Below are 527,863 nucleotides of genomic sequence, written 5' to 3' on the forward strand. Positions count from 1 at the left end.
TAGGGTGGAAGCCCAGTGGATGTTGCAATCGATGTGATGCGCTGGATGTCCTCTGTGAGGTGTTCTTTAAGTGCGGGGATTTTTCTTTGGCATTTTTCTTTGTTGTTCCAAGTATGATTGATTCTGAGAGCCAAGCTGTAGGACGCTCGTATTTAAGGTCCCAATTACAGTCTCTGAGGTAATCCCCTGCACAGGCTGAGATCTTGAGAGATGGGCTGCTCAGAAATCCCAGGGTGCCTTCGGTGTGCGGCAATCAGTGAAAACAGACAAGACTCACAACAATTCAGCTGCTTGAAACAAAACACCCCAGGTGCGCTCAGGTGAGGAGTGCATGGAAACAGGGGTGCAATTAGAGGGGACACCTGCTGAAACAGGTGCACACATGACAAACTGCCCTCCCCCCACTCCAAATGTGCTTCCACATCAAGGGGTGAATGTTAATGGATACAGCGGGTTATTTTTACTTCATGGACTTCCCGTCGTCAGAGGAAATGCAGACTAAATGTAAACCAAGTGTGGGTCGCCCCACCGTGAATGTTGTAAGGTTTGAAAAGGTTTAGAAAATGGCACCCAAAATGATCAAGGGGGGTGGAGCAATTCTCTTACATGGTTTCAGCATTTGGAACGTCATCATGTAGAGAAAAGGCAAGTAAATGATGAGATAATAGAAGTTTTATGACATTATGCGTGGCAGGGAAAGGTTTTTCTCATAATGCTAGAACGCGTGGGCATCCAGTGAAGCTGGATGCTGGAAGATTCAGGACAGGTATGTGCTTCTTCACACCGTGCATAGTTAACCTATGGAACTCACCCCCACAGGAAGTGGCGACGGCCACCAATTCGGATTGCTTTAAAAGAGGATTGGGCAAATTCATGGCTACTAGGCATGTTCCGCCTCTGCAGTGGGAGGCAGCAATGCTTCCGAATAACCAGCTTCTGGAACCCGCAGGACGGGAGAGGGCTCTTGGGCTTGAATCCTGCTACCCAGCCTATGCCAAAGTTTTGTATTATTTCACCCCACAAATGTCTCTTGCCCCCTTCCAAGGCAAAGAGTGAAAGCATTAATTCTGGTGTTTGCGCAATAGTTTTAATCTCCTGTGTCAGGTTTTTTTAAAAAACAACTTTTGAAAGTTGGGAACCCTGTGACATCATTCAGTTTGGCATCTCTGTGCTAAACACGTTTTTGTTTTTTTTTAAATGTCCTTAAACCAGATTAACCTTTACTCCTATTGATGCAGTTCCAAGGCCAGACATTGAAAAGAAGGAAAGAATTTCACCGTCACCTATGCCTACCTGCTTACAACAGTGAAGGATTACCAGAGCCCAGGAGATCCAATTTTAAAACGCCCCCCCCCCCTACACAAACATCCCAACAAATTTCTTCTTAGCCAGGAGGCACCAATCATTTGGAGGACAAAAGAAAAACACCCAGAAGCCACCCCAAACCCTCCCTGGTGTGCAATTTGCCTTTAGTCTGCCCCTCACCTAGTTTCTCAGGCTGGGAGCAAACTTACACTGCAATTCTCTATTCACTGGTACTTGTAGGAGGTGGACCAGTTAACACTTTGGGTTCTTTCCTACTCTACAATCCTGTTGTTTTTTTAAACCTTTATTGAGATTTCAAATAGACCATACAATTAAAAACAGACAAACAAAATAAAATAAAATACTAAACATCACTAAACAATATTAACAAAAATCAAAATCTTCTATTGAATATCAAGCTTGTATACCTATTTCAATTAAATCATGTCTTAATACTTGTCAATGAATATCATCTTTTAACATCTTGCAGAATCTTCTAGTCGACTTCCGCTTGTCTTCGTCCTGGGCTGCTTTCCTTAACTTTTCGTCTTGGAATAACTACAGAATATTTGAATTAAACCCAAGTCTTTTCAGATACTCCCCCAATTTTTCCCAATTATGGTTAAATTTCTTATTACTACCCCCCCCCCGGATTGAATTTGTCAACTTGGCCAGATCTACATAGCTAATCACCTTTTCTTGCCAATCTCTAATGCTAGGGATTTCTTCTTTTTTTCCATAATTTGGCAATTAAAATTCTCGCCGCTGCCCCCGCATACAGAAATACCTTTTCATCCTGTTTGGATATCTCTTCATCTATCATTCCTAATAGGAAAGACTCGGGAGTTTTTTTGATATTATATTTAAATATTTTTTTCTTTAAAATGTATAAAACTAAAGACAATCGGTGCTGGAGATGCCAAAAGGAGGTGGGGACCTTTCTACATGTATGGTGGCATTGCCAAAAAATAAAACCCTTTTGGAACGAGATATTAGAGGAATTGAAAGCAATCCTATGATTTTAAGTGTGCACAAGATGGCAGCCTTAGAATGGTTTTTTTTTAAAGGCTGTAGGTCAGGCACCCCCAAACGTCGGCCCTCCAGATGTTTTGGACTGCAATTCCCATCTTCCCCAACCACTGGTCCTGTTCGCTAGGGATCATGGGAGTTGTAGGCCAAAACATCTGGAGGGCCGCAGTTTGGGGATGCCTGCTGTAGGTGGTTTGAGGGGTTTGTGTGGCTGCTCTTGTGAAGTGTACCATTGCTATTACCGCATTGGCCTGAATATAAGCCTCACTCCCCGCCCCCCAAATTCCGACCATGAAAAGTTAAACTGCAACTTATATTCGTGACCTTACGGTGTGCAGCCAGGAGCGTGGGGCAACCAGTGCCAGGAGCGCGGCAGAGTGGCAAGTGTGGCTCTTATATTCGGGTATTTTTTCTTTTTTTCTCCACCCCCCTCCATTTTTAAAGCTGCAGATTATATTCAGGCCAATATGGTATTAACCCAGCACTGCACAGAGTACTGCCCAGCATTAATTTCAGAAAAAGTATATACTGTCGTGTAGACAGAACCTCAGGGTAGTTTGCAAAAAATAAAACATGTAAAAATTGTCAATGAAAGGCAGATTTTAAAAGGGGGTGGGGAACAAACCCAATAATTAAAATGTGCAATCAAGTAAAACTACATGTTGACTCCTAGATGTAATGTTTTAAGCAGATATCAAAATGAGTTCAGTGAAGACACCTGTCTGATGTCCATAGGCAGGGAGTAGTAGACGCTGCCACACTAAAATATTGTTTTCTTGAAAGTGTTGAATGAATGTTATGTGGTCAAGTGGGCACATAATAACAACAACAACAACAACAATTAATTTATACCCCGCCCATCTGGCTGGGTTTCCCCAGTCACTCTGGGCGGCTTCCAACAGAAAAATAAAACACAGTGATCTATTAAACATTAAAAGCTTCCCTAAACAGGGCTGCCTTCAATTGTCTTCTAAAAGTCTGGTAGTTGTTTTCCTTTTTGACATCTGTTGGGAGGGCGTTCCACAGGGCAGGCGCCACCACCGAGAAGGCCCTCTGCCTAGTTCCCTGCAACTTGGCTTCTCGCAATGAGGGAACCGCCAGAAGGCCCTCGGTGCTGGACCTCAGTGTCTGGGCAGAATGATGGAGGTGGAGACGCTCCTTCGGGTATACTGGACCGAGGCCATTTAGGGCTCTAAAGGTCAGCACCAACACTTTGAAGGAAGGTCATCCCACAAGTAAACTGATCCCAAGCTGTTCGGGGCTTTGTATACTAATGGTAACATTTTGAACTTTGCCCAGTAACAGATCAGCAACCGGGGCAGCCATGCTGACACTAAAAACCACCTAGTTCAAGCCCCCAACAATGTGGGGAAACCACCACTGTCAGCCCAGCTGTGTAAATCTCTCTTGGAGGAGGGCCCACTCCATGGTTCAAACTGCTCAGACCACCAGGAAGCGCTTACTGTATGTTTCACCCCAATCCCATAATTTGGACCCCTTGGTAGCATCTGGAGCAGCAGGAAATAAATTTGCTCCATGATCTCTCTGTAACAGCTGTGCAAATCTTTTCCGGATCAGAACATGTGGGAGAGAATCCCACAGTTTAGCTATAAGCTGTGTGAACAAGGACTTGTTTTGTTTCAAATCTTCCAAGATTCGATCAATGTCTCTTTGACTGAGGGAGAAAACAGCCCCCTTCCCACTTTCTCCGTACCAGGCAGAACCACCTCTCGCCTTTACTCTAAGCTACGAAGCAAAGAACTGAAGGAGAGCCCTGCTGGATCGGTCCAAGGCCTGCCTCCTGTTCTTGCAGTGGCCACCCAGAAGCTGATGAGAAGCCCACAAGCAGAACCTGAGAGTGCTCTCTCCCCAATTAAAAATCCCAGCAAAAGGCGTTCAAAAGTACCCTTCCTCCAACACTGCAGACAGAACACTGAAGAGCTGCCAGCCCATAATACAATAGTGAGCCAGGTGGACTCTTAGTATAAGGCAGCTTCCTGCATCAAGAAGAAGAAGAAGAAGAAGAAGAAGAGTTTGGATTTGATATCCCGTTTTATCACTACCCAAAGGAGTCTCAAAGCGGCTGACATTCTCCTTTCCCTTCCTCCCCCACAACAAACACTCTGTGAGGTGAGGCTGAGAGACTTCTGAGAAGTGTGACTAGCCCAAGGTCACCCAGCAGCTGCATGTGGAGGAGCGGAGACGCGAACCCGGCTCCCCAGATTACGAGTCTACCACTCTTAACCACTACACCACACTGGCTCTCAACACTCAGCTTCACTGGGCAGCTTGCCTGGATGTGCTTCTTGCAGCTCTGACGACGCCGTGGACCCCAAACTACTTGCTGGGCATGTCTTGCTTTGGATGGAAGAGGCAAAACGCTTTGGGATTTAGAGGCTCCAATGAAACATACTGTGAGGTGTTGTGCCTGCGTTGCCAGAAGCGCTTCTTCCCCATCAGATGGCGCTAGAGGACTGCAGCTGGAACGGTTTATGGGCTAAACCCCAGCCTTGCAGGGGCTGCTGGGAGTTGTAGTCTAACAACCTCTGGAGGGGAACCAGGTTGGCGAAGCCTGCTCTAAGGTCTCTGCCTTTCCCCACATCTGCCGCCAGGAGGTGCTTTCAGGTGCTTTCAGGTGTTCTGCTGCTTAGCACTGGCCCCTCCTCCCCAGCGGTGTTAGAAGCTGCCTTGGTTCAGGCCAGTCTCATTGTTCTCCCTAAGCTCAGTACTGTCTACTCTGACTGGCAGCAGCAACTCTCCAGGGTCTCAGGCCGACTCCTTATTCATCACCTGCTCCATATTCTAAAGTAGAGATGCTGCCTGGGAGTGAACTGTGGCATGTTGAATTTTTCAACTTTCAAATTCAAAAAGCTGTAACATGACTTGGGAATTCAAAACATATTTTGATGAAATTGATATACAGTGGTACCTCTAGTTACGAACTCAATTTGTTCCAGAGGTCCGTTCTGCAATTCAGTTTTGCTTGGTAGGTAAGATGTTTGTAAAAACTGCATGGAAATAATTAAATAAGATTGCCAAGTACTTGCACTTATGTTATAGATTATGTATTATTTTTCATTTTTTTTATTTAGCATTGACCAACATTGTCAGAAGTTAAAATTAAAATTCTTTGGTTTTCCGAAAGCAGTTCCATGTGCTTATTCATCAAACGGAGACTTAGCAAGCTAAACATTGTCCAGTCACAAAAATAATGACAGATTTGAATTCCTCACACCCAAAAGCATATTTTTATAACTCCTCACTGAAGAAATATTCAAAAGTTAATTTCACCCCCTAAACTGACATGCAAATGAGTGCTTGACTCCTCAGCCACCACAAACCTGTGTCCTCATTCCCACTTTAATCCCACTTCTGGGCTCTGGCAAATAAGAAGACCAACCTCTTTATCCTGGGTATTGACACCTGAGGTGTATATATTTTTTAGGACTCATCTTATTTCTGTGACTGTAAGTTGCTTCAAACTGTTTTTTTATATTGTGTTTTAATATTGATGTTGTGCTTTAACTATAAAGACCTTGGGCTGAAGGGTGGATAATAAATTGTAATCATCATCACTATCTTGGGAGGGACTTCTGAGCCAGCCCCCCTCCCCCTGAGGCTCCCAAGGCTTCCACATGAGGGGGGGGGGCAATTCTACGCTTTTACAAAGAAACAAGACCTGCCTGTGAAATATTATTTCATTTCCGTTTTACCCAGCCCTTCATTTCAAGGTGGATTCGAAAGGCTTCAGGCAGTGGTGCGGTGAGGGAATCTGAGTTATAGAGTTGGAAGGGGTCCGAGGGTCATCTAGTCCAACCCCCTGAAGTTCTAGCTCTAGACCAGGGGTAGGCAACCTCAGGCCCGTGGGCCGGATGCAGCCCAATCGCCTTCTCAATACGGCCCGCGGACGGTCTGGGAATCAAGAGTGTTTTTACATGAGTAGAACGTGTCCTTTTATTTAAAATGCATCTCTGGGTTATTTGTGGGGCATAGGAATTCGTTCTATTTTTTCCCTTCAAAATATAGTCTGGCCCACCCACGGCTGAAAAAGGTTGCTGACCCCTGCTCTAGACTTAATGGTCTTACTCTCTAGGTGCAGGGTGGGTGGAGCTCTTTAGAGCAGACATCCCCAAACTGCGGCCCTCCAGATGTTTTGGCCTACAACTCCCATGATCCCTAGCTAACAGGACCAGTGGTCAGGGAAGATGGGGATTGTAGTCCAAAACATCTGGAGGGCCGAAGTTTGGGGATGCCTGCTTTAGAGAGTGACCTTAAAACGTGGTGAACCCAGCCCTGTGCTGCCCTTGCTGTGTTTGGGGGCAGTGGCATAGTAATGGTGGGGCGGGGGGAGGCGCACGCCCCGGGCAGCAGGCTGGATGGGGCTGACCACCTCCGACGGCCGCTGCCACCGCTGCCATGCGACACGGCTCCCGCCATGGAGGAGAAGTCCTGATGCAAGCGAGACTGCCTCACTCCGCAGCTTGCTCATGGGGTTTGCCGCGTTGCATGCCTCCTGTGCACGCATGTGCCGACGGACACCCCGCCCCCTGGCGGGGTGCCTTCGGGTTTGCCGCCCCGGGCAGCCAGGCGGCTAGCTACGCTGCTGTTTTGGGGGGGCTCCTGCTCATTCTTCTGATTAGGACCCCCAACCTTTGCCTGAAAGTCTTGCCTTGATGGTACCTCGGGCTTCAGAGGCTCCCCTCTTCCAAGTCCAGAATTTGTTGTATTTGGCAGATAAGGCAATAATCTTAGACTTTTTGTCCACTTCAAGGCTTCTCCCCGCAGCTGCTTCTGACATGCCCTCCAACATTTCTCTGATGAAAATAGGGACATCCTATGAGTGCTCACTGGAAGGCCAGATGCTGAAGCTGAGGCTCCAATACTTTGGCCACCTCATGAGAAGAGAAGAATCCTTGGAAAAGACCCTGATGCTGGGAAAGATGGAGGGCACAAGGAGAAGGGGACGACAGAGGACGAGATGGTTGGACAGTGTTATCGAAGCTTCGAACATGAGTTTGACCAAACTGCGGGAGGCAGTGCAAGACAGGAGTGCCTGGCGTGCTATGGTCCATGGGATCACGAAGAGTCGGATACAACTAAACGACTAAACAACAACAATTCAACAACAAAAACACAAACACAAACATTACTATTTATACCCCACCAATCTGACTAGGGTGCCCCAGCCACTCTGGGCAGCTTCCAACATATATAATACATATAACAATATGTATACAACAATAAAACATATACAAGGCTGCCTTCAGATGGCTCGGTGGTCGGATAACTCCACACCCTCCAGCATTTTTCTGATAAAAATAGGGACATCCTAAGGATCATTCTGGGATCAAATGAGAAACCAGGACGGCTTTTGTAAATCCAGGACTGTCCGTGAAAAATGGGGGTGCTTGGAGGGTCTGTTCTGAGAGGCTAAGCTGCTGCCTGGCAGTCCTTCAACCCACAAGGCAAGATTATGCAGCGGGTTCGGAGTGCCCTTGATGGAGAGCCCAGGAAGTTCTTCTGAGCTGAAATCTCCCCTATTCAAGGCTGTGGGGCTTTGCAAGATGAGTGCCATCTTGGGAGACCAGGAGAGAAAGATGCGATCAAAGTCTCAGTGGCTCCAGGGTCCGAGTCAGGGCCTTAACTACTTTCACTTCCGTTCTGACTGACGGTAAATATGCACCCAAGCCCCGTCAAGAGAGAAAGTGGGTCAAATGCTGGAGTGCTGCAGTGAGAGAGAAGCCGTTCAGTTCAGATGAATTCCCCACAACTCTCTCCTGGCTGCGCAAGAAGGAAAACCCAAGAGGCAGCCCCCTCCCCTTCCGATGGAACCATAGAATTGGGGAGTTGCAAGGGACCCCGATATGTGCTTTGATGCTGCTTTAATTCGATCGATGGTTTGATTGCTTTTCAACTATAACATTTTAATGTGTTTTTTAGCCGTTTTATCTTCTATTGGTACAGTATTTTAATTTTTCTGAGCCAACTCAAGCCCCGGTTCTGCGGGTGGGAATAAATAAACAAACAATACATAAATAAAAATGCCTCATCTGGCTGCAGTCGGGCTCTCCTGGCGGGCTTCTTGTCTAGTCCAGCCCAAGGCATTTTGCGGAGCAGCAAATGCCCCCAGTCTAGAAGGTCCCAGGCTCAATCTCCGGCAGCATCTCTAGGCATGCCTGGGAAAGCCTGAAATCCCAGAGAGCTGCTGCCAGTCAGTGTAGACAATACTGAGCCAGGAGGAGCAATGGCTTGACTCGGTATAAGGCAGCCCCATGTATCCTTAAACGAGAGAGAGTGAGCCCAGGGCGGGTCCAGTTGTTTAGCACGTGCGGCAGAAAATCCCTCAGCTTGCCCTCACTAACAACCTGTTGTCCATTAAAGATGCTCAGGAACCAGCTGCCTAAGGCGGCTTCCCCACTTGGTCCAATGGTAGGGCTGGCTCTGATTGATTGGCAGTGCCCTCTGCAGCAGAGAGAAAGGTCATTTCCTGTCACCTGCAACTATCCTTTTAAAGTGGTGATGCCTTCCAGGATGGTGCTTGATGGTCCTGCCTCAGAGCTGGCCCCTCTCCCTTTGAGACACAGGCCGTTCGGCAGCGACCCAACGCAGAACTCCCACAAACTGTTGCCACACTGAAAAATCAGCCACTACTTCAGCTGCTCACCTGAATAGATCTTAGAATCATAGAATCATAGACCACAAGGGCCATCCAGTCCAACCCCCTGCCAAGTAGGAAACACCATAAAAGCATTCTTGACATATGCCTGTCAAGCCTCTGCTTAAAGAAGGAGACTCCACCACACTCCTTGGTAGCAAATTCCACTGCCGAACAGCTCTTACTGTCAGGAAGTTCTTCCTAATGTTCAGGTGGAATCTTCTTTCTTGTAGTTTGAATCCATTGCTCCGTGTCTGCTTCTCTGGAGCAGCAGAAAACAATCCTTCTCCCTCCTCCATATGACATCCTTTCATATATTTGAACATGGCTATCATATCACCCCTTGAAGTAGCGAAGCAGGTGTGTATACTCTTTGCCCAACTGCCACGACAGGCACAGGCTGGCAGCTCCAGAGAAAGGCCTTGGATGGGCATGGCCGTGGCATTTCCATGGCAGGTGGATTATGAACAGCCCCTCTGCCATGCTTGCCTTCCTCCCCCCCCCCCAATGACGGAGGCTGCCGAGTGCCTGTCAGCCATTTAATTATAAACCTCCCCTTGGATCCGTTGCAATGAGGGTGTTGTTTAAACACTGTTGACAGCTTGGCAGATCTTTTACTTCTGAAGCTCAAGAGGGGGAAGGGAGGGAGGGGGGAAGCAGGCATCAAAGGGGAATCTCGAAAATGCCTTGAGACACGTTCTCGCTCCCCCAGCCAAGAGGATCCCTTTGCAATGGAAAGAAAAGAAGATCAAATGATTCCCTTCTTTCAGATTCAAGGCCTGTTCCTGCTGAAGGGGAAACTGAGGCACAAGGAAGAAGAAGGTGGCGTTTGAGGTGGGGGACGGGGACGCACATCCGACACAGCATGTCACCAGTTAATTTTCTACCAGGTCTGTGAACTCTCCTTTGCATACAAGCCCCTCCCCACCTCCCACATATGCCTCTCACCATAGCTGCCAAGTCATCCCTTTTTTAAAGGGATTTTCCCTTATGCTGAATAGGCTTCCTCGCGAGAAAAGGGAAAACTTGGCAGCTATGGCCTCTCACCCCCCCCCCCCCGAAGAATCACATTCAATCACTACATGGCAAGAGAAGCAAACAGGCATCGCTGCCTGGAGAATTGTTATTTGCAAAGGGGGGTGGGATGGGGTGCACTGAGACAGCTCTGACAGCTCACAAAAGCTGAGCCTCCAGAAGACACTGCCTGCTTGAAAAGCTTCCTGCTCAGTCCTGAGGTCTAGAAACTTACTTGGCTTGGTGCTCAGTGAAAGCTGAGGGCCTTTGGAGTCTGCAAAAGGAGAGGGTGAAAAAAGCCACCCTGGAGACAGCCTACCTCCTCAACCCTCATCCAGCTGTTTTGGACCGTAGCTCCCAACGGCCCTGGCCAGCTGTAGTCCAAAACATCTGGGGAACACTGGGTTGGGGGAAGAGGGGGGACCATGGGGTTGGACTAGATGACACCTCAGGGTCCCTTCCAACTCTACAGTTCTATGATTCCAGACCCTCCAAGTGTCCCTATTTTCCAGGGACGTCCCTGATTTAGAGAAGCTACATCCCGATTTCTGATTTGATCCCAAAATGTCCCACTTTTCCTTAGGATGTCCCTATTTTCATTGGATATGATCTGACCCTCAGGCTGTCTGAAGGCACTTCATAGGGAAGTTTAAAAAATGTTGAATGGTTTATTACGTTTTTTTAGATATGTTGGAAGCTGCCTAGAGTGACGGGGCAACCCAGTAAGATGTGTGGGGTATAAATATGTAAAATAATCATTATAGAATGGGGTGTCCCTATTTTAATCAGAGAAATGTTGGAGGGTATGCGATTCCATGATTCTGTCCTGGGACAGATGGGCTTTTGGGTCTGACTCATCCAGGGGCTCCCATCTGTAGCACCAAAACGTCATTTCCCTCAGTCCAGAATTATTCCTGCTCCTCCTCAACAGGCCACTTTCCACCTGGATTGATTACAGGTCCTGCCATCCACAAGGGTGATCTCGCGTGATTTCATGCCAAGATCTTGCCCTGAAAAAACTGCTTCTCAAGGGACACTGTCTTGCTCTGTACCCCAAAACACACATCTTTGGGCGCTGTGCAAACACGGCCCTGAAAAAGCGCATCATTTGGGCCCCGTGAACTTGTGCAGGTTATGTGACTCGCGCAGGAGTGCAGAGGGAAGTTGCTTATCCCGGTTTGGGGACACAAGATGTTGGAGGGCATGAGATGGTGGCCTATTCTGTTCATAGTCCAATCCAGCTCTCCAAACATGATGCCACGTTGGCACTCTGCTGGGCACCGAGTCTTTCCGTGGGCACCCATTCTTGCGAGCTGCACGCTAACCGGCCCTACCTTCCTTTGTCTCTCGCCGCCACCACGCCTCAGATCCCGCTCAGCATTGATCCTCAGCCAGGCGCCTCACGAGTCCTGGCGCCTGGCCTTGGCCCCTGCTGCTCAATTGCAGAATGGCACCTCCTCGCGCTCCAAGCGCCTTCATCCCAGAGCCGTCCCCTCTGCCAAGGAGCCGCTGCCAAGACCAGGGAGCTGCATTTCACACTTTTTATTAGGCCAAGCGCTCGTTCATCCGCATCATTCCACAGGCCTGGCGCAGACGATGGCATGGACGCCATTTGCCACTCACTCCAGCGCACCAGGGGCCTTGCGGAGCCTTGGCCGTGGGGCTGAGCACCGTCCTTTGCCCAGCTCAGGGTCATGTCAGCCGGTGGGGGAGTAAGCGGGGGTTTGGGGGCTCCAGCCCAAGGGTTAGTGCGTTGGACTATGACAGACACCCCCAAACTTCGGCCCTCCAGATGTTTTGGACTACAATTCCCATCTTCCCCGGACCACTGGTCCTGCTAGCTAGGAATCATGGGAGTTGTAGGCCAAAACATCTGGAGGGCCGCAGTTTGGGGATGCCTGGACTATGACCTGGGAGAGCAGGGCTTGAATCGCCACTCAGCCATGATGCTGGGCCAGTCACTGCCTCTCAGCCTAGCCTACCTCACAGGGTTCTTGTTGTGGCAATTAAATGAGGAGGGGGAGAACCGTGTATGCCATCTGGAGGGTCCTTGGAGAAAAAGGCGGGCTTTAAATGTAATTATTATCTGGCTGAAGGCTCTGGGGTGGGTGGGTTACAGATGGCAGACCCCAGCTCTGGCTATGTCCCAGCCCTGCCCTCTCAGGTAGAGACAATGACAGCTCTAACTCTGGTCTCTTCCTCCAGGGCTGAGGCTGGCACCCAACCCTCGTGGGCCGCTGCCAGGGCCCCACTGCCCCAGCAGGCCGCCTCTGGGCCCTCCTGTGAAGGGATTTTTTTTCCTGGCCCATGGCGCTTGGCCACTGCTTTCATTTCCCACAATGCCTCAGGGTGATGCTGCATCACAAAGTTTTAAATGGCGAGGAAACCTGTGCTCAAGTCACAAAATTATCCCTGCAGTGAATGAGGGAAACCACGAAGGGGCACTTTGCCCTGGCAACCCTTCCCGCCCCAGGAAAAAAAATATGTTTCATTTAATAAAATTTATATACCACTTGATTGTAGACCTCGAAGAGGTTTGCAAAAAGAAAATGAAATTGGCAACTCCTTCACTTGCCCCCCCCACCATGTAGAGCCCTGCACCTTCTCGATGTTTTAATCTTCACAACAACCCTGTGAGGCAGGTCACCATGAGTTTCATGCCCTAGCAGGGATTAGAACTCAGGTCTTCCCTAGGCCAGCACAGACACCTATCCCAGTGTGGTGTAGTGGTTAACAGCGGTGGACTTGTAATCTGGTGAACTGGGTCCGTGTCTCTGCTCCTCGACATGCAGCTGCTGGGTGACCTTGGGCTAGTCACACTTCTCTGAAGTCTCTCAGCCTCACTCACCTCACAGAGTGTTTGTTGTGGGGGAGGAAGGGAAAGGCGAATGTTAGCCACTTTGAGACTCCTTAGGGTAGTGATAAAGCGGGATATCAAATCCAAACTCTTCTTCTTCCCCACAGAAGTGTGTCTGGCACATTCACTATACAGCGAATGCTGAAGCTGTCCTTCTTTACCCCGGCCTTTGACCCCCGTGATGTATATTTTCAGGACCCACTTCATTCCTGGGGCTGCAGTTGGTTTAAACTGTGTTTAATTTTGAATACAGTGGTACCTCGGTTTATGAACACAATTGGTTCCGGAAGTCTGTTCATAAACTGAAGCGTTCATAAACTGAAGCAAACTTTCCCATTGAAAGTAATGGAAAGTGTATTAATCCGTTCCAGACGGGTCCGCGGAGTACTCAACCTGAAGTGTACTTAACCCGAAGCATGGGTGTAATTGGTTCCGGAAGTCTGTTTATAAACTGAAGCGTTCATAAACTGAAGCGAACTTTCCCATTGAAAGTAATGGAAAGTGAATTAATCAGTTCCAGATGGGTCCACGGCGTTTGTGAACTGAAAATTCATAAACCGAGGTTCCACTGTAGTTGTAAGCTGCCTTGGGACCTCCTGGTGAAGGGCAGGCAATAAATTTAACAATAATAAATAATGCTCCAACCGCTTCACAGTACTGCCTCACATTGGTTGGTGGTGCCACGGTCTAGCATCAATTCAGCTTCATGCTGGAGAGAGATCTGACCCCCCCCCCACTATGAGTTGATTTGCATGCTAATGGCTTCCTGGTTGTCTGCTTTTAATTCCCCCCTCACTTCGGAATATTTTTGGGTGGGCTGATGACTGCATTTTCAAGGATCCACCCCCCAGCCAGTCCGAAAGATTTCTCTAAATGCTGCTGTTTGGTCTCAATTACCCTCCCCAGCGCTGCCCCCCCCTGCTGCAGTTTCCCCCCGTCTCCATGAATACATAATGCTGGTGGAATTCTATGCAAAGCACCAGAATAAATAGAAAATTAATTTACATAATAAATCCTGCTCCCTTTTTTAATTTTATTTTATTCTCTTCTTTTGGCCTACTCCTGACTGCAAGCCCACCGGAAGACGGACGGATGCATGTTTATTTTATTTGGGGAGGAGGCAAATGGGGATGCTTTTTATTTTTGTTTTGCCGAGACATGCAGAAGATTCCCCCCCCCTCAAAAAATTGCACTGCAGAAAGGAAGCGCACATACCATGGCAATGTGCAGAAGGGAAGCAGCTCAGACAACTGGGTTAAAATTGGCATCCTGAGGATCCTGAGATCACAGCTGGGGCTGCACAGACATCTCTTACCTGAGGGCAGAAGGGGGGGCAGGAGAAGAGAGAGGGAAGAGGCCAAGCCTGGCTCTGAGGACTCCCCCTGCCCCCCTCCATCCCAGAAGGATGATCACCTGACTCTTTTAGGTCTCACGGGAGCCTGCCCTTTTTATCTGGATATTTTCCTCCGCGTGTCTGTAAAAGCAGCTCTGTGTGTGCGTGTGATTTTCAGCAGAAAAAAAGTACTACAGAATCATAGAAGTGTAGAGTTGGAATGGATCCCCCAAGGGTCATCTAGCCCAACCCCCCTGCACTGCAAGAATCACAACTAAAGAATCCTTGACAGATGGCCGTCCAACCTCTGTTTAAGGAGAGTCCTCCACCTTCCCTAAGGGAAAGAATTAAAAAGCCAGTCTTCCTCTTCAAACTGCAGCTCCCGTGGCTACATTTTCTAACCTAAGCACCTAGGAAGCTGCCTTATGCCAAGTGAGACTCTTGGTCTCAGCATAAAGGCAGTGAAGACAGCTCAGTGTTGTCTACACTGACTGGCAGCAGCTCTCTGGGACGGTTCAAGTCAGGGTTTGGGGACTGAATCCGGGACTTTCTGGACAATGCAGCCCTCCTGTTCTAAACAAGAATGGCGCTCTCTGAAAAAGGATCCTGGAACACGTTAAATCTCACCCCGGCCACAGAATTTGCATTTAGCGTGCTTCTGAGTCGCAAGTGTGCTTCTGAGCATGTGAAGAGTGTCCCCCCCTCCTGCCTTTAAGTAATCTAATATCCCCACTCAGAAAGCAAGGTTTCAATACAGGCTTGAGTGGCACTGCCATTTCCGCATAGAAGGCACCCAAGAGATTTGCCAAACCTGCCCCCACCCACCCACCCACCCAGTGCCAGGGGAGAGTGTGAGGAAGGAGGAACCCAGGAGTCCGGGCTCCCTCTCCTCCCCCTCTGCCTCCTCCGAGGTCTCAGCCAAGCTGGAGGCAGAATCCCTGGAAACCAGGCAGGATTTACAACTGGCCCCATCCGATGTCAGGAAGATGATGGCATGTTGACAGCCTCCGTCACCATCTTGCCTGATTGACAGCAGATGGCAGCTTCTCAGTCAGCTGTATTTACACATGGAGGTCGCTTTGTGCAACCCGAACATCTGGGCTCCCGACTGCCCCACCCCCCACTGCTTTGCGGGTCATTAAGGCGCAGAGATGTTTTAGGCCTATGTTGCCCCCTCCCTGATGCAACGGTGACAGCTGCCGGTCCCCAATGGCTGATCTGGGGGTCCTGAACGAACCGCCACCTTGCGGGGTATGTGTGTGTGCCTTCCCTTCATTTGAGGTTTCCAAGGAAAGGCAGGATGTCCTCCACACATGTCTGTGTGAGGTAGATTTATTATTAAGTATTATTATTAACCCCCCATTTGCCCTTCCACATCTGAAATCCTATGATTTTACTCCTGTGCAGCAGCTCCAAAGGGTCAGGGGGAATTGCACCCCCCAATAACAGCTACTTCCCTCCCCCCCCTGCCCAACTGCTGGGTGCTTTGCCACCTTCCCTTATTCTGTGCACATCTAAATTAATTAATATTTGCAAATGAGCAGAGGCTGTTTTGTCTCTTTTCAAGGGGGGGGGGAGCACACCAAGGCCCTGTTAACCCAGCCGGGCAAATGGACCCCAGCTTTTAAGGAAAGAGTTGAGAGGCAGAAGGGAGGGCTGCTATCATACAGGGCCAACCCCCGTTTCTCCCCCATTTCAGAGGAGTGACGTTTTATTAATCAGAAGGTGCCTTGCTGCAGATGGAAGCGCAGCATTTAGCACCTCCTGCTGGCAGTGCAAGGAAATAATAATAATAATAACAATAACAATAATAATAATAATAATAATAATAATAATAATAATATCACCACCAGATTCATTGTATTTCTATCCCACCTTTTCCTCCAAGGAGCTCCAGGTGGCATGCATGGTTCTCTTTCTCCCCATTTAATCCCCACAACAACCCTGTGAGGTAGGTTAGGCTAAGAGACAGTGACAGGCCATTCAGTGAGTTTCATGGCCAAGTGAGGGATTTGAACTTGAGCAGCCTTGCTCCTGGTGATGTGTAATTGCCCTCCCCCCCCCCAGCCAGGGGGATGATTTTTATTTTTTAAATAAAAGTGAACTTCATCTAGTGTCTCATCCATTGCATGGAACAGACCATGAGGGTTGCTTGCAATGGAAATAGATGGAGGGCAATCACACCTTTCTGCTCCAATTTTAAAGGCCCCCTCATTGGCCTAGCGGGTGGCGCTGTAGGTTAAACCACAGAGCCTAGGGCTTGCCGATCAGAAGGTCAACGGTTTGAATCCCCGCGATGGGGGGGGGGGAGGTAAACGCCGTTTCCGTGTGCTGCTCTGGTTCGCCAGAAGCGGCTCTGTCATGCTGGCCACATGACCTGGAAGCTGTACGCCGGCTCCCTCGGCCAATAACACGAGATGAGCGCCGCAACTCCAGAGTTGGTCATGACTGGATCTAAAGGTCAGGGGTCCCTTTACCTTTACATTGGCCTAGCAAAATCCTACCCCCTTATGGTCTCTTTGTAATAAAAAGGCTTTCGAGCTCAGCCCAGCCTTCTCTTGTGACACAGAGACAGAGGGACCCTGAGACCACCAATTTGTTCAGCTCAGGTGTCACACTCTTAGGTTTCAGACAACATCTTCCTTAGAGATGCTGAACCTGTGAATGCAAAGCAGTTGCTCCACCTAGGAGCTACAGTCCCTTCTCTTATTCGCAAGAGGTGCTCTTTGCACATGGTCAGGGGCCCTCCATTGTCATGCTACATCTCCTATGGCTGAAAAAGGCAATGAAGGTTCTGAGCTGCGGTGAGCCCTGGGGTTGGGTAACGGACTTCCCCCTGCACACTCCTTTCCTCTTCTGATATTTCTTCCCATCACCACCAACTTGCCCATCTCTCTCTCTCTGTCTCTCTCTAAGCACAAGCCGCCAGGCCCAGAAACCTCTCCTGGGGAAATTAGAATTCCAGGCTGCCGGAGCCCTTGTTAATTCTGGTGTCGCACTTGGATCCAGACAGCTGGTTCCAGGAGAGCTTATTCTTCAGCCGCCCCTGAATTGCCTGCATGCCTTTATCTGAAGCGCCTTCTAGGGCTTCTGCATCATTGCTCTTTTCCCGCGGGAGCCCCCAGGAGCTGCAGAAAACCCACCAAAACTTGGGGGAGAAACCTGGAGCGGATGGAGCCCAATGCCCCACCCAAAAGAACTTACCTGGGGTGGACTCCTGGTGCAGCCAGGCAGGGGACATGCCCCACTGCTGTGGGTCAGCTCCGTCTTAAATCTGCCCAGGTGAGGAGAAAGAGGCCATTTTGCATGGAAAGGCTGCAGCAGTGCAGCGGGAGAGCACAGGATTTGCACTCAGAAGGTGTAAGGATCTGTCTCTGGTCCGGGAAAGATCCTACAACTGTTCTCTATTGAGAACTGTCAAGACTGGGATAACATTTAGGGGGAGGGCTCAGCTCAGCAGTAGAGTCCAGGCCAACAGTCCTGGGTTCAATCCCCAACAGCATCTCCACACAGGGCTGAAAGAGGCTCTGGCGCTGTTTCCAACTTTGTTGGCTCTCCCATACCCTCCAACATTTCTCCGATGAAAATAGGAACGTCCCACTCCATAATGATAATTTTACTAGTTATACTCCACACATATTACTGGGTTGCTCCAGCCACTCTGGGCAGCTCCCAAAATATATGAAAACATAATAAAACATTTAAAAACCTTCCCTATACAGGATTGCCTTCTGATGGCTTGGGGGTTGAATAACTCCATATCCTCCAACATTTCTCCAATGAAAATAGGAGGAAAAGTGGGACATTCCAGGATCAAATCAGAAACTGGGATGGCTTCTCTAAATCAGGGGTGTGCCTGGAAAATAGGGACACTTGGAGGGTCTGCTCTCACCATTACAGCACCCCCATTTAGGGCTAGGAAAGAGCCCTGACCGAGAGGCTGCTGGTCAGCAAAGCCAATATTGATCCAGATGGATCGACAGGTCTGATCTGATAGCCAATGCTGGATTACCAAACAGGCAGAGTAGGCACCGTCCTATGGGCCCCATGCCTTTGAGGGACCCCATGATGACCATGGACCAATCAACCAATAATATTGATTTGATCTTGAAAGAAGATTACATAAACGTATTAGGAGATAATTTGCGAGGACCTCCTTCCAAGATATCGACTGCCTAGGGGCCTCCACAGGGTTTAATCCGGCACTGCTGATAGCTTCCAGGACCCCACCTCATCCTGAGCTTGAGAAGCCCCCTGCTAGAAGAGCAGGTGCAGCAGCAGGAGTCCAGCTGCATGAGAGTGTTTCTGTCCCCTGCCCATACCAGGTGGATGCCCCAGGTGAGCAGGGCCAGGAAGACCCCCCCCCAGTCCTGCCAGAGGCTGGCACCCAGGGGTCACTGGCTTCTGGGCTCCCCTTGGTCTAGCGAGGCCTCCACCTCCTGGCTGGGAAAGGGCCTCCAGAGAGAGGAGGAAGAAGAGGCCTTTGCGTTCCTTCGCTGGAGCTGACTTGGGGGTGCCGGGGGGGGGGGCTGCAGAGGCCTGAGCAGGTGCATAATCACTTCATTACATTGTCAGATGTTTGCAGCTACTCAAGTCTTTCTTCTTCGGGAAAAAATTAATGCATTTCAAAAACAATCAAATTACTCCCATTAGGAATTTAAAAAGCAGGGAGTGCGGGAGAGGAAGGTTTTAAAGGTAAAGGAAGAGAACGTAATCAAACGAGGCTCAGCAAAGACGGAGCTTAGAGAAGTTTTCCCTCCACAAGCGAGCGGCTTCCAAGCTGCCTTTATCCTCTGCGTCTCTTTGATGTGGGAATTAATGACCATTGTTTCTGCTTTGTGCAGATGCAGGCTTGCTCTCTCTCTCTCTTTCTGTGTGTGCACACTGCTGTGTGAGCATTGCATCCTGTTAACTGGAAATGTTTTAACCCTTTCTGGTGGAAAAAAATATTCACGGTGGGAGACCCAGTCTTTTTGGAGTGTTCCATCCTGCAAAGGTGCCAAAACCAAGAAGCACTTCAGAGCTAAGCCCTGGGATTGTTTCCACCGTCAGATGTCGGCTCCGGGATTTATGGTGCAATTGCAGTACCTCTGAGCATCATCATCATGGCCAAGGCCACCCAGTGGGTCCCACGGCTGGGTGGGGAATTGAGCCATTTCAGCCTCACAACTCCTGGCACTTAGTCTGTTTCTATGGCACTCCAAGAACCAAGGTTGAAGAGTGGTTCATAAATATTTATTGAATAAATAAAACGAACCATTAAGTCGAATCCGCCCTGAGGTTTGGGCTCCCCTCCCCAAGGAACCATTTCTTAAGGCAACACATTTTTTCATTGACAAGCTCTTTTCCTGGAGGGTCTCCTTGTGGCCTCGTTCCAATGGTGGGTCCTTCGTTGACACCTGAAACTTAACTGCGGTGTAAGCTGCCTTGCTGGTGCCTCTTCTTCTTACCCATCCAGTAATAATAATTTATAATAATAATTTATTATTATTATTTATACCCCGCCCATCTGGCCGGGTTCCCCCAGCCACTCTGGGCGGCTTCCAACAAAATATGAAAATACAGAAATCCATCAAACATTAAAAGCTTCCCTAAACAGGGCTGCCTTAAGATGCCTTCTAAAGGTCTAGTAATTGTTATTCTCTTTGACCTCTGGTGGGAGGGCATTCCACAGGGCAGGTGCCACTACCGAGAAGGCCCTCTGCCTGGTTCCCTGTAACTTGGCTTCTCGTAGCAAGGGAATCGCCAGAAGGCCCTTGGCGCTGGACCTCAGTGTCCGGGCAGAGCAATGGGGGTGGAGACGCTCCTTCAGGTATACTGGACCGAGGCCGTTTAGGGCTTTAAAGGTCAGCACCAACACTTTGAATTGTGTTTGGAAACGTACTGGGAGCCAATGTAGGCATCGCCCCAGTAAGCATCGCCAGTAAGCATCGCCCCAGCAATGCAGCCTTGAGCCTTGCTTTTTTGCTTGGAGAAGAGTCCTGTGTTACTCAAAAGCTTGCTTCCCTTCTTTCAAGTGATCAGATGCCAAAGAAAAACAAGGCTGAATGCCAGCAAGTGCTGTTTCCCCCAACTCTGGCCGGACAAGTTGCAGCGCCCGCTTTTGCCTACACTTGTGCAACATCTGGGCGGATAGAGGCTGCTTGTGTCTTGTTCTGTGGGGTCAGCACAGCTCCTGCAAGGGCCTGGCAGTCTTGGGCACAACCCGTTGCTGTGTAGAAATAACAGCCATTAGCTCTCTGCACTGTTGGGAATATCGAGCCTTTTCTGAGGCTTCCTCCTGGCAGATGCACTACACAACATCAGCTGTGTTGTAGCTGCTGGCGAGGGGAAGCATTTGAAGTGCGCACAGCCGCACACAGCCCCCCTTGCTCTGGTGGTGTGTGGATCCAGAGGGAAACAACAGGAACATTTTCTGTGGGGACGGGGCCAGAGGCAGAGAGCACCCTCGCATGCTCTCCTCTGGCATAATACTGGAGCTTCTTCCAGAGGGGAGGCTCTGAGCACTAAGACATCCTGGTTCTCCCACTGGAAGCTCCAAGTGGAATTGTGGATGTCTTTCTTTTTCTTTTTTTTGAAAATAATTTTTTTTATTAAATTTTCCAAATAAACAACAAATAAAAAATAATTTATTTATTTTTTACATTCCACCTTATATACCCCTCTCATTTCCATCTCGTTCTGCCAAGCTATGACTTCCCTCCCTCCTTTCATTCGGCTTTCTTGTTTCGTCTTATCTCGCAGTTACTTTATACTGACATAAATAAATTAAATTCGTAGGATTTATTTCAGTCCTGCAACTTCTACAGTTCTTCTCTATGCAGTCAATAAATTTACTCCAATCCCCCTGGAACTTTGCATCTCCTTCGTTTCGGATCCCACAGGTCAACTTTGCTAGTTCTGCATAGTCAAACATTTTCGTCCGCCACTCCTCAATTGTTGGTAACTCATGTAATTTCCATTTTTGGGGCTAGTAATGTCCTCGCTGCAGTTGTGGCATACATGAATAATCTCTTATCACCCGTTGCTATCTCCTCCCCCATTAGTCCCAATAAGAAAGAAAGCTTCGGGTTTTTTTGGGGGAAAGTGTACTTAAACATCTTTTTCAACTCATTATATATCATTTCCCAAAATCCTTTTACTTTCTCGCATGTCCACCACATATGATAAAAATCACCACCTTCCTCCTTACATTTCCAGCATGTTTCGCTACCCATTCTATACATTTTTGCTAACTTTACTGGTGTTAGGTACCACCTACACATCATTTTCATTACATTTCCTTTCAAAGTGGTACATGCAGTAAATTTCAATGTTGAATTGTGGATGTCTTTCCAGGTTGCAAGGGGTGGGGGCTTTCCCCGCATGTTCATCCTGCTCTCTTCCATCCACACCAGTGCAAGATGAAAGGAAGTGTTTTAACTAGTGGGAGAAATCACGTTGCTGAAATGGGGATGTTGGAAAGGTTTTCCCACCAACTCAAATTTTCAAAATGGCATTATAGCATTGTAGTACTGCAACACTCTTTCGTTTAAGCAGCAGTAATTTTTTTAAAAAGCATAGCCTGAAAAGAGTTTTATCATTAATTAAAAGATTATTTTTAAAATAATAATAATAATAATAATAATAATAATAATAATAATAATAATAAAGGTGTCCAAAAATGTTGCCTACTATAAAGTTAAAGTGATTCTGCGCTGAGGCTGCATTTCAGTTGGCATTTAAAACTGAATTGATCAAATCTGCACTTTCCGAAACTATATGAGAACTGGAGAGAGAGTCAACCTTTGAAATTCACACTTAACCAAATTCTGCGATGAAGTTTCTCCAAGTAATCATTACAAAAATGCCTGTGTCAGGTAAAAAGTGTGCATACAAATGAATATATTGGTGAAAATAGCATACAAAAAAAACATTGGTGGACTCTCTTTCATTGGAGGTTTCTAAACAGAGGTTGGGTGGCCGCCTGTCAAGGATTCTGCAGCTGTGATTATTGCATTGCAGGGTGCTGGACTAGATGACCCTTGGGGGTCCCTTCCAACTCTACACTCGTATGATTCTATGATTGTAGTAGGAGAAAGTGCTTGCAAACACGTGTCTATGACTCACTGTATTAATTAGGATAAATTTGCTCTAAAATGCTAAAGAATTTAAAAAAGAAATTCCTCAAATGGCTACAGAAATGTGGAGAACTGAATTTAAGACTGGAAAACTGAAACAATGAGGGAAGCAAAATTGCCGGGTCTTCCCACCCTGACTCGCTAGTTCACTGCTCAGCTCAAAGGACACAGAACAGTCATGCAAAGGCCTTCAGCTCCTGTGGAAAATCCATATTTCTGAAAGAAAAAAGCAGGTAGACTTTCTGCAGTAAGAATAAAAGATGTTCTAGACACCCTGGGGAAACGCTGGCAGGTTACAGGTGGATGACAAAGCTGCATGGGCTTTAAAATATGAGTGACTGAGGCCTGGTGGTTCCACCCTGGATGTCTTTTGTGAAGGCAAGGCAGAGGAAACGAAGTTAAACATGGAGCAAAATGAAAGGAAATTAAGCACAGTGCCAAAGTGCAAGGCTGCTTGGGGATGTGCCTTTAGGCTGGATCAGGCCCACCTCCTCCCTTACTGCGGACTGCGGTCCAATCGGCCTCAAGGCCAAAGTTTGGATTCGACCGTCTCCCATGAAAACCAGCCTGCTAATTTGACTGTCCCTTGTGCTATGTGTTTTAATGGGTGCAGGAAAAGATTCCAAAGACCAGTTGCGGAAGACCACAGGAGGGGAGAGGGCTGCTCTTGTGCTCAAATCCTGCTACCCTGCTTGAATATTGCTTCAACAGGATGCCGGCTAGATGGGCCATTGCCTTCATCCAGGAGGCTCTTCTGATCATCCTTTGAATCACCTCCCCCTCCCCGATTTCAGAGAGCGGCAGGGATTATTAGGTCTGCTGCCATCTAAAGATGGCCTTCAGCATCAGTGGTCACAGGTGGGCCTGAGAATGGCAGTCCAACCATTGTATGATTTGCGTTTGTCATGTGAGTGTCTGAGTGAGCGTGAGAAAGGAAGTTTGTCTTATCTCTTCCTTCTGTACTTTTGGATGTCATTTTCTCTTTTGAGTTACTACACAGTTGTGTACTGGTGCTGAGAGAGCACAGACCTAGATTCTCTGTATATAGAACTGATAATAAAGTAGTTTTTAGAACTACAAATACCTCTTTCTTCTGCCAGGATATGCCAGAAGATTGGTGTGCTCTCTTCTCCAGAGGAGGGGAGAGGGAGTTGCCTATTGCCGGCTACCCTGGACTGAAGGGAGATTTACAGTCAGGGTGTGAGCCACCGAAAAACGTGCCAGAGATATGGGGAGTCCGCCAGCTCCCCAGGGTGTTTTCCAACACCTTTCCTACACCCCCTTGCCCCGAGAGAACCTTGCAGAGAAGTCCATAGATTTAATAAATGGGCCCAGTGTAATCGAGGAAGTCCATAATGTCAAGTTAATGAAAGAATTGATATGTTTTTTTCTTTTTTTATTATGTCCTATTTTTGCTTTTTTGTTTTTGTGTTGAAATGTTTGAAAATTAATAAATATTATTTGGGGAAAAAGAGGTAAGACCATGGAGGGGGGGCAACATGTAGGGTAAACCTAGCTCAGGCATCCCCAAACTGCGGCCCTCCAGATGTTTTGGCCTACAACTCCCACGATCCCTAGCTAACAGGACCAGTGGTTGGGGAAGATGGGAATTGTAGTCCAAAACATCTGGAGGGCCGAAGGTTGGGGATACCTGACCTAGATGTTCTGGCAAATGAGGATGGGGTGATTGGCAGCTGGAGGGAGGGGAAGCGTCTCTTTGACTCGCTCTTGTTCAACACAACAACCCACAAAATGCCCCCCGGTCTTCCTTTGCAGAGGCCCATCCTCCTATTTTAAGACACCCTTTCTTTGAAGACGCGAGAGTGAGCAGCACCTGACAGCCAGCTGACTGAGCAGATGCGCAGAACCCACCGTTAGAGTGAGAAGTCTTGGATTGCTATTTATAGCCCCACAGTTATTTATACATTTGCATCTATCCATATAAATGAGCAGATATACATTTTTCAACTGCAGCTCTGTACTCCCTTTTTTTTTGAGGGGGGCGGGAGCCTTCCTTAACAAGCCCCCGGCCCCACAGCCCAGCTCTGACACTGGGAGGGAGCTGGCTGGTGGGGAGGGTGGGGCGACAGAGGGGGGAGTTTCCCTCCCATTCTCCATTTTCTGATAAAAATGGGCCTCAACGCTGCTCGGCTTTCTAGCCTAACTCACAGCGGGGACCATGGTGATAGCTGAAGAATACACTTCCATCAGCAAATCACAAAGAATCATACCTCTATGAACTCACAAGATGGCCTTTAGGCAAGGCACTAGCCTCTCGGCCTCAGTCACCCCATCTGCAATTGGGGGATAATATTCCTGACTTTCCCCTCAGAGCTGCTTATTATTACTATTTATTACATTTGCACTCCACCTTTCTTCCTCCAAGGAGCTCATGGCAGTATACATAGTTCTGCTCCTCTCCGTATTATCTTCACAACAACCCTGAGAGGTAGGTGAGGCTGAGAGTGAGTGACTGGCTCATGGTCACCCAGCCAGAGCTTCTCTGCCAACAGGGTCCTGATCCAAATTGCTACACTTTCCCGAAAACCCACCCACACAGTTGCTAATAGTTCATTTGATCTCCAGGCCACCTTTGGCCAGTAAGGACCCTGTCTCAAACATCCCTCTCCCTCTTCTTCTGGAGCTGCCCTTTAAAACGAAGGATCGGGCCGTCCATCAGTTGCCCTGCAGGGACTTCTCCTTGTGGACGCTGCCCGTCTGAACGATGGCGAGCGGGCTGGGCTGGGGTCTGCTCTAGCTTCCAGCATCATCTGGGATTTCAACTTTGCCCAGAGAAGAGCAGTGTGTGTGTGTGTGTGGGGGGGCTCCTTGGATGCAGGAGGTGCTCATCTGGTTGCCCCCCCCCTCCAGTTGCCATCTGGATGGAAGCCGTTCTGATCAGAAACCTGGAAAGGACTGAGGCTGACATCAGATATTTGCAGTTCAAAATAATTCAGGGTGAAATGCTCAGGAGGAGCTGCTCCAGTTTGATTTAATCAGAAGGACAGCAGGAAGGAGCACAGCCGCAGCAGAGGCCTCTGGCTCAAAGCATCTCCCTCAATTTCTCTGCTTCCATTTTGATCCCACCCTTCCTCTCTCAGAGATGCATGCAGGGTTCTCCCCATACCTATTTTATCCTCGCAATAACCCCGCAAAGACACCAGTGCCCTGTGTGTGCGTGTGTATGACGAACAGGACTAATGACAATAACAATAATAATTTATTATTTATACCCCGCCCATCTGGCTGGGTTTCCCCAGCCACTCTGGGCGGCTTCCAACAGAAATATTAGAATACACTAATTTCTTAAAGATTAAAAGCTTCCCTAAACAGGGCTGCCTTCAGATGTCTCCTAAAAGTCTGGTAGTTGTTTTTCTCTTTGACCTCTGATGGGAGGGCGTTCCACAGGGTGGGTGCCACTACCGAGAAGGCCCTCTGCCTGGTTCCCTGCAACTTGGCTTCTCGCATCGAGGGAACCGCCAGAAGGCCCTCGGCGCTGGATCTCAGTGTCCGGGCAGAACAATGGGGGTGGAGATGCTCCTTCAGGTATACTGGACCGAGGCTGTTTAGGGCTTTAAAGGTCAGCACCAACACTTTGAATTGGCTAGAAAAACCCAATGCACCTCTTTGTACAATTAAGGGCCAATGCCAGATTTGAGGTGGCCAAGTGCCCTGGGGGCAGTGCCCCCTGGTGCCCTCTCCTCCCTCAGGGGGTTTCCTTCCTCCTCTGTCACAACTGAGGGCCTGGGGCATGTATGCTAATTGCTGCCACCTGGGGCAATTGCCAGTTTGCCACATGGAAGTGCCAGCCCCAAATGCAACTCCATAGCCATTTACCCCCCTGCACGCTAAAGGGCAGGGATCAGCAAACTTTTTCAGCAGGGGGCCGGTCCACTGTCCCTCAGACCTTGTGGGTGGCCGGACTATATTTTGAAAAAAGAAGAAGAACGAATTCCTATGCCCCACATAAACCCAGAGATGCATTTTAAATAAAAGCACACATTCTACTCATGTAAAAACACCAGGCAGGCCCCACAAATAACCCAGAGATGTGTTTTAAATAAAAGGGCACATTCTACTCATGTAAAAATCCGCGGGTTGGATTTAGAAGGCGATTTGGCCTGATCTGGCCCCCGGTTTGCGATTAAAAAAAAAAGTAATCGTGAACATTCACCAGAATTTTAGTGTGAATTTATCCCAATATTCATTTTTTTGCCTGCAATTCTGCCAAATAATACACTTTGTTGTTGTTGTTGTTGTTGTTGGATAAATTGTGGAGGGAGGCGATGAGATTCACAGCATGTGAAGGGATAAAAGAGAATATGCTTAAATTAGTTTATAGGTGGCACCTGACTCCAGAAAAAATTGCCAAAATATATAAAAATAATTCACACAAGTGCTGGAAATGTCAGGAAAAAAATGGAAGTTGTTATCATTACTGGTGGCAATGTGTCAAAATTTATGAATTCTGGAATAAAATATATGAAAAATTTAAAAAGATGGTAAAAATAACGTTCGCAAAGAAACCAGAATTATTCTTATTGAGTATGGTACCAGATAATTTTCCAGAAGATAGGAAAAATATACTCTTGTACGCCTGCACAGCAGCTAGGCTTCTCATTGCCCAGAACTGGAAGGGTGAAAAAATCCCAACAATCCTCGAATGCCAAGAAAAACTGGTAGTTTATGAACCTCGCCAAAATGACTGCTGCAATTAGGAATATCCCCAAACACAGGGGTCAGCAAACTTTTTCAGCAGGGGGCCGGTCCACTGTCCCTCAGACCTTGTGGGGGGGCTGGACTATATTTTGAAAAAAATATATGAATGAATTCCTATGCCCCACAAATAACCCAGAGATGCATTTTAAATATAAGGAAACATTCTACTCATGTAAAAACACCAGGCAGGCCCCACAAATAACCCAGAGATGCATTTTAAATAAAAGGACACATTCTACTCATTTAAAAATATGATGATTCTCGGACTGTCCGCAGGCCGGATTGAGAAGACGATTGGGCCACATCCGGCCCCCGGGCCTTAGTTTGGGGACCCCTGCACAGAAATGTAAAGCTGAATGGAAGTATGTTGAGGACTATTTGATCAAAGAGGATATGAATACTGAATTGGTGATTTGCTTGAATTGAAAGATAAGTAGGGAAATATAGAGAATCTCTGTAAATAATAACTCAGATAAAGCAAGACAAGGGAAAGTTAAACAAAGGGAAGCGGTGTACAAACTTTAGGGAGTCAATTTTAGTTTTTGTTATGTTTTGTCTTATTTGCTTTGGTTTTTTTTTCCTTTGCTCCTATGCATTATTTGTTAAGGGTATTGGATTGGGATTTTATGTTATTACTTTATTTTTTCTGTATGTTCTTTCCTCCCATTTATTTGATTGTATTTTGTAACATTTTAAAAAAATATATAAAGAGATTTTAAAATTTAAAAAATATTATTATTATTATTATTATTATTATTATTATTTGCAAAGCCTATGTTCCCTAATATATTTTCCTTGATATAATGCATTTTCGTATGGGATTTTCACTAATATAAGCATTTCTTTGCAGGCTTTACACACCCTTTTGCACAAGACTTGGCTGAAGAACTGCATGGCAATTCAGAGAAGAGCACATTTTGAGGGAGGGCTGCTGTGCTTCCCTTTGCATGTGGCTTCAGAAAGTGCAGATTGGGGTAGATTCAACTTTCAGTGCCGACTGAATCGAATTCTTTTGCCTTCCTTACAAGGTACTTCTGAGTACACACCTGCATCAGGTTGCCATGTGAGGCAGTATTTTCGAGGAAGCCCTCCATGAAGGAGGGGTAGGAAAGCAGAGCCTGGCAGGGCATCGATGGGCGTTGCCACCCAGTTGGCCTCCTCTTTCCACCCACCACCCTCTCCCTGTCTTTTCCCGACAGGAAATAGATAATGGCTAGAACAGCACAATCTCAACGGGTGCCAATGGCGCCTTCCAGCTTTGCTTCCATTTTCTTAAATTGGCATAGTGATGACTGGTAGATTGAGCCTTAATACCAACGCATCTCCTTCAGCAGACTCTCGGTGGTGCCATTTCACCAGCAAGATTATTTTTAAATATCAGGCCCATATTCTCATCAATGTTTCATGTCTTTTAATATTTTTTTTAAACCAATGCTTTTAACAACCTCTTTCTGCAACAGAGCTAAAAAAGAAAAGGAAGTAATTAAGGGCAAATGTAAACATTGAAAAAACAAACCCAACTGTGGTCCTTCCTGGTGTCTGCCAGTTTAGCAACTGCCTTTGTTTCCCCTGATCTTTCATTAAAACACTTTTAATATCGCAGGGAGGGACGCGGGTGGCGCTGTGGTCTAAACCACTGAGCCTCGGGCTTGCTGATCAAAAGGTCGGCGGTTCGAATCCCCACAACGGGGTGAGCTCCCGTTGCTCGGTCCCTGCTCCTGCCAACCTAGCAGTTTGAAAGCACGCTAAAAAAAAGTGCAAGTATATTAATAGGTACCGCTCCGACGGGAAGGTAAATGGCGTTTCTTCGCGCTGCTCTGGTGTCGGTGTTCCGTTGTGCCGGAAGCGGCTTAGTCATCCTGGCCACATGACCAGGAAAAACTGTCCGCGGAGCGGACAAACGCCGGCTCCCCCGGCCTGTAAAGAAAGATGAGAGCTGCAATCCCAGAGTCGTTCGCGACTGGACTTTACGATCAGGGGTCCCTTTACCTTTAAATTGTGCAAGAGCGCTTAGATTGGATGTGCACTTTAGTGCAAAGTTAAAAGTATTTAGGCTTCAGTCCTAAGGTGCGGGAGTCCCAACGGCAGCTGAACTGCCTCATCCAAAGCCTTATTGGGCTCCATCTTTTTTTGACGGCGTAGATCAGGCATCCCCAAACTGCGGCCCTCCAGATGTTTTGGCCTACAACTCCCATGATTCCTAACTAACAGGACCAGTGGTTGGGGGAAATGGGAATTGTAGTCCAAAACATCTGGATGGCCGAAGTTTGGGGATGCCTGGCATAGATCATGGAGCATTGTGGGAGCCACGCAGACACACCAAGCGCCCCATTCCAAGTGTGGGAAGCCCATTGGAATTCTGCACATGGCTTTTAACAGGAGAGCAATGACATCTGGATAATTCTATGCATTTAGAAACACTCATTAGACCCATGCATCTCGAGAGAGATGGGTGGGGTGTCCCAAAGATGCTCGTCCAGCATAAAGAGCTTGCATGGAAACCCCCTGGCATTTATTCTGCCCCTTCAGTAGTCAAATACAACCAAGTTCTGGAACAGATGGGGACACTGCATGCAAACAACACCTTCAAAATGTTTTTCTCCAGTTAAATATTTACCATTGTAAAGGGATAGTTACACAGCACAAACAGGAGTCTGTGTGACGTCTATCTGGTGGTGGAACCATTTTGGAAAGTCAGTGCTTGACGCAGAGTTAGGAAATAGGCATAAACCCAATTATTTTAATGGTTCATCTCCCGGGAAACTCTGATAAACTTCAATTTGAGGGGAAGTCCAGACCTCTCTCATGCAACACAGTCCCCAGCCGTACAAAAGAAAGACTAGAACAAAGTATACGAAGTATAGAATCAACTGTATTCCCCTTTGTGCTAAATGTACATGGGTTGGACGTTTTCGTTTGTTTGTTCATAATCATCTTTTATCAGTAACACTTTACAATAACATTGAAGAATACAGGAATTTTACAGGGTAAATATGCAGAATCACAGTTTATTCCCCCCCCCAACCCCACCCCAGAAAAACCAAACAAACAGGAAAGGTAATTTCCCCCCCTTTTGTCGTTTTAAAAAAAGTTATCAATTACAAAATAAATCAAGTCAAATTAAAACTGATTTCCACCCCAAATGGAATGCCATTAAAAAAAATGGAGGGAAAAATGCCAGGAATTTCATTGTCAAAAGGAACTGATCTCCCCCACCCCACCCTAAATTCTTTTTTATTATCACCATTATTAGTATTTTTTTATTTATTTAAAAAAGAGGGTTTTTGGATCTGAGGGTGTTTTTTGCCTATGGAGTTTCTGACCTTCTGCATGTTCCCCTCCCCAGATAAAAATAAAATATTAATAATGTACAAATAAATTTACATTTGGTAATAATGCTCATTACACTCTCGTAGAAGTGGGCAGGTGGGCCCCGCCTGAGAAACAGCTGAGGATTGTGGGGAGGGAAAAAATTAAAAACAAATTAAAAACAAATGGCTGATTCCCCCCCCCACAGAACCCCCCCCGGCAATCCCCAGAGGGGATCAGTTGGCTTTGGACTGGGGGTGGGGTCCAGAGATGGCCACCTCGAATAACCACAAAAGGAACACGACTCCCCTCCCGATCATTCGGAAGCAATTCAAATGGACAAATGGAGGCCAGTGTCTCCCCCACAACCTGCAAGAGCCCAAAGGCATCTCAAGAACTGTGAGTGGGCACATGTCCATGTGTGGCTGGGGCGCCCCCAGTTTCTGACTGAGCAGGCAAGTGCTGAACCAAGAGAGCAGCTGGGGAAGTGGTCATTTTGCTTTGCTTTGCTTTGCTGGCCCTACAAAGCAACTAAATAGTTGCCCTATTACCTGGACCCACTAAAAGACCAGATGCAAGCTCCCCCCCCCTCTTCCTTACACAGAATTCTTCCTCCGATTTTGTACATACAGGTGGCAGCTTCACCGACTCCGGAAATGAAGACAAGAGGGTTGCATGGAATGCACCCATACACAGTGGCAGGTTTATGGTCCACAGGACCCTTTGGGAGGGCCCTAAATCAATGTGACTGTGTCTGAAAATATGACAGAGCTACATGCATGCATAGGAACGAGCTTGCAAACAATGAAATAAGCATTAAAGAATCAGCAAGGCTGGTCACAGGAAGCTGGGTGCGGAGCTTTGCTACTGTAGTGTAGCCTTTAAGGAAACGGTTCTGAGCATGCTCTGAGCAGAAAGAGTTCTGAGCTCTGGGACAACCAGGCTGGACTGCTATCACGACAAGAGGGATGAACGGGAAACTACACAAGCAGGACTTAAGAGCCAGTAGCGCCATAGACACACATTTAATATCAATTTGTTTTCCTGCCTGGTGACAGAGGGGTGGGACCTCCTTGCCACAGTGATACTTTTGGACTGTGTTGGTACAGAGAACTGTTTGGCCAGAGGACAAATGATATTTGGGTGAAATCTTTTTCTGAAAAATGCTTGATATTTCATGTGGTCAGGCTAAGACCTGGTTGTCCTAATGGACCAGCCAACACTGACATTAATAGGGAGTAGAAACGGCACAACAAACTAAAATACGAGGGTCACAAACGTCACATTTCAAAGGTTTCCCCTCAGTTAACAACATCTACTGATAACTTGGGGAGTCCCCTCAGCCTCACGGGGCCCTAATTCTGCGCATACCTTTAAATCTGCCACTGGTTATACATTTGTCATATTCAAGAGCAGACCCATTGAAATTAATGGACATGCCTAACAGAGGTCCATGAATTTAAGCTGGTTGACTTTTGGACCTTAGTTGGATACGGCCCATAAACTATAAGGAGGGGATTCCAGATTTTGTCCCAGGAAGCTGTGTTCCCCACCCTCTTCTCACCACGAGGAAGAGTTCTGTATAGTTCAAAAGTTTCCATCCTGGGTTATTGGACAAAATTAGAAGTTGCTTTGCATGTGGCACACTCTCTGTATTCGTGGAAACATCCAGTCGAGAAGTCCTGACCAACCCCTGGAGGTTTTGCAAAGTCCTCCATTACTTTTAAGGGAACCACCCAGTGCTACCGTCTCCGTCTCCAAGCCTCTCCCACCGTTCGTTCTCTCTTCCTCACCCTCTTAGCTTCACTGCTGGAAAGGCGCCTCTAGAACCTGCATCTTTCAAGCCTGACACATGTATGGCGTTAGTGGGCCCTGGCCTAACACTTGTGGGTTGTGACTCACCAGCTGAATAATGGATGGCCATCTGTCGGGGATCCTTTAGCTGCAATTCCTGCATTGCCAGGGGGGTTGGAGTAGACAACCCTTGAGACCCCTTCCAACTCTACAATTCTACGACCAGTAGCCTCTCCCCAAATTATCCCTCACTTTCCTTAAACACTCTTCATACCGTCTGCAAAGGGGAGACCTCAGGGCTCTGCCCTAACACACTTGCCTGCCTGAGGGTGGCCCCTGCCACCCCATGTTCAGATCTGACTCCCAGTGTTGGCAATGGGGTAGAATCTTCCATGGCACCAGAGGGCACCAGGCTACCTTAGCGGGTGCAGGCCAGGCCTCGTGGTTCACAGGCACCTCCACCCTCTGGCACAGAACAAGGTTTCTGCTGCCCCCTTGATGTAGCCCAGCAGAAAACTCTGTATAGGGAAGTGGGAAACAGTGGTCCTCAACCTTGGGCCTCCAGATGTTTTGAGACTACAATTCCCATCATCCTTGACCACTGGTCCTGCTAGCTAGGGATCATGGGAGTTGTAGGCCAAAAACATCTGGAGGCCCAAGGTTGAGGACCACTGCACTATAGGACTGGGTTCAATTTGGCTAATAAGCTACATTCAAGGACAGGATCGCTGAACAATTTTTATAGCACCAAGAGACTGCCAGGCACTGGACACCCACTCTCTCATGAACACCCACCCACCCCCATCAAGGAGAGAATCTGCTACCTCAGGAAGTCCACCCCCCCCCCCCTGCCCCAGCAAGGGCAGGAGCTGAGAGGCGAAGGGCTGTTGCTCCAGCCTGTGGAAGCTCACTAGCCCAGGGCCAGCCCAAGTTGCCCCCTCCCCACATCAGCTATAGTGGTCAACTGGACCGGCAGCTGAATTTTCCTTCAACACCGGCAATGGGGCAATGCCCTCCATGGCACCAGAGTAGTTTTAGGGATGCCAAACGAGTTGTGTGAGGCGCACAGAGTTCTGACCTCTGACGGGGTGGGGTTTTGCCCCCTGCCAACATCAGCTGCCTGGGGCAGTTGCTCCACTCTGTCTCCAAGTGTCCAGAGCTCCAGTGCCCTGACCTGGGTGGCGCTGGGTGCCTGGCATTGCTGATTGTCCCAAAGGGAAAGGCCTTCACTTGGTAGCAGTTGTAAGAGGCTGAGGTATCCCTTCCTGCATTAACTAGCCCAGCCAACACTCATAAAGGAGCAGCTCTTGTGGTGCCTTTCCTTTGCAGGTTAGGGCCCCCACATTTAATGATGCCTGCAAACTCATTGAAAGCAAGTTATGTCATAACTAGGCCTCAAATGAATGTGGAAGGGGCGGGGCGGGGAAATCCTCAGAGTTGAATTTGCTTGCAACGTTTTTAATCAACAGCCTCTGCCATTTATTTCCTCAGCTCCAACCACAGGTGACATGGCATTTAGGGTTTTTAAAGCATCACTGGGAAAGAGCGAACTTTTTTAACCCACTTGCATTAAAATCCATCGGCAAGTTGGAAAAGTTTGAAAAGCATCCTACTGAGCTGGACTTGGAAAAGTGAAATTTCAAAATATTCTAAAACGTTAAGATTAATCCGGATCTAAAATGCTGCCAAATTGTTTAAGATTAATGCAGGTTCTCCTTTCGAATCTGAGCATCTCTTTTTATACACATCAGAGGTTAAAGCACAACTATTCCCAGTTACTTACAGTACAAGCCTGCACATGCCTACTCAGAATTAAGTTCCATTGAGTTCAATGGACTCACTTCCAGGTAAGTGAGTACAGTATTGCAGCTGTAACAAAGCCTCCTGGATACCATACAGGGCAGGATTCCTTGTCCTTCAATGGGTCATGCAGCAGGCAGAGCTGCTTCCAAGCCCCCCCCCCCGACCTCCTGCTGTTGCAGTGGTGCAAAACTGCTTTGCAAAATGGCAAAGATCTGCATTGGTGGAAAATCCTCCCTTCCATCCAAGTCCATCCCAGGCCCCAATTAAGTTCTGCAAAGTCATGCTTAACTGAGCTGGGCTGCCACCTGAGCCCGGATGGTGACAAAACAATTGTACGAAGGGAGGGGGCAAACCAATCCATTCGGGTGCTTCTCACTTCTCATTTTTCCGTTATTAAATCCAGTTCTCCACATTTCAACACCAGTTTGCGATTTCCCCCCAAAGTCTTCACAAAAGCCCACCATTTCAGTGTGGATTTCCCCTACCTTTTCATCTGCAATTTTTCCTAATGAACATTTTGCGAAGAAATTTCCCCAATATGTGTTTCTGTGTGCTATTTCCGTCAATACAGTGGTACCTCTACTTACAAATAACTCTACTTACGAATTTTTCTACTTACAAATGGAGCTCCGTCCGCCATCTTGGATGCAGTTTAGATAGGATTTTTTCTACTTACGAATTTTTAGATAGGGTTGCTTCGACTTACGGATTTTTTCTCCCAATGCATTCCTATGGGATTCGACTTACAATTTTTTTTGACTTACGAATGTGTGTTCGGAACGCATTAAATTTGTAAGTAGAGGTACCACTGTTTAGCCATTTTTGCACAGAGAAAACTGCAAAGTTCGGAGAAGTGAGAATTTTGAAGGAGGGCTGCCGTCTATTGGTTCAGATTGTTCAGAAAAGTGCAAACTGGGGAAGGGCTTGCCTTTAAATGCAAACTGTATAATTTCCCCCCCTATCCCAAATTTCAGGGGGCCAGCTATGGCGGCAGGAGTGGCAGGCCAGGAAGAGGGGCGAGGAGCAAGGTGATGGTTCTGCTCTGATCAGGCTGCATTGGGGGCCCTGGGTCCAGTTCTGGGTCCATTTTAAGGAGGGTACTGACCAACTGGAGGGTGTCTGAAGGAAGGTGGCCAGGAAACCTGAGCCCTGTGAGATAACAGGTGGACATAACTGATGGACATTTAGCCTAGATAACAGACAATTGAGGGGGTGACATGGCAGCCGTCTTCAAATGGCTGAAGGGCTGCCATCTGCCAGGGATTTTTTTAGCTGTGATTCCAGTATTGCAGGGAGCTGTGGCCTGGATGACCCTTGGGGTCCCATCCAACTCTACAATTCTAGGCAGAGGGCAGGAACCATCTTCTCAAGGGTGCATGGCAGACCCTTCCAAAGACCCTTCTCTAACTTGCATTATTCTAGGATTCAATTCCAGGAGCAGTTTGAGCTTGGAGCTCCTTTATCAGGGACAAAGAGTCTCAGTTGCTATGGAAGGCAGCAGGGAGGCAAATGTCACATAAGTCCTGGCTCTTCCTGCAAAGGTAAATCACTGAGGATTCATGCAAAACTCGTTACAAACTTTTAATGCTTTGGGCTGGGGGAGGGACTGCCCTTTTTGGTGTTGAAAGAAAGGCTTGGGAGCACAGGATGTATTTGAAAGAGGCAATGCTTCCTGCACCTGGGGCGGCAGCAAGGCCACCTATCTGTTTCCATGCCCTGGGCCCCAGCAGAGAGCCCAGACTATGAGTTGGGCCACAGACAAGGAGACAGCGAGTCAACTCAACTCAAGTCTAGTCTTGCCCTCCTCTCCCTCTTCCCTGCTAAGTCCCTACAAGGGCAACACTGAAACTTAAGAGGATGAAGAAGCTGACAGCCAGGACCATCCCACACAAACTGGTTGCTGTAATGAAGAAGGCAGGTGTGTGTGTGGGGGGGCTGCTCCTCACCCTAATGGACCTTGCCCTGGACCATCCTCCTGGGAAAGCAGATGGGTGGTGAGGACACTGTTGAGGTGTCCCCTCCACCCCCCTGGAGCTGACCTGGCTTGCCTCTCTGCCCCTCAAATGCCCTCAATGGTCACCCCAAACTCTCTCTCTCAAAGGGCCACTCGGCACCTGACACACCCAGAGGAAAGACCAAGGGGCTATTCTTGCCGTCTTGGAATAAGCCGTCACCCCTCATCTATACCCTCAAAACTCTCCTGGGGAGGCCCCTAGGATCTGAACAGTGGAACTCCCCAGCCCTGACCTTGGGCAAATGTAGGAACTGGCCATTTGCTGCCATCGCAGACCCTTCCATCTGACTCCTGGAGCCAAGAGCCTTTCCCTGACCCTTCCTTCAAACGGCCGCCTTTAAACTCTCCATATACTATGTATACTTTTTATATCTTATATATCTCTATATATATCTTTATATATATATATCTTTGTGTATTTATAGATAGACAGATAGATCGAACTCTGCACAGAGTTATCTATGGCTTCCTCTTGACTTTTTGTCTCCCTTTCTCTCTCTCTTTTTTTGGAAGAACTGGGAAGGCAGCCGGAGGGCAGGGAGGGAAGAGACACTGACGCCTCAGCTGCGCCCACGCGCTCTGCACGCGCTCACCACTTGCACCACACACGGACAAGTCCTCGCCCTCCTCCCACTGGCCATTTCGCCCTTTGGAGAAACCGCCAAGGTCTGCTTGCGGCTTTGATGCAAAGGGATGTCCTTGCTGCTACTGCTGCGTCTGGGTCCACACACACATATTTTTTCCTCGACACCCGGCCCCGACAAACGACATAAAACTAAAAGTCAGCCCAAGTTTCACATGCTTGTAACACAGTTTAAAGAAAGACCACAATATAGTAGCACCTTGATCCAAGGGAGAGTGAAAAGGGGCGGGGAAGGGATGGAAGGTATTGAAGGTTGGTTCATTTGGACCCCTGCAAAATAAAACCCCCAGGAGATACTTGATCCACCACCCCCCTCCACACACACACCACACACACACAATGCAGCTGCACCTCAAAGCTGCGCTCCACTGCATTGATTTATGGGTGTCAAACACCACCTCAATTTTACTCCCTCTTTTTATTACAAGACAGGCTAGGTGTTGGCTGTTGGGAAGGAGGGAGTCCTCAGCCCAACGGCGCAAGCAAAATCCACGCCACCTGCTTCTTTTATTATAATTAGTAGTTTTTCTTTTTAAAAATCTTTTTGTTTTATTCCACACATTTCCAAGACTCTGACACATTAACGAAGAGAGAGAAAGGATAGAAAGGACAGACCCCTTTGCTTGAGATAATTCCAAGAGAGAGGAGGAGGAGGAGGAGTAGGGGTTGTTTTTGGCCGCTGTGGGTCCTCTCTGCCCCCCAGTTCAGTTATAGGGTTCTGTAGAGTTGTGAGCTCCAGCTAGGCATCTCTGTTTCAGAGCGTGGTGCTGGGGTGGGGTGGGGTGAGGAAAGATGGGTGGACCCCAGTTTTTTGTTTTCCACACCAAAAGCCCCTCAACAAAGAGAGGGGCAAAGACTCTCCTGCAGACAGATCACAAAGCAGCATCCTGGCTCCAACCTCACATGGGAAGCTTGAAATCCTTCCTCCCTACCCTTTAATCCTCCTCCTTCCCAGCGTCCCTCTCTTCAGGCCAACGCTGCCTCCCTTCACCTCGGCCAGAGGCTTCCCTTCCCCCTCTGTTTGCCTAAGGGGAAAAAACAGTAACCCTGCAGGGTTGGATGGCCAGGGTGGAAAAGGAGTTGGGGAGGGAGGGAGACCCTGCAACCTTCTTGCTGTGGTTCCTTTGTGTGTTTTGTGTTTTTGCTTTTGGCGAGGAGGGAAGGGCTTAAAGTAAACGAGGGATGAGGAAACCCAAGAGGGACAGGTGGAGGTGGCCACTGGAGGGCGCCATCAGCTGGCCTCTCGGATGTGGAAGAAGGGGAAGGACGCGCTTGGGTGGTCTCCTCTCCAGAAAGTTTGGGTGCGTGTAGGTCTGGGTGGCTCCCCTGCATGTGCCGGCTGGGTTTCGGTCTCTCTGGCGCACGCAGGGGCTGGGGGGGCTGGGAGGGGGGGCTCAGACATAATATTCCTTGTCTTTGTTCTTCTTGCTCTTGCTGGGCGTTTTGGCAGCAGCGGCTGGCTTCTCCTTGACCACTGTGCCGTTGCTCTGGGCCGAGTTACTGATGTAGTTCCGGCTTTGGTCCACCTGGTAGGAGCCTTCGTCCCGGTTGCGGTATTTGTACATGGCGTAGAGGAGGATGAGGATGCAGAGGGCCGCGGCCGCCACGATCCCGACCACCATGCCGGTGGTGCTGCTGGACTCCCGGATGACCTCCACGGCACCGGGGGGGCCCCTCTCCCCAGGGCCGGTGGGGTTAGCTGTGGGCAGATTGTGGAAATTGGGGGAAGAGGTTATACCTGGGTACTTAAGCCTGTTTAGCTTGTCGGGCTCAAAGGAGGTGGAGAGTGGGGGGTACTGTTTTGGCTGGGGGTTGAGGGGCTCCCGGTTGTTCATTTTGCCGGCGGGAATGTTACGGACCAGATTGGGAGAGGTTGTGGAGGTCAGGAGGTCGGGGACGGAGGGCGAAGCCGGCAGTCCTGTCCTAAGGTTGGGGCGGTATCCTTGGGCCTTTTTGGAAGCTCCTTCCGGCCGGCCTATTAGGGTCCTATCCGTGACCAGGGGGAAGGTGGTATAAAAATCTTCGTCGTCAGTAGGGGGCAGGCTGGAGTCGAAAACCTCGCCCGAGGCATAGCCGGAGGCCTCGATCCCTTCTTCGCAGTCGCTGTCGTCTTGGTCGGCCAGACAGGGGGGCCTTGGATGGGATGGCGGGGAAAGGGTGTCTTTGGTGGTCTCGACTACGGTTAGGAAGGGGCCAAAGGTGGGAGGCGGGGGGATGAATGGAGACCGGGTGGCAATTGGAGGGGTGTCTAGGGAGTCTTCTGTTATTATGGGCAATACTAATTCACCTCCTAGAACAGAGAGAAAAGGGGGAGAGACAGAAGAGGGGAGAGCGGGTTAGTGACCTCGTAGGCGCCCTGCCCCCTTGACACAAGACAACTCAAGCCACGAGTTATAGCTAGCCAAACCCCTCCGTCTCCATCCCTGGCCACTAAACTGTCCTCTTTCTTTCCTCCTCTCTCTCTCCTTTGCAACACATTAGTCTAGAGAAATCATAATCAAAGGAAGAAGGAAAAAAAAGAATTAAAAAAGTCATTTAATGCGCAAAAATTAAACAGATAAAACAGCAGAATTAAGAGCAATAAAACCCTTGGCTGTCTGGCTGGCTTCCCATCCTCTCCTGCTAAAACACTAATATTGCCTTTTCTTGCCTCTTCCTCTTTTCCCTTTCTGTTTGTTTTTAAAAATAAGAGAGCAAACCACGGAATTCAGTCAACTTACATCAACAAATAGGCCGTGTGATATTAGCATGAAGAAAAAAAATTACAAAAAAGAAAACTAGGTAAGAATGTTTTTTGGAGAAAAAACAACTTTTTTTCTTTTCTTTTCTTTAAACATCTTTCTCTGCACCTTGCTTTTTTTTTAAATGTCTCTTTCTCGCTAGATTCATTTCTGTTCTTTTCTTTCCATGACTGCATCATTTCAAATCTTCCCTTCCCCACCCACAACCCCATCCCGAAACAGTTGCCCCTTCGCCCCTTTTCTTGGGGTGTCCCAACTGCCCCCTCCCCCACCCCAGCAGTACTCCGAACCAATGGTCCATTGTGAATTCACCAGGGAGCCTGAAACTCTAGCTCCTTGGCCCTTTCCAAATTGGGAGTGCAGAGGGTACATATTTAGTCGTAAATCGAAATGGTTTGTGGTATCAAGCAGAAGGAAGTTTTCTGCCATTGGGATTGGGTAAGAGGGGAGACAAATTGACAAATCTCTGAATAGGCATCCTTCAAAGACCCAGGAATCCTGTCGGCTTGCCCCCTTCCCAATCACTGTTTTTACCCTGCTACCCTCTCAGAGCTGATCCCCAGCCCCGCTCTCCCAGCCCTGACTTGAATGAGGGCACCACCTGTCTGGAATGCTTGGAAGAAAAAACAAAACACCTCTGATCATGGGCAAAATATGTCAGCTGGGGAGGAGGGAGAAAGGGTGACAAAAAGAAGTGTCAAGTTCCACCCTATCTGAACACCCAGGACCCTGATGCATGGGGAGACGGTTTCTCAGGTGAGTTGGGGGAAAGAGAAGAGCCCAGGGTGGGGGAGCGTTGCCCCTGCACAGCTACCGAGTGCCCTAGGCAGGGAAAGGTTGGCAGAATGGATGGAGGGTGCGCAGGAGCTTCTTCAAAGATGCAGGTAAAACACACAGAAAACACCCCCACACCCCTGAACGGAATTGTGGGAGATACATGCAGTGTCAACTGTGTGTGTGTGTGTGTGTGTGTGTGTGTGTGTGTGTGTGTGATAGAGAGAGAGAGAGAGAGAGAGAAGAGAGGCAGACATGACCAAGTGTATAGCAGGTAGAGATTTGGTTCCCCCACCCCTTTCCATCTCACACAGGAACACTGCCTTATACTGGCATTGGGGTGGTTATATGCAATTCTGCTTTCAATATTGCTCATGTCTGAGAAAGTTTTGGAGTGGGCTCACTGCTTCGTTTCCAGGGCCCCTCCAGGATGAGCTGTGTTGTTCTGCAACATCGAAACAATAATAGTGCATTAGCAGTGGATACATACAGGACCATCCACATATTGTTCTGCTTTATTAGTTGTTCTGTGATGTTTCCCCAGTGTTTTCACATTATTGCTGTCTGGAGGGGAACCCTGGTGCTACAGCTAAACAGCAGCAGCAAAACCCAGAGCATTTTGTGGTATGACTAGTTGCTGTTCAAGATGTGCATCCATTGGGAACAAAGCAGGATGACCCAAAACATTTGCATTTTGGGTAGGTACAAAGTGCCGAAACGGTTGTGAGAATATGCTGTGAGACAGTTGTGAGAATATGCTGTGAGACAGTTGTGAGAATATCCCAGGGGATTTTATGTGTTTTTGGGAGAGGGAGCTTGTGGACTCTGAATCCCAGGTTTGGTCATGTCTAACTTTTAATTCCTCATCTGCAAAATGGGTCTATTAAGAAGTTCCTTCACATGGTTTCTGGAAGAAGACCAAGGTACAGTGGTGCCTCGCTAGACGATTTAATTCGTTCCACAGGTCTTTTCTTATAACGAAAAATTCGTCTAGCGAATCCCATAGGAATGCATTTAATTTTTTTTAATTATTTTTTTTGCCCATAGGAACGCATTAATTGAATTTCAATGCATTCCTATGGGAAACCGCGATTCGCTAGACGAATCTTTCGTAAAACGAATTTGTCTAGCGAGGCAACCTCCGCTAGAAAAAACCTTTTGTTAAGCGGAAATTTCGTTAAGCAGGGCATTCGTTAAGCGAGGCACCACTGTATGGCAGGCCAGAGGTCAACATGAAAGCGTTGAACAGCAAAATTGGTTTCAGGAAACCCCCCCCCTTTTTTTCTTGTGGGTGTGCTATCATGATTTCTCAATGCAGTATTTTTCTCTCCACCCCTCCCAACCTCAAATTACTCATATGGAATTCCAATTATGTGGCCATCCTTTGCATACTTAGCTGTGATTTGAGCCCCACCAAACTCAGTGGGGCTTACATGTGAGTAAATGTACATGAGATTGCACTAACTTAAGGCAGCTTTTCAATACAAAAATGAAATACCCCTCCCTGCTTTGGTAAGGAGGGACCTGCTTGGGCTTGGAAGGGGAGAGCAGGGAAACTGGCACCCCTTGCAAGCTCTTTTGGCAAGCAAGTGAGCTATAAATTCTATCCTCTTCCTCCTCCTGGCGTACGGTGGTCCTGGCCCCCCGCGCAGGAGAAATAAGAAACTGAGGAGGTGAGCTGGTGATGGCAGACAGGTGGGGGGGCACACAGTGGCAATCTGTAGGAAGGGGAGGGTTGCTACGGACCCCAGAGAAAGAGAGGGGGCAGAGGCTGAGTGAGGAAGAAAGGCAGGCTAAGCCGGGTGGCTGCGTTAATAGCTGCCGGCAATGGAGAAGCATGTCGGGAAGGGCAGGGATGTGCTCCTGGGAGATAAACCCGGCTATCTAAATGCTAATTCCACCAGGAGACAGCAGAGCTGCTCTGGCTGAGGATGGAGGGATGTTCCCAGCCTACCAAAAGGATGCTGTTGCACTACAGGCTGATCAGGCCAGCAAAGGCTGGGGAGAAAGAGAGGAAAAGGGGCTCCACGCAGTTCTCTGTGCTCACTCACTGGGGGTTTCTCCATGCAGGAGGCACCCAAGACCCCAAAGAGCACCTGGTTCAAACCAGGGAGGGCTCATCCCATCGTGCCGCCTATTGTAGGATCTATGCTGCCAATGCAAGCACCCCCACCTTTCTGCAACAGGCTGGCACAGGCCGCAGGTGAAGGGGAGCAGAACTGGAATGAACAAATGAATGGCAGGTATGCAAAATAAAGCAAAGGGAAACACACGGGAGCCCCATTGGGAGGGAGGGGCCAGCTGAAAGGCATCTCTGGCCCCACAGCTCCTTCCCTTTGCCCTGCTCCAGTGTGCGCCAGAGGGAGCTGAGCTGCTCCCTGTCAACAGTATAGCCCAATTTCTTGGAGTGATTCTAGATGGAGGTGAATAATAAAATCATACAAGTGTAGAATTGGAAGGGAGGACACTGAGGATCATCTAGTCCAGGAATATACAACTGCCCCATGCAGGGATCAAACCTGCAACCTTGGTGTTATCAGCAACACGCTCTAACCAACTGAGCTATCCAAGCTCACTTTCAATAGAGAAAATGAAGGCCAATGGCTGGCTATGATGGTTTCTCTTCAGATCGTATAAATCTTTCGCCCTTTCAGAGGCCTTTTCAGTTGCTTCTTCTTTTAAGAGCACTTCTAATCTTGAAATAAAATTGGTTTTATGCTGCTTTTATGAACTCTGCATTTTGTACCCAACTGGGGTAAGCTGTCCTGTAAAATCTTTTGTTTATTTGAAGGGTGGGCATAGACACTGTAGTGTAGCCTCGTCTCTGAGTAGGAGTGGTTCTGTTTAGTGTGCCTGCCTGCCCATTCCATTCCTTTCTCTTCTCCCCATTTTTAGATTTCCAACCAAGTGCCATAAATTCTGTGGCTACTAAGCATGATCAGTCCTTACTCAGTTGCTTGTTGAGTTTATGTCCAGGTTTTTATTTATTTTATTTGCATTCTCCCCCGAGAATGCTGGTATGCCTCTTTTTTCCGGGTGGCCCCAGTTTTGCTCCAATCCTATTGGCACTCACCCACCTGAGTTTGTTACTGCAAGAAGGGATAAATATGCAGAGATGAAGGGATGCCAGGCTGTACAGACACCTATTTCTGAGCTCATGCCACCTTTTTTTCTGGTTACTGGCCTTCCAGAAGGCTAAAGAAACATCTCTAATTCCAATATCTCTAATTCCACTGACGCAGAAGAGGAGTGTTAGGTACAAAGTAGACATGATGTTAATTGTGTCTCTACTATTAATGTGCACATTAAAAATAACAATTAAATAGCCACCATGGTGAAGGAGGATGGGGGGGGGTAGTGGTCTAACCTGCCCTTTTAAAATAAGCCCACAAAAGTTACTAGCCTGCACTCCCCCCAGTAATCAGCATTTCCATGCTGGCCACAGAGGACAGAAAGCCCCATTACAGAAATAGAGATGACTAGATTATTCTATGCACTCGCTGCAAAAGCCACTTGCAGAGATGCCTCCTCCTTTGGCGTACTTGGGAGAGTCAAGCCATGCACTGTTGCTTTTTTGGGATGCTTGGGTGGAAGGATGGCTGTAAAGGGCAGAGAAGAAGTTGCTTGACTTCACGCCCTGCTCTTGAGCTTCCAAAAATGGGCTGCTGCACAGATGAGCTCTTGCAAGCTTCCAGACCTCCATGGTTGGGCACAGAGACAAGATGCTGGTTTCAAGAGGCCTTTACTCTAACCTAGAACACTTTGCGGGCTCTGTAGTGATTTTCTGGAAAGTTCAGCAGCCCAAGCTGAGGGAGAGGAGTAAATGGGCAAGTTTCAACATGTACCAATACAAAGGGGGAAAGGTGCTGTGGCACTCACAAAATGGGGGCTTCCGACATGACCCTTTCCCACCTGTGATACTTGGTAGAAGCCAGGGATTGAACCTGGGGCTGTTTGCATTTAAAGCAGACACTCAGCCCCTGAGCTGTGATCATTCCACCCAAAACAAAGTACAAATTCAGTCTGTGGTTTTGAATAAAGGGCTGATTCAAACAGGACTGTAGGAGTTAAGGCCTGAGGTGGTCAGAACCCATTGGGACACGAAGGCGACCTTTGGGTTCCCTCTCAGCTCAGCATCCAACAGCTATGATTTTTAGAAGTGTTGGAGGCACTGGGTGGCAGAGCTAGTGGTGGCATCCTGCTGATGGAGGTGCTCCCGACCCAGGGAGGCCCACCTGGCGCTGATAACAATGCCCCTTTTGACCTTCCTGTTTCAAAATATATGCGGAAGAGAGGAAGCTGCCTACGATTACTTCCTCCCAGGAAGCAGTTCTCTAGGCAGGGCACAAGTCCTGCCTGAAGAAGCTGCCAGGACTGAAGCTGGGACCTTCTGCATGCCAAGCAGGGGCTCTTCCCCTGAGGTGTAGCCAAGTCATCTCATTTTATTGTGTTTTGAAATGTTACAAGCCATCCAAGGAGTTTTATGGAACAGGATACAGAGACAGAGCCTTGCTGGCTGAGGCACATAAGATTTGGAGCATTCTCCCAAGGCACTTCTGCCTGCTCCCATTGTGGTTTAGGTTTAGAAAGGCAGCGAGGACCTTGGTGAGTTTTTGTGGAGCCTTAAACCTTCATCTGCTTGTAGGTTTTTGTTGACTTTTAGACACTCACGTTGCCAAGCGGTTCTCTCTGATATTGCTGGTATCATTTGGCTGCGGTTGCTGCCGCTTATGAATAATATTTTATCTTGCTTGAAAGCTGCATTAGATATTTTAAAGAAAGATGGGACATAAATCTCAATAAACCAACAAGCATTTACAGAGCAGCAGAGAGAATCCCTCTTCTTGATACCAAATGATTAAAATGGGTCACCAGGGACAAAAGGACTCATGGGCCCAACTGCCCATTTCAGGAAGGCTTTTCTGCCCTGGCACTTGGAGCTCTGAGAGGGCTGCCTGCTTAGCATAAGAACGAAGAAGAGCCCTGCAGTAGCAGCATGATCAGGATCAGGCCAAAGGGACCTGTCTAGTCCAGTATCCTGTTCTCACAATGGCCACCCAGTTGCTTGCAGGGAATCTGCAAGCAGGACCTGAGTGCGGCCTGTGGTCCTGTCTCTATGATGGCACCACCATAGCCAACTGTGGCAGTATTTGGACTTGGCCACCAAAAGTGCTAAAAAGCTGTGGTGTGTGTGTGAGTGGCTGTTGGATTTCGGACATAGAGTACTCAACTAGGCAGTCCCAAAGCAGTGGCCTTGTCACTTCAGAAGGCTGCAGGGCTTCACCCAGGCCCTGAGTGTCACTGGCACGAAGGGATGGCCTAGCTGGGAAGAAGAAATGTGCCTCTCTGTGTAAAAGTGGGACATGTGGAATAGCACCAGCCTCCCCAACCCCACCGAAGAGGAGGAAGTGGAAGGCTTGAGGGTGGGGGGAGTGGTCTCTGTCCTCCCTTTCCCCTCCGTTCTACCACTGCATCCTCTGCCTCCATTAATTAAAACCCCATCCAAATATGCTTTTTAATGAGTGGATTCTATCTTGCTTTGCCGGCTCCTTGGGTGGGGACCCCCCCTTTCCCCAAGCCTTTAGAAACAGTTGGCACCAGCTCACAAAGGAGCCTGTCTCTGCTTTTGATCACCCAGAAGGGAGGGGAGGAGGCATCAGCAAGGCTCCCATCAAAGAGGAGCCGTTTTTTGGGGTGGGGAGACAGGAGGCTGCAGCGGCTGCTCAGCAATTCCCCAGGGAAGGAGGCTGTGGGTGGGTGGAGGGGGAAGCAGCCTAAAAGTGATTATGCTACTTTGGCTCAGGGGAGAGGAAACTGCAGCAGGATGGGTGCCTTCTTGTTGGCAGAAGCCATGCTTGTGCCAGAGATGGGCTGGTCTAGCCCTCTCTGTGGCTCAGACATGCCTGGGAGTTCCACCCTGTCCCCCACCCATGCTACTCCTGTAAGCTGAGTGAAGGCACTCTGCATGTGTGCAGAGGCACTCTTGACTTCAACATGGCTTTGGGGGCTTAGAGGCTTGAGGTTAAGGGTCATGGCCTGGGTGACTCCCCAGAGGTGAGTGGAGGTCACCCTTCCCAGGTAAGGAGAGCAGGTGCAGGACAGCTGAGGCAACCTTTTTCACTTGAGTCTATTTTCCTGACTGATTAATTAGGTAAAGGTAAAGGGACTCCTGGCAATTAAGTCCAGTCGCAAACGACTCTGGGGTTACGGCGCTCATCTCGCTTTAAAAGCCGAGGGAGCCGGTGTTTGTCTGCTTCCGCAGACAGGCCCCCCCCCCCCCGGTCACGTGGCCAGCATGACTAAGCCGCTTCTGGCGAAACCAGAGCAGTGCACAGAAGCATCATTTACCTTCCCGCTGGAGCGGTACCTATTTATCTACTTGCACTTTTTGGCGTGCTTTCAAACTGCTAGGTTGGCAGGACCTGGGACCAAACAACTTACCCTTTAACCAGACAGAATTTATTTATCTTTCTAGAATCTCAATATACCTGATAAGGGTGCTAAACAAAGTGTAAGATAATTTATAGTTCAGTAAAGGAAGGCTGCTGCTGCTGCTGCTTGTTGTTCAAAACAAAAACAAACCTGCCTTGAAAATGGTCTTCGTATCTCATTGCAGTGATACATGACATGGACAAAATGGCCTCAGAAAACTGTCCAGGACTCCAGTCTCAGCCCTGCTATTGAAACGTCTGCCTCCATGGGCCCAAATCTGCCCCTCCACCAGCCCCAGCTGACAAGATGGCTTAGAGGCTGCCATGTGCAGGATACTGGCATGAAGTTCATCACCCACAGATGGTCTGGGGTGGACAGGCAGCCACCCCAGGAGATTAGCAAGCCCCATTCTGCACCCAGGAGTGCAAGCTCCTTGAGGGCTGCCCTTCATTGGGGGGCGGGGGCGGGGCGTGCGCAGCGCTAAGCCCAGAGGGAGAACATGAAGGCAGGTGGGGGGGCCCATGAGGATGCAGGGCTGGGCTGAGCTGGGGCCTGCTCCTCTCCCAGGGCTACTCGGAGGGGCTGTAGGTCTGTGGAAGAGGTTCAACTTTGCACGGGAGGGTCCTAGGCTCAATCTCTGCCTTCTCCAGGCACTGCAGAAAAAGACTCTGGTTTCATAACCCTGCCCTCTATAGGAGGCAGTGAGTGGCCTGTGTCTTGCTAGTTGTTTTGTTCCCCCAAACTGTGCAAATATGACTTATCTGAGGAAGCTAATTTCTGGTATAGAGAGCCGAGTTGTTTGCTAAATGGACTGCCTCCAATGAAACTGTCAGTTTAGTGTGCCGGGGGGGGGGGGGGGAGGAAGGCCCTGCTAATCAATGGCCATGCCGAGTTATTTTGAATTAAGCTTTCGCTGGTTAATCAACTGACTTTAAGATGTGTGACCCAATTATGGGTGGCGAACGGATTCCTGGGTGGGCAGGGACATCTCTCCGTTCATCTTCAGAATATTTTGGGTCTGGTGGTGGCGGGGGAACCACCCACAAAACTGGCAAGCTTAGGGGTGTGTTTTATTCTCAGAAGCATTTAATGCCGTATTCCTGTTGCTGAGGCGCCTCTGAAGCCAACTGTCCTCTCCTCAAGCCTTCAGTGCCATCCTGGGTAGAGGAGTTCCCAATGGGAAGACGGGGGAGCCCTAGTGCCCAGTGTCCCTTAAGCAAAGGCAGGCCTGTATTCTGCATCACGAGATGCCCTTGGGGCGAGTGACTCTGGCTACCTCCCTTTTGTGCTACAAAGCCTGTTCCCCACTCCACTTCCCTTTTAGGTGGCCCAGTCTGTGCTGGGCAGATCCTCTGTCCGGCACATCTATGGTCAGAAGCAGGGAGAAATCTGGACAAAACTGGCCGAGGAAAGCATGGCTAGATCAGCGCTGAGCTCAAGACTACCAGAGAACCAAAGGGAGCAGCCACGACAGAAGGAAAGCGATTAATTTTGAGTGGGTCTTTGGCTGTAGAAGGCAACCAGGCAGTCGCATACGGGAAGGGGCTACCTCCCATTGCATGTGACCCATGGGCTGCCCACATGAACTCTAGAGCTTGTAAGCAAGTTGGGTCAACAGGGGTGCTACATTGGGGCCAGGGGTAGCCAGATAAGGGGCCCACAAGTGGGGACAGGGTTGCCCTGTGGGTTGCAGGTGCTCATGCTCATTTGTGCAACAGGCGCATGCCACCACTGGTGAAACAAGGCAGCAAAAAAGCTCTGAGTGACAGAGGCAGCTGCCCTCCCCCCGAGCCACTGTCTACATAGTGTTCCTCAAAGCTAACCAGGACAGGGCTGGCTCTGGGATTTATTTGTGTGTGTGTGTGTGTGTGGAAAGATCTCACAATGCTGCTCGCCAGAGGAACCAGCCCCAAACAGAGCTTTTAAGATTGCAAAATGGGCCAGGGAAAGAACTGAGGGGTCAAGAAGACTTGGAGCCCATAACCTCTGAAGCTAAGGCAGAGTTCGGTCCCTAGCAGAGAGTCCAAGAGTGGAAAAATCTCAGCTTTCATTTTTAATTGTGGGGGAATGACACTGCAAGTGGCCAACCCTTATGTCTTCAGAGCTATTCTAGAAATCAATGTGGGCAAATGCAGTGGGGGGGTCACAGGGACCAAAGAACAGCTTCAGTGCTCCCCCCCCAAATTCCTCTCCCTGAAAGCCACTACAATTCCCTCCTCTCCTTTCCTCTCTCTCTCGTCCTCCATCTAATCACTAGAATGCTTAAATTATTTGAAAACCTTGAAAGGGAGCTAATTTGATGAAATGGTGCAGAAGTCCCTTTTGTCCATCACAGCCACAGAGCAGCTTGGCCATTTCAACATCCTTTGGTGATGAATTCTGCAGGTTGTCTGGGGTTAGGCCACTCCAGTGATGCTCTCAACAACAGGTCAAGGCTCTGTTGCTCAACGGCATAAGGCAGCTCCTTCTGCCCCAATTTAAATCAGCCCTATGTTCAGAACCAGAAATGAGGCCTGGAAACCTGTTTTGGTTTTACAGGAAGGGCCAGAGTTCAGTGGGAGGGCAGCGGCTTGCCTAGCTCAATGTCTGGCATTTCCAGGTAGGGCAGAGAGAATTCCGTCGGAAACCCTGATGAGCCACTGCCGATCAGTGCAGGTAATACTAGCAAGACGGACCAGCAGTCTGACTCATAGAATCGCAGAAGAGTTGGAAGAGACCACAGGGGCCATCCAGTCCAACCCCCTGCCAAGCAGGAAACACCATCAAAGCATTCCTGACAGATGGCCCAGTAATTATTTGTGGTGCCCCAGGGAAGGTTCCAGATCATCTCATCACGGGTACATCTTTCACATGGTTTTAAACACAGCGCTCTTCCATGGCGACGACTCTGTATAAGGCAGCTTCTTATGCCCCTATTTAAAGGCTTCCAGGATCCATATCTGGGATTTCCAGGTACGGCTGAGAAAGAGCTGTATGAGGCCCTGGAAAGAGGCTGTCAGCTGGCTTGGCAATGCTGAGATGGATGGATTTCGGTGTCAGCCAGCCTCCTCCCAGCCTGAGGTCCTTCAGATGAGCATGTGGTCTTCAGCATACAAGGCATGTGGCTCTCCTTAATTGCTCAGGGCTGTTTCGACGGAATAATTCCAGGTTTGAATGCCTGGAAATAAATCTCTCTCTCTTTCTCTGGTTTCATAAGCCTCTCTTGCAGGCAAGCATAGCCCAAAGTTCTCCAGGCAGGCTCAAGGAAAAAGGCCCTGCAGAGGCGGAGGCGGCTGAGCTGCTGCAGAGGCCGGTGTGGAGCAGCAGCGCCGAGCTGTGGATGTGATGCAGGCAGGCTGCAGGCAGAGGGGGCTCTCGCAACAGAAAGCGAGACAGACCAACGCACACACATTGCACACAGCCCAGATGAGCCCCTGGTGGGATGGGCAAGCAACGCTGTGCCCCAGAGGCGGGAGAGAGGGCTATTGAAGGCTACTAGCCAGGATAGCTCTGCTCTGCTGCCATAGTTGGAGGCAGCGATGCTTCTGAATACTAGCTGCTGGAAGCCACAGGAGAGAGGACTCTTGTGCTCAAACCCTGCCTCTGATTTGCCCTGTGAGAACAGAATGCTGGACTAGATGGGCCAGGGGCATGATCCAGCAGGCTCTTCTGATGTTCTTATGTTATATGAGAGAGATTATCAGGGGTTTTGGCTTCTGCACATGGCCTGGATCACAGATTTGGGCTTCTTCACCTGCTGTGTCTCCATCCTCTCCTTTTTTTGGTGTGTGTGTGTGTGGCAAGCAAATGAAAGGAAGCCCCACTGGGGATGGCCAAGGGACTCCCCTCTGCAGGAAGGCCAGCACCACCAGCTCCCTCCCTCCAGAGTCATTCCAAGAGAGGGAGAAATGGGCAGCAGGTCCTTTCCATCAGTTCAGCCAATAAACCACCAACTTCTGGGTCCTTGGATGCTGCCTCTTCCAGAACACTGTAAATAAGAACTGGTGCCTAAGTTTGCTTTCTCCTCTCCCGCTCCTCTTCCATCCCCATTCCTTTTCCTTTTTTGTTGTGTCTTATTAGCCTGAGGGCATGGACTGCCTTTCAGTTGTGACTATGCTGAGAGCCTTTCCTTTTCTGGTTGAAGAGAAGGACAGAAATGCTTCAAATAAACCAAAGGAAGCATCTCCTTGCTTTGTGGATGATGTGAGGGGAGCCCCAGATATGCCCTGGGGCCAGAGAAAGCTCTCCTCCTCCTCACTGTTTCTGCAAGTGGTCTCCCCGCTTAAAGAAAGTTTACAGCTCATGATGGGTGCTTGGAAGGTCTGCTCCATTTGGGGTAGGAAGTGGGGCGGAAAGCAATGCCCCCCTCCAATATATTCTGAGGGGCTGGGATGCCTGGGATCCTTGCAAGCTGGGAGGCATCCTGGTAAGGTCAAGGAAGGGGAGGCAGATGCCTGCCAGGGCAGAGGACTTGCCCCTTTGAGGGCAGCCCCTGTGGGTGAAATGAGAGTTGGCATGCAATAGATGTGCATTAAAAAAATAATATGTAAATAACAATTGCCAGCAAGGGGGGCAGTAAGAGACGGACAATAGTTTAACCCTTTGCTTCCTGCCATGGTCCTGATGGAAACTGACCCCCAGAAGCTTCTCTTTGCCTCTTCCATTGGGGTCACCAAATAGCACCTTCAGTGGGGTAGTTTTTGTCAGGACCACGGCTCGTTACCCAATTAACACCACTTCTATAGTTTGGTCCTGCATAGTGTTGCAAGACGTTGGGATGTGTGCCAATTCTGATCAGGGATGCTTCTGTCCCTCTAGTTTCGTTCAGTGGATGTGAGGCATTCTTCACATGCTTAATTTCTCATAATGTCAAGTTAGGAAGGTTCCATAGAAGAAATATAGTTAGAGCAACAATGCAATCTGTTGCACAGGATCCAGCCATTCTGCAACCTGGTGGCCCCCAGCTCCCATCCTCCTTGGCCAGGGTGATGCCAGCTGGGCTGATGGGAGTTGTAGTCCAAAAGGTCTAGAAGCAGGGGTGGCCAACTCCCAAGAGACTGCGATCTACTCACAGAGTTAAAAACTGGCAGTGATCTACCCCCTTTTTGGGGTTCAGGTCAAAGTTTTTGAGGTTTTTTTTTAGGGAGGAGGAAAGCATTGTTTTGATGGGCTTCAGGGCAAAAATGTTGAGCTTTTTTTAGGGGAGCCATAGTTGTTGAGCTTCTTTGGGGGGAGCCAGTGATCTACTACAGATGTCCAGTGATCTACCGGTAGATCACGATCTACCTGCTGGACGTGCCTCGTCTAGAGGGCATCAGGCTGCAGAAGGCCAATCTACTCTAACTGGCAGCCACTCTCTGGGGTTTCAGGGAGAGAATAACCTTTCCAATTGGTGCCAAGGATTGGAACTGTGAGAGGCAAAGCTCGTACTCCATTAGGCAAATCCATGGAGGAGGATGCTAGCCACAATGGCTATGCTCTGGCTCTACTGTTGGAGGCAGCAATGCTCCCGAATACCAGTTTAGAAGCCTCAGGAGAAGAGTGGACTCTTGTGCTTGAATCCTGCTTGTGGATTTCCCATTGCGGCATCTGGTTGGCCACTGCAAGAACAGGATGCGGGAATAGATAGCCCATTGGCGTGATCCTGCAGGCTGTTCTTATGTTCTCCGCCACTGAGCTCTTCTCTTCCTCTGAAAAGCCAAGTGTGCTCCCAGCTCTCCTGCTTCTGTACTAAGGGATGATTTAAACACAGGCAAGCATCGAGAAGGGCCTTACATAGAAGCAAGCTCAGCATCACCTATGCTAACCGACAGTGGCTCCCTGGTGTTCCAGAAGCCCAGAGATGCCACTGGGGATCAAACCTGCGGCCTTCTTGCATGCAGAGCAGGTCCTCTTCCCCCAGGTGCGAGCCAGCAACAGACACCAAGGGAGTGATATTCTGGCCTGAGATGCATTGAAATGCTTCTGGATGTTTCTGTTTAAAGAGGCAGATCTGGATAGCAGCCCCCCCCCCCCGACCAAACATTTCAGCACTAAACTGGAAATATTGGAGACCAGAGCTGCAGAACTAAAAGAGGAGCTGAGCCGTGCGCACATGCTGCATTCATTTCTCTGGGCTGCACAAACTGGCTCTTTTGAGGCGCATGGATCCGCAGGGGGTCCAGCGCATTTGCTGTGTGGCTGGCACAGCCTGTGGAATGCAAGTCTGCACCGTGACGCGTCACCAACAGCCACAGCTCTCAACCATGGCAGTACTGCAAGATGTGGAGGTAAAGGGGCTGGTGCTGACCTCCCTGCCTCTCTCTCCTACCGGTTTCTCCATGACAGGCCAGCCATTGCCCACAAACTGCAGGCCTCGGCACAAAGCCCCAGCGCCTATCAGGCGACACTCTCTCTTTCTCTCTCCTTGCCGTTGCCACCTTCTTCCTCCCTTCCTGCCTTCCGCAAGCTGCCTCCTGTCTCATCCATGACAGGGCAGCCCCTGCTTAGCTGGTGGGAATGGCAGCTTCTGATTCGAGGCGTTTTTTCCTCCTCTCGCTAATCCCAGAAGCCACCAAGTGCTAAGATCTAAGGAGATCACAGCCAGAGCTGATATTGCTGCAGGCACAAAGCAGATAGCAAGGAGAGAAGCGGGAGGGAGGGAGGCTGTGTCAGGGCTCCTCTGAAGAAAAGGACCTTCTCAGCCGCCGTGATCTTTGGGGCATGGAGGTGCGAGGAAGAGCACTTTGGCCTCCTAAGGGGGGAAACTGGGCAGTGGAACCTGCCTTTGAAGTGAGCCGGGCCTGGCACTTTCTGAGGCACCCCCAGCCCACAAGTGGCTCCACTTCACGAAGCAAGCTGGGACAGGCCCAGTGGGGTGTGTGTGTGTGTGTGTGTGTGTGTGTGTCCCTGCCTGTGAGTAATTCCTTGGGGGACTGGCTCTTGGTTGTGTCTCCCACTGCTTGGGGAATGCCTGAAGGTGCTGGTCAGGAACCAGAGGGACGAGGAGGCTCACTTCCAAGCACAGAGCTGGGGGTGGGGATGCCCAACCCAGCGGTTGAGAAGCACCTGGAAGAGACTGCCTCCAACCTCAGGTAGAACAGAAAGAGAGAGTGGATGAGAAAGTGGAGTCTCACTCCAGGCTCGTCTGCTGATGCTGCTAGATGGATGCACCCATTTCCCACTCATTCTGCTCAGATTTGAGAGTAACCCCCCCTCCCATCTATAATGACTGAGTGAAAGGGCTCACTCTTTGTGTTGCTGAAGGGACCAGATGGCAGAGCGGATCCCCTGGTGGAATGCCAAGAGCTTCTCCCTTGGTATCTGGGGAAAGTCCCCTGGCACAGGGGTGGGTGGGTCCAGGTGGGCCTGTCAGTTAGTAGGTCATCTCCTCATATTCCTACATGGCGTGCCCTGCACTGCTCATTCCCCTTCCCTATAAACATCAGAAGTGCATTAGTAGTTGTTTGACATTGGAACCGAGTCCCGTGGAAGGTGGTGGACTCTCCTGCATTGGGTTTTTTAAAGCAGAGGTTGGATGGCCATCTGTCACAGGTGCTTTAGTTGAGATTCCTGCATTGCAGGGGGTTGGATAAGATGACCAACGGGATCCCTTCTAACTCTGCAGTTCTATGATCCTAGGACTGCTGGATCCTTCCTGCTCCACGAAGACAAGGAGAAATTCAGTGACCAGGCACAGAGGATGCCTCGCCTTGCATGCCTCCCCTGCCAAGAACAGCCCTGGGGGGCCCATCTAGTCTAGCATCCTGATCTCAAAGTGGCCCACCAGATACTCATTAGGGGAAGCTCACAAGCAGGACCTGAGCACAAACGCAGCGACTTTCCTCTCCTGCAGTTTCCAGTAACTGGTATTCAGAGGCACTTAATGCTTCTGAGTGTGAAGGTAGATGAGTCATCATCCTGGCCAGTAGTCCCCAAACCATCGGCAGCCTATAATAACATTAACAATAATTTTATTATTTATACCAGGCATCCCCAAACTTCGACCCTCCAGATGTTTTGGACTACAATTCCCATCTTCCCCGACCACTGGTCCTGTTAGCTAGGGATCATGGGAGCTGTAGGCCAAAACATCTGGAGGGCCACAGTTTGGGGGATGCCTGATTTATACCCTACCCAACTGGCTGGGTTTTCCCAGCCACTCTGGGTGGCTATGGAGCCTCCCCCGACCTGTGGGTCAGTAGTGCTTTACAGAAAAGGGGGTTATGTCCCTGCTAGTTAGTCTCATTGGATGGCTGTTCTCAGCCCTACCTAGAGGTGCTGGGGACTTTGCTGGGGCTTTCTCCATGCCAAGCAGCTGCTCTGCCACTGAGTCACGGCTCCTCCCTGATTCACACCCATGGTATTGCAATATTTACCAGACGTGTGCTGTGTGAAGAAGGCAAACTGAAGACGCCCTGGGCTCATGGAGAAAGGTGATCCCTTGGAGGGGAAAAGCACTTTCTCTTGTAAAGCCATGACCCCCATGGTCGGGCTTTCCACTGTGCTGCCTTAGCTCCAGACTATCCTGTTCCCTCTCAACACCACCACTGCCTAATTCAAACCCAGTCCTGTTGTTTGGGAATGAGATGTTTGTCCTTTTGCCAGGAAACAAACTGGTCTAGAAGCCTCACACCCTCTGCCTTGGACCTCTGGGCATCTGGCTTTCCTCTGCCTTGTTCCCAGGTGTCTGGAGCTCCTTCACAATCTTATCCTCACTACAACCAAGGCAGGCCAGGCTGAGAAAGGGTGACTAATCCAAGGCCACCCAGAGAGCTTCATAGCCAAGTGGGGATTTAAACTTGGGGCCCTCCCAGCCTAACCTTGCCAAGCTCATCTGGGTGCAAGTGTGGAAGATGTGTGGCAGGACGTTTGTGTTTCTGTGCTGGCCTTTGCGGGGGCGGGGAGGTTGAGGCCCATGTCAGAACCACTTCACTTGAAGAGAGAGAAAGAGAGAACCTGTCACGGGGAGAGGCTGGCATTTGTCCAGGGTGATCTGAGCTGACAGCTGGGGCTAGCAGGACCCCCAATGCTGGGGGAACAGGGAGCAAGATCAGCCCAAGTGAATCACAGATGTCCACCGAGATCAAGACAGCAGCTGAAGGACTCGGAGAGCAGAGGCCACAACTACATCTTCAAGTCGCTAAGACTATGTGGACAAGCATATTCAGAACTACAACATGCCTTCCTCACGGTGGTAGGAAGGTGGCTCTGGCAGCATCAAGGGTTGGATCTGAAAGGGGAGAGGATATCGCATGGGGGCTTGTCCCCTGGTCTTCTGCCAGACTGCTAATGGCCACATCAGGGAAGGGCTGCAGTGCAGGGGCAGGGTGGCTGCCAGGTTCAACCTTGCTGGCATCTCCAAAAGGGGCTGGGGAAGTCTCTTGCTGGAGGCTCAAGAGCCACAGAAAAAAATGGTCCAGATTAACAGGTGGTGGGATTCAGAGGAAGCCAGCTTCCAGCAATACCTTTCTGTAGACCTTTTTTTGGGGGGGGAGGGGTAGAGGGGTGAGGACATGCTGATCAAAGCTGTGGGTTCTCAGGCTGATCAATGGGTCCACACCACAGCAGCTGCCAGGTGGCTTTCTCTTCCCCTTCAGTTAACACCTGATCTTGTGAAGGCTCCCCATTGACCTTGACCTGCTTCTCCTCCTCTGCCACCAAGCATATTCACCTCCCAAACCCCAAACTGGACCCCACCTGGGAGCAGCAGCTCTGTTTTTTTTTTTTTTTTTAAATTTTAAAAGTCATCTTTATTTCAATCCTTTAAAATACAATACATCAAAAAAACAACAACACAACAAAAAATAATAATAATAATAATCCTAAATAATAGTAATAATATCAAACTTCACAATTTACATCTACTAATAAAGCATAAGAAAAAGAAAAGAAAGAACAAAAAAGAGAACTGAATAAAAATTACTTCCAGATCACAACACATCGCTTAACTTTCCCTTTCCCTTCACTTGCGATTCCTTACTTCAAAGTAATATATGCCTCTATATTAGAAACTTTATTTTAATTACTCTTCTTATTCTCTATGTTATTTCCCAAGGCTATCTAATTTAAACAGACCATCAGTTCCGTTTTTATATCTCTTTTTTTAAAATATTCTTCCACCCTCTCCCATTCCCCTTTAGATTTTTGTTTTGGAATATTTCTGATCGCTGCTGTCATCTTCTCCATATTCATAAATTCTATTAATTTTAACTGCCACTCCTGAATTGTGGGTACTTCTTTTTTTCTCCATTTCTGAGCTACCAATAATCTAGCTGCCGCACACGCATATAAGAAAATATTTTTCCTGTCATTTGGCATATTATCTGGTAATATGCTTAATAAAAAATATTCTGGCTTCTTCCCAAAAGTGATTTTCAACATTTTTTTTAATTCATCATATATATTTCCCCAGAATTTAAATATTTCTTTGCATCCCCACCAGCAATGAAAATAGTTCCCTCCTTTGGCATCACATTTCCAACAATTATCATTTTCATTCTTATATATTATTGCTAATTTTTGTGGGGTCAGATGCCATCTATATACCAATTTGAGCATATTCTCTTTTATGCCCATACAGGCTGTGAATCTCATTGAATTTTTCCACAAATTATCCCATTGTATTTTGTAAATTGGTCTCCCCAAATCCTGGGCCCACTTTGTCATTGTCTCTTTTATTTCTTCGTCTTTTAATTCCCATTCGAGGAGAAATTTATAAATTTTTGATAATGGTTTCGTATTATTCTCCAATAACAATTCTTGTAATTTTGACTTCCCTTTCCCGAATCCTATTTGCTGATGTTTTTTAAAAAGGCTTTGTATTTGGTGGTACTGCAGCCAGCTATTGCAATACGGTTTAATCTCTTCATAAGGTCGTAACTTCCATTGCTCATCTTCTCTAATTAATAAATTCTGATACGTCAGCCATCTCTTGTTTGTACCTTTCCCTGAAGGGGGGACCCTGAACTCTTTCGCCTCCCCACTGCGGGCAATGAGCTTGGGGTAATATCACACAAATAGACATCCCTTTTGTAACAAGCTGTAGGAGTCTGTTTTCTGGGGCATTGCAGAAAGATCGCTCAAACTTCAGAAGCTTTTAGGGTTTGTGTTTGATGTTGTTCTTATCACTGCTGAGGGTTGCTCTGTTCCTCCCGCCCTACCCTGCAGGAGTGGGGAGATTATCTCTTTCTCTTTTACACTGAGAGGTGTGATTTAGCTGTGATTCCTACACTCTGCAAACAGAAAAAATATGCAAACTTGGCTGACCTGCAGAACTCCCTGTTATTTTGCATATATGACTGGGGTTATATTTATTCATGCCATAAAATTTATACACCACTTGATGGTAAAAAATACCTCAAAGCAGTTTACATAAAGTCTTGTTCTTTGGCATATTTTGTTCTGGTTTCTCAATGGTCATGGGGAGGGGCCAGGAGCTGCTTAAGACAGGGAAGCCCCCTCTCACACACTTCTAAGCATATCTTTACAGCCACAAGGCTAGGAACTTGCTTTGCAAAACAGCAGCTGGCAGCAAAGATTCTCACAAAGCTAAGGAAGACACCAAGAACCATCCTTCTTCGCTTCACCAGAATCGTGGCATACCCACAACCCTGCTGCTCAGTTCCATCAAGCTCTATGAGCAAGAAAACATTCACCCCCCCCCCACCTCTCCCAATGGCTTGATGCTGTAGACAAAGCAGATGCCACAAGGGGAGCTTAAAGGTGCAGAAGCCCAGAAGCCGCAGCCCCAGTGGGGGGATGCTGGAAGAAAGGTCTATTCAGCCACCCCCAACCTGGGGCCCTCCAGGTATTTTGGGCTACACCTTTCCACCAGCCAACTCCCACCAACTCTGCTGGGCTCGGGGTAGTGGACGTTTTGGTAGAAAACTTCCAGAGGGCTCCAGGTTGTGGAAGCACGGGCCAGTTCAAATTGCATTAAGTTCTATGCATGTTATATTGTTTTATCATTGTGATGTAAACCACTTTGGGAGATTGCAAACCCGAAAGCAGTTTTGGAATGCTTACAACAAATACATATATACAAATATGTCCCCGGCCACATTTTGGGGGGGTGGGGGGTGGTCCAAACAGAGTGCTGGATATGCCTGTCACCTAACTGCTGCTCTGCCCTGCACCCCAATCACAGCTCGCCATGGTTTGCACCACCACCACCACCAGCAGCAGCAGCAGCAGCAGCAGCAGCAGCAGCTGGGGCATCATTTGGATGGTATGTGTGTCGAGGATGGCTTTGTCTATCTGTCCACACATGGTGTGTTTTTTTGGGAGGGACACACAGGTGCAGTGATGTCATGTGTGTGTGTGTGTGTGTGTGTGTGGGGTCTGCTTCCATTGTGGATTAGTCCAGACAAGGCAAGGTGTGGGAGCCTCCAACTGAGCACCAAGAACAATCTCTGACCCAAATCCGATGTGCAAAGTAAAGGCGCCTTACCCCAAACCCGCCCACCTGTCCATCTGGTTTGGCCAGGAGCTCTCCAGGGCTTCAGGCAGGAATCTTTCCCCAGCTCTACCTGGGGATGCTGAAGACTCAACCTGGAAACCCTTGTGTGCAAAAGATGAGCTACAGCCCCTGCTTCTGGTAGCAGGCAGGCAGGCAGGTCCTTTTCAAGGTTTTGCTTTTGGAAGTTTTGGCACAGCAGTCCAAAAGAGGCATGCCAGGGGACAAGCCCAATTGCCATTGGTGGGTGGGTGTAAAGCCCGTATTTTTAGCACCTGAGCAGGACTTGGCGACCATGGCTGGGTTTTTACACTGTTCCTGACTGAATGTTTTAAACAGTGTTGCAAGGGTAGAGTTCAGTGGTCCATTTTGAATCTCACCTCTGACGTGAAACTAAGTAGGTGGCCACAGACAAGCTGCTCCCTCTCAACCCCAGTGCTTCCCCCCTGTAACAATATTGTGCTTTCTTGTAAATGTCATATACGTGAAGCTCCATTCCTTGGCCCTTCTGTCTGCAACCGGAGAATAAGACTGCCCTTCTTTCCAAGGCAGTGGTAAGTACAAGGTGTGTAAGGTGCAGTCACTCTGAGCAAACTCAGTTGGTGCTGAGTGCCAACAGGAAGGGGAGCTAAAGCAAGGCCACTGAGGAAGCAGGAAGCAGGCACTGTTATGCCTTGGGGACCCTTCCCCTCCCCCCCCCGCCACAGATTTGCACAAGTACAGAAGGTATTTTTTTAAAAAAAACACTCAGGGGGCAAATTCCCTCCTCTCAACAAGTTGAATGAGGACTGAGCACTCCTACTTTAATTTGCAGGTACTTGGGGGAGGGGCTCCACAAGTGCAAAATTCTCTTCCTGGGGAAAGTCTGTCAATCACTCTCCATTTTTAGGTGGCGGTTGAAAAGGCCTTTTACGACTGATAGTTTCTCTTCTTCTCCTTATTTCGGGGAGAGTTTTTAAACGCTGCTGTGTATTCTCAGTGCTTGGCTTGACTTTTAATTTTGTATTCTACCGTTTTTAAGTGGGTATGGAAAATTACCTTGGAAATCAGGGTATAAAGACACAAACACTGGTATTTTGAGGATGCTGAGTGCCTCTCTTGCGCAATGCCGCCGTGGAAGCACAGAAGCACCCAGCTCTAAGGAGGCTCCCATGTGCAGAGCAGAGTATGGAGTAGGCAGTGTGTGTGTGTGTGTGTGAGAGAGAGAGAGAGAGAGAGAGAGAGAGAGAGAGAGAGAAAGAAAGAGAGAGAAAGAGAAAGAGAAAGAGAGACAAGAGATTGGATGATGTCTTGCTACCGTGTTGTGTTGGTTTTGGCAAGCCAGTTGCACAAGGACCCCTGGACCGATCCCCGTGTCGTGAGGGCACTACCTGTGCATGGTGCACGAGAACCTGTGCGCTCCCCTCCCCCTCCTGGCTGTGGGTGTGCCCCGGGGCTGAGAGGATGGAAAAGGACCCACCAGTACTAGGCTCGCACTCCTCCAGGTCTTCGTCGTCGCTGGGGCACTCGGCCGAAGCCACCAAGAGGTCGTCTGTGTTCTGCAGAGAGAGGAAGGCGAGAGGTAGGGGGGGGTCAGTGGAGGAAAGGCCTTCCCGTCGCAACCACTCCCAGTGGAGCACCCCCTTCCCCTCATTGCCACCTCTGGTTCCTGCTTCAGGAATATCTGGGTGCAATTGCCAGGCGCGCCTGCTGCCACTCATCTCATCCTTACAGGTTTGGAAATGCCTCCATGTGGTCTGCACTCCAGGGACAGCCACAGATCAGGGACTGAGCTCCTGTTTTGCAGACAGGTTTAACACCGTGATTGCAAGATGAACTGACACAGCAGAAGGCAGCTTCTGTATGTGGTTTTCTGGGATGAGAGAAGGGGGTGTTTGTGGGGTCCACGCCAGCCTGGAGTGGCAGAGGGTGTCTAACTGAAAATCCCAGTTGTGCCACTGGTTGCACTCACCCCCAACTTCCCTACCTCCCAGGGCTATGTGGAGGGCCACACAGGAGAGCTCCTTTGAGGAAGGGGAGGACATAAATTTCAGGAGAGGGGCCTCCTTGCTCCCCCCCCCAACCTCCACCATCAATATTCCAGAGCCAGCGCCACCATCCGTATCAACCTCCTAGTGTCAGAATTAGCATAACAAAGGCTTGGACAGGAACCTGGGGCACAGAATCAATCAGCAGGACCCTGTTCTTACAGGGGAATATAAATGAGGCGCTTTTGGAGACAAACGATGGCAGGAGAGACGCCCCTGCCTCTTCGCCTCCCCCTGCCCTAGCACTCGCCTGCTGCCAAGAGGTGCGGGGAAGCAGCAGAAATCTATTCCCGCTTCTGCACTCCTTCGCTGCCACACGGGGCCTTGCCTTACAGGCAGCTGGAGGAGGGAGGGCTTGGTCTTGCGGGAGGCTTCCTTTGCTATAACCCCCACCACAACTCCATTCTGCTGCATCCAGGTCTTAAGCTCAATTGTGGCTCACCTGAACCAAGCCCGGTCTCCACCCTGGATCACACAGAATAACAGGAATAAAGACGTGGCTATAAGCATGCGCAGAGTGCTTTCCTTTCACTACCGTGTCACCAACCCCCACATACCAAGGTTTCCAACCAGAGGATGCTGATGGTATCCAGGCAGCCCTGAGTACCTTGCCCTGGGCTTTTTTTCAGAAGGTGGGAGTCTTGGAAGGGTATGCCAGAATCCCAGGGGTGTGGAGCCCAACTGTGGTCAGTGGGGGTGAAAAATGCACTCTGAACGTGCTCCATTTTCCCAGGGAAAGTTCTTTTTTATCATTTCTCTTTTCAAAGTCCTTGAGATCTGATGCTATCTTTATTTATTTATTATTATTTATTTATACCCCGCCCATCTGGCTGGGTATCCCCCGCCACTCTGGGCGGCTTCCAACAAATACCAAAATACATTAAAATATCACAGATTAAAAGTTTCCCTAAACAGGGCTGCCTTCAGATGTCCTCTAAAAGTCTGGTAGTTGTTTTTCTCTTTGACGTCTGGTGGGAGGGCGTTCCACAGGGCGGGTGCCACTACCGAGAAGGCCCTCTGCCTGGTTCCCTGTAACTTTGCTTCTCGTAGTGAGGGAACCACCAGAAGGCCCTCGGCGCTGGATCTCAGTGTCCGGGCTGAACAATGGGGGTGGAGATGCTCCTTCAGGTATATAGGACCGAGGCCGTTTAGGGCTTTAAAGGTCAGCACCAACACTTTGAATTGTGCTCGGAAACGTACTGGGAGCCAATGTAGGTCTCTTAGGACCAGTGTTATGTGGTCTCCACGCTCAGGCTTACCCCCCCTCAACTCCACATGAGGTGCCCATCTCCAAGCTGAATTCCTCACTGCCTGAAACTGAGCAGTCATTGGGGGGTATGGGAGGCCAGGACTGCCCCCTTGGCATGCTACGTTCCCTCTCTTGCGAATATGTCTGGAAATTGGTGCCTTAAAAAAAAAAAGGGGGCAAATCCTGCTGTTGGGAACCCAGATTCTGTTCCTGGAATAAGTGAAATGCAGCAGGCCAGAAATGGATGTTTTCTCACGAGGGGATAAACCCCTTTATCAGGCAAACTCGTGATGAAGATGCTTACTGGAAGCCAGGCAGTTGCACAGCATGGGGAAAGGGGGAAGAGACAAATGACCAGGCCCACCAGGGTCCTTGGCCTGCTCCCTCCCTCCACCCACTCATCTGGCTGGCTGTTGTGCCAAGTGGCCAACGGGGATGACAGAGGGTGGCTGGAGTATCGTGGAGGGCCCTTGGGAAGCGAAGAAGTGCTCTCACTGGAGAGGCCCTTGAGGAGGATGGCTAGGAGAGAGAGAGAGAGAGAGAGAGAGAGAGAGAGAGAGAGAGAGAGAGAGAGAGAGAGAGAGAGAGAGAGAGAGCAGATCACCAGAGCATTTGGGGCTGCCCTGTTCTTCCCAGGAGATGCTCTGGAAGAAGAGCAGAGAGACTTGTAAGCAGCAGAGGAAGCTGGTTTGGGAGAAGTGAGCCTTTTTTGCGGTAGGGGGATGGTAGACCTCTGGGGGGCCCCTCCTAGCCTCCTCATGCTACCCAGCCATTGCTATGAGTGGACCTTGTTTCTATGCTCTTAAGAGATATTGTGCTTTTTCTGCTGACATCCTGCCATGTTCCATCTACTCAGGTGAGCGCAACATCGCTGCATCAGAGCAGAGGGGACGATTCGCCCGAACAGCCATTTGTAAACAATTTCAAATTGGTCCTTAAAAATAAAAAAAAATCAATTACGCTAAAGAGCTTATTTATTTAAGTGATTACTTTCAGGATTGTGATAGCACCTATTCATTTACATTTTGCAGTGCAAATGTTTAAATTTTAAAAAATCCGCCCAAAAAGTGTTTTAGTGCTCATCAGAAGCTGGATTAAAAATAAAACAAAAGGATAAAATGCTGCTGACCAGGAAGGTAGTAGTCAAGGTGTGCTGAGTGGAGGAAGGTTCAAAAGCAACGCTTTTTGGAAAAGGGAGAAAAGGAGTGCAAAGGAGATCTACATTTACAAAAATAGAAACTGCTCCTCCATTCCCCAACATCATTGCCAAAAAAGATCTGCTTTCTTTGTGGTCTGAAAGAAGATGGAAGGAGATGGAAAAAGACAGGAGGAGGATTCTGTGACAGAGTAATGTAGCCCCTCTGGGGTCCCTGAGACATTCTCCCCCTGGAAAAATGGAGGATGATATTCTGCCACATTTCTGAGGGATATAAATTCCTCCAAAATTTTCAGGAGAGGATTGCCACTCCTTGTCCTCTGGTAGTGTGACTAGCTAGTGCGAAGCTTCGGAAAGAGCCTCTCGAGGCTTCTTGCTGGCCATGCTCTGGGATGTCATGTGGGGACATTGCTCTCAAGGCATTCTGGGAAGTGCGGCTGGCCGTAAACAAAGGTATGAGCCTTGTGCAGTTGTGAGTGGTACAGGACTCCCCTTTTTTAGTCTAATAACCAACCCCCACCTACAAAAGCACAGGCTACCTTATAAGGGTAAGCAAGGTGAGCTGCAAACTCCTTTGATGAAAATACTGGGGGGGGGGAATTCCCTCCCCCCTGATCTTTCAAGAGGGCTTTATTTCATTCTCCACCTGCAACACCTGGTTGGAAAAGGAATTTTTGGCACAGCTCTACTAAAAGGTGTGGTGGCTCCACCTTGCATGCCTGTTGTGGAAGGACCCTGGAAATTCTGGGTTTGCTGCCCCACTCGGTCCCCACTAAGGAGGCCACGCTCACCTGTCTCCAAACATCCAAATGCCTTCTAGGTGCTTCTCCCATGGGGGTGTGTGAGTTTTCAGGATCAGGTAACATCCCCACCAACACCTATCTCCCGATCTCCCCTCTGCTCCCCACCCCATTGAGCTTCTGGATATAGTAGGGGAAGGGGGTGATGGTGGCTCTGAGCTGAATTGTTCCTTGCAAGGACTGCATCGGGGCAGAGGTGGAGATTCCATATGAATTAATGCACAATTGCAAGGGGATGATTTCAGCACCAAAACCGCACCCCCCCTGCTGTCGCCAGTGCAAATTCCTCTGTATCTTCACACCACCTGCCTCTTTCCTGTGTCCCCCCCATCCCACACTTTCAAGGCAAGAGAAACCAGGCCAACCTAATTACTGCCACAGTTGCCATAGCAACCGGAAGACTTTGTCAGCGGTTTTTTTTTTAAAGGAACATCATCTGTGCCATCAGAGGCAGAAAGGCCCAAGCTCGGCTGAGGGAGATAGGTGGAGGGGGGAGACATTCATGAGGGCTCCTTTTTTGCATGTATTGCAAAGTGTGGTGGGAGAGGGGAGGAGTATGGATAACCAGCCCTTTCCCACAGCTCTGTGGCTCCCAAAATAAGAGGGAGGCCTGGAGGAGGAGGAGGAGGAGAATGACCCACCCCAGAATCAGTGGCCCTTCTGAAAGAGGCACCCATATGCCTTCCACACAGGAGGTCTTGGGTTCAATTGTCGACTCCCTCAGGGAATGAAAAAGTGCCTTTCTGAAACCCTCAGGCAATACTGATGCCTCAAATGGTCTGACTTGGTCTATGGCAGTTGGCGATGCTCCTCTTTAAAGCGGTGCTTTGCTCAACCAGGATTGGCATCACCAGCAGGACGGGGTGCTAAGTTCCATCTCTGGCATCTCCAGCCAGGAAAGGCCCCAGAGGCTCAAATTCCAGAAAGCTGCTGCCGCTCAGTGCAGGCAACACTGGGCTGGGTGGATCAACTCTCTGAATCAGAGTAAGAAGGTAGCTCCTGATGCTCCTATCAAAGTCACCCTTTAATGGCAACCATGATGATTAAGAAAAGGGTTATAAGGCGGGGGTGGAGCCTGGGGTCAATCTCTGGGAACAACCCCTCTAGGAAGCCCTGGAGAGTTGCTGCCGGTCAGTGCAAATGATACAGAGCTAGACTGACCAAGAGACTGACTTGGCAAAAGGCAGCTTCCTGTATTTGCAAGATGCTCCTGTGAGACTTCCAAACCAAAATGTGCTCTTTGAAAGTGGGCGCCACAAATCTCTACGTGTAGTTTATTATCACTTGGCACCAGAGTAGGAAAGCTGTGGTTCCTGCATTGCAGGAGGGGTTGGACGACATGACCCATTGGGTCCTTTCCAACTCTACAATTTTAGGATTCTATTAAAGATGGGATCCCAGGAGCTAAGCACACCTGTTCTTAGAGGAGGGAGAGTGCCAGCATCAGGGACAAAGGAAAGGCATCCATTGGCCAGGGGCTGAAGAGCTGGCCTTATGAGAGCATGGGACTGAAGCCGTGGGCAAGCTCCTCTCAGATTAGATAGGACTAAAATCTGCCTACCTCGCAGGGACATTATGTGGACAAGCATGCTGCAAGTTTTAAAATGGCTTGATACAGTTGCTCTCAACAGCAGCTGAGAAAACAGGTGCTGTGGCTTTGAAGTTGCTTCCACCTACAAAGGCCTGAATGGCCAAGGTCCAGAGTAACTTACGAAGTCCGTCTCTGTGTGAGTCTGGCTGCCTTGCCCTAACGTTCTCCTTTGATGGCAAGTGGAGATAAGAAAAGAGGGGAAACAATCAGAAGTAAAGGGATCAAGGCATGGAGGTGCGTGTGCGTGTAAAATTAGGAATGGGAGATACTTCAACACTGGCATGGAGGTCCTCTTCCTTCCTGGACCAGCCTGCCTTGCTGAAGGGGAGGGCAAGTGTTTGAGTCTCACACAATTCTTCATCTGGAGATGGCAGACTCCTGATGAAGAAGCCTGTGGGTGTCAGACATGGTTGTCAATAACTGGAAACCAGCAATCTCCTTTATCCACCAGAGGCTTCTGGGTGATCCACTCCCCGCCTGCCCTTTGCATGTGTGTGGTTTTCTCGTTTGGGCTTTTTATTTCCAACCTTTTAAGGCGTTCTAATATTTTAATGTGATTTCATTACCTTTTATGATATTGCGTTTGTGGCCTGACTGCTAATGGCATTTTTATGTTGCTTTATGGTGCTTTGCCCCAATCAGTGCAAGGTGTGTGTGAGGAGAGGGGGTGCTTACATCAATACACCTGGGGGTCTGACCCCAAGCTAAGTCCAAAGAGCTGAGCCCTCCTTATCTCTTCCTCCTCTCCCCCCACCGCTGCCCACCAGGTCTCCTCTAGCAAGAAAAGCAAGGAGCTGAAGCAGGGGTGGAGGGAGTTCAGCATAATTCGGCAGGAACAGAAACAAGCCTCACCCAGGGGCTGGCTTCAGGCTTTCCTGCCAAGCCAGCAGCATGTGGTAGGATACAGGATTTTGTTTTGTTAAATGCAACCAGGGTTTGGGCTTCAGCCCCAAACCCTCAGCTGGGTTCTGAGCATAGACTCATAGAATTGCAGAGTTGGAAGAGACCACACGGGTCATCTAGTCCAACCCTTGCAATGGAGGAATCTTTTGGTGACGTGGGGCTCGAACCCTGAGATGAAGAGTCTCATGCCAGTTGCAGGAAGTTTTGAGGGGAGCCTAAACAGAAGCAGATCTTCCAGCAGGAGCAGACAGACAAGGCAGGTTGAAGGGAGGAAGGGAAGGGACAACATGATAGTTGTGATTCCTGCATTGCAGTGGGTTGGACTAGATGACCCTTGGAGTCCCTTCCAACTCTACAGTTCTATGATTCAATGACGTTGGGCCTTACCAGAGGCTTGCTCATTTCCAGGTGCAGCCTGGTGTGTGTGGGTGTGCATCCAACAGCTAGGCTATTAGTAAGTGGGGACTTGAGATGCAAAATGTGGGAAATGTAAGAGTGGCCTGATTATTTTTACAGGCATTTAAAAATAAATTGCTGCTTCTAAGACTGAGGTTTCCATAGGGGGAGAGGGACTTCTCAGCATAAAATTACTCCATCAAGCTCCTTTGATGATTGTGAGAGGCACAATTTTTAGCTGGAAAATGGCATTATGGGAAGGGGTTAAGAAATCTCCTTCCTCCTGCCCCCCCCATTACTTTCTTCCTTCAAATTGCAGCCTCAGTGGCTGCATTTTTAAAAATCAAAATCTATCCCTAAAAGGAACCGCAGGACACCATGAACATGGTGTTCCACCTTGAGAACGACAGGGCTGGAAGGAAGTACAGGCAACACCAAACAGACTATGATGGGAAGTTTCCAGGCTTGCTTTCTTGAAAAGCAAAGGCAGCACAGGGAGAGAGGAAAGGAAGCGGCTTTGTTCTGACTTGCTGACCCTTCTTCCCTTGTCCATCTGCTTCTGCAGACATGCAGAAATGGGTTTTGGCGCTGCAATGCTGGAGCCAGTCTCCTCGAGTGCTTGCTTCTATGCTCTCGAATCAGCTGTCCAACATGCCTAGCTCTGATTTCTCAAAGACAGATGTGTTATAACCAGGGAAGCGCATTTGCTCATTACGCGCCAATATAGACTATTTTTGAAGATGCTCTGATTTTTAAGAGCAGAGAAGTCTAGTGCCAAAACCAACCCATCTACTCCCCGCTTCTCCTATTTTGCTTCACCATTCAGGGATGGTGAAATAGGAGGCGGCAAGCTGGCTAACATTTTTTTTGTGGGGGGATTCAAGGTTTGGCAAAACTTACTGCTGGTAACCAGAACTCCTTGTAACAGCTGCCATTCAATATCTATCCACCCCCCCTCGCTTGAAGGCTCTGAGAATGATGATATATTGTTTTTCTTGACGAGGGCTTCTGAAGAAAAGAATGATGGCGACAGTGGGGGCACCGCCCCTCTCAAGCCCTTGTCAAAAAGACGCCGGGATCATCAGGCTCTATTGTTTTGGGGCGGGTGGGTGGGTGGGAGATGTCGACCACCAGCTGACAACCGATGATTCAGGAAGTAGTGGAGAATCTCAGGGGCTGCAAACGTCTCTCCTTGGTTAGGTGGTCCCATCCCCCAGGCAAAATGTGAGCTAAAACTTCTCTCTGGGGGGTGCTTTGGCTAGGCACCCTAAAGAGGACACCCAGCCCCAACCGCCCCCGAGGCCCACTCCCAGGTTGCCCTCCTGTAGCCAGGCTCCTCCTCTGCCCATTGCCTCCGCCCAGTTAGATCCTCCTTGGCCAGACCTCTCCCTCCCTGCCCCAGAGGCCTTCTCCCTCCACTGACCTGGGTGATGCTGTCCCGCATGGTGGGAGAGCGGCCACGCCGCGTTGTGGTGGTAGCCATGGTGGTGGTGGTTTCCATGATGGTGGTGGACATGTCTGCCAGCAAGGTGGTGGCTGTGGTCTCCGTGGTCATGACGGAGGGCACCTCGCCCACCAGCCGCAGGTTCCCCTCCACCTTCACATTGGGGTCACTCTCGGCTGCCAAGGAGAGGACCTTGAGCCCATTGTAGTACAGCCCCGAAATCTGGCCCTGGAAGGGGCGGCCTTGGTCCCGGCCTCCAATCTTGATGGCGGCCTGGCTGTTAAATATCGTCAGCTGGCGACCTGGCGGGGGAGAGGGAGGGGGGCAGGGAGCCACGGGGGGAGGAGGGGGCAGGCGGAAAGAGAAGGTGGACAATATATGAACTGGGGGTTCGGCGGTTGGGTGGTGGGGCTCAGCAGCACACAGTACAAAAGAGCTGTCAAACCAGGCTGGCTGGAACTTCAGGAAGGCCAGCCCAAGCACTTCTCCCTTCACCCTCTGAGGAGGCCTGTGTTTTCCTCTTCTGGTCTTTCAATGGTTCTCTGCACCACCTTGAGACCTTCTGCTCCCACCACCGACCCTGCGGAGCAGCTCTGTCCTCATGCGTCCCTCATCTGCTCATTTATCCATCGGTCTGTTCATCTATCCATCTATCTCTACCCACCCACCTTGCTCTTCCAAGCCTTCTTGAGTTTGATTCATCTATCTATACCCCTGGGAACCATCCGTCTTCGCCTCCTATGTTGATGAGAGGGTGCCTTTGTGGCTTGTGCTGCCCTGCCTTCCTCCCTGCCCAAGACAGATACTTCTTGGTTGGGCAGGCGGGGAAAGAGGGGGGGGGGTCAGGCAGGTGCAGGAGACCAAAGGCTGGAATTTGCCCACCCACTCACTGCCACTGGGGCTCCCCTGACTGACCCACAAAGTCTGACTCAATCAAATGCAATCGAGCCACTCTACATTCCTCTCTAATCTATTTTCTTCGTCTTTATGGTAGTCGGATAGCAGCGTGTGTGGAGTAAGAGACAGATAGGAGAGAGACCTTTCTTATCTCATCTGTCTTTCTTGACTCTTATTCCCTATTTACCCATCTGCCTCTCCATCCATCCATCATGGAAACGGGTTCGTTTTCTAGCTTCTTGACCTGGCCATCCTTCAGCTCTGTGCTTTGTGTTGCCTCTTCCTGAACCTTCTGTGTCATGTACTCCGATCCCTCCCCTGCCCACCCCTCATAAGCTTTCCAACCAGCTTCCCTGCACCCTGGCTTGCACTTCAGGCCCCCTAAGCAGGACAAAGAGTGAGCGAGAACAGAGGGGGCCCAGTTAGCCGCTGGAACCCCGGTGGAGATTGGGGAAGTGAGGCTGACAAACAGAAGGGCTTGTGGGGGCGCAGGAGGGCAAATGTGGGCACCTTGGCTTCATCCTCCTTCCTTACCCTTCCTGGATGGGGCGAGTTCTTCAACCTCACTGGGCCTGGGTCATGAGAAACACCTATTCTATGCTCCAGTCCTTATTTGAGGGGTGGGCATGGCTGCCTCCTATAAATCAACCCACCGGCATCACAGGCAGTCTTGCCCCAGCCCATCTCCTCTCAGGCCCCTGGGGGTCTTCTACTTGCTTTGGTGGAGCAGCCTTGGGAGAAGGCAGCAGGTTTGAAGCACAGGCTTCCAACTTTACCCACTTTAGAGGAAGTGGGCCCAGAGGAGAAGGACCCTTCATGGCACCTAACAGACAGAGGTGGGTGGGGTGGGGGGGTAAGCGGAGAGCCTGTGATGGGTGGCATCAGTGTCGGGAACAGGGGAAGTAGGAAAAAATGCCCTCTGGAGCAATTTGCACTTGGGGGGGGGGCACACATTGTCAAGTGGGGCAGGATGTGCATGAATGGAAACTGAAGGTGGGGGCCAGCTTGAAGGGGGTCAGAAGGTGAGTGAGATCCAGGCAGGGGTTAGGGAAAGCTGTGGCAGAAGAGGGACCACGTTAGGTGGAATTGATGAAAGGGTCCTGTCAGGTCCCAATGGCTCAATGTGTGTGGGAAATACAAGGGAAAAATGGATGCTTGTTCAGTTAAGCCAGCAGAATTGCAGAGTGAGCCATTTTGTTTAAGGGCCAAAATAGATGCATGTGTATACAGCACGATCACATTTGTGTGTGTGTGTGTGTTGGTGGGGGAAGTGTTTTTTGGGATGGTGCATATATGGAAAAAATGTGTGTACTCGAACCACCCCCTTGGAACTGCCCCCCATGTGAGCAATCTTACCTTCTGGAACTGGTGCACCAAGCTGGCCCTCCAAGCAAGGTGGTGAACTTGAAAGCTCTTTCTGCACTAGGAAAACCAGGTGCAAAAAAAGAGCTTTTGAGCTCTCCGCCTTGCGTGCAGTTAATTTGTGCAATTTCAACCAGCCATCTTTCAACCGTGCAAGGTGAGTTGATTGTGAGCAAGATGTGATCCTGCTGTATAGGCATCTATTATGTAAATGAATAGCAGCCATGTGGGGGTGTGGGGGTTTGGCCCTTCCCTCCCATTTCCCCCACTAAAAATGGCTCCCTTCAAAGCAGCAGGGGGTGGGGGTGGGGGAAGAAACAAGGTGTCTAGGGGCTGATACAGAGGTTTCCACCCAGTCTGTGGCGTCAGTGGCATTCTGCTCCTGGGTACCAGTAATGGGGAGCTCTCAAACTCCTTTCTAGTTGGGCACTGGAGGAAAGAGGAGCCACCCAGCAAGGGTCTTCTCATGTATTGAGAAGGACTCAACAGCAGGGTGGGCAGGACCTCAGGAATGTGGTCCATGGGACTCAGGTGATGTCCTTGGCTTGCTTGGATGGAGAGATCTGTGCTGATCTCCTTATAGCTGGAATATAGCCTAATGCCTAAAGGTAGGTCACACCCACCCACTTTTTGCTTTTGGCTGCACCCACCACTGTCAGCCCAGCCCCCAAGGTTGCCCATGGAAGGCCCCTTCCCTCTGCTCTAGGGAATCTCACTACTTTTCACTACTGCCCAGCTGAGATGGTGGTGGTCTCTTCGGGCGAATCAGGGGGGAAAGGGGCAGTCAGCTTTGGACGTGTGGGAGGCCCCCTGACAAGAACAGCATTTGAAGAGGGAAACGCATGCACCTGAATGAGCTAGTGCAGAGGGACTTCGGAAAAGCAGCCTGCCAAGGGCTGAGAATACAGAGCAGCTCCCCCTCCCCATGCCCCCCCCGCCACCCGCTCATTAGCTGATGCCCCTGCCAGCTGCAGAGCTTCAAACTCCAGCCTGGCTGGGAGAGTCCCTCCCCCCTCGCTCACTCTTCGTTCAAACGGTTTTCGTGGGGGTTTTTTTTTGTGTGCAGGGGGAAAAAAAGATGGGGAAATGTTAAAGGGACCGTCTGTTGCAACCTAAAAAAGCATCTCCAGATGGAGCCGACTGAACTTTCCTAATCTGTTATGGAAAAAAATATAATTATAAAAAAACCAAAAACCCCAAACAAAACCCTGGCTTTAAAATAAACAGCTCTTGCTTTTTGTCCCCCCTGGAGAAGTTTGCAAGTGGATATTTTTAACCCTCTGAGTCTCGTTTTGCCCCCTTCATTTTAGAAACAAGATTATTGTCAGTATTATTGTTATTTTTTAATGTTTGGTTTTTGTTCAGGGTTAGAATCAAAATAAGTGAATTCCTGACAATGTTTTCCACCCTATGTACCCCCCACCCACCTGCTTATTGGTTTAGTGCCTTAATTAGTTTTGGTTCTCAGGAACCACTCCCCCCATTTAATGCCATTTCCTGTTTATTCCCCACCTGGCTTTTCTTTTTTCTTGCATGAAAATGCGCCTGCATGTCTGCCCAGAGGCACCTGCGGGCCCTGGTGTGCCTCTTGCGCTGGGACTGCCCAAACTCCCTGGCCCAGAGGCAATGATGCTATAAGGACATAAATGCTTGTGAGCAAAAGCCAGGAGAGCACCAAGCTTGTTTTGCTGAAATCCTGCAGCTCAACAGCAAACAAAAGAGGTAGGGTGTGTTTGTGTGTGTGTGTGTGTGTGTGTGTGTGTGTGTGAGAGAGAGAGAGAGAGAGAGAGAGAGAGAGAGAGAGAGAGATTTTTGGGGGGGAGAAAACAGGACTAGCGCCAAATGAAACATCTGTGGAAGCCAAGATGGCTTAGCAACCTCCAGGGAGGCATAATTCAGAAATAAATCCGCCTGAGTAGCCGATATTCCCTGTGTGTACTTCCCTCCCTCCACCATCATTGCTGAAGCCTCCTAGAGCAGGCAGAGACACCCATATCCAGACCCTGGATTCTTCCTGCTCCACAGCCAGTCCTGCAAGGTTGGGCAGTGAGCCACGAGGAAGCAGAATCTGGAGGCAGTGGAGTGCAGGCAAGGTTTCCAGCCCTCCATAGTTCAAGAGGAGGTGATGAGGGCTAGGGAGGAACTGCCTGAGAAAGGAAGGAAGGAAAAGAAAGAGGCGGGGAAAGAGATGAGGGCTGAGAGTGTGTTTTCAAAGTCCAGGGTGCAGCCCGGAGTGTGTGCCTCTGGCTATGTACAGAGTGCCCAGCTCTGGGTCCCTACTTCTGGCATCTGCACCAGGGAGAAAGGGTGCCTCCGCAGGCTTTTCCTTTTCCTTGACTCTGCTCTCATTTTCCAGAAGTGTAAAAGCTGCCAGGAAGCTCTTCGAAGCAGAGGAGGCTGGCATGGCTCAGCTGCAGACCTTGCATTCCCCTAGCCCTGAAAAGCAGAAGGGAGGGAGGGAGGGAGTGGGAGCTCGCTTGGGCCTCTTGGCCCCTGCCCAGGACCGGCTTCTCTCAGCACCAGCAAGCTGGCTGGGCAGGTGCCAACAGGCCAGGCTTGCAATCTGGCTTGGGTGCCCATGAAAAACAGCCCCTGCCCATCAAGAGACACAGTGGGCTGTAAACGGAAATAATTAAGGGAGTAAATAATAACGCAAGTTCAAATGAGGCTCTGGGCTGTTATCTTAAGCCAAGCCGGGTGGCAGGTTTTCCTGTTTATTTATTTTGGAGAGGCAAATTTACAACCCAGTAGTTTTGTGTTGTTTTTTCTGGATAGGTGGAAATTGAAAACATTTTTTTTCCTGGTGGATTTTGTTTGTTAGTCTAGTATCAAAAGTGAGCTTATATTTTATTTTAAGCAGAAATGTGTCAGGCACATCTCAGGATGCCCCCCCCTTCCAGTCACTGCCGGGCTAAAGGGAAATTTGCAAGTCTAATGATGCCACTCCTGGTGGCATTCAGAGGCTGCCCTCCCCTCTCCCCCCCCAAAAAAAAATCTGGCCAAGAAGGAACTGCTGGAATCAAAATTTTGGGGCAACTAAAGAGCATCCCCCTCCTCTGACATTTCATGCTAAAAACCCGATGCCAACCAACCTTAGCAGACAATCCCCCCAATAGAGATTTTATTCTGAAGTCAGGCAGTGCAGACGAGTGTGTGTGTGTGAAATGGACGTACCTGTCCAAATGTTCCCTTTCCTTGAGGGCTGCCAAGGAAAGAAATAAGCTCCCCCCCCCACTGCCCCGGGTCTTTTCCACGTCCTGCTTTAAGAGCTGCTTCCCAAAATGAGGCAGGATTGAGGCCAGGGGCTGGCCCTATGGGGCTACTCAACAACTACTTTCCAAATTCTGAACCCCAACAAGACACCCAAAGCCATCCTGAACTCTCGCTCAAAATGGGAGGGTATGGCTTTGGGTTTTTGGGGTTCTCCAGTCATAGGAACTATACATATCAGCTCAAAGTAAAACAAACAAACAGCAGAACTCAACTTTTTGAATTATTTTTTATCCCCTCTAGTTAGAATGCCTTTAAGATTTGGGGGTGGGGAATAATCAACTAATGAAAAATCAGCTCATCAGGACCGAAACTGATTTTGGGGATTAGTGGGGCCTCTTTCGCTCCTCATTCCAGAGGGTGTGTGCATCAATGCCACAATGCAAAGGGGTGTGTGTGGGGGTGTGTTTCTGGAGATGGTCTACTGCAAATTCAGCTCAGCCAGACAGAATCCAGCCACTGCAGTTACACAAAAGCAGCTTGGTACCTCACCCAATCTCTCCCTCCAAGGAAGAAAATGCTCCCTTCCCTACCCACTGAGGTTGGAAGGGGTGTCCAGAGAAATGCCTTTGGAGTCCTTTTGACCCACCCCCCAACCCAATTCAAAACCCTATCATCCCCAAAGTTCTCTTGGAAGTGGTGTGTGAAAAATGAAAAGTGGCTGAAATGTGGAGGGCAACTGCACTCTGGAGCTCGCTCGCGGCTGTGCCATCATAGATCTTCTGAATGGGGGTTGACAAGTAAGGTAAAGCCCAAACGGAGGGAAGGAAGGGGCTTTAGGGCTGGAAAGTAAAGCCTGCGGAGTCCCTTCTTGGGGCTGCAACGTGGACTCTCCTGCTCCCATCAGAAGAGCTGGGTATACAGCCTAAGAACTCGGTACCCACAAAGGAGGGTCTAAAGCTCTGTACGTCACTCTAGTTCCTATAGCTAAAAGATGCAGGGCACATCTCAGCCTGGCTTGTGAGAGTATGTGTTCAGGTATGTGTGCGGAAGATGAAAGAGAAGGAAGAGAGAAATAGTGCATGCATGAAAGTATTGTGTATTAAAAGACACTCCACTGTTACTCACATGCATTTATGCCAATGTCGCATTCCCAGTGCTCTTCATCAAGCCAGTCCTTCAAACTCGCCCTGTACTCAAAGGCTTAAAGTGGGATGGTCTCTTGCCCACCACCTTTACAGCTCCCACCCCCCTGCTAACCCTCTGAGTTTCTTCTGCTTTTTTTCTTCTTTTAAAAAACCCTCATTAAACATCCCTTTAACTTCCTTTGTTTGTTTGTTTTTGGTGATTTTGTGGCTGTTTGTTTAAACCATCACGTTATAGACATTAAAAGATACATTTAGATGCTTAATCCCCCTTTAGAAATGCAACGCCAGCGAAGACGGTTATTAAGACATTTGGAATTTATCGGTTAAAAAAAACTGTTTAGCACTTGGTTTGAGTTAAAAGCATGTTAGTGTTATTAGCTGGTTAATAAATTAAGATTTAAAGCGACCTCGTCCTTTCCTTTCTTTTTTTGTCTTGTTGCTGCTACGCTTCTTCCTTCCCCATGGAGTTTAAAGTGTTAAAGGTGCAGCTCTCGGTTTGGCACAGAGCAGGGGTCACTCCCTGCCCAACACACTTCCCGGGACCTTCACAAGCAGAGGCCATGGCAAAGCTGGTGAGAAGAAGCAGCCCTGAAACTGGCGTGGGTGGGTGTGGGGGTCCTGATCCCAGCTGGGGAGCAGATCAAGTACACTGACCCCAAAAAGTGGGGATAGGCAGACAGATGTGGCATCCACCAGGGGCTTTCAAGCAGGGCTGGCAACAGCTGTGCCAGGGCTAGCGAGCAACATGCCAAGAGGCCGCAGATGCTGCGGCCCTCCAGATGCTGCCAGACTACAAATCCCCCCCACCCCTTTAAGGGAAGAGCCACAGTTCAGCAGCAGAACACCCACCCTGCATGCAGAAGGCGCCAGGTTCAGTCCCCGTTGGCAGCATCCCCAGGCAGGGATCCTGCAGCTGCCAGTCAGTGTAGGCAATACTGATGGACCAATGATCTGACTCAGTATAAGGCAGCTGCCTATGTACCTGGACCTAATTAACCCTTCCTTGTAGGGTGTCTGCTCCTCCTCCTCTGCACATGCTTATTGGCTTTGTACATTTTAAGGCCACCGGACTTCTCATGCTCCCTTTCAAGGCAGAAAAGGCAGCCCTAGAAACTGCTAGGCACCGGAGCGGCTGCTGCAGAGCACCTAAAAGAATCCTGGGAACCCTCTCCCAGTCCCTTGCAAGCACAACCATGTGAATATGGGAAAACTTGGCAGGAAGCCCAGATGAGTTTTTGGTCTTAACTCGGGGAGAATGCTTTGTATCTCAAGCCCAGGAGAGGACTCTCCATTTCCTGTTCTCCCAAGTCAGATCCTCAGTCCATCAAATGGTGCCCCCTGATGTTGGACTACAATTCCCATCATGGTCAGTGGTCAGGTATGATGGGGGTTAAGAGTACATTGACACTGGTCACTGCTGGTCTACCCTAACTGGTAACAGATTCCAGACAGGAGTCATCTCTTTACACGATCTAGGGATTGAACCTGAGGCCTTCTGCAGCATAGCAGGTGCTCTACTGCTGAGTTATGGTCCTGAAGATGGGGAAGGAGGAGACGCAGGGACACCAAAACCTTGGGGCTTAAAGGCAGAACAAGGCATGACAAGAGGTGGGGCTGCTTGCTGTTGCCCCACAGAAGCACCACTCCTGGCACATTGGGGATTCAAGGGAAAGCGTCCCAAAGCAGGCTACGCTTTCTCAGAGGCTTTATAAGGACAGTTATGCCCCACCCCTCATCTTACTCCCTTCCAGCTTTAGAAGATCCATCCTCACCACTCACCACAGCTCTCTGACCTTGACACATCAGAAGAGCATGGCTGAAACTGGGTCAGGCCAAAGGGGCCCGCTCCTTCTAGCACTTTGTTCTTCTCAGATGGCCCAAAGGGAAGTCTTTAAGCAAGCAGGGCACCAGCAGCACTCCTCTGCCTGACTGGCACAGACATGCCCTGCCTCCAACAGGGGAGGTAGAATATCATCACATCATGCCCCCCCCCTTCTCACTATCCTTCATGTCTTCATTCATTTTGAACAACTCCCCACCCTCCCTAGTGCTGGAGTATCACCAAGACGATGCATAAGAGCAGTGGCACTTCCCTTGGTGCGAGGCACCACCCAGAAATGTATGCAAGAGCTACGTGCAGCTAGAGACTATCTATCTACTGCCCATGGAGTCTCTTTCCAGATGTGGCAACGCGCAGGAGGAAGCCTGTGCCTTGAAAGGAGGTGCATGTTTGGGGAGAAGGACGGAGCGGTCCCACCCTGTGCCATGAGTCCCAATTCCTTCTGAGAAATCCTATCCCGCCCCCATCTTCAGTCACCAGCCTTGAGCCATGGCCCTGCATGAAATATTCTGCTGGGGTGGGGGGCAGGAAGAGGAAGGGAGGGAGGAGAGTGAAGGACGTGTCAAGGGGTTGAGAGGGGAGAGGACTGCACCTTTAAACCTTTATTTTTTGTGTTTTGCTTGCTTGCTTGTTAATTAACCGGAATTAATTATTGTTAATTACCTTTGTCGAGTAGCCACTCATCTACTACTCGACCGAGCCGATACGGAATTCTCTGTCTAGCAATCGCCAGCCGCTCATTATCACTGTTCCCTTCAAAGAGTTTAGAGAGAGATTTGCAGATGGTTAAAAGAAAAAGAAGGAAAAAAAGAGTAGAGAGAGAGACATAACACGCCATCTGGAAGGTCAAAGGTCAGAGGTTAGCACGTTTAGAGAGGTCAGACTAAGCTCAGGCAAACAGCAGGTTAAGCGCTGGCTCGAAATTAGCTGTTAGTTTTCCATTAGTTAGTTTGCTTTTTTGTTTTTGTTTTGAGGGGAAGCGGGGGTCAGTGGGGGTTTGGTTGGAGGTTTAGCGGTTTTAGCCAGCAACGGAGAAAGCTCTAGTTACACGGTTTAGTCAGGTTTAAGTGTTAGGATGAGTAGATGGAAGTTAGAAGGATTTATGCTGCACCAGGGAGGGAGAAAGGCCTCCCTGAGTGCATTATTTTTGTTTATTAAATTCACTTTATTAGCAGACTTTAATCCCTAGTCACAAAATGGAAAGGGAGGGGAGGAAAGCATCACACAGTCAAACTCTCTTTAAAAAGTCCCTTTCCAAAACTCTCAGCCATTGTTCCCCCACCCCCAGCTTATTTCTTCAGCCGCCACCCCCCACCCTGCCATTCCCTTCAAACCACTCCCTCCTCCCCCCCACGGACCCAGTAGCCCACAAATATGCCCTGCATTTGTATCTGGACAAAGGCAAAGAAGTTCAGCCATCTGCATAGCGGAAGAAATTGAGTCAGGAACAGCCCTCTTTTTTTCCTTTTCTTTCACAGGAAACTGATCAATAAACAATGAAGTCATATTGGATCCCATGATGTCACCTAGAAGTTGTGACACACCGGTGGGACTCTGCTGAGGAGGCACTTGGGCCGGGTCATCAGAGCCTTCCCTCTGCTCCCGAACGCCCATCGCTGTATTTTTAGCAACACAAGGTTGGAATCACACACAATGCGCCGTTGAAATGCAAGTGGGGAAGCTCCCTCGGCAGGGCAATATGGACACCCCCTTTTCAAATGCCCGCCCCCCCCATTTGCTGTCTTCCCATCATGAAATGACATTGGTAAATTTTTCACTTTGGGCCAAAAGGTGCCTGGCAGGTTTAAGCTAATCAAAGATTTAGGGCTGGAGACAAGGATGCCCCTAATACCTGTTGCTGGGAATCGCAGGTGGGGAGAGCTCTGCTGCTCTGTCACTCAGGTCCTTTTGCTTAAAGGGGCTTCCCTTTGGGGCACCTGGTTGGCTATTCTGAGAACATGATTCTGAGCTAGATGGGCCCCCTTTGGCCTGATCCAGCAGGCTCTTCTGAAGTTCTTGTGCAACCTCCAGCCCCAGACGCAGTCTAGCTTCCTAGCTACTTAGGGTTGTTTGGCCACTGCGAAAACAGGGATGAGCTAAATAGGCCCCCTTTGGCCCAGTCCAGCTGCAGGGCTCTTTCATGTCACCCCTGCTAAACCAAAGGGGATTTGGGAACTAGAGTGTCCAACAGAATACTTGAGAACATCACAAAACTATAATTGCCTGGGGATCTTTGCAGCAATCTTGCCGTGGGGTTTGGCAAATGCCCCACAACAGGAACTCCTTGACGCTTTGCAGGAAGCCAAGGAAGTTAAATGAGCTTCAGAAGTGTCCCGAGTTGCCTCCCAAGTGGTCCTTCAGTCCCAAAGAAAACACATTTGAGAAGGACACAAACAGTTCTGTGAAAGAGGACATGAAGCCCCAATCTGAATGGCAGAGGCAAGGCTCTCAGCCTGACCTACCTGCTGGGATGGGAGCCTTTCCACTACCCTGAGTATGAGGAAAGACATGCTAAAGGAGATGACAGCTTCTGGAAGAACTGGGTGCTCGGCATGTGCTCTGGGGCCTGGCAACCGTTAAGTCTGTGGACCAGGGGCACCCCAGAAGCTGGAAGCAAACTGCGGCAATTGTGATGGGTGCCACCTGCAACATCATCAGCCAATAGGATTCATTTCCCAAAGAAGAAAACTGGAGACAATCTGGCTGAGAAAGTCCAAGAAACAAGGGTGGATCCAGGGCCGAGTCCTCACTCAAGCCAGGGGGCAGAGAACTCTTCTCCAGCATCTGGAACCCTGGATGCAATCATAATGCAGGGAATGCCTGAGCATGCACAGAGCGCCTTTGGCTCAGCAGCACTGTGATAAACACAGCTGGTCTCCACGTGTTGGGGCCACAGATGCCCGGGGAGTGAGGCTGGCTCCTCTCCTTAAACCGAGTGTCATCAACCCAGCCTTTTGTCACTGTGCACAGATGCAGAGGAAAGTGGCTGTTGCAAGGAGGCAGGTGGCATCTTTCAGCGCCAGGTGGGAAATTGATCAACCATCAAATAGCATGGCAAAGGTTGCAGGGTCAAGGCAGCCATGTGGAGGCAGGTGACAGTCAGTGGGAACCGGGAGCAGGGCGACTCTCGCAGAGGATCATCTGGTGGGTGCTGGCTCTGCAACTTCTCAGCCTTCATAAAAGGAACCAGCAAGACTCAGTTTTCCAGATGGCAGAAAGTGCTCCCCACTGAGGCTACAACAGACTGCGTCCTTTGGGTGGGCCCAGGAGGATGCCCAGAGGAAAGGACGAGATGTACAAGCTCCGGGACCGGGAAGGATCCTTTTGTTTCACTTCAGGGATTCGGCCAATATGTTGAAGCGGATCAGTAGGAGAATGGAGGAACTGTTCAAGCAGGCAGCTTTAAGAAGTGTGGTGTTGTTGTTTAAGGTAAACAGCGTTTTGAAAAGAAAAAAAAGGGGGGGAAATATCCACCCCCCAAAACTGTTCCCTCCATTTGGGGAGCTTGACTCAACCCCCCCCCCCAACAAAAACTGGCACGCTCAGTTCACCACCTGCAAACAGGGTGTCCCACCCCCAAGTTCTTTAGGGGGTCTCCAGCTGTCGTGAAATGTGCCAAGGTGGGAACTTCCCCCACCATTTAGTACCAGTGGCTGAGAATTTGACCCTGTTCCTCATCTTTATTTTGTAATCCAAAGTGTATATGAACACACTTTGCAGGGGGTTGGAGTAGATGGCCCTTGGGGTCCCTTCCAACTCTACAAGTCTATGACGTAAAACCACTGAAGAATCTAAATTATAACTGAAGGGTGTTAGTAAACAAACAAAACTCATTTGAACCATTTCAGAATGGGGGATTTTTAAGCCTCTGTGAATGCAAGGCTGGTTTTCCAAGGAGTGGGTGGATTTGCAATTGCTGGGTGTGTGTGGGGGGGTGCTGCTCCACTGGGGTAGCGGCCCCTCCCCCCTCCCCATTTTTGCTCCTCACTCTGTTCTGCAATTCAGCCCCTAATTAGAGGCGGTCAGGGACTTTTCATGCTCTCATTAGCTTCTGTATTAACGAGGCGATTAACATCTTTTAATTAAAAATACGCCATCCTCAGAAAGTGACCCGAGTCTCTAATCAGGATCCGGCTTGGGAGGGATTCCTGCTGCAAAACCCTCACTCCGTGAGCCGGACTGTGCGCTAAACACACGCCAAAGCCCCCCTGCCACCTCCTATTGCATACCCATGGGAAGAACAGAAGGGGTGAAAAGCAACAAGAAAAAAATCTGCACACATCACATTTGTTTCAGCAATAGGCTCTACTCTGAGGAAGGGTGGTGGTGATGAAAACAAAGCTGCAGACCAGGCAAACAAAGACCCTTCAGTGCATTGTGGGTTATTTAAATGCTTGGCATGGCGTAATTCTGCACGTTTGCTAGATAGAAGGTAAATGACCAGGCGCCAGCTTGCAACGCAAGGGGCCAGAAGCTAGCCAGTCTTGTCCCCCCCCCCCCGTATCCCAGCAAAAGCTTTGAACAGGGGCAGTTCGCTTCAGCAGCTGGATCTTAGGATGTCAGGAGCAGAAGCCCCACCTCTGTCAAGGTGCTGGGTCTTGAGGAGGGGTCTGCGGAAATGGTGAGTTGCAGCACTGGGCATGAAGCAGGGGAGGGGAATGGAGGAACTGGACAATAACGCCCACCCACCCTGGACACTTGGATGTTTTAAGGAAAGAAGGCACATCGAGACTAAGCAGTGCAGCTGGTTTGAAATGGATTCAATTGGCAGGGCCAGACCCTGTGTGTTGGCAGTGCTCTAACCTGGGGGTGGGGGGTGGGGAGGCAGCTCTAAAAGCCAGTGGTGGTGCAGGGGATAGAGTGTCAGACAAGGACCTGGGAGGGAGCAGGGTTCAAATCCCAACTTGGCCACAAAGCTCAGTGGGTGACCTTGAGCTCACCACTCATTTTCAGCTTAACCTATTTCACGGGGTTGTTGTGGTGAATAAAGGAAGGTGAGGACAATGTATGCCACACCTTGAGCTCCTTGGGAGAAAAAGGTGGGACAGAAATGAAATGAAATAAACAAATAAATCTCTGGCTGATGTGCAGTAGAGACACAACGGCTTCTGACTGTTCTTACAGAAAAAGCTTCTGCTCTCCTGCCACCCACCCCAATTACGCTGCTGAAATGAAAATTTGGAGTGGGGAATGACGGCATCCACGAGCAGATTTTTGTGAAAAGGGACTGTTAGCTCTGTTCTGATGCTGAAAATAATTCTTAGGATGAAGACCTGCCCAGTTTCTGAATTTAAAGTCATTGGCTCCCACTACTACATTGCACCAGGCTCCTGCTGGTAGATCTCTTGGTTCTATTTAAAAAGCAAATCAGATCCCAGAAGACTGATGTCTGCTTTCCTCTGCTCTAATGCCAGATGTGTGAAGACTGGTTGTAGTTACTCAAAAGGTAAATGCACTCTGCAGGTACTCAGAGGCTGACATAAAAATCAGCGTTCAGGATCGAGCCCCGTGGGTCACTCTTCTACAGCTGTCGAGTGGGGCTGAATTTCACAGAAATGTTAAATCGCACATCAGAAATTCAGATTTCTAACTAGCGTGCAGCATCTTCTGCATGAAAAGGGAGCTCAGAGTCAACAGGATTATTTGGTGCCATCGCTTGATTTTGGAGCACCTGAGTGCCACAGGATTTTCCTCCCAACGCTTTTAAGCGAATTGCCTCGGTGGTATTTTGTCAAGAGGGATTATTAGCTTCGTTTAAAAAGAGTCTCAAAATACCACCTGGATTTTGATAACAGTAATATTTATTTTAATTGGTTAATTAACCAATCAATCGTTTAAGGGCAAGGCAGTTAATCGACTGAGAGCCTTAAAAGCCATCCCGGCCTTGGATGAGCTGTCTGTCATTAGGAGAGCGCAGGCGAGGTGGGTTTCTTTTATGTACAAGGAAGGAAGGAAAAAGCGAAACGGCTGAAGAGGAGGAAAACCCTGGTGGCAGAGGAGAGAGGCAGCCAGGAGGAACAGGCAAAGAAAAAGGAGATACTGTTGCCTCTTCCAGCAAATCTGGGGTAATTAAATAAAGAAAGCAAATGGTACACATCTGTGCCCTCGCCCTGGGGACTTCTAGAATGTGGCTAGCGGGTTCTGCTCTCCACTTAATCCTCTGTTTGGTTATGAACTCACGGGCCTCAGTTTATATCATCTGTAAAATGGGGACAATATTTGAGGACAACAGTTATATATCTGAGTTCCTTTTGAGGGGAAAGCAGGAATGAACGTAGCTATCCCTTGCCCTCTCCACACTGTCTGCTGTGAGGGACCCTGGTCTCCTTTTGGAGGTTGCCCTGGAGTTTTCAAAGGTCCTGAAAAACCTGGGGAGCCTCTGTGAGTGGAGGACAGCTGCCCCTTAACTCATGGGCCCAAGCGCCCTTGCTCGCTTTTCCTAGATCAAGAAGCACCTGCAGAAGGCTAGGTGTATTCTTCCTAATGAAGATGAGAAGGCCAACTCCCAGGTGGATGAGTGTATTTTGTTTTTAGGAGACTCTCACAAGAAACAGAAGGTTGAAACCTGATTCATGGAGAGTCCAAGGTACCCTACTTAATCTTTTGAAAGCAAGGTTAATTTAAATAACGGTTTATTTATTACATACACACAACTGGATCAAAATGGACAGAAAGAAAACCTGCAGCTTCAAAAAATGAATATCCCCACCTGATCCGTTGCTTATTTTCCAAGAAAAGGAGCTATCCGACACATGGAAATGCCCACTGAATATGTTGTTTACAGCAAAATAGGACCTCCATGCCAGATTTAGTATTTTTTTCTCCCTCAGAAGGCTGAACCTCATTCACTGGTTTGATTGTTACTTGGTTTTTCACAAAACCGCAAAAAGGTTCCCCCAAGGAAACCTCAGAGATTGATCCTGATTATGTCCCTGAGTGGGGATTCTGTAACTCAACTGCTGGTTATTAAAGCCTGGGCTTCCTTTTCCAGTTTCTGCATCCCAAGACAGGGGCCCCAGATCCTCCCTCCTCCTTCTGCACCCTACATGCAACCATAAATTCAAAGGTTTGGGACCCTCTCTTTTTAGATAATCCAAAGGACCCCACAGCAAACACTCTGTACATAAAGCACTATTAATTTTTTTAAAAAACAGGTACATTATCCTCAGCTGAGGTTCTTTACTGTTTTAAAAACAGGGTGCCTTTTCAACACTCTTCATTCTGAAGCCATCAAGAAACTAGAATGGTAAAGCATTTGGGACATGGAAAAAAAGTGCCAAAAGGAGAGAGAGCTGGGCTTCTATATTTAACTGGGGGAGGGAGAGTCAGACAGCCCACCCACTCCAGAGCCCATGGATGCCTAGCAGATGCCACTCCTGCTTATCTTCCAGACAATGGTGGCAAAAGATACCTGCGCCCGCTGCTTGGCACCCTCCAAGGTAACACAAGGTATGCCTGTGGAGAGCAAAGTCCTGGAGAGAGAGAGTACAGGGCTTCTCTCCATTTGCAGCATCCCTTCCTGCCTCTAAAGGCAGGGGGTGGGACCCTTCCTCCTCCATAAAGGGCTTCCAAGGATGGGGTTTGGGTTGTCTCTCTGGATGGGTCAGAGTGAGCAGCAGAGAGAGCTGTCAGGCTCCTTGGCAGCCTAAAACTGTTGCGTTGTGTTTCTTAATGGCCTAGAGAACCAGGTTGTCAGTCAGCGTATAGGCAGATGAAGGTGTGCTTCTTGGGAGGACTGGCACCTCTCACTTGGGTCTCACCAAGTCTGCAGACTAACCAAAGTGGCCCATGGAGGCTGCAATCCTCTGGCAGAACAAAGAATTCCATCAGGTTCAAAGTTCTGCAAGTTTCACCACCTCCCTTACTACTTCTGAGGGCTGACTTGCATGATGCCTTCTTATGCCCGCAGGTTCGGATTCCTGAACGATGATATAAATATTTTGCAAAGCAAGAGCCTCATTTGTCCTTTCCTCTTCAGAAAAAGCTGGTCTTCTGGGCTTGATTCAAAAACGCAGGATGGCCACTTTGAAATGCAGCCTTGCAGAATTTACACAACAGTGCAGGAGGGTAGCTCCCAGGTTCACAGGGGAACAGCGAAGAAAGTCCAGTGACATTGCGTGGCCTCCAGGCTGAGTCAGCACTGGGCAAAAGGTGACCTCCATGCTGGAGAGTGTGGCCCTGAGCACCCAAGGGTGGAAAGTCAAAGCAGCTTAATAAGGGGTATTGCAGGAAGTGGCCCCAGCAGGGCCATCTTAAGTATATTTGGCACCGTGGTGCGACGGATCCCTCCGGCGCCCCCGCCCTGCCCCGTTTCCCAGCACGGCGGGCAGCCGGAGCTGCGTGGGCGGACGCAGCGCCCCCCCCTGGCAGGCAGGCGCCCTGGCGCCCTGTGCCACCCAGCCTGGCCGTAGGGCCGGCCCTGGGCCCCAGATGGAAAGGATGCCCCTAAAAAGCAGTGTGAGATGATGATCTGCCAAAAGCCCAACTGCAGCTTGTCTCGGGGTGCCTGTGTAGCCTGAGAAAGTCGTGGGTGCCAGCAACATCTGAGCTGCAGAGCTCTCTGCAATGGGTGCCAAAGCACAGGTGTGGGGGCAGTGCAAAGACCCACAAAGTATGTGCCTTGCTGCTTTCTCAAGACTTGTAACAACTTCATGGCTACTTGTGCAGTGGGCAGAGGATCCACAGCACAGCGGGGAGGAAGGGCCGGGGCTCAGTGGTCAAGGATCTGTTTTCCATGCAAAAGATCCCCAGCGGCATCTCCAGGTGTGGTTGGGAAAGCTTCCCCACCTGAAACCCCAGAGATTTTGCTGCCAGTCAGTGCTAGATGGACCCTTGGCCTGACTCAGTAGAACGTAGCTTCTACCTCCGTAAGGCTGGTGTGCGGCCCCTGGTGTGCAGTTTGGTGCGTGCTTGAGCTGTGGCGGCAGCTCCTGGCTAGCAGAGGCTGCGCTCCACTCTCTGCAGCAGCGCTGGGCATCAAAGAGACTGCACAATCAGGCCAGCGGGACGGCAGGCTGGGGAGAGGCACTTTGTTGAGGGGGGGCAATGGAGGGGAGCTGGATCAAAGTGGCTGGCAAATCCCAGGCGGGCAGGAGCTCTCCCTGCCTTGCCTGCCTGCGGCACTAATGACCTTGATTAGGTTTCGCCCTCCCCTCACTCCCCCCGCCCCGCTGTTCTATGGTTCCTGCTGGCTCCTGGCGGGAAGGGAGAAGCCGCCGCGCTTGTGTGTGATTCAGCCACCAAACGATGGGAGGAAATGGATCCTGAACGAAGGTCCTTCCAGGCTGGTTGCACTGCCAGGCACAAATGCAGTCATGAAAACCCCAGCTCCCCCGGTCTCCCAGGCACCCCACCCCACACTTTGAGACACCCCCACCCTGGCTCAATGGAGGTCGGAACCTGCCTGTATCTCTGCTCACGCTCCAAGATCGAGTCTGCTCATGCTGCCCCTCCCAGCCTCGGAGGCAGAGCACTGGGCTGCTGTGGCTGTGACAGGCAAGAAAGGAGGCTCATCATGGGAAGGTGGGTGCCTGCTGGGGCTCCCCTCTCTGCCCCTCATGCTCTCCACAGCTCTCCCCTCTAGTCTTCACCCTGTTGTTGCCCCCCCCCATTATTCACTCCCCCCTCCCTGCTCCGGTGTCCTCTTTCATTTCCTGGCATCGACATTGTGTGCAAAGGACCCAGACCTTTTCTGCAATTGCCAACCTTTTCAAAGAATAAAGCAGATTAGAATGAGATACGCTCAAAGCACTTCTCTCTTGGTGAAAAGGGCTGTAAAAATTATTTGATAGCAGAAAAATGCCAGCGGCTAACAGAATGTCAAGGGCCCAGGGGGGCAGGTGGAAGAGTGGTGTTTTTTTTTTTTGAAAAAAATAAATAAGGAGAATTATAGACTTAGGATCCAGTTTCAAATCCTAGTCCAACTCTGAGACATCACTCTCTCACCCAACCCCCACCCCCAACCTCAGTTTTCCACCTGCAAAAATACGAGTGAGCGGCCCACCTCCCAGGCTTTAGAACAAAGGAGACAGCACAAATGAAAGAAAATAGCTGCTGTACTGACAGCCAGACAGGGCAGCTGGGCTGGGGCCTAGACTGCTACAAACAGAAGACAGAGGAAGAAGTGCAAGGGGACTTCCACCCTGGCTCTTGGTTGAAACCCCTTCTTGATTTCCTCAAGGTCTCTCTCCACCCCTCTTCAGTTGTGCCCAGAGGAAGCTGGCTGGCTGGCTATGTGGCAGACTGGCAAGGACAGCCGGACCCTGGCAGAGAACTGGGCATCACCCGCCTTTTCTTCCACATGTGGAGAGGGGGCTCCAGAGCTCGACTGACGTTTTAATTTTTTCTGCTTGCCTTTTGAAAATAAGTAAACTTGCGACAAATTCCCATATCTATCCCCTCCTGGCACACACCTCTTCATTCCTGCAGGGACCCACCTGTTTTCCTGGCTACTTTTCCTTACGACTCCTGTGAATGGCTACCACTACTTGTCCCGAGAGGATCTAGGGTTTGCTGGTCCAGGGGAAAGGGTCTTACTTAAGGTGTGAGGGGCCCCGAGTTCAAATTCTGAACAAGTCCTGGGGAAAGGAACGCCTGCACCCAAGAGACTTCCCTGAGGGGAGGGACCTCAGCTCAGTGGCACGGAACCTACTTTGAAGGCAAAAGTCCCACGGTGGCAGTATATCCAATTAAACAGAGCAAGCAACAAGTGATGGAAGGGAGTGTTCTCTGCTTCAGCTCCTGGGGAGACACTGCTAGGCCAGATGAACAGACATGGCAGTAGCTTTGTAAGAATCCCAGCCCTGATATTCTTTTCTTCTTGGGGCCAGAGACTTCTCCTGATCCTGGGTAAGTGCTAATGGAACCGGCCAAAAACCCTGGTGACCAGGGGCTGACAAAAAGGATCCCACCAGCCCCAAATCCGCCCACCTCACTGCTTGGTGGAAATGCTCAGAGGGCCAGGGTGGTTCCGACCTCCACGGTGTGGGGGAGACAGGATGAGGGGCACAGCAGGCATTGCCTCCCAGTCCCTACCTGCGGGGTATCGCTCATTGATAGGCCAATTGTCCACCTGCAGCGTTGCGTTGCCACCGCTCCGGGTGAAGCGCACCACGTGGTACTTGCCGTCGTTCACCATGGCGTTGCTCTCCTCGATGGTGATGTCGTCCGTGCCCACATTGAAAATGACCCCAACTGTTCCCTGGTCCTGTGAGGAGGTGACAGAGGGGAGAGAAGGAGAACAGAGTCAGAGTAGGGGTTAGCTGGGAGGTCAGAGGGGCAAATTCCAGCAGAGGCTGGGGAGGCAGGAGCAGGGGTCAAGGGGACTTTGCTGCAGCCAGGCATCTATGGTGATGAGCAAATCTCTGGCCCACTGGCCCTGGCTCCTGCCATTTTTAAAAAGGTAAGACGCCCGAGACGCACGAAGCCTGCAAAGTAAGAACTGGGCCTATAGCAGCTGACAGCCACATCTCCTGTGCCGTTTTCCCCACAGTTAACAAGGCTGTGCCACTGACAGCAGCCAGACAAGCCCTGCTGAGAAAGAAAAACCCAACTCTTTTCACTCCTGTTGAGTTTGCAATGGACATGTGAATAATCAGTGTTACTAGGAAGGGGGAGCAGTGGCCTGTCTCCCCATTTGGCCTGTTGGTGGTGGGAAATAGGAGGTCTGATCTGGTTTACCCAGTTGGAGTGTTTGAGGTTTGAAAAGGAACAAGTTAGGGCCTTCTAAAGTGCAATCTTGGGTTGTGGGTGCTCTGCCAGCCCAGGAACCCAGTGGTGAACAGCCTCCGAGAGGAGCCTAAAGTGCCTGCCACTTTAGTTATCTTTGGAGGAGCCCCCACCCAACTACAGTGAGGCAGGTGGTGACTGGGAGAAAGGCTTCTTGGGGGGAGTTCCCAATTTGCGGAATGCTCTACCCAGGGACATTTGCTGTCTCTTTTGCACAATGAAATACTGCTTTATTTCCAAAAGATTGAATCTATAATGGAAATTGTTCAAGTTCTGCTGTTTTATTGTATTTTTTCACCAGTCTTCTTTTAAAAAAATTTTGTATTCATTTTTGTATTTGTGCCAAATAAAGAAGTTACAAATATACACGCAACACAGGACGTATTTATAAAAAGTTAAGAAATAAATTATCAACTTGTGTAATTTATTAACAATTAAAAAAACACACAAAATGATCCATGAAAAATAATAAACAGGAATGCTTTAGTGACCAAGCGGCCATCATTTGGCCTAAGGAAGGAGAAAGGCAGCAGAAGCGAAGTCCCTGCATCACCAATGGGAAGTGGCTTTTATTTTATATTGGAGGAGATGCTGGCTGCTACCTCAGTCAATGGGAAGCCTGAGAGTGTGTTTTAGTGTATTAGCATGATATAAGTGGACTATAAGAGAATACAGTGTAGGAAAACAGTATTCCCTGACCATTCTCTTCCTGTGGGATGCTTCTGCCTACCTGATCTCCCTTGTTTTTGTTTTGAAATTTATGCTGTAAGCCACCTTGGAAATATTTTTGCACACTGAAGGCTAGGGTAGAACCCAATTAGAAACCAACCAACAAATCTTGACCCGGGTTTTTCCTAATCCTGCTTGGCAGCCAAGAGAGAGTAAGCGGCCAGGCCTCAGGGCCAAGCGGATGGGAGTCCTGTCTTTGCGCTCCTGACTACTTCTTTTTAAAACCATAGAGCTGATGTAGTGTGGGAGTGGGGAATGCTGGGCCAGGGAGGTCATGGGGCTGGGAGGGTTTTTTAAAAAACATTTGCCCCCCCCCATCAACCTGTCATGGCCACAACTGGAGACATCCCTCCAACACCTTCACCCCCTATTGACTGCTATTCACAAGGGGAGGGAAAAGCCTACTGGTGTCCCATTGTGACTAACTGGGGAGAGCAGAGAGTCCTGTTTTGCACAAGAGGTGCCAGACGCTGAACGTGGAACCTTCCGGATATGCTCTCCCGTAGAGCTGTGGCCTCTTCCCCAAGCAGAGAGGCGCCACCAGGAACCAAGAACACCCTTGGGCTAAGTGGGTTTTTCTACCGAGAGTCCTCCAGAGGGCGTTTCGTAGTGGCAGAGGCCTTTTCTGAGGGCCCTATCCACTTCCTTCATGGGAAGTGGTCCAACTGGTAGGGTCAAAGTATCCCTCTCACTCCTTTGGCACCCATTCCACTCATTTCCTCCCTCTTTATGGAGCTGGGGGGGGGCAGTGACTTCAACACGGCTTTCTGCAGGGGTCGGCCAAGTTGTCTGTGGGTTACTGCAGAGACCAGCTTTGGCACGCTGGCTCCCAAACACCCTACAACCAGCTGGCTGTCAGGTGCTTAGGACTAAGCAGGATGTGGCAGGCAAACAGGGCCACCTCTCCATGAGATGGTAGCAGCAGTGGAAAGACCGTCTTTCCCGCATGATCTTCCTGCTAGATTTCGTTGTCCTGGCTTGGCCTGGAGGCCTGCTTCCGAATTTGGTGCAAAACGGGCCAACTCTTGCAGGCGATTCTAGACCAGGATGGAAGACAGATGTTGCCCCAGAGGGTCCTGAGAAGGCTCACTCCACTGCCTCCTTCCTCCTCTGTGCTGCTTTCAGGCATCCCCGCTTCAGCTTGGGGCCCCCACCTCTCACCCCCCTGCACTGCTCTCACCAGCTCGCTTGCTGCAGCTCTGAGTAATCAGAGCTCCCTTAATCCAGTTCCTGGTGCAGCCCGGATTGACAGCGCGCTGCCTAATCTCGTTTGCCTCATCAATAAGCTAACGATCAGGGCTGCTTAATTTCATTTGCAGCAGAGCGGTAATTAATCCACTTCTGCAGCCGCCTCTCTGGAAAGGAGCAGAAGAGCTGCAGGGCGAGAAGCAACCTGTGTAGGAGTTGGGCTGTGGAGTAGAAAGGTTTTTGTGTGTGTGTGTGGGGCGGGGTGGGGTGGCAGAGGGCTGTGTGTGTGTGTGTGTGTGTGTGTGTGTGTGTAAGCTATACCTCTCCCTTTCCCACATTCGCAGTTGCCAGACACAGCCTAACATAGCAGGGGGTCACAGGAATGCAGGAAGCTGCCTTGAGTCAGACATTTGATCCCTCTAGATCAGTACGTACTACCTATCCTGATGGACACTGGTTCTCCAGTGTTTCAGGCAGAGGACAATTACCAACCCTACCCGCAGATGCCACCACGGGTCAGGCCTAGGACCTTCTTCATGCAAAGCAGAAACTCTACCACCTCGTTCTCCAGTTTCAGGCACCAACGGTGCCGTCCTTTGCCTGGCTACAGAGAAGTACAGCCCCATTGACTTTGATGGGCCTTGCTTCAGATTGCAGCCCAAATCCCTTCCCTATTATCTCAAGAGCACTTGTTCCCCACATGCCCCCGCCTCTCAGAGTCTAGTTTAATAACCTGGCAATGCGAGACCCAAAGAAAGCACACACTTCGTATGCAAGACAAGCTCAGTGGCCTGTTCAGAGAAAAGCCATTCAGCAGAAACCTTGGAACTGGGGTCCACTTTGGCCGCCCAGCTGTAGGCATCCCTCCTGCCTATGCATAATATGCACGAGCTTCCTCTTTGGGAGCATTTTTTTTCATCAGTCCATAACTCATCGTGGGCTGTTCCTTCTGAGCAAGGGTGCTTATGTGGTTATAAAGAGCTCGAGATGAGTTATGGTCGCCCAGAGCACACATGGTCACAATTCAAGCTGGCTGTCACCCTAAGTAACAACCGGCTCCCAGTGGAGCAGCTGAGTACTGGCAGAGGTTCTTTCCCTGAGCCGGGGAGGGGAATTCACACCACCCATTTCCCCATCCCTGTCCCCACCTTAACTTGTGGCTGTCTACACCAGAAATTTTTAGATGTTTCCAGTTTTCTGCCACAGAGCCATAGCTGCCAAGTTCTCCCTTTTTTTAAGGGAAATTCCCTTATGCTGAATAGGCTTCCTCACGAGAAAAGGGAAAACTTGGCAGCTATGCACAGAGCCCAGATGGTGCTTAATGTCCAATCATTTCTACACAAAACCTATTTCCCAAAGTCAAGGCTCATATTCAGAATACAAACGTAACAGTGACACAGAGCATGTGCAGACTGCCTTTCTTGCATCACTTAGTGAATGTGGCCTTGGGGATTCTGGCTTCCTAGGAACAGCTTCCAAACAGACTCCAGCACCTCACTCTTTTAACTAAAAGGAACCTTAGCTGATTAATTCTTAGGAATGTTAATTAATGCTGCATTAATCAATTAAATAGGCACAAATCTCTATATGAATATTAATTCTGAAGATAAAGAGTGAATGCTTTGTTTCAAATGACACCCAACGTGTCACATGGGTACATCACTCCAAATCTAAGGGAAATGATATGGCTTTGTAAGAAGAGGCATCCTCGCTGTGGGAGACAACTGGGGGGGAAGCCCTCTTCTAAGGTGGTACAAACCACCTGAATACTGTGTAGGTGTACACAGAGCAGCTGTACTAAAAACAATGTAAAACATTTCAAACCTGTTGCCCAATGAATCAGGGAAACCTTTGAAAACAAATCAGTCGAACCAATTCATCACCTAAGTATGGCAGCCCCGTTTTTATAGAAATTAGCAATAAATATTCCTGATAGAATCTGGACTTTTCACTCTACATTCTGACAACACACTCCTACCTTCCTCCAAAAGCCAGCTCCTCCCACCTTGTAACCTTGCACTGTGCCATGGGCCAGCCAAGCCATAAGGCAGGTGAGGCTGCTGCTTCAGGCGGCAGAAGTGCTCCAGGCGGCACGCCGATGGATGCCTTGCTGCCTCTGCCATCAGCAGAAAAGTGCTGCTGGCAATGACATTGATTTTGGGTAATATTGGCCCAATCTTGCCCCAAATTGGCCCTGATGGCACTGTCACTTCTCTGCTAAAGGCGGATGGGGCAAGGCTCAACAGTAGCAGCGGCAGGAGTTGCAGCAGCGGCAGGGCATTTGCTGCCCCCCCAAAGGGATGTGCTGCTCCTTCCTGTCCCCCTTGGCTGCTCCTTTCCTACCCAGGATAACTTAGCAGAACGCCTGAAAGGATATTTTTATGGGGCCAGTTTTGCCAGTGTAGGAGTGTGCCATGTTTTTGAGTATCACAGAACAGAGTCCCACAGCTCTTCTATTATGGGCATCCTAACTTTCTAGCACCAGCACAGCACCTACCATTTACTGAAAATCCCAGAAATGCAGAGTGCATTTCTTTGCAGCTGGGAGGTGGGGGAAAGTGTGGGGGACACACACACACACATTATTAAGGGCTTATTATGGTAAGCAGTGATTAATACCACGCGGTGGGAGCGGCTGGCTGGCTGGCTGGCTGTGTGTGCTCATGCTGCTTATTAGAGCCATGCATGTAATTATTGCATTAAGCCTAGATTATTAGAGCGCTGGGGCGTGTGCGTTTTATTAATGCCCACCCTCAACCCCTGCAGTTCAAGGAGGGGAAGGCTGGTGAGCCCTACCTGGAGAGGTGAGCAATATGTAGTCACAGAGAGAGGCATGTGCTGGCACTGCTGACTCATCGGGATGGGGGCTCGACAACTTCTAACACCACCTTGGCTGCAGGGCTCCTGGGTGCCGGAAAACCCACAGGCAGCAAATGGCGTCTCGGGCCGTTAAAAATGGCCTGTGAGCCACTGGCAAGACACCCACTTTCATTTCAGATCAAAGCGAAGTTCCTAATCTGCATTTCCTGGCGATGTCATGACACACAGGAGCATCCGACTGAACTGCAGAGGCTTCCCAATGCAAGCAGGAAATGTTGGGGTGGAAGGAGGAAACGAGACAGGGTTGAGGTACTTCCAAGATGCTACACTGCCTCCTTAGACAAGCTGTTGTCTGAAGGCTGGGCGGTGTTGGGATGCAATAGTACGGTTGAATCACTTTAGACTCTGGCCTTAAAGGTGCCATATGCACACAACCCACACTCCAGATGGTCACGTGTGCGTACTTCAGTCAAGTCAAAATGGGGTATATGCCAGCCCTATGTTGGAGAGCCTTTCTGCTCACTCTGATGAGTGGGGCACCTGGACGCCTGGCCCCAAATCCGAGCTGGTTCACACAACTGCAGAGCTCTATGATGATGAGACCAGACCGGGGTCTTGAAAGCAGAATTCTTTCAGAAAGAACAAACATTTGAGGAAGGAGCCCTTGCCTTGGGGCAGGAGGAGGGGTGCCCAGGAATAGCAGCAGCCTTCAAGGATGCCCTTGGGTCACCAGCCAGCACCTTCTGCTCTCTGCTGGGCAATGATTCCAGAGCAATTCATCTCCGCCAGGTCACAGCTGCTGAAGGGGCCAGGCCACTTGAGGTGACAAGTTGCCGCAGCTCCTGGGACCTCCTAAAAAAAATAACCACCACCCAGCCCTCTGCCGACCCTTTGCTCAACTGACAGACCCTTGCTGCCTTCCAGGGACATGAATTCCAGCAGCCAATTCCACCTCTGTCAGAAAGAAAGAAATATCTTCTGAGGTTGGGTTCTCAGTGCCACCCTACCTCACCTGTTCCGCTTGCCACCAAGGCATCTTCCTGTGGCCATTGTCAGGGGTTGCAGAGGACCACTCCCCTGCAGACCCCCAGAGCCTCCTTGCTCTCCTCTTTTCAGTCTCTGCTGCTTACTTGCCCCCCCCCACACTTCCAGACACACAAGCAGGGAAAGAGGAGGGGGGAGGAGAAGGAGCAGCAGCCCCCACGAGCCCCATACTCTCCCCTCTGGGCGACAAGAGGCGGGGAGCTGGGCATCCCTGGAGCCAATGCTGTGGGGGGTGGGCCCTTGCAGCTTTCTGCTCCTACATGGCTTTGCTTGGGGGGGGGCTCACACACCCCACTGCAGATCAGGCAATTTTGAGGAGGCCGATAAAGAATCCAAACAAGCATGGCAAGCGACAGGAAGCAGGGGAGCTAGGTGGAACAATTTAGCGGCGACTGACTTCTCCCTGTTTCACAGACACACACCATGGGAAGTGGAAAGAGGAGAGACAAAGCGATGGCAGAAAGCAGTGCCTTAGGATGGGTGGCACAGCACAACATGGAAGGCTGAGACCAGAGTGGGAGAAAGAGACTCTGCCTCCACCCCCTGCTTGACTTGATGCCTTCGCTGGCATGAGGTGGCTACCGCCTTGTAGCTCTCGCTAAGCCCTGTCGAGGCCTGCTGGCACGCCGGAGTTACTTAAGGGAGAGATTTATGTCACTCACAGAGGCTGGAAATTAAAAGAGAAGGGGGGGGAAGGGAGGGTGAGGAAGCGAAGGAGAAATGGATTTACGAGGCTAGAAGCAAGCCCAGACCCCAGGATACAGGGAGGCAGCGGTGGTAGCAGCCGCTGCCGCCGCAGCACGCGGGCCTTGGTGGCTGCCTGGCACAATAACTCCTGTATGCGAGACAGCGAGAGAGCAGCCACGGCTGGCTGGCCTGAGGGCCCCCACAGCCAAGCGCTTAATGGACCGTGCAAGGCCAGGGAGTGAGCGAGAGAGAGAGGCAGGCCTCTTGTCTGCTCCAATATGGCTGCCAAGGCACCAAAATGGCTGCCGCTTCCAATGGCTCATAAGCCCTGCCCTTTGCATCCCAGCACCCTGGAAAACGGTTTCAGGCTGCCCAACTTCCAAACCAGGCCCTGCAGCTGAGGTGTTTTTTTTTGAGGTGCATCAATCACCAGGTTTAGCTTCACTTGTGGCATTTATCGAATCTCAAAAGCAGAGAAGCAGGTCTGCCTGGAGGTTTTTGTTTTTTTATCTCCTGGGGAAGGGACCAGGAGTGGTCACTTGGGAACCCCAAACCCAACAGCAATAAGCCTCTGAGCAATTAGTTTGTCTCAAGATGGCTGCCGTCTTCTGTGGGCAGCAGCAAGGCAACAAAATGGCCCCTCACTCGACAAGGTTTTCTTCCGCCCTCCTGTGTGACAATAAAAGGCCAGAGATGGTGAATGCTGTGACAGCCTTTCCTCAACTAAGTGACTTGTGCCTGTACTGACACCCCAACAGTTGGAGTGCAAGGGTGGGGAGAATGGATGCTACTGCAGCACAGTGAGGGAACTTTATTTCCTGCCTGCCTTGCCTGTCCTGTGTCAGAAAACTTGTCAAGTCTAATGTCCTCACTTCCTAAGCAGAGAAATGGGAGTGACAACCAGCAGGCCTCAACCTGTGTTAAACAGCCCAACAAAATAGCTGCGGTTTTGTTGAAGGCCAATTCATGCAACTCCTGCTTTTCTGACTCAAGACTACAAGCAATGTGATATCATGATGCCTCCCAGGGATAAGGAGGATTTTCAGCTGGGGGCTAGATTTCTAGCTCCAAGGCAACTTTTGCATCCAGAAATCTCCTCAGTCACAGAAAGGCCTCCAGTAGGGTTGACGGCAGTTTCTTTAGGGTCATTTATGAGGGGAGAAGCATCCCTTCAGGCTTCCCAAAAGCATCCCCTGCCAGCCATACCCACAACACTCACAACGTGTTATTTTCACTGTGGAAAGGTGGGATATAAATACTGTTTGCTAAAACAGATGTTACAAAATCATCCCCAGTTTACGTGTGGAAGAAGACAGACTGTCTGTCAATGGCCAAGCTGGGCATCCAGTCGTGGATCTTCCAGATCTGTTTTTTAATTTTTACATACATTCTGTCAGCAAAACTCCACTTCCAAGTTCTCATTTCCGAAGAAAGAGCAGTTAGTGTTTATGCCTACTTGAAAACCACAAGCGGCAGAAGTGGAACTCCGAACCTAGATTATCTGGGACACATTTCAGTTCCTACACAGTAAGGAAAATGCACTCGGCGCATGGTCTGATTCTCCCTCCCTCAGCTATAGCCTTCTAAGACTGAGCCTGGCAGACCACTGGCTACTCTGTCTTCAGTGATAGATAACAGTCAGAATTAATGGTCATTAATTCAAACAATATAAACACACCAAGAATTCTCCCCTCCAACAAGAAAAGGCAGAACTTTTTAATGGCATTTCTTGGTTTTCCACCCTGCACAATCCTGTGAGGTGGGCTGCTATTACAGGGGCCAACCTAGACAAGATGTTAATTGTGTGAATGCAATTAGCATGCCCTTTTTTGTTATGTAAGTAGCACCATAGAGAGGTGGGGAGGGAGTTTAACTCTTTATCCCCCTGTCCCACAAAACCCCCTGGTCCACAGCTTTCATTTGCATTTCAAGGGAAAACCTCATTAGTTCCAAACAGTGCCTTCCCTTGAAATGCAAATTGGCATTTCAGAGAGGGGATTTTCATCAGCCCATGGCAGGGAAGGCAAGAGTTAAAACCCCCATGAGGCTGCTCAACCTCCCCCCCCCACTGATATTTACACAGAAAAAAAAGTGGGTGTTAATTTTATTCACACAATTAATGTCATCACTTCCAAGCTGGCCCTGCAGCTGAGAGTGAGAACCCACAGGAAGCGAACCTGGCCCTCCCCACTCCCACCCAGTGGGAAGGCTGCAGGGGACGGCTGGAGTACTGCCAAACCTCTCCCCACGTGACTATCTCTCATGCCCATTGCTTGGGGGTTCTCTGCTGAAGCCCCACCACCGCTCAGAGCAACCAGGGCAGCAAAAAACCATGAAACCTCAGTCACCCAGTTGACATTTGTGGGCTTTTCAGCTGCCACAGGGATTGGGGTGTCACCCCAGTGACAATGTGCTTGCTTCCAGGGGGTGCTAGCCCAGCCGCCAATACCAGGAGCTCCCCACTGCCCACCCATATACACCAGGGACTTGAGAAGGGAAGATCTTGCAGGCTTTAGTGCCCCCCCATAACCTCAAGATCTACCCACCAGAGCAAAAGACATCTAGTTAAAGAACAGAGAACCTCCCTTGCAAATTATAGACTGGAGTTAATGACTGCAGGAGGCAAATGCCCTCTGCACATGCTTAGGCACAGCAGCTTCTCTTCTCCCCTTCTCCCACATTCCAAGCTTGCATCCTGGTGCTGAAAGTCCGCTCTGAGGGACAGGTGCCACAGGCTGCAGGGCATTGCAATGTGTCCTGCGTAAATCCAAGCAGACTGGTGGAGCGTCAGGCGAAGCCCTATAGCACAACAAAATTCACCCTAGGCTGACAAAACAAAACACACACACTGCAGTCAGGTGACCTTAAAAGGGAGAAAAGGCCAATTAAGCCCTTCTTCAAAAGGGAGGTGCAACTGATTCCATTGGGTGGGACTCAGAACCTATACATAATTGGACCAATGCAGTTGCATTGGAAGGAGTAAGTTTGCTGAAAAACTCTCTCGCACACACATGCAAGCGCGCGCGCACACACACACACACTGTTGAGATGTGGATGAGGTCTACCATCCCGGTCTCAGCCTCTGCGAGCCTCTGCAGTCCGTTCCATCTCTCCTGACAACTCTGCCTGCCGCTCTTGGTTACCTGGCAACAGGGTGGGATAAATCTCATGGCGGAGCCCTTCCATCCACCTGTCAGCCTGCATCAACACCTCATCACTCACCCCAGGGCTGCTGAAGATGCTCCAGTAATAGAGATATATGCAACGGGCCATGGCGCGGCATGGGGCAGACATGCCAGGGGAGAAAATGCACCAGAAAAGCACTCTAGCGCCCCACTGCCCAAGTCCAGAGCTTTGCAGAGCACCTACAGAAACCTCTCTGGTCTCCAGGGGTCCTGCAATGCTTTGAACCAGGAGGGATAAGACCCCTACACAGGGCCAGTTGGGGAGTAGTAGTGCGTTGCTACAATCATGTCTTCAAGGGATCAAAAGGGAGGGAGGCATTTGCAGAGGCCGATGCAGAACATGCCCCCCAAATGGAAATAGGTCACCCACAGAGCTTTCTCTGAGATAGCTGGCCTTAGGCCCACAACCCTGCCTGAATGCCAGGGGTAGTACAGACAAGCCATGGGTAAAACGCAGGGACTAGCCCCAGGACTTATTTTTAAGCCGCTGCTCCGAAAACTCATCCGATATATGCACTAATTGGGTGTGTGCATGTCTGACAATGTAGGGTTGCCACCTTTTTGGCTGGCATGAAGTCTCCAGAAGGTGGGCAAGTGCAACCCTCAACCAAAAATAATAAAAGGTTTGTGCCCCACCCCCAGTAGTTTTCTGATGCTTCAAAGGAAGCTGAGATAAGGGTGTGGGGGAAGAAAAAGGCAAGGGAGGGACCTCTCTAAAATACCATCTCCCCCCCCATCCTGTTCCATGCAAACATCTTTCCACCCTTCAAAAAACTACTCCTCTCCAGAAATAGAAAATGCTCTTCCAGGAGGCTGAAACTAGTGGAATAGGCCTCTTGGCGCTAAGAGACAGATTACAATATGGAGTTTGTGTGTGTGTGTGTGGGACCATTCCTTCCACACACACACACCAATTGCCGCTGTCCCGCTCCATGTCTAAAAATATGAGCCCGTCGGCGTTGGCGAACAGGTCAGTGCCGGAGGAGAAACCAATTACGCGCCTTGCGCAGCCTTTATCTGCCTTTTGGGCGCCGGGGCCTCTCAAAGACGGGGAGAGCCGCAGGTTCGCTTTTAAAGTGGAACATAATTATGACAGTCAGTGTCATCTCCGTTGCTGCCTGTCCTGGGTAACAATTGAATTACATTTGCCACTTGACTAAGCAAGGCGGTTTGTCTTTTTCTGGTGCTAATTCCCTTATTCGGGGGGGGGGGGGAGGAGAAAAACATTGCAGATGGATATGGAGATGTGCGGGGTAGAAGGAGGAGGAGGAAGGCAGCTTAGGGCATTCTCCCCCCCCACTTCCCCCCTTGCCACTCTGTGTGTGTGTGTGTGTGTGTGCGCACACACACACACAAGCAGGCAGATGCGAAAGGTAAAATGGAAGAGGGATAAATAGCGGGGAGAAGGGTGGATGGATGGATGAAGAGTGGACAGGAGGTGGATCTCAGATGGAAAGGATAAAAGATCGATGGAAAACAGATGGAGGCCAGATAAGCTCAATGGAGAACAGGCAGAGATTAGACAGATGAAGAACGATTAGAAAGTGATAGGAAAGCAGGGGCAGCAGGAGGAGGGCAGCAAAGATGGCTGGCAGGTGGGACAGTGGGGCGGTGGCACTAAAAGGGTGAATACAAGGGCCTGGCTCCCCTTTCCTAGAGACCCAATCCAGAGGGGAGGTTTTACCAGAGGCTGCAGGTTCTAAGGTTCTCCTGGGTGAAGGGGAATATTTGGGGTTGGGGGTGGGGAGGAAAATACGGTAGGGATTGCAGAACCTGCAGTGAATCCGTGGGAGAGGCTAGGATCTGGACCCCCACTTGGCCATTTGCCCCGAGTTTGGGTTGAATCACTCAGAGATGCTCCTGACTGCAAACACTCCTTGGCGCCCAGGAGCAAATCTGGACCTGGGAGGCCAAACTTAATGGGATGCAAAATGCATCTTTGCATTAAATGCACATCGTTTGTTTTTTTAAACTCCAAACACCAGGCACTGCTGCTGCTGGTGGTTACTCTCAGGATTACAGGAGTGTGGGGGGGAGAGGGAAGTGTTTCACCCTTTTCTTCTCTGCATTGGTGTTGAATAAAATCCTTTAATGCTACTTTGCCTTGGGAGGAATCCCTCCACGGGGAGCCCCCCTTCATAGAAGGAGGCTCCCCCTCCTCACTGGCTGCAAGCTAAGCCTGCTATTTCCCTTTAAAAAACAGGTTCACATTCAAAGCAAAGGCCCATTCAACAGCCGCCCCCTAGTCTGGGCCTTGATTATTCCAGAGCATTCTGTCAAAAAAGAGAGAGGTTAAAATCCTATATGCAATCAGCTGCCTTCCCAGTCAAGAGCATTTCTCCTGGGTCTGGGTTAAATTTTCAGGTGTTAGTTCACATCCGGTCAGTCCACTTCTCATTTCAAGATTTCTGGCTAAGGATGTTTACTGGCTTGAAAACGAGAAGAGCAGGAAGAGCTGTGGGCCACTAACGTCCTGGATGCGCAACCCCTTCTGCATACAGAACACTCTCTGATTTGTTCTCTTTCTCTCTCACACACACTCTGCAGACCAAACCAGCCACACACCCAAGAACACTACGGAAGGGGAGCTGTTGCCATGCCTGCTTCCTCCCTCCCCAACACTGTCCTGACCTTACAAGGCAGCCACCAGCTTCAAGCCGCGCCCCCCACTCACGGTTTGACCATGTATCCCCCTTCCCCTCCACTTCACCCTCTCCCTGCATCTGGGACAGGGGGATAGGTTGGCCGGTGGAAAAGGGGGAGGGAAGAAGTGGGGCTGGTGCACCTACCGTAGTCACGTGAGCCGCATCCTACTGAAAAGCCACCTTCCACATAACCATTAAAGGCACTGGAGCCGCAGACAAAGTCATCTTCTTGTATCTGCTACCCCAGACAGAGATGCGGTAGCATCTGGGAGTGGGGGGCAGGGCGTGGAGGAACCGGAGTGGGATCACTTTGGGCTAGGAGCACCAAATATGCGGCAGACAGCTTGTGGCAGCAGCAACTCCACAGTGAGGTCTCTCTGCACATGCTTCCAAAGCACTGCACATGTCTGAACAATGGGTGGGCTGGAGCACTAGAAACAACCTCCTAGAGGAGGGATGGGCACATACGTCCAGTCCCCCAGGTCTAATATTCCCATCATCATCCCTGACCACTGAGACTGCTGGCTGGAAGAGTTGGGAATCCAGCCACATCTGGAGGGCCCCGCAGACATGCCCCATCCATGGGTGTAGCCAGGATTATTTTTGGGGGGGAAGGCCTTGTGTTGGGGGGCAGAACCAAGTTATCTGCAATACAATTGGTTAGCTAGTTAAGTCTACTTATTTATTTACTTGATTGGGAAGGGGAAATGCCCCCCTGTTCAGGGCTACTGAAGGGTAGCTCAAAATACTGATGCGTCTTCCCTGCCACATCTTTGGTTTTTACTATCTGTTCTGATGATATTACATCGTATTATATTGTGATATTACCCACCTGAAGCAAAAAAATTGGGCAGATACTGATCTATGCAAGTAGTGAGGGGGGCAAATGTTCTGTGCATGCTCAGAGACACAGTGACAGCTCCTCCTCCTGGGATCTGGGGTTGGTGTTGTGGCTCAATTAGAGGCCCCGCTGGGGTGTGTGTGTTGTGCTCTCTGGTTCACATGTCCCCCGCCTCCGCAGAGAGCGTCAGCATGCTGCTCACGGCCGCTGCTGCTGCCGCCTAACGTTGTCGAGATCCTCCTCTCCTGGCTGTCTTTGTTGGGGCGCCTGTGGCAGCGCGCCAAGGTGGGTGTTAGCACTGCCAGCGAGTGACATCCAGCTGAGATCTTGCCTTGATGCAACAGCCCTTTGCAAAGGGGGGGGGAGAGGAAGCCTGCAGTGCCAGCCCCACCCCACCCCCAGGCAGGCAAACAGCAGCTTTGTTTTGCTCCAAGGCTGGGAGGGAAAGGCAAGCCCTAGAACAGGCATCCCCAAACTGCGGCCCTCCAGATGTTTTGGCCTACAACTCCCATGATCCCTAGCTAACAGGACCAGTGGTCAGGGATGATGGGAACTGTACTCCAAAACATCTGGAGGGCCGAAGTTTGGGGATGCCTGCCCTAGAACCTCCTTAGGAATGCCTTAGCATAGCCCCTGGGATATACAATGGAATGATAAAGAGGGCAGCAACTATTCAGCATGCACAAAATTCAGTTCCTTTGCCTCTCCTTAGCATCCCAGCAGGCAGCAAAAAAGGAACTGCATGACAACACCCTACATTAGATATATGAAGATTATCCTTCCTCCAGCAGAGCCTGGGACAACCCCCTCATTGCAGATGACACCAAACTGGCAGGGGGAGCTCACCCATCTGGTAGATATCTGACGTGTCAGCACTACATGCGGAACGGATCTTGGGACTGTAGCTGATCGCAGGCTAAGCACGAGTCAACCGTGTGATGCAGCTGCAAACAAGGCCAATGCAATTCTAAACTGAATTAATAGAGCCATGGTTTCTAAGCTGTGAGAAGCAATAGTCATGCCCTCCTGGTGTTGCTGATGGGAGTGCTAGTTCAAAACGCCTGGAGGGCAGCAGGCTGGCAAAGGCCAAGTGATGCTTTATTCAGCCTCATCTGCCACACTTTTAAGAAGGATGCAGACCAGCAGTTTGGCACCTCCTGCCCTTGAGACTAATCAGCATCGCCAGGCCTCTGCTCTTGGCCCACAAGGCCACCTGGGCCGGGCACGTCCGTCAGATCGTGTCGACAAGCTGTGTCAAGTTTAAAGTGCTGTACATCAGGAAGAATACTGACAAATTAGAAGAGGTTCAGAGGAGGGCAAGGAAGACGAGTGGCAAAATGGAAAAGCCTGTCTGATGAGGACAGGCTGAAGGAGCCGTGCCCTGAGTAGAGGGGATTGCAGAGATGGGGTGGGGGGAGACCTAACAGCCTTTTCCAAACACCTGAGGGCTGCCAAGTGGAAGGGGGAAAGGGAGGGCAGGAAGGCAGGAGAAGATTTAATGGGCTTGTCGCAGGAGGCGAGAGTGCAACGCATTTCCTCTTTCTGCAAACAGCACCTTCCAAGAAGCAGCTATCACCGGGACCACACCTTGGGGAGAAAGGGTTAGCTCCCCTCCCTTCCCACCTGCTGTGATCCTGGTAATTCTCAGTCCTCCCTCCTTCCCTTGAACCTGAAGCTATTTGCATCTAAAAAAACACACCTCTAGGCACTGAATGCAAATGGCACATTGAATGCCTAGCACAGCCAATCTGGGAATCCTGCATAACAGGTATTTTGGACTACAATTCCCATCAGCTGTGTGGGCTGGTGGGAGATATAAGAGTCCAAAACAGACATGCTGAAAGGCACATTTCAAATTTCCTTCCTCTTTCCAGTTTATTCTAAAGCAGCAGAACTCCAGTATTAAGGAGGTGCATCCACCCGCAACAGACCTAGCAATTTGGGCAGAATCCAAACTGAAGGCTGGTCATCCTGCACACGCTCCTTTAGGACCTGGGAGAATGGGAGCTCAGGGTGGCTTTGCACGGAACCCCCACCCCCACACTCCACTCAAAGCAGCAGGCTATAAAGGCCAGACCCCCAGCATGAATCCTCTGGAAACCCCTGGCTTGACTTCAGAAGAAGAGCGCCTCTGAGTGCCTGCAGAGTGCCTTTCTCCACGAGATGGCGAAGAAGGGCTCCCTCAGAAGGACCCGCTTCCTGGGCAAGCTTCCAAGGCACCTGTTGGGTGGCTCTCTTTTCGGGGATTAAGCTCTGCCAAGCAGAGGCACTTTAGTCAGCTGCCCGCCGCAGCGTGGCCAGGCAAACAGAGGTGTCGGTGGCACGGTTGGATTAGCAGGTGAGAGACCGCCAGCCAGCCCTGCATGGCGGCCCACACTCCCACCACTGACAGCTGGGGGAGGAGCTTTGTAAGCACTGTTCTCTGCCACCGTCTTTCGCTCCAGGGGCCAAGTAAAGCAGGGAGAGGGGGCTAAGCTGCTTACGCGCCACAGTGAATGCACGGATTGGCCATGGATGGGCTACCCCTGCCACCTTCTGCAAGGCAGAGGAAGCTCTTCTGCGAGGGGGATGGGAGATCTCGGGATACCAGGGCAAATGCCATTTTAGCTCCCTTCCCCGGAGCTCTGCTTGCAACCACCCTCCCTTCCAGCCCTCAATCTGGAACATCTGCTTGGGAGAGAGGAAGAAGAGCAAAATTCACAGAGGAAACTGAGGCACAGAGTATGGGGAGGGCAAGGAGGAGGAGAGGGGCCCTGCTTCCAGTCTTATATCCCCTTGCTCCACTTTCAGAGACACACGAGCCTCTGAAACACTCCCAGCCCCGCATCCTGATCTCGCAGGGGCCAAACAGATGCCTTAAAAGGGAAGCCCACAAGCAGGAGACGACTTCTAAGGTCTCATTCCTGTTCAGCCACTGTCAGGACAGACCCCATGAGCATATATGTGAAATATTTCCCCCCCTGCCCCAGATGTCCTTTCGGAGGTCTTCATAATCAATTTTTGTTGTGATGACCCAGAACATGTTTGTATCATCAGCAAACCTGGCCACCTATCTGCTCACCCCTAACTCTAGATTGTTTATGAACAAGTTAAGAGTCACAGCCAGTGATCTGTGACTCCTTGCAAGGCTGGGGTGGACGCTGCAACACAATTCTTTCAAGCCTCCATAACTGCTGGAACCCCTGGAAGTTGCTCATGAGACGTCACAATCCAGAATCTCTCTAAATAAAACTAAAAACCCATGTTTTGCAGTTATGATTGATAGTGAACTGGTAAACACCACTAATGAATCAAAAGCTGCTCCCGTTGTTTGTTGGACATAAGAAGGATCCCAAATGCAGGCCCTGAGCAAGACATGTTCTGCAGCAAAATAAAACCACCGTTTGCAAAAGCTGGATATATATATATATATATATATATTTTAAAAAGGTATGCGCGAAGTGTTAAGTGCATTCATTCTTAGAACAAAGAGGGGAAAGTATTCTAATAGAAATACATGCCCCCCCTCAACCAACACTCCTCTTCCCGCAACAAAAGAGAGAATGTCACTCAGTTGCCAGTTATTAATTCCTAATGCCACAATTACTTCATTACGTGGCAGCTGCAGGAATGAATAGTTGGAGGTTTGCAAAGGCAAAGAATTATCTGAGTCAAAATTAATTTACTAAGTGGAGCAATTCCACCTCATCTTTCCCCCCTCCCTGCCTCCTGTGGAAGTGTCAATTTATTCTTTTATGAACTTTCAAGCCTTCCATGACCAAGTTTGTGGTGAGAATCAGGATTAGTGCGTGCCATCACACACACACAAAATTGGAATAAACAACACTGAGGAAGACATGCAGGATTTGCCCAGAGCAGAGGACCCACAACCCCCCCCCCTGCACTTTAGTCCTACAAGCAGGATCAAGGTAAAGGTAAAGGGACCCCTGACCATTAGGTCCAGTCGGGACAGACTCTGGGGTTGCAGCGCTCATCTCGCGTTATTGGCTGAGAGAGCCAGAGTACGGCTTCCAGGTCATGTGGCCAGCATGACAAAGCCGCTTCTGGCGAACCAGAGCAGCACACGGAAACACCATTTACCTTCCTGCCGGAACGGTACCTATTAATCTACTTGCACTTTGATGTGCTTTCAAACTGCTAGGTTGGCAGGAGCTGTACCGAGCAATGGTAGCTCACCCTGTCGCAGGGATTTGAACCGCCGAGCTTCTGATCGGCAAGCCCTAGGCTCTGTGGTTTAACCCACAGCACCACAAGCAGGATTAAAAGGTTTTAATTTGCACCCAGAACAAATTCATACATGCTTACTTGCAAGGAAGTCCCACAGAGTTCTACAGGTTTTCTGCAAAGTAAGTCTGAACAGGCTAGCTCAGGCACCCCCAAACTGCGGCCCTCCAGATGTTTTGGCCTACAACTCCCATGATCCCTAGCTAACAGGACCAGTGTTTGGGGAAGATGGGAATTGTAGTCCAAAACATCTGGAGGGCCGAAGTTTGGGAATGCCTGGGCTAGCTGCTCACATTCAAGTGTTTCTTTTGCATGATGTTTCATTTGCATTGCAATAAATGGGGTGGAATAACATAATGACAATGTGAGCTACACAACTAGTTCTGTAAGTTACTTAACCACAGCAAACAGCAAGACAAATATTGTAGTTTTTGGTGGAAGACAAACTGCAGCAGAATAGAAACAGCGCTGCATGTGACAAGCGCAGGGTGAAAAATGAGGCCTTGTAACCCGCCTAGTCTTGACTAACAGCTCCAATATGAAGGCGAATTAAAGAAAGGGTGGATTCCTTGTCTTTTTTTCACCTTGGATGCTACTCTAATCCCCCCCCCCCGTAGATTTTGGCTATGGCAGCAAAAAATAAAAGTAAATCAAAGTATAGGCACATGATTTTAACCTAGATGTTTTAAATATGTTTTTATTTTTCATGGTATTGTTTCATCACAAGCGTGGTTGATGCACTACTAGGCTCTTTGCGGAGGAAGAGGGGTTTGAAGATCTCCACCCATCTCAGTGGCCCTGATAGGGATGCAAACCACCCCTTTGCTGGTATTCAGACTGGTCATTAGAGGAGTGGGGGTGGGAAGGCACCGTAACAACCCCTTTCTCGGCTGACCTGCATGGATCAGATGGGTGCCGGTTGAGTGCCTGGCATAAGCCCATGAGTGTGAAGCCCGAGGTGGCTGGTATGTCACCCCAGAGGGTTGGCAGGGGCCAAAAACAGTTATGGCCACCCCTGCCCTAGGCAAACAGAACACCTGCTTTCTCTCCTCTCCTTATATAGCTGGGAGGCTGAGGGGCAGTGGCTGCACTGGCCACTTCAATTCTACGTGTCAGAGATGTGGACCACACAGCTGGGCCAATCACATCCCCACAGCAGCCCCGCTGGCACAGAAAGAGGAGGCGCTGTGCAGGGACTCGGCAGAGAGAGCTGCAGAACTGACCCCAATACTAGCACTGCTTCAATCCATCCCTAAGTCCAGGACTGGCAGAGAGGATGTGATGGTCCTCGTCAGGATTCCCTTCTTTGTGACCAAGAAGAGAAAGGAGTTGCCTTTGGGGTGAAGGTGTTGTGGTCCCACATTGCCCCGTCTTCAGCCCACAAACCCTTGTGGTGGCCAGGAGGGAGGCATTGCTAAACCTCACTCTGCATTGCAAGGATCCAATCCCAGCTGCCTCCAGGGGGAGCCGAAACAATGGGCCAATGCTGCCTCCAGGGGGAGGGCAGGAGACGTCATGATGAGCCCAGAAGCCCAACCACTGGCTGCCCATCAGCAGGCATGATAAACGGCCTGCCTTTGCACATGACAAGGGTCTGTGGATGTTGTCGCTGCTGCGCTCTCGCAATGGAGTGTTCTCCTTCCTCTTGGTGACCCCCTATCCATCTCCCTGGAGTGCAAGGCTAGGCTCCGCCGTCCTGGACACGGCTGGGCTCCCTCACTAGGAATTGACGCAGAGGAAGGAGTGAAAGAAGGGTTGTCGGAAGGGGGGGGGTTGAAGAAAGCCAATGCAGGGGGTTGAGGCTTTAATGGACAGCTGCTGGGGGCAAGTTATAGAATCGGAAGGGGACCAAAGGGTCATTTAGTCCAACCCCCTGCAATGCAGGAATCATAGCTAACAGGAGCTCACAAAGGCTCCACCTGCTGCTGCTCTGATTAGGGAAAGGGTGCACACATAGGGTCCTCCCTCCTATCCAGGATCTCAGTTTACACCTGGCTTGATGGAGGAAAGTGTTCATTGTAATATGAGAAGCAACAAGAGAGAGAGGAGTACTCTGAGCATGGGCTGACTGCCAGAGGCAGGAAGGATCCATGCAATAGGTAGGAGATCCAGAATGTGTGTGTGTGCACTAAACCTCTACAGTCGCTCCCTATTTTCTCGGTCTCTTCTGTCCCTGAATACCTTGACTCGGTCTGGATGGGGCATAGCTACTGAAGAGCTTTATGTGTTAAAAGGGCTCCTAGGAAAGCCTAGCAGCATCCACGCTTCCATCCACATGCTCAAGAGATGGCCTACAAACAGAGCCTCTCTCCAAGTCCCTTCCTCTCCACTGCACTATAGACCAAGGCGCTTGACGCTCACTTAAGCTGTAATCATTGCCCAGAACTTTATGCTCTGCATGTGGTCAGAGGCTCTACTCTCACTGCTGAGCTATAGGATCCAAAGCAGGTGTTGGGGCTAAGTGTGGGCGTAAATGACACCTTCCCCACCCACACTGCCAAAGGGCCCGCTGCGCTGTTGACTGTGCCAGGGCAGGGCAGTGGTTCCAGTTAAGCCAGGAGTTCAGGAGCCTGTGGATGGGCTGATATGCTGAAGCAATTTGCGGCAGAACCTCCCTTGGCGCTTCGGAGTAATGAGATGACAGATATAATCACAATGATCACAGGCACCAAAGGGCTGGTTCCTGACCCCCCCGGCCCAGCTGGGAACCTACCGCCTGCTGGGCTTCTTGCTGTGCAGAGGCAATGCCTCCAAGGGGGTGGGCAAGCGGGGTGGGGGCTACCAATCGCTGCTAAGAGCAAATGAAGCTCTCCTCGCACCTGTTAGCCATGGCAAACTGGCAGGAGCCGTCCTTTTAGCTTTGATGGGTGGGGGTCAAAGAGGCTGGCAGTTAAAAAGAAATGGGTGCAGTCCACTATCCGAGGGGCAGGACAGGCAGCACAGAGGGCAGAAGGTGGGCCTTATAGGGGATGCTCAATGAAGCTCCTGACCCTGAGGGTCTGCAGTGCAGGAATCCTAACATTTTCAACAGGACAATGTTCAGTTTCTGCACAGATGTACAAGTGTGTTCACACCCCCACAGCTGGAGGGAGGAGGCCGGCACACACATCCCATTAACACATCACACCTCATGTCCTCCTTATTCATTAAAATACAGGCAGGATTAGACCCTTTGCCAGCACTGAAAAAGCGAGAAAAGCAGAGAAGGTGCTAAGGGGGGCAGATCTGGGGAGGGCCATTCAGCTCGGTGGATAGAGTTCCTGCCTTGCATGAAGAAGGCCCCAGGCCCAATCCCTCCAGGTAGGGCTGGGGGAAAAGACTCCCTGCCCCAAACCCTGGAGAGCTGCTGCCAGCCAGAGTAGACAATACTAAGCTTGACGGTACAGTGGTCTGGCTCAGCAAAAGGCAGCTTCCTGTGTCTCCTGACGCTTGCAATTCCCCCTCCCCCTCCTGAACTGTGTTAAAGAATTAACTCTGTGCACCATATACAGATAGCGCCACAATGCTCTTCTCTTTGTGTGCAGAACAAAACAGGTCCATGCCAACTCCGGCACGCTGCACAGGTTGCCATGCGCTGGAGAGGCAGAAATGCTGCTCTGGTGGCTGATGACACAGATGGACATTCACATGCAGACACATACACAAACACGCACACACCCATGGGCTCAGCGCCCCCCGCCAATCAGCCGCACTGGCTGTCTCCCCTCCAAAGCCGCAGAGGGGTGCCTTGGCAGCCGCCATTGTGCAAGTGTCACGGCTCAAGCGCATCGCCCAGGCTCTGAGGGCTCCTGCAGAGAGGGGCTTTGTCTGCTGTGGCAGCTGCAAGCAGCTCAACAGAGATGAAGGGGGGAGGAAGAGAAGGTGGGACATCCTTGCATCTCCCTGCCTCCTTGCCTGCCTGCGAGAATCCCAAATATGCAGGTGGTGACTTGGCACCTGGGCTGAAAGTTCCCGCCCTTCCCTCCAAGGACCCTGAGAACTGGGGTTACTTAGCGGTGGGAAGGGAAGCCGAAGGGCGATGTTTGCAGCTCAATATTCTGCCCATCCCAGAGGCAGACCTGGCATGCAGGGACAGATTCCCACCTATAGGGCATAATCCAGCCCCACAAACCCCCTGCCAAAGAACCCACTGAAGTGAACTGGGGCTGTGTGAGAGCACAAGGGGTGGTTAGAAAAAGAGGGTCAGGGAAAATCAGGAAGAAGACTCCTCTCCAGCAGGGTAACCAAACGAAGCCTCCATGGAGAGAGGGAAGATAGACCTTGGAACACCAGACCCTGGAAACAGAACAAGGCTTGGTGGTCCCTGCAAAAGACCCCTCACAGGGAAGGCTGTGCAAGAGAAACGTGGCTGAAAAAACCCCTCTGCCCAAAGGCATCCCCTTGCTTGCAACTGCACTATTCCTCAGATGGACTGCTCCCTGCCTGGCAGAGATGCACTGTGTGTGTGTGTAGCTGGGGGACAGGGGAGGGGCAGAGACTAATGCAATGTGAGTTGGGAGGAGGAGTGGGAGGGAAGCCCCAAGGAAGGGAAGGAGAGAGAGAGAGAGAGAGAGAGAGAGAGAGAGAGAGAGAGAGAGAGAGAGAGAGAATGAAATCCTGGTCACAGGGGGTATAACAGGTGATCATAGGATCACAGAATTGTAGAGATGAAAGGGAACCTGAGGGTCATTTAGCTCATCCCCCTGCAATGCAGCAATGTCCCTAATTTGAAACCATACCAGACCCTGCTTAACTTTGCAAATGTGATGACAGTTTTATGGCTACACCTGGGAGGATAGGCAGGGGGTCTCTCCCTCTCTCTCTGTGTGTGTGTGAGAGAGAGAGAGAGAGAGAGAGAGAGAGAGAGAGAGAGAGGAGAGAAGACATGATCGTTCCAATCTAGGTCCATCTTAGAATACTCTTAGCTTGCTTCTCTTTGGATAGATAATATATGGACATCATCATCCCAAATATGCACATGCAGACCTCTTTATAGGGGGAACAGCCACAGGGAATGACAACTGGGTAATTAACAGGGAACCCAGGTCCCTGGGCTTTGGAACACTCTAGATTCCAAATCATCTGATCAAGCCTGGGGTGAAACCCCAGGAGTCCTGGCTCCCTTCCTCTAGAACACCAGTAAATGCCACTTCCCTCTGAGTCTTGCCTCAGAGTACCCACTTTCTCGCTCTAATCCATGGGGGACAAAGCTATCAATGGCTGCTATCCAAAGGCTGTGCTCTCCCACCAGCATGAGAGGCGGCGAAACTCTAAAGACCAGTTGCTGGGGATTACAGGTGGGGAGAGCCTGTAGGCATCTGGTTAGCCGACGAGACTCAATGGGCCCCCCTTTGGTCAGATCCGGCTGCAGGGCTCTTGCTGCCACCCCTTTCCCAGCTGCCTGACTACCCACTGGGCACCCCCTGGGAGGACCTTGGACCCGAGGAGCCTGGCAGTGTGAGAAACAGACACCAGCATGTCTGCACCAGTAGGTTACGCTGTCAGCCCACGTTAGCCTGGCGAGGCCGTGACGAAGATGAGGATATGAGGCGAAGGCGCCAGAGTGTAGCAGAGGCCGCCCCAGGGGCCTGCTTGACACGTTGGGCACTCTCTGTGCCAGCCTGCCTGCTCTCCTGCCAGACAGGATTAGTGGCAGCACCCTCGCTCGGCACATGCCACAGGGCAGCTGGGGAGATGTGGGTGCCCTTGTGAGGGCACCAACCTGTAGGCCACCTTGATGCTACATGCCCTGCTTTCCTGACTGGATAAAGGGCCAAAACGCTCATGCTGGCCACATCTTGGAGGACCCAGGAGTCCTAGTGACTCCCTCCCTCACCCTGCGGCTCTCAGTACTTAGTGCTGCCCAGCAGAGAAAGGGATGGACGCAAAGCTGGCCCCCAGGCAAGTCCCGCTTGACAGCTCCAGCTCAGCAGTGCGGCCTAGTGGTTAGAGCAGCGGACTTAAGATGGGGGGAGGTGCAGGTTCAAATCTCTACCCAGCCATGAAACTCACTTTGTGACTCTGTACCAGCCCCTCTCTCTGTCTCTCTGCCTACCAAACTTGGGAGGACGAGGAGGGGATAAAACCTCGGGAAAAAGGAGTACAATTCAAAAATCACCTGGACAACTTGGAAAGCTGGGGTGAAATTCACAGCATGAAATCCAGCCGGGCCAAATCTAAGTTCTACATTTAAACAAAAACAGCAACCAACAAATAAAATGCAAAGAGCCTTCTTGAGGACCAACCATTTTACCTAGGCAGAAGGTTTCATGAGTTCCTAATAAATGTGTTGTGTCTTTAATGTGCCAAAAGACTTTTCGCTGCTTTTGATGAAGGAGATTTAACACCTCCACACCTCCAGAGAAAGGCACGGGATGGCGGATCTCAGTGAAAAGCAGCTTGGGACTGTAACTGGTCTAAACCTGAACACGAGTCAGCTGTGTGATGCAGCCACAAACAAGGCTAATGCGGTCTTAGGCTGAACTAACAGAGCTGTAACTTCTAAGTAAGTCATGAGAAGTAACAGGTACGATTTATTCTGCACAGAGAGCTGACCCTGCTTCTGGGTGTAGACCAATAATGGGGAATGCCAGGCTCAATTTGGCTTGCTCCTTTATTTGGCCCACAAGGAGTTACAGACAGTGGGGTGGGGTGGGGCTGCTTACTGATCTCTGGCTGGCCACGTCTAGAAGAGGGATCAGGTGGCAAGACCAGCATGGTGCAAATGCACCAGCAGAGTCAACATGGAGCTCCTGGCCAATGAGCTTGCGCTGCACTGACCAACCAACCACAGCAGCAGCATCACCCTACCATGCTGCTGCCTGCAAGGCTGTCTGGCCAAGCCACACCCACCTACCTGTCACCTGACACTAGGCAAAGGGAAGGTGTAGCCCCAGCTGCTGAGGCTTAAGAGCAGGCATCCCCAAACTTTGGCTCTCCAGATGTTTTGGACTACAATTCCCATCTTTCCTGACCACTGGTCCTGCTAGCTAGGGATCATGGGAGTTGTAGGCCAAAACATCTGGAGGGCCGCAGTTTGGGGATGCCTGCTTAAGAGTGTGTTTCAATTTGGTGCTGCGGGAATACGGTGCCTGTTTCCGTGAAAAGCAGTGTGGTGGGAAAAGGCAGCGCATTCCAGCAGTGCCAACTTACAGCTGCAGCTGCAAAGGAACCATAATGAGCCCGCTCTAAGCCTTGGCATCCATAGCTTCACTTGTTCCATGCCTGGTGTCAGGTAATTGACAGGTGGGAAGGGGCAAATACAGAAGGGATTCAGCCCAAGTGATTGCCTCTGGCCAAGACAGGCATGCAAAAGAAATGCAAGCAGGGCTTTTTTTTCCAGCCAAACGGACCGGAATTCAGTTCTGGCACCTCTCAGGTGGGCGCCATTGCCATTCTAAGAGAACAACGGAGGCCCCTGCCTCACGGCTCTCTTTAAATGTTCCAATAAGCCAGGGTTTCTGGTTTTATCGTGGTTTACACTGCTCAGTTGCTCCCATTTCTCTCTTTCTCTGATGCAGAGAAACAAGCTTGGAAGCTGCCATTCCGCTTGGTTTCCCACAACACCCAGGCTTCAGCTATGACAGATTTGTAACTTGTTGAGGTTGTCGCAAACGACGCCCTGGATTTGGATACCATGGGTAGCCAAGCTTCATGGCAGTTTTGTTCTTCCTGGTTGAGCCAAGGGAAGGGTGAAGGAGAGCTGATGGGGCAGCCTCCACCCAAATGCTGCTTGTTCCCAAACAAAAAAACACAACAGCCCTGGCTCATGGTGACCTGCAGCCAAAGCCTTACATAAAAGGGAAGTGTGTGTCTGTGAGGAGGAGGCTGCCAATTGGCTTGAATTCCCCCAAATCCAGGATCTGTGCAGGATGCCTGTCCTGCTGAAACAACATGCAGACTTCATCCAGGCATGTTGTCTCCCCGAAGGGGGGGAAATGAACCCCCACCCCACAGGAGAAAAGAGATGCTGCCACCATATATCTGAAGGCATACCCAAACCTATTCAACGAAACGTTGATTTGCATCTGTGGCAGCTCAGAGAAGGAGCAAGAGGGATGACTCTGCACTCCGCCATCCAGGGCGCCCGACCACAGCCATGCACACAAGGGAGAAATTAGCCTCCTGCATCCTGCTCCCCCCTCCGGGCAATGAGTATTTCATTAAGTAACGAGCTCTCTTCCTCCTCCTCTCCCAATATCATGCGCAGCCATTAATGCATAAATATTAATAGGAACGACACAGAGATGGACTGGGTGCCTGCGGCCTGTTTTGAGACGCTGCGTTCACACAGGGCAAGGAATTAATCAGTTTGCCCTGCTTGGAGAGATCGAGGGAGGCAGAAGGGAAAAGCGGAAGGGGTCCAGCCTCCATCGCCCGGGAGCAGAAGAGGGAGGGAGGCAGGCCACCCCCACTGCAACGTGCAGGCCCACCCAAATACACCCCATCAACATCTCCCCATTATTATTTTTAAAGAATAATATATTTTAAACAACAACAGCAATGCATAACATGGGGGTGGGAATCCTGTCCTAACAGCCCCTCTTTGTTTCTTGCCTGAAGTCAGGGACCTGAAAGGAATGTTCAGTGTCAAAAGCAAAGATGGTATCTGAGTGTATGCAGAGTGGTGGTGCGGGGCTATTTGTCCAGTGTGCAAACTGGGCCGGTCTTGTTTTGAGCTGAGCCGAGCCCAGAGATGCAGAAGTGGCAGGAGAGGGTGCTGTGCCTGAGCGCATGCAGAGTTACAGGCAGGACCACAGCAACGGCCCACATCTCTGTGGCAGAAACAAAAAAGGGCAGGACACCTCTTTTTAAGAGCCAGGGGTCTGTTGTGCCCCACTCGTGATGTGGGAAAGGCACATCAATTGTTAGCCCACAACCCCAGAACACAGGAAAAAAACTGGGACTCTAAGGGAGCTCATGCAAAGGCTGGTTTGGATACAGGTCTGGACAGAAACAAGCAAAGGCTGAACCTGTGTGAGGGGGGTATGTATGCACAAACGCCAGCCATCGTCTGTTGACAGAGAACAGCTTGGAAGGGCCCAAATGGTCTCTCCTTGAAATGTTCCATCTAACTGGAGTCCAATGTGCAAGGCAACACAGTTCAGCAACTGGGGTTCCAAGCCCCCCACTCGCTCCTGCCAAAACGAAGGTGGCAAAGAGCAACATGGTCCACACTTTCAGAAACCATCTAGAACTGCCCGTCAAGAAGCTGAAAGTTGAAGATGTATAATGGGGCAGCGGGGGTGGGGTGGGGTAATTTTCACAAACCCCAGAAGTGGCAACCCACCCTCAGGCCTCGGCCCCTGCCAAATCTCCTCATGAAATAGGCCCATTTGGCTGAGTAAAGGGGTGTATTTAAACAGCTAGTGACCTACAAACCAAACCTCTCAACTAGAAAAAGACCTGCTAAATAATCAAAAAGTAAGGTCTAAAACGCTATTACCGTAGAATGGCAAACCAAGGATGAATCATCAGTGATGCACTGGGCAATGGATATAGGACATAATATTGAAATGGCAGCATTGGAAAGATTGTGGAATGTGGATTTGAAATTTACAGTGTGCTATGCGATAAAAGAAAATCATATGACAGTGATGTATAAGTGGTATCTGATTCCTAGTAAATTAGCAAAAATTTGTAAGTCAGAACCAGTTGTCTGTTGGAAATGTAAAGAGACCACCACATTTTTCCATATGTGATGGTCATGTAAGGTATCAGAAACTTTCTGGGAAATGATTTATAATGAGTTGGGGGGGGGGAAATGTTGTAGATAACTTTTGTAAAAACAAAACAAAACCAGAAGCTTTTCTTTTAGGTATAATTGGTGGAGAGGTACCCAAAGAAAATAAAATAAAATATTTATGTACGCTCCTGTGACTGCCCAAATGATTTATGCCCAGAGATGGAAAGAAGAAATAGTTCCAACCAAGGAGGACTGGCAATTAAAATTGATGGAATATGCAGAAATGGTGAAACTTACCGGAAGAATAAGAAACCAAGAAGAGAGACTTTTAAAAACAGAATGGGGAAAATTTATTGACTATTTGAAGATGTATTGTAAACAACTTGAAACATTAGCAGAATTGACATAAACACGTGCAGAAAGAAATAACAAAAAGGGGAAATTAGAAAATAGGCTTGAATTGGATATGCAGTAACAAAAGATACATAAAATAAGTAACCACAGAGAGGAGGGGAAGGGAGGGAAGTCAAGGGAACTGCAGATTGATTACGTAACGAGAAAATTATATATATATATATATATATATATATATATATATATATATATATATCCAGCAGCTATTCAGGAGCTGGAAGGGGTGGGCATGGGGAGATGTGTTCTGTTTGGCCCCCTGTGAGTGTCTGGGAAAACATACGTTTGAAACTGGACAACCACTCTTCTCACCTCACAACCCAGTTCCCCAGGATTTGTGTCATTTGCACCAGTTTTGAATCCAGAGTTCATTTGAAAAATCAGGGCCCCGCCACCACCTGGATCCCCCCCATCAACCCCCCCTCCCTCTCCCAGCCCAGCCCAGCCCCTCTGCCATCCTTACTATGTGGAGTTGCAGGTAGTCCCCGAGGCCAGAGGCACTGTCCACCCGCACCAGGATGGCGTTCTTCTGGTGCGTGCTGAAACCCACGGCCAGGCGGTCGGCCCGTGTGCTGGGGCGGTCATTGGGAGGCCACGTGTAGGTGATCAGCGCCCCGCCCTTCCCAAAAATGTATGTCGTCCCAGCTGGAAAGAGGAAGAAAGAGAAAAGTCAGAGAGGAAGGTCCAGTGCAGCCTCTGGGATCCTTCACCTGCCGGTGCAAAAGGCAGAGCTTCTGGGACGAAACTAGAGGTCCCTCGGACTGCTCAGAAGCTGCTCTGGGCAGGGCTCAACTTGGCTTGCTTTCACCAGAGCACAGCTGCTTAACATGTAACACAAAAGGTATGGTGATGAGTGTGCTGGAACATGTGCCATCATCCAGCTCTCTCGCACCTGGGAGTGAAGGAAGGATCTTTATTGGCTTTTAACCTGGGGCGGGGCACCTTTGATGCGAGTCTGGGGGGGACATAGACATCAATTTGGAATATAGGGAGCTATCAATGCTCATATTTTGGGTCTTATCTGCCCTCTCCGCTGAAGCAATCAATATCTGGGGAATGGAAATCTCAGTACTATATGGGAAGAAGCATAGCTCAGACCCTGAGCACCTAACTGCTGGGGATAGACCATGGAAGCCCCCATTCTGGCACCCTCCTGTGACCTCCACCTCCACCTGCAATGCCCACATGCCCCACCAGGATAGCCCCTTCATGTCCCCTGCCCGTCTCTGCCGCAAAAACAAGGTTGGTGGCGGGGGAACGGGTTAGGGATGAAGGACAGGGAGGGATAAGGGCTGAGACAGGCCCATTCGTTTCCTGGCCACCCAGCCCTCCCCTCAGCCCTCCTTGAGGCATGGGCTCCAGCAGGGCCATCCATCACCCCTCAAGCCTGGCTCCTCCTCACATACAAACGCTCAGGCTGCCTTTCTGGTTCTCCTGGCCAGGACCCCCCCCCAACGCCTCTCCATCAAGCTGACACCTTTGTCTGCTCTGGAATAAACAGCTGCCTTTACCACCATCCCTGAGTGTCTCATGGGGAGAAAGGAGCCAGCCCCCAGAGCAGGCCAGGGGAACCTGGGAAGCCCCCCCCCCCAGATGCTGGTGGATGGACTGCTAACTCCCAGTAGCCAGTCTGGCCAATGTTCAAGGATGATGGTGGGAGCTGGAGGGCCTCAACAGGCTCCCCAGAGCTGCCTAAAGATGCACCAGGCACACCCCTCTGCCATTCCAGGAATCCTGCCAAGCTAACTGCGTGGCTGGCTTCCACTGGCCTCCTCAGCACCTCACATCCTCTGGAACAAGAGGGAACAGAGGTGGGTTGTTTGACCAGGTAGGCAGAAGGACTACAACAAGCGAGTTGGGTGGTGGGGGTCTAAAGCTGAAAATCTAAACAGGCGGTGGGACCCCAGTTTAACTAGCCAGCCTCACTCGGTCCTCAGAGCAGCTCAGGACATGGCCTTGACAGACATCATGTTGTAACCTCTAGCCTGGCGGACCAGTGTAGACTGGAAGCTTGCCCCACTACCTCGGCTTCCAACAACCAGCTAGTAAGCCAACAGAAGCAGGAACTGTGTTTATGTGTGGAGTTCCTCTCTAAAGAAATGGCTCAAGCCTATCATGCTCCCAGGATGTTGGGGGCCAAAGATAGGCCTGGGAGGGTAGCCCCCAGGGATCCAAATTCTGGTACCCAGAGGTGTGGCAGATGAGGTGGCGGGTGGCAGGAAGGCTCTCGTGTACCTGGCAAATGCAAATCTAAAACCCTTTTTAACCCCCCCCCAATCATCTGATCATTATCCTAGCATCATGGCTTAGATCGTTTGTAACCAATGTGCTTTAGATTTTTGTTGGAAATACTGAAAACAAGAAATGAATTATGGTTATACAGCTCCCCCCCCCTCCCGCATGCAGCAGGGCTGCTTCCAGCCCCGTGATTAAGCACATATCAACCGTGCATTCACAATGGCTTCTGAAAAAGGTTTGTGATCAACAGCCACCTAAAGCAGCCTTCACCAACACGGTGCCATCCTGATGTTTCAGACTACAATGCCTATCAGTCCCAGCCAACCTGTGGGCTAACGCAACGCAAGTAGAGCAGCAGCAGCAGCTAAAGCATGGGTAGGCAACCTAAGGCCCGGGGGCTGGATCTGGCCCAATCGCCTTCTAAATCCGGCCCACGGACTGTCCGGGAACCAGCGTGTTTTTACATGAGTAGAATGTGCCCTTTTATTTAAAATGCATCTCTGGGTTATTTGTGGGGCATAGGAATTCGTTCATTTTTTCTTTCTTTCAAAATATAGTCTGACCCCCCCCCCCCGCCACAGAGTCTGTGGGACAGTGGACCAGCCCCCTGCTGAAAAAGTTTGCTGACCCCTGAGCTAAAGGAAACCGAGGAATATATGGACACCGCAGCTTAGAGAGCCAGGTTTCTTGGAGAGGAGGGGCTTTCCAGAGGAGCACAGCCAATGGCACATGGGTGAGGTGTAGGGGAAATTCCTCAGGCGCCAGGTGTGTTTTGCTACTGGTGCATATCTAACTGTGTGGAGAGCTCTGGGTGCCAGGTTGGCAACTGACATCTTCATCTGGCTGGCACTTCCTGCTTTCTTAAGCAGGCAAGCAGAAGAACTTATTTATTGCATTTGTATCCCACCTTTTTCTCCAAGGAATACATGGCAACAACCCTGTGAGGTGGGTTAAGAAGCTATGACTAGTCACCCAGTGAGCTTTATGACTGGACAGGGATTTTAACCCTGATCTCCCAGGTCTGACCTCTAACCACTACACGGCACTAGCTTCTGAGATTACTTCTGCTATGGGGCAGCTCTATAAATTAAGTGGGTAAATAAATATGGGGAAAGCAAATGTCACTTAGAGAAGGATCTGAAATATTTCCTTTGAAGCCTGAATTTGTTCTACTCTGGATTGTTTTATTTGATGTTTTAATGTATTATAAACCATGTTGAGACTTTTTTCTTTAAACTATCAACCAGTATATAAACAAAATGAAGAACAATAAATATCGCACCGCCAAAAAAAGGCGCCCTAGACATTCCATTGTGGAGACCGTAACCCAAGTTTAAGGTGCCATTTGACAAGTAGCTTATATATCTCAGTTTCTAACATTGGGCAACACTGTGAAGTCCTCACCCCCATTGCCCTAGTCCAGCTGCCCTTGAAGAAAAGATTCCAGGGAGACCTTCCCCAGTTGGGCCTTGAAGAGCTTTCTCTTTTCCTGTAAGACCTGGCAGATGCATGCGATTTCTGGGGAAATTATGAAATTAGTCTTAAATTGCACAGTGCAATCTGCCCCAGAAAATTCCCTGGTGCCCTGGAGAGTGATCTAATCTTGCAAGTTTGTTTCACTTGTATTTAGTAAACAAAGCTAAACAAAAAACCCCACATTGAAAATGCCCAAGATTTCCTAACATTGTATGTCCGGCTGGCATCCTATTGGAATGGGCTTACGGAGCTGGAAATCTTTCACAGGGAAAAAAAGAAGCACTGGAAGAGATTTGGACCCCCATCGCTGCGCTGCACCTGGGGTTGAGTCCACCTTGCTTCCTGCTCTCCCTCCTCCTCCTCCAGCCCATGCCAGTTGCAGAGCCAAGGAAGTCCCTCCCTCCCTCCATGACTAGCCTGGAAACCATGCAGGTCAGTGGAGGGGAGGGGAGTCGCTCTGCCTGACCTCTGTCAGTCCATTGTGACCCTCGACCATGGAGCCTTGGGAGTGGGAATCATCAGTAGCCAATTTGGGGGTCCTAGCTGCCAGGACGCAGCCCTGCCACCATCAACCCCCCTGCATTGGCCTCCGTATTTCCAGCCTCACAGGCATCAAGGACCATAAAGTCTGGCAAGGTCCCATCCACAGTCCATCCAGGTCCTCAGAGGAGACGGCGCCAACCCCATCACAGGCCTGGCCAGTTGGCTCCTGCTGCCTGAAAGAGCGGAATCTTCTTCCTGCCAGCAGGGCTCACTGGGAGCTCTCCAAGGTCCTGATTTCCTCTGCCCTCTGCATAAGACAACTTCTATGACCTCAATCGTGAGCCGACTTCCCCTGAAACAACCTGCTTCCTCCATTAGACTCAAGTGCCCACAGAACAGGAAAGAGAGGAGAGCTTTCACTTTATTGTTTAACATGCCTGCAAAGAGGCGAGTTGGTTGTGAAGAAAGGGCTTCCATTCATCTGCAGCAAGCAAAGAAGTAACTCGGCTGGGCTTATTTGCAAGGCTGATTGCCTCCCCCGCATCCTCTGGGCCAATGGTTCCCACTTAGTTAAGTACTGCAGACCCCCTGTTTTTCAAAAGCCAAGCCATGCATCCCCTACTTTTGAAAATTCTGGTATATCTATGGGAGTTTTTGTTATGTGAATGGTGCCATGGAACCCCTGGGGTCCACAGACCACCATTTGAGAACCACTGCCCTAGACTAACTAGGGAGACTTTGGTCTCTCTTCTCAACTCCAGCAATGAGTAAAATGGAATAGGAGCTTTACTCTCCTTCAGCTACAGAGGTGTTTAAATGGTGCAGGTTATATGAGATTGAACCGGGGGGGGGGGGGAGCATGTAGCAGCCTGCGTAGGCCAAACCTCCAAGAGGTGACACACACACACACCTATCAGAAGTAAAGTCACCTCTTTGCCCCAGCCAACGTCTACCAGCAAAGGGAAAAACCTTCTTTGCAGCTTCTCCTGGTGGAAATCACGAGGTTTCTGGGAAGTTGTGGAGAAAACACTTGTGGGTGCAAGTTGAGGAAACATTTCCTCCAAATTCTAATCTGTTTCATCAGAATTCAAGCACATTCAAAACAACTTCTTTCGTACTTAGGAAACCAAAGCAACCAAGTAAAGAAAACAGAAACAAAAACAGGCAAAAAAAGCAGGCAATTGGGTTAAAGGGAGGCAGAAGTGCCCTGCCCTTCCCCATCAAAGAACAACTACAAAAAGACTAAAAATGTTCAAAAACCAAAGTCCTGACGGTTCACCCAATCCCCAACTGATGTGAAATTTCACTTCAGTTCCAGAGTGTGCTGCAAGCAGCAAACTGGGAAGGAAACAGAGGTGATGGAGGCAGAGAGAGGTGCAAAGGCCTTCCCCTTTTCTGGGCCTGCAGGAGGTTAGGAAGAGGCCTGGCAAGGTGGGGGGGGGCAATAGAAGGCTGTTTTTGAGCACCTCTGAAGTCAACAACGGCTGCAAAACTCTCTCTGCCTGAGGTTCATTAAGACTGTTAGGGAAAGGACCCTCCTTGAGAAACCTACTCCCCACATACCGGTGACTGTGCCCTCCCATGAGCTGGCAGGAGAAGGGGGTTGTGCAGGGGGCGATGACCTGCCAGCCTCTCCACTGAGCTGTTCCTCTGAGCGACAAAGGCGGCCTTCAAGGCCATCTGTCCCCCTCTGCTTTGCCACCCATCTATATGTGTCAGCCTCCTTGATTATCTCAGAAATTGTCAGCAACCAAACCTGGAGGGGAAGAAGGCGGCGCACTGGCAGGGGCAACCGAGATGCCAGCGGGCAGGGAAGGATGGAGAGGCACTGCTGGAGGGGAGGGCTCATCTCCACACTGCCCTCCCCAAACCAAACAGCACCCATCCCTTTCCACCCATCCCTGGCACCAGCCTCCCCTTTCTAAAGGGCTGGATGAGTTCCTGAGTTCTCAAGGGATGCTAGAACCTGCCACCTTCCCCATCCCTGAGAACCCAGGAACCTGTTAGTTCTCACCCCACCTCTGCCAGCCACCTCCTCTGCAGTTTCCTCTGCTAATGGGCTGACTCACGCAGCAAGCGAGGCGGCAGCATGTGTGCATTGGCTACCTTACAGGGCCAAACACTGCTCCTGTGGCTTTGCTTTGGTCCTGCAAAGGCTGCTATCTGAGCGGCGGAACTCAGTGGGATTGGCCGACCAGGAAACACATGCAGGGGGGCACCATCAGCTCATGCCATTCAAGGAGACGTCAGAAGTGGTAGAATGTACCACTTCAGAGTTTAGATGAGATACACCCATTTTGAAGGTACCCTTGTCTGGCGGCTTCTAGGCAGCGGTGGCTCCTGGCAGCACAACCCAACTTCTGCTATAGGCCACAAGTTGAGTTGCAGGAACATGACTGACAGCAATGCACTCTCCCGGCATGCACATCCTGCCATGTTTTCTATGCACAAGTGAGCATGGCACCTGAGCAGCCATTTCCTCTCAGCTAATCTTCTTTTTAATCCATTGTTAAATTTGGAATGGTGCTTATTTGTGATTCCCTGATGGTGCTCAAGCCTCTTTTATTCAATTTCTGTATAAAAAGGCCAATTTGTTGTCTGCCCTCTCTTACCCTTACCCACACTGGTGCAACTGACCACACAAACTCAGTTCCATATCTTCATGCGCCATTTATCAATCATGGGTGGGTTTTTAAATCTTTCTTCACCTCCAACCAATCCAACTGCTGTTAATAAATGCATGACTTGGAGTATTTCATTATTTATATTTAAAGCTATTTATATACCCCTTAATTACTATAGTTTTTAAGCAGTGCACACAAAAACTTAAAAGCATACAATGGAGGAGATCAATTAGGATTAATAATAAAAGCAGAAAGCGTCCTTAAAATGCCTGCTGAAATAGGAAAGGTCCTGTGGCCAAGGGCCTTCCAACCACAGGCTGTGGGCTTGTCTCCTCTCAGTCAGGACTTCCACAGAATCAGGCATGCAACACTGAGCACCTGGGTCCTCCTGGGTGCGAGACATGTGTCTGAGCTGCAGGGGACTCCACGAACAAAGACCCCCCTGAAGATCTCTCATATTTTGTCCATCGCATATAAATTACATACAGGTGAAACTCAGAAAATTAGAATATCGTCAAAAAGTGCATTTATTTCAGTAATGCAACTTATTATTTTTTTATTTTTATTTTAATTTTTACAAATGCTTTCTTTTGGAAATTCCACAGTAATAAAACAAATAGCTACAATAATACAAAAAGAAACATCGCTATTACATTTCATTAATTACATTCCATTTATAAATGACCCGCCTAACGACAAATAATTACAATTACAACAAATAAAGGCTTGACATATCTTGCTTTGCATGTCATGCATCTATCTCATATATTGGTTTCACCTTTTAAGTTGCATTACTGAAATAAATGCACTTTTCGACAATATTCTAATTTTCCGAGTTTTACCTGTAGAAGGCTGACAAATAGATCTATGGGCAACATGTTTCTCCCCCCCCCCCAATGTCACTTGTTGTAGAGATCCAATAAATTTGTGAGGTCTGGACAAGTCCAAAAGGCATTATAAAACGCTAGGATGATGACCAGAGTTGCATCTCTAGCACTGGTATACCATTATATGATTATATCCAACTTGCTCTTCAGGAAGTAAAATACCACCCAAGTATTAGTTTATAACGTATCCCTTTAAAATTCAAACATACTGGAAATGAGGAACAGGTAGCCAGTGATGTGTTGGGAAATGGATTTCTGTCCTTTGCAAATGAGGATAATTTACACGGGTTAATTTGTATCAGAAAGTTTCTTAGCTTGCTTTGGAAAACTCTCTGCTGCCATAACAGAACAGTCTATAATGTAGCATTTTCGTTTTACCTGTGTTTAGTAAACAAAGCTAAAATTTTTGAAACTGCCAAGCTTGTATTTGCCACTGACATCCATTCAGTGCTGTTAATGAACTTTTGAAACGGAACATTTTCTGTGGAAAAATGAAGCACCGGGAAATGTTCTATTTCGAAAGATTTTCTGTGGAGGTTTTCGCACTTGACATCACTGCTGGTGCCATCCAAACACTGTCAGGCTCCCGGCAGCCAGCAGGTCCAACGGTTAGAGATGGTGATGGGAGTCTAACAACATCACCTAGAGCAGGGTCCCCAAACTAAGGCCCGGGGGCCAGATGCGGCCCAATCACCTTCTAAATCTGGCCCGTGGACGGTCTGGGAATCAGCATGTTTTTACATGAGTAGAATGTGTTCTTTTATTTAAAATGCATTTCTGGGTTATTTGTGGGGCCTGCCTGGTGTTTTTACATGAGTAAATGTGTCCTTTTATTTAAAATGCATCTCTGGGTTATTTGTGGGGCATAGGAATTCATTCATATTTTTTTTCAAAATATAGTCTGGCCCCCCACAAGGTCTGAGGGACAGTGGACCCGCCCCCTGCTGATAAAGTTTGCTGACCCCTGACCTAGAGGGTCCCCACAGGCTGGCTACTCCCGAGGGAAGCTGCTATTTCCAAGTCCAAATTTCTTGCGGAAGAATCTTTCTTCAAAGTCATCAATCCATTTGATCTGAAATAAATGTTTCCTGGCATCTCGATCGGCTTTTTTAAAAAATGCTAGCTGAAAATTTTATAGATTTGATACATTTAGCTAACTTACTTGACACCTCAAGTTCTGCGACTGACTCTGTGAGGTGGACCTTCCTGCTTGGACCGTTTTATGTTTGACTTGCAGAGACTGGAAGCCTCCTTTTCAGCTTTTGATTAGCTCACATTTTACCTGCCTTCCCCCCCCTCAGATCACTTTTGTCTTCTGGCTCTCTCTGATAGCAGGCGGTTGCAAGAGGTGACAGCGCAGAACAGCTTGCTTTTAAAAATACTTTTTGCCATTTTGAGCAAATATGAAGAGTAACATAACAGAGCTCTGGGTGAATTTTTTTAAACGAGAAGTACTTCAATTGGGGGAGAAGGCAAGTTGCTAAAATGCTATGTGATTGGAAAAAAGGAAAGATTTTTTTCTTTAAAAATTCATATTAGTACCATGCCACCCTTTCATTTTAAGTGTTATTACGTGCATTTTTAAAAAAATATATAAATGGCTGAAAGCACTTTAGCACAAATTAAAAGATCAATAAAAATAAATGGGGTGATAAAACGGTGCCAACCAGTAAAGGTAACAGAGAAGGGGCTCCAAGGAATTAGCAGTTCCCCTTCCCAACATGGCCCTGAACACTTCTGGGAAAAAGGGGAAAGGAAGGCATCTTTGCAACAACAGCAAAAATTATTTTATTTACAAAAATATTTATATACCACAATTCAGGAAAAATATCAGATTCGTTTACCACCAAATATATGATAAAAACATATAAAATTTAAATGTCAGGGTGTCCCCCCCCCTTCCAGGCAAACAAAAGGTGGAGGGAACTTGGAAGAAATGTGGGACAATGACTTGGTATAGATGTGCCAAAGAAAATGTGGCTATTCCAAAGTGAACACCTAGCATGGAAGTAGAAAGTGAGAGTATCGGGGAGAATTGCCCTGATCCAGCCCTCTCCATGCTGTGCTGGATTTCAATCTGTGGCACGTTTTTTTTTTAAATAGGAAGGGGGACAACTCCTCAAATGACTGCCTCCCCCCACAGACCTGGAGAGGGGCATTTTGCAGCTTGGAAAATGGCACAGCCCCTTCTTTGCTGCCACCCCCCAACCCATCAATTTTGCCGTACCGTTCAGGCACCAATTCCTGCCTTCTCCACTCCTAGCGCCACCTCCTGGGCCTGACCGTTTGCACCCTCAAGCAGTGCCCTCTGTTCCCCCACCCAATTCTGCTGCAGGCAGAGAATAAGCCCCAGCTAGGAGAGAAGTCAAAATGTGCCATGCACGGAGCAGGCCGCTTGGCTGGGGCGGGGGAGAGTCATGCATATTTCATGCCTGTGCAGCTCTGCAGATGGCTCCTGGCACCTGCCTGCCTAAGCCTGCTCATACACAAAGCTGGCCCAACCTCCCCATCCCCCACAGCCCGCTTGCTCCAAGTATTGATCAGTGGACAGAGCCCTGACCCCTTCCAGAGAAGCCTGGCATGGATCAGGATTGGAGAGAGCCTCCTTGAAGACCCATCGCCTCCTCCTACCATGCTGGGTTCTTCTGTTTTCATAGCTGGAGACAAAAACCCAGGAATCCTGGCTCCCAGAGGGCCTTCCTTCGCCCTGGCTCAGCCACAACCTACTGCAGGCATCCCCAAACTCCAGCCCTCCAGATGTTTTGGACTACAATTCCCATCTTCCCCAACCACTGGTCCTGTTAGCTAGGCTAGGGATCATGGGAGTTGTAGGCCAAAACATCTGGAGGGCCGCAGTTTGGGGATGCCTGACCTACTGGCTGAATCCGAAGCAAAGGTGCATGACACGCAGGCCGGCCTTAACGGACTACAGGCAATGCGCTCTCCTTGCCTCCCTCAATCAGCAGCCAACCCACAGACATGCTGGCTTCCTCCTTCATCAAACTCTCACTAGCCCCCCCCCATTTATTGCACCTCGAAAGGTACCTGAACATCCCCTCCCAATCACCACTCTTCCTCCCCATCTCTCAGACAACCAGCTTCTCCAACTCCGCACCCTCCAAATGTTTTCGAATGCTGTCTCAGTTAGCATGGCTGGCCAACGGTCGGGGCTGGTAGATGGGGGTTGCAACCCAAAACACTAGACTGAGGGTGGCTGAGATAGCCTGTAAGCCCTGTGGAGGCATAGGCCACCCATTTTGTTCCTGCATTCAACAGAGCACCCACAGCATAGCTAGCACACAAGAAGGGTGAATGGGCGCCAAAATGCCCCCCCCCCGGTCTATTTAAGGGGACAGGAAGAAACTGCGCTCCATTTGTGTAACACCCCATCTGTCTTCTTTATCCCTGTATTTTGGCACGGCTGGAGTTGGTCCCTGCCTGGTTTCCAGTTCCTTCCTCCTTGGAAAGACAGTGTGGTGGTGTGGTTAGAGTAGTGCTTCGCTAGCATGGGTGTCCAGCTGCTTTTGGACTACAATTCCAATCACCCCTTACCAGTGGTCTTGCTAGCTAGGGATGATGGGAGTTGTAGTCCAAAAGCAGCTGGCTTCACATCATGGAGGTCCTGCAAGGGAGGCTCTAACCATGTGCCCGGCCCAAATATATGTGCCACACGATGTGCTCTTAAGCTGTGGGGTATTAAACATCATCCAGTCTCTAGGCCAACTGGAGAAGATGCAGGGGTATCTTGAAGGTGGTGGTGGAGAAAGAACAGGCCCCCAGTGGGAGGTATGAGCCACTGTAGCAGCATAAACATTTCAGGTCTTTGCTCAGGCTCCTTTTTCACTAGGACCTTAGGAAGCAAGGACCTTCTTTGGAGGCGCAGCCGTTCACCCCCGGCGCCTTCTTCCCCAGCACAATGCTGCAGAGGGAGTGGCTGGGTGGGCCTGAAGTGAATTCCCCAATCTCTCTCCCCCACCCCACCTTGGTTGCTCACCCTCTGCAAAGGGGGAGCGGAGAGAGATGCAGAAAGAAAATCAAAATGTAGGTCATCGCTGAGATGCGAATATCCTACCTCCCCCCCTTTTCCCAGAGAGACTTTGCGGGAAAAGGGGCAGCAATGAATTATTCATCACCCATTAAGGCCTGGGAAAATGGGGGGGTGAACTGGAAGCTGGAGGGAACCAGAGCATGGCAAGAACAAGAAGAGGGATTGGACATCAAGGGACAGGAAGCTGGATGGAGTCCAACTGCCAACAGCAAAATCTTGTCCCTCCAGGACTGCTCACGGGCATCTGTAAAGTGATCACCTGAGCATGTGCAGACTGCCAGCAACACCATACTCCTCTGGGATCAAGAGGGGAACTTGTAGGGTGGAAGGTGATTTTTTTTCCCAGACCCCTTTGCGGATGAGAAAAGTCCCTGCGCAAGCCCCACAACCCTGCAGCCACAAAGGGGAGAGGCTGGCAGGCATCTTTGCCGGGGGTTCAAAGGGGAATTCTTAAACTGCCAGCGGAGGGAGTCAGCTCTCAAGGGCACTCAGCTATTAAGGGAGCTCTTAGCTGCAAAGAGGCACTTTGCTTCCTCCGCTGTTTGCAGAGGGGCCTGAAGACCTGCCAGCTGGACCGGAGGCGTCCTCTCCACACCCCTGCGGCATGAGAAACCACAATGAGCATGTGGAGAGTACCTTTGCCTATCAAAGCGTGGAAATGGCAAATGGCTAGAGAGGGAACGTAGATGAGCAGAAGCCCCCCTGTTCAGCAAGCAAGGCCCCGGGATGACTTTGAATCGGGAGTAGAAACGGAGCAGGAGCCAGAGCGGTTGTCTCTGAACTGGCTGGTCGAAACAAAATAAAAAAAATTCCTTCCAGTAGCACCTTAGAGACCAACTCAGTTTGTCATTGGTATGAGCTTTCGTGTGCATGCATTTGAAGAAGTATCTGAAGAAGTGTGCATGCACACGAAAGCTCATACCAATGACAAACTGAGTTGGTCTCTAAGGTGCTACTGGAAGGAATTTTTTTATTTTGTTTCGACTACGGCAGACCAACATGGCTAGCTACCTGTAACTAGAACTATGGCTGGTCCAGTCAGTCATATTTTGGGCTCGCAGGCATTTCCGAGCAGTCTTCCAAAGAAGTCCTGTGATCAAGATATTGCAGGAGCAGGTTTCATGCACTAGGTGACCTCTGATTCTAACCTAGTCTGGAGGTTAACTGAGCAGTGAGAACCAATGCCAAGCGACCCCTGCCCAGGAAGAGGTCGCCAATGGCACAACAGCTGCCAAGCGGTGAATAGCATGGTCAATGCTATGGGTGCTCTTTGGCACTCCAGTGCCAAAGCTGGATCTACAAACACACCCATGGGAAAGGCAACCCTTTGGGGAGGGGCCAGACCCTCTCACTTGGCACCATCTCTCTGAACAAACAACCCACCACCACCTAGAGTCAGTGTTGGGCTATGACTTGGGAGAGCAGGGTTCGAATCCACCCTTGACCACAAAGCTCGTTGGGCGATCTTGGGCCAGTCACTGCCTCCCAGCCCAACCCCACCTCACAAGGTTGTTGTGGGGATTAAATGAGGGGTGAGAGAAGGATATGAATCCAATAAAAAACTCAGTAAAGTTAAATAAAACCAGTTGTTGGGTCCTCTGTCAATGCATGACTGCCTCTAGCCTACCACCTCAGTGCTTCCTCTGCCTCACCTGAATCTGGTGAATAGGAGAGGCAGAGACAGGGTTCTAAGTGAAGTGACAGCATTTGACTTCTAATCTTGGTGTGGATATTTCACGAAGACCAGAGGTGGGGAAACTCTGACCTGCAGGGCAGGGGCAGTCCCCAGGGGCTTCCCCCTCTAGCCCACCAGGTTCTCTACAGCTGTGTGTAAGAGAGAGATCGGAAGGAAGGAAGGAAGGAAGGAAGGAAGGAAGGAAGGAAGGAAGGAAGGAAGGAAGGAAGGAAGGTTGAACCATTGCAGACGCTGAACCTCCCAAGAGACAAGACTGACCCCAGAAGAGTTCCATAGGATCAGAGCCTCCAGGCCAGGCAAGAAAGGGGCAGTGTGCAGTGTACATAGCGTCAGAAGTGGGAAACCCAGGTCTAAATCGCCACTCAAGTCATGAAGCTGCACTCTCTTTGCCAAACCTACCTCATAAGGTTACTACGGGGAAAACTGAGGGTGAGGGGAAACCACGCAAGTACCTTGAGCAGCAGGTAAAAATGTAATAAATAAAAAACAATTGCTGTATATTCCTGCGTATAAGACTACTTTTTAACCCAGGAAAATCTTCTCAAAAGTCGGGGGTCGTCTTGTACGCCAGGTCATATTTCTTATATGGCGAGTATATGCCAAACTCTATATTTTAACTGGAAACGTTGGGGGCCGTCTTATACGCTGGAATATACGGTACAGTGAAATGCATCCCCACCCCCTGCAGATGCCTTTGCTGCTGCTCAAAGCCCAGGGGGAAATCCCAGGAAAAATCCCAGATGGCCGGTTACCCAGGCAACTAAGGTTGGAAATCAGGGGTACCACAAAAGCTGGATTTTTTTTTTATTTTGGTGAGGGGTTTTTCAAGTTCTGGGCATGCAGGCATTTTGGGGGATTCCTGAGAGGAATTTTATTAGACTCTAGTGAACCGCCACCAAATATTTAGAAAGCCCCTCACCCAATAACACACTGGGCCTCAGGGGTGTAGGAAGATAGGGGTGGGCCGCCCCGGGCGGCGGGCTCCAGGGGGCGCCATCGCGGGTGCCCGCCCCGCCCCTGGAATGTGTGTCAGGCCCCTCCGGGAGGTGCCCCACACCCCCGGAACGTGCCCCACAGCCCTTTGAGAGGCGCACCCCACCCCTGGAATGTGCCCCCCGCCCCTCCGGGAGGCGCCCCCCGCCCCCAGAACGGGCGCCAGCCCCACCCCCAGTGCCGGAGCATGAAGCTCCGCCACTGCTGGGCCTAGTTAAGCCTGGCCCCTGAGCACAAGCCCACTGACCTACACTGCAGGCTCTGCAAGAAAGGTTCGGCTCAGAAATTATCAGAACTGACTAGGTCATTTCCAGCGGCCTGGTGGACACCTGGCAAAACCACACAGGAGGCCCAGATCATTTCCAGGTCAGTGGTTTGCCCCTCCCTGACTTGTGCAAGGTGTGCTGCTGGACCGACTGCTCCTGCGGTCCACAAATATGAAAAGGGTTTTCTGGCTTGCATGTAGTAAACAGGAAGCTTCCTTGTACTGAAAGCTGCATCTGCCTAGCCCAGAACTGTCAGCAAAGACTGGCAGTGGCTTGCTGGGGATTCAGAAGGGAAACATTCCCAGCCTTCCCTGGAGATGCTACCAGCAGGGAATGGACCTCGTGGGTCCTTCTGCATGCAATGCAAAGTTTCCAAACACTGGAGCTCCCCATGAAATAACTGAACCAAAAGACAAAGACAAAGAATATAGATTAATATGGCATAGTTCCAATTACTTTTTCTATACTCTTCAAACCAGGAGGGAGAGATGGCTCTGATCCACCAGCAGACAGATGCTGATAGTGACAGAAAGGGCTGTAGTTCAGTGCTACAGAATCTTCTTTGCAAGCACAAGTCCCAGGTTCAATCCCTGATCTCCAGGTAGGCTGGGGAGACCCCGTCCCCTCCACCGGAAATGCTGGAGAGGTTCTGCCAGTCAGTGTGGACAACAAGTGCAGATGAAGGTATCCAAAGGTGACCAAGGCTGCCCCCATCCTCACCCCAAAGGGTCCGGGTGTCACAGGGTGTAGCACACGAAGGCAGCTGCAACAAACCTCTGCACAGAACTGGAAACTGATGGGTATTTTAAGAAGATTCAGGTTTTGAAAATATCACCAGCTAGCCTTGCAGTGCAATTCTTTGTGTGCCTACTCAGAAATAAACTCCATCGAGTTTGGTGCAGCTTACCCCTAGGTCAGTAAGTGCCTATAGGATTGTAGCCTAAACCTTACATCTTGCCGATATAAAAATTAAGTTAGGGATATGACAACATGCTAACGTGTGAAATCCAGTATTTTACACGCTGCTTTTGCTCAGAAACTTCCAACCAACCTAAATCACAGTGATCATGGTTGAATCCTCATCACACGTTTTGAGTTCTTGGAATTTGAGGATGCACTTGACATCCAGTCCTCTCCTCCTCCCCAATGCACTTCGACAAGCCACAAGAGAAGAGACGGGCCCAGGATTCTCAGAGCAACGAGTCTGCACCAAGCACGGTGCCTTCTGCAAGTGCCCTTCTCCATGGCAGAAGAGGGTAAGCTGACCTGGCAAGCTGGTAATGGGTGCTGCTTCCCCCAAAAGCCGCCACCTGGGTGGACTAATAGCCCTTAGAGAAAGTGGCCAAGGTGTGAAGGCAGACAGGCGTGTTGCTAGGTAGTGGCAGATGGAGAGAGACTGAGCAGGGAGTTGGGCAAGGAACAAGGGGGCTGTGGTGAAAAGGCAGACAGCCTATAGCCTTCCATCTACAAGAACTGACCAAGAGGAAGAGGAGGAGGAGGAGGAGGAGGAGGAGGAGGAGGAGGAGGAGGAGGAGGAGGAAGAGAGTCTCTCCCCTGAAGTGGCCATCACCATCAGAGGGCAGGGGTATGACTAAATGAAGGGGAGGAATGCAGGGGGGCTGTCCTCCTGCCAGCTCATGCTGGTGTTCCACTGAGGCCAGCATGATTTTTCTAGGATCCTTCCTATCCCCTGAGATACTGCCAGGTACTTAATCTGGGACCTTCCTGCTCTCCCACAGTGCATCAGCCCCAAGGCAGCGAGAGGGGGAGGAAATCCCAGGCACCTCCTCAACTTGCAGTCCCAGGTACCTGGGATTCCCAAGGGCCGCTTTCAGCTCTAGGGGCTGCCCAGGTAAGCGCTGGGATTTGACCCCATGCCGAGGAACCTCCTCTCTGGCTGCCCACGATGCAGAGGCAGGAAACTGGGCAACTTGTGCCGATCTCCCCAGCCGGCAAGGAGATTCTGACACCTGACACAGGAGCTCTGTGGCTCCCTGGAGGGCTCTCCCTTTTCCACTGCGGCAGCCCAGAAAGCAGCAAGGCAGCTTCCTCCAAGGTTGGATCTGCCGGAGAGAGTCGGGCTGTCTCTGTCACTTCTTCTTCTCCCCCAGCCCCCCCCCACTCCGCACTCACCCCCATCCAGGTGTACTAATAACGAATGCCACAACGCCATTCTCATCCCATTAATTCCCTGCTTTTATAAAATAAATATTGATACCGGCACTGGCGCACCATGAATGGCACTGTTATGGCATGAATAATGGGATCTAATGGGGGTTTATTTTTAAACCAAGGAAACTGACAAAGATCATTAGAAACTTAATAGAAATTTCATCATTAGCATAAGTATCCAAGATTAAAGGCAGAGATTTCTCTATTTCTCCTGCAAGCCTTTCCCCACTTCCTTCTGACAGCATCAACAGGGAAGAGGGAAGACAGCGCTGGGGGTGGCGGCTGCTCTGGCTCCCCCCTCCCACTCCCATTGCAGCACCTGAGGCACTTCCGCCTTCAAGGCAATAGGGGTTAAGCATGGGTGCTTAAATGGGGGGGGGGCTTAAATAAGCCCCTGGCTTTCAGGGGGGTGAAGAGGGCTCCAGGAGGAGACCCCAGGCACTGAGTCCCCACTCCAGCTGCCAGTCACAGGAGACAGGAGAGCACAGGAAGGTGGAGGAGGGGGAGGATGCTCTATTCCCTCCTTCATCTACAATTGGGGGGGGGGTCCTCTGTGGTGGCAGGCTGCCATTCCCCTCATTGCCCCACCCCCTGCCCTGCCCAAGCCACCAAGGAGAGGAAAAGCCAGAACCAGGTTTGCTTTGTGTGTGAACCTACTCCTGAGTCTCAGCAAGAGCTGGAATCTTTGACACTGGGCAGCTGTGGAGGGAGACCCCCTCCCCTTCCAAGGCAACTCCAACAGCTTTCTCCAACCAGATGTTTTAACCAGGGATGGAGAGCCTGTGCCCATTCAGTAACATTGGTTAGAATGTGATGTTGATAATTCCGAGGTGGCAGGTTCGATCCCCATAAGGGGCGGCTGCATATTGCAGGGGGTTGGACTAGATCAGGGGTCCCCAAACTACGGCCCCCGGGCCGGATGCGGCCCAATCGGCCTTCCAATCCGGCCCACGACGACTCCCGCCGCCCGCTGCCGCCGCCCGCTCTCACGGCGCGCGGCGCAGCGACGATCTAAAAAATCGGCAAAAAATCGCCGAAAATCCTTTGTGCGCATGCGTATGGGCCTCTCCCGACCCGGAAGAGGTCATTTCTGGTGCACTTCCGGGTCGGGGGAGGCCCATACGCATGCGCACAAGCGATTTTTGGCGATTTTTTTCCCGCCCGTGTGCGTGTGCGCATGCGCACGGGCGCGCACTCCCCCGCCCTCCGGCCCGCTGCGCGCGCACTCCCCTGCCCTCCGGCCCGCCGCGCAGAAAGTCTGGGGACCCCTGGACTAGATGATTCTCAGGGCCTCTTCCAACTCCACAATTCTATGAATACCAACTCCCCATACATTGGTAATCCAACACCATCTTTGGCAGCCCATTTGATGCTTTAAGCACCTCCTGCCTCATCCTTAGACAGTAGGGTCACAGGGTCATCAGGTCATACAGAAGAGATGGCTATGCAGATGACTGAGACCCGGCACCTCTTTTTTTTTTAGAAAAGCGAATCTAGGTTTGGGTTTTTTGGTTTTTAAATAGGCTTCTTTTACTATCACACGGTGAACACTGTAGAAATATTCCATTGTATAAAACTAACATAAACATAAGTGGCATTAGACCAGCTGTTTTGACTTTCACTGAAAATCATTCCCAAAAAAGGCAAGATTTTGAAAGGCTTCCTCCCTTCCCGGAATCTGACAAGAAAAGTTGGATCCTGGACAAGATATTCTGCAAATGGTTCCAGGGTCATTCTCTTGCTTTTCCATCTGTACCACAATTCAGTTCTCAGAAGTTCAACAAGAGGGCTATCTACCTACCTCAACACTTGCTACAGAAGGGATGGCTAAGCAGATGACTGAGCCCCAGCACCTCTCTTTTAGAAAAGCAAATCTAGGTTTGACTAGCAGTGGTTCTCCAGAGTCTCAGAGCAGAGACACCCTAGTCCTACCTGAAAGTACCAGCAGGTATTGAACCTGGGACCTTCGGCATGCAAAAGTGGGTGCTCTGTCACTGAGCGCAAGGCACCTCAAAAACCGCACACGCATTTCAGCAACAGAAAGAGAGAGATTCCAGCTAAACCCACACCTGGATTTGGCTGTGGACAATCCAGCCCTTCTGGAGAGCAGCTGCATTAAGAGCACTAGAACAAAGCTCTGTATCCAAAGGAGGGTCTCCTCCAGGAAGGCAGAGCCACGCTGCCCCCTCCTCAAACTGATGGATCTGGGCCTCTTTCCTCTTCCTCCTCCCCCTGCCATGGAGCAACCCAGCTCACTTCTCAGCCTGTCAGCTGCAATTATCTCTCCACATCATTGCGATGGATGATCGTGCCCCGCGGCGGAGGCAGCGGCGAGCTGCCCGTGGCAGGCCAGGCCAGAGTGTCTGCAAATTAGCGCCATGCGCACGAGGCCGCTGTGGCCGCAGCCATCTGCTTGGCTGCCGCTCTTCACACGCAGGCGGCCCAGAGCTGTAGGCTGGCAAAGGCGGGAGCCGTCAGTCTGAGAAGGCACCTCGGCTGTGTCAGGTCAAGGGGGCGGGGGCTGCGTAATAGCGCCACCCTTGCTTGGCAGGAGATGGGAAGGGTGGTGTGTGCCTCAGCTCAGAAGAAGAGCTGGCCTGGGGTCAGAGCTCAGGGGGGAGCCCTGCACCGTTCACCCCACACAGTGGAGGCTTGGCTCTGATAGAGCGGGAGTGAGAAAGAGACAGGCAGGCAGGCAGGCAGGCAGGCAGGCAGGCAGGCAGAGACCTCTGCTCCTGCTGGTTGCTTGGCCTGTGCCAAAACTTTGCTCTGGCACTGAATGTGAGCTCTGGAATTATGACAGGCTGGTACAGTGGACTGAGTGTCAGAGACAGACTGAAGAGACCTCTCTGCGCACTCTGAGATTCAGAGTGCTTGGTCAGCCAGTCCCTCTCAAACCAATCTACCTTGCAGGGTTCTTGGGGATAAAACACTCCACATGCCACCTGGAGCTCCTCGGGGAAAGGTGCGGTATATCTGCAGTAAATTTATGAAGTCATGGTGGGTTACCTTCCCTTGATCCTCCAGTTTCAACCATTAGGACCCGTTCCACCTTTGCGGATCTTCGCATGCTGCCCTTGGGCACTAGGGCTGTGGCGGAGGTTGGGGGGATGACGGAAAACCATTCCATTTGAAGCGCCAAGAATCATAACCTGCCACACCCGGGGTGGGGAACACATGGGCCAACCTTGGCCCAGAGGCCCACTTCCCCCAAACCACACCCACCTAACCCTAGCCCGGGTTTAATCCCTAATATCTACAGGTGGAGGTTGTGGAGATCCCTGCCTGCAAAACCAGAGCGCTACTGCCAGTTAACTTGGGCAACACTTATCCAGATGGACTAATGTTCTGAGGCAGTATTTAGCACGTTCCCAAGTGGTTTTTCAGAAGCGACAGCTTGTCCCGTCAAGTTTTGTGGTAACCTGGTGTGTGGAAAACAACAGCGCTCCGAAAATCACCTCTTGCGCGTAGAAAGCTGCCTTCCACTCCAGAGTTCTTCCCCAGACCTACCTGGAGATGCCAGAGGAGACTGAACCTGGGGATTCTGGCATGCAAGGTAGGCACTACTCTGTCAGTGAGCTACATGGCTTTTCCTCAGGGCCACCCAAATTCTGTGGCCCACCACCTGCATTAGGAAGGAATTGGCAGGGGCCTTTTCTCTTTACATGCCATCCCCTTCTGACTTAGGGAAGATGCAAAACCAAACCAAACCGCAAGTGTGGGAAGCCACCACCTGAACTGTTGACTCTAGTCAAGACAGCAGTTGCTGTGCTACTCCAGGGAACATGATATGAAAAATAGCTGGGCCTCATTCTGTACAAGTGCAGGAGAGGGCAGGCACTTTGGGGTTGTGGAATCTTTTTTTTTAAAAAAAGAAAAATAGTGAAATCCCAGAGATTCACTCACAGCAGACTGGGGGGAAATAGTGGCCTAGCAGGCAGTTGGATCCTAACATGTCAGCCTAAGAATTTATTTTCATTACTGAAACCAATCTCACAGTCCATTCGCACACAAAAATACCGGAAAGAGGAAAGGCCCTTTTGCTATTGCCAAGGCTAAACCAACTGGGAGTCAGAAGCTCTTGTGGATCTACTGCAAAAACCACCCAGAGACCTACCTGTAAGAGCTGGAGGGAACTTCTGAGAACTCCTGCTATAGAGGGGTCTCAGAGGAGACTTTCAGGTGACGCAGAGTTTACTTTTCACGTAATACAAAAATGTCTAGAACCCAAAAGCAAACAGCAGAAGGGTCACTAACAAATGCTGCCTCATCCCTATCCCCAGGCTCTCTTTCCTCTCCAGCCCTCTGCAGATGGACCCCAGCCAATGACAGCAACTTAATGGCAAGCTAGGAAGGTTCCATTAAACAATTAGCAGGTAAAATAGCTACTGCCATGCCATCATTAATGAATGCTTTTTTTGGGGGGGGGGGAAGCTTCACGTCACCATGGCAAGGAGTCCACCCTGAATGCTTTAGCAGAACTCCGAGATGCATGAAGCCGTGATAAAAAAGAGAGTGCCTTTGAGCATAACCAGAGCCCTTTCAGTCCCAAGAACAACAGGGCCACAGCTTCCAGATCAGAAGGTGAGCTCAAACTAAGAAGCGTTGAGGAAATAAACGCCAGGTTGGAATATCCATTTCTATTCCCAAACCCCCATCCCCAGCTGAAAAATGCATCCAGAAAACCCAGCCACAGTGGCTCACACGCCGCAGCAGCTAGCCCAATCCTACCCCAGCTCTCCACACACCCCATCGCCACAGACATGAAGGGAGTCTCTTGGAAGCCAGGCTCCACTCGTACGCCATAGATTTTGTTCCCTCTCCGCGTTGACAGAAAGAGCCCCTGTAAAGTCTAAAGCTGGCATCCTCCTACACCTACCAAATTTAACTCAAGAAGAAAACATTTTTTTCAAAAACAACCCTGTCTATGCCAAGACATGTCTCTCTGTGTGATGCACAGAATGCCGGTGGTGGGGGAAAGGGTTCTGGGAACCCGGCGGAAGCCATTGAAAGCTCAGAGCACAACACGCCTCCCTCCTGCCCGACAGGAGCCCCCTCAGCAGAGCCCTTGCAGAAATGGGGTGAAGAGAAGAGCCTGAAACAAACAGCCTGACCTGGATCATGACCACCACCTCTTTCCTTGCCCCCCACCCCAATCTCTCCCTATTATTCATTTGTTTATCGCATTTTTTACAATGTAGGGACTCGGTATGAACACCACAACGCAAAAACACGATAAATAATAAATAAATCCATTACAGCAATGTCAGCATTAAAAGTGCTCATTTGCAACAATTAATTAAGAAGGGGAAATCTCCTTCCCCACCCAACCACAAGATGAACAACAAATGTCATCATGGCCAGGACAACCAGATCACATCAAACCCCAAATGCCCGAGAGAACAGGGGTGTCTTTGCTTGGTGCTGAGCAAATGGCAAACGTGGTACCCGGCAAACCTCCCCACAGAGGGCATTCCACCGGGGGAGGGGGCACCAGGGAGAACAGGCCTTTTCAGTGGTACACCCCCTCCCCATTTGCGGAAAGCTCTCTTCAGGGAAGTTCTCCTGCCTCCAATATTCCCATCTTTTCAGCACCAGGCATTATTGTTCTCCTGGACAGAGCTCCGGTTACTCCTAGGTGCCAATGAGGAAGCCTTGATCCTTGGTCTGTTCATGACCAGTCTTTGGTCATGGGCGAGGACAATCACGTGGCACAAGCATGGGAGTGGGGTGGTGGTCTTTGGCTGATTGGCAGAGCAGCAGAAAACAAAGCAGCAGAAAACAAAGGCATCTGTCCACACATCTGCTAACCTTGCCAAGGATTAACCCCCAACTTGCAGAGGCCAAATAACTCTTTGGGAAAAAAACAATACAGGCAGCTCAAGTGAGTGAGCCACAATGAGGAAAAAAATATGCATGTAGTTCAAAAGGTCCCATCCTTTGGGAGATACACCGAAGGGTTGTATAGTTTGACCCCCCAAACTCACTAGTAAAACCCTCCCCCAAAGCCACAACACTCTGCTCTGCTTGGTTATAATTGACAGCTCTGGGTGTTCTATCTACTCTGTTCCTGCTGCCATTTTTAATCTCTTAGACAGCAGACCATTAACACATTCCTGCGGCAGTGAGTCCCAAAGATGGGCTGAATGACTGGGGCATTACTTGTCACACATGTTGATGCGTCCGGTGCTCACATCCTAACATCCCATTGCGGAGAGGGGACAAATGGGTCAGGGAGGCTGTAACCTTCCCTTCCTGTTCTTGTACCACACCTTCTCAGGATGCTTTTGGCTGCTAGGGGGGCAAAGAGTCAGACTATGCAACGCTTTGGCATCTCTACCAAAGGATGGGAGCTTTATAGAAATGCAGGAATCATTGGTGGGCCCTGAGACCCATCTGTTGGGATCAGGGCAAGGCCTGGAAATGGCCACAGATCCCACAAGACAAGCAAGAGGGAGAGGGAGGAGACTTTGCCCTGGGAGTATGGAGGTACAGTCTATTTTTATTTCCCCCTCCCTCTTCAGTATGGCCGGTCCCTCCTGTCTGGGCTTGGCTGAGCTCAGCAGCACTTTCCAGAGAGCTGTCAGGGTGGGTGGGGGCAAATCATTACTGTCTGGCCCAGAGCGAAGAGCAGCAACGTTGCGCCCAGCCAGGAGCAGCTGGCTTGGCCTGGAAGTGGGCGAGGGGGCAGAGAGTCCGCGTGACTTCCTGCATTAAGGACTTGGCTGGCCGAAGTGGTTGAGGGGAGAGCAGGAAGACAGGCCACCGTCCCCGCTCCAGAAAGGAAGTAGTTCCCCGAAGTGCTTTCTCCAAACCCATTTGTGGGACATGCCAACCCACAGAAATAAGATTTGGTGCACAGCATCAGGTGGGTGGGGGCAGGGCTGTGGCAGGAAACACTCCCCCCACTGGACCAGCCTTGCAGCCTCTTCCTGTCACAGCTTCATTAACCATTCCGGAGCAGCCGGCTGTTTACGGGAAGGAGGCCCCGTGCAAAGAGAAAATGTTCTGCACGCAAGATGTGGCCCAGAGCAACAGCCCACTGCAAAATACGAACTGGGACAAGCAGGGGAACTTGATGCCACTCTCTGGCAGGGACTGGGGCTCCTTTTCTAAATGAGCAGCCCAGCATCATCTAAGTGAGACAGGTCCTGACCCAAGGAAGCCACAGTCAAGGTGGGCACACGGTGCCTCTGCTGGATCAGGCCACAAACAGCTGCCCCATGAACTGCCTGGTGCCATAGAGTCCCTTCGGAACACGGGGAGCTGCTTCCTACCTGCCCACCTACCTACCTGCAATGCTGCCCACTCTGACTGGCAGTGGCTATGCAGGGGGCAGGTCTGCTCTTTGAGATCCTTTTCATTGGAAGTGCCTCCAGCAGGGATTGAACCAGGGACATGCAAAGCAGGGGCTCTGCCAGACGCCAGATGAGCTATGGTCTCTCCTGAGGGGCATTTGCTTTCTTGCTTTGGTTCAGGAAGAGAAAATGGAAGCAGTCTGTTGCATTGTTAGGCTCAGCAGAGTGGGCTGGGCGGTGGCAGGGGAGCATTTAATGGTCATCAGTGGGCGTGTGCAAGCAAGACAGACACAGTAGCACATATAGATCCTGCCAGAGATCACCCACAGCTGGAGTTCAGAAGGCAGGATCTGGTTGGACCAGGGACCCCTTTTCCCAAGCAAGATGAGAGTTGTGATAAACCAGAAATAAGGTCAATACATGATGGATTTGCTGGGGGAGCAAGACAGGGTGGCAGGACCCATATCATCCCCTCTCCAGGAATTTGAGAGCCACAGATACAGCCACCGCCTGGCATGTCTCTTTAAATCGAAACCAAAAGAAGGGATTAAGGAGGGGAGAATCCCGCCAAGGCGGTCCTGCAGATCTCTTAATCTGCTGGATTCTGCTAAGGAGCTTAAATTCCCTTCAGTGTCTGACCCTGAATATCATCCATCTCAGGGGCTGGGCCAAAGGAGCTCCTCCGTGTACCAGGGGGAAAGCCAGGAAGGGAGAACAAGCCAGACAAGTTCACGTCCACACACAGAATGGCAGAAGATTCCACTCCAGTTATTATTCTCAAGTTTGTATTCATACATATAAATTAGCGCATGCAAATCTGTGCCCTTTCTGTTGGTGATGTATGAGCAGCCACCCTAACAAACACACATCCCTCCACCCATTCAGGCAGGCCGGCTCAGAGTTTCAAGGCATGGGGAGGGAGGGACTTTTGGCTTGAGGGGTGGTGGTGGTGGCAAAGCCCCTGCTTTTTGACAAAACTTTGGCCACAGGGTGTTTCAGCCTCAGAACCCATTTTAGGACTATAGGAAGCTGTTTACGGAGTTGAGATCACTGGTCCATCCTGGCCAACTCTCCAGGATTTCAGACAGGAGACATTTCCAGCCTGACCTAGAGACTGAATCTGGGACCATCTGTATGCAACTCTGGTACTTCTATCACAGCATATTTTGGGGAAGGGGGGGCAGAAGAGGTTGAGTGAAATGAGATGGGATGATGGGATGGGGAGCCAAAGACAGCTCGTGTAGAAAAAACAGGGCAGGGACACAGTTGTACACAGTTATATGGAGCAACTCAAAAATACAAGTTAGCAAACTTTCAAGTCCTCCAGAGCTCTTCATCAGGAAGGATCTTGCACTGCTTTGATTAGAAATGCTGGGTAACTCAAATGTTTGCCATGTTTTTGCCGAATTTTTGGTTGGTCCTAATAAAGGCATTAATCAACCACATGCTTGCAAAGTCATATCCAGGAATATAAACCAAAAGTGGGTGGATGACGGGTTTGTCCAATTCTCAGTGCAATTATCAGTTTCCCAGGGGACATTTCCTTTTCAACATTGCTAACTTAACAGTTTTCAACCTAGTTTACAATCTATATTTGAAGGGGTGGCTGTTGCTGTTGCTGCTGTCTCAGTTTGCTGCTTTAAGTTGATGCTTTATAGGGAATTAATTAATTATATTGATTTTGGTTTTGTTTCTTACTACTCCTTCTTTAACAGGAACATGAATGCATGCCAAAGTTGTGGAATGTCCATTTGCAAACCTACCAACGTCTACCTGGACTGGGTTTTCCCAGGCCTACCTGAAGATTCCAGAGACTAAACCGACTGGGGACTGTCTTCTGCCTGCAAAGCAGAGGCCTCCCCACTCAGTCAGGGCGCAATCAAGTTCAGACCATGTGCAGAGTTCCTTTTTGTCCCTGCATCGTTATTACAGACCACCTTAGCGCATTGCTAGGTCAGTTCAGGTGCCACAGTTCTGTCCACCCCCTCAGAAATGACCTTCTGGCCCATGCCCGCTCCTGTTTCCATCATGATCTCCAATATTAGCTGAAACTGCTACAGAGATGCCTATCTCACTACAGCATGGGTTGGCAAACTAAGTCCCGTGGGCCGGATCAGGCCCGCAGACGGTCTGGGAATCGCCGCATGGATCGCCAGCTCGTGGATTGCCAGCTCATGTGTTCTTTCCCTCTCCCTCACATGGCTGTGGCGGCGGCGGCCCCCCCTCCTCCTGGCTTCTCCCCGCCATGCCTAGAGGAGGAAGGAAGCTGGGCTTTGTTGGTGCCAGCCCCTCTCTGGAGCCCTTTCGCGTGCCGCTCATTGTCCCTCCGCTGCCGCCAACCCCTGTTGCTCACAAGATACAGGAGCCGTGGTTGGCTGAGCGCCCCTCTCGAGCGGCCGCCATTTAAAGCAGCCCCTCTCTGGAGCCCTTTCGCACGCCGCTCATTGTCCCTCATTCATTCCCCCTCCCCAAAATATAGTCTGGCCCCCCACAAGGTCTGAGGGACAGTGGACCGGCCCCCTGCTGAAAAAGTCTAAGGACCCCTGCACTACAGGCATAGAGGGTGAGGAGCGGGGAAGCGTCCTAAGAGCTGTGGAACATTGCAGGCTATGTGGGTTTTCTTACCACATAAAAGCATTTTTTGAGGAAAACTAAAACGCTTTAATGTAGAGACTAAATTTTAAGGGAGTCCAGTGTTAGAAAATCAGAGAGAGAGAGAGGACAGAGAGGGGTGAGATGAAGGCTCTAGAATCTTATATTTCAAATTATGGACTGACTGTGATTGATTACACGGTAAACATCTGATAATTTGTATACCTGTATACCTGAAGGAGCGTCTCCTCCCCCATTGTTCTGCCCGGACACTGAGGTCCAGCGCCGAGGGCCTTCTGGCGGTTCCCTCACTGCGAGAAGCAAAGCTAAAGGGAACCAGGCAGAGGGCCTTCTCGGTAGTGGCGCCCGCCTGTGGAACGCCCTCCCATCAGGTGTCAAAGAGATAAATAACTACCTGACATTTAGAAGACATCTGAAGGCAGCCCTGTTCAGGGAAGTTTTTAATGTGTGAAATTTTAATGCATTTTAAATTTTTGTTGGAAGCCACCCATAGTGGCTGCGGAAACCAAGCCAGATTGGCAGGGTACAAATAATAATAAAATTATTATTAAACTACAGTGGTACCTCGCAAGACGAATGCCCTGCAAGACGAATTTTTCACATTCGTCTTGCGATCTGATGGTGACTCGCAAGACGAATTCGTTTTGCGAAAAATTCATCTTGCGAATCGCGGTTTCCCATAGGAATGCATTGAAATTTAATTGATGCGTTCCTATGGGCAAAAAAGAGAAAGAAATTTCAATGCATTCCTATAGGAAACCGCGATTCGCAAGACGATTTTTTTGCAAAACGAATTGACTCGCGGAATGAATTAAATTCGTCTTGCGAGGCACCACTGTAATAGAATTCTACAAGATGTGAAAACAGTCCAGATCCAATGATCCCTAGGCATGCACCTCCAAATGGTGGAGATGTCAGGCACCAGCACATGCATCTTCACTTGGTCGCAAGTGGCAGACAATCAGGTGGAAAATGCACCAGGCTAATTTTGAACACTGTTAAAAGGAACAAGCAAATATTCGTTGGGATATAATCTTAGAATGAGAAGATTGGTCTGTTTTCACTGGAATTGAGGTTTCAAATATTACTACATGTGCTGTGCTCTTTGCAGAATGAGGGTAAAGGGAAAGAATACTCACTGAGTATTCTTCAGTCCCAAATGTGCAAAGAGGGCTGGTATTGCGAAATAATATTGGGGAAAACTGGGTACTAAGAGTGCTAACATAAATCATATACCCCAGTTTCCCAGTGGCCCTTCAAAGTACGCTTCACGCAGATTTTATAGAAAAACAAAATACGCAAACAGAAGTTGACTCGGCTAAAATACACCACCAAGAGTTTAAATATTTTTCCCAACCTAGCATGAAACCCCTGACTAGCAGTATGCCGTTTAAAGCAGGCATCCCCAAACTGCGGCCCTCCAGATGTTTTGGCCTACAACTCCCATGATCCCTAGCTAACAGGACCAGTGGTCGGGGAAGATGGGAATTGTAGTCCAAAACATCTGGAGGGCCGAAGTTTGGGGATGCCTAGTTTAAAGTATACAGAAGAAAAACAGAAGGTTGGCTTTCTTTAACAGAAAAACAAACTGACTCGGAAGAGACTTTAAACGAAAGATAAACGCTCTCTCTCCCAGCAACTTTACATACCCACATTCCAACCTCTCCAAACCTCCCACCATACTCCCACACAAAATGCTTTCCAACAGAGCCTTATATACATGGAGTAGAGCCCACGCCTGTGAGCAATTAAACAGAAATTACCGGCACCTGTTTTTCTTAAACAGACAGTATTGACATTAGACCGGCTCAAAAGCAACTTTGATTATTCAAGAAACCCAACAGTTGGTTGGTCCCATTTGCTGATGAGAAGGATGCAGGAGTTCCAGACTTAGGCTGGCACTGGACTGGGATGGGCGTGTGCTAGCAGAGCCCAAGTGCCAATAGTCCTGTCACCTGTACTTTTCATTCGAGATGGGAGATCCCAGAAAAATACACACAAAGAGAAGAACCTTTTTTCAAATCTGCCCAGTAGGAAAAAAATGAAAATTTTGGCAAACTTTTGACGTCCTTGGGGTCAGAATGGATAGCTCAATGATATCAACCCAGTATGCAGCAGCTGTGAAAAAGGTGTGACCACATTTGGGATACTGTGAACTGTTCTGGTCGCCTCACCTCAAAAAAGGATATTCTAGAGCTGGAAAAGGTTCAGAAAAGGGCAACCCAAATGACCGAGAGGATGGAACGACTCTTTTTAGTTTAGAGAAAAGGCAAATTAAGAGGCGACATGATGGAAGTTTATAAAATGATGCATGGCGTGGGGAATGCAGGTAAAGTATAGCTGTTCTCCCTCCCTCTCATAACACCAAAACTCATTGACATCTAACAAAGCTGATTGTTGGAAGATTCAGGACAGATAATAGGAAGTAGTTCTTTATGCAGTGCATAGTTAGAAACTCTGGAACTCTTTCCCACAGGAAGCAGGGATGGCCAGCAACCTCGAGAGCTTTAAAGAGGATTAGACAAATTCACGGAGGAAAGGGCTGTCAACAGCTACGATCAACAGTGGCCATGCTCTGTCTCCATGGTCTTGTAGGCAGGTCCTGCTTGCGAGCTTCCTTTCAGGGCCTCTGGAGAACAGGATGTTGGATTGGATGAGCCACTGGCATGATACAGCAGGGCTCTTATGACCAGGGTTCAAAATTCCCCAGGTGCCAGGCCTGTTTTGCTCCTTGAGCAGGTCCAATCGTGACTACGTGGAGATTTCCGGGTGCCGGGTTGGCGACCACAATTTAAAAACCTCTGCCTTAGTCCGTAGTTAATACCATTCCCATTTCCCCATGTGTTTCCCCTTCTTGCGTACTGGGACAAGTGAACTGTTGTAAGAGCAAACTACAGTCAAGCAATGCACTTGAAATCACAGGATCATAAAATTGTAGCCTTGGAAGGGATCCCAGGGGTCATCTAGCCCAACCCCTTGGCGAACAGACATTCCGTTGTGGCGACTGTAACCTAGGTTTAAGGTGTCATTTGGCACCCAGATTGTATACCTTAGCTTCTAACAGTGCTTATGATGTTCTTTAAAAGAAAGAACGAACAGCTTTCCTATGAACCCTTTCTCTCACTTTTTGAATCAGTGAAATGCCTTTTAAGGCAGGGTTCTACACACTCAGAATGTGCAGAAGATTTTTTTATGCAAGACAATCTACAGCATTAAGAGAATTATAATTCCTGTTTCTACTGGACGAATTTTTGCACCAAGGGGGGGTCTTGCCACCTACAGGAGAGGAGCAGGGAGAAGTTTAGTGGCTTGTGATTTGTTGCTTGTCTTCTCCCGAGGACCTATAGCCCAGCTGGAAGAGCCTAGAAGTAAGTATCCTGCACCACTCTCCTGCTGTCCTTCTAAACTGGCCCCTTTTCCTCTCCCCACTAAAAGAGAGTGACACAGACACCCTGCCTCAAAACAAACAGTGCAGCCCTATGAATGTCTGCTCAGATGTAGTCCTATTAGCTTCAATGAGACACCCAGGTTAAGTGTGCTGGGGCTGCACTTTTGAGGCTGCACAACTCTCTGTGTGCTTACCTGGAAGTAAGGCTCCAATCACCAATGTATTTATCTCTGAGCAGATTTGCATTAAGATTGCCCTGTGGAATTTTGTAAATATGCCAAATAGTTCAATATGATATTCTAAACTAATCCAGAAATTTATGCATTTTATGTCATTAATGCAGTAACAAAGGCTTAATAAGAAATTAAATACTCCATGCGTATTTTCTATTTCCCCATAGATTTCTGGTTCCCCACCCCATGAAGCCCTTCAATGGCTTCAAAATCTCCAGAAAATTTAGATCTAATGCAGCTGCAGCAACAATCAGTAAAATGTCACCCGGTCAGTGCGGGTGAAGGAAGCAGCAGTAGCCACAACTTGACCTGACGCATATGCCAGGCCCTCCAATCAGTTCTCTTGGTGAGCTTTGAAGGGTATTTTTGTTCTAGAGCAGCGCTGGGGGGGGGGGATGGCACATGTAGAGGCCCTTCACACATTGTTGGATGCCATCTCCGACCATCACCTAAGTTTAGACCATTAGCCATGCTGGATAGTTGCTGGAGATGGGAGTCCAACAACTTCTGGAACACCCCAGATGTCCCCCATTCCCGGGATAAAAAAAAAACACCTGATCACCACCAAGTAACAAAGACTGAAATGCAGTCCTTGGAGAGGGCTGTGTGAAGCTTGGAGGAGAGACATCTACGTATCCCCGAGTTGTTCTTTCAGTTTGGCACCATTGTACAGTCTTGCCTGTATAAATTTAGGATGGGGCAAGGCTTCATTCTGGGCAAGGCTTTCATCTGAACCACAGCTCAGGCCCAGAATTTGCTTTCAGTACAAAGGGTCAACCACAGAAGGTAAGCAAAGGTAAGAGTTCCTCTGAGCACATCCAGAAAGGCCCTCTCACACTGCCAAGTAGCCACCATCAACTATTGTGTATCACTGTGTTTGTGTTTGAAATCCCCAGGTACCAGGCACTTTTCGCACTGGGCTACCAGCAACTTGCAACCAAGTGAAGATTGGGCACCAAGACTTGGGCAACCAAGTGAAGATTGGGCACCAGGATCACGCCTGACATCTCCACCATCTGGAGGTGCATCCCTGGGGATCCTTGGATCTTGACTGTTTTTGCACACCAATACCACACCCTGTGAAATTCTGTTATATATTTTATCTTCACAATCAAGAGTGAATGTCAAGAACCAAAATGTTTTTTCTGTGCAGTTGGAGCAGGAGCAGTGAACTACCCTGTTCACAGTTGTGAAGAATATTCTTACATTATGAATGGTCTGCATCACCATTAAGAAAAAGAGGTAGGGATTGGCCAGTATATATGTGGACTGTCCCTAGATGAAGCGACTTTTCTTCTTTAAGTTCTCAAAGTTCTTAATCTAGCTCAAGGTTGTAATCTGAACTAGAGTCAGATGTTTAACTGATAATCAATCACAGTCAGCCCATCATTTTAAAAATAAGGTTCTAGAGCTGTCTTGCCCCCAAAAGGCAACTAGACATATTCCGTTTCGGTTACTGCAACCTTAGTTTAAGGTGCCAGTTAGAACCTAGCTTCTATATCTGAGTTTCTATCACTGAGACTAGGAAAAGGACTTCCAAGGTCCAATGCCTAGAGTCCCAGACCAGTGATGGGGAACAGCCAGAGTGCAGGCTAAATCTGCCACCCGCAGCCCCTCAAACTACCCCCACTCCAGCAATCTCTGTAGGCCACACCTCTTTTGCCTAGGCCACACCCCTTCTTTATACCAACTCTCTTCTCCCCCATAAGACTCTGATGTCTCCACTGTGTGGGGCCTCTGGGAGATGATGGAGGGTTCAAGCGAGTGTATTTAAACAAAAGTAAGAGCATCCATAAAAAGGACCACTTCAGGCTGTGGCCCTGCCCACTTGGAATATGCCCCCCAATAGGCTTCTACATCCCTGTCCTATATTGTTATACTTTTAGAGTGCCTTTCAACCTAAATTCTCCAGGCAGTATACAGAGAATACCGTAAAATGCATTCAAGGTCTGTTCACACACATTAGAACAGGCAATTCAAGTACAGTTTGCCCTGACTGTACTTGTGGTACAGCCCAGCCCAGTGGTCAGCAATGTCTGAATCTTAAGTTTCCAAAGGCCTGTCTGAACAGGAAGGTCTTAGCCTGTTGGGGCCATTGCCTTTGCTAGAGAGCTGGCAGAATCTCTGCATGCTCAGAGGCACACTCCAACAGCCTGTTCTAGAGCAGAGCAATAGGGCTGCCCTCGCTCCAGCCACCAGCAGAGGCAAATACTAAGCTGGGTCCATATGGCTCAGAAACATCCATTTGGGCAGTCAAGGGATCTCCAGGGTCTTTGGGAGAAGGACAGCCAGTGGTCTCCAGTGGACTCCCCCTGCTGCCTTTTCAGGGGAGATACTGATGATTCAACTTCTGCATGCAATCAATGGCCTTGCCTTCAATCCCTACGAAATTGGCTATTCACCTTATAAATAGTTGCCCTCCCTCAACTTGCGACAAACCGCTTCCTTGCCCCAGCTGGGCAGTTGAGGAAAGTCTCTGGAGACGGGATTCCCAGGTGTGTAGGGGAGAAGCCGAGCAGGTGCCCCAACTGTGCACAAGAGGCAGCCTGCGCAGGTGGGGGCTGCGCAGCACACAAAGAGAGAGGAAGGGGGAAGGAGAAGCCATGAGATGGGGCGGAGGAGGGATTCTGGTGGTGTGTGCTGCAATGTATAGAAATTGCAGGGACTACTCAGAAACCACACCCTCTCATCTTTTTTTTTTAATATCTGCTATCGCTAATGTTAGTGTTCCATGGCATTAGCCTTTCATTAATTTATTACCTATACTGCTGTCTGCCACCCTGCAATCTGCTTTGATGGAGGGCGATACAGAAATGTTTTTAAATCGATCAACCTAGAATGGTTTCCACTCAGCGTCAGTTGGGAATGGGACAGAAACGGTGATCGAAGCTCTCCCCCCCCCCCATTCCTGCATCACAAGTTCTGGGAAACAGCTCTGTCAAAGGAGAGAGGGCATGTAAGTCTGTCAACACTAGCCCAATATCTGGGAGGCATCCAAAAATGGGAACCAAAAAGTCTCCAAAGGTCACTGCAAAGCAACTGCTCAAATAGGGAGTCACCTGGCAAAGCACAATTCCAAATTCCTGCAACAAACTCGCTCCTCCCTCCCCCACAGGCCCCATGGCCAGCTTACCTACCACTTTCCATTTTGCTGGATGCCTCATTGAAGGAAAGAAGGCCCCAGGGTCACTTGGGGATGGATGGGGCAGGTAAAGGAGACTTCCATCAAAAACGGCAGCAGCAGAGGAAGAATAGCTGGATGAAGTGATCCCACCATCTTCCTCATTCAAGAGCCTCCCCTCCACATTCCCCCCCTTTTCTGCTCCCCAGAATCCACAAGTCCCTCCCTACCTGGCTACCTGTGGACAAGACCCTGATGGCTGACACTTTCAATATTTTTATTGCAGCTTCTACTAAGGCATTTCCTGCAAAGGTATTTCCACGAATATTCCCTGTACGATTGCTTTGGAAGGAACAAAATCCTGCAAAAGGCAGGCTTTAACTAGCTGGAATAAATAAAGGTCTAGGGCACATTGGCCCCTTTGTTGTGGTTAAATGCAAAACTGGAAACGAAATCTGTCGCAGGCTGGATTCTGCCTCCAGTTCACCTCCCCGCCCCGCCCCCCAAACACAACCAAGCAGAGAAAGGCACTCAGGGTTTAGCTGCTCCGGCAGGCAAATGTGCGCAGGCACACACACACAACACCAACATCCACACCTGGGGAAGGAGCCTCCCCCCCCCAGGCTTCTGTGACCATCTCCTGCAGGGAGGCTGCCTCTCTCTGTCTTGGAAGCCGGGGTGATGGATAGAGGCAGAAGGGGGGGGGCAAGCACGGTAGTTAATGAGCCCCTGAGCTCCCATCTCTGCAGCTCTCCTGAATCTCAGCTGTTTCCACGGCAACGCAGACCTGAAGCCCTCCCTCTTCTCCTTCCCCAGCCAAGCCACTCAGAGACCCAATGGGAGGGAAGGAGAGAAGGGAAGGGAAGGGAAGACTCTTAACTCCTCCAGCACCATCCAGAGTTGAGGGGAGGGGGGGAGAGAAAGAGAGAGAGAGAATTGTCCCCAGGACACAAAAAAAAGACATTCATTGACTGATTATGATGTGGGAGGAGAGCAGCCCCCCTGCCTCATTGCCCTCCCCACACACCTCACCAAACCATTCAAACAAACATAAAATTATGCAAATAGAGCAGTGTGTCCCTCCACCTGGCAAGAGGCCCCTCCCTTCCTGTTCACCTGCTGCCCACACCAGACCTTCAATAAAAGCAAGAGTACCACTGGGCACGTGCAAATGAATTTTCTATCCTGCAGAAGTAGGGATTCTAGGGCACAAAGCATGGACCCTTGAATCCTAACTCTTCAGTCTTTTAAAAAGAAATTGGCTACACTTACACGAGGGAAGCTCAAATTCTGGCCGCCACCACCTCCAAAGTAAAGGAGGCCAGGGTGTCTAAACATAGCTTGCCCACCACACCCAGAGTTTCCAGGTGAGACAAACTGGCTGCCATAGAAGCTTCAATGCAGAGAAGCCTCTCTTTAAGAAAGCAAATTAACCACTTTTTATTTCCTCACAGAAATCCCCTCTGTGGGTGGATCCCAGCACAAACACACACACACCTCTCTCTACTCCTGCAGGAATTCCTTCACCAGAGAAAACATGATTGTCTCCAGCAAGTAAGCTCTTTACAATGAACCATATTTCCTCAGCAGAAAGCCAGGAACAGCTCCTGAATAAAGGCGTCTTTTGCATATTCCAGCCAGGCTGGTCACTTCTCTCGCCCCCACAAAGAAAAGACGATTGCAACACTCCCTCCTTTCCTCCATGAGGCCAGCCTTGAATTCAAAAGTGCCAATCGTAGGATATCCCTCCCCTGCACGACACACAGCCCCCAACCCACTTTTCACAGCATCACTCTGTTCGGGGCTGCCCTCCCAAACTGAGTTGTGCGCTTGGGGTTCCAAGTATGGGAGTGAAGTATTGGAGGCAGTGTTAGAAACTTAGATATAAGCTAGGCACCAAATGGCTCCTGAAACCATGGTTGCAGTCGCTGAAAGAGAATGCCTAGTTGCAATTTTGGGGCCAGATGGCTTGAAAGTCATATTTTTCGACATGAGTTTTGTTCCTGAAATTCATTCTGGTTGTGCAGATAAAATAGAATTCTACAGATGTGTTGCAAGTGTGTGAAAACAGTCAAGATCCAAGGGTCCCCAAGCATGCACCTCCAGATGGTGGAGACGTCTGGCGACATCCTGGAGCCCAGGCATCTTCACTTGGTCGCAAGTAGCCAATAGCTTAGCTGCAAAATGCGCCTGGTGGATTTCAAACGCTGCTTGGAGGCGAGTGGCCTCTCCCCATCTCTCCCTCCTTAGCTCAATGGTCCAAGACTCCCTGAAGCCTCTGCCCCCGCTCTCTGACGATACTGTTGTTATATATTATATCTGGCCTCATCTTTATGCATATTATGTACAGTGGTACCTCGACTTACGAACGACTTGACAACTGAATTTTTCGACTTACGAATGGGGGTAATGGCCGTGTACTTACAAATGTCTCGACATCCGGAAAAACCCCGCAGCGGTTTTAGATAGGGATTTTTCAACTTACGAATTTTTAGATAGGGTTGCTTCGACTTACGAATTTTTCCGTTTTCAATGCATTCCTATGGGAAATCATGTTTCCAATGGCTTTTTTCGACTTACGAATTTTTCGACTTATGAAGGTGCCTTCGGAACGGATTAAATTCATAAGCCGAGGCAGCACTGTATTTTAAACATGTCTTTACATGTCCCCTGTTTGTGGAAACAACCTCACAGGCACAAATACGTTAGCCTCACAACAACCCTGGGAGGTAATTTAGGCAGAGAGAGAAAGAGAAACTAGCCCAACCTCACTGAGTGAGTGTCAAGGACAGGCATCCCCAAATTGTGGCCCTCCAGATGTTTTGGCCTACAGCTCCCATGATCCCTAGCTAACAGGACCAGTGGTCAGGGAAGATGGGAATTGCAGTCCAAAACATCTGGAGGGCCGAAGTTTGGGGATGCCTGGTCAAGGACTTCTTGAACCTGGCCTGACACCCCACTGATGACATCCTAGCACTGGCTCTCTCACCTGGCTAGAGGGAGGGAGGGGGCTACCCACCCCTTCAGCCTCCTCCTAAATCATGCCAACCAACTGAGGCTGCTGCAACTTCCCCACCTGCCAAACCCAGGAGGGAATCAAGCGCTCCTGTCCCACTTGGCTCAATGGCCAGTTGTGCTCTCTTAGACTGACCTACTTGACAGGGTTTGTGTGACTTTTAAAAGGGGGGCAGGACAGAGACCCATATATGCCACCTGAAACTCATTGGAGAAAAGGCAGGATGCAATTGTCAATTGTCATAAGCTAATGGAACAATGATGACTCTACACCTGCCCTCCCGCTTTCTCATGTTTTTTGTTTGTTTCTTTTGGTGGTTTTTTTTTTGGGGGGGGCTCCAAGGGGACTCTCTGGTTCTTTGGCCACTGAGCATGCTCAGTCCTCATTCAGTTGTTTCCAGTTCTTCCAATCACCAGGAAAACCACACAGGCTGCCCGAAATATTTTTCAGCACACCAGCAAATCTTACCCCTCAACACACCAACTGATCTCTTCCCGTCTTGGCCATGTGGTATGTGTGCTAATTTGACCCCATAAGGGTTGGTTGGATAGGAATAAGGTGGGGAGAGTAAAATGGGTGGTCAGGGTGACACCCCCCCCCCGCTCCACCCAAGGCACCAACAAAAGCTCAGGCGGCATCTTCAGTTGCAGAAGCCACATATCATGCCACCCAAAGGGCGATCACAGTCTGACACTTTTTGTAACACTCAGTGTCCATTGCTAGGCACTCCTTCTCCAGAAGTTCCCAAAGGACGCTGGATGAGAACCATTCAGGAAGGCCTGAGCAGTTGGATTCCGGGAAAGAGGCATGGCTCCGCGACAGTGTGCCTTCTCTGCATGCCAAGGCCCCAGGTTCAGTCCCTGCTGGCAGCATCTCCAGGTGGTGCTAGTCCCCTGCCTGAGACCATGGAGAGCTGCTGCTGCTGCTGCCAGTCAGTGTTGAACTGAAAGGGAGCTTCCCGTCTTCCCAGAGCGTAGGAATGAGGAGCTGGGCTGAGAGCTTTGCCCTGGCTGTGTGTCGCTCAGCAGTGACTTTTCTGGTGGGGATGGCAGGCAAGGGGCAGCAGCTTTAGCCCCAGACATTAACCCCTCCCTGCTCGCAGAACGACTGCTGTGGGGAGCAGTAATTAATTAACAAAGCCATCTGTGTGCGAGGCTAGTAATTCCCGGGCTTGCCGTAACCCAGAGCAGGATGCCCCATAAATAGCGGCGGCGTGATAAACGTGGGGTCCAAACAGGGGTTGCCTCGATTACCATATTAAACTGCAGGCGGGAGTAATAATTAATGGCTGGGTAATGCCATAAATTGAAGGAGGGAGGAACTAATGGAAGGACGAGGGTGAGGAACTCATGAAACCCAGAGATGCTGTTTTTGAAGAGCCAGATCTCCCAGGCGGGAGGCTCACCCCTAAACTACCCCTCTCCTGACAAGCTGGATGCCCGCCTGACTTCCCAGGTGGGTCAAGATCAGAACTCTGAAGTGTACACACACACACACACAAACACACACACACCAAGCCTGCCCTTGTTGTCCTAGCATCTGCAACACACACACAGGCCTACAGATCCTGCCATTTCAGCACATACCTGCTCACTGCAGGGCGGACGGAGCTACAGGCAGCGAATGACAGATGGTTGGGCAGACCAGGGGTGGGGGTGGGCCTTCCTCTGCAGGGGGGCTGGGAGGGGCAGAGATGAGTGCAAGGGAATGGGTGGTTAAGTTGGGGGGGAGGGGAGATGGGTGGGCAAAGGCGGCCGGGGAAGCAAAGGTTGTCGTTGGAGTGGCCTAATTCCTTGTTCTCTCCCCCCCCCCCCGGTTTTTGGGGCATTTGGTGCCTCATGAATAATCAACAGCTCAGGATGAATCATCAGCTCGCAGGGCCACACAGGCAGGGGTGTATGTGCGCTCTTGTGAGCACAGCAAGAAGAACATCGGCTTTCTCCTGCTTCCCCCTCTCTATCACACACAGACAGCCACGTCCCACCACAAAAGCTGGCAGGAACTGGAAGGTCTCGGCACAATCTGCCCACTCCCCAAGCATGTGTTAAGCTGAGCAGCCAACTGGTATGAACCAGGAGCAGGGTGGAGAAGGAGAGGCCACCCCAAGCCAAAAAGACAGCCCACCAACATCTCCTTCCCTGTCTCTCTCAAATACACACACACACACCCTCTGAATACCTGCAAAGGCTGGAAGATCCAGCTGGAAGGCTCAACCACAGTGACTCACCCTCCCTATGCCTCAGTTTCTCCCCTTCCCCAAATACGAGTGTAGACAGCCTGCTGAGTAGGGTTGCTGTGAGGGCGAAGCTTACAGCTCCAGCTCTGACATGGTACTAGAGAGGGGAACAGACAGCACCACGGACAGCGCCTGTCTGCGGTGCTGAGAACAGCTCCTCCAGCCTGTTGGGCTGCCTTGCTCAGGTTTCCCTGACCTGTCAGGACCTCTACTTAGCTGGAGGGGATTGCCTGGCTCAAGACAGAGCTGCAGGCAAGGCCTCTAGCAAGGAAATGAGCCAGGAGATGCTGTCCTCCCCTCTGCAGAAAACCTAGCAGGCACAAAGAGCAGGAAATGTGGGGTCTGGATGAAGAAGCCCCAGCTGGAAGAGGACCCAAAAACTACAGAGCAGCAGCTGCCAAGATGTGCCACCCTGCCAGCCAAGATGTGCCACCCAAGGGGAAAAAAATACTTCCAGGAATTTTGCAGAATGCTTGGTGCATGTTATGATCTTTACCTTGCCCACCCCATAACACCCATTTTACAGATGGGGGAACTGAGGTTAAGAGGCTACACCCTGGGGCTGATTTCCATTCTGAGCCCACTCTATTGTTCTGCACTGGGAGTGAGTTGGTGGAATCTCAAAGCAGCCCATTAAAGAAACACAGAAAAGATGAAATTCAAAAAAGAAAAGAAAAAATGCCGCTACAATATGTAGTGAAATTTTAGGCTGGCAAAAGCTTAAGTGCAGAAGCTGCCTTATACCAGGGTCAATCCATGAGTGTCTGTTTGCTCCTGTTTTGCAGATGCAGTTACCTGTATTTGTTACCTGTATTTTTTCTTTGAAACAAATTTAGTTTCTAAAGCCCTGTACTGCCCACTCTGTTTGGCAGCAGCAGCTCTCCAGGCTTTTGGACACACAGTAGGTTTTCCTATAATCAGCTACCCAATTATTCTAACAGAAGTTGCTCATGGGGATTAAACCTGGGGCTATCTGTGTGCAAAACCATTTCCTACCACTGAGTTAGGATCCCTCCCCAAAACCCAACTGAACAGGTGGCCAAGGGCCAAACTCAGACACTGATCTGTGTGTGCCTGAAAGGAAACAGGCCCCAGGAAGGTTTCACTCTAGCTAGATCATGAACACAGGTACCTGATGGATTCCAAAGTTCATCCCGGCCCACTGTTGAGCCAAGGCAAAAGAGAGACAGCAGAACTCGACCCTCCCTTGAAGTCAGTGTTAGAAACTTAGGTACTGTATATAAGCTAAGTGCCAAATGGCACCCTAAACCTGGATTACAGTATCCGCTTCTACATAGCTCCATCTTTATTTCAGACATCATGATATATCAGTATTTCACGAAGTTTAGCTAGCGATATATTGCAATGTTGAAAACCAGATATCGCCCAGTCCTAGTCGCCACAATGGAATGTCTGTTCACTAGATGACCCTAGAGTTCCTTCCAACGCTATGATTCTGTGATCTCAAGTACACTGCTTGACTGTAGCTTACTCTTACAACAATTCACTTGTTCCAGTTTGCAAGAAGGAGAAACACACACAGGGGGAAGCGAAATGGCTTTAACAAGAGATTAAGGCAGAAGCATTCAAACTGTGGTTGCCAACCTGGCACCCAGAAATCTCCACGTAGTCACAACTGGACCACATAAAGTAAAACGTGCCTGGCTAGTTTTGACCACTGAGGTTTTGAGTCCCTACTTGGCAACCACTGAGGTTTTGAGTCCCTACTTGGCAACCAGGCAGAATAATCAATGCAGGGCCCAAAGGTGCTACTAGAAACCCTGGTGGGGAAGCAGGCTCTGCTCTCCAGAACACAAAGCTCCAGGCCGCTGGAGCCTTTGCTGCAACTCTAAAGGAGCACCTTGCCTCAAGCCCAGAAGGCAGGGAGCCTGTACAAGGGCTGTTGGTGGGAACCTGCTCCAAGGGCCTCAGCTCCATCAGGATAAGTGACCCTGCCAAGGCTGGTGGCTAGGGTGAAACTGCCACGATAACCCTATCCATAAAAAATGTTCAAAAATGGTTCTGTGGGATTGGAACAGAGGCTCATCCAGCCCAGAATCCTGCCTCTGGCAGTGGTCACCCTGATGCCTCCGGAAGCCGAGCTGGCCGGCAGGGAAGAAAAAGAAAGGCCTTCCTATGCCTGGCACCTGGGGTCCAGAGGGAGACTATGCCCAAACAGGGTGTCTCACCTGTCTAAGCAGTCTCAAACGGATCTGCTCCCCCCAGAAATTCATGTAGCCCTTCTAAAAGCTGCACCAGCCATCACAGGTTTTCCATTGGAGACCACCCCTCAGTTACCTCTTAAAGTTTCCCCTCCTGAAATCCACAAGCTAGGCAGAAGCACTAGTTCATGGGAAACATCTTAGGCATGGGGAGCAATATATAGCATTGGACACGGGAAGGTAGCCTAATACTAGCCCCCCACAACCTTTAACTCCCATCCACTCTAATCAGTGTGGCCATCTTTGCTGAGGCTGATAGCTGTAGGCCAAGCTGAGCTGGAGGGCGCCAGGTTGGAGAATAATAATAATAATAATAATAATAATACATTATTTATACCCCGCCCATCTGGCCGGGCCTCCCCAGCCACTCTGGGCGGCTTCCAACAGAAATATTAAAATACAATAATCTATTAAACATTAAAAGCTTCCCTAAATAGAGCTGCCTTCAGATGTCCTCTAAAAGCCTGGTAGTTGTTTTTCTCTTTGACATCTGGTGGGAGGGTGTTCCACAGGGCGGGTGCCACTACCGAGAAGGCCCTCTGCCTGGTTCCCTGTAACTTGGCTTCTCGCAGTGAGGGAACTGCCAGAAGGCCCTTGGCATTGGACCTCAGTGTCCGGGCAGAACAATGGAGGTGGGGAAGGCTGAGATCCAACTAATAAAAATCTCCATCCTTTCACAGCATTGAATGTAAGACCAAATAAAAGGGTCCCCAATAGCCCCTCACTCCATGCTGTCCTCAAGCCTGATTTCTAACACAGTAGGCTCAGATGTGCTGGGGCAATGAAGCCTCTTCCCATGAACTCACGTGTCCGGGCTCCTTGCTGCAGCCTACATGGGCCAGTGTTGTGCTTTGCACAGTGACAAGAACACACCAGGGATTAATGCAAGACAAAGGTCAGAGGCAAAACTAATTTTTCTATGCCCAAGGCTCAATCCTAGAGGGCGCAAAGAAAAATGAATTATTCACTTTTTTTTTGCGCAACAGCAACTCAAAGCGACTTGAAATATTTTAAGGCAAAAAGCAGAGAACCCCCACCTAAAGACCCGTCCTCATGTTGCCACCCTCTGGACCTCCCGTGGAGGGGGCACAAGAATAAGGATCTCAGATGATGATCACAGGTCGGTTCATATGGGGAGAGGTGGTCCTTGTGGTGTTTGGGTCCTGAGCTGCATCAGGCTTTATAGATAAAGACCAGCACTTTGAATTGTGTCTGGGAACTAAAATGTGCAAATTCTCCACTCAGTCATGAAGCTGACTTGGTGAACTATGCCAGCGATTCTCATAGGATTTTTTGTGAGGATAAAATCCCAAGGTATGGCAGGGCCACTGAAGGATGCCTTCAGTTTCTTGGAGACAGGAAATTGGCCGGATGCAGCAGGCTCCTCTGATGTACTTAAAAGGGTAAAGCAGTAATAATAATAAATTCACCAGCCAGCTCTTACATATCCAAAATGAAAAGGCACAGAATGTATTTCCAGGAAAATTTGAGCCCTGACCATTCACTTTTCAGAAGTTAAAAAAATTGAAATGGCACTGATAAGCTGATGGCCTGCAAGATCTTTTGATCTATCCCACTGCCACCCGCTCTTCCCCTTTATGTCAGCTTGGAAGAGAAGCCAACCACACCAACAAGACCTGGCTACTCTTGACTATACCTTGACCTAACATGAAAGCCAATCCACAGCCCCCCACCCACCCGCCCAGTCACATCCTGCAACATCAGTGGCACAAAACAGCTCTCAAGCAATGCACAACAGTGACAACACAAACACACAGCAATCTGCTTTCCTGGACACACCCAACAAAATACAACACATGTCACACACATCATGACAACCTGATGTATCCCAAACTTTGTACGTTGTGTCTAGTTACAAACACAAATGTTGGTGCCCAACATCAAGCACACACAAAGCAAAATCCGGGCGGAAATTCACATTAATGAAACTGCAATTTTGACTGGGATATTCCTAAGCAAGAGGCCACATCGTGGCACAATTCCCAGTTATTGACAAGCAGGGACACAAAAATCTCAACAGCCATGTAAGGTTTTTATTATTAAGTTCTGCCCCCCCCCAAGAAAGCCATTATTGGCAGGTTCTGCTGTCAGTGACTCTAAAGCAGCAAATGTTCCCAGGAAGAGAACATCCCCACATTTGGAACAGCTGCCTTTGACTTTTCTGTGCTTTTGGAGTTATTTGTAAAGGATTCCAAAATTCTGATGGGAGCCAAAATAATTTGGGAGGAGCGTGGGTGCCGGGGAGAATACAGAGGTACAAAATCCATGGGGGTAGCGGTCTTAAATCTGCTGCACAAAGAGCAACAGGGAGTTTTATGGCTCAATAAGGCAGGCTGTTGTTTTTTGTCAAACTACCACATAGTAAGACATCCAAGCATCATGAAATCAAGAGACAACCCCACTCCATCTCTTCAGCATGATAAATTCAGGTGCAAACAGGTCTGTACCACATCCCCAGACTCCACCAGCACCAGGTCTAAAAGTTCAAGATTCAGAGTCAGTGGCCGGTGAGGAAGCCTCAAGAGTTAAAATGTCGCTCGTGGCGCCACAAGGATCCTCAGTTTGGAAAGTTCACCCACATCACAGTCAGTCACTTCCTGCTGCCTGGAATTCCTTTGAAAGGCAGAGGGATGAGACACAGCTTACAGCATGTCAGAAAGTCTGGTCCCTGTTTTCCTGGACCCAGAATCACCTTTTACTATTTAGCCTTCTCACACTATTTTATGTGAACAGGAAGCCTCTTGTTCCCAGCGTTTGTGAACAATATGTGTATGCTTATAATACGTGAGCAAATAACCCGTACCAAGACGTTTCATATACCTGCATAACACAACCAGCGGCAGAAACCCACTACAGACATGCCCTGCTAAGAACACACACAAAGGCCAGCACCTGAATGAGGCACACAAGCGGCAGGCGACACGCTTAACCTTCTGCTGTGAGCAGGCATGCCAAGTTGGACATGCAATGCCATCCCCCCAGCTGGCACAGGGATCACAGGACTGGATGCTTTATGCCAACGTACGTGGACAACATCCTCTTTGTAGTCCCTCACATGCCATTAGCACGCCAGGGACAAAGAACCCATCATGGCAAGCTCCTCGGGTGTCCCACAAGCTGCCCAAGGGGGCATCTGGGTGCCCCCACAGGTAACTGAACCTCTCCTTTCCCATGCATACGCAGAGCACTTAAGGCCAAATACCCACAGTGTACCACCATCCAGTTCACCTGCCACCCCATTTGCCTCCCCACAAAGAGATTCAGTCCCAGGCGTCCTTTGCCATCCTTTAAACACAGAATCCCCCCCCCCACTGCCCTACAAGGAGGCCCTTGATGTCCACACCAGAGGGATGGGTTATAGACTGGAACCAATCCACAAAAGAGATTAAGAGAAGCTGACCCAGGTGAGTCAATGCTAAAGGGAGGGGGCAACCTCCCCCCCCAAACTGTGTCTTTGTGTATGTGTTGTGAGGGGAGCAACTGAGCACCAATCAGGTTGCTGTGGAGGCCTGGCTATTACATAATGCCAGGGAGGGAGGGGAGAGTTACCTACTTCAGCCCAGGTAGGGAGAGAAAAGAAGCCAAACACAGCTACATCCTCTCCTTCAACACAACACATTTTAACATAGATTAATATATATTGTATATAGAGAAAGAGAAGTGAGGGAAATCAAGCTTGCTTGGAAACCTTACTCCAGACCTCAGATGCAAAAAGGGGATGGGGAAGAGTGCAAGCTGGACAAACAGCTCAAGTCAAAGGGAAAAGCACTCAGCACATGCCTCTGAACTACCTCTTCCTGGCAGCCGGCATCTGCCTGGGCTGTCATATTTTACCTGCACTATCTGGGGCTGAGCTTTGAAGGGAGGTTTTGGGTTGTGCAATCAAGTCCCGCCACCAGGCGAGCAGACCTCTGCACCCCCTCCACGCCACTTTTCTCCCCTCCCTCCCCCCCAGCAAGGAGGCCAGAAGGAAGCAGGTGAAGAAACCAAAGCCTTAGCCCGAGCCCGAGAGAGAGGTTTCTGCTCCAATAATAACGGCCCCTTTCCCAGCAGAAACGGGCCCCTTCGCTACCCTTCAACCCACCCAGACCACTTGGAGCTGGCTGCCAGAGGCCTCCTGGGTCCCAATCCTCGGGCTTGGCTCGCCTTTCCCCGACGGAATGAGAAGCAGAGCCCCGGTGAGAGGGCGAGGCGCTTGGCCACCATCGCGGGGAGGGAGGGATGTTCGCCCGCCCCGTCCGGAAAGCAAGCGGGCCCAGGATCGCGCGCGCGGAAAGGGCCTCTGGGGGCGCCTCCCCGGGTGGCCGCCGGCCGCCCCATTTCCCCCTGCCTCAACATGGCTGTACCTAGGCTGCGAGCGAATCTCCCCCCGCTTCCCCCAGGGACTTACCGTGCCCGCCGCGGGTGAGGAAGGGCGTGCGGTTGATGGCGATGGGCACGGTGCCGTGCTTGTTGTGGAAGTGGTGCACGTGGTGCGTGGTACTCAGGCTGGAGGAGACGCGCGCCGCCCCCGCGGGCCCGGCCACGGCCGCCAGCACCAGCAGCAGCGCGGCGCCGGACGCCACCACGTCGGAGACCCTCCGCGGCCCGGGGGGCGCCATCCGGCCCACCGCCGCCGCCCCGACTAGGGCGCTCCGCTTAAATCCTCGGTGCGGCGGCGGCGGCAGCAGCGGGAGCGGCGTCCATGCCACCCCGCCGACGGTCCCCGCCCGCCCCGACGACAGAGCGGGAAGCAGGGAGGGGTCGGGATCCGGGCGGGGGGCAAACAGCACAAGGAAATTCCGCGGGGTGTGTGGTGGGGGGGATGAACCCCCCAAGTCGGCGAAGGGAAACTCCGCGCTCCCAAAATGGGGGCGAGGGCGGCTCCAGGCAGCTCCGGCTGTCGGCGGCGAGCAATTCCAGCGGGGAGACGAAGAAGGCCGGGCTGGGCTCCCTCGACGGGGCGGGACGCCCCCTTCTCCCCTGCTCACGGCCGCCCCCCCGGCCCGGCAGCCATCAGGAGGTGCAGCGGCGGCATCCCGGCGGGGGCAGCGAAGGGCCGGGGGCCCCCCCGGGAGGAAAAGGAGGAGGAAGAGGAGGCGCCGCTGGCGGGAAAAGAGGCACCATCCAGGGCGGGGGAGGGGGCAATAGATTTACCGGGGGGGGGAGAAAGAGGGTGGGGAGAACAGACAGGAGGGAAAGCGGGGCTACGGGTCGGGGGCGGGCATCGTGGCGCGGGGGGATGGAAAAGCGAGGAAAAATGAACCCGGGAAGGAGGGGGGGGCGGCTAGGCAGGCGGCAGCGGCAAAACCCAGCAATCCGGGGCGGGAGGGCTGTAATCCTTGAGGGGGGTGTCTCCGAGCGGCGCCTCAACCGAAGCGATGCGATCCGTCCCTTCCCTGGCTCCAAAAAACACCAACCCCCCCAAGCCCCCGTTCCTCGGCTCCGCGGCGCGTCTCTGCTGCAGAGCGGAGGGAAGGCTGGGAGGGGGGAGGGAGGAGAAGGAGGGAGGGGCGGAGGAAGCGCCCAATCGCCGGCCAGGGAGCCCCCGCCCCGAAAGGGAAACAAATGCTCGCGCGCCCCCCCTCCTCTCGGCGTGCATATTTCGGCACCGGCGCCCCCCATAAAGATATAAGGGATCGGGGGGGGAGTGAAAGGAAAAGATCGTCGGCTAGCTACTCCCTCCCCCTGCAGGCAGGGGTGGCGGCGGCCCCCCCCCACAAACCCGCACAAAAACAGCAACACGAGTTCTTCCCTCCACCGCTTCCCACCCTGTCGGCGGCCACCTTTGGAGGCGCCCGACCTCCTCGCCCCAGCGATTCGAAGCGCTCCGGCAAAGGATAGCGCGCAGGGCGCGCAGCGAGGTTGAATCGGAAGGTTCGCACCGGGAAGCGGCGGCAGTAGCGCTGTTAACCTCTTCCCTGCCGGTGGTCGGAAGAGGCGACCCTTCCGCGAATAATTTAGCCCAGAAGGTCCTTTAAATGGTATAAAAGGCTGGACGGGATCCCGAGTGGGAAAAAGCTAAGCTGAACCACGCACGCGAGATCCCAGCTACCCACTCCGCCACTTTGCAGCCCAGAGCTGTCCCCACACATACATTCTGTGCGTGGGGGGAGGGGAGGGAGAGAGAGAGAGAGGCTACCCTGCTAGAGCCCCCACGCCCCGCCAGGCCATCGCCGGCTTTGAAACTCCCGTGCACGGCTGCCAAATGTGTCCGGGAACAGTCCCCGTTTCCAAGCCAGCCGGAGGGGAAGCTTGGGAGACGCGGAAGGGAGCAGGAGGCGGGATAATTGGTCCTAGGCGCAGAAGAATGAATTCCCCTCCTGACCAAAACCTGCATGGAAGCTGGTGGCCTGGTGGAGAAGCCCTGCCTCCTTGGTCTCAGGCGTGGGGAGGAAGAAGCCACTCTGCACATGCTCATGTAACTCTTGCGTTTGGGAAAGGGCACTCCGCCTGATTCCAGCAGGGTTGCACCCTAAAGAAAGGGCTGGGCAGGGGTGAGCTGACTGACAGTAATCCTTGCCAACCAGAGCAAATCTTGCATCCCTATGGGTGGTTTATTCTGTCTACACACTCCACACCTGGCTTTCACTACCTCTGACCTGCCAAGTGTGGTCAGGTAAGGTGACCTAGCAGTCCTTATTAAGCTGGTTTTTCTTCCAGCACTCGGGGGGGGGGGGCGGGGGACGGACAGACTGATGATAGTTGCTAAGACCCTGGCAAACTTCAGCATCTTGTTCTCACAGTAGTCGGACTCAGCCAAGTGCCCATTACTGGAAGCCAGCAAGCTGGATAAGTTGGCTAGACCATGGTGCTGCTAATGCCAAGGTTGCAGGTTTGATCCCTTTAATGGACAGCTCCATATTCCGGCATTGCAGAGGGTTGGGCTAGCTGATGCTCAAGCTCCCTTCTGACCCTTCTAAGTCAGCCTTCTAAGCAGGTCCTGAGTGCCTGAGCAGCACTGACCCTGGAATTCTGAGCAACAGGCATTGAGAGCCCAGGCTCCTTCCTTACAGACCCTCTCAAGTGTAAGATCAGCAAAGGGCGTTTCTTGAGAACTCCACCACCCTCTGAAGTTTGCTGGGTGGCAGCCTGTGCAAGGGCATTCTCTGGGCCCCGGGTTGTGAAATTCGTTCATTGTGTAGTTTTTGTTGTGGACTGAAGATAAACCTCTTAACCCAGGCCCTTGAAATGGATATACCGTACTTTTCCGTGTACAATACTAGGTTTTTAAATTTAAAATAAGGTTAAAAATCTGGGGGCATCTTATACACAGATAGTGCATATGCCGATTTTCTAAAAGTAGGGGGCATACATGGGGGCGTCTTATACATGGAGAAATATGGTATTTTGGTACTTACTCAACTTTACTGTTTTAAACTGCTGTACCCTGGTATGTGATCTGGTGGTAAAGGGTTGGTAAGCAATAAATGACTAACAACAATTGTTGCTAGCAGAACCCTTGTGCTATATAGGGTCGGAATACACATCTCGGATGAGGTCAGGGAAGAATCCCAGCTCCCACCCACCTAAACTGCTGTTCTTAACTTCAACCCTGCCTGCCTGCCTGCCTGGAAAATTGCCTTTCCCTGCTTCTGAACCTGTGGGGTCACTTTGTGATGAAGAAAAGACACTTTGCAAATGCCCAGAGGCATTTTTAAAGCACATTTCAGCCTTACACACAAATTGGGCTATGCCCTTAGTTCATATTCAGCCCTGCCCACATTAGGGAGAAAGTTCCAGCAACTCCTGGCATGCAGAGGATAGAAAGTCTAGGGTTGGAAATATAGGGTTGGGATGAAAAAGATGGAGCAGGGAAAGAGCAGGGTCAGGGAACAAGAAAAGGGAAGAAAGAGGTGTAATTTCTAGGACTGGGCACCCTAGAACTTCTTCTAATTGCCTCAACTGTTTCTGGTCAATGAACTTTTGGGAACTGGGGGAGGATAAATATGGGGAAATAAATTTAAGAGGAAGTACTAGTACCAATAAGGTAAGTAATAGAACCATTCTATTCTGCCTTGGTCAGACCATACCTGGAATACTGTGTCCAGTTCTGGGTGCAACCATTTAAGAAGGATTTTGACAAGTTGGAATGTGTGCAGAGGAGGGCCAAGATGATCAAGGGTCTGGAAAGCAAGCCTTATGAGGAACAGTTGAGGGAGCTTGGTATGTTTGGCCTGGGAAAAAGGAGACTGAGAGGAGATATGACAGCCATCTTCAAATATCTAAAGGACTGTCATATGGAAAAGGGAGCAAGTTTCTTTTCTCCTGCTCTGGAGGGTGGGCTTGATCCAATGGCTTCAAGTTACAAGAAAGGAGATTCTGACTTAACATCGGGATGAACTTTCTGCTCTTCAACAGTAGGAGGTGGTGGACTCTCCTTCACTGGAAGTTTTAAAGCAGAGGTTGGATGTCCATCTGTTAAGGATGCTTTAGTTGAGATTCCTGCAATGAAGGGGGTTGTACTAGATTATCCTTGGGGTCCCTTCCAACTCTATAATTCTATTACTTCCTTTAGACATGATTTGGGGTTGGGGTCATGACTGGGGTAACTGAAAGAGAGATGAATGGATCTGGAGCAGAATCTCTCTGGAAATTAACAGGAAGGGGGGAGTAAACAAATAAAAGAGGAACTGATTTTGGAGTGATCCGGGAGGGGTGCAAAGTAACTGAAGAATTCATCTGTGGTTACTTGGATGGGGAATGAGTTGGTGTGCCTACTGTGACCTTTACATTCTACATTTGCATCTATACATATAAATTAGCATAAGCAAATTTTAGCCTATGGGCTCAATGCATTGAATCTTTTGAATATCTAACAAGGCCTCTGTAGGGAAGGCCTGTCACACAGCACCATCAACATCATTCTGTTCTGGCACTGATTTGATTTTTGCACCAGAAATGATGTACCTGAAGCCACTTTGAGCCACCACTAAACTGCAAAACCGTTGCACCTCTGAGCTCAGAAGGGGCAGTGCTTGTTTTGCTGTGATGTCTCTCATGCGCACCTGCCCGGCCTTGCATGAATACAGAGCATTCACCCCACAATCCATGGCTGGCACAACTGGGTGTGGGGAGGCTGGAAGTTGCAATTGGCAGCCTGTATGTGCCGAGACACCTCTGCCCCACCTCAAAGGGCCACCCTCTGAGGATAGTGAATGCAGTAGGACTGAATCTGAAAAATTACTGGCGTGCTCTTGCCTCTGTTTGCTTCTGTAGACAGGGGGAGAGGCTTGGGAAAGCCGCCTGGAGCAGCAGTCACAGCTTGGTGGATCTGCCCAGGTCCTGGGAGCGAAGCCATTGCCGTGACTGGCCATTGTACCAACCCAAACAGGTCTGCACAAAAGATGCTTTTTCGCCTCCTGGTTTGCTTGCTCTCCTGCAAAGAACCTGAACTTCAGATGGGTCTTGGATTTCCCAGGGACTGGCAGGTAGGGGCAGCTATTTCCCCTGCTCACAGCCACCTGTGGGGCCTTCCCAGGAGTAACCCTGGTCTCTTTTCACAGCCTAGCCTAGCATTCAGCAAAATCCAGAAGTGGAAGGGGGGGTGGAGAAAGGGATGCCTGGCAGTTCTGGGATGGACATTCTCCCTAATTGATCTGCCTCTGAGCTCACTTTCCCTTGGGGCTGTAAATCTCCCTCCATGAGCTCATACAGTATGATGTCATTGGCACAAGTGTGCAGGGAAGGGAGCCAAAGGGAGAGGGGGTCTCCGTATGAGGGTCGTGGCCATAAAGCACCATTTCCCTTCCTGCCCTACACGCCAGGATGCTGAGCAAATCCTGTATGTCTCTGAGCGCATGCAAAACCTCTCATCGCTGCTAGCCAGAGCTTGCTTTCCAGAACTTGGGGATCAGAGGTCAAGCTTTTCAGACCTGGCAGCAAAAGCCTTTCAGCTTGAGCACCTCCGTCATTTCTTCCTTCTGAGAACTAAGAGCCCAAGTCAGGATCCCTTGGTTCTTGGCAGTTTGGGGAATGAATCAGGATTTGGAAGGGGGAAGGCGGGGGTTGGGGTGGGGGCATCTCTCCCTGATGCCTTCCTCTCTCCCAAGCACACACTCACCCTCCCAGTACCATGGAATGTTTGGAAGATGCAGCACCAGAGCCTGGATTGCAACCTGTTTGTGAGCTATAAATACAAGCGGGTGGGAGACGGATGGAATGACAGACTGGGTGGGTGTCTGTGTGGGGGCGAGGAAGGAGCTAAAGTGGAAACCAGCTAAAAGGAGAAAACCACCTCCTAGCAGCAGCCAAAGCTCAGGCGGCAATGGCAAAGAGGACTAATTTTGGCACAGGCCTCTTTTCTGCCAAAGATCTCTGGGCAGGTGTGTGTGTGGGTGGGTCTAACACATCACCTTTTGCGAGCCCTGGCCCATGGGTGGATCTCCTGGGGAGGGTGTGTGTGCCATAGTTCTGAGCACAGGTATTGTAGTCAGGTTTCAGGTTCAATCCCTGGTACCTGCACCAATATTATTATTATTATTTTTAAAAAACCCAAACAGATGATAGAAAATACCTTTCTCTGCCTGAGACTCTGCCTGGAGAGCAGATGTCAGCCAGAGCAGGCAATGCTGGTCTGGACTGCGGCACGAAACCTTTTTTTATTCCTGCCACATTTTGTTGGGGACCACAGGCCAGTGGTGGGCAGTTTGTTCCCTTTTCTTTCGCCACTCCCTCCTTTCCCTCCTAAGCACTCATACAAATGACCCCCGAGCCATTGGATGCCTCTCCTGCTGCACAGATGAACGAAGAGTTTGAGCTAGTTAGAGGCAGCTTATTATATTCCAGGTTACTGATCAGTGTGGAAAGGTTGTGCTCCTGGGCATGTGAAGGAGGACCCATATGAGCTGACCTCCAACCCCTTCATGCAAATCCCTGAGCGCTTCTTGCCCATCTCTCATTTGAACTGTTTAGGTTGCTTTCCTCATTTTTCCTCCTCGCTCCCCCCAATCTCTCTTTGTGTATGTGGGGGTGGATCTCTACCAGCTTAGGAATATGTTGCAACTGCCCTTGATGAGGCTCAGCTACCCTTCATGAACAAGTCACTCACTGTCTCCTGGCTTCAGTTCTACTGCCTGCAAAACTGGGTATGAACACTTGTTCTCTTTTGGCAGGCACCCCCAAACTGCAGCCCTCCAGATGTTTTGGCCTACAACTCCCATGATCCCTAGCTAACAGGACCAGTGGTTGGGGAAGATGGGAATTGTAGTCCAAAACATCTGGAGGGCCGAAGTTTGGGGATGCCTGTCTTTTGGTGTGGTTGCAAAACCATCAAAATACTCTGCACCTTTGAAAGGTTAGGGTCCCTGTCCTCAAACTACACTTAAAGAGGTATAATACCACTTTAAAACAGTCATGGCTTCCCTTAAAGGTTTTTAGGAAATGTAGATTGTTAAGGGTGCTGAGAATTGCTAGGAGACCCCTGCTCCCCTTCCAGAGTGGTTGAACAATGCATTCCTCTTCTCAGGGAATTCTGGGAATTGTAGCCCTGTGAGGGGAATGGGGTCTCCTAGCAATCTGTTCTGCCTCCATGGACCATGGAGGATATACTCTGCCCCTGTGGTCAGAGGCAGCAATGCTTCTGAATGCCAGTTGCTGGAAACTGCAGGAGGGGAGAATGTGCTTGTGTTTGTAGGTTTCCCATAGTGGGCATCTGGTCGGCCACTGCAAGAACAGGATGATGGGCCCCTTTGGCCTGGACCAACCTCGGGTCACTTCTTCTAATATTCTTCTATTCTAATAGCCCTGTGTGAATGCAGGAGCTGTTGTATGTATGAGCACAAAAACACAGGAGTGTGAGTTACTACTCCCTGACAAAGTAGCTCCTCCTCCCTGCACTGCCTGCCTGTGACTGGGGCTGTTTTTACCCATGGCTGCTCAAAGAGCTCAGAGGCAGGTCACTTTCAGGTCCACCAGATCCACCAAAAGTAGCCAGGTGTGAAATAATGTCTTGGGAATGGGAATACTTACACATTCCACATGTTTGGGCTGGGCACAGGTCAACTAAGCATTTCTTCTCAGCACCAGAACTGAGTTCACAATGCTTCAACACAAAAAAAACCCATTCCTAACCACTACCACCCAGTTTTGTTTCAGCAGCCTGATTTTTCTGGGGTGTTTTCATTAAACAATTGAGAGTCAGAAGCTGCCTTATGCAGAGTCTCAGAACGATGGTCCATCTAGCTCAGTATTGACTACACTGACTGGCAGCAGCTCTCCAGGGTTTCAGATAGGGGGTATTCCCAGTCCTACCTGGAGATGCCAGTGCAGACTGAACCTGGGTGCTTCACCCATAAGCTATGGCTCTTCTACTCCACCCCCTCCATGCCAAAGAAAAGAAAAAGATAAATTCAGACATCTGCCTTCTCCCATAGTTGATCTAGATCTCTCTGAAATGTGTTCAGCAGTATATGAGGACAAGGTGGAAGAAGTTGCGGCGGGAGTTGAAAAAGGTGATGGGAAGTGTTTGGGCAGAGTTCTTTTGGGGAAATGGCTGAGCTGGGAGAAGAGGCTACGTCTCAAAACCTCTGCTGTGCTGTTGTGGAAGAGGATGAGGAAGGCAACTAAAGCAGAAGGGGGTGAAAGGGTTTTTTGTTTGTTTTTTAATGCTGAGCTGAAATTAGAAGAACAAAGTTGTCAACTAGCAGGGGGGCAGTGGGGTGTGTGTGTGTGTGTGTGTGTGTGTGTGTGTGTGTGAAACGACCAAAACACTCAGCCTCGCCTGTTCCTCGAACAGTTGAACAGCAGAGATCAGCAAGCAAAGCTTCTCACCATATGGAGATCAGCAAGCGATTAGCCACTAACATCTGATGCGTGGCACGGCTGTGGTGGCTTCTAACAGTTAACAGCCCCGGATGAGAACCCACCTGCCCCCAACCCCATCCAGCCTCTCCACAGACCCACTAACTGGGGCACTCAGGCCTCCTGCCCCCACCCCACTGGCCTGACCCACAGCTAGAGCCCTTCTGCAGAGATGGAGAAGGTTTAGATGCCAGGGGCTGCCCTTTGGATAAAACAGACAAAGACGTCAGGCCCCTTACTATGATTCAACACTCACCCCCACCTCCAGGCTCAGGTTGAACTACCAAAGATTCAGTAGAATGCTAGGACTTGGCCCTGGATCAAGAATAAATAATATATCAGGCATTCTGAGCATGTGAAGTGTGCCTCTACACAGACGACCGTCCCCACAGCACTGAGGAAGGGGTGGAGGGCAGGCCAACCCAGCAGGTCTGAAACAACCTATGGCCCAGTGCAATTAACAAGGTGAGGGTGGGGAACCTCCAACTTGCACCCCACCATCAAGTCTGGAAAGGGGAAAGCAGGCCCACAGCAGAATCCAAGGAGCCCTTTCAGAAGAGACTCTCTTGACATCTCACTTTTGCTGCGAATGAAAAGTCCCAGATCCTTTGAAGAAAGAACGGAAAGAAGAGAGAGGAAGAGAGAAGCAACATACAAAATTCTCACAGGGAAGATGAAAGTGCTCAGGCAAGAGAGTCCCCGAAGGCAGTGGGCCCTGCCTGAGATAGCAGGGGGGAAGCTCTGGAACAGGGGTGGTGGGAATGGAAAGGACAGGCGCCACCCTGGCAATGGAACCAGGGCCAGGAGGTGGGTGTCAGCTGTCAGCCCGCCAACCCCACTGCACTGTTCTGCCAGTAAGAGATGGAAGAGGAGCCTTGGCTAGCAGGCAGGACATCTGGGTTGCCTCCCTATTAGTGCTGTGCTCAAGATATGAAGTACTGACTGTGCTCTGGAGCATGTGCAGAGTTCTTCACCCCTCACCACTGAAATATAACTACAGGGGAAGAGGAGGGGGTTTACTTTGTTCATGTTTAGAACCTAAGTTTTTGGTTTTTTAGTGTCAAGCTTAACGTCCAGTGCATGCAAATTATCGACAGATGACAGAGTTTTCTTGAGCATATGCAGATTGCCTTTCCTTTGCTGCCACTAAGGTGGGGGGAACTGCCTCTCAAATCTGGGTTATCTTCTCTCCAGGTCATGGGGCATGACTTGTGCCCTAGAAACTTCATTCCATAGATTAAGCCCTGCCTGCCCCCCAGCTTTGAGAGGGGAGTGGGGGCCAACGTACCCAGGAGGGCAGGAGGTGGCGATGATGTCAGGAATGCCCTTCCCCGGCTATGGCAAAGCTGCCTTTCTCCGACTCCTTTGCCACTCAGACAAATCTTTCCAGTTTATTAGGCTTGTGAAAGCTTTCTATGGACGTGGCTGCATCCGTTTATTGGGGAGGGGGGGCGGAGAAGCAGCTACATGAAGTGACATTTCATTAGAATACAAACCAGGATGAGGAGCCCTCAAGCCAGTGCCCCCCCTCCCCTAGACGCCCATATCAGCCAAGAAAACCCAGTGCTTAATGAAATTCTAATATCCCCTAATGGGTTCCTAATCTCCCACCCCAGTGCCCCCCTTTCCGTGTCCCATTCCTGCGCCTGACATTTCTCTGGCCTGGCATGGGAAGATAATAGAGAGACGGAGCTGGCAGGCAGATGGCAGCGGTGATGGGGCGTGTGTGCGTGTGTGAGCATCCAAGTGTGGGCACCACGCTGCTCTTGCCCAGAGTCTGGGGCTGGCTGTGGGGCCCTGCCAAGACTGGGGTTGCCCAGCTGCCAGAATTCTGTCTCCAGGGAAACCTGCACGGAGGCTGGTTCTCACCATGTCACTCCGCACCTGGGCAGGTGCTCTTTTTTTTCTTTGCGCCCCAACCGCATTGTGCAAATCGGCCATTGGCCCGTGTGCCACTCCGGCAGACAAGCATCATGGGTTGGCCCCCAATGAGGACTAGTCAGTTAGTTTTGGGGATTTGCTTGCTCATGCAGAATTGAAAGCGGGGAGAACAATACTGCTGCTGCTGCTGCCGCCTCCACCACCCGGGGTGGTGGTGACCCTTCCTCCCATGTCTTGGCTCTGGATGCACCAAGATTGCAAACCGTGTCCAGGCGCCATGTGGACTGGCTACTGCCACCGCCTCCAAAGGCAGCACCCACATTTTTGTCAGCGGGGGCCTGCAAAGCGACTTTCACACCAGCACCTCCGCAGGGAGACTCACTCCACCAGCCGGACTCCTGTGCCACACAGAAGGAGGGTGAGAGCAACACCTCACCCAGAGACTGTGCAGAGTGCCAGGCAGAGCTGAGAGCAGGCCGCTGTAGAGGGAGGAGGGACATCTGAAGGGTCCAGTGGAGATGGGGGGGAGGGACACACAAGGGGGTACACAAGGGGTCATAACTACTGGGATCTGCCGTTGTCTGAAGGAGCTGGTAGGGGGTAAAGCTGCTCCCCCCCACACCACCACAAAATCTGCAAAGCCCCCTCCCCTCTTCCTTTCACCCTGCATGTGGCCAGCATATAAAGCGAGCAGCCAAAGCCATTCAGCGGGTACCAGCTGCTTCATGCCAGATGTTATCACAGCCCCCTCTGGTGCCCATCTTGAGCCCTGCGTTCTGCTGGGGCAAGAGGAGGCAGGGGGCGGACACACACACCAGCTGCGTGGCTCCATGAGCCGAGTATTGAGCATGGATCTGGGCTTGCTGTGTCACCTTCGAACCTCAGTTCCCCACCTGTAAAACAGGAGCAGTGGGCCTGTCGTGCAGAAGGTGAGCACAGTGAAAATGTAAAGAAGACACATGAGTCACGTTCCCCCCCCCCACAAGTGTACATACAAACTGCTATCTGTCCTGAGAACTAGAATCAACGCTCTTTCACCCACAGAACTTGTTGCAGGAGGGAAAATGTAGGCCAGAGGCTTTGACATCCAGGAGAGTGAAAGGGGGGGCTCCTTCACACTTCCGTTTGCCCCACTGCTTTCCCCCAGAAACACCAGCGGTTTAATGCTGAATCGTAACAAATGGCAATCTGGTTTTCTGCAGATTGCTGTTTGTTCCAATTCAGTCCTAAAAAGTGGGTTTTGCTGGGGGAAAGCAGTGGGGTGAATGGAAGTGTGGATGAGCCCCCTCCTTAGACTCTCCCGGATGTCAAGGCTTGTGGCCTACATTTTCCCTCTTGCAACCAGTTCCGCGGGTGAAAGAACATTGGGGCAAAGGCAAAATGGCTCAGACAATTGCCTAGAAAGTACAGGATAAGCGGCAAACATAAACACCAGGAGGATCCAACAGTGAGGAAATATTGGTTAAAACAGTGGCAAAAAACAGCCGTAAACACTATCTTATACTGCAACCGTGTGCCTTAGACTAAAGCCTTCTGGGATTTTTGTTTTGTTTTGTTACCTTGCCTCAAAGAGGGCATCACAGAGCAGGAGAGGATCCAAAACCTAGGGCAACTCAGTGGGACCGTCACAGTAGGTGTTTGGGGCAGGAGGTGCCCAAGGCTCCCTCAAGAGAACAAGCAGAAGGGGGCCCCAAATGAAGCAAGGCTGGCTTGGCACATTTTTGAAATAAGTGAAGCAATAAAGTCATCATCGCCTTTAAAAAACCACCTTCCCAGGTAAGATCACTAAGTCCAGAGTCCAAAATGCCCTAAGAGCACCACCCCTAAGGTAACTGAGCACAACTGAATGGGAGAGGAATGACGCAAGAGGTTTTCTGGAGTATGGGCAGCATATTTTCTTTTTCTCCAAACACTATAGCGTTAATTGGCTAAGCAGGTTTGGTGGTCAGTTTAGGGGAGAAATAAAGAAATATTTCATGTGGCACTTGACTTGGGGACTTGAAGCGGGTTTGGACTACTAACTCAAATGGTTTAAAAAAAGTCCATTGGGGAAGTTCCCAGAGAATGGCTCCCCAAGAAGGAGAAGGGATGTTCCTTGCTGGCACAGCAGCTGCTTCGTTTGCAGAAGCCATCATGCCACCCACAATCCCCGGCAGCATCTCCTAGAAGTGCTGGAGAAGGTTTCCTGTCTGAAACCCTGGAGAGCGAGGCCCAAGGATTGAGCCGGCTTGCTTGCAACGTAAACCACAAGCAAGATGGGTCCCATTTGACTACCGCCTGTCAGTAAGGGAGGGCTGGGGCAGATGGATCTGTGGCTTGACCCAACACAGGGATTCTTATGTTCTGTTGAAATGTTTGCCCCGTGACCTCCACAGACTCCCACCCACCACATGTCTCCCCAGCAGAAAGACTAGATGGCGCCTGCAGTAGGCGTTGATCCATTTGGGCGGATGGGGTACTGTCCCACTCCCACTAACCACAGCCTGCCTGGTAGAGCATGAGACTCTTAATCTCAGGGTTGTGGGTTTGAGCCCCACATTGGACAAAAAGATCCCTGCATTGTAGGAGGTTGGACAAGCCACTTCAGGGGGGTGGCACTGCCTTCCTCCTCCATGCTCAAAGTGGGGCAGCTAGAAGGAGTTGGCTCCACCTTTCATTGGCTCTGGCCCCACCACCTGTTTGGGCTCCCTGCCTTTTCCCAAATAAGCATCTGTCACCACTGGGTGCTGGGTTCAAGGAATGTCACCCTTCTTTTGCCATGGCACCCACACCCACAAAATCTTTGTGTTTCCGCTCACGCGATCAAACTGGGGGCAGCGTCCTCATCTTGGCCGCCCAGCCTTCAAGACGGCTTATTTTGAGAATGTCTCATTATAGATGACTGGGTGGTGCTTCTCTGGCTTGTGCAGTGAGGGTGAAGGGGAGGGCAGAGCTGGACTTCCCCTTGGACCCGCATCCTCGATGCAGCACACAGAGGAATGCAGGGAAGGTGAGCGTAATTAAGGGTGACACCTTTACTATTTCGCTTTGTTTTCTGTCTCCCAGCTCCTGTACACAATTTCATTATGCCAACGTAATTTTAATTTTATGTCAGATTTTAATATTGCCTGCAAAATGTTTTTCCCCTTAACCCCCCCTCCCCAAATTCTCTCTGCTTCCTTGCTTGCTTTCAGACCCCACCCCCTGCTCGCTTTTTCTGCTGGAATCTGCCAGGCCAGGCAGAGGCCTTAATAACAGCCTCAAGACACTTTAATTTGCAGCTTTTAAAAGCCATGTCATCTCTCCTTTAATTTTACCACCAGGGGTTGCAAATCAACTACTCTGTCCTGCCTGATTCCCACCCACAGTCTCAGCCCCCCTCCTCCCACCCACATAAGCAGAGGCACACACGCACGCACGCACACGCACACGCACACACACCCAACCCCAGGCCCCTTTGCAGAACAAGCTCCATGTGACCCAAATTTAGAGAACTTTCCATCTCGCAAGCCACACATTTTTTCAATCTGAGGGCCACATTCTCTCATGGGCAACCTTCCGGGCCGGGGGGGGGGCACATGGTGAAGTGGAACCAGAGGCAAAAGTGGGTGGAGCAAGGGACTCTTTGCTATGTCCATTCCAGCCATGCAAAAATCAAGTTTCTTCACACACACACACACACACACACACTCTGTCTTTCCTCCACCCAGGGAAGCAAGCTGCATTATCACAGTTCAAGGACACCAGGCAGGCAGGCAAAAGCACTAGAGGATGGGGCAGAGCAGGGTGTCCAGCTTGGAGGAGTCCTGAGAGCCAGACTGAGAGGGCTTTAGGGCCTCAATGTAGTTCCCACCCCCATAAAATTAAAACTCGGTTGTGTAACACTGAGGCTCAGCCCTGGAAAGGAGAGTTCCTCTGAGCATGTACCAAGTGCCTGTATGAGATAAAAAGGGTTCATCTATGGGGCTTCCTCCCTTTAGAAACAAACCACAAAGACATCGTTCGTACAGGTTGTGTGGCACCCACCTCTCCCTGAATCAGAGAAAAGCCTGGTTCATTAAGTGGGCTGTGATTGCTATAAAGGGAGCCTTCCAACCTGCCTTGATTATTCAGGCTGAAGGGGTGTCAGAAGGTTGCCCCTGGAAGTGAGTCACACCCAGCGCTGCATGGGGGCGGGGTGGGGAAGGTGAGCCTAGTGGGCTGAGAGGCACGTTCTGGAGGGGGGAGAAGCACCCCAAAGAAGCCTGAGGTTACTTGCCTTTGATCCTGCCTTTGCCCCAGCCCTGCTAGGCTGGCTGCTACCTACACACACACACACACACACACACACACACACACACACACACACACACACACGTCATTCCTCCAGACTGACAAGGACACTGGAAGTCTCCAGTGCAATGTTTCTGTTCAAAAGGGAATGGGTTTCTGCAAAAGCCACCCTTTGCTTTTCACACAAGAGCACCATAGATTCATGAGAAAGGAGCCAGAGACAAGAGCCCCGTTTTCAAATGCCAAGGGCAGGCTGGAAAGGTTGATGGTAAACAAAGAGGAGGGTATGTGCAGTGCATGTTTAGGTAGAAAGGGTGTGTGTGTGTGTGTGTGCGCGCGCACACACACACACACACACACACACACAGAGAGAGAGAGAGAGACACCAGGCCTCTTTGGAAAGGAGGGAGGCCATCATGCACCCTTGAGATGGGAGCCGCCCCCTGCGTGCTGCAGCCGCCCTGCTCACAGCAGTCTCTACCCAATCAGACGCCCTGCAGGGACCTGCTCCTGCTCCGGCCTCAGCTAATGGCTCTGAAGCACAAGGCAGGCGCATCACCGATGCTGAAGTTGTGCACTTCGGGTGCCCCCTTTTACTGAGGGCCAGAACCCTGCCTGGCCTCTCTAATCAGAAGACCATTAACAATCTGACTAATGGGAGGAAGAAGCCCCCCCCATGTCCTAATTGGCCTGGACACACAACCTCACAAGACCAAACACGCACACACACATTCTTCCGTTTCCTATCAACCTTTTTAAACAGGGCTTTGGAGAACACATTCTCTCATGCGCCTCAGCCAAGTGTTGAATCCCTCCTTGGTTAGAGCGTGGTGCTGATAACGCTAAGGTTGCAGGTTCGATCCCCACGTGGGACCGCTGCATGCTCCTTTGTTGCAGGGAATATAATACTTTATTACGGTCAAAGACCAGCTCTTGTAAAAATCCCTTTGGAAGAACAGTTCCAAGGAACATAACATATATGTGACAAGTGTTGCAGGGATTTGGGCTAGATCAGGCATCCCTAAACTTCGGCCCTCCAGATGTTTTAGACTACAATTCCCATCATCCCTAACCACTGGTCCTCTTAGCTAGGGATCATGGGAGTTGTAGGCCAAAACATCTGGAGGGCCGCAGTTTGGGGGTGCCTGGGCTAGATGATCCTCAGGGTCCCTTCCAACTCTACAATTCTACCATTCTATGACTGGGAGTGGGCTGAGAGTGAGAAAGGAAGTCACATTTGCACTAAGGTAGCCATCTGCACACTGTCCCCAAAGAAGGGAGATGCATCTTCAGCAGAAATATTTAGCTTGCATCACAGGGGTGTGGGAGGAGAGGCCTTGGTGCCCCATCTGCTCAGTCTGCTGCTACCCTGGTGCTCACAGGCAATTTCAAGGCCCCGCCTCCCTTCTCAGGGTTGTCTTTCAACCAGACTTGGACTGGACAGTCCTTCAAACAGAGGGCTGCCGTCTGTAAAGCAGGGCGCTTGGCCACCCTGGCAAGTGGAGAAGCTCATCCTGAAATCGCCAACCACAAAGCGTGCTGGCGGGTCTTGGGCCAGTCATTCTCTCTGCATCTTACCTACCTCGCAGGACCATGGAGAGGATGAAATGTCTCAGGTCCCCACTAAGCCATTCCTTGTCTTTCTGCTTACCCTACCTCACAGGGTCATTGTGAGTATGCAATAGGGAAAGAGAGAGCCCTGTATGCTGGCTTGAGCTCCTAGGAGGAAAAGTGGGCTAGAGGTGTAATACGTGGCAATAGAACAAAACTAATTACCATGCACTTTAATATTTACCACAAGGGTGGCCAACTCCCAGTCTGGGGGGGGGGGCGATGGTCTGGTCCTCCAAGACAATTTTTCTCCTCACATAGCCCCTACCAAACCCAAAAACCCCTAGAGCAGGCATCCCCAAACTGCGGCCCTCCAGATGTCTGGCCTACAACTCCCATGATCCCTAGCTAACAGGACCAGTGGTTGGGGAAGATGGGAATTGTAGTCCAAAACATCTGGAGGGCCAAAGTTTGGGGATGCCTGCCCTAGAGAAACACTGAGAGCATAAGGGGTTGATAGAGAGGTCGGCGGCCCCTCTCCCAAATCCAGGGTCCTACAGGGAATGCAAATTGCACTGCCTTCCCCCAAGCCCATCACGTCAATCATTTGATGATGAGGGTAGGCATGCCTGTGTGAGAGAGTGTAGGGAAACCACAGCCACTGCTGCCCCCTGAGGACTGGCCAAAGCTGGGTGCTGCGCTCAGGTCAAGTAACAGGAGCCGCTCCCCAACTGACCGCCATGTTCCTATTTAGAACAAACTTGCCCAACTTTGCTTGGACAGAATCCAGCTTTTTCGCTGGGCTTTCACAGATGGCCAGGCACAAGGGGCTGGGGAAGCAGTTCAGGGACTGGAGGAGACGGGGATGTTCTTTGAACCAAATGAGGCATCTAGACTGGGCTCAGGTTTTGAGGGGAGGGGAGAGGAAGGAGAGACAGAGAGGGGCTGCCTGTGAGTCTGTTAATCTCAGAGAGGCCGGCCAGGGCCGCCTGCAGCCATTGGCATGTTTTTTGAGGGGTGATTGCATTCTGCACATGGCCAGAGGTACACCCTTGTCCTGTTCTAGGCCAGAAAACAGGTTGCAGACACTGGGCACCGCTGCCTCCAGTTAAATCCTGCTTTTCGCAGTCTGAAGCCTAGTCGGAGAAGCCCAGGTTGGAGACATGAGCCACCTCTGGGGTGCAGTTGGAGAAGGGAAGGAAGCTGGGACGATGATGACCAATTCATAGTCAGCCAAGAAAGGAGGAGGAGAAGAGGTTTCTGCTGCAAGCTGCAAATAGCCTCCCTTAACCTGTGAACAGGGTTTCTTGCCGCGTTGGGCCGTATTTCTCAGCTCGTTGTGTAAATCTACCAGCCCTGGCTATTTATGGCCTCCCTTCTGATTTATAATAAGACTGGCCTTCATGTTGCGACAGCCAGGAGCTTAGCAAACAGACAGAAGCAGAAAGAGGAAAGAAGCGGGGGGGGGGGTGTTGCTGGACACCGGTGCCAGGTGTGGAAAGGAATGGCTCTTCTGATATCAGGGTGCCCAGGTGCCCTGCTTTAGGAAGGGCAGTCCTCGTTCGGCCCAAGTCTGGTTTAAAGAGAAAAAACCTTATGAAATGGGGGTGGGTGGGAGCTTGAATGCCTATCAATGGTGAGCACCACCTGTACAGTGGGCTGGGCAGGCACACAGCTCACCTGGTCGTTGTCTGTCCCATTGTGATGAGATGTATTCATCTTTCCGTTTCAAATACAGCAACCATTCCTGTATTTGCATCCTGGTTCAGTTCCGGGGGGCAGATGTGGCTCTCTGGGCTCCCCACCCCCAGCGCTCCTCAAGTGCCTTTTTCATGGATAGAATGATGTCCTGAAACTGGGACAAGGCCTTTGACCAGAGGGGTGTGTGTATGCCAGAGATGGGCAGGGTCAATGCAGCTTCCTGGCTCTCTGGCTCATCAGTACAGCATTGTCACCCTGCACGTGCTCAGAGGCACTTCAGATGACCCCCTGGTGTTGTAACCAGGAAAAAGTATTCTGGACACTCAACTCTCCAGTCACAGGGCCCTGAACCCATCACAGCAACTTCTTTAAATACAGGGCAACAGTATGTTTGGCGCTGGGGTGGGGGGTGGGGAGAAGAGGAGAATGACCCTTGTCCCCTTCCTCTCTGGCACGCTCCAGGGGACTAGCTTAATAGAGCCTTGTTAGAGACTCCTTGGACCTCGTTAGCCAGCCCCTTGCCTCATTAAAATGGATTGGGCTGTCAGCCCCAATATGCAAGTGGTTTCATCAACTGCAGGGCGCAGAGGTGGTGGGTGGGGGGAAGGAGGGCTCAGCGGGGAGGGGGGAACAGAAACACACACCCAAGGGAAAAAACCCAACCTTGCTTCCTGGGATTTGGAGAGAGTGTCCTCCACACCCACTATCTCCTGATTTATCCCAGTCCATGTTTGCAATGAGACCTCTTCTGGGGCTCAGGCAGGGTCCCTAAAACTGAAATGCAGCCTCCTCTGGGGAGGTGCACATGGAGTAGAACACCCACCCTCAGCCCGCCAGAGGGGAGCATGTAGTGCCTTTCTCTTGGCAGATGCTCTGTGCTTCAGCAGGAAGACATTCAAAAGGTAAAGTGTTGGCTAGCATGGAGGGACATCACAACTGGGTGTGTGTGCCTGTTGAACGTCTGGTTGCTGAATTGGGTGTGGGAAATGCAGAGCCTCTGCCCGTGAGCAGTGACAGAGCAGAGCTCATCCCGCCCCTTTCCTGCCTCTGACCATTTTGGAAAACTGAGCAGGCAGCGCAGGTAGGAGCTTCAGAGGTGGGGGAATGAACAGAGAAAGGCTGACCCCAAGATAAGAAGACTCAGTGGGCTGGGGGGGGGGGCTCTGGACTCTGAGCAACATCAGTATCACCTGAGTCCTGTCTCTGGCCTGTTCCTCCCTTCTGAACTGCAGCAGAGAAGACGGAGCCTTTCCTGTGGTGGCTCCTTGCCTTTTGGAATGCCTTCCCCTTAGAAGGCCCACCTGGAGCCCTCCTTACTTTAACATTTAGGCACCAGGCCAAGGCATTTCTACTTTCCCAGTCTTCTTAAAGAACCGCTAATACAGTATGAGTTTGACTTTACCGCCTCTTTAAACTAGCCATTACATCTTTCAATTTGCTGCTTTGATTTGATGTACTGTATACTTTTAAAAGCACTACTGTATTATAATTTTATATTGTGCTTTTGCTTCTTACTGCTGTGTTAGCCACCCTGGGAAAAGACAACCTATACTAATGGTGCAAGATGTAAATTTCAGATGTGGATAGATAAGATAGATAACTATTCCCACCTTGTATCTGCAGAATCTAACCAAAAGCAGCAAAAATTTCCTTCCATTTCCAATGTTCAGGCTGTGGTGCTGTTCCTTGCATGCGTTTGTGTATCACAAGTCTCAAGGGAACCCAAAACTCTCCAGTGAGGACTGAGCATGTTCTCTGGCCACAGAATGCCAAGTAAATGTTTTGGTGTGTGTGCAGCTTTTGTGGGTAGAGAAGTTGAGGGCTCTGTCACAAATGCCAAGGTGGGAAGACCTCTTACCTGGGGCCTGGTAGGGAAATGTGTGGCATGGTGTTTAGAGTGATTGGACCAAGACTGGGTAGATTCAACTCCCCACACAGCCATGAAGCTCACTGGGTGACCTTTGGGCCTGTGACTGGTTCTCAGTTTCTAATGTATGACACCTTGAGCTCCTTGGAAAGAAGATGCATAAATTCTCCACCCTATTTTCTGGCACAGAAATATGATGGAGGCGGTGGCAGGGGGATTTTGCAGCTTGTTCTCAAAGTTATTGTGGTGGTGAATTTCTCCTAACCGTTACTTGGGAGGGGTTGGCAATTAGCAGCGGCAACAGCACAACTTTTGTTTTGTGAATCCAGAAGCCATTTTGCACCCCCCACGATGCCTAGGACCAAGTGTCATTACAGGGCATCATGGGAGATGCAAAATCCCAACCACTGGGCCAACAAATAAGGTGGGAAATATCCTGGTGAATATTTGACTAAATGACCCTTTTCTTTCAGGCACGGAGGAGAGCCAGAGGCTTGCCAAGGGAAATTCTCAGAGCATTTAACTAAAATGCGTCTTCTGACAAATTGCAGCCCAGCTCCAGCCTGGGAAGTTTTGCGGGAGGCCAAGGTGAGGTTGTTTGCCAGGTGGCTTGAATGCATTTAACAAGGACCACAGGATGCTCCCCAAATCTACCAGGAATCACATCCTCTTTGGCACCAGTAATAATGTATGCTAGGCTGGTAGGTGGCGTGGGGAGCTGGGTGCCAGACTCCGGGTGCGCAATGGTGGTAGTAATAATAATAATAACAATAATTTATTATTCATACCCCGCCCATCTGGCTGGGTTTCCCCAGCCACTCTGGGCGGCTTCCAACAGAAGTATTAAAATACAATAATTTATTAAACATTAAATGCTTCCCTAAACAGGGCTGCCTTCAGATGTCCTCTAAAAGTCTGGTAGTTGTTTTTCTCTTTGACATCTGGTGGGAGGGCATTCCACAGGGCAGGTGTCACTACCGTGAAGGCCCTCTGCCTGGTTCCCTGTAACTTGGCTTCTCGCAGCGAGGGAACCACCAGAAGGCCCTCGGCAATGGTATGACCTTGGGGTGCTCAGCCTAGTCTTGGCAGGTGAGAAGAGGCTGGCTGCTGATTTTTTTTATGTTGTTTGCAATGCTACTCTTGCTAGTTCTAGACTTTTAAAAAATCTCTGATTTGTGTGTGACTTTAGCAATTGGGACTTATGATGTTCATGTTTTACTGCAGCCTTCCTCAACCTGGTGCCTTCCAGATGTTTTGGATGACAACTCCCATCAGCCCCAGTCACTACAGAGAAATAGACCAAAATGTCTGGGGCACCAGGCTTCAGCACAGCGCTTAGCAGCAGCAGCAAAGGAAAGGCACTCTGCACATACAAGACCTTCTGTTTCCTGGAGAGATGCACCTAGCATAGAAAACAGGTTCCATATTAAGCCTTGGCCTGATGTGCTCTGGCTCTGTTGAATTCACCAAGAGTTCTTGAGGCAGCAGCCCCTGGCCTCTCCCTCCGGGAAGCTCTCAGAAGGGCCAGGAGAGGTTCCCATAAACCCACACGCAACCCTCTTTCCCCATCTTTCACTTCCATGGCATGGCACGGAGGAGATTGTTCGTTAAAAACTGAGCAAGGGAACTGTCAAGGTAAAAACTATGCAGGAGAAATATGGCTCTCTCAGTGCCCTTCCTTCCCAGCCACCCCTCAGAGAGACTCCCTTAAGGCCTGCACTGCTGCAGAGATACCAGCCAAGTTAAATACCCTCCACTGCAAGTACCACAAGGAGGAGGAAAACCCCCAGCGTAGAACTGGAACGGACCCCAGCCCATCCAGTCAACAGGGCAGTTACTCCCCAAGGCCTACTTGCTAGGTACCCACTAGAAAAAGCCCCACCCCACCCCCCACCCCAGGCACAGAGACAAACCCCCTCCCACTGCTCAGCAGCTCTCTTGAGTACAGACACTCCCCTGCCCCAGGTTGAAACCTCTCATTCTCCTCTCCTCTCAGCCCTTTGGCTGCTCTGCCTTCCACAGAACAGGATGGGGGCTTGAGGGGGGGGTAGGATGGTCTGCCCTAGACTATCAGCACATTTTTAATAGCGAATTTTTCAAAAATGAAAATCTGTCGTGCATCACATACAGAGATAATGTAACAAAGTGAGATTAATTATAGTGCATGGTGACTGCCAAGTGGCCGCAGGGTTTGCAGAGGGGCTACTCTGATAAGGGGGGAAGGGAGAGAAGAGATGCTACACCCCCACCAGGTGACCTGTTCCCCCTCAACCTGTGAGGGCCCTTACTTTGCCCTGCCCACCCAGACCCCTTTTCTTCCCACCTTTGGATTCCAAGCTCAAACCTTACTCCCCCATGAACTTTTGTGCAATATGTTCCTTGCTCCTGGCAGATATGATAACTTGGGACACCCTCCCATTTCCCCTACTTATCCCACTCTGAGATGCTGCCTTTCTGGAGCATCTGGTTCCAGGCTCCACCCTCATGAGCCAAAGGCAAACCTGGGACAGGCGGCGGCAAAACAGATCAATCTCACCTACAGATATTGGTGCAAATTCTCACGTGGATGAGACGTCCCACCCAACCCAATACAAGACCAGCCACAATTGTTTGAGAAGCTCAGCAATGAAAAGTGCCGGGGTGTCAGGGTGTGTGTATGTGGCTTCTGCAATTCAGTCGTAGTGGTACAGAGTTCACCTTCTGGCTGCCATCTGTTCAGTGGGGCAGAGGGGGCTTCATTAAGTGGGGTGTAGGCATTGCCATCTTCACACAGTTCTCAATGCTGAACCCCCCCTTTCCCTCATAGTCCCCTATGCCGTTTGGAAGGTTCTTGCAGCAGGGAAGACCCTTGGACCCCTAATTCCCCTTCTGACAGCTCCCCTGCCCCATAAGTGAGGGCAAGTGCCCTAGTGCTGCCCTCTGCTGCGGCAAGAGGTACTGTCTCCCTCTGCAATGGGGCAGTGAAGGTTGTTCCAACTCCTTCCCACTTTTCCGCAGGGGTGTGTGTGAGGGTTCGCGTGTGCAGAGAGGGTTGTTCTCTACCGTGTACCATGAGATTTTTCTCCTTCCTGCCCCCCCCCTTCAGATTACCTATAAAGTGCGAACTTTAACTCTGGAGACAAAGAGATGACTCGTTTTCCACTGATATGCATTTGTAGAACGCACAATGCAACAGCCTTTTAATAATAACCTGACTGTGTCGCTCCTAATAGTGAACCTCATGTGGTTTCGCCAACCGCATGGTTGCTTTTATTCCTTCGTTTTGTTCGGTCTCATCTAGCCATGGGTACCGTGGACCTTGAGAAGCTTCCTGGGTGCCCGGGTGAGAAGACCGCCAATAGACACACAAACACACACACACACACACCGTTGCTCCCCTGGGGACTTGACTGCCCTCTGTTCCCTATCCCACACAGCAAAACGCCTTGAGGAAGCAGGCTGCCAGAGGGAGGGAAGGTGGGCAGCACTGGGCCCACTCCCCAAAGGGGGGAGGAGGGCTCCAGTCTGCAAAATGCCAGCCACAGCCCAAGCGGCGCTACTAGTTTATTGCCTTGCTCAGTGTCCAGAGTGTGTTCCCCCCTTGGGGCTAATAAACTCCACCCTTTGCCTACCCCCTCCCTCCCACTCCCATCTCCCCCCCCCCGCTACTCACGGTCATTGCACACGGGGCCACCATATGAGGTCATGGTGCAATCGCAGGTGTAGCCGTCCCATTGCTGAAGGCAGACGCCCTGGTTGGCGCAGGAGTCCTCCGTGCAGGTGGTGCTGGGACCTAGTGGGCGGGGCCAAAGAGAGAGAAAGCAAGAGGGGGAGACTTCAGGGCTTTCTGAGGTTCCCTAGTCCTCCCTTGCCTTGTCTGACTCTGGCTATCACGTGGCAGGCCCCAGAAAGCATCATCGCCACCTAATCACAGCTTGTCCAATCAGCTGCAAATCTTCCTTGATTGGCTCACGGTTGTTACGTGGGCTGCTGGCCTCCTCTCCGTGTGGGGCTGCCCTTGAAGATGGCTCAGGCAGCAGCTGAGGCACAATTCTGCAGCCCCATGGCTGACTGGGGGTTCCTTCAGAGCGGGTGGGGTTTTTTTGTGGGGTGGGGATATATTCTGCATTAGAAGTGGATTTATACTGGGCCTTCCACACACTTTCCCACTTTACTAGGGCTTGCCTATTCATTAACTTAAGAGGCATTTATAAACAGCTTAGTATTTTTAAAAGATCTATATGGCAAACAATTTTATTTTGTTAAAACAAAAAGAAAACCAATACCATTAAAAACCAAGGAAAGCAGCAGAATAGAAACATGTGAGAGCTTATAGAAGGCAATAAGGCAGAACTCCATGGGATTCAAACCAATGCAAGAGGGCTCCAGCCTTGTGGGTAGGGTTGCCAGACTCCACAGAGGACAGGACTTCTGTGCCTTTAATTGCCCTGCTCTCTTTTGAGTCTGGAAACCTTAAAGAGAAACCACCAGACCCTTTGTTTAATTTCCAAGCAAAAGGTCTGCTGGTTTCTCTTTAAGGTTTCCAGACTCAAAAGAGAGCAGGGCAATTAAAGGCACAGAAGTCCTGTCCTCTATTGAGTCTGGCAACCCTACTTGTGGGTCAGGAAAAGCCAGGAGGTAAAGATATGTCTTTATAAGTCTCCCGAAGCCAGTGGAAGGGCAGAGAGCATCATGGCATCATGCCACATGCAGGGGGAATGGCAGGAAAGGTCACTACCCTGTGAAGTTCTCCAGACTTCTCCAGACAATCTAAGTGATCTAACAGGTCTGTCCAGGGACAGGAAGCCTTTCGGGTAATCTAGTTTCTAGTTGCTGAGGGCTTCAGCTGTTAACAACAAGGCCTTAAATGCTGGTCTGGTAGCTGATTGGCTTCGTCAGCACAGGTGTAATAGGTGCACATCCAGGGGCTCCACTCAGCATCCTGGCCACAGCAGCAGCCACTAGCGAACAGGAGTCCACTGGTGCAGCTGCCAAGGCAAGGCTCCTGTCCACATTCCTTCCTCCATGTTCTGCTGCTACATGATTGCCGTACGGAAGGGCCCCTTTTGCACCGCAGTGCAACAAAAGCCGGACCAAAAACAAATCAGAACCTGGGTGGTGTAAGAAGTTACAGGATTTCAGCAGGACTTTCTGGGACATGCACTTGTCAGAAACAAAGCAGCCTCTCTGCCCCCCCCCAAAAAAACTGCCCCAGGACCATCAAAAGCACAAATCATCCTGAATGAACAAGGGGAAAGGATGTCTGGAGGGGCCTGAAGACAAATGGGGAAAGGTTACACTGTCTGGGACATTTTAGTTTAGGAGAGAGGTGAATGAGGGGTTGTGAAGATGGGAGGGAGTTTATTATTACGCATGACATGGGAAAAGTGGCTTGAGAAAAGTTTCCCTCCCTCTTGCCTAACACTAGAACAGGCATCCCCAAACTGTAGCCCTCCAGATGTTTTGGGCTACACCTCCCATGATCCCTAGCTAACAGGACCAGTGGTCGGGGAAGATGGGAATTGTAGTCCAAAACATCTGGAGGGCTGAAGTTTGGGGATGCCTGCACTAGAACATGCATAGGCAAACTCGACCTTCCAGATGTTTTGGGACCACAACTCCCATCATCCCTAGCTAACAGGACCAGTGGTCAGGGATGATGGGAACTGTAGTCTCAAAACATCCGGAGGGCCGAGTTTGCCTATGCCTGCACTAGAACCTGGGGACGTGCAATGAAGCTGAATGTCGGAAGAGTCAGGACAGACAGAAGAAAGTCCTTCCTCATGCAGCTCAGAGCTAAACTATGGAACTCCTGCAAGATAGACACCAAAAGAGGATTAGACAGTTTCATGGAGGATGAGGCTATCCGTGGCTACTAGCCATGATCGCTATGTTTTAGCTTCTAAGAACACAAGAGGACTTCTGGTGGACAAGCTCTCTGCCCTAGAGTGCTAGCTGGCATCCTGAGTGTGGAGAGTTCTGCTGCTGTCCTGCTCATGTCCTGCTCGTGGACTTCTCTCTGGCTTGCCACTGGGAGAAACGTAAAGGGGGACTGCATGGGCTCCCTTTTGTCTGATCCAGGAGGACTCTGGGGAATGTCAGCCGCCACCTCTCAGCTCTGGTGCACCAAAGGCCAGTTCAAGGTGGATGTAATTCTCTTCAAAGCTCTTAGCAACACAAGGATGTTCCAGCTAAACATATTTAGAAAGGAGAAAATACTGCATTTGTGCATTCTTGCTTTACTGCAAAAATGAAACAAGGGTTGTTGTGTTTTAAATGCAAAACCCCAGCTTGAGGGTGGGTGGGAGTGGAGGCCAGGGACCACAGAGCAAGGCCTCACAAGAGCAGCCCACTAGGGATGCAAATAAGGCTTCGCTGCCTCCCAGATGCTATCCCCTGCCTTGTCGTCAGTCTACACGGGGCTGGCCAGGGCTGGAATTACATTCAATGTCAGAAAAATTGCTACTCAAGCCTTGGAAATTTGGGAGGACAAGAAGGGAGGGCCATTGCTTGGCAGAGCCACTGCCTGGATGACAAAGTTAATGGAAGAATGCAAATTCCAGAGGAAACAGCCTCTTGTGTTACAGGAAATGAACACATTTTTTTTTTAAGGAAAGAAAGAAAAGCTGGGCCAGGTGTGAGGGAAAGGGATTTGGAAGAGAGAAGCAGCAGAGGAGGGGAGTATGTGCTTAACCTGTTCCCTGCTCCAAATCAGACCTGGCCCACCCTGCACCCCCCCCTTACCATCACAGCCCCTCTCAACGTGCCCGATCCGGTGCAGGGCGTCGGCGATGAGGTCTGGGAGTCGGCCATTGAGGTCCACGGAGGCCAGGCAGCCCTGGAAGCCGTCCCGCGAGGCCACTAGCTTGGGCAGGTTGTTGAACATGTTTTTGCTCAGGCCTCCAATGTACAGCTCCCCTGAAAGGTGGAACGAACACATGAGGGGCCCTGACACCCCAGGCTGCACCTCCCAGTTCACCCCCCCCCCCGCCCCACAGCAAATGCCCAAAGGCCTGCATGGCTGTGTGTGTTTTGGTGGTGGTGGGGAGGGAGGTATGACCATGGTTGTGGTTGGAGAAAAGGGAAGCTGGTCAGATCCCGTCAACTTAAAAGGTAAAGGTAAAGGTACCCCTGACTGTTAGGTCCAGTCGTGGATGACTCTGGGGTTGCAGCGCTCACCTCGCTCTATAGGCCAAGGGAGCCGGGCATTTGTCCGCAGACAGCTTCCGGGTCATGTGGCCAGCATGACTAAGCCACTTCAGGCGAACCAGAGCAGTGCACAGAAACACCGTTTACCTTCCCACTGGAGCGGTACCTATTCATCTACTTGCACTTTGACGTGCTTTCGAACTGCTAGGTTGGCAGGAGCTGGGACCGAACAATGGGAGCTCACCCCGCCGCGGGGATTTGAACCGCCGACCTTCTGATCAGCTACCCCAAGGCTCTGTGGTTTAGACCACAGTGCAACCCGCATCTTAAGAACTTAAGAACCATCAAATCAACTCTTGAGCATAAAAAGATGTCACTGCCACAATGCTAAACAAGCCCACCAAGTCTAACGAAAGATGAGAGACAGCCACAGGCCAAGGAAGGGGAAGGGTGTGCCTGCTTGACTGTCCTGGGGGCCAGATGCTCTTGGCTTGGGGCCTCACTGCTGCTGTTTTGTTTCATTCCTGAGCAGCCACCCACCCCCCACCCACATAAAATCAGACCAACAAAACAGGGTATTTGCCTAAAACAACACTAACAGGGTGCTATAAATGTGGGCAGATTAAAACTGTCCCCCACGCAACTTGGTAGCACAGTAGCGCCACATAAAGGAGCTGCGAAGCATGTGTCCATTTTGACAGGGCACAGGGGACTGGACCTCCACTCCAAACGCATCAGCGCATTCCCATAAACTGCAAGGAGGCTGCCCTCTAGTGCCAGGAGATGGTATTGCGAGCCAGGCCGGCCCGGTAAGCTCACCCTTGAGGTCCAGGTTACGGGCACCGTTGGAGTGCTGTGTGACAGTGCGAGAGTCGATCTTGAGCGTGTGCACGTTGTTTGTGTCGCGGGACACGATGACGTTGTGCCACTGGTTGTCGTTCACCGGCTTGTCCGAGTTCCCCTTCATGAGCGAGGGCCCGTTGCCCAGGTCAAAGACGTAGTGGATGTACCTGCAGGAAAGAGCGGGGTGGGGGTGGGGAAGGCAGGGGATCAAAAGGTTCGTCCAGCCTGACCTCACCCCCCCCCCAAAGCAGGCAGAAGATCCTTCCCAGCACCAGCCACACGTGACAAGCCCAGAGTCAAGCACAGTCCACCAAGCACATGGGGTCATCTACCAATGGGTCCTGCATTTCTTGAATGCCTGGGATTGAATAAAGGAGCCTCTCCCTAGCCACACAACAAGGAGGGGGTTTGTTTTTCAAGATTTTCGGTGTGTGTGTGTATTGAGCTGTTCCCAGCTTAAGTGGCACAGCTCCCCCTTCATCCCCTGCCGCCCCCCCCCCTCTGGCAAATGAGCAGCAGACATGATTGTAGGTAGACTGCAAAATAATGAAGAAGTGGCAGCCTCTTTTCTCTATGCTGGCTGGGAGGGGCTCTCCAGAGTCTCACCTCCTACCTGGTCCTTCTAACTGCAGGCAGCAGGGACTGAATCCGGGACCTTCTGCACACAAAGCATCTGTCCCTTCCCCCCAAATATTCAGAGTGGCTTGTAACTGGAACTTTGCCAGTCCCAGGAGACCCCAAATATGAGGGTCCATCCAGGGCCTGGAGAGGATGAAAGCAACTAGCGTGCTGTGACGGTAAAGAGTGTCGGACCAGGACTAGGGTTCAAATCCCCCGCTCGGGCATGAAGATCACTGGGTGGTGACTTTGGGCCAGTCACTGCCTCTCTCAGCCTAGCCACCTCGCAGGTTGTTGTGGGGATAAAGCGGGGAGAGGGGGAACCCTGTACGCAACCTGGAGCTGCTCGGAGGAAAAGTGGGCTAGAAATGTAAGTCATGGGCTAGAAACGTAAGTCATCCATCAGCGAGGCGGGGAAGGGCGTTTATGCAGGCATCTTGGCTTTGCTGCCTGAGGCAGCAGGCGGGAGGGGGCAGCACTCTGGCTGACAGGTGGGATTTGTAGGGATGGTGTACATAGATCTTGCTCATGTCGCTGGGGTGTGGGTGGGGCACCTGGACCAGGAGGCGGGGCTTAGAGGTGTGCATACGGGAGGTCATTCTGGCTAGGTCTGGCAGGATGTGGATGGTGCCCCCCCCAGCGCCTCCTTGTGGACCCCTCACCCCTTGACAAGCTCCACCACGATGAAGTCGTTCCCGTTGCCGCTGTTGAAGAGGATGAGCCCATCGGTGGCCGTGGTCTTGAACTGGAAGAAGAGGTGCATCGAGGCATAGGCCTGCAGCATGGCCAGCGCCAGGTAGCTGGCTTTGCTCTTGAACGTGACGGGGTCGGCGATGATGCTGCGGAGGCCGAAGCGGGCGTTCAGCTCACAGTAGCTGATGTCCCCGTTCTTGCAGAGGTCCATGTAGGGCATCCCGTTGAAGACCAGGCTGCTGAGGTGGCCGATGAAGTTGGAGGGCACCACCGAGATGAAGCGCCGCTCGGTCATGATGCCTGTCTCGATGTTGTGGAACTCCAGGCGGGTGTGGGCGCCGGCCATTTGCCCTGCTTGGGCCAAGCACAGTAGGAAGGGGAGCACACTGTTAAAATGGAGCCGGGGGGGGGATGCTGGGCAGTGGGCGGGGACGGACGGACAGGACACACGGTTGCCACAAGATCTCAGGCCACAGCCGAAACGGGACAGAACTCCCCTGATCAGGCTGGGCAGAGCTCCTTCCTGCTCACTGTCTCTCTTGAAGCAAGGAAGAGCCTCTCCTTTCTTACTGGCGAGTGGTGACCAAGGAGAGAAGGGAAGCAAATGGACAGCATTTGCTCCCCACCGTACACTCAGTGGCTCTCTGCCCCCCCCCAGGGGATACTTCGCCAGGCCTGGAACCCTGCCCCTTTGCAGGCTGGCAAGGTTCCTGCTCCTTGCTATGGATTCCCCACAGCCCCTCCATACACTCCCAGTCCAGACCTGCTGGACTGATACTGCTAGCAGTCCCCCTCTCTGTGTCAACATTGGCAGCCCTGGATCACTTGCCCAATGTGCCCCCTAGTGGTCAAACTCAGGCATGGTCCCTCCTAGCCAGCTGCTCCCAAAGTCATTCAGTGCCACCTGGTGGCGGAAATGGAGAACCGACAGCAACAATTCTGGAAAAACTGCTTACGAGTGTGCGGGAGAACACACCCGCCTGCAATGATGCCAGGATGTTGGCTCTTTGCAGTCCCAAGGGCTACCTTCTTTGTCCCTGAGTGCTGAAGCCCCTTAGCTCGGGCTGGCGACCTTCCTCGGCTTACCTTCCACAGTGACGTTGTCCACAGAGAGCTGCAGGTTCTTTCCGCGCCGGAGCACGCGGACCGTGTGCCACTCATTGTCGTTGAGTTTGTGACCGGCAAAAAGGGTCTCGGGGCCTTTACCTGCAATGGGGCAGGCAGGGTGGCAGAGTCAGGGCAGGCCTGCTGCGTGAGCAACAGCCCCACCCCTGCAGAGGTGAACCTCTCAAAGCCTCGCACAGGGACCCAGCCCAAGAATTAAAGACACACACCCCAGTTCACCGTATCTTTTCACCCTTGCAGGCACATGCACACTCCCAGCACACAAGCCCAGCCATTTGCATGGCTGCAACTTTCCTGTCTCACACACTCGGTCGCCACTCCTGAAACGTACATCCCACAGGGCCTCCATCCTATCCCAGGGAAGCTGAGAGGGTCAGAAGGCAGCCAGACCCATAGAACAGGGCCCATCTACACTGTCTGGGGTGCCCTTCTTGGAATCCATGGGCAGTATGTGAGCTTCAGGTGTGTGGAAGGGGAATAATCACACCCAGGTGTCTTTTGGCATGAGATCCTGAGCAAAGGACCATGGCTCAATCGCCAAGTTCAACCCTTGCCGGCATCACCAGGTAGAGCAGGGAAAGGGCCCTGAATCTGAAACTCTGGAGAGCCACTGCTGCCATGAGTGCACACAATACTGAGCAAGATGGACCAGCTCACTTTTAGGGCAGCTTCCTCCATCCCTTTATTCTGAACGATGAGGACCAGAATCTTTATTTTAAAAGGAGGTGACACAGCTCCACAGCAGAGCACCTGCTCTGCACACAAAGGACCCGGGGTTCAATAACTGGCATCTCTAGATGCAGCTAGGGAAGATCACAGTCTGAAACCTGGATGGCTGCTGCCAGCTTGTAAAACAGGGAGGAGATGTCAGGCTTGCTGGATCTACCTAGTTTTTCACTTGAACCCCAAGTCCTTCCAACCAGGCCAAGGCACACAAGAGAAACAGTCAGAAGCCAGGGGCTTCTCTGAGCCGGGAGATTCATTTTCCAAACCAGAACTGAACCGGTGGAGTGTGAGGTTTTTTGTTGTTGGTCCTGCTGTTGTAAAATATTTTGGAGTCAGTGACCTGTTGTAAATCATCCAGAAATCTGCCAGGAGATCCTGATCGACCTTCTGCCCATCCCAGCTGTGTTGGCATGTTGACCAACAGCAGAAGGCCACTTCCTGCCATGAGAAGGCCAAAGGACTGATTCTGGGACAAGGAGAGAGGGCATAATCCCAGGATCTTCTGACTGCCAAGCTTAGGCTACAGGAACTCATTCAGAGACACAACGTCCACCCTCTAAGGCAAGCATGCTGCCCTGGCAAACAGCTGAAGCCTCAGTGGCTGTGCACCTTTCATGGTTGTCCCAGCCTGCATTGTTCCTCCTCAAACTGAGAAGGCTGCCCTTTACGATGACATTGATAAATGCTGCTCTGCGAGCCATTATTAATTGCAGAGAGGCAGAAGCAAACTCCCTCCACCCGGAAGCTTAAGAACAAACACAAACAGTGGAGTCTTGCAAGGACTAAAAGACACCCAAGGCTGCCTCTTTCCACTGCCTCTCTCTGTTTTACCTGGTCATGGACACCACCTGTTGGCCAAAGTGAGCACTGCCAGCGGGTGCTGCCACCTGGTGGCTAATCCAGCTACAGCAGCAGCAGCAGCTTCTAAAAGCTTGTGCTGCCATCGAGATGAGTACTGCAGCGACCTGTGAAAGGCCTGTGAAGCTCTCAGGTACTGAAAGTAAACCAGAGACTTCTTGGGTGCTGCCACCTCTTGGAGGGATTCAGGAACAGCACCTCCCAGACCACTCTCCACCCCACCCCAACTGCTTCCCCTCCAGACTGCAGGAGTGGACTCTGGCGTTTACCATCTGCGTACAGTGGTACCTCGCAAGACGAATTTTCCGCAAGACGAATGAGTCTTGCGATCTGAAGGTGAATCGCAAGACGAATTCGTTTTGCGAAAAATTCATCTTGCGAATTGCGGTTTCCCATAGGAATGCATTGAAATTTAGTTAATGCGTTCCTATGGGCAAAAAACAGAAATTTCAATGCATTCCTACGGGAAACCGCAATTCGCAAGACGAATTTTTCGCAAAACGAATTGACTCGCGGAACGAATTAAATTTGTCTTGCGAGGCACCACTGCATGTTTATACACGTGGACACTTTTGCAGCGTGTGTGTTAATACACGCAAATAACATTCCAGGCTCCGAACCTTTAAGGCACGGAGCAGTGGGCCAAGCAGAGACCTCCACCCAATCCCACCTGCTCCAAGACAATTCTATACTGGCTATGAAGTGGGGGGGGGTCATCTTAGCTCTCCTGACCCCAAATATCCCAGTTCCTGGGAGCTTTCCTGCTAAAGAAACCCTCTCCCAACCCCCAGGATTGCAGTCTTTCCTGGGTGCAGTTAATCAACCCTTTCTTCCCCCCTGCACAGAGTGTACTCGCATCTCTTCTTCTCCAAGCCTTAAACCCCAAAGCAATACAAAACTGTCCCGCCATTCAGGCCACTAGACCAGCCCTTGTGAATGTTGCAGTCAGCTGGGATCCTCGACTTCTCTCCTCAGCTCTCAGAAGGAACCAGAACCTTCTGGACCGAAGGGGTGTGTGTGGTTCTGTGGTGATTGACTCCAGCAAGGAATCAAGGGGCTTAGGCCTGTGGTCTGTTTCCCATGCCAGAGCTTGAGGCTGTGTGAAGGAGCAATGAATGAGCACCTCTGGGCATGAGCAGTGATTTTTAACCCCATCATCCCCCTCCCCCAGTTTTGGCTCATCCATAGTTCCAGTGTGTTTGTTCCGGGCACAAAGATGAAAGCCTCGTCTCCAAATGGAGAGGGGAGAGGCTGAGGTTCAGGATGCCTGCTGGGTTCTCTCCCCAGCATTTTTTTAAAAAAACACTTTTTTAAAAAAGTATTTTGATTCTGCTTATGTAGACAACACAAATTTAGATGCATTGCTGTTGGCATCCGCAGGTGGACCCATTTCAAAAAAATAAACACAAGGATCATCTGCCCTCTTGCTGAACCCTCCTTCCCACTCCTGTATGCCTCAGTTTCCTTTCCCTCTCTCATTTCCAGCCCTTCTTTGCAAACTGGAAGCCTGGATTGATTTACGTCAGGCACCCTCAAACTTTGGCCCTCCAGATGTTTTGGACTACAATTCCCATCATCCCTGACCACTGGTCCTCTTAGCAAGGGATCATGGGAGTTGTAGGCCAAAACATCTGGGGGGCCGCAGTTTGGGGATGCCTGATTTACATGGTAGCCCTGAGAATCAGCAGGCCCAGAAACTCGCCTGCCTCTGAGTCACGATCCTGGAAGTTGGCAGAGGAAGCAAGACAAGGAGCCAGTGTGGTATGAGAGCCAGCGTGCCATAGTGGGTAGAGCATTGGGCTTGGGCTATGAAACTCACTGGGTGACCTTGGGTCAGCCACCGTCTCCTTGCAAGGTTGTTGTGAGGGGGGGGGGAAATTCGGCAAATTTTCCATGCCCTGCAACGTCCAGCCCCTCACAAGTCCCAGAGCTTGGAATTTGGTTGTTGTGAATCCCAGGACCTCCTGCATTAAGGCCTGCCCCGACTTTGGCACCCCCCCCACCCCCCAGTTGTCCCAACACAGCTCTTGACTATCAAAGTGCATTTAAAAGTGTGAAGATTATGATTAGACTGAACCAGCTGACAAGTGATGCAGAGCAGGTATGGAGAGGCTGGTTTTGTCCCTTTCGTTTGGATCCCCACTAGAGCCTCTTGCCCGGTTCCAGGGTGTGTGTGTGTGCTGATTTGTGACACCCTTTTGCCCCAATGACCCATCTCCCCTCCTCCAATGCTGCACAAAATGTAGAACGGAGGGAGATTTCCAAGTTGTAAAATCACCGTTCTGCACCGCGAGCAGTTAAAGTGTTTGGAAACAAGACTTGCACAAACAGCAGGTGAGTGTCCATGCCTGTCTTTCCTCAGCTGCCTTGTGTGGAGTGCTGGGGGTGCAAAGGGAATCCCTCCCCCTTGGCCCAACCCCTTCCCCAGACCTGGTCGCTGCTCAGATTGAGACACCCCCCTTTAGCACCACCCCATCTGCTGTCATTTGAACCAGGCCAGAAAAAGCTGGTCTGCTAAACTGGGAGCGCCTGGGGGCTTCTTCCCATTACCTGAAGTGTGCAGGAGATATTACTCGGTGGGGGGGGGGCTCCCTGGGGGAGAATTAATGAAATCCACAGGTTCCCACCCTTTGATGATTGCCTTCGGGTTTTAGGAAAATCACACCACCTTGTAGGTAAGCAGAGAGATCCAAAAATGGAATGCCCCCATCCTCCATGTAATCTGAGCACTGCCTGGAAATCACAGGTACATTTCTTCCATAGGAAATTCTCTCAAAAGTTCCAGGAATGGCATTGGGGGGGGGGAAAACTCACCCTCCCACAAAAACTCAGTGCCACTCATCTCAAAAGGTGTGGTTAAGAGAGACTCCAGGAGTCCTGGCTGTCAGCAGATCCTCTGATACGCATCAGAGGGGAGTAAGGGGCTATTGTTCCATGTTACAGAGGGGAGAAGGTACTGGGGTAGGTGGGCTCATCCCTAAGTGAAGTGACCGTGGAGGAAAAGGGAACATGAGCACATTTGGCTTCTGCTACTGACCAACTCAGAAGGCTGATCGCCGAAGAATTGATGCTTTTGAATTATGGTGCTGGAGGAGACTCTTGAGAGTCCCATGGACTTGCAAGAAGATCAAACCTCTCCATTCTGAAGGAAATCAGCCCTGAGTGCTCCCTGGAAGGACAGATCCTGAAGCTGAGGCTCCAATACTTTGCCCACCTCATGAGAAGAGAAGAATCCTTGGAAAAGACCTTGATGTTGGGAAAGATGGAGGGCACAAGGAGAAGGGGACGACAGAGGACAAGATGGTTGGACAGTGTTCTCGAAGCTACGAACATGAGTTTGACCAAACTGCGGGAGGCAGTGCAAGACAGGAGTGCCTGGCGTGCTATGGTCCATGGGGGTCACGAAGAGTCGGACACGACTAAACGACTAAACAACAACAACACTGACCAACTCCTACAGGCTTTAGCAGATGCTCATCCTGAGCGTCTACAAGAAAGAAGAAGTTCCATGGGCTTGTCCTGTCCTGGGGACTGAGGAGAGAACCCTTTGGAGCATCCCTGTGTCCTGTTTACTAACACACACACACACACACACACAGCGCCTACCACCACGACCACCTTTTTCCTTTAGAAAAGCAAAATAAAACAGAAACTGCAGGATTAAAAGAATGAGTTGAAGACAAAAAAGGGGGAAAAGAAATATAATATATATATATATGGCAACTTACTGGGGTTACAGCCTATCCTGACACAGTCTGAGACGGGGGGCCGGGGAGAGAGAAGAGAACGAGACAGTTTTATATCCTTCAAGGCAACGTCTGCAACCAAACACCCAAAATAGAAAAACCAATTCAGCCCACCATCTGGGGACAAACGCACGACAAGGACGACACTTGCCTCTGCACTGGGGAGGGGTCTGGGTGGGTCTGCCTGCCCTCCTGATCCGGCCCAAGGCTGCCTCCCTATTCCACACACCCCACCACCATCTCCTCTACCAGCACCAACGGGATCCAGTTGCAAATATACCTGGGTCTTTCTGTCTATGCACAAACCAGCCGCTGGTCGTTCTCCTGGGGGTGGTTTTTCCAAGCGGGAGGCCTTGGTTGGTGGCCCTGGCCCTACAATGCCTTGATCCGCAGGAGAGGAGGGGAACCTCAGACCTGGCCCTCCAGGCCTTTCTCCTCAGCCCTCTGGGCTCCTCCAGGCCACTGCCTGCTTCAAAGTGCTTTTGTGTGGCTGTGATCCTGCCTCCTGCTTGCAAGGATGGAGAAGCCTCCTGTTTGCACAGCTGAAATATAGCCTACTCCACCAAGGTAAGAGTCACATCTGTGGCCCTGCTCTCTTTTTTGCCTCTGGCCCACCACTGGTATGCGGCCCCCGGGATGTCAAGCACAAGGGAATGTGGCCCTCGGGCTAGAAAAGTTCTCCACCTGCAGTGGCGAAGTAATGGGGGGCAGGGGGGGGGTGCCACCCCGGGTGGCAGGTTGGGCGGCAGGCTGGACAGGGGTGACCAACACCGACGGCGGCGGCGGCCGCTGCTGCTGTGTGCGCCCCTTGCCGCCCACATGGAGGCAAGGCTGGGGTGTGCTGCAGAAAGAGCTCCGGCAGCTTCCGAGCCCAGCTCCTCCATGGCAGTGCAACCCTCGCCCACCTCCACGATGGCCCTGAAGAAAGCCAGGCAGCGGGCGAGCAGGACCAGCCCCTGCGGAGCCAGCGCAAACTGGCTGTGAGGAGAACCACCTCGAGCGCGGTAAGGACGGGCAGAGGGAGGGCCAGAGGGAGCGGGGAAGTCCTGCCAGACGCCGCATGCCGCTGCCTGCTGTGTTGTCACAGCGCCACGGCGTATCCCTCCTGTGCGCACATGTGTTGTGAACGTGCGTCATGACGCGCGACACATGCGCGTGATGGACACCCTGTCCCCCGGCGGGGTGCCTTCGGGTTTGCCGCCCCGGGCAGGTAGGCAGCTAGCTACACTGCTGTCCACCTGTGATCTGGGAGGCCTCCCTGCTGAGAATTTCATTCCTCCCGTGTGGGATTGTTACATGTTACATGTCTGTTTACATTCCAGCACCGATTATTGGAGTCTTGTGAGCGGAAAGGGAGATACGCTGTTTCCGCTCTGTATAGCTTTTGCTTTTGCAGCTCTCTCCGAGGAAGAAAGACAGAGAGAGAAGCCATGTTTTCTTTGTTCTGTTCTGTTTGATTTAATTTGCAATAAATTAGGCTTAGATGTTACTCCTCAAGGCTGAGCTTCTGTTTGGACTCTGCTAGTCGTGTGCTCTTGTCCTTGGATATGGGCCACATCAGCGTGACGGAAGACCGGAGTGATGAATCCCAGACAACGCTGTGTCAGGGGTGGGCGTTATCACCCAACACTCCCCCCCCCATTTTTCAGTTGACAGATCTGTAGCCCAGGTGAGGGTGCTCCACAAATCAACGGAGCCTCTTTTAAATTTTCATTATCTGCAGTTCTCCTGCACCTGGCACCTCCGGGGCTGGTGTGCGCATGTTAAATATGAGTCTGGCCCCTCCTCTTTCATTCTGTGGTCTGCACCCCACCCCCAGCTCTGCTACTGAGTCACATTTGGGCTTCAAACAACGGAGCCTGCCTGCCGCTTGGTCTGATGGCCACCCAACCCGTCTTTGCAATATTTGCTTCATTTCTCAAGGCAGAAGATTGCCTTGTATTAGAAACACTTTAGGGTTTTTAAAAAAATCTTGTTTAAAATCTTAGAACCAAACAATATGGGATCCAGGAGATCTGTGAACAATACCTTTTATTTATCTATTTTCATTCATTTTTAAGATGCTGCTGTCTTCAGTAAGGGACCATTGCTAACTCCCATGTAGAAACATGATCTACAGTGGTGCCTCGCTTAACGAATGCCCTGCTTAACAAAATTTCCGCTTAATGAAAGGATTTTTCGAGCAGAGGTTGCCTCGCTAGACCAATTCGTTTTATGAAAAATTCGTCTAGCAAATTGCGGTTTCCCATAGGAATGCATTGAAATTCAATTAATGCGTTCCTATAGGCAAAGAAAAAAAAAATCAATGCATTCCTATGGGATTCACTAGACAAATTTTTCATTATAAGAAAAGACACGTGGAACGAATTAAATTCGTCTAGCGAGGCACCACTGTAATGGGTGTTTGTTTGTTTGTAGAGTTGGAAGGGACCCAAAAGGTCAACAAGACCCATCCCTACAATGCAGGAAACATTACCGGGTGGGGTTGTATTTTGTTTTCTTTCACTTTTATTACCACTATGATGGGTTTCCCCCCCCTACAATCAAGTGGTATATAAATTTTATGAACTAACTCAGGCTTCCTCAACCTCGGCCCTCCAGATGTTTTGAGACTACAATTCCCATCATCCCTGACCACTGGTCCTGCTAGCTAGAGATCATGGGAGTTGTAGGCCAAAAACATCTGGAGGGCTGAGGTTGAGGAAGCCTGAACTAACTAAATAAAAAATTATGTAGTTCACTTTATTTTTTAAGCCACCCTGTGATCTCTTGATGAGTGGTATACAAATTTGATCAATAATCAACCATCATCATCATAGCTGACTTCTCAGGTAAATATTATATACATCTTAGTGGGGAGGATGGGGCAGTGGCACTAGCAGCCAGATTGCTGAAGCCCCCCCTCCTTTTGTCCGACTGAAACCACATCAGCAACCTGAAGCTGCTATGAAAAGGAAGCCAAGATCCACATCACAGGGCCGTTTGGCCCCCTGGGACTGTATTGTCTGTATCAGACAGTTGTGAGCAAGAGGAGAGGGGAGTTATCTCTTGAGTTTCTGGACACTAGGTGGTATTCAACTAAGTTTTACTCAGAGCAATGAACATAACTAAGTTGAACAGAACTGAGCTGAATATCACCACCTGTGAGCTGTGGGAGATAGCCAGCCCAGCGTTCGCCCTGCAATCGCAGGCCGATGACGTTTCATTCAGGAATGCGATGTGCTCGGTTGCTGTTGTAATTCTCTGTAATATGAAACGTCCTTACTATGTCTGTATCTGTGTGTCGTGGCTCTTACAGCCTAGAGGAAGCATCTCTCGGCTGGGGAGTTTACCTTAAAATAAACATCTGAGTTTTGATGAGAAGGAGTCACCGAAAGTAATTTCTAGAAGCTGAATTACTTTTCTAGCTGCGCATCAAGCTCTGCAAATTAGAACCGGAAAGAAAGGTTTCTGAAGTTTTAGCAGAGGAAAACACCACGGAGCATACTGGGCGAACTGGCACAGCTGGACATTGCTAGTGAGCAGATAGGTTTTTTACCTTATGTTTCTAGGTGCTGTGCCGTATCTTTTCAAGATACTTTCACACCACCCACTATTTGTGGCCTGGGACTGATGACATTCACTGAATTGTGGACCTTTATCCATATGCCTGGTCCTGGGGCTTCCCCACCAACAGACATTAACAAAGACCTCGTGTCCTGGCCCCCACCCACACTGCCCACAGGCCTCAGTGCCTTTTGCTACCCACAGCGCTCAGAAAGGGGAAAGGGCTGGTTTGTGCGTAGACTCTTGTGCTTCCATTTTTTGCTTCTCGGTTGCCCATCCTGTCCACCTATGGCTCCTTCCAAGCCTCCCTTTGCTTGCCCTTTGGGATTCCTCCTCAGTGCTGGCAAGTGGCTACCTTGTAAAGACCAGCCGTGCAGTAGGAAGTGGGGCAGCCCTTCCTTCCTCTCAAGCCTGAAGCTGTTGACTGAGAGAGGGAGGGGAAGGGCTGACCCCAGAGTGGCAGTGCCCTCCTCCTCTCCCCTTTCCCCAAAGGTACTTCCCAGCACATTGACACCCGGACAGGTCTTGCCTCCCCCCCTGGCACCACCACCAGCTGCTCTCGGAGTCAGACCCTCTCGGGACCTCCAGAAACAGGGGGAGCAGCTCCCACAGTCATTCTGACTGGGGGAAGGGTGTGCCTTGCAATTCCTGGACAGCAGGGTCATGGCGCAGGCGCTGCCCCACTCTCGATGCAGAGGGTGGGGCTAGCAGCAATGCCCCCCCCCAGAATTGCCAGAGCACCCTTCATGGATCAGTGCCTCAGGGAGAGGTAGGTGGGAGAGCCCTGTGAGGGGAAGTGTCCTTTTGGTGGGAGCAGAGGGTCACCCTTATGCTCCTGAGTCTCTTCAGACTCCAGGGCAGGTCTGCCAGTGGGGGGAGAGGAGCTCTCCTCCTAGTGGGGGGGCATGTGGGTGGGGAGTCCCCATTCCCACAAGCTGCACAGCTGGGCTTGGCGTGCGTTGTCAACCGCAACAGAAGAGTGGATGCAAACAGTCACAGGACCAAAAACCCCTCTCATGGATGGTGGGTAAATTTCATGGAACAAAAGCAACCCCCCCACCACCCCAGGCAGGAAGAGGTGGGAAGGGAGGCCCAGGGAACAAAGAGAAAAGTGGGCACCGGGGGCGTGCATGGAAGGTGGGAAGAGGGTCATGTTGGAGGGGAAGGGGGGCATTTGTGGGGCCTTTGGTCGCCATGGCTGTTTGCTCTGGGCTGGCCATTTATGTCTCAATGAAGGGTTGAAAACCAAGGTGGGCAGGGAGGAGAAAATTACTGTGCTTGGGTCTTTAGAAAGAAGAATGGGGCCTTCTTCATCCCATTTCTCGCCTGGACACCGAAGAGGACAAAGTGGGGCAGGCATGAGGGAGGGACGAAAGCTCCTGCCCTTCACAGTCTCCATGGCTGGCTAAGTCAGGCAGGGAAAGCAGGTCCTGGTTTTAACAAAGAGGACCAGCCTCACCACCATCTCTGGTCCTCCAAGGCTGCTCCAGGGAAAAGGAGGGGGCCCATCTTCCTCTTCTCCCCAGGCTGGGAAAGGTCATCTTTCCAAAGACCCAGCAACAAAAGGGGAGAAACAAAGAAAAAGCCCCAGGCTTGGCTTCCATTTAACGTCCCCACCTTCACCTCACCCTCTGTGGAGAAATAAGCTGTGGGTGGAAAAAACCCCTGTGTTTTGGAAAGCAAAATCCACACACTTGTGTGTGAGAAATCTGCATGCAGAATTTGATAGCGCTGCAGCTGAGTGCCCATGAGGATGAGCTAATGCACAGTGATACCTGGTTGCCCAACGGCTTGGCTCCCGAACAAATCAGCTCCCAAACGCCGCAAACCCGGAAGTAAGTGTTCCGGTTTGCTAACGTTTTTTGGAAGCTGAACATCCGACGCAGCTTCTGATTGAGTGCAGGAAGCTCCTGCAGCCAATCGGAAGCTGCATCTTGGTTTTCGAACGGTTCTGGAAGTCGAATGGACTCCTGGAACGGATCAAGTTCGACAACCAAGGTACCACTGTATTTCATTTCTGGCTACCAATTCTACATTTAAAGCTGCAGTTGTATGGCTATGGAGACAGGCACTCAGGGAGCCCCAATGAAGAAAGTTTTATAGTCCATGAGGCCCATCAAACGCTGGACAGCCTTGAAGCACACCCTTCCAAATAATCTTTGCTGTGCAGCCCAGACAAAATCCATGATGGGCAGCCTTGTTTTCACAGGCATCACCTATGACATTGTGGACATCCCCACCAAGTATAGCACAACCTTCCTCTGCCAGGTTCATCCTCAGGAAGAGGTTGGGTGAATGGGCAAAGCCACTCTTTGGGAGGGGTTCTGCTAGTATCTCCATGGGAATCCAGCCTTCCCCAACTTTCTGCCCTCTGATGTTTCAGACTATAACTCCCATGAGACCCAGCCAGCAGGACGGGGGTTGATGGAAGTCATAGAGCAGAACTTCTGGAGGACACCTGGTTGGTGAAGTCTAGGCTAGCCTGCCTAGCACAGATTGGTCAGAGGGAGGCTTATGAGAAACGCCTGTTGCATTTGATGGATCTTTCACCACAAAGTGATAACTACGCTGACTACCCCTGGAGTGCGTCTGTCTGTGTGAAAGGCATATGAACGATGAGAAATTGGTAGCCAAATGAAACAGTTTCGCATTTTGCTCCAGCATGATGAGAGCTTTCCCCAAAAGCCATGTGGATTTTGCATTTCAATTGCACACAGATTCCTCCCTGAGAAGGACCCCCTGCGGAAACACGTGTAATGGAGCCCGCCTGCCCCCACCGGAGCGCCGTTGCTGCGTCTGACCACCCTCCAAGGTGCTGCCTGCACCCCAGCACTGCCTCAGGGGGCTCTCTGGGCAGATGGAGAGGAACAGATCCTGCCGGGTTCTGACCAGCTGGTTACCTAGGTTGACTGTGAGCTTCATCTGTCCCCCATCGAGCTCCAGGCGGAGAGTGTCGGCCGACTCCTTGGAGGTGGTGGCCATCATGAAGCCGTAGGCTCGCTGCGACATGAAGCGGAGGGAGACGTCTTCAGCCTCGGTGTGCATGACCGTCGGCAGCATGATCTTCATGTACATGCTCCCGTCATAGCTCAGCACTGTGGCCTCTATTGGTGGGGAGGGGAGACACAGAGAGAAAAGGGAGGGGGAGAGGAGCCAAGAAAGGGAAGAGTGATTAGGAACAGGCCAGGCTACATGTCCACCTCACCCACTTCAGGGGGAGCTGACATGGCGCCCTCCAGAGACTCTCGGACTACAACTCCCAGCAGCCTCAGCAGCCAGCATGGCAAATGGCCAGAGATGATGGAAGCTGTAGCCCATAGAAGGTGCCACACACTCTGATGAAGAGCCCGCCCACCACAGTCACCTGATCACCCCTGATTCTTTTACAATGGGAGATTCAGCCAGGGACTGAACCAGGGGCTCTTTGCCTGCAAAGCAAGGACTGCACATGGGGGAGCAGACTTGAAGGAATCCCAAGAAGAAGAAAATAAAATCTTTGTGGAAGGAAGGAAATATTCAGAGCCCTCAAAATAGCCCAGTGAGGACAGTGCATGCTCTGTGTGCAGAGAGTGCTGAAATGCAATTCATGGGGCAGGAGCCTAGAAAACCAAAGGTGGCATGGGAGGCAGTTTGGAATATTCTGGGAGAGAGCATAGCTGGCTGGCTGGAAGCCTGAAGAGGGGCACACACTCCTCTGCAATGCAACATTTTCTCGCAGGTCCCCCTACAGATCGGTCATTTTTCATGTGGGTGGTTCTTTTAAAAAGGCAGAGCATCCCCTGAAAAGATGCACTACGATTTCTCCGGCTCATATGGAGGAAAGTGCCCTTTTCACGTCATGCCAGGGCCAAGTGTGAAGCATCAAAAATGCTGCTTGTTTCAGAATGTCAGCATTAAATAATAACAATAAGAACACAACCCACTGATTAAGAAGTCTTTACAAGCCCCCCAGCCACTCAGAGACCTTTCCAGTTTTGCAGTTTGATGAGTGGCTTGCACATGGACCAATTCAGGTTGCACCATGAAAGTGGAGGGGGCAGACCCCCCCGGGCAACAAAACCAAGAGGAATGTTGCGGTATGAAAAGTGGTGAGGAAATGACCTGGAAGTTAGGCAACATTATGTAACCTCTGTTCAAACCGGATGAATGCTCAACGAAAGGGTTGTCTGAAAGAGGTTCCGGTTACTGTTTGGGCCAGGCTTTGCCCACCTGGTGCCCTCCGGGCGCTTTGGCCAACTCTGGGCAAACATGGCCTCCCTTCACCCCTCTTGCACAGGGTCAAAGATTTAGGCTTGTGCTGAAGCTCAGCAAAAGGAAGCCCAGCTGGTTCCAGCACTCCTTCTGCCTCCTCTGGGCCCCCTCACCTCTCTCGCACAGCCGGCCCAGGTAGCCGGTGCCCACGCAGTCGCAGATGAAGCGGTTCCAGCCCTCCCGGCACAGGCCTCCGTTGCGGCACGGGGAGCTGCTGCACTGCTTGAGGGTCTCTCGGGAGCAGAAGCTGGAGACGCCAGCCACGCTCTGCACCTCGGCCAGGCGCCGCACGTCGCGGCTCTTCCCGTCAATGAAGAGGTCCCTCACACAGCCCACGTAGCCATAGTTCAAGAAGGCTGTCCACACCTCAGGGGGCAGGATGAGGTCCAGGCGGTTCTCAGGAAGCCCCCCGAGGTACATCTCGCTGTCCAGGTCCAGGATCTCACTCTCCCCGCTGGCCAGGAAGGGCGTGCTGCGGCTGTTCACGGAGATGGAGCCTGCAAGGAGGGAAAGCAGGAGAGGTCACCCCACAAAGTCTGGCTCACTGAGTGCCCCCCCCAAAAAAACTGACACTTGCAATAGTTTACCCCAGTCAGAAAAACTATGGGGACAGCCCTCTCATTAGGCTATGAAAAGCAGCAGGTTGGTGCCCCCCTGCCAAGGCTGCCTGCTGCCCGCCTATACCTCCCTGCCACCCCAATGCATCAAGGAAAGGATAACAAATCCAGCCTAAAGAAGAGGGGCCAGCAGGAAGCAACCCATGGGTGGCTTAGTGCCCCAAGACTCCTCTTCTTCCTTAAGAGGAGGCTTGGGGAGTCCATTGCAAAAGGACGGCTGGGGCTTAGTTCATCATTAAGTCCTTCTCCTTTCGTGTTGAAGTGACCACTTTCTCCTAGCTTTTCCTCCCTTGCTCCCCACTGACCAGGGGCGTACCCAGGATCAAATCTAGGGGGGGGGCAAGCCATGGTCATTCAGGGGTGGGGCCAAGGCATGGGAGGGGAGGGGCCACGAAGTGGGAATGTGGGCGGGGCTACAGAACCCCACCCCACCTTGAACTCTGGACAGCAAGGAAAACAGCAACAGCAGCAGCGCCGACAGAAACTTAAAAGCAAAGCGAAGGAGTGCGCCCAGGAAACGACTCGACAGGAAGGGAGCGGCAGCGGCAGTGCTTTTCTGGCCAAGGGGCGTGCGCGTTCGTGCGCTCCGCGAGCTACCGGGCTCCGCTTCACTCCACTCCCCTCGCCTCCGGCAGCCGACTCCGTTGCCACTGGGCTTGCCGCCGCGCTCCCTGGCGCTTCTGCCGCTTCGCTCCCCTCGCCTCCAGCAGCCACCTCCATGGCCACTGGGCTTGCCGCCGTGCTGCTGCACTCCCTCCGGTGTGCGCGTGGATGGGCACTTCCCGCCGATCAGCTGTGAGCAGGTGCGCGCAGCCTTGTTCGAGCCCGCACTGCAGCTCCTAGCGCAGGGGATGCCTGTCTCCACCACCACCGGTCTTTTGAAGCGCCACCGCGCTTCTGCGGTTAGGCCCGCTGCTGCCATGCTCCTGGGGGGGGGCCTTGCTTTCAGCCGCGTCCCTGCCGACCGCGGCGATCTCCTATTGTGCCGCGAAGCGGTGTCACCTCAGAGGCTCCGCCGAGAAGAAGGCGGGGGGAGCATGGGCGTACCCACTGCCCTGCTTCTAGGGGGCAGCTGCCCCCCCTGCCCCGCGGTGGGTACGTCCATGCCACTGACTTCTCCCTTTTTGTCAATTTTTTATTAAATTTTTAAATCTCTACATATAAATTCCAGATTCCAAATTTGTCATACATTTCTCTTTAAACTTTGACTTCTCATCTTTCCCTCCGTGCTGTTCTTAATCCCATCCCATTTACATACTGCATTCCAATAAACATTTCACCTAAGACACATTCTTCCGTTTCATATATTATCAATTTTCCACCACTGCTCATATTTGGAATCCTGCTCGCGATTTCATCTATTCCCCCCCCCCAGATATTCCAAAAAGGGCTTCTCTCTTCCTACAAGATTCTCTTTCTTGTAGGTTCCCAGCAATAAGGAGGCTGCAGCAAAGGAAAGTGTTGCCCCCAACCCACGGGGAATGCTGCTTTCTCTGACCCTATGCATAACTCCCCTCCCACCAGTGAGGGAAGGGCGATTGTTGCTGACAAGCGGCCACCACTGTGTGACACCCCAGTGGCCAAGGAGTCACAGGCAGCCTATGGGGTCAGAGGCGGCAAGGTGCCTCGGAAGACCAGCCACTGCTAGTAATGGGGTTCTGTGCCTCTCAGGTCCTCCTTGGGGGCTTCCCAGAAGAAGCATCTGGACAGCTATTGTGAGAAGAGGGTGTTGGACCAGATGGGCCCCCTTTGCTCTCATCTGGCAGTCAGGTCCTTCCGATGACCCCACCCAGCTCCAAATTGAACAGGACCAAGATCAAGCACAAGTGCGCCCCCCAGCACCCGAGGTGGCAACAGAGCCCACTCACCCTTGCGCCCGTCGCGCTGGAAGTCCACGTGGCACCACTCGCCGTCATTCACCTTCTTGCTGCTGGCCCGCATCTTGATGCCCCCCGAGCCCATGTCCAGCAGCAGGTAGAGGTAGCCATCGAGGAGCTCCATGGCGAAGTAGTCAGCCTTGTGCAGGCGCTCAGAGCGGCCCTCCTTGGGCGGCTGCAGCCGGCCATGGCTGAAGAGCAGCAGCCCATTTGGCTCCGTGGTGCGGAAGTCAAAGGAGATGGAGCCCGTCTTCTTGGTGTTCCACTTGGGCAGTGAGATGTAGGCCTCAGGGGACTCAAAGGTGACCGGGTCGAGGGCCGCCACGTTTTCGCAGCGGAAGACCAGGTCCCCATTGATCTTCATCTTGGGGTCCCCTTCCTTGGCCAAGCGAGACAGTTCCAGCTTGAAGTCATTGTTCTTATAGACAACCTGCAAAGGGACGGGAAAGGCAGGCAGGGTAAACAGGACATGGTGAGCCTCGTCACACCTTGACGTGAGCCAGCTCTCCACCTTTGCGGACGATCTGCCATCTTGGGATTTGACAGAGAGAGAGGGAGAGTGGCGAGGAGGGAAGGAAGATGGGGAGCAACCAGGGAATGTTGCCTGTGGATTTGTTCGATATGACTTGTGAAATCCTGTGGTTTTTTGTGTGCCCCTCAAATTTGGCCATGAATATTTTTTTAACCCTAACTTTAAACAATGGGGAATTTAACAATGAATAATGAATGGTCACACATACTTTAAAACAATGCAGAACAGCCACCCCTGGGTTACAGGGTCAGACTGGGGGGGGGGGACCCAGCGGGGTTCAGGTCCTCATTCAGACACAAAGCACACTGGGTTTTACCTTGGGCCAGTGATTCTTCCTCTCAGCCTAAGCTACCTCACAGGGTTGATGTGAGCATAGAAAGGGAGAGAGGGGATTCTGTCTGCTACCATGAGCTTCTTGTGGAGTGAGTGAAGCCATAATGCAATTCCACAGTTTCTGAAGAGAAGGAAGACTCCTCTCCACTGAGAATATGAGAGTTGGTCCACACTTTCCTTTCCTCCATGCTTTCCAGACACAAGTCTGCGCTCCATGTCTGAGTGCTCTTTTTAAAATTAATCCTCTGGAGCTTTCCTTGCGCAAACCTGCTCTTTACCACTGCATCGGAGCAAATGGCAATCCATGGAAAACCCAAATGGCTCTTTATTGTGCTTCAGCTTTAAAGAGCAGGTTTTGCGGGGGAAGCTCTGAGGCTAAATAATGAGCACTTGGACACAGAGCCTCAAAGCGTGGACCTGTGCCTGGAAAGCAAGGGGCAAATGGTAAATGTGCATAAGCCTTGAGTACACGCACACACGCATTGAGGATGATTGAAATCACCCAAGTTAAATATGCGTAAGATGTGACTACACAATATTTCATTTGCAGCCCCAGGAGGTGCTCTGTTCCCTAGGTCAGCGGTGGGAAACCTACAGGGGCCCTCCTGGTGCTGTTGGATTCCAGTTCCCATCTGTCCTGGCCATGTGGCCAATGGCCAGGGATGCTGCTGCCACTGCTAGGAGCTGGAGGCCACCAATGTTTAAGGGCCAAAGGCTCCCTTCTGTTCTACACCATCAACTTTGCGCCTGTGCAAAAGACCAAGGGACACACAGAGCCCTTCAATCCTTTCCCCCTCTTCCCAAGGTCCCCACCACATCCTCTCTGAGGGTCCCCAAGATGGAAAAGCAGCTTGTGTCAGTTCCCAGCAAGGAGGCTCATTACGTCAAAAGTAATCTACATACAGTGGTACCTCTACTTACGAATAACTCTACTTACGAATGTTTCTACTTACGAACGGAGCTCCGTCCGCCATCTTGGATGTGGTTTAGATAGGATTTTTTCTACTTACGAATTTTTAGATAGGGTTGCTTCTACTTACGAATTTTTTCTCCCAATGCATTCCTATGGGATTCGACTTACAATTTTTTTTGACTTACAAATGTGCGTTCGGAACGCATTAAATTCGTAAGTAGAGGTACCACTGTACGCTCAATGGGGATTAACCCTCCAACCCTGAGCCACCGCACCCCACCAGTCCCAACCCCACCCCACGACTCACATCCTTGAGACATCCCATGAAATTGTTGCTGACGGGGGACCCGGGCAGGTCGGCCGTATTGGGGCTCCCCCCAATGTAGAAAAAGTCGTCCGAGCCCAGCATGGTGTAGTCTTCCTGGGTGTAGCCGGTGGTGGTGAGGATCCCATCCACAGAGATGGTCACCTGTCCGTCGTGAGCGCAGGGGTTGGGGGGGGAGGGGTCGGGGTTGGGGAGACAAGGAGACAACAGAGTGTTAACCAACGAGGGATCTGGCGGGGAGAAGAGGGGAGACTTGGCGGGGCAGGGGAGAGGAGGGGCTGCTGACTCATTTTTATGTCTGATTGTCTTTCTGGAGAAATGCCACACTTTTGTTCTGATGGGGGGGGAGGAGGGGGGAGGAGGAGGAGGAGTGAGGCAGGCAGAAGGGTGAAAGGGGAGAAGAATCTGCACAAGGTTTGATGGTCCAGTTGGCGACAGGGCAGGGGTAGTCTTGCAGCCACTGCTGCAGTCAATCGATGGCAGCTTCTGAGTCCATGTTTTGGCTGCGTAGTCCCTCCCCCTCTTGCCCCAATCATCATGCCACCACCCAGTGCCATGGCGGTTCTGCCAACCAGGGAACACCCGTTTCAGCTGGCTGTTCAGGAAAGGACTCCAGAGCTACCTGGGAGAAGAAAAGAATCACATGGGGCATTTTTTGAAGGAAGAGAGTGTGAAGCAGGTGGCAATTTAAACTAGTTCTGAAGGTCAATTGAATGGCTCCCCTTGAAGAACTGTTGCTTTGCAATTCTGCCAAGAATGAGCTGCTAAAGATTTCTGGGTCTTTCTTGGTTTTTCACAGCCTCTTGCTTGGAGACGCAGCTTAAAAACTGATTTGGAAGTGCAGCCTGAACCCCGGTGAAGCCATTTGCAGTTGTTTAGGGCAGAGGTTTTCAACCTTTTTGAGTCCGTGGCTCCCTTGATCAGCTACCTTCTTTCTGTGGCTCCCCTATGGGGCTCAGGAGCCCAGTTATGTCACCCCTTGCCTGCAGAGCTGGCAGCTTCTCACCCCTTTTTGAACACCCTCCCATGTGGAGTGTTCCCTCAGCCTCATTTCCTCTCCCCTCTCCTTGGGAGTCCTCCGGGAAGCTGCGGTTGCCACCCCTGGTCTCTGAGCTGCCCCCCATGCACCCCACAGGGGCCTGAGAAGCACCCCCTGCCCAGTCCCAGAGGCACCATTGGGCCTGGGGAGCTTGTAGCCAGGGCTGCTGCAACAAACAGCTGTGCAAGCCTTTGGGAGGCAGAGACGCAAGAGGGCATCAACGGGAGGGAGGAAAGGAAAGAAGGACAGAAGCCAATGTTGCCCAAGGCACCCTTGACTATCATTCCAGGCACCCCAGGGTGGCGTGGCACACTGGTTGAAAACCACTGGTTTAGAGGGTTCCTCGGTCACAGGCATGGCAACATCTGCCTATACCTTCCCATTGCACCCTGAACTGTTCCCAGGACTGTTGTGTGTATCCTGCTGACCTTCCTTTGGGGCGTCACCCTGGCCATGAACAAGGAGCAAAGAGCAAGGACCTTCGTCCCCTACAACAGCCACAGCACTATGCAGCTGCAGCCACAGCTGGTGTGGTGTCAGGGTTGCAGCTTCGGACTAGGATGCAAATCCCTACTCGGTCATGGAGCTCACTGGGTCACCTTGGACCAGTCACCATCTCACAGCCTAAGCTACCTCACAGGGTTGTTGTGAGGGTAAAACAGGGTGGGGGAGAACTATGTGCACCACTTCCAGCTCCTTAAAGAAATGACAGAATGACCTGTATGTAATAAATAATACATTAAAAACACCCCGGTGGCTCATGGGAATCCCATCTGCTGTTGAACATACATTCAGGGCCAATGGAAAAAGTCAAGGGTCTTCCTTATGCAGGATGCTACCTTATCCTCTGTCAGACCCGTGGTTCATCTAGCTCAGCATTGTCTACACACCACAATGGCAGCAATGATTCTCCAAGGTTGTAGACAGGTAATTTTTTCTTGCCAGCCTTACCTGCACCTGCTGCTGGGACTTGAACCCGAGACCTTCTGCCTGCCAAGCAGATGCTCTGTGGGCCCCTCCAGAAGTCCTTTTTTGTGTGTGCATTCCTCATTTGTGTTTGTGATGGTATCGGGGTGATGATACGTCATCCTGCTTTCAATACCATTTGCGCCTGCAAAAGTTTTGGGGTGGCCACACTGCCTCATCTTCCCATCAAAACATATCCTGTAACTTCCTGCTAAAATCCTCCAACTTGTTATATCAAACATATCCTGGGGTTTGTGGGTATGTCCCATTACTGTGATGCTTGTAGTAAACTGCCTTGAGGTTTGTTTGTTTTTGCAATCAAGCTGGTTGTAAAATTTATACACTTTTTGTGCATAAATAAGTTGGAACAACAACCCTCAAAGCAATTTACTGAATTGAGGAATTGAATGGAAGAAGGTCTTGGTGGGCTAGCTGGGACCCTCAACAGGAGCACTGTAATGTTTTGTTGCAGCCCCCTACTTGTTGCTGAACACCTGCCTTGAACAAAAGCTAACCTAAACAAAGGGCTGGAACTGCTCCAAATCCTGCCCTATCCTGAAATATCAACAACCTCAGATATGCAGATGACACAACCTTGATGGCAGAAAGCGAGGAGGAATTAAAGAACCTTTTAATGAGGGTGAAAGAGGAGAGCGCAAAATATGGTCTGAAGCTCAACATCAAAAAAACCAAGATCATGGCCACTGGTCCCATCACCTCCTGGCAAATAGAAGGGGAAGAAATGGAGGCAGTGAGAGATTTTACTTTCTTGGGCTCCTTGATCACTGCAGATGGTGACAGCAGTCACGAAATTAAAAGACGCCTGCTTCTTGGGAGAAAAGCAATGACAAACCTAGACAGCATCTTAAAAAGCAGAGACATCACCTTGCCGACAAAGGTCCGTATAGTTAAAGCTATGGTTTTCCCAGTAGTGATGTATGGAAGTGAGAGCTGGACCATAAAGAAGGCTGATCACCGAAGAATTGATGCTTTTGAATTATGGTGCTGGAGGAGACTCTTGAGAGTCCCATGGACTGCAAGAAGATCAAACCTATCCATTCTGAAGGAAATCAGCCCTGAGTGCTCCCTGGAAGGACAGATCGTGAAGCTGAGGCTCCAATACTTTGGCCACCTCATGAGAAGAGAAGAATCCTTGGAAAAGACCCTGATGTTGGGAAAGATTGAGGGCACTAGGAGAAGGGGACGACAGAGGACAAGATGGTTGGACAGTGTTCTTGAAGCTACGAACATGAGTTTGACCAAACTGCGGGAGGCAGTGCAAGACAGGAGTGCCTGGCGTGCTATGGTCCATGGGGTCACGAAGAGTCGGACACGACTAAACGACTAAACAACAACAATGGACTCAGGTTTCAAAGAGGCATCTCCTCCAAGTGTGTATTCACTTTATTAGCTTCCTTTGGAGCACAGAACTGGTGTCTTCTTTGCATGGGGATAGAACATCCCTGGCAGCCACTGGACATTTTTTTTCCACACTGGAAGAAGATTTCAGTTTAGCCATTTATTCCATTCCTCTTAAGAACTACAGATTTCGAAGCAGCTCCATTAAGGAAATCTCTGCTGAAGACTTGTAGATTTGGGCAGCTGGAATTTGTAAACTGGGAATGAATGTTGCAGCAGCAACTCAGGCTGCTTTGGGTACCTTTTCCAACAGCTTCTAAAGGAGGCAAATACCGTATCTCCAAAATGACTCAGCTGCTTATCTTACAAGGCTGGGTGTCAGGGTTCCCAGGCAAATTACAGGCAAATTCCACACTGCCAGGGAACTTTTAAAAGCTTTTGGGACTCTAGACATCCCAGACCAAAGACTGAAGGTCTCCTCACCAGTGACCTAGGTTCCTGGTCAGTTCTCAAGCCACTACCCCCATCTCCCCCAGGGTCCCAGGAGCAGAGGAGATGGTGAACCAGGAAGGAGCTTGAGAGCTTCCTGTGAGGAGACTTGGAAGGAGAAGCATGGCAGCAGCTGTCCAGATCTCTCCAGCTCCTATGCAAGTCCCCCTTCTGGGCTGCTTCATTGCTGAAGCTCCAGCCTTCTAGACTCGAGGAAATGGACAACAGGAAGGTGCAGGGATTGGGGTTTTCTGTAGGCACCATTAGCATCTTTGGCCATGGAGGAATTCCCGTGTTCGCTTGAACACATAAAGAACAATGACCCTAGGTGTCCTACCTTGCAACTGGCATTGATAAACATACTGCCTCCAACAGTGGAAGCAGAACAGGGTTAGTAGCCACCGATAGCCTCATTCTCCATGAATCAATCTGTCCAATCCCCTTTTAAAGCCAAGTTGGTGGCCATCACTGCCTCTTGCGAGAGCACGTTCCATAGTTTAACTACAAGCTACATGAAGGACTTCCTTTTACCTGTCCTGAATCTTCCAAAATTCAGCTTCATTGAGTCCATGAGTTCTAGTGTTACGTGAAAAAGGAAGAAAAAAACATTTCTCTGTCCCTTTCTCCACACCATGCAGAATTTCGTACACCTCTATCATGTCTCCTCTCACTTGCTGTGGTCCTAAACGAAAAAGCTCCAAATGCTACAGTTTTTCCGCATCAGTCCCCTTGATAATTTTAGTTGCCCTTTTCTGAACCGTTTTTTTCCAACTCAACAATATCCTTTTTGAGGAGCGGTGACCAGAATTGTCACAGTACTCCAGATGTGGTTGCACCATAATTTGTGTAACAGCATGATGACATCGGCAGTTTTATTTTCAGTTCCATCCCTAATGATCCCTAGCATGGAATTTGCCTTTTTCACAGTTGCCTCACACTGGGTTGACATCTCCATTGAACTATCCACTACAACCTCAACAGTCTTGTTCCTGGACAGTCACGGCCAATTCAGACCCCATGAGTGTGTATGTGAAATTAAGATTTCTTTGCCCTGACATGCATCACTTTACACCTCATTTGGGGTTATTCACAATCCTTTTTTGTTTCAACGACCCTGAACAATTTACTATAATCAACAAAATTGTCCACCTTACAGCTCACCCTTAACTCTTGATTTATGAATAAAAAGCGCATGTACTCCCTATATCTCTCCATTTGGAGAATCGTCCATATATCCCAGTAACAGTTTCCTGTTACTTAACCAGTTCTTGATCCACAAGAGGCTCTCTCCTCTTGCTCCATGACTGCTAAGCTTTCTCAGAAGTCTTTGGTAAGCTACTTTGTTGAAAGCCTTTTGAAAGTCCAGGCACACTATGTCAACTGCATAGCCTCTATCTGTATAGTAGTTGATGACACTCTCAAATAACTCCAATAGGTTAGTGAGGCAGGCCTTGTCCTTGCATACACCATGCTGGTTTTGCTTCAGCGAGGCTTGTTCTTCTACCAGTATTACCAGACCAGATGTCAAGTTAAGCGGCTTGTAATTTCCAGGATTCCCTTGGACTGAATGTGATGCAGCAGCTAAAAAAGCCAATGCAATTCTGGGCTGCATCAAAAGGAGTATAGCATCTAGATCAAGGGAAGTAATAGTACCACTGTATTCTGCTCTGGTCAGACCTCACCTGGAGTACTGTGTCCAGTTCTGGGCACCACAGTTCAAGAAGGATACTGACAAGCTGGAACGTGTCCAGAAGAGGGCAACCAAAATGGTCAAAGGCCTGGAAACGATGCCTTATGAGGAACGGCTTAGGGAGCTGGGTATGTTTAGCCTGGAGAAGAGACAGTTAAGGGGTGATATGATAGCCATGTTCAAATATATGAAAGGATGTCATATAGAGGAGGGAGAAAGGTTGTTTTCTGCTGCTCCAGAGAAGCGGACACAGAGCAATGGATTCAAGCTACAAGAAAGAAGATTCCACCTAAACATTAGGAAGAACTTCCTGACAGTAAGAGCTGTTAGGCAGTGGAATTTGCTACCAAGGAGTGTGGTGGAGTCTCCTTCTTTGGAGGTCTTTAAGCAGAGGCTTGACAGCCATCTGTCAAGAATGCTTTGATGGTGTTCCCTGCTTGGCAGGGGGTTGGACTGGATGGCCCTTGTGGTCTCTTCCAACTCTATGATTCAATGATTCTATGAAGAGGGCTATAGTCTGGTGCTCAGCTAAGGCCTCTCCCCACCCTAAGCTTCTTGCAGGAGGGTCTTAAATGGGCATCCTGCAGCCTGAAGCCTAGGGTTCCACTGACTCCTGCCTTGTACATTGCCTGCAGGCAATGGGAAGCATGATACCCCGATGTAAAGAAGGCTGATAACTCAGGGCAATGTGACTCGGGGGCTGCTGCTTCCAAGGGTCCCAGTTTGGAGGTCTCTAGCTCAAGGAGTTCCTGGCTTAAAGGTGCCGAGGCTCAATATCTGTGCTGGGCCCAGGCTCAGCACCTCCACGACACTTATCCCTGAGTCCTACTCATTACTCAGAAAACAGGTCCAAAGGCAAATGAATGCCGCAGGCCTGTTATTTATTTACTCGCTGCTAAAGCTAAGCAGGTTTAGTTGCAACAAAGCGCCTGGGAATCAGAAGCAGCTTTTGAGTCCTTCCCAGGAAGAGCAACTTATAAATGCAACAAATAAAAGCAGCCACTCTTAGGAGCCTAAATCCCAGTTAGACTCATTTGCAAGCCCCTTTTGTTCTGGGGAAAATTTTCAGACAAGAGGCCCTCTGAAAACAGCTGAGAGATAACTGGCCTCTTGTTTGTTATGTGGCAATTTGTTGCCTTTTTATTTATAGTAACGAGATTGGCTTTATTCCTTTGGCTGCAGACCACAAACCATTTAGGAGCTTTGCTGAAATTCCACGGAAATACACAGCAACGTTAATGGATTGTGGGTTGCAGCCTCCTCCCCACTCCTCCGAGGGCTCAGCTGCAGGTAACTTCCTCTCCTGTGTTTCATTATTATTTGCTTGGTTTTGAGGAAACTGAAAACGTTACTGGGTGGGTTCCCGAGTGATTTCCCCCACTAATGCATTTGCCCTAAGGATCCTCTAAGCCTTAATGAACCCCCAAAGAAAGTTTGAAAGCATCAGGCAATTTCATTCCGCTGGGGAGGGGAAGTGGGCAGGCTGGTTATTACAAGAAGTAAGCCTTGTCTCTCCATTCTGGATCTAGCCCAAGGTCCATCTCTGATAAAGCAGCCTTCGCCAGATGTTGTTGGACTACAGCTCCCATCACTCCCAGCCAGTTGGTGAAGGCTGTGACAAAGCCTGAAAGACTGCTGGATTCGGCTAGTCAAGAGTTGATACTGTGACTGGGGTTGGGGCGAGGGGGATATAGGACTATGGATGCTATAAGGGTCTAAACACTGCTTGCCTGCCTGCTTGCTATTCCACCTCCGTAATACCTGCTCCACCTACATACTTGTAAATCAATAGATTATTGGCGTCTCTCCAGCGCTCTCTTCTGCAAAGCAAAGGCTGCCTTCAACCTTCCACAACTTGTGGAAGGTGTAAGCAAGAAGCATCTATACCTTCTGCCTGAGTACATCCGATGAGGATAAACAGAAGTTCTGTTCATTTGGTTCTTCTGTGATGAGGGACTTGGAAAGAGAGAGGCCACAGTCACATGTCACAAAATGCCAAAATGGCTTATCATGGGTTGTTGTGGATGCTGCTCTGACCCCGGAAATGGACTGATTGACCTTGGTGTCTCATGACGCCCAAACCTGGAGTCACCATGGCTTGTTGCTCCCGAAGAAGCCGGACTGCAAGCCATCCTTAAACTGTGGCTGGTTGCTGGCCTGCAAGTTCTGGTTTGTAAGGGAGAAGCCAGCATCTCCAGGGTTCAGATACCATGGGCAGCCAGGATGAACTACAATGTCCTGCCTTGTTTCTCTGGCTGGGAGTAGTGAAGAGTTGGAGTGTGGGCAACCAGGCAAAATACACCAGCACCAGAGGGCCTTCTTGGTGGTGGTGCCCGCTGTGGAAAGCCCTCCCATCAGATGTCAAAGAGAAAAACAGCTACCAGATTTTTTAGAGGACATCTGAAGGCAGCCCCGTTTAGGGAGGCTTTTAATGTTTAATAGATTATTTTATTTTATTTTTCTGTTGGATGCCGCCCAGAGTGGCTGGGGAAACCCAGCCAGATGGGTGGGGTTTATAAATAAATTATTATTATTATTATTATTATTATTATTATTATTATTATTATTATGAAGTGTGAACCCAGCCGCTGCCTCTTGATTCTTTCTTACAGAAAGCACTGGTTTGCAACATGGATCAATCCATAACGATGCTCTGCTATAGATTACCTGGGCCAAATGATCAAGAAGGCAATTGCTAATATCCAAAAGGGCTGAGTGTCACAAGCAAGAACACTTGCAGAAATGGTTAGCACATGAATGGACCATTTTGTTCTTGTACCTCTGCACAAAGCAAAGTTCACATGGGCTGGTGGTAGCATTCCTAGGCCAGGAAAGGCAATGGCCCATGGCGCAGGTTTCAGCAAGTGCAAATGTATTGGCTGAGTATGATGTATGGAGCAGGGCAGAAGGGGCTGGCCAAACTGTAAGCCACATTAAAGGTTATCAAGACAGTGCAGAATAAAGACCTGCAAGCTGCCTCTCACCCACAGGGCAGTGGGAGAGTGCCTGCTCTATATGGAGAAGGTCCCAGATCCGAGCAGGATCAAGCAGGAAAAGCCCTTCTCTGCCTGAGATTCTGGAGAGCAGAGAGACAGTACTGGGCCAGACAGACCTGGCAGGAGAGCAACTTTCTATATTCCACCTGAACTGGTGTGATATGAACTTGCTTAGATTTCTAGACTCGCCATCTCTCAGGTAACAGCAGCTTAGATAAATAAAAATGTGGCCCCTGATGAAGTGAAAGGGAGAAGAACAAATGGCTCACCCTAATGGCTGCATGTCCCTGACCCTCCACAATACCCTGGTCTGCTAGGAATGGTTCTGGAGCTACATAACTTGATTAGGAGGTAATCTTTGTGTTTAGAAGGATTACAACCACATCAGAAAAGCCATGCAGCAGCTGGATCAGGCCAAAGGGGCCCAACTAGCCCTGCACTCTCTCTGCACAGGGACCAACCAGATGCCCATTATGGGAAGCCACACATGAGCAGGACACAAGTGCAACAGCACCATGTTCTGTCCCATGGCACAGCTTCCCTGGGGCTGAATGACATCAGTGGCTGGACGTTCTGACTTGTAGAAGCTCTCACATAAAAACTAGCAAGTCAGCTTAGCTCAATCCTTCAGCAGCCCCTGTTTCGGTGAGCTTCAGCTAGCCCAAAAAAGCCTCACGCCCCAAGTGAACTCCTCTCAGGCTTTTACCAGCCGAGGAAAAATGTCACACTGCTCTCCCAAAACCCAGATCCCTTGAGGGTCTGTGAGAAGGAACAGCAGAGGGGCACCAATTTCCGTTACGAAAATCTGACTAGCGCTCAGGTCAACTCTTCAACCCTTAAACTCTCTCAAACTTCAGGCCAATTATGATGAATCTGAACAGCATTTAGCTAGAAGAACTGACAGCTGCAGAGAAGGAAGAGCCAGGCAGCAAGGCTAAATGGGGAAAGAAAAGCCAAGGTGTTGTTGCTCCTGTCACTCCTTGGCTGGACATATGGACCAATAGTGCCATCCAGCCCATTAGTAATGGTGTGAATTATGGAGATAAGTGGGGGTCCTCATCCGTACCAGGATCCTGATGGGGACTTTGCCCATTTGCCCTCTACTGTGGTCCCTACCGAGATCAGGCCCTGCACCCAAATGCCTATTTGCCCTGGTGCGAAAGGGACCTTCCTTTCCAACACACACCATAAGCGCAGAGCTCCACAATTTCGGCTCCAGGTGCAAAGATGTTGAAAGTTTTAAATCTTTTGCTGTTAACTGTAATCGTTTTTGTAAACTGTTTTTAAAATTGATTTTATTTAAAAAAATGCTTAGAGGTTTTACTATCTAAGTAGCTTATAAATTTTGTTAAACAAATAAAATAAACTGTGACTTTAGTGGGGGGCTTAGGGTCTGCCAACTAAATTCTCCCAACTAATGGCGCAAACGGTGTGCTCTGTGCTGACTGGGGGGTGATGGGAAGATCTCTCCTCTTCCGGGAGGGGAGACTTTGCGGGCGGGACCCGTTCCTTGCAATGAGCAGGGGGGCGTGTATCGGCCCCCTGCTACAGCCTATCCCCGCTGCTGTGCCAAGCCTCTGGCTGGCCAATAGGGCCGGCCTGGGGGTGGGGTCTACATACATTTAAGGCGGCGCGGCAGCATTTGAATCCTCCTTCTCTGCTGCATCCCGACGGATCTCCCGCCCATCCTCCCTTTAGGTCTTCCCTTTGTGTCTGTGCTTTGACCTTGCTATGGACTTCGGTTGGTTGCCTTGGTTGCCCAAGGGGCCTGGTAGGAGTTTTTTATCCATTTGGCTAATTGGCACCGGCCTCTTAGTTTTTCTGCCTACCTCGTAGAAATTTGTCACAACTTCTTTCGGTATTTGACAGTTTGACATTGGAATATGGGGTTGTCTGGTGTGCTTGAGGACTGGTTGTGGCCATCATCCAACCCTCCTCTTATAGGGGTATCCCCTTAAGGGATCCGGCGGTCGTGGATCTCGTCCGATGCCCTGCGGGGGGCTAGGGCCATGGCACGACCCCTGGTGACACCAGGGGGAGCTTTCATTTGTATTTGCATCAACAGGCTCCTCCCTCGGGGTGTTAACCTTATATGACCCCCCGCTGAGCGGGGTGGAGTCATGCTTGCTAGGGTGCCCAATGCCTAAGCCAATACCTCTCACTTGCTCTAACCAATAAAGTTGTGGCCTTATTTTACCCATTAACTCAAATTAATGTGTCACTGTGTCTTTATTTCTCGCGGGGGCGGGTCCTCGAACCGCAACTTGAGTTCCAAAACATTCGAAGGGGCACCAGATCTCTGTGCTGCTTTAAGGTGCCACAGTTCTTTTCTGCTTTTGATGGATCAACTCCCTTTCTAGCAGAGTCAGACATCTGGTGAGGTGGATTTGACTGAAAAGAGCTTGTCCTGAAATGCTGGAAAAGAGCAGGAAACTGAAAGCTCAGGCAGTGAGGAGGCCAGCAAGGAGTTTAATTGAGGGGGACGGGGTCAGTGCTTAACCACTTAAAACAATAACTCCTCCTGCTGCTGACACTTAAAACAACCAGGCAAGAAGCATTTACAGCACGGGTGTCAAACACAAGGCCCGGGGGCCAAATCCGGCCCGCCAGACCTTGTCATGTGGCCCGCCGAGTGCCCCAGCCAGCGGGACCCAGCAGCGGGACCTTGCTGCTGAAGCGCTGTGTCGACAAAGCGCCGGCAAACAGCTGGGGGCGGTAGAAAGGCGGCCAGAGCAGCGCTGCGTGGAGCGCCCCGAGCCACAGCAGGAGAAGGAGGAGGCAGCTTGCCGGGTCAGCGCCCGGCAGCGCCGCATGGAGAGTCCCGAGCCTCTGCAACGCAGCAGTGCTCTGTAGCACTTTGAATCAGCAACGCAGCAGTGCTCTGAAGCACAGACAAAGCACCCAGTAGTGCCGTGTGGAGGAGGAGGAGGATTCAAAGTGCTACAGAGCACTGCTGCGTCCCAGAGGCTCGGGACTCTCCGCACGGCACTGCCGGGCACCGACCCGGCAAGCTGCCGCCTCCTCCTCCTCCTGCCGCGGCTCAGCCTCACGAACGTGCAACTCTGAGGCTTTACGCACTTCTCCTAAAACGGACACCCGCTGCCTCACGCTGCACAGGAAATGCTTTTTGCCCCTGGGTCCCTTCACGCTCTTTTCTGGCGCTGAATCAAGGCGGCGACCCCCCCCTTCCCTTTCTTTCTTCCTCTCTCTCGTTCTTATTCTTTCTTTCCCTCTCCTTCCTTCCTTCTTTATCTCTGTCTTCTCTCCCTCTTTCTTTTTCTTTCCTTCTTTATTCCTTCTTTCCTACTCTTCTTTCTCTCACCTCTTTCCTTCCTCTCTCCCTCCTGCTCCTTTTTTTCTTTCTTTCTTTCTTTCTTTCTTTCTTTCTTTCTTTCTTTCTTTCTTTCTTCCTTCCTTCCTTCCTTCCTTCCTTCCTTCCTTCCTTCCTTCCTTCCTTCCTTCCTTCCTTCCTTCCCATCTTTCTTCCTCTCCCTCATTCTTATTCTTTCTTTCCCTCTACTTCCTTCCTTCTTTCTCCCTTTCTGTCTTCTCTCCCTCTTTCTTTTTCTTTTCTTCTTTATTCCCTTCCTTATTTCCTACTCTTCTTTCTCTCCCCTCTTTCCTTCCTTCCTCTCTCCCTCCCACTCCCTCTTTTCTTCCTTCCTTCCTTCCTTCCCTCCCTCTCCCTCTCCTCAGAAACATAGGATGCTGCTTTATACTTCTGGCCCTTAAACCCTGGAACCAGGAGAGCAGCTCCAGTGAGTCAACCTCAGCCAGTCCCTTTGGTGAAGGGTGGTGGCTCACTGGCAGAACATCTGTCCTGCATGCAGAAGGACCCCAGCATCTCCAGGTACTAGTAGCTCTGCAAAGGTCCTGCATGAAACCCTAGCGAGCCTCCACCACCCAGTGCAGTTACCAAAAATCATTTTTCAATAAATTGTACAATAATTGTACATTTGAATATCTACTTGCCATTATTCTGACTATGTTTCTGCTTTCAGAGCTAGTTATTACTTACATTATTACAAAAAACAGTAATAATTGAAAGCAGTGACAATAATTTATGATAATAAAGAGTGGACACATAGTCCTATAGATACAACCGGCCCTTTGAGGGTGACCAAACTGCTGATGCGGCCCCCGATGAATTTGAGTTTGACACCCCTGATTTACAGGCAGTTCCAGGAGCACGGAAGGCCCTCTAAATGGAGGCAGGGAGACTGCCTGGGGCTGAACTAATGAGGTGTTAATGACTCCAGAGGAGGTCTAAATGGATGCCAAAGGGGGCACTTGAAAAGGCAAATGAGAGGGGCATATGCAGATCCCTCTTTCAATCAGGACAAGGCAGCTGCTGCAGCCTTTCCTCCAGTCTTCTAAGACTGACCTGCATCATGGATGTCATGCACACCCTCTCACAGAATGCTATGTTATGGGGGAGGCAAAAGGTGGCCCAGCTGAAAGTGGCTGCAAAGGTTTCTGCCATAAAAAAAATGTCAGGCTTTTAGGCGCAACAGGACTCATTATTTTGCAGGAAGGTGGATACAGTGGTGCCTCACTAGACAAATTTAATTCATTCCACGGGTCTTTTCTTATAACGGAAAATTCGTCTAGCGAATCCCATAGGAATGCATTGGAATTTTTTTGAATTTTTTTTTGCCCATAGGAACGCATTAATTGAATTTCAATGCATTCCTATGGGAAACCGCAATTCGCTAGACGAATTTTTCGTAAAACGAATTCGTCTAGCGAGGCAACCTCTGCTTGAAAAATCCTTTCGTTAAGCGGAAATTTCGTTAAGCAGGGCATTCGTTAAGCGAGGCAGCACTGTAATAAATTAATACACCTCCAACATCCTTCTCACTAGTGACCATATCCAGTTGCCAGTTGCCAAGGGCTACCAACAGGGAATAGTTCTCGACTTTGCACCCCGCTTGGGGGCTTTCCCAGATGTATCTGGATTTCCCATTGCTAGAGACAGGATACTGGAGTAGAACTTTGTGGTCTGATCCACCAAGGCACTCCCTTGAACATTTAGGTCTGTAAGAAAACAGTTCCACAGCCTTAATGCGTCAGAGCATTTGTAACCAGGCACTACCTGCAGAATGTTTTTAAAATTTCAGCACTGGATGGGTTAGTGGGGGCTTTTGTTTGGAGACGACTCTTCTCTTCATCTCCATAGAAACTGACTACGCTTGTTGCTGTTTAGAGGGAAACTGTCTTGTTCAAATGCCATTTCTACAAGGGCTCAAACAGGGCAAAAGTCAAAGTGGAGCAGGCAGGAAAGCTGTGGGCCACTCTTGTGACAGAGACTCATGTGGAACTCTTGACTGACCAATGTGGACTAGTGTGAAATGTAGATGCTTCTTCTGTCTGGAGCACTGAGGTGATCTCGGGGCTAAATTGTACTTGACCCTGAGTGAGTCTTTGAATCTCAAGTGCAGGTACTTAAAATGCAAACGGTGTCACCAGGATGGGGAGCTGTAAACCCCAGAATATGTGCAGAGGAGGGCAACCAAAATGATGAAGGGTCTGGAAACCAAGCATTATGAAGAACAGCTGAGGGAGTTGGGGATGTTTGGCCTGGAGAAGAGAAGACTGACAAGGTGATAGGATAGCCATATTCAAATATCTGAAGGGCTGCCACACAGAAGATGGAGCAAGCTTATTTTCTGCTACTCCAGAGGGAAAGACCTGAGCCAATGGAATCAAATGACACGAAAGCCTATTCTGACTAAACATTGCTCGGCTACGCGTGATCGCCAAAGAAGAAAGAAGAAGAACACCACTAGGTAAGAGCTGTGCAACAGTAGAACGGACTCCCTCTGAAGGTGGTAGACTCTCCTTCATTGGAGATTTTTGAACAGAGGTTGGATGTCCATCGGTTAGGGATTTTGTAGCTATGATTCCTGCACTGCAGCGGGTTGCTCTAGAATGCCCCTTTGGGTCCCTTTCAACTCCACAATTCTATGTTTCTGATAACCCAGAATACTATGCCAAGGGCAAAGCATGGGTTTACATAGAACAGCCTAGCCATGCCCACTGAGGATGAGGAGAATGGTAGTCCAAAACATCTGGAGAGCACAAAGCTGGGGGAAGCCAGAGACTGGAAGCGGATTCAAGCTGCATCTTACATCCACTTTCTTACAAAATTTGCAAGTTACATAGTGCTCCACAATTTTTTAATTGGGTGCTTTGGTAATTGTTTTAAAAATTGCCACTGCCCTTTAGTTTTTCATGTATTTTGTTTTATATTTGTTGTAAACCATCTACAAGTCTCTATAAGGATTGATAGCTTAAATATGTATTCAAATAGACTCACCTCCAGAGTTCAAGTCAATTCATCTCTGTGGTCTTTAAGTAATTTAATTGACCAATTTGTTGATTAAATTAAAATAAATCTACATATTGCAAAACATAAAGTTTCAAGGAAAAGAACAGTTCTTCTTGAGAAATCGCACAAAAAGTTTCTATCATATGTGGTGATTTAGTCACTTACAAAAAAGCAAATTATATAAAAGAAAGCTGGAAAAAGAAAGAATTTAAGTGGAAGAGAATCCTATTTGATTCACTATTTTTTCTTTTAACTTATATGCAGGCTAAAATTCACACACATTACTCTGCATTAACTAGTTATATCATTATAGCAGCCAGATTATAGTTGTGTTGTGGAAACTTCTCCAGGCACCAAAACTTAAAGGAACCAAGAGTAAATATCTGTAAATTTCCTTAAAATGGCTAAACTGACCACGCAGGTAAGGGAAATAGACCAAAATGGGGGTGGTTTCTTAGCAATTGACTACATTTTATTAATCATAAAATTATTCTGCTGTCACCAAATCAGCAACTTTGCTTTGAGATGTTGTAATTTCCCCCTCTATTTAAATAAAGGATATTTTAACTTTATCTTTGTTGGTGTATATGTTGGTGCTTCTTGCTTGTTTGTTTCAAGTATAATTGTGCTAAATGCAATTTTATTTCTCAGAAAGAAATGAAGGAAGAGGGTTGCAGTCTTTAAAATAAGTATGCTGAGATGTAGGCAGGGGGACTGCAGCATTAAGCCTTCCTGGCCATGAAGTCTGAGTTCCATCCAACAGAAAAAGTGGGATGCTGAGAGGCAGTTCCCCATCGCGTCTGCCTTTATGGAGCACATGTTTTCCAAAACACCAAACCTCACAGTATTGGCAGCACATAGAATGCAGGAGTACCAAAAGAACGTTGTGAACATGTGAATGGTCCTCAGTCACCAGCTGTCAAAGGGTTGCACATGCCGCTTGCCTGCAGTGACAACCTGACCCTGCAGAGGGCAGTGCCAAGCAACAAATACCTCCCCTGAACTGTATGGTAATCAAGGAGGAGTGGCAGGCCTACAGGCAAAAAACAGCAAACTGCTTCGGATGAAAAACCAAATACCTGGATGTGGTACAGCTGGGAGGGACATCTGACTGCCCACCGGGTCCTTTGGCTCCAGATTGGCACCAGAATTGCACCGCCAACTAGACTGGGCAGGGGGAACCCCAGCAGAGAAGGCGGCTCCCTGGGGTCCAGTGCTGATTGCAATACGCCCAACTGAACTGGACTGAGGCATGCAGCTGGTGGAAGGGGCAATGGGCTCCCCTTCATCCTTTTGTGATTCCACTTGAACCATCAAGCCTTGTGTAGTAGAAAGGGCAAGAGTGAGAGGAGGCTGAGCTGGAGAGGCCGCAAAGATGTCTCTTGGCAAGCTCAGGAGCATGTGTGTGCATGTGGTAGAGGGTTGCATTTGGGGAGGGGTGGGTGGGCGTGAGCATCAAGGGCGGCCAGTCTGGAGACCCCCTTCTCGCAAAGGACATTTCTCCTTCCCAGTGAGACAAGTGAGGAAGAGAGAGGTGAGAGGGTGGAGCAGGGAGGGGAGAGGGGAGGAGGAGCTCATTAGTAATTAGTCAGTACAACAACATGCAAACGAGGTTAGAATGTGGACGGGGTGGGGGTGGGGGAGAAGGGAGCGACTGGGTGGCGGCTGGATCAGATGCAAACTCCCCCCCCCTTTTGAAACAGGCAAAGCCCATAGCCCTGTCAAACTCCCACAAACTCTGTAAGTAAGACCTCCACCCAGCCCTGGCCTCCCCTCAAAACAAGCCAAAGATGCCGGTGCTGTAGCTCCTCCAAGCTCTTGACCTTCCTTCATTGCACACTAAAAACACAGGAAGGCTAAAGAATTGGGGCCTACAATTACGAGAGAGGCAGGCATGAGAGCGGGAGGCCTCCTTTGTGCGTGACACATTCTCTACACAGATGCAGGACTGAGGATCACCACCCCACCATCATGTGTGAAAGACCACACACATACATGTTCATTTTGCCATGTGTTATGTGCATGAGGAAGCAGGCTCCCACTGTGCGGACACTGCTACCCATCTTGGGACACAGGTGGCAGGCACTGGACAAGAAAGGCCAATCAGTTCTGGCCTTTCCAAGGGTCCCCAAGGTCAGCCTCACTAAGCAGGATCTTCCTAGGCAAGTCAAGGATCGGGCCCAGGGCCCAGCAGCACTCCTGAGGCCCTGGAGGGATAGGATCTGCCCCAGCGAACAGCTTCTGGGTTGGTTGGGCCTAGGATAAGTACCAGAAGGAAGGTTGGGCTCCAGAGGAGCTGAGCCTTGGAGGGTGCCTCCTTCTGGGAAGCAGGCGATGTTTCTGTCTGAGCAGGATCATGTCTCGAGGGAGCCCAGTGTCCAAGTGGGAGGATTTTGGGGTGTGCAGAGTGCTCTTGTACACCCCAAAGAGGAACTACAACCCTACCCCAGGGTCTTTGGCGGTCTATGATGCCTCGAACCTTTTCTGCTTTCAGAAAAGTAAACCTGGTCACCGCAATCTGTGCCCTCTTCTGCCTTCCTTGCCCACAAATGCCTACAAAGCTGGGCAAAGAGGACCCAGGAGCCCTGGTTCCCACACATGTGGCCTAACCCACTCCCATCCAAAGCAAATAAATTTCACAGTCCTTCGCCTTCCTGAGCAAGTGGCACCCCTAGAAAGAGAGATGATTTGATGCAAGGTTCTCACTTGCCTGTTTTGTGAGCCCCAGTTAAGAGCCTGTTACCTGCACCTCACCCACCCCTTTTAGCAGAGCAACCCCGGAAAGAATGAGGGAAGCCAAACCAGGGTGGGATGGGGGGGGGGAGAGAGGCAGCAAAGTGGGGGGGGAGAGGGGAGGATGTTCGAGTAAAAAAATTTGGGGCAGTCTCCTCGGACAAACTTAAAAGTTCAGACACAAAAATGGCAGTTAGTAGGAACAATCAACACAGTCTTTAATTAGTACACTATTAGTACAACAGGAGTTAATTATCAGCTAGCATTAATCATGACTCTCAATTAATTAATTAATTAATCATCAGAAAGAGAAAGAGAAGAGAAGAGAGAGATTGGCTGAGAAGAGACTCAGATGGAGACAGAAGCCGTGCAAAGCAGGGATCAGGCCCCAAAGCGGCCTCCATGCGTGTTAAGATGGGGTGGGTGGGCAGGTGGGAGAGCGGCGGCGGATGATGGAGACAGAGAGAGGAGAAGCAGGCAAAAGCAGGCATGCAAGAGAGAGAAGAGAAAGAATGGAGAAGGTCAGGTAGAGGAATCAGAGCGAGAGAGAGAGAGAGAGCAGGATGAGGCCTGCTTGGCCATTTCGAACAAGAGCACCTGGCACGGCCCCCCAGCACACACTGAAAGCACACTTAAGGAGAGTCGGACATGGGCGCCCACCCTGAATGGATGCTAGGCCCAGCAATTAGAGGAGGTTTTCCGGGGAGAAGGGTTTCACCATTTCATACCCAAGTGCAAGCACCCCGAAAAGAGGGCCTTCCACCCATCTGTCCTCCACACTATTATGGGCCCACATGCACAAAGCTCTCCTAAAGCCCTGCCCTGTGTGGCTCCCCAAGGCAGGGAGCTTCAGAAAGGCAGGAGGCTGACACCAGGAATGGATGATCCAGCCACAGAGAAAAAAGTGGCATGGTGTTTACCCCCCCCCCTCACAGGACCAATCTCTGTCCCAGATGACTCACATGTTCCAGATAACTGAATCTTCCACATACAAACACACACACACACACACACACACACACACACACACACACACTCCTGCCATACTCACAACTGTGCCCAGGGTAGGTGCTAAATGGAAGAGAGTTCTCAATGGGCAGTGTGTGACTTCCTGCCTTCTTCACAGATAAGATTTTTTATTTGATTGGTTTGCCTCTTTATTAATTGTTCCATTTCTATGCCACCTTCCTGCCAAGGCAGTTCACAATTTAAAATACAGTGGTGCCTCGCTTAACAAATGCCCTGCTTAACGAAATTTCCGCTTAACGAAAGGATTTTTCGAGTGGATGTTGCCTCGCTAGACGAATGCGTTTTACGAAAAATTTGTCTAGCGAATCGCGGTTTCCCATAGGAATGCATTGAAATTCAATTAATGCGTTCCTATGGGCAAAAAAAAATTAAAAAAATTTCAGTGCATTCCTATGGGATTCGCTAGATGATTTTTTCGCTATAAGAAAAGACCCGTGGAACGAATTAATTTCGTCTAGCGAGGCACCACTGTAGTAGAATAAACAAACGGCACAAAAATATCCGCAGGAGCTTCCTGGCCTCCTCAGATTCTTCTTGTTGGCTCCCACCTTCCCCCAGGACACAAAAGGCCACTTTAAACGGGGGGGGGGGCTGCCCCCAGCTCTCTCTGATTACTGCTGCCCATGGGGGCAAGAGACTTTTCTCATATGCATTCCCACTCTCACAGGGTGCATCAATGGATTGCATTCAAAATGGGACTATACACACACACAGGCCTTTGTCTCTTTATCACTCAGACCCTCCTGCAGCCTCACACCACCCTCCTTTGCTGAAACAAGGGGTGGGGGGCTAGTACAATGAACGAGCGCCTGCCTTGCATGCGGAAGTTGCCAGGTCCAATCCCAGCTAGAACCAGGGCAGACCCATCGCTGCTTGAGAGCCACTGAAGCTGCCAGGCAAAAATTAGAATCATGTTCAGAGGTGAAGGCAGGCAACTCCTCTGCATCAGCCTTGGGGCAGGGTCCTGGGAATGTCAGTAGGGAGCTTCTCACCAGCACAGTCCTTGGAAAGAGAGTGATGGTGGGGGGAAATTATAGGGGTCTCTAAGCAGAAACTGGTCAGGGGGTGCTCAAGCTCTGGGCTCCCCACATCAAGCAGGGAGTGCTGGACTTGATGGCCTCCAATTCTATGGGGGTTGAGAACATGAGACCATAAGAAGAATCCTGAAGCAGCAGGATCAGGCCAAAGGGAGCTTCTTTAGTCCACCATCCTTTTCCCCACAGCGGCCAAGCAGATGCCCTCATGGGGAGGCGCCCACAGTGACAACACAGGCACTGCAGGCCTCTCATGCTGCTCTTCCTTCCCCAGCAAGAGGAAGTCAGGGAGGTGCTGCCTCTCCTACTGGAGGTGATATGCAGCCATCCTGACTACTAGGCAATGTGGTTAGTCGATTCTTAGATGGCGACCCTGGAGGAGGCTGGTGATGAGGACGGTTGGGACTAGTGTGTAAAAAAAATCTTGTGCAAGGTGAATCAGCTGGAACTGGGAATGTGCAAAGCAAGGGATTGCTGGAAGAATGCACATTAGTCACCTACACAGAGGAAACACATCTCTGCAAAGAGACAGCTCCCCCAGTTTCTCATGCCCACCTGGTGTGACTCTGCAAGCTCGCTTCTGGAAGAAATCCATGCAGAGGCAACCTTTCTTTCCACCAAAGTCCCAAAGAGGACAGACCAGGGATTCTCCCAGACTCTGAGGCAACCATGTTCTATTTCCCACGTGGCAACATGTGTGGCAACATGTGTGTCCGGATGGGAGAACTGTGTGTGTGTGTGTGTGTGTGTGTGTGTGTGTGCGTTCCCAGTGCCAGCTTTGGCGGCACAGAGCAGCCATGGGAAGGGCACATCAGAGAAACATCAGGCAGAGCAACCACCTCTTGGGTCTTAAGTCATTCTTTCAGTTTTGCACCAAAGAACCAAACCAGCAGGTGAGTGAAAACCTCTTGTCTTGCCAATCATCTAATCTGTGCCTCCCAGCAAACCAAGATGTTCACTGCAGGGAGGTGAGGGATGTTGTCAGCCAGGAGGGGTTACAGAGCTCCATCACAGCAGCCTCGGGATTTAGGTCCCTGAGCATGCAATGGCACCTAAAGTAGTTCCCACGCTTCCCAGTGTCTCTAGATGCACCAGGATGACAGGAACCATGGGAGCTACATCTCTCATATGCCCCCAATTCTCTCTAACCCAGAGCCAGGCTAGCTGATTAGGGCCTGATTAGCACTTGAACTAATACATGACCCAGCTTGTTGTGCCAAGTGCCTAGCGGGCATTTGACATAAGCTGGGTCTCCCCCTCTCCTAAAGCTGAAATTTGTACTGGGAGGAAAGCCTCCATAGGCACCAGTCAACATGTTCCTCCTGACACAAACAGCAATTTCATGGTACTGATGGTGGCAATGTTGATTTTTCAGCGGACCAAAGCAGGAGGAAAACTTCCACCATCCCAACACCACCACCGGCCAGCTGCTATTTGCATTTTTAAAACATGCATGTTAATTGCATTGAGGCAACAAACATCATGAGTTCAGCCCTCACACCCTGCAGGAGTGTGCAACTTCCAAGTATTGCTGGATTCCAATTCTCATCAGGCTGCTTTCCAGAATCTTACTCAGTCTCCTCCAAGGGCGGGTCCTGCTTCAGCCGCACAAGAGCCTCGAAGTGGGCATCAATGGTGGGGAGAGGGATGCCCTTGAGGGGCTCCAGGAACCTGGCGGGCAACATGGCCAGGAACCTCGGGCAACATGGCCTGGGATGATGAGAGTTGTAGTCCAGGAACATGTGGAGGGTCACAAGATCCATCCATGCCTGCACTAAGGCTTATTCCCCTCAGCCCCACTGAGCCTCCCTGAACAAAATATCCAACCTACACACTATCATTCTCTCCCATCAGCAGGACCCAAAGAAGAGCCTGCAATTCTCACATATGACACACACGTGTCCTTACTACAAACAAAGACAACTTTCAAATGGCTTTAACCAGCTTCAAACATCCTTAGATGCTGCATTTCTGTGGAATGCTTGGACAGATGGACTAAGGGATCAAAGATCCCTTCACAGACCCACAACTTCTTCTAGTCATCAATGAGCCGGACTACTCCAAAAAATGCGACAGTGGCATAGCATTTGTAGTGCTTGGGTACAAGCACACAAAAACACAGAGAGAAACATCCTCAGGGCCATGTTCACAGGAGTTGCACTCCTAAGACCTTCTGATGTGTGGAATACCAAATGCACATGAGAGCACAATAACAAGTGCCTGGCTGGTCCAGCATTTGGCGTGCACATCTTCCCTGCTGAACAGGCCTGAAGTTATATCCAACTGTAAATTATACAGAGAGCAGACTCACTGGAATTAATGGATCTCAGTTAGTCATATGGCCATTGTTTACAGTGGGTCTACTCTGGGTAGAACGATTACTGGATACAACCCTTCTTCAGAAGTACCTTTTACACATTGGAAGACACAGCTACAGCTCTGCAGAGTGGGATACTGGTGGACTACAATTCCCATCAGCCCCTGCAGCCAGCATGGCCAATGCTCAAGAATGATGGGAAATGTAGTCTAGCAACATACGGAGGGGCCTCGTGCTCATAGGATTCTGCACAGGATAGTTTGTGCGGCCTTTTCTCCACCTCCAACTTCAAAATGCTTTTGCCCCAGGGGAAATATTCTTCAAAGGGGGGGAAAATGTGTGAGGTGAGAGAACTCCCACATTTAAGGACAGTCTACCTACACCTCAATGCCAGTAACTGGGAAGCAACAGCAGGAGGGGGTTATGAACTTCAAGCCCTGTTTGTGGACACCTCCAGAGGCAACTGGTTGGCCAATGAAGCAGGATGCTGGACTAGTAAGGCCAGGCATCCCCAGACTTCGGCCCTCCAGATGTTTTGGACTACAATTTCCATCTTCCCTGACCACTGGTCCTGTTAGCTAGGGATCATGGGAGTTGTAGGCCAAAACATCTGGGGGGCCGCAGTTTGGGGATGCCTGAGTAAGGCCTTTGGTCTGATCCAGAAGCAGAATAAGTTGCTCTGATATTCTTAAGCCTGCATCCAGGATTCAAGACAAACTGGGTGGGGCGGGCAGTTAATGCCTAAACTGTGGGGCTGATGCACACAAGACTCACACACCCTAAACACTAAGCAGGAAGAGACTGTCTCAGATGCCTGCCTGCTCATAGTCTCTCTCACCATGCACACACATGTCCACACCTATGCGCCTGTAGTCAGCACAGCATTTTCCCCAGCAACCCCATTGTAACCTGACAGTGCTCCTGTTTGAAATGGCCAAGTTGTGAAGTTGGCACGCCATGCAAGGCAGAAAGAGGGGTGGGACTGGTAGAGTGTGGGAAAGGGCAAGAGGAGGAGGAGGAGGAGGAAGGGTAAAGGAAAGGGGTGGGTGGACAGTGTGCGACACAGAGTGTTAGTTTCAGCCCCAGAGAAATGCTGTGAAAATAAAAAACTGGACACAGAAGCTACATGCCCAAATCAATCCTAGCATGCCATGCAGTATGGAGGGCCGGCAGCGGGACCCCAGGGGAGGGAAACAAGATCCAGGGCAGCCAGTATGGTCAAGCACTACCTTGACAGGCCCAAGCCCATCACAGGGCAGACCCTTTCAAGCCACCCAAAGGGAGGGCACCCAAAGGGGGAAGCAATTGTAGTCCAATTACCCATGGGCAGGGTTCTCCTAACTCCGGAGGAGCACTTCAGCCCTCCAACCTCTGCCCCCCCCCTGCGCCCAGCACAAGGAAACTACCCCCCTGCACCACAGCACAAGGGAAAATCCTTTTGTATTTCCCTGTAAGCTCACCCTCCTGTTCCTCCACCCCATATCAAAGTGTCCCTCCCCTCCAATACTCCCACCTCCACCCTGCTGGCTGCCCGTTGCTGTCCTTCCCTGGGGGGCAGCTGGGGTCACAGCGCAGGTGTAATAGCGCACAGAAGTTGCTTCATGGGATGGTGTTTTCCATGGATTTTTTTTTGGGGGGGGGGGGTGGGGATAAGGAGGGGAAGGGTAAAAAGTAAAGTCATAAAATAAAATGTTTTAAAAGTGCTCACAATTTTTTTTTGTTCATTTGTTTTGAGTTGGTAATGGCGGAGGAGAGGGGGTGTTAAGAGAGCAAGTTTCCTGTACATCTGCAAATTTGAAGGGTGGGAGGAATGCTCAAAGTACTTACAGAGGAGGAAGGCTGGAGAGAGACATCTAGCCCTCCATGAAGACGCCAATCTGGGGGATGGACCTGGTGGCCTCCACTTGCTGTTTTGTTGGGCTGCAACTCACAGCAGCCCCGGGAGCTGGCATGGAAGTTGGAGCCTAGTAACATCTAGATCCCACTCCCTGCAGGTTGGGGAAGAGTGCTGCTCGAGGCCTGTACTTATACCCCAGATAGCAAGGAGACATCATTGACTGGGGATGTTTTCCCTGCCTTCTTGGAGGCTCTGAGTTTTTTTTTCCCCCAGTGGAACTTTCCTTCCCTTGCTAGCCACTAGCTTTGTGCACCCCCACCCTACTCTAGACTTCTTCTTTTATGCCTACCTTGCACTACCCTGTCTGACAGGCAAGTATGAACTGTTTGTAAATCAGTCAGTGGCAAAGGGCTCTCTGGCTGGCAGAGCAGGTGGAGGGGAGGAGCAGAGAAGGAGCATCTTCTTATCCCCCTCCTTCGTGCCCAGAACAGAGAGCAAGCAGGCCGGGAAATGCCCGACACCCTCCCCTGCCAGTCCCCAGCAGGCTAGTTAACAGAAAGGGAGGCTAGCAACTTTTACAGGCATATATGCAAGGCAGGTTGATTGACTGCGCTCTGAGATAGGGCAGGACTTCTCTCAAACAAGGCTTTCTGACAATTCAGTTTGGATATGTTAAGAGTGTTGAACAAGAACCAATGAAACCCAAGTTCAAATCCTATTATTATTATTATTATTATTATTATTATTATTATTATTATTAAAATCTTGCCATGACGCAAGATTCTATCAGCCTAACCTACTTGTGAGGATAAAATGTGGGTTGGAGGGCCATATACAGTGCCTTAACCTGCTTGGAGGAAAGGCAGCATGTATTTAAAAAAATGGGATAAATAAACAATTTTGATTGCAGGCAATTTGAAGCTTCTTTTTGCCACCTAGCATTATGTGCCAACCTTTGGGCCTGAAGCGACTTCCAGACTCCAAGTCAGCCAGTGGTTCTTTGGTTGCTTGTTAAATTCATACCAATGCAAGTCACCTTCTTGGGGGGGGGGGAATAATATCTAAAATTAAACTCTCTCTGTGTGTGTGCATGTTCTAGTGTGTTTGAATTTTTTTTTCCAAAACAACAATAATTTTCAAAACCCAATTAATGAATTAAAAAAAATAAGGAAGGGAGGGAGAGAGGTAAAACCCACGGCAAACCAAATGATTAGACAATTAGACTGATATCTACCAGGTAATGCAGTTTGTTTACCATAGCGTGTCCAATTCCTGCGTGCTGTATGCATAAAAAAAACCAACAACGAAAAAACGAAAAACCAAAACAACGAGAGGGGGAGGGGGATAAACAGGGGAAAAAAATGACCAACCATGAAACTTCAAGGGAGATTCTTTTTTTTTAATAAAAAGAGAAATAAATCCCCCCCCCCAGTTCCTGCGACCAACAAAATAAAAGACACTAAACCACACAACCCTTCCCCCGCCGCTCGAGAGCGCCAGCCTCACCACCCCACACTCACCCCCAAACCCCCGGAACTTCCTAGGCCTTGGTTAGTAAGGAAAAAACAGAACAAAATGAAAGACTGGAAAAGGAAAAGAAACAACCGACATTCCGTGGATGGCACAAAGGTTAGTTCTGGTTTCTCCGGCTGAGAAGTCGAATCTCCCGCCACCCCAGAAGCGTGTTAGTAACACACAACAACGAAAGTTGCCAAGGCAATCTCTAACAAGGTGGTTTGGGGGGTGGGAGGGTGAGGGTGAGGGGGAGTGGAAGGATGGAGGAACACAGCACGGCCCATGTTAGCAGTATTAGTAGTTCCTAGGCGGCCAGTTTGGAGAGGGGAGAAAGGGCAGGAGGGGAAGAAGAGGGCAGTGGGCCCAGCTGGGCGTGACCCACTCATGATGGCCTGTGTGTCTGTGGTGTGGTGGTGATGGGGGCGTCTGGGGGGGCCTAAGGGTCCAAGTGCTTCTTAGGAAGGAGAGCAGCCAGAGATGCCATGGGAGTGACAGAATGCCCTTCCCCAGGCATAAACCAAGGCTGAGTCGATGCTTTCTTTGCAAAAAAAAGGAGACAAGAAATCCATCAAGAGGATTAGCAGAGAGATAGAGAGAAAGACAGAGAGAGCAGGAGCTGTCAAAGAATGAGGGAGGGGTCCCTGTTCTGTGAATCCAAAGACAGCAAAGGGGGCAGATTCAAAGCCCTCCAGTAGCCCCTGTGCACTGGCTTATTGCTCCAAAGCCAGGAACCCCATGGACAACCTTCGTCAGTTCTTTCCCGACTAGCCGGGAAGCAGGCATGCCCTCGCAGGCAGCCTACAGAGCAGTGGAAAGGCCCCCTACCCCTATTCAGAAGCAATCTTTTTCTCCCCCCCCCTGCTCAGACAGGACACCCCCAGCTTTCAGGTTGCTTTAACAGCTCCACTCAAGCCCCCTCCCTCTCCTCCCACCCCATTAGGTCTCCACTGCCACCACCATCCAGTCTCTCCCACATCTTGGTTTCCACAGCCTGGCCTGAGCTGGAGTTCACTCTGTTTTCCAGCACCACCACTCTGGAACATGTGAAATGATTGAGAGTGTTTCTGAGAACACTACAGGGTGCCCTTCACTCACCACTGAGTGGCCATAATACATGTTGAAATGAGGTGGGTGTTTTTGTCTGTGTTTGCAACTTGGACATTTGCATGAGTATTTTGCATTCAATGCCCCCCAGTTTCAGAAATCAAGAAGTCCGCTTGTACTCACATCCAGACACACCGTGTCCCCTTCCACCGTTTCTCCCCATTCATCCAAATCCCAACATTTCTTTTTAGCTGCTAGCTTGTCCCCACCTCTTCCCACCCTTCTCCAGGCTAAAGGGTGGAGAACAAGAGGCGGGGGGACAGGACCCCTTATAACTTGTTGCCCCTTAGGATTCACAGAACAAGACTCCGCTTTCTCCTTCCCGCACCAGTCTTCCAGCCCATACAGAACCCTCCATATTCAACATACTGTCCAGTCATGGGAAACACCCCAAAAATCCAGCCAGAAAAGCAACACCCTGTAAATAGAACAATGCCAAGATGGGGTATGGGAACACCACCCTGTGGTCCAGACACCAAGCAGAGGAGGGGGGGGGGAGAAAATTCATGTTTGCCCTTTCATAAATCAGCTCTGCAGTGCAACCAAACTGGGCTCAACTAGACTGACCTGTTCTCCCCTTAAGATACTGCACAGCCACCAACTTCTTATAACAGGACTGGGGATCTTCAGGCCCAAGGGTCAAATGTGGCCCTCCAAGCCTCGTAATCTGGCCCTCAAGATTCTCTCCAGGCCACACCACTTATTGCCCTAGTTCACCTTCCCTGAGTGCTTTTGCCTGGTTGAAATATTTCCTTTGATATTGCCTCTTGCTTGACTGGGTGGAGGAAAAGAGGGAATAAAGGGGGGTGGCTCTGACTTTTTCATGGCTGGAACATGACCTAATGTACAAAGGTAAAGGTCACCATCTGTTGCTCTACCCTTTTCTGCTTCTGGGGGCCACATGCCAGTGGTGGGCATGGTGCAGTCCTTGGCCTGAAACCGGTCCCCCATCCGTGCATTAGAGTGTTTTAAATCAAGAACATGTTGTCACATATCAGGCTATGGCTCCATGCCAAGGAACCCATTGCTGGCAGGAGAGAGCTGAATGGGAGGTGTTGTTTGGATCCACTCAAGACAGCTCATAACAGAGGGGGCAAGGCTTTCCTCATATCCCTTTGGGGTCAACTATGCTACAGCAGGCACCACACTGCTCCAGAGGTGAAAAGGTAGTGAGTTGGGAGTTGCTAGACTTGAGTGACCCCTTCATGGATCAATGCCTTGTCGTGGCGAAGGGGCTTGAATAACTCAGAGAAGCTATGAGCTATGCCATGCAGGGCCACCCAAGATGGACAGGTCATAGTGGAGAGTTTTGACTAAACGTGATCCACCTGGAGAAGGAACTGGCAAGCCACTCCAGTATCCCTGCCAAGAAAACTCCATGGACAAAGACAACAGGCATATAAAAGTTATGACGCTGGAAGATGAGCCCCTCAGGTCGGAAGGCGTCCAACATGCTACTGAGGAAGAGCGGAGGACAAGTACAAGTAGATTCAGAGCTGATGAAGCGGCTGGGCCAAAGCCGAAAGGACGCTCAGTTGCGGATATGCCTGGAAGCGAAAGGAAAGTCCGATGCTGTAAAGAAAAATATTGCATAGGAACCTGGAATGTAAGAACTATGAGTGGAGGTAAGCTGCATGTGGTCAAAAATGAGATGACAAGAATAAATATCGACATCCTGGGCATCAGTGAACTAAAATGGAAGGGAATGGGCGAATTCAGTTCGGATGACTATCATATCTACTACTGTGGGCAGGAATCCTGTAGCAGAAATGGAGTGGCCCTCATAGTCAACAAAAGAGTGGCAAAAGCTGTAATGGGATGCAATCTCAAAAATGACAGAATGATCTCGATACGAATCCAAGGCAGACCTTTTAACATCACAGTAATCCAAGTTTATGCACCAACTACCGGTGCTGAAGAAAGTGAAATTGACCAATTCTATGAAGACCTACAACACCTTCTAGAAATGACACCAAAGAAGGATGTTCTTCTCATTACTGGGGACTGGAATGCTAAAGTAGGGAATCAAGAGATAAAAGGAACAACTGGCAAGTTTGGCCTTGGAGTTCAAAATGAAGCAGGGCAAAGGCTAATAGAGTTCTGTCAAGAGAACAAGCTGGTCATCACAAACACTCTATTCCAACAACACAAGAGACGACTCTACACATGGATATCACCAAATGGACAGCATCGAAATCAGATTGATTATATTCTCTGCAGCCAAAGATGGAGAAGCTCCATACAGTCAGCAAAAACAAGACCTGGAGCTGACTGTAACTCAGATCATCAGCTTCTTATAGCAAAATTCCAGCTTAAACTGAAGAAAGTAGGAAAAACCACTGGGCCAGTAAGATACAATCTGAATCAAATCCCTTATGAATACACAGTGGAAGTGAGGAACAGGTTTAAGGATTTAGATTTGGTGGACAGAGTGCCTGAAGAACTATGGATGGAGGCTCGTAACATTATACAGGAGGCAGCAATGAAAACCATCCCAAGGAAAAGGAAATGCAAGAAAGCAAAATGGCTGTCCAACGAGGCCTTACAAATAGCGGAGGAGAGGAGGCAAGCAAAATGCAAGGGAGATAGGGAAAGATACAGGAAACTGAATGCAGATTTCCAAAAAACAGCAAGGAGAGACAAGAGGGTCTTCTTAAATGAGCAATGCAAAGAAATAGAGGAAAACAATAGAATGGGGAAAACCAGAGATCTGTTCAAGAAAATTGGAGATATGAAAGGAACATTTCGTACAAAGATTACCATAATCAAGGACAAAAGTGGTAAGGACCTAACAGAAGCAGAAGACATCAAGAAGAGGTGGCAAGAATACACAGAGGAATTATACCAGAAAGATATGGAGGTCTCGTACACCTCAGGTAGTGTGGTTGCTGACCTTGAGCCAGACATCTTGGAGAGTGAAGTCAAATGGGCCTTAGAAAGCATTGCTAATAACAAGGCCAGTGGAAGTGATGATATTCCAGCTGAACTGTTTAAAATTTTAAAAGATGATGCTGTTAAGGTGCTACACCCAATATGCCAGCAAGTTTGGAAAACTCAGCAATGGCCAGAGGATTGGAGAAGATCAGTCTACATCCCAATTCCAAAGAAGGGCAGTGCCAAAGAATGCTCCAACTACCGCACAATTGCGCTCATTTCACACGCTAGCAAGGTTATGCTTAAAATTCTACAAGGCAGGCTTAGGCAGTATGTGGACCGAGAACTCCCAGAAGTGCAAGCTGGATTTCGAAAGGGCAGAGGAACCAGAGACCAAATAGCAAACATGCGCTGGATTATGGAGAAAGCTAGAGAGTTCCAGAAAAACGTCTACTTCTGCTTCATTGACTATGCAAAAGCCTTTGACTGTGTCGACCACAGCAAACTATGGCAAGTTCTTAAAGAAATGGGAGTGCCTGATCACCTCATCTGCCTCCTGAGAAATCTCTATGTGGGACAAGAAGCTACAGTTAGAACTGGATATGGAACAACTGATTGGTTCAAAATTGGGAAAGGAGTACGACAAGGTTGTATATTGTCTCCCTGCTTATTTAACTTATATGCAGAATTCATCATGCGAAAGGCTGGACTAGATGAATCCCAAGCCGGAATTAAGATTGCTGGAAGAAATATCAACAACCTCAGATATGCAGATGACACAACCTTGATGGCAGAAAGCGAGGAGGAATTAAAGAACCTTTTAATGAGGGTGAAAGAGGAGAGCGCAAAATATGGTCTGAAGCTCAACATCAAAAAAACCAAGATCATGGCCACTGGTCCCATCACCTCCTGGCAAATAGAAGGGGAAGAAATGGAGGCAGTGAGAGATTTTACTTTCTTGGGCTCCTTGATCACTGCAGATGGTGACAGCAGTCACGAAATTAAAAGACGCCTGCTTCTTGGGAGAAAAGCAATGACAAACCTAGACAGCATCTTAAAAAGCAGAGACATCACCTTGCCGACAAAGGTCCGTATAGTTAAAGCTATGGTTTTCCCAGTAGTGATGTATGGAAGTGAGAGTTGGACCATAAAGAAGGCTGATCGCCGAAGAATTGATGCTTTTGAATTATGGTGCTGGAGGAGACTCTTGAGAGTCCCATGGACTGCAAGAAGATCAAACCTATCCATTCTTAAGGAAATCAGCCCTGAGTGCTCCCTGGAAGGACGGATCGTGAAGCTGAGGCTCCAATACTTTGGCCACCTCATGAGAAGAGAAGAATCCTTGGAAAAGACCCTGATGTTGGGAAAGATTGAGGGCACTAGGAGAAGGGGACGACAGAGGACAAGATGGTTGGATAGTGTTCTCGAAGCTACGAACATGAGTTTGACCAAACTGCGGGAGGCAGTGCAAGACAGGAGTGCCTGGCGTGCTATGGTCCATGGGGTCACGAAGAGTCGGACACGACTAAACGACTAAACAACAACAGACTTGAGTGAAGGTCGTAGCCGTGGCAATGGAGGGAAGGCACCAAATTTTCCCCTTCACCCACCAGAAGTTCCTTGCTGCAAAGGAAGGTGGCCAGAAGGGGAAACAGCTCTGCAGAGGGGGGCAAGATGGAAAAAGAGGAGTTGTTTTGGGAAGGACAACCTCCTAAAAATGAGAGGTGTCCTTGGTACTGGGCAGCCAAGGGAAGCACAGAGGGTGGAAGAGCAGGTTGGATGCCACTGGCTTGGCCTGGAAAAGGAGATGGTAGGGAGGGCTCTGCTGGGCTGCAGCAGAAGAATGGCATCCCCTTAGCTGAGCAAAGCCCACACACCCTGCTTTTGGCACCAGACCCCAGCTGTGGCACATGTAAAGGTAAAGGGACCCCTGACCATTAGGTCCAGTCGTGACCGACTCTGAGGTTGTGGCGCTCATCTCACGGGAAGAACATCATGGCAAGGAGGCGGCCAAGCTGGCCCCAGAGAGCAGCCGGAGAAGCTCTGTAAACTAAGAAACAGTGCTTGAATTTGCTCCCCACCCTTCCAGACCCCTTTCCTTCCATGTCATATCTTTTAAATTTTAAGCCTGATGGGAGGGGTTGTCTTTATTATTATTAATCTGTGAACCACCCTTGTGAGACCCTCCTCTGCAAGATTCTCCCTCCCTCCCCAAAAGAAGGGATAACTCAATCTCTTGCAGAAAGGAGGGATTAGACCAGGCACCCCCAAACTTCGGCCCGCCAGATGTTTTGGACTACAATTCTCATCTTCCCTGACCACTGGTCCTGTTAGCTAGGGATCATGGGAGTTGAAGGCCAAAACATCTGGAGGGCCACAGTTTGGGGATGCCTGGATTAGACTCAAGACCCGTCCTCTTGGTGGTGTCTGGTTTATGGTGTCTTGGCTAGAACAACCCAAAGTGCTGTTCTCACCCTAGAGAGTGTGCTGCATCTTAGAGCCCTGGGCCTCTATCCCACACACACACACTTGCCCACCTCCCTCAGCATGAAGCCATGCAGGTAGCAGCAGCAGCTCACCTGGCGCAGGTTCCTGGTTACGCGGATGTCGTGCCAATTGTTGTCGTTGAACTTGCCATTGACGGGCTCCACCAGTGCCTCGAACGCCCCCGAGCCCAAGTTGATGACCAGCCAGACAGCGCCGCTCTTGAGCGACAGGTTGACGTAGTCCGCCGACTTTCCAGTGTGGAGCATCAGGCCGTTGCGCTGCAGGGTGCGGAAGGAGAGGGTGATCTCGTCGGTGCTGCTCTGGATGGGGTTGTGGGACAGGTCGTAGCAGAAGAACTCGTTCCCCTTGAACGTCGCCACAAACTCTTCTTTCCCTGCAGGGGAGGAGGAGGAGAGACCGAGAGAGAGAAGGTGCCAGGGGCAAAGAGTGAGCGGCACTGTGCACACAATGCATGTGAGAACAGCCTCCTTCAGGGCTTCCTGTTGTAGCAACAGCTCCTCTCCTTGCACATGCCGCCCTCTCAGTGCACTGCACAGAACGCAACAGTGAAACCACTGGGCCACTGGCATTAGGAGACTGACGGACAGCGGGAGGCCTGTGCAGACGATGCTTGCAGATTAAAAAACCTGGCAGATGCTGTGGCATTTCTTGCATACTTCAAGCCCGAGAGTGATTTATTCTTAAAATTCAGTTAGAAAAGCTGGTGGTTAGCAGCAAACCCAAACGTTTTTAGGATCATGCAAGTTACTCCTGGTGGATTTACACCCCATCTTTCCTCCAATGAGCTGAAAGTGGCATATACGTGGTTCTTTCCTGGCCCCCATTTTATTCTCTGAATAACCCTGAGAGGTAGGCTGGGCTGAGGGAATGAGTGACTGGCCCAAGGTCACCCAATGAGCTTCATGGGTGAGTGAGGACTTAAGCTCTGGTCCTACTCCTATTTGCCATTACTGTACACCATTGCACCGTGTGTGTGTGTGGGGGGGGTTTAAAATAAAATAACAGTCATAGGAGAGCCCCACCACCACCTTTTGTGCTGAGACCACAGCAAGGGCATTGGAATAACTTCCCTCTTCCCCCTGCAGCGCCCACAACTTCAAAAACAAAAGCAACATAACAATTTTCTTCTTGGTAATGTTCGTCTGGTCTTTCCCAAGGGCTCTCTCCCCGCTCCCGACCAAATATTTTGATTTAGGGTAGCTACTTACATACCCATCACCATAAAGGATGACACATATTTGAATACGCTATAGGCGTAGATGCAAATGTAGAAATAATTGTGGTAAATTTAAACAGAAATGCAATCTGTGTCACTGTAGTGGGGAACAAACCTTAGTGAGGGGGTCTTTCTAGCCCTCCTCACTCTCTCTAAGGCAAGGGTAGGCAACCTAAGGCCTGTGGGCCGGATGCGGCCCAATTGCCTTCTCAATCCGGCCCCCGGACGGTCCAGGAATCAGTGTGTTATTACATGAGTAGAATGTAAAATTTTATTTAAAATGCATCTCTGGGTTATTTGTGGGGCATAGGAATTCATTCATATTTTCCCCCCAAAATATAGTCCAGCCCTCCACATGGTCTGAGGGACGGTGGACTGGCCCACGGCTGAAAAAGGTTGCTGACCTCTAAGGGCTTGTTATCTTTCATCTGGGTGGAGATAGTCCTTCAAAAAGGGGGGTGCCTTCAAATGTTCCCACTTTAGCCACAGGGCATCCAACAGCAACCATAAGAAAAATTGGGTGAGGATGACAGTAGCAGGTATAACTGAGTTACCAGACTTTTACAGAGCTCCCCTCTCCCATGCTCAAAATAAACCCTTCTGGGGAGTCAAGCAACCCCTGCCCCACCCTCCCTGAAGCCAGCTGGGTCCACAGCTAAGCCTTGCGCTCCAGACGCCTCTCCCCCCCCCCCACAAACACTTACTCAGTTCCGACCCGGGTGCGTGCATGAGAAAGCTGCGATTTCACTGTCTTCCAACTGATATTAGTAACACCCCCCCACTTCAATACGCACACATGCTTTCTCACCCCCCCACCCCATATGCACAGAGTAAATGTCCCTCTTCTCCCCATGACACCTGCCAATTAACTTGCCATCCTTTGCCGCCTGGGAAACAATTTCTGCTGTCTTTCCCGCTCCCTTCAGCCCCACAATCATTGTGTCACTGAAAGTCATTTGCTCCTGAAGCCCAGGCGGGTTTATTTAAGAAGGAAGAAGGGAAAGAGAAAATGGAGGGGCAGGATGGGGGAGGGAGCCCTCAAATTGTTACTGCATTGAGGGCTGTGGCTGAAACAAGGAAGGACAGCTGGGCCCTTGGTGGGGTGGACATGAAGAGAAAGAAAGAAAAAAAAGAGAATGAGAGAGAGAGAACGGGTACATATATGAGTGTACAGACACCAATGTGGGATCTAAGGCACTGCTTTGCCACCTTTACTGAGCACAAGGATCTCAGTAGCAATGTTTCGCACTGGGGGATTAATACAGTGGTACCTCAGTTTACCCAGGTGGCGCTGTGGGCTAAACCACTGAGCCTAGGGCTTGCCGATCAGAAGGTCGGCGGCTCGAATCCCCGCGATGGGGTGAGCTCCCGTTGCTCGGTCCCAGCTCCTGCCAACCTAGCAGTTCGAAAGCACGTCAAAGTGCAAGTAGATAAATAGGTACCACTACAGCGGGAAGGTAAACAGCATTTCTGTGTGCTGCTCTGGTTCGCCAGAAGCGGCTTTGTCATGCTGGCCACATGACCTGGAAGCTGTAGGCTGGCTCCCTTGGCCAATAACGCGAGAGGAGTGCCGCAACCCCAGAGTCGGTCATGACTGGACCTAATGGTCAGGGGTCCCTTTACCTTTACCTTATTATGCTTTTCTATTGTTGTAAATATATTTCTATGATACTGTGGTAGAAAAATATGTCTTGATTCCAATTTTTAGCGGATTGCTTCAGACCGTAGATCGACTTGTGCAGAACTCTGCTGTGTGTTTTACTGCCAGCCCGGGTCTACGGAGCAGAGGCGCTAGAGAAAGCGTGCCGGGCGGTAATTAGTGGCTCCTAATTGAGTCATAAACAACTCAAAGGAGTCCTATATCCGTCACAAAATACATACATACATACATACATACATACATACATACATACATCTGGTTACAGGTAGGTAGCCGTGTTGGTCTGGGTCGAAGTAAAAATAAAAAAAATTCCTTCAGTAGCACCTTAAAGACCAACTAACTCAGTTGGTCTTTAAGGTGCTACTGATGGAATTTTTTTATAGATACATACATACATACATTCATACATACATACGTTGTACTACACTTCAAGGTTGTCATACACTACTCTCCCTACCTGTAGCAAAATGTATATAACAACCTTGCAGGCTGGTGTAACCCACTTTCTCTAAGCCATGGTCTTCCCCCAGAAGTATAATAGTGATCGGCTTTATCTGTATTATTGGCATTAGCAAAGTACGTAATTTTTAGAACGCTTACAAAAGATGAAAGTTAGGAAGGTCACGAACTCCTGCTTTTGCTTTTCAACTGACACATGACTCTGCAATCACAGCTACACAGAAATTGTGGACACTTGCACCTTTCCTTCTGTGGGGCAACAGCAATTAGCCATCACTTTTCCACCAGGAAAGAGCAGTAGAAAATGGCTTCTAAAGAAACCAACACTACCCAATAGATCTCTAGATAATGGGTATTTCACTCTAGCCTTCTCATTCTCCCACTGTAGCCTTCCTCTGGCAGCCAGCTCACTCACCTGGAGGAATTCCTGCTCAGCAAGCGAGTGTTTAAATACAAAGCTGGGATGCACGGTGCCAAAATTCTGTAGGAGGCCCCACTTGTCATCTTTTCCTTGAGTTCTGCCTTCTGGACTCAGAGTTCTGCCTTCTGGACTCAGATGGAATCACTGCTCCATCCCTTTGCACCAGCAGAGTTGGAAGAGGTGCTGGTGCGGCAGAAATCTGCCAGCTGGCATTGCACCCAGGTAGGGTGCTGTAATGGCCACATTGGCATGACATCACAGGCCAAATAGGGCAGAGCTGGGGTGTGCCAGGGGAGGAGCAGGTTCTTTATTGACACTCTATGCTCACTCGGGTTGGTCCTGCCCCCAGATGGTGGCACAATATTAGGTCTGCAATAATAATAATAATAATAATAATAATAATAATAATAATAATAATAAATTTATCATTTATACCCCACCCATCTGGCTGGGTTTCCCCAGCCACTCTGGGCGGCTTCCAACAGAAAAATAAAATAATCGATTAAACATTAAAAGCCTCCCTAAACAAGGAGCAGTGTTGGCCTCCACAGCCATCCTGGGGAGGAGAATCCTGTCAAAAGCCTGTGCTGACAAATACCCTCAACTAAAGTTGCCACATGTCAGGAATTTCCCAGGGAAATCGGCCTGCACTGAACTTTACTCCTGTCTGAGTGAGGTGCACAAATTCCGGGTGGCCAGGGTATAAATATTACATTATTATTATTATTATTATTATTATTGAGATGCAAAAAACCAGAGCAAGTTGCTTTGGGGGATTTGAGGCTGGGACAGGCCAGTGGTCTTATTTTTGCTAATAAGAGCGAGCAGGGATGCCAGACAAAAACCAGGGGCTGGGAGGGCAGGCAGCTGAGCTTAGCTTGATGCTTTTGCTATTCAGTCCCTCACAGTGCATGCAGCCAAGCAGTCTGCAAGGTTGGAATTGGCAAGTGTTTGCTTAGCCTGACCTCTGACTGGGAAGACTTGCAGATCAGAATAAAAGAAAGAAGCTAGGAATCTCTTTGGATGGGGCTCCTAGCTCAGGCTAGCAGCTCAACACTTCAAAGGAACAGAGCAAGCATCCTGAAAGGGTAATTTGCTCTTTGAGCAGCAGCTTGTCATTAAGCTGCATTACAGCTGGTGGAAAAACTTTTCATAAGCAAATGTTCAGTGAGTTTTACAACCTGATGATCCCATCCACACTCATTCAGAAGTCAGTCCCATCGAATTCAGCAAAGTTTACTCTGATGTAAATGCATACACAGGACTGCAATATTATAAGAGGTGATAAAGAATCAATATTCAAGTTTGTAGAATAGATGGAAGTTAGAAACCATTTTAATTAGATCACAGATTCCCACCCCATTTCACATCTTAACAGAGACCATTACTCATTCCAAAAAATGTAAATGAAGGATCTTATACACCAAAAATCTAGTTTTTCATCATGCATTCAAAATAATAATTAAAAAACTCCATAATATAGCTTTACCAAAATCTATGGACAGAGAGGTTCAATAGAAAACACTGAGAAGTAGACTGCAGTTTATGAAATCTACAGCACAAAAGCACTGCCACGGGAAGTTGCCATAGGAATTCTTGGGTGGGTGGGTGGGACTCTGCAATATCTTCTTCAATTTTGTAAGAAACATTTTTGGATAGGGAGGTAAAACAGAGGACAGATTAGCCCCTGTACCGCAGCAGCTTTCCCCACATTTTGAATACTGAGCTAGAATAACAGAATCGTAGAATTGAAAGGTATTCCAAGGGTCGTGTGGTCCAATCCCCTGCAATGCAGGAAAATGCAAGAAAACCAGAAAATTAAAACCTTAAAAAAACCCAACAACAACCAATGTGTTCTTTTAACTAGATAAAACCTGATTTATTGATGCACAAATTTCATCTGCATCATTACTGCTCGTTTTCAGTCTGGTGAAACAGAAATCAGTTTTTAAAATTCAAATAATACTCTTGCAGCAGAATCATGGTGGTGTTGGATTTCACTCCAAATCAAATCAAGTTAATAATGCTTAGTCAAAGGGTTTGGACAGGCATTCAGCAATACTATAAAAATCACGTGGAATATATTCCCTGGAATTCTTAAAACATCACCTATAGCTGACTAATAGAAAAGAAAAGTTGGCTACCAAGGTCTGCTACAGTTTGTGGGCTTATGCACATCCACAGGAACAAAAAGCAGCCTTGAACTTCCTGAGTTAGCACATTCTTTTCTTTTAAATCTCTTTCTTTTCTTAATATCTTTAACACGGCAACATTTATCTATTACTAGCCATAATCACGCTTCTACATTAGTGTTGTTGTAGCAACAGTAAAATACAACAAAGGTTTGCAGATTGTTAACTGCTACCTGTAAAATTCTGCAGGGACTCAGGAAAATGCAGAGAAGTGGTCGCCGCAGAGGATGGTTTTATCACAACAACTTTAGTATGAAAGAAGTACTCAAGCGGAGGCCTGCCAGACCCTTTCACGGCTGCCAGAGCACGTCCAGCTTGTGCAGAGCTTTGAGAGAAGGAGAGAGAGGTACCGCTTGAGCCGCAAATAAAACCTGGGTCAGAACTGCTGCAGATTCTAGCACAGCCTTCACTAACCTGGTGCTCTCCATATGTTTTGGACTGCAATTCCCATCAGTGCTGGCTGGAGTTGTAGCCTAAGACACCTTGAGGGCAACAGGTTGATGAAGGCTGTTCTACTAAGTATGCTAAATACATACTCAGAAAATGAGTGCAGTTCTCAGTATTGCATGACGAACTGCAGAACAGCAGAATTATAGCAATGACCTCCGTAGCACATAATTTGCCCCTTCTTGACCCTTTTAATCCCTTTAAGAAAGTGAAAATGAATTTAGCTTTATATATGATGCATAAAATAGAAATATAGGAAGTGGTCTTATACTGAGTTGGACCATTGGTCCATCTAGCTCAGCACTGTCTACACTGACTGGCAGCAGCTCCCCAGGGTTTCAAGTAGGGAACAACTCCCAGTCCTACCTGGAGATGCCAGCAGGGATTGAACCTGGGACCTTCAGCATGCAAACCAAATGTTCTACCCACTGAGCTACAGCCCTTCTCCTTAACCTTTGTAGAGTCTATACATAGCGGGAGGAATTTTTGAACTGGGCTGCACATAGCATTATGTCTGTAAGATCTACTGTATGTGGCCTGTGTTGAAGAAGCAGGGGTGGTCAAGAGAAGCTGTTATGCTTACATGGTCTAAAAACCAGGCATCCCCAAACTTCGGCCCTCCAGATGTTTTGGACTACAATTCCCATCCTCCCTGACAACTGGTCCTGTTAGCTAGGGATCATGGGAGTTGTAGGCCAAAACATCTGGAGGGCCGCAGTTTGGGGATGCCTGGTCTAAACAGCCACTCTGCCTTTGATCCTACAGACCAGGGTGCTCCTCATTCCCAGATGCAATATCTTTGGTTATGGCTCTTTTGTGGAGAGAGGGGGGATCTTGGTATATTCCCAGAGGCACTCTCCTCTTTAGAGTAGGGCTCTGACACTCTGTTAAATGCCCCTTTGTCTCTATCCCGCAACTGTCTTGAGTTCTTTGCGGTGGAGTGGCCTTTCAGGAGCCCCTTCCAATAAAATAGGCCCCTGAACAGAGGGGTCCTGCCAGTCCCTTTGGTGCATCAGAAGAGGAAACATCTCCGTGCCCTTCCCTTCTCTCCTCCCCAATAGAGGAGCTTCAAAACTGCTGGGTCAGGGGGGCTGTCCTGGCGTGAGATAAACTGTCCCCAGGTCCGTTCCAGCCTGGCTGGAGTTGGGGATGCTATTAATTTGCTGCTAACCCGAGGCGGCAGCCCTTATTCCGGCTGGCTCCCAACTTGCTACGGTAAGCACTTTTCTCTTCCCCAGCTCAGTGACCTTGGGTTGCCGCCATCCCTCTAAATCCCATCCACGCCCCAAATGCTGACCTTCCTGGCTCAATTCAAAAGACACAGACACACAAACCCCAGGACGGAGTGCAGGAGGAGGAGGGAAGCGGCAGACAGGAGGAAAAAACAAGATGTGCTGGGGAGGAAGACGACAGAGGCAGTGGGGCTGGGTGTGTAAAAATGAATGGCCTAATGACTGGTTTAAGAGGGACAACCTGAGATCTCCCACAATGCGGGGCCGGGTGGGGCATGCAGCTTTGTGTTTGTTTGTTTACTTTACTTACTTATGAAGATTGAAGTTTTTTGTGACACAAAACAAACAAATAAGCAAGGAAAGGTACATATAGTGTCTCCTCTTTCAATTCATAGAGTCTTTTTCACAGTTCGTGTACATTTGGTATGAGACACTATTGGGGGATTGCACCTCCCACACAAGCTCCGCTCTATTGCAAAGCACCTTGATTTGTAAGGCTAACCTCTCTGATCCTATACTATGCAGTATTTGTGCCCACCGAAAGTATTTGCTATGGGTGTTGTTTGTACAGGTAGGTTGGACATTAAGGAAAGAGAAGATTGCAAGAGAAGATTGGAAAGAGAATAGCAAGAGAAGATTGCAAGCACGGAGAAGGCCAAGATGAGCAGGGCCGGCTCTAGGTATAGTCCTGGTGTTGCGGGGTGCCAGGGCACCGGGCTGGCAGGTGGGGCGCTGCGCGGTGAAGCCGCGCGGAAGCCATGCTGCGCGCTGCGAGGGCACCAGAGTGATCTCCGCGCCTCAGTGCCAGGGCGCCCAACCTGCTCGAGACTGCCCTGAAGATGAGGTCTACTTGGAAGTAAATACCACAGAAAAAGATAGTGCCTCTGAACATATGCAGAATACAATCTGTCTCCACAGTTCCACAATGAGGGTGATGCATGCAGGCTTAAGCCCTGGGGTCTGAAACTGAATGTGGCATTATTTGTATTGACTTGATGCTCATCCCACTTGTGCCATGCCTAGAAAGCATAGGTCGAAGCAGATTTCCCTTTGCCCTGCTCCTTTCCAAGGGAAAACCTGTTCTTTAGCAAAACAAAATGGTAATCTGGGGCAAACCTGAATTGTCCAATTAAGCACTAACTAAAGAATGTGGGGTTTTTTTTGGAGGGAAGCAGAATTAGTGGGACAAGAGGAAGTGAGGATAAGTCCTTATTGACTAGCCTGGTTTGTAGCCTCTGGTACCTCGGGTTACAAACGCTTCAGGTTACAAACTCTGCTAACCCAGAAATAGTACCTCAGGTTAAGAACTTTGCTTCAGGATGAGAACAGAAATTGTGCTCTGGTGGCGCGGCAGCAGGAGGAGGCCCCATTAGCTAAAGTGGTGCTTCAGGTTAAGAACAGTTTCAGGTTAAGAACGGACCTCCGGAACGAATTAAGTTCTTAACCAAAGGTACCACTATAATTCAGATTGGGAAGTGGGTGTGTCACAGCAGTGTGAAAGAGACCCTTCCATCTACGAAGCAGGAAAGGAGCAAGGAAGGCAGACCCTGAGCCTGTCAGTAAATTAATATTCATAGATTCAAAGATGGGTTTATTGGAGCAGCCTTGGAGCTATTGGGGGGGGGCGATTTTAACTTTTTCTCTTCCTGTCATCATTGCTCGGACAAAAGAATTCCTCTCTGAAGTTGCTACTTGCTTTTCAAGACAAGCCTCTGCAGGTGACAGAGAGAGCTTCTTTTGAAATGCAAGTAACAGCTTCAGAGAGGATTTGGGAGGGGCAGGGATGTTCTCCCCAGTGAGATCCACCTGCTGCCAACATTAACATCATTTTTGCAACATACAAAGATGTACTTCTTCTCTTAGGCATTAAAGGGAATGTGACAATCAATAATTTTACTTCTGTTTTTGTGTTCTATTTATTGGGGGCGGGGAGCGGTATTTGTTGCTGTTTATGTGTTCTACCTACCTGCCTGGGACATCCCTTCCAATGCCCCACAAGAGAGGGGAAGAGGACAAAGGGTTAGGGAGGAGAAGCAGGTGTCAACTTTCTGAGAGAACATAAATGGTCCATTGCCCTTTTACACATACGGTAGTGATTAATTTTCAAGTCATTAGTTTAGAAGAAGGGTGGCATTCAGGACTTACTCTGAGCCAAGGTTCATGAAATATGTGACATAATGATCACGAAGGTGCCTCTGAGCATCCTCTCCCTCACTGAATAACTACAGTTACAGGTAGGTAGCCGTGTTGGTCTGACGTAGTCGAAACAAAATAAAAAAATTCCTTCCAGCAGCACCTTAGAGACCAACTAAGTTTGTCATAGGTATGAGCTTTCGTGTGCATGCATGTATCTGAAGAAGTGTGCATGCACACGAAAGCTCATACCTATGACAAACTTAGTTGGTCTCTAAGGTGCTGCTGGAAGGAATTTTTTTATTTTGTTTTGAATAACTACAGTTCATCCATCCACATACATCTGGGGGAAATTCCACAGGTAAGATCTTAAGGGGTTGGGGGGTGTTTTTAAAAGGCAGCCCTGCTGTAAAAGGGGGAAAGGCCCATAGGTGCCTGTTGATTATCTGGCTAACCTCTAAAGATGTGCTCCCTGCCTCAAACCCTGGAGAGCTACTGTCAGCCTGTGAGGGCAACACTGGGCTGAATGGACCAGTGGCCTGGCTCTTGGTATATAGGGCAGCTTCCTATGATCCAAGCATGGGCCAAATGTCACATCTTTCTCTTTCTCTCTTCCTGACACGGATGCCTGGAAGCTCCAAACACGTTTCCTGCTCTGAGCTACATGCTTTCTCATAAGAATATGTTTTTGTCTCTGCAGAGCAATGCAAACCGACTCTGGCCCAGGCACGAGTCTTGTACCTCAAGGCGGACGTGTGGAGCAGAACATTTTAAATGGAACAAATTTGCTGTTTCTCTCTCCCTCTCCTCAGTGCCCGCAGCAGTGAATGAGCAAAATCAGCCCAGCTATCAATTCCCTCCTCTTCTTCCCTGCTTTCCTCCAACCAGCCCTGAGAGCACTGTCTTCAAGGTGACTGGGGGGTTCACAAGACGCCCTCCCCACACCTATTGGCAGGTCTGTGCAGCAGAGCCCTGTCCAATACAGGCTCTCTGGGGACTGAACTGACCTCCTGCAACTCCCAGCAGCCCCACTACCCACCCAGTGCACAGGCAAGCCCAGCTAGGGTGATGGGGACTCAGGCTCTGCTGGCAGCCCCAGGCAAAGGGCTGCCTGCCTCCAGGTTTCCCCTTTGCCTCCGGGCATAGCTTCGGAGGAAAAGGCCTTCCCTTAATTATTCATTGCAACATTATGAGATCATCCTTATTCAACTATTCCAGTGCAATTTACAAAATAATAATAATAATAATAATAATAATAATAATAATAATGAAATATTATTAAGCAAGAAATACACTTAAACAAGATTACAGCACCAGTAAGAACTGCAATAGGAAAAGTCACAAAAGTTTTCCAAAACCACCATTTAAAAATGCTGAGAGATATTCAAAAGGCCTGGGGGAAATGCTTGATTTCTAAAGGGACAGCAGAGCAGGGGTGGGGTGGGCTTTGCTTGGTGCCAAGGAAAGCATAGAGGACCCCTAATCAAGTCAAGAAACTCCAAGAGGAAAAGGAGATGCAGGGAATTTCTGCCCTCCAGGTACAACCAAGTCAAGTGGATCTTGAGACCAGACCACCTAATGATGCTAGCAGCCACACACACACCACCATTAAGTTAAAACAACCCCCCCCTGAAATTAAAGAAATACATACGGTTGACATGACCACAGAGCCTAGCAATGACCAGGCATGAGTCCAGAGAGCTACACGTCTGCCAGTGAAGGAGCCAGACCGAGCTCCTGACTCTGAGCCTGATGCAGTTTGTTGGGCACGTGCCCACCAAGCCCTGAGGCTAACAGGTAAGCAGGCAGGATGCCAGAGTGGCAGGGTTTGGAGAACCAGAGCCAGGACCACCATCATGGGTGCCTCCTTCCTCTGAGACTCAGAAGGGAAGAAAACTACATGGGATGGAGCTGTCGTTTTCACTGAACTCAATAGAACCTACTTTTGGATAAAGCATGCACAACTGAAGTCAGATAGGTTGGCTTGTGCCCATGCGACTTACCCCCCCCCCAACATCAGGCAGGGTGATTTAGGGTGTCATGAAAGGGCAGCAAATTGCTAATTTAATGTATATATTTTTTGCTGGAGGGGAAGATTGTGGGATTTTCTGCCTCAGGTACCAAAATGTCCTTGCCTGATGGCAGGGGGAAGAGACCATTTATTGTTCTTGCCTCAGGCAGCAAAATGTCTTGGGATGGCCCTGATTACCCGTTGGATGGTTTGACTTCAAGTCTTAAAACAATGCCCACAGAAGACACCCCCTGGTGTGAAATGTCCCTACAGTATTTCTTCCATGTTTCTCTCACCATTTTCTATAACCCCATTAGGGCACCTGCGCCATAACTGAGATTAGCCAGAAAAGCTTGACGGTATGACGAAACATCCATGAAAGTGTTGGGTGCTCACACCCCGTCTTTTGGGTGCATAGAACAGTTTCTGCCTTATGCAGACTATGGGGTGGAGGTGTGTGGAATCCCCTGCGGATCCCCTCCAAAACAACTGTGACTGAAATCCATTTTGAAATTGACAGTTGCCTCACATATAGCTGCTCTCTGGGGAAGGTCAACGTCTTTTACAAAACGCGAAGTCTAAGGAAAAAACTGGCTGAATTGGCTATCTAATGCTGTGGTCACTTTTTGCACCTTCAGGGCATGACATTCAACAGCAAAATGCCCTGGTGCTTTCCCCCCCTTTTCTTCTTCTTTTAAATAGTCCTTGCATTGGGTCCCCCCAGGTGGTCAAATTCTTCAGGTGCCATAAATGTCCCCAGTCTTCTGCAGGCAGTCTGACAGAGTAGGCCTTCTTAGCTGCTTCAGAAATAGCTGTCCTGACCTCTCCTTCTGTGCCGCTCTTGTAGAGGCAGGAAGACTGAACTTCCCCTTTCCAAAATGGCTGCTGCAACAGCTTCAGGGGTTTTGCGCAGTAGAGGTTGCATCTTCTAAGTCCAAAGTTGTCCCTGTTCTGGGTTTTGATCAGTTCAGGTGGCTTTGTATCATCTCTGTAGCGCGGCAGTTAAAGTCACCTGTTAGCGTCATTCCCCCCCCCCAAAAAAAGCCCCTGGTCAAGAATTACAAGCACCCATCTACTCTTAAAGTAATTCTCCTGGTTTTTATCAGCAGCCTCACAGTATACAGCCTGTTCACTCAAGGCGCTAGCAGATGACTGAACAATTTCTCCAGGCTTCTGAGTACTTTGACAGAAGCAGCCCCGCTTCACAAGAAACCACGTTCCTCTTGGGGATGAAAGAGGCATCATCAAGGAGAGTTTCATACTTGGCTTTCTGGTCCTCTTCGGCAAAGGCAAGGCTGGATTTACCTGCTGTGTTGTGTTCCTTCTTCCTTGTGCTGCATTTTTTGTGGTTGTTTTTTTGTGGCCAGGTGAAAGCAAGCAAACTTTTCTTTTCTCTGGTCAAGCTGCAAGGCCCTGAACAAGGCACCTATATACGAAGGCTGTGGCCGTGCTCAAATTGATTTTTAAAATGTGATTAAAAGGCACATGCTTAGACTACTGAAAATGCTTGGCAGCCTAGGAATTTACCTCCACAAGGTCCATCTGGGGATCTCTCACCCAATTCCACAGCTGTGCAGGAATTCAAAGGAGGAGGAACAAGTGGCAGTCCTGGCAAATGGGCTGAGAGTGGGCATTTAGTGGCCACACTATGGGAAACAGACAACACACAGCCTCATAAATGCCTCTGCTGAGGGGTTAGGAACAGGAGAAAGTCCAAGTGGTGGAAAAAATGCAGATCTGGTATGAGGAGAGAAAGGGAGCAGCCAAACTGGGAGCAGACTGACAAGGGGGAATGAATGGCTGCCAAATTCTTAAAAAGCAGCCGTTTTCCTGCAAGGTCAACAAGCACAGGAGAGGAAATGGCACTCTTGCCAAAGGCCCACCAGCACCACCAACAAAATGGGGAGAGAAGCAGGCCATCTTGACTAGCAGCCCATTTAACTAGGCCAGCAGAAAGGCAAGCAACCAAACCACTTGAGGAAGGGTTAACTGGCTTGTGGAAACGGACCCGGGGCAACAAAGAGGGCCGAACCATTAGGCCCCTAAGCCCCAAGATGTGTGCAGAGTGGGAGGGCAGGACTGCTCCAAAATGGCGCTCCTGACCAGCCGGTCTGTCAGCAAGACGTGCCAACGCTGTCTCACCCCCGCTGAGGAAAAGCAGAGGGGGAGAAATTAATGCTGGCCAAAGAACCATTGGGGGGGGGGCAACGTTCATCTTCCCCTCCAGTGCCCAATACATGCATACACATGGAGGAAAGAGAGAAGGCGCTGAGGAGGAAAAACTGAGGGAGAAACCACAAAGAAGAAAGAGCGGGAAAGCACAGAAGACACTTAAAAACTTCCCAGTACTACTTGGGAAGAAACGAATTAACCAGGATGGAGAAGGACGCAAACACCCCAAAGGCCACACCCTCAAGCCTGAGGCAAAATATGGAAACAAAAAGCAGCCAGGGAGATAAGACTCCGAGGAATGTCTTCTGGACTGATCCAGCAAACAGTGCAGAGTTGATATTTCCCTACTGGACTTCCCCACCCGCTTTCTTGAAGAATGTGTAGCAGCTTCCCCTCAGGTGCAATAAGGAGGCAGTTGCTAATTTTTGGCATGCCCCCCACCCTGCAAAAGCCTGATGGCAGGTAACCTTGAGGGTGTCCAAGCCTCTTCCCAGGGGAAGTCTGCCAAGCTCCCTCTCTTCCTGCTTCTTCCTTCAGGCATTTTCTGATAGTTTTTTTTTAAAACTGTCTTTTATGCCCACCCCCTTTGGTTTCCAACACCCCCGCTGTGTTTGGGTCTTTGATTTGATTTGGTCTTAATCTGCATTGTGGCGCTGTGGTTAAACCACTGAGCCTCGGGCTTGCTGATCAGAAGGTCGGCGGTTCGAATCGCTGTGACGGGGTGAGCTCCCGTTGCTCGGTCCCAAGCTCCTGCCAACCTAGCAGTTCGAAAGCCCGTCAAAATGCAAGTAGATAAATAGGAACCGCTATAGCGGGAAGGCAAACGGCGTTTCCATATGCTGCTCTGGTTTGCCAGAAGCGGCTTTGTCATGCTGGCCACATGACCTGGAAGCTATACGCCGCCTCCCTCGGCCTATAGAGCGAGATGAGCGCGCAACCCCAGAGTCGGTCACGACTGGACCTAATGGTCAGGGGTCCCTTTACCTTTATCATTGTGATACTGGCGACTCCCCCCCCCCTTTGTAAGCTGCTTCAGGGAGTAATTATTCTTAAAAGCGGGTCATAAAGAATGAAAGCTAAAATAAACACACAGAGGCAACATCCCATTCATAATTCTCCACATGCGCTTTGAGTGGGTCTAGGTTTGGGGGATGACACACCCACAGTCTTCCAGAGAGGAGCCATGAGCCTCAAAGTCGGGGCTGACTCATCCAGCGCTGGTGTGTGTGTGTGTGTGTGTGTGTGTGTTTCTTGGGAGTGGGAGCTACCGGTAAGAGGGTCATCTGGACTTGGACTGCTAAAGGGTACTTATTTAAGGAAAGAAATATACAGTGGAACTTCGGTTTATGAACACCTCGGTTTATGAATTTTCGGTTTATGAACGCCGTGGACCCATCTGGAACGGATTAATTCACTTTCCATTACTTTCAATGGGAAAGTTCACTTCAGTTTATGAACGCTTCAGTTTATGAACAGACTTCCGGAACCAATTACACCCATGTTTCAGTTTATGAACGCTTCAGTTTAAGTACTTCGCGGACCCGTCTGGAACGGATTAATCCACTTTCCATTACTTTCAATGGGAAAGTTCGCTTCAGTTTATGAACGCTTCAGTTTATGAACAGACTTCCGGAACCAATTGTGTTCATAAACCGAGGTACCACTGCACAGTGGTACCCCGCAAGACGAATGCCTCGTGCAACGGAAAACTCGCAAGACGAAAGCGGTTTGCGTTGTGCGAGGCGTCTCGCAAGACAAAGTTTCCTATTGCCCGCGTTTCGCAAGACGAATAGGAACGCATTAATTAAATGGGTAGACCGGGTAAACCGGGTAAATGGTAAACCGTGCTTTGCAAGACGAAATTTTCACTATACGAAGCAACTCGCGGAACAAATTAATTTCATCCTGCAAGGTACCACTGTACATTTGGTTTTTCTATCTGTAACAGAGGGGAGGGAAGAAATGGTATGGGAGGGTGCCATACATAGCTAACCTTGAAATACCAAAATAACTAAGGACTTCCACTTTGGCCCATAGTCAGGCCCTCCCTTCAGCAGTCCAGGAAGGCCGTTATAGGAAGATACCATATGACGAGAGGAAATGCCCATGTGGCTCTGGGCAGCAGGAAACAATGGAAAATGCCCTTCTTCATTGCCAGTATTACATAGACATTCCTAGAATCATAGAATCATAGAGTTGAAAGAGACCACAAGGGCCATCCAGTCCAACCCCCTGCCAAGCAGGAAACACCATCAAAGCATTCTTGACATATGCCTGTCAAGCCTCTGCTTAAAGACCTCCAAAGGAGGAGGAGACTCCACCACACTCCTTGGTAGCAAATTCCACTGCCAAACAGCTCTTACTGTCAGGAAGTTCTTCCTAATGTTTAGGTGGAATCTTCTTGAATCCATTGTTCCGTGTCCGCTTCTCTGGAGCACCAGAAAACAACCTTTCTCCCTCCTCTATATGACATCCTTTTATATACAATATTTGAACATGGCTATCATATCACCCCTTAACCTTCTCTTCTCCAGGCTAAACATACCCAGCTCCCCAAGCCGTTCCTCATAAGGCATCGTTTCCAGGCCATTGACCATTTTCGTTGCCCTCTTCTGGACATGTTCCAGCTTGTCAGTATCCTTGAACTGTGGTGCCCAGAACTGGACACAGTACTCCAGGTGAGGTCTGACCAGAGCAGAATACAGTGGTACTATTACTTCCTTTGATCTAGATGCTATACTCCTATTGATGCAGCCCAGAATTGCATTGGCTTTTTTAGCTGCTGCATCACACTGTTGACTCATGTCAAGTTTGTGGTCTACCAAGACTCCTAGATCCTTTTCATATGTACTCCTCTCAAGCCAGGTGTCTCCCATCCTGTATTTGTGCCTTTCATTTTTTTTCCCCATTTAAGCCAGGTTTATACAGCCTATCCTATATAAGTTTCCTAGGCATTCAGAACAACACTACATCTCCCCACTACACTACACTACACAATGTCCCCACTGTGGAAGGACGTGTGGATCCAGAATTGGCCTCCACAAGTCACTTAAGGACCCATTGTTAAAATCGTGTTTATGGAAGACAATCTTACTCAGCTACGAGTGATCGCCAAAGAAGAAGAAAGAAGAAGGACATCTCCCTATTACTACAGGACGAAAGCCCAGAAATCACATATTTAGTTGCCAGATTTTGTGCTGCCATGATATATATTCGTCGAAGGATGATTTATGGTACAAATCAGTCCTAAATTGAAGGCCCATATTGTTAGATCCGCACTTCTGAAGCCCCACCCCATATAGCTGTTTTTAACTGATCTCTCTTAATTTCTCTTATCAGTTTTTACTCATCCATTACCTATGGACCTAATGGTCAGGGGTCCCTTTACCTTTACCTATGTTTAATCAAGTATTCTATGTACAGTATGTGCTTTAATCTATGTTTGGTTCTTGCTCCCATTTATTTAATAACCATCCACTTAGAGATATGCTGTTTATTTAGATGTTTTGCTTATGCTGGTCTGTGACCATAATAAAGTAAATTCAATTCAGTATGGGGGGGGGGCAGTGACCTCCAGACGCAACTGCTTATTTACAATTATCAAAATTCTGTTTTCGACAGGAATTCCCCTAGGCAGGAAAGCAGGAGGTCCCTTTCACATCCTGTCACTTTAACTGCTTGTTCCAGGTCTGCAAGGTGTAATCGAAGGTGATGTTTACGAGAGAAAAGTTCTCGTGCATGTACTAGACAGATCTTGTTTCCATTAACACCTGCCTCAGGTTCAACCACGGAACCTCCTTTTGGTGCCACACTCTGCAAGCCTATGTTCTGAGGAAGGGACCATAGCTCAGCGGGTAGAGCACCTGCTCTGCATGCATTACTTATCTTAATAATTTATATACTACTTAGTACCACAGTTTCTTTCTAAGCAGTGTACAAGAAGATTGCAGTATATATCACAAAACCCATTAAAGTGAACTGTAAAATCAGAAGAGCTCGCTTAAAATGCCTGTTGAAAATCCAGAGATTCAGCGGGTGTGGGTGTGGGTGTGTGTCTTATATCAGCTGGGAGGGAGTTCCACAGAAGTGGCCCACAATACTGGTGGATAGGACCTGCCTGCCTGAGTCATGGGGAACCACTAACATAGAGAGTCCTCAAAGATGCAGTGAGCCAGCAGGGATTGTATAAAAGTATCAGGCATGCCTTAAGCATGGGTCAGCAAACTAAGGCCCAGGGACCGGATCCGGCCGAATTGCCTTCTGGATCTGGCCCATGGACAGTCCGGGAATCGCCATGTGGATCGGCGTGGATCCGATTCTGATCGTTCGAGCTGCACCATTCCCCCCCCTCCCTCACACACAACCTGGTGGCGCCTCCTCCCTCCCTCCTCCTGGCTTCTCCCTGCCCTGCCTAGAGGAGGAAGGGGCCTGGGCTTTGTTGGTGTCAGCCCCTCTCTGGAGCCCTTTCGCGTGCCACTCATTGTCCTGCTGCCACCACCGCCACCCCCTGCCGCTCGTAAGACACAGGAGCCACAGTTGGCTGAGCGCCCCTCTCGACCAGCCGCCATATAAAGCAGCCCCTCTCTGGAGCCCTTTCGCGTGCCGCTCATCGTCCCTTGTTCATTTCCCCCCCTTCAAAATATGGTCCTGCCCCCCACAAGGTCTGAGGGACAGTGGACCGGCCTCCTGCTGAAAAAAACTTGGCAACCCCTGCCTTAAAGTATCAGGATGCAGAGAGGCTTGTAATTTAACTCAGTCCAGGAATGGTTCCTCTCCAGTCCTGGTGGTGAGTGAGGCAAACGTCTACCTTGAAACGATGTGAAATCACCTGGATTGGATCTGAGTGTCGTACTCAGGACTGGAAGGGTTTCAGTGGTGAGAGAAACGGAAAGGAGTAAGGTAAGACCCCCATAAACCTCTGAAGGTCTTTATAGCAGCTGGGCAGCAGTATTAGGTTGCTATTGTGACATACGGTAAGTTTATTTTGTCTCGCCAGAGTGGTGCATGCTCTGGTTATCTCCCGCTTGGACTACTGCAATGCGCTCTACGTGGGGCTACCTTTGAAGGTGACCTGGAAACTGCAATTAATCCAGAATGCGGTAGCTAGACTGGTGACTGGGAGTGGCCGCTGGGACCACATAACACCGGTCCTGAGAGATCTACACTGGCTCCCAGTACGTTTCCGAGCACAATTCAAAGTGTTGGTGCTACCATCCTACCATATTTAAAGCCCTAAACGGCCCCGGTCCTGTATACCTGAAGGAGCGTCTCCACCCTCACCATTCAGCCCGGACACTGAGATCCAGCACCGAGGGCCTTCTGGCGGTTCCCTCATTGCGAGAAGTGAGGTTACAGAGAACCAGACAGAGGGCCTTCTCGGTAGTGGCACCCGCCCTGTGGAACGCCCTCCCAGCAGATGTCAAGGCAATAAGAAACTATTTTACTTTTAGAAGACAACTGAAGGCGGCCCTCTTTAGGAAAGTTTTTAATGTTTGATGCTGTACTGTTTTTAATATTCAGTTGGAAGCCGCCCAGAGTGGCTGGGGAAACCCAGCCAGATGGGCGGGGTATAAATAATAATAAATTATTATTATTATTATTATTATTATTATTATTATATTATACTGAATATATATCTTGTTGTGTGTGTGTGTGTGTGTTTACTTATTTATTAAACGTGCATCCCATACCTCCCACAAAGGAGCCCAGGGCAGCCAACAAGTGATAAAACAATGAAAAAACACCTTCAAAACAATTCCCACACAGATGCAGGTTGGGAAAGATCTCCAGTTAAAAGGCTTGTTGAAAGAGAAAAGTCTTCAGTAGGTGCCAGGAAGCCAACAGAGATGGCACCTGTCTCATGTTCAAACAATATTCAATTTGTCACAAGCTCTTTGTATTTCTGTTCTGGCTGCTTTCCAGAAGAGACAACTGCCCCCTTAAATCCCCCACCACAAAATTTCTTGCAATAAGCTCAGGCCCCCACCCCCCACCCCGCAAGCTTCCTTAACCCTCTGAAGGCACTAAAAGCTGTCAGGCTAGAGGCAGCTTCTAGGAGCTTATAAGGAAAGGATTTCTTCACAGAATCCCCCTGGACTCTGTTCCTTACCCACTACAAGCTACAGCCCACCCAGATTGCAGGCATACTATTCTCTTCCCCATTTCCCAGTCACTATTGGGTTATTTTGAAAAAAAAAATAATAATGACCTATTTAACACATGTTTACGTGTTTATACGGCAATGTTTCAAATACTATACCTTAAACCAGGCACCCCCAAACTTTGGCCCTCCAGATGTTTTGGACTACAATTCCCATCATCCCTGACCACTGGTCCTGTTAGCCAGGGATCATGGGAGTTGTAGGCCAAAACATCTAGAGGGCCGCAGTTTGGGGGTGCCTGCCTTAAACCCTCTGTTTTGTTAATCACAGCTACATGTCCTTCCTGTATTATTTTAGTAATTAACCAAATCCTAAAAGAGGCTCCAGAGGAAGCTTGCCATGTGAAGTGCTGTTTGGTGCTTTTACAACCATCTATTTTTAAAAAACAAAACAAAAAACAGCACAAGGAGAGGCAGAAGAGTGATAATTTGCCTCCCTGCTCCCTTGAAGAGGGAATGGGGCATCCTCGCATACGGTATTTTTAGCCCAGAGAGTTGGCAATGTCAGGTCAGCTTCCCCTTGAAAAATGCAAGCCAAGAGAAGGCTCTGTTTGAGAGAGAATGTCTATGTTTCTTGGGGGGTGGGGGTGCCATCTTTATCACAATCCTTACAACTGCTACCTCCCCCACCCCCTTTATTCTGCTCAAAGTGGCAAACACACACACACACACACACACACACACACACACACACACACACAAATGCACACTCCCATCTGGGTCTGCCAGAGACAATGTGCCAGGCCTTGGGGCACCCTCTGCCTTCTGTCCCCCCATCACCCCTGAGGCCTCCGCAAGCTGGCACGACCACCTCCATCATCAACAATGCCTAGCCTCTGGCATTCTGCCTCCCCACCCCATTACACTGTCCTTTAGTCTTCGGGTGGGGGACGGGACACACAGGACATGCTGCTAGCTGGAGGGGGCGGGGGCTGACGAAGTTGAGAGAAGTGCAGAGAAATACCATATTGGCCGTGGCACAATCAGGGCCAGAGGACAGGCATAGAACGCAAATGCTAGGGAGGGGGCCCTTTTAGCTTAGAGAAAAGGCAAACGAGAGGCAACATGGTGGAGGTTTATAAAATTATGCGCGGCATGTAGAAAGCAGAGAGAGAGAGGGAAGCTTTCCTCTCTTGTAACACTAGAACACATGGACACCCCATGAAGCTGAATGAGTCAAGGCAGATAAAAGAAAGGACTTCTTCAGGCAGCACATAGTTCAACTATGGAGCTCACTCCCACAGGAAGCAGTAATGGCCACCAACACAGATGGCTTTTAAAGAGGATTGGACCAATTCATAGAGGAGAGGGCGGCTATCAGTGGCTACCAGCCATGATGGCTAATGCTCTTCCTCCACTACTGGAGGCAGCAATGCTGCTGAATCCCAGTTTCTGGAAACCACAGGAGGGGAGAGAGCTCTTGTGTTTGGGTGCTGCTTGTCGGCTTCCTACTGGGGCATCTGGCCAGCAACTGAGAGAACAAGATGCTAGACTAGATCTGTGGGACTGATCCAGCAGCAGCAGCAGCAGGCAGGCTCTCAGGATGAGGGATATGCTCTGCATATGCTTGGCAGTTCTTCCAATGCCTTGCATGTTGTAGAGCTGAGAGCCCCCCCTCAGAGTCCTTTTTGGCTCAAGCTGACAGAGTTGTTCTAGCCCCCAAACTCCCTACATTATCAGAATTCGGCAGAGTCAAGATGGGAGCTGTAGTCCAAAACATCAGGCAGGCACCAGTTTGGGAAAGGCTGATCTACATTTGCATTTCAGTTTTATTTATTTTAAAAGAAAAGAACTCAGATATGAATTTGCACTAGTAGTTCATGCTTTTCCGTAAACAAGAATTCACATTCTTCATCCTACCATATTCCAGAGGGTATATAAGACTTATTTATCCATCTTCCCTGTCCAACTTGTAAATATTCCTTGTGAAAGGGGCCCAAGAGACTCTATCCACCAGCTCTTGAATTTCACAGTATACACCACTTGAAGCCTTAGGTGGAATAAAGATACATCCTGTGAGGCCTGGAAGCTTGCCACTTCAATCATAAGTGCTGGAGAGTTTTGCATTGCTTTTTTTTAAAAAGTGCATTGCTTTTTTTTTTAAGTGACTATTGAGAACCATTTTGGATTTGCAGAAAGACTGGCTAACATTCAGGCAATGCTAACAAGTGCAATGCTCTCTCCTCCTCCCTCTGGTCGCCCACAATTGTTTGGGTTATGGGATAGGGTGTAGCAAACATGGGTGCTCTTCAGGCAAGTGAAGGGAGGCCCCCTGCTCTTCTGCCACCCCCGGCACTTCACCCACTGTTGCTCAGGCTTCCTTGCCAACCCTATCATTCCCACACACACCCATGCCAATCATAGCTTGTCAGGATCCACGAAGCCACCCACTTCTGTCATTGTGTCCCATTGCTGCTGCTGCGTGGGAATTCGAGGTGGGGGGTGTTGCAGCACAACTCCCTGCTGGATCCTAACAAGGCAGGGGGCTGGTGGGTGACTTGGCTGATCTGGAATGTGGGTGCTTGCCTGCTCTGGATGGGGATACATCTCCCCCCAGGAATTGGGTCTCTGCAGTTTGAGAATGTTGGGGGGGGGGCAATGGCTTTCTGCAGCTTGAGGCTGGTATAGTACCGCCAGCCACTCCTGACCACAGTGATCCTTGCTCTGGGAACCTCTAGACTAGACTACTGTGATATGCTGTAAGTGGTGCTTCCCTTGAAGACTGTCTGCAAACTTCCTGTAATTCAGAGCAAATGGGACCAGCAAGAAAAACACTGCAGTCTGGGTTGCTTCATGTTCAAGACTTCAGTCACTCCATCCCTCTCCCTCAACAGTCAGTCTGCACTGCCACCCTGGATGCTTGGCAGCAGCGAGGGTGGAGCAGAGAGGAAGAGATGAGGGGAAGGTTGCCAAAGCCAGGAAGGGCAGCCCTGGGGGAAAGGGGCAAAGGCTATTCATGCTCTGCCCTGCCCGCCTGCACTTTCTGGAGCAGCCTCCTTTACTTCTGCTTACAGTCTCGCTCCCCATTCCGCCCCCCACTTGGGATCCTAGGCCCGACTCAGCTTGGGGGCAGCCCAGGGGCTGCTTTCCTCCTGAGCTGGCTCCCTTCCCTTGAAAGGCTCGCAGCCAGCCTCATCCATTTTCGAAAAGCGGCTTTCCTCTTAAAAGCTGCCTTTCAAAAATAACCCTTTGAAAACATCCCGGCTACCCCGCCCCCCCAAATCTCTGTCAACCAACAGGAACCAGTTTTTTTCCAAGTCAGGGAACAGAACAGAGCCACATCTCACTCTAAAGAAAAGGCTTCTCCCCTCCTGGGCTGCAAGCGGGTCTCCAGTCATAGAAATCATAGAATTGTAGAGTTGGAAGGAACCCCAAGGAACACCTAGTCCAACCCCTTTGCAATGTAGGAATCCTGCCCACAGCCACTGCTGGGTCTACCAGAGGGTCTGAGCTGAGCTACGGGGGGGGGGGGGGGAGAGAGGAAGGCAGTTTGCTTGAGGCCATTCCCTTCCTGGAGAGCCAGCTGCTTTTTAAAAAGACTCAGAAAGGTGTAGGGAGGAGGTGGTTAAGGACCAAGGAGAGCTGGAGAGCAGAGCAGCTGCCTGGCTTGCAGAACGCCCCAGGTTCAATCCCTGGCAGCATCTCCAGGTAGGGCTGGCAATCGGGGATGGTGTAGCACTCAATAGTAACGGACCTGGGCCCCATCTGCACTCAGCATTTGCAGCAGTATCATCCCACTTTGAGCTTCCCCAAAAGAATGCTGGGAAGTGTAGTTGGTTCAGGGTGCTGAGAGCTGTTAAGAGACCCCCTATTCCCCTCCTATAAGCTACAATTCCAAGAGTTCCCTGGGAACAGAGATTGACCATTAAACTACTCTGAGAATTGCAGCTCTGGGAGGGGAATAGGGAGCCTCCTAACAACTTTCAGGAACCTTGCAAACTACACTTCCCAAGATCCTTTGAGGGAAGTCATGCCTGTTTATGCAGTGCTATGATATGGCTGCAAATGCAGAGTGCAGATGAGGCCAGGGAGACTTCAGTTATAGCACCACTGTGCAGCCACGAAGCTTACAAAGTATGCCATGCAGGGTTGTTTTTTTTGAAAACAATAATCTTTATTCCAACCTTCCTTAAGAAGCTCAGAGTGACATCACCTGTAATTCCCATTACGGCAGGGAAGGAGGAGAAAAATACTGATTTTTTTTAAATAAAAAAACAAACCTTTAAAAGGTGTAATGAATACAGAATTCCAACCCACCCCTTGCACTGACAAGCCTCCTTGGACTTTCAGAGTCACATCCATGGCCCCTTCAGAGCTCCAGAGCCCACCCAAGCAGTGAGCAGGCCTCGTACAGGCAGTTGGATCAGCTCAAAATCTGCACCCATCGCTCGCTTGCAGGAACACCCCCCCTCCTCTGTGCCATGCACGGTGCATGAGCGTTCACAACTGCCAGCATGGGTGGGGCCCGTCCTTCGCCCCCGCAGAACGAGGCCGTGACTGAGCCAAAAGCGTCCTGTGTTGGCGGCGGGCAGGCCACAGCGCCGACTCTCAAGCCGCCCCTCCAGCGCACAGCCAGCTTCAGTCATTAGCTCATCAACTCAAGACTTCGGGACAATTAATCCTATTCCCCTTCCCTTGGGACGCAGCACGCCAACATCCCAGTGCACGGTCGGCATAGCAACCAAGCCAGCAGCCTGATCCAGGGATGTTTATGTCCTCTTGCTGCAATGGAGGAGGGGGGTGGATGGGGAGGGGCTGCTGCTGCTGCTGCAAGGGATGAAAGGCAAACAGGTAGATGCCGAATAAGAGGCTCAGCCGGGCTCTTTATAGTCTGCTAGTTCTCTTCAGAAGGGCTGCTTACCAAGGCACTGCAGAGGATTCGGGCCCTGCCAACAAACTGGGAATCCCCAACACACCACCTGCTGTCCTCTCTCTCTCTCTCTCTCTCTCTCTCTCTCTCTCTCATACACACACACACACACACACACACACACACACACACACACTTCCAGGCAAATAAGCATCACAATTGGCACCTTGAGTTTACATCGCAGACATTGCCCCAACTCTTCCTTGGGTACCAAGGAAGAGAAAGTAGGACTATCTTACAGCTCTGGGGTCCTCTGCCACCTGAGTCCACAGGCCAGGCATCCACAAGCGGCCCAGAGCACGTTCTGGAAAAGGATTTGGCAGCCTGAGAACGACAGTGCCCATTAAAAGAAAATAAAGATGCTAGTCCTTAGGGCTGCTAAGGCAAGTGTTCAAACAAAAGCACAGTTATGCACAGTGCCTGGCAATTTCAGAATGGGCCTGAGTGCTGAGGTCAAAGAGGGCCTTCCGTCGCCCCTACCACACGTGTCCTCCACAGCAAAGCACACAAATGCATGCTGGGATAGCTCAAGTTGGCAGAGCATGAGACTCTTAATCTCATGGTTGTGGGTTCGAACCCCACATTGGGCAAGTTTCTTGGATTGCAGAGGGTTGCTCTAGAATGATAACCCTTGCGGTCCCTTCCAACTCAGCAATTCTACGATTCCGGTGATTCTATGCAAATGTGCCCAATCACACAGCAGGGCTTTTCTTGCCAGGTATCCTCTTTAGCACAGCTGATCCCTGCTGTGCTGGAGTACAGAACACTTTGGCCTGCAGTCTCCTGCATTCTTAACTGGACCACCTGCCAGCACAAAGGACATGTGCCCCCTCCTGGCTCAGAGAAGGGCCGTAGCTAAGTGGTGGAGCACCCGCTCTGCATGCAGAAGGCCCCAAGTTCAATCCCCAGAATCTCCCTGGGATTTAAAAGTGGGACGACTCCACGCAATCAAGGAAAAAAGGCCTGCGTCTTCTAAAACAAAACTAGGGAGAGGCTACTGCTCAGTGGTGGGATACCTGCTCTCCATGCAAAAGGTCCCAGGAGGTTCAACACACAGTATAATGCATGGCTGTTTGTGATAGCCACCCTGTCCCCAAGCTGATTTTTAAGGTGACTACTGGGAAGTCATGACTTGGCTAAACTGGAGGTAGGTGGGTTAAGAGTGATGCTTAGTAAGTCCCCGCCTCAGAAGAGATTCAGGGCGGATAAAAGGAAGAATTTCTTCATGCAGCACATGGTCAAACTGTGGAACTCACTCCTGCAGGAGTTAGTGATGGCTTTAAAAGAGGATTGGACCAATTCATGGAGAAGGACAAGTTTATTAATGGCTAACAGCCACCATAGCTGTGCTCTGCTCCTACATGGCTGGAGACTGTAGAAATGTCAGACGTCTCATCCAGCCCACCCCATCTACCGGTACTACAGTCATACCTTGGTTTAAGTACGCTTCGGTTTGAGTACTTTAAGTACTCCGCAGACCCGTCTGGACTTCCAGAACCAATTACACTCATACTTCGGGTTAAGTACACTTCAGGTTGAGTACTCCGCGGACCTGTCTGGAACGGATTAATCCACTTTCCATTACTTTCAATGGGAAAGTTTGCTTCAGGTTAAGTACGCTTCAGGTTAAGTACAGACTTCCGGAACCAATTGTGTACTTAAACCGAGGTACCACTGTACTCTGATGGGCAGAAACTCTCCAGGGTAACAGACAAAGAAAGGTCTTCCCTGTCATTTGCTACCTGGGTCTCTTAAAAGAAAACCCCAAGGGAAGCTAAGGGTTGAACATGGGACCCTCTGCATGCAAAGCAGATACTCTGCCCCTGATCTATGGGCCTTGTCTAAGAAGAACTGAACTCCTCCAGGTATGAAGGTATTTCATGCAGATTCCGGAGAGTCAGAAAATGTGAAACCCTGTGCTGAAGGAGTGGCCTCCTTAGGGCTGCAATGAATTCCTCCCAAGGACTTTAAAAACACAGAGGGAAAAGTGACCAACAGAGCTCTATTGGCCTGAACTATCCTGAACTAGAAACCCCCAGAAAGAAACTGATCTCTGTGATGGGCACCGGCTGACAGCAACCTACCCATTCCCTGATAAGAATCACGCTCAGTGGACAGGCAACACCACTCACCCTAGGGTTTGCTGGATGATGCCCCCAGGCAGCTCTTTGGCCTTTCCCAGGAAGCGTGGTGGGGTCTTCTGCCCTTGCCCAACAGTTCCCCACTCTCCCATAAAAGCTGCCCTTTCCTTGGTCTCCTCTCCAGAACACCCTGATTAAAATCAATCACGGCCTTTTCTATATTAATGGCATCTTATTTGTATTGAATGCATCATTAATGTTAACGATCCCTGGGAGTCTTCCCCCACCCTCCCTGGACGGAGTGTATTAATTGCTCACTTTGTAATTAAATATTAAGGCTGGGAGTTTTCACGCTTCACACAGCTGGCATATTTTTTTTGGGGGGGAGGGAGGCGTGTGCCTGAGTGAGAGACGGGGCTGGCGGGCGTCAGCCTCTCCAAAGAGAGGCAAGGTGGTTCAGCACGGATGCAAACACCCCCACGCAATATCGGACACCGCTTCTGCAAGATGCACACACATGCTCAAAATATCTCGGCCAAAGAGGCGTGCCACGGGGTGGTAGGCATGTGCCGTAAAGAGAGAGGACAGCCCTCTCTTTGAAGGGCAATCGCATGACTGTCCTTTGGCACTGGCCTCTATTGGAAATGGTGGTGCAGTCCAAAGGAGGAGGAGTGGGGTCCCCTCAAGAGTTAGCAATGCATGGACAGCAGGCACAGGCACACACAGGTCACCTTCTGGCACTTCCAGACAGGGGCTGAATATTTCAAATGGGTTGCTGAAAATGGGCTGTCAGCAACTGGGCCGACACATGGCGTGTGTGTGGTTTTAAAAAACACAATTTTTTCAAAGGGGTGCATCTATATTAAATGGGGGAAAGCCAATGACATCATCATGTGGACACTATGAAAGGCTTAGCATCATCAGCACAATCACGGTCCTCCTACTAGGGTGAGATGCACTGGAATTCCATTAAAATCGCAAAGATTTTTTCCTAAATTTGCACCTATGCATATGAATGAGCATGCCCTGTTTTTCTTGCAACGTACAAGTGGCAACCTGAGCATGCAAACACATAACAGAGAGGTGGACACTGAGCCCAAGACTTGCGCCGCCACCCCCAGTTCTGAAGGAGAGGCAAAGGGGCATGGACACCCGCAAAGTGCCAGGCTCAGAGCCCCAAGACACCTACATGGACAAACCTGATGACCAGAGACAATCACAGGGCAGGGTCCTACCTTTGGCTGATTACATATATCTGAGGACAGAGCCACACACCATCTCAGCAAAGGCATCTTATCTTCCCAAGCCCCCGTTAAAAAAGGCAACATAGATGCAGGGAGCTTGGGTGGGGGCAGGCTTTCAGGGGGAAAGAAGGGAGGGGGCTGAACTTCAGCAAATCCCACCCGCCTCCCAGCTCTTCCTTGTAAATGCCCTTTGCCAGCCGTGTGGTTAAAGAGGGAACGGCAGAGGTCTGTAAAGATTTGTGGACATAGGTGGAACTTAATTCTGTCTAAGACATGAAGGGGGAAGGTGTGAAGCTGCAAACTCTCTTTCTTTGACTCCATACAACTTTAGTGCCACCAGCTAACTCCTGCCAGCACACACACACACACACACACACACACCCCAAATTGACATTTCCAAACAGGGCTGGGAATATGGCCATCTGAAATGCTGGAGAGCTGCTGCTGCTGCTCATTGCAGGCAAAACTGAGCCAGAAGGACCAATGGTCTGACTCTGTATTAGGCCCTTCATTTAGAACAACGAGGGCTGGAACCTTATTTCATTTCTAGAGGAAGGGCTATCGTTCAATCACCGATAAGGTGTTTTGCATGCACCTGGGCACAATCCTGACATTTCCAGTTAGGGCTGGGAAAGACCTCTGGGCAGAAACTATGGAGAGTTGGACTAATGGTGCTGTCTCTTGTGCCCCTACCCCCTTCCTTGTGATTCTGCGCACTGCCACATAAATTAATCTGGAATAACTGATTCCCCCTCTCCTTGCCTTGCAAAACATTAAGGTGGCTGCTCTCAACCCAGGTAACCTTTTTCCAGGACCACCAAATATCCAGGTTAAGAAGCACACCAGAGACACCTAGAGGTCACAGGCAAGCACACTCAAGGAAGCTGAGTTGCAACACCTCCTGGAAAAGCCATGGTCTGCTGTCTCTGTCCAAACTCCCTTCTAATTTGCATTTCTAAAGTAAGCAAGTAAGGCACCAGTCTCCTTCTGGAAGGGTTAAGCCAAGATATGATCACTGAAAATGTCAGTCCTTCCTCTGCATTTGCAGCAGGCCAGATCAGGTGTCTCTTTCTTGGAGAGACCTCCAGCCCATCCTCTAGTCTTGTTCCGAAGGATTCGAACTGCATTCCTCAGAGATGGGACCTAAAAACCTCCCTCTTCTAGGCCATGAAGTCTCAGCCTGCAGTCATGACAGCAGATGTGCCCTGTGCTTGCTAAATTGGAGACATTTTACCTGCACAGCTTTTACTGTTGCTGAAGCTCGAAACCAACGCAAGACTATTGAGTAGGTACGGCAAATCATATTTTCAGTCTGTTGTCTGATTTCTTTGTTAAGCGGGATAAGAACAGGGGAAGCCAGCTTAATTCGTAGCTGGACTTAATTAAAAGAAGGCTTCACAGCCTATTCCTACATGCTTCAGTTTTGCTGCTAAGGGACTTTTAAAACTCTGTACAACTCACACACATTGGGGCCTGGAGGGATAAAATGCAATTAATATATCCTCTCCTACCTATTACAACCCATCCCACACTCCTTCCTCCCCTTCTTTGTCTGACACATGTGACCCTAGCTGAAACAAAAAATAAAAAAAATCCTTCCAGTAGCACCTTAGAGACCAACTAAGTTTGTCTTAGGTATGAGCTTTTGTGTGCATGCACACTTCTTCATGTGACCCTAGTCGGTATCCAGTTTCCCTCTGACACCCCCCTTTGTCTCTCCAAACCAATACCAAAACTTCCTCCTCCTCTTCCCTTGAACCAGTCTCACTGCATATGCTGGTTTTCCTCTGTGTTCCCAGATAGACTTTCGAGAATATATTTAGCTCGAAAACCCAATACAGCTCTTTCAAACATAGCCTATCGTTAGCACGCTGGTTATTGATTCCGTTTAACGCCTTTGGTAAATATGCTGATTCCTTTTTTTTGCTACAACAAAATTGATTCTGCGTCTATCTCCGAGGGCCTTGTTAACCCTTGGGGTCCCAAACGATAGAGTGCACCCAGGTCTCAACATCAAAAGATCCTCCCCAGGGCTGCACATGAGAACAGCAGGCTTGCAGGCAACTGCAAACCTCTTAAGACCCACCACAAGCCCTCCACTCCTCTCCCCTGGCACACACAGCTGCCCACAGTTCCACTAGAGGCATGGAGCCACCTGCACCCAGAGGAGGCCCCAGCAAAAAGATGCACCACACACAAACAGAGACTGTCCCTTGCCTGCAGGGTTGTGGCTGCACTGTCCTGCTGCAAGGGGGAGAGAGAAAGTTGTCCGGGGTGTTTGGTGTGCGCACCACACAAAAACAGGAAACGCTATTCTGGGCCACAGAGGGGAGATGCATGAGCCAAGGCTTCATGCTCCTGCGAATGTTTCGAAATCACGCAACCCAACAGCGACAAGACAAAATGTTCACCACTCCAGTGAACTGCTCCCTCCTCCTGGACATCCCATGACACGCACAGAGAGACAGATTAAGGCTTTTGAAGCACACAGAGGTCCTTTCTTCGCAAGGCACTTTTGTAGATAGCAGTTTGCAATTGTACACACCTTCACCCAATAACATCACCTAAAGCAGCAGCTGTATCAAAGTGGTCCATACACACAGGTGGGCATTATTCAAATTAGTGTGTAACAGTCCTATCTTTCCCCCTCCTCTTAATTCAGGCTTCCTTAACCTTGGCCCTCCAGATGTTTTGAGACTACAATTCCCATCATCCCTGACTACTTGTCCTGAAAGCTAGGGATCATGGGAGTTGTAGGCCAAAAATCTGGAGGGCGGAGGTTGAGGAAGCCTTCTTTAATTAATGCTTCCATAGAACACACACACACACACATCTAATGTATCTGTCTTTCTACCTATCAATCTATCTATCTATCTAGTCTTTCAGAAGAGAGGGGCTAGAAATTGGTGTGTTGACATACAGTACCAGTAAATAGTACCTGCTAGTTGCCAGACTCAATAGAGGACAGGACTTCTGTGCCTTTAATTGCCCTGCTCTCAGGGGACCCTTTACCAGTAAACAAGGGCATACAGAGGTACTGCTTCCACCTTTAGTCCATTTCATCTAGAAACATGGCAAGGGGGAGTGGCACAGCCATGCGAGGCCAGTAGGTCTGCCCCAATCAGAGGTGACCTGAGGAAGCACTCTCTCTCTCTCTCTCTGCATACACATGTAGGCAGCAAGCTCTTAGGAAGGGCATCCATGGCACAAAGCGGATTATAACCACTCTTGCAGAATGTGCCTTAGAGTCACAAACAGCATGGGACGGGGATGTCATGGGGATGACATCGCATGTACAACACCTGCCTCCAGCACTGAATGCACATTATCACTCAGCACGTATGGACCCTAAGTCAGCATGTCATGACCACTGAGCATGCTCAGTTCTCATTGGGCTTTTTTTTTTTTAGTTAGTTAGTTATAATGCACACTAAGTATTTTTTGGTAAAACTTCTGTAAACCCCAGGAGTTCCCTCAAGCAGTGGGCCCTTCTCCGGCCCCATTAGCAGTGGCAAATTTTAAAGAATTGCATCAATCAACATCAGATTTAATAATAATGTTAATAATAGGTACCTATAGCAAATTATTCAGTGCTTGAAATTCTCTCCTCCCAGACTTTTGTAGGAAAGAGTGCCGAAGTTTAAGGCTGCAGCCCCTGGGTGCAATTTCCTTGGAATAGGCTCCAATGCGCACAGTGGGATTTACTTTCATTCTCACTGCCACCCACCATTTCGCAGATCCAACTAAAGAGGATCAGCACCATAATGTCATTTCATGGGCGACTTGGGCTGTGGGTCTTGGGTGGCGTCAAAAAAGCAATGTGGAAACCGAAAGTCCCGATCATCATGAAGCACATGCAATGGCTCCAACAAAGCAGCTTTCTCCCACCTGGTGCCCCTCCAGATGTTATGGGTCGCTGATGGGGGTGGTAGTCCCAAACATCTGGAGGGGCAGCACATTGGCAAAGGCTTTAGCCGACAGTGGTGGATGCCTAGGTGCCAAAGGGCAGGCAGCAACAGAGCTGTTGAATGTGGGGCAACTTAAGTGGATGTGGGCAAAAGCAAGCTTCTGGGTTTCACCAAACTCTTCAGCCACGTTACTAGGAAACAAAGCTGCAATTAGCAATATTGGCCTTAAGGGAACAAGAAGTGCCACTGTTTCCCAGTCACTTCCACTTATGCGGACGCCAAAAGCCTGCTTACTCTATGGCAACATAAATAAGGTAAGCCAAGCAAAGAGGTCCCATTTAACCGAATTTGCACTCCTAATTCAGCCGCGGGCATGCAGAGGCTTTGGGGTTGGGGAAAGGAGGAAAGGGAGGGTTTACACTGACCTTTTGATGTCTGGTGCACCTCACTGGCTCCTCTCCCAGCCCCCCCTTCCGAGTACAGTAGGGACCCTACTGGAGAAGCAGAACCATAGCATTAGGGAAGAAAGGCCAGAAGCCCCCAACCAACCCCAGGCACAGCGCATCAGCCCCACATGTGCCTGGACACCAGTGACTGGCTGAAGCTCCCAGGGTGCAACAGAAGAACGATCAGTTCCAAAATTAGACTTCTGGGATAAGATGGTTGCAGGTAAACACACACTCACTCCCCCCCCCCATGTTTCAAATGGTTTAGTAGTAAGAGCAGGAACAGCATTTACGAAGAGGCAGCCACCTGTCAGGGATGCTGCAGTGGCATCCTGCACAGTAGACCCTACATCGACCAAGCAGCTGAACCAAATGATCTCCAAGGTCACACCCAACTCTTTATTCTATTATTTCGGCAGTAGTTAAGAACCTCCTGGTGGTAAGAGCCACTCAGTGGTGGAATGGGCTACCTTAGGAGGTAGTGGAGGCTTTTCAACGGAGGTTGTCAGGGATTATTTTGCTGTGATTCTTGCATTGCAGGGGGCTGGGCTAGATGATCCTTGAGGGTCCCTTCCAACTCTACAGTTCTGTGAATTTGTGACTTCTCCCCACCACCACCACCCACCCACCCACCCACTCACACACACACACTTTGTATTTTGATAATATGAATGCTTGCCGCAAGTCGCTTTGGGCGCAGCACACTCACCCTGGGTAGGGGCCATACAAATAAACACAATCAATATGCTTATATACGCCCAGAGGTCAATTTGGCTCTACTGGGGGAGCCATCTGAGACCTTGCTTCCCCGCCCTGCCCTCCATTTCAGAGCTAATTCTGGTTACTGTTAAGTCTACGGTTTGCCCAACTCGCCCTTTGCAAACCCATTTAGGAGACAGGGGTTGCAAACCAGTTTGTGCTACCTGTGGCTATAGAAAATGCTAGCTCAAATGGAATGCCAGCTATAAATAGTGTTATGAGCTGGGGTATGTGCAGGCATCCCTCAAAGTACTGGGTACCAGATTCCTCCCCCCTCCCCACCCAATAATTTCTAGAGATAGTGAATGTAGGAAATTACTAAATGCTTGAAAATCTTCACCTGGGTGTGAGACAGCTCAGCAGTGTAAAAATGCAGGCTGAATCAGTTTCCTGGGCAGGAATCGCCTGGGAAGAAGAACCATAATGTAGTTCAAAGGAAGGGAATGGTTGACCGACATGAGCAGTTACCCTGTGCCAGGCACAAGAGGAGTGTGAGCCCTTCCTCCCATGAGGGGATGGTGAACAGAGACAAAGACCAGGTACTGCACAGGACGGGGCTGGGCTGGGCGCTTGGTGGACAATTTCACACAAACACCCACCCACCCGCAATCTGGTGCTGAAGTGACTTCAGAGCAATCCATTACAATCTACTGCAGCCTGACAGAATGGCCCCTCTGGAATTCGTCACACATGCGTGTGCATGCAGACATACACAAGAATTTGTGTATGTCTGCGCTTGGCTACCCAGAGCTTAAATACATGCCCTTTCACACACATGCATTTGGAGAGGATCCCAAACTTGGTAGAGACAGAGAAAGATCTGAAATATAGGACAAAACTGTTATCAATACAGGACGTAGAGTTTTACATTGAAATACGGGGCAATCTTGTATTATACAGGGCAGTTGGCAACCCTAAAGGAACACAAACCCCTGGAATCTTCGCTCACTGTTTGGCAGAGATTGGGGTGGCCAGTGACAATCTCTGAGCGGCCTTTGTGGCGGAGCCACAGAGCCGCCCTCTCAACACTGGCACTACCGGCTTACCTGGGTGGAGCTGAGGCAGAAGGAGGCAGTGAGGCTGGGGCACCAGATTGGCTCTGCCAGGCCCCTGACGCCACCCCAAATATGCCACTGCCCTGCCCCACTCAGGTAAGCTGCAGTAGCATCTGGTCCTGTGAGTTGGCTTCGCGCCCCCTCTCTACAAACAACAAGCTACAATAGTTATTGTAATAATTTATAATATACATAATCAAAGGGATAGAGATGTAAAATCTCCCAAATGTTTGAAGCCATGAGGGGTGGGGGGTAGGGTTTCCCCACCAGGTGTTTTCGGGGGGAACTGGGATTTGGGGGATTAAATAATAATAATAATAATATCAGTACCGTTTTCTAGCACTCTCTAAATATCAACAGTCATTTCGTTCACATAAACCGCATTGTGCATAACTTGGTTTACCACAGAAGTATCGTGTCTGGTTTATCAAAAGTACAGTTTCTTCAGACAATAATTACAAACTGAATCTGTTTTTGTTTTGTTGTAAATGGAGCTACAAGCTGCTGTACCGTAAAGGAACCTCTTTGGCATCTCTTTGGTTTTGCTAGTTTATGAGGAGCCAGCGAAAAACAGTAAAAGCAGAATCTGTCCACATTCTAGTAAAACAAACTATAGAATATTCTGAAAATTATTGTGTCCCCTTCAGTCCTCCACAGTGTCAAGTAGACATAAAGCACTCTCATTTCCCCACAATTTATGGTGATTTAAACTGGGGGGGGGTATTGTTTTTGTTTGGTACTATGATATGTATGGGACGCGGGTGGCGCTGTGGGTTAAACCACAGAGCCTAGGGCTTGCCGATCAGAAGGTCGGCGGTTCGAATCCCTGCGATGGGGTGAGCTCCCGTTGCTCGGTCCCAGCTCCTGCCAACCTAGCGGTTCGAAAGCACGTCAAAGTGCAAGTAGATAAATAGGTACCGCTACAGCGGGAAGGTAAACAGCGTTTCCGTGCGCTGCTCTGGTTCACCAGAAGTGGCTTTGTCATGCTGGCCACATGACCCGGAAGCTGTACGCCGGCTCCCTTGGCCAATAATGCAAGAGGAGCACCACAACCCCAGAGTCGGTCATGACTGGACCTAATGGTCAGGGGTCCCTTTGCCTTTACCTTATGATATGTATTTTTGTGTTTTTACATTGTAAACCGCCCTGTAATTCTCGGATGAAGGGCAGTATGGAAAGTTAACAAATAAGTAAGTAAGTAAATAAACAGAGCTGAAAAAAAGAGAGGAGGGGGAACAAAATTCTATTTATTCAGTCTCTTTCTCTTAGTTATCACTCACTTTCTGTTTCAGTTACTTCATATTTATCCTCACATTCTCCATGGACTTCTCAAAACTGAAGGTTTGCCCAGACTGAAACAAGCTTCTACCCTTTCGCATGCCAGCTTGTTTATTCCTGCAATTGTAAGTTGTTTTCAACTTTTTCACTGTTGTGTTTTAATAGTTGTAACCCGCTCTGGAATATTATGGTGAAGGGCAAGTAAATTATATTTTACTTGATTTGTTATATTTCCAAACTTGGACCAGTTTCTTTCGCATGCCACAGAAGATGGAGGAATCTGAAGTAGGTAAGAAGCAAAAAGAGATACTGTAGAGGCTGTGTTGTTGTGGAAAGGCTTTGCCCACATGTTGCAAGAGGGTTAATGTTTGGCAGATTCCCAGACTACCTTCCTCAGCCAGATACCTGAAGATGTTCTGCTCTCTGCAACACTGGAATGTACCTGGACAACACCAAGCCCTAAGTGTGCTGCTTGTTTTGTTATTCCATCAAATGCAGACACAGTGCCATCATCACGGACAATCCCTGCCTTTGAATCTTGCGTCCAACAGAATCTGCAGCAGCATGAATTGGATGACAACAAAATTGTCAGGGCCATCTCTAGGCCCGGGTCCGGTGGCACGGGGCACCAGGGCGCCAGGCCACCAGGGGCGCTGCTGCGCCTGCTGAGAGGCACAGCGGAGGCCGCCCCAGGTGCGCTGGATGCCGCCCTAGGCACGCCTCTCAGCTGTTCAGGCCGCTCTCCGGAGGCGCGTGGGCCTGGGGCCGCCTCCGCCGCGTGCAGGGGCATCACAACAGGGGGTGGCCAGGCTGGATGGCGCAGGGTGTCGGCCCTCCAGGCGGCAGCCGCGCTGCGTGCGCCCGCCAGAAAACAGGGCGGGGGGGGGCGCCGGAGGGATCCGTCGCGCCAGGGCGCCAGGCATGCTTAAGACGGCCCTGAAAATTGTGTTGCTCTGTGTCTGCCACCCTCAGACATTTGAGGCCTAGTCAAGAGGGCAGAAAGAGATCCACCAACCATGTTTACAAGAGGAAGGCCAAAAGCAGAGAAGGCACTGGGTCCTTTTCTTATTCCTCCCCTTGTGATGATGGTCAAGAGGCAGAAATGCACTCCACTCTTGCATTTGGGAGCTGAATTCTCAGCTACAAGCTTGCATGACCTCAGTGCCCATGAATTGTAATGAGCTGATACTGTATACAGTCTTACTTGAAAGTCTTCCCGTTAAAACAGTTTTAGAAATCATTTGGGGGGGCTAAATATATGAACACCTCATCTTAAAGATTTTGTTCATCATTCTAAAAGAAAATATTTCATCATCCATTTTTTTCTTCCTCTTCAGTTTTTCAGAAAATAGCAAACAAAATGGATAGAGAAAAACACACACACCCCCCAAAAAATATTCAGGGGCTTCACATCTCTAGAAAAGGGTGGAGAATGTATGTCTTTTTATTTATTTATTATTTAATCACCTGCCACACATTTCTCAAAGCAATGTACAAAATAAGTTTAAAAACACAGAAAATAACAGCAGGTAAACACTGCAAAGTAGAAACCCTTGGCAGAGACCCTCCCCATCCAGCTGTGAAAGCTTGTTGGAAGAAAAACATTTTCAATTGTTTCTGGAAAGTGCAGATCGTGGGCGCCTGCCGTATCTCAGCAGGGATTGCTCTTCCCCAAAACAGGGGCAGCCACACTAAAAGCCCTGCTCCAAGTCCCTGGGGAATGGGCTTCTGATATTCTGATAGTTCTCCAGCAGAAGGCAATGACTCACTGCGTGTATAAGGGGGAAAGGTGGTAACCTGGTCCTAAGCTGTATTGAACCTTATATGCTACTACCAACCCTGCAGAACTTGGCCCTGCAGCAGATTGGCAGCCAGTGCAAATCTCACAAGCAGGGTGTTGTATGCAAGTGACAATTTGCCCCCCCAAATCAACCTAGCTGTCGTGTTCCACACCAGCTGCACCCTCTGGACCAACCTCAACCATAGCCCCAAATAGAGCACACTGCAGCAATCCAACCTACATAGGTCAAGCTATTGTCCAGACCCTGAGATTGATGAAAGTTTCTCCAAGAAGAAGCACTTTACTGGGGCCACAGGGAAGCAACTACATTTGACAGGGAGTGGAAGTTAATGCCCCCTGGGAGACCATAATGCCATGGGATGTCAGTGGTTCCTCATAGGACCCCACTCATCAATGCTACACCTCTGTCAAAGGAGCAATGGACAACACTGTGCTTCCTTGGCAGGCAGAGGCCGCCTCTCCCTACCTGGAAAGAGGAACCAAGCATTATAACTATGACGTTCTCTGGATCCAGACCTGCTGGGCTCCAGCAAAAGGCAGGGTTGGCAGGGGCTACCATAGAAACTCTCAGCCTGTGCATCTTAATTGTTGGTGTCAGAGCTCAGAGCGGGAGGTAGGTGCCTCACCAAGCCTTACAAAGGAACATAGAAAGCCGCCTTGTGCTGAGTCAGACCATTAGGTCCCTCGAGCTCAATATCGTCTACACTGTCTGGCAGCAGCTCTCCAGCGTTTCAAGCAGGGTTGGGTCACGGGTTTGAGCCCCATGTTGGGCAAACAAGGCCTGCATTGCAGAGGGTTGGACTAAATGACCCTTGTAGTACCTTACAATTCTATTATTCTAGAGTGGCCTTGGATAGCTGAAACATGGCTTCAAATGCAGATCTCTTTACACCCAAGTGCAGGCATCCTCCAACTTGGCCCTCCAGATGTTTTGGGACTACAATTCCCATCATCCCTGAACCAGTGGGTCCTGTTGGCTAGGGATCATGGGAGTCCCAAAACATCTGAAGGGCCGAGTCTGCCTATGCCTGCCCAAGTGGATAGCACAGTTGGTTAGAGCGTAGTGCTGATAATGCCAAGGTTGTAGGGTCGATCCCTGTATGGGACAGCTGCCTATTCCTGCATTGCAGAGGATTGGACTGGATGATCCTCAGGGTCCCTTCCAACTCTATGATTCTCTGCCAGTCCTACTTGAGAAATGCCAGCAGGGATTAAACGTGGGACCTTCCGCATGCAAAGCAGATGCTCTACCTCTGAGCTACAGCCCTTCCCCCAGTCAGGCCTCAGGGTTGCTGGAGTAGCAGAAGGGCCACTGGCCCAGTCCCTGCTCTGGGCTGGCAGGAACAGACAGCAGGGGAGGAGCATGGGATTCCTGTACTGCAGGGGGTTGGACTCGATGACTCTTTGGTCCCCCTTCCAACTCTACAATTCTATGATCAGTGGGTTGGCTTGCTAAAGCACTGATATGCTGCCTTTGGGTTTCCCCTGGTAGCTGTCAAGCTATTGCTGGACCACAAGCCCCAGCACCCCTGACCATTGGCCATGATGGCTGCCTCTGAGAATGTGGTGGCCCACCTGCACCCTGATGATATAAGCAACAACACCAATCAGAAACACAAACAATGGCAGAAATGCAACCGATCATTCTGAAAGGCAGATTAGCCCAAAACACCCAACGTTAGACCACAACATCAACATCCTGTCTGAGGCAAATCCTTAACAAAATGCCTGAAAGAGGTGCTTAAAAGATCAGTAGCACAGCTCTGTAATGAGAGGATAGTACACTCTGGGGGCAACCATGTTGGTGAATTTTATGTTTCACTCCATGAAGTTTTGACAGCTGAGATAGATCAGTTGGTAGAGCACAAGATTCGTAATGTCAGGGTTGTGGGTTCAAGCCCCACGTTGGGCAAAGGAGTCCCACACTGTAGGGGGTTGGACTAGATAACCCTTGTGCCCCTTCCAACTCTGTGGTTCTATAAGTGTGCCCTTCTGCATACCAGGCAGGTGAGCTGCCATGGAGCTCCATCCCTCACCTGCTGGATCCAGCACCAGGGCTAGAATACTGAAGTGCTTTTCAACAGCTCCTGACACAGGTCACATTGAGCTCTTGGGGATTGGGGTAAGTAGGGCACAAATGCAGTCAAATAAATTTGGTGGGGCGCGGCTGCTACTGTTTCTTTGTGAAACCAGCAACCATCATTCCTTCCTTCACAACCTTCAAGTTAGACTGCTGCAAAACAAGCATTCACAGGGCTGCCCTTGATGGTAAAGAGCAGGGATGGACAACTTTTTTTTCTCTTGAGGGCCACATCCCCTCCAGAACAGTCTGTTGAGGGCCTCTTGGCAGGAGTGGGCAGGGCTGAGGCCCCCCTTTTCTGCCATCCCTCTCCCAGTTCAGCAAACTGCAGGAAGAGGAACAGATCGATCTCGCCAGATATCTGAACTCATGGCTTACAGGGGATTTTTTGAATTGGGCCCAAGGTCTGCTGCGTCATATGGCCCATCCCTAGAGTGGAAGAACATAGTGACACATGCACCCCCAGCAATCCAGGCACAGCTCACAAATTCCCTGCCCCAGGATATTCATTTGGCTTCCATTCTGGCAGTGTTTCAACACCAGCAAAAATAAATATAAAGTTCTGAAGGTCTGGCTAACTACCTGATCTGGTGTTTTGCTTTATTATTATTATTATTATTATTATTATTATTATTATTATTATTATTATTTGTCCTGCTCTTCTTCTTTGGGACCTTTTCATCGGCTGTGTTGTTGTTTGCGTTTTTAAATACATTGTCTGTTTTATTATTATTATTATTATTATTATTATTATTATTATTATTACCTAATTAAACCCTAAACAACCAATCGATTGTGAAGAGCATCCCTGGCAAAATCAGGACCTGCTCCAGTCGGACTGTCCCTCCTTCCCCACTTTAAACGTTATTTATCGTTTGCTGTGGTAAAATTGGTTAAAACTGTAAACCATATTGGGTGGCTCTGCAGAAAGGCAGTATATAAATGCAATGGGGAGGGAAGAATGAATAATATCTTCCTGCAAAGAATCCTGGGAGTTGTCGTTTCCCAGAGTTCCCTGTGAAGAGGGACTGACTGTTAAACCACTCTGGGAATTGTAGCTCTGTGAGGGAAATGAAGGGGGACTCCTAACAACTCTCAGCGCTCATAACAAACTACAGTTCCCATGATTCTTTGGGGGAAGAAGCCATTACTATTTAAAGCGGTATCATAGTGTTTTAAACACCTGGTGGCGGATGTGACCCTGACACCCTGTACATGGAAGTGGCTCTTTCCCCCTCTGTAATCTCTTCATGCCAACCCTACAGCTCTGAACCTGGTTTACCATCGCTTCCAAGTTCAAAGAGGGAAAAGTACCCCCAGCAAAAGAATATCCAACTCCAGGGGCCTAGAATTTTGCCGATCCTTATGAGGTGGGGGAAGGACCTGCTGGATCCCCAGCCCCCTAGCAGGGCTCTCACAGGACAGCCTCTTGCCTAGGGCCTCTCCTGCAATGCTGGTTGGACAAGTTTGGGCAGCTGCCATTTTAAATTTCCCACAATGCCCTGGAGCAACACTGGGGTATGGAGCAAAACTTAAAATGGTGACTACTTGACCGCCTGATGCTGCTGCCTGGAGAAGGCCCACTATTATTGTTGTTGTTGTTGTTGTTGTTGTGCCGCCTGACGCTGCTGCCTGGAGAAGGCCCACTATTGTTGTTATTGTTGTTGTTGTTATTATTATTATTATTATTATTATTATTATTATTATTATTATTATTATTATGTACCCAGCCCATCTAGCAGAGGAAGCCCCAAGCCCTCCTGCAGCTGGCGCCCCTGGAAAGGCAGGACAGTTAGAGGGGAGCCTCTGGCTTTGTTACACGACAAAAGAGGACCCCATTTATGCACTGTCCTTCACAAGAGATATCCCAGGGCCACTGACGTATTTGGAAAACAAACAAGGAAACATTCGAACACAAAACTAAAGTTAATCCATCTAAAACAATGGCAACCATCTGCTAAGTCACATGTGCCAGGGTGGCAGCTCAATCCTGAGGCCCCCATCCTTCAGGATCCCACAGATATCCCTCATTTATAGCTCCCTGGCTATGCAGGCTGGGGTTGAGAGTAGCTGGAGCCAGAACAACACCTGGCCAAGTGGGTTCTCCTCCCCTGTCCTGGAGAGGCACCCAAAGCCACACCTGGTTATTATCCAGAGAAATACTATGTTTCCTCCAGTAGGGCTGACTTCCTGCATCAAGGGTGCTATCCATAACTCGGCTCAATGTGGATGGTGAGCCCCTCGTGCCTCTTTTAATTCCCCCATGTCTGTGTGGGGTTCCCCTCCAACTGTTGCTGTCCCACACATTCTCTCCCCTAATTCTGGAGAGTCCCTGTGCCATTGTTTCCCAAACTTACAATAATCACGTACCCCTTTAGTCTTACCAACATCTCCCTTCTGGGAAAAATATATTTTGGGGGTAGTTTTAATAATCTCTCCAATTTGGATTTCCAGAGCAAAGGCAACCTCCAGCTTTAGGGAGGAACATATGTGGGGCGGCAGTAGCTGGAGAACACCACATGGATGAGGGGGAATTAAAGGAGGCACTAGGGGGTCACCATTCACATTAAGCCAAGATATGGATGGGCCTCAGGCATGGCACCTGGTGGTATCCTACTTGTGGAAGAGGCCTTTGACCCGGTAGCACCAAGATGACCGGTAAGGCCTAACATCCCATCCCATCTTCAGACTTAGGATTCTGCACAGAGTCTCGGCGGTATGTTTTCTGGCAGCCTCAGTGCAGCCATGTGGGTTGGTGGGTGGGTATATGTGTGTATTTGTTTATCTATCTATCTATCTGGGATGCGGGTGGCGCTGTGGGTTAAACCACTGAGCCTAGGGCTTGCCAATCAGAAGGTCGGCGGTTCGAATCCCTGCAACGGGGTGAGCTCCCGTTGCTTGGTCCCAGCTCCTGCCAACCTAACAGTTCAAAAGCACATCAAAGTGCAAGTAGATAAATAGGTACCGCTACAGCGGGAAGGTAAATGGCGTTTCCGTGCGCTGCTCTGGTTCACCAGAAGTGGCTTAGTCATGCTGGTCACATGACCTGGAAGCTGTACGCCGGCTCCCTCGGCCAATAATGCGAGATGAGCGCCGCAATCCCAGAATCAGTCATGACTGGACCTAATGGTCAGGGGTCCCTTTACCTTTATCTATCTATCTATCTATCTATCTATCTATCTATCTATCTATCTATCTATCTATCTGAGGGGCACTTACCCTGAACTAGAAACTGGGCTTTTAGTGTTTCAATCGCAGCTCTCTGGAATCAATTACTAGCTGAAGTGAGGCAGGCACACAGCATGATGAAGTTAAGGCATCTACTGAAGACATTTTTGTCCAGGAAGGCTTTTCCTGTGGTATGACCTGCTCATTTAGGGAAGATCAATTTTATATCTGATTAAATGCTTTTGTTGTTTTAAGAGCTTGTTGAATTGATTCTATTGCTTTCAGAGCTTGTGTTTCAGTGTTTTATTCAGTTTTTACTCTGTTCATCACTGTGATGGCTTTATGCTTTGAAGCGGTCTAGAAATTTAATAAAAAACAAACAAACAAACAAAAACAACGAACTTGATACCTCCCTGCAAAATGGGTCATATCAAAGTCAATAACCGTGTTTCACACAATTCAATGAAATCAGGATTGCTAGTTTATCATGGATTATGGGGCACCTGAAGCATCATTTGCTGCAGGCGCCCAACCCCTCATTTGCTGGTGTAAGCACAAGAGCAAATTCAGGGAGCCATTGTGAAACTTGGCTTCAGACAGCATCAACCCCTGGGATCCTGGTCTGTTTCTCTCCCAAGAAGCCAGAATCTCTTGCCAGCCTGAAACATGGTTTGCTGCTGGATCCTGGCTCACTGGGAAGAAACAAGCCCTGATCCTGAATTGGGGCACCACAGGAAACCATGCTTAACTGACCCTCCCTAGCTTATTCCTCCCTTTCAAACCCTGGGAGGGGAGGAACAGGAGAGATCCAGCCATGTGCACAGCTCGTTCCCAAGCCATCATGAGAAGCCAGCAACTCTGGTTTATCACTATGCTGAGGTGATGGGCATTGTGGTTCAACAGGGCAGCCCAAGGGCAGCTAAAGGATACTAGAAAAGAAACTATTTTTGGCAAGACTTTTCTGGCCCCTAAATCCCATTACATTAGGGGTGTCCAGTTGATCCCTGCATCATCCAGATCCCCAAAGCGGACCAGGACATCACTCCTCTCAGTCGAGTGTAGTTCAAAGGAGGGCATATGTGCGCAGGGATATGGCGGCAGCTTCCAGGGTCAGCTCCTGGTCTGAAGGTGGCCTTGGCCAAAGAAACCTCTAGTCGACCCCATTCTTCATCAGTACACCCTGCCAAGAGGAGCAGTTGCACACTGGGCGCAGCCACCACCCAAGTTCTCCGCAATGCCCAAGAACAATGACAGTCACCATGGAATTTGTGAGAAATTAAAATGGTGTCCAGGCTGAGGTGCTTAGTACTGCTTGGAGCCTCTAGCCAGGGCAAGCCGCGTCAGTCGTGGGCTCTGCCTAAGGGTGCCATGTTGTTGAATCGCCTTTTCTAGAGACCTGGCCCAAGCCATGGTGCTTTTCAGACTTCACTCCTGGGGCTTGGTTTCTATTTATTTTAAACATTTACCAAAAGGAAAGGGGGTATGGGCTGTCCCTCGTTCCTAGTACACCCGCATTATGGTTTATTGATATTACGGTTCAACGTTTCGGAATGTGAAGCCCACCCTGAAGCTTAACAACATGGCTGGCTTTGATTCGGAGGCTCCCTGACTCCAAACCACACTGGGTCAACGTAAGAAGCAGAGCTAGAGATCAAGGGCAAAGCTGGCATCGTGCCAGATTGGGAAAGAACAGAGTCTGAGAACTGAGAGGTCATCTCACAAAAATGTGGCGCCTCCTGGATGGGCTGCAACTTGTCTCCTCATCGGTGCTACCCTCGTGTCTCTTTAAGAAGTCTAACCTCCTCGGACCGACAGGCTTTTCCGCAGCCAGCAAAGAGTGCTTTAATGCCAGCACTATGTCTGGTTGACTGCTCAGTTGCCCCTCTCTGGTATTCAACCTTGGGTCCCTAGACAGTCCAAACTACATTTCCCATTAGGCTAAGCTGGCTGTGCATGATGGGAATTGTAGTCCAACACCATCTAGAGTAGTCCAACACTGTTTTAGAGCGATAAATGTGGATCTCCAGATGTTGCTGGGACTCCAACTCCCATCAACCCCACAAACCAGCATGGTGTCCAAGGACAGGTCAGGGGTGATGATGGGAGTTGGGCTCCAGCCACATCTGGAGGGCAACTGTGGGTTTCATCCCTTTAGGGCAGGCACCCCCAAACTGCAGCCCTCCAGATGTTTTGGCCTACAACTCCCATGATCCCTAGCTAGCAGGACCAGTGGTCGGGGAAGATGGGAATTGTAGTCCAAAATATCTGGAGGGCCGAAGTTTGGGGATGCCTGCTTTAGGGCATGATGGTCACACAACAGCCTTGAGCTACTATTGACCACCACTGATTAAAAAAAAATGGGAGTGAGGATGACAACTTCTAGGCAGAGAGCTGCCTCACCTCTAGAGCAGAATTGGCCTTTTTGAAACCAGCCTCCTCCATGCACCCCTTCTGCATGGGGATATGAGCGTGGCCCCTTCTTTTCTCATCAGGGAGGGGCACACAAAGAGAGAAGCCTCCTGCTCCCCACAAAAGCGGCAAATGACAAGCAAATCACTTCCCTGCTGGACTCCACCAGGCAGCCCACAAAGTTTAGGACGTGCCAAGCTCGATTGGCACCTTTCAGCTGAGCAGAAGGAAGCCTCCTCTCTTTCAAACCAGGGTGACCCAACAAGGGGCTCCTCTCAGGCTCCCCCTCCCCCAAATGCTTGTTCTAGAGAAAGCCCACCCCAGTGGCGGGGGAAGCCTCTCCAGCACCCAAGGCGGGGCGAACCACCCGACTATACATGCGTGGCGCTCAGCCCTCGGCCGCTCTACAGCTGGGGGGGGAGGCAGTGGGCCATCTTGTCACACACACCCCCAGGGTGGCACCTGGGGCGGAATGCCCCCGCCCCCCCTTCGTATGCCCCTGGCCCACCCCCCTCACCAGGCGGTTTCCAATACACTTGTTCAGATAGCAGGGGAGGGCTGGGTAAGGGCTGCAGCAAATTCGTGCCGCACTTTGGCTGGCACATCCCAGACCCACTGCGCCTTGGGTGAGGGATGCCAGTTTGTGCCCCCCAGCAGATGAATCCCCAAGAAGGCATCCAAAGCAATCAATGAAGCAAGCCCCACACGGGGCTTGTAATAATCAGATCACCAGCATAAGTCACACAGTTCATCAAAGCTCTGTAGCAGCGACGCAAGATTAAAGGCAGTTTCTTTGGCTTCCTCCCCGAAACATGTTTTTTCTTCTTTCCTTTTCTTTTCTAATAAACATTCATGTATAAAACACAACCAAAACATTTTTTCTTTTCTTTTCCCAGCTGCATAAGCGAGAAATCGAGGCAATGTCAGAAACCAACACGGGATGATGAGATGGTTCAAGCAGATGATCGGAGGAGAAAAACCGGCGAGAGACAGAGAGAGCGCAAAAGAGGGAGATGGAGAAAGAGATGGCAAAGGAGAGAGAGAGAGATGGAGAGAGGAAGAGGAGGAGGAAATCAAAAACTCATTTGTGGAAAGAAACTTAAGACCATACCTTGGCTGTTTAGCGTCAGGTGAGCTGGACCTTGAAGGGGAAGGAAAGAAAAAAAGAAAGAAAGAAAAAAGACGAGTCATATAAACGCACGGAAAAAAGGAGGGTTTTCCCCTCTTTGCCACAATTTAAAAGCATTTTTTAACTTGTGACAGACATCCAGGCCCCCGGGAGATAGAGAAGGGGGAAGGTTTGAGGGTCGGATGCCGAAACAAACAGAAAGGAGAGAGGAGAAGAAACTCAAAATCCCGGACAGAGCCAGACAAAACCAAAGCAATAATAATAATAATTATAACAAGAGGGGAACAAGGGAAGAAAATAAAAGAAGTTTGGTTTCTTTGAGGATTAAAAAAAAAAGCATTTCGGGCAAACAGTCACATCGCCCAATGAGAGAAAATGCTTTTTTTTTCCTGGTTAAAAACAAGAAAAATGTGGGGGTGGGAGTCAGAAGGGGGGGGAAGAGAACCACGCAAACCAAGGCAGCCTTGAGGGGGGCGTGTGCCGTTTGCGGCCGGCAAGAATCAGGCGTAAGCGAAAACTGCTCCAGGAAGGAAAAGGGTTAGTGAAGCAAAACCAAGAGTCAACGGCTGGCCTCTTCTCCAACCGACCAGATTCCCAAAGCAGGTCAGTGGGTATGAGTGGGTGCCTGGGGGCCCAACAGGAATGCCCCCCTCCTTTCCCATCAACCCAGGTGTCAATGAGACTGGGAGGAATTTCCCTCCAATAAAAAGCTTGCCCCGCCATCTTGAAATTGCAACACATTTGATTAAGAGGAACTCTGCATGGAAACCACCAAGACCAGCACACAATCCAGAGGAAGACAGAAGACTGGCCCAGGATATTTGGGTGGAAATCTGTCGAGGAAGAACCACCAAAGCATGGGAAGCTCCTCCAAAAAGAGCCAGGCCACTCGTGCATGTACCTCAATATTACCTACTCTGACTGGCAGCATCGGCCCTCTAGGGCTTCAGGCAGGGGACATTCCCAGCCCAACCTGGAGATGCTTCCATTGTGGACTGAACCCTTGAGACCTTCCGCATTGCAAAGCACACGCCCTGCCTCAGAGCTATGATGCTCCTCCCCAATCAGAGCAGAGCAGAATCCATACTTTACTACCCTGGGAACACTCCCAGTGGCCGAAGGTGTGGGATGCACGTTTGTTCAATAAATAAGTAAGGCGTGTGCACTGAGAAGCTGAGAATGTTTCCCCCGACTGTAAGTTAGACAGAAAGGCTAAGGCAGGCCTGTCAACAGCCACTCATCTGGTTGCTTGTGGTGATTAAGCAATTGCCTCCAGGCGATCAGGCAGGGAAGTTTGTAGCAGCTTAGCACTGGTCTGTGTGCACAAGCAGGCTGCGCAGAATGACCGAGGTCCAGTAGCTGCTGAGGACTCCTTTGCAAGGCTGGGCTAAAGGAGGCTCTTAGGGGGCAAACTCGTCGACTGCGAGCAATTGCGAAAAGGCCCCCTTCTGCCCACAGGCACGCATCCAGTGCAGATCAGAGTGCTGCACCCAGCATGCATTGACTTTGCCTGAAAGCAACCACTGCTGCCACCCTTGTGTGACAGATCAGAGTTTCACACACACACACACACACACACACACACACACACACACACACACACGGCTGAGCGACCCAGAACGGACAATGAAGAAAGCAGAGTGGCGGGATCCGGCCCTGGGGCTTTCTCTTGCAATGACCCAAAGAACTTCCCTGTCCCTAGGACTGGCCCCTCATGTCCCCTGGGTCAAAGGACACAGCCCCACCTCCCTCCCTGGCCCTAGGCTGCAAACAGAGCTCCCTTGATGTCAGAGTGCCCTTGTTCCGCAGGGCATGTGCAAGGACACAGACATACACACCGGCACCTATTCAGCAAGGCAAAGCAAGGATCCTTCCCCCCGCCACCACCCTGGCGTGAGCAACAAGGCCCCAACAGGCAGCCCGGAGCAACAAGGAGAAGGCAGGGCCGTTGCATGCCTTTCCCCGCATGGCCAAAGGCTGCAGGTGGCATCAGAGTGAGGCAGCATTCCTATTCCTCCCATGCCACCCCTCTGCCGCCATTCATCGCCACGTCAGCTCCAGACCCCGAGCTGGCAGCTGCTTCCGGAAAAAGCTCCCAATTTCATGCAAATGAGGAGTTCTCGCTCCCACCTACAACGCAGACACACATCTGAGTCCTAATCAATCTGTCAAGCAGCTACAGGCCTAAAGTGGCTGGCACATTTGCCCCTTCTAGAGTCTCAAAGGCAAACATGCACACAAGGATACAGGCAGTTGCAAAAGCGTAGGTCCATCTAACTCAGTACCACCTGCACTGACAAGCAGGGTTTCAGACAGCCCCACCTGGCATCGCAGAATCACAGAGGTGGAAGGAATCCCAAAAGTCATCTAGTCCAACCTCGCTGCAATGCCAGAATCACAGCTCATCTGATCACTGTTTAAAACCCTCCCATGAGTCCACCAGCTTCAGAGGGAGTCCACTCCACTGCTGAACAGCTCTTACAGTCAGAAAGCTCAGTCGGAATCTCCTTTCTCGATGTTTGAATCCACTGGTTCGGGTCCTACCGTCTGAAGCAGCAGAAAGCACACGCTGGAGGTTTCGCCAGCTATGGCTGGTATGCCAACTACGACCGTTGCTCACCACAGTGGTTCAAGCCCTGGTAACCTCAGTTATTTCAATGTGCTCCATGTGGAGCTGCCCTTGCGCCTGGCCTGGAAACTCCAGTTGGGGCCAAGATGCTGCAACCAGACTGTCGACGGGGACAGATCTCTCACCATAATGTGTCTCTGAGGCTGCTTAAAAGCTTGCCCTGCCTGCCCAGGTGCAACCAGGACACGTTTAAGGGTCCAGTATTCATTGAGAAGTCCTTTGTGAACTTGGTTCCACTGGATCCCTTTATGCCACAGCCCGATCATTGAGGTCTTGTGGGGAGTCCGTGTTTATATTAAATATATATATATATACCAAAGCAGTTTACAAGAAAAGTACACAAAGCCACGCAATAAATGCCACATACAAAGTTTAAAAAAAGACATCCATTAACCACTGTGGAAATAAGTGTTCTTCTTTGCATGCATAGGAATAGAAAAGCTTTCAGCAGGTGTTCAGAGTTTGGCACCCAAGGGTCCTGTTGAGGCTGCCTCTCTTTGGGTGCCGCCACGGCTCAGACACACAGCTCACATCTGCCAGGAGCCTTCAGTATTGTGAACCTAGTTCTGTGGAACTCCCTCCCACTTCTATTAACACTCCCCTGTTGGACTTCAGGCTCTTGGTGAAGTTTTAATAAAAAATAATCCATAAAGCGCTTTAAGTAAGTTCCCCCCCAGGTTTTATTGTTCGTTTCAACTGAATACATGGTGGACCCCTCTTGGACACCACTTAGAAAGTAGCACTATTCAGCAAATAATCAAACTACAAAAATTAGAATTAAAAGCAGCCCTCCGCCTGCTCTCAGGCATGCTGGCTCAAAAGCTCCTCTGTCCTCCTGCAGAGTTGGGGAACTGGTGTCTCTCCAGATCTTATGGGGCTCCAACTCCTATCAGCTATAGTCAGCATGACCAATGGTCAGTGACTGTGGAAGTTGTGGTTCGACAATATCTGAAGGGCCCGACAGGTTCTTCCATGCCCCAACCCACTCCTTGGACTAGAAGTGTCTGGGCCTGAAACCAGATGTGCAGTGGGTGGCAGTGGTTGTGGGGGGCACTCTGTTCAGAAGCCGTGTTTTGCACTTTCTGACATTAAAAGTGATAGGCGGGTCAAAAGAAAAGCCCTGTTGGGTGAAGATGATGTGAACTGAAGTCTAATACCATCTGGAAGACCCCCTCCAAATTTACTTACTGTGTTCCTTATTTAAATTATACTCAGTCCTTCCTCCCAAAAGAGCCCAGAGTGGGAAACAACAAGCAATAAAACAGCAAAATCATTAAAAAAAACACCAATACCAACACAGACTGGGACCAAAATTACCAGCTAATGGTTAAGGATGTTGGGAGATGCAGCCCAGAGACACCTGGGGGACCCTCCCAGATCCCTCATCTCTGATCTAAACTATTTGACCAAATCTCCAAAGGGTATACATAGGACCCAGGCTTCCTGGAGTTCCCTGACCATCTCTACCCATCCATAGCAAGATATCTGTTTCCTCCCAAAAATTCGAGACTGGACTCAGGAGTCTTGAATCCTGCTCTCGGGTCCATGAGACCCTTCAAAAGCTGGGGCTCAAGCACCAAGTCTGAAGGCCTCTGAGCAGAGAACTCACACAAGAACATAAGCATACAAGACAAGCCTGCTATATCCAGCCGGTGGCCCATCTAGTCCAGCATCCTGTTCTCACAGGGGCCAGCCAGATGCCTCAGTGGGAAACCCTCAAGGAGGATTCAAGCACAGTGACAATACAGTGGGAAGAGCCACCCACAGAGGAAAAGCCTTCTGATTTGATGTTATGGTTTTATAATAATAATAATAATAATAATAATAATAATAATAATAATAATAGAATTTATATACCGCCCTATACCGGGGGGTCTCAGAGCAGTTCACAGAATAAAATCAAGATATAAAACCACAAAATACCTAATAAAAATAAAAACAGCAACACAATACCCCCCCTAAAAAAAACACCACACATTTTAAAAGAGCATAGGATGTAAATCGGATCAAACAAATGGTTGGTTAAAGGGGAACATTTTTGCCCGGTGCCTAAAGGTGTATAGTGAAGGCGCCAGGCGAGCTTCCCTGGGGAGAGCATTCAACAGATGAGGAGCCACTGTAGAGAAGGCCCATTCTTGTGTTGCTACCCTCCGGACCTTTCAAGGAGGGCGCACATGAAGGAGGGCCTCAGAAGATGATATCAGAGTCCGGGTAGGTTCATATGGAAAGAGGCGTTCCTTGAGGTATTGGACCCGGAAACTAATTGGTAGCCAGTGCAGCCATACCAGGATTGGTGGAATATGCTCAAGCTGTCTTACTTCAGTGAGCAACCTGGCCGCCGAATTCTGCACCAGTTGAAGTTTCTGAACCATCTTCAGAGGCAGCCCTATGTATAACGCATTGCCTGGCCGGCCAGCCTATGTATAATGCATCTAACCTTGTGGTTACCAGAGCATGGACAACAGTAGTTAGGCTATCCCTGTCCAGATAGGGGCGTAGCTGTGTTGGAAGCTGCCCAGATAGAGTGCCTGAAGCAATCCAGCCAGATGGGCAGGGTATAAATAATAAAATTATTATGAATTTCTCTGATCCTTGTTTATAGCCATCCAAGTTGGTGGCCATCGCTGCCTCCTGCAGGAGAGAGTTCCACTGTTTAATTCTCTGTAGGGCTTCGGGAGGGGGTGTCTCATGCAAGTCCAGAAAACCCACTTAGGCCATCTTTTAAGAGCTGAGCTGCCAAGATCTATTAGTCATCATTCGCAGCCTCAAAGAGGAGAGGCAAATTTTGTGTGCCACTCCCTGGCAATGGGTAGATGCTTCTCCAGTCACAAGCAACTAGTCCTGGGTTTAGAGAGAGAGAGAAAGGATTTGGATCGTTCTCTCCCTCCCCACTTTCATGTGCACTAGGAAGGAAAGGGTGCAAATGAAAATCCAGGCTAGTGATTCAGGCTACATCATTCCCGCATCCTTCTTTCCACATCCAAAGGTGGAAGATGTCATACTTCGGACAAGATAGGAGGAGCAGAGCTTCCTTCCTGCTTCCTCCCACCCACCCTGGCGGCTAACACCACCTCCAAACCATGATAATAATAATATAATAATAATAATTTATTATTTATACCCCGCCCATCTGGCCGGGTTCCCCCAGCCACTCTGGGCGGCTTCCAACAAAATATTAAAATACAGAAATCCATCAAACATTAAAAGCTTCCCTAAACAGACCATGACCTGAGAGCACAGGCATCCAGAATGGCGCTGGCCCAGCAGGGGACCTGGTCCCACAGTGTGAAGTGGGAGGGCAAGGAGAAAGCAGGAACTGGTGCTTGGAAGGTGCAGCAAGGGTTATAAACTGTGGGCACTAGCCGGGCAGGGGGAGTGTTGTGCCATGTGGATGGACTCCACTTCAGGCAGCCAAGCACAGATTAACTCCAGATGAATCTGGAGGGCACAAGGGCAAGTAAAGATGTATATAAGCAGAAACATGACTGCAAAAGGCATCACTTGCTGGGACTCCCTGCCCGTCCTGCCTCCCCAAAGCAGAGGGTGGCTAGATGAACTTGTGAGCAGGTTGATGGGTTGGTGGCTAGCTTGGGGAGGGGGCAGTATTCCCAGCTCTTGCTAGAGGAGGTTTGGAAGGCAGGTTTGCTTTATCTGGAGTTGGGGGGCACTGGGTGAGGCCCTGGCCTTTCTTCTTCTTCTTCTTCTTCTTCTTCTTCTTCTTCTTCTTCTTCTTCTTCTTCTTCTTCTTCTTCTTCTTCTTCTTCTTCTTCTTCTTCTCCTCCTCCTCCTCCTCCTCCTCCTCCTCCTCCTCCTCCTCCTCCTCCTCCTCCTCCTCCTCCTCCTCCTCCTCCCAAGCTCTATCAAGCGCCTGAGAGCTGCAAAGAGAAGGGGAGAAGGAGGCTAGGCACATTAGGATGCTGCTCTCTCCTCCCGTTGCCATGGAGACCACTCCAATGATCCCTCAGGCATGACGGAGGCAGCCATATTGTTCTGACTGCTGCAGCTCGCTCCCCCCTTCTTTCCTGGATCCCATTAACAAACTAGAATAGTCTCTGGGCAGTTTGTCAGAAGGAGGTGGGGTCCTTGTAGCTGGATAAAAATGGAAGAGAGGTGCTCTCCGATTCAGCTTGCAGAAGAGGATACATGAATGCATGCACCTGTCTTCTCACCTTTCTCTCTCCACCCTCTCTTTCTTCCTCCCTCCCTCCCTCCCCCCCCCCACTGCTAGTGTTGCACTACCTGGCCCACAGGCCCTACACAATCTTCCCTTCTTTCCCCACACACATATCTTTGAGCAATGCACAATCACATGTGCATACTCTCCTACCCTACATGTGGGTGGGAAGACTAAATCCCAGAGGGAAAGCTGTGAAGTCTGGCAGGCACACCTCATCCTATACATCCAAGCAGGGGAAGAGAGGAAAGAGGAGACGAGCTCCCTTGAGCAGAGATCACGCCTGCACACACAAGGCACCTTTTGGGTGCTCACGGTTCCATCCTTCAGCACACACAAGGACGCAAAGCAGGAGAAGGCACACAGCACGCAGCACAAACCTTTCCCTTGCACACCTGCTGTGCAGTATTTCAGCACAGAAACCCATTGCACGCATGCACATGCATTCCTTTCCTAACCGCAATCCCTGCCTTGGACAACCAGCGCATGTACCAGCCTTGATACAGCCCTGCTTGCACAGTGTGCTTCACACTAGTCCAACGAGGAAGGCGTACACCCACGCCCCACATGAAATACCCTCCTCAAGGTGTGACATTTCACACAGGTGTGCATAATAATCAAAACATCGCAAGCACAGGGAGCCTCATGGGCAGGTGCTGGGTCACACCCAACACAGAGGAGATTTGGATTCGCAGGGTGGGGGGCTCCATCCTTCTACGGGGATGTGTGAATTGCTCCTCTTGCTCTAAAATTTGGTAAATCAGCCCTGCTACACCGGGGGGGGGGGGAATTTGGCTGTGTAGTATCCTGGATGCCTTAAGTGCACCCCCCCCCATCCTGGCCTGATGGCACCACCACACACCATCTCTACCACCACCTTCTCCGGACACCACTAGGGTGCTCAAAAACTCGGCAGCAATTCCAACAACACAGATTCACCTGTACATGCTTCACTGGCCCTTCCTTAGCTCCCAAGTCACTGTTGCTCACGCTATGGCATAGACCTCCACAGAGCGCACAATTCCAGAGCAGATGGGCGAGGCAGGATCCTGAAGCAGATTCAGCCTTCCCCTTTCAGTCGCTACAAACTGAATACCTCCACGCTGGCATAGGAGCTCACAAAAGAGGTTTTATGGAGGGTGCATAGGGGTAGCAAGGGGGCAGACAGCTGCCCTCCCCATCAAGTAAATAAATAAAAATATTTAACTAACAAACCAATCACGTTGCAGATAACTCGGTTCTGCCCCGCAACATAAACCCTCCCGCCTAACACCCACATGGGGGTGACTATACCTGTAGTCCTGCCACCTCGTTCCTGCAAACTTTCCTAAACAAGCGCTGCACACCAATTATGGTTTTAAAAAACAACAACAACACCATGGCAAAAAACCACTACCGGCCACCCCAAATCACAAATCACAAGAGTAATGAATATGTTGATCAAATGGCCCAAGATGCTCAATACTCCTTGCTGTGCTGCCTTATCTGGGGGTGTTGCCATAAGGACAGGAGTCTCAAACAGGAGGCACCCCCTGCCCAGGTGACACTGGACACATGTAAATCACACCCCAGAGAACTCTCACCATTGGCTGCAACCTGCCTCTATCTGCTTATCACTGACCCATTGGCTACTATGCACAGAAGAGGGCCCTTTATTTGCATACTAAGGTTTCCTTGGACTGGAGGCAACACAGGAGTTATGGGTGAGGGAGAAAGAAGGATGTGTGGATGTGGATGTGGATTTATGCCCCCCACTCAGCATTAAACCCGTCTAACCAGTTCCTTAATGACAAACCCATTAACCTGGCTTAGTATTCCAAATACTGTACATGGAAAAGGAGAAAGCGGAAACACCACAAAGGCCAGCTGCCCAGGACAAAGTGACACCCATCTGATGCATGGTTTTCTGCAATAACAGCTTCCTAATTGGATGAATCCCAAGCCGGAATTAAGATTGCCGGAAGAAATATCAACAACCTCAGATATGCTGATGACACAACCATGATGGCAGAAAGTGAGGAGGAATTACAGAATCTTTTAATGAAGGTGAAAAAGGAGAGTGCAAAATATGGTCTAAAGCTCAACATCAAAAAAACTAAGATCATGGCCACTGGTCCCATCACCTCCTGGCAAATAGAAGGGGATGAAATAGAGGCAGTGAGAGATTTTACTTTCTTGGGCTCCTTGATCACTGCAGATGGTGACAGCAGTCACGAAATTAAAAGACGCCTGCTTCTTGGGAGAAAACCAATGACAAACCTAGACAGCATCTTAAAAAGCAGAGACATCACTTTGCCGACAAAGGTCCGTATAGTTAAAGCTATGGTTTTCCCAGTAGTGATGTATGGAAGTGAGAGCTGGACCATAAAGAAGGCTGATCGCCGAAGAATTGATGCTTTTGAATTATGGTGCTGGAGGAGACTCTTGAGAGTCCCATGGACTGCTAGAAGATCAAACCTATTCTGAAGGAAAGCAGCCCTGAGTGGATTTCCTTAAGAAGGACAGATCCTGAAGCTGAGGCTCCAATACATTGGTCACCTCATGAGAACAGAAGACTCCCTGGAAAAGACCCTGATGTTGGGAAAGATTGAGGGCACAAGGAGAAGGGGACGACAGAGGACGAGATGGTTGGACAGTGTTCTTGAAGCCACCAATATGAGTCTGACCAAACTGCGGGAGGCAGTGGAAGACAGGAGTGCCTGGCGTGCTCTGGTCCATGGGGCCACGAAGAGTCGGACACGACTAAACGACTAAACAACAACAATTGCACAATCCTCACCATTGCTGTCTGGACTCCATCCCTTCATATGCACCCAGAAACATGCACTGAAGCAGGGACATGGGGGCCTGGGAATAATCAACTTGTGCTCCTCAGCAGGGCTGCTCTGAATTAAAGCAGATTTTCCAGTGACACTAATTCCCCATCAGACACCCTATGCTGAAAAATAAGGCAGAAGAACACAGAGGGTGCTTTGCTCCTTGCTTACATCCCATATCTGCGGCAGTTTCTCCACAGAAAACCTTGTCTACTATACAGCGCCTGGCAAGACAACCCAGAGGCTCATGCAAATCCAACTCAGTGACTCTTATACCAGTGCCACCTGGAAGCTCCCTTTCTATTCCAGCTGCCTTGTTAAGACTCGCGCTCTCAGAATTGGTACCTCTCGAACACAGCCCTGCAGGGCAGACTTTCAGGACTGACAGCTGTTAACTCAGAGTGGAAACAGGAGAACTGCATGGGATTATTGCTTGGGTGCTTCTGGGCTTAGGGGGGCGGGGCCTACACTCTCCACACCCCAATTCTTCACTAAATATTAGGAATAGCCTTTTGATGGTAGGAGCTGTTTGACTGTGGAATGGACATTCTCAGAAGGTGATGGACTCTCCTTCATTGGAGGTTTCTAAACAGAGATAGTATGGCCATCTGCCAGAGATACTTTAGTTGAGATTCATGCATTGCAGGGAGTCGGATTAGATTACTCTTGGGGATCCCTTCCAACTCTACAATTCTAGGATTGTACAGTGTGTTGGGCACAAGCCATGGCTCATGCTTGTCCTTACCAGCAACAAACTCCAAAAACTGTCTCTGGAGGCTGCAGCCCTCCTCTGCCCCTGAGCGATGTCTTCTTGCTCAGCCCTTCAGTTCTGCTCAGTTCTTGCAGGGACAGTGATTCACTGTTAGTTCTCTCTCAGTTTACAAAAACATCAGCCCACAGGCCCCAACTCCCTTCTTCAGGGCCTGCAGCTTCCTCTTCACCCTTCCTTCTCCAAATAGTCTTCCTTCAGTTTGTAGCAGCTGCAGCACAAGTTCAGAGAGACCCCCCCCCAAACCGACAGCTGCAAGGTCCAACAGACTGAACTAGCAAGGCTAAGGAGGCACCCGAGGCATCCAAACAAACCAAAGGGCAGCGAGATATAAGATCGTGCCCCGAACCTATTCAGATATTGCTAGGCCTACTGAAATCTCAATATTATTGTTTATCTATTGAACAGATTTATAGGCTGCTTCATGGCATAGCCATTGAAGCAGCATAGAGGGTAAAAACAGAACAAAATGCAGAGTGCTGAGGACAACAAAATTGATTTAACCATCTCTAAAGCAAGAAAACCACCCACACAAACTCTTTAAAAAAAACCCCAAAAATATGAAAGCATATAATCAGATAAAAAATTTCATTGCAGGGGGTTGGACTAGATGACCCTTGTGGTCCCTCCCAACTCTACAAGTCTATGATTCTATGAAAAGTTATATTCTGCAAATGACAGGGTTACACCACAGGGAAAGCCTTCCTAAACCAAAGTGTCTTCTGTAGATGCCCAAACATCATCACACCGGGACCCTATCTGACTTTGGCTGACAGACGGAACACTAAAAGCCCCCTTTCCAGTAGAGGTTAAGGATACCTCTGGGGTATATGCTACTCTCAGCCATGCCCCTTCTGAGGACTGCATTTGCCAGTGGGCAAGGCACTGCCTTAGATAACCTGGTCGCAATTTGCCTGGAACTTTAAATGCTAAAAGTAGAACCTTGAACTGCTCTTGCAGCCAATGTGTTATATGGAGTTGATGGGGTACACAGTCAACCTAGCCGCTGCATTCTGCACCAACTGCAACTTCTGGGCTAAGCACATTGCAGTAATCCAGACATGAGGTTACCAATGATCAAGATCACTGTGGCCAAGCTATCTCAGCCTACGTACGGCCATAGCTGTCTCACCAACGGAAGCTGGGGAAAGGCACTGCTAGCCCCACAAGGACACCTGTGCCTCAAGTGACAACGGTGGATCGAGAGCACCCCCCCAGGCTACGTACCCGTTCCTTCGGAGGGAGCGCAGCCCCATTTGGAACAGGTAAATGACCTATCTCTGGGACACAAGAACCACTCACCCGCAGGGCCCCCTGAATTGCCAGGGTTTACCAATTCAGAAGTCATGGAGAAACAGAGGTATCTGTCAACAGCATACTGATGACACATCGCTCCACATCACCTAATGACCACTCTCAATGGCTTGATATACCGTGTTTCTCATATTATAAGACATGTCTTATATTTATTTTTTCCTCAAAAAAACACACTATGGCTTATTTTCAAGGGATGTCTTATTTTTTTCCTCCTCCTCCTGCTGCGGCCGGCATTGCTGCTGCGCCTATCACTATGTCTTATTTTCGGGGTATGGCTTATATTCCTTGAATGCTTAAAAATCCTGCTATGGCTTATTTTATGGGTATGTCTTAAAATATGAGAAACAGGGTAGATGCTAAATAGATCTTCGTAAACCCCGCTTTGAGGTTTGTTTTACAATCAGGCTGTGCATACGTTTTATGAGGACTAGGAAGATCTGCTGAAAAGTATGTTGGTCCACTGCCCTGCATGAAAAATAGTGTAGAATGAGACAAACCTACTGGCCTTTGGCCTTATGTGGTTAAAAAAATGAATAAATAAACCCACAGCAAAGCAGCAATGAAACTCTCCACAAGCTGCTCCTTCAGCTGGGCAACTGAGCGGAGTCAAAGCAGAGCCAGGCTCAGATTGGCAGTTGTGTTCATTGCTATAGTGTCAAACTGGAGACGTGTACTAGAAAGCGATTGTGTGTCTGCTGGAATCAGCAGGATGGCCTGCTCCGTTCCCTCTGCCACAGGATTCTGTGGTGTCTGCAGAATCAAGCTGCCAACCCTTTTTAAAAAGAGAGATTCTCGGTGGTCTCTCTCGGACTCCGGGTTTGTCCATGCTTCTGCTTGTCCTGAACCTAGAAAGCATCAGTCAGAGTGCCTTTGCCTTTGCCCGGTTGCTTTCTCCCGGAAAACCTGCGGTTTAGCATTAAATCGGAATTTTCAAAACAATGAGAGATAGGTGTAACCATCTGCATATTCAAGTAAGCCTAGGGGAAAAAATCCTGCCTGAAGCCCCAGAGGACAACTAACTTCTGCCAGTCCATGCTGAGTCAGATGATGGATTGGTGGCAGCTTCCTGCATTTCCTAACGTGGAATCACCACGAGTGACCAGCCCAGATCCTGGAGAGACCTTTCTGGAGGGAGAACCCTACTGAAGACCCAGAGGCAGCCTGGAAAGGAGCCTGCACCTTGGGTAGCCAGTCGCAGGCACACTGTCAGAAGCTGCAAGAGGTCCAGTGGACACTTCCTTCCTGGTCTGCTTGGAGGAAGCTGGGCTGGAGTAGGGGGGTAAGTGCAAATAGCCGGTCCCCTTCCACAGTGGATTACCAGCTAATCACTTCTGTGGTGGTGGTGGTGGATAGTTGTTATAATTTTTGTGCAGGCAGGGTTTGCTCAGGATAGTGCTTCTCATACTTTATTTTTCCCAAATCAATTTGTGGCATTGTGGCAGCAGGAATACAGTCATCCCTATAAACAGGGGAGGGAGGAAATTGTTTTTAATTTGTTCCTAGAATCATAGAATTATAGAGCTTGAAGGGACGCCGGGGATCATCTAGTCCGGTGTTTCCCAAACTTGGGTCTCCAGCTGTTGTTGGACTACAACTCCCATTATCCCTACCTAGCAGGACCAGTTTGGACAAACAGGCCAAACTCTATGCCAAAGGATAAAGGTAAAGGGACCCCTGACCATTAGGTCCAGTCGTGACCGACTCTGGGGTTGCGCGCTCATCTCGCATTATTGGCCGAGGGAGGCGGCGTATAGCTTCCAGGTCATGTGGCCAGCATGACAAAGCCGCTTCTGGCAAACCAGAGCAGCACATGGAAACGCCGTTTACCTTCCCGCTGTAGCGGTTCCTATTTATCTACTTGCATTTTGACGTGCTTTCGAACTGCTAGGTTGGCAGGAGCTGGGACCAAGCAACGGGAGCTCACCCTGTCACAGGGATTCGAACCGCCGACCTTCTGATCAGCAAGCCCTAGGCTCAGTGGTTTAACCACAGCGCCACCTGGGTTGTTGTTGTTGTTTAGTCGTTTAGTCGTGTCCGACTCTTCGTGACCCCATGGACCATAGCACGCCAGGCACTCCTGTCTTGCACTGCCTCCCGCAGTTTGGTCAAACTCATGTTCGTAGCTTCGAGAACACTGTCCAACCATCTTGTCCTCTGTCGTCCCCTTCTCCTAGTGCCCTCAATCTTTCCCAACATCAGGGTCTTTTCCAAGGATTCTTCTCTTCTCATGAGGTGGCCAAAGTATTGGAGCCTCAGCTTCACGATCTGTCCTTCCAGGGAGCACTCAGGGCTGATTTCCTTCAGAATGGATAGGTTTGATCTTCTAGCAGTCCATGGGACTCTCAAGAGTCTCCTCCAGCACCATAATTCAAAAGCATCAATTCTTCGGCGATCAGCCTTCTTTATGATCCAACTCTCACTTCCATACATCACTACTGGGAAAACCATAGCTTTAACTATACGGACCTTTGTCGGCAAGGTGATGTCTCTGCTTTTTAAGATGCTGTCTAGGTTTGTCATTGCTTTTCTCCCAAGAAGCAGGCGTCTTTTAATTTCGTGACTGCTGTCACCATCTGCAGTGATCAAGGAGCCCAAGAAAGTAAAATCTCTCACTGCCTCCATTTCTTCCCCTTCTATTTGCCAGGAGGTGATGGGACCAGTGGCCATGATCTTGGTTTTTTTGATGTTGAGCTTCAGACCATATTTTGCGCTCTCCTCTTTCACCCTCATTAAAAGGTTCTTTAATTCCTCCTCGCTTTCTGCCATCAAGGTTGTGTCATCTGCATATCTGAGGTTGTTGATATTTCTTCCAGCAATCTTAATTCCGGCTTGGGATTCATCTAGTCCAGCCTTTCGCATGATGAATGCTGCATATAAGTTAAATAAGCAGGGAGACAATATACAACCTTGTCGTACTCCTTTCCCAATTTTGAACCACTCAGTTGTTCCATATCCAGTTCTAACTGTAGCTTCTTGTCCCACATAGAGATTTCTCAGGAGGCAGATGAGGTGATCAGGCACTCCCATTTCTTTAAGAACTTGCCATAGTTTGCTGTGGTCGACACAGTCAAAGGCTTTTGCATAGTCAATGAAGCAGAAGTAGATGTTTTTCTGGAACTCTCTAGCTTTCTCCATAATCCAGCGCATGTTTGCTATTTGGTCTCTGGTTCCTCTGCCCTTTCGAAATCCAGCTTGCACTTCTGGGAGTTCTCGGTCCACATACTGCCTAAGCCTGCCTTGTAGAATTTTAAGCATAACCTTGCTAGCGTGTGAAATGAGCGCAATTGTGCGGTAGTTGCAGCATTCTTTGGCACTGCCCTTCTTTGGAATTGGGATGTAGACTGATCTTCTCCAATCCTCTGGCCATTGCTGAGTTTTCCAAACTTGCTGGCATATTGGGTGTAGCACCTTAACAGCATCATCTTTTAAAATTTTAAACAGTTCAGCTGGAATATCATCACTTCCACTGGCCTTGTTATTAGCAATGCTTTCTAAGGCCCATTTGACTTCACTCTCCAAGATGTCTGGCTCAAGGTCAGCAACCACACTACCTGGGGTGTACGAGACCTCCATATCTTTCTGGTATAATTCCTCTGTGTATTCTTGCCACCTCTTCTTGATGTCTTCTGCTTCTGTTAGGTCCTTACCACTTTTGTCCTTGATTATGGTAATCTTTGTACGAAATGTTCCTTTCATATCTCCAATTTTCTTGAACAGATCTCTGGTTTTCCCCATTCTATTGTTTTCCTCTATTTCTTTGCATTGCTCATTTAAGAAGACCCTCTTGTCTCTCCTTGCTGTTTTTTGGAAATCTGCATTCAGTTTCCTGTATCTTTCCCTATCTCCCTTGCATTTTGCTTGCCTCCTCTCCTCCGCTATTTGTAAGGCCTCGTTGGACAGCCATTTTGCTTTCTTGCATTTCCTTTTCCTTGGGATGGTTTTCATTGCTGCCTCCTGTATAATGTTACAAGCCTCCATCCATAGTTCTTCAGGCACTCTGTCCACCAAATCTAAATCCTTAAACCTGTTCCTCACTTCCACTGTGTATTCATAAGGGATTTGATTCAGATTGTATCTTACTGGCCCAGTGGTTTTTCCTACTTTCTTCAGTTTAAGCTGGAATTTTGCTATAAGAAGCTGATGATCTGAGTTACAGTCAGCTCCAGGTCTTGTTTTTGCTGACTGTATAGAGCTTCTCCATCTTTGGCTGCAGAGAATATAATCAATCTGATTTCGATGCTGTCCATTTGGTGATATCCATGTGTAGAGTCGTCTCTTGTGTTGTTGGAAGAGAGTGTTTGTGATGACCAGCTTGTTCTCTTGACAGAACTCTATTAGCCTTTGCCCTGCTTCATTTTGAACTCCAAGGCCAAACTTGCCAGTTGTTCCTTTTATCTCTTGATTCCCTACTTTAGCATTCCAGTCCCCTGTAATGAGAAGAACATCCTTCTTTGGTGTCATTTCTAGAAGGTGTTGTAGGTCTTCATAGAATTGGTCAATTTCACTTTCTTCAGCACCGGTAGTTGGTGCATAAACTTGGATTACTGTGATGTTAAAAGGTCTGCCTTGGATTCGTATCGAGATCATTCTTTCATTTTTGAGATTGCATCCCATTACAGCTTTTGCCACTCTTTTGTTGACTATGAGGGCCACTCCATTTCTGCTACAGGATTCTTGCCCACAGTAGTAGATATGATAGTCATCCGAACTGAATTCGCCCATTCCCTTCCATTTTAGTTCACAGATGCCCAGGATGTCGATATTTATTCTTGTCATCTCATTTTTGACCACATCCAGCTTACCTCCACTCATGGTTCTTACATTCCAGGTTCCTATGCAATATTTTTCTTTACAGCATCGGACTTTCCTTTCGCTTCCAGGCATATCCGCAACTGAGCGTCCTTTCGGCTTTGGCCCAGCCGCTTCATCAGCTCTGAATCTACTTGTACTTGTCCTCCGCTCTTCCTCAGTAGCATGTTGGACGCCTTCCGACCTGAGGGGCTCATCTTCCAGCGTCATAACTTTTATATGCCTGTTGTCTTTGTCCATGGAGTTTTCTTGGCAGGGATACTGGAGTGGCTTGCCAGTTCCTTCTCCAGGTGGATCACGTTTAGTCAAAACTCTCCACTATGACCTGTCCATCTTGGGTGGCCCTGCATGGCATAGCTCATAGCTTCTCTGAGTTATTCAAGCCCCTTCGCCACGACAAGGCATTGATCCATGAAGGGGGCCACCTGGGTACCTTATGCCAAAGGATAGATGGACATAAATCTGACGCCAGGAATCACAAGACAGAGAAACTAGTACTGTATGAGAACACTTCAATCTCCCAGGACATTCTATACAAGATCTCAAAGTAGCTGTCTTATTACAAAAGAATTTCAAAAATATACTGGAAAGAGAAGTTCCTGAACTGCAACTTATTACCAAGCTTAAAACCACGGAGAGACCAGGTCTGAATAAAGACATTGGATTCTTATCTCATTATACATGATAAAGCTATCTTTAGCCACCTCACCCCTTGCTTTTTCTTGTAAGACCAATTGCAGTCGTCCACAGCTAACAGTCAGTCAATCACCCACTCCCACCACAAGGAGGGAGTAATACCCCTCCCCGCCCTCTCACTATATATAAGCATCTGGTGACTTCTGTTTCAGTGTATCTGAAGAAGTGTGCATGCACACGAAAGCTCATACCAATGACAAACTTACAGTAGTTGGTCTCTAAGGTGCTGCTGGACGGAATTTTATTATTATTTTGTTTCGACTACGTCAAACCAACACGGCTACCTACCTGTACCTAGCAGGACCAGTGTTTAGGGATGATGGGAATTGTAGTTCAAAAACAGCTGGAGACCCAAATTTGGGAAACACTGATTCTAGTCCAATCCCTTATTCCTTATTTGATTTTAAATTGTACTCTTTATTTCTTTGCTGCTTGCCACCCTGACTTCTCTGAAAGGAAGTGTGGGGTGCACACTTTATTCTGATAACATTTTGCCCGTTCCCCCAGTCCCGAGCTCTTCTTTGATCCCTAGCTCTCCCTCATTGTACTTGGGGCTTCAGGAGTTTGGGTGGCAGAAAGTGAGATGCAAAGCCCGGAGTGGGACCCACTGGGTTTGCCAGGGCAATTCTTTCTCCAAGGTCTACTCAAGAAAAATGGAATCAGGTAGAGGAGGAGCTGGCAGTGGCTATATAAGAACTCTCAAGTCTCTTCTGTAGAGTCAAACATCAGCGATGGACAATAATAACAACTGGGTCCCAGTGATAGTCCACTTGTGGGTATGGCTATGGGGTGGGCCCCCTATGCAGATCCAGCACTGGATCTGGCTCAGGCTGCCAATGGGAGCTCCATTTCTGCTTCCATCTTCCATGGGGCAGCGGCTCCTGGGCCTGGACATTTGATGTACCACCCAACAGCCTGGGTGGAGATGATTTATACCAATCCTAGTAAGCCTGCGACTCAGAACATTTTTATTTGAGAAGAGGCACTAGACAAGGTTCTCGTTTATCACCCCTATCATTGCCTTCTCCACAGAGCCCCTGGCTGAGGCTATTAGATCTTGGGAAGCACAAAAAATGGTTAAAACAGAGAGAGGAGGATGTAAAATTTACTTGACAATACGCTGACAATGTAGCCATCCTTTTACAAGACCCAGTAAGTCTGATGGGCAGCTTTTAAAACTGATATATGAATGCAACTGTATCTCAGCATACAGATTACATGGGATTGAAACACTTTTAATGGCCTATAATCACAACAAAGGCCAAAGTGAGAAAAGATCTACTGGTAACTTGATGTACCCGTTAAAAAATGTCATGGATGCCCTACAATTGACAATTCTCCCTAAAATTTTATTTCTGTTTCTGAATGTACCACTGAGAGTGCTACCAAATATATCTGAAGAGTGGCAAATATGTTTCTAAATTTTGCATGGAATAGAAATAAAAGTTTTTATTATTTTATTATTATTAGGATATTAACTTCCAACGCAGGGCAGTGAGGGGGAGCTATTGTAGTCTGCCTTGGACACCCTGTTATGTGGGGAAAGGTGAGATATAAAATCCAAAAATAATTTTAATAGTGTTGTTTTGTTTTTTAATAACAGTTGCCTACGTTTTCATAAAGTGCTATGTTTGCAGAGCTTGATTCGCTGGAGAATTGCATTGGGGTGAGCAGCAATTTAATAATAATAATAATAATAATAATAATAATATATTATTATTTATACCCCGTCCATCTGGCTGGGTTTCTCCAGCCACTCTGGGCGGCTTCCAACAGAAAAATAAAATAAAATAATCTATTAAACATTAAAAGCCTCCCTAAACAGGGCTGCCTTCAGAAGTCTTCTAAAAATCTGGTAGCTGTTTTTCTCTTTGACATCTGATGGGAGGGCGTTCCACAGGGCGGGCGCCACCACCGAGAAGGCCCTCTGCCTGGTTCCCTGCAACTTGGCTTCTCGCAACGAAGGAACCCCCAGAAGGCCCTCGGTACTGGACCTCAGTGTCTGGGCAGAACGATGGGGGTGGAGACACTCCTTCAGGTAGACTGGACCGAGGCTGTTTAGGGTTTTAAAGGTCAGCACCAACACTTTGAACAGTGCTCGGAAACGTACTGGGAGACAATGTAGATCTTTCCAGAACGGTGTTATGTGGTCTCGGCGGCCGCTCCCAGTCACCAGTCTAGCTGCCGCATTCTGGATTACAGTGGTACCTCTACTTACAAATAACTCTACTTATGAATTTTTCTACTTACAAATGGAGCTCCGTCCGCCATCTTGGATGCGGTTTAGATAGGAATTTTTCTACTTACGAATTTTTAGATAGGGTTGCTTCGACTTACGAATTTTTTCTCCCAATGCATTCCTATGGGATTCGACTTACAATTTTTTTCGACTTACAAATGTGTGTTCGGAACACATTAAATTCGTAAGTAGAGGTACCACTGTAGTTGTAGTTTCTGGGTCACCTTCAAAGGTAGCCCCAGGTAATTTTAACATTCTAATGTTGGGGGCAACTTCCTGATCTGTGAATGTTTTGGGGAAAACTTGGGGAGTTCCCACCCTGAGAGTTCACTGGTCAATGCAGGTGCAAACAGTTATGAAGCATAACATTGCCCCCTTGAATGACACCCTCTGGCTCGTGTTCCCACCCACTGCCTCAGGCTCCCACTGGCTCCCCCTTGCAGCAAAGTTAAAGGCCAGAGGAAGAAGAGGGCAGAAGGGGGGCTCAAAACCTCCACCAGGCTGAACTACTCCAGCTGGCTTAGTCTGCCCAAACTCTGCTTGTCCATCTAGGGGTGGAAGCTGAAGGACACAAGTGGAAGATCAGAAATACAGGAGAGGCCTTGCACTCGGCATTCGTCTCTCAAGAGATTCTTAGTGCACACTCACACGTGTATCCCCCAGAGGAGGAGGAATGCGCCCGAAAGCCCACCCACCCCCAATTCCAGCCCCCACTCCTTGTACACAATACACCAGGGAGCAGAAGTCAGAATCAGTACCCAGACATGGACTGCTCCATCATCCATCCATGCGCACACATGCATCCACATAAATGCGCAGCCACACTGCATATTGCAAGCAAATAGGCTGCATTTCCTCTAAGGGAGGGGGCACCCTCTTTCCATCTCAGGGGACAGGAAAGCTAAGCGGCTGGGCAAACTCCTCCTGGCTCTCTCCCTCTCCCCCCCCCACAGGCCCACCTTGTCCCCCTTTTCCTTTTTCCTCTACTTTTGTTCCAGGAAGTCACGACGTCAAGAGCAAGTCAAAGTCACCGCAGTGCCAAGCACCAAATCTTATCTTCCTGGTGCAGACGCTGCCTCTTGTCGCACGCAGAAGTGCTGGAAGGCACAGGGACAGCCAGCCAAGCACACACACACACACACACACACTTGCACTTCAGCTGGCAACACACACACCAAAAAACAATAGCACCCCAGCCTGCCTCATTGGTGCATGCAGTAAATCGCTCAGCAGCATGATCCCAAGGGAATAGAGTGATCAGAACTGTCACCTGGAAGATGTTTGGGGTACAGTGCTTAATTTCTACAGCCAAGAGGTAGCATGCCCACCCCCGCTGCAAAAGCCCTTTCAAGCAAGAGTGGGGGTCTAAGTGCCATCAGAGACAATGGCAAGTCGGATGCGTGGGGGGATAATCCAGCTCAAGTTGAATGATTCATTATGGCCTGTAGAACATAACGAATCATGGACATTTAGTAAGCCAGAAAACAACAGGCAGGAATAACAAGAGTGCCTCTAAGCATGTACAGAGTGCGGTTGCCCTCTACCTTCATACAGACAAGAAGCAATTACGGTCTTCAGGCAGAGAAAAGCGACCCCTATGAGTTGGCCCACTGGAGGTATGGCAGGTGAATAAACGGGTGGGGAAAACATGTGCAGAGGAGGCCGGGAAATTAAGCCTTAGGGAGAACACGGAGGGAGTTGGAGATACTGTATTTAGCTTGGAGAAGAATAATAGAATGGAGTTGCAGAATTGTAGAGTTGAAGGAAGCCAGGGGCTTATCTAGTCCAGTACAGTATTTCCCATCCGGGGGCCATGTGGCTCCCTGGGGGAACCCAGACTATTCCAAGGGGGCCACAGGTGAAAATCGTATAAATGGGGGGCAGGCACAGCACGAGGCCAGGGGGCTACAGAGGGAAGTGAGAAGTGAAAGAAAAACAAGTCATTTTTAAAATTCTGATCAGCTGGCTATCTGCTTGGCCAATCACAAACGGGTAAGGGAGTGGCTAGCACTCCTTGTTGCCTTTTCTTGGAGCAGTCCTGGTTTATTTCCAGCAAGAGAGGGCGATCGCTGAGGCTCCTGTTTTGACCAGTAGTGCTGGGCCTGTTGGCACCCCGGGCCAGACTCTACAAGGTGCAGGGTGCAATCTACACCAGCACCCAGCAGATCAGGGCCTTTAGATGTCACTGAGGGGCATAGGGCCCGTCGGCAGTGTCACCCTGGCTCTGCAAGGCACGGGGTGAAACCTACCCCATCGCCTAGCCAAGCGGGGTCATCTGGTGCTACTGACTCGCATCTAGTAAATAACTAAGAATCTACTGAGAAGAAAGCCACACTAAGTTCAGCCAGGTAAGGGTTTGAGGGTCTATAGTGTTTTATCTAGGCAGCCAGGGCTCCTCCAGATGACAATACTGTATTTTTTTGCACCAGGTCAGTGAGGACCACTTGCTTTTTAAAATTCTCCCATATATACAGAACTCCCTGTGCGTCTTTTGGATTGTATCAGTAAATTTCCCCTCTGTGTCAAATAGGTAAAGGTAAAGGGGCCCCTGACCATCAGGTCCAGTCGTGTCCGACTCTGGGGGTCCGACTCTCCAGGATACCTGAAGGAGCGTCTCCTCCCCCATCGTTCTGCCCGGACACTGAGATCCACCGCCAAGGGCCTTCTGGCGGTTCCCTCGCTACGAGAAGCCAAGTTACAGGGAACCAGGCAGAGGGCCTTCTCGGTAGTGGCGCCCACCCTGTGGAATGCCCTCCCACCAGAGGTCAAAGAGAATAACAATTACCAGACCTTTAGAAGGCATCTTAAGGCAGCCCTGTTTAGGGAAGCTTTTAATGTTTGATGGATTTCTGTATTTTCATATTTTGTTGGAAGCCGCCCAGAGTGGATGGGGGAACCCGGCCAGATGGGCGGGGTATAAATAATACATTATTATTATTATTATTATTATTATTATTATTATTATTATTATGCTTTTGAATTATGGTGCTGGAGGAGACTCTTGAGAGTCCCATGGACTGCTAGAAGATCAAACCTATCAATTCTTAAGGAAATCAGCCCTGAGTGCTCCCTGGAAGGACAGATCGTGAAGCTGAGGCTCCAATACTTTGGCCACCTCATGAGAAGAGAAGACTCCCTGGAAAAGACCCTGATGTTGGGAAAGATTGAGGGCACGAGGAGAAGGGGACGACAGAGGACGAGATGGTTGGACAGTGTTCTCGAAGCTACGAACATGAGTTTGACCAAACTACGGGAGGCAGTGCAAGACAGGAGTGCCTGGCGTGCTATGGTCCATGGGGTCACAAAGAGTCGGACACGACTAAACGACTAAACAACAACAATTATTATTATTATTATTATTATTATTATTATTATTATTATTATTATTGGGTTGTGGCGCTCATCTCGCTCTATACGGCGAGGGACAGCTTCGCAGTCAGCTTCCGGGTCATGTGGCCAGCATGACAAAGCTGCTTCTGGCGAACCAGAGCAGCGCACGGAAACGCCGTTTACCTTCCCGCCAGAGCGGTCCCTATTTATCTACTTGCACTTTGATGTGCTTTCGAACTGCTAGGTTGCCAGGAGCTGGGACCGAGCAACGGGAGCTCACCCCATCACGGGGATTCGAACCGCCAACCTTCTGATCGGCAAGCCCTAGACTCTGTGGTTTAACCCACAGTGCCACCTGGGTCCCCACAAATAACTGGGGTCAAATAACTGGGGTCAAGTAAGTGTTTACTTTTTATAATACATGGAAGATGGATCTCCCTCAGGGGGTTCTGGACTCTCCTCCCTTGGAGATTTCTACGGAGGCTGCATGGCCATCTGTCATGGATGCTTTAGCTGAGTTTCCTACGTTGCAAGGGGGTTGCGCTAGAAAGATAACCCTTGGGGTCCCTTCCAGCTCTGTGATTCTATGATTCTATGTTTTTCTGCATGTTCCTATCATTTTATGTAATTGTGATTTGTATAATGTATAAAAATTATAAATAAAGCATGTTCTGATTACAAAGTAAACACTTAAATAGCTACTTTTCTACCAAGAGGATGGGGAGGGGGGGCATGGACATAGGCAGGATTTTGTGGGGGAGGACAGGGTTTTGTTAAGGGGGGCAGAACCTCAGATTTGTAAAATAAATAAATTGATTTTTACTTGTTGGGGGGGGGCAGCTGCCCCTCTGCCCCCCCTTGACTATGCCCATGGGGGGCACAGGAAGGAAACAAGGTCAGAAGGGGGCCACAGTCAGAAAAAAGGTTGGGAAACACTGATCTAGTCCAACCCCCTTCAAAGTAGGAATTTCAACACTGGTCCACCATCCTGTTTGAAACCATCCTGGACCCTGCTTAGCTTCGCAAACGTGCTAGCAGTTTTATTGCTGTACCACTAGGAGTGGTCAGACCCTACCTGGAGTCCTGTGTCCAGTTCTGGGCACCACAGCTAAAGAAGGATATTGACTAGCCTGAAGGTGTGCAGAGAAGGCCTACCAAGACGAGCAAGGGCTCCGAAACCAGGCCTTATGAGGAATGGTTGAGGGAGCTAGGGATGTTTGGCCTGGAGAAGAAGAGACTGGGAGGTGACATGAGAGCCATCTTCAAATATCTGAAGGGCTATCGCATGGAAGACGGAGCAAGCCTGTTTACTGCTGCTCCGGAGGGGATGAACCGAACCAATGGATTAAAATGACCAGGAAGGATATTCCGGCTAAACATTACAAAGAGCTTTCTGACAGTAAGAGCCATTCAACTGTGAAACGGACTCCCTCGGAAGTGGGTAGACTCTCCTTCACTGGAGGCCTTCAAACAGATGTTGGATGGCCATTTGTCAGGGATTCACAGCTAGATTCCTGCATTGGAGAGGGTTGGACTAGATGACCATGGGGGGCGTCCATTCCAACTCTACAATTCTACGATGCTGTGACCCATTTGGCCCGCTGCTGCCATGGCTGGGCCCAGCTCCTGATTAAAAATGGCTCTGTCTGGGTGAACAAGGGAGCCGGCAGGTTCCTTGGCGAGAGGAGTCAAGATGCCACCCCCAAGACAAGGGAGGAAGGCGCAGTCTAGGAGATAAGCGGCGGGTGATGGAGTGCCAGACGCCGCCGTTGGAGAGTTTAATCTCAGGTCCCCTGCTCCAGGCAGCACGGAGGGTCATTTTTCTTGGAGATGGATGCTGGGCGCTGGCAGCAGCAATCTCTGCTCGGGGAGGCAAACAGGAGGCCTTGCTGGAAGCCATGCAAAACCAACAGCGTCTGGCCTCTCCGGAAACGCTCCCACTAGCCATGAGGCCCCATTGCCCTTCCAGAGCTGCAGAGAGAACGCAGGACTGTTGGTCCGCAAAGCTGAAACCGGGTTTGGGGGCATTCTTCCAAAAGCTGCAGAGGCAGGGCAGCCCAGCTAAGAGGCAAAGTGAAGCAGTTGCCTAAGGGCAGGAGACTCAAGACAGGTGAGAGGGGCAGTAGATCTGACCCCTGAGGAGCATGCCACTTGCTGCCTCCTGCCCTTCCTCCACTGCCTGCCTGCCCCTCTGCAGCCTCCTTTTACACACACCCTGGTGGGCACATGGCAGAGGGCGTGCACATAGCATAGGTGGAGGCAGAGGAGGAAGCAGCATTTTCTGCCTTGCCTCTGGCAGGCCTTGCTGGGCAGGCATGTATCTGGCATCCCCACCTTGTGCCAAACTTGTGAGAAACACCCACCTCTTCCACTCTTACCTGCCAGGCTGCAAATGGCAAGTTTCTCCACGGCCCAACTGTTCGGGGGCAGGGGCAGAAACCAAGACTGTGGTTGTGAGGCACATGAGGACAGGTGGATGGGAAAACAGGGGACCTTTTCTTTTATTTGGGGAAGAATCCGGTGTGCTCTGCACGCAGAAAGCCCCAGGATCAGTCCTCAGTAGCATCTCCAGGTGGAGCTAAGAAAGAGCACAGAGTGTGGCTGCCCACAGACCACTTGTTCTCTAGCAGACTTCTGTGGTCATTCTGAGTGCCCAGCCCAGAAAGGGATGATGCAACATAAAGGACCCTTCTGGAAGTGGCTGCTTTCCTGGAGGGCAGGGGGGGGCTCCCCTCCGGAAATTGAGAGCAGGGGTCATCCCAAAGACTGCCTCTAAATCACCCCATCCCTGTGAACCGATGAAGAGGAGTGAGGAACGTGCCATAGTGAGCTGAAACCAGCTGTCAGTACTGAAGTCAGATGCAGGCCAGCAACTCAGGGAGCAGATATCTGTTGTCAATGAAGTTAACTCTCCTTATTCAAGGAAACAAACATACAACTCGGCCTAGCGGTCTCCGCAACAGTCCCCAATAGGTCTTGCCCCTACAGAGCAGTTGCCAGGACTGAATATCCCTGCCTTCCACCCTTCCTAGGCTCCTCCTCTCCCACATGTTTCCCAAGCAGTCTCAAATTGTGTCTGTGCACCTCTGAACTCTGTTCTGCTGTTCTTATTACTCTGAGTTTTCGAAGAAGTGGGTGGAGGGGAGCTTGTTGTGGCAGGAGAAGGAGAGTCCCCAGATTCTTGAACAGCCTCTTGACCCCCCCATCCTCTGCTTCAGCCTCAGTGTCTGAGCTGCTCCCTGTCACCGACTCTTCCTGCTCACTAAACTCTGTTGTCCGTTTGGCACCCAGCCCCTGCTCCCAATCTTCTCCTTCTGATCTCTCCTCGTTGTCCCACCACCAATCCCCTGGCTCTGGCTCTTCCTCCTCCGGGCGGGCCCAGACAGAGGGGCGGGGCATATGGGCCACTTGGCCCGGGCCTCCAATTCCAAAGGGGGCCTCGGTCAGCATATTCACAATCAGTAAAATGAAATTTTGTCTTTATATGCAGATACGGTTCAAGCCTTGAAATAAAAATAATTTGTCAGCATAACTTTTGTGAAAATTATATACTTACTTATTTATAAGGCTTCAAAAAAAAGGGGGAGCACATTATCTACCCGGCCTGGGCCTCTGCCTGGCTCTGCAAGGGCCTACCTCCGGGGTTTCCCTTTGGGGGTTCCCCGGCTGGTGTCCGGCCAGCCCCAGGCACCAGCACCCTGATGGAGCAGAGGACTCAGGAGAAGTCAACCCTTTTCTATGTGTGCATAGTGCAGAGAGAGATGTTGTACCACTTATACACATCGCGATAAGGAAGGAAACGCATCAACAAAGAAGAGGAGGAGGTCAGATTTGCAGAAAGTTCACACATGCTAATGTATATTTATAGATGCAATTTTGGAAATAAAGACTATAATTTAAATTGGAATGCAGCGCATCTCACTGTAGTGGAGGAATTTAAAACTGTGACCAGGTGAGTGCTGTGTCCAGGTGGTCCTTTCAAGGATTTAGGATATAGACAGTCCTTCAAAAGGAGGACCATCCTCTGTAAAGTAGGACTGAAAGGAAAAGCAGTCAAGGGGCACATCTAGACCTGTTTACTGAGCATTTTTTCAACACATAATGAAACCTGATAGATTGTTTCTGATAAAGTCAAGAACAGGCACCCCCAAACTGCGGCCCTCCAGATGTTCTGGCCTACAACTCCCATGATCCCTAGCTAACAGGACCAGTGGTTGGGGAAGATGGCAATTGTAGTCCAAAACATCTGGAGGGCCGAAGTTTGGGAGTGCCTGGTCAAGAAGGTTTGTGGCAAATACTTAGGGCATGTGGGAGCTGCACCAAAATGTTGTGTGTAGTGTGAAGTTCTCCGGCCATCCACTCCACCCCACCCCATACCACTGCCACCTTTCCTACCCCCTCAGCAATCAGTCTTTATATTTTTTAGGCCATCAAATGGCCAATATAAAGCAAAACACTCAAAACATGGTTAAACTGTAATAACCACCTGTCACAATTCCACAGCATTGCAAAATACTGAATAATAATTAATATTTTTATGATATTATGCAACATGTAATAAAAGAGGCAAACCCCTGCCCTGTATAATTCAGCCCCCCACCCCTGTCACCGCCCCCTTATTATCTGGCACATTCTTCCTCCGCTTTCATTGCTCCAGATCCAGATAGCTGTCAGTCAGCCCACCCCTTTTTTCACAAGAAGATTCCCACACCCAGAGGGGCAGCTCAGCCACCCAGGCAACAGCAACTGTACTCTGCAATTCTATGATTCCGTGATATCCACAGAAATCATTTCGACAATTTGTAAAAGTGGTTTTATTCGTTTTACAGTCCATTGAGATTACCTGTTTTTAGAATAGGCTTTTTTATTTTTGTTCGGTCCTGTTTTAATATTGTGCAATGCTTTGATGGCTTCATGTTATGAAGCGACCGACCTAGAAGTTTGTGAAACCATGAAAGAAACACAAACACACACACACCCCAGGCCTCCAGATACAGTACTCTGCTACATGTTTCTGCTGAGGGACATCTAACTCAGAGTAGACCCTCAATTTATCCAACAATCAATTTGTCCCACAGACACTCGCTACCAGTCAAGTCCAAAGCAGCCTTCAGATCAAGAAATGCATGCTTTCATACTCTTAATACCCTTATGAAACAACTGAGAAATTGCAAAACATTCATCAACTGTTGGATCTCTTTCCTGAAACCCTATTTGCTCCTGGGATGGTATATTTGTCTCCTCATCCCAACCCCCCCCCCAACCTCTGCAGCACATGTTCCACATAAAACTTGCTTACAATTCCTTCTTCATTCCACCCCTCGGACAATGACCCCATGCGACCAACCCTTCAGACCACCACCTCAGAAGCTTCAGAAACTCTGGAGAGATTCCCTGCGCCACAGGTGGCCTGTCCTCTTTCACCACCTGAGGTAAAATGGGAAGGTGCTTGCCCTGCGTGCTGCATGCCGCCTGCCCCCCCCCCCCGCAGCCCCCACTGAAGCGTCGCCTACTGGGATTGTGCAGCTATGGTTTCTCGGTTCCACTGAGATCTTGTGAGAGCCCCGCAATTAGCCAAACGTTTTGGAAACTCTCCACCTCCGCTGCTGCATGCGTCAGATCTGCCCCAAACTGTGCATCAGACAGCTTTACATTTCCCTGCTGCAATTATTTATATTTATTTATGTAGCAAAGTTTATATACCGTTTACCAGAACAAAAGACCTCTAAGCCTTTTAACAAGACTTTATATCCTGTCCTTATTTCTGGGAAGTTTTCCCACATCTTGAGAGAGAGAAAAATACCCTCGATTTCTTCCTCGAAACCCTCCCAACCGTCTCTATCAAACCACGGCTTATTCCATTTTCTCCTTCCTGGAAACCCTGACTTACTGACCTGCCTTGATCTTAATAATTCAGAATTTTTTTTGTTCAAAGCAGAATCTGTCCAGGATCCGTGCATGTGATGACTGTGGGTACTTACAGCCAACAATTACTTCCGGGTTAAACAAACCCCCCAAACCTAATTCAACTGCAGGCAACCACCAAACCCTCTTTTGTGACACCGCTCCTATGTTTCCCCCAAGATGGATACCTGGGCATCTGCCAAGTGTCTATATGTGCTGCACACACACACACTCCACAATTTTAAAGAGAAAGGTTGATGGCCAATTTCTGGTACCGGTAGGACTTGAAGTGGCCACACGATCCATCATACCTGCTTCTTTGTTGGTTAAAAGGGGGGGGGAGCAAAATCTCCCCTCCTCATCCCTCCCCCCTCCCCTCGTACAACAAGTCAATATAAAGACATCAGAAGAACTTAATTCATTCTGGAGGTCCATTCTTAACCTGAAACTGTTCTTAACCTGAGGTACCAGCTTAGCTAATGGGGCCTCCTGCCACCGCCGCACGATTTCTGTTCTCATCCTGAGGTAAAGTTCTTAACCCAAGGTACTATTTATGGGTTAGCGGAGTCTGTAACCTGAAGTGTCGGTAACCCGAAGTAAGGTAAAGGTAAAGGGACCCCTGACCGTTAGGTCCAGTCGCGGACAACTCTGGGGTTGCGGCGCTCATCTTGCTTTAAAGGCCGAGGGAGCCAGCGTACAGCTTCCGGGTCATGTAGCCAGCATGACTAAGCAGCTTCTGGCGAACCAGAGCAGCGCACGGAAACGCCGTTTACCTTCCTGCCAGAGCAGTACCTATTTATCTACTTGCACTGCGTGCTTTCAAACTGCTAGGTTGCCAGGAGCAGGGACCAAACAACGGGAACTCACCCCGTTGCGGGGATTTGAACCGCCGACCTTCTGATCGGCAAGCCCTAGGCTCTGTGGTTTAACCCGAGGTACCACTGTACAATACCTTATTACGCAGATGCAATAGTTACAACATATAGAGCGCAACAGGCTGAGTGGTAATGTGTGTACCAAATTTCTTTACTGGTTACTTCCTATCATATGAATCAAGTCCAGGATGTGTACACCATAAACAATCTTCCTTTCATTGAAATAATAGTTTATATTATATGGAACTATTAATAGCTGAGGAAGCCCTTCGGGGCGAAACAAGGAAATGTCCAGAAGCAGCCTGCCTGTGTCTGCTACCTATGCTAGCCAACCTCATCAGCTGTACTGTCCGTGACATTCGGGGGAGCTTTCCTTAACCACATTTGAGGACTGTGTAACCATATGAACTAAAACAAGAATGTATGAAGAAAGGAAGAAATATATCTGCATTGGATTTAATTAAATAGGTTATATACCTTGCTTAAGGATTCTTTATGGTGTACACATCCTGGACTTGATTCGTATGACAGGAAGTAACCAGTAAAGAAATGTGTAACAAGCATTACCACTCAGCCTGTTGCGGTCTACATGTGCAAAACCGGCCAGCAGGACCCAAGCACAAGAGCCCTCTCCCCTCCTGTGGTTTGCAGCAACTGGTATTTAGAAGCATTGCTGCCTCTGGCTGCGGAGGCAGAGCATAGCCTTCCTGGCTAGTAGCCACCGACAGCCCTCTCCTCCATGAATTTGTCCAATTGGCTCTTTGAAAGCTATTCAAGTTGGGCGGCCATCCCTGCTTCCTGCTTCCTCCATGGCTAACTACAAAAAATAAGAGATCCCCTGAAAATAAGTGGTTTTTGTTTGTTTGTTTGTTTTGAGGAAAAATAAATTTAAGACGGTGTCTTATTTTCGGAGAAACACGGTGTATATATACAGTTACAATATGTAAAAATTAGCTTTACTAAATAAACCCATCAGAGCTTCACCGGCATCTCAAGTTACTGCAGATATTCTGCCCCTCACTGAGAGGGTCCCTCCCTCTCTTTCTCTCCCAATTCTTGCACAGGAATCTCCTGCAGATAACCCTGGACCCAACCGGTCAAAAAAACAAACAAACTCAACTTTGGGCCTTGTGGTGAACGGAGAATGATGAAGTCGGGTGTACAATAAAACTGTAATTTTATAGAATCATAGACTTGGAAGGGACCCTGAGGATCATTCTAATCCAACCCTCTGCAATGCAGGAATATGCAGCTGCCCCATACAGGGATCGAACATGCAACCTTGGCGTTATCAGCACCATGCTCTAATGCAGGGGTCAGCAAAAAAAATTAGCAACGGGACGGTCCACTGTCCCTCAGACCTTGTGGCGGACTGGAGAAGTGGCACCTGGGGGGGAGCTGGAAGAAGAGGTATGGGGGGTAAGTAGTCCTCCTCCCCACCCCCCCAGCCCTAGCCGCTGAACTTATCTTCCCAGGGGCTGCCGCCACCACCACCACCGCTGCTGCTTCTCATGAGTAGGCAAAGCAAGCTTGTCCGCCCTGCTCTCTGTCCGCCCTGCTCTCTGGCCCACGGGAGCACCAGAATGGCGATGGCAACAGGAGGAAGAGGCCGGGCCATGAAGCCAGAACCCGCCGAGACTCCCGGCGATGGCGACAGGAGGAAGAGGCCGAGTGACAGCGGCTCTACCAATCAAATGCTGCACCTGGTTTACCTCAGCATGGCCCGGGGATTCTGCCAATCAAATGCCACTGAGGTAAACCAGGCGTTTGAGTGGCAGATCCGCCGCTTCTTCCTCCCATCACCATTGTCAGGAGTCTCGGCTTCACGACAGGTTCCAGCTTCATGACACGGGCCAGATTTACGAGCCTGGGGGGGCCAGATCCAGCCCCCAGGCCTTAGTTTGCCGACCCCTGCTCTAACCAACTGCAGTCTTAACTGTCCAAGGGACATATTGCTATCCACTTTCCAAACCTGCAATATTGTTGGCCTTATTGATGTTGAAATTTAGTAAGTCTAATCCACCGCTGGGGTCTCTTGTTTTTCCTTGATGCTGCTGGCACCAAAAAAAAGCAATATATCCAGGAAAATCAATATTATCTAGAGCCCAAGTTTCTTGCAATAGGATCAGTTCAAACTCCCTTAGGAACTTCCCCTATCACTTCATCCACCCAGCTCAGCTCCATGACGCAGGCTCTTAATCTTATCCTCACTTAACCTACCCTGTGATAACGAAAACTTATCCACCCCCAAAGGCATCCGCTCCAGCCCATCCATGCTATGAGCAATGGCCCCACTCGACTCCTCGCAATTCCTCCATTCTGTTCTTTAGCTTATTTCTGCTTACATCTGCTCAGCACCAGTCACTATAAAAGGGGACTCTACACACCTGATCCAGAATGGGCATTTCTATTTTAACCCTATTCATCATTTCTGTTCTTGACAAGGAAGTGATCCAAGAGAGCCTAGTTCATGAGGAGTTTAGCTATCTGAAGATCTGCCATTCCTCAGGGCTTGGCCGTTTTCATACTAACAAAGTAGGTGGAAGTTCCCTGGATACAGAATCATTGGGCATCCCTCAAGTCTATTACTACCCTAACAGAGATTGACCTACCTCTTGATATTAAACACTGGATGATTGAATTGATGGATGCCTTCGTGAGGGCAGCTACCAAAACTAGGAGTTTATTCTCTAGTGTTGATAATCTATTGTTGTTGTTTAGTCGTTTAGTCGTGTCCTACTCTTTGTGACCCCATGGACCAGAGCACGCCAGGCACTCCTGTCTTGCACTGCCTCCCGCAGTTTGGTCAAACTCATGTTCGTAGCTTCGAGAACATAATCTATACAGAAGTGTTTTTAGTGGAAGAAGTAGGCATAATACATCAATAGCTTCTCCTCCAAGGGCTCCATGGCCTTGGACATTATATATCTGAGAGATAGTGTGGCATACTGGTTAGAGTGTTGGACTAGGACTTGGGAGATGGGTTCAAATCCCCACTCAGCCATGAAGCTCACTGGGTGACCCTAAGTCAGTCACTGCCTTTGCAGCTTAACCTACCTCCCAGGGTTGTTGTGGGATTAAATTAGGAGAGAACCATGTCCACCACCTTGGAGAGAAGAGATGGGACATAAATGCAATTAATAATAATATACGTGTTTCTCTGTGTTGGACCTACCCTTTTTTCTTGACTGTAGTTTGTTTCAACTGATTTTAATATCATATTTTCAAATCATTGTAACCTGCCCTGTTGTGACCTCATGGGGGTGGTCAGGTAAGAAATCCAGTAAGTATAGCAACCAAAAGCATCTGAACCTTAGCCTAACCTGAAAGGGAACCTACGAGAGACTTTGGAGAGCCCAGAGAACAGCTGGAATATCCCAGCAGATTTAATCCTCTGGGAACTCACTCTCTGTGTGGATAACTCTGGCTTTTCTCAGAGGAGGTCCCCAAAGAGGAGAATCTCTTCACATTTCAAAAAGGGCTCAAGATGGAATAGTCCCATATTTATATAATGTGTGTCTTCCCTCTAAAAAATAGAACTTTGATGTTTGAAAGGATAAATAGCATCTCTTTACCAGAGCTCTGCCTTGCAAACTCTTTATTTCATCAAGATTTATTCTACTTTTGAGTATACCAAGAAGGTCACTTAGATGCTAAGCAGCCAACCACCTTGAGCCCCAATGGGGGATTCCCTTAAAAGCAGCAGGGCTGCTAGGCCAATGAGTGGTCATGGGCTAGGGGGCAGCTAAGTTGTTCTTGCGAAACTTCTGTGGACACTTGTTAGGGCAAAATTCTGGGTGCGAGAATGCTCAGCCACCCAGCTCATCAGGCAAGGGCCTGTGGTCGTTGCAGAGTATAAAAGGAAGGAGTCCAGCCACGATCCGGAGCAAACAGCAAGGTTTATTACTGCGCAGCAGGTTCAATGCCAGACTGAACACCGTGAACAGGGCTGCAAGAACTTTTAAAAGTTCCCACCACCATCCCATAATGCACATCGAAAGCATCATACATACATCACTTGTGACAGGGTAAAACCTCAGAAAAGGGGAAGGTGCAAGGGGCATTAGCATACAGGTAAACAGGAGGTAAACAGGATTAACATAAGGTAACAATGCAGGATGTCCCAGGACATTGATAAGCAAGTACCAGTAAGTATCTGGGAGGGGATTCTTGAGTACCTGGGGGGGGGGGACGACAATGGGTCCAGGTGTGTGTATTGCCTCTGGCTTTGGAGGGTCGGGAATGGCAGGAGATGGTACCTGAATGTATTATGGATATGCAGAGGAGCACCACCCTGGCTACGTGACCTCTTGCTTAAAGGATTATGTCTGTTCCCTGCATCCCTGAGAGCCCTTGGCCAGAGTCGCAAAAGGGGGGTTTCATTTAGAAATAAAGATACACGGTATTCATTCATAAAGAAATATGGTTACATAGAGTCTCAGGCAACAGAGAAAGGGTAGGAAAGGGAGCCTTTATTACACAGGGCTTGATCTTAAGGGGTTTGTGTTGGTGCGATACTAGAGTGGTGTTGTAGGATCAGACGGGGTCCCCTTGAGGGCATTTGTGCCAATCTTGATTCCTAAATGAAGCCTCGTTTGGGTGCCCCCCCCTTATAAAATTCCCTAACAACACTTAAGCACTGCAATTTTATGAAGAGCATCCAACTACATTGAGAAGTGTCTGACTTTTTCTTTGTATAAACAGCACATCTTATAAACCCCAGAGTGGGTCCTGATGGATCAGGCTGAAGGCCAGGCTAAGCCAGCATCCTGTTCCCCCCAACCAGCCAAAGACACCTACAGTATTTTTAAACCTAATGCAAAAAACAGGAAGGCAAAACCCCGCTCCTGCTCTCAAACCTAGACACACATATCCTACAGTTCCACTAATACACAAGTGTTGAAGCTTGAAACGAATGCAGAAGCCACCCGCTGTTTATTCTCCCAATCCCCCCCTCCCCTGTTCACAAAAATAACTGCAAATGATCAAGTTAAAAATAGATACTGTAGAAATATACTCACACACTCTGTCCACCATTGCGCTCTATGAATGAATGAATGAATAAGTAAATAAATAACCCCAGCTGCTCAAACCAGCAACCACGCCCACCTGGGGCCAGCTAGAAAGAATGTGCATGGGGGAGTGGGCGTGGCTTTCAAGGAAGCAAGCTCTGAGCATGCCCAGAGTACATTTCAAGGCAGCCTCTTTGCCTTGGATTAAGAGAGGCTGAGAGGTGCAGAGACCTGATTGGCCCGAAAGCAGGAAAGAGACAGAAATGTATTACCAGCTTCTCTGTGTTCAAACAGAAATGTGAGATTTTTGTTTTGTTTTGGCCAGAGCCCACTTAGAAGGCAGTAACCCTAAACCACTCTGGGAGCTATCAGTTAACTGCCCCCACCTGCTTAGGCTTCTCAAACTCGTGCAACTACTTAAGGTCATCTCTTACTCTTACAATTTTAATTTATTTTCTTTGGCTGGTTTCAGTGTCTCGTGTTGATGCATTTAGGATTGTAGCCAATTCTAGCTACTACTCACAGAAGACCCACATGATGAACTTCGGTTCATTAATTTCAACGGCCCAACTCTTGAGTAGAACCAGTGCTTTTTTTCCTTTAAAAAACATTTAGGGGAACTCTCATTTTCCTACTCATATTGAAATACTGCCCCCAATGAGGCTAAACTTAGATTCACAAACTGTTTAGGGGTATGCATGACCCTGCGTCTCCCCCAGAAAAAGCACTGAGTAGAAAGGAATTGGTTACAGCCTCTAGTTTGTATTATTTTATTCAGATAGTTTCAACAATGCAACCAAGTTCTTAAGCATATCCTCTCTCCGAGTTAATTTGCAGTGAATCTACTGGGCAGTTCTAGCAGTTAATAAAGTTCTGAAAAGAGATAGCCCCCCTGACTGTGCCGTCTCAAGTGAAGAATTTGAGGTCAATATATAACACAGAGAGGGAGGAAACATCAGCAGAACACAGAAACTCAACACTGATTACTTGTGGAAATATGACGTGAGTCTACCTGTGGTCTAACAGTGAAAAAAGCAACTATCATTTTCAACTATCATGAAGATGGCAGTCTTCTGGACTGTGGACAGGTTTAGATTAAGAGCATGAGAAGCGTCTACCACACAGTTGGTTAGAATGAAATTGCATAAAATGAACTGAAAATATCAACTGGTAAGACACACATTAGAATACAGTTGGGGAGGGGAAAACCTACTAAAACAGAATTATTACATTTTTTTCTGATAACCTATGGGACCCCAACCCCTCATAAACACTTTGACCATTGGGATTATGGAACGCCAGTCACTAGCTGGGACCCACCCTGAGTGAACACATGGCTTCAACTCACAGAGCAGGTGGATGTAGAGGTGACTTGCCCAGTCCCCCAGACACATTCAGAGCCCTCTGTTCTGTTTGTGCTATTTCTGCAGAGTCCTCCTCCACCCCTGCCGGCTTAGGTCTTTGTTCTATTTTCTTGCTCATACTTCTGCAGACCATTGGCTTCCTCCAGCACTTGGGTGCCTCACTGGTACCATTCTGGGTACCTGGACTTTGGAAATAGAAGGAATTGTCAGAGGCAAATTTAGGAGAGTGCAACTGGTTTCCCCGCACTGGGCACTGAGCCGAGAGGCCGCCACAGGGGGCACTGCAACAGTAATGTAGAATGCAAGGTGAGAGGCTGGAGGGTACCAAAATTTGGCACTGCACAGGGCGCCTCTGAAATTTGAAAGCCCAAAGTCCGTCACTGGTATTGTTCCATGACAGGCTTTGGGCATGCCTATGCTACAGGTTTGCAACCGCTCTGAAATGGGTTGACATTTGCAGCGCAACGGGGTTACACAGACCATTTATCTGCCTGGGGGTGGCTGTCCTGACACCTCTGTGCCTCTGCTTCTCCAGTGTGTCTTATGTTCTGTCCCCCCGCCCGCCCCAAAACACGCCTCTTCCCCATCAAATGTGCCATCTCTTCTGCAAAAGAGGCTCTTGATCTGTCTCACAGTGAGCATAAAGGCTACCAACTTGCACAATGGAATAGGGCTGCATTCAAATGAGCAGACCCATTTTCTGCCTCCAAGGGAAAACAAGCCTCAGCCCTGCAGGGCTTAGGTTAAGATCTCAGCTTCACAAAAGGGACGACACATTTCCAGCTTCTTCTTCATCATCATCATCTTCTTCTTCTTGGTCTTCATCATCTTCTTTTGGAGTTGGCAGGTGGTGGGCTCTGTGACAGTTAGGTTGCTTTAGCACTGCTGCCCACATGTGATGCAGCCAGATAAAAAGAATCTGGACTGAAGGAAAGTGTAATTGCCTTCCAGCATGCTTCAAGGATAAAATTATGTAGCAGAACAGAATTACGGAACCAGAGCAAAGAAAACCCGTTTGAGAACTTTCCTTTTGAACAATCTTGGCACAAACAAGACACGGTGGGAAGCAGACAGACAAGCACACTTTGACCAGCGAGAGCCTGCCCAAGTTTGGGCATTGCACTACCAAGCGAGCACTGTGTGCTTCTGCAGGATTTCTGGGGCACTGCACTACAAAGGGGGCACTGTGTGCTGTTGCAGATTTCTGAGCAATGCGCCTGCCTTGCTGGTTCTCACTTCTCCCCATGATCACTGAACCTTCCAGTTATCCATGTGGCAAATGCCAGATCTGATGACCAGCTGCACTCCTCAGGGAGTCATTTAGCCAGAGCGGTGAGCCTCTTTACAGTGTGGGATTGCATTGTATCGGTTTCTGATTGTCTAGCCGCTCTCGGCCAGAGGAGAGGAGGTGGTGGTAGAGATGCTAATAATGGCAGGCTGAGATACGGAGGAGATTTGTCTGTTTTGGTACAGGGGGGCGTCAGAAGTGGGAAGTGCCATTTCTCAGAACAGAAGGCAGCCCTGTGAGCAGCGCCTGGATCAACCAGCCTGGGTGCTATTTTTGGAATTCCTGCCCTGAGGCTCATGTGAACGTCTTCCTGCACATCAGTGCCACTGGAGGGTCCCCTCTGGATGCAAATGGCAGCTCTGAAGGGAGAGAATGAGGGAGGGCAATTTTCTTTGGGACCCTGGCAGGGTGGGAAGGATTTATATCCCCCCCTTGCTCTTCTGTGGTCCTGCCGCATTTAGTTTGGCCCACAGTGAGTGAATTTAATTTACTGGCAGCCAAGCACAAACTCTCTTTTGCAGGAACGTTACCAAATCTCCCAGACTCTTGGGGTGAGACTTTCCACACATCTCCTTCCCTAAGAATCACCCCAAAAGCATTTGCACCACACATGGAGTCTCCCACAAACAATGGGTCACAAAAGAGGCAGCTTTGGAGGTCAAGAGCAGCACTTCTAAGTGGCTCTGGAAAGAAATTAGCCCATGCCTTCTTGTCCTCGTTAACAGTCTAGCCACCACATTCTGCCGAAGTTTCCAAGCCACCTTCAAGGGCAATCCCAGAAACAACGCCTTGCCGTAATCTAACCTGAATGCTACCAGAGTGAAGGCAACCAAAGCAAGGTTATCCTCATCCAGCTAGGGCTGCAAATGAGCTACCAGCTGAAGCTGCCATAAGGCCCTCCATGCCACAGAAACCACTTGTGCCTTCAGTGAAAGTGATGGATCCGAGAGTGCTCTCCAAGCCGTACACCTGCTCCATCAAGGGGAGTCCTGAGTAGGATGCATCACACTCATCTGTACAGAGGGGCCACCCACTAAGAGTGTCTCCATCTTATCTGGACTGAGCTTCAGCTTGTTGGCTCGCATCCAGTCCATTACAAGGCACTGATTGAGCACATTCAGCGCCACACCTGCTTGAGCTGCAAAGGAGAAGCAGAGCTGCATGTCAACAGCATATTGATGACAGCACACTCCAGAGCTCCTTGCTCTGTGGGTTTATGTAAATGTCAGGCAGCATGGGGAATAAGATCAAACCCTGAGGAACCCTACTCTGAGACTCCACGGAGCCCAACCATGTCTCCCAAGCACCCATTTCTGGAGAAAACCGTGCAAATACAAGTGGAACCAAAAGGTGCATTCCACGTCTAAGATTAACCACACATGCCATGAAAGTCTATGCAAGTCTACTCTGAATCAAGCCACAGTGAAACTTGGGGGGGGGGGCAGAACCCCCTGTGCCCCCTGTTGCCCAACACGGCAACTTCGTGGGAAGGCGAACGCTACAAAAGAACATGTGTAAGAACAGCCTGACTTCTGGATCCAGCCAAAGGATGGCCATCTTGTCAAATCTCCTGTTCTCGCTGTGACCAACCGGATGCCCCAATGGAAAGCCCAGCTCACAGCAGAACAGAAACACTCTTGCCACTTGTGATTCCCAACAACTGCTATTTAGAGTATACTGAGTACTGACTCCACATGGAATTCTCCTTTTTCACACACTGGGTCAGCATCTTTGTCAAACCATCCACTGTGACCTCACAGTCTCCTTCCTGGTTAGTCACTGCTAGTGTGGATCCCATGAGCATCTTGTTGGTGGCAAGGGAAAAAAACAGGCATAAAAAGAAGAATTCCCTGGATGCCAAGATCCAGGTTTGGGGCAAGTACTCTTTGGTGAGAGAACACCAGCAGAGATTTAAAATCACAAAATATGCAGGAAAGTGTGGAAATATAGGCTGATAGATATTTATGCCCTTCATCAAACAGTAGAGTTGGAAGGGACCTCAGGCTCATCTACTCCAACCCCCTGCAATGCAGGATTCTCAACTAAATGATCCATGACAGATAGCCATCCAGTCTCTGCTTAAAAACCTCCAAGGAAGGAGAGTCTACAACTTCTTGTGGGAGTCTGCTCCACTGTCAAACAGCTCTTACTGTCAAAAAGTTCTTCCTGGTGTTTAGCTGGAATCTCCTTTCTTGCAACTTAAAGCTGTTCGTTCGAGTTCTACCATCCAGAGCAGAAGAAAACAAGCTTGCTCCATCTTTCATGTGACAGCCCTTTAGATATTTGAAGGTGACTAGCATATCTCCTCTTTTCCAAGCTAAACATACCCAACTCCCTCAACCATTCCTAATAAGGCTTGGTTTCCAGACCTTTGATCATCTTGGTCAACCTTGTGAGTTCCGAAACTTCCCTCTTCCCTTAGGATAGAAAGAGACCACACATTTGGTAAGTTAAAAATGGTTCACTTACAAACTCTCCAAATGTCAGATTCATATGCTTTCCCAGGTAGCATTCAGAAAAAAAGGTGCACAGGCAGTAAAACTTGGCTACATTACAATGGTGAAAGTTCCTAAATTATTGGTATAGGAAAGAGAGCCAGTCACTTTCTTGATTGTCAGGGATTGTGGGGGGTGGTGTGATATAGTTCTTGGCTCACATGAGTGTGCATGAAAGGGTTACCTGTGCCCTGAGCTCAAGTTACCATGGATGGGATTTAGCAGGCTTATAGCAGCATTTGCTTCCTCCCTCTTTCTCTGCTTCCTACAAGAAACTGCAGCCAAGCATGGCTCTCAGGTGCAAGGGAAACCACGTGAATAGAAAATCTTTCTGAAATGAGATTTTTACAAAGACTGTGTGATTCTTTTATAAGGAAACCAAATTCTTTTCTTTTAAAATCATTTGAGAACTTTTTATTCTTTCTTTTACTGCCAAAAACAGAGACTTATCTGCTGTAATTTCTAAAACTCTGTGAGTAAAATCTTCATTTATTTGCAAACTGAGTTTCTGAGATTTATTCCAGCCAAAGTATTTTTGTAGGGAACATTTGTTTAAAAGTGGATGAGGGCAGATGTAAATCTAACCGAGTTTTAATGGGCTTGGAGCAATCGTCATTGTGCTAAACCTACTATGGGATAGTAAGAATCTCTCTTCCAAACCTCTGTCTCCAACAGGGGAAACCCAGCAGGTCTCCTGATACCATTGGACTAACCTATCCCATCATCAATGGCCATCAGATAGGTTGGCTGGGGATTATGGTAGCTGGAATCCAACAATGTCTGGAGGGCCCCACAGACGTTCCCCTGTCCCTGCTCTATGGAGTTGGAAATTAAATATGAACATCACAAGGAGGGTTTGCCCCAGCTGGAGTAAAGGGCATATTTCTGCTCTTGTCAGCCCAGCCCACGGCCTCTGGTTGCATATGTTGTAATGGCGCATCATAAGTGTGCATGGTGTTTTCAGAGAGTACCAGTCCCTGTCCCACAAGGAATTTAAGGCAGGTGGGGGAGAGAAACAATGGATCCAGGTGCTTCAGTTGCATGAGCTTAAGCCAACCTCCCCCCCCCAACCTGCTGCCATTCCAGCTGCTTTGGACTGCAACTCCCATCAGGCCTTGCAGACAACATAGCCGTGCTCCCAGCTAGCTGTGCTACTTGGTGCTGGTGGGAATTGCGGTCCAAAACAGCTAGCTTTAACTAAGTTACAGGCTGAGTTGCAGCTGGGCATGGGAATCATTCCTTTAGCACGAGGCACATCTAATTCAGATCTGGGGTGGGGTGGGGGGTTGGAGACTGACATTCCCAGAGCTTACACTTTAGTTTCTTAGCACACAACAGAAAGGGCTGGAAATGTTATCAAAGGGTAGAGGAGGAGTACCATGTTTCTGGAAGCTGAATGCACACAATCAACAAGGAGGAGAACAGCTGGGATGTACACAGTTGCCGTTTGAAATTCACGGCTAGAAAGCGCCTAAGTGGAACTTCCATATCAAGAGAAAATGAGACCACGTAGACTCAGGATGTCCCAGAGAAAAGCACCTCTGCCTAATGCTTTCACACAGATGCCTCCCCCAACCTACGAAAAAGCCTCTGCTGCTTCAGAGCAGGTCTCCCCTCCCAAATACTAGGAACGAAAAGAAAATGGTCTGTGTAACTCTTTCCCCACACACCCCGCCAGCAGCCCCAGCCCTGCCCTTTACACTTTATGGAGCACAGATCAGATCCTAACAGGATTGCCAAACAGTACCCACCCCAATGCCACAAAACAAACATTTGTTTGGATCTCACCGCAACCATCTAATCAACACGCAGCAGCAATCCCCCTTCTCACCCCACCCCAAAATCCCCCTCTAAGCAGAGCATTAGGTATCAGAATGGCAAGGAAAGGCGCCTACTCACCTTCCAACGTTAGCTCTTCTGTGGGGATCCAGCAAGGCAGGCAGAGAGTTGGGGAAGAAAAAGGAGAAAGAGCGAGTCAGGAGCAAGCAAGGAAAAGACCCAGCAACAGAACGACAGGCCAGCATCTCACGGTAGACCTAGACTCAGGCTAGAATCCTGGAGAGCCACTGCTGCCAGTCAGCGAATGCAATACTGAGCTATATACTGTTTGTCAATGTTTATGAATGCTCGTTTACTGTTCATTTACTGCTATTTGTTCACTTCTTGTGAGATAAAGAGATCCGGCTGCATTCCTTCACTCCAGAGGAATCGCCAGCCTCATCCTCATCACAGAATCACAAAGCATCCCATCCAGCCAAGTCATATTGTAAAGCGTTGTGCTTTTATTTTTGTTTGTATTTTCTGTATTTTAGGGGTTTTTAGCACAATGCTGTATTATTGGCATGTTTTGCTTCTGTTGTTAGCATTTGTTGCCTTGAGAAGAGTTTGTCAAGAAAGACAGCCTATAATTAGTGGAAAGAAAGAGGATGAGGTTTTGGATTCCCTGCTTGGAATTCTGCAGAAATGAGCCGTGTTTAGGTTGAGAGGAGGGAAGCCTCATCCTCAATGCACAGGTAAGAGACACCAGGTCTAAAAGGCATACCCAGAAGGCTGTTGCGAGGAGGAGATGAAACAGTTCTCTTATGAAGAAGCCGACCAACAAATTCACAGAGGACAACAGCTAGCAATGGCTGACTACTAGACATGGTGGCCACTTTCAGGATAAGAGGCATAGGAACCGAGGAACCAGGAACTAAGTCAGGCTATTGGTCATCAAGCTCGGTACTGTCCACACGGATGGGCAGTGGTTCTCTGAAGGGTCTCGGGCAAGAGGTATTCCCAGTTCTCCCAGCAGATGCCATCAGTGATTGAACCTAAGACTTTCAGCCTGAAAGCTATGCCCCACCCCCCTGCCCCAAGTCCCAGCTGGAGGTGTCTTGTGCTCATGGCCTCCTTGTGGGCTTCCTGGAGGCATCTGGCTGGATGCTATAAGGGGTGGGAATCCTGGAGAAGAGAGGCCCCCTTTGCCTGGCAAGACCTTCCAACCAACTGCCCTACCAGTCTGAGTCTCTTTTTTTCCCTCTTCTGCGAGCCGGTGTGCCGCCTCCCCTCTGCCGCTGATATTCTGCATACAAAGCCTGAGCCCCACCACTCAGCTACAGCACACAGCCCCGCAATGGATTTCAATTATTTATTATGGGGGTTGATATCCCACCCATCAAATAGATTTCCCCAAGGCAGTTTGCAATAAATCAAAGTCCAATTGCTAAAAGCATTTAAAAGCATACAAAAAAAACCAACTACAGAGGAAAATCAGCAGCCACCGTGTTTTTTCTCATACACACACACACCTTACAGTGATAAAACAGAGTAGATTATAAAGTCTGGCCAGATAACAAAGGCCTTTGCCTGGCATTGCCACCATGAGAGCGTCAAGGGAATAAGCATTGCTCAAGCAGGAGCCACAGTGAAGAAGGCCCTTTTTCCAGGTTAACCAGGGGAGAGAAGAAGGCCTCTGATGAAGACCTGAATAGCAGGGATGGGGAACCTCTGGCCCTCCAGATATTGTTGGACTAGGTCTCCCAGCATGCCTAGACACTGGCTATGCCACCTGAGGCTGACATAAGAATATAAGAAGAGCCCTGTTGCTGGATCAGGCCAGTGGCCCATCTAGTCCAGCATCCTGTTGTCCTCACAGTGGCAAACCAGACGCTTCATTGGAAAACCAGCAAGCAAGATTTGAGCACATCAGCCTTCTCCCCTCCTTTGTTTTTTCTAACTACTGGCATTCAGAGAAGAATAGCCATCCTGACTAATAGCCACCAATATCCCTCTCCTCCATGAATCATAAGAACCTAAGAAAAGCTGGCTGGATGAGGCCAATGACCCACCTAGTCTAGCATCAGCCACCATCTTAGGTACATAGGAAAGAGGACAGGCTTAAGAACATAAGGCCAAGAGAACAGCTTGCTGGATCAGGCCAAAGGGGCCCATGCAGCCCAGCATCCTGTTCTCCTTGTGGCCAGCCAGATGCCAGTGGAAAACTGGCAAGCAGGATCCAAGCACCAGAGCACTCTCTCCTCCTGCGGTTTGCAGTAACAGGCATCAGTAACATTTCTGCCTCTGACTAGTGACAGAGCATAGCCATCATGGCTAGTAGCCATCAATGGTCCTCTCCTCCATAACAATATTTGAGTCCAACAACATACAAAGGGCCCCATCCCTGTCGCAAAGGGTTAGGGTAACAAGGATGTCCATTGGACAGCATTTTGGACGCTCAGAGGCCTGGATCCGAGCCTGGGTTAAGCTTCCTTTTCTTTCTGGGTGTGGTGGGTTCTGCTTACCCTGTTTGGGGGACAGGGACACTGCTCAGTGGTTGGGCATGCAGAAGGGACCAGCTGCAATGCTTTGCTACTGATGCAAATGAAAAGCGGTATTGGGTTCTTCCTTTTAAAAAAAGGCACAAATAAAATAAATAAGCTCTGCAAATTAAATAGCTGTGTTTTTTTCCAAAACAAAAACGGGTGTGTGTGAATGTTTATAGAAATGGCTGCCTGGTTGAATTTGACCCTCGCTGCCGATCAGGGCTGTGTTGCCCCCCCCAGCAGGGTGCGAAGAAGATTGGCAGGACATGCCCATGGAGGGAAAACAACAGCCTTGAGACCTCTGTTCAAATCCAGCCTTTGACTTACGATGGAGGAGTAATGACTGGATGGTGCTAGCCGCCACCCCCTAAATATGGAAACAGTTGCCTTATGCAGTCTCTGGCCATGGAGAGGGGGCTCTGACACATGCAAGTCAAAGGTATTGCCCCCTTATCCCCCCCCCCTGGTTGCCTTCTTCCCAGGAATGTGGATGGAACCAAAGTAGCTTTGGGAGGCTGAGCCTGCAACAACTGTTGCCAGGAGGCCAGAGGAAGGAGAAGACAGAGCCTGGAATTTAGAATGGGGAGGGCATCTTGTGACCTTCCAGAAATAAGACAGACAGACAGACAGATTTATAGAGCTCCAACTTGAATAAAATATTGCGGGAGGGCCAGGTAAGCCCCATACCGCATAATCGATCACATGATGTGATGCACGCACACCATTTGAATGGCAATGCCCGTCGAATATTTTATTGGGGGGCTGAAGCCCCCTTGGCCCCTAGAAGTTGGTTCCTATGTTTATTCCTATCCCACCTTTTTTCCCCCAGACAGGGACTCAAGGTGGCTTACAGAGAAAATAGAAAAAGCTAAAAACATAGAAAATATCAACATTAAAAAGTAATTAAACACACACACACACACAAAATATACAGTCATACCTCGGTTTAAGTACGCTTCGGTTTGAGTACTTTCAGTTTAAATACTCCGCGGACCCGTCTGGAACGGATTAATCCACTTTCCATTACTTTCAATGGGAAAGTTCGCTTCAGGTTAAGTACAGACTTCCGGAACCAATTGTGTACTTAAACCGAGGTGCCACTGTGTGTGTGTGTGTGTGTGTGTGTGTGTGTGTGTGTGTGTGTAATTAAATCTGTTAGAATATACACAACAACAAGCAAATAAATAAATAAATTGCTGGACTCCAGCTCCCACCAGCCTCAGCAACCAATATAGTCCCCACCGTCAGGCATGATTAAAATTGTAGTTTAATGCCAGCTTCTCTGGCCAGTACATTCCTTCCACATGGCCCCTGCCCATGGGTTCCCTATCCCGCTCCTGCTTGCTTCATGCCAGTAGCCTCCCTCACAATCAAGTGATTCATAAAAAAACATAAGAAGGGCCTGCTGGATCAGGCCAACGGCCCAACTAGTCCAGCATCCTGTTCTGACAGTGGCCAACCAGATGCCTGTAGGAAACCCACTAGCAGGACCCAAGTGCAAGAGGCCCCTCCCCCGCTGTCGTTTCCAGAAACTGGTATTCGGAAGCATTGCTGCCTCCAACTGTGGTCAAGGAAAGCCATCAGAGTTAGTAGCCATCAGTAGCCCTCCACTCCCACTGCACAAATTTGCCTCATCCTCTTTTACAGCCATCCAAGTTGGTGCCTCTTGTGGAAGGGAGTTCCATAGTTTAACCCAGGCTTCCTCAAACTCAGTCCTCCAGATGTTTTTGGCCTACAACTCCCATGATCCTTAGCTAGCAGGACCAGTGGTCAAGGATGATGGGAATTGTAGTCTCAAAATATCTGGAGGGATGAATTTGAGAAAGCCTGGTTTAACCATACACTGTGTGAAGATGTTCTTTCCTCCTCCCCCTTCTGAATCTTCCAACATTCAGCTTTTTTGTATGTCCACAAGTTCCAGTGTTATGAGAGAGGGAGGGAAACTTTTCTCTGCCCACTTTCTCTATGCATAGTTCAACTAAGTTATGCTCAAAGCAGGCCCACTGAAATCAATGGACCAGTCTTAGTCATGTTCATTCATTTCAATGGGCCTATTCTGAGTAGGAGTAACACTGGATACAACTGCCAGTCTGCTTTTAAATCAGAAAAAAAAAATCACCGAAAAACAAACGGAACAGATTTCTAAGGCAACATCGTTTGGGTTTTTCAAATGGCCTTTCTTTAATTAGCGCCGTCACACGCTTTCATTTAAACACCATTGCACGAAGATATAAAATATAGCCTAGAAAGTGTTCAGCGCTAATTAAAAGATTGACTAAAAGAAGGAAACAGAAAATGATGCCCAGAGGAGAAGATGCAGCAAAGGCCTCCCGAAAAACAACAGGTCCACCTGCCCCAAATGTCACAGGACAAGTCTGAACCTCTTCGGAAAGAATAGCAAATTGCCCAGAGAGCCATTCAGATTTGCAGGCTTACTGGGGGGGGCAGGGGGCCCCAATTTTCTGCAGGTTGGAATGGTGGAAGAGCCACAGGGAAAGAGAAGAGAGCAATACAATGGCAGTCATGTGGATGACCCACAACAATGAAGCAAAAGAACACCAGAACAGCCTTGCTGGATCAAGCCCATGGCCCCATCTAGTCCAGCATCCTGTTCTCACAGTGGCCAACCAGATGCCCCAATGGGAAGCCAGTAAGAGCACAAGAGTCCTCTCGCCTCCTGTGGTTTCCACAAATGGCATTAGAAGCATGGCTGCCTCGAGCTGTGGAGGCACAGTATAGCCATCACGGCTAGTAGCCATCGATAGCCCACTCCTCCATGAACCATGGCATTTCCTCCGACTTAAATGCCTGGTGTGCAAGTGCCCAAAGTCTCAGTGGGAATGCACAACTGCCTTTATTTTGCACAATTTTCTCCTGGTGCAGAATTAGACCTTTCCTGCATGGCAGACTTTGGGGTTTCCCTCCTCACTTCCACCACAGAGTGTCCCCCAAGCACAGACAATGCCCCGGCCACACCTCGGGGGCAATCAGAGAAGACATAGAGATGCCACGTGGCCCCTTTGAGAGGGCAGCTTCCCAAGACCACCCTGGTTCATGGGCAGATGCAAACACCCACCCACATCCACCCACAAGCTTTGCATGCAGAAGATGCTCCCAGGTTCTATCCTGGCATGGGGAAGGGCACCTTTTTAACATGCAGAAGGTTCCAGTTTCAATTCTAACAGCGTCCCCAGGTAGAGCTGGGAGATAGCTTTGTCTGAAACCCTGGGCAGCCACTGCCAATCAGTCTAGAGACAATAGTGAGCTGGATGAACCCAATGGCCAGACTCACTATAAGGCAGCATCCAGTGGTCCTCTCTCCAGATGGTGCTGAGAAAGACCCATCTGAAACTCTGAGATACGGCTGCCAGTCCACGTATGTAGACAATACAGAGTGAGATGGTCTGGCCCTGAACAAGGGACCCTCCTATGTCCCAGTGTGCAAGGCCTGAACTGAATGATTGTGTGTTTGTGTGTGCAACCACCACCACCCCAAGCACAGAGGCTGTGTGTTCTGCCCTCACAACCATCTCCCTTTCATAAACAGTTCTGAACTGGCTCTGAGCACAGCCAAACTCTCCAGCACATGCCAGGGGAGCCCTCCTGATGCCAACTGGTGGTGCCCGACGGGCACAGCAGCAGCAAGGAAGAGTCTGGAGCCGTGACCAAGGAGATGATCCACAGGGAAGGGAAGGGGAACAGAAGCAGGAGGAAGAAGATGAAGAAGAGGGATGAGGAGGAAGGGTTATTTCCCTATCCCATGCACATTCCCTCTCCTGGCAGCCTACTTGGCAGCCGACCTTGGGCTGACCTTGCAGGGAACAGCCAGGCTGCCTGGCCCCAGCGTGCCCTTTGCAATGATGGAAACAGCTCAGCCCCAAAGCAGCGCCCATCACAGAGGGTGCAGCTAATGGGAGGGGGCAGGTAGGTGGGCACTGCTCAGGCCTTGCCCATGGGCAGGGGAAGAGAGAGAGAGAGAGAGAGAGAGAGAGAGAGAGAGAGAGAGAGAGAGATGCAAAAACACAAAGAGGGAGAAAGAGAAACAGATGGAGGGAGGAGCACACAAGCAGGTGCTGAAGCTTAGGTGGCCTGAACTGATGGAGCCCAGGTCAGGAAATACCTGACCCAGTTCTCAAGATGCTTGAGAAAAGGGGCAAAACGCTCGGGTTTATTTTATTTGATCCCTATCCCGTCTTTCCTCCGAGGAGCTCAAAGCAGCAAACACGGGTTTGTTCCCCACACCCTGCCCGGTACACCCACACCCACACGTTATCTCACAACAACCCTTTCAGGTAGGTCAAGCCAGGGGCAGAGGAAGTGGGGTGCGTTGGGGGTGGGCTGCCCTGGGTGTCACCACTGAGGGGGGGTGACAAAATGCCAGGGTGCACTCACCGCGGGGCCTGCAGTGCGCCCGAGCCATGCCCAAACAGTCCGCCTGCCTCCTCCCCACCCCCCAGCTGTAGGGCAGCTGAGTGGGAGGAGGCAGGCAGACTCCTCGGAGGCCCCGCAGAATGTCCTGCCCCGGTTGGCCCCGTCCCTGGGTGCAGGGCACACGAGCCATCCCAGGCGCCCGATCAGCTTGCTCCACTGCTGGGTCAAGCTGAGCCAGTGACCAACCCAAAGTCACCCTGGGACTCTCAAGTGTTTTTAAACAATGCAATTTCTCCCCATTCTTAGAAAGTGGCTTGGAGAGGCCCATGGAGAGGCTGGGTTGCTGTGGCTCCCACCCCTTCTTTTCACATGCTGAATTCTTGTATTGTACAGGGAGGCATGGACGTACCCAGCGCAGGGCAGGAGGGGGCAGCTGCCCCCCCTAGAAGCAGGGCCGGCGCATGAGAGCGGCGCTGCCGGCGGGGCTGGTGGGCAGAGGCGGAGCACAGCCCGGCGGAGCGCGAGTTCAGCGTTCCCGCCCACCACGCTGCGCCCTCCCCGCAGCTCCCTGTCGCACCCTCTGGCAAGGCAAAGCACAGCAGGGAATCAGAGAGCGCGGCGGGAAGCTGGAGGGCGTGATGGGCGGGAACGCCGAATTCGCACTCCGCTGGGCTGTGCTTCTCCTCCGCCTGCCTCTGGAGACTCCCCCGCTGCTGCCGATCCTGCTAAGCGGGGCGGGGCCAAGGCACGGGAGGGAAGGGAGGAAGCACGCGGGGCAGGGGAGGAGCCAGAGCGCGATGGCTGCCGGGCGAGGGGGCCGCCGGCGGTAGCAGCAGAAGCTACTGAGTTCAATGGGACTTGCTCCCAGGGAGCAGCGCACAACAGGGCAAGCTTCCGCTGATCCTGCTGCTGAACTGCGTTCAGCCAAGAGGGGAAAAGAAAAAAGGAGAGTGCTTCTGGGCATGCGGGGCACCTTAAAAGACCACCACATTAGTGCCGCTTGGCGGAGCGGGCGCTAAGAAGCTTGCCCTCTTGTGCGCTGTTCCCTGGGAGCAAGTCCCATTGAACTCAGCAGCTCCTGCTGCTGCCGCCGACAGCCCCCTCGCCCGGCAGCCATCGTGCTCTGGCTCCTCCCCCGCCACGCCGTGCGTGCTTCCTCCCTTCCCTCCCGTTCCTTGGCCCCGCCCCTTCCCCCCCAGTTTTGATCCTGGGTACGCCCCTGCAGGGAGGGATTCAGATAGGCAGGCAACCCAGCAGAATTTCTGGCTTGATCATCCTTTACGGGAACCCCGTTCACACCTCAGTATGTCACAAGATGTTGGGATGAAGCAATGGGGCCCCCAATTAGCAAGAGAGGAGCCCCCCCCGACACCCTCCTAGCTATATTATTAGAGCATGACACCATCCCCTACACACCCGTCCTTGACGAAATCTTTGTGGGCAAGGATGCAAATGACCTGACCCAAGGCTGTTGGTTTAAATATAGGCAGTGCCAGGGGAGCATCCGGCTGCCACTTGGAAAAACAGGAGAGGGACAGTCCGAAGGAGCCCTCGGAGGCAGGCCCAGTGGCTTCTGAAACATCCTCCCCTGTTTGCCACATGGCATGGGATAGGGGGGGGCATGAGGAGGAGATAGCAGGAGGGTGGGGGGAGTCACAAAAGACCTACTTGGCACAGTTGCTCAAATGGACTGGAGACACATGCGGCATAGTGGGTGAAGTGTCAGACTAAGAGCAGAGAAATCAGGGCTCAAATCCCACCTTAACCACTAAATTCACCTTGAGTCAGTCACACACCCTCAGCTTGACCTACCTCACAAGGTTGTTGTGAGGATAATATGGAGAGGGAGAACAAACCACTGTTATGTTCCCTAGAGTCATGGAATCAGCATCGCAGGGCTGGAAGGGACCCAAAGAATCATCTAGTCCTACTCCCTGAGAGGCTAAAGAATCCCTGGCAGGTGGCTGTCGAACCTCTGTTTAAAAACCTTCAACCGAGTCCACCAGCACCTTAGTTAACATCAGCCAAACCCCAAAAGCAGATCAAAACACATGTCAGCATTCCACATGCCTAGGTAGTCTTGTCTAAGCAAAAATTAAGAGAGAAAGGTTCAGGCAATGAGTCCCAAAGAGGCTCAAGAAATTTCCTGCTCCTGAAGCCTACCTGGGAACAGCAAAAAAAAAAAAGTTGTTCTACTTTTATTAAAATATTCATACTCTTCCCTAGTGGGACCTTAAAGGTGGCAAAAGGCCATAATTTAAAACATGGCAAATAAAACTGCATTTTAAAAGCACCAAGGAAACACTAAAAATGAAGGTAAGAAAACAGCAGCAATATAATATCAGCAAATGAGAAAGGGGGGGACGGACAGAAGGAATAACGGAGCCAGAACCAACTTCAAGGAGGTTGATCATAGAATTGGAAGGTAACCCCAAGGGTCATCCAGACCAACCCCCTGCAATGCAAGAGTCACAGTTAAAGAATCGCTGAGAGATGGCCATCCGACTTCTGTTTAAAAACCTCCAATGGAGGAGAGTCCACCACCTTCCAAGGGGGTCTGTTCCACAGTCAAAGAGCTCTTACCATCGGAAAGGTCTTCCGAATGTTTCTCCTTTCTTGCCATTTGAATCCATTGGTGTGGGTCCTACCCTCTGGAGCAGGAGAAAAGCTTGCTCCATCTTTCATGGAATGGTCCTCCACATATTTGAAGATGCTATTCTACCACCTCTCAGTCTTCTCCTAGCTAAACATGCTCCCTCAACCGTTCTTCATCAGGTTTGGTTTCCAGACCTTTTATCATCTTGGTCGCCCTCCTCTGCACACCTTCCAGCTTGTCAATAGGCCTATCCTTCTCAAATTGTGATCAGATGGCTTTCAAAAGAGAAACCATTTTTAACTGGGCAAAGCAGAAGGGAGAGGAAGCCAGGGGAGTCTCCATGGGCCTCATCTAGGCCAGCCCTCCAGATGCTTTGGATTACAGCTCCCATCGGACCCAGGACATACAGCTGCACTGACTGGAGCCAATGGTGGAGGGAGGCTAGCCAATGCGCTATCTCAAAGATGCCCAAAACTGGAATCCCCACCTGCTGTGTGCCAGGCCTGCAATCAGGAACTTCTTACTGGGTAGACTTAGAATGTATGAAAAGCCCTGCAGAAGGGGACTTGTCTAGGCCAGCATCCTGTTTTCACAGTAGCTAGATGCCCCTAAGAACCTAGGAACCCAGGCCTTTGGACCGGAAGGTTCCATAAGAACCTAAGACAAGCCCTCCAGCTGGATAAGGCCCACTGGAGGCCCCATCTATTCCAGCATCCTGCTCCCACAGTGGCCAAGCACATGCCCATTGGGGGAAGCTTGCAAGCAGGACCACTCTGGCCATTTGCAGTTCCCAGAGACAGGTACTCAGAAGGCAGAACACGGCCAACGTTGTGGCTGGCGGCCCTTGACAGCCCCATCCTCTTCCATCGATTGGTCTAGTCCTCTTTTTGAGCCATCCAAGTTGGTGGTGTTCCCATGCCTGAGGATTCCTGGCTGAGGAAGCCTGGGAGGGACTGCACGTTGTACGGTCCTGACCGAAATGTTCTGTCGCTCACAGATAGTTTGTGTCTCTGCACAGTTGGAGGCAGGGTCCGTCCCATAGTAGAAGCCCTTCCGAACATGTGCAGAGTGCCTTTCCCCTACAAGAGGAAAAGCAACAACCAACTCCTTGCATGATCTGGAATTAGGGAAACAATTGCCCTGGCTCAAAAAACAGACTCGCAGGCGGGCTTGCCCACCCCTGCCCAAGGTGCCCTCCATTCCAGGGATTAACCTTTGACCTGCAAAACTACCTTTCCTCCCCTCCTGCAAAGGCCTCTCTGCCTGCTGCCCCCCAGCAACACACACCCTTCCTGCTCCTGCTCGCACACTTTTGAGAGGCTTCAAATCCATCTCCTTCCAAACCCATCAGCCAGCCTGGGCCAGCGTTTCCACGGCAACCGGCCTAGGCAACAGCCGCCCAGCCTGCCCGTCACGGAAGCCTCCTTTGCGAGGGCCGAGAACAGCCGCCGCGGCAGGAGTCAGGCGGCCCTGGTGTCTCCTCCGGCTGCACGAGAGGCTCCCCTGCCAAGCCCATCTCCACGGCAACCGGCCAAGTCGGTTGCCGCCACCGCCATCTGCTAGCCAGCCTCCCTCTCCAGACAACAGGCTTACGGAGAGCAGGCGAGTGGGCGGATGGGCTGAGCCCGAGTGCCGGCGGCATGTGGGTGTTGTGTTGTGTGTCTGCATGTAGAAGAGAAGCGGGAGAGTATTCTTGACGTAAGCGAGCACTATTTGCTGCCTTGTGCGAGACGAGGGGTTATGTAAACTCCCGTCGTCTGGTTGCCATGCAAGAGTCTGAAATTGTTGTCCTTGGCCCTGAGCTGGGAAGGGAAAAAAGGGGAACTTAGGATGGCGCCTGGGCAGGCGGGCACGTTCAAGGCTCCGAATTGGCAAACTGTCAGGAACCCAAATGCCCATGAAGACTCAGAGCAGGAACTCAAATTTCTTCCAGGTCGTGGGACTTCATAGTATCGCTTGGTCAGACCCCACCTGGAGTCCTGTGTCCAGTTCCAGGTGCCACAGTTTAAGAAGGATATTTTGCAAGGTAGAGGGTATGCAGAGGAAGGTGGTCGAGATGATGAAAGGCCTGGAAACCAAGCCTTATGAGGAACGGTTGAGGCACTGGGGATGTGTAGTGTGGAGAAGAGGGGATGGAGAGGAGAGTCATATGTGAAGGGCTGCCCCATGGAAGGTGGAGCAAGCTTGTTGTGTGCTGCTCCAGAAGGCAGGACCCAAACCAACAGATTCAAATGACAAGAAAGGTGATCCCAAATAAACATTAGGAAGAACTTTCCGAGGGTAAGAGCTGTTTTGACAGTGGAACAGACTCCCTCAGAAGGCTCATTCATTGGAGGTTTTTAAATAGAGGTTGGATGGCCATCTGTCAGGAATCCTTTAGCTGCGATTCCTGCATTGCAGGGGGTTGAACTAGTTGGCCCTTAGGGGTCCCTTCCAACGCTATAATTCTGTGATTCTATGACTCCAGTTGCAGAGGTGTGGGGATTAACGCTAGTCTCCGGCTCCTATCAAGCCCAGCCAGCATGGCTAGCGGTTAGGGCTGCCGGAAATAGGAGCTGGACAACTTCTGGAGGATGTTTCAGGTGCAGAAGCATCGCCTGCTGCTCCCTGACGGTTTCACCTGGAGGTGCCAATGGGGATTGTACCCGGGGCCTTCTGCATGCAAAGCAGCTGTCCTATGGTCCTTCCCCTCTACACAGCTCTGGGCAACTCACACTAATGAAACATACCACCAGGGTGCTGGGGGAGGGCCAGAGAAAAGACCCAGGATGATGTGACCTTGGAGTTAGGCTACTAGCAGGGGGTGGGCTCCTGTGTGAAACAGCATCCCTTTCCAGAAATGACAGGCGCCCGCTATCTGCACTTCCCGGAAACAACGGAATGCATTTTTGTTCCAACAAGCTTTCCCTGCTGGATAGTTGGATCTTTGCCAGGAATGTATATTTGGTATCACATTAGGTTTGTTTCTGTTTTGTTTTTTAAAAGCATTTGTGCTTTTTAACTGTCTTGCAGTTTTTACTGCGCATCCGCCTTGTGAAGATTGTGCAGAATGCAATTAATAAATTAATAATAGCAATAATAATTTGTTGTGGTCACTTGGGCCTTAAGCAGGAAGACAGTCCAGCCCACCCCCACCCCCAACCTGCCCTCTGACAGGAATTCCCCCCCCCCAGGAAGTTCACCTCTGAGCCACCTCCCACCAGTGTCCAGTTTAAGTTCCTTCGGGATGCCCCAAAGGGAACCAAGGGGAAACTGAGTCCCAAACCCTCCCTGACCCTGCCCAGTGGGCCTTGCTTACAAGGTGGGCTGAGCATACCACATGCACCACCCTTCCCACAGCCTGCCACAGGGTAAGAGGCCATGTTCGCAGGGCAAAGGTGCAAAAGGGTTTCCCGCTTTTTTATTCAATTATGGGACGGATTTCTCTCAGGGTGGCGTGTTACTCATTGATTGCCAGAAACTTTAAAAAAAACAAAACATAAACGGGCTGAATGAGACTAGTTTAGAAATAATTACTATAATTTAAATCGAAGGACAATACATGACCTCATAGTGGGGAGCAAGACTATAACCAGGTGACCTGGGATTTTTCCTGCTCACTCTGCTGTCTTGGTGCTGCTGAGTGTAGAATGGGCAGCTTCAAGTCCTGCCCCCCCCCTACACTCTCCCCTTTTCTGGGTTTTTTTAAAATCTCTAAACCAGGATTGGACTGGGTAGCCCTTCAAACAGAGGACTGCCTTCTGTAAAGTGGGACAGTGGCCTCCTTAACTTCACTAAACCGTATCCCGCACCGTCTGCTCTTAACCGTCAGTGGGGGGCTCTCACATTCCACCCCAGACCTCACCAGGGATTGATCCAGGTGCCTTCTGCATGCCAAGCAAGTGCTCTGCCAGCACTGAGACAGCGAGGTGCCTCTCAGCTCTGGGGGAGGACAAAACACCCCAAATCACTGAGCCGGGGAGGGAGGGAGGGAGCCCACTTGCCTTCCTTGCCTACTGGCACGGAAGGGGAAATGAGCTCAGCACCCAGCAATAATACAGAAAAGGGTCACTTCTGGGCATGCACAGAATGCAGCACGGAGTAGCCACAGAATTGGGGATCAGGGCCCCTCACCCCCAAGGGGAACAGCTTTCAGATGCAGGGCCTCTCTCTCCCCACTTTTTTGTAAGGGGCTCCAGCACTGGAGTCTGCTCAGGGAGGGGAGCCCCCCCCCTGGACTTTCCTTCCTTCCAGATCAGCTGCTCCAGAATTGGCTCCCTTGGCAGCCCATCCTGGCTGCTTGCCAGAGCAGCAGGCAGGGCCATAAACAGATAAGTAATAGCTGGATAAATTGCACATAGCTGGGGACCAGGTTTCCTCTGACCCACAAGCAGGGCTGGCCCACGACATGTTGGCACCTGAAGCAAATGGAAAAATGGCTCCCCACCCCCTGGCTAGGGAAGAAGGGGTGAGTGAAGATCTATATCAGGAACAAGGGAGAGGGGAATCAAATCAACCTTACCCGATGGTTGAAGTGGGGCTCAAAGGCCATTGCTGGATGGCTGGGGACTGAGAATCATGCCGGGCAGGCGCAGAGCCCAGGAGACCCCAGAGAGCTATTTTGTCCCTGAAGAAGGGCAGGTGGGGCTGCCAGGTCAGTTGCACCCCAGACCCAAGACCCCTAGAGGGCAAGACCCCAGTGATGTCAGCAACCACAGACTCTGACAGCAGGTCATTCACATAAAAACACAAAGTCTAGCAAATGGTTGGAAACAGAGACAGAAACCTTAGCTCAAGGGGGTATTCTCAAATCATTTTTTCTCTATTTTATCATATGTGGTGGACATGCGAAAAAATTAAAAGATTTTGGGAAATGATATATAATGAACTCTAAAAGATTTTTAAATACACCTTTCCCAAAAAACCGGAGGCTTTTTTATTAGGACTTATAGGACAGGAGATTGTAAAAGGAGACCAAGTACTATTTATGTATGCGACAACCGCGGCTAGGACTTTGTTAGCCCAAAAATGGAAAATGGAGTTACCAACGATTGAAGAGTGGCAGACGAAAATGATGGACTATGCGGAATTAGCAAGACTGACTAGCAGGATCCGAAACCAGGGAGAGTCAAGGTTCCAAAAGGACTGGAGTAAATTTGTGGACTATATGGAGAAGCACTGGAGAAGTTTAAAGACACTTGCAGGACTGAAATAAATCCTACGAATTGGCTTTAAGTAGATGAAATAAAGGAACTGCGAGATAGGAGTAGACAAGAAAACCGAATGGGGGGAAGGGGGGAAGTCAAAAGATCGGCAGAGCAAAGAAAATTGTAATAATTGATAAGATGCTAAGAAGAAAAAAATGTGTTTATTATGTTTATTATGTGCTGTTGTGTTTGTGGTTGTATGGTTTGTTTTTGTTTAAATGTGTTTAATTGGAAAATTTAATAAATTGCTTTTTTAAAAAACAATTTTTTCTCACCTGCTCAGGGCACCCAAGGAGGTACGACTGTACAACTATTTGGTTCCTGAAATTCGTTCTGATGGTGCAGATGAAATATAACGGATAGAATTCTACAAGATGTAGGAAAACAGCCAAGATCCAGGAATCCCCAGGCATGCACTGCGAGATGGTGGAGACTTCAGGCATCATCCTGGTGCCCAGCCATCTCCACTTGGTTGCAAGTGGTCAACAGCCAGGTGCAAAATGTGCCTGGCAAATTTCAAACGCTGGCCTGGTCCCACTGGAACCCGTGGCTCCCAGCTCCCCATCAGCCTCTTACCTTCACTGCAGAACTTGCCCTGGAATCCGGTCAGGCTGCAGTCGCACTGGACCTCGCTGTTGACCACGGTGCAGATCCCTCCGTTGACGCAGGGGTTCTGCTTGGTGCACAGGTATTCCGTGTCACTGCGGATGCCCTGGCTGCCCAGGAGGGCGGGGGGCGTGTCGCCCACTTTGAGGTTGGCCACCATGCCACGGAAGGGCATCTCGTACTTGACAGTGCTGAGGGTGAGGGCCGAGAGCCGGACGTCCGGCGGGATGCCCCCCACGAAGAGGTCACTCTCCACCGTCATGTCGCGCCGCTTGGACTTGACCTCGGCCACGCGGGCCTCTCCGTCGACCACTAGCATGGTCTCGCGGTAGTTGCGCGTCAGCAGCAGCATGTGCCAGCGGTCGTCGTTGACGGGCGTCTCCAGGTGCAGGCTGGCCGGCTCGGCGCAGGAGATCGTGAAGCGCAGGCGGAAGCGGCCCTCCAGGATCAGCAGCTCCAGGAAGTCGCAGTTCCCGCCGTCATCCAGGTACAGCACCAGGGCCCGCGAGACATTGGTCTTGAGGCTGAAGCTCAGCTCCCCCGAGGAGCTGGCATCCCACCGGGCATAGCGAGCCCACTGGCCTGTTGCGCCCCCAAACTCCAAGGCCGCGCCGCCCGCCCCGGGGCCCAGCGCCGAGGCCACCAGCAACGCCAAGGGCAGCAGGCGCAACGCTTTCGCCATGGCTGCCCCGCTCTGCACACCTCGAGGCGAATGGCGCCCCCCCTCCTGCTGCACACCTTCAGATCCACATGAGACTGACCGGCAGAACAGGCCACAACCTGGCCGGGCAGAGAGAACCTCCTCCTGCTCCTCCTCCTCAAAGAGCCGCAGGGGCTCTTGCGCAGGAAGGGGCCACAATGTACGTCTTCCGCGAAGGTCCTCGTGGCTCCCCTGTCCCCCCCTCCCCAAGAGCCAAGGCGACTCTGAAGCAGCCCTGCCTACAGCATATTCGTCCTCTCATGGACAGGGGCTGCAGAATAGCCCTCAGAAGGAGGGTGGGGCGGGGGGCGGGTAGGATGCTTCCGGGAGCCAACAATCTGTCCGTATCTGCCGCAGTTGGAAGCTTGGTCCTTCCTTCCCTTGATGGGGTCCCTCCGAATCTGTTCTGCGTTCAGTCTGGAGTGCGCATTGTAGAAAGCTCAGCCTGGAGTGAGCAGAAAGGGGGGTGGGGGAGAGGAAGAGAGGAGAAAAAGGGAAAGTTATCAGCCACTGTGCACCACTTTTTAAGTCCCATTGCTGACCCTGTAAACAGACCCTTCCCCACATTTGGGGTCCCACTTCCCAACCTGCCTGCATCACAATCCCTAGTTGGGCTCACAGTGACTGCAAGTCACACTTCGCACACAACCCAAACCAATACAGATATATAGATATATACAGTGCTGTTTTACTATAAAAAGAGGTGCCGGAACTCACCATGAACACCTCTCTTGTTCTCTTATCATGGCAATGGTGCCCACCTGAGAGGTGCCAGAACTGAGTTTCATTGATTTCGGGGTGGGGTGGGGGAACCTTAGATACATAAATATACATGTGAAACTCTGAAAATTAGAATATCGTCAAAAAGTGCATTTATTTCAGTAATGCAACTTAAAAGGTGAAACCAATTATGAGATAGATAGATGCATGACATGCAAAGCAAGATATGTCAAGCCTTTGTTCGTTGTAACTGTAATTATTTGTCGTTAGGCAGGTCAATTATAAATGGAATGCAATTAATGAAATGTAATGGCGATGTTTATTTTTGTTTATTTTTTATTTTTGTATTACTGTAACTATTTGTTTTATTACTGTGGAATTTTCAAAAGAAAGCATTTGTAAAAATTAAAAGAAAAATAAATAATAATAAGTTGCATTACTGAAATAAATGCACTTTTCGACGATATTCTAATTTTCAGAGTTTCACCTGTATATGTAGGGGTGTGGATGGGAGGGTGGGTGTGGCTGTGGGTGTGCATGGAACTCCCATCCTAACACCTCCTCTGCCATGTCCCAAGCAAGACTCAGACATTATATATTTCTGAATCCCCTCAAGGAACACCTTGAGGTGTTCCTGTTGGCACCTGCCAAGAGCCCCCTGTCCTCCCTCGTCTTTTAAAATTCAGGGCTTAAAATATATATATATATATATTATCCCCACCTTGGGTGCAGCTGGACTGGCTGGAAGGTGAACGTCAGGCATCATCCAGACCCCTCATCCACCCTCTTGCCATGCTTCCCCAGACTGTCTCTGGGCACCATATGTTCGGGGAGGGGCAGTAGCATACTATTTTGTGTGATAGATGTATCACTTGGGTGTTGTTGTTTTTTCTGTTATGCATGCTTTGGCTATTTCTTTGGTTGCGAGATAGGCTTGTCTGCTTTTATGTTTGGCTGTTAGGAGATCTCCTGCTTACTTTTTCAAAATATTTCATTAGAAGGTACAGGTGCTTTTTGCCTGTGTTTTATTTATTGGAGTGTGTGTGAATGTGTTTTGCCTACTATTGGGGGGGGGCGAGATTCTAAACATTGCCAGTTCTGCAGCTGTGAAATGGGCCCACAATACTTCATTAAATTTTCAAATGTGCCTCCCAAGGACCAAAATGTCCCGTCCCCCACCTACGCATTTTCCGTATGCAGAACTCCACATGCCTTTAAATTAATAATATATGGAAAATTAATAAAAAATTATATTACAAAAAACAGAGGGAGGGGGAATGAGAAGAGCAGCAAAAATCAATAAAGTTGGGCTTTGTTACTGGCATATATTAATACACAAGCTATTGATATATATCATAGATGTCCATATTGCATGTGGGTCCTGTAGGCGAGTCATGCCTGTGGATGTGGGGGCAATGAAGACCTGCTCACCCACAATGAATCTGAATTGACCATCCTTCTGGTTTAGGAGATGTTAACAGGCCCTGCTCATGCAGTTTCAAGCTGACCTGTTGAGCTATATAGGCTAGAAATTTGGGTACAAGAAAGGTTACAAACATTTGAAGTTGGCCTTTCAGGGATTTGGATTCCAAGCTTCATGTCCTATCCTGGGCTCTTTGCTGGAACAAGATAACGGGATTCTACCCTTTTTGACTCAGAGCAGAAATCATACCTTTCGAGGTTTGAAAATAGGGACATCCTATTCCATTATTATTATTATTATTATTATTACCCCATCCATCTGACTGAGTTGCCCCAGCCACTTTAGGCGGCTTCCAACATACATAAAAACATAATAAAACATTAAACATTAATAAACATTAATAAACTTTCCTATACAGGGCTGCCTTCAGATGGCTATGGGTCAGATAACTCCATACCCTCCAACATTTTGGGACACCCTAAAGAAAAGTGGGACATTCCGGGATCAAATCAGAAACCAGGGCGGCTTCTGTAAATCTGGGACTGTGCTTGGAAAATAGGGACACTTGAAAGATCTGAGAAAGTCTCCGTTGTACACCACATGGAGGGAGGGGGCATATGTGCAGGTGCATCTCTGTGCCCCCCCATCTTTCTTCTCCTAACTTCATCCACGCTCAGCAAAACCAATTTATGGCCCCACATCCAGCTGCGCCCCATAAGCCAGCTGCCTCCCCACCCCACCCCTGCCGCCATTTTTCTGCTCTTTCCCGTAGGCAGGAAGAATCACATCTCCTCCCCACCCCATGCAGGATCAGGGCCCTGTGTCACTCAGCGAGCTAATGCAATGCAAATTTCATTCCCATCAAATTGCCTTTTTGGAATGATTACCCTTGTAACTGACTGTCAGAGAAGCAATTTATCCCCCCCCCGCGCGCGCGCCTGCCGCTGCCGCTCAGGGTGGAGGGTGTATTTGCATCTTGTTACTGCATAAGAGCATGATTATTTATAGCGGGGGGGGGATGTAGGAGAGGAAATGGGAATAGGATGGGGGGGAAGCATAGATGGAAAGAAAGTGGAGGGGGAGAGGGACTGGAGGCGGGGGCGCTGGTGGGCTGGGAGGCCAGGATTTCCAGCCAATTCTCCGCCACCCAGAAGGAGACTTTATTCTTCCTTCTCCAGGCTCCTTGTGAGCACAGACACGCACTCCGAGCCCCTCATTTTTCCAACAGGGGTTTTCCTCCCTTAAAATTTCTGCCTCATCTTTTAAGTGAAAAGGACCCTCAAGGCAATTTAGAAATGATCATTAAACAAAACACAATAAATCCGAAACAAACCCACTTTAAAAAAAGAAAAAATGAATGAATGCATTTCTGCCTAACCACTCTTCGCAACTGGCATCTGATGGGAGACCAGAAGCAAAAGTAGAGATGGGCTCTCCACCCAGAGAGAGAGCAGAGTACTCCTTAAAACACACATGCACACCCATTCTAGCACCTCTTGCACTCCGCGGAGCACAACTTAAATAAGCTGGGAGGGGTGGGGGGGACCACCACCACCAACGCGCTCTGGATGTTGGGGAGGGGGCTGGTCTCCATGGCAATGGGAGGGATACGCCATCATGCAAATGAGCCGCGCGGCGGGGTTATTTATAAATTCTCCCTCGTCTGCAGCACCTCATTGGGTAATGGGCATAATTAACATTCGGCTTCTAATTAGCCAATCAAATTAAATTCCGCACCTGCAATGGGTGCTTGATTGAAGCCTGAGCGCGCTGCAGCCTCCCGTCTCCCCCCCCCAAAAGCTTTGCAGAGGAGCCCGAGCTGAAGACAAGCCCCCACCATTTAAAAGAGAGAGAGATTTCCCACCCTCCTATCTGCCTCACACAAGTGTTGCTCAGCGCAAACGTTTAATGCACCTCCAAAATGTGAATTGTGGGCCCGCAGGACTGCAAAGGCAGCGGGGAGCAGTTTCTGGGGTCCACACCTCTCTCCCCCAGGAGAGGCTGAGTATTTCTACGGATGATATCCCTCCTCCTACATCCAAAGTTTTTCAGTTCCCTTCCCAGCCTAGCATTGGACCAAAAAGTGCAGCAGGTGACCAGACTCACCCAGCAAAAAGTAAAAATGTAGGGGCTCCAAAGGGGCAAAGTATATTTCTAGTTGGGCAAGAAAGAACAGCATGTGTTAATGACGGGCGTTCAGAAGTGGGGAGTGAGCTTATTGTTTTTTTGGGGGGGCGCTGCTTGCCCCCTTTTTGTCACCACCTTAGATCTCACCATCTGCAAAAAGAGGCAGGATTTTACCTTTTCTTGCCTGAGGCAAATGACAAGATGGCCCTCCCCACCCCAGTTCTGGCCCTTAAATGTGACTTCAGCACTGGGTGGCAGGAGGAAACAGAAGAGCCCCCTCCAGCCATTACCTGAAAGGCTACAGCAGCAGCAGTTTCACTGGGGGTGGGGTGGGGGGGTCACGTCACCTCTCGGGGAGGAGGCAGACTTCCACCCTTCCCAAGAGCTTCCTTGATTGGTTGACTGCATTTATATTGCATTTTCTTCTCCAAGGAGCTCCAGGGGGGGGTACGTGGCTCTCCTCTCCCTCCTTTACGCCCCCCCCAACAACAACCATGTGAGGGAGGTCAGGCTGAGACAGAGAGTGACTGGCCCAAGGTCACCCCCAATGAAATTCATGACCGAGTGGGGATACTCTAACCACTACACCCCCTCTGGCTAATGCCAGTTGGCTTTTACTTGCATCCTGGCAAGGGCGAAGGCTGGCTTGCAGGGGAGTGGGTATTTGTGCACATGTCCATGTGCAGGACTAGCTGTGGGCTCTCCCTACTTCTCAGAATCAGAGTGAAGGTCGCATGCTGCAATGGGACCAGGACAGAAACGTGGAGCCGTAGGGGAAGGCCGTGAAGTGTGTGCCACTGTGTTGACACCTGTGTCCTCCTCATACTTGAGAAGCTCCTGGGAGAAAAATCCCTGTGGTGGTGGTCTGATTGGGATGACAGCAAGGCAGAGCCCCTCAGTAAAGAGCTAGTCTCCCTCAAAGGACCAGTTGCTGGAAAAACCATAGGAGGGGAGAGGGCTCTTGCACAAATCCTGCTTGCTGGTTTCCCAGAAGAGCATCTGGTTGGCCACTATGGGACTAGGATGCTGGACCTGAAGAGCTCTTTTGGGCCTGATCCTGCAGGCCTCTTATTAGGTTCTTGTGAGCAGCTTGACCCAACTCTTATGCCTTTGTAGGGGACATCTGAGGGTTGCCCTATGTTTGAGAAGCCACAATTGCAGCCTGTTGTGTGACCTGTCCTTCCAAGCATGCCCCTTGTCTGTCCTGCTGCAGAGAGTTGCACAGGTGAGCAGCGTGTGGTTCTCGGCACTAACAGCGCAGAAGGCTGCCTCTGGGAGCAGTGTGGTGGCAGCGTTGGCTGCCTTTTTGCCAGCTGCCATCGCACCCTCCGCAGCAGCAGTGCGGTTTCCCTCCTACTCCTGTGGCTGCAGCCCACCATGTCAGCCCCGGGGTGTCGCATCACATTAAGAGTGTCTGCAAGCATGTGAAGACAAGTGTGAACAGCTAGCCTCCCCCCCCCCCACACTCCTTCCTTGCACTGCACTGCTCTGCTCCTCTCTCCCACTCCCTGCATCCTGCATGCCAGAGAGCGAGTGATGGAAGTTCAGGTATATACTGTACCTCCTTCCTTGGGGAAAGTGGGAAGGGGGCCTGCTGCAATCCTCTCCACTTCACTCTACAAGGGCTCCTGTTGCCACAGGGAAGGATAAGCAATGAAGATAAGCAATGAGGCAGCAGGAGAGTTGCGAGAGCACCCACGGCCCTGGAGCAATGAGCCAACGCAACTGTGTAAGGGGGCCCCTCAGACTCACTGCACCGGAAGATGGAAGATGAGTCCAGCTTCTGCCTCTCTGCTTGCCTGCTTGCCACGGGCAATCAGGAATCCCATGCAGGGAACGGTTAGGGTTGCCATACGACCAGAATTTCCCAGGCATAGCCAGCAATTGGTCGTCAGAAACTGTCCGGGCAGGAATCGCCTAAATGTCCGGGAAATCTGGACAACCCATGGTAACCCATGTCGGCAGTGTCGCGATTTCCTTTAAAAATAGCTCAGTTTTGAAAAGAGGATGAGACAGATTCATGGAGGGGAGGGTGGTCAATGGCTGCAATCTGCCTCCCTGGCAAGAGGCAGCAATGCTTCTGAATACCAGTTGCTCGAAACCACAGGAGGGGAGAGTTGCTCTTGTGCTCAGGTCCTGCTTGCAGATTTCCTATAATGGGCATCTGGTCAGCCACTGTGAGAAAAGGACGCTGGACTAGATGGGCCGTTAGCGTGATCCAGCAGGACTCTCCATCCTCCTCGGCCGGAATGGCTGGTTTCTGTGCCAGCTTTGGGATGGTGGTGGGGTAATCTCTTCCTCCTCCACCAGCGCAGACTCACAGCAGACTGGCAAATGGGCAGGCAGGGCAGGGTGGCAGATCACTCAGCTTGGTAGGAGACAGTCTCTTTACCAGCCTACTAAGAGTCATGCTAAGGTCATGGAGCAGAGGGGAGCCCCCTCCTTCCTCCAGGCCACTTGCATCTGTGACCCTACCTACAACACACCATCCTCCTCCTCACCACCACCACCACCTCCACGACAGCAGTAGTAATAACAGTAATGATTCTTAGAGAACACTTGGAACGCTGCTTGGAACGTAATTATGTCGTTTCAAGTCACCAGCTGTTTTCCCTTTTCTTTTCTCAGCTGTCGAAGAAGTGTCTGCACCTCTTCCCAAAGGGTGTCCCTGCTTACAGGTTCCAAAACTGGGTTTTTGCCTTAGTCAAATTAGCACCACATTAGGAGGGAGCAAACTTCCCGGCACTAAGCAAAGGTTTCCATTTGCTGAGCCTTCCTTTTCACCCCACGGGCTCCCTCTCCTTCCGAGAAATTGTCTGAGCAAACATTTCATATTTTAATCCCCTCCCCCCAAGTTTCACAGGTTGATTTCAAATCGACTAATCTCATTATTTTATATATTGACTTCCCACCCCCACTCCCCAGTGTTCTTGTGCGAACCCTTTTCTACTGCATTATATATCAAACTCTTACCTATTACAAAAACCCCTCTGATACAATTACTTTATCATTTTTCTCCCGCTGCTCCTATCTTGAATCCTGCCTGTGATTTCATTTGACTATGATACTTTTTTCAAATAGTCCCAAAAAAGGGCCTCCATTCTTCTATTTAAAAAGTTTATCATTTTGATCTCTTAATGTCGTTGTCAGCTTCTGAGCACACAATTCAGAGGCATCAGGCCAACCCAGCCCAAGGCCTCGAAGGACATAAGAACCCACTAAGAGCCACTGGCCCACCTAATCCAGCATCCTGTTCTCACAGTGACCAGCCAGATGCCTCAATGGGAAACCTACAAGCAGGACCCAAACACAAGAGCCCTCTCCTCTCTTGCTGTTTTCAACAACTTGCAATCAGAAGCACGGCTGCCTCCAACAGTGGAGGCAAAGCATAAGCCATTGTAGCCTTCAAACAGCCCTCTTCTCCACGAGACAGGAGACAGTCAATTAAATATCCCTAAGTAAATGATTAGTAAATGATCACCTTGCCGACAAAGGTCCGTATCGTTAAAGCTATGGTTTTTCCCAGTAGTGATGTATGGAAGTGAGAGCTGGACCATAAAGAAGGCTGATCACCAAAGAATTGACACTTTTGAATTATGGTGCTGGAGGAGACTCTTGAGAGTCCCATGGACTGCAAGAAGATCAAACCTATCCATTCTTAAGGAAATCAGCCCTGAGTACTCACTGGAAGGACAGATCCTGAAGCTGAGGCTCCAATACTTTGGCCACCTCATGAGAAGAGAAGACTCCCTAGAAAAGACCCTGATGTTGGGAAAGATGGAGGGCACAAGGAGAAGGGGACGACAGAGGACGAGATGGTTGGACAGTGTTCTCGAAGCTACTAACATGAGTTTGACCAAACTGCGGGAGGCAGTGGAAGACAGGAGTGCCTGGCGTGCTCTGGTCCATGGGGTCACGAAGAGTCAGACACGACTAAACGACTAAACAACAACAACAAAATGATTAGTACTGTATAGCAATTCCAAATATGCAAATGTGCAATGCTTCATTGATACACCTTGAGCAGGCTCCCATTTTACAGCTGTGGAACCAAGGCTGAAAGAAACGACCAGTTTCATGCACGTGTAAGGGGCAAGCTACAGACGTGCATATGAACATCCCTATCAGACTCTTTTCTCCTGCTGAGGAATAAATGTGGACATTGGAAGAGGCTAGCTGCAGCTGGGTCAGGCCAAAGGGAAGCCATCTAGCTCAGCCTCCTCTTCTCACAGTGAATCATAGCACTGTGGAGTTGCAAGGGGCCACCAGCGCCATCTATTTCAACCCCCTGCCAAGCAGAAATCTCAGCTAAAGCATCCGTGACAGGTGGCCATCCAGCCACTGCTTGAAAACCTCGAAAGATGGAGAATCCACCCAGCGGCGTAGGAAGCCGCTCGGACACCCAGAGCGGCAACCCACTCCATACCGCGCATGCGCACTACGGAGCGGGTTGCCGGCAGCACCGCTCCAGCCCTGGGATCCTGGCGTTGAGCGGTTTGCAGGAGCAGCCGCTCCAGCGCCGGGATCCCGGTGCTAGAGTGGCGCTGCCGGCAAACCGCAAGCAAGCCGCAGAGCAAGGTTTTTTAAAAACCCTCACTCTGCAGCTTGCTCACTCACCTGCTCGGCGCGTGCTTTGCTTCCTCCTGCTGGGGCGGAGGCGAGGGGCGGGCCAGGGCATCAGCTGACGCCCCTCTCTGGCCTGCCCCTCGCCTCCACCCCAGCAGGAAGAAGCAAAGCACACACCGAGGAAGTGAGCGAGCAGCCAGCCACCGAGCAAGGGTTTTTACCGGGTGGCGGGGCTCAGCTTGGGAGTCGTGGGGGGGGGCGCCGAGCGTCACCCCCCTCCAAGGTGGCACCCGGGTCAGCCTGCCCCCTACACACCCCCTTGCTACACCCCTGAATCCACCACCTTCCAAAAGAAAGAAAACCTCAGAAAGTTCTTCCAAAGGTTTAGTCAGAATCTCCTCCCTTGTTGCTTAAGTAAGTCGCTTCAGGTCTTATATTATTAATATTATCATTAATTAAATGTACATCCCACCCTTCATCGAGAGACCACAGGGCAGTCTTCCCCTCTGGAGCGTCAGAAAGCAAATTCTGGCCACCCTTCAGATCCTTGAAGACGGCTATCTGTCCTTCCCTGATTTCCCCTGCTGCCTGTCTCCAAAAGGCGATGCCCTTTCAAACCAATTACCGCAGCGCCCAGCATCCATCGCTCCCCTCCCCTCGGTGACCCCGTAGCACACTGATCTTGACCTGCTGTGTGTTTTCCAGCCGGCAGACCTGGGCACCGAGCGAGAGGCTCGCAGGAAGGAGGAGGGCAGGACCCTGGCCGCCGGCGCCTCGTGCCACCCTGTGCCCTGCGCAGGAAGCTCCCTCCCTGCACACACAGCCCGGGGCCGGAGGAGGGCTGCGATAGCAGCTCAGAACGCGTTCCTGCAACCTGAGCAGCAGGAGCAGAGAGCGCCAGCAAAGCTCTCTCCACCCACAGCGCGCCGGCAGCTGGCCTGCAGCAGCCGCTGCTATTAATAAAGGCTTCCGTCATGCCCGGGCAGTGCTGGGACTGCCAGTGGCATCAGTGAAGCAAACAAGCTCGCAGCAGCAGCCTGGCAGAGGGAGGGAGAGGGAGAGAGGGAGGGATGTGTTGGGCAGTGCCCCACAGCCTCGGCCCTGCCCCACTGCCCAAACTCGACAGGATGCCAGTGGCCACTTGGGCACCTTTGAGCAGAAGGCGGAAGAGGACAAGGCGTTTGTGTGGTGTTTGCATATGCACAGGCACAGAGGCAAATGGAGAAATAATTGCTGTCGTTTGGACAGGAATCCAAGGCACCTCGCCATAGCAGGGAAGGAGACCAGGTGGTCTGCATGCCCCTGCCTGCTGAGCCTGGTTTCCATGTCTGTTCTGTGTAGTTCCCCAGTCCTAAACCACTAGGCACTACTTCCCTCCCAGTGCTTTTTTTTGGGGGGGGATCCAGGCTCCCAGATCCTTGGCTACGATATCTGGGAGTCATCCCCTACCCCCTCTCTTTTATATGCCTCTTCTCTGGCCTCAGCTTTGACCACATCAAGTCCTGCATTGCAAGGATTGGACCCTTGTGATCCCTTCCAACTCTACAATTCTATGATTCGAAGTCATCTAATCCCCTGAGAAAGATCCAGCAGTCCTGCCTCCAAGGACCTCCTCCCTCTCTGCCTAGAGGCAGGGGGTGAAAACGCCGCTGAAGGATGTGATGGGATTTGAACCCAGCACTCCCAAAGCAGCCATAGTGGGTGGGCCAGAGGACCACAAGCAACCCCCCAGCCTCCTGCTCTCTCATCTTCCCACCTTTCTTGCAGCCTGTCTGCTGCACAGCCTCGCATTTAAGGAGTGAGGAAACTCAGGCTCCTCCTGAGTCGAGCAAAACATGGCAAGTGGTTCAGGTAGGGAGCACGGGGAGTGGGGGCTTAGCAAATTTTAAGTGCTTTAAAATAAGAAAGCAAAATAAGTGTGTTTAGGGGGTTATCCCTCTTTTATCTTAGGGCTGTGCACACGCGTGCACACACACAGGGAGGGAGGGAGGGAGGGAGGGAGGGTGAGAGAGGGAGAGAGGGAGATATTTTGGCCCAAGACCATCCTGGCAAAAACTGGAACCTGTGTCTGACACACAGCCTGGGATCTGCCCTCTGTCTCCCTGCCCCAGTCAACATATTAGATGGTCCTGCAGGACAGGGGCCTCTGTGTCTTAGTTTATGGTGCTCTATAAAGCCCTAGGCCGCCTCTGGCAAGTCGCAACGCATAAATAAGCAACACAAACAGCAGTTCTGTGTTATTATTTATTTACTGCTTTTATTTCCATCCATTCATCCAGAAAGCTTGAGGCAACATACATTATCCTCTACACCAGGCATCCCCAAACTTCGGCCCTCCAGATGTTTTGGACTACAATTCCCATCATCCCTGACCACTGGTCCTCTTAGCTAGGGATCATGGGAGTTGTAGGCCAAAACATTAGGAGGGCCACAGTTTGGGGATGCCTGGTCTACACACACACACACACTCTCTCTCACACACACAGACATTTTATCCTCACAACAAGCCTGCGAGGCAGGCCAAGCAGAGATTGTAACTGAAGCAAGTGAGCTTTCTGGTTGCGTGGGGATTTGAGCTATTTTCCCTACAACAACTCTGTGTAGCAAGTTAGGGTGATTGGCTCAAAGGCCACCCAGGGCACTTCATGGCTGGGTAGGAATTGGTAGCCATTTTATCCCCAGAACAACCCTATGAGGTAGGCCAGGTTAAGAGAGAAAGAGAACAACGGGAGAAACGTCACCCTGTGAACTTCATGCCTGAACGGGGATTTGAACCCGAGACGCACCATCCTGGTCCGACACATGAGCCACGGCAGTCCCCACCCCTGCTCTCCTAGAGAGAAGACGGCGTATTTAACACTGGAATCAAAGAAAACTAAGCAGCACAGATGCACACACACAGACACACTCACACACTTCATTTTTGACCTTGGAAATCTATTATCATCACGGCACCAGCTCTCCTCCTTGAACTGGAAACATTTAAAAAGGAAACAAAACAGCGCCGTGCCCATTTTCCCATTCTGGGTACCAGTTCCTGGGTTCCTGAGGAGTAAGGGACTAATTCTGCCTCATTCCCACTGCAATCTTGTGCACACTTGCCTAGGAGGGAGCCTCGTTGAGATCAGCAGGACCTATTTCTGAGTAGACAACAGCCATCACAGAATCAACTGTACAGGTTGGAAGGTACCCCATGGGTCATCTAGCCCAGCCCCCTGCCATGCACTCTGTACAGAAGTGTGTGTGGCTATCAGGAGCAGAACCAGAACTTGATTTGTGACATCGGAAGGGCTGAAATCAAATCTCACTGGGCATTGGGCTCCCTGACCAGCAGACTTTGTCCTCCAGCCGTGGGCATGAGCAGGACACGAGGGGGGATTGTGCAACGGCCAGGCAAGAGAGACAATGCCCCCCCACCGCACCCAGCATGCTCTGTCTGGGGCTGATGGGAAGTGTGGCCCCAAACATCTGGAGGGCCCCAGCCTGGAGAGAACTGTAGGCAGGAGCAGTGCAAGGTCATGGATAAAAGCCAGAGAGCCAGTCCTGAGATTGGCATGAGGGGTGGGGAGAAAAGAGAGCTCATTGCAACCTTTCGAGTATCTCTTCCTGTGGATTAGAAGAAGTTTGCCAAGCTTTGTGCCAGGGTGCCTGGGTTCCTCCCAGGAGGCAGTGTGAACAAGTTGGAAGCTTCAGGCTTTTAAAAAATAATCATAATCATAATAATCTGATATTTCCCAGAAATTCAAAACATTTTTTATGTTCTCTCTCTCTCTCTCTCTCTCTCTCTCTCTCTCTCTCTCTGTGTGTGTGTGTGTGTGTGTCTGGTTCCCCCGCTGCAATCCAAGGCCGGGTGCAGAAACGGAGGAGGCCGACCCAGCAGCCACGAAAGGGACGTGACCACGATGGAAAGTGCAGAGACAGGAGCAAAAAATAACTCATTAATACAATAAACAAAGTGATTAGGCAGCCGCACAATCGATCGACGTGCTCATTACCGCCACCCTGACAGCTCCTTAAGGGCAGAGCTGAAGGTTAAGCAAAAAGAGGGGGGGGCGGCAACAGGACTCTAGAGACGGCCAAGGCAGTGCAGGGGGGGGGGGGGGGACAGAGAAGAAGAGAGGAGCAGAGTCCTAGAATTCCAGAGCTGGACCAGGAGCAGGGGGTCCTGAAGGACATCTAGTCCAACCCCAGGGAATCCAGGACCGGAGTGTGTCCAGTGGGTGGCAGCACTACCCCTGCTTCTTGACACCCAGCCAGGAGGAGAGTGTGAACCACCTCTCATGGCTTCCGTTGTCCTGTGTCTCTTAAACCCATGAGAACTAGTCCTGCCTTCCTGGGCGGCAGCAGCAGAATTCAAGCCTTGGTTCTTTTCTGCATGAGGAGGAGGAAGAGGAAGGGGAATTGAGCCCCCTGGAATTTGTTTATTTCTTTGTTTAATTGCATTTGTATCCCGCTGTTTCTCCTCCAAGGACCTCAAGGTGGTGTACATGTTTCTACCCCCCTCCTCGTTTAATCACCACCACAACAACCCTGCGAGGTGGCTTAGGCTGACAGGCAGTGACTGGCCCAAGGTCACCCCAGGTAACCTCTAGGCCAAGTGGGAATTTGAACCCTCGCCCGCTGCATCCCACAGCCTACAGCACCCCCCTCTTTTACATCCAGGAGGTATGGCAGGGTAAGGGCTTGCCATTATTTGGGGGCCCATGGGCACATTTGCAAATCAGGGGGACTATCGTGGGCACTACTTGTGGGCCACAACTTCCCCCTTCCCAGCTATAACCCCCCCCCACACATTGCAGTTAGCCTTGGGGATAAGTTTTTTCTTGGATCCATAAGGCTTATTTCAATCCTAACATCCTCAGAGACCTGAAGGAGCGTCTCCACCTCCATTGTTCTGCCCTGACACTGAGGTCCAGCGCCGAGGGCCTTCTGGGGGTTCCCTCGCTGCGAGAAGCCAAGTTACAGGGAACCAGGCAGAGGGCCTTCTCGGTAGTGGCACCCACCCTGTGGAACGCCCTCCCACCAGATGTCAAAGAGAAAAACAACTACCAGACTTTTAGAGGACATCTGAAGGCAGCCCTGTTTAGGGAAGCTTTTAATGTTTAATAAATTATTGTATTTTAATACTTCTGTTGGAAGCTGCCCAGAGTGGCTGGGGAAACCCAGCCAGATGGGCGGGGTATAAATAATAAATTATTATTATTATTATTATTATTATTATTATTATTATTATTATTATTAAGTGGAGGAGCAGGGGGCAGGACCCTGTGGGTGCCAGCAGAGGTCTCTGTAGGTGCCCAGGTGCCTGCAGGAAGCACATAGGCAACCCATTCCTTCAAATTGTCAGTTAATTTTAAGAAACGTGATGTAGGAAGCCAGAGAGAGAGAAACCAACAGTGCATTTGCAGCAGCACTACCAGATGCCTTCATCTGCCCCGGCTGCAACAAAACATGTCTCTCAGTCTCTACACCCACAGCAGGCGCTGTGACTCTCCAATGGTTTGACTTCACCCCAAAAGGCGCACTCCTCCACTGATTCCCAAGTGTTCCAGAGGGTTGGACCCGAACCAATTAATTTAAAAGATGAGATTTGGACAAAACCTTAAGAAGAACTTCCTGACAATAAGAGCCATTTGACAGTGGAACAAAGTCTCTCAGAAAGGTGGTGGACTTTGTAAAAAGCTGTTAGGGTTTCTTTAGTTGTGACTCCTGCATTGCAGGGGGTTGGACTAGATGACCCTTGGTATCCCTTCGAAATCTACAGTTCCATGATTCTATGACCTCTGCACTTATGAAAAACGTTTGCTGCAATTAGTTCTGGAGCTAAATGTTTGAGGAAAGAGGAACGGGAGTGGGATGGAGTAGTGAAGACCTGCCCTTCTTAAATGCAGTTGTGATTGTGCTGTCTGTCTACGTCAGGGGTCCCCAAACTAAGGCCCGGGGGCCAGATGCGGCCCAATCGCCTTCTAAATCTGGCCCATGGACGGTCCGGGAATCAGCATGTTTTTACATGAGTATGTCCTTCTATTTAAAATGCATCTCTGGGTTATTTGTGGGGCATAGGAATTCGTTCATATATTTTTTTCAAAATATAGTCCGGCCCCACACAAGGTCTGAGGGACAGCGGACCGGCCCCCTGCTGAAAAAGTTTGCTGATCCCTGGTCTACGTGGTACGCTTCAAAGAATGAGAGAACAGGTCTCTGCCCCGATGGGCCTACAGTCCAGAAATCAACCCAAGGAAGGGGCAGCAGGACATAACTAAGAGATGCCAGTGGGGACTGAACCTGGGACATTCTGCGTGCAAAGCAGAGCTACAGCCCCCACCCTGTGACAACCAGTCCTTGGCCCCAGAAAATGATTGTTATAGCCAGCGTGGCAGCTAAGCCTCCCAACGATGCTCTGAAGAGCCTTTCTCCACGGAGGCTACAGGCACTCCCACCCCCTTAACCCCACCCTGATCTCCCACTCTTAAGCAAGAAGGTCTGGAGGGAGATTCTGAGCAGTTTGCTCTGTGACCCCAAACCCAAGGGCAGGCAGGAAAGGAAGCAGGTCTAAGCTGGGTACGTTTGCAAAGCCCTTCCATAGATTGAGGACAAGAACCCTTGAAGGAGACTCAGCTCTCATTGTAGTCTATAATGCAGCTTGATTACCATTTATAATACGCGGTTGCATTTTGATTTCTATCGGTATGTGATTGAAGAGATTGGTCTAAAAATGTTAAGGGGTAGAGAAATCATCTCAACAAATAAGCACCCGGCCTCCATTCCTGCTGTTCGGCTGAGGCTCCCCTGGAGAGGAAGACAAGAGGAAAAGCCCAAAGGGACGACGTCACCTCTGAGATCCCCCCGGGGCCTCCTTCGCCAAATCTGGTGCCCTCCAGGCGTTTTGGACTAGGCTGATGAGGGGAGTTGTAGAGGCACACGGCTGGCAGAGCCTGCCACTTAGGGCACCTCTGTACAGTAGACCAGGAGAACCTCACCTCCACAGATGGGAGGCCAAGGTTTCAACTGCCTTCACCCTTCGTGCAAAGCTCAGGCAGATACATGCCTACTTGGAAGTCAGCCTCACTGAGCTTGGTGGATCTGGGGACTGCAGCCTCTGTTTTCAATTTTGTTTCCTTCTTTTCCTTTTCCTTCCTCTTCCTCCTCTTCTATGCACCAGAACCAATGCCTCAGTTGAGCCAAGGCTCGTGCGCAGAGCTTGTTTTCCAGTACCGGAGGTGTGTGAAATTACTGTGACGATCCAGAGAGTTCATCAAGGGTTCATTCCTCACTCGTCTTCCCGGGTGAGATATAAATGCCACCACCTGCTCTGAGCAGGGCCGGGCTTCCACTTTCCACGCAGGACAAACAGGCCTGAAGAATGAAGTGGACACCTTTCTGCTATCCAAGACGGTTGAAAAACCAGTGCTGGGGCGGGTGGGGGGGCAGATTTCACCCTCCCAAGACTCTCTGCAACTGACCTTAAGGTACTTACACTCGGGGGCGGGGGGAGAGAAAATCGGAAAGGGAGATTGTAGTGTGATATGACTGAACTACAATTTGTCAAGAGTTTCAATTCTATGTTGGGAGGAGGGGTTAATAAGCTGACCCAAGCCAGGATGTTTGTGCTAGTATCACCAGCACTGTTTGGGTCACTGTTAATAACAAAGTTGTCAACATCCACAGACAGTGCCTTCCTCTCCCATTCCCCTTTGTCTCCCTGTTTTCAATCCCAACACTATATTCCACGGACTCAGCTATTCAGCTGCAAATATAACGTTTTAACTGTGTTTTGAGTGCATTGTACAAATGTAACACTAGATGGCGCTGCTGAGCTAATGGGAAATTCCATATATATTTTACATTGTGTTTTTTTTTTAAAAAAAGGCATTTTCGCAGCGTCTTTTAATACCTGTGTAGATTCAGCCCATGTTTGCATGTATGTGCAAACTCTCTGGTGCAGAAGGCTGTGCTGTTAGCTTACTGTAACACCATCAACCTCTGTGGCGCTTTACATAACTAGAAAACTTTTCATTTTTATGGTTCTGATTTATATATTCTATTAGTATTTTATACCTTGCCCTTTGGGAGCCCTTTGGGGTAATGGGGAGCTTAGAAATGCAATATATATCTAAATACAAAATTATGCATGGCATGGTGAAAGTGAGCAGGCGACATGTCTCTCTCTCTGTGTGCCGCAACACTGCAACTTGGGGACATCCAATGAAACTGAATATCGGAAGAATCAGAAAGACAGATAAAAGAAAATACTTATTCATGCAGTGCATGGCTAAACTACAGAACTCATTCCCACACAAGGCAGTGATGGCTTTTATTATTTATACCCCACCCATCTGACTGGGTTGCCACAGTCACTCTGGGCAGCTTCCAACATATATAAAAACATAATAAAACATGAAACATTTTTTTAAAAAAGCTTCTCTATACAGAAATTCCTTCAGATGTCTTCTAATGGTTGTAGAGTTACTTATTTCTTTGGCTCGGAGCTGGGAGGGTTTACATAGCTCCATACCCTCCAAGGTTTCTCAGATGACAATAGGGAGGTCCGAAGGAAAAGCGGGACATTCCGGGATCAAATCAGAAACTGGAACAGCTTCTGTAAATCCAGGGCTGTCCCTAGAAAACAGGGGCACAGGAGGGGATTTGTGCTCAAATCTTGCATGCCGATTTCTCATTGGGGCATCTGTTTGTCCACTATGAGAACAGGATGCTGGACTTAGATGGGCCATTGGCCTGATCCAGCATGCTTTTCTTAGGTTCTTACATCTCAGCAGCTCAGAGGACCAGTGTGGCATAGTGTCGGACTTGGGCCTCAGCAATGAGGCCCACTCAGCAATGAAGCCCATTTGACTCTCCCCAAGGTTGTTTTGAAGATAAAATGGGCACGGGGAAGACCTGTGTGTAGATCACCTTGTGCTCTTCACAGGAAAGGTGGAATATAAATTTAAGAATGGTTACATAACTGAAGTACTTCCTGCATCTAGGGGAATGGTCTGTGGTCTGTGGAAGCTTCTGCCCTCCCCCCATTTGCTCGTCTTCAAGGCGGCACAAGGCTCTTTGCCTGCTTTCACTGCAAGAGACAAAGCTGGCTGATGCTGCTCCCCACTCTGGAAGCTGTCCAAATAGTGTGGAGATGTAGGCACGCACACAGAGAGAGACACCCTCTCTCTCTCAACACACACATGCACATTTTCCCACTCCCCACGCATTGAGTTAGTTTGGGGATGCTCCAACCCCTCCCTCTGTCATTAATCATCATTTCCCACTCTATGTCAGGCACTGCAGTGCAAAGGAGCTGAGCAGCGGGCAGCAGAGGAAGGAGGGAGGGAGGGAAAGAAAGCACAGAGGGAGAGGAGAGGAGGAAATCGGGAAGGGGGGAAGAGAGACACAGACCCCCAGGTTGCAACACTGATGGAGCAAAGGCCCTGTAGCAGAAAAGCTTCCCGTTTTTTGTTTCGTTTTGGGTCTGCTGAAACGCAGCAGATTCCCACTAGGAAAATTGCTCCAGATTCCTAGGTGTGAAGCATTGAGACAAAAAAGCCATGCTGTTTGGCAGGAAAGGTTTGATTAGAGCCCGGGGCGTTGCCGCCCAAAGGGGGGACTTCAGTGCAGGTATCCAGGGCTGCTCTCGGGAGAATGCGGAGGAGGCTCCCGACGACAGCAGGGTGGCTGGCTGTGCTTGAAGGCCAACACAGGCACTGGCTGCCAAGGCCTCCCTGCCCCCTCGCTCACGCACTGCAAGAAGGTCTGGACCCACTGAAGCAGAATTGGGAGGAGATAATGAGCTGGTGAGGGGCAGAGATGGAGCGAAAGGGAAGCAGCAGTGGGGGTCAGCCGAAGAAAAGGAGGAGGAGGAGGAAGGCCATCAGACTCTTCTCCCCCTCCATTGGGATGTCATGGGAACCTTATTTATTCATTGCGACTTTATCCCACCTTTCCTCCAAGGAACTCAAGGTGGTATATACCTAGTTCTTCCCCTCCCCATTTTATCCTCACAACAGGATAAGCAGCTGGGATAGCTCGGCTGGTAGACCACGAAACTCTTAATCTCAGGGTTGTGGGTTCGAGCAAAACGATTCCTGCATTGCAGGGGGTTGGACTAGATGACCGTCGGGCCCCCTTCAAACTCTGCAATTCTGTGATTCTATGATTCCAACAGCCCTGTGAGGTAGATGAGGCTGGGAGGCAGTGGCTGGCCCAAGGTCACCCAAGGAGGTTCATGGCCAAGTAGAAGGGATTTGAACCCAGGTCTCCCAGGTCCTAGTCAGACACTCCAACCATTACACCACCACTGGCTCTCCAAACCTTATCTGGGATGCCCTTCCCCAAAGGCCCCCCATGGAAGAGGGTGGAGTGGCTAGGAAGCAGTTCTGCAGATCTCCTTCTCGCCACTGTGTGGCTGAAGCACATCCCTCCTCATATGGAGGCATGTTCAACTGATGATCACATTCTCAGCTGCCTTCATACCCTACCCATTTTAATTTGATAGTAGTGGTAGAGATGGGAGTGCCTAGTAAAAGCCCTGAAGCTCCATGCCTTGGCTCCATGTTTTTGTTCCATGGGGTGGGACCAGGCAAGTGCTGGATTTTTACAGTGTAAAATCCATGAATCCAAGGCATGAGTCTTCATGGTTTTCACAAGGCTTTCCTCATGCCCCACCAAGGCATTCCCCATCAGATTAAAGCTGACATGGTTTGTGCTGTAAGAATGATCACCTGCCCAGCATTTACCAGTGCCCCCACCCAACCGTTGCACAAAGACACGGGTCCTCGTGATTTTTGCAAGGCACAGCCTCCAAACCACTGTCAAATTAGAACTAACATTGGTGTCCAAGGCTTACACTGCAAAAGCCACCTCAACAGCACTTAACTTGGACAGACCAACCACAAACATTAAGGAACAGAAGATAAGCATCACCAAAAACACCCGTAAGAAGAGAAAGAAGACTGGAGAAGAGAGGGGGAGAGAGGCATTAGGCGGGGGAGCTCAACTCTATTACATGTAGGATGCCTTCTGATCCAAGTGGCATGAGTGGCAGGGTTGCAGACGCAGTGGTGCTCAGTCCTGCCCCGCTGCCGCCTGCCTGGCCAGACTTAGGATTGCTTCTGCCTGAGGGAGAGTGGATGGGCCACATCCTGCCCTTACTGCAAATGCATGCAATAGAGCAGGGGTTCCCAACAAAATTTTCTTGAGGACCCCTCATTGAGCCGCTATTGTGACAAGGACCCCCATTAATTCCTAATCCTAAAATTAAAAAGTGAGAGCCAAATTAAGAGTCTTTTTATATTTTATATTCATACGTGTTTTACAGTTCTTCCTATTGATCTGTAGGCCTTTGTCGTTTTAACGAACCACTTTTTAACCAACGGTCCATTTTTAACTACGCAAACTGTAGCTTCCGCGAAAAACAAAGCTTTGTTTACAAACACTACTGTTTTGCAAAGAGGCAGCGCACGCCAGGGAGGAGGGAGGGGAATGGAGAAGACAGGGTACCTGCGCAGTAGCACACAAATGAAGCCGACGCGCGCAAAGCATCTTGGGGAGGTGAGCGTTAGTAGAATGCGCGCGCTGCCTCTTTGCAAAACAGTAGTGTTTGTAAAGCGCCACCTAATGGCATACAGCAGAACTACTGCCTCTATCTAATTCTAGTTTTGCGCTAGACTCTGCTCATGCAGGAAGCGGCCAAAACAAAAAATCTGTTATCATACGAAATATATTTAATATATTTTTTATTCTAATAGCATCTTGTGGACCCCTCTGGCATAGCTCGCGGACCCCTGGGGGTCCCCGGACCACCTGTTGGGAACCACTGCAATAGAGGAAGCCTCCATCCATCGAGAGCCTGCCATTCCATGCATCAGGAGGTCCCAGGGTCTGGTCAGTGCCTGGATGGGAGGTGGCCAATGGGAGCCCTCCCTCGAAAACCACCTTGGCTTCCACGATTGGAGAAAAGTGGGATATAACACCAGAAGCATAAAAGGAGATCAAAAGCATGAGCAGAAGCATCGGTCTATTTTGAACTGTGGCTACGTATATTCAGGCAATCGTGATTTCCTAACAAATCTCCCATTGAAAGAACAAACACTGCCTTGGGTTGGAGAGATGGTGGGAGACAGATGATGGCAGAGGACACAGATGCCACACTCAGCGGGCAAAAGTGGCGCTCTCAGCAATGCCCCAAATGACCCTCTTCTCCACTGGGAGCCTGCCCATGTGTGAAGATGCAACAATGCAGAATTCTGGAACCAGAAGGGCTCTTGGAACCAAACCCCTGCTCTGTGCAGGGTCTGACATGCACCCCTCAGAAGATGGGCACCCCTCTGCTGCTTCAGTGCCTCCAGCGAGGAGAGAGCCCTCCCTCCCATGGGATTCTGTTGCGCAGCTCTCAACCCTTAGAGCCCCTCCTCATATTCAGCTGAAATCTGCTTCCCTGCAGCTCCCACCCACTGGAGCAACAGAGACCGAGTCTGCTCTGTCTACCGTATGACGGACAGTCCTTCAGATATTTGAAGAACACAGCTGTGAACCAGATATCATTAGGAGAGGCTGCTGGATCAGGCCAACCAGATACCCCCATGGGAAACTTGCAAGCAGGACCTGAGCAGAAGAGCCCCAATAGTGTTAATCAGAACCATGGAGGATGTGGGTGGAAGATGTTCAGCTAGAAGTTATCATAGAATCATGGAGTTGGAAGAGAGCGCAAGGGCCATCCAGTCCAACCCCCTGCCAAGCAGGAAACACCATCAAAGCATTCTTGACATATGCCTGTCAAGCCTCTGCTTAAAGACCTCCAAAGAAGGAGACTCCACCACACTCCTTGGCAGCAAATTCCACTGCCGAACAGCTCTTACTGTCAGGAAGTTCTTCCTAATGTTTAGGTGGAATCTTCTTTCTTGTAGTTTGAATCCATTGCTCCGTGTCCGCTTCTCTGGAGCAGCAGAAAACAACCTTTCTCCCTCCTCTATATGACATCCTTTTATATACAGTGGAACCTCGGTTTATGAACACCTCGGTTTATGAATTTTCGGTTTATGAACGCCGCGGACCCATCTGGAACGGATTAATTCACTTTCCATTACTTTTAATGGGAAAGTTCGCTTCAGTTTATGAACGCTTCAGTTCATGAACAGACTTCCGGAACCAATTACACCCATGCTTCAGTTTATGAACGCTTCAGTTTAAGTACTTCGCGGACCCGTCTGGAACGGATTAATCCACTTTCCATTACTTTCAATGGGAAAGTTTGCTTCAGTTTATGAACGGTTACTCCGCGGACCGTCTGGAACGGATTAATCCACTTTCCATTACTTTCAATGGGAAAGTTTGCTTCAGTTTATGAACGCTTCAGTTTATGAACAGACTTCTGGAACCAATTGTGTTCATAAACCGAGGCACCACTGTATTTGAACATGGCTATCATATCACCCCTTAACCGTCTCTTCTCCAGGCTAAAGTTCAGCAGAAGAGGCCACCGTTCCTGGACTGATACATTTATATAGGAGCCGGTACAGGAATGTGTATGGATACTATGCGAAGATATATTTATTAGATATTATCCTTCCTCCCTCATGTTTTTGAATTCAGCAGAGTGCATCCCTTTGCAGTTTAAAAGTGAAGCTTAGATAGGCAGCTTAGTTGTTCTGCTTCCATGTCCAAAGTCAAGAGCTTTGCAGATCCCTCTGCCCATGGAAGCAACCACGCAGCCTCCTCCTGGAATATTCTACAGTTCACCTGTGCCTTTGCCAAAGTGTTGCCTGTTCTCACGAACACAAAACTCCCCTTCCGTGGCACTGAGCTGCGACCACTTTATGCCCGACTCTAAGATTGTCATCGTAAATAGACGCACCAACAGAAAGTGATGTCCAGCTTTTTGCGCATCACAGTGGGCATCCCAGCTGGCAAGGGCACCCCAGTTCCATTGGGCACTGGTGTTGGCTGGCCCCCTGGAATAGACTGGCTAGATTTGACCTCCAAGGGAGAAGGAGAGGAATGGGCCAAAGCTCAGTGGTGCAGCATCCGCTCTGCATGCAGAAGGTCTCAGGATCAGCCCCGTCAGCATCTCTGGGTAGGGCTCTGGGTAGGGTCTCCCATCTGAGACCCCAGAGAACTGCTGCCACTGGGTTGCTGGTTCAGCTGTCAAATCGTTCTTCGCCTCAAGAGTCTTCTCCTGCTCTTCAGCTGAAATCTTCCCTCCTGTAGCTTAAGCCCGCGAGGCCTCATCCTGCCTTCTGAAGCAGCCTTGGCCCTTTTCTGAGTGACAGCCCTCCACTGATTTTAAAAGGGTTATCGTGTCCCTCTTCAGACTTCTCCAGTTCTTTCGACCTTTCCTTGGATGACTTCCTTTTCCAGCCCTCTGAGCATCATCTTTGTGGTGCTCCTCTGAACCCCTTTCCAACCTGGCCTCCCTTGTAGGGAGATAGGATTGGGGAGAGGCTGTTGGGGACCCAAGGGTATCCTGTCCGGCAGGGGATACCGGTCAGCAAGGCAGCAGGACTGCAGACATCTCCCTACTGAACTGGATCGAGGCAGGTTCAGTTCAAGGCCCCCAGGAGCAAGGAACATGCCTCAGCAATCTCCTGCAGTTTCCAGCTCTGGCCCTTCAGAGAAACGCTTTGGGGGCTCAAAAGAGGAACCTCTGCCCCTCCACTTGGAGGTGGTGGTGTCACAGGGAGCTACTCTTGTCAGGACAAATCTTCCACTGCGGGTTGGACATTCTCTCTGATAATTTGGTAGAAATGCTTAAGAAAGAGAACCGCAGTGCCCATTTCTTTCCCATGGTGCATTGCTTCCCTTGTTCCTAAGAGTTTTAGATATTTCTGCTGCTGACTGATTAAACTGAAGAGCTTCGCTAAGTGTCAAGGGGGGGTGGAGAGATCCAATTTAAACAGACATCTTTAGCTAGACTCAGCTGCAACACTCAACTTTTCCTCTGCTAATAGTTTTCTCTTCTCTTCTCTCTCTCTCTCTCTCTCTCTCTCTCTGAAGCCTAAGTTTTTATATTTTATGCAAACCACTTAGAGGTTTTGATGAGTCAGCGGTGTACAAATTCTGCTAAATAAATGTATTAATTAAATGAGCTACAGCGGGTGGGGAGTTCTGCAGCGGGGAGGGCTGCTGCCTCCCTGTCTGACATTGGGGCTTACTGGGGGCTGACTTCTGGGTGGCTGACTCTGGGGGGGAAGGTAGTGGGCTTGGTGGGTCTTTGGTCTGGTCCAGCAGAGCTTTGCTGTGTTCTTAAAAAAGCTACATCCACCCCACAATAGCCTCTGGCGACTGAGTGGGGACCAGAAGAGGGTGTGGGATTGGGACCAGGCGGGAGGGCTCTCGGTCTGAGGTGTGGGGTTCTGCCAGCCAGCTGCCGGGTCTGTCCCCCATCTTCATCTAAGTCAGTGGTTCCCAAACGTTTTGGGGCCACCGTCCCCTTAGTTCCACCAACTCATCCCCAGTTCCCCCCACCCAAGAGAAAACATTCTTCATAACAGCAGTTTGCACAACCCACTAAGGAAGATAATAGCACAATAAAATTCAAAACAGTAACAATTAATGGCACATTTACTCAAAATCCAATTAAAACCCTGTAGTTTAATAAATTAAATGAAACTGATGCAAAATTGATGCCAGTTTTTCCAAGTCTGTTAGTCATTCCCACCTCCAGCACCACCCACTTGCCTCTTTGCGCCCTTCTAGGTAATTCCACTGATCACCCCCCCCCCCCGGGGAGGAGTTGTACCACCCACTTTGGGAACCACTGCTCTAAGCCATTGTGGACTTTTATATTTTATGATATGCTACTCCTACTTTCACAGCTGTAGTGTAGACCAAAAAGAGAAGCTGCACCAGGTTTGCTTCTCACCCCCACCCAGCTATTAAAGAGAAAAGGCACTCTGTGCATGTGCAAGGGAATTCTTCTCCTATATTGCTACTTCAGCTCTTGCTGGCAGTGTTCAAAATTAGCCAGGCACATTTTGCACCTGGCTATTGGCCACTTGAGACCAAGTGAAGATGCCCAGGCACCAGGATGGCACCTGACGTCTCCGCCATCTGGGGATCTCATTGGATCTGGACTGTTTTCATACACTAATGCCCCATCCTGTAGAATTCTATCAGTTATACTTTATCTGCACAATCAGAATAAATTCCAGGAACCAAAATGCTTTTTCTGTGCAGCCTGAGCAGGAAGTAGTAGTAGTAGTAGTAGTAGTAGTAGTAGTAGTAGTAATTTTATTAATCCGCCCATCTGGCTGGGTTCCCACCACCACTCTTAGCGACTTACAGCATATATAAAACATAGCATCAAACATTTAAAACTTCCAATAATAATAATTGTGAACAATATTTTTACACTATGAACGGTCCGTGCCACCATTACGAAGAAGAGATCAGAATAGGCCAATACATATGTGAACTGTCCCTAGATCAAGTGACTTTTATTCTTTAAGTTCTCGAAGCTCTTGTTTTCTCATCTGAACTAGCCAGGTGTTTAGCTGATAACCAATCACAGCCCATCAATCCTTTGAAAAAACAAGACTTTGGAGCCATCTTGCCCAAAAATGGCAGCTAGACATTCTGTTTTGGTGACTCTAACCTTGGTTTAGGGAGCTGTTTGGCACCTGGCTGATATATCTGAGTTTCTAACTGGCTGAGATCCCTTTGCAGGGCCTCCCCACAGCCTTTTGGCTCCCTCTTCCAAAATGTGTCCGCCACACAGGCAGGCGCTGGCCCATCTCCCTCCCTCCCTCCTTCCTACACAAACACCCACCTATCTTTCCCTTTGCTTTGCTGTGGTCTGTTCTCAATAATTCAAGCAGAAGTCTGTTCCGATTAGATCTGAGCTTGTCCTGACGGGATCGGGGATAAATAAAATATCGCCTGTTATTACCCGCCAACAGAAGCACGAGGGGGGGGGGAGAGATAATAATAAGGAAAGGGAAGCAGTTTTAATAAAATGCTCCCGAGCTACGTGGGCAGCGGAAGTTGCTCCACACCCAAACAAGATTGCTGCGCTTCAAGGGAATGTCGCCTGCCAGCCTTGGACAGGAACTCTCCTGGGCTCTCTTTTGTCGAATCTGGCGGTGCGATAAGGAAAGCAAGGTGCGGAACTCACAGCTTTTTCGTTGCACCCCAATGCTGCCCCAGTCACAGCCAGAGAGAGTGGGGCTGGGGGGTGGGAATGGTCAGCAGGCTTGGGGGTCCTTGGGGGCTGCTCCAGAAGAGGGTTACTCCTTTACACCAGAGAGAGAGTGAGAAATGAAGGAGTCTAATGCAGACAGCCACTGGCCCAAAAGAAATATGGCAGGACTCTGCATGTGACCGTTAGGTGAGCCATCTGCACTCCATCTTATTAATTAAATTCATATCACACCCCTACTCCGAAAGGAGTCCAGGCCAGCAAACAACAAGTGCCAAAGCAATAAATAGCTCAGTCAGTAAAGCATGAGACTCTTGATCTCAGGGTTGTGGGTTCGAGCTCCACCTTGGGCTAAAAGATTCCTGCATTGTAGGGGGTTGGAGAAGGTGACCCTTATGGTCCCTTTCAACTCTAGGTTTCTATGATTCTATTCTATGCCACATACAAATCCCAGTTCTGCCGCAGACTGGGATAAAGATCTCCACTCAAAAGGCTCACTGGAAGAGGAAGGTCTCCAGGAGGTGCCAAAAAGACAACAGAAAAAGTGCTTGTTTAATATTCCAGGGGAGGGTACCCCACCCAGAAGGCAGAGGGGCTATCACACTAAAGGACCGATTCCAACATCGTATGGAAAGGACGTCCTGATAAGTCAGTATCTGCAAGAGGGTCTCAGCCGCAGAGCACAGTGAGCAACTGGACATATAAGGGCTGGGGTGGTCTTTCAGGTCTCCTGGTCCCAAGCTGGGTAGGGCTTCATATACCAGAACCAGAACCTTGACCTGAGCCCAGGTGCTCAACAGCTTCCGCCTTTCCACTTACTTTTATTCATTTGTTTAATTTAGTTGTTAAATTCATTGTTCACACAATGCCAGAGTGAGGAACAACTTCAGACTACAAGCCATGTCCTAAGAACCACGTCAGCCAGGGGAGAAACGCCGCTTTCGCCAAATGCTTCAGGGTGAAGATTCATCCTGGCAGCTGGAATTCTGCCCTCCCTGTTGTGGGTGCTGCTTTCTGCTGCCCATGTGAGGCGGGAAGGGGGCCCTTCCAGAATTTGGGGGCCATGTGTGCAGGTTGAACCCAGCTACATTGTTCTCAAAGTAGTCTCACTGACATCAGGGGAGCTATGTTAGCCATGCCTACTAACTGCAACGGGTCTATACTCGAGTAGAATTAATGTTGACCAAACCCCGAAGTTTGGTGGATGAGTCGGTACCGAAATCCAAGTCAGCATAAAATATCAAAACAAATCAAAACCAGTGCTTTTTTTTCTTATATAAAAAAATGTTTAGGGGTACTCTCATTTTAACTCAATAAAACCACCATTTTATAGTTCAAATTGGGAAAAATAAATACAGTGAATACAATGAAACTGACCAATCACCATGCTAGAGTTCAACTCCTACTTCACACATTAAATGCTCGCTTGCGTCTGAGACTCAGGAAACACCGCGACACGAAATGAGGCTACCATCGGGGCTAGCAACGGAACAGACGATTCACCATGCTAGAGAAGAAACTAAAAAATATATTAAAAATTTAGTTTCTTCTCCCATTAGATTCACAAAATGTTTAGGGGTATGCGTACCCCTGGGTACCCCCAGAAAAAAAAACCTCACCTAGCAGAGTGGAGGGGTGTGTGCAAATGGACCTCTCATTGGAAAGAGCTACATAAGTGAGGCACATGCTTGAATTTGCTCGTGCAACATCCCAGAGGTTTCCTATAAGGACTCTGAAGGTCACGAGGTTACTCAACTGCTCCCAGGAAGTCCAGACTCCCCTTCATGCTCCCCGCAAACAACAACAACAAACAAACCTGCTTCTGCCACCAACAGAGTTCTAGAGATCAGGGGGTCTCTCCTTTGATTGAGGTGGCTGCCTTTTTATCTGCACAGGCTCAACAGGCGGGAGACACTCCCCACATTTCTCCCTCTTGCTGCTGCTGCCTCCAGGTGCAAAAGTGCCGGAAGGTGCAAAAGTGGGCGCCACAGACTGCCCACTTCCTAGGGCATGTTAGCATTTGGTCAGAGGCCATCTGTGGGATACACCCACTGACAAACCCCAGAAGCTCCCAAACCCTGCTTATCAACATTGGGACGCTCTTTTTGGGGGTCCTGAGCTCTTGCGAGAGCAAGCCGACTTCCACAAAAGTGCCAGACCAAAAAAACAGGACATTCTGGGATCCAATCAGAAGCCCAAATGGCTTCTGTAATTCCGGGGTGTCCTGCTCAAATCAGGGGTGTGAAATCCGGCAGAGCAATCTTTCCCCCCTGCCGCCACTTGGCAGGGTACTGGGAGGGGAGCTGGGAAGCGAGTGCCTTCTCCCAGGCACCCTCCAATTGTCCAGGAAAAGCCAGGCCTGTCTACTCTGTCTGGCAGCTGCTCTCCTTCACCCGGCAGAGAAGGCTCTTCCCCATCATCAGATCTCTAAACTGTAGACACCAGGGATTGAAGCCAATGTTGTTTGCATGCAAAGCATGCCTTCTACCAACTAAGCCAGCTGTGGGGAACCTTTGGCCTTCTGGATGGGGCTGAACTACAACTCCTGCTATGAGCCCTGACCATTGGCCACATTGCCAGGGGTGCTGGGAGTTGTAGTTCCTTACGTCTGGAACTTCCTCCCTCCGTGCTCTTTCTGTGCTTGCATTTAGGAGGGCATTTTAAACTTTGCTCTTTCTCCTTAGGATCATAGACTTGGAAGAGACTTTCTTTAGCCAGTCCTTTGACCATTAATGGCATTCGCTCTGTACACCACCTTAGGAGCAGAGGCTCCACAGCGCCACCCCTTGAGGGAAAGGGGAGCTGCACCCAGAAGGAATCAGGTGACCCAGGGAACCAATAAGGGCACTCCTGGCCTTATATAACTCTCTCTCTCTCTCTCTCTCTCTCTCTCTCTCTCATATGGCTCAGTTCCCTAGCCCAGTGTTTCCCAACCTTGTGCCTCCAGATGTTTTGGGACTACAACTCCCATCATCCCTAGCTAGCAAGACCAGTGGTCAGGAATGATGGGAATTGTAGTCCGAAAACAGCTGGAGGCACAAGGTTGGGAAACACTGCCCTGGTCCTGAGCTGCTCTTCTGTGAGCGAATATCCTGTTTTGCCCAGCTCCTTTTGGCCTTTGGTTTGCTCCATGGACGTCTCCAGGCCCACGGCTTCCCCACAACTTTTAACCCTTCTTGCCTCCTCTTTCGTAAGGGGAAGCAGCTCATTGAGAATCCAGGCACTGCTACTGCCCTGCACGGCTGCAGTTGTGCCTCACTTGGCACTTTTGTCAGCCTCAAATTTATCTGCCATGTTACTGCTCAGCCGTTTCATTTGCTTGCTGAAAACCCCATTTTTTTTTCAAGGGTGGGGGCTGGCTCTTTGGCAGATTTTGCTACCTTGGATGGCTTTGCATCCTCGGCACATTTTGTACCCTCAGGCTGCGTTTGTACGGAGCATTCTTATTTTCTTTTAAGCAAGGAAATGTGGCAATTTTTTGCCATTAACTGTTTTGCTTCCATCTTCTCTGCGTGTGTGTGTGTGTGTGTGTGTGTGTGTGTGGCCAACCTGGTGCCCGGTCCTCTACATGCTGTGGACCGCAATTCACATCTACCCTTGCAGGCAGCACGGCAGTACGATGCTGGGTCTGGTGATGAGAGCACAGCCATGTTGGCTGCCAGGGCTGATAGGAGTTGCATCCCATAACATCTGGAGGGCACCAGGTGGAGGGAAGGAAGGAGGTGTGGCTGCCTGCATGTACGTTGGGGGGGCGCAAACAGTTCAGGACTGAATCTCACCTGCAGGTGTTTGCACCTGTTGTTGCAAGCAGCAAAAGTGTCTGGCTCCCATTGGGAAAGGGTTCTCGTTTTCTTTTTCAGGATCCCCTGCCTCTCCCATTTTGCACACTGCTGCCGTTGCTGATTCCTGAATTCCTCTTTGCTTTGCCTCCGGGCCTTCCCAGAAGCCTTTGCAACATAGGAGGACAAAGGACACGGCTTTCTAAAAGGGTATTTTCTGGGCAACTCTCTGCCTCGGAAGATGGAAGGAGGCGCATCTCGAACTCAGAACCACCCTCACTGTCCCAGGGGAAGGAGAGGAAGTGCGAAGCTCCCAGCACTAGTTCAGCACCCAGGCAAATCTAGCTTCAGTTTTGGCAGTGAACCAGTGGCACCTTGGCCTGAAACCAGGGTAGTTTTGTGCTGGCCTCCAGATCTTGTTGCCTTGAAACTCCCCTCCCCATTACAGGCCTGTTTCAAGTGCAGAGGCTGCAGTGGAGGCTGGTTCATTTGGACTGAAGACTCCATCTAACCTCAGCCTGCCCTAACCTGCCTGGCTCTGCCTGGCCTCGGCACTGGCTCCATAGGCTGTTTGGGTTTCCTGCCTTCTGCCCTAGCAGTCCCAATGGGCCCCGGAGAGGCTGGTCTGGGCAGGATTGCCAAGCATGTAAAATCCCCAGTGCTTTCCCCTGGCAGGATGCTAGGCAATTCTAGGCTGCATCAACAAAAGTCTAGTGTCTAGATGAAAGGAAGTCATAGTAACACACTATACTGCCTCAGCGAGACCCCACCTGGAGTCCTGTGTCCAGTTCCGGACACCACAGTTTAAGAAGGATATTGGCAAGCTGGAAGGAGGGCAGCCAAGATGATAAAAGGTTTGGAAACCAAGCCTTACAAAGAACGGTTAAGGGAGTTGGGTATGTTTAACCTAAGACTGAGAGGTGACACAAAAGCCATCTTAAAATACACAAAGGGCTGTCACATGGAAGATGGAGCTTGTTTTGTGCTGCCCCAGAGGCACCAATGGATTCGAATTTCAAGAGTAGATTCTGACTAAACCTAAGAAAGAACTTCCTGATGGTTAAGAGCTACCGAGCCATGGAAAATACTCTCTCAGGAGGTGGCAGACTCTCCTTTGTTGCGGGTTATCAAGCACAGCTTGGGTGGCCACCAGTCAGGGACTCTTTAGTTGCGATTCCTGCACTGCAAGGGGTTGGACTAGATGACCCTTGATGGTCCCTTCCAACTCTACGGGACTATGATTCTAGGACTGTGAGGTGTGATTCAAGCACAGGGCCTGTGTGCCACTCACTGCCTTCAGTTGCTCAGAGGCCTGCATATATGTGCATTGACACATGCCTTTTTTTATTTACCTTTGTCCCATAGGCCTATTACCACCCCGCCCCCCACAGTCTTCTGAGTGCCTAGCAATGCCCCTGCAATAAACCAAATGATAGAAGGGCACATACAAGGCGTAGGGGGAGGATGATGTCCTCATTTCCCCAGTGGCTTAATGCCAATGCGCCCTCCTCTGATGAGGCAAGAAGGCTGCAATCCTTCAGTCCTGCCTGTAGGGGCATGGGGGGGGTCAGTGCTTTTCTGTCAAGTGGCCCACACCTCAGGTCCAAAGCAGGGGGCCATAGAGGCCCCCCCCCCGGCCGTGTGCAGAACAGAACGATTCTAATAACCCACTGAAGCATTAATGAAGCATATTTAGGGGGAGTGCTTCTGAATTGCCTTCACAAGGGGCCACAAGGCAATCGGAAGGCATCACGAACAGCAACGCCGATTTAGAAAACACCAACGAAAGCAGAAGAAAACCAGAGAGGAGGATTTTAAAAACTGTCAAAAGCCAGGCAATGTGGGCAACTTCAACCTGGCCTCCCTTGGGAGGGGATTCCACAGTGGGGGGGAGGGGGGTTTGCTGCTGCTGCTCTAGAAAATTGTCATTGTGATGGCAGTTCCCTGCTCACATGCGCAGCTTCTTCAAATAAAACATTTGAGACACACACACACACACACACACACACGAGTGCTTTTTTCTATTTAAAAGAAATGTTATGGGGTACTCTCTTTTTCCTACTCATATTGAAATACTGCCCCTCAATGAGGCCAAACCTAGATTCACAAAATGTTTAGGGGTATGCATACCCCTGCATACCCCCAGAAAAAAAGCACTGTGCATACATATGTTATTATATTGTTGTGCCACTTCAAAGAGCTCGGGGCTCACCCCCTTTTGTCTTCACAACACCCCTGTCAGGTAAGCTAGAAGGAGAGGGAGCCAAAAGGCTCATGTCACCCAGGCTCTCCCGTCCTAGTCTGACACCCTCATCTTGATGCCTGGGGCAGCTTTGGCCAGGGATGACAGGCCTGTTGGGCCAGGAGCATCTGTGGAGTCCACACGCACACACCCCACCCTGCCACAATCAGTTCTCCAGGCCTGCCCTAGCCTGCTACCTGCCCTGTCACACAAGCTCTGTGTTTTATCTGCTCACTTCCTATCATCATAAATGGGGCAGAGGAGCAGCCATGCCGGCTGGCTGGCCAGGGAGGTGGGGTTGTGGGGCGGCGGGTGGGGGGGAGGGAGAGATTCTGCTGGGCTTCTCTGCAATTTGCGTACGGATCCCGTCCAACCTCGGTGACCAAACTGCTGTTTCATTTTATCAATTTGCTCCCGACGCTGCTCCTCCTGACATTATTTGAGACAGCTCTGCAGATTTATCAGCTGAAATTAATGGCTCGGGGGTGCGGGAGGGGGGCGAGGATGTGCATGGTTGAAACTTCTCCTGCATGCTGTGCCCTTGAAGAAGCCATTGGACTCTTTTGCAGGTCAATGCACCCCCAAGGGAGGAGGAAGAAGAAGAAGAAGAAGAAGAAGAAGAAGAAGAAGAAGAAGAAGAAGAAGAAGAAGAAGAAGAAGAAGACCCCAAGGGGAGAATCCACACACCCCAGCCGCCTAAAAGAAACCAACCTCCACAGACACCCTCTAGCTAGGGGGTTCAAAACCCTGTAGGAATCCAATTTTCTGCTCACAGATTCAAATTCATGCCGACCTCTGCTGTCGAAATGGGCATTTAGGCAGCAGTCAATGGCATGTCTCCCTGGAAGCAAGCCTCATTAAACGTACAGTGGGACTTACTCGTGAGTAAACAGGTACAGGATCCTTGCAGGGATGGCTTGCAAGGGACTCTGAGACTGCCCCTGGAAAATAGGGACACGTGGAGGGTGTCTGGGGATGTGTGTATATTTTTGCACCTTGCTAGGATCCCCAGATGTTCCGTTCCTTGCCTGAATCCCAGAAGATGTTCCATGTAAGGAGGGAAGAGAAAGGCCATGTGATCTTTCACAGATCAAAACGAAGTGGATTGGTTCGGATTCAACAGCCTTCCAGGCCAAAGGAAGGGGAGGAGGCTGGACACTCCTCCTCCATCGGGATGAAGCGATGTCCTTTGCCCTAGCTCTGGTGTGGGCCATTAAGGAGCCATCAGAAGCCAATGTGAAAAAAGGGAGTTTAGAAATATCTCACCATCACCACCAAAAAAAAAAAGGAAGGAAGGGGGGGGGAGGTCATTCAAGCGCCTAATGGCCCAGCAATCTGGAGACCCCCTGGGTGGAGAAGCACAAAGCAGAAAGCTTTGCTATAATCTTTCCCGGAGCAAGTAAGTGCCTGAGGAAGCCTTTGAGCGCCTGAAAAGGCAGGGAGAGATTTGTGAAAGCAAAGTTTGGAAGCTGCCGCCGCCGCCGCCGCCTTCACAAGCCAGAGAGGCTTCGCTTTTGTTGCTGTGCAGCTCGAGACACGACTGTCTGTCGTGATGACAAGGAGGAGAGCAAGGAAGAGAAGGAGCAGCAGCAGCAGTCGCCCACATATCTCTGCCGTCTCTCTGCCTCTGCAATATATACTCTTGCTACCTGTTCCCACCACGCCTGGATTTCCAAAGCTTTGTTTACTCCAGTGCTCCTTTGGAGTTGCTTTGAAAGGCTGGGGCTCTGCTCTCCCTAAGGAACAGGGAATCAGAAGTCTTGCAGCTCCTTTCGAAAGCAGGAAGCGTTTCTGGGGTTCAGGCCTGCCTGCAAAACACCCTCCTCTGGGACCCGGAAGCTGCCGGTCCGGCTTCAGTCTTGAAGATACCCAGACAGGGAGAGTTCTGGGTGTACAGGTGTAACTCGGGAAATTAGAATATCGTTGAAAAGTGCATTTATTTCAGTAATGCAACTTAAAAGGTGAAACCAATATATGAGATAGATGCACGACATGCAAAGCAAGATATGTCAAGCCTTTATTTGTTGTAATTGTAATTATTTGTCGTTAGGCCGGGTCAATTATAAATGGAATGTAATTTATGAAATGTAATAGCGATGTTTGTTTTTGTATTATTGTAACTATTTGTTTTATTGCTGTGGAATTTCCAAAAAGAAAGCATTTGTTAAAATAAAAATAAAAAGTTGCATTACTGAAATACAGTAAATGCACTTTTCGACGATATTCTAATTTTCAGAGTTTCACCTGTAGATGGCAAGGGGGAAATGCTCGGCACTTTTTCAGGGACACTGTTATTTGCCTGCATAGCCCAGGCAGGGCCATTTTTACATACTGTGGCACTAACAAAAATGGCACATTTTTCTTGTAAACCGCTTTGCAGGTTTGTTTGTTTTTTGTTTTACAATCAAGCAGGCAGCGGCGTGCATGAGCCTGCAGGCGCCCGAGCCATCGCGTCACTCCCAGGAGAGACATGTGGCTCCGGCGCGCAGTAAGTGCTGCCCCCCAGAGTGTGGCACCTAGTGTGTCATCCCCCCGCCCCGCCCCCCTTAGCTACGCCTCTGCAAGCAGGATATAAATTATATGAAATGAATACGAAATAAAGTTTGCATACCCTCCAACATTTCTCCAATGAAAATAGGGGTGTCCTATTCCACAACAACAACAATAAAAAAAAATTATTGCTTATACCCAACCCATCCAGCCGGGTTGTCCCAGCCATTCTGGGTAGCTTCCAACATATACTGTATAAAACTATCCAGGGCTGCCTTTAGATGTCTTCCAAAGGTTGTAAGGTTACTAATCTCCTTGGCTCAGGAGGTCGCATAATTCCATAGCCTCCAATATTTCGCTGATGAAAACAAGAACGTCCTAAGGAGAAGCAGGACATTCCGACATCAGATCGGAAACTGGGACAGCTGTAAATCCAGGACTATCCCTGGAAAATAGGGGCACTTGGAGGGGTTGCAAGGGCTGCAATCAAGACAAAACGAGGCACCATGGAATTCAATCGATGCTTTCTTCTCCTGCCAAGATCAAATTTGATGTCAATGTGTATAGCTTTGGATCAACTGCACCCCTTCTTATTTAAAAACAAAAAAGGCAGAAAAGTTACTAGTCCACATGACAAGTACTAAAAAAACACACACATGAAGGCTAGTGCCCACTTCTGCAAATTATCCTGTCCTGAAAAGACCCCTCTGCAGAAAATGGGGAGGCTTGCCTAATGTTAATTGGATTGATCAAAGCACCATGGAGTTTTACGTTGTTTAATAAAGGGGGAGGGGAGCCATTACTAAATGTCATTATAAAACAAGCAGCACCCAGTATGAACAACAGTAATAAAACATAAAACAGACACCAACGTTCAGGCGCTCTAGGAATTTAGATATGCAGAGCTCAGGTGAAATTCAAAGAACATCACATAAATTCCACTCAAGGCACTTTTCAAAGGTGGGGGTGGCAGCTTTGGAGCAATATTTGAGGAAGATAATCCTACCGGGACCAGGAGACTCTCCTCCAAGACAATCCTGCTGTGCTCATTCCCTTCACATCCCTCTTTCTCCTGCTGCTCTTAAACAGCTGGGTTGAGGGTGCTGATGCCTAAAACATGCCCGTAAGGCTTAGAGCAGGCATCCCCAAACTTCGGCCCTCCAGATGTTTTGGACTACAATTCCCATCATCCCTGACCACTGGTCCTGTTAGCTAGGGATCATGGGAGTTGTAAGCCAAAACATCTGGGGGGGGCGCGGTTTGGGGATGCCTGGCTTAGAGGGATAGCCAAAGCAAGGGTGCATCACACAACCAAAGATCTCAGGATCTTTTGCAAGTGGGAGGGCAGCCCAGACAGATTTTAAATAAAGTAAGTAAGTAAGTAAGTAAGCAAGCAAGTAAGCAAGTAAGCAAGTAAGCAAGCAAGTAAGCAAGCAAGCAAGCAAGTAAGTAAGTAAGTAAGTAAGTAAGTAAGTAAGTAAGTAAGTAAGTAAGTAAATCTATGACAAGCTTAGGAGTCTTTGGTGAGGTATTGGTCAAAAGCTTTTTGGAAGTCTGAGTACACAATGCCAACCCAACCAGATCCCCTCTGTCATAGGCTTGTGGACACTCTCAAAGAACTCTACTTGCTCTTGCAGAAGCCATGCTGGTTCTGCTTCAGCAAGGCTTGTTCTACATGCTTGGTTATCTTAACTATAAGAACCCTTCCTGTCAATTTCTCGTTAAACTAATTTCCCCTGGATCCCTTTTTAAAAATTTGTGCTACACTGGCTACTTTCCAGTCCTCAAGCACAGACACTGGCTTTAGGGACGTTTTTGTTAGCAGATCAGCACAGAGAACTGTCCTATCCCTTCTGCTGTGATGCAGTGAATCCAGCCAACTTCTCTGCCATCTCTTCTTCCTCCCCCTTTAGCACACCTTTGACTCCTTTGTCATCCAAAGGTCCAACCACCTCTCTAGCCAGTCTCCTGCTGCTACTACTAACAGCATTTAAATAGTTCTCCTCAAATTCTTTTTTAAAGTATCCATTATTGCCTGCTTGCATTTTCTGTTGTCAGAGTTTGTGGTCTTTTTCGTTCCCATCATTTGGACAAGATGTCTCTTTTCAAAAGGAAATTCTCTGTGTGGAGGGATGATTTGGGAAGTGGAATCCGCAAAGGATCAGTGCTTTTTAACTTGGTCAGAGTTAGGGGTGTGCAGTGAGGACATTTCAGGCAGGGGACTTTCCTTGAGATGCCACAGGGGATCGACCCTGGAACATCAGCATGCCAGGCTCTCCCAAGGATCTACGGCCATTAGTTGAAGCACCCCCACATGAGCCACCCCACCCCATCTCATTGCCCCCAAGCAAGCTTGGCCCACCCAGGGACCTGGCCAGAAACGAAAGCGCCCATGCAATCAGCCAAGCCAAATACTTCAGAGCAAATCAAAGCCAAATACTGGAAGGTGGCTGGGGCAACCCAGTCAGATAGGCAGGGTACAAATAATAGAACTGTTGTTGTTGTTGTTGTAATTTCACAAGAACAACAGCCAGAAGGTCCACACCATACATTTAAAGTGATTCCCGCCAAAGTATCCTGTTGTTTTCCCATCCGATTCCCAGCACCCTTAACAAACTACAGTTCCCAGAATTCTTTGGAGGGTGTCAGGTGCTTTGAATGTGTTGGTGTGGGTGTGCAACTTCTGCTCGCTTCACGCCTGTTCTCCACCAGCCTCAATTGCTCATCCGCACCGGCTCATCCGCTACATCGCTCTGCACTCCAAGCAAACTCAGCCACACTTCCAACCAGCTGATCGTCGCAGCTAGGTGCTGCTTGGCCACAATTGGAGGGGTCTCTGTGGGGGTCCAGCTTTTCTCTCAAACTCTTTGAAAGAGGAGTCCCACTTGCAGGCAAATGCGTCTCACCAAGCCTCAATCTTTGAATGCAAAGCTCCTGAGCGCTTTCATTGTGGAAGTCCTTTCAGAACACTTGGGGTTTTTACAAGGCTATTTGGCCATACCCAGCACAGTGGCTTTCACACCTCCACTGCCCCTGCTGCCCAGTGTCCACCGTGGGAACCTCAGTGGACCACTTGATGAACTTTAAAATGTGCTCTCTCCCCCCTCGCCCAATAGCACTATATGGATTATTGCAAGCATCCCCAAACTGGATCCATCAGGGCTCTCCATGTATTCACATCCTGGTCTCTCTAGTTCAGGCATCCCCAAACTGCGCCCCTCCAGATGTTTTGGCCTACAACTCCCATGATCCCTAGCTAACAGGACCAGTGGTCGGGGAAGATGGGAATTGTAGTCCAAAACATCTGGAGGGCTGAAGTTTGGGGTGCCTGGATTATTGGTTTGGGGGTTGTGGGTGGGGTTTGTCTTTACCCACTGCTTGAATTATGCTTTTTAATCTGCAGTCACCTGCTCTGGGACATTCTGTTGAAAGAGAGAGCCAGGAAGACCATAAATCACAATGGCAATAGGTGTACTGTCAAATGAGCATAATATTTTTTCCATACTGCATTAAATGAGAAGAAAAATAAAACAGCCTGGTCGTCAAAGCCAGCACCACATTGAGAAAATCACTTTCTTTAGTCCAGAGAATAGTCCTTTTAGTGGGGAAGTTTCCAGAGGAGGAATTGTAGATTGAACCAGGGCTGTGTGATACAAAAGCCACAGGCTGAGGACAGAACCTTCCCAACCTGTTTGATAATCCAACTCTGATGAAAACAGTCTCAGTTTCCATTGTTAGGAAAATAGATCAAACAAACATGAGGCCAAGCACGGATATTATCTAGTCTTCCGCAGCCTTCCCCCAGACCACATGAATGGAGCTCGGGGGGGGGGGGGACACCGGCGGTCCATCGTGCTTGGACATAAGAGCAGAAAGAGCCTTCTGGATCAGGCCAAAGGGGGCCCATCGAGGCTAGCATCCTATTCTCACAGTAGCCAACCGGATGCCCCAATGGGAAACTCGCATGCAGGATCCAAGCACAAGAGTATTCTCCCCTCCTGTGGCCTTCAGCAACTGGAATTCAGAAGCATTGCTGCCTCCCAACTGTTCAAAAAATGTCTCTAGTCCACTCTGACTGAGAGCAGCTAGCCAGTGTCCTTCCTAATGGGAGATGACAGAGATCTTCTGCATGTACCCCATGCGCAAGAAGAGCATAGCTGCACTAGCTCTGTACTTGGGAGGCAGACCATAGCTCAGTGATAGAGCAGCATACCCTCCAACATTTCTCTGATGAATATAGGGACATCCTAATTAATAATAATAATAATACCCCCACCCGTCTGTCTGGGTTGCCCCAGCCACTCTGGGTGGCTTCCAACATATATGAAAACACAATAAAACAGGAAACATTAAAAAAACTTCCCCATAAAGAGCTACCTTCAGATGTCTTCTAAAGGTTGTAGAGTTACTTATCTCCTTGGCTAAGGGCTTGCAAAACTCCACACCCTCCAATATTTATCCAATGAAAATTCTAAGGAAAAGCAGGATATTCCCGGATCAAATCAAAAACCAGGATGGCTTCTGTAAATCTGGGGCTGTCCCTGGAAAAAGGCACACTTGGAGAGCCTGGAGCATCCACTCTGCATGCAGAAGGGTCAATTCTCGGCACCTTCTCCAGGTAGGGCTGGGAGAGACCTCCCCACCTGAGACCCCCAGTCAGTGCAGACAGCACTGAGGTAGATGGACCAAGGATCTGACAGCTTCCTACGCGCTGAGATCTGCCTCACTCTGCTGCCGTGAAATGACATTCAAAATCTGCCCCTGAGGCTGCCACTCGACTTAATCAGGCAGCTGGCGGGTTGGGGAGTTGTCTCAATCGAGAGCCTCTTCTTTTACAGTAAGAACTGGCCCCCACCAGTCTGTGAACACAGCAGCCAGAGCTGACAAAACCCAAATCCCCAGCTGTTCCCACATCCCACACACTGCAGAAAAGGGCAGCAGAGCCTTTGCTCCTGGCAGGACTACCAGGTGGGTCAAAATTCAACAGGTGTGGCCTTTTCAAGTAGGAAAACTCCATGGGGGGTGGGATGCCTGTTAACATACATCATCTTAGAATCATAGAATTGTAGAGTTGGACAAGGCCACAAGTGTCATCTAGTCCAACCCCCTGCAATGCAGGAATCTTTTGCCCAACATGAGGCTCAAACCCACAATCCTGAGATTTAAGAGTCTCGCGTTCTACCGACTGACGATTTAGTTCTCCAATTTGTAGACCACCCTTCACCCCATCAGTGTGATCCCAAGATATTATTGTTCACAACAATAAGCACATATACAAAATTAATACATCAAACATAACAGTTATTAAAAACAGCCCAATTAATTAAAAAAAAGCAATAGAATAACAGCATGAAATCAATAAAGCTGAAGTGGCTGCACATTTCCCCTTTTCAAACGCCTACTCGTTGGAATTTGAGTGCGCCACAGAGTTTGAGCCCCACCGTCTCCTGTTTTTCCAAAGAGGAAGCCCTGATTTCGTTGGCTACATTGGCACCAGAGGAAAGCGAGCCAGGGATATGTACTTGGAACAACCTTGCAAGGGAGCCCCGCACCCACCCCTGCTCCATGAGCAAGAGGGGCGCCCCAGCTGAGGCAGCAGCTCAGCCCCACTGATGGACACAGCAAGTGAGTTCAGCTGCCGAGTGAGTTCATCAGCAGGGCCAGGAAGCCAGGACAGATTGCTCTTCCCTTCCCCTCTTTGATCTAACACGTAGGTAAATTAATTTGATGAACTACAGATAATAGATATGCAGGTAAATCGCCAGCAGAGGTGGGGAGGGTTTCTAGTGTATTGCACAGAACACGTACAGCTATCTGCCTGCTGGACAGAATTTGTGGCTGGCAACGAGCTATTGGCCCTTGGGGGCTGTGTATGTTTCTTTGGGGCCAAGGTGGCTGACCTGGAGCAGCTGGGAGACAAGAGGTTGCTGATGGGGACATGATCTGTTTTCTGCTCCCCAGATGAGAGTGTGCTTGGAGAAGGAGGGTCTTGGGGGGGGGGGGGAAAGAGGGGGTCAGGCTGCGGAAGAGGGAACTGCTCCCTTAGAAGGAATACATTCCTTGGGGAATGAGCAGTTATCCTCCAGGTCACAGGGAAAATCTGGTGGTGGGTGATTCAATCATAGGGAGATAGATGAGATGGGTGTATTGTGGCCACAAGGTGCCTTGCTTGCTTGGTGCGAAAGTTGCAGGTGTTGCTTGTCACCTAAGTAGCCTGGAAGTTAGCGCTGGGGAGGAGTCAGTGGTTGTGGTGCATGTTGGCATCAATGACAGGCGGAAATGTAGTCGCAAGGTTCTGGAAGCCAAAGTTAGGTAGGATGCTGAAAGACAAGACCTCCTAGAAAGCTAGATAGTTTTCTCTGAAATGCTGTCCGTTCCACATGCATGTCCAGCCTGGCAGATGCAGCTCTGTGGTCTCAATGCATGCATGAGGCCATGGTGTCAGGCAGAGGGGTTTGGATTTGTGAGGCACTAGGGAATATTCTGGGGCAAACTGGTCCTGTTCAAAAGGGATGGGCTCCACTTGAACTGGGATGGAACTAGACTGTTGGAGCTTAATATACAAAGGTGGCAGAGAAGCTTTTAAAACATGGGTAAGCAAACTAAGGTCCGGGGGCCAGATCTGGCCCAATCACCTTCTCAATCTGGCCCGCGGACAGTCTGGGAATCAGCGTGCTTTTACATGAGCAGAATGTGTCCTTTTATTTAAAATGCATCTCTGGATTATTTGTGGGGCCTGCCTGGTGTTTTTACATGAGTAGAATGTGTGCTTTTATTTAAAATGCATCTCTGGGTTATTTGTGGGGCATAGGATTTTATTTTATTTTCAAAATACAGTGTAGCCCCCCCCACAAGGTCTGAGGGACAGTGGACCAGTCCCCTACTGAAAAAGTTTGCTGACCCTTGTTTTTAAATGATTGACAGGGGGAAGCCAACAGGAGATGAGAAGGGTCTAGTTGATTTCAGAGGACAGCATCGTTACAGTGGGCATGGTGGCAACCTGATGGAATGGAGAGAAGCAGTGGATCACAGCTATCTCTGGATATAAACTCTATATGAAGGACAGGGAAGGACATGCCAGAGGTGGTGTCACCCTGTACAAGAGAGCACTGAGTCCAGCAAGCTAGAAGTCCCGAAAGGGGCAGACTTCTCCACAGAATCATTGTGGGGAGCAATACTGGGCCGCAAGAGTAATTTGGTACTGGGGTTGTCCTATTGTTCTCTGACCACAATACCCAGTGTGATCTTGAGATGAAGAATGAAGGAAGCATCCAAGAGAGGAGATGTTGTAGTAATGGGTGGCTTCAATCACCCTCACATTGACTGGCTACATACGGTAAGTGTTCTAATCACGACAAAGAGGTAAAATTTCATGATACAGTACCCCAAATGACTGTGCCCTAGAATGGTTAGTCATAGGGCAGAGGGGTGGTCACCCTGGAATTAAATTTAAGTGGCACCCAGAATCTGGTGTGAGATGCAAGTGGCGTCAAACTGAGTGGCCACGGTGCCAAGGAAATGCAAAACATTCACATTTGACTTCAGAAGAGGAAGCTTCTCAAAAATGAAAGGATTGGTTAAAACAATGTTGAAGGGCAAAGTCTGGAGGATCAAATGTTTCCAGAATGCTTTGGGGGTTGTTCAAAACCACAATAACAGAAGCTCAGCTAGAATGTATAATGCATATCAAGAAAGGTACTGCCAAGGCCAAGAGGGTGTCAGCGGAGCAGAGGCAAAGAAGCTATTAGAGGCAAGAAGGCTCCTTCAGAAAATGGAAGTCTTGTTCAAATGAGGACAACGAAAAGGAACATAAACTTTTGGCAAAGAAATGCAAGCAGACAATAAGGGTTGCTTACATCATGGATTTGAGGAAAATATTGCTCAAAGCATAAAGACAAGCAACAACAAAAGATTAGTAGCAGGAGACCAGTTAGAAAGGCATTTGGACCTTTGGATGACAAGAGAGATCATGGTGTGCTAAAGGAAGACAAGGAGATTACACCTAGAAGCTGAAGGAATGCTTTGCATCTGTCTTCCCTGTGGAAGATACAGGGCAGATTTCTGTGCATGAACTAACTTCCTAGAGAAGCAAGTTTGAGGGACTGGGGCAAATAATGGTGACAAGAGATGAAACTCTAGGCCTCATTGACAAATTAAAAACTGACAAATTAATCAAGTCTGGATGGCATCAACCTGAGAGTTCTTAACAAACTCAAATGTGACACTGTTGATTTTTTAAGAAACATATGTAAGTTGTCCCTAGGGTCAGCCTCTGTATCTGGGGACTGGAAAGTTGCCAATGTAATAACATTTTTTTAAAAGCCCCAGGAAGGATCCTGAAAATTACAGACTGGTAAGCTTAATGGGACGTGGGTGGTGCTGTGGGTTAAACCACAGAGCCCAGGGCTTGCCGATCAGAAGGTCGGCGGTTCAAATCCCTGCGACGGGGTGAGCTCCCGTTGCTCGGTCCCAGCTCCTGCCCACCTAGCAGTTCGAAAGCATGTCAAAGTGCAGGTAGATAAATAGGTACTGCTCCGGCGGGAAGGTAAACAGCGTTTCCATACACTGCTCTGGTTCACCAGAAGCGGCTTTGTCATGCTGGCCACATGACCTGGAAGCTGTACGCCAGCTCCCTCGGCCAATAACGCGAGATGAGCGCCGCAACCCCAGAGTCGGTCACGACTGGACCTAATGGTCAGGGGCCCCTTTACCTTTTAAGCTTAATGTCTGTTTTGGAAAAACTGGTGCAAAGTACTGTTAAAGCTAGAATTACCTAAGTATAAAGAACAAGTTTGGTGCAGGATGGCTTCTGCAAGTCTCCCTAACCCATGAGTACGCAAATTAAGGCCTGGGGGCCAGATCCAGCCCAATCGCCTTCTAAATCCGGCCCGCGGACAGTCTGGGAATCAGTGTGTTTTTACATGAATAGAATGTGTCCTTTTATTTAAAATGCATCTCTGGGTTATTTGTGGGGCATAGGAACCTCTCCCCCCCCCCAAAAAAAATTATTCCGGCCCTCCACAAGGTCTGAGGGATAGTGGACAGGCCCCCTGCTGAAAAAGTTAAGAGTTCTTTGAGAGTGTTAATACGTATATAGAGATGATCCAGTTGACATTGTGTACTCAGACTTTCCAAAAAAAATTCACAAAGTACCCCACGAAAGACTCTTGAATAAGAGGCGATGTTGTCTTTATGGAGCAGGAACTGGAAAAGTAACATGAAGCAGAGAGTAGGAAAAATGGACAGTTCTCCCAAGGGAGGGCTGTAGAAAGTGGATGCCCCCAAATATTAATATTTGGACCCGTGCTTTTTCACTTGTTCGTGAACAACCTAGAGTTAGGGGGGGAGTGTTTAGGGAACGAAATCCACTGATGATACCAGGGTGATTGAAAAAAAAAAAGAGGCTCTGAGGAGCTTCAAAATTCTGCTCATTCTCTTCAAACTGCGTGGATGGGTAGTGAAATGGCAAATGCAATTCAATGCAAGCAATTGTAAAGTGATGCACAGTGGAGCAAAAACATCCTAGCTTCCCATATGTGCTCATGGGGTCTGAGCTGGCAGTGACTGACCAGGAACAAGACCTTGGGGTCATAGTGGATAGCTGGATGGAGCTGTCAACCCAGTGTGCAGCAGCTGTGAAAAATGTGAATATCATCATGCTAAGGTTTAGGAAAGGGGATTGAAAATAAAGCTGCCAATGACGAGGAGGTCAAATCGGTTATGATCAAATGGGCACAAGATATAGGACATAATATACAATTTGAGGATTGGGGGGAAATTGTGGAAGGTAGATTTGAAATTTACAGATTGTTTTCTTTTGAAGGAAAATTACATGAAAATGATGTACAGATGGTAGGCTATATTACACCCGTAAAAATAGCAAAAATGTACAAAACCGGGTCAAACATATGTTGGAAATGTAAAGAAAAAGAAGGTACTTTAAACCATATGTGGTGGGAATGTAGATAAGTTAAAAAATTCTGGGAGATGATATATAATGAATTGAAAAAGATGTTTAAAACGACATTTGTAAAAAGAAAAGAAAAAAGCAGAAGCATTTTTGTTAGGGATTCTAGGACAAGACCTGCCAAAGGAAAATAAAGAACTTATTTACGTACGGTATGCTACAACAGCGGCAAGATTCTTGTTAGCACAAAGATTGAAAAATGAGGAAATCCCAACGAAAGAACAATGGCAAGAAAAATGGATGAGTTATGCGGAGTTGGCAAAGTTAACATATAAACTACGTGAGGACAACCGGGACTTTAAAGAAGAATGGGAACTTTTTACAAACTATTTAAAAAGACAACAAAAGGATCTGGAGCCCTTGGCAGGTTTTGAATAAACACCCACAATTTATTAGTAGAACATATGATAGATAAGGCAACGATATGTACAATTTTATAACATGCAGAAAACAATATGTACGAGCAAATCAGAGAGGGGAGCTGAGGGAAGTCCTTAGAGGGGGGGGAAGGGAAAATTGTAATTGGCTATGTTATTGGTAATTTGTATTGTTTAAAAAATCTTTTTCTTCAATAAAAATATTTTTAAAAATAAAAATAAAATAAAGCTGCCAGAACCATGAGGTCATTATGCAGATCTATATGGTGCAACCACATTTGGAATAAAGCATTCAGTTCTGGTTGCCTCACCTCAAAAAGGATATTGAAGAGCTGGGTATAGTTTAGCGAAAAAGTGTCTAAGAGAGGACATGATAAGAGGTGCATAAAATTAGTGATGGTGTGAAGAAAGTGGATAGAGAAACATTCTCTCTCTCTCTCTCATAATACTAGTACTTGGGGACATCTGATGAAATGGAAAGTTGGACGATTCAGGACAAAGTACATTCTTCACACAGTGCATAGTTAAACTATGGAACTCCCTCCCACAAGAGGTAGTGAGGGCCACAAATTTAGATGGCTTTAAAAGAGCATTGGACAAATGGAGGAAAAGGCTTTTGGTGGCGACTTGCCGTGATGACTATGTTCTGCCTCCATTGGTGGAAGCAGTAGGCTCTTGTTATATGAATTCTAAGCTGTCATAAATAAAATGCACATGCGTAAGTGTGCAAGGGAAACAGACATATATATAAGTGCGTAAACCACATGTCTGAAATAGTAGAGAGCAATACAGCATCCATGTTTAGCCCCTAGTCAAGCTCAGAGTCCCCCTAAAGTCACTAGCAGCAAATTCCTGACAGGTGGTCCCTCTGCAAACCATTTGAGACATGTATGTGTTGAATGGCCTAGCGGACCTGTCAAAAGAGCAGATATCTATGCCGAAATGAAACAGGCCCTAGACAATGAATTCTGGAGTCTAGGTAATCACCATCTCGAAAGGATGCTTCAGACAGGCCAGGAGCAGCCCTAATCAGTTATTGTCAGGCATACAGATTGGCAGGCTTGTAAATAAATATGTTGGAGTAACATGAACTCTGAGCATGATCTGATTTACATATGCAACCCATTTGGGGGTTGGGGATTGGGGGGATGTCTTTCCATTGCAGAGATGGTCACTATCTGAGGGTTTTAAAATGGTAACACAGTTTTGTTCTCTGCTCCTCACCTCCTTGCAAGGGAAAGAAGGAGACTCTGTTGCAACATAGGAATAAAGATCAAAAGCATCAGCTTGCCTTGCTTCCTTGGAAATCTCTGTTTGCAGCTCTGACTGATAGCGGACCTCGAGGGACACAACATCTCTTAATGGGGAGTTGGGCTGCAAAAGCCAACCAACCCCAATTTTCTTACACGCTCTGAATACCAGTTGCTGGGAAATGCACGAGGGGAGGGTGTAGCTGCTGTGCGGGTCCTGCTTCCAGGTTTCCCACTCTGGCCTCTGGTTGGCCACTGTGAGAACAGGATGGGTCCCCCTCATCCTGATTCAGCGGGGCTCTTCTAGTGTCCTGGGAGAACAGGATAGCTTTTACTTGCCAGTGGAAAACCCATCAGGGTCTCTGCCATCTAAGCCTCTGGAGGAAGGGCATTCCAGAGTTGGTGGGGCCACCACAGAGAAGGCCCTCTCACACTTCACCACACGGCAGGCTAAATCCACCCAGGGGATGGTAGGAAGGTCACAGGAGACCCAGAGAAAGAAAGAAAGAAAGAAAGAAAGAAAGAAAGAAAGAAAGAAAGAAAGAAAGAAAGAAAGAAAGAAAGAAAGAAAGAAAGAAATGATTGTTATGTACTGAGCTGAATCCTAGAACAATAGGATTCAGAATCAGCGGGAGCTACCCAATCCAACTCCAGGTGGAAGTGAATCCGCAACCTGATTGGCCTGCTGGAGCAGCCAATCAGGCGGCTGGCAGAAGTGAATCTGCTACCTGATTGGCCTGTAGGAGCAGCCAATCAGGCTGCAGGCAGAAGTCAATCCACAATATAATTGGCCCACAGGTGTAGCCCTGAAGTAGCCAATCACGCAAGGCCCATTGTGTAAATAATGTATATAAGCAGATGGTTTTGGGAAAAGAGCCATTCGTCTTCTCTTCTTCTCCTTGATGAATATGAGCTGAATAAAGAGCATGAAATTCACTCTCGACTCCGAGTATATTTCAATGATGGTGACCCAAGGTCCAATTGGTAGGTCAGCAGATACAGGGTTGCACCAGGAATTATGGGGTGCATTGCGTGCCTTCCGACAAATAATTCTCTGCCAGCCTCAGTCCTTCTGTATGTAAATAGCTCTAAATGTTAGCAAGAAGATTCCTCAGAGGGATGTTCTGAGAATAGGCAAAGTAAAAGATATCAAGCTTCTCTCACATTAAAAATGCTATATACAAGGAATAAAGAGGATTGCTCTCTTAATAGATTTACAAGGCCCTTTCGCCTAGTGGACACAGAAATATAAATTTAATCTTTGAGGCTGCAGAAAGACCCTCAGCTCCACTCTTGGCACAGCCCAGAAGGTCTCTCTCTCTCTCTCTCTCTCTCTCTCTCTCTCTCTCTCTCTCTCTCATGACAAGATCAGCTTTTAAAGCCAGTTTGCAAGATTAGGTTTAAATCCACACCAGCAAAACACCCCCCCAACCTTCCAGCACAAATCACATTTCAGGTACCCAGGAAAAAAAATTCAATTATAGCCAGCCGAAGGGCTTGTTTTGTATATTTTCTTGCTGCAGGGAGAGAAATTATTCATGTAAAATTTATCTGGGCCAACACTTTAAACCATTCTGTAAGAGGACAAAGCACCCTGAGCCCACAGAATGACATGCCTTGGAGAGGTGGGGGGGGGGGGTAGGCCCATCCTGAGGTACCCATTTGTCACAGTGGAGGTTTTGTTTTATCATTGGGTGGGTGGGTGGGTAGAGAAGGGGCAAGGCAGGCTGTGAAGGAGGAAAAAGCAACACAGGGTGGGAGGGAGTCCCTTTTTTTTAAAGGAAAAAACAGCATCTGCGCGTGCACACACACAATCTGGAATGAATTAAAGGAAGTTGAACTCCAATGTGAACATTGCAAGTGGATGATAAGAAACTCCAGCAGAAAGAGGAATTCTCAAGAGCTTTGTGCTGCCGTTCTTTTTTAAAAAAAACAACGTGAAGTGATAACGCCTTCCTCCAGTGAAATATTCCAAAGGGAAACTCTGTAAACTATAGAGCAGAAAAGTGTGTGTGCATATATATGTGTGTGTGTTTGGAGAGAGAGTAAGAGCACACAAGAAAGAACCTTTTCAGAGAGATAGCTTCTCTGCCTGAACCCAAATTTTGCAAGCGGCATTGGCACACATTCTCAGGCTGGCTTGGGATATCCTGGTGTTCTGTGCAGGGACTCAACCTCCTTCATATACCATCCATCACAAACATCTTCTGCATGTGCCTAAGTGAAGCCAAGCGTCAACTTGTGGGGCTTCCATTCATTGCTAAGGGGGCTTTGCAGGAGAACTCCTCATGCTTGGTGCCTGTTTGACCACTCTTAAGAGAGCCCAGAATGTGCTGCCTGGTCTTGCCCACACCCCCAATAATCATTGCCCCCAATAATCATTTCAGTCCGTTTCCCTCATTGGTGGGGAGAGGAAGGGGTCTGCCTTGTAGTTCTATGCAGTCCCAACAAACAGGTGATAACGCCATTTCTTTAGCAGCTATTTAATGCCCACCACCTGTAATTGGAATAACATGCGGAGTCCAGCTAGGGCTTTGGGGCAGAGGATCAGGGCTCCACTCAACAGAAGGAGAATGACACCACCACTCCATTCATAAGGGATGGCTGGCCACATTTTGGAGAACTAACCTGCACATTGCTATCTAAAGTGGAGGGATGTCAGAGCATTAAGTCCTGATTCAAAATTTACTTTGCTCGACCATTGCAATGGACTAGATGGGCCATTGGCCTGATCCAGTAGGCTCTTCTTATGTTCTTCTGATTCCTGCATTGCAGGGGGAGTGGGTTGGACTAGAGACCCTTGGCATCTCTTCCAGCTCTGCAATTCTATCTCTTTGGATGCAGGCCACTGCTGCTCCCTTTTTCCCCATGGAAGAAACAAAGCAAACATCCCTAGGAGTTACATGAAAGTTCTTCTGATGGTCCAGGCTTGGGTAGAACAATCCCCTGGTCCAATTTCACGTTGTCAAAAAAAGGTTGACTCCACATCCCTGGCCAAATTAATGTTGAACTGACTCAGTGCAAGAAGGCCCCATTCTCTGGCAAAAGGCATGGGAAGATGCCTTTGACCAAGTCAGACCAATTGTTTGTGGGACATCAACTCCCATCAGCTCCTGCAGTCAGCATGGCCAAGGGCAAGGGCTGATGGGAACTGTAGTTCAGTGACATCCAGAAGCCCAACCCTCTGGATCAAGTTTAATAATCTCTACAGTTAGTGGCTGGCAGTGACTCTTACGCAGGGGTATTTCCCAGCCCTGCCTGGAGATGCCAAGGACTGAGGCTGGTCCATTCTGCTTGCAGGACATGCCCCCCAACACAGGTCTCTAGCCCCTCCTCACCCCCAGGCAGCTGAGGATATCTTTTCAGTGCACTCCTTGAGCGCGGGTATACTGGGCCTGTGAATAACACATAAAGTGGACTGATTTGAGGCATTTGTGTCCTGCTGCCTCTCCAGGTGGAGCTGCAGAGAGAAACATGGCGGGCAGGCATTGAGAAACATTGGAAGGCAGGCAGGTGGTCACCATCCCATAGCAGGCTGACATTCAGAAATAGCTCTCCTCTTCCTAATGCATGACAAATTCCAAGTGGCCCTTGAAGAACGTTGTTGGGTGAACCTTCTGGCCACATGCAGAAGATCCCACCAAGCTTAACAACTTCCTGATAACAACTAACAGTGTCATCTTGGCTAGCTTCTCCCACTCCATATTGCCCGTTGTGAGTCTTTGTGTGCTGCCCACACAAAAGCAGGTGGTATGCAGAGGGGTAACTGTGCAGACCTCCAACAGGTTGCCTCCTCTCAGTTCCTCTATTCCACAAAGTGGGGATAACAATCACCTCCTTCGGAAGCCCAGAAAATTCAAAATAATAGACCAGGAGCCAGTGGCTTGCATGCTTTCTGTAGGGCGGGAATGGGGTGTATCAGAGACCTGAGCAGACTTAAGCAAGTCCTTCTCTCTGTCATTGAATAGTAGTGTAAGAAGGGACTTGAAGGGCCATATAATCCAACCGCCTCTCTCAGCCACCCTCACGAAGATACAAAAATATGATACAAGAATCAGAGAGCTCCCTGTTATACCGAAAACATTATTTGGGATGTTGAAGGATATTACAGACTGATCTAACTGCTACAATGCTTAGCTGGCAGAGGGTCCCTTAGGCATGGTTGGTCCTAACAGGGCACCCCAATTTCTCACAGCAACAGGAGATCCCCCTAAGCCAGGAGCAGTCCCCTCCCAGTATGAACAAAGCAAGCCTATCAAACAAAAAAAGGAGGGAGCCCATCCTCTCCTCCAAGCCCAGTGGCAATGCACCCAGCAATGCATCCAAGGCTGTTCTCTCCCTCCCAGACAGACTTCTGTCCTGGAGTCCCCCCACTGCTGCTGCCCAGGCACCCCCCTCCCCGTGCTTGAGCCTGGCCACCATCCCTGGGGCCAAAGCGCTGAGGCTGAAGCATCAGGTGTGCTCAAAGGAGAGCCCCACACCTGAGCCACTGTAAGTACCTGCCCTCCGCCCTCCTCCTCCTCCTGGTTGTGTCATTTTTCTTCCTGGTGCTCCTCTGGAAAACATATTTGTCATGCTTCTCTCCTCTCCTCTCTCCTCTGACTGGAAGCTGGTGCAGCTCAAAGATTTTTCTTGGACTAACAAATATCCCTTTGGTTTCTTAATAAAAATTAATTAGCACCATTGAATATGATGGCTTTCCCCTTTGGAGGGAGCTGATTTTCCCAGAGAGAGAATCATGTGGCGGTTTTATTTATTTGCAAGGAGGGAGGTGGGGATTTCTGAGCTTCTCCTTCTCCTTTTAATCCTAAAGAAAAGACCCTTGTGAATAAAAGCAAATCGCCAGCATATTTTTTTTTTAAAAAAATGTGTGTATGTGTGTTTATTCAAGGCAACTGTGACAATCTTTGCCAATCTCTCTCTCCCGAAATGTCCTCCCCCTTAAATTCGGACATGATATTGCCATTGATGTTGTGGTAGGATCTGATTGGGGGGGCAGCAGCACACAAGAGAGAGGTAATCCACAATACCAAATTAATAATATAAATGTCTGCAACACGCCAAGGGAGAAGGACCAGCCAGACAATCGGGGGGGGGGGGGGGCTTTGCTAAGGCAGGACCTGTTCTCAAAGCCCCCGCTTCTCTCCCAACCCCAGCCCTTCCCAAAGGAGCCAATGACACCCCCTTCTTTGCAAGCAGCCCCCTTTCCCTAAAAAAAAGCCCTCGCCATAAGAGAGGGAGGGAGCTTCACGCCGCATGACAAAGGCTTGTGCAGGGGCTGTTTTGCAGGGATCCATTTCTGTGTGTGTTGGGGAAGGGATGGTTTCTGCACACACAACGCCTCCTTTTAGCTCCCCACCCCACCCCCACGCAAGCCCCCCACCAACATTGCCTCGCACAAACCCCGATAGAAGACCACTCCTGCAAAGCACAGATAAGAGAGGGTGCCAGACATATGTGGAGCGGGGGTGGGGTGGGGGTGGAAAGAGGGTTGTAAGGAGAGCAATCTGAGGGTGTTGCGATCCTTCCACACAAAACACAACCCAGCGCCTTGAAGCCGGGGGATACTTCGGCAAGCAGCACGAGAAGACCATTTTTCATTGATCCTCGGAGCCTTCCCTACCCCCCCACCCCCAACGCTAGACAGCACGTTACACTCGTTTAGCAAGGCTCCTCCGTACACACACAACACGGTGGTGTCAGAAAGGGAGCCTTGTCGCCCTGCAGGGGAAAGCGCCCACAAAATGCCTCTCGGCATCCTTTCCAAGGAAAAAAGAAAAGCCAAGATGCCAGCTCCCTCTGCCCCGGGGCGTGGGGGCCAAGCTGATTTTCAACACCAAATATTAATACTTGCTAACAATGGCTCTCCAGGCTGAGGCAGGCTCAGCTCACTGGCGGCGAGTAAATAATGAAGCAGAGCTAAACGGGGATTGCAGATTTGCTGCTGCCATCGAATCATGCCGCCGCCGCCGCTGCCCAGATCTCAGAATTCGGAGTTTCGGTGGGAGGAGGAGGAGGAGGCATGCTGACAGTGCCCAAACCAGCCTCCAGGCATCCGAGATCTGAGATTATTTTATTTGCACCAACAGGATACAGCACCAGACTTTGGAAGCGGAAAACCCGAATATCTGGGTGGAATTGGGGGTGGGGGTGGGGAGAGGAGAGGAGAGGCTTGCAGAAGAAGGACCGTCCAAAGGGCATCATCACCATCATCACCACCAAACAACAACAACAACAACAAAAACCCCACCGGGGCATCTCAGATGTCAAGCCCCGCAAACTGGCAGCAGCCGATAGATAACCTCAACCTTGGGAGATAAGGAGGCGGCGTGATGGACAGCAAGCACTCTTCCTCCCCACCTCCCAGCCCGCCGCCCTCCCCGGGGTTATCTATGGCGAGAGACGCGCGTCGAGGCGAGGTTTGGGGAAAGGGCGGCAGTCCACGACCAGCGCCCCCTCCCCGCGGCCGCTCCAATGTCTCCGGTTCGCCTCCTCTGCCCCCCACCCCTCATCTTAACAAGATCAACCCCCCCACACACACGCAGACACACACCTCCAGTCCAAAGAGAAAGCTGGGCGAGTACCCCCCCCCATTGAGCTAGTACCGCATCCCCACTCCTTTCCCCCAGACTTGGCACCAACGAGGTGTGTGTGTTGTGGAGGGGGGTATCCTGGACGCCGCCTTGGCCCCAGTCCACACCCTGTCCAAAGAGGGGGGGCTCTCCCTCTCCTCCCCACAGCGCCATAGGCTGCGAGGGGACCCCACCCCGCTTCTCCCTCCCTCCTCCCCCCACCGCAAGGGCGCAGCCTCGGGGTACCTGCTGGCGGGAGGGAGGGCGGGAGGCGATGCGGCGGCGGCGGCGGCCAAAGACAATGGCCGGGTCTGGTCCTGCCTTCGCCCGCTTCCTCCTGGGGCCGAGGGATGCGCAGGAGGAGATGCCCGAGGAGGATGGAGAAGATGCGGGAGAAGATGCAGGAGAAGATGCGCGAGGCGGAGATGCAGGAGGGTCCGGGAGCGGCGGCAGCAGCAGCAGCAGCAGCGGAGGCTCCGCCACCTCCTCCCGCCTCCGCCTCCTCCAAGCGCCGCCCCGGCTCGGCCCCTCCCTCGCGCCCTCCCTCTCTGCCAACCAAGCGGGGGACCAGGCCGGGGCCCCGGGTCTCTTGCACCCCACCCGGAAGGGACACCCGCGCAATTCAGCCTCCTCCTCTTCCTCCACCGCCCACAGGGCTCCGCCTTTCAAATGGGGGGGGGAGGCGAAGGTGAACAATGAATGCAGCAGGTTGAGGCTGCTGCTCCTTGGAAGGGGGGACGCTGGCTGGCTGGCTCCCCTATTTTGGCTCCCAAGCCCAAGCTCTAGGGGTCCTCGGGTCCTGGCTGGGGGTCACGACCTTTTCCCCCCTAGAAGCCCCCCCCCGGGGGGGGGGCTCGGCAGAAATAGGTCCATTTGTTTACTGAGTAGGCTTTCGGACCCCTCCCTATTCATCAGCGACAAAGCACGTTCAAACATACCAATGGCATTATCGTTTGGAATTTAAAAACATAAAGCACAGCATCTGCTCAGAGCATCCTTTGTTCGCTGTCAAAAACTCTCTTATTATTTATTTTGCCAATTTATTTATATACTGGTCACCTTGTTCCAAGGAGCAACATGGGCAGCATACATGGTTTCTCCCCTCTCCCTGCCTCCGCCTATATACACACGCACATATCGATTTCATCTTCCCAAGGAGCCTGCAAGGTAGGCCAGAGAGACAGAGAAGGGAGCAGGAAGCTGCATTTTTTTTTACCTCACAACATTAGTCGCACAGCTCAGGAATGCGCCCATTAACAGGCTGAGGTTCAGGGCGAGCTCTGGATTTGAGGAGTCCCTAGCTAGGCAGCGTGTCCTCTGGTGGGGTGGTCCCCTCCTCCCCTGGCTTGCTGGTTCTGTTCCAAGTGATGCCACCCAGCTGAGTTTCGCCTGATTGCCTAGAAGACACGGTAACTCGCCTCGGGTGACTAGGCCAAGCATAGGAAGTTGCTATCTTTAGAGTCAAGGCATTGTTCTGCCTAGCTCAGTAGGGTGATGGGGGGGGGCATTTTCTGTCCTTCCTGGAAATGCCAGCAGGGATTGTACCTGGGGCAAGTGCTCCGCCACTGAGCTAGGGCTCTTCCTTTTTAAAGAGGGACTGGTCCAAGGTCACCCACGGCCACATGAACCTGGATCTCGCTCATAGCTGCCAAGTTATCCCTTTTTTAAAGGGATTTTCCCTTATGCTGAATAGGCTTCCTCGCGAGAAAAGGGAAAACTTGGCAGCTATGATCTCGCTGGTCCCAGCCCAACACGCTGACAAACACACTGCACTGACTTTCTTCCTGCCTTTTCCTTTTGGAACCGATCCCTTGGCACGGATTAAACATTGGCTTCTCCATTTCCAGCCTGACAAGCTTTTTTTTTTGTAGTGGGATTTCCACAGAACAGGAGATCTTCACAGGCGCAGCTCATAAATGTTTATTTGGCAGCACCAACCTCAACCTGCCCTTAGCCATCCCCCGACTTGCCTGCCTTCTTTCATACAACCAGCTCAAGGGATGGGAAACCCAGCTAGCTGCTGCTGCTGCTTCCACCTCCTCCTCATCTTAGAATCATAGAGTTGGAAGGGACTTCAAGGATCATCTAGTCCAACCCCTTGCAATGCAGGAATCTTAATTAAATCATACATGACAAATGCTCATCCAATCTCTGCACAGTCTTAGTATTGTCCTTGCAGAACTCAGCAGGGGGGAGGAGGAGGAGGAGGAGGAGGAGGAGGACGGACTACAAAACTATAATGAGTTGGATCTGTCTGTCATTGCCTCTGGCTCCTCCCACAGGAAGGAGCAAAGCATCCTTGGCTAATCCACATGAGACAAAGCTACAATGATAAAGCTGCTGGGCACTCCAAAAGGGACAGGAGGACACCTCAATCAGGAATGGAGGAAGCTGCCTTAGACAGATTCATGGAGGACTCCTAGCTATGATGGTTGTGTTCTGCCTGCACAGTCGGAGTCAGCAATGCTTCTGAATGCCACTTGCTGGAAGCCACAGGAGGGGAGAGGGCCCTTGTGCTCGGGTCCTGTTTGGGGGCTTCCCATTGAGACAACTGGCTGGCCACTGGGAGAACAGGATGATGGGCCATTGACTGGATCCATCAGGGCTCTCCATGTATTCACATCCTGGTCTCTCTAGTTCAGGCATCCCCAAACTGCGGCCCTCCAGATGTTTTGGCCTACAACTCCCATGATCCCTAGCTAACAGGACCAGTGGTCGGGGGAGATGGGAATTGTAGTCCACAACATCTGGAGGGCCAAAGTTTGGGGGTGCCTGCTCTAGTTCATTGTATTGTCTACAATAACTGTCCTTTTTTCAGGCAGGGGACATTCTCAGCCATTCTTAGAGACTGAACCTGGGACCTTCTGCATGTGAAGCAGGTGTTCTGCCTCTGAGCAGCAGCCCCCTCCCCCAAGAATCAGTGCAGAATGTTGGGCTCTAGCCCCTTTGCCAATACACAAAGTGGCGTTTGTCTCTTGTCTGATGGAAACTCAAGGGCTGTGTGTGTGTGTGTGTGTGTGTGTGTGTGTGTGTTCTTTTCAATTTACACCACCTCTCTTCTTCCTCCTCCTTCCTCCAAGAGCAGACATCTCACACCCCCTTTTACTAACTTCTGCCCCCTCCATTTCCCTACTTATCAGTTTCCTGGTGCACCACATAAATGGTGGGTGATTTTGAGCAAGCTTTGCCTGGTCCCTACCAGAACAGAACCACGGTTCCTGGGAAGAAGAAGGAAATTTTGCTCTTATGTGAGTTCCTGCAACTGATTTCAAGTTCTATTTCAAGTGTGAGGATTAGTTAGACAATACCGCTTTATCTTTCATTTCAAAGCAAACTCATATTTATCTCACTCATTTTACTCTTGAGTTATTTAATAAATACCTCAAATTAGAAAGCTGGATTTGAGCACCAAGGCTGAAGCTGCCTGGTGGATCTCACCCACGCCAGCTGTTTAACAAAACTTAGTTGCTGGAAGGAGCCTTGGCTTAGGTCTGTCTCTTTCCCTATTAAAATGTCCTAAGTCTGAATGCCCATCATTGAATCACAGAGTTGGAAGGAACCCCAAAGGTCCTCTAGTCCAACCCCCTGCAACGCAGGAATCTCAGCTAAAGCATCCCTGACAGATGGCCATCCAGCCTCTCCTTAAAAACCTCCAAAGAAGGAGAGTTCACTATCTTCCAAGGTCGACTATTGCAGTAAGGTATAAAAATGCGGGCTGGGGTGTGCTAGGGGGTGGGGGTGCATAAATAAAGGACACGTTTAAAAACACATTTAAAAAATACATCTGGGAGGCAAAAGACAGAGTTTATTGATTCATTATGAGGCAGTGTGGTAATCGGGGCCGGTAATCGGGGATGTAAGGTTAAATTGAGAATAGTTATAGTTTTAAAAGTGAATGGATTTTGGAAAATGTGAAAATATGGAGGCTTATAGAGGGAGAAAAAATTAGGCATGGGAAGATAAAATGGGAGTTTGATTTTTCAGTGATTTGAAGTTGTATAAGATACAAAGGTGTTTTTCTATAAAGTAAGAAACTGTTGCAGATGATAAAAAAGGGATGAAAACCGGGGAAGGGGGGGGGAGGGGAAGCCCACAAAATATGGTTTTACAATTATGAATGTAAGAAAAAAAATTCTGTTTTGTATTGTTTTTTTCTCTTTTTTTGCCCTTTCTTTTTTTTTCTTTTTTCCTATTTCTATTTTTCTCTTTTTTTTTTTTGGTATGACAATAGATGGTTGGATGGATGGCCTCCTGCGTACTGCCCTGGTTTGCTGGAGCTCCCTGGTGGCAGGGGGGGGCTTTGGGGTCAGGGGAGGGGGAGGAGGACAGAAATCCAAGCATAAAATGGAACATCTCTGACTGTTCACATACATGGGATACTTCTGTGGCAGGGGAGGACCCATGTGGGTGGGTAGGAAGGAGGTGGAAAAGGTGTTTATGTATGTACCGTTTTTTTTTTGTTTTTTTGTATTCTGTAAAATTAATAAAAAGTATGTTTAAAAAAAAAGACAGAGTTTATTTATTCATTATGAGGCAGTGTGGTGTACTGGTTAGAGCAGGGGGTCCCCAAACTAAGGCCCGGGGGCCAGATGCGGCCCAATCACCTTCTAAACCAGGCCTGCGGATGGTCCAGGAATCAGCATGTTTTTACATGAGTAGAATGTGTCGTTTTATTTAAAATGCATCTCTGGGTTATTTGTGGGGCATGCCTGGTGTTTTTACATGAATAGAATGTGTCCTCTTATTTAAAATGCACCTCTGGGTTATTTGTGGGGCATAGGAATTCATTCATTCCCCCCCACAAGGTCTGAGGGACAGTGGATCAGCCCCCTGCTGAAAAAGTTTGCTGACCCCTGTGTTAGAGCATCAGACTAAAGGGGCCTCTTTTCATCTCCTCCAGCCTTGAGTTCATACCATAAGAAGCACTGTTCCCCAAGGCAAGTTCCTTCTGCCTCTGGCCCGCCCACGACTGGCATATAACACACGACCCAGGACTTAAGAAGAGCCCAGATGAATCGGGCCACAGGAGGCCCCATCTAGTCCAGCATCCTAGTTGCATGCTCAACCTGAGCAAAACCCGAGCACGAGAGCAACTCTCCCATCTTGTAGCTTCCAACAACTTAAAAAATTCCTTCCAGTAGCACCTTAGAGACCAACTAAGTTTGTTATTGGTATGAGCTTTCGTGGTATCTGAAGAAGTGTGCATGCACACGAAAGCTCATACCAACGACAAACTTAGTTGGCCTCTAAGGTGCTACTGGAAGGGGTTATTTTGTTTTGTTTCAACTATAGCAGACCAACACGGCTACCTACCTGTAACTTCCAACAACTGGGACTCAGAAGCATTTCTGCCTCTGACGGTGGAGGAAGAACCTCAGGAGAGCCTTAAAGTTGGATCAGGCCAGTGGCTAGGGTTGCCAGACTCAACAGAGGACAGGACCTCTGTGCCTTTAATTGCCCTGCTCTCTTTTGAGTCTGGAAACCTTAAAGAGAAACCAGCAGACCCTTTGTTTAATTTCCAAGCAAAGGGTCTGCTGGTTTCTCTTTAAGGTTTCCAGACTCAAAAGAGAGCAGGGCAATTAAAGGCACAGAAGTCCTGTCCTCTATTGAGTCTGGCCACCCTACCAGTGGCTCATCTAGTCCGGCACCCTGTTCTCACAGGGCCAATCAGATGCCCCAAGGGGAAGCCTACACTCAAGCAGGATTCGAGCACAAGAGCCCTCTCCCCTGCTGTGGTTTCCAGCAAGTGGTATTCAGAAGCATTGCTGCCTCTGACCGTGGAGGCAGAGCATGGCCATCATGGCTACTAGCCATTGATAGCCCTCTTTTCCACATTGCTCTTGCCTTGCTGCTGGGGTGCCCCCTCCCAAAAATCTCACCACAATCTGCCGCCTGCCTGGACAGGCTGACCAGCTCAGTTGTCATTTGCATGAATGCAGCACGGAGGGCTAATGCAATATTGATCCCTGGGAGCCCAGCCAACAGCTGACAGTGGCAGGAGATGATTGGAAAGGGAGGAGGGGGGAGCCAGTACAGGAATGAAAGGGAAAGGACAATGGGAGCTGGAAGAAATTGCTTGTGTGCGCGCGCATGTGTGTTTAGAGGCTTGCTCTGTGCCAGGCTGATATAGCTGCATCTTTGAAGCAAGAAGCTGCCTCTGACCCATTAAGTTCTCCCATCCTGCCACAGCCAAATCAAGTTTTGAGTAGCTTCCCCAGGTGGCATATCTTAAAGGCTCACTGAGCCCCTTGCCCAAACAGCAGGGCTGGCCACCTGTCCATCAGCTGCTCATCACACACACTCAGCACACTCAGCAAACAGGTGAGCCTCAGAATGGGGCCAGCAATATTGCAGGTGACTCAAGGAAGTGAGCCAAGCCACTTGTTGCCAATGATGGTGTGATGGGGTTATTGGGGGGGGGGCTTTTGAACTTTGAGTGTTGTGAGCCTGATGGCCAGCCAAACGTCCCCACCCGAAAGGAAGCTTTCCACACCAGCAAATTTCCTGTCTCAAGCTGCAAGAATGTCCCATGACACCCCTCCAAATGGGTGGGAAGAAGAGACGTGGGTGTCATCTGGATGTTTTGGACTACAATTCCCATCAGCCCCAGCCAGCACTTCCAGAACCATAGAATAGAATAGAATAGAATAGAATAGGAAGGGACCCTGAAGTCCAACCCTTTGCAATGCAGAAATATGCAGCTGTCCCTTATGGGTATTGAACCTGCAACCTTCGCATTCACAGCACCATGCTCTAACCAACTGAGCTATCCAGCAAAGACTCTGTTGAGACCCTCAGCCACATGATATCCTGCACCTTCATAGATGTATCCCCAATTCTGCCTTGGAATTGGGGTGAGGGGGTGTCTTTGCTCTGGGTAATGTTTCTCAGCCCCTGGTCCTATATCAAATGCTAGAATGGAGTTTTATTTCTTCCTAAGCCTAAACAGGATGGAGAGTGATATATGTGTATTAAAATGAGACAGGCAAAAGCCCAGTAGCTCGGTCATCCCAAGATCGAGAATACTCCCAAGTCATCCCAAGAGTTTTGCACACCTCTCTGAGGCTGCTCCTATCAAACATGCTTCAAAATTGGGAATCTTAAATATTTAAACACTTCCTGGATTTGTATGATGGTGAGGGTGATGTCACATTGAACAATCTACATATCCAAAGCTTTCAGGACTTTCCTGCCGGAAAAATCCACCACACTTTCTACTCCCCTGTCCCTGCAGGACAAGAAAGATCTCACCTAGAAGGTGGCATTTCACACCCAGACCAGGCATGAGGCCACCTGCACAATTAGCAATTGCACAGATGGTGCTTGTTTTAAAAGTAAATGGCAGATTCAGAGCCCTCAATTTGGATCAAGACCCTGACATGGGGTGGGTGGGGGCTTTAATCTTTGGCTCCTGCTGTGGTCCCAGTCTGGATTCTTCAATGTCTGTCATTTGCTTTGAGAGGAGAACTCCTGTTGAGGGCAAAGGAAGATTTCCTTCTAATGCAAGTGAGAAGCATGAGGGGGAATTCAGATTGGAACCAGAGCAGGAGTCCCCATGCCATCTCTGCCACCTGAGCTAGGGTCCTGATCCCCTTGCTCCACCTATTTACTTTTTAGAAAACCATTTTCACTCAATGGCTAATTGTTTCTTTAAGCTACCCCCTGAACTGCACACACCTCACCAGACCATGCTAGCAAACCATCCATTCTCCTCAAGGCAATCTTTATCTAATTAAAATCTTTTATTTTGTTTGTTTCCATTTTTTTTTATCATCTGCTTTTCAGGAGCAGAAAAAAAGTTCTCAGAGCAGAAAACAATAAAATGATTTTAAAAAACAAAAACACCCTAAACACAATAAACAGGAAGGACACACAATTCATCCTGTAATCCAATCTGGACAGGAGCAGAAATGAGATATGTAATCCAGAGACTCTTCAGATGATTAAAGATCAAAGGCTCGACTAACCCAAAGGTTTGCCCTCCCCCACATCATTGAATCATAGAACTGAAGAGTTGGAAGGGACCACAAGAGTCATCTAATTCAACCCCCTGTGGTGCAGGAATCACAGTCCAAGAATCGCTGACAGATCGCCATCTAACATCTGCTTTAAAACTTCCAATGGAGGAGAGTTCACCACCTTCCGATGGAGTCTGTTCCAGCGTTGAACAGCTCTTACCATCAGATGTTTATTTACAATCCCCTTGCTTGATATTTGAATCCATTGGTTCGGGTCCTACCCTCTGGAGCAGAAGAAAACAAGCTTGCTCCATCTTCCATGTGTCAGCCCTTTAGATATTGGAAGATGGCTATCATATCTCCTCTCAGTCTCCTCCTTACCAGGCTGAACATCCCCAATGCCTCAACCATTCCTCATAAGGCTTGGTTCCCAGACCCTTTATCATCTTGCTCACCCCCTTCTGCACACCTTCCAGCTTGTCATTATCCTCCTTAAACTGCTGCACCCAGAACTGGACACAGGACTCCAGGTGGGGTCTGAGCAAGGCAGAATAGAGCAGTGCTATGACTTCCCTTGATCTGGACAGGAGACTTCTCTTGATGTAGTCCAAAATTGCATCAGCTTTTCTTGGACCACACTTCCATCCTCTTCTGTTCTCTTTTCCTCCTTCAGGCCCCTTTGGGTGTTTTTTCTGGAGGGATCGAGCTGGCCAGTTCTGAAAATGGGTGGCTCTGCCACTAGGAGGGCACCACTGGGTCCAACTCCAGCAAGGCTCTGGTACTCATAGGACAGCTCCGTGGAGAGCAGAGGGGAGTTCCTACTCGGCATGCCCCAGGCAAGGAGTTATCAGGAAACGCAAGATATAAATATATGTACAATGTGGCGCTGTGGGTTAAACCACTGAGCCTAGGGCTTGCTGATCAGAAGGTCGGCGTTTCAAATCCCCACGACGGGGTGAGCTCCCATTGCTCAGTCCCAGCTCCTGCCCACCTAGCAGTTCGAGAGCACGTCAAACTGCAAGTAGATAAATAGGTACCGCTCTGGTGGGAAGGTAAACGGCGTTTCCTTGCAGTGCTCTGGTTTGCCAGAAGCGGCTTAGTCATGCTGGCCACATGATCCGAAAGCTGTATGCTGGCTCCCTCGGCCAATAAAGCGAGATGAGCGCCGCAACCCCAGAGTCATTCGTGACTGGACCTAACGGTCAGGGGTCCCTTTACCTTTACAATCATAAAGTGTGCTGTTGATATTCAAAACCATGCTGGTGGGGGACAGAATAGATCCCTGCAGGGCTCAATTTAGAAGCTCCGCAGCAGCAGCACCGCCAGGGAGGAGCAGCAGGGATCCAGAAGCCCCTTCCGGAGCTGTCCAGGGTCCTGACCTGACCGCAAGCCAAGGCACAATGGTGGGTGTCTGAGAGCGGCTGAATCAGTCCGTTGGCAGAAAGACCGCTCAGGCTGGAGTTACAGGACCCTGGAGAGCGCCAGAGGCTACTCGCTCCCAGCAAGCTCTGCCGTCTCTCTCCGGACGGGCTTCCACTGCCGGGGTCCGGGTTCTTTCGAAGGAGGAGGAGCCTGAAATAAAAGCTAAAAGCTAAAAAAAAACCATAAAAGACAATAGTTAAAAAGTAAACTATAATAGGAGTAAAACAATATTAAAAACAAATCTATTAAAATGAAGGTAGTAAAAACATGGCAGCAATCTTAAGCACCAGATGGGCGTGGAAGGGTGGCATTCAGGGAGTGAAATTCTAAGAATGTTTGGGAAGGCAAACAAGAGATCTTGTTGTTGTTGTTTAGTCGTTTAGTCGTGTCTGACTCCTCATGACCCCATGGACCAGAGCACGCCAGGCACTCCTGTCTTCCACTGCCTCCCGCAATTTGGTCAAACTCATGTTCATAGCTTCGAGAACACTGTCCAACCATCTCGTCCTCTGTCGTCCCCTTCTCTGTCCCACCCCCCCAAAAAAACCACTTCAAGCAGCCAATTCCTAATGAAGAAATGGGAGCACTTTCCTAATTTTGCCTTTCCAGATTCTGCTTTTTTGAATTTGGCACCTTTCCCTGATACCCTGCAAAGCAGCAAAAAAAAGGGGGGGGCAAGTATGACAAGAGTGCATAACCCAAACTGGCAAGGAAGCACCAGGAGCCCCCACAGAGTGCTCTGCTGTAGAGTCGAATCACCTGGTGTCAGATGGTGTCAGATGACTGGCAGGTGGGTGGTCCTACAAACCCGTCAAAGTGGCCCTTATCTTTTTCTGAAGACAATGAGAGATAGGCAGTTCACCACTGCAAGGGCCACATTCCCTCATCATGCCCAATCCTAGGGGCCACAGGTGTGGCAAAGATATGTGTGATCAGGCACCCCCCCTCTCCATCCTCCATCCATCACCAAAGTTCAAGGACACATCCTGGTCAGGTAAAAAAGCACAGGAGGAGGTAGAACAGGGCCAGGGAGCGACCTAGCCCTTGCCAGATTCTGCCAGAGTCCAAGGAAAGAGACCTGGAGGGCAACCTGAGGTTCTTCTAAGACCAGCTGCCTTGGGGTGTGCAAAAGCGGCTTTGCTGCTTTTAGCACTGGACCCCAAAATGAGGAGCTCTTCCGGGGGGGGGCTGTTGAGACTTTTCCCAACCTGCCCTTTCTTGGCTCAGAGGTGGCATCTCTTTCTGTCGCGAGTGCTGTCATTCTCAGGCTTTTCTTTTGGGGTCCCAATGAGTGCTGAGTGCGTCCCATCTAGATGAAAGTGAGGCTTTTACTTAGACATTTTAGCTGTGTTCATATAGAGTGGCTTGTGTGGAGTTTGGCTGGAGAGTGCAGCCAGGAGGAGCTTAGTTTGGGCTGTGAGACTGATGTGGGCAAAAGCTGTAATGTGGCAGGGTCCCTTAACTTGGGCTGCCAAATGGATAGCTCCACGTGGGTGTAATGTGGGCGTGATGGGCAGTGGATATTGTTGGCTGACCTCTTGGCATGTTTCATGCTCACTGAAGCTTCTGATGCGCTTTCAATGAATTGAGATGGTTGAAATGTCAATAGCAGATTATTGCAGTTCATTATACTTATCCATAATGGCTGCTCTGCTTCAGCTGTCTGTCCTGTGAACTGCTTTGAGCACAATATTAAAAACAATGTAAAACAACTTACAGTCATAAAAAACAAGGTGAGTCCTAAAAAGACACACCTTGTGTCAAAAGCCCAGGTAAAGAGGTATGGCTTCAGAATTCTCTGGAAGTTGTATAATGAGGGTGCCAAATGCAGATATATGGGGTGGGAGGTTGCACACCCACCCACACGCACACCAAACAATTCAAAATCCAAATACTGAGATTACTCTGAATCTCCTGACTTCCCCCCATCCCTTCCATGGGTCCTAAAGAAAATAATTACAACTGCATATCAATATTTATCCAAATATTTATCCTTCTGAATTGTCCATAGTTTCTGTTACATTACAAGTGTGGTTAAAATCCTGTTTTAAGCTGCTTGCAGTGGTCCCGTATATAAATTATAAACTTTTCCCATTCTTTTTAAAAGTTATTGTCTTCTTGGTTTCTGAGCTTCCCAGTTAATTTTGTCATTTCAGCATAGTCCATCATCTTGATTTGCCATTCTTCTCTGGTCGGGCTTGACTCTTCCTTCCATCTCTGGGCCAACAGAATCCGTGTGGCTGTTGTAGCATACATAAACAATCTTTTCTGATCCTTTGGAATCTTGGTACCTGTAACTCCAGATGCACCTTTTGTGAGGAGGGAGCTCCGCAGCTTAGGGGCCATCACAGAGAAGGTCCTCTCCCAGACAACCACCACTGTGAACTTTTGAGGGTGGAGAAACCACCAAGAGGTCCTCCGCTGCCAATCTCAGCACCCAAACCTGTCGGTTCCATCAGGCCCTCTCAGGAGACTATGATGCCACAGGCCATCTCATCTTCTTGGGACAGCTGAAGGGGTTGGGGACAGATATACACCCTTTGGCAGGGGTCCCACTGGATGTCTTGACCCTGATCCTGAATGGCCAGGATGTCAGCTTCTGACATGGAAGGTAGAGAAATTGGTGGGATCTGGAGGGTCAACAGTGCAAACCAGGGAGGTGCTGGACTCAGCAACTGAGCTGGACCCAAATCCATTCAGCTATGTCTCCTTTGTGTTAACTCAGAGGCCGCCAAACTAGAGGACCCCAGAGGCAGCATCCCTTGAGCCAGATTTCCCAAGGAACCAACCTGCCATAATCTGGGAGGCTTGCACACTCCACACAAAAGCTGCAGTATCGGGGAGGGGGGGGAAACCCTGGAGAGGAGGAGACTTAGGTAGCTGTGGGGAGGCAGGGACCTTCCATCTCAGCTTCATGGGGGCAAGATCTACTGGAAACGAGTTGCTGTGCTCACTAGGCCTGACACTCTGCCGAGTCTGTGCAGATGTGTGTTTGCTAATAAAGGGTTAACGCCAACTTGCACGGTGTGATTTACTGCTGACTCACTCCTGACAGGCTAAGACAGAGGTGGGCTTTTTCACTGGTGGGGAATGCCCTCCCTGCTGAAATACCAGAGGCCCCATCAGAGGCATTCTGATACCAGTTCCCAAAGAAACGCTCCTTTAGGCAAGCATTCCTCTGAGCTGGTGGTCTTATTGCTTCAACTGCTTTTGAACTGTTTTAATTGCTGTGCTTTGTAACTGTTTGCTCTCTTGTATATTTTCATTAAGGATGTTTTAACGTTCTTGTGTATTTTAATTATGGATTGGTGTGATCGTTTTAAACCACTTAGCAGCTGTTTTGGCACAAAAGCAGTATATAAGTTAAAATAGTAATAATAACACAGCATCGTGGTCCAAGTTAGGACGTGGGCTAGAGATTCCCCACCACTAATATCGGCAGCCAGATGCACTACTAGGCATGGTAGCCTCTGCATTTTGCACTCGCTGCAGCTTCCAAACAAACGGCAAACCTTAAGAAGAGCACCTTGCAGTAAACCAGTAAGGAGATTTCTCTCCCCCCCTTAAAAGCACTTTAAAAATGTTTATTAAAATGCATTTAGGGATTGCCTTTCTGCCCACAGAAAGAATTAAGAACAAATTGTTAACACCAATTAATAACAGACTAGAACCATTAATAACAGAATAAAATCAGGAGAGCAGGCAGGGGAAACAGAGAGCTTGGCAGAAGTGGGGCAAGCTAGGAAGAGTTTGCTCTTTCAGGGAGGCGAGGCTGGAGGGCAACCAGGGGAGATTTCCTGCCAGCGCACCCTGGTCATTCTCAGACAGAAAACCAGGGCCAACCAAGGAGACATGCCATAGAAGACACAGTAAGTCTGTGGGAGAGACGCCTCGTGGAACCGGGTCACCTTTCCGTTCACATCACAGATCCAATTTCCCCCATTCAGGATAGAGAGCGCCCCCTGGTGAGCTGTGGGTGGATGTTGCGTATTTACTTTTAGCAAACTGCCCTGGCAGCTGCCTTGATAAAGGGTGGCATATAGCGAAATGGCAAATAAACGAAATAAACGTATGGCTTTCTCCTGCCGCCCAAACACAATTATCTCTTCTTTTCTGCTGATGCCCCAAGTCAGACACATTCCTCCGTATACCCTCACTTTGTAATATTTCCACACCAACACGCAGCCTTAAAAACCAGAGTTTCAGTTTCAAAAGCAGCCGAGGGCTTTTGAGCTGGCGAGTTCATAAACAAAAAGGCACAGGTAATGCATTACCCAGCCGCAGCCCAGAGGGACAGAACAGGGTCCTGAGCCTGAAATCTGAGCAGTAACCCTGCTCTCCAGGTCTGGCAAAGAAGAAAGAGGCAAATATATGCTCTTGCTCAGGCCTGGGGGGGGGGGTCGCCTTTCTCCAGCCTTCAGTTCTTCACATTTCTGCATCTGTATTTTTATTTTAAGCTCTCACGAATTTATTTATTTATTTATATTTTTTTAAAAAACCACGAAAAATTATCTGCATTTTGTGTGCCTTTCCCCCTCAGTTCTAATGCATCTGCAAATGTCATTTCCACCATTCTATACATTTTCATAGACACTGGTTGGTGAACTGCACTCCAACATTTGGAGAAGTGCAGATTTCAAAAGGAGAGTTATTTCAATCCTTGGGGAAGTTAAGATGCAAACCAAACAAAGCCCCTTTGAATGGACCCCCTGTAGCCATGAGGTGCCAGCCCTGGGGGAGGGTGTGTGTGTGTGTTTGTGTGTTTGTGTGTGTGTGTGTGTGTTGATGCTTAAAACTGAACCCCTTAACAGAGAAGGTCAAGGCTCCCCATTTCAATCTCTGGTGGGGTTGCCAATCAAGACAGGTCTACTCTGGCACAACAAGAAGAAAAAGTATTTTTACACAAGAACTGAAGATCACTTTGATTTAGGACTTGGATCCTCATCACACACACACCCCACACACACATGCTTTTATTTCACCAGCAGAAGTTCCCCCACCACACTTTAAGGCTGACACACAACCCATGGCCCAGATACCATAGCTCAGGTGGTAGAGCATAAGGCTCGTAATCTCAGGGTCATGGGTTCAAGCCCCACATTGGGCACAAGATTCCTGCATTGCAGCGGGTCGGACTAGATGACCCTCGTGGTCCCTTTCTAACTCTACATTTCTATGAGTCTGTGATTCTATGAACCCTTTTGTTTCTGCCTCCCCTCCTCCCTGTGCAACTCGGCTCTGCTGGTTTCTAAACCGGCATGAGCAAACATCTCTTTGCCTCCCCTACCTTGCAGGATAATAAATCAATAATAATCCATCCTACAGTGTCTGCAACTGAGCACTGGACTAATAAAGAAGAAGGAGAAGCCCCCAAGTTTACAAATCCAGATCCTGCCTGCAGGCCAATAATTTGGAAGGAGCAAAACAGGCTTTTTCTGCTAAGCCCACTAGCCACTTTTGCATCCCCCAGAAATCCATTTGAGAGCATAAGAAGAGTCCCATACCTGGATCAGGCCAATGCTCATTTAGTCCAAAATCCTGTTCTCACAGTGGTCAACCAGATGCATCAAAGAGAAACCCTCAAACAGGATTCAAGCACCAGAGCCTTCTCCTGTCTGGTGGCTTCCAGCAACTGCTGTCCAGCATTTGTCCCATTTCAGTATTAGGTAAAGGTAAAGGGACCCCTGACCATTAGGTCCAGTCGTGACCAACTCTGGGGTTGTGGCGCTCATCTCGCCTTATTGGCCGAGGGAGCCGGCGTACAGCTTCCAGGTCATGTGGTCAGCATGACAAAGCCGCTTCTGGCGAACCAGAGCAGCACACAGAAACGCCGTTTACCTTCCTGCTGTAGTGGTACCTATTTATCTACTTGCATTTATCTACTTTGATGTGCTTTCGAACAGCTAGGTTGGCAGGAGCAGGGACCGAGCAACGGGAGCTCACCCTGTCGCGGGGATTCGAACCAGCGACCTTCTGATCGGCAAGCCCAACCCACAGTGCCACCTGCGTCCCTATCATTTCAGTATTACTAAATACTAAATAAATTACCTAGGGCTTGCCGATCAGAACGTCGGTGGTTGCTCAGTCCCTGCTCCTGCCAACCTAGCAGTTCGAAAGCACATCAAAGTGCAAGTAGATAAATAGGTGGGAAGGTAAACGGCATTTCCTTGCAGTCCTCTGGTTTGCCAGAAGCGGCTTAGTCATGCTGGCCACATGATCCGAAAGCTGTATGCTGGCTCCCTCGGCCAATAAAGCGAGATGAGCGCCGCAACCCCAGAGTCATCCGTGACTGGACCTAACGGTCAGGGGTCCCTTTACCTTTACCTAAATGACAGTTAAAAGAATCAGTTGACACAAAAATTCACCTCTAAGCATGCGTGTTTATGAGGGGGTCCCAGGGGAGTCAGTGTAGACCAGTTATCCTCCTAAGAGTCATTCAGCCCAGCCCCAAAGGGAGATTGAGCCCCCTTGTTGGACAGCTCCCTGGCTAACCAGCATCTCCTGAACTCTGACTCACTGGACAGCTCCTGGAGAAGCCGGAATGAACCTCTGCTATTTATTGCTTGCTTCTTATTATTTTCCTCCTTGGAGCTGGAAGTTTTTAAAATAAAAATAAATTGTGAAGGGCATGTCCTCCTCTGAGCCACTGCCCCTCATTTAGGCCAGAAAGAGTGCAGTTCCGTGGTAACCAAGGGCTGCTGAGACTCGTTGGTCCCTCAGGTGACTCTGAACAGGTGTGAGAACCAGTCTCGGTGTCCTGGTGAGAGAGTGTCAGACTGAAGATGGAGGGGCTTTGGTCCTCTTCAGCTATGAAGCTCACTTTGTGTCGGTCACTCCCTCTCAGTCTAACCTACTCCACAGAGTAGGATAAAATGGATACAGGCTGCCCCACAGGGAAACCGGCCAACAGGATTTGAGCACAAGAGCCCTCTCCCCTCCTGCGGTTTCCATCAACTGGTATCTGGAAGCATTTCTGCCACCAGCTGCAGTGTGAGAGCATAAACATCATTGGCTAGTAGCCATCAATAGACTTTCCTCCATGAAATTGTCTAACCCCCTTTTACAGCCTCTAGATTGGTGGCCATTACTGCGTCCTGTGGAAGGGAGTTCCATAGTTTAACTATGTGCTGTGTGAATAAGTCCTTTCTTTTATCTCCCAGCATACAGCTTCATGGGATGTCCAAGTGTTCCAGTGCTATGAGAGAGAGGGGCAAAATGTTTCTCTCTGCAGGCCATGAATAATTTTATAAAATTCTAGCATGTTACCTTTTACTCGCCTCGGGGAGGAAACAGGAGGGAGGAGGAACCAGGCAAGGACATCAATCAGCTTGGAGAAATGAGCATTGATGGGGTCCTGCTCTTAAGACCCTCTGCATATGCCCAGAGGGGCTCTTCTTTATTACTTGCTTCCTTCCTGTGTTCTCAGCCTGAACGCTCTTGCATCCTGGCAGAGGCTCCGGCATAGTCATGACGTGGGACGTTGCCAACTGCAGGCCTCTGAAGGGAAATCCATAACATGATCTATAAAGGTCAGGCTGACCATGGGGCCAGGATGCTTCTCCCTCCTCCCAGAGGCTGCCACTGCTGCAAAGGACTTCCGGCCACAGCGAAACCCTCCGTGGGGCTCTTTGGCATGCAAACCACAAAGTCTGCAACATGCACTGGTGGAGGCAGGTGTGACGGGGAGGAAAAGGCAGAGATGCCCACCTTCAGGCAATCCTCTGGAGCTCAGCCACTTCTCATTGCCCGGGCTCAACTTTGAGAGATCGCCCTGACCCAGATGAGATGTGCACATTGGCCTGCAGGCCTTGCCCTTTTACAAGGTCCATATCATTTTCAGGGAGTCATCAAGAGATGTCGAGAGAGCTCAGCCACAGCTGGATCAAGCCCCAGGAGCCCATCTGGTCAACCAGATTATTCATTATTGCTTACTGCATTCATAGCCCACCTTCTTCCTCCAAGGAGCTCAAGGTCCTCATTTAATCCCCACAACAACCCTGCGAGGTAGCTTAGACTGAGAGGCAGTGACTGGCCCAAGGTCACCCATCAAGGTTCTAGCAGTGAGTATGGGAATGTAAAGGGAGGCAGGAGAGGATATATTGTTTAATAATATCCTTCCTAACTTGCACTAGCAAGTTCTATAACTTAGCAGAGTTTCAACATTCCCCTTTTAAACGCACAGTGGGTAGTGGGTTGCAAGCTTGTTTAAGCTTCTCAATATAGATTCCTGGTAAGATCCCTCCCCCCCCCTAAAAGAATAAATATGCCACATGCCACAATCTTGTGTAAGGTATATAAAAGTAGTTTACTCACATTCTGTTCACAGTTGGATCCCAGAAGGCAGACTTAGTTACAAAGATATATACATGTGGATCTGCCCCATATGGGGGTTAATCCCAGTGACTGCAGACTGGCAGTAACTGCAGTTCACACAATGATAGGAAGATGGAGAAGAAAAGAAAGAGAGAGAAGGCTGCACCCCTTGTCCTTTTGTTACCTGGACAGGTAAGGTCACGTCCACCTCTAGTCACATGCAAGATGAAGGATGCCCAGGAGGAAACAGGAAGTTTTCGACTGGCTGGAACAAACATCCCCTTTGCATGTCCACTCTAGGCAAACAAGGAATATTTTACTTGACTGCTACTTGTGTATCACATCCCACAGTGAGGGGGGTGGGATTGAACCCTGGTCTCTCCCAGGTCCTAGTCCAACACTCTAACCACTACACCACACTGAGTGCAGTGGCAGCAGCAGCAGCAGCAGCAGCAGAGCTCTCTCTGCTTGAGATTCCCAACAAATGGCAATCAGAGGCTTGGAGACGAGATGTGGCACAGCCAACATGGATATCAGACTTTTAGTGCAGCAGCCGTTGTGCTTTGGAACTCCCTGCCGATGGACCTCCCTATATTCTTTCAGGTGCCTGTGGAAAATGTTTGTTTCCGCAAGCCTACCTAGATCTATAATTAAGCTAGGTTTGCTTTTTTTTAAAAAAAAAACCTGACTGATTTGTTTCAATGGTTTCATTTGTGTTTTGTTTATATTTTATGCGTACTTATTTTAAACACTTTTGTGGGCTATCAGCTACATTTCGTTGCTAATTTTATTATGTACCTCATAGGGAGTTTTGTGATTAGGTGGTCTATAAATCTTTCTGGAGGTGCTGGGGGAGACTCTTGAGAGTCCCATGGACTGCAAGAAGACCAAACTTATCCATTCTGAAGGAAATCAGCCCTGAGTGCTCACTGGATGGACAGATCGCGAAGCTGAGGCTCCAATACTTTGGCCACCTCATGAGAAGAGACAACTCCTTGGAAAAGACCCTGATGTTGGGAAAGATGGAGGGCACAAGGAGAAGGGGACGACAGAGGACGAGATGGTTGGACAGTGTTCTCAAAGCTATGAACAGGAGTCTGACCAAACTGCGGGAGGCAATGGAAAACAGGAGTGCCTGGCATGCTCTGACCCATGGGGTCATGAAAAGTCGGACACGACTAAACGACTAAACAACAACAAATCTTTCTAAATAAAATAAATAGGCAATTTGAAAAATAAAGAAGGGGATGTCTGCCGCATCTTGGCTGACAATCTCTTACCCCATATCACAAAATAGGGACAGCCAAGGCTGAGCAAATCAGGCATATGGAATTCCAGGAACGGTCCTCACCTCCCTATGCAAAATATGGTGACAGACATTTTGGGACCAGAAACAGAAAAGAAAAAGAACAGAAAATGCATTCTATGCATTCTATGGGGAAGCTCCATTGACTTGGCAGTTTATTTATTTGCATTTATATCTCACCCTTTTTCTCCAAGAAGCTGATGTTGGTTCCTTCCCCCAACATCCCATTTAATTCCCCCCAACAACCCTGTGAGGTAGTTTGGGCTGGGAGGCAGAGACTGCCCACCTCTTAAGGTCACCTGGTCATTGAACCTCATGACCAAGTGGAGATTTGAACCCAGGTCCTTGGTCCAACACTCTCATGGTGGCATGGTGAGAAGGGACAGAAGGACAGGTGCTCTGGAGCACCTCACACTGGTGTCAATGGGGCTTGCGCAGGAGAGCTGTGGGTCAGACCTGTCTCCCACTTTGCAAGCCCAAACGCCACCGTCTTCCCCCTGCCCCCCCCCCCACTCTGGCACCAGACCTCCAGCTAAAGCAAAACGCTGTGAGTATTCCAGGAATTATCAGCATATACCACATTTGTCATGAGCGCAAACACACCCATCTTTTATGGCTGCAACAACATGCTTTAGGCCTAGGGGGGTCAATACTGGCCAGGGCTCCATCCTTGGGATCTTCGGCTAAGAAGATCCAGTGGGACAGGTGGTGATGATGGGAGCCTCTTTCTGCTGGAAATCACAGAAAACCATGGCTGGTCCGAGTAAATAATAGTGAGACATGGACAAACCTGCCAAACATTTGTGTGTATTTAAGTCCATAAGTGTGTAATTTCACTATATGCATTTGTGGATTTTTTTTATTTTAAAAAAAGACCTCTTGATTTCATCTATATTATGATAATTTTTATTATGTCTACTGTAAAGGTCTGGCTTTATTTCTATTCTTAATTAATATTTTATGCCATTTTATGTAAACCACTTAAGAGTATTTTATTATTACTATTAAGCCATATAAAAATTTTGCTCAGGAAATTCAGAAAATAGACAGATAGTCTTTCCCCCGCCCTCTCATATATATATACAGTATATGAGAAGAAACACATGCAATATAGATAAAATAAAATAAAAATGTAGAGTGTGCACAAAATACATGTCACAGCTGGGCTGTTTTTGTCTGCTGGGAGATGTTCCAAACAGTCTCTCCACAATGCATTCTCCAGGGCCAGGCAAAATGGACGCGTTTAGCAACATAAAGGATAAAGGAACATTGCCTGACCTGGTCCACGGCCGCTTCCTAATAGCTCAGTGGGGGAAGAGACCGTTTGCCTGCAGAAGGTCTTGTGGTGCTCAGTTCCAAGCAACCTCCAACGTCCCTCTGGAAAAACAACCTAGAAAAAGGAAAAGCTCTCAACCTTATTTTCTCAGAAAAATGCCTCGAAACCAATAGTTATGGACCCCGAAATTCCCTGACTCTTAATCTTTGCAGAAGATTTTTAAAGATAAAGACCCAGTAGTTCATCTGTTAACTGCAGCATGCCTGACGCTGGAGATTTTTGGATGTAAATCTACTTGGAACCTAATTTTGATGGGGAAATGGACTCTTAAAAAGTGCAAAGGAAGACAACTAAAAAAACTCCAACAGCTTTAACAACACCTGGTTTGCCTTTATCCTCATGCTTTACAAAAAAAAAGAACATGTATACAGACTACCTAAGACTTGTGAGAATCTACAGAACGATGTTTCTATGGGATTTGGAAGTAACCATTGCTTTTTACATGTTCATAACCTTCGATGTTGTTCGGGGGATGGGGAGGGAGAGTACCAAAATGTTAATGTTTGTTTGATATATATATATATATATATATAAAAGCAACAAGCAAATTTTTAAAAGAAGAAAAAAGAAAAATGTCTCCTGAGAAAGTTCTGGTCAGAACTAGCACTGGTCTTGTCTCGCTCTAATTCAGGCAGAAATCACTGTGGCCACATCTGCTTTGTGCAAGTGTGTGTGCAGCTACCTCACCACCTAAGAGGGGCAGAAGTTCTCTGGGTCTTGGCTACAGAGCTGGACCCAAGAGGAGCACCCCTACCAGACTGCAAACTTGAAGCTGCAATGGGGGTGCAATCCTACCAGTCTGTGGGAAGCCGTTTGGAGTGATATGCAACTTGCTGGGAACTGGGAGCGAGGAACAATGAGCAACCTAGAATGAGGAACGGCTTAGGGAGCCGGGTATGTTTAGCCTGGAGAAGAGAAGGTTAAGGGGCGATATGATAGCCATGTTCAAATATATAAAAGGATGTCATATAGAAGAGGGAGGAAGGTTGTTTTCTGCTGCTCCAGAGAAGCGGACACGAAGCAATGGATTCAAGCTACAAGAAAGAAGATTCCACCTAAACATAAGGAAGAACTTGCTGACAGTAAGAGCTGTTCGGCAGTGGAATTCGCTGCCAAGGAGTGTGGTGGAGTCTCCTTCTTTGGAGGTCTTTAAGCAGAGGCTTGACAGGCATATGTCAAGAATGCTTTGATGGTGTTTCCTGCTTGGCAGGGGGTTGGACTGGATGGCCCTCGTGGTCTCTTCCAACTCTATGATTCTATGATTCTAGAACAGAGCACGAGACTGGAGAACAAGCCGCAAAAAGCAATCTCTGGTAGACTGTGCTGCTCAAGGGAGGTTCCACTGAGACAGGAGGCCCTCTGGTACTCCTTGAGGCCAGACTGGGTGGAGCCAGTACGGATGCCTGTCACCACTAAAACTGTTGGGGAAATATTGGGGTGCAACCCCCAATACCCTGTGGGTTCAAGGTGGATGACCAATAAAACCCAGTCTTCAATTGCAAGGCCAGTGTGGCACAACCTCAACCAGCAACTAGTTGAGAGGAAAACAGCACAAGCAATTAAGATGGGCCCAGCCCCATGTGTGAAAATATGGTTATATTTAGTAGTGTTAGACTTTCAACCTACATATCAGGAAATGGAGAGATCAAGAACAAGCAAAGGGGCAGTTATATAGCAGTGCTTCTTTCTATTGGTTTCTACTAACTGGTTTAATCAAGAGGCACGGCAACTTTCTTATCTTTTTCTCCTTCCTTTGTCCTTAACAGTTGTAGCAATAGTTTCCGCCCTTCTCCCGTGGTTCTCTTGCAAGCGCAATTCATCCTTCACGTCCTCAGTCCTTCTCACACCCATTTCGACTTTTAATTTTTTTTATAACCATAATCGCTGTAACAAAACTGTCAGTTCTCAGTTGTTAATTGAGCAGCGCAGAAGTCCATTGAATGCTGTTGTGCAGCTGGTTCCCTGGGCTGACAGCAGGTGGCGATGGTGCTTTACTTGACTCTGGAGGGCTGGAGGCTGAGGCCTGAGGAATCCAGGGCTGGTATTTATTACATCCAGCACCCAGGAAGGAGCTAACAGAGCCTTCTTCCAGGAACAAGAGGTCTGTTAATTGGCAGTGACTTTTACCAGGCAAGCTACAAAAATCCCTCTGAAGCATGGGTGTCAAACACAAGGCCCGGGGGCCTAATCCGGCCCGCCAGACCTCATCATGTGGCCCGCGTAGCCGCTGCCGACAATAACCACTGACAGTATGATAATAAAGAGTGGACACATAGTCCTACAGACACAACCGGCCCTTTGAGGGTGACCAAACTGCTGATGCGGCCCCCGATGAATTTGAGTTTGACACCCCTGAAGCCAACAGGCTCACAGGCACACTCAGGAGTGACCACCCCGCCCTGCCGTTGAGGTCACAGTTTCTATTAGCAGATTTTCCGCTCCTTTACCTTTATTGATAAGCTCTCCCATAATACTCTCAATATCCAATTAGAGAGAGTTTGCCTGGGGGGTTGGGGTGGGGCTAGTGTCAAAAGTTGGGGAACAGCAACCTAGGGGCAAATGGCTCCACAAAGAATACACTCCCCAAATACCTGCCCCGCAAGTGAATATTTCCCTCTGTTTTTGACATCCAGGGTGGGCCTATCCACTATCTGGGCCCAAGAGAGAAGAACAACCAGGCTCAGAGAAGCCTTGTATTGCAGAAGTTTGATGTTGTTGTTGTTGCTGTTTTAAAGCAGGGTGGGAGAGAACTTAAGCCAGCCTCTGCCTGGTGCCCTCCAGTTTAAGAAGGATATTGGCAAGCTAACTAAACGACTAAACAACAACAATTGGCAAGCTGGAAGGTGTGCAAAGGAGGGCAACCAAGATGATCAAGCGTCTGGAAACCAAGCCTTATGAAGAACGGCTGAAGGAGCTGGGTATAGACAGCCTGGAGAAGAGGAGACTGAGAGATGATATAATTTGTTGTTTAGTCATTTGGTCATGTCCGACTCTTCATGACCCCATGGATCAGAGCACGCCAGGCACTCCTGTCTTCCACTGCCTCCTGCAGTTTGGTCAGACTCATGTTGGTGGCTTCGAGAACACTGTCCAACCATCTCGTCCTCTGTCGCCCCCTTCTCCTTGTGCCCTCCATCTTTCCCAACATCAGGGTCTTTTCCAAGGATTCTTCTCTTCTCATGAGGTGGCCAAAGTATTGGAGCCTCAGCTTCAGGATCTGTCCTTCCAGTGAGCACTCAGGGCTGATTTCCTTCAGAATGGATAGGTTTGATCTTCTTGCAGTCCATGGGACTCTCAAGAGTCTCCTCCAGCACCAGAATTCAAAAGCATCAATTCTTCGGCGATCAGCTTTCTTTATGGTCCATAGAATAGCCATCTTCAAATATCTGAAGGGTCATCACATACATGGAAGATGCAGCAAGTTTGTTTTGTTCTGCTCCAGAGGGGAGGACCCAAACCAATGTTTTCAAATGACAAGAAAGGAGATTTTGACTAAACATGAGGAAGAACTTCCTGAGGTTAGCAGCAGGCTCCCGTGGAAGGTGGTGGATTCTCCTTCATTGGAGGCTTTTAAACAGAGGCTGGGTGGTCACCTGTAAGGGATTCTGTGGCTGTGATTCCTGCAGTGCCATGGGTTAGACTGGATGACCCCTGGGGGTCCCTCCCAGCTCTAAAACGCTATGAATGATCCTCCAGATGTTTTGAACTACAAGTCCCACCAGCCCCCGGCAACACGGCGAAATCGAAAACACCTGGAAGGTGCCACATTGGCAGAGGCCGTTCAAAATTTATTCATCAAAAATTATTTATCAAAATAGACCACTTTTTATTTTAAACCACCAGGTTGTTTACAGCATAAAATCAACACAAAAGACGACAACCCACAAATGCTACAGCTATTCAAAATTTCTAATAGAATCAATATTTTTAAAAACCAGTGCTCACAATCCATACTTGGCAAATAGCCATTGCTTTAACCAGCTGGCAGAAAACCATTAACAGCAGGTGTCCACTGGATCTCTAAGGAAAGATTTAACATGGGGAGGGGGTCACTGAGGAGAAGCCCCCACCCAAATTGCCACTGGACTGGAAGGGCCAGTGAGACCAGCTTTCGGGCTTGGCGGCTCCAGATGCATTGGGGTCAATCCTTCTGAGCAGTGGGGCACTGAAGATGGATGTGAGACTATTGAGTGGGGCCAGCTCTGAGGGCACCACCAATTTTCTCTCCCTCTCATTCCAAGCCTAGCCTACCTTGCAGGGTTGTTCCCAGGCTACCCCTGTACCTTTAACCTCTGTGCTGACCTCCCTATGCTTTCAAGTTTAAATAGACTGATAGGTTGCATCCTGTTTGCAGCTCCCTTCTCCTCATGCTTCTCCCTCTCCAACCTCAAGATGATACCGGTATTTAACCACTCAATGAGCCAATGGGGCTGCCTTGGCCTTCTCTAGGCTAGTTAAGCGAGAGCTAGAAAATTTTCTATTCAAGTAATGCATTTCCTGCAACAAACAACTTTTATTATTTGCTTACTTACAAGCATCTCTATGTGAGTGTGCTTGCAAACAGGTAAAGTCTTCTCTCTAACCAAGATGCTCTAGCTCAGGCACCCCCAAACTCAGCTCTCCAGATGTTTTGGGACCACAACTCCCATCATCCCTAGATAACAGGACCAGTGGTCAGGGATGATAGGAGTTGTAGTCCCAAAACATCTGGAGGGCCAAGTTTGAGGATGCCTGCTCTAGCTAAACCTTGCTCACTCTGCATACCAAGAAGAGGAAACTGAGCCTTGCTGGATCAAGCCCACGGCCCATCTAGTCCAGCATCCTGTTCTCACAGTTGCCGACCAGGTGCCCCAGGGAGAAGCCCACAAGCAGGATCTGAGCACACGAGCACGTTACTGCCTTCCTCCATAGAAGCATTGGACTAGATGACTCTTGGTGTCCCTTCCAACTCTACAATTCTATGATAAGTAAGCACAACATAGCCCAGGCACCCCCAAACTTCAGCCCTCCAGATGTTTTGGACTACAATTCCCATCATCCCTGACCACTGGTCCTGTTAGCTAGGGATCATGGGAGTTGTAAGCCAAAACATCTGAAGGGCCGCAGTTTGGAGATGCCTGACATAGCCATTGTGGCTAGTAGCCATCAATAGCCCTCTTCTTCATTGACTTCCAGGGGTGAAAGGGTTGAAGGTGAATGGGCCCCCTCGTGTCTCCCACATGACCCAAACCTGGGGGGCAGGAGGGGGGACTGATAACCCTTGCCCTCCTCAGGAAAGCTTGCTCATGCCAGGTTCGGGATCCCAGAGCCCCCAACTCTGGGCCAACAGTGCAAGGTCAAGTTGGGACCCTCTTTGGGATTCTACCATCGAGGGCGAGGAGCCAGGGCTGCCTGCCTGGGATGGCCTGCCGAGCTCAACTTCTCCAGAAGCAGCCAAACAAGGGCTAGATGGAGGCAGTCCAGAGGAAGGTGGCAGCTGGCCCACTGCACTGCCCAGAGGGGCACACGAAGGGGGGCATCCCTGGCAGGAGCGGAGGAGAAGGGGCACCACTCTTGTGTGAGCTCAGAGAGAGAGGGGGAAGAGAGGGGCTATTGCCTGGCCTTCGAGGACGTCCCTGATCCCCCCCCCAGCTCTTTCACACACGCCATGCAGTGGTAGTGGACGGGGCACAGCCATGCCAGCCTCGCCCGCCTACCCCCACCCCTCCGCGTTGCCTAGCAGCCTGGAAGCTGCCAGGGGAGCCCCCGCGGAGCAGGCAACGACCTTTCCTGCCCTTGACTGGCAGAAGCAATTAAAGTCAAGCACGGCGGGGAGGAGGGTGCAAGCAGCGCTGCAAGGAGGCCAGCATTGGGCAATGGGGGGGGGGAGGTTTAGCAGGGAAGGGGAAAGCAGGACGGGGGAGGGGGTGTGGAGATTGACCAGGCACATGCAGGGGAGGGCGGAGGCCAGCAGAGACCCCGCCCAACCTCATGCCACGTCCTGAGGGAGGGAGGCAGGAGATGGACTAGCTGTAGCCCTCCCTACCGGGCAGAGGGGAGTGGGGTCGGGATCTGCCGGAGCCCCCAAGGCTTCCCGTTGCTTCGACCCACGGAATTAGGCTACGAGGTGCCACTGAGAGAGGGTCTTCCTCGCGTGAGCGGGCTTCTACAGGGCCTGAGGGTCAGGGTGGATGCCGTCGAAGGGCAAGCCCTCTCTATCCCTAACCCCCGTCCGACCTCGAGGGCCGTCCCCCGGGGCTGGCTTGATCGCAGTCTGGAGTCCAGGACGAGCAGCAGAGAGTCGTGCCTTTGACAAAGGTGCGTCTCTGAGCATGTGTAGAAGATTTCCTTCTCCTCCTCCGCCGAATCCCTTCAGAACTGGGATGGAGTCGCAACCTCTCCTGTAGGAGAGGGGAACAACCAGTGATTTTCTTGGCCCTCAACACTCCCACCCCCGGGTCCAAGCAAGACACACACGCATGCACGCTCCGTCACACCTGCAGCTCCCCTCATTCTATGGGAGCTGGGAGGGAGTCTCTCGCAAGTCATGCCAGTGGAACAGCGCCCCCCATGGGCTAGATGTAAAAGGGGCAGGCAGGCCCTCCCTCCTGCGGAACAGGGTGGGGGATATCCCCCCCTCCGGGTGACGGATGGCCTGCCCTGGCTGGCCGCCTCCTTCACCGGCCCGAGGCTGAGCCCAGCAGGACGACGTGGCTGGCCCTGGCAGGGCCATTTATCACTGGAAAGGTTGCGTCGTGCTGCTTGATCATAGAATGGTAGAGTTGGAAGGGACTTCCAAGGATCATCTAGTCCAGCCCCCTGCAATGCAGGAATCCCAGCTAAAGCTCCCGGAGGGAGGAGCACCCTCTCGTGGTGTGCTTTTGCCAACCTGGTGCCCTCCAGAGGCCTCCTCTGTCCCAGCCAGCTGCACCAGCTGTTTGGGAGGAATATGCTACTGGGGACTGAGCTTGGAAGGACCCCCTGGGGGGTCTCGGACTTCCACCAGAGGAGGAAATGCAGCCCCCTCCCAAGAGCAAGGCACACTCTTCATCCAGCTAGCCAGGCAGGGCTCTTTTCCTTTGCCTAGGAAGTTCTGCAGGGGCTCCCCACTGAAATGGGTCCCTTAATTTTGGGTCTACCCTGAGTAGAATTTGACTGGCAGTGTGGTGCAGTAGTTAGAGCATTGGGAGACCAGGGTTCAGTTCTGCCTTCAGGCATGAAGCTGACTGGGTGACCTTGGCCCAGGCACAGTCTCTCGGCCTTACCTGTTGTGCGAATGAAAGGGGGAGTGCTATGTACACCACCTTGAGAGAAAAAAGGATGGGATATAAATGCAACAAACAAACAAACAGCCTTCCCTACTATAGGTTATAGTATATTTCTGCTTAAATCATAGCACTGACATAGTCCATGTCCCCGCCTTGCCTTGAAGCATCAGGCCCTTTTGCAGAGAAGAAGCTCCACACACCATTTCCTTTGCCCCATGAAAGCCCCCAGATCAACTTGTTCTCCTCCTGCTGCATATAATCCATGCAGCCCAAATGGCAAGCAGGAGGAGGCAGGCTGGGCTGTTGTTTGCTTGTGTGCAGAGACCCCTCACGCTACCTGCCAGCGAGGTCAGGGAGGTCACGAGAAGACCTCGTTAGGAATCCAAACCCAGGCACTGCGGGGAGAGACCCCTGGTCTGACCTTGCCCGCTGCCTCCCCAGACATGGGAAGGAGAGAGAAGGAAAGAACTGGAATGGGGGCGACTCGCCACAACAAGCACACCAAGGCCAGAGGGAGCCCCTGCACAAGACAGTCACTGTGTGTGTGCGCGCACGCACGCACGCACACGCATTCCAGGGCACCTCGGTGGGGGACAAACCACTCCAACTCAAAGCCAGGGTCCAATCCACCAGCAAATTACCCCCTGCAAAAGCTCCCTTCGTTTTAACAAGGCTTGTGCAACAAAATCCCTGCTGGACTCAGGCCCTGAGTGGTGGTGGGGGGAGGGGGTTGAGAAGCAGCATCCTTTGGATTTTCTGCCACTGGCTGCCTACACGCAATGCAATGAAAGCACATGACTCTCCCCCCCCCACACACACACAGACAGAGAGAGAATATCCTGGGAATTGCAGTTTCCCCATCACAGCACTACAATTCCCAGCATTTATATATATATAATATCTCATTTTTATATTGCTCCTTGTAACAATATCCCAGGACGGTTCACAAAATGAAAATTCAAAATATCGCAGAACTAGGCACAACATACCCAAATCATTAAAACCAACAGCGCCGCCACGGAAATAGCTCTGATAGACAAGAGTTCATTCCTTCAGAGTCTTTACATCCTCCCAAGGTCCCCAAATGCCCAAGTGGACACCCCTACAGGGCTACTGAATGCAAATCTAAGAAAATGAACTAAGCACAAATATGAGGTATAAGAACATATAAGAAGAGCCTGCTGGATCTGGCCAATGGGGCACCATCTATCCCAGGCATCCCCAAACTGCGGCCCTCCAGATGTTTTGGACTACAATTCCCATCTTCCCCAACCACTGGTCCTGTTAGCTAGGGATCATGGGAGTTGTAGGCCAAAACATCTGGAGGGCCGCAGTTTGGGGATGCCTGATCTATCCCATCATCCTGTTCTCCCGGTGGCCATCCAGTTGCCTCAATGAGAAACTCACAAGTAAGACCAGAGCACAAGAGCCTTCTCTCTTCCTGCAGTTCCTGGCAAGTGAGATTCAGAAGCCTTGCTGCCTCTGACTATGGAGGCAGGGCAGAGCCATCCAGGCTAGTAGCCATCGATAGCCTATTCCTCCATGGATTTGTTTGAATTTTTGCCTTGAATGTTTTCCTGCTTGACATTTTTTTGGGGGGGGGGGAAGGGGAAAGGAACCGAAAAATCTTATGCCTCAAGAAGAACATTCCTACATGATATTATCTCTACTGTCACACGGCATACGCAGAAGCCATTTGATCTCCTCATTCTTGTTGCAAGGAAACAAGATCTCAACAGCAAGATTAGGTGGGTGGGGAGGTGAATTCAAATTCAGATAGGAGTCCAAGCAACCAAGTGAGCAGGTGAGAAGCCTTTCCTCCTGACTCAGAGGAGGCAGAGATCCCATGGTCCTATACACAATTCTAGACATATCTACCCAGAAGCAAGCATCTGTCCTTTCAGTGGGGCTTACCCCCAGGTAAGTGTTGGCAGGACATTATGAGAACTTGGTATGCCCAAGATTTTGCATCCCCTTTGTTCTCCTGCTGGCCTAACCCTGTCGCAGCATCAGGTCAGGAGGACTAAATGAGAGGCAGTCCCAAGACAGCTGCGCCATCAGCGTCAGGCCCTTGCCAGCTTCCCAAGGATGCCAGCTGCTGCTCTGACGGGGACTGATTAGTTGGTCTCTCAGGAGGGGAGGAAAAACGAGTTTTTAATGAGGAATTAAAAGCTGTGCTGGTGAGCACCAGGCCAGCCTTGGAGTGTGGGCAGGCCACAACAGAGCCGTGGGCAAGGGGTGGGCAAGGGCTCTGGGTCTTTTCCAGCTACAGGGGGGCAGCTCTCCCCCTTTCCATTTCCCCCCCAAAATGCATAAAGAAAACATCCTCTTAGTGGCTGGGTGTGCCTTGCAAAGTGGTGAGACCCTAGCTAACAACAGAGCCTAAGAAGAGCCTGCTGGATCAGGCCAATGGCCCATCTAGTCCAGCATCCTGTTCTCACAGTCCAAGAAGATGCCCCAAAGGGAAACCCACAAGCAGGATCTGAGCGTAAGAGCCATCTCCCGTCCTGCAGTTTCCAGCAACTGGCGTTCGGAAGCATTGTTGCCTCCAGCTGTGGAGGCAGAGCAGAGCCATCGTGGCTAACAGCCATCAATAGCTCTTTCCGCCATGTCTCCTGCCTTCATTTCTCAGAGGCTTCTACACACAAAAACTATCCTGTGCCATGGGGTGTTCTCTTTTTCCTCGGCTGCTCCTCTTCAGTCTGGGGACAAAGGGCTGGGCTTGACCCCCTGAATGGCACCCTCAGTGCTGCCCCCTCTACCTGCCTGCCTGCATACCCTCCAACATTCCCCCCCCCCCGATGGAAATAGGGACGTTCTAAGGAAAAGTGGGACATCCTGGGATCAAAACAGAAACCCGGATGGCTTCTGTAAAACTGGGTCTTCCCTGCACAATAGGGACACTTGGAGGGTCTATGCCTGGCAAATGCATCCCTCTCGCTCTCCTGCTTCTAGACCTTTTGCATGGGGACGGAAGGAAGGAGGACCTGTAAGGTTGCCATACGTCCGGGTTTTCCCGGACATGTCCTCTTTTCAATGGCCAATATCTCCGTCTGGGTGGATTTTTACAGTTTACAGTACAATAATTGTCCAGGGGTTTTTGTGGGGTTGGGGGGGCATGTGAGCACTTGGGAGGCTCCCAAACCTCAGCTGAGCCAGCCATATGTATGCATGTATATGGCAGCCCCAAGGGCCTTCATTTCACAGGGATCAGCAGACTTGGTTGGGCTCTTTGCTCACCTAGCTGGGTACCTGCCCTGGTTGGCAGCAGCAGCAGCAGCAGGTGTTGCAGGCAAAATGAGCTCTTCCTCCCATGCCAGCTTGCCTGCATGTTAAGACCTTCAGGTGAGGACCTTCTCCAAGGTCTGTCCGTTGGTGTCTCATGTATGAATAAGGGAGAGGGTCTTTCCTTTGGTGCCTACCCCATCCCCCCGCTTTGACTTTGGAATACCCTAAGGAAGTTTGATGGGCACCAGCATCCCACCATTTCCATCAGCACCAGGTCAAAATGTTTTTATCTGCTTATCATCATCTTAAACTCATCTGATGGCCTATCTCCATCTCTCTCTCTCTCTCTCTCTCTCTCTCTCTCTCTCTCTCTCTCTCTCTCTCTCTCTCTCTCTCTCTGCTTTTCAGTATTATAAATCGTCCCCTCTTGGTCTTGCTTGAAGAATGTTGTTGTTGCCTTATTGCAGACTGACCTGGAATCCATCAAGAGGAATATATATACTGTATTTAGAGCGTGCTGTAATATAAATAATTGCAGGGTTCTTGGCATGCAACAACACTGAAATAACAGCAAACCACGAAAACAATAAATTAATGCAACACTGGAAACTCCAGCAGTAGAGAGTAAGAGCCTTTCAAACAGCACAAAAGAAATACATCTGACTGCGATCTCATTCAGAAGACTAGGAGCTTAAACGTTTGAGCAGTTTTACCGTAAGTGGTTTTAAAAGGCCCAGGGAAAATATAAAGGTCTTCATCAAACACCGGAAAGGTGGCAACAGGTGAGCCTCTCTGGGGAGAGCAGTTCATAAGTTTGGGGCACCACCATCAAACATGCCCTCTCCCCAATGGCCACCCACTACCCCACCCTCAGCAGGGGGCCTTCTTGAGTTGGGTCTCCCACGATGATTTCCCAAGCTGTGAAAGATCAAAAGCAGCCTTTTGAATCGGGCTCAGAAGCCGGCTGGAAACCCATGCAGACAGCAAAGCAATGGAGGAACAGCGTCAAAGTGATTCAGTGATTAATAATAATAATTCAGCTGCATTTTGGACTAACGGAGGTTTCTGCTGAAAGTGCTGAGATGCAGCTCAGCTTGTATTGAAGATTTGAGGGGGAACCTCCATGCTCCCTAGACTGTCTTTGAGCTCACCTGGGCTGACCTTCCCTCACTTGCTAGACTGATATGCTTTGCCTTGACCTCATTTCCTATTCCCTTCTCCATCCTTACCTTGGGAGAGGAGACATCCTTGTGTGTGTCTGTCCTGTTTGGAAATGTTGAGGGTGTCAAGAGAGGATATATTGTTTATTAATATCCTTCATAACATGCGCTAGCAAGTGTGATGGCCTGGGACTCGGGCACGGACTCGGAACCGGAGGAGTCTCAGTCTGCACCGGATCCTCTGCCTTGGGCATCGGCTGAGCCAAGTCTGGGGCCTGAGTCTGAGGAGCCTCAGGCTGCACAGACTCCCCTGCAACAAGCACCAGCTGGGCCGAGTAAGGGGCCTGAGCCTGTCCTGGCTCCAGATGCAGGGAATACCTCGTTGCTGACAGCTAGGTCATCACAGACAGCTGACCCACTACCAGCCGAGTCAGGAGAGGCTGAGGCGGCTCCTGGGTCTAGTAACCCACTGGCGTCTCCCGAGTTGCAGAGACTCAGGTCTGAGAGAAGGAGAGACCTGAGTACTCGCAGGAGTAGTGCTCGCCTTTGGGCAAGACAGGGCGGTGAGTCGTTGGGAGATCGGGACCGGCCATTACCCCGTCAGAGGTAAAAGGCAGTCAGACCCCGCCCCAGGTTGCAGGAGCAACATTGCTGCTTGCCAGATCCTGACCATGCCTAGTTTCTGTGGGAATGTTAGGGATGTGGATTAGGATATATTATTAGATAGATCCTATCCAAGCTTGTGTTAGCAAGCTTCCAATATCAGCAGAGTGACAGTCCCCTTTTGTGCGCAGTATATATTATACTTCAATATTACACTTCCTGGCAAAGTCCCCTTTGTCCCTCTTAAAAGAAATACACAACACAGTGTTTATAAAATAAGATAGAGTTTACTTACAGTTTCATCCTGAGTTAACAGCATAATCTCAGAAAGGCATGCTTGCTTAGAAAAGTTACATGTGGAGACTACTTAGTAAAGTAAAGTAAGGCTCCATTTGGCTGCAGGCCAAGAGTGAGAACCATCCTAACTGGAGATTCTCTGGAGATGTGTTCCCATCGAAGGATAGAAGGCTAAGAGAGAGAATGGCTGCTGGTCAGAGGCTTTGTCCCAGCTAAACCATCTCATTTGCATGTCTTTAGGAACAGGAACTTTAATCAGGTGTCCCTCCAAGTAAGTTCCTGTTAGTGGACACTCTAGGAACTGTTGTGACTTGTCTGCCTCAGTGTTCCATCCCACAGTTTCCTGCCCTGCACCCTGCCTCAGCTTCATTGGACTGACCCCTCATTGATTCCTCAGACGTTGGACCAGCCCTGGACCTCGCCTCTGGGATTACCCTTGGACCAGCACAGCAAGTTTGTTCACTTAGCAGAGTGCATTCTCCCTTACACAGCAGAAAACTAGTTGCAAACTTGTGTGAGTTTCTTAAGACAATAAGCAATTCAATCTGGCTTGTCCAGATTGAAATGTGTTCTAATACTTTCCAGGTAAGACCCCCTGAATCCCTCCTAAAAGAATAAAGACATCACAGTCTTATTCATAAGCAATAAACATAAAGTTTACTCGCGATCAGGCAGAGCACAGTGTGATCCCTGAAGGCAGGCTTTAGGCTTAAAGTTACAAACATATACAAACAGGTTTACCCCATAAGGGAGATGACTTGGGGGACTGCTGGGCTGGCAGGCAGCAGTTCAGTCCAGGAAGTTCGCAGGACGAAAGGAAGATGGAAAAGGGAGAGATTGGCAGCATGCCTTGGCCTTTTACCAGGTCTGGAAAGGTCATGCCCACCCACTAGTCACATGCAAGGAAGGATGCTCCAGGCCAGGAGGAACAGGAAGTTCAACTGGCTGGACCAACATCCCCTGCATGGCCGCTCTAGGAAAACAAGGAATGTTGTCTTTGACTGCTCCCAGTGGATTACATCCCACATCCTGCAGAGATGAAAAGGGCCTCTCCACCTTAGTTAGACAGAGCCAGTATCTTTCCTCTCAAGCATAGTTAAACTATGGAGCTCACTCCCAAAGAGGCAGTGATGGCCGCCAACTTGGATGGCTTTGAAAGAGAAACTCATGTTCTGATATTCTTCATCAACATATAGCTTTCTTCCTTTCCAAACTCAGAGTCATGGTTGTGGTGACATCCATGTGCTCCTGCAATGGCGATTCAGTGCTCAGCTCAACTTCCAAGCTGTTGTGCCACCTCCTACAATCCAGCAGCTTCTGGACCATTTTCAAATGCCGCCCTCCTCAGCTACTCCTCAGCATCCTTCTAGCTCAGCTTTCACCAATCTGGTGCCTTCCAGATGTTTTGAACTTTGATGGGAGTCCAAAACAGTTGTGGGAGTTGGAGTTTCAAATATCAGGAGGCTGCTGGGATGGCTAAAGCCTGGATCTTGAGCCTGGGACCTTTCGCAGGCAGAGTAGGCCATTCTCCTGTGTGTTGACGCCTCCCCTGAACCCCCAGAAGCTGCTTTTGACCACGTCATCCCATTTTCCCATCCAGCTTGGTATCGTTCCCCCTGACTTTCAAAAGTCCCCTAGGGGGGTGGGGATTGAACCTGGGCCCCTTCTGTTTGCAAAGCTTGAGCTATCTCTGCCCACCCCTGTCCTCCTCCTGCTGCCCCCACTTTCATTCCACGTGGCCCTCTAGAGAAAGAGATTGCTGGACTCCACCATTGTACCCCCCCAACCAAGATGCAACTGGTACAGGTTGGGGGGTCTGCATTTCTGAAGTGGTCCTGCTCAGGTGGAAACTAGGGGGCAGCAGCAAGCCCAGTCCCAAGAGCCAGCCACGCCAGCCAACCCCACTGCGGCTGGAGACGGATTCTCAAACGGCAAACCCAAGACACTGTAAAAACAGCATGCCACCCCTCACCCCTGGCTGCCGCCAAAGTATCAGGAGAGGCACCAACCAATTCCCCATTAGCCACCCCAAGACCTCCGTCTTAATGGGCCCGAGAGCCTCCGAGAGGCCATCAAATCACTCCAGGAACGAAGCCACAGAGCACTCTGAGGCAGCCGCAGAAAAACCACTAATTAGACGCAGCCTCTGATGGCATCAGGAGGACTCGGCCGATCTCTCTTTTCAGGGGCATTGGGGGTGGGGAGGGGGCTCAGGCTTGGCCGCCTGCTGCTTACAGCCTTGCCATCAGGGCAGGACTTAGGGGCACAAGTCCAGCCCCCCTGCCCTCGATGGGGTTGGTTGATCGCATTTCCAAGTAATCCTCCATATGCTTACTTGGGAATAGGCTTCATTTGGTTTCGTGGAAATTACGTCTGAGTAGACGTGCCTCGGATGATTGCGCTCTAGGTGAACTGAGGGCCAATATGGGATGTCATTGATGCACCTGTGCCTTTAATGGGTGGGGAGTGACATAAATTGCCCAGGATAGGGAGCCTGATCCAAGCCAGGACACTAATGTGTCGGAGGGGGGGGGAAGGGGCTTTAACCTTTTGCCTCTCACTACGCTTCTCATCAAGACCACCACAGATTTGTCGTGGGTCTACACCAGCCTCACTTGTAAAACTGGGCTGGAATGGAGGAGGAGGGCAAAGCAGACTTTCTACACCGGAGTACACCAACTCCTCGCATTTGATTTCAATTCCTCTCTCCTTGACAAAGATGCAGCTTCATTAAGCCCGATTAGCAGCACGACATGGTGTCAGAAGTGTTGAACGAATGAGGAAGGATTTCAGCAGAAAATGTGCACCCACCTCCAAGAGACAGGGCTTGCCATGGAACCAGCCAGTGTGTGCAGTCAAAGGCGGAGGAGAGCTCCCAAGGATCACTGGCTTGGGGGAGAGCAGGGGTGGAGCACAGACCCCACCTAGCCTGAAGGATGCTGCGAAAATAAAATAAAATAAAATCTGGCACGTTTAGGCAAAGTTTTGCCTCCTGTTGATGGGTTCTTCAATCTATACACAGCTACCCTGATTGTGCTGTGAAGAAGAAGGGAAAGCGGCAGAATTAGAATTGTTATTTTGCTCTCTGTGGGTGTTTATTACATTTATAAACCACCTTTTCTTCCAAAGGTCTCAAGGTGGCATACGTGGTTCTCTCCCCCCCACACACACATTTCAGCCCTGTGAGGTAGGTTAGGTTGAGAGGCAATCGTGCCTCTGGCCCAAGGTCACCCAGTGAGCTTCATGGCTGAGCAGAGCAGGGATTCAAAGCTTGGTCTCCCAGTTCATAGCCCAATACTGCTACACCACAGTGCCAACTAAGTTCTACTCAAGAGTAGACCCATGAAAGTTAAGGGGCCCAGGGGCACCTGGTCGGCCAACTGTGAGGACAAGAGCCTGGGCTAGATCCAGCTAGCTCTTTTCATGTTCCTGTGTAACGGTTTTTGCAGTTTAAAAACGTGCCAAAATGATTGAGCCCTCTGTTCCTCGAACAGCCCAGGTTTGGGAGGGAGGGGGAGGATGAAGTGCCAAATTACAAAACATAATCCCCGGTTCTGCTGACACGTAGATTGTGCAGATTTAAGGAAGCGCCTGGTTTCTGTTCCACTTCCAGTAACTTCATATTTTCTCCAGGTTAACAGGAAACCTTGCTATAGATACCAGGCATGGCGCCAGCGCAGCAGGCATCCGTAGGCAGCTGCCTGGGTGGCAACAGGGCTCCCTGCCGCTGCCTTGCTCTGAGCCACCCCAGTAATTGGCATAATGGTTAGAAGTAGCAGTGGCTGTGGTATTTATTAAATTTGTTCATTGTTTTGTCTTGTCCAGGACAATCCAAAGCAACTTGCATCCAATCTTTCCAGGTGTAAGGAGCCCCTTGTCTCTGTTCCTTTAATCGGTTGCAGAACCTGGCCGAATAAATAAACCCAGCAGGTGCAGCTGCAAACATACACATGTAGAGAGACCTGCTGAATCTTTGCTCGCTGCTAAATCGGAGCAATAAGAGCAGCAGCGTTGGCTGGAAAGGGTCACGATCCGGTCACCCTCTGGCCAGGCCTTGTTAATGCCACCTTTCCGCGAGGCTTAATTGCCAATCAAAGGCTCTTTGCCATCCCTCGAGGCCATGTGCAACAAGGTGGACTAGGAAGCCTATAAATAAGTAACTATGATCTGTATGTGATTTGATATTTTATTTATTTCGGTAGTTGAGGAAGGAAAAACAGTAATTCTGGATTGAGGTAGTTCCTGCATGATCGTTGGTAATTAGGAGGGAGGAAGCCGACAGGAACTCAAGAAGAATGTGAAATGAGACGGATTTTTTATTGTCTGGCGTTTGGTATTTTTTTTATCTCCTGCTTGTTTTACGGGTAGGCTCTAATTATTTTAATTTGATTACTGTCGACGTTGACGCCGTGTTATGCTTGTTTTTGGAAACTTACGTTTAAAATGTTAGAGAATGCTTTGCAAACAAAGAGTTTACAAGTCCTGTAACTAGATCAGGTCAAAGGGGGGCCGTCAAATCCAACATCCTGTTCTCAGAGAGACCAAATCCCCCCTGAGGATCTAGGAATCAAGATAGACTGCGTCTGGACCTGGAGGATCCACAAGAACCTATTAGAAGACCACTAAGCTGGAAAGTAAGATGCAAACATTCCTCCTCCTCTCTCATATGTTCACAAACTCACTCATTTCCTCCTATTATTCTAGCATTTGTTCAGTTTTAGACACCAACTGAAAGTGTATCTTTTCCACCCGGCTTTTTAGTATAAGTGATGCTTGGACTATAGAAATTTGATATACTAGTATGATGTCTGGATTGGTTTTATTATTATTTTAGATTGGTTTAAATATTTTATTGTTGGCTTTTTTGGTACACTTTATTGCCGTAACCTGCCCTGAGAGGGGATAGAAGTTTTAAAAATAAACCATTAAGTGAACAAGCTCTTGCACATGAGAAATTGGGGGGGGGGATGTTATACAAACATAACCCTCTTTAAAGAGAAGTCATCCGCCTCCCTGCTCTTTGTTTTGTCACTACAGTGAGAACATTGAAGTGCCTTCCGGTTAAAAGAGAAGTGGTTTTGCAAGAAGCCTTTGTTTTCCCCATCTGTGAAAAAGGCATAGCCATCCTGCGCTCTGTCTCCGGAGATAATTCAGAGCAGATAAGCAAGGGCAGCAGAGAGCTAGTGTTGTGTAGTGGTTAGAATGCTGCATTAGGACTTGGGAGAGACCATGGTTCAAATCCTCCGTCCCTCCCTCTCAGCCTAACCTACCTGACAGGGTTGTTGTGCTGCTCAAATGAGGACGAGGACCTGGGAGACCAAGGTTTGAATCCCCACTTGGACACAAAGGACTCAGCTACACTAGCCAACTTACGACGTTATAACTGTGTTATAAACACGTGACACCAGGTGGTGCTGTAGAGCATAAAACTTTGTCTATGTGATTTTACATATAGCTTTTTTTTCTTTTGTTATAACGATTTAATTTATAGCGTCCCCGTCCCCCGTGTTTAGATCCAGCCAAAGCTCACCGAGTGGCCTTGGGCCAGTCCCTGCGTCTCAGCTTAACCTACCTCTCAGGGTTGTTGTGGGGATTAAATGAGGAGGGCCAGAACCATGGGCGCCACACTTTGAGCTCCTTGGAGAAAAAGTTAGGGGATGGACGCAATAAAGAAATAACTCATGGGAGTTTTTCAGCCACACACTTGTGGAGAGGGCAGGGTGTGGGGGGGACGGGACTCCACCATCATTTGCAATATAACAAAGGGTGTTGGGGGTCACAGGAGAGTGCCACAAACCCAGACTGCAGTGCAACACAGGTGCTTACACTGGAGTAAACCTCCCTGGGAGGACAGGCTGAAGATGCCTACCAAATGGGCGGCTTATTGAACAAGGTGCAGTAAAAGCCACTGAAATGATTAGCAGGAACTGCGGCAGTGCGTTTTCTCTGGATGCCTTACTGAGGGTGGAGGGTAAGAGGGTGCCAGGAAGTGCCCCCCTCCCCCGAGCCTTCCCTCCTTGTGCCCCTCTGTTCAAAGTGCCGCAGCACCTCAAATGCCACCCATCGCCTGCCTGCGACCATGCAGCCCGTCACCTAATGCCCATGTTGTAGCCGATGGTTAAACCCTTATTTATTAATGCATAATTAATTTGCCACAAATGAATTATTCAGCGTAACCCTTCGTCCTTTTTCTTTTCATTTCCACCCATCTCGTGGCATTTTTGTGGGAGGGAAACGCCGATGATGCCAGACGAGATGGGGGCAAACCTCCCATCGGCTCAGAAAGGTACAAAGTCAGAGTGTCTCTCTCTCTCTCTCTCTCTCTCTCACACACACACACACACACACACCACCCCGCCAATAGTAGCAACCTTGAGGAAGAAGCTCCTATGAATGCACCCTTTGATTTCAGGACTCAGGTCATTGTGGGAGGGGGGCGAAATCCCTTAATTCAATTGGCCTGACTACAGGTGCCAAATCAAAGCGTCGTTTAATGTGGCAGCACCTGCACTTTGGAACTCCCTGCTTATTGATGCCAAGAAGGTGCTTTCACTGTACAGTATTCATTTCCTTGCCTGCTAAAAGCATTCTCGCTTAGACAAGCCTACCCAACCCAGATGCATAGGAAGCCGACGTGAATTTCAATCTGTTTTAGCTTTTCATGTGTTTCAAAGCATTGCTGTATCCCCCCCCCCCCCGTGATTTTCTTGTTTGGCCTTTTTGTAACCCGCTTTGGGTTTTTCACTTAGAACCAAGCAGTGTCTCGATTTTATGAAATAAAGGAACAAATAAATTCATAACTGCTACAGGAGGGAGTCCGCTAGAACCATCAAGGGGGCACCAGATTTCCCACCTCCTTTACCCCACCCCCACCCCGCCTGTGGGGGGGGGGCGCAGCGTATTGATTTTGCATGTCTCATATTGTTAGGCATTGTTTCTGGCTTTATTAACCTGAGATGTTTACTTGTCCTGTCAATATTAGGGTGACTTTTAGTTTAAACTGTGTTGTTTAAACTGATCTTGAAATGTTGTTCTGTTTAATTCTGTACGTTGCTGTGAGTCTCTTTGAGCGAGGTTCCGAGGAAAAATAAAAAATTACAAGGAGGAGGAGGAGGAGGAGGAGGAGGAGTTTCCACACCCTGAACCCACCCCACTCCTCTCCAAATCTTGCCTCTACCTGTTGCCTTCTAGAGACAGAGGCTTAGGGAGCCATCTCAAAAGAGACCGTGCTGAATCCCAACCCGGAATGGTATATATTTGCATCTGACACTATTGATCCTGTAATGCAGGCATAGGCAAACTCGGCCCTCCAGATGTTTTGGGACTACAACTCCCATGATCCTTAGCTAAGAGGGCCAGTGGTCAGGGATGGTGGGAATTGTAGTCCCAAAACATGCCTATGCCTGCTGTAATGCTTCTGAATACCAGGTGCTGGAAACCGGGGGTGGGTGGCAGAGTGCTCTTGCACTCAGGTGCTGCTTGCAGACCCCCCCCCCTTTGGGGCACCTGGCTGGCCACTGTGAGGTAATTCATGATCCTGGACTAGATGGACCATTGGCCTCATCCAGCAGGGTTCTCCATATGGACGTCTACTGTGATAGCCAAGCCTCCATGGCCAGGGGCAGTCTAGCTGTGCATTCCAGATGCTGAGGAGCACAGCTCTAATGTCCTAGGCCTCCCGTCTGGCTGGCTGCTGTGAGAGACTTAAGTGGGCTAGCAAATCTCTCCACATGGATGTGTATTGTAATAGCAGAGCCTCCTCTGGGCCCCGCCCTCAAATGTCCGGCAATGCCCCAGGGCATTGTGGGGAATGGCAGCTCGTTGCCGCCAGCTGCCCAGCCCAAAGGCCCAAGGTGACCAAGACAAGCCGAGGGCATTTGGGGGGCACGGCTAGGACATGGCAGCTCCCTGAGGGTGCCCAGTTGCCATACCAAATCTAGGATGCCTGCATTGCAGGGGGTGGGAATAATGACCTTTGGCGTCCCTCTTTCAGTTTGACAATTCTGTGCTTATCAGCACAATCCCGACTAGTTTGAGGTGACCACAGAAGCAAACAGGGGACCCCCCCACGCACAAAATTGTCTCCAAGTCCCTCCCTGCCCCCTTTGCTTGGGAAACAGCGACTTGCCTTGGGCTAGGGAGGGGGACAAATCTTGAGGCGCTCCACCTGTTTTGGCTCAGAGCCAAGGTGCTTGGGGGGGGCGCAAAGTTGCTGTCAGCAGAGGAGGTTCTTTCCTGAAAAGGTCACGTCTCCCCCTCCCCTTTAATCCGCTTAGCCAGAGGGGAGCCGAGAGCCAGTCCATGTTTACCGGGCTGCTTAAGGCTGCCTGGAGCTTATCACTCCTGCCATCCCTGCGCCAATCAATACTTTTCATAATTCATTCCCTCCCCCCCTCTACTGCTTAACTCTGAAAAGGGAGCAGAGCTCCTTCCCCTCCCCAAAGAATCTGTCTCTCTTCCACACAATCAGAAGCCTTGGATTGATGCTGCCAGCCAGTGTGGGCAATACTGAGCTGAATGGACTCGTGGTCGGACTTAGTTTAAGGGAGGAGCCTCTGTTCCTAAGAGTGTTCCCTGCTGGGCAAGACCAAAGGAGGCCTGAGCAGCTCCACCTCTGCTTCCTCACACTGGGCAGCCAGAAGCCCACGAGCCACAAAATCATAAAATTGTGCAGGTAGAAGGGACCCAAATGCAGGAATCACCGGCAAAAGGGAGCCTCCCTCCACTCCTGCTGTTTCCCCCAGCAACTGGTCTTCAGAGGTAGAGTGCCTCTGCAGGGGGAAGTTCCATCTCCTTGTAGCTCTTAACAGACTGTCCTCCTCATGTAATTTGCCTCAGGGAAAGAAGAGCCCAGGCTTTTCTTTTCAAAAGCAAGCTTGACCATTGGAAAACGTGAAGTGATGACAGTGCCCTTAAGCATGGGCAGAGTGCCTTTCGCTTGCCACAGAGGAAGGGAAATGCAACCTGCCTACCTCCCCCACTCGATATTTATACAGCGTTATAGCATATTTATTTTCAGCAGCCCCAAAGAAGTGAAGAGAGGGACCCTTGAGAAAGAAGGGTGTGGGTGTGGGTGTGTTAGGGGCCCCTTAACCCTGCGTGTGAACTTGTGGGGCAGAGGGAAATGTTGCTCTAAGGGGCAAGAGGCAGATTTGTGCAACGTGTTAACACCTTGCCAGAAATTCCAGGCCCTTGCCAAAGCGTTGACATGAGCCATATGGAATGATAAACAGAAGCTGTCACCCCCAAAGGAGACGCATGAGGGAGGGGGGCGGGGAGGAATCAATACTGGGTTATTTTATTTTCTCTCTCCTTTCTTTCCCTGTCTGATTTGACAAGAAATGAAGGGGGAAATCATATCGATATTCATCCAATCAACCGTGCCCCCCTCCTCCCTCCCCTCCCCAGGACTGTTCTGTATAGAAGATGCCAGCCCCGTTCCCCCCCCCCCGGCCCACCTCCCCAAAAGGCAGCTGCATGGCAACTCCTGCCCAGCATTGCTGTGGGTTGGATTTCGGAGAATTTGCACCAACTCTGCGCATGCAAAGGCGGCAGTTTGCAACTGGTTCTAAATAGGTTAAGGCAGGCATCCCCAAACTGCGGCCCTCCAAATGTTTTGGCCTACAACTCCCATGATCCCTAGCTAACAGGACCAGTGGTCAGGGATGATGGGAATTGTAGTCCAAAACATCTGGAGTCCCGAAGTTTGGGGATGCCTGGGTTAAGGCAACGTGGAGGTACAGAGGTGGTGAGGCAGCTTGGCCTGTTGAATTTCCACCTGCTGCTGAAGCACTGGGAGTGAGGGAGTCTCAAAGAGAGAGAAAAAGAGAGAGGGAAAGAGAGGCACCCTCCTCAGGTCAACCTCGCAGGAATAGGGTTGGGTGATATATCGATATATTGTCCAAAACCGGTTTGAAGTCCATATCGTGATAACGATTTCATACTTTTTGACCTCGCAATACATTGTGAATCATGAGGTGTGTGTGTGTGTGTGCTGTGCAAAAATCACAATATGGGGAAAACCGTGAAGCCAGCCAATGCCTCTACATAGCTCCATCCTTATTTCAGACATTGTGATATGTCGGTATATCGCGATGTTTAACTGGTGATATATCGCAATGTTGAAAACCAGATATCACCCAGCCCTACCCAGGGGGCCTTTTGAGAACGGAAGAGATGGACAGGCAGGAAGTGTCAAATTTATTATAATTATTATTACACCTTTGAGTCCAGTTCTTGATACAAATATACACACGTTTCGGGAAGGCCTGCAATCGGAGGAAGAAGCCCCAGCGCACACACACCCTCCCAGAAGGCATGTCCAAGGAGAAGGAGGGGGGCTCCGGAGAAAACCTCAGCGGGCCGCTTCTCTTCATATCTCAAGCCCACCCCATGAAAACACACAGAATCCCACTTGAGCTGGGGGGAGGTCACTGGAAGGCCACGGCTGAGGGCTTGTGCGGGGGGGGGGGGGGTGTCCACGGAGGAGATGGTTCTGCAAAGACAAAGACATAGGTTGGAGGCAAAGCGGCAGACCCTTCTGTCCATTCATTTCACCCGTGTTCATTCATGAGATGGTGCCAACTGCTTTCTGCTTTCATTTGTGCACAAATTTGCATTTCGTCTTGGCGCAGGCACATCAAAAGACATTGCTTTTTGGTGCATTTTGTTTTACAGTGGTACCTTGGTTCTCAAACGCCTTGGGACTCAAACAACTTGGAACCCAAACACTGCAAACCCAGAAGTAAGTGCTCCGGTTTGTGAACTTTTTCCGGAAGCTGAACATACTCAGTTTTGAGTGCCACAATTTTCTGTTTTGAGTGTTACACTTGCAATTTATTTTGCGTTTTTGTTTTTGTGGTTCTTTTCTTTTCTTTTCGCTTTTGTGACTGTGTGGAACCCAGTTCAGCTACTGATTGATTGATTGTGTGACTGCGGTACATTGTTTATTGCTTTCGTTTTATGGATCAACGGTCTCGTTAGATAGTAAAACTCATGTTAAATTGCTGTTTTAGGGGTTTTTAAAAGTCTGGAATGGATTAATCCATTTCGCATTACTTTCTATGGGAAAGCGCGCCTTGGTTTTGGAAATCTTTGGTTTTGGAATGGACTTCTGGAACGGATTAAGTTCAAGAACCAAGGTACCACTGTACTTATTTAAAGAGTTTTGTGTGTGTGTGTGTGTGTGTGTGTGTGTGTGTGTGTGTTTGCAAACATCAAGCATGCCATTGCCTCTGCCTTGCTTCTAAGTTGCCCCACTCCAAGGAAGGGAGAGACTGCGTTTGCTATTGGAGCGATGCCCAACTCCTTCTAGGACCTTTTGGCCCCCGGTTCTCATCAGCACCAACTAGGATGGCCGATGGCCGATGGCCGATGGCTGAAGGATCGAGCAAGCTGTATTGTCCATCAATAGCTGGAAAGGGAGATGCATGGTCCACATTCCTGGGCTCCACTCCCAAAGGTGGGCCATGTAGAGGATGCTCTCCATGAAACAGCCACAGCTCAGGGCAAGGAAGAGCCAGGGCAAAACACTGTGGGGCCCTTTTCCTCCTAGCAGCCCCTTCTCCGCCCCTTTCACCCCCAGGGCCAGAATGGGAAGCCAAGAACCCTCAGCCATCCTCACCTGACATGCCAGCCCTCCAGGCTGCCCCCTCTGGCATCGGCCTCATAGGTGGACGTCAAAGACCCCGTCCTCCACTGCTTGCGTGTCCTCTTCCTGGATATCTGAAAGGAGATCCGAAGGAGGATGGGGGCTTAATTGAAAGGCACTTTCACTGGGCTCCTTGAATTACACCCCCCAGCAATGTATACCCCATACATAGACCCACGACTGCTCTATTGCAGGAGCCATGTAACACCCGTTCCGCATTTGCAAGGCTTTTAATGTGGCAGCAGCACCCACACACTGGAACTCCCTGCTGTCGTGGTTTGGCTGGATGCCGAGGAGCGCTGGGAGGTGCCAGCTGGGGAATACCCAGGGGAAGAAGGCTCCGAGCCCGGGGAGCGGCAGTGGGACGATGATGAGTGGTCAGAGGGGGAGGAAGCTGAAGAGGCAACAGAGTTTGGTGAGCAGGAAGAGAAGACTAGAAGCAGTGGCAGGAGAGGATGGCCGGGAGACTAGGCCGGCTGCTGAAGAATCTAGGGAGTCTCCCCCTGCTGTTGTGACCAGCTCCCCTCCCCGCAGAACCTGCAGAGGTGTGAAGAGGGCAGAGCAATGAGAGACAAGACAAAGGAGCCTGAGGCTGCTGGGGGAGGAGTCTTAGAGAAGCAGCAGGAAGGCAGGGACCTTGGGGCAAGAGCTACTGGGAAGAGTCGCTGTGGTCACAAGGTCTGAACCGCTTTGGTTTCTTTGACTAAAGAGTTAACTTCACAGGCATCTTGTGAGCTATTGCTGACTTTCTCCCATCTCCAGCCTTGACACCTGCCTATTGATATCCCCATACTCTTTTGAGCGCCAGCTAGAGACACTTTTCTTTAGACAAGCCCATCCAGATATTTAGAAAACCGACGCAAGTTTTAATCTGTTTTTAGTCTACTGTTGCTTGAACTTTCCAAAAGTCTCAATTTTTTAATTCTTCCTTTAGATAACTTAAGCAATTTTATTTTATGTACACTGATTCAATGACTTTAAAAAAATATATATCAAGGGGTATATATATTAATCAGCCATGAATTCAACAGCTGCAGAAAGAGACCGCCACCTTCTTCCTTTCCTTCTCCCCCTGGATCAGCGCAGAGCAGCCACTGCCAAACTAATCTCAAACTCCTGGGTTGCGAAGCAGGCAGAGGACGCCAGGGGGAGATGCTCCTCCACAATCCAGCCACTGCAAGGTGCTACAGGGAGAGAGAAACAGCTGATGTTTTGCAGGGTGGAGAGGGGCTTCGCACTCAGATATTGCGAAGGGGCTATTTAACCGAACTCATGAGATTGACATATTTCTTTCATTTCATTTCACACAATTCACATGCTGCTCGATTGTAATGAAACCCCGGAAGCGGTTTACGAAAATGTTTGCACTGTGGTTCCTCCCTGCCCCTGCCACTCCACCCGAGAAGTGCTGCATTTTGCCACATCACACTGCTTCTTTTTTCTACAGAAGTCGAAAATAGCAGCCCAGAGAACTGAAATCTCTCCCGCACTGCACCGCACCCCAACCCACAGGGATGTAGGAAGCAGCTGTCTTGTATCGTAGGCAGGTCCGTCTATCTCAGTATTGCCTACACTGACTGGCAGCTCCAGGGTCTCAGGTGAGAGCCTTTTCCCAGCCTTGACTGAAGATTGCTGCCACTGGGATCTTCCATGCACAAAGTGAGTGCTTTACTACTGAGCCACAAAGTCCCCCAAACCCAGCCCTGACCTACAAAAGAAAGCCCTCCTTCATTCAGCGTGTAGCTAAACTATGGAACTCACTGCCACAGGAGGCAGTGATTACCACCAACATAGGTAAAGGGTAAAGGGACCCCTGACCATTAGGTCCAGTCATGACCGACTCTGGGGTTGCGGCGCTCATCTCACTTTATTGGCCGAGGGAGCCGGCGTACAGCTTCCAGGTCATGTAGCCAGCATGACAAAGCCGCTTCTGGCGAACCAGAGCAGCACACAGAAATGCTGTTTACCTTCCCACTGTAGCAGTACCTATTTATCTACTTGCACTTGACGTGCTTTCGAACTGCTAGGTTGGCAGGAGCAGGGACCGAGCAATAGGAGCTCACCCCGTCACGGGGATTCGAACTGCTGACCTTCTTATTGGCAAGCCCTAGGCTCTGTGGTTTAACCCACAGCGCCACCTGGTCCCAACATAAGACACCTTTAAAAGAGGATTAGGCAAACTGATGGGAGAACAAGGCTATCAATGACTGCTGGCCATGATGCCTGTGCTGTGCCTCCATGGTCGGAGGAAGCAAGGCTTCTGAATACCAGTTGGAATAATAGAATCATAGAGTTGGAAGGGATCCCAAGGGTCATCCAGTCCAACCTTCTGCAACAGAGGAATAAGTTGCTGGAAACCACAGGAGGGGAGAGGGCTCTTGTGCTCGGGTTCTGCTTATTGGTTTTCCATTGGGGCACCTGGTTGGCCCCTCTTGAGAACAGGATGCTGGACTAAATGGGCCATTGGCTTGGTCCAGAAGGCTGCCCTTACGGTCTCACAAAGATGGCCTCTTCCCAAAGTGAAAACACACAGAGTGAGCGAGGGGTGGATGTGACCTAGGCAGGAAGCCCGTCCGAGAGTTATTGTCAGCCAGAAGTAAACATGGCAGGAAACCAGGCTGGGCTGAACCGTTATCGGAGAGGGAAGTGGGTTTCCGGTCCAGGGCGAGGCTCAGCGGGTGGGGAAAGAAGGAGGGGCTAGTGGGCTTGCGAGAAAAAGAACTAGGGAGGGATGCAAAGATAAAGAGAAAAATAAGAGGAGCTGGGGACAACAACAGTAGCATGTTTCTGGGAGAGGAAGGAGGAAGGGCAAGCGGGTCCATGTGCTAATGTGCTGACAATTGAAAACAAGCAGATTCAAGCTACAAACCCCTAAAATAATAATAATAATAATAATAATAATAATAATAATAATAATAATAATAATAATTTATTATTTATATACCCCCCCCGCCCCCGCCGCCCATCTGGCTGGGTTTCCCCAGCCACTCTGGGCAGCTCCCAACAGAATATTAAGAACATGATAAAACATCAAATATTAAAAACTTCCCTAAACAAGACTGCTTTCAGGTGTCTTGTAAAAGTCAGGTTACAAACGATTCAGTTTACAGACTCCACTAACCCAGAAATAATACCTCGGGTTAAGAGCTTTGCTTCAGGATGAGAACAGAAATTGTGCTCCAGCGGCAGCAGGAGGCCCCATTAGCTAAAGTGGTGCTTCAGGTTAAGAACGGACCTCCAGAACGAAATAAGTTCTTAACCAGAGGTACCACTGTAGTTGTTTATTTCCTTGTCATCAGATAGGAGGGCGTCCACCACTAACTAGAAGGCCCTCTGCCTGGTTCCCTGTAATGTCACTTCTCGCAGTGAGGGAACCGCCAGAAGGCCCTTGGAGCTGGACTTCAGTGTCCAGGCTGAACAATGGGGGTGGAGACGCTTCTTCAGGTATACTGTCTAGCGAATGACTGCTCTGCATTTTAAGCTGCTGCCAGCCAGTGCGGAAACTATACTGTGCTACATGGACCAGGTGTCTGACTTGGTCTTCCGCCATATCCCAAGCCTTTCTAGCTCAAAACAGTTGGCAGCCCACACTGGACGGCAGCATCTCTCCTCCTCCATCTCAAACAGGCGTCTGTCCCAGCCTGGCTTGGAGGTGACAGAGACTGAACCCGGCTGGGACCTTCTGAAAGCAAAGCAGTCGCTTTGCTGCCGAGCTAGAGCCTCTCTATGTCTCTCCCCTGCGTCGGCCATGGCAGCCAAAGGAGCCTCCATGCTTCAAGAGAGTCTACCCCTATGTGCCAGATGTTGGAGACAGGCCTCGGTTTTCTAAACGTATGAGCTTTCTCTGGGCAAGACGGACCCCGCCTGATCCAATTTGCGCCATGGCACAGCAAGAGGGTCTCCAAAAAGGAGGGTGGAAAGGCAATGTTCATTCTTGGCCACCACCACCACCCCAACTGTGGAGGGGGGGGGAGAGAGAAAGACTGTGTGCAGGAGGCTCTCCATACCTGTATGCCGCAGAGATGCTGCCCGCCCAGGCCGGGGCAAGGAGAAGCTGAAGGAGCGGGCAGGTAGAGAAGCAGGGCCATCCAGACTGACGCTTTTGGTACGTTTGCGGCACTCGACAGAGAGGAGCTCCCGGCACTGCTTGTGGCAGCTCACCCCGCAGGCTGGAGGGGGTACACGAAGGAAGCCAGAGTGAGGCACAGACCCCTCTTGCAGGGCAAGGGTGGCAGCTGCCTCTCCTCCACAGACATCAATGGTCAGTGCTTGCAGCCCTGTCCAGATTACGGACATGCAAGGACTGGATTTCTGCAAAACAAGCTCTCCAGGTGGAGGCGAAGGGGAGTGGCCCATTCCCTTGGGAGAAGTGGGCCAAGGCAAAAAAGTGGGTGGGGCACCCCTCTCCGCCCCTCCAGCAACACACACCTCTGGCTCTTCCTCTCATGCAAACCCTACTTCACCTTCATTCATTCCTCTCTGCCTTTCACTCATTCATGCCCCATCCATCCAATTCCTCTGTCCAGCCTGGGGGTGGTGACACACCTGGGGAGGCCAAGGTGCCCCCCCCCAAAAGGCCATTGGTTGCTAACCTGTCCTGCAAAAGTTCAGGTGACTAGAAAATATATTCTCAGGCAGGGAAGCTCTGGCTCTGATCCAGTGGCGAGCACTCTGTACATGCTCAGAGGAAGACCAATTTTTCCTACCTGCCATCGAAAACAAGCTCTAGTGCTAAGCCTTGACTGAAATTTGGCCCTGCTTCACAAAGGTCTAGGGAAACTCCCCACCCCAAGGATAACCATGAAGTCTATTGCCCCTGCCCCAAACACTTTTCACCCATCTCTCCTGCTGCAACTTACCCCGACATTTTAGTCCTTGCTTGTAGAGTCCAAGGATCTGGAGAGGGAGGAGGGAGAAAAAAAAAAAGTCCCGTTCAGGTCACTTAAGGTTCAGATGACCAAAAAGAAACCCCGTTCACCGCACACACAGTCTTCCAATTAATTCCTTCGCTCACCTTTCAATTCCTTAGAGAAGATAGATTAAACTGAGTGGCTGGCTCCAAAGAAAGGAAATTAGACCCCAAACCATTTATGGAGCAAATGTTGTTGGTAAAAGAGTGCCACAAGTTTCGGACTACACAGGTCACCTGGGCAGCAGTATAAGAGGTCTGTGCAACTCAAAAGCTTGCGAACACGCACGACTGGGGTGTGTGGGGAAGAGAGAGGTGAAAACCCTGAAAGGTAGATGAAGGGCAGCAGAGCCTTTTGAACCCCAAGACCAGGGGTCAGCAAACTTTTTCAGCAGGGGGCCGCTCCACTGTCCCTCAGACCTTGTGGGGGGCCGGACTATATTTTGAAAAAAATATATGAACAAATTCCTATGCCTCACAAATAACCCAGAGATGCATTTTAAATAAAAGGACACATTCTACTCATGTAAAAACGTGCTGATTCCCAGACTGTCCGTGGGCCGGATTGAGAAGACGATTGGGCCGCATCCGGCCCCCGGGCCTTAGTTTGGGGACCCCTGCCCAAGACTCTTCTTCTTCAGCTGCAGCCCTCAAACCAAAATCTGCAGCCTGTTTTTACAAATCTGCATCAAGATGATGATAAAAATCCTATCTCGACCCTCAGATGCCTCAGAACAAGGCAATCACAGTAATAAAATGGCAACAATCTTTATAATGGGGAAGACTGCCATGGCATAATAAGGGAATCCTGTTTCGCTTTGAGAGCACCAGTGGTGTAGTGATTAGAGTGTCTGCCACCTGAGAGAGATGAGGGTTCAAATCTCCACTTGGCCATGAGGTTCACGGAGTGACTCTGAGGCCAGTCCCTGCCTCTCGGCCTAACCTCCCTTGCAGGGGGTTGTTGTTTGGGGGGGGGGGTTAAATAAGGAAGGGGAGAAGCGCGGACACCACCTTTAGCTCCGTGGAGGATTCTTCAGCTGCAATTTCTGCACTGCAGGGGGCTGGTCTAGATGACCCTTGGGGGTCCCTTTCCCCTGCAGAATCCTATGATTCGCTCACCAGGCCTTTGCAGTGGCGACATGCCACGGGGCGCAGGAATGTGGTCTCGTGGAAGCTGTGGATGAAGCCCATCTTGCCGTTGAGATCTGTGCTGGACTTCATGAAGTAGGAGATCATCTCTTCCCGACTGATGCAGCCGTCCCTGTGGGCCAGCAGAGAAGAAAGCGCATTTGATTGGGGCCAAGGCTCGTCTGCAGAACCCAAGCCCTAGACTGAGAGGCGTCTCTGTGCTGTGTGTGTGTGTGTGTGTGTGTGTGTGTGTGTGTGAGAGAGAGAGAGAGAGAGAGAGAGAGAGAGAGAGAGATGCTACAAGCCGGCCAGCCGGCCCACTTCCATCACACCTGATCCAGCAGACTCTTCTTACAAGATTTCTTTTATTTCATAAAATCCATAAACGCCTCGATAGGTTTTAAACACCTCAAAATCCAGGAGTGCTCCTGGATTCCAAATTGTCACAAGAATCTCTAATGACTCCTGTAGCCAGGACTGGTGAGTCTGGTTCACCAGCAATGGCTGTTCCTGGACGGGGACATCCTGGCTTCACTTGCCAGAGAGAGAGAAGGCGTGGGGCAGGGCAAAAGGTGAGAGGGCCCTAGGCACTTTGTAGTCTAGACCCCCACCCACCCCCACATACAAATTAATGTTGAGGGGATGCAGACTTCAACAGAAAATAGGAGATCTCCACGCCCTTAGATTAGGTCTCGTCAACATTTCTGTTTGCCCCATCATTCCCCACCCCACCCCTGGGAAAACCTGTGCTTTAGTGCTGAATTGGAACAAAGAGGTTTTCCATGGATTGCTGTTTGTTCTGATTCAGCACTAAAGAGCAAGTTTTTCCTGGGGAAGCAGCAGGCCAAAGGCAAAAACGCTCAGACCCTTGCTTGGAAAGCACCTTAGAACGCAGGGTTATAACTAGGAGGGAGGACCAGAGTTCAATTCCCCATTCCGGCCAGCGATTCACCGAGTGGCCCATAGAAGCCAGTCACATTCTTTCAGCCTCGCCTACCTCGTAGGGTTGTTGTGAGGGCAAAGGGGAAGGGTGGGAGAGACCCACGTGCTTTGTTTCGAAAGGGAGGCCAGTAAGGCAGCAAGCAGACAAATAAATGACCAAAGCGTTGCCCCAATTTAGCTCAACTCTGCCACTGCCAGACCACCCTTAAACTATTGCTTGTCTTAGCACAGGGAGTGAGGGGGGAGCTATTTTTCCTCCCCAACCCTGAGAGCAGCCACAGATCAGACCCACATCCCAGAAAGGGGGTGCCCCTCTCTGTTTGGAAAATAAGCCCCAACTGCACAAGGGGGTGGGGTGGATTCACAGGTGGGGAAGTAGAGGGGGGCATGTCTTTAGGTGTCCCTGGGGACACATATAGGGCAGCCTTTGAACACAATATTTTGTGGAGAGGCAGCCAGTATCCCTGCCACGCCTCGCCCCTCCCAGTTCCCACACACCGAGAGGCAGGGTGGAGGCAGCCCCGGAAACCACAGAGATTCAGAGAGTGAGTGAGGAAAGGTCCCCCACGTCACACGCTCTTCTGCACACACACATGCGCACACACATGTTAGTTTTGGGGTGGAGGTGGTTGTAGCAAAGCAGAGCAGGCAAGAGAGTCAGGTCACCAAATAAGGAGCGATGTGGGTGTTTGGGGCCTGGAAGGAGGACTCTGGGGCTGTCGTAGTTTTGAGTCGCTCAGTCCCAGAGGAAGCTCGCAGGGTGGGCTGAGAGCCAGGGTGCCTTGGTCCTCTCCCAAGGAAGAGAGGCAGCCTCCAACTCTGCCAGAAGGAACATGCAATTCACCCCCATGTCTCTCTCTTCACTCCCTGCCCCGCAACACACACACACACACACACACACACACAAAATTCAAGTGGTATCAAGATTCGTTTTGCAAAGTAGAATCTGATCACAAAGCAGAAAAGTGTATGTGTGTGGAGAGAGAGAGGGAGAGAGGGGGGGAGAGAGAGGTGTAAGAACACACTTCAGGAAAAAACAGCTCAAGCTTTCAAACAGCCCTCCTGCTTCTTCAAAACCATTTTGCAAGGATGAACTTCTGTGTCCATCCACAGCAGCAAAAACAAGAAAGAGGTTTGTGCAAAAGGCTAACAAGTTTATTTTGACAACCAGCGCTGAAGCGGGTTTCCAGTTCCTTATTTGCACAAAAGTTCAACTTGGGTCAGAAAACTATTTTTTTCTAAAGAGAGCTAAAAGTTTATCTTCCCCTGAAACTTCAAAACCAGCTTTCCTCTATCCCGCCTTCTCTCTCTGTGACCAGGGGGGACAATCTCCTGCAAGATCTACAGTCATTTTCTCCAATCAAAACTGTTACGTTTGCACAACTCGGAGAAAGGCGTGACCCAAACGGCAAAACCAAACCAGGAGTTCGAGTTGTGCGCCCCATAAGCAGCTTGGAGCCATCCCAATGATACACTGCACGGGGTTGGACTAAATGACCCTTGGTGTCCCTTCCAGCTCTACGATTCTACGATACACCCACACCCAGAAGCAGGTCTGGGTCGGGTGCCTTTTTACATAGGACACAAACCACAATAATTACGGCTACAAGCATATCTGATGGAGCGGACTGTGGTCCAACCGTCTGCCGCAGGCAACCTGTTAATCTTTAAAGGTGACACACAAGCCTCTTAACTTGGCTGCGTTCATCTCTCGCTCTCCTAAATTACTCCTCTCCTCAAGACTTCAGAGTGGCTCCTTCTCAAACTCCACAGGCAGGAAAGTGGCAGGACAAGGAAATAAAACCACGATTTGAAATCACGGGATGAATGGAAATGTGGATGGACCCTTGGAGGCCTGCATCCATTTTTGAAAACTATTGTTTCTCAAACTGAACTCAGCAACTCAAATGCCCAAGTTCTGAGTTTCAATGGTAAGGCCATGGTTAAGCTTTTGTATTTTTGATGCAAGCCGCTTTGGGTGCTTCTAAACTGAAACAGAAAGATGGGGTGAATAATAATTAAGAAAAAAAGGTAATTTATTTATTTAGTAACCTTGTAACTACATGACCTGGCTGGTAGCTGTACGCCGGCTCCCTCGGCCAATAACGCGAGATGAGTGCCGCAACCCCAGAGCCGGTTACGACTGGACCTAATGGTCAGGGGTCCCTTTACCTTTACCTAACCTAGTAACCTAGTGGCGCTGTGGGTTAAACCACAGAGCCTAGGGTTTGCCGATCAGAAGGTTGGCGATTCGAATCCCTGCAACGGGGTAAGCTCCTGCTGCTCAGTCCCAGCTCCTGCCCACCTAGCAGTTCAAAAGCACCTCAAAGTGCAAGTAGATAAATAGGTACCGCTCCAGCGGGAAGGTAAATGGCGTTTCTGTGAGCTGCTTTGGTTCTCCAGAAGCAGCTTTGTCATGCTGGCCACATGACCTGGAAGCTGTACGCCGGCTCCCTCGGCCAATAATGCGAGATGAGCGCCGCAACCCCAGAGTCGGTCACGACTGTACCTAATGGTCAGGGGTCCCTTTACCTTTAACCTAGTAATTAATATATAAGAAACGAAAAAACAGGGCAGGCAGGGATGACATTTGGGGCGGGATGGAAGTTGTTCGAGCCTCAGGCTGGTTTGAACCTCCCTGGGGGGCAACTCACTGATTCTCATCTAGGTCTCCAAATTTGCACAGGTACGGGAAGTTATTCCGGATGATCTTGAACTCTTCTTGGGAAATGTGCCCGTCTCCATCCACATCAAAGTTCCTGAAGACGGACTGAAAGAAATATGGGGTAAGTTGGAAGCAAGACATCACTGATGTGTAGCCAATATAATCACCCACACTGCCCCCTATAAATCCCTGGCTATGTTTCTGCCCCTCACCCCTCACCCTTGGATGACAAAGGAGTCTAAGGAGTTTGCAGAGAAGCCTAATAATAATAATAATAATAATAATAATAATAATAATAATAATAATTTATTATTTATACCCCCGCCCATCTGGCTGCGTTTCCCCAGCCACTCTGGGCAGCTTCCAACAGACATTAAAATACAATAATCTATTGAACATTAAAAGCTTCCCTAAACAGGGCTGCCTTCAGATGTCTCCTAAAAGTCTGATAGTTGTTTTTCTCTTTGACATCTGGTGGGAGGGGCGGGTGCCACTACCGAAAAGGCCCTTTGCCTGGTTCCCTGTAACTTGGCTTCTCGCAGCAAGGGAACCGCCAGAAGGCCCTCGGCGCTGGACCTCAGTGTCTGGGCAGAACGATGGGGGTGGAGACGCTCCTTCAGGTATACTGGACTGAGGCCGTTTAGGGCTTTAAAGGTCAGCACCAACACTTTGAACTGTGCTCGGAAACGTACTGGGAGCCAAATGAATTAGTTGCATCTGTCTTCACGACGGAAGATAGAGGGCAAATCCCTGTGCCCAAAATGATTTTCACAGGAAGGGAATGTGAAAACCTGAGTTAAATAGCAATGGCATGAGACAACGTTCGAAGCCTTGGGGACGAGATGAATAAAAATCACTGGATCTGGGTAACATCCCCACACAAGTCCTCGAAGAACTGAAATGTGAAATTGCTCAACTTTTAACAAAAAAAAGTCACTCGTCCCTACGATGAGCCTCCAGACCTGGGGAGCCTCTAATGTATTACCTGAGACTCAGAAAATAAAACATTTTAAGTATGCTGTAAAATGCATTATACAAATGTGACACTAGGTGGCGATGGTGAGCTATGGCAAATTCAATATATATTTTTCAAAATGTTTTTTTTTTAAAAAAAAGCATTTTCACAATGCTTTTTTTTATATGTGTCTAGATTCCTCCTGGATGTAACCATCACCAGGGTCTTCCTCTGCACACCCCTCCCTCCCTCTGCTACTCCCCACCCACCCCAACTCCTACCTCAACCATCTTCTCAATGTGCTTCCGCACAATCGCCTGGTCCGGTTTGGGTTTGGGCACTGATGCCCACTCCTCAATGACCACGGGCTGGGGTGGGGGGGTGGAGGACGTGGGGCTGGAAGGCTGTGGGAGAAGGAGAAGGTGAAACTATTCATTCATTCAAAATATTTCTCGGCTGCCTTAATAATAATAATAATAATAATAATAATAATAATAATAATTTATTACTTATACCCCGCCCATCTGGCTGGGTCCTCCCCCCCCCCACCACTCTGGGTGGGCGGCTTCCAACACACATTAAAATACTGTACATTATTCCCCCAAGATAGCTTACATACTTTAAAAAAAAACCAAACCACCCTACAATATCCCATTCTCCAGAAATTTAGCCATTTTAAAAATAGCAGTTTCACAATCCAGAAACACACTTGTACAGAAGGAGTTTAAAAACAGTAGAGAAATGCCACTTGAAAAAAACAGCCAGGAGATAAACCACGAAAACTCAGGAATGCAGCTCAGCACAAAAAGCAGAACAAAATAAAAAGAGCCCCATAGCTGGATCAGGTCAATGCCTTTCTAAGCCCAACATCCTGTTCTCATAGTGGCCAACCAGATGCCTCTTCTGGGAAACCCACAAGCAGGATCTGAGCACAAGAGCCCTCTCCCTTCCCGGGGTCCCAGCAGCTGGCATTCAGAAGCACTGATGTCTCCCACTGTGGCAGCAAAAAAAATAGCCATCAAGGTTAGTAGCTGCCGATAGCCTCCTCCTCCTCCACAAATCTGCCCAATCCTCTTTTAAAGCCATCCAAGTTGGTGGTCATCACTGCGTCCTGTGGCAGTGAGTTCCGCAGTTTAACTGTGTGCTCTGCGAAGAAGTCCTTTCTTTTCTCTCTCTCTCCCAAACCTTCTAATATTCAGCTTCATTGGAAGCCCACGAGTTCTAGGGTTACGAGACAGGGAGAAATAACTTCTTTTCTCTGTCCACTTTCTCCCTGCCATGGATGATTTTATAAACTTCTACCGTGCCCACCTCTTACCTGCCTTTTCACTAAACTAAAATCTGCAGGGGCCATATGTGCTGCATTAAGAGGGGGCTGGCGCTGGGGTGGAGCGCAGTTTAAAAGTCGCAGAAGGGACACGACTGCCCCATGTTTGTCTTCTTTATATTTCCTCCAAGGAGTTAAGAGAGACCTGCTTTTATCCTCATTGCACACCTGGAACAAGGTGAGGTGGGGAGATGGAGGATGCCCATCCACCCACCTCTGGCCCACTTCAAGGAGCTGCCCTTGAAGAACCCGGGTGCCCCACACCCTTCAGCAACTGCCCCAACCTGGCTCCCCTGCTTGCCAATCCGCTCATTGGGCCCTAGTGCTCTGGCCAAGCGACACCCCCCTTTGGGCAGCCCCCTGACCACCCCTTCTGGGCAGCACCCCTGGGGCTGCCCCACCACCAATAGGCCAGCTGGTGGGAGGGAGGGACAGAGCGATCTCCCACACGCTCCCCTTGTTTTCTGCTTCTGCAGCATTCCACGATTTTTAGGGCACAAACTTTTGTACTAGCGTTATTTTTTCACGAAATGCACAATGCTTTTTTTGCATTTCTCCCCCGAAACATTAACCGTCTCCTGAAAGACTATAATTCGGATGAACTATAATATGTACCGTGTTTCTCTGAAAATAAGACATTGTCTTATATTTATTTTTCCTCAAAAAACACACACTATGGCTTATTTTCAAGGGATGTCTTATTTTTTAGCTCCTCCTCCTGCCGCGGCCGGCATTGCTGCTGCGCCTATCACTATGTCTTATTTTCGGGGTATGGTTTATATTCCTTGAATGCTTAAAAATCCTGCTATGGCTTATTTTATGACTACATCTTAAAACAGGGAAAACAGGGTGTGCAGTTGATTAATATATTTAAAGGATCCACAGAGAGGAGAAGTCCTAAGATTTGGAAGAATCTTGTTTCATTCCAAAATCTAACTGTGTTAATTGTGCAATTTATTTTGTAAAACAATAAAAATTATTTCCAAACCACCACCACCACCCCAAAAAAACCTTTCTCCTGCATTTTTACCTAAAACGCAACACTTTGCATCTTCTGAGCAAGAGCTATATTGCTCAATTTGGAGAAGAGCGGAAAAGCAAAGGGATAAAGGGGTTCAAATCTGCATGTCAGTCCACAGGAAGTGCAAAGCCAGGTTTGGTTTGCTTAAAAGTGCAGATGGGACAATATTTTTCAAGAGCTGTCGGTGGGAGTGGGGGGAGGCGGGGGCAGAAGAAGAAGCTGCAGCAGAGCTCGATCGCAAACATACAGTTGTATCCGGTGGCTTCTGTTCCCTGACCACAGGAAACGGGTCCCCAAGGGAGGAAGCCTGGGATAGGCTGGGAAGGATGGTTACATTCAGGCCCCAACACCATCCCGGCATTAACACACACACACACACACACACACACACACACACACACACACACACACCATACCCCAGGAGGCAGTGGTGGCCACCATAGACCTGCAGGGTTGGAAGGGACTCCAAGGACCCATCTAGTCCAACCCCCTGCAATGCAGGAATAGTTTACCCAAAGTGGGTCTCAAACTCACAACCCTGAGCTTAAGATATCATGCTCTAGCGACTGAGCTATCCCAGTTGCACTTGGATCGATGGCTTTAAAAACAGGATTAGATAAATTCATGGAAAGAGTTATCGATAGCTGCTAGCCATGACGGCTCTGCTTTGCCTTTGTAGTTGGAGGTTGTGATGCCTTTGAATGCCAATTGCTGGAAACGGCAGGAGGGGAGAGGGCTCTTGTGCCCAAGTCCTGCTATGCCAGTTTCCCATTAGGCCCTCTGGCTGGCTGCTGTGAGAACAGGCTACTGGACCACGTGGGCCACTAGCCTCATCCAGCGGGACTCTTCTGATGTTCTTACACCACTTAGTAATAATAATATTATTATTATTTATACCCCGCCCATCTGGCTGGGTTTCCCCAGCCACTCTGGGCGGCTTCCAACAGAAAAATGAAATAAAATAATCTATTAAACATTAAAAGCCTCCTTAAACAGGGCTGCCTTCAGATGTCTTCTAAAAGTCTGGTACTAGTTTTTTCTCTCTTTGACATCTGGTGGGAGGGCGTTCATGGGCGTACCCAGGATCAAAACTAGGGGGGGGCAAGGGGAGGGGCCAAGGCACGGAAGGGGAGGGGCCACAAAGTGGGCGGGAACGGCGAACTCGCGCTCCGCCGGGCTGTGCCCCTCCCTAGAAGCAGGGCTGGTGGGCGGAGGCGGAGCCCAGCCCAGCGGAGCGCGAGTTCAGCGTTCCCGCCCGCCGCGCCGCGCTCTCTGGTTCCCCGCCGCGCTTGGCCTTGCCAGAGGGCGCGACGGGGAGCTGGAGGGAGGGCGCAGCGCGGCGGGCGGAAACGGCGAACTCGCGCTCCGCCGGGCTGTGCCCCTCCCTAGCAGCAGGGCTGGTGGGCGGAGGCGGAGCCCAGCCCAGCGGAGCGCGAGTTCGGCGTTCCCGCCCACCGCACCGCGCTCCCTGGTTCCCCGCCGCGCTTGGCCTTGCCTGAGGGCGCGCCGGGGAGCTGGAGGGAGGGTGCGGTGCGGTGCGGCGGGAATGGCGAACTCGCGCTCCGCCGGGCTGTGCTCCGCCTCTGCCCACCAGCCCTGCTTCTAGAGTAGGGCAGCTGCCCTAACTTGCCGCATGGTGGGTACGCCCTTGAGGGCGTTCCACAGAGCGGGTGCCACCACCGAGAAGACCCTCTGCCTGGTTCCCTGCAACTTGGCTTCTTGCAATGAGGGAACCGCCAGAAGGCCCTCGGCACTGGACCTCAGTGTCCGGGCAGAACGATGGGGGTGGAGATGCTCCTTCAGGTATACTGAACCGAGGCCGTTTAGGGCTTTAAAGGTCAGCACCAATACTTTGAATTGTGCTCGGAAACGTACTGGGAGCCAATGTAGATCTTTCTACATAGTCACCAGTCTAGCTGCCGCATTCTGGATTAGTTGTAGTGATCCAGAAGTGGTCCTTATGGCCACTTAGCACATCTGGGGCTGAAAAGTTCTCCAGGGATGAGCGCCAAAAATCTGAACATTCTAAAGAGGGTAGAGGAATTCCTTCTGGGTTGCTATTGAGAAAGTGATGGATGGTTGATGAAGGACCCTGTGCGAGAGGCAGAGAAGGGAACATCTTCTAGGGTGGAAGGCTGGGAGAAGAAAGGGAAGCTGCCATGTGAGAGCTGGGGGAGTCCACCCCTTTCTGCGTGAGACAAGAGTTAAGATTGACCTGAAAACACCAAAGTTAGATGATCTTCAAGGCCCCTTCCAACTCTACAATTCTGTGGTTCTATGACTTTGCATTTTCTTTTCTCTCTTTTTCTCATTTAGATCAGTTTGGGGGGTTTTATCGTACTGTATCATGACAAAGCTTCAATTTTTCAAAAAAATTATGGAAAAAAGAGAGGGTAGAAGAATTCCTTTTGGGGTGGGTGTGGGGCAGAAGGACAAAGAGGGAACCCAGGTTTTGAACCAGGGCTCAATCACCCCGAACTTGCTTTCCGGGTCAGGCTGACACCTCTGAGCATGTGCAGAGTCAGGCAACAGCCCTTGAGCACCCAACCCCTCCCCACCCCAGAAGCAATCCTTTGCAAGACATTACCCCTAGAGAAAGGAGGGCAGAGACAGGATAGGGCAGTCGCACAAAGCTTTACCTGAACGTAACAGTGGCTGTTCAGAGTTGGGCTTTAGGGAGAAATAATTCTAACAAGGCTGGAATATTCAGCTGAGGTCTCTTAGGGAAATTAAAGAGCAGGAATCTTGTGCAAAGTTAATTGTCTGAATGTGCTTAACTTGCACAGGGTTTTTGGGGGGGGGGCTGGATATGCAAATAGCAGCCTTGGGATCGAGGAGTTTAACTCCCTGAAGGTGCTAGTTGCGTCTCAAGGGAAAATTCCTTGGGAGCTGCTGCAGCCTCTGTTGGAAATGCAAAGGCAAGCTTTGGATAGGCAGCTATTGCTCCAGAAGGAAAGACCCATGGATTCAAATAACAAGAAAAGGAATTCCAACTAAATATCAGGAATAGTTTTCGGGGGGCAAGAGGTGTTTGACAGCGGAACGGACAACCTAGGAAGGGGGTGGACTCTCCTTCACTGGTGGTTTTAAGTTACAGTCAGATGGGCATCTGTTAAGGACTCTTTAGCAGTGACTCCTGCATTGCAGGGGTTGGACTAGATGGCTCTCGTGGTCCCGCCCAACTCTGCGATTCTATGATCCTGTGCCTTTAAGTGCTTTGTAACTCTCTCACTGCCCCTGTCACAGCAGTTCCTGCTCTTCCCCATTCCTCTCTCCAGATGTCAAAGCCATTTGCAATGCTCATGTCATGCTCGCCTCCCAAGGAGGCCAGAGGGGGGTCACTCAGGGTCACACCGGGGATAGAAGGCGCTGCCTTGTCCTGAGCCATCGACCAATGACCTGCCCAGCCCAGCACTGACTCCCCTGCTCCTCTTCCTCTTTTTCCTAATACAGTAGTCTTTATTTATGCATTCTCAGTAGTAAATACAGACGGAAGGTCTAATTCGAAGCAGCTCCCTCTTCCCCTCTGCCTCCTCCCCCATTCATTCCATTCCCCAGTGGGGGGTTTTCTGGGGAGACGCAGGGGTACGCATACCCCTAAACATTTTGTGAATCTAAGTTTGGCCTCATTGAGGGGCAGCATTTCAATATGAGTATGAAAAAGAGAGTACCTCTAAACATTTTTAAAGGGGGGAAAAGCACTCCGTATAATACACACGCACACACACCACAACGGTCTGCTGCTCTAATCAGCTGGGCTTCTGAGGCCAAGGAGGCTCTTCCCAAGAATTTCTTCCCTGACGCTGAAATTGTGATCCTGGGGGATGAACCTGCAGCCACCTGAATGCAATGGTTCCGCCATGGAGATATGATCCCAAGGCCACAAGCAGGTCGAGGGCTCAGACCCAAAAAAAGAAAGATTGTGGGGTTTCACAGGGTCTCGCCTGGGCATGATCCACACCTCCCTCCCTCCCTCCCTCTCTCTCTCTCTCTTTCTCACTCACATACACCCGTTCCTGATTGATTGATTGATTGATTGATTGATTGACTGATTGCAGTTATATACACCCTTTTCTCCAGACAGCTCAAGGTAGCAGCATACAGTGGTACCTCTACTTACGAATTTAATGCGTTCCGAACACACATTTGTAAGTCGAAAAAAATTGTAAGTCGAATCCCATAGGAATGCATTGGGAGAAAAAATTCGTAAGTTGAAGCAACCCTATCTAAAAATTCGTAAGTAGAAAAAATCCTATTTAAACCGCACCCAAGATGGCGGATGGAGCTCCATTTGTAAGTAGAAAAATTTGTAAGTAGAGTTATTTGTAAGTAGAGGTACCACTGTACATGGTTCTCCCCTCTCTCTCATTTAATCCCCCAAACAACAACCCTGCAAGGTAGGATTAGGCCGAGATGCAGGGACTTGCCCCCAAGGTCACCCAGTGAGCCTCATGGCCGAGTGGGGGATTTGAACCCTGGTCTCCCAGGTCCTGGTCTGACACTCTAACCACTGCACCACATTGTCTCTCAGCTGGCAGTTACAAGGTGGCAAGGGGGTGAGGAAAACACTTCCACTGCCATTTCCCACACAGACTAGGGCTGCTTTGAGTCGGGCCCTGTCCCGATCCTGCCACTATCATCAGGAGCTTACCGTGGATTTGTTCCGGGGCTCCCGCTGCAGAGAGAGCTGGTAGATCTCCTCTTCTGTCTGGTACTGATCCAGGGAGACCTGAGACACACACAAAGCAAAGTCAGAGCTTGAGACTTGCTGTTTCCAGTATTAGAGTTGTCCCCCTTTTGTGTAGAAAATATTCTGTTTGGCGGCTGACCTCAGTCCAGTCCACAACTAGCCTTGAAAGTGCCACAAGATTTTCTGCTTCTCCCTTTCCTGCTAGATCTGTTACAATCTTTCTCCAAAAACATCTAACTGCAAGGATGGGATCCCCACTGCTCAATGGAGGCCCCCCCTCACTAAATGGGTATTTAAGTCCAGGGTGCTTCAGGGGGCACCTGAATCCTTATATCCCAGCTCAGTTATCTGCAGGAGATCATCTGAGATCATCTGCAGGAGCATCACTGATCGTTCCCTGAGTTGGTGAAGCTCATCAGACAACAACGAGAAAAATAGCCTTTTGTACCACCAGACCAGACCAGTGGAACTCTCTGCCACTGGAGATTCAGCAGGCATAGCTGCCAAGTTATCCCTTTTTTACAGGGATTTTCCCTTATGCTGAATAGGCTTCCTCGCGAGAAAAGGAAAAACTTGGCAGCTATGTCAGCAGGTTCCTTCTGTTTGAACCTTTTAAATGCCAGCAGAAAACTTTTCTGGCCAGGTCCATGCAGGTAATTAAGAACATATTCTCCCACAATGGCTAACTGAAGTCTCTTTTTAACTTTCCTACAGTTTTATTGTATGGTCATCTAGCCCAACCCCCTGCAATGCAGGAATCTTTTACCCATCGTGGGACTCAAACCCATGACTCTAAGATTAAGAGCCCCATGCTCTACCAACAGAGCTATAATAAATAAATAAACTTCATCGAGGAAGTTGTGTAGGCCCCCATCCTGTTGCCTCAAATGCAACTTGGATGGGTTGCAAAGGGAGACCCAGAGGTCACCGCAAGCAATCTGCATCGCCCCAAAATTTTGGGATGTAACATCACAAAAGCAGTCAAATACAACATTTCCTGTTTGCCCAGAGTGGACACACAGGGGAATGTTGCTCCAGCCAGGAGGACTTCCTGTCACACCTCGTCTGAAGCATCCTCCCCCTGTGTGACCAGATAGATGGGCATGACCCTGGCAGACTCCATAAAAGGGCTGATCACGCAGCAATCTTCCCTTCTCTCCTGATGCTCTCACTTTCTTGACTATCTTGATGCTTTTGCTGTGTGCTTGTTTCTCAGCCAGCAGCACAAAAGGATGAATCCACACCTTTCTCTGTAACTGTAACTAAAAGCTAAAGCCTGCCTTCAGGATCATTCTGTGAACTGAATGTAAGTCAGGCTTCCTCAACCTTGGCCCTCCAGATGTTTTGAGACTACAATTCCCATCATCCCTGACCCCTAGGTGCTGCTAGCTAGGGATCATGGGAGTTGTAGGCCAAAAACATCTGGAGGGCCGAGGTTGAGGAAGTCTGGTGTAAGTAAAACTTATCATTACTTTTAAAGAAGACTGCTGTGTCATTATTGTTTTTAAGAGGGGACTAAAGGGGATTTTCCTGCCAACCTAGCAGTTCGCAAGCACATCAAAGTGCAAGTAGATAAATAGGTACCACTCCGGCGGGAAGGTAAACGGTGTTTCTGAGCGCTGCTCTGGTTCACCAGTAGTGGCTTAGTCATGCTGGCCATGTGACCCGGAAGCTGTACACCAGCTCCCTCAGCCAGTAAAGTGAGATGAGAGCTACAACACCAGAGTTGTCCGTGACTGGACCTAATGGTCAGGGGTCCCTTTACCTTTACCCTTTAAAGGGGATTTACCAGGAACAAATTCAATCTGGAAAAGCCAGACTGGATTGCTTAACTCAAGAGATTCAAACGAATCTACCAACTAGCTTCCTGCTACGTACGAGAGAATGTGCCCTGCTACCAGCTCACTAGCGTGAGTGAGGAACGATCATATTTAATCAATATATCCTCTCCTACGATCTTCGACATTCCCACAAAAATGGCCAAGTGTCTTGAAATCTGAAGTGGGGCAGGGAAGAGATTGATGGGAAGGAGCAACCTCTAAGCGCTGGCATTCCAGGACCCCTCCAGGACTGGAAACTGGGGGGGGGGGACAGACGACACCCAGCTTACCATGAGCAGGTTGAGGAGGTCAGGGTTGGCCTCGAAGGGCGGGCGGATGCTCTGAACCATGGCCAGCTCACTGAGGATGCTGAACAGCTGCTGCATCTTGTTCCCGTTGAGGCACTTGTGCGCCCGGTCCAGCCAGTCAGGGAGGGCCACGTGGACGGCCACCAGGTCCTTGAGGTGGACCCCCAGGATGGGGAACTTAAAGCCCACGCACTCGGCAAAGCGCCGCCGGTAACGGCTGTAGTTCCCCACGGACGTCAGCAATTCCGTCAGGGACTCCCAGACCTGAGCGGGACAAGGGGAAGCAAAGAGGTGGGTGCGAAGGATGTGGAGGGGGCAGCCCTGCCTCCGGAGAAGCCCATCTCTTCCCATGAGGGCTAGCCACTTGCTTCTTCCAAATGGTTGCTATTCAACCAACATACGGGCCAATGTAGATAAGGAAAGTCAGAGGAAATGCCAGAGGCGTGGAGCTCTGAGGTCGTACCAGGGCAGGATGGTCCAACTTTTCTTACCAAGGGGACTGCAAGCAGGGGCGTACCCAGGATCAAAACTGGGGGGCAGGGGAGGGGCCAAGGCAGGGAGGGGAGGGGCCACAAAGTGGGGATGTGGGCGGGGCTACGGAGCCCAGGTGAAATTGACTCCGGTCTCACCTAGGCACTGTGAAGCTTTTTGCAGTCGGAGGCGCCGGGGCTCCGCTGACAGCGCGCAGCCAGGGCGCTCGCTCTGATCCGCCGGGCTGCCCCCGGTGCACTATGGCCAGGACCCCGGCGGAATGCGCCCTCCAGCTTCCCATCACGCTCTCTGGTTTCCCACCGCGCTTGGCCTTGCCGGAGGGCACAACGGGGAGCTGGAGGGAGGGCGCGGCGCGGTGGGCGGGAATGCCGAACTCGTGCTCCGCCAGGCTGTGCTCCGCCTCCGCCTCTGCCCACCAACCCCGCCGGCAGCGCTGCTCCCGCCCACAGCTGCACCAGCCCTGCTTCTAGGGGGGCAGCTGCCCCCCTGCCCCGCGCTGGGTACGCCCATGCCTGCAAGAGTACTTCAACATGGAACCTACGCACTGTGGGGGTGGAGTGAGATTCTCCACCCCTAGCTCTTGTGCTTCCTTCCCAAAGCCAAGTGGTGCTGTGGGCTTTGGGAAGGATGCAGGAGGCTCTGGCAGGGTCCTAGAGCCTTCCCACCTCCTCCTCCTGAAAGCTGGGAAAGCACTAACTAGGCTTTGGGAAGGAGACAGGAGGACTCTAGGACCCGGCCAGAGCCCTCACGCCTCCTTCCCAAAGCTTGGCTGACCCAGCCCCACAAATGAAAGATAAGGGTGTCTTTGCACCAGAGGGGTGGGAGACAGAGTGGCAGGTCTTTAGGCAGCCCCACCCACAGAGGATCTAAAACCCGAAGCATCAGTCTGCTCCACACACCGTCTCATCTCCCTTTAAGGATGGGGGGGGTGCAGACCCAGGCCAAGGAGGAGGGGGCAAAAGAATGAGCAGCAGCAAGAAAGGCCTGCTCAGAGCCTCTTGCCAACAGATTCTGCAGCCCCTGTGAGCTCCTTACAGCCTGCCTCTCCCCTCAATGCAAAAAAGACCCCACCACCACCACCACCACCACCTACCTTGGTAGTCTCCTGGCTCACGAAACTGTGGGTCTCCTTGAGGCGGGAGATGGAGCTGTGGCTGAGCCCCCCCACCACGGCCATCAGGGTGTTGAAATTCTGTAGCTGGAGGAGCCTCTGAGAGCAGAAGGAGAGGAGAAGTTGCGGGGGGTGCCAATGAAGGGCAAGGCAGGAGAAGAAGAAGAAGAAATAGCCAGAAGAAGGGGAGGGAGGAGCAGAGTCAGCCCTCACCTCACAGTTTCAGTGGATGCAATTTGAAGAAAGACTTAACATTTCTTATCAAGGTTCTTCTTCTTAGCAGCTTCCGTTTCTTTTTTTAAAAAAAGAACAAAGCAGGAGCTGCAACACAATGTTGCAGCTTGAAGGAACTCCCTCGTCCGGCTTCCAGCCACTCCATTCCACCCACCCAGGTTTTCATTCCAGCTTCAAGCCAGCCAACATTCCGCCCCCACTGAGCATGTTCATCTTCATCATTGAACTATTGGGGTTTTTTGGGGGGGAGGTCCCCCTAATTCCTTTGTGCATGTGCTTCTGCCTTCTGCAGAACTGCCCCCCCCCCGAGCCTGCTGACCCCTCCCTCATGGCATGGGGGGCACTGCTGTTTTTTGGGCCACATGTTACTTGGGAGAATAGGCATTGCTATTAGGAAGGATAAAATAAAACAGGTGAACAAGAAAAACACACATAGCCCAGAGAGGCGGATTCCCCTTTGAACAGGAGTAGTTGGAGCGGTCACAGTGGGGGGAATTTGGGGGGAGGTTCCCAGGAAAGGTGGGGAGAGCAGGACTCCCTGTCAGTTAGAGCAATTCAGGTATTTTAGCTGGGGCGTGCCTCATTTTTATTTAATCATCACAATTTTATTTTATTCTATTTTTACTATTGGAAGAAACAGCCCTTGGAGGATGGGGCAGGGGGGTGAGCAATGTTTTAAAATAACATCCCCCATGCCAAAATTTGGATTTCAAACAGCCCCCACCCCTATTGTTACCTCTGATTTTAAAAAGGGGAAATGAAAGATATGCAGCTCATACCTTCAGGCATTCAGAATTGTGAAAAGTAACCCTTTCAATCATCATCATCACCATCATTATAATAATAATTTGCATTTATATCCCAACCTTTCCTCCAAGGAACTCACGCTGGTCTACATAGTGCTCCTCCTCCTCGTCCTCCTCATTTAACCCCCCCACAACAACCCTGCGAGGTGGGTTGGGCTGAGAGGCAGAGACTGGCCCAAGTGGAGAATTTGAACCCTGGTCTCCCAGGTCCCCCAGCCTGACACTAACCACTACACCCTGCTGCCTCTCTTCTGGAGTGGGAAGTCCCTGCTTCACCCCTACCTGAGGAACCTGATTTCCCAGCGTCCTAAGACGTGCAGGAAGTCTCCCCCTCCCTGCCTTCCCTAATCTCCTTGGGCCCTGCACTGCTGCCCAGACTCCCCAAATCAGGGGGAGACCATGCGCAAAGTGCAGTAGCCCAAGGGCCGCTTGAGGGGAGCCCCAGGCCCCCTGGCTGCTCTTTGATGCCGGCTATAATCTGGAGCAGGCGGTTTTGTGCTGCTCCTGGATCACCTCCCGCCCCCTTCTCAATCTCTGAATGTATAAATAGATGCTTATAGAGTCTCCCGTGTGCTCGCTTTCTCTCTCTCTCTCTCCTCTTCAAAGAAAAACGACCTAGAAAAAAGGTTGCTCTGAACTTCACACTGTCCAGCAGGGAGAGGCAAAGGGCCAGCAGGTTTGATTAATTTAGCTGCCATCCCCACTAATTGAGGCTCAGGGCTCCAGGCGCTCACGCTTAGAAACCTTTGGGGAGGTTGCCGGGAGGCAAGGGGGCTGACAGGAGCAGGAAAAACAGGGCCAGACCTGAATCACAGAACTGTAGAGCTGCAGAGTCCAGTCCAACCCCTCGCAATGGAGGAATCACAGCTGGGCTGGTGCTTGTTTGCCTCGCATTTGGAATTGGAAGAAACTTGGGTGGGAAATGCAACAGCTCCAGTTTGCTGTATAAAAATCAAGGCGTCCGTCCCAATCTGGACTTGTCTGCAAAGTTCACAGTTCGGGACCCGAAGGCTTTAGGAGTTGGGGTTATAAAATACAGGATCCAGGCTCTAGGTAAAGGCAAAGGGACACTGACCATTAGGTCCAGTCGCAGACAACTCTGGCCGAGGGAGCCGGCATACAGTTTCCGGGTCATGTGGCCAGCATGACAAAGCCGCTTCTGGCGAACCAGAGCAGTGCACGGAAACGCCGTTTACCTTCCCGCTGTAGTGGTACCTATTTATCTACTTGCACTTTGACGTGCTTTCGAACTGCTATGATGGCAGGAGCAGGGACCGAGCAACGGGAGCTTACCCCGTCGCAGGGATCCGAACCACCGACCTTCTGATCAGCAAGCCCTAGGGCTCTGTGGTTTAACCCACAGCGCCATGGATCCGGGCTCTAGAACCTCTTAAATAGGATGCTCAGTGATGGCGCAACACCTCAAGGACTGCCACCCCCCATATAAGCCGACCTGGACCCTGAGATCGTCCTCTGAAGCCCTTCTTTGTGTGCTTCCTCCATGTAAGGTCCAGAGGGTGGCAACACGAGAATGGCAGCCGGCTACGTTCAGGGGTTTGTTGGTTTCTTTCTTTGTTTGTTTGTTTTGTTTGATTTGAGAGGCTCTCAAGAGGGTTGCAGAAGGCGAGGAAGTTCCGAGCGCCACCCTTTCTCACCTGGGCCACCATGACGAAGCGAGTGATGACCTGGGCTCGTTGCTGGGCGGTGGGCTTGCTGAGCACCATGAGTTGCACCCACTGGGAGACGCTGTTGAAGAGGGTGATGAAGCGCTCCAGGATGGGGTTGTCCACCGTGCAGCCATGCATGACGAAACTGTGGTAGTCTTGGAACTGGGGGGGGGGTGTGAGAGAGGGGGGAAGCAGATCAGCTGAGGCTGAGGGAGGCCAGCCATTTGAATTGTCCCCAGATAGGGCCCAGAAAACAGCACATCTGCTTTAAAAACACCAGCACGAACCCAGTGCGGCAACTAAGATTTTGTACCTGAGCCTGCATATTTCCTCCTCCCTCCCCAATCCATTTTCCTTTCATGTCATCTCTCTCTCTCTCTTTTTTAGGGACTCTCTTGTTTATACTGATTTGTAAGCTGCCCTAACGGGGTTTTATTTTCTTAACAGCACAATAAAAAATATTTTCATTTAAATAATAAACACACGGTGATGCCTGAAATGATGGCACTTAAGAGAATAAGGCTCTCAGTGGCTACTAGCCCTAATGGCCGTGTTCCACCTCCACTCCTGGAGGCAGGAAGCTTCTGTGGAGAGTTGCTGCTGTTGACTCTCAGGTCCTTCTCTAGGGCATTTGGTTGGCCATTCTGGAAAAAAAGGGGCTGATCCTGCTCCCAGGGTCTTATGGGTGTTGGGTAAGGACACTCCTGGCTCTGTGGAAAAGCCAAGCCTGGTCTCAGAGACCTGGATGGTCGTTCCAGGGAAAGGGAGGTGGGTTGAGAAGCAGCAGACCCCCAGGAGGCCTAGGTGGTCACCAACAAAAGAAGATGAGACAGATTCATGGAGGAGAGGGCTATGGAAGGCTACTTGCCAGAAAGGCTATGCTCTGCCGCCATGGTCAGAGGCGGCAATGCTTGCGGATGCCAGTTGCTGGAAACCACATAAGGAGAAAGGGCCCTTGTGCTCAAATCCTGCATGCAGGTTTCCTACGGGCACCCGGCTGGCCATCATGAGAACAAGATGCTTGCCTGGGTGGCCTGATCCAGCAGGCTCGTCCTATGTAAAACTGCAAAAATTGGGGTGCTGCTTTAATTGGTCCGTGGTGCGTGTCCAGCAAAAGTGCTGCATCAGTTGTTGGATTGCTGCCTGTGATGTTTTAAAGATTTTAAAGAATTCAAGGAGGGCTTCTTTTGAGCCGGAACTCACTGGGACTCAGTTCTGGCACCTCTCAAATGGGCGCCACTGCCATTCTCAGAGGTGGTTGCAGCGAGTTCTGGCACCTCTTTTTCTAGAAAAATAGCACTGGGTTTGGGTTGTTTTGAGAGTGTTCATATTGTGTTTGGTGATATTTGTGTGCCACTCTCTCTCCTAAAAAGCAGGACATGCATCATTTAAACACCTGTGGCCCCACCCAGCAACACCCAGATGCCGGGGGTGGGTGGGCTCAGCCACCGCCACCATCATGGATCTCACCAGGATCTTGCTGAAGGAGTGGTACTCCAGGTGGGTGAGGTGTTCGGCCAGCTCCCCCGACTCCAAGTGGTCGAAGAGAAGGGATGTCTTGCGCTTCTTTTGGGCCACCGGCTGGCGCTGTGTGACTTGCCTCTTCCACTTGTAGGTGGGGCTGGAAGGGGGACGCAAGAGTTCAGCCTCTACCTGGGATGTGCAAAAGCAGAGGTGGGGACCAGCTGGCTCCTAAAGGGTACTAAGGACCCGCTTGACAGCCTGGCCCCCAATCCCTGGCGCTCGGGGAGCTGCATGCCGTTGCCAAGTTTTTCAGATCTCAGCCTTAAAGTCCCACTGTGAGACCGGTCCTGCAGGCTGCAGAAAGTTCATACACAACAGAGCCAAATGCAAGGCAAGGTTTTCCTCGGCTTCCATGAATTCCATCCCAAACCCCACAGAGGGAGCCACCACCAAGGAGGCCCTGCACTTACTCCCAGCTTGCTGAGCTCAGGGTTCTGGGGCAGAACTCGGTGGATGCCACGCACCAGGAATGCAAGGCTCACAGCCTGAGGTTCGCAAACCGGAATCAGATGCAACCACGCCACCACCTGGCAGAACTTAACCCAGGGGGGACTGTTGTGGGGGCCCCCACGCTGTTTACCTACACGCTCTCTATGTCAATGAGGCTGCTGTGACGTTGGTTCCCTTCCCGGCCCAGAAGCTCCTTCAGTTCCTTGATCTGCTCGGCCAGCTCTGGGTTTAGGTCGAATTCCGCTGGGAACGCCGAGATCCAGTACCTGCCGGAACCAGGAATGACATGGTCAGTGGCAAAGTCAGAAAGGGGCAGCAGATTGTCTCCAAGCAAGGAGGGCGGAAGAGGGCAGAAGAAAATTCTGTGTCCAGGGCAGCTGTCTATCAGCTCCATCTGGTACGCAGGCTGAGACCCTACCTGCCCGCAGACTGTCTTGCCAGAGTGGTGCATGCTCTGGTTATTTCCCGCTTGGACTACTCCAATGCGCTTTACGTGGGGCTACCTTTGAAGGTGACCCGGAAACTGCAAGGCGGCTAGACTGGTGACTGGTAGCGGCTGCCGAGAAGCCAAGCTACAGGGAACCAGGCAGAGGGCCTTCTTGGTAGTGGCACCCGCCCTGTGGAACGCCCTTTCACCAGATGTCAAAGAGATAAACAACTACCAGACTTTTAGGAGACATCTGAAGGCAGCCCTGTTTGGGGAAGCTTTTAATGTTCAATAGATTATTGTATTTTAATGTCTGTTGGAAGCCGCCCAGAGTGGCTGGGGAAACAAAGCCAGATGGGTGGGGTATAAATAAATCATCATCATCATTTATTATTATTATTATTATTATTATTATTATTATTATTATTATTATTATTTGCAGCCAGCTCTCCACCACTCTGCCCCACACCCAGGCAGCCCCCAAAGTCCAAAAGGGCTGCAGGGTCACATGATTTTCACTGTGAACACCTGGCTTTGGGATGGCCCCAGAGTGGCTAGGGAAACCCAGCCAGATGGGCAGGGTATAAATAATAATAAGTTGTTGTTGTTGTTGTTGTTGTTAAACCCACAGAACATCCATATGCGAACCACACCAGTAATGATAGGTTTTATTCATAAGGGAATGGAAAAGAAGAAGTAAATGTCAAAGTAAGTTTGTTGGCTAGTGCACTGTTTGGGTGCAATGTCATTTGCAGTGTGAACGGTTATTTTCTCAGTCACGCTTCAACTGTGAGGAACTTTCAAAACAGGAAGTCTCCTGCCTGACGTCTAAACTAAGAATCCCACCTGCCCTCCCTGCTGGGTCCCAGGCCCACCAACGGCTTCCTAAACTGGAAAACCCCAAATGTTACTTCCCCAACCTCCCACTCCCCAAACTGTCCAGTCTATCCCCTCATTTTCTTTCCATAGCAGCCTTCCCACAAACCACCCCACCCTCCTTGCTCCAGCACCTTACCGGACCAAGTGGCAAGTCTTGACTTGCAGGGAGCTGTTTTCTGACCCGCGAGACTCCTGGTAAGTTCAGGGCAGAGTTAAGGAACAAAAAGGGAAAGAGGGAGGAACTGTGTGTGTGTGTTGTGGGGTATTGGGGGGGGTGTTTAAAACTGCAAACTATCCAATAGGTAAAGTATAGGTTTTGTGCAGCAGCTGCATCCAAGCTATTAAAACTATGATCGCAAAAAATAAATAAATTCAATGATGTCCCCCAAGGCCTGCATGAAACTTGTACTTCAAGTGAAGTTTCAGCCTTCATGCATGGAACTCGGTTTTGTCAGCAACCAGGCCTCAGGCTTTATTAAAAAGAGCGTCTCCCATCCTGCCGCGGTTGTAGTTTATAAGTGTGAAGAAGAAAGCACAAAAAATAATAAGAAGTAAAGGATCCAGGACATAAAGAGAACAACTATGCACAAAAGGAAGAAAAGCTAATGCAGGCATCCCCAAACTTCGGCCCTCCAGATGTTTTGGACTACAATTCCAATCTTCCCCGACCACTGGTCCTGTTAGCTAGGGATCATGGGAGTTGTAGGCCAAAACATCTGGTGGGCTGCAGTTTGGGGATGCCTGAGCTAATGCAACAAGGGCCTGGCAATGGGTAACTCTGGAGAGATTTGGGTAAGGTTGTTAAGGGTGCTGGGATTTGTAGTTCTGTGAGAGGAAAACTACAATTCCCAGAATTCTTCACTTGGGATCCAAAGGCGCTTTAGACGTATGGTATGTACACAGTCCCAGTTCCACTGCGGAGAGCGCAACTAACTACTTTTTTCATCCTTGGCAGGGTAGGGGCCAAAAGGCAGGTGCCCACTCACCCCACATTCCCCTTGTCCCCTTCACCACCCAGCTTGAAGACATCGAAAATAACAGCCTGGCTGTTATTTTCCAAGAAGCAGATCTTGGCAGCCTCCAGAGAGGAGGCTCCAAATGCTTATAAATCATTCCTCTTCCACTGTGAGCTGCAAATGGAAGTGACTCTCCAAGCTTCAGGGGGCCGGACACTTTTTCTGGATGGTCATCATCCCACAATGTTGCATCCACAACAGGGCAGCCAGTGGGAAGAGAGGGAGAAAAGGTCCAGTACCCTCAAGCTGCCTGGGTTTGTTTGGTTTTGGCGGTGGGGATTCTGAGTGATCCATATGACTTAAGTCATTTGCTACCCCTGCACTAAGTGTCTTCTGGACATTATGGAACTACAGCACCCATCACTCATCCAGGAAGCAGGACTATGCTGCCTGGAGCAGATGGGAGCTGCAGTTCAAAGCACCTGGCGAGCACCAGGACAGGAAAACCTAGTGCAAGACATTTGTGGAAGGAAGTGATGCTGCTGGCTGGGTGTGGGGATTGTGCCCGGCGGACTAAGGAAGGATATATCTGAAGCAACTTGGCAGCCAGCTCCGAGGAAGGGATGTACCAGGGGTGCATCATGAGAAACATGCGGACCAGCTGGGGGTCTCGGACTTTGCCCTCATCGTCTGCAAAAAGAAAAAGAAATGCAAGTCAGAGCAAGTCCCTCCTGGGAATTTTACAACACCAACATCCTTCATTGGAGGTTTTCAAGCATTGGTCGAATGGCCATCTTTCGGGGATTCTTTAGCTGTGACTGCTGCCTTGCAGTGAGTTGGACAGGATCCCTTCCAATTTGGCGGTTCTATGATTCTATGATCTCTCCCACTCTGCCTCTTGCTCCACAGGGCCACAGCCACAAAGCCCACCCACCCACACTCTTCCCTCCATCACACCCTGCACACTGTAAGCATGGCCAACATGGCGACCTCCAAATCCTTCGGACTTCAACTCCCAGCAGCCCCAACCAGTATGGCTGATGGTCAGCGTTGATGGGAGTTGTAGTTCAAAGTGTAAGAACTTAGGAGGAACCTGCTAGAGCTGGGCATTGGCCCATCTAGTCCAGCTTCCTCATGTCAGAGTGGCCAACCTGGTTCCCATCCCACCCACCCCCGTGGGAAAGCCACAAGCAGGAACTGAGCACAACAGCCACTGGCAAAGGAAATGCCTTTTGGGTTCTTTGTGGGATGTTCCTCTGTCAAATAAGGTTTACCGCACTGCCACTTTAAGGTTTCAGGAGACAAGTAAAAAGGCCTTTGCCTAAATACAGGGGCGCCTTACCCACAGATGCTAGTGGTGTGGGGCGCCGGGGCGCCAGGTTCTGGAGGGCGCTGTGCCAGGCAAGAGTCCGGGGAACACCGAACAAGCGAGTGAGTGAGGGTGAGTGCGCCGCTCCTGCCGAGCGTCGGCTCGTTTTTTTCCCTTTTAGCCTACAGGCACCAAATTCTGTGGGGCGCCAGAAGGCTAAAGGGGAAAAAACTGAGCCGATGTTCAGCGTTCAGAGGTCAACAACTCTGGGGACCTTTCCTTAAAAAGGCCAACAACTTTAGGGTTGTCGTCCCCCTTAAAAAAGGTAAAGTCTGGGAAACAGGGTGGCGTGGGGCACCAGAGGGATCTTTGCACCATGCGCTGGATATGCTTAAGACGGCCTTGCCTAAATATATATTCCCCTGCTCAATTTGAAAGCTTTTGAAAGGTTTTACTGCTGCCCCCTCCACCAAGTAATTTTGTTAATGTGCTGGCCTTTTTAGGGGTGTTTTTTTTATCTTTTATTGGTGATGTTCACTGCCTTGGATCCCTTTTGGAACAAAGGCAGCTTCTAATAATGTTTACAGCCATAGATAAACACACACCCTTCAGTTCAGACTGCTCAGGAGCTCAGAGTCAAATAAGGAAGTGGGATCAAAGACCATCCAAAGAGCCCTGGAGCAGCAGCTGCATCAGGTCAAAGGAGGTCGTCTGGTCCAGCATCCTCTTTCCCAGGAAGTAGGAGGGACACGATGAGCACAGCTGCCTTTTCCTGCTCATCCTCTTCTGAGGCTCTGGTGCTGAGGGGCTAGTGCAGCACAACCACATCTTACGCGCATGTAACTTGAGCGATTTCAGCCACATGCGGTTGAGGGCTGGCCGGTTGAAACTACACAAATTAAATGCATGCACACCACAAAGCTTCAAAGCTCCTTTTTGCGCCGAGTTTTCCCAGCGTGGAAAGTGCTTTTCATTTTCCAATACAATTTTTACCGAATTTCCAAATTTTTACAAATTAACTTCAAATCAAATAGTTGCATTGTTTCATGCTTTGACTTCCCACCCTCCGCAGTGTTTTTACTCCTTTATACTGCATTCTCAAATTCTCTTCTATCACCAAAACCCCTGTAATATTTTATCTTTTTTCTGTTGCTGCTCCTATCTCGTATCCTGCCCGCGATTTCATTTGTCTGCAGTGCTTGTCCAAATAGGCCAAAAAAAGGGCCTCCATTCTTCTATAAAAAGCTTGTCATTTAGATCTCTTAATATTGCTGCCAGCTTTGCCATTTATGCATAGTCCGTAACTTTTAAAAGCCATTCCTCTTTTCTCAACTCTGCCTTGCTTACCTGGCAAGGCTCATTCAGCACAGGGACTCTGGTATACTCTCATGAGATCTCACGGGGCCGTCCAAGTTCCCGCGAGATCTCACGGGGCCATCCCCATACTTCTAGAGTCAGTACACCAATGCAATGCAGGACTAGAGCCGGTGCTTTAGAGCATCGCCAGGCCAAGAAAACCACTGCCCCACCTCCTGTGGCCTCAGTCATTTGTCCCTTCCCTGCCTCTCCTCACCAAAGGCCTCAATGCACCCCTGCAGAAGCTCATCCACTGTGCAGCCCTTTTCCAGGTCCAGAGTCTCAGACATTGTGGCTCCCGGATCCCCTTCACTCACGAAAGACGCCACACGGCTACCAGTGGGTCGCTATCCCCAAGGAGCGGGGCAGAAACCTGAAAAGAGAGGATAGAGGTTTCAGACATCTCTGAGGTTACAAAGGAGCACGTGCTCTCCCTCCCTTGGGGCTCGGCCTGGGGGAAGTGGGTGCAGGAGCCCAGAGGGGGTTCCTCCCCAGATTAATAGCATGCCGGGTTACTGGGCCACTATTAGCACATCAACCAAGCGGCTTGAGATCAGCTTGCCCGATGGGCAGCCTGCCAAAGGCTTACAACTGGCCGCAAGGAAGAGGAAGGAGGCTGTGCTCCCAGATCTCCCATAAAGACCCAGCAGACTGGCAGACATGATAGGCAGGGCCTTTCTAGTTCTGGCCCCTTGTATATAGAACCCTCTCCCCCCAAGAAGTGCTAGGTTAGGTTTTGAACAAACCCTTAAAACAGGCATCCCCGAACTGCGGCCCTCCAGATGTTTTAGCCTACAACTCCCATGATCCCTAGCTAACAGGACCAGTGGTCGGGGAAGATGGGAATTGTAGTCCAAAACATCTGGAGGGCCGAAGTTTGGGGGTGCCTGCCTTAAAATGTTACTTTCTTCCAACTGCATTCTATTAAAAGGTGGCGTTTTAAACTGCCTTCGTCTCCAGCTCTTTCGGGCTCTGTTTGTTTGTTTTTGTAACCAAATTGCTTTATTTTTATTTAGATTTTATGGTTTCCATTCTCTTTTGCCACCTGCTTTGAGTACACTTTGCCCTGAAAGGTGGGGTCTCCGTACTTTCAAACTGACCAATGAATCAATAAAATGACAGGCCAGCCGGTGTGATAAGAAGCTGGAGGGCGCAAAAAGAGGCACGTGGTCACCATCGAGGTTTGGTTGTGGGAATGGCAGCCAGCTGGGAATGGCACTTTCTGCCTTTGCTCTGGGATGCCAACATTTCCTTAGCTCCCAACCTACATTGTGTCTTCTAGTCATGGCTTCTCTCTCTCTTTCTCCCCACCACCCAAATGCCGTGAGGACTGTCTGGCTGGATCAGCCGTGCCCACCTACCCCAGCATACTGCCTCCAACAGTGGAAAGCCTATTGCTCCAGAAAGCTCTGCAGGCAACACAGACCCCTCCCCCCCCCGAAGCATTCAAAACAGCCTCCTGAGGACTAGCTGCTTTGGGGACCCCCTCCAGGAAGTGCTCAGCGTCATCTCAGAACAGCAACACGGGAGAGGAAGCAGCGTTTGAGGGCAGGCGAGAGGATGGAGGAAGCCGTTGGGTTGAGTCTCTTCCACCCACAGAAGATTTCAGCAGAATCATACACTACTTTTAAGTGGGGGCTGCTCTTGCTGGGGCAGATTATATAATAATTGTTTCTTTGAAGAAGGGAGCTGGGTGACTTGTCATTCGCTTCATCCTCATCCTTAACGATACAATGAACTCAAATGCTATCTCTGGCATGTTGCAGTGGCTCGCTGCTGAACTTCCCAAGCCTTGGGATACATATTTGGTTCTGCAACAGGGGTGGGGAACTGAGGTGGGGGCTGGGCTCCAGCTTTTCTGGTACTAGAACTCCTATCACCCTATGCTGGCTTCTGGATTAACGATTAAGCAAAATAAGCATGTGCTTAAGGTGGGCACGACAGAGAGTTTCCATTGCTAGACTTGGTACGGACCATACGGTGCAGCTGAACAAAAATAAACATTATTTCTACAAATATAGAAAAATAAACATTATTTTCTATCTTACAGTAGGTTTCATTTCATTTTGAAAAATAAAATATCGTTTGATGGTTTATTCTTGTTTATCATTTGAATCAGATATATATGGGGGCACCAAAATCTTTTAGGGGCTTTAGACAGTGTTTCCCAAACTTGGGTCTCCAGTTGTTTTTGGACTACAATTCCCATCATCCCTGACCACTGGTCCTGCTAGCTAGGGATGGTGGGAGTTGTAGTCCAGAAACAGCTGGAGACCCAAGTTTGGGGAACCCTGAATTAGGGCCTCTAAAGGTCTTAAAATCTGGCCCTGCCAATGGGAGTTGGAGCCTGGAAGCATTTGGAAGACGGCAGGTTTCCAATCCTTGTTCTAGGGAGGATCTCCACTTGACAGACCACAAGCAATAAATTTGGGATTTAAACATTCCCCCTACGATGGCCTTCTTATTGCACATTCATTTGTGCTCGCAATGCTACCAGGCAGTCACATACCATCCCACTTTTGACACTTTGGGAAGCAGGTGGCGCTGTGGTCTAAACCTCTTGGGCTTGCCGATCAGAAGGTCAGCAGTTCGAATCCCCGCAACGGAGTAAGCTCCCGTTGCTTGGTCCCAGCTCCTGCCAACCTAGCAGTTCGAAAGCACACCAGCGCAAGTAGATAAATAAGTACCACTGCGGCAGGAAGATAAACGGTGTTTCTGTGCACTCTGGTTTCCGTCACAGTGTCCTATTGCACCAGAAGCGGTTTAGTCATGCTGGCCACATGACCCAGAAAGCACCGCAATCCCACAGTCGCCTTTGACTGGACTTAACTGTCCAGGGGTCCCTTACCTTTTTTTTTTACTTTATACTTTATACTTCTTGCACCTGCAAAGGTTTTGGGGTGGTCACACTGCCTCACTTCCAGGTGGTGCACACCCAAAACCTTCCTGCTGAAAACCCGTAACTTTTTACAACACAAATTGTTCTGCTTTATTTTTCTCCTACTTGTGTTGTGCTACACACACACACACACATCTCCAACTCCAAGAGCAGAGAAAAAGATCCAGCACTCCTGGCTCTGAGCAGGGCCTCTCTGCCTCCTTTTGGACATCTGAACCCAAGCCAAGCAATCTTCAGTCCCCTGGAGAAATGCTGGATCACAATCCCCTCTTGCTGCCGCCTCTCTATTCAGGAGGAAACAGGGCGACACACAGCTGGGGTGGGGGATTCATTTCCTCAGCCCTCCTCTTCCTCCTCCTGCTGCAAATGGGCAGGAGCAGATAAGGACGGGGCCTCCTTGGGGAACGATGGCGTAAAGTCACTACTGCCCCCCCTCCCCAAGCACATTCTCTCGCCTGTCCATCCTGCCACCCTCCTCCTCCTCCTCGTCCCAAGCAAGAGAAAGAAGCAAGGAATGTTGGAAAGGCACACTGGGCTCCAGAGCTTCTGCCAAGGGATGACTCAGGGCTGGCAGCTGATTTTAGACAGGCCCCTCCGCTGCCTGGGAATTCCAACCGGCCTCTCTCAGCGGCTCTTGTCCCTGGAAACGCCAGGCCTAAACAGAGAGTCTGCAGCTCATGGCCGCCCAGAGAAAAGAGCTCAGTTGTAGGCTGCGAAAGTTAAGAACCTAAAAAGAGCCTGATGGATTGGGCCAGGGTCCTATCTAACCCAGTCTCCTGTTTTCACAGTGGACCACCAGATGCCTGTAGGGAGCCCGCAAGCACCAGACCACTCTCCCGCCCTGTGTTTCGCAGCAACTGGCAATCAGAAGCATGGCTGCCTCCAACTGCAGAGGGAGTGCAGAGCCATTGACAGCCTGTCCCTCCATGAATTTGCCCATCACTGCCTCTGGTGGCAGGGAGTTCCATTGTTTAAGAAGCTTCACCTGCCCCAGGCAACAGACCATCACACCAACACATCCAAACACAACGCACTCATCCCTCTCAGTGTGGTGTGGTGGTCAGAGTGTCTGGCTAAGGGCCCGGGAGACCAGGGTTCAAAGCCTCACTCGGCCATGAAATTCACGGGGTGACCTTGGGCCGGTCGCTATCTCCTACCCTAACCTACCTCACAGGGCTGATTATAGAAGGTAAAATGGAGAGAGGGAGAACCAGGAGCATCACCTTGAGTTCCTTAAAGGAAAATAAGGAGAGATGGAAATGTAATGAATAGATAAGCATGGTCAAAACAAGGGGAAAAGAGACTTTTAAGTGTTTAAAACAGAGCTTGGATAGCTCAGCTGGTTAGAGTGTGGTGCTGATAATTAATGCCAAGGTTGCGGGGAGCTGACACAGCTGTACACACACACCCCAATAAAAGAAGTAGGAAACTTCCCTCGCCGTCTTAGCTCAGTTCTGTATCTATACAGACTGGCAGCAGCTTAGACAAGGAGTCTCTCCCAGCCGTGCCTGAAGATGGCGGCACTTGAACCTGGGACCTTCCGCACGCAGAGCAGGTGCTTAACCACTGAGCTACAGCCTGACTTTGGCTGCATTCTGAAAACACATCCTGCTCCCTTTCTCTTGCTAATCTATTGAGCTGTATCACTAAGGCCTTAAGAACACAGGAAGTTGCCCTATACTGAATCAGACCCACCTATCCCTCCAGCTCAGTATTGTCCACACTGGCTGGCAGGAGCTCTCCAAGGTTTCAGGCAAGGGTCTCTCGCGGCCATGCCTGCAGATGCCAGCAGAGACTGAACTCTGGCCGCAGGGATTTGCTGCTTTGAGTACCAGAACTGAAGTGTGCTCACACAAAATGTGCGCTCATTTCCACAAGTGATCTTCATTTCGGCAGGATAATTGAGGGCGGCATCGTTTTACTGTTGCTTTGTTTAAACCACCGGGAGTCAGAAATACTTGCAGATCACAGAGAGCAGGCAATAGATCCAATAGATCTTTCTCCTTCTGACAACCCCTGGTGTAGAGTGTTTGGAAAGGCTGAAAGCCTGTTCAGCCTGGCTAAAAGAAGTTTTTGGGGTGGGCGAGGGGATGCACAGAAGCCCCCTACAAATCCCAGAAGGGCTTTCCTCATCATCACCATGCAGAAGGGGGGCTCCCAACAAAATATTTCTTTTCAAAAAAACCAGTAAAACATCAACCATTAAAAACTTCCCTGAAGAGGGCTGCCTTCAGATGTCTTCTAATAGTCAAATAGTTGTTTATCTGTTTGACATCTGATGGGAGGGTGTTCTATAGGGTGGGTGCCACTGTCAAGAAGGCCCTCTAGATTTCTGTTGAATGTTAGGGGACACTTCTCAGTGGAAAAAAGCAGTTCGGCAGTGGAACTAACAACCTTGGTGCAGAGAGAGGGATGGAAGGCGAGCTCTCCTGAGGATTTCAAGCTGTGTCTGCACAACCACCTGTCAGGGATGCTTAAACTCTAGATTACCTCCATGGACCAGCCAGAGGGCTGGCCTGGATGGCCTTGAAGACCCCATCTCCAAACTCTCTGCTTGGATGATGCTGTGAAACCCAGGTTCAAATCCTCACTCAGCCATGTCCCTCTCTGGGCTAGTCATTCTCTTTTGGCCCAGCCTACCCCGCAGGGTTGTTGTGGGTGGGGAGGAGGCCCCCCAGGCTTGTGAGCTGGAAGGTGTTCAAGCAGAGAGGCGGGCAAGCATCTGCTGCTCCTTCCCCCAGCAGGGAGTTCTCCAGCGCAGCGCCCAGAATCCCGGCGTGGAGTAAGGAATGTCTTTATGTCGTAGAAGGAGATTATTATTAATCTTTTGAGACAGGCCTTTGTGCTCGGAAATGGTGGGTTGGCGTTTTTTGCTGGCGGAGTTATTTTTAGGCAAGTTTTGCTCAAAAGCCAGGCAGGAGCGCCAGGAGCTGAGAGATGGCAAGCCAGGTCGGTTGGCTTCAGGAGAGGCGCCGCTTCAAGAGAGGCACAGCCCTTCAGGCCCCACATCTCAGGGTCTCCCTTCCCCTCCTGGTTCCTGCAAACTGATTTCATTTTCTCTTCCCATCCCGCACCACCCACCCTCCATTCACCGCAGCTCCAACGCATTGCATACCCAAAGGCCTCCTTGCAAAATTGCATGTTGCAAAATGCCATTTCCCAACAGCCGCCCTCGAGAGCAGAGTAAATATATTGACAGCAGATTGTCTGAGTGGCACAAACATTTATCAACACGCGCAGCTGCTGCTGTTGCTGATTTTACACACACACACACACACACACACACACACACACACAAAAGGCGAACGGGGAGAGATAGAGAGCGCAAGCCCCGGTGCTGCAGAGGGGGGCGCGTACAAAGGCAAGCCCCCTCCCCGCGCTCTGCAATCCAAAGCCTCCGCGCAGGGCGGGGGTGGGAGGTGGGGGTGGAATGCAAGTTTGCCCTCTGCACACAACCTGCGCATCACCTCCCACAGGGCTCCTGCCACCACCGCAAACCCGCACACACAAAGGCACACATAAACACACACGCTGCCTCGGCGCACAGGCGAGGCGCCACCGTTTCGCTGCTGCTTTGCATGCACGGCGGGCGCCCACGGCAGGTGCAGCCCCGCTGCCACGCAAGGGCCACACACCAGGCGACACCCCCCCCCAACTCGTGATGCACCGAGGGGCCACAGCGCCCTTCCCCAAGCTCCGCGCTTTGTCCTAAGCATTGGTGGATCCACATGTCCGGTCTTCTGCCCTCCCCATGGAAGGCTGAAGCGGGATGCGCCTGCGACAGCTGCCCTGCAAGCGCTGGAGAAATGCTGCACGGTGTCGGGGGGCGGGCGCAAAGCTGCACTTTGCATGGCCCTCAAATCGAGCAAAGCCACCCAGGCGGAGGAATGGGCGCTGCGGTGATCTCCCCCTTTCATTTGGACAGCGGGGTGGGGGGGAGGTGACCCCAAACCTCTTCCCTCCTACCCCCCACTTCCATGCGGCAAGGGTGTCAGAGAGGCTTAACTTCTTTTTAAAACCTGCCTACTTGGACACCGCCCCTTCTGGGAAGCGCAGGTGCTGCGGATGGGCTCCCAAGGGAAAGGCACTCTGCACGCAGGCAGAGGTACTCTCTCCGCCTGGGCAGGTGCCTCCTCAGGGCTCTCACAACCCACCCTTCCCAAGAATAGCGCTGGGGCCAAAAGCAATGCCTCCCCCCGCCACCAGCTGGACTTCTGAGGAGACTGGAGAGAGTGGAGGCGCGCACTCGGTACATGCCCAGAGGTGCTCTCTCCGCGGGGCTGCAACGAAGGGTCCGCGCTGACCTCTTGCAGAATGGCCCGGGGAACGACTCCCTCGGCGGGAGCGACTCTAGCGCTCTCCCGGCCAGGCCGGCGGCGGCGGCGGCACTCACCGTGGCTTCGGGGCGGCTCCAGCCCGCAGGCGCTGCGCTCCGACAGCCGCTCAGTCCGGCTGCGGCGGCGCTGCCTTTGCCTTTGCCTCGGCGTACGCAAAACGCAGCCGCGTCTCGCCACCGGAGGGAGGGCGGGGACGGAAGGAGGGAGGGAGGGGAGAGCGAGGCAGCGGGGGGGGGAGAGAGGACCAGCCCAGCGCCCTCCCGCCTCGGACGCCCCGCGCCCCGACCTCGGGCTGTCCTCTCGTTTGCCTCTCGGACAGAGAGCGCACGGAGGAAGGTCTGCTCCGACAGAGAAGGAGGAAAGGGGGGGGCGAGGAAGAGGACCCCCCGTAAGCTCCGTGCGCACCCCCGTCCGGTGGTCGTGGCTTCTTGGACCCCGAATCTGCTTCTCACCTGCCCGGCTCAAGTCTGGAACGCAGCAGGCCTTCGTCCCAGGGTGCCTCTGAGAATGAGCAGAGTCTCTTCCCTCTTCGGGATGGCTCGCCTGAGAGAAGGTCAAGGGGCCGCCCTCTTTCAGCGCCAGAACTCACCCCCCCGCCCCCCAGCCCTCAACCCAAAAATGCCTCGAGAGCAATCGGAAACAACAGGGTGTCCCAGAGCACGTGCAGAGTGTGTTTTCCGAAACACACAGAGGCAAAGTAAGTAAAAACGCCCCAGTGTTTCCGAATCAGTGAAAGGGAAAATGGCAGAATGCCCCGGAGCATGTGTAGAGAACAAAACATAGGAGAGCAAATGAGAGGAAGCCGCAGAGCATGTGCAGAGTGCGTGCCCCCCCAAATAACAGAGGACTTGAGCAGAGTCTTCTTTATAGGAGAGTGTATGTGAGGGGGGGGGGAGGGGGCGCCATCGGAGCTGATCCCGATTGCTGGGTTAACTCCTGTAGTTCTGCAAAGAAGCGAGATTTGCTCAAAGCTTCGTTTTTAAAAATAAATAAATTATTCTGCTTCTGCTGCCGAGCAGCATATAAAAGTAGCACACTGAAAATGCAAAACAATTCCATTAACAAAGCAATTACTAATTGGGGAGGGGGTAGCTTTCCCCCTCCCACGGGACACTAAGCCGTGCCCCCGCCCAACCTTCCCAAGAATTTACACAGGATAACTCCCCCCCCCCCATTCTGCTTTATTTCAATATGTGGGGGGAATAAATTAAGAACCTTCCCACTGGGGTGGGGGGAGAGACTGTATTGAGGAGGGGATTGTTGTGTCATGAATGAAGTGTGTGCTTGTGTGTGTGTGTAGGTGCTCCCCAGAAAGTGCTGCCACTACTGGGCTGCCTTTGGGGGTGTTGCGGAGGCAGGGGGTGCAAGGAGGAGGCCTGAAGCACCACTGCAGCCCTCCAGGGGTCCAGAGATTGCCTGCATTTTGGCAGCGCAGCATCCCCCAGTTGCCATAGCAACTGGCTCTGCAGGGCTCTGATTGAAGAGGGCTGGAGGGCCTGGCACTACTCAGCTCCCCCTCCCCAGTCCACCCCCCCCAACCAGGTTGAGTGCACATGAGAAGCTGACTCAAGGAGGCATTGGCCTTTGTTTCCGCCTTGCCATATCCTGATGAGCAGTCAGCCCTCTGCACATGCCAGGGAGCATCCTTTCATTTCTTACAATAGACACGGGTGGATTTTCTCAGAGCCATGCACTCTTCTCCCTGCACAAAGCTTGGCCCCTGACCATGAGCAACTGGTGCTTCCTCCGAGATGAAGAGGCAACAGAATGCCTCTGAGCACATACAGAGTTCCTTTCCCACACATCTGCAAAAAGGGTTTTTTTGAGAAAGATGTTGTGGCTTCATAGAAACATAGAATCATAGAATTGGAAGAGACCACAAGGGCCATCCAGTCCAACCCCCTGCCAAGCAGGAAACACCATCAAAGCATTCCTGACATATGGCTGTCAAGCCTCAGCTTAAAGACCTCCAAAGAAGGAGACTCCACCACACTCCTTGGCAGCAAATTCCACTGCCAAACAGCTCTTACGGTCAGGAAGTTCTTCCTAATGTTTAGGTGGAATCTTCTTTCTTGTAGTTTGAATCCATTGCTCCGTGTCCACTTCTCTGGAGCAGCAGAAAACATATTTGAACATGGCTATCATATCACCCCTTAACCTTCTCTTTTCCGGGCTAAATATAACCAGCTCCCTAAGCCGTTCCTCATAAGGCATAATTTCCAGGCCTTTGACCATTTTGGTTGCCCTCCTCTGGACACGTTCCAGCTTTTCAGTATCCTTCTTGAACTGTGGTGCCCAGAACTGGACACAGTACTCCAGGTGAGGTCTGACCAGAGCAGAATACTATTACTTCCCTTGATCTCCTATTGATGCAGCCCAGAATTGCATTGGCTTTTTTAGCTGCTGCATCACACTGTTGACTCATGTCAAGTTTGTGGTTTACCAAGACTCCTAGATCCTTTTCACATGTACTACTCTCAAGCCAGGTGTCACCCATCCTGTATTTGTGCCTTTCATTTTTTTTTGCCCAAGTGTAGTACTTTACATTTTTCCCTGTTAAAATTCATCTTGTTTGCTTTGGCACAGTTGTTTAATTTGTTAAGGTCATTTTGAAGTGTAATCCTGTCCTCTGGGGCATTAGCCACCCCTCCCAATTTGATGTCATCTGCAAACTTGATCAGGATGCCCTCAAGCCCATCTTCCAAGTCATTGATAAAGATGTTGAATAAGACTGGGCCCAAGACAGAACCCTGTGGCACCCCACTAGTCACTTCTCTCCAGGATAAAGAGGAGCCATTGATGAGCACCCTTTGGGTTCGGTCAGTCAGCCAGTTACAAATCCACTGAATGGTAGCATTGTCTAGCCTGCATTTTACCAGCTTCTTTACTAGAATATCATGGGGCACCTTGCTTTGAACATGTTCAAATCTGAGAGCCTTTCCTCTTGAGATATTAAGCACCGCTGCTGACCAGATGTGGTTTTAGCTTTATCTGTTCACAGCTCGTGCCACCCCCTCCCCCCAACATGAGCTGGTGCTGACCCTGGAAGCGTTTAAAGAGTTGTAACAATTTTAATTTCTTTCAGTCTTTTTTATTGCAGTTTTAACCTTCTGCATCACTGTTGTAAAAAAATAGCGATGATTTTATTGTTTTATGATTTTTGTAAATCTGCTTTGTGTTTTTCTTACAATCAAGCAGTATATAAATTTTATGAAATAAATAAAAGAAATAACAGAGGGCTGGTGTTTCACCCCTCTGCTGTAAACCATTCCTTCTTGGCTGAGAGGCTTTGGGAAGGGGGTGGGGCAAGAGGCATGGCTTTTGGACTATCTTGAGAAAAAGTCCTCCTCTCCCACCTCCTGCCCAGCCAGGCTGAACGCAACCCATAGAATCAGGTCTGTAGAGTTGAAAGGGGCCCCCAGTGTCATCTAGTCCAACCCCCTGTGAGGCAAGAATGACAGCTTAAGCATCCCTGACAGATGGCTGCCCAACCCATGCTGCTGGAAGTGGTTCCTGCAGCTGAGCCCTTATGGCAGGAGCTTTCCCAGGTGGGAATTTCCCACTGCAGCTGCCCTCCGCACATGCCTCCGGATGCCACATGGAACACAGCAGAACTCGCTTCCAAGTTCCAAGTAAGCCCGGTCAGACTCATGACTGTAAAACTCACGAGAGCCTAAGAAGCACCTGCAGGGTCAGGCCAACCTGTTCTCACAGTGGCCAGCCTGAGGAAGACCCACAAGCAGGATTCAAGCACAAGAGCCCTTTCCCCTCCTGTGGTTTCCAGTAACTGATATTTCCTGCCTCCAACTGTGGAGACAGAACAGAGTCAACGTGGCCAGTAGGCACAGATAGTCTTCTCTTCCAGGGGTTTGTCCCATCCTCTTTTAAAGCTGTGCAGTTTGGTAGCCACCCCTGGCTCCTGTGGCAGTGAGTTCCATAGTTTAACTAGGCGCTGCGTCAACAAGGAACTTCCTTTTATGTATCTTCCAAATCTTGCAGGGGAAACCTTCAAGGGGTCCGAGGTCAGGCCCACCCGGCTCACCCACCCAGGTCTCGGCAATTGCAGGCCAAGGCAGCTCCATCGTCCCCTTTCAGTTCCACCACCTACAGCACCCTCTTTTCAGGATCAGGCAATCTAAGGTCCCCCACCCACTGGACAGCAGAGTGAGGACAGCAGAGTGAGGACACAGTGGGAAAACAACAGCCAAGTGCTTCTCTTTCAATCACTGCAAAAGGCTGTCAAGGAGGTTTTTTGTTCTTCCAACCTTCGCTTTTGGGGAAGCTCAGAGTGGGAAGAACTGAGAGTTCTGGACCAATTCATAGAGGGCCTAAGCTCCAGAACACAGCACCGAGGCTAAGACCTGGAACACGCCTAGGACAGTATGAAAGAAAACACCTTTGAGCATGTACAGACTGCTCCTTTCCTTGCCCTCTTGAGACGTATCTTGGGTCCCACCCAACTGAGATTCAGCAGGCAGACCTAAAGACCCCAGCGGTTTCCTTTGGGTCTGATGGTGACTTTTAGCTGCGTTTTCAAACTCGGCCATGAAGCTCTCACCTTGGGTCCCATTCACCGCCTCTCAACCTAAACTACCTCGCAGGGTTGTTGTGAGGATTAAACGAGGAGGGGGGGAAACTATGTGAATCACCTCGAGCTCCTTGGAGGCAACATTGTGCGTTGTAAATGTGAATCAATGAATGCAATTTTTTTAAAAAAAATAATCAAGGCTGGTGTTTTGCTTCATTATGATTGCTGGCTCTGATTGTTTAATGAATTGCGGTGGTGGTTGGACTTTAGTTTATTCCTTTCATTGCCTTGAGGGGATTTCACCCTTAAATGTGGCTTTAAATGTTTTTAATAACACAAAGTAAAGAGCAGGAGGTACGGGTTGTGGATTGGAGCACTCAGATTGGCCAGGAAAAGGAGAGCTAAGGCATGAGGTTGCAGACCTTGCAAGTGTCCCTATTTCCCAGGGACAGTCCCAGATTTACAGAAAAAGTTTCTGATTTGATCCTGGAATGTCCTGCTTTTCCTTAGGACAGTGATGGGCAACCTTTTGAGCTTGGTGTGTCAAAATTCGCCAAAAAAACCGAGCATAACTCGGGTGGTGTGTCACTTCGAGGAAAAACCCATAATTTCGCGATATTTTAGTTTAAATAATAAAAATGTATAATTCTAACTGTATTTAATAAACCAAAAACTAATTATTTAACCAAACCAAACCAAAAAAAACCCTTATTTATCACAAAGTGCCCAGAGTTGTTGAGCTTTTTGGGGGGAGCTGCTGACCAAAGTTTTGGAGGGTTTTTTTGGGGGGGTGCAAAAGTTGCTTTGCTTTTTTGGGAAGGATGCCCCAAAGCTGCTGCGCTTTTAAGGGGGGAAGAGAACAGAAATAAATGACGAATAATACCTTCGCTGGAACTAACACGCAGCACTGACATAGTCTGCCAAAACGCCAAAAAACCCAGCACAGAACGGGTTAAAAAACCAATCTCTGGCTACCAGCAACAACAGCAACAACAAAGGATCCGGGTTTTAACAGCGCGTGAGGAGGAGCTGGAGAACAAATGGGGGGAAAACAACAACAACAACAACAACAACAACAACAACAACAACAACAACAGCGTGAATGGGCCGATGGGGCGCGTGCCAGCTGTGAGGGCTCTGCGTGTCACGTCTGACACGTGTGTCATAGGTTTGCCATCACTGCCTTAGGACGTTCCTATTTTCATTGGAGAAATGTTGGAGGGTATGGAGTTATACCACGCCCGAGCCAAAAAGATAAGTAACTATACAACTTTTAGAATACATATGAAGGCTGGGAAGGGTTTTTTGTTGTTGTTGTTTAATGTTTTGTTATGTTTTTATCTATGTTGGAAGCCGCCCAAAGTGACTGAAGCAACCCTGTTTGATGGATGGGGTATAATTATTATTATTATTATTATTATTATTATTATTATTATTATTATGGAATAGGGTGTCCCCCCCAAAGTGGGCTGCCTCCGCACCCACAGAAAAATGGCTTGATTCCTCTGCTGAATAGGCACTCTCCTTTTCTGATGGGTTCAGTTCAACTATCCTTTCCCCATCACCTTCCCTGGGAAGGATATGGAAGAACAGCATCACGCCATCCCTGTGGCCTCGTCTGTCACAGCTCTAAGGCTGCCAGGTGCCAACTTTGCTCTGGGAGATACACTTGGGTCCCCCTGAAGCAAGGAGACACAAGTGCACCTGGCTGTAGTTTTCTCCCCACTCTCTCCTCTGAGAGGGAGCTATTTTAAAGCAGCGTGCGGGAATAAAGAGGGAGTTTCAGGCTGGCGGTACTGGCAAAGCCCAGAACATGATGCATTTCTTTATTTAAAGAGGTTTTCTCCTGCTCGTCAGCTCCGGAGGCTCAGCTTACATGCAGTCAAGTCAAAAACAAACAAACAAGGCAGTGCCTCCCATCAGCTTTAAAAAACCTGAGACATGAAAGGAAAAGGGCATGGGGAGGGCAGAAGAAAAACAAGCAACAATTGCTGAATGTGGCAACCGAGGAAGAGGATGCGGTGCCCTCTAGAAGTTTTCAACTACAGCTCCCATTATCCGTGATTATTGCCGCACTGGCTATGGCTGATGGGAGTCGGAGTCTTGACTAGGCCTGCTCCCTGTTGGCTGGAGGTCACGTCAGGGCAAGTTGGCATTTCTGAAAACAGCAGGAGGTGGTGATGGGAAAGACTCTCCCTGCTGGATATTCTGAAGAGCCGCTGCCAGCCTGTGTTGACCAGCTGTAGCTCAGTAGCAGAAACTCCTCAGTTCAGTTCAATGGCCGGCTCCAGCGTCAGTCCTGAATCTTGCCTGTTGTGTCTCACTAGAGCAGGCACCCCCAAACTCGGCCCTCCAGCTGTTTTGGGACTACAATTCCCATCATCCCTGACCACTGGTCCTGTTAGCTAGGGGTGATGGGAGTTGTAGTCCCAAAACAGCTGGAGGGCCAAGTTTGGGGGTGCCTGCCCTAGAGCTCCAGTGAGCTTTCCCTTAGGAGTCAGCTGCTTCTGTTGGTGCAGGAAGAGCCAAAGGTGGAAACAAGCATCACACAACCAGCTGTTTTGGGACTACAATTCCCATCATCCCTGACCACTGGTCTTGTTAGCTAGGGATGATGGGAATTGTAGTCCAAAACATCTGGAGGGCCGAACTTTGGGGATGCCTGGTGTAGACAGTCCTGATTTGGTAGAATAAGGCAGTTTCATAGAATCATGGAATTGTAGAATTGGAAGGGATCCCAGGGGTCATCTAGTCCAACCCCTTGCAGTGCAGGAATCTCAGCTAAAGCAGCCTTGACAGATGGACATCCAACCTCTGCTTAAAAACCTGCAGTGCCCTCCAGATGATGGACTACGACGCCCATCAGCCACAGCAGCCTGTGGCCCTGCTGGTTGGGGCTGCTGGGAGTTGTAGTTCAAAATGCCTGGAGGGCTGGAGGGAAAGCTGGAAGAGGTTTCCTCTAGCAGCATGCCTTTGTGCCCAGCTCCCGGCCCTGCGATGGCACAGCTCAGTGTGTGGCACAGCAGCCGCCCGACCACACCGCCAATTAAGTCCCGTGGCTCCCCTGCCAGCTGCAGATCCAATTATGAGTCTTGCAGCGCCAGCCTGACCCAGAGGATGAGCCCTGGAGGGGTCCCCAGCCCACTGCTCTCCTGCAGGAGGAGGTGGGGAAGCTGGGATCAGAGGAAATCCCCTCCAGGCAGGGCTTCAAAGCCCAGCCCATCCTCCCACTTGCTGGCCCACGCCTGCTCAAACCCTTGCTTAGGAACATACAGTATGCCAAGTCAGCACTGACCGGCAGCAGCTCTCTAGGGCTTCAGGCAAGGTTTCTTCCCAGTCCTAACTGGACATGTTGGGGATTGAACCTGGGACCTTCTGTTTGCAAGGCAGGTGCTCTGCCACTGAGCTACATCCCTACCTCCCAGGCGTCACTGATGCCAGCACTATTGTTTTTCTTAATGAAACTGGGACTCAGGCTCTGGGACACTAGGAGGAATAATAAGCAGAGAGAGCCTTTGGAGCTGCTGAAGAATGCTTTCCCTTCAACACAGAACAAAAGTCCGTTTTGAACATCGGTCCTGCAAGGAGTAACATGCACTCTGATCATGCACAGAGTGCCTCTCTCTCACCACCGGGGAACCACCTCCCATGCCCACATCCCAGGGTGGAGTTCACCCTGTTTTAGAAATGTCATCGTTTTCCTGCCCTCAATCCCATATTTGTACTGTGCTTCTCCAGCAGAGAGGACACACACGCACAAGCGGTTGTGCTCAGCCAAGAGGGCAGAACGCAGAGGACCCATGGGGAACGAGGAATGCCTGTTCTTGGCAATACTCAAGATCAGTACTCCCCCCCCCCGGGGGGGGTTGTACTCAAGGGTACGCAGTACAGTATTAGCACTGTTTTTACCTAGGAAAGCACTGCTCAAGATTAAGTTGCAAAGACGAAACTCCGAACCTCAAATATTCTAAGATGATCTAGTGTCATTACTTTTCTTGTTTCTGGAAAACAAGTTGAAATTTGGAGAAAATGGCTGTGTGAAAATAGCACCCCAGAACTCCACATTCTTTCTTCTGCTGATCTGCATTTATTTGAAGCATTTTTACCTTGCTGTTCAGAAGAAAAAATGCTTGAGGGCAGAGCGCCTCTCAGACTTCTATAGGAAGACAGTCCCTGCCTTCAGACTTTAAATCTAAAAGGCAATGCACAAAAGGGGGGGGGGAGATCAGGAGGGAGAAGGAAATGGGCAAACTCACTGCTTATTTCATTGCTCTGTTGCATTTTTGTATATTCTGTTGGAAGCAGACCAGAGTGGCTGGGGCAACCCAGCCAGATGGGCAAGGTACAACAAACAAACAAAAATAAACAATTATTATATTATATTATATTATATTATATTATATTATATTATATTATATTAGCAACAGTTCAGTAAGAGAAGTTGCTCAAAAGTTTCTCAGCAGAGCCAATGGAGAAAATTGCACAGTTCTGCAGACAGAGTACCTCGTTTGTTTTCCTGGCTCTCTCAGCAACCCCACAAGGTAAAACTCTGCAACTCTATGGGGAAGTGAGAAGAAAGTTGTGGCAAAGGTGGCTTTTAAGTCATTCCTCTCAGATTCCCTTCTCTTGACCAAATGAGGAACTCCTCCTTGGTCCCCCAAACACTACGAGGGCACGCCAGGACTTATTCAAAGCTCATCACCCTCCTGCAAGAAAACACAGAGAGAGACACACACCCCCCCCCTGGCCTGCTAAAGAACACAAGCAGGTGTGGCTGTGGGGCAGGGACTATTTTTAGGGATGACTCTCTCTGGGTGTGAAGGAGCAGCTGTTGAGGCTGACTGGTGGGGCTGGCAGGGAGGAGAGAATATGCCATTCTCCTTTCCCTGCCTGATGCCTTAGGCCTAGGGACCATCACTGACCCCTTGGGACCAGGGAAGGGATTTGCTCAAGGTCATGGGGGAAATGGGATCTCTAGCCAAGAACGGATCTAGTATTTAGGATGGAGGCTCAGATTGGCTCTCACCTGCCCCTGCTTTTTGCCATTAAGGTTTTTTTATTCAAGCTTTTTTCATGATACAATAAGATGCAGAAAATTAATGTAAACAAAAACAAAAACAAAAAGAGCTGCAAAAAAGCAACAACAAAAAAGAGCATGGAGTCCTATCTTAAATGTCATTCTGAACCCCACAGGTGGCAGTAGCCCCTTCCAGCTGTCACCTGGGATCTTGCCGTTCTTCCCCCAGCCTCTCACCCTGGGAGACCAACCCCACCAAGGGTCCCTCCATCAACCATCTACCTCCCCCATGAATGAATGTGCAATCTCTGGACCCTAAGAGAGGACCCCAGCAGAGGACACCAAAGAAGAAAGAAAAGGAAAAGAAGAAGAGATAAAAAAAATGAAATGAAAAAAGAAGAAAGAGAAGGGGGACGGGGAGGAAAAGAAAGAAGCAAGACCACCTGCTCCCCCCCCCAATTGTGTGTGTGTGTGTGTGTGTGTGTTTTATTGGAGAAATGTTTAAACCAGAACAAAGAAAAAGAGAAGGGTTTCTGCAGAAAGAGGGGGAGAGGCTGGATGGCAAAGATCTAGTATTCACAATCTATTATAAAAGGGAAAAAAGAAAAGGACATTCTCCATCAAGGGGTAGAAGAGGAAGGATAAAATTAAACATTGTACTGACTCAAAGCTGCTGTAAGGTTTGGCTGCGACATCTTTATGGGTTAGCACCTGCCACTTTTTATCACTTGTTGATTCCAGCACGTGCGGAAATATGCGTCACGGATTACGCAGCAGAGAGTTTTCTGACTGTCCAATGTCACCTCAACACAGAACGCTGTTATGCTCTCGCACACATCCTGGGCTGAACAGTGAGCAGGTCCAGGGGTAGTTTCCTTTGGTTTGTAATATTGGCATTTATTTACATGTGTGTAGGTTGAACACTCCAACAGGGACCTAAAAGTCCAGTGCTCCTACATCCGGTTTCAGGAGAACATATCTTCCCATCAGCCAGCACCCTAATGTGCTCACAGAGCACCCACTGTGTGTGTGTGTGTGTGTGTGTGTGTCTTTCTCAAACTGCAGCTTGTCATTTGTTTCCTTCACAGATAGCAGTTTCCCCAGTTTGACCTGTGTGTGTGTGTGTGTGTGACACCATTTGACCTTGCTCAAGCTCCCAGGCTGGACCAGAAGAAATACAGCCTAGTCGTGGCTTCTCTTCGTTTCCTTTCCAGAGCGAGCCAGGGCACCCCCTGCTCTCCAACATCTGCACATGACATCTGCACACTGAACAGCTTGGAGCCAAAGAGGAGATGTCATCATGTGACTCTGGCCCAGAGAGTCTGCTGCAGCAGCAACAGCCGCAACGGAGACTCTTATGGCACTGGAACAACTTTGGAGATTGATGGAGGCAAAAGCTTCTGCGGATTAGAGTCCAACCAAGTGCTCATCTCAGTTGGCCAGCCGCATACGGGGGATTGTAAACTGTGGGACCAAACAGCAGATCTGCTCTGTTGATCTTTCTATCGAAGCTCAGATGTCTACAAGGTCAGTGCAACCATGCACCACTGTTGTCGCTGTTGATGTCACAAACTTTTCCCCATTTTATGCCTCCCCAGTTTTGATTCAAGACCAAAATGAATCGGATCAGATTTGCTGATCTGTTCTAACTCCCCAGTTCCCCACAGAAACTTCCCCGTCAAAGGCTTTTTCTTGACCATCGGGGAGTGGCCGAAGTCAGCATCAACCAGAGAGTTAGGCTGCCATTTTTATTTTTTATTTTATTCGGGTCTCATGTAGACAGTGGAAGGGGCACCATGGGCAAGCAATGGCCCTAGATCATGTGAGAGGATGAGCAGGTGAACATGAACCTCTGGTCCATTGGTTAGAGCAGGCACCCCCAAACTGCGGCCCTCCAGATGTTTTGGCCTACAACTCCCATGATCCCTAGCTAAGAGGACCAGTGGTCAGGGATGATGGGAATTGTAGTCCAAAACATCTGGAGGGCTGAAGTTTGGGGATGCCTGGGTTAGAGCATTGTGCTGATAACACCAAGGTTGCAGGTTCGATCCCCATATGGAACAGCTGCAAATTCCTGCATTGTGGGGGATTGAACTAGATGATCCTCAGGGTCCCTTCCAACTCTACCAATTCTATACTTTTCAGAGTGGCCAACCGGTTGCCCCAATGAGCACAACACTCTCCCCTCCTGCTGTTTCCAGGAACTAAGAAGCATTTACTGCCTCCAACTATGGAGACAGAGCACAGTCATCAAAAGGTAGTAGCCTCAAAACTACTGCTCTGAGTAAGAGGGCTTTTGGATTGTCCAGGTGTGTGAATGGAAGAATGCTGTAGATGTGGGGGAGGCAGGATTAGGAACACAAAATGCAGCCCCCACCTCCACTAGATGGACACATACATCCTCTCCCAGTTGCAGGACAGATTTGTCTGATTCTCTGGGGATAGGCACACCCTCAGGTTTCCTTTAAGGCAGGCATGCCCAACTTGCGGCCCTCCAGATGTTTTGGCCTACAACTCCCATGATCCCTAGCTAACAGGACAAGTGGTCAGGGATGGTGGGAATTGTAGTCCAAAACATCTGGAGGGCCGCAAGTTGGGCATGCCTGCTTTAAGGATTCCCCTCACTCACACACACACACCCCACCCCGCTCATTTTCAGATGAGTCTTCAGAGTCTAATCCCACTCCACATTACACCCTGCTCAGAGTAAGATGCTCCAGGAATGCACAAATATCCGGCCACCCCTGTAAAAAATACATTCCTGCGGCTGACAGTAGTTTTTAAAACCTTTATTACTATTTTCATTCAGTATGGCGCCCTCTCCCCTCCAGATGCCGTGTTGCCCCATTTTGACAAAACAGGCCAAGTGCTGCTTTAAAGGTTGAGGAGATAAAATCCTCCCTCCCTACCCAGCAATACATCCCTTGAGGATAAAAATGGGACAGAGAAGCCCCCTTAGAAAGCAGGGAAGCCATAGACACCCCTCCCCCTTTGAACAAAAGGAGGGCTTCAGAAGCAGAGATGGGTTGTAAAATCAAGGTGTGGACCCCCCCTTAAAATAAATAGCAGAGCATGGCAGGAAGGGGGGAGAAGGGGAAATGGGCTGAATTGCCTGCCCACAGCTCCTATGGGGCAGATTCTAAAATGGGGAGAGGGGGAACCTAGACAGAAAAACAATCTCCTCCGTTGACCTCCTTCCCCCTACAAGAAAAAGTGATTGTACATTTGGAGGCGGATGAAAAAGTGGGGTGGGGGACCCATTGATTTTGAGCTGCCCCGTTGAAGTTGCTGATGGCACATAGGGGGAGGGTCTTCACTCCCGAGGCTCGTCAGGGGCGGGGATCTTTTGGCGGCTGGGCTCAACACCCCAAATTTCACGGGCATACTGGGCAATGGTGCGGTCGCTGGAGAACTTTCCAGAAGTAGCAATGTTCTTGATCACCATCTTGGTCCACTCCTTGGTGTTCTGCAGATGGAGATCAAAGCAGCAACTCATGAGAGGAAAGAAATGAGGGCCCCCCCCCGCATTTCAGAGTGTGGGCACCCAGACATCCCTGTCAACGTGTTCCCAAGCCATTGGAGAGGACCAGCTCTAGGGCCCTCCTGCAGCCAGATGTTCAGCTACGAGGAGTTCATTTTAAAGCTGAGATTAGTATTGTTATGAGTTTGTGGGTGCTAGTGACCCTAAAGTCCTGGGTCTAATAGGTGTTAGAATTTAATCATCTCTGCTACTTGGCCTCCCTCCTCCCACTCATCTGCTTCAGCTTCTGCCTCTGATTCTGGACTTCTCTCTGCCACCGACTCTCCCAGCTCACTAAGCCCTGTTGCCTCTTTCCAGTCTTTTCCCTCTGACCTCCCCTTGCCACCCCACCACCACTCCCCAGGCTCTGAGCCTTCTTCCCTTGGGGGTTCCCCCCCCCCACACCATTCCTCTTGTGTCCAACCAGGACATGACACTCCCTCCCTCCACCAAGAGTCAGTTTGAAAGACAACACTAGGTTAGGGTTTTAGGACTTGAGTTAGGAGTTATGGAATGGAGATACTAAGCAGCAGGCTGGAGTGACAGAGAGCAACGGTTGAGGTCTGCTCAAGACTGCTTGGCTCCCCTGTCGTTCAGCCCGTCTGGCATTGACACCTGATCTATGAAACACATATGCACACGGCAGCAGTCCTTTTTCACCAACAACGTCCCCATCCCACCGCCATTGGGCATGGGGGGGCACTGCCTCACCTTATAAAGAGCATTGACCTTATCTTGACATTTGATGTAGGACTCGTAATCGGCAAAGACTTTGAATCTACAGGGAGGAAAGAGGAGCATAACAACGTGATTCAAAGCGGTGACGATGGGTTGCACATTTATTGAAAATCCAGTTAAAACTCTTTCATTTAATTAATCTGACATAATTGATGGACTTGATCCAGTGGTACCAGCATTTCAAAGTCCAATAGTCATTTTCACCTCCAGTGCTGTCCCTGCCGCCCTCTTGCCTCTAGGCGCGCGCACACACACACACACAGCCACTAGGGTAACAGGAGCAGCCACAAGACTCCTCCTCACACCCATAGAATCCGAAGTACACCCTGCAAGCTGACAATCTGCACCCAGCAAATCCCAGCAAAGGCTGTGGAATCATAGAACTGTAGAATTGCTGCGATGCAACGCGGGACTCTTTTGCCCAAAGTGGGGCTCAAACCCACGACCCTGAGATAAATAGTCTAAGGCTCTACCAACTGAGCTATCCCAGGAGTGACAACTACAGGCTATCACAACATTTGGGAAAGTGTAAGCCATGAACTTTTATATGCCTGTTGTCTTTGTCCATGGAGTTTTCTTGGCAGGGATACTGGAGTGGCTTGCCAGTTCCTTCTCCAGGTGGATCACGTTTAGTCAAAACTCTCCACTATGACCTGTCCATCTTGGGTGGCCCTGCATGGCATAGATCATAGCTTCTCTGAGTTATTCAAGCCCCTTCGCCACGACAAGGCATTGATCCATGAAGGGCTGGAGGAGACTCTTGAGAGTCCCATGGACTGCAAGAAGATCAAATATATCCATTCTTAAGTGTTGTAAAATTTAAGCTGGTTCCTATGAACCCAGAGAAATGGATCTTGACCCAGGGAGAGCTCAAGGATCCAGGCAAGCAGACGAATTTAAGCGTCTCCTGCCCACCAAATAACAGAGACCAAACCAGGACGTACGAAGCAAGGCACTTTTATTTTCGCTGTTGCAACAGGGTCCTTCCTCTCACACAGGAGAACAAGGAAGGAACCCCAAACAAAGATGTCTTGTCCTTAAAAAGAGATTTGAAATTGGTTTCAGCCCACCCCCCAGAAGCATCATCCATATGTCACAGAAGGGGTGTAGCCCAAGACCCCCCCTCCCTAGATTCATCATAGGTACATACAGAAAGGGGAGGTCTGGTGGCAGTAATCTGAGCAGTCTGGACCCTGCCCCCTGCCCCCAAAACCTAATCAACAAAATTGAGAGATATTTACATTTCCCTGTTTCCCAGCCAAGTTAATCACACCCTTTTGTCTGGCAGTCAGGTATCAGGATGCCAAGGATTATCACTTTAATTCCTGAGACAATGAGAAGGTTCCCCCCACCTTCTTCCTTGCAGAGGAACACCTGGTCTGAGAGAGTCAAAATGGTGTCAGTCAGGCCTGTTTTCCTGTGCTGCTTCAGACATGTTTCTGTACATTCGTTACATGTTTTATGAACCATTATTATATATATATAGATATGACCTCAAAATTCTTATAACATAAGGAAATCAGCCCTGAGTGCTCACTGGAAGGACAGATCGTGAAGCTGAGGCTCCAATACTTTGGCCACCTCATGAGAAGAGAAGACTCCCTGGAAAAGACCCTGATGTTGGGAAAGATTGAGGGCACAAGGAGAAGGGGACGACAGAGGACGAGATGGTTGGACAGTGTTTTTGAAGCTACGAACATGAGTTTGACCAAACTGCGGGAGGCAGTGCAAGACAGGAGTGCCTGGCATGCTATGGTCCATGGGGTCACGAAGAGTCGGACACGACTAAACGACTAAACAACAACAACAAGCCATGAACAGTTTCCACAGCCATGGAGGGCCAGTGCGGGGAGAGATGAAACATCAGGTCAGGAACGGGATTTGGAGGGGATTTCTCTTTCCGTAGGCCGGCCAGGCTGCCACCTGCTGGGCAAATAGTGGCCCTAACAGAAGACCTAGCCTAGGGGGGGAATGGGAGTTTTTCACTTTTCTTTAATTAGCTACTGTATACAGTAGCTGCATTGGGGGGGGCACTTTTATTCAGACCAGAAAATAGAAGGAGAGGGAGCTTCTCTCTTCCCAGCCATGCCAGGGACAAAACTCCACCCCCTACCCAACATGAGCTTAGAAAAATAAAGGCTTCATAGCCACGTTTTTGGGTGGGGGGAGGATAATCTTTGTCCCAATAAGGATCCCTCTCCCCACGTGCCATAACCCATGCCTGCAACGGTGGAAGGTTTTCCCCAAAAGGCACAGTGGACTTGAACAAAAAGAGGATTAAACAAGTTCACTGGCCTCTAGATGCCAGTTGGGCATCACAAGTGAGGAGAGGGGGCTGTGGCACTCGGGTTCTGCTTGGGGGCTTCTGATGGGGGGCACCTGCTGCTGGGTTACTAGGCAAAACAGGATGCTGGACTAGATGGGCAAAAAACAACCCAACGCACACTTTGGTTCTAAGCATTAAGCCCAGGAGCCTCTGGCTATTCCACACACACCCCTGCCTCCCAAAAAGTTACAGGTAATGGCAGGTGTGGGGCAGGCAGAGACACAGCCAGATTGGCTACATGACCCTATGGGCAACTCTTAGCCCACAGCCAGTCCCTGCAGGAAGCCAGCTGCTTGGCAGGACTTCAAAGGACTCTTGGCAACCCCTCCCACACCACCACTGCTTTGAAGTCTGACCTCATTGTTACATCAGGTGATTGGCAGGCGGGTGGTCCTCCCGGGATAGCTCAGTGGGTAGAGCATGAGACTCTTAATCTCAGGGTCATGGGTTCGAGTCTCACGTTGGACAAAAATATTCCTGTACTGCAGCGGGTTGGACTCGATGACCCTCATGACCCCTTCCAACTTTACAAGTCCACACCTGTTGAATTTGGCCCATGAAGGGGCAGGGGAGAACTGGCCCACCCCTGAGTGAGCATCGGGTGTGTTTGGTCCTGAAGCTTCCCTCTCTCAAAAGGTGGGAAAGGACGCCTTGTGATCAGTGCCCAGGCCAATTGTTTGTGGGGCGAGACACACCTTGAGCAGCAGAGGCACCACAAAAAGAGATGAAAAGGAAGAATTTGGCAGCGCTGAGGTCTCCAGAGGGTTCTGGCAAGCAAGGCAGCAGCACTCCCCCTCCCCCCCCAATGCCCAGCCGTCTCACCTGTCGTGATACATGAGCATGTTGACAATGTCCTTAAAGAGGTCTGGCTGCTTGGGAGAAAAGAAGCCGCTGCTCAGCTGGTCAATAACTTGCTTCAGCTCAGGGATGTGGTCATAGTAGTCCTTGGCGCAGTAGCTGCAAGGAGAAAGGGCAGAATTTAACTCGGAGCGTGTGTAGTATCCACACCCTCCCAGGCCCTCCGTATGTTCTTAGGTTAGGATAATGATTTCAGTGATGGTTGTGGCACCTCTAGCACCAGTGGCAGTCTACCCCTGAAGCCCGCTCACTCAGGAACAATGCCAGGAGAGGCCTCCTGTCCTCATCTCCCACATAGCCTTCCCAGGAGCAACTAGTGGGTCGCTGTGAGAAAGAGGGGAGCTGGACTAAGATGGGTCCAAAACTATATAGGCATTTAAATCTCTTAACAACAGGGCTGGCCTTTGCCTCCTTGCCCACATGGTACGGCCCCTTTGAGCCCTTTGAAATCGCAGCAAAGGCCAGAAGGCCGGGCAGAAGACGCCCAGGAGCCAAGGAAGGTCAACAGGGCCCAGAATGAGCGACCCGCCAGCTGGCACACTCACCCCTTCCTGTCCAGCTCGGCCACGTCCTCCACCCGCATGCCGAAAATGAAGAAGTTCTCCTGGCCAGCCTCCTCGGCCATCTCCACGTTGGCACCATCCATGGTGCCAATTGTCAGTGCCCCGTTCAGCATGAACTTCATGTTCCCGGTGCCAGAGGCCTCTGTGCCCGCTGTGGAGATCTGTTCCGAGAGGTCGGTGGCAGGGACCACTGCAGGGGAAGCAGGGGTGGGGCTCAGTGGGGAGCCCTGGGGTTGTCATGAAGGGACAGGAGGAGCCCACCCAAGAGATGGGGAGATCTTCCTCCTTTCCAGCCTATGTCATTCGCAGATGGGCTCCTTTATAAGGACTGCATCCCATCATGTTTCCACATCCACCTGCAAATTTTGTGTGTGTGTGTGTATGTGTGGTGGTTGTTTTCAATCCACATGATTTTCTAGAAAGTCAATGCAGATTTTAATCTGTTTCGTTACTTTAACTTTCTGAAACTTTTTATGACTTGTTTGTAATTTTTCTTATTGATCATTTCAATCTCTTTCATCTGAAACCACTTTGAGGTTTAGTTACAGGAAGGTTGCAGTGTTGGTCTGACGCAGTCAAAACAAAATAAAAAAATAAAAAAAATCCTTCCAGTAGCACCTTAGAGACCAACTAAGTTTGTCATAGGTATGAGCTTTCGTGTGCATGCACACTTCTTCAGATATCTGAAGATTTTTTATTTTGTTTTCACTTTGAGGTTTGTTTGTTTTAAAAAACCATCAAGCAGTGTACTAAAATTTTACGAAATAAAAAATGTGTACTAAAATATATTATCACAAAACATATTGATTTTTTTTTATCTTGATGAATTCATTTCTAAACTCATTCTAAAATATGCATTGCGATGTGTCGGTGCACATTTCAGGCAGAAGCCTTCATCACAAAATTTAGAAGGATAATGACATCTCGACCCCCAGATGAGCCCAGGAGAGGTGAAGCTGGTCAGCTGACAGAATCCCGCAAGCCCACCCTGGCCCCTGAGTTACCTTTTTCAGCCAGCGAGACACGGTAGTTCTCTAAGAAGATGACCCTGAGCCGGTCTCCGATGACAGGGTCGTTATTGACAATGTCCCCAATGGCCGTGATGAGTTTGATAATCATCTTGGCCATGTGGTAGCCAGGGGCAGCCTATGCGGAAGGGAAGATTTAAGATGACCGTGACAGGTGGGAGAAATAGGCCAAAACTTCTTGTTGCCACCCATCTGTCTTGAGAGACAATGGAGTGCGCCTCCAGGGGTGAAGTCAAACCGCTGCCTTATCAGTGCCAAAGTGACCTCCCTGGGGTGTATGGAGGTCCTGTGCTGCCAAGATGACAAGACCCCCCCTCCCCTTGGCCTCACTGATGTGGTCCAAAGGAAAGCAGAGCAAGACGTTTGGCACCAGTTTGGCTGCAGGAGTTGCAGGACGGGGGGCACACAAGGCGCCAACCAACCCTTTCCTTCCTATCTGCCCCACCCCTCTCCAGATTTGCCACCCTCACCCACACAACAACCTCCCAGAACTTGCCACCCCCCTCCCTGCACCGTTCATGGCTCTCACTTTGCCTCCAATCATGATCGTCCGTGGAACAAAATGCTTGTTTGGCTCCTTCTTGATCCCTGCAGGGAGGAGGAAAAAGGTGGAACAAACAGCGACCCTCTGGGAACTCCTGCCCCAGATTCAGAGAGCTGCAATGTCCCCACACCAGGTTTCACCAGGTTGCCCAAACTCTCCCTCTAATGCTCGGCAGCGGAAAGGTGATAAAGGAGGTCCTCTCTGGCCCTGCCCCATCCCAGCTTTGGGGGAGGAGAGGCCTAGGGCCACAGAAGGGGGAGAGGGGGAACCAGCCTTCCCACAACTCCCATTAACAGGACAGCATTCCCACCTACCCATCCCCTCCAATAGTCCGAGCAAGGTGAGCTCCACAGGCACCAAGGTGCTAGTGGAAGCCTTCCTGGCCAATTTGCCTGAACCCACTGACTGAAGCCAGCGTTGGAGGACAGTATCAGTGTGTATGGGTTTGTGTCCCAGGAGTCGAATGGACTCCCAGAATGGATTAAGTTCGACAACCAAGGTACCACAGTATAAGAACGAGGGAGGCATTCATGGTGAGTCCCGGCACCTCTTTTTCTAGGCAAATAGCACTGCTCCTGCCTCTCCTTCTCACTACAGCACACACATCCCAATCTCAGCCCTTCCACTCAACTCAGCCCCCTCCCTGGTGGCTGGATTAAAAGAGGAGCCGCCAGTTCCCAACCCTAATCCCAGCCAGTCCCAAAATGCGGAAAATAGGAGTTTGTGGGTGAGTGTCCCCACTTTCCCCAGGGGGAGGGGACATCAAGGGGGTCAGAATAGGCCGAGCCCCCTACTCACGGTTGTAGAGAGTGATGATGTGGAGGCAGTTGAGCAGCTGCCTCTTGTACTCGTGAATCCTCTTCACCTGGATATCGAAGAGCGAGTTGGGGTTGATCTTCACTTTGTACTCCTTCTCCAGGTAGGCAGAAAACTTCAGCTTGTTCTCCTGATGTGGGAGGGAAGGCAGAGGGGTGTGAGTTTTCCCAGAGCACACACCCCAAAACACAACTGTGAATGCAAGAGAAACCCCACAGGGGCCAAGCCGTTTTATCCCGTTGTAAAAATCAGTTGATTGAACGAATGGGATATTGCTGCTTACTAGAGCAAGACTTTTGAGTCCAGATTCTCAAACTGCATTACACTCCCCCGACCCCTTATCCAGTGACTCTCTTCTGCCAAAGAAGGGGGGCATTATTGGGGGGCACCAAATACAAGTGTCCTGGACTGGGACATCCCCTTTTTTTTATCTAAAGGGCACAGCAGCCATTTGGGTTGACATGATCTCATGTGATTTTGTGGGGCAATTCTCCCCCACCCGAAAAATCGCTTTCCCCCCCCAGGCCCATGATTCTGCGCACTGCCTCCAAATGTGCATTTGCAGGCAGTGTGTGTGAAAAAAGTACTTTGGGGGGACCGGGGGGGGGGTGCAGTGCAAAATAACGCAACCAAAACAGCTGCCATTCTCTTGCAATAGAAAAAAGAGAGAGAGAGAGAGAGAATATGAATCAGCAAAACGGAAATACGTGACGAACTGCGTCCTGTATTGAATTAATACAGGATGCAGCATTTTACATTGAAATACAGGACAATCCTATATTATACAGGATGGGTGGCAAGTCTACCCTCACCTCTGAGCATCAGAATGATCCCCACTGAATGCCAGTGATGGACCTGAACAGAACAAAGAACCCAACCCCTCCCTTGAAAAAGGAGGCAGTCTGCCCAACAGAGCAGGAGGGGGGTTCTTCTGGGTGCCAGCATGGCGCAATAAGTGTGTTGCAGTTTACACACATGCGCTCACAGAGTGTCAGAGGGTACTTCTGAGCACGGCCCCTAGTGGTGGGTGGCATAACTGCAGCTTCTTCCCAGGGAAGGAATCTCCAGAGCGGCTCCACCCACCCCAGCTGCCCATTGGTTCCTCCTGGGCAGGAAGGAGGATAAAAGGACTTCCTTCCTTGGCAGTTGAGCCTCCTTTGGGCAACACAGTCTACCTAAGCTCTTGTGTGTGTGTGTTGAATGTTTGGCCTTTCAGCTCCCAGGTCCTGTCCGTTTTTCAGACTACTACCACCAGCTCAGCCCAGCCCAGCCCAGCCCTGGCCCATACCCCTTATTCCTCACCTGTTTGACTTTTGCCACATCCCGGATGAAGCCTTCATCTTCCACAAAGTTCAGGAGTTTCTTCAGCTGATCCAAATCGGAGATGTAATCATCCCCAATGCGCTGGAGGAGGAAATGGGAAGAAAAAACTCACCACAAGCCCCCCAGGAAGTGGGAAGTGTGGGGCACACACCCTCTGCAACAGCAACAGGAGAGGCACCCCCTCCTCTCCCCCCTGCTTGCCGCTTTCCCTCACCCCTCCTGTCTGAACAGTAAGATTTATGAGTGTCCCAAGGCTTCACATAAGGCCAAACCTATCCCTGGTTTTCAACGCTTTGATCAGAGAAGGTGTGAAATAATAATCAAAAGCACCACCAAGCCACAAGCAGAGGGTCTGATGGGCATGTGCTTTGCTATGTAAACCTGCAAACTGAGAGGAAGCTTCCCTTGGAATGCAAATAGCAGGCTTTGGGGAGGCAGAGAGAGAAAGGGTTAAATTCCACACACACACACACACACACACACACACACACACACACACACACACACTTCGAACACAGCAATTAATAGCAGGCACAGTTTGGCCATCTGATGTGCGATTTGGGCTTCCACATAAGGAGGGGTCCCTTAAGCCAGAAGAAAACTAGCACACAAACTGAAAGGTATGGATGCAAAAATTAATTTGATTCTATAATGCCGAGTGGAGGGGTAGTTAAGAAGAAATACAATGGCATTTTATATCCAACAGATTTCAAAAAATCAATACTTCCACACATACACACACACACACACACACTTAATCCAACTGTAATTGAGAATGTTGCATTAGAATGCCGTTGAAGAGACTAAACGTCCATATTTTGGCAAGGGAATCAAATGTGGGCGCCGACCAGCCCAAAATTCTTTGTTTGTTTTTCAAGTGAAACCTCCCAAGACTTTGCATTTGGCCAAATGGGGAAAATAGCAAAGCCAGCAGGGAGGGCCTCATCCTGCTCATCTTCACCTCGGCAATGATTTCAGCTAGCCCTGGGTTGCACAAGACCAGCCAGCGACGGGGGGTGATGCCGTTGGTTTTGTTCTGGAATTTGTGAGGCTCAAACTCATAGAAGTCTTTAAACCTGGAAGAGGAAAAAGAGGAGAATTGCAGTTAGAGGCACTTGTGGAATTTGATGGACCAACACTGGCAGTTTCATATGTTCCTAACAGCCACCAAACAATGTGTCACGGGACCAGGAAAGGAAAGGGGGGCGAAGCCTGCCTCTCCTGGGCAGAGTACCTACACGGTGGCCTTCAGGATCTCGGAGTGGATGCGAGCCACACCATTGACAGCATGGGAGCCCACGATGCAGAGGTGGGCCATGTTGATGCGCTTGACGCTGCCTTCCTCCACCATAGACATGCGGCGCATGCGGTCGAGGTCCCCGGGGAACTTGGCATAGACTCTCTGCGGGGACAGAAGGGCACCCCAGGGAAGACGTTAACACCCATTCCCATTTATACGGCCCATCCCCTCCCCGCCATCTCTGCTCCAAGCCCCAAACATCAAGCACAGAACCGGGGTTTGAATTAGAGCAGGGTGTCCCAAACTTGAGTCTCCAGCTGTTTTTGGACTACAACTCCCATCATCCCTAGCTAGCAGGACCAGTGGTCAGGGATGATGGGAATTGTAGTCAGCTGGAGACCCAAGTTTGGGAAACACTGAATTAGAGGAAGTGGAACCAAACCCCCCTGACCACCTTGCTTTTCAAATGCCCCTGGAGAGAGAGGTGATTTAGCAAAAACAGTGGGGATAGGAGTGTGTTCATTCAGGGCCCCCCCCCCCCAGTTTTCTGTTGCCCAACAATTCAGGCACTGACTGGAAGTGTCCTGAGGGGTGCCTTCCTTACTCAGCCCTCGAGCTCCTTCCCCAGAGGTAGATGAAGGGCCAGGGCCAGATTGAGACCTTTAGCAGCCCTATGCACCTTAAAGATTTTGGTGCCCCCAATTTCAAAATATGAACAATAATAACCCACAAAATATAATTTTTATTTTTCAAAATGAAATGGAACCCACAGTAAGATGGAAAATAATGTTTGTGTACTTGCACTTTATTTATATTTGAAAATAATTATTTTTTCCCCAATTGCAAAACCTTTGATCAGATCTTCAAAAACAAATCTTATGTCCCACATCTGCTTCTATACGTGATAGAGATAAGGCATCATCCAGCCTGCTTTGTTGCAATAGTTGTTCTGTTGGGATTTTTTTTTAATATACTTCAGTGCAGAAAGTGAATGCTCAGATGAGCAAATTTGTGACCATTCATGTTAAAAACCCGGCAGCAGGGAATTTCTGCGGTACCCTCCTTCCTCGATGCCCAAAGCATGTGCTATTATTTTGCTTAAAGGTTCATTCAGCCCTGTGGAGGGTGTTGGGAAGGCTCCCGACTCCTCACCCCCCTCCACCCACCCCCAGTGGCCTCCCTCCTCTCCCACCCAGGGCTTTTGAACTCACATCGAGGAAGCGCTGGTTGATCTCATAGATGATCTCCAGGTGGCGGGGCAGAAGGGTCTCAAGGAGGTGGACAGGCCAACGCTCCAGAGCCTCTGGCAAGACGGTGTGGTTGGTATAGGCACAAGTTCGCACTGTGACATCCCAGGCCTAGAAGGGAGAGAGAGAGAGAGAGAGAGAGAGAGAGAGAGAGAGAGAGAGAGAGCAGCCCTTGAGCCAAGCTGGACCAGCTCAGGAGGATCCTGTTGCCTGATCGGTTGATGGTGGCTCTGCAGGGTCTTCAAAAGGGACCGGAAAACAGGGATGAAGAAAGCAGATGAGAGAACCCCACCCCATAATGCAACACCTGGGGTGTCCCTGGTGAGGAGGAGCACAACCGTGAAAGGGAGACCCGGTTAAAAGCTTGTTTCTAACAGGACCGCCTCCTGTTTCCCTCACATACCCCTGGAACGGGAGGACATGGGCACAGGCCAATATACCCCTTTCAATACTGCTACTACCAACAATGTTTTTTTAGAAAGGCTGTTAGGAAAGGAGCCCAAAGTAAAGCCACCCTCCCACCACACCCCTTTCTGCCCTGCTGGTCCAGGCCTGAGCAGGCTTTTGATTTCGTGGCTTCTCTGCCCACCTGGTAGGATTGCTGGACCTGAGCCTTTCCCAGGGTTTCATTTCAGCCAGAGCTACCAAGGGGAAGGTTCGATCCTAGGGTTCGTTTCTGGAAGGGGTAAGCAGAGGCACTCTTTGAGCACCACCCAGAGAGCCTGTCCCTCACATTGGAGCAGCTGCAAGGAGCTCCCAGGAGCTGTCCTGGGATTATGAGGAAAGAGCCAATGCTCCAGGGGTCCCTCCCTCCTATGGGAAACCTGCCTGGCTCCCTTTCTCTGCCTGCCTGCCTGCCAGTGAGCCTCCCTTGCTGGGTGCAGGGCTCCCTTAGAGAAGGTGTGCTGGAGCGAGAGGGTGCTTGGGCCACCCAGGGCCACCAGCTTTCCCCCCTGCCTTGCCTCGCCCCTGCCTGGGACCCTCACGAGATGAAGATGCTTCTTAAATATTCTTATCTTCTCTGAATGTTTTTTTGTAGGGAATGTTCTTTGGCTTTTTAGCAGGAACACTGATGTGTTTGGTTTTTATACTGTTGAAAGGTTTTGAATTTGCATCATTTGTAGCATTTGCATGATGATGATATATTATTATTATTATTATTATTATTATTATTATTATTATTATTATCCCGCCCATCTGGCTGAGTTTCCCCAGCCACTCTGAGCGGCTTCCAGCAGAACAGAACATTAAAATGCAATAATATATTAAACATTAAAAGCATCCCTAAACAGGGCTGCCTTCAGATGTCTTCTAAAATGCTGGTAGTTATTTTTCTCTTTGACATCTGATGGGAGGGCATTCCACAGAGTGGGTGCCACTACCGAGAAGGCCCTCTGCCTGGTTCCCTGTAGCTTGGCTTCTCGTAGCGAGGGAACCGCCAGAAGGCCCTTGGCACTAGACACTCCTTCAGGTATACTGGACCGAGGCCGTTTAGGGCTTTAAAGGTCAGCACCAACACTTTGAATTGTGCTCGGAAACGTACTGGGAGCCAATGTAGGTCTTTCAAGATTGTTTTCTTTTTTTTGCATGATTGTATTTTGTTTGTGTGTGTATCTGTATTTGTGTGTACAGTATCTGGGAGGGTTTGGGCCTGAAAGGCAGCATACAAATAAACAACAACATTAACATAACATTCCTCTTCCTGCTGTCAGAGTTTCCTTTGGCTGCTGGGTCCCGTTTCATTTAGCCCTCGGGTCATATAAATGCATTTTATTATTGTGACTTCATTGTCGTTTTAAATAGTCATAAGCTGCCTCCTGAAAAGGCGGGCTAGACTTTATTTACTTAAATAAGCTCCATGGGGAAGGATTTCTGCATCCGTCCACCCTGCTCTGGCACCGACCATTGCTTAGAGTCCAGCAGCTCCTCACCTTGTCCCAGTCCAGTTTCTCAATGTCCACTAAAACCCTCATGAGTTCTGGGATGGCCAGGGAGGGGTGGGTGTCATTGAGCTGAATAGCGACCTGGAGGAGGCAAGGAAAGAGAATCAGGTAGGGAGGTCAGACAGGAGAAATCAAGGCTGCCCTGTGGCTCCCTTCCCTTGATGCCCTAAGCACATGCTCCCCCCACCCCACCCCATTGCAGAATCCCCAGGGGAGGCAGGAAGTGTGGGAGCCCCCCATTTCCAGATGAACCTAGCTCTCCCTCTGGCCTTTGCACACCACTGTGTGAAAACAGGCAGGCGAGGGAGCAAGGGAGGCCAGCTGCCGATCCTTGTCACCGGCTGCCCCTTCTGCTGAGCCCAAGGGACAGTGAGGAGCAGCAACAGGCACGGAAGAGACATGGGCAGACAACAACAACGCTGGCCCCAAACTCCAGGTCAGCCTGCACTCCAAGCCCCCGTCAGAGAAACCAGCCCCGCTACCTTGTCTGGGAAGGCATCGAAAGAGGTGCGGACGGGATCTCGGCTGCCAAACTTGGAGGACTTGAAGCGGCGGATGATGTCTTGCAGCGTGGCGGCCACGACAAAGTACTCCTGCTTCAGACGCAGCTCCTTGCCCTCAAAGAACTGTGGAGGAGGGGGGCAAAGGGACCCCAAAGGTCAGCACAAGGGAGGCAGGGGAGGAAGGAAGCGTAACTGCTGGGATCACCGCTGCCCCCCCAATTCCCATAGGCAAAAAATGAGCATTGTGGCAACTTAAAGAGCAAAAGCCACATTTGTTTTTAAGACACCACAAGATTACTCCCTAGCCCCACAACCTACTCAGTTGCCATTTTTTGAAGAGCAAAAAAGAGGACACATTTGCCGACTTCTACTTTTAACAACCGGGACGCGGGTGGCGCTGTGGGTTAAACCACAGAACCTAGGGCTTGCTGATCAGAAAGTCGGCGGTTCGAATCCCCGCAACGGGGTAAGCTCCCGTTGCTCGGTCCCTGCTTCTGCCCACCTAGCAGTTCGCAAGCACGTCAAAGTGCAAGTAAATAAATAGGTACTGCTCTGGCGGGAAGGTAAACAGCGTTTCCGTGCGCTGCTCTGGTTCGCCAGAAGCGGCTTAGTCATGCTGGCCACATGAACCGGAAGCTGTACGCCGGCTCCCTCGGCCAGTAAAGCAAGATGAGCGCCGCAACCCCAGAGTCGCCCGCAACTGGACCTAATGGTCAGGGTTCCCTTTACCTTTACTGTATGTAAGCTATAGAAGCTGTGACATATTGCTAGTAACAGCATTCTTAACTTTCAACAACAACGTAGTAATAATAATAATACATATTGCTCCCTCGCTTGCCACATGTTCTTGGGCTCATGTTCACATCTTTGTGAACATAAGTGTGCACAGAACAATTTATTAAACTGTTTAACTTGTGCATATGGACTCTCCTTAAGGGCAGGGGGGGTGTTACCTCTTGCCCTCTCAGACTCCTCCTCCAATATCTTGTTGCTGAATCAATGTCCTTTTAGTTCAGCCACAAGAGAAGAGATTTATACACTATGTAGCTAGTTTAAGATGCTGCTCTCTGTTGTGATTCTCTGTGGCAGACTAGCTTAGCTGGGTGCCTTAGATCTGAGTCTAATGCACTAGGAAAAAAATATTGGGTTACTGTAAACAAACAAAAACCAAAAACCAAACCCAGACATTTTGCCAAATTTTAAAAATCCGCCTGGACAGAAATTTTACTCTTGAAAAAGAGGGCATTATTTGGGGGAAAAGGGATGCATGGCAACCAGACCGGGAAAAGAGATGTGTCCTGGAAAAGGAGAACATGTGGCAACCCTAGCAGGGGGCTCCCCTTCTGAAATTTGTCTACATCTCTCCAGAAATTGACAGGTGCTGCCCAGGATCCCATTGGGAGCCAGGAGTCCTGGGTTCTAATCGCTCCCACTCTACCAACGGGCAAAACAGCAGCAACAAAGGTGGAAAACAGAAAGACCTTTGGAAGTAGGGCTCCCAGTGTGTACCGTTTCACAATGCATTTGTCCCGTCTTTCGGCAATGTGATTTCTCACCATAAAGTTTACAATGTGTTTTCCTGAAATGTTTTTTTGATGTGTCTAGATCCAGCTTCAGGGGCAGGAGAGGAAGCTGGAAGGGGCGGGGGCAAGAGGCAGGTGAATATTCCAGGGAGTTTCCCCCTTCTTCTGCAACCAGCTCCCCTCCCTGCCCCCGGTCCTCCCAGAGCACACAGAGAAATGAAGAGGGCAGAGCGAAGAGAGAGAAGGTGAATAAGTCTCAGATTGCTGGGAGTGGTGGGAAGGCGAGGGAAGGAAGAGACTTAGGGAGTGGCGGGAAGTCCTTGCAACTGCCTCATTGGGGCAAGACCTACCGGGAAGGGTTGCTGTGATCACTAGGCCTGCGCTGTTTTGGTTTCTTCGAATAAAGAGCTAACTTCACAGACACCAAGTGTTTTTTTAATGCTCACCTGCTCCTGACTCCAGCTCCAGACACCAGGTGGCACGAGAGAAGACTGGCTGGGGGTTCAAGAACAAGAGGGGGAGCTCTGCTGCCCTGCCTGCTGCCTGGGGAGGTTGCCTCATGCTGTCCAATGGTAGGGCTGGTCCCTGTCTCCTTCTCCCCCTCATCTCACTCACACTGCTGCTCTGGAAAGTAACGCCTGGGGGGGGGGAGGCACACCACTTTTATGCTGGGCCGTCCCAGAGAATACTGGAGACCGCAAACTGGGAGCACCTGGGCTTGGTCCTTTAGCCAGCATAGGTAGGAGAAGAGGGCTCAGAACCATAGAATCATAGAATCATAGAATCATAGAGTTGGAAGAGACCACAAGGGCCATCCAGTCCAACCCCCTGCCAAGCAGGAAACACCATCAAAGCATTCCTGACAGATGGCTGTCAAGCCTCTGCTTAAAGACCTCCAAAGAAGGAGACTCCACCACACTCCTTGGCAGCAAATTCCACTGCCGAACAGCTCTTACTGTCAGGAAGTTCTTCCTAATGTTTAGGTGGAATCTTCTTTCTTGTAGTTTGAATCCATTGCTCCGTGTCCGCTTCTCTGGAGCAGCAGAAAACAACCTTTCTCCCTCCTCTATATGACATCCTTTTATATATTTGAACAGACCCTCAGACCCTCCTCAGACCCTTATTTTCTTCTGCTCACTCTCATCCTGTGTGGTATCAGATGCAAGTCTAGTCTCTACATTAGTCTCCCCCCCCCTGACTCCCTGAATAGACCTGCACATTTCTGCAACATTCTCTCACACATCAGGAAACTGGGATGACGGGACTTACATTGTCGTTGGGATACAGGACCCGGGAAATGTTCTCAGCCAGGTTTCTGTCCAGCACTGCCTGGATGTAGCCACCGACATTAACTGGGAGAGAAAGGGAGAGAGCCGATGGATGCAATCTATTCAAGCAGGGCAAAAGTTATACAAAGCGGTCAGAAGCTGCCTTCCAGGGAGCTGCGCTCAATGACCACCTCTGTCTCTTCCAACTCTATAGTTCTATGGTTCTGAGTCAGCCTGTTTCTCCAGCCGGCTCAGTGCTGCCTGCTCTACCCAGCAGGGGCTTTCCCAGCCTGACCTGGTGGTGGGAAATGAACCCGGGACTTTCTGCATGCCAAGCAGGTGAGCTCACTAAGAGATGGGAAGCCACCTTAGAGCAGGTCGTCCAGCCAAAGAGCATGGTGCCTGGGAAGAAGGGGGGGCCTTTTCCATTACCTGCTGGCACCTGGTTCTTTTCTTAAGCGGAGAGATGCCAGCAGAGGTTCTGCATGCCAAGCAGGTGCTCTGCCACTGAGCTATGATGGCCCCTCCCCTAAGTGAGGTGCAAGGAAACCGCTAAGGATGGCCTACAACACCCACAAATGCTGCAGAATTCTTGTCAGTAGCCAAACACACACACACTGAGAGACAGACATATGGAGTGAGAGAGGAAGGAGCTTCCTGTCTAGTAGCCATTGATAGCCTCCTCCTCCATTAATTTGTCCAGTCCTCTTTTAAAGGCATCCAAGTTGGTGGCCATCGCTGCTTCCTGTGGCAGGGAGTTCCACAGTTTAGCTATGCGCTGCATGAAGAAGGACTTTCTTTTATCTGTCCTGAATCCAACATTCAAGCTTCTTCGGATGTCCAAAGTGTTAGGAGAGGAGAAGGAAAAACATTTCTCTATCCACTTTCTCCGGACCTGAAACGCAGGAAGTTGCCCCACACTGAGTCAGCCCATAGGGTCCACTGTCTACACTTACGGGCCCCAGCTCTCTAGGGTTTCAGGCAGGGGACGTTCCCCGTCCCAGTGGGGATTGAAACCAGGGGAACCTTCCACATGCCAAGCAAATGCTCTCTGCCTCCTGAGCCACACAAGGCCTTGCTGCTTGCAATCCACTTACAGTCCTTCAGGTTGAACTCGTTGGGTGCCCGAGCAGACCACAGCCGCATGGTGTTGACAACGTTGTTGCGATAGCCGGGGACGGGGGTGTCATAGGGGAGGGCAAGGACCACCTGCAAGGCAAAGGGGAGGGTTCTGAACTGGCCTTGGGACTGCCTGCTGAGCACCAACCAGCAGACAGCAAGCCTGGTCAGACTGCCTGGGATGAGGAGAGGCACAGCGGGCAAGACCCCCACTCCTGCAAGAGACTAGGAGGGCCTAGGAGCAGGGGGGACCTAGAGGTTGCCTTGGTTGGCCACTGCCAAGGGCACAGGCCCAAGGTCTGTGTACAAAAATTGCACCTCTCCACTCTGGCTCGAAGTGACTGGGAGTTCACCCACTCGGCTGCACGTGGCCCAGGCTGCTCCGGGCACAGGAATCTGGCCACTGGTGTGGGCCATCAAAACACCCCTGTAGAGCCCCCTCTCCCCTGTTGGCTGGTGGTGCTATTTAAAGTGTGGGCAGAGAACCAGCAGTGCTTGGAGGGAAAAAAAAGAGCAGGCGAGAGTTGCAGGAAGAGAGGAAAGCAAGGGAGTGAGGAAGTAAGCAGAAGGGAAAGGAAGGAGGGAGGGAGGCAAGAAGGCAGGCAGTGGAGGAAGAAAGCAGAGCGGACCCAACCCTGATGGCCGTGGAGGAAGTCACTGGCAGAGCACAAAACACAACAAAAAGCGAACCTATTGAGTTTTGGGTCCATGGTCTCTCCGGGCTTCAGAGGCGTCAATTCAGCTCCTTGCCAAGGGCCCAAAGGAGCCTTGGCACCCCTAGCTGTGAGCTCGGCACCATTTCTGGCCTCTGCAAGCCACACCAGGGCACACCTGTGCACATCTGAGCATTCCCCCCCCCCCGTAATGATGCTGGTTGCTTCCTCATGAGTAAGTGGCTCCAAATTCTGTGGCTGGTTTTTACAGAGTTTTATTATATACATATGTACAAAACAGAGCATCAAAATCCATGACTGTCCTAGTCCGAATCAGAATCCAGAAGCACCAACCGTCGGGACTTTCGCCAACAGAACACCCTTGTTGCTTTGAATCTCCTCCTCTGTTCATGCCTCTTTCCCCCCCCCTCCACTGTTGGGGTGATGGGGCTGGTGGAGCACCCTCTCCAACCGAGCTGTGAGGAGCCGGTGCTGTCACCTCTGGAGCCTCCCCTTCTTGAGCGCTCTGGTCTGACCCTCCAGACCTTCCCTCTGCGAACCTTGCACTCTCAGCATCCCCAGGGCTCTGCACCGCTTCCTGAGCCTCAGCACCACCTTCCAAAGGATGCTGCGGAACGCTAGCATCACGGGAGAGTCCCTCTCCCTCGGTCCCAACTTCCTGGACTCTCCGCTGACCCCTGGTGGTCCCCTGACACCGCCCATATTTGGACCTGGGAGGCAGAATCCTTATTATCATTGTTTATTCAATTTCTATGCCACCCTTTATCCAAAGGTCACAGGACAGTTAAGCCATATAAGAACACAAGAATACAAAGCAAATCCACCCGCATCTTCCAGTCCCCTCCTCTCATTCCTACTGACCTGAGTGTCAACCCATTTCACGCCATCCTGGTCATGCTGGACGCGGCCGTAGAAGTGCACGGGGATCATGTACTCTGGGCGGGCCTTCTCCCAGGGGTTCCCGTAGCGCAGCCAGTCGTCAGCTTCCTCCACCTGCCAGCCCCCGCAGATCTTCTGGTTGAAGATCCCAAACTCATAGCGGATGCCATAGCCATAGGCCGCCAGGCCGAGGGTCGCCATGGAGTCCAGGAAGCAGGCTAGTTGGAGAAGAAAAGGAAAGGGTTTAGCAGAGCCAAAGGGGGGGTTGGCTGCATTCCTCTTGGGCTTCCACAAGAATGGATGGATTGGTTGAGTTCAAATATATTCCACTTCCCCACAACAGGCTGCTGGGCCTATAGTGGCTGGCAGCAAGCATTACAAGTGGCCAAATACAGAGCACTGGAAATAGCATTACAATCATACCTCGGTTTAAGTACGCCTCGGTTTGAGTATTTTCAGTTTAAGTACTCCACGGACCTTAATCCACTTTCCATTACTTTCATTTCCCCCCCACTTTATTTATTTTATTTATTTATTTTTGTTTCCTACTACCTTTATTTCATATTTTGTAATTACAAAACAGAGTCATAAATCATAAATTATACATTAGAATTACAAAACAAACAACTCCAAATCAAGAGAAAAACAGAAAAGAAAATCCAAACAGGAAAAAAAAAGAATTCACAGGGAAAAAATATAAAAAAATAAAGTAGAAAAAGGAAAAGAAAAGAAAAGAAATAAAATAAAAAAGAAAAGGCATACAGTGTATACGTATATACATATACCCATACACGTACATATGTATATGAGATATATGTACACATACATATATGAGATCTTATGTATGTGTATGTGTACATACTTTCAATGGGAAAGTTCGCTTCAGGTTAAGTACGCTTCGGTTTAAGTACTCCACGGACCGTCTGGAACAGATTAATCCACTTTCCATTACTTTCAATGGGAAAGTTCGCTTCAGATTAAGTACGCTTCAGGTTAAGTACAGACTTCCGGAACCAATTGTGTTTGTAAACCGATGTTTGTAATGTCAGTAAATTTTAAAATGGCAAAAAAAGCATCAATTTGGCAAACGCAAGGGAAAAGGAGCAATCTTGTTTGCTGCTGCTCCAGAGGGGAGGACCCGAATCAGTGGACTCTTGGGACAAGGAAGGAGTTCCCGACTAAACATTAGGAAGAACTTTCTGGCAGTAAGAGGTGTTTGACAGTGGAACGGACTCCATCAGGAGCTGGTGGACTCCCCTTCACTGTCAGGGGTTCTTTAACTGTGATTCCTGCCCTGCAGGGGTTGGAATAGATGCCTCTTGGGGTCCCTTCCCATTCTATGATTCCATGTGTTGGAACATGTGTTGGGAGGAGGAGGACCGTCAACACAGGAGTGTGCTCCCAAAATCCTCGGCAGCAACAGGAAGGCTATGGTCGCCCTAGCCCCACCGGGAGATGCTGTCAGGGAGAGAGAGGTGCTTGCAAAGCAGGGGCTCAGCCACAGAGTGGCAGCCCCCCTCCTCTGGTGCTCACCTGCCAGGCGCCCGAGCCCTCCGTTACCCAGGCCAGCATCTTCCTCGATCTCTTGCAGCTCTTCCATGTCCAGGCCAAGCTGTTGGACAAAAGGAGGGTGTGGAGGGGAGACGGGGTGGAATTAGCTCAGATGGGGGTGGGGGAAAGCCCCCAGCCCCAGGAATCTCCCAAGCCTCCTTGGCTCATCCCCACCAACCACATTACCCACACACACCACAGGGCCCTTGCCAGTCCCCAAACCTGGTAGGTAGCTTCATCGCAGGCATTCTGCAAGGCCAGGTTGACCATGGTGTTCTGCAAAGTGCGCCCCATGTAGAACTCCAGAGACAGGTAATAGATGCGCTGCAGGAGGAAGAAGATTGAGGAGGAGTTTGGGAGGAGCAAAGGTGGACCTGTGAGCTTGTGTCGTGTTTACGGGAAGAAACTGTGTGCTGCCGTCTCCCACGGAGAGGATTAGATTTGGATTGTTGTTCTTATCACCATTGCATTGTTCTTATTGAACAAGATGTTGCGCCTTGGTCGCCTTCGGCTGTTGTTATTTCGAAACCCAATAGATTTTCTTTAGTTCCGTAAATATAAACATGGCATTGATTGAGAACGATACTTTTAACTCTTTTTGAATTAAGCATTATACTAAGCTAGAGCTTAGTACCGGGAAAAGGTGGCTGGCAGATTGATGGGTGGGAAGGAATATTCATAGCAAAACAATAGATATATAATTGCACATATATAATAATTCCATAATAGTTTACATCATCCCCAGTAACGTACCCGGGTGACCATTTTCATGTATCTAATTTCACCAAGACATAACAAACATGCCCCACTTTTCCAGGGGGGCTGTTGCGAACAAAGCCTAAACCATCATTGGTCAATTTACTGTGCCTCATTCATGGCGGCGAGACTTTGCCACGCAGTGGGGAAGAAGCAAATTCCTTGAGGGTATGAGTGGTCAAGACTGGAGGCAGGATCCCGCTCCTCACTGGCTGTAGGGCTCCACTGCTTTGGGGGCACTCGAGACATAGAATCATAGAATCATAGAGTTGGAAGAGACCACGAGGGCCATCCAGTCCAACCCCCTGCCAAGCAGGAAACACCATCAAAGACATGCCGCTGGCATGAACTAAACACTGATGGAACTCCCTAGTGCACCAGGAGAATGCTACATGGGTGTAGCTGGTCCACCTGCCAGTGGAGAAAGCAAGTCACGGATGGGGTGCAGGGGGCAAGCAAGGGGCACAAACACTTATCTTTAAAATGCTTTGTTCATTATTGGCATAGCGAAGCGCCCTCTTCTTCAGCGGATATGGCCCATTTGTTTTATAGCTCATCAATACCAGATTGACTGTCTGTATCATTCCACACATGTCGGCTCAGAAAGAAAGACTCATTGTGATCAGCACAGCCAACCTCAGGTAAGTACGTCTAGAACTGCAGCCTTATTTCACAATTTGCATTTCTGTTTCATGATTTGATATTCGTAATATATAAAGCTGAAAGCAGCAGCTGTGAGCCACACTGCATTATACCAAATCAGGCTATTGGCTGATCTAGCTTTAAAAAAAGGAGGCTCCAGTCCTCAAGGTTTTGGATAAAAGGCTGATTTACATAGGGACACAGTGAGTCATGCCATTGAGCCATATAACCTCCAGATGTTATTGGACTACAGCCCCCAACAGAGGCGGATTTAGGGCAGTGTGACCAGTTCCTCCACACTGGACACTGAGCCTAGGGGGAGCCGCAGCTACAACATAGTGAATTGAGCAGAACGGAAGGCGAGAGGTGGGAGGCACCAAATGTTGGCCTTGCACAGGGTCCTGTGGGAATTTGAAAGACCAAAGTCTGCCGCTGCTTCCATCACCCCTGGCCATTGGCCGTGCTGCTTGCAGGGGCTGATGGGAGGTACCACATTGCTCACCTCTGGTCTACACAAACTTGCAGCAGCCCTCCAGCCTTACAAAAAGAAGTCTGTTCCAGCCCTACCCAGGGGCTGAACCCAGCACCTTCTGCGTGCCAGTGGTCCCTCCCTGGAGCACAGGAAGCTGCCTTGAATCAGCCCACATGCAGGGGAACAGCAGGGTGGACTGGAAAAGGGTGTTATAAGGATGGAGATAATGTAAGCAAAGCTCTCTGAAGTTTTAGAAAACACCACATCAATATATTATCTTTATGTAGTACTGTATTGTGTCAGCATTGTTAGAGGGGCTTCAATTTGGCAAGCTGATCCCACCTCCTGATAAGCCCACCCTCTCCTCATCTGGATCAGCCTGTGTCCAGTAAGGAATGCCTCTGAGATATTCAAAAAGCAATGTGAGATATATATATAAAACAGGCAGCAAAACTTTACAAAAGTTTGTTCTCTTTTAGGGCACATTTTCTTTGGGGGGCGAAATAGTTTTAGTTTGTTTCTCAAGGGCTGGCTGATGCAGGTCGGCGGCAGAGAAGCAGGCAATACTAGTAAATGTGAGTTTATTTGCAAAGCTATCCTAATCTCGATTCCTGGATATTTTGGGAACTGGGTAGAGTTACTCAGGGCTGCAGCCCTAGGCAACATACACTAGCACGTAAGCCCGGGTTGAGGACTGAACACAGGAGGGCTTTGCTTCTGAGTGAAGATTCACTAGATGGTGCTGTCAGGAGAGAGACAGGCACTCTGTACATGCCCAGAGGCACCCTGCTTTCCTACGCCTACACATATTCCGTCACTCCACTTAAAAGTGCTCATTGCAGATCATTCCCCCACACTAAATGTGCGACCAGAAACATTTCTGAACAGCAGGATTCCCAGTGTGGTCAATGCCTGGGACAGGGCATCCTGCCACCAGCCCAACTCTTGGCATTCCCCAGCTGAGTGCTTTCAAAATACCCATCCCCTCAAGAGGAAGCTCCATCTAAGGGACCTTTGTTGGTGCCCAGGCTTGCTACCACGTCTTACTAACCATTAGCAGCAGTTCTCCAAGGGAAGTACAAACGGATCCCTTTATGTGAGAGATGGTGCCTGTGCGGATCAGGAGAAGTGGAATCTATCGGCCATATACTTCTGCGATGCTGCTTCTACAAGGAGGTGTGAGGCGAGCTTATCCACACTATACTGACAGAGCTACCTGGACGCTCGGATAATTTCTATATAGAGTGGCTTCTTTCAGACGCTAACTCTAATGTGTCAGCGAAGGTAGCCAAATTCTGTGCTAGAGTCATAAAAATTCAGTCTAATCTAATTAGCAGTGTCCAAATATCTTCAGAACATCTTCAGTACTAGCTAAAGAGGACCCAGTGTTATTAATTGCTGTAGTCTACCTCCCTAAGTAGTAACACTCCTTTTAATCAGTTTTCTTTTAAACAATTGTTAAAACCTATATTTATTGCCTATTTTTAGATTATTACTGTTTTTCTTTTATTGTTTTTAGCAGCACTAATTTATTTATTTATACATGCGATCTATAGCCTACCGTTCCTCCAAGGAGTTCAGCCCTGCTTGAATGCACACGCATACCGCAGATACCGCTAGCTAGCTCGATTTCTCTGGGTACGGACCCTTACATAATCAAAAGGGCACCAACTAAGGAAGTATCTGCAGGGCTGGGGAAATGCAAAGTTTGCAGAAGTACAGAAGTACATTAGAGACCCCACTCTGCAAAAAACAAAAACAAAGAAACAAACATAACCACAGCCAAATAATAACTGTGCATGATATAATCAGAATGCTATTGGAGGGGGGTACCAGAGGAAGGAAAGAGAAGGTGCTGGAAGATGGCAGAGTAGATCAGCTGGAACCCTGAAGTGCAGCACATGCCACACTGCAACATTTTGTTGCAGGCTCAATAATAATAATAATAATAATAATAATAATAATAATAAGCTTTCGTGTGCATGCACACTTCTTCAGATACCAATAAATAATAATAATAATAATAATAATAATAATAATAATTTATATTCTGCCTTTTCTCCATTGAGCTTAAGGCAGTTTGCAGGGTTCTCCCTCAATTGATCTTCACAACAATCCTATGAGGCTAAAAGAGAGACTAAGGTTGTCCAGTGGGCAGAGTGACTGAGTAGAGGTTTGGAGCAAAATCTCTCCTGTCCTCTGACCACTCTGGTCCTCAACTTAAAGTAAGAATCAGTGTAAATTTACTGCAGCAGCAGCAGCAGCAGGAGCGTGGCTCCATGGGAATGACTTCCCACCATGTGGCAGATGAGACCCAGCCTCCTCCACACAGCTGGAATGAGCAGAGCCGGAGCCCAGGGCAATGACTGCGGCACTCTGAGCATTCTCAGAGGCACTCCTATTTTTTGTTGTTCCATACGCCTCTTAATTCTTAAACCCCTCTCTGTAAATGGGGTGGGGAGCACTATCTGGGTTTCTTTGGAGAGCTAGCAGATGTGAACCAAAGAGTAGGGATTGCAGGGAAAGAGCAGATTTTGGCTAAACATCAAGGGAACTTTCCTAATGGGAAGAGCTCTCGGCCAGTGGGGCAGCCTTGCCACAGGGGGTCGTGAGTGCTCCCTCTCCCTTCCTCTCCTTTGCTAGAGCTATTTAAGCAGAAACTGGGCAACCAGACACCAGGGATGCCAAAGTCCAGCTTGCACCCTGCGCTGAGGTGGGGGTTGGGCTGGATGACCTCCCAGACACCCCTTCAGACTCTTGCATTCTTTGATTCTAGGACTCAGCCACAGCACTGGTGTGGTTGCCAGCACAAACTAAGCCCCTTTTTGAGATGCTGGGAATGGGCAGCAGGCAAGGAGGCATCGCAAAGGAAAGGTGTTTCCTCTGGCAGAAGGAAGCTGCAGCCAGGTACCCCTCCAGAACCAGAACGCAAGGCCCACCACCACCGCCGCTGCTGCTGTTCCTCCAATGGCCGGCTGACCTTTCCAAGCTCCGCAAGCCGAGACCGGCCCATTTTGGGTCTGCTGCTGCCAGCTGTATCTGGTGTCCTTCCCCCGGAGCCCTGGTGCTGCTGACACAGGCCTATCCCGAGATTAAATGGCAAAAGTTCACAGCAAATGTCAGGCTGGGCTAAATTTAAAGAGGGCGGAAAGGCGCTGCCTCCCTTGGCCAGGCTCATCCCTTTGTGATGCAAACAGAGGGAGGCAGATACATGGAGACCCCATCCCCAGCCTCCCCACATGAAATTGGGGTGGGTGGGGCAGATCTCCTGGATGCACCTGGGTGTGCGGAATGAAAGTTAGTGGAGGGGGGGGGCTGCTTTGCCTGGTCTTTGAACCTGAAGCCAGGTCAGCTTAGTGATCCACACAGAACATAAACTATGGAACTCCCTGCTGCAGGGAGGAGTAGATATATAACAGAGGAGTAGATATATTAATTTAGTGGGGGGCTGTTGATGGCTGCTAGCCATGATGGACGCGGGTGGCGCTGTGGTCTAAACCACAGAGCCTAGGGCTCGCTGATCAGAAGGTTGGTGGTTTGAATCCCCGTGACGGGGTGAGCTCCCATTGCTCGGTCCCAGCTCCTGCCAACCTAGCAGTTTGAAAGCATGTCAAAGTGCAAGTTGATAAATAGGTACCGCTCTGGCAGGAAGGTAAACGGCATTTCCGTGCGCTACTCTGGTTAGCCAGAAGCGGCTTTGTCATGCTGGCCACATGACCCGGAAGCTGTATGCCGGCTCCCTCGGCCAGTAAAGCAAGATGAGTGCCACAACCCCAGAGTTGGACCTAACAGTCAGGGGTCCCTTTACCTTTTAGCCATGATGGCGGAAGGCAGCAATGCTTCTGAATACCATTGGGTGGAAACTGGGGGGGGGGGTATTCCTTTCCCTCACCTGCCACCTGAGGACTTTCTGCCTGCAAAGCTAAAGTGAAGGGCTGGAGCCTTGGGGTGGAACACCTGCTTGGCATGCAGAAGTTCTCCCCCTAACAGACCCCCAAACAGAAGGGGTTTTGCCCTCCAAGCTTCAGGTGTGCGTCTTAGGGCTTTTTGGCCCTTCATCCTGACCCGCGGATGGGAGCAGGTGGCCTCTCTCTCCCGCAGGCGGCGGGGAAGCGTCTTAAGCAGCTATTAATACCCCCCGACCGAAGACTGGCTTGGCCTTGGACACCCCGCCTCCCCTGTTGCCCCACCCTCCGGAGGGGCAGCGACGCGTCGACACCCGGAGCCACTGGGAGCGAGAGGCTTGCTGGAACCCAGACATGCAAAGGGCATTTGGGGGGGGGGTGTCCGGAATAAGACACCGGGAGGAGCGCGGTGGGTGGGGGGAGGCTGACACCAGTTTGAAGAAGGTACGGAGGAGAAGGCGATGGAGTGCGAAAGGTCAGGCAGGAGGCAGACGCTCCACAGACAGTACTTGAAGGAGCAACACCCCCCAAAAAAAGTATTTTCCCCCCCAATCCTTCCTCGCAGGTCACCGTCTATTCTCATTGAAGGAACGGAATAAACTCCTTGCTCCCTCCCCCAGCCGATTGAGGGGGGGCAACCTTGAGCGGACACCCCTCCACCGGGCCAGGTAGGGGCACTTACTTAAAATATGGGAGGGGGAAGTAAGCACCGCCCCGTATATTGATCACATGACGGGGCTCACCCATACTATTTGAATGTCAATACCCATCAACTTGTGGGGGGACTCAATTTGGGGGGGGGGGCGAAAGAACTTCGGCCCCTAGGTGTTGGCTACTATGGGCTCAGGGTTTCTCCCCCCCCCCTCGGCTGGGGGCCACGAGTCCCTCCCCCCTCCGGACCTCTCCCCTCCGCTCTCCTTTGATCTCCTCCTCCTCCTTCCCAGACGGGCTCTCCCACCTTGGGGTCCTTCTCGTAGTAGTATTGCTGGGTGCGGATCCATCGCCCGACGAGGTGGTCGCGGACGGTGTGGGCGAGGGCGAAGTAGTAGTCGCGCGGGGTGGCCACGTTGCGGTCCTTGACGAGGGTGAAGTGCAGGTGCCGGTTGAAGTTCTTCTTCAGGTCCGTCACGTTCTCCACGCCGGCCAAGCCGCGCACGCTGATCTGCTTGCGCTTCTCATGGTCGGACAGCGGCCGAGACATCCTGGCGGCACGGAGAGTTGCGCGGAGCGGGCAGCTAGGTAGATGGTAAGAGGAGGACTCGACGGGGCGGGCTCCGGGGGCGCTGCTCTCTCCGCTTCGGCACCAGCAAATGCGCCCCAAGTCCCTCCCCTGGGGCGCTATTAAACCCCCGGCCCCGCTCCATTATTCAGGAGGGTTGGAAGGACCTCCCCCTCGCGCCTTCGAGCCCGCCCACGCGTCCAGGGAATCCCTCGCGCCTCCTACGCCTCCTGGGGAGAGAGAGCCCAGAGGCTTCTGAATACAGTGGTACCTTGGTTCTCAAACTTAATCCGTTCCAGAAGTCCGTTCCAAAACCAAAGCTTTCCAAAGCCAAGGCACGCTTTCCCATAGAAAGGAATGCAAAATGGATTAATCCGTTCCAGACTTTTAAAAACAACCCCTAAATCAGCAATTTAACATGAATTTTACTATCTAACGAGACCATTGATCCATAAAATAAAAGCAATAAACAATGTACTGTACTGCAGCCACACAGTCAATCCATCAGTAGTTGAACTGAGTTCCACACAGTCACAAAAACGAAACAAAAAGAACCACAAAAACGAAAACTAAATAGCAAAAACAGACAGATCTCAGCGTAACACTCAAAACAGAAGTGTGGCACCCCAAACGGAGCATGTTCAGCTTCCGGAAAAAGTTCGCAAACTGGAGCACTTACTTCTGGGTTTGCAGTGTTTGGGTTCCAAGTTGTTTGAGTACCAAGGCGTTTGAGAATATCTTATTCAAGTTGGAAACCCTGGAAGGGTCCCAAAGAGTTGTCTAGTCCAACGCCTTGCAATGCAGGAATTGCAATTCTTCTTATTATTATTATTCATAAGGCAATATAACACTGTGCGTGGGATAGCACTTGAGTATCAAATAACTTCCCTTGCTTGATATCGATAAATAGGGATGGGATCAATAGCTAAATATACAGTGAAGGGGGGAAGTATTTTATCTCCTGCTAGATTTGCCCGTTTGCCCTCTGGCGAATAAATGACCACCAGTCCATAATTTTAATGGTAGGTTTATTGTAGCTGTGAGAGACCGAATAGCAACAAGGGAAACCCCCAGAAACCCAGAAGACAAAAGTCAGAGATTGATGTGCATTATAATGAGTGAAATAAGTACAATATTTGATCCCTTGGTGGCAATTACAGAGGTCAGATGTTTCTTGTAGGTGACCAACAGGTTTGCACACATCTCAGGAGGTATTTTGTCCCACTCCTCTTTGCAGATCCTCTCCAAGTCAGTAAGATTTCAAGGCTGATATGTAGCTACTCGAACCTTCAGCTCCCTCCATAGATTTTCAATGGGATTAAGGTCTGGAGACTGGCTAGGCCATTCCAGGACCTTAATGTGCTTCTTCTTGAGCCACTCCTTTGTTGCCTTGGCCGTGTGTTTTGGGTCATTGTCATGCTGGAATACCCATCCTCGACCCATTTTCAATGCCCTGGCTGAGGGAAGGAGGTGCTCACCCAAGATTTGACGATACTACATGGTCCCGTCCATCGTCCCTTCAATGTGGTGAAGGTGTCCTGTCCCCTTAGCAGAAAAACACCCCCAAAGCATAATATGTCCTCCTCCATGTTTGACGGTGGGGATGGTGTTATTGGGGTTGTAGGCAGCATTCCTTCTCCTCCAAAGACGGTGAGTTGAGTTGATGCCAAAGAGCTCGATTTCGGTCTCATCTGACCACAACACTTTCACCCAGTTCTCCTCTGGGTCATTCAGATGTGCATTGGCAAACTGCAGATGGGCCTGTACATGTGCTGTCTTGAGCAAGGGGACCTTGCGGGCTCTGCAAGATCTCAGTCCTTCATGGCGTAGTGTGTTACCAACTGTTTTCATGGTGACTATGGTCCCAGCTGCCCTGAGATCATTGACAAGTTCCCCCCCGTGTAGTTCTGGGCTGCTTCATCAACGTTCTCCTGATCATTGCAACTCCACGAGATGAGATCTTGCATGTAGCCCCAGACCGAGGGAAGTTGACAGGTATTTTGTGTTTCTTCCATTTGCGAATTATTGCACCAACTGTTGTCACCTTCTCACCAAGCTGCTTGGCAATAGTCTTGTAGCCCAGTCCAGCCGTGTGCAGGTCTACAACCTTGTCCCTGACATCCTTGGACAGCTCTTTGGTCTTGGTCATAGTGGCTACTTTGGAATCTGCTGGATTGATTGCTTCTGTCAGCAGGTGTCTTTTGTACAGGTACTGTAACGAGCTGGGATTACAGGTAAAACCTCTCCCTTACAGCAGGTGCTTCTAATCTCAGCTTGTTACATACAGTGAAGATACTAGGTAGCCTGACATCTGGCTGGTTGATATGGGATCAAATACTTATTTCACTCATTATAATGCACATCAATCTCTGACTTTTTTCTGGGGTTTTTCCTGTTGCTATTCAGTCTCTCACAGCTACAATAAACCTACCATTAAAATTATGGACTGGTCATTTATTCATCAGAGGGCAAACAGGCAAATTTAGCAGGGGATCAAATACTTTCCCCCCTCACTGTATAAAAGTTTTTTTTATCCCACACTGCTTGCTTGTTCAGAGTCTGCTATATTAAGGGTTAAACTTAATAATTTCCCCCAAATGCCTCCAAGTAGCAGATACACATTTTATTCCCCTTGCACCTTCTGATGCGGGTAGAACCAAGTTCCATTTTTTTCAGCCGAGACGCCTTCCATTCTCCTGCCTTCTCTAACTCTCATCACCAACCTTGTGAGTTTAGGAGCCTCCCAGAGCCAATAATTTCCCTGTGGAGGACGAGGAATTTCCCCCGTTTTTGCAGATTACCATTTTGCTGCTGCCTGTACATGCTGGCTGTCATTTCCTGGTTGGAAGGTATTCAAATATTAATATTACAAATGGAGCTCTGGGGAGATCCTGGCCAATATTTGTTTTATTTTGCTTCTATTACTACAAGCACCCAAAACATTTCGATTAGGGGGCATTCCCAAATGATGTGCAGGATGTTTGCAGGGTTTTGCATCTACAGTACGGGCTGTTTATTGTTGCATATATCATGTTCAGGGTTTTTTTTGGGGGGGGGGTTAAAATACCAGTAAGCCATGATTTTATATATGAAAATATATTTAAGCTTCATGCAAATTTAGAAGTGTTCTTTCAAGCCCAGATCCACTTTTATCAAGATATATTACTATGCATATCCACATTCTGCTTTATTGGAATTTGTGCTGAGACGTTTCCAATTATGTGATTATATTATACATTTGTCCCTGAGGTTCCTTTCAGCTTATTGTTTCTAAAAGCCAGTGATTCAAAATTTGTACTATCCATCAATGCCCCAAACATTCTCAATATGATTCTATAATGCTTTGATGGTGTTTCCTGCTTGGCAGGGGGTTGGACTGGATGGCCCTTGTGGTCTCTTCCAATTCTATGATTCTACGATTCTAAGTTGCTTATTATACACCGTACCTGAATTTACTGAATGAAAGGAGGCCCCTCTGTCCCTCCACATCACACACAACTTGATGGTATGTTTTGACAAGGCCTTTTATAATTGCTCTTAATTCAATTAACACATTTCCTTACCCCAGTTTGAATAGTTTAACTGATGTTCCAGAGTGCACTTTTTAATTGCAGTCATTTTCATTTTGTTTTAATTTTGTAACGGTGGTGTTTAGTGCTGCAATATTTTGAAGAGTGAAAAAGAGGAGATATTTGCCAGCTTCTACTTTTAAATATGGATTGCTATGATGGTTCTTCCCATGAAAAAGAGGGCGTGTCCTGGAAAAAGAGGACAAATGGCAACCCAGCCAACCACATTTTCAAATGGTTAGGCATTCCAAAATCATTTTGTGCTGGGAAAAGCCAGCCTTGCCCCTGATATTTTCTGTAGGCAGAATGCAGTTTTATATTTTGTAATGTTTTGAAGTGATAGCCAAAGCACTCTGACTTATAGCGTGAGATTTGTCCGAATTTGTCTAGTGTCTTTAAAAGAGGTTCAAATTATTCTTCTCATCTTTTGAGATTAGTACTTGATCATACAGCTTTCGTTTTAGATTCCTTTTTTCATCCCTGAAAACCTTTGTTATGGTCTATTAGCTTTGGCCAAAGATCCTATTACGAGGTAATGTGAAGGTTTCTGAATTTGCTTCACTTATGCATATTGAGGCAGTAGGATTCAAATAAATCAACTTAATCCAGGAGGCATAAGTAGAACCCACTCGCATTTTATACACTGCTTGAAATAAATGTTTCCACATCACTATGTCAAAAGCTTTTTCTGCATTTATAAACTGCACTCTGTGCAGGTTATTTATTTATTTATTTATCACATTGATATCCCATCTTTCCTCCAATAAGACCATTTGAGACATTTTAATAAAATTCAGCAGTAGAGATTTCAGGGCCTTTGGCTTATTCATTGCTGTCATTTTGCCTGTCCATTGACTGCTTTTGCACTTATCGTGCATTTTCGGGTTGGACTAGATGATCCCCAGGGTCCCTTCCAACTCTATTATTCTATTCCTTTGTAATTGGGCTCCTGAGACTTTTCTGTATCCTAATGAGTGGGGGAGGCGGAGCTTTGAGCTTTCTAGAGGCACATGGAGAGCAACCGAATGCTAAATGAGATGAACCCCACCTTGATCAAGGCAATCCCTACAGTCCCTGCCCAGCTCCTCCCCTTTCGGGCAAGCAAAGCCTCAAAAGCCTCCCTCCCCAGCCTGAGTTATGACAAGCAGGTGCCACTCAGCCACCCTGCCGACCCCCGAAGAGATCAGTGGAGGAAAACTGCCCAGCAACATTCTTTTCTATTTTGGGCCTCCTCTGGCACGGATGGTGTTGAGCGGGTGTCTTGACAACAACATGACTGGTGAGCGGGCGGTGGGGAAGGTTACACTCTGCTTGGTTTTGAGGAGGGTGTGCAATAGGGCTTGTGTCTCCCCTGAACCAATGCATCCCCCCCTCCATCCACAGACCTGAGTCCTAATTCCAGATACTGACAAATGTTTGGAGGTATGGTAGGCAGGTAGATCTGTCTTGCTACAATAGTCCTGTTGCAAATGCAGAATTTGTTTAGGCAGTGACGACTTGCAAGCCTGTCTTCCCTGAATGCTGGGAGAGTTTATAGTAAAATAAACGTATGAACAAGGCAAACCAACTAGACCCAAATCCAAGCCCCCTGATAGTGTGGAAAGAATCTTAAAGCTTTCCCTTTCACGATACCCAGGAGCTGAACAGGGAAGCTGTAGAGGAGTTACAGTGAACATTCAGACTGCAAAAGACAAGACACAGCAATAGCATAGGAGCAGGTGAGGAGCAGGGCATGGGTGCTTCGGGAAGGTGACCCTACACGCACAGCTTATAAGAAGACCCGATTTTGATACATTTGCAAGTCTCCTCCTTGTAGATGAAAATCAGTATACCACTGGGGCCAAGAGGCTGGGCTACGAATCAGCAAGTTCCCAGTTTGTATCTCGCCTCTGCCCTGGACCTGCTACCGGAATTCACTCACTGCCTGTGTTTCCTGTCTCCTGTTCCCTACCCTGCAGAGCTCCACACCACCTTTTAGCCAGCAGCACCAAGCCCCTCCTGTCCCTAGGCCCTGTTTTTCTGCCATTTAATTTTCCTTTAATTTCCCTAACAGAGACTACACTGATTATCAATAATCTATTGCCGACAACCACCCCAAGCAGTTAAGATTATTCAATAAATAGCTGGGGAATTGCTGTCAACAGTCCGGGGTTGGGGGGGGGTTGGGGTAGGGCTTGATTCATACAAGCACACACACAGAAAAACTGCATTTTATGCACTACTGTGAAAACCCGTGTAACACCCGGTAAATCTCCTGCCCGCCTAGAACTGATTCCCACCTCTTTCTTCCTCCCCGCTTTCCCTGTAATCCTCTTTTATCTGAGCTTCTAATGCTCTTCCTCCTAATTCTCTTTTCCCTGATCCTTATCATCAGTCTACCTAATTTCACTCAATTTCTCTCTCTAATCTTGTTACCAGTCTAATCTCTCCAGTCAATGTTCTCAATCCCTCACGCTGCTACAAACAAATCATCCGGGGACTGAATCCTGGCTTTGCTCTTTGAAGCTGCAGAAGGAAGGCTGCAGCAAAGGAGTGGCTCCAGGAATGGGCAGAAATTTCCCGTGTCCCAAATGCAAACCACGACTTGTCCCTCAGCATACCAGATTCCCCCTGTTGGCTTTGTGCAGAACCCCTGAAGGATAGCTGGAGGATGGCAGCCCAGTCTTACTGGGGTCGCCATTCACTGGGGTCGCGATGCCTTAAACTGGATTGGTCTGTCCAGCTCAGTATTGCCTACACAGACTGGCAGCTGCTGTCTCAGGAAGAGAGGAATCTTTCCCAGCCCCACCAGAGATGCCAGTTGGGGGTTCAACTTGGGGAACTATGGCCTGCAAACACTGTGCTTGACTACAACTGGGCTATGGCCCTCTCCCAAAATATTTTTTTCCAGTGGATCCTTCCAGGGATTCTGCAGAGGTTGGTTGAACTTTTGTCTAGACCTGGAGCTACCATAGATGCCTCTGGTGTTCCTTGCCTCCAAGTGACGTTTTGATGATCACTTCCTTCCCTGTTGCTGCTGTTGGTGATGCAGATGGCCTGGATTGTGTGGGTCAATTAGCAGGATAGTGCTCTGGTGAAACCCCCCCAAAAAAACTGGGGGCAGCAGCAGTCCTCTGCCAGGAGCTGCCATTTAAATTTCCCATCATGTTAGAAAGAGCAGTAGTAGCTCAATGGCAGAGGATTTGCTTTGCTTGCAAAAGATTCCAGGTTCAATCCTTGGCATTATCTCCAGGTAGGGATGGGACTTGTCCCGGCTGAAGCCCTGGAAAGCCGCTGCCAGTCAGTGTAGAAAATCCTGAGCTAGATGAACCAATGGTGTGACTCACTGTAACGGTCCTGCCCTGTGAGCAATGCATGTGCCCATTTGACAGATGCTGAAGGGAAGTCGAGAACAGCAAGCCTGACGCTGCCCTAAGGTAGAGGCCCTGGGTTCTGTCTCTCTCCTGCAAGGTTTGGGCAATTGCTCCAGCTCCAAGCTATTGCCAAGCTGAGAGAAGCCTGCGCCTGCCACTCTCATCTCTATAAATATAGAAACTTGCAGGGGAAGGTTGTGTTACTTGGCCAGGGGGCATCAACCGCTGCACCAGATTTAGCACAGCTTCAGGCCTGTCGCTCGGTTCTGCGCTGTTGTCCCCACGGCATCCTGGGAGATGTAGTCTTGCCAGCTTTTGCCACCAAATATTAGACACAGTGTTCTCACCTGTTTCAGCCACTTCACTTCCCCTTCTGGCTCTCCACTGCAGCAC

General features: G+C 49.7%; 3 protein-coding genes across 4 annotated transcripts; all 3 read right to left on the reverse strand.

Annotated features, from left to right (window-relative positions):
• Window positions 1–36,466: 36,466 nt before the first annotated feature.
• On the reverse strand, window positions 36,467–345,346 carry NRXN2 (neurexin 2). The gene is made up of 20 exons (XM_088659270.1): window positions 344,241–345,346; window positions 329,107–329,124; window positions 273,791–273,859; window positions 241,231–241,532; window positions 209,321–209,482; window positions 207,227–207,665; window positions 204,855–205,238; window positions 203,391–203,594; window positions 196,927–196,953; window positions 191,576–191,695; window positions 190,459–190,843; window positions 189,155–189,345; window positions 187,931–188,104; window positions 184,860–184,979; window positions 116,609–116,790; window positions 88,015–88,186; window positions 77,644–77,733; window positions 68,503–68,825; window positions 60,417–60,495; window positions 36,467–38,885 (listed from the first exon to the last, which is right to left on the reverse strand). The coding sequence occupies exons 1-20, from the start codon at window positions 344,950–344,952 to the stop codon at window positions 37,990–37,992; spliced, it is 5,049 nt and encodes a 1,682-aa protein (XP_088515396.1). The 5' UTR covers window positions 344,953–345,346; the 3' UTR covers window positions 36,467–37,989.
• Window positions 345,347–440,667: 95,321 nt separating this feature from the next.
• On the reverse strand, window positions 440,668–480,844 carry RASGRP2 (RAS guanyl releasing protein 2). Of its 2 annotated transcripts, none has more exons than XM_035098948.3 (17): window positions 480,799–480,844; window positions 473,328–473,483; window positions 471,033–471,135; window positions 469,626–469,688; window positions 468,318–468,449; window positions 467,680–467,830; window positions 466,198–466,371; window positions 463,485–463,601; window positions 461,882–462,163; window positions 459,733–459,810; window positions 453,015–453,137; window positions 451,768–451,883; window positions 448,163–448,304; window positions 446,994–447,030; window positions 446,142–446,303; window positions 442,108–442,208; window positions 440,668–440,979 (listed from the first exon to the last, which is right to left on the reverse strand). In XM_035098948.3, exons 2-16 carry the CDS (start codon window positions 473,398–473,400, stop codon window positions 442,150–442,152), a joined length of 1,812 nt encoding a protein of 603 aa, XP_034954839.1. In that variant the 5' UTR covers window positions 473,401–473,483; window positions 480,799–480,844; the 3' UTR covers window positions 440,668–440,979; window positions 442,108–442,149. The 2 variants fall into 2 exon arrangements, with proteins under 2 accessions (XP_034954839.1, XP_034954838.1); XM_035098947.3 differs by lacking the exon at window positions 480,799–480,844 and adding an exon at window positions 480,403–480,667.
• An 11,821-nt stretch (window positions 480,845–492,665) lies between these two features.
• On the reverse strand, window positions 492,666–520,648 carry PYGM (glycogen phosphorylase, muscle associated). Its single transcript, XM_035098264.3, has 19 exons — window positions 520,288–520,648; window positions 513,777–513,878; window positions 513,537–513,615; window positions 511,986–512,221; window positions 510,429–510,540; window positions 509,333–509,415; window positions 506,520–506,663; window positions 506,026–506,118; window positions 504,059–504,205; window positions 502,846–503,009; window positions 502,569–502,683; window positions 501,587–501,688; window positions 500,267–500,414; window positions 499,454–499,512; window positions 498,901–499,042; window positions 497,879–498,086; window positions 497,298–497,432; window positions 494,123–494,189; window positions 492,666–493,357 (listed from the first exon to the last, which is right to left on the reverse strand). The coding sequence occupies exons 1-19, from the start codon at window positions 520,528–520,530 to the stop codon at window positions 493,205–493,207; spliced, it is 2,532 nt and encodes an 843-aa protein (XP_034954155.3). The 5' UTR covers window positions 520,531–520,648; the 3' UTR covers window positions 492,666–493,204.
• Between the last annotated feature and the right edge of the window lie 7,215 nt (window positions 520,649–527,863).

This window comes from Zootoca vivipara, chromosome 16, assembly GCF_965207765.1.
Source record: "Zootoca vivipara chromosome 16, rZooViv2.hap1.1, whole genome shotgun sequence".
Lineage (NCBI taxonomy): Eukaryota > Metazoa > Chordata > Lepidosauria > Squamata > Lacertidae > Zootoca > Zootoca vivipara.

What these genes read in the sequence shown, in the direction of transcription:
- RASGRP2 (XM_035098948.3), bottom strand. Translation starts at nt 473,400, where the DNA reads ATGTCTGAGACTCTGGACCTGGAAAAGGGCTGCACAGTGGATGAGCTT. An exon ending in TGAGCCAGGAGACTACCAAG is followed by an intron (nt 462,164 to 463,484) that starts GTAGGTGGTGGT and finishes TGTCCCGCTCAG; the next exon opens with GTCTGGGAGTCCCTGACGGA. An exon ending in GTCGCCACTGCAAAGGCCTG is followed by an intron (nt 447,031 to 448,162) that starts GTGAGCGAATCA and finishes CTCCCTCTCCAG; the next exon opens with ATCCTTGGACTCTACAAGCA.
- NRXN2 (XM_088659270.1), bottom strand. Translation starts at nt 344,952, where the DNA reads ATGGCGAAAGCGTTGCGCCTGCTGCCCTTGGCGTTGCTGGTGGCCTCG. An exon ending in CAGGATAGGCTGTAACCCCA is followed by an intron (nt 191,696 to 196,926) that starts GTAAGTTGCCAT and finishes GCCCCATTGCAG; the next exon opens with GTAAAGGCCCCGAGACCCTT. An exon ending in TGGCCCCGTGTGCAATGACC is followed by an intron (nt 116,791 to 184,859) that starts GTGAGTAGCGGG and finishes TCCTCTTTCCAG; the next exon opens with CTGGGACGACATACATTTTT.
- PYGM (XM_035098264.3), bottom strand. Translation starts at nt 520,530, where the DNA reads ATGTCTCGGCCGCTGTCCGACCATGAGAAGCGCAAGCAGATCAGCGTG. An exon ending in TCGATGCCTTCCCAGACAAG is followed by an intron (nt 506,119 to 506,519) that starts GTAGCGGGGCTG and finishes TGCCTCCTCCAG; the next exon opens with GTCGCTATTCAGCTCAATGA. An exon ending in TGTCTCGCTGGCTGAAAAAG is followed by an intron (nt 498,087 to 498,900) that starts GTAACTCAGGGG and finishes CTTCCCCTGCAG; the next exon opens with TGGTCCCTGCCACCGACCTC.